Source organism: Lates calcarifer, linkage group LG13 (assembly GCF_001640805.2).
Source record: "Lates calcarifer isolate ASB-BC8 linkage group LG13, TLL_Latcal_v3, whole genome shotgun sequence".
In the NCBI taxonomy this organism is placed as follows: domain Eukaryota; kingdom Metazoa; phylum Chordata; class Actinopteri; family Centropomidae; genus Lates; species Lates calcarifer.
Window position 1 is genome coordinate 23,405,329 of NC_066845.1, and position 576,716 is coordinate 23,982,044.

General features: G+C 40.3%; 15 protein-coding genes, 2 long non-coding RNA genes and 1 other non-coding gene across 30 annotated transcripts in view; 12 read left to right on the top strand and 6 right to left on the bottom strand.

The window, feature by feature from the left end:
- Positions 1-11,376: 11,376 nt before the first annotated feature.
- ckap2l (cytoskeleton associated protein 2-like) lies at positions 11,377-27,698 on the bottom strand. Of its 4 annotated transcripts, XR_007814411.1 has the most exons (11): positions 26,118-26,329; positions 24,645-24,711; positions 23,955-24,003; positions 22,470-23,674; positions 21,156-21,351; positions 19,988-20,146; positions 18,491-18,551; positions 17,188-17,350; positions 15,786-16,213; positions 12,422-12,484; positions 11,377-11,525 (listed from the first exon to the last, which is right to left on the bottom strand). XR_007814411.1 is itself a non-coding variant. In XM_051075022.1 (9 exons), the coding sequence occupies exons 2-9, from the start codon at positions 24,689-24,691 to the stop codon at positions 15,913-15,915; spliced, it is 2,181 nt and encodes a 726-aa protein (XP_050930979.1). In that variant the 5' UTR covers positions 24,692-24,711; positions 26,913-27,698; the 3' UTR covers positions 15,616-15,912. The 4 variants fall into 4 exon arrangements, 2 of the variants coding, with proteins under 2 accessions (XP_050930979.1, XP_018524900.1); XR_007814410.1 differs by lacking the exons at positions 11,377-11,525; positions 12,422-12,484 and adding an exon at positions 14,431-15,475; XM_051075022.1 differs by lacking the exons at positions 11,377-11,525; positions 12,422-12,484; positions 26,118-26,329 and adding an exon at positions 26,913-27,698 and having other exon boundaries at positions 15,616-16,213.
- Positions 27,699-27,845: 147 nt separating this feature from the next.
- Positions 27,846-29,791, bottom strand: LOC108878374 (interleukin-1 beta). The gene is made up of 5 exons (XM_018669006.2): positions 29,635-29,791; positions 29,225-29,454; positions 28,948-29,112; positions 28,597-28,730; positions 27,846-28,457 (listed from the first exon to the last, which is right to left on the bottom strand). The coding sequence occupies exons 2-5, from the start codon at positions 29,430-29,432 to the stop codon at positions 28,230-28,232; spliced, it is 735 nt and encodes a 244-aa protein (XP_018524522.1). The 5' UTR covers positions 29,433-29,454; positions 29,635-29,791; the 3' UTR covers positions 27,846-28,229.
- A 5,080-nt stretch (positions 29,792-34,871) lies between these two features.
- LOC108878373 (metal transporter CNNM4) lies at positions 34,872-83,612 on the bottom strand. 2 transcript variants are annotated; one of them, XM_051075021.1, is made up of 9 exons: positions 82,068-83,612; positions 65,639-65,782; positions 65,191-65,325; positions 63,122-63,291; positions 50,623-50,719; positions 47,826-47,888; positions 44,060-44,119; positions 41,373-41,551; positions 34,872-40,832 (listed from the first exon to the last, which is right to left on the bottom strand). In XM_051075021.1, exons 1-9 carry the CDS (start codon positions 83,476-83,478, stop codon positions 40,575-40,577), a joined length of 2,517 nt encoding a protein of 838 aa, XP_050930978.1. In that variant the 5' UTR covers positions 83,479-83,612; the 3' UTR covers positions 34,872-40,574. The 2 variants fall into 2 exon arrangements, with proteins under 2 accessions (XP_050930978.1, XP_018524521.1); XM_018669005.2 differs by lacking the exons at positions 44,060-44,119; positions 47,826-47,888 and having other exon boundaries at positions 82,068-83,608.
- Positions 83,613-85,127: 1,515 nt separating this feature from the next.
- Positions 85,128-89,445, top strand: LOC108878051 (uncharacterized). Its single transcript, XR_007814413.1, has 5 exons — positions 85,128-86,007; positions 86,327-86,473; positions 87,419-87,502; positions 87,622-87,712; positions 88,111-89,445. It is a non-coding gene; the product is annotated as an uncharacterized LOC108878051 (long non-coding RNA).
- A 14,618-nt stretch (positions 89,446-104,063) lies between these two features.
- On the top strand, positions 104,064-139,350 carry LOC108878453 (phospholipid-transporting ATPase ID). Of its 4 annotated transcripts, none has more exons than XM_018669176.2 (29): positions 104,064-104,303; positions 104,393-104,577; positions 115,119-115,201; positions 116,004-116,062; positions 119,509-119,622; positions 121,334-121,432; positions 124,410-124,471; positions 126,934-127,006; positions 127,570-127,640; positions 127,821-127,903; positions 127,991-128,149; positions 128,249-128,337; positions 128,851-129,044; positions 129,129-129,337; positions 130,223-130,257; positions 130,348-130,513; positions 130,601-130,789; positions 130,927-131,042; positions 131,510-131,674; positions 131,760-131,871; positions 132,466-132,571; positions 132,688-132,826; positions 132,979-133,162; positions 133,595-133,818; positions 134,464-134,547; positions 134,686-134,931; positions 135,016-135,154; positions 136,016-136,146; positions 136,355-139,350. In XM_018669176.2, the coding sequence occupies exons 3-29, from the start codon at positions 115,159-115,161 to the stop codon at positions 136,673-136,675; spliced, it is 3,612 nt and encodes a 1,203-aa protein (XP_018524692.1). In that variant the 5' UTR covers positions 104,064-104,303; positions 104,393-104,577; positions 115,119-115,158; the 3' UTR covers positions 136,676-139,350. The 4 variants fall into 4 exon arrangements, with proteins under 4 accessions (XP_018524692.1, XP_018524691.1, XP_018524690.1 ...); XM_018669175.2 differs by having other exon boundaries at positions 104,393-104,520; XM_018669174.2 differs by lacking the exon at positions 104,393-104,577.
- Positions 139,351-141,526: 2,176 nt separating this feature from the next.
- On the top strand, positions 141,527-224,506 carry dapk1 (death-associated protein kinase 1). The gene is made up of 26 exons (XM_018669115.2): positions 141,527-141,857; positions 142,485-142,704; positions 172,151-172,372; positions 179,276-179,414; positions 182,416-182,545; positions 184,009-184,057; positions 184,207-184,233; positions 189,723-189,875; positions 193,045-193,090; positions 193,305-193,394; positions 194,556-194,648; positions 197,044-197,163; positions 198,577-198,675; positions 200,491-200,589; positions 202,202-202,300; positions 202,386-202,583; positions 203,061-203,258; positions 206,422-206,520; positions 210,772-210,849; positions 214,149-214,365; positions 217,584-217,769; positions 217,860-218,057; positions 218,597-218,735; positions 218,872-218,992; positions 219,097-219,285; positions 220,155-224,506. Exons 2-26 carry the CDS (start codon positions 142,643-142,645, stop codon positions 221,460-221,462), a joined length of 4,359 nt encoding a protein of 1,452 aa, XP_018524631.1. The 5' UTR covers positions 141,527-141,857; positions 142,485-142,642; the 3' UTR covers positions 221,463-224,506.
- Positions 224,507-232,284: 7,778 nt separating this feature from the next.
- On the top strand, positions 232,285-237,349 carry ctsla (cathepsin La). Its single transcript, XM_018668980.2, has 8 exons — positions 232,285-232,442; positions 233,441-233,575; positions 233,659-233,781; positions 234,265-234,420; positions 236,048-236,272; positions 236,381-236,549; positions 236,662-236,779; positions 236,907-237,349. Exons 2-8 carry the CDS (start codon positions 233,453-233,455, stop codon positions 237,004-237,006), a joined length of 1,014 nt encoding a protein of 337 aa, XP_018524496.1. The 5' UTR covers positions 232,285-232,442; positions 233,441-233,452; the 3' UTR covers positions 237,007-237,349.
- Positions 237,350-239,922: 2,573 nt separating this feature from the next.
- fbp2 (fructose-1,6-bisphosphatase 2) lies at positions 239,923-248,167 on the bottom strand. The gene is made up of 7 exons (XM_018668981.2): positions 247,854-248,167; positions 246,750-246,912; positions 245,897-245,989; positions 245,098-245,238; positions 244,476-244,613; positions 241,119-241,238; positions 239,923-240,247 (listed from the first exon to the last, which is right to left on the bottom strand). Exons 1-7 carry the CDS (start codon positions 248,024-248,026, stop codon positions 240,062-240,064), a joined length of 1,014 nt encoding a protein of 337 aa, XP_018524497.1. The 5' UTR covers positions 248,027-248,167; the 3' UTR covers positions 239,923-240,061.
- Positions 248,168-249,239: 1,072 nt separating this feature from the next.
- Positions 249,240-254,642, bottom strand: LOC108878359 (fructose-1,6-bisphosphatase 1). The gene is made up of 7 exons (XM_018668979.2): positions 254,326-254,642; positions 253,248-253,410; positions 252,220-252,312; positions 251,986-252,126; positions 251,761-251,898; positions 251,327-251,446; positions 249,240-249,965 (listed from the first exon to the last, which is right to left on the bottom strand). The coding sequence occupies exons 1-7, from the start codon at positions 254,493-254,495 to the stop codon at positions 249,768-249,770; spliced, it is 1,023 nt and encodes a 340-aa protein (XP_018524495.1). The 5' UTR covers positions 254,496-254,642; the 3' UTR covers positions 249,240-249,767.
- A 2,764-nt stretch (positions 254,643-257,406) lies between these two features.
- kank1a (KN motif and ankyrin repeat domains 1a) lies at positions 257,407-310,159 on the top strand. Of its 3 annotated transcripts, none has more exons than XM_018668971.2 (12): positions 257,407-257,631; positions 287,006-287,135; positions 297,515-300,175; positions 302,406-302,549; positions 304,393-304,501; positions 304,639-304,863; positions 305,243-305,330; positions 305,942-306,161; positions 307,667-307,809; positions 308,663-308,863; positions 308,967-309,065; positions 309,218-310,159. In XM_018668971.2, the coding sequence occupies exons 2-12, from the start codon at positions 287,099-287,101 to the stop codon at positions 309,278-309,280; spliced, it is 3,990 nt and encodes a 1,329-aa protein (XP_018524487.1). In that variant the 5' UTR covers positions 257,407-257,631; positions 287,006-287,098; the 3' UTR covers positions 309,281-310,159. The 3 variants fall into 3 exon arrangements, with proteins under 3 accessions (XP_018524487.1, XP_018524490.1, XP_050931130.1); XM_018668974.2 differs by lacking the exons at positions 257,407-257,631; positions 287,006-287,135 and adding exons at positions 283,892-283,999; positions 284,701-284,747; XM_051075173.1 differs by lacking the exon at positions 257,407-257,631 and adding an exon at positions 284,713-284,747.
- LOC108878355 (cilia- and flagella-associated protein 157) lies at positions 309,417-316,395 on the bottom strand. The gene is made up of 9 exons (XM_018668975.2): positions 316,189-316,395; positions 314,850-315,121; positions 314,050-314,203; positions 313,680-313,947; positions 313,485-313,606; positions 312,006-312,156; positions 311,797-311,921; positions 311,556-311,705; positions 309,417-311,066 (listed from the first exon to the last, which is right to left on the bottom strand). The coding sequence occupies exons 1-9, from the start codon at positions 316,341-316,343 to the stop codon at positions 310,970-310,972; spliced, it is 1,494 nt and encodes a 497-aa protein (XP_018524491.1). The 5' UTR covers positions 316,344-316,395; the 3' UTR covers positions 309,417-310,969.
- trnac-gca (transfer RNA cysteine (anticodon GCA)) lies at positions 312,212-312,283 on the top strand. The gene has a single exon. It is a non-coding gene; the product is annotated as a tRNA-Cys (tRNA).
- dmrt1 (doublesex and mab-3 related transcription factor 1) lies at positions 315,733-349,074 on the top strand. 3 transcript variants are annotated; one of them, XM_051075174.1, is made up of 5 exons: positions 315,733-315,812; positions 320,756-320,930; positions 323,257-323,414; positions 330,506-330,701; positions 346,596-349,074. In XM_051075174.1, the coding sequence occupies exons 2-5, from the start codon at positions 320,834-320,836 to the stop codon at positions 346,742-346,744; spliced, it is 600 nt and encodes a 199-aa protein (XP_050931131.1). In that variant the 5' UTR covers positions 315,733-315,812; positions 320,756-320,833; the 3' UTR covers positions 346,745-349,074. The 3 variants fall into 3 exon arrangements, with proteins under 3 accessions (XP_050931131.1, XP_018524494.1, XP_018524493.1); XM_018668978.2 differs by lacking the exon at positions 315,733-315,812 and adding an exon at positions 318,935-319,388; XM_018668977.2 differs by lacking the exon at positions 315,733-315,812 and adding an exon at positions 318,939-319,388 and having other exon boundaries at positions 330,503-330,701.
- An 8,170-nt stretch (positions 349,075-357,244) lies between these two features.
- dmrt3a (doublesex and mab-3 related transcription factor 3a) lies at positions 357,245-361,551 on the top strand. The gene is made up of 2 exons (XM_018668307.2): positions 357,245-357,968; positions 359,610-361,551. Exons 1-2 carry the CDS (start codon positions 357,569-357,571, stop codon positions 360,632-360,634), a joined length of 1,425 nt encoding a protein of 474 aa, XP_018523823.1. The 5' UTR covers positions 357,245-357,568; the 3' UTR covers positions 360,635-361,551.
- Positions 361,552-368,915: 7,364 nt separating this feature from the next.
- dmrt2a (doublesex and mab-3 related transcription factor 2a) lies at positions 368,916-374,138 on the top strand. 2 transcript variants are annotated; one of them, XM_018668306.2, is made up of 4 exons: positions 368,916-369,129; positions 369,990-370,433; positions 372,235-372,337; positions 372,746-374,138. In XM_018668306.2, the coding sequence occupies exons 2-4, from the start codon at positions 370,053-370,055 to the stop codon at positions 373,849-373,851; spliced, it is 1,590 nt and encodes a 529-aa protein (XP_018523822.1). In that variant the 5' UTR covers positions 368,916-369,129; positions 369,990-370,052; the 3' UTR covers positions 373,852-374,138. The 2 variants fall into 2 exon arrangements, with proteins under 2 accessions (XP_018523822.1, XP_018523821.1); XM_018668305.2 differs by having other exon boundaries at positions 370,017-370,433.
- A 65,505-nt stretch (positions 374,139-439,643) lies between these two features.
- Positions 439,644-486,743, top strand: smarca2 (SWI/SNF related, matrix associated, actin dependent regulator of chromatin, subfamily a, member 2). The gene is made up of 34 exons (XM_018669033.2): positions 439,644-439,770; positions 441,473-441,736; positions 442,143-442,272; positions 442,631-443,098; positions 443,958-444,059; positions 445,813-446,065; positions 448,432-448,558; positions 449,218-449,391; positions 449,930-450,103; positions 450,849-451,019; positions 451,952-452,002; positions 453,137-453,267; positions 454,475-454,532; positions 454,841-454,938; positions 455,424-455,571; positions 458,002-458,165; positions 459,528-459,594; positions 459,701-459,811; positions 461,603-461,845; positions 463,694-463,807; positions 463,973-464,077; positions 464,681-464,767; positions 465,136-465,182; positions 466,106-466,272; positions 466,635-466,798; positions 467,547-467,774; positions 468,219-468,296; positions 469,456-469,674; positions 471,517-471,740; positions 476,596-476,701; positions 476,974-477,075; positions 478,439-478,565; positions 479,301-479,434; positions 484,326-486,743. Exons 2-34 carry the CDS (start codon positions 441,503-441,505, stop codon positions 484,359-484,361), a joined length of 4,842 nt encoding a protein of 1,613 aa, XP_018524549.1. The 5' UTR covers positions 439,644-439,770; positions 441,473-441,502; the 3' UTR covers positions 484,362-486,743.
- A 3,411-nt stretch (positions 486,744-490,154) lies between these two features.
- Positions 490,155-509,876, top strand: LOC108878081 (uncharacterized). Its single transcript, XR_001960193.1, has 3 exons — positions 490,155-490,201; positions 495,837-496,004; positions 509,597-509,876. It is a non-coding gene; the product is annotated as an uncharacterized LOC108878081 (long non-coding RNA).
- Positions 509,877-526,883: 17,007 nt separating this feature from the next.
- The window catches only part of adamts3 (ADAM metallopeptidase with thrombospondin type 1 motif, 3), a 122,566-nt gene continuing 72,733 nt past the window's right edge, over positions 526,884-576,716 (top strand). The window contains exons 1-4 of the mRNA XM_018669075.2: positions 526,884-527,296; positions 527,696-527,717; positions 533,524-533,963; positions 556,861-557,017. Of these exons, the coding sequence (XP_018524591.1) occupies positions 527,237-527,296; positions 527,696-527,717; positions 533,524-533,963; positions 556,861-557,017 (679 nt within the window). The 5' untranslated portion in view covers positions 526,884-527,236. The remainder of the gene's footprint in view (positions 527,297-527,695; positions 527,718-533,523; positions 533,964-556,860; positions 557,018-576,716) is intronic.

Genomic DNA, 576,716 nt, shown 5'->3' on the forward strand with positions numbered 1-576,716 from the left:
GATATTCATCATGATTCATAAAGTTAACAGGGAGGATTAAAAGTATGTCATCAACAACATTTAGACAATAGCTTCTCCCTTGCATTTGTATTGTTGTTGGGTGGAAATGGGACACTAAAAATACAACGGCTAAATGTGCATTATGAATGAGTCAGAAAAAAATGTGAAACATTCAGAGGAACTTCCTATTCCCCCTAACTGTGCTAAACTTAAATAAGTCACCCAGCAACACCACAATCATTAAATACAAGTGTAAAGTGTTGAGGCGTTGTGCTGTAAAGCTGTGGTTAAAATTACATGAGCCAGGCTTGTAGCACGGTGAGAATAAAAATCAACAATCGATTGTTCACAGTTATCAAAGTATATAATGTTGGTAAGTTTGTTTAAAACATTGGCTGGAGAAATTAATGATAATACAAGGAGCAACAGTCCCAAACAGTATGTGTTTATGCAGCACAACATACAAATCTGTAGAGAAGACAGTGCATGTATATTGATGCATGAGGTGTGAATGTAAGACAAGGTTTGAAACTCCTCTAAAGCAACATCATGTAACTACTTTACCATAAAATATCACTTTAAGAGTTAAAGTTAAGTTGATGATATAGTGAGAATGGAGTCTCTGTCATTCCCACTCCAGGCCCGAACCACCTGTTTTTGCTCTGTGTAACTTTGGTGAGCAGGTACAATCTCCTACTAGCTGAGTGATAGTCAGCTGCTTAAACTGCTCAGACTTAGAAGTCACTAAAAAACTGCGTTTATCTCTGATATCCAGTCAGGAGACTTTGAAAAAAGTCAAGACTTTTCAACAGAGTTTGGTGTGATAGCACTTCCTGCTCCAGAAGCCGGGGATCATGGGTAATATACACCGTTCAGCTGTTCAGAGACTGATTGGCTTTGCTTTTTCTTTGCTTTTTTAATATTCATTCATAGCTGCAGAGCAAAGTTACATTTTGTTGTTTTAATGTCTTAAGGGTTCACACTGAGGCCACCACTTTGGCCAAGACTGAAATATTTAAACACTTTTTGGATGTCACTGTGCCTGAGTAAAATTTCCCGGAATGACTAGCATGGCTGCAGACTTATATTAATGTTTCATTACTCACATAAAAACTTACATAACTTTACGTGTGTGTGCTAACGTACAAACATAAAGTGGTGGGGCAGACATGAGTTTCCTTTGTAGAATGACTGAGCCCACAGTTGAACTGCCTGGACTCTCTCTAAATTTTTATGGGCACATCCAGCTGGGAGGAATTGTAGGAAATGTTGCAGATATTTTATGCCTGGCCAGGAAGCTTAGGAAAGATTTGATCAGATTTGCAGTTTTAAAGTAGTAAAAAAAAAAAAAAAACATTGAAAAACTGCCAAATTTACACATGCATAATAGCACATACAGCAGATTAGAGTAAACAGATGATTGCAGATCAAGTATTTCAGTTGTGCTAATGTTATTGCAGCCAGCTGCAGGGCTGAGGGAGGGAAATGAAAGTTTATTTGGACAGCATCCCAAGAAAACTAAACAGAGGGCACTTTCTAGTTAAGAAAGTTGTCTTCTTCTAATCTTAATTCTAGTCACTAATTCATACACATAAAACAGGAGTGTTTTCATGAGCCTCTTGGATGACTGAGAATAACCTTCCATGGAAAATCAATTTAAAAATAAGTATTAAAATGTTTTGGATAAAATTCAACATGCTGAGTGATTACTTTGTTTTTCAGACTCTTTTCCTCTTCTCATAGTCTGAGAGGAAACCTTATCTACATCTGTCGGTTCTCTTAGCTCCATCATGTGGGAATTATATACACAACACATGGCATTGCCTTTCATTTCCGTCTTTTATGTCTTTCTTATCAGCAGAGGTGAACAGGTTGCCACAACGAGTATAAACAGGTCGAACTGTTCACAGTTGTAAATGAGACTGTTGCAGACATCTCACAGTTATCAATGTTCTTGTATGCCATATTTTGTTTGTTCAACACAACAGTATTTGCCCGCATACAGGTTAAAGGATAACTCTGGTAATTAGTTAATTAATTGTCTTTCAGTGGTGGAGGAAATATTCAGATCCTGTACATGATTAAAAGTACCACACAGCAACACAAACAAACTAACCAACTGAGGCAGCGGTATTCCAGCAATTCTCGTCTTCTAAGAGGTAAAATTACTGTTAGTAAATTACTGGAGTCTGGTAGCTATATATAGCTATGTTTCTGGTTAAACAACAAGAATCTAATCTCTCTCTGTAGGAAATCCTATCCAAGTGTATAATGTTGTCAGACTGCTGGGTGTTGGACTACACTGCAGCAGCTGTTTGGGGTGACCAGGTGCACTGTTCAATACTGTAAGAGCTCCAAAAACTTTTGGCAATAATTTACACCCAAAAACTTAAAAATAAGGCCCAGGTTAAATACTACATGAGTTATCCTTCAAATAGTAATAAGGTTTACAGAATTACAAGTGAGAGAACATGCAGAGCTGCACTGCAGTTCTTCTGTATTTGTCAAGGGTTTTTGTTGTTGTTGTTGTTTGCTTTAAGTTGTTGCATGAATTAATCTTATCAGTTAAAGCAATGATTAACACTCGAATGTTCGAGCCAACAAACACTAAAAATTAAACAACTCACTTGTCCTTGACAGACTTTCATGAGTGCTGCTCATTCAAACTCTGCTCTGTTTATCAGCTTCTAAAACAAAAAAACATTCAACTCCATGAGATTACACTAATCAACCACAAATATTTCCAAGGTAAGATATCTTTCATCGTTTGCTAGTGCTGAGAAATTACTTAGTGCTTTCCAAGTCTTTACAAAACGCAGCAAAGCCCCATGAATGCATATCTGATCATCTGAGCCAATTGAGATTTACACAGCAAAAACTTCAAGACTTAAATGGCTTTGCTTTTCTCGACTGATGTTTTTGCCCTCTTACAATTTTCTTTTAATTCTTTTTGTTGTTCTTCTGTTTGTTCTCTCAATTCAAATTCAGTATTAAATGCTTTGAGAAACACGTAACTTTTGCTTTTTAAAGTGTCATTGTGTTTACATAAATCTTTGTCAGTGGAGCAGCAAGTGAAGAAACAACAGATGTGATATTGGTCAAACCGGCAGTGAACAAGGACAGTGGTCATCCTTGTTCAAAAAGATCTGGACCAAAGAAAGAACAAGGTCAAGATTAATTTTGACCTTGATTTGCAGGAAATGGGGTGTGTTGAGAACTGTCTTCCAGCAACTTTCCAACCAGACAATACTTTCCAACTTTACCTTGAGAAGTCACATAGGTAAAACACGTAAACACAAAGTGGTGAGATTTAGGAAGATAAACTCAAAATAAATTTTCTTGGAGTAGTTTGTGGCAGGTTGAAATAAGAGAAAGGTATTTCCAATAAGATGTGGCTGAAAATACCTCAAAATCATGTCTTTGCAGATCACACGTTACATTTTAAAAGTATCAGGACAGCATAAAGGAGGAGAGTCTGCAGTCCAACCCCGCTCAATAATCACTGTTATAAATATAATCTCCAGGACACCAATTTAGGATGTATATCAATTTATTACCAATACATATGCAGACATATATATTGTGTACAATATAAAAGCTTTTCTTTTCCAACACCAGCAGGATAATACTTGAAAAAGCACTCAACAGCCATTGACATGTATTAAACTTCAAAGAGGGCACATTATGGAAAACAGAATTCTCTTCTGTCTTTTGTTTGAGTCGATTTTGCAGCTTCAGGTGCTTCATTATGAAGTTGCTTCAACTTGGCAACCATTGCTTGCTTACTACTGATGTCAAGGTCTGAATCAGGCTGGGTCAGCATTACTGCCAGCCAGTCACTGTAGTGGATCACAAATGTTGTTGCATTGCAGTTTGAGTGGAGATTCATATCAAGTTCAAACAACTTTTTCTCAAAATAAACATCAGGTATGAAATAATAATCACAGACATACAGTAGTCATAAATATAAAAAAATGAATAATAAAATATTCGCTTTTATTCCCACTTCAATACCAACACATCAAAAGTATTTTAGGAACAGTTTCACATTTAAGGGACACAGTTTGCTGGTCACTACTTCAAAAAGTGGTCAAGGAGAAGTCTTGTAATATTGTCGGGTCCAAACTTTTAAGAGAGACATAATGAAACAGTATTTACCAACAGGAAAGGTTTAACAAAAAGACAAAAACGTCACATCACAGGGAAAGAAGTTTGACATCCAGTATTTTTAGAGGGTATCAGGGAATAAGAATCAGGATGTCTTAAGCCCTGCTGCCTCAATTTCAACCAATCATTTCCATCTGTCTTTTACAAGTCCCCCAACCTTATGAAGCATAGTGCTTAATTACAAGAAGACATTTAGCCACCCAAGAATTATCTAGATAACTCTACTAAGTTTAGTCCAGAGCTGCAGTAGATCTAGTAGAGCGCAGATGAAGGAGTGTACACCCAGCAAGGAAATCTTGAGTTATGTAGAAGGCGAAGTTTAGTCGGCAGTAGGTGCCTGCAAAACAAACAACACAGAGAGAGAGGTTAAGGGCCAGTTGCTGAGTAAGTGTAAGGAATGATAGTGGACTCAGATTGCGGATGAGATGAAACGAGATGGCAGGAATAAGGAGATGACAGAGTTGGAGTTGGCTCAGTGTCAAAATAAACTCATAATAATCTTGAACTTGCCGCTCAAGTGGCGAAGAGCTGTTGTGCAAACGACCACACACACACACACAAACACACACACACACGGATTAAGGTATAATGAAGGAAGAAGTTCATACAGATAACTGTAGAAGAGGCTGGTATAACTCTAACTAAACAAATACCACTGGCTCATTCATCAGCCACTTTGCTCCTGAAGATATGCATGTCCTTGAAAGGCAAGAGTGAAGATATTGTTTCTCTACACCTCTGAGCACATGTTAACAACATCCAGATATATATATATATATATATAACAGTCTACAGTTACAGTGAAGGTCAATGACCTGTTGTAATCTGTGGGCAGCATGGTTCTAGGGCAAGTTGCCTACGATCCAGACTGAAATATCTCAACAATTTTTGGATGAATTCCCATGGACTCTGGTGCAGACATTCATGGTCCCATCAAGATGAACTGTAATGACTTTGGTGACTCTTTAACAGTTCATCTGTTGCCATCATCTGCTCTACAGAATGTAATTACATTCCCATCAGCCATGTCTGTTTTGTGCTATTTGGCCATTCGCTAACCAACACACTAAACTACAATGATTAAAAATCGTAGTTTTGTTTCTCTTATCGTGAAAGTGTTAAAAAGTGCTGCACCTAAGTAAGTATTTGTAATTTGCATGATGAAAAACATACCTCCTCATCTGTGATGAAAGTGCCAGAGTTGGCACTGATGGAGAATGTCTTGCCTTTGACGAAGAGGAATCGGCGGGGTTGGATCACAGATTGCAGGAAGTAATAATCACCGCCTCCCACATTCACCTTCTCAAACCAGTGACTGTCAGATAATCTGTTCTCATCATTGCTGGAGAGCTGTTCCAACTACGAACACACAAAACACAATCAGGCCTGTAACTAGATTTGATACTAGAAGTGATGCTGCATCTCTTCAGAAAGACACAATGCAAGATTAAAAAGTGGCCATAAAAAGTTTGTAGTTTGCTTCGTCTTGCAGAAATCGAATCAAATAGTGAGATGTTTTCATGGTGGGTAAAAGAGTGTCAAAATGTCCATTACATTTTTTTTTCACCTTTCAACCACCATTACCTGTGATTCTTGCTGAAATGGACCTTGGGAGTTTTTTTTAATGTCCCCAGACTTGTACCTTTGACTTTTTGGTAAAGAATGAAATATTTTCAAATTCAGTTGTCAATTTTTTGTACCGATGATTTGACCAGAAAACTGTCATGCCAATCCAAGCCAAGGGAAGATGTGCTCCATCATCTTTAATGTTCCCATTTAGCATTTCACAACTCCATGCCGCTGCTCTCAGCCATCATGCATGATCAACTGCAAACTGTTGCAGCCACTTGTCTTGTCTACAGTAGGTTTCATACTGAAAGACACTGAAAAAAAGCAAATATAAAGTCAAAATTATTATTTTTAAAGGCTGATATTTACCTCCAGCTTTTCATCAGACACCTTTGGGAAATAGTACGTCTTGTCAAGCATCCAGCAGAAAGTCATCTGTTTTCTCTCATAGCCATCGCGGTCATGTATGTGCACCTTGACTCCTACAAATAGAACCAAAACAGCATGTTTACATACTTCTTTGTTGATTAAGTTTCCACAATAATCCACTCAAAATCTGATCAAAGTCAAACATAGCAACTCACTACAAAGCGTCCTATGTAAAGACTTTTTATTGCCACAGTCATGATGAAATGTAATCGAATCAGATGTGATCAAAGTAAAAGTTTGAATTGAATTATTTGACTTGAAACAGTAGTCGTCATTAGTAGGCAGCAGTACCGTCTTCCATCTTGCATCCACCTTGCACCTCAACAGCCGACAGTTGTGTTGTTGACCTCCTGCGTTTGATTTTTGCAGCTTTCCCATCTTTACTCCTCAGAATGTATTCGCCGGACCGGAGAACCATGCTGTTTCCTCAGTGGTGTTCTAGCATGAGGGAAAGAAACGAAAAACATTTAGTGAGGATTTAGTGGGAAGGTTTGTCTTCATACTTTGCCTTAATTATTCTCAGCTCTCCAATACATTAAGGAATTGAGAAGTGTGGGGGCTTTACTGTCAAAGGCTCCAAACAAATCTTCATGCAGCTGTGTGGAATTTTGTTTTGAGCAGATCAGTGATGTGCAACAATAGTGCACTTTTGTTTTCACCTCCTCAGCCTTGACTCTCATGTGGACCTCTCTCCACAGTCACAGCGAGCAACAGAATGCAAAGCACTGTCCTTTGTTTTGACACATACTATGCAGAACAGATTGATGGGATTACTGGAAGATTTCTTGGGGTAACTTGCACTGCTCACATAACAAAAAATAAAATACGAGCAAACTCCACCCAGACTCAAATTTTAAGCACAAATAAGCAAAAATAACTTAGTTATTAAAATAAGCAAAACATCTTTCAGTATGACACAATCCATCACAACCACCCTGTTTCTACCAGGGTTACAAAACAAACGTGTTGCAGCTGCCAAAAATAAATCCATAAATTACCACTCAGAAATGATCGTTAATGCAAAAGTTAAATAAGTCGGAACAATTCGTTGACTTTGAAGTATTTTTTTGCTACTATCTCTTCCCCGCAGTATGAACCCTGTCATTGCATTACTGGACGACAGCCCGGGCTCATCCTCACTGGACACAGTTTGTATTCGTGGCAGCAGTTTACCAGTGCAAAAGGAATACTGAGACGCATGGGAAAACTTGTTAATGTTGATGTAAAGCAAAAGTTTCTTTTTAAGCATTAAAATACTAAAGCCTTTGCTGCAGACTAGAGTTCCCTACACAGTAAAGTAAAACGTGAAATGCATGCACATTATTGCCTTTAACTCATTTTATTTATAACAGATATATACGATAGGTGAAACCTGCAGAACCGCCGCGCATATGTTTAAAGTCATGCAACTGTCACTTACCCTCAGTGAGAGTCTTGCAAAGCTGTGCAGCTGAGAACAGGAGCAACTGGTGTCCCCGGAGTAGAGACTCTTTAAGTAGCCGGACCTGCTGGCTTGGCGCAGGCGCTCTGGACGTGGGATGGACCGATAAACCACAATTCTCGGAATAAAACGCTACTGGAGGGAGATGAACCACAATGAATCCCGCTGACCAAATTAAGTGACGCGGAGATATAAACGGAATGAACGAAAGGAATGATTTTGATGGATCGGAGAAATGACCGCGGTTTACACGAATTCTACCCACTGAGCAGCACAAACCAGTCACTACTTCATCAATAATTACTTTCTCTGCATGTCTAGAAAGCGCCGCGTCAAACTGTAGCTCCTTGTTAATTCATGATTATCTGATTTTTATTTTTTTTGGTGAAGTATCACACTGCATTGTTACAGTGCACTGCCGCATTCATTCATCATTTTATCACAATAAATAATAATAACAGAAGCTCACACACATAAGGTTTACAAACTAATCATAATATTCAGGATACATATATAATATTACTCACATTCGTGTTATTTTCTGATACATTAGTGTCAATGACGACGTGGATATTATTTGAACATCTGTGTGGAAAGGAAATTACACCATTTGCATATTTACGAAATGCTCCAAAGTCTGGAAAAGAGAAGAAAAAAAAAAAAAAAAAGAAAAAGCACAGATTCCAGCACGTCTCCTTCAGTTTTCATTTTCCTCACAGCTAATCCTCCTTTTCACTTCATTTTTATCGAGGAAAATAAAGCTCAAAGAAAGAATATCCCAGGGTCAGCAGAGGTGAAGTTTATGTGAACAGTATGTCAGCTTAGTGAGGAATAAGTGCTGGAACAATATCTGCAACATACCATAGGATTCCTACAGAGACAGAATAAAATCCTTTTTGTTTAAGCAGAAACGTCACTATATATCACTACCAGATAAAAGGTGTTTTACCTCTCATAGGACGGGAGCTGCTGGAATACCACTGCCATTTGTTCATGTGTTTGTGTAAAAAACACCAGATTTATCCTTTATCCATGTTATGTGTCATCTTGTTTTGCTTTTTGCCTGAACACACCATTATAGTGTGCAGATTTTTACTAATATTTCACCATATTAAAGCTACAAAATGTAAAATTGCTGAGCAACAGCGCCCTCTGCAGCCTTAAGTGGTAATTAATTCTGTTGGATTCTGAACAGTGTTTGTACAGAAAACAAAGCCAGTCACTTGACTTGGAGGCTAAGACTGTGTATTACTTCTGGAGCAGGAAGAGCTGTCACTGTAACAAACACACCAAACTCTGTTTATAATTCTTGATATTTCCAAAGTGTCCTGGCTGGATATCAGAGATGAACGCTGGTTTTTAATGAGCTCTATTTAACTGATCGCACCTCACAAAACAGTTGTATTTACAGTTACTCCATCACTTTATTTATCTTCTCAAATTAAAGCTGAAAGAGTGAACAACACTGCCTCATTGCATCACCTTTACCTTGGACTTACCCCTGAAGACATAGGTAAAGGTGATGCCTACATGACACACAGCTAACAGATAAACCAGGGAGAAAAATACTGGTGTTACTCAAACAGCTACAATAAAAGAAGAGAGAAAAGAAATCACTGCATCACCAATCACCAGCCAGAATCACCAACCAGCCCTACGCAAACTATTAAAAATGATCCACCCACACACCTTATCCCCTCAATCCATATTTCATTATGTCCCTTCTGCTTCAGCACCTCTTCACAAACTGCCTCTCCAGCATTTGTATAGATCCAGATTTAGGTGTGATGTGCACTAATGCTGCAGCTGCACTTTGAAAACAAATCCCCTCTGGGACAGTTAGGACTTGATCTTATCCATAAATATTTCTATGAGTGCCTAAACAGAGCAAATTACTACAAGCGTGACGATCCTGACATAATTCAGGCAGCAAGTATTTGCAGCTCGAAATGAATGTCACATAAACATTATTTCTAGTTTGGAGAGCTATAAACCACTGGTTGCTGCTGCTATATAAAAACCCCACCCGCCCCATGTTTGCTGTTTGCTGGAGGATGTTTCTCGACAACCGCTGATCCGATTTACTAACACAAGGAGGTGCACCATCGACTGTGAAGTTTTTAAAATCTATTTATTTTTCTTTTGGGGGCATGAGCAGTTCTCAAAGAAGCCTCAGACATCTCATCATTCACTGTGAAAACCAGCGTAGCACCCCGGACCATTTAGAGCGCACGCATGCCATGGTTTGAAGAAAAGGAGGAACAAAAGTGTGACGGCCCTTTTGTCAACACCATCACCCAGATACTGCTGAAGCAGAACAGCCAGACTCCAGCAGTCACAAACAAGACCAACTGACCACACACACACTCCAACCCCACAATGCAAGCTGGGCTGGCTGGCCGAGTGATCGGCACCGTGCACGTTTGATCAAACACAAGAAACACCTGCCATACTGGAGATCTATGAGAACACCAGCAAGAGCAAGGAGGTCATTGTGGATCATAGTAGGTCCAGGAGGACGGAACATAACATAACATCAAGTTCCTGGGTATCCACATTACATCTGATCTGACTTGGTCTCTAAACACATCCCACCTGGTAAAGAAAGTTCTTTCTCAGGAAGTTGAAATGGGCTGCACCCTCCTCTCAGCTGCTCACAAACTTCTACAGCTACACAGCACAGAACTTGGCCCAGGTGGTGAGAACAGCACAGGGGGATTGTGGGATGTCCGCTCCCAGATCTGGCGTCAACATACGCTGGACGGGTGCAGAAGGTCAGATCCCATCCACATGCATCACCAAACTGAAAGACAGCTTCTTCCCCAGAACTGTGAAATCCACCTCCCCCATGCAGACACACTCACCCTCATTCACTGTGCCTTAAAAGACTGGAACTTGCACTGTGCTGCACTTTCATACATGATTCTTGATATGGGTTCACAATTGATCAATTGTACTGAGCTGATGATGCAAAAATCCTGTCAGAGTGAGTTTGGAAACAAGATGGAGCTGTTCTGGCACAAGAAGTATCAGCATTTTTTTGGATTTATCTTTTAAATAGCTAATGCAGTTTTTTTTTTTAAAGATGGCTTGTTATTTCGACTATTTTTTAAAAACTAGACGTAGAAAAGCAAAAAAAGATTTTAAATTGAAAATGACTTTGTTAATCTTGTACCAGTTGTTTAATGTAATAATGTAACCAAGGTGTTGCCCAGGCCCCCAAATTCCCAGATCCAAATTTTGGTGCACTCCCGTTGGACTCTGAAGTTGCAGGCACACTCACACTCATTCACTATGCCTTAAAAGACTGGAACTGTGTTGCACTTTTGTACATTCCTCTGCTGCTAAGATCCTTTGCACATTTTATTCTGTGTATTTTATTTTAATGTACATATGTATAGTGTGTCTATAATTGGTTTTTCTGTCTGTATATTTTAAAGTATTGTGTCTTTGTCTTTTTTTTAAGCAGAAAGCTACCAAAAATTGTTGTTATGTGTATGCATAATGACAATAAAGAATTCTTGATTCTGATTCTTGATATGGGTTCACAATTCATCAATTCTACTGAGTTGCTGATGTAAAAATCCTGTCAGAATGAGTTTGGAAACAAGATGGAGCTGTTCTTGTTCTTTCCTCCTGAGGCTCACACAAGCTGTTCCAGCTGAGGACTCTTTAAAAGCTGAGGTAAAAGCCTGTTAAAAATCACATTTCCACATTTAAACCCTGTTGAAGTTTCTCTACAGCACTGGAAGACAAACCTTTTGAAGAGGGCCATCCAGCGGAAGCAGTGTGATGGTCTGCTGGGAAACTTTGGGGCCTGGTATTCACCTGGATGTTACTTTATCACGATAGCATCATGCTCACACTTGCAAGCTGTTGACTCAGCTTCCATCCCCCAGATCTCAGTTGGATCGAGCATCTGTGCAATGTGTGGGAAAAACAAACCATGAAAGCAATCAATATGTTTTTAGAAATTTGATAAAAGATTGATAAGTTCTTCTTTTTTTTAAGTTGAGGAGTTTCCTAACAACAATCTGTGTTTATATATTTAATAATCACTGATCAGCCGTAACATTTAAATTGACAGATAACATTGATTATTTTGGTACAACACAATGCTCTGCTGGGAAACGTTGGGTCCTGACATTTATCTGGATGCTACTTGAAACATACCACCCACCTAAACAGTGTTGCAGACCAAGCACACTCCCCGATGGTAACAACACTACAAATTGTAGCAACCAAAGCGTTGCCCAGGCCCCCAAATTCCTAGATCCAAATTTTGGTGCATTCCAGTGGGACTCTGAAATTGGAATTTCTGAGTTCCTAGTCAGACGTTTCAACTGAAATGCCCCCTAAAATTGGATGTCCAACTCGGAAAGTCTGAGAAACCCCACCAACCCCAACATAAGAATTCAATTCTTCTTGATGTCATTGAAGTCATTTCCATTTCCAACTGAAGGGATGCACCAGAACAAGTCAGATCCATGGAGGCCCCACCTCTGCAGCACTCAGGACCCAAAGGATCCATTGCCAATGTCCTATGTTAAAGTAACATCCAGATGAATGTCAGGACCCAAGGTTTCCCAGCAGAACATTGTGTTGTAGCGGGATGATCAGTGTTATTCACTTCGCTTGTCAGTGGTTTTAATGTTGTGGCTGATCGGTGCGTATATATCTGGAAAACTCGAGTGCACTGGTATATAACTGGATCTGGAAGTCTAGGTGAATATTTAAGTAGAGGGATCCAAAGCCCATTTTTAAAGCACATCTATACATGAAAAAGATCAATTATTTATTGAAAATTGCACTTACATCCAATAATGAATCCACAATCTTGGGAATTGGTGCTTCTTTTGTGATGACCACATGCAAGACCTGACAAAAACACAACATAAAACTATTTTTTAAAACGTTTTAACAAGCCTCCATTGTCAAATAATGATCTATTCATCTGACACTGGAGAAATATTTATATTACTCAATCACCCTGCTGAGTTTGTGCACAAAGTTGAATCCATAACAATAGCTGGAAGTGTGGAGGAAATTCCCCACCCTGACCTCAAACCCCATTCAACAGTTTTGGGATTAGCAGCAAGCCAGGACTCACCAGCTAATATTTCAGCTAATGCTCTTAAGTCTAAATGGGAATAAATAAATACCTTTCCTGTTTTTATAGAATCTGAAGTAAGCTTGGATGTATTCTTATTACAGAATAAAGATTTGATTTCCAGTGTTCATACATTTCACAGTTTGTACTCTCAAAGAACAAGTTATTGCTAGCTCTCTTGTTCAGGCTGGTTATTAAAAGAAAACTTCCCAAAACGTAAGCGATGGGGATGAAACCCACAGGTTTTGCTCTGTGCAAACATGTATTCAAAGGTTTATGATTTTCCTTCCCATTTCTTTCACAGGAGGTGCAATCAGAAGGGAAACTGCCACAGCCAGTATAAACACAACAAGCAAGACCTACTTCAAGGTTGACACGAAGGCCCAACAGACAAATCTTTTAACTTCCAAACCAAAATCTAAGAGAGAAGACAGAGTTATAGGACCATAAGGACCTACATAAAGTAGGAGGAGATGAGTGATTAGAAAGTTTGAGGTTAAAAACGTTTGTGTTTTTTCTCTTTCTCTCAAACGCTGTTTGAGAACATGCACAAGTTAATATTCTGACACACACAGCCTGCTGTGCAAGATGAGAGTAATTTTGATTGGAAATGGAGTGTAAACTCAACAGTAACTGCAATGTGGGAGAGTGAGCAGCCGCTGTTTAGAGTTACACATAGCTGACGCAGCAAACTGGACGTCAGTCTAGTTGGTTAAGAGTCATTCAGGAAGATGAAACATGAAACGCACAATTTAAATTTAAAAACAAATCAGCAGGAGAGCTTTAAAGGCTCTCAGAGGAAACAGCATCTCTAACTTTAATTTGTTTTTCATATTCATTCCAGCGATCATTCATTCCACAGAAACCAGTTCAGAGTTGGAGCTTTTAAAACTACTCTTCCCACTGAATGGACACCTGCCAAGATTGTCCACCAAGGTGTCGGTTCAGTGTCTAGTAATAAACTTTAATAGACATCATTCTGCAGTTTAAGGGTGGCGGCAGCAGCACTCCTGTTTTGCACAAACAAACAACACTTACTTCAATAAAATGACCATTTTTGGAGTTTTTGGAGCAAAGGTGTTCAGCACGTGGTTTCCAGCTCTGGAACCTAGTTCTCAAGTATTTAAAACCCATTGCTGTAATTAGATTTCTGACAGAGCCTCTTGAGCCTTAATTCGCCTGATTCTTTTGAGTGTAAATGAGTAGCAGACAGAAATCTTTACAATCAGTGTCGTATTGGGGAAAAAGCCGTGAACCTGGCAACTGCTGTAATAGCTGCTGCAGTCTAATCCATCTGTGCAAATTCCCACCTCAAGATACTTATTTTGCGACCAGTTATTTTCCTACAGACAGGCCTTTTTATTCAGGAGCAAGATTCATTCTTCAATTTACAACCCTGCTCATTATTAGCCATTTTTGGGGTGTCAGCAGTGATTCTCTCTCTCTCATAACTCCCCACCCATATTATCTGCCTGACAGAAAAAAATAAGTTTATACTCAGAAGATCTAGCGAAAAACAATCAACCAATTTCTCTGTTAATTCAACAATTTAGCTGTTCTCCCTGCTGACAGACAAGGTTTTTGCAGGACATCATCACTCCTTCCATAATCCCATCACTAGATATAAACAAGCAGAGGGTGTTCCCTTCTCTCTCTTTAAAAGAAAAAATGGGATAGAAATCAGAAGATTTCCAATAATAAGATTTGTAATGTTTGCCAGTGTTTATTCAAACCACCAATCTATGTTTAAACTCAAAGACAAACATCATCTATAAACTAGGTCTTGTTCCACTTAAGCTAGTGCAGTGGTGCACCATTTCTCACTCAACATCAGTCATTTACATCCAAAACCATGGGAGGTTTAAGGCCTTTATCACTTCAGGGGACAAAACATCCACTTGTGGAATTTCATTTGTGGTTCTCAAAATCCTTGAAAAGTTACATTTGAGAAGCTCAACAGCAACTTTTCTGTCTAGAAACAATGTCTCAGTTATTCTGGGGTTGTTGAGGATGAGTAAAGCTAACTCCATCACTGTCAGTTTCACTTCTGATCTGTGATATGATGTGTTTTCTTGCATGTTTTCAGTTATAAAAAAATTTAAAAAGTGGACAAATGTTTGTTTCAAATGTGCGGCATGTCTTCTGGAACTTGTTAATTTGTTACATGAAAAAGATGATATCAAAGTTTACAGAGATGACACTGTAGCATGAGGACAGTGGGGAAATTATCTGTTGGTGGGAAGTGCTCGCTACACTGTCGATACATTTAGTTTTAACTTCAAGGCGACCAGCTGAAACGTCTCAATAATTGATCTGAATATTACAATGTTAGTGCGGCCTTGATCTTCTGCGTCAAATCAAGACGTTATGATTTCTCTCAATTTTTCAGCGCCCATTTAAAGATACAGAAAAAAACTGAAAACCGGGTCCTGGACCAAAAACAATCCCCATCTAAACAGGTCAGACTAGCAGCTTACTGTACATTTCAAAATCGTAAAATAATATAAGCGTCTTCGCTCAAGCATAAAATAAAACCTGACACAAGAAGCCTCTTGTTGAAACATAACTTGCCAGTATATTTTGTTGCACTGAGAAATGTTGCAATAACATTACACACATTCTGAACAATGGTTCATGTCGTAACTTGGTTTCATGTCGTAACTTCATGTCCAGAGTTTCGGTTAGTCGCTTTGAAAGAAGCCCTGGTTTTTTGGTAGCATAATGGCTGACAAATTCCAGTCAAACTTCAGCGGACACACCTGCACGACACAGCAAACACAACAAAATAATTTTGGCAGTTTGTCAAAAGAGCATGGGTGTGTATGGTTGTGTGTTTTTTTGTGTTGACTGTTGCCCGGTAAGGATGAACGAAATGCAAGGTGTATGCAGCATATGCACGCAGGTTTAACAAGTCAGACATTTATTTTACATTGCTATTTACACAATATTTGAAGTTATAAAATGACACAAGGACAAAAAGCAGAAATCCAAGAAATACTTATGTTTAAAAAAAAAAAAAAAACAGCTCATTACTTAAAATGGCAGGTTCTAGCTTTACAAGGAACTCACCTTCTTTTCTTCAGGTGAGATCTGACAACACATGCACGTGTTTTTTTTCTTTCCTGCTTTGTGGACAGTGACCATCTGACTTCTGACTCAACTAAACACTGGTCGACGCGGAGTAAGGTCAAATGCCTTAATCACAGACCAGCTCGACAAACATCTTGTCTTTAAGCGCTTCGTTCTCCCTGTAGACGTACAGCGGCGTGTCTTTGACAGCCGGGCTCGTTTCCCCGCCCTCTCGCTCTTCGCTTTCCTCTTTATCCTCCTCGGAGATCAGGTCATTGTAGGAGGCCACGCAGAGATCGTGGTCCTGGAGGGACGCGGGGTATCGGAGCGAGGCTCTCTCGATTCGCACCGAGCGTCGGACCGGGGTAAAAAAGCGAACCTCTTGGCCGTTGACCCGCGCCGGGTCTCTCTGTTGGCTCGGAGGGCCGCTAAAGGAAAAGAAATATGACATCAATTGTAATTTTCCATCCTTATAAGAATGAGTTGTCACACTCACAATCACTGAATTTATTTTTATGTTTTTCCATTAATGCTATATTGCATTATAGTCTATTCTCTTAGTCTCATAGCTTTCCTCTAGCAAACCACTTCTGTAGCTACCAGCACAAGATAATACACGTTAGTATAGATTTAATAACTGATTTTTTTCTTCTTCCCAGAAGTTTTAATTTGCTTTCTTTGCCTGCTGTTTCTATACTTCATATTAAAACAAAATGAATCTTCTCTGAAACACATCGACACAGATTTTAATACTAAGTAGTGCGTTACCTTTTCAAAAGAAGCATCGCAACCTCTCATCATGCTTGAATCACTTTACTTCTTTCAGGTGTTTCCAGTGTGACAACATCAGGCGTAATATTTGCCCCCAACTTTAAACTGTGGTTTATGTGATTCAGCCACTGCAGAGTTGGAAATTCCTGCCACTAATCATTAATCTGCATATTCCTGCATGTGATTACGTAAATGGAGGAAAACATTCATTTCCTGTGTGAGATGTGTCAGCACTGGAGAATGGTCTGGCTGATCTAGATAAGATTTTGCTGACAGTAATTAATTAAAAGACACATCGGCTTGTGTTCATTTTTTTGAACTGTTGCTAACTCACAGTGTCTGGGAAAGGGGTGGAAATCAGTGTCCAATTGCAGGCTTACAACCACGGTCTACATTGGTTGAGTCAGACTAGGTTGGAGGAGAATTTGTTTTTGCAATCAGTCCTATCATCAAAAACAACTCTCATACGGAGCACATTAATTTAAAGTAAACCAAATGTTCAAAGACAGCACATATGCCTCATGAAAAAGACAAAATAAAAAACATTCAAGTTTCTCTTCATTTCAGCATCACAATCTTTTTACTCCACTCAACAAAGAAGAAAAACAATGTAGTAATGAATCAAACCAACCCAGGAGTCGCTGTGATCTTATACTTGACGACAGATGAGTCTCCTTTCTCTCCACAGATGAGAGCTCTGACAGGTTTCGGGGTCATCATTGGGTTGTTGCTGCTTTCAGGAGAGCTTTCCACCGCTGGGCTTTGGTCTTTCTTTGTCTCTTTTGCTTCAGATTCTGAAGAAAACATGAAGTCAGAGTTAAAGTCAAATCAAAACAACTGAACCTTAAAAGAGCACCGATTCTTTGTGGCTAGAAAAACAAAACACTTATCATATAAACTTGATGTTAGCAAACACTTGCACAGACAAACACAGCTGGTAGATATTGTGTTTGTGTCCGTTGTGAGAAAAATATGTGGCTTAGCCTCCACTGTGTTCATCAGTTAGTTCCTAATTGTCTGTTTGCCCTTTTAGTGCTGGATTAGATCAGTAATGGCAAACACAGTAAGAGCAAACTGGCCCCATCATCAAGGTAGTTTGTGGTGCTTAATTATGTAAATGAAGTTAGGAAATGCAGTTCAGGATTTCTTAGAGAAACCAATGGACGAATTGACCACTACTGTAAATTTGGTGGTGATGGTTTGGATGGAGTTTGAATGTCATGGTTTCCACAGCTTCTTCAACTTCAAATTCAAGGACTTTTCAAGGCCCTGTTCCCTCACATTCAAAGACCCAACACAGTATGATTTGAGAGACAGATAAAGGCTAATTTCTAAAGAACTTTTAGAATGAGAGCCAGCAGCTGTTACAGAAACTGACAACAAAAAAGGACAGAGGCTTTAACGTGAACATTTCTCAGCTGCAGACTGTGTGGTCTCTTGTCATCTTGAACACAGATCAGCAAAACAATATATTGTCTTGCACATGTTGCACAATGACAACAGACTTATTGACAAGTTGAAAAGCTGAGAGACAGCAGGGGAGCACACATGGAGACAGCAACACATCTCAGTAATGAATATATATATATATATATATGTGTGTGTGTGTGTGTGTGTATAATGTTTAAGGAGTTCAGGGACCTGTTGGGAACCTCAGGAGTGTTTTTTTCTGATCTGGTGCTTAAAATGTGGGCATGAGTGCTGCCACTACTGAAATAATTAAGAGTGAACTGTATTTTCTATCAAATTACAGACATGTCTATGTGGGAAGTACAACTTGAAAGACAAATGTTGCTGTCTATGGAACACACAGGGCAGTGAGTATCATCTGCATGTGGAATGAGGCAGAAAAAATTACTTTAGAAACAGGCAACTGAATAAGACTGTGTTAAATACAGATTACAAAATACAACCGGGGCATCTGAGTCAAATACCTTGGATCTCGTCCTTTTTCTTCAGAATCTCAAACACCACAGCCCTCAACTCGTCCACTGGCTAGAATTTGAAAAAACAAAATGAGAAACAAAGTAAAATAACAGGAACACAGACAGGGAGTTGCTCACTTTCTACTAAAGCACTACACTTGAACAAATTACTGTGCTGTTGCCTCTGCTCAAATTCCATGAGATCCAGGAAAGGTTGCTAAGCTGAAGTGGCATGTTTGACCTTAACATTTTATATCCACACATTCGTCATGCGTATAAAAACAGCACGTTTTCAACATAATGTAAGATTCCATACTGCTGTATGTCCACCTGTGATAAAGGAAAGGTCAGCTGAGATAAGTTAAGCTTCTTCTCTGCCTCTCAGGGAAACACTGAAACTCAGGCAGCTATCAGAGCTCAACAGCTGTTTACACAGCCAAATTCTCCTCTGCTGTAGCCCGACACCAAGCTGGATTTCTGTCACCTATGATTACCAGAAATTTGCTAAAGCAAATGTTTCTATAACAAAAGTCTTTTTTGTTTGCTTGTTTGTTTAATTAAACTTTTTATTTGAAGAACAGGTTATACATGTAGTCATCACGTCACGAGTCTCCGTCGCCATGCCAAAGAAAAACAAATAAATAAAATAAAACCAGACGGAGAGCCAATACTCACGATGTATGTTTATCTGCACCCTTATGTACATCTACACTCCCCTCACCCACACATGTCCATATGCGGGTATATCCCTTTACAATCTTCAAAAGCCCACATACATCCTCCAACCTATATATCATAATAAGGAAGGAAGAAAGAATTCATAATAAAAACTGACTGCCTACATGTGTACCTCTGACTGAAAATAGTCTAAATCTAAAAACAAATAAAGGAAAAGATAATAAATAAATAAATAGGTCTAAACAGAACCAGTGGAATGCAGCCAAACATCTAAACAAACAGCTACTCTCTGGAAAATCTTCTTTTTTTGACTAATCCAGCAAACTCAATACCAAAGAAATAACAGTGCTTCATGCATTCACCAGTTTTACCATAAACCGGTCGAGCTCAATGACTCCTCTAATACTCCAGACATATTAGGAAACAGATATTACAGATTCTGGACTGATGAGGTAGTTAGATATTTTAGAATTTACAAAACCTGAAAGTGATATGGGTTGGCTGCTCTCTGTGGCAAGAGATGTTTGCATCATGGTTCCCAAATAACCTCAAGCATTTCTTACTAAAAATATGATATCATCACACTGATGGCAATGTAAATTCGATACGGTTTGAGGCTAGAAACTGCTATGAGACAGGTGACAGAAACAAAGCACAATCCTGCCAGTGGTTGCACACTATGTTTCCGATCAACAGGTTGCAGGAAAATGCCAAGGTATGCGGCAATGGTTCAGCAAAGACATGAAAGAAAACTGCTGGTGAGTAAACACGGAAGTTAACTTGGGGTGCTTACAAAATAAACATTTTTGATTATGGTGGATGTCTTACCTCCAACACAACACGAACAGCCTCTTCAAACATGGGCAGGACGTCCAGGTTGCCCTCCTTCTCCATCAGTCGGGCCTGACAGATCCAGTATTTGGCAAACTTCTGGGACACCGCCGGCAGCCGCGAGAGAACCTCCCTCACCTGGTCTTGGGGGCAACCCTGTGGGTGAGAGGCAGGCTCATATCAAACTTCATATCAAATGCCAACAGCTGAAACAGGAGAGACAGAGGAAAAGACTCACCCCTTCTGCAGGTATAAGGGTGAGTCCATGGCAAACTGAGTCCCAAAACCAAGACCTGTAAAATCTGTTCAAATCCTAGGCTTTCATACTTTCATCCCATGATATATTTTTAATTTTTACACTCTAAAAAAAAGCCTTATCTGGGAATTTATTCTTTTTTTTTGCTTGTTAAACTTTAATACCACAGATCAAATATATTTAGCCATGTAATATCATCCAAACTGACTTGACTGGATGTAGACCGTGGGCTCAGATACAGGACTGTGGCTTCTAGATGTACATATGATGGGGGAATGCACAGTGGAGGGTAGAAAGTCAACTGAATTTGCATTAAATCCGGTTGTTTTAACCAACATTATGCTGCAAGATATTCCCCGTTATAGGCTAAACTCTAATTTTGTAAATTTCCAGTTTATTCTCATTAAATCCCATGAAAGTTTCCAACTTGGAAACTATACATTAAGCTATTTCCACATGCATTTTCATGTTCCTATTGGTTACCACACATACCATTTTGGTCCTGTGAAAATGACCCAAAAATGCCACCACACCCTGTTTTATTCATAATATAGTCATGTCCATTAGTGGTAGAGACCTCAAAGAACTCAAATATTGGCACAAAATAATAATAATAATAATATTGTATTTTAAGAAATAGGGTGCAAAAAGCCTTAAAATACTTTCAGTATCACTCTTGAATTTTGCCTTAGGGCCTTAAAGAAAATTAAAGGGGATGCTGCACAAGCATTTCAGTTTTCAGTCATACTGTCTTCTATCCCACAAAGTTGACATTAAATTACTTTCATTTTTTTCTCTCCTTTTCTCTTTTTCTTTTCCCTGAATACACACAGCCAAGAGAGACAGTTAACACCCAGTTGGGAGATTACATCAAATAAAAAAAGAATGTGTTGCTCCAACCCTACATACCTCTCCAAGCAATTTGATGCAGTCAGCCAGGGACCTGTCCACAGCACAGATGAGGGAGTGGGCCTCGTCCTCCTCCGTCATGGTTGTCCAGAAGGGCTGGGGCACAGCCACAGTGCGCCTGACCTGGGGTTTCACTGGCATCGGAGGACGCTTGTAGGATATTCCCTTAGCTTCCCGCCATTCCTGCAGTTTTCTCCTTGGGACCAAACAACACAGCAGAGGGCACAGTTACGATTCAGCATCTTAGACTTTAGACCTTGCGGAGTGGATAATTAAAGAGAGAGAACTATTAGGAAAATCATCCAACCATTGCATACTTTTCTGGAACTTTAAATGCTTTGTGTAACTGTGTTTATCTTTTATCTGTTTAGTCTTGCAGACCTATTTAACAATCAAAATAACATACCGTTTACTCACTGAGCACTTTATTAGAAACAACCGCTTATTTCTGCTATTGCATGGGTCAGGAGGCTAAGTTAATATTCACATCAAACATTAAAATTTGGAAAAATGTGATTTCAATTACTGTGGCATGATTCTTTGTGAATTTGGTGTCAACAGCATGAATCCATGTGTCAACAGTCTAGGTATAATGGTGGTGTAATGATATGGAAAATATTTTCACACTTTGGGTCTCTAAATACCAAACAACGGATGCTCCATGTCACAAAGCATAAAGCATCTCACTGGTTTCCTGAGCAGTGGGTTCAGTGAACTTCCTCCCCAGTTACCAGTAAATACTCGTAAGATGTAGTAGAGTGGGCTATTGGCAGCATGAATGTGCGGCTGAAAACCGGACCAGAATCTCAGAGGGATTTGTCCAACGCCTCGTGAAATGACGCTCGCCACCCACACATACCAGTATTGGGCTGAAGAGCATGCTGATCTAATCGGCCCATGATTCTGTGGTTTTTTTAACTTCTGAACACCCAGGGGATGTTTTCAGTCAAACGTGACCGACTGTCTTATCAAAAACTGTCATGTACCAAAACTGGCATGATCATATTCCTCGTCTTGTGTTTTGTTATTTCTTGCTCTATATCATTCATTCAATAATTAGAACAGATCATCCTGTGATCATCAAGGTGCCAACATCTTCATTGACACCATTAAGTTGATGCTGAATAAATAAAAATATTCAGTTGTCATCCAGCCCGAGAGACAAGTGTCCTTGTGAGTCACAGAGAAAAATCTATGGTATTTCCACTCCTCTGCAGCAGAGTCAAAGGCTAAGTGTAATGTAATGGTTCAGGGGTACCATATCATAGTTTCGTGCTACATGAAACCATGACATGGTGGGGCAGTTCTACTTACATTCTTTCCTCTTGGGCAGCAGTCAGTTTCTTTCCTTCAGTCTGGGGAATAACCCTGACTGGAACCTTCGGCGTCTTCACGTCCGCGGCGTTGCCTGTATGGCTGATGGTCCTGACAGGCCGCGGCACAGTATGCGACATCACTGGAGCACCTGCTCTTCTTATGCTCACTTGTGGTGGTAGGGCATTTGCTGAACTGTGTACCCTCTTGCTTTGAGTCTCGTTACATATCTTAGTCTTTCCCCCGAGCTCGGCCACAGCAGCTCGCGTAACCCCGCTGGCCGCTCTGCTTGCCAGCCCCGAGGATGTTCGGGTAGGAACTGTGCGCGGTTGTCCATTTTTCTCCCCTCCGCCCTCCAATTTCTGCTTTGTGGACCTGCCTGTGGCCACACCAGCCAATTTATTAGTTTTTAACACACCTCTCCCCTCCAGCTTAATCGGTGCTGTCGTGTACTTGGACATGGACACTGATTTCTGTCCACTCATTAACTGACTCTTACAAGATGGCTGAGGATTTTTGACCAAAAGTGATTTTGAGCCAGACTTGCTCTGATCTTGATCTTTAATCCCAGCTCTCGCAGTTGGGATGGTTTTTCTTTCATTAACAAGATTGTTTACGGCAGCGGTAGCTAGTGTTTTCCTCTGGGCCGTGGCAGACTTCTGGGAGACAGAGACTGATGAGGTGCTGGGTCGCACCTTATTAGTAACAGAAGGAGTGGTGGTGGAACCAGTTGCAGTGGCAGTGGAATGAATTAAGTGGGACTGTGTGTTTTTTGGCTGGGTCACCGCAGGAATGAGTCCAGTTTTTGTTTTAACAATGGGGCCAAGACTCATCCTGACACTGTTGAGAGTTTTCTTTGTACTTGACGAAAAAGCCTTAGAGCTACTGTTCTCCCTAGTGTTGGCAGCTGTGTTTGGCTGCTTTTTGAGATGACTGGCTACATTCACTTTGTATTTACTGGAAACTGTGGTATGCACTCGTGGAGGATTTGGCTTCACCTCCAACTGTGTTGGTCCACGTGTTGAACATGTGTGTTTTGCATTCTGCTGTCCAGTCAGGACACCTACTCTGACATTCTCTTTGTTAGTGACCCTAAATGCTCTTGTGGAGGGGTGTTTTGTGGGTTGAGCAGGCAGAGTTTGACCTTTTGAGCCCTCATATCTGAGTCTGTCAATGGGAGCCTTGTTCTCTTTTCCCTCAGCAACCTGTGAAGATATATTTTTTAAATTAAAGCAGTTACAAAAATATGAAGCCAGCGCCACGCTGCTTCCAGACTCTAAATCATAGCTTGCGTTACAGCTCTGTGTGGTAATTAAATTGTGGAAAAAAAACAAAAACAAAAACAATGGTGACCCAAACTCATAATAATGGAGTCATTCTAGTTTTTACACGCTCCCCTGTCAGTGCAAATAAGGTGGGAAGGATATGAATCATACCGGGTTCAGAGTGCAATCTACACGCATGTATGTACACACACACGCCTACCTTTCGTGCAGACACAACAGGCTTCAGACAGTCATCGCGCAGGTAAGGCCTGAGGAGTAAAACTTGTTGAATTAATTTGCCCCAGATAAAACAAACGTGACAATGAGCATTGTTAGAGATAGGGATGCACCGATACCACATTTTTTCAATCCAATTACAAGTACAAGTACTTACATTTGAGTACTCGCCGATACCGAGTACAGATATGAGTACTTATTAATGCCATTACACTTCATGCATCTACTTAAAAACATGTTTTATTTTCATCAGATTGTTTCATTCTCTGGCTGTAAGAAATTGCTGTGACCAACCCTAACCGTCTTTGAACTCTGCGTCGTCTTGGTTTTTTAGATGTTTTATCAGATTGCTTGTGTTGAAAGTACTCACTTTCGTCCCTCCTCCTGACAACTTTGCAGAGCATAATTTGCAGTCCGCTTTACTTTTGTCACCATCATCCACTTTGAAATACCTCCACACCACCGACATTGCTCCTCCTTGCTCTCAATTAGCACCTGACCGCCCAACTGAAAGTCACGTTGCCATAAAGTGGTAACAGGACACTTTTATGAATATGAGTAAGTAAGTACAGAACAGGGTATCAGACAGATACCCGATGCTGGTATCAGTGCATCCTTAGTTAGAGAGTTCACGGAGAACTTATGGTACAGAGAGTGTTTTTTTTTTCCTTACTTGGGGTTGGATGGTTTCAGCCGTCCTTTTGCCGCCAAGTACTCCATCAACTTCTGTTTCCGTAGTTCTGTGCCAGAGGATTACACAGAAGTGAGCAATGATCCCCTGAATAACTTTTAATCATAGTCAGCTGTAAATTCAGAGATTTCAGAGATTCAAAATTCATACCTAGAGTCTTAACTCTACCCATTTACACTTAAAATCTTGTCACATGCTACACATCTGGATAAATATGTATTCATACATATACTAGTGTAAATGCAGATGTTGGTCAAAAAAACCCTTCACTGCTGTATGGAGGAACAAAACAGAGAAGATGAGTCATTTTTTAGATAACTGTATTAGCAATGGTTGAGTCACCGAAAGTGACACATAACTTTCACCAGTCACTCAGAATAAAATGACGTAGGTCATAAACAGAGCAGATGAGCCCACAGAAACATGCTGCCATCTGGCTGCAGGTTAGCGACACGTTTATACTCCTCTGGAAAAAAAAACTCTACATTTGGAAAAGGGAGCTGAAACAGTTAATTGATTACTTGATTGCCAGGCAATTAATCTGCAACAATTCGTGATAATTGGCAAACTGTTTAAACAATTTTTCAACCAAAAACAGCCAAATGTGTACTGGCTCCAGCTTCTGAAATGTGAATATTTACTTTTATAATTATAATAAATCACAACTATCTTCAGCAACAATGCTGACTGCAATCATAATGTTACTGTTCTTGTCTGTAAAGCCTATTTACAACAGCAACATTATCAATAACACTGACAAAAAGTAGCCTTATGGCATTGTTTACCCCTCTCTAAAGTTTATTCTTCTTGGGAGCCCATACATACATACAATAACAATAATAGATTTAACATATAGCTCCACAAAACAATTATATAAAAGCCTCCTGCAACACAACCCACTGTGCAACCGGCCTGACTTGTTTGCGGATATATAAAACTACATACAAAAAGGTATAACGACTGTTACTGTCTTAAGACCTTTCAGACCTGCAGATACCCTGCTATTAGGAGACATGGAGCCTCCTAGCTGACGTTACTGCAATTACTATTAATAACAATAACATGCTGATAGTGCTGACAGAAACGGCACAAAAAGGACTGTACAGCTTCCTTCAATGTCGCAACCATCCCATAAGCAGTTTAAAGGTATATGCAGTCTTCAAACACAGTCAAACCATTTAAATGTAAATACAAATATATACATTACGGCAGACAATACGCGTGTAAATGTAAATTACGGTATTTTAACACCTCCGAATGTCTTTTAGAGGAAACATATTCATTGCTTTATGCCTCCAGATACCCTGAATACATGCCGTTAATTTATATATTTTAAAATTAGTTGGTTTAATTTACAGTGAGTGAATAGCGATTGCTATCTGGTCTTAGCGATAGCATGCTAACCAATGCTAACAAACTGAGCTAGCTTTTATGCTACTTCATAGCTTCGCTTACCTTTTCTGGAAAGTGTCGATGCGGTTTCTCCTTCTTCCATCTCTGTATTAGACTTTCACCTCTTCTTTTGACTTTGTCCAAATTAGTTGTAAAAAAAATTATTTGTTGAACTTTTTCTTTTTGATCGTAGTCGTTAATGAGACGTTAAACTCGCTTCATAACAACTGAGCTCGCGCATCCGGTTTTGAAATTACCGGGGGTAGACGCCTCCTCTTCTCTGATTGGATGATTTGAAATTTCAAAAAAACGATAGAGGGAGAGAAAGAACCAAAACGCATGCGCAAAAACTCGGCGCTGATTTGAGCAGAGAATGTAAACAAAGGTCCCAGCAGCCAGACTGTACTCTGGCTGTCCATTAGTTTCAGCTGCAAATAATCATATTTTGTTGGTTTATTTTTTAATTTTATGAGCTAAAATAAATAAATAAGTTTTGCACAAAGCCACAATTACTGTTCTGTTAATTAATAATTAATGTTAGTTAATAATTAATGTACTGTTCTGTTCTGTTTGCTGCAACATGATATGTAAAAAGAAGTGCCCATTGCACATGCATACTTTTGCCTAAAACTGTACATACAGTACAATCCACAAACTGTTAAGGAAAATACAATCACAATGTAACTTCATTCAATAAATTTTGTGCAAGAGAATTATCAAGAAAACACACCTAAAATCATTAAAACTAAAACTACTTATGCACAATGTATACTGGTTTAGACAAGCTGGACCCAAATGCAGACTTCAAGGTAGGCAGGTTTAGTGATCACATTTTAGTAAGAAAAAGAACTGGCTTACAAGCAGATGAGTATGATGGTCCGAACAGTGGTGGGCAGGAGCATTAGAAAAACTCAACAGAAACAGAAACAGAAGCACAAGGCAACTCAAAGAAACTGGACAGACAGATCAGGTTGATTATGAAATGAGGTGCAGGTGGGTTGATTGAGGAGCAGGTGAGGGGATGAAACAGTCCAGGTAAAAATGACAGGAAACAAAACAACGACAGACAAGGGTGGTAACTTCAAAATAAAACAGGAAATAGTAAATATGTTTGGTCACTTTCCAAGTGCTACATTCATCTGAATTATATTGAACTATTCCATTTTCAAATGTGCAATATCTGTATTTAGTTCATTTTGTCTCTACGTTTTTTATAGCCTTATCTTGTTTTTATCTTGCCTTTACTCATATTTATGTTTTTTTTTTTTTTTTTATCTTTTCAATCACTTATGCTGCTGCAACAATGTAAATTTGCCCATTGTGGGACTAATAAAGGATTATCTTATCTTATCTTATCTTATCTTATCTTATCTTATCATTAAAAAGCTGGTCGAATCATCACAAATTTTGTATGTAAAATCTCATTCTGCCAAATAGTGGAGTAAGTACAGCATTTCAGTGGTGGGGTAGAAATACCTTAAATTGTATTAACAGTATCCATGTTTACTAAAGGTCATACTATACATATTATATTGCACATCCATTAACATCATTGTGTTTAATCAACTAACCCCCATCAGTGACTCATGGAAAACCTGGGGCAAATTAGGATTATTCAAATGTAAGAACACTGGTTGGAATCTGTATCTCTGTGCAAATACAAAACCACCATTTGTAATATTCTGTGTGCACTGGAAATAATAAAGAGTCAGAGGAGAGCTCTAGTTCTAGCTCAATGAACTACAGCTAATATATCATCTAACACATCCTGAGTATATAGAACACAAATCATTCAAATTTTTAAGTTATTAAGCTTTATTTTTAAAAAAATCATTCAAAAATATTGGTAAGCAGTATTACACTTATAAATACATATGTTAAAATGATGCATAAATAGATAAATAAATAAATAAAGTATTAACAGGGTGTCATCTAACACGGTGCCCACAAAACAGCACAATATTGCCACCTTGTGGTAAAGTCTCAATACACTAAGTATTTTACTTTCTGTACTTGGTACATACAGTAAACAGTAGACACTCTGTAAAACTCGATTAAAAAACTCAACTGATTTTGTATAAATTAAATCTGGTTCTGATTATTTTGCACTACTGAAAATGTAGTAGTGAACTACTCTTCTTCAGCGATTATTTAAGATACAAATACAAATACACTTCATGCCTGTGTCAGATGCTGGATGGTGAAGGTTCGGTAGCGACTGGCGCTCTCTGTGCACATTTCCACCGGCTTGTTGTCGCCCTGAGCAGTGCTGATGTACCAGCTGGGATAGCGGGCAGACATGAGGGTGCTGAAGGTCAGCCCAGTGTCACGTCTGTAGAACAGAAATCGCACCAACTCGCTGTCCGTACTGAAATGCGACAGGCTGTCTTTGTCCTTCACCGCCTGAGGTGCGAAAAGATAAAGGTTTGATGAAGGTTTGATCTTCACACTGGACAACATTACTGACTCATATCAAATGTGAATTGATCTATAAACGTGTAGTCTCTCTTTGTCTCTGTGTGAGGTTCATGTGAGATCTTACCTCCAGGTGCAGAGTTGGCTCGTCACCACTCTTGTGGCATGACAGGTAGAGATCTGTGTCTTTGATGCGCAGAGCCACAGGTATGGCCTGGTTGCTGGGTGTAGGGTCAGTGTAGGTCGACATGTTCAGGTGTACTGAGGAGAGAACAGAGGATACAGGTTAATTTTAATGAAAGCTGAAAGACTGTGCAAACAAATGCAAGTGTGAATTAGAAATAAACTATCACCTTTCATCAGCTTCAGTAAAAATATCAAGCCAACAGTTGCAAAGGGAATTAAACATGTTGTCTCTATATTCGAACATCTACCACGACCCATAGATTTTCTAACCATCAGAGTCACATGCAGTTACCTTTGCGGCCTTCGCTGCCTCCCTGCAGCATCACTGCCCAGAGCTCCATGACGTTGTCAGCCCGAATCAAGCTCCTCTTCTGGCTATCGGTCATGGTGCACTCTGCATCCTCTATCCAGTTGAACTCCTCTGTTGGGACAGAGTGGCTCTCGTACACAATGTGCTCTGAGGGAAAGAAGAGAGGCACACCTCGTTAGTCATGCTGTCACCCTGTCATAGAGAGATGATTTCTATGTCATGTTCTAAGGTTGAAATAAATTCTCATCTGTGTAATTACCTTCCACGATGCTCTCCAGCATGATGCTGAGCAGGTGTTCGTCTCTGAACTCGGTGCTCAGCACCGGCTCTGACCCGCCGGCCTTCAGCCTCTCCATGGCGATGATGAGGTTGACCACACGCTTCATTGTCAGTGGGTGATGGACGTATTCCAACTCCAGCCCCTCAGGCATCTTGGGGCTCCACATCTCGCTCACGTTGCATGCCATCTTTTTCTGATTTAAGAAAGATCTGCAGGAAGACAGAATTTTTAGGTTTACCTCTACATTTTTACTAGCTGACACAACTGGAAGCAGAATGCTGAAGAAACTGTCTAGTAACCAGTTCCTCTAAACCAAAGATCCTGTTTAGAATATGCTCCTGTTTAAGATTGTCAAAGACAAAAAGCTATGACAAGAAAAGTCAGTTTACCTGTTGAAGTCAGCAGTCGAAGTTGTATTAGTGTGCTTTGTTAAGCTTGTCAGTTTCTCTGCCTGACTCTGCCGACCTGCAGGGTTTTTATACACCCTTCTCACAGGGAATTTTCCCTTTCAGAAAGGAAGTAGGGCGGTCCTCACTGCTGCAGTGATGAAATACTGTACTTACACTGCTGCTGCCGACGTAGCACAGGTAAACTATGTGATTGTGACACACAGGGAGATGCAGCAAGGTTAAAAAAAAAATGTGACCGTTGGGAGAGAGATGGTTTAGGGAGGGAATAATAAGAAATGGTGTGTACTGTACACCATTTTATGCAGTGATTATTGTGGTTTTAAGAATGTTTTTATGAAGACACAACATTACATTTGAGATAGTCATAAAACACATCATGATATCACATATAATTTTTATTAGTGGTAGTAGTAGGTCAACTATGGACTGAAAAAAAATAATAATCAGCCTACTAACGCATCTAAAGCTCTCTAATTAACTCCCTGTGTCATGTTTGTTTAAAAAACCAAAGATTTTGATAACGTCAGACAAAAATGGCAGAGAAGGGGACAAACTGCAGAGAAAATGGTGAAATATGACATTTGAATCCAGATTGAAAAGAGGCTTTTTTTGTTTCTGGATTTTATTACAAGTAAAAAGTTTTGCAGTTGCCATTGGGGTTTCAATATGTTTTATCAATGTAAAAGAAGCATCCTCCACCCTTTTTCTGATCCTGAATTCACACTGTAAATCATATAAAAATAACAATATTACTGATAATAATATGTATTTATTAGTCATGGATGGTAAAAAGCTGCTTGACCCCTGGGAGATACTAAAGAATACATGTAGCCTTTTGTAAATAGGTCAAAGCTCAAAGATATGACAAACAAAATTTTCATATTTGCTATTTCCTAATCTTTTTAGGATTTTGAGCAGGCCCTTTGGGGTTTTGTGGTTTTTTTAATGTGGAAAAATTCCAGCAGCCATAGTAGACGTAATGGTTGCATCACAGTGGCAACAATAATATTTCCTCACTTCCCTGGCCGTAACGCAGATTCAAACTTCGTCACTCAGAGTTATCTAACTGGATTCAACTTGCTTTGGCTGGGAGTGAATTCACATGGTCTGTAAGGACAAAGGGTGCAGTGATTTATACTGTTTATGATATTGACTAAAAAGAACACAACATTAAACAGGGTATAGATTTTCATCATCATCATCAGAACGATAAGACAAAGGACACCCAAACCATCTTTTGAATATGTTTAAAAGATACTTTACAAGGTGAAGAGGTGTTTCAGATGTGTATGGACTGTACTGAATATTCATATGTAGAGTGTTTTATATGGTTATTGCAGATTAAACTGCAGGAGGAGGAGAGGAAGCTACAGTGGTTCACAAGAATGGAAAACTGGTTGAGGTTTTACCAAAACACAAAGTTGTAGCAAAGTCTTCAAAACAATGCTGGTACTAAACGTTAGCCCCCTACATTAATAACTGCTAACATTCAGCGCATGTGTTATATATAGTTATCAATTATATACTTTCTAAATAGTTGTACTTTTTGTATGAAACTCAGAATATTTGTCAAAGCAAGATGTTTAAATGTTAAAAACTGTCTGTGCTATGGACGTCTAACGTAACGTGATTTCATGGGAACGCTTTTAATTGAGGATATTTCACATGTCCTGTCAACACATTTTTAGCTTTTGGTGTGATATTTAACATGGTTTTGGGCAGGGATAAGTGGTAAGGTGGTAGAGATATGACCAAGCGTAAAATGACATGTGAAAAGCAAAAACATGCGCAGTGATAACACATGAAATGACCTGGGAAACTGGTGCCATTTGGTGATAACAAGCAAGTCCACTCTTTGTCTTTAATTGGAGGGTGTGTGACATGTAGTTGCTCTTCCTTCCTGTGTGATTCACTCTCCATTAATTGCTGCTGACTCATGTTTACTCACTTGACATCGGGGAAGAATTTTCTGCGACTGTTGGAGCAGCACTTTCATATCCCATTAACAGTTATTTTTTTATAAAATAGAGGAAGCGAGGAATTTGAAATGACAGAGTGGAGATACTGAAATTTTAAAATATACAAAAAAAGATTTGTTACCTCTGCTGAAATTCTAAGCTACAGAGAAGTTGCTCCTATTTTATACTCAACAAATATGCATATTGTAAGAACCTTTGAAGGCAAAAAAAGTAATAATTTCCACTGATTAGATCGTTAAGAGTGATTATTTCACACATCTTTAATTTGATCTTTGACTAAATGTGGGAAGGAGCTACCGTCGACTTCACTTTTTGGCAGAATAATGATTCCATACATTATTATTTCTACTTTATTCAAATGATTTAATTCTACTTATTAGTCACTTGTCTTGATGAAAATGCCAAAATATGAGAAAAAGTACCACAGCTGAAAAGGTTCCTCTGCTTTTTTCCAGAGCACATCCTGTTTGACATCAGCTACAAACATCAAGCAAAAATATGTTACATAAAATATATTAAAATGTTTGCTAAACAAATTATTTCATACAGTTTTTAAACTACATTCATCCTTTTAAATGAAATACAATGTTTGTTTGTTTGCTTTTTAACTTTTGTCCTCACAATTTGTTTTTTAAATATGAAACCGTTAGACACTTTCAGGGAGTAATTAATGTATAACTTTATAACTTCAAACGTGATTTAAACAACATTATCATAATTATTTTTAGTATTAGTAGTGCTCATGGCAGAACTGGATCTTTTTGAGAACCAACCCACATTCTGACAGATTTGAAAACCAAACATAACATAATCCACGCTACATATAAGTTGGAAGTAATGTGACAATTTGTTGTTTGGTAGAAGAAGAAGAGCATTACGTAGGGTTGGGGTCATTTCTATCAATAACAAATCATGGCCACCTTAAAAGTCATTACATCTAGCATTTGAAGGTTGCCTGCGTGAACAGATTTCCGAACAGATAAATGGACATAACTAATCATGTTTTCTCAAAAATGGTGGAGAAATTTCCTGTGGCAGCCCCTCCCACAGCCACTGAATCCAGCTTTCAGACCATCACTTTTGTGAAGCCACTGTTCACTGATAAATGCATGATACCTTCAGTCTGATACAAGCCAGACCACATGGATATTTGATTTCGATTTGTGTTACAGTAAAAACTTTGGGATCTTCATGAGAGCTTGATGTGTGGAGGGCGTTGGTTTCTTAATCTTCCACTGAGCCCTCTGGGGGATGTGATTAAATACAATAAGCACAATGTGATGAGAGATGCCCAAATAATAAACCTCGTGATAAAACCGCCCCGACTACTCGCTCCAGTTTAATAGACAAAAGGCAGTTTCATCATATCCTGTAACTCTGTATCTCATTTATTCATCTTTTGTCCCACTCCTTCTTATCTACTGGTTGCTGATATCTTGTCTCACAGACAAAATTAACAATGATGTAGAAAAGACAGGAGTGGCGGCTTCTCACGGTCAAAAAGTTAACCAACTTCCCTTAAACTGCTGAATTTTACTTCCTTGTCTACACCGGCCCCACAGAACTGTAACTGTACCATAAACCTGGCAGCAATAAACAGCGGGCGGATGTTTCATCAGCATGTGCCACTCATGTTACTACATGCAGGATGTAGCAGCAGATAATGTCTGGTTTTACCACCTCGCAGGTGAGTAAAATAGTGTTGTAGTGATACATTACATAACAACTAGGAAGGAGGAAGCAAAAATGTAAATAAATTGAAAATGGTTATATATCTCAAAATTAAGTGTTTAAATATTGTAGATGACACAACATTAAGCTAATTAATAACACCAAAAGTTATTGGGGCCATCAAAACACTGTAAAGCATTCCCAGATAAGTCCAAAATAGAACTGAACACTTAAAAAATGTAATCAAAATGAAGAATAAAATATTTCAACCTCAAATCAATTAGTAAAAATAGGTTTAATTTTTTTTTTCCTGTTTACCTTCAATCAGTCACTAAATTCAAATTTAATTAATTTCATACTTTTGTCTTTCACTTACTTTACACCAAGCTGCATGTGGCATTTTCCACAATATATTTACACAAACAATACATTCTGGCAGTTTTATTTGTTGAAGTACCTATGCAGCAGAGCGTCTCCGGAGCGTGTAGAGGCAAAGATCCCAACAATGATCAAGACAATGCGCCGGACGTCCTTCATCAGACGCAGAACGGTGCAGTACAACTCGGCGTTGACGGTCCAACCACCCCGGTCTCTGGCTCGCAGCTGTAAAACTAACCCTCCTGACCGGTAATGATCCTCAACACGAAGGTTGTGACTTCCCGGGCCTGTTGACCGGAGACACCTCGTAGACTTCCGGCGCTGCTTCCGGGTGGTAACAAATGTGCGTTGATCGTCTGACGTAACGTGGAATTCTGAGTCAGGAAAGTTATCGCTCGCACCTTTCGAATGTTCGTCACCATGCCAACAGGACCAGTCTCACAACTTTTTAAATGTCTGAAATAAGGTCTCTGGTTTTAATACAAGCTCGAGACATTTTCACATTTTATTCTACAGCATACGGCAGAAAATACCCCCTTGTGATTTTAGCTTTTATGTGTCTTATAAAAGCAGATGCTAACAAATGGCTAAATGAGACAACAGAGATTGTTATGAAACCACATGCGAAACCTGATCTACTCACCAGTCCACCTTTACGGCCTTGTTTGGTTTATACTCATGTTCTCTCAAACTATAACTTTCTAAGGAAGAAAGGCTTTTGTTTTGTACAAGTTGGATGCTTGGTGGTGGAGGCGTTAACATCATGAGACTGTGGTGTAGTTTGTTTATAGCGTAACATTAGCTTACGCTTCAAGGCTTCAATTAGGCTTCAAGCATTATAACAGTTGTGCTCATTTGTGAAGGTTATTTTGCTGAACAACACGGGTAGGTATGACAAATTTTTGTTTAGCACAGAGTTTATTTTCTGCAATTATCAAAAACGCTATGAAAAACGGAGGGAACCAGGGCAATGCTATCTTCCAGACTGGCCTACAAAAATACATCATCCCTGCACGACTCTATTTATATATTTATGTACAGAGGTGTCCAAAGGTCTCAGGACACATATGTATCTGCCCATTATTAAACAACAAGTGCCACTGTCTTTTAATTTTTATGTCTCAGAACCTCCTGGGTGAAGGTGGAATTAAGAAAAGTCCTCAGAAGAAATCAGGACAATCACAAACATCCATAGAGAAATATATCTCAGGTTTATTAATAACTTTCTTCATCTTCAAAACTCATTAAGACAGAAATTATAAAACAGTATTTACACCTTGTTTCTCTGTTGTTGTTTGTTTTTTTAAGTTAAAGCATGCCAGAGAGAATGAAGGACAATTGGTTTATATTTCCCCCAAACACCAGTCGCTCCATTCGCTCTGTTCCCAAATTGAATTTATGACAAATAAAAAAAAGATTGTTGCTTACCACAATTACAGACAGTATTTCTGAGGTAAAAAAAAATAATAACAAGACTTGATTCACAAGTATTCACTCACACATATACACACACACATAATGAACCCGAACCCAGTACAACAATTTAAAGCAGGTGGTGGTGGTGGGGAAACTCCAACATGTACACAGGCATAAACAAAAACTACACATTTGAACATTTGAACAATCTCAGCCATAAAAATCAAGAAAATGAACAAAAATAGTCTGTTGAAATGGGAGTGTGTGTGTGTGTGTTTGTCAAAAATTATTCAGGAATGAACTTTTTAAAAATCCAGTACAGTCATTAAAAGATGAAGGTAAAGGCAACAGAACGGTGAGACAAGAAGTTCCTTAAGCTTTTTTTTTTTAATCATTTGTTTGTTTCTGTACAGAGGTGATAGTGAAATTAAATAAATACACTGTCATATTAAGCAGATGGTGATGAAATGATTATGAAATCTGGGTCAGTAACAGCATTGCGACAGTTACTCAGCCGGCAACTTTGGCAAATTTGTGGCCTTTGTGGCTTGCATTCTTAATAACAGGAAGAGTCTGGGCTGTTTTAATCTTCTGAACTCAATGATTGGCTCTTGGATAGATGACACAGACAGAGACATTTTCTAAGAATCAGAGGAATTCTCATAAGTTGTTTGCAGAAGTGTTAAACATCAGTGGGTGAAACACATGTAGGTTTCAAAATAAAGCTATTTTCGTCACTTACTACGAGCTTTTACTCTCGGGGATTATGCTTTTAATAGTCTCTCTAAAAACATGTTGCTGGTGTTTTCTGATAAAGGGCCTGAACTGGATAGAAAATTTGAACAAAACAATGACATTATATCCCATTATTGCTGTGCAGTCCTACCCCCATGTGACCTCAGCTCTCTATACATTCCTGTGATTGTCTTCGTTCTTATTCTTAGTTCTTTCAATAAACCTGAGAGGAAAAGTAAAAACATTTTATCAGCAGTATCTTTAAAGGTATTTTCATGAGCTCACAGGTGCCTGCAGTTTTCCCAAAATTACACAATGTTTCCCTGGGGTGAAACCAAAGTTGAAATCTGATACTTAGCCACAGGCTCCATTTGCTACTGAGTGGAAATGCTGGATTTAAACTTGGGTTTGGTCCCAGGTTAATGTTTTATTATTTGAGGGAGACCATAAAAATATGTTTTAGGAAGAAATCTGCGGGTGAAAAAAAAGGTTTTAACTTTTCCACCAATTTAACTGTTGCGTTGGGTTGTGACCAAATGATGGATTAGCATAAGGAAGACTGAGGTCTCAAATGTGGTTAGCCATTAGCATGTGGTCAAAGTTTCATGGATGCTGTTTTTTGAGCTTCAGCATCCAGGTCAGCAGATACCCATTTACTTCATGGTCATGTGAATTTGGACATTAAATCCCAGAAAAATGCTATGTTTCAAAATTAAGAACACCCTGAGTTGTGGCAACTTTTTGGCTCAATACATCGGCTAAATTCAAACTAGCTAGTTAGCTAGCCTCCTGAGTAATTTGTTGCTGAAAACCTGTCAATACTCTGAGCATTAGCTGACTGTTCAGAATTAGATTTTATTAAGTTTTTGTTTGTCATTAAATGAACCACACATAAAACGCAAACATTATTAGATCACAACATCTCAAACTTGCCTAACAATCATGAATACCAATCAAAAGCAGCAGATTTTCTTCTTAGCTAGTTGCTAACTTTGGCTCACCCACTGAGATTTAACTCTGCTGATAATTATACAAAAAATCCAGTCTGCTGTGATTTCAGATGTCATGAAATTGGAATTAAGTTGGAGTAATTATTAACATTTTCCAGTTTTTAAAAAAAATTGAAAAAAAAGAATTGTACCGCCACGTACCGAAGGATCAGGTAAACTGACTCAGACTGAAGTGTTTTTAAGGCAGTGTGAGGCACACCGTGTTGCACCGCGTTGAGAAACAAGCTCTCACAGCCTCTGTTAACGACCTTTAACCTTTTGGGGGTTAAAAGAAGCTGACCACGACTTGAATAAGCTGGATGTAAAAGACAAACTGACAAAGTTCAGCTCAAATAATTGCAACTTGAGGAAAAATTATTGGCATACCGTTGAAAGGACAAAAGACCTACGACACATCAGCCCCACAACACAACACATCAAGCAAATGTCTAAATGTCGATTATCACCAATTGTGTCTTTGGCAGAAAGTTGTCTCATACTCAAAACACGTGATATAAAGATGCAATTAAAGATTTCTATGTGCCTCTGCAAAAATATATCAACTATCCCTGCTACTTCAGGACACCAGGTACCTTCTTCAAATGCTATTTATGTGTTAATTTGACAAGAAAACTCTTCGGCTACAGTTTTACGTTAATGGCAATTTGAAAACACAATGTATATTTCCATTTAGTTGTATCATCAGATTAGCATGAAATTTACTCACTCAAAAGTACAGTTGGTTCATTTTACTTTTTCCCCGCAAAGACTTGTAATGAATACACTTTCCCAAGAAAGAAAATGAGATGACTCAAACATCCAAAAAAACTATTCCAATTAATCCAACAACAGAAATGAAACAATCATTTTTGTCACACCCTTTGTTTCAGATTCATACTGACAAAGTAGAAGTGCTTGATAATTCCTGTTTTAGGACAGAAGGAGTGCTTGTGTTGGTTGAAGAAGACAAATGATAAGCTGAACCAGATTTGTGTGTGTGTGTGTGTGTGTGTGAGTGTGTACAACCAAAACAGTGCTTCAGTAGTTTTACTTTCACAAAATTTCACAGTGTTCGTTCATTGACAGAAGCTGAATTAAATGATTAGGAAACATGTTTGAATCTGATGTTGTTGATCTCATAAAGCAGCAACATTACAGAAAAAATCCACCTTTACTAACTCTTCCATTTGTGACGATCTGTCTTTTTGAGATGCTTGTTTTAATTAAACTGTTTTCAGTGTACCCATTTCCCTTCAGCGTGTGTTGTCTACTCCTTCTCCTGATGTCCTACGTTTCCCAAAATCCCCTTGCACAACATTTAAAGAGCAGATGAGAGCTCGTTGGATTCACCTGTGATTCATGTTTTTTGAGCGGCGATGCTGACAGCAGAGCAGCGAAGATGAGAGACTAAAATGAAAAGTTTTGTGAGGCTGCATTGCATTCTGGTATATGTAGTAGTTAGTGTATAAATCAGTCATGTCGCAAAAATAAGAAGACACGAGTGATGATGATTTTAAAAACAAAAACCTGATGTATCATTTACTTTTTCATGTTGTAAATCACAAAAAAACATCTATTAAACACCACTGTGGTTCTCCTATAAATCAGACAAAAAATATCCATTAAAAGACACAACATTTTAGAGTTTTGGGATAGATTTCTCCTTTAAAACCTCCTCAGAATGTACAGTAAGATATGCCTGGAGTGTGTGCAGTTCTCTGAAAAACATGCTTTGTGATAACTGTAATATACAACGATTTGTTTGCAATGAAAGTGACAAACGTTGCTTGATGCCAGGTTTGAGCGGAGTGTTTGGCTACAGAAATACAAACAACAATACATGTTTAAGTTGCTGTGACTGAGTGACCCCTTCTCCCAGATCTGATTTTAAAAAAAAAAACAAAAAAACCAAACATAACCACTGATGCAAAGGTACATTAAACATGTAAAATCTCATAATGAGGAAAATAAAATTCATATTTCTTGCCCCCCTTTCATCGACAAAAATATATACACACACACACATTAAACTGAATAAATAAAGTCTCCGATTTCTTATAGTATTTTCTAGTCAGGAGGTGATCAAGCTTCCCTCTTTTGGTTTCTGTTCCCACCGAGTCTGGTGATGGCCATTTTGGTCAAATACACACACACAAAAACACACACACACACTTGCACAGTACAAATCAGCCAACCTCTCTTATAAAGTATCAAAGAACTCACACTGAAGTCTCCGAGCTCTAAAACATCTTCACCTCTGTTAAAAAAAAAAGACGATTCCCTTCCTCTGAAACTGTCTGCTGCGTCTTTTCAGATTCAGTTGTTGAGGCACAGGGGAGAAAAAAACCTCACGAGATGGGGGCTGTTTGAGAGCAGGGCTGCCTCGGTTAACGTACCCTACACATTTAATTTAACACATTCATCAGAATCATATTGATTGTCTTTAATCACGATACAGACTGGCTGTCTATCGGCGCTGAATCTCTTTAACAACTCTGGGATAAAGGCTCTGGGCTACTTTCTGCTTCTATCCAGGAAACAAGGAAAAATTTTATCTGTACATGTATATATATATATATATATATATATATATATATATATATATATATATATATATGTAGAGAGAGAGAGAGAGATGGGTGACAAATTAAAGGAAAAACCAACATAAAGTGTCTTTGTAAGGTGCTTCAGTGCACCTCAAGTCTCTGAACTCTGGTCTTTCAAAAGATATTCCCTCGTTTGGTGTTTTGACGATGGCAGTCATAAATCTTTATTGTCGAGTCATGTTGGGATCTGGTAACTGTGATTCATACCATTTTTATACTGATTATCTGCTGAATTCTTTTTTAAGTTTTTTTTTTCCTTTAATTTGTCAAAGGTCTGTGTGTATAAAACCACCCCAAACCCTCCCCTTCCCCCTGCCAAAAAAAGAAAAAGAATGAGTCAGTAGGAGTCTTGTGTGTCCGTCTCACACAGAATTTATCAATAAATATCTCACTATAAATTTCTACGGAACATATATTACTTTGTTTGCTGACATGCTCGGGTCGTCTTTGTCTTCTAGCTGTATGGATGGGGGTGGAGGAGGGGTGGGGGGTACAGGGTGCTACACATGCTGCGGTGGGGTTGGTTTGCAGCTTTCGATGGCGCTTGCATGTATGTGGTGGTGGGTGGAGGGGTCGGAGTCTCCCTGAGTCTCTGATTAGGGGACAGTGAAGTGGAAGCAACACACACACACACTTAAAAACACACCACCACACACACACACACACACACACACAGGAGGAGGAAACTTGCGAAATCGGCAAGGCCTCTGAACGCCGATTAGGTTGAAGGGGCGAGGGAGGGAGGAACTTCCTGGTCCAGACGAGCAGGTCCTCCAGATCTTTGTCCTCAGTTAATACGTGGGAGCATGTGTGTGCACACACACACATACACACACATACATGCAGATATTCCTTGCTTTCAACCAGCTAGCTTTGTGTTTGTGGTCAGTCTATTTACGATGGCAAAGTGGATGAGGCAAGTTCCCACAATACACTTTGGTATGTCTGCGTGTATGTGTGTTTTGATTAACGCGCACATGGCTTGTCTCTTTGGGCCTGGCATGTGTCTGCATGCCCATTCACTCACACAAACACACACAGACACACACACACTCCTCCCCTCCCCATCATACATCCGAGCGTAGTAGTGCATGCGTGCAAACGTAGGCGTATGGAGGATTTGAAGGTAGGAGGGTGGGTGGGGGTCAGATGCTGTTTTCCAGCTGGCTGTGGTGGTTGGCTGTGTGCGGCGAGTTCTGCTCGTTGAGGAGGAGGAGCGTCGTCTCGTCCGGCCCGTTCTCCGTCGGGGTGGAGTCCGCGCCCAGGTCCGTGATGGTGGTGTTGGCGGTGGCGGGGGGAGTGGTCTGATCCAGACGGGCCGTGTTGTGGCCGCTCTCCGGGGACTGAGGCGTGCTGTCCAGACGAGACGCCATCAGGCCGTTCTGGTACTGAGCCCGCGTGATCTGAAGGAGAGAGAGGGGGAAGTGAGACAGAGCTGGCGACTGACGCTTGTTTTCTTTGTGGGTTAAGGGGAATTTAACTTTGAATCTGCAAGAGAGTGGTGCAGGAATGAGTCCTAAAAACAGGACGCAAGTTAGCATTTTAGCACTCATGGTTTTGTCATCCCAAACCCAGTGAGTTTTTGATTAAATGAAATAAGGTCTGTGGTTTTAAAACAAGCTCAAGACAGTAACATTTTATTCTCTGACATGAATAAATGTCTGCATCACCCTATAACAAATTTTTTGGTCAATTGGAGGCAGCAGAAACAAGCTGTGAACACAAAATTCACAAATCATCACCTTTTAGGTTGATACAGTGACCAAACCGTTGTTTAATTACACAGGCAGTCATTATGGAGCAACATTATCATTCATTTGGAGTTGTGTTTGTACCCCTGTTGCAAACGTATGTCCAATATTCACTCACTTCAACTTTTTTCCCAATTAACGGGCAGTTTAAAAATCAAGCGACGAAAGGGAAATGTGTGGATATCAACCAACCTTGACAAACTGCAGGTCAGAGAGGGCTCGGACGTAGAAGTCGGGTATGTACTGCTGCAAGGGGATGCTGTTGTTGAGCTGGCTGTTGCTGCCACTGACGGAGAGAGACTCGGTCCGGTCCGCTCCGCTCAGAGACGCCGTTCGGTTCAACCCGCTGAGGTGCGATGGCGAACGAAATTCTGCACACACACACACACACACACACAGAAAAGGTTATCAACAGCAGTTAAAAGACAGAGGTGTGCGATGAAGCTCTAACAGGACGTCCTGCACATGTTCATAAAAAAAATCCTAGTCAAAGCTGCGTCGTGGATTTAACTCTGCTCTTTCAAAGTGACTCAATGAAATAACGGCTGTATGATGCAACCACAGATCAATGCAGGTCCAAATGCAGGTTAATAATGAATGAATACGATTAATTAGTGACACACAGATTATAAATAATGCACAAAATAACAAACCTGCTCTCACGGCAGTTCATGTCCGTGTGCACGTGGAATAGGGATGGGCGTAATTAATCGATGTTTTAATTTAATTGATATGTTCGTAGTAACGAGGTTGTGTAGTGTTTCTTGAGGCAATAGAATGATTTCCACTACGTGGCAGCGACCAGCAGGGGGCGCAATTAAGATTTAACAGCGTATGGGACCGTTTCAAGCGAAAAGAAAAATAATTGTAAACGTTGCAACGCTGTGTACCACTAGAACAACATACACCTGACCTTCTTTCGTAGCCTATTTTCTGCCATAGCCATTTTCAGTATGAAAAATAACAATTAATCGATAATGGCTTGTTAATTTTCCCGATGACCGAGCAAGGAAATTTCTCCAAATGCTCATTCCTAACATTATTTTTCATCACAATGAGTACAACTCATATTTCAAGGTAGGTTGAGATGGATCACAGGAGAGACCAGGGTTCACATTCAGCAACAAAAGTATTTTGATCAAGTTTAGTAAAAGATTGTGCTTTTGGTTAATTTTAAATAAACGCATTGGGTCTTTTTATGTACTTAACCAGACCACAATCTTTCACAAACCTTAACCAAGCACTGTCACGAAAAGAAATGGACAATTCCTGTCCATGCAGGCTAAATCAATTGATACTTTAAATGTCACAATATATTTGATGCAAGAACTGCAAGTTGTGCTGCCTGTCACCAAAAACAAAAGGTAAATTCTTGCCCATGTGCACAAAATCAATAGAGACATGGACACAAACTGCTGTGAGAGCTGATGGAAACAACAACAGTAACATGTAGACAAACGTTAAATTAAATCTGTGAGAGCAAGAGAGAAAGAGGCAGCTAAAAAAAAGAAGTTACGTTCAGTTATATCATCCACTCAAGGCACATAACTACTTCTACACACCTTTTCTTGCACGACAGACAGTGACTCACAAAAATTTCCAAACAAGCGTTGACTCATTTGTTTTTCAAGGATGTTTTACATCAGCCGGGCTTGTAATTCACTCAATCACATCATTTACAATTTTGAAAGTACATTGACTGTTGAGCAGTGCAGGATGCAAACTAAACTACAGTTCATTAACAGAGGTGGAAATAATAATCACTATTTTGACTGAGAGAAAACATGGAGAATAAACTGTCAAAAACTTTAACCCTTTAAGTGTTTGTTAATTTATTTGTCAACAACAACAGCTCCTCCTGTTCAGTGGTAGATGATATTGTAATAATATCAAATGTGTCTTCACAGAAGTCAGAATTGTTGACATATATCTAATCATCAATCCTTGTTCAGTGCCAATAACTGCTAAATGGGAGATGAGCATTTAATGGCAAATAAAGGATTAAAATAAATACTCTAATCCCTCAAAAATAATCTTATTTCATTCACCGTGAGGCAGGTTGGTTTAGTTCATCTCTCCCTTGACCCACATTTGCAAGTGAAAACATGCACAAAGAGACGAACAGACGTACCCACAGGACACTAGTATTACGTGGAAATCTCCAGACAGCTAGTCATATGGAATGTTACATGAATATAAATGAGCAGTACAATATCTGTACTGACAGATTAGACTTTTGTCTAATTTTCAAAAAGAATACCCAGTTGTTAAAATGATCCAGGTATAAGTTGAGGCCTTTTTAAATTGCGAATTAGTTTCTTGCTTGAGTCATAAACTGTGTGATTTTTAAAAAGCCCAAGCTGATGTGTTTAAATTACACATTTTGTTTGATATGAAACATGGAAAAGCAAAAAATCTGGGTTCACATTTGGGCCAAAAATATGTTTGTTCCCTGCACAACACAGACAACACATCAGGACGCACAATAACACACTCAGACAACACATTAGCAGGACGACACACACAGACGTTCAGTTCAAAGTTGAATAAACATAAGCATGTTTTGACACATGTTCAGTCGACACAGACAGTGTGCATACAGACATATTTTTGGCACAAGTGAAACCCCACACAAAACCCTCCAATTTAAAAAGCCAGTAAAGCAAATGTGCTTTGATTGTATTAATCAATAATCTAAGGAGTTGACTTCTTAGTTATTTTCCACCTCTGCTACAACATACTGAAACCACGATGACTAACATTCATGTGCCTCATCCAGTTCACAGTATAGTTTCTATTGTAGCATGCTGACTTCAAATAAATGAATGTGTCACACACACACTTCACACGCAGGCTCGTTACCAGCTGTGTGTTATTACCAGTAGGCGTGAGTCTTCCAGCAGCAGGGGGCCTCAGTGAGTCATAGGAAACTGTTTTACCTGGACACGTCAACTGCGTTAGCTTTCACGGAATTAGGCTCACTAGTTAATCCTGGGAATCTACGACTAATGTTCTAGTTAGTGGTTAGATTTCACTTAGTCATTTAAAAAATATTTATTATGTAGATATCTAAGATCCAGTAGGGAAATTTTCTTTATTATGATCCTGCAACTTAAAAATAATGCCATACCAACATGCTCAGTATCTGATTAGCTTGAATCTAGGCTTTATTTTCTCATATTTTTGGGTGTAAATGATTTTTATTTAGAGTGAAGTCCTTTCTGTTTAACCGGAAACGTTGCTGTTTGTTTCAATACCAGACTCCATTGAGAAAAACAGGAATTTTACCGAGCAGAACACAGTAAGTTGCTGGAATACCACTGCCTAGATTTGGTTAGTTCGTTTGTGTGTGTTATTTCGTGGTACTTATGTAAAGGATCTGAATTCTTCTGCCCCCACTGAAAGTCACATAATATCACAAACAAACTAACCAATCGAGGCAGCAGTAATCCAGCAGCTCCAGCATTCCTCTCTGTAAAATTCCTGTTTTTGTTAATGGAGTCTGGTAGTGATATATAGTGATGTTTCTGGTTAAACAAAATGGATCTTACTCTTGAATAAAAAGGTCTATCTCTGCAGGAATCCTATCCATAATGTTGTTAGACATTTATAATAACAATCTGAAACTATCAGTGGCAAAACAGGCACTTCATTATTCAATCAATTACAGCCATGGAAAATATAGCTCAGCTGATCTTTTGTTGAATAAGATAAATAAGCTGTATTAACCACTGTCTAAACTAAATCTAAATATTTGTATCATTAAACCAGAGTGCATTCAGCTGTTTACGTCACTCTGAAAGCAGACAGCATAGTTGTTTACTTTTTGCAAAAAACATTAGATACAGTTGCTGGGTTTTCCACTTTCTCAGCATCAGTCACATTACGTAACACAAACCAAGTGAGGGAGCCAGAAGTTTAATCACAAAAATAGATGTGTCCCTCTGACTTCCCAAAACACGATGTGCTACAGATACGTGCCGGGCTGCACTATTTAAATAGTTTAAGAACATAGTCACAAGACTGAGTTCAGCAAGGTTTATACCAAAAGCATATGTGCATTTTTCTTTTATAAAAAAAATATGTAAAACACTTTAAGTTTCCAGACACAGCACTTTTTTTTTTTAGCAGAATATAAACATTAAATAAGTTGCACACTATACTGTAGCTGTAAGCAGATACAAGGGCACTTTAAGTGCTTATTAATGCACATTATTTGTCAACAATTCTAACTTATGCTTGTTTGTACATTTAAAGGAAAGTGTTACCGTAATATTTATATTTCCTCTCTTTCCTGTCGTGGCTGTGATTCAACAAGTGTTAAAACTTGTAGAAAAGTTTCCTACTGGATCTTCGAGGCTTTAAAAATCAAAAACGATGGCTTTGAATCAACCAAACCTCTACTTGTGATCTGATGCTCGCAGAGAGAAGTTAGTGTTTTTTAAAACTACAGTGGGCGACGAGACCCAATTCCAAACAACAATCCTGACTCCCACCCTTGAAAAGACGACAAAATCTAGACATTTTCATTCATGATTTCAAGACTGAGTAGGTACTGGGATTACATTTGGAACTGGGCACTGGTGATTAAGTGGAGGAAGGGTATTGGCTGCAGGATTAATGGCTTTTTAAAAACTATTTGTTGTGCTCTAAAAGACTACTGTCTATTTCAGCAGTTAATTCCTTTTAGTCTATTTAAAACTAGGATTTATGACACAAGGGGTGATTGATAAGTTTGTGTCCTAGGGTAGAAGGAGACAAGTTAAACAGCTCTTGCTCAAGTTCAACTCTTTGAGAGATTATGCAGCAAGTTTGAACTTTTGTGGTTTTTCTGTTTCAGGTAAATGAAAACTGCAAGAGGTAGTAGTCTGAGGGCTAAATCAGGCGAAGAGGGCAACTGCTGGACAAGATAAAATCAAGAACTGTATATATAAAAAGATGGATGACATGGCTGATCTCAATCGCCCCCTTGTGGCTGGCTACTTCTTGTTTGTACAGTAGGAGGAAATGGAAACACGTTGTCCATCTTTATTTGCAGTCATTGGATCAAATCCGCATTCAGCAGATGGCTGCACGAAACAGAAACACCATAAAAGCTATTAACTTAAAACTTTCTACATTATCACTCAAAGAGTTGAACTTCATGTATAAGAAACAGGAGCTGTTTAACTCATCTCTTTCTGCCTTTGGACACAAGCTAATCAAGCAACCCTCATATGCTGTGAAAGTGAGTGACAGGACAATAATAACCCCAAAAAACCATCTGAATCTAAAGAATCACAGGCTGCATCTTAACAGCTTCATGTTCCCTCTTTCAGTATTTTTACTGCTATAGAGTTACAGTGATCTTACAGACAAAGAAACTATCTGAAGCTGTTAGGATGCATCCATAGTTGATGCTGCAAACAGCAGACAGCGTGACCCCTCGAGGGGCTTTGAGTCCCATCTGGGTGTCTCGTGATGTTGTCCCATCCCTCTCCATTTTATCTTCGCCTCGTGATCATTTTCTGTCCCCATGAGTCCTGCCTGTTTTAAGAAACATGCTCTTACTTTGGCAAATACGCTCTTTGATCAACTTCTGTCCTTTGTAGTAACATGACTAGTGTCCGTTCACTGGTCTTTTAATCGTGTTTTTATACACAAACATCAACTCTCTTTTCCCAATCTACTCTCCCTGGCATGTCTCATTCATGACTACACAAACTCTAACAGAAAGTCTCTTCAAGGGACGGGAATCACAATCAAAATTTGGCTGAAAATGTTCAGGCTGCATCTATCAATTATTTTCATCTTCCTGATTAATTGGTTGGTCTATAAATTGCAAGAAAATAGTAAAAATCACAATCACAAAACCAGCAAATATTCACATGAGAAGCTGAAACCAGGCACTTTCTGTTTAAAAAATGCCTTAAATGAAGAAACTATCATCAAAAAATCTTGCTGTCAACTGATACATTGACTAATTGACTAATAGTTTTGGCTTTAATACGTTCTGAGGGAGATGCTTTACAACTGAATAATAAACTTGTGAGCACCCTCAAGGGGAGAAACTATGTAATTTGATATTGAAACATCTTGGATTTAACTTATTATCCAACATATACACTGACACTGAAATAAGCTAAAATCATCCAATAACATCAGCCATGTCTTTGTAGAAAAAAGCAGATCATCATCACTTTGTCTTCTACTAGAGGAAATTTTTTTCTTGATAAAGAAACTTAAATTCATGCTGAACAGTCACATGAACTCTGACCTGCAGCTGCATTTACCACGCCCTCGCCACCTCCTACTCAACTGCTCTGCAACCTTCATGCAAATTAAATGTTGACTCAGATAAACAAGATGTCATCCAGAGGTCGTCTTAGTTGAACAAAGAGCTTAGTTGCCAAAAAAAGAAGCCACCATCTTTGCTGTCCTTAAAAGACAAGTCTACATTGAATCACACGGAGAAGAAGAGTTTCTGTCCTCTGTGATTTGGCGTTGATTTACCCTTTAGCAACTTTCTAAGCCAACCTGGACAGATATTTCTAAGCCTCACCTGGCGAATCAAGAGCCAGGTCTACCCACTCAGAGACCACCCGCCCACCCCCCTGAGCCCCTCCCGTCCTTGGTGTTAAAGGACCCAGACATGCCGGAGTTTACCTGGCAACCGAGAGAACAGAGAAAACCTCTTAAAGGAGAGGTGGCGAGGACGGGGTGCAGCCACTGAGAGGAGAGAAGGGGGCGGTGGGTGGGTGGGGGGGTTGATCGATGGGACAGAGGGAGGAAGGGGGGACGACAGGAGGGGGGGGAGAGTCAGTGAGACAGTGGGAGACAGACAAGACAGACAGATCTGCTTCCAGACTGGGTGAAGACATGCAAAACCATGAAGAAACACCGCTCCACTCCACGTCAGATTACACTGTTTGAAAGCAAAGTGAATTTCTCAGTAAATTCTCGTTACTGAGCCGTTCGATGAAGCGTGCGAATGAGGCTGATGCTGGGGAGACGGAGGGAAGGTTGGAAGATGAAAAAAATTATGCCTCACACATCCCTCTCTACCTGAAGCACCTGAAAGAGGAAGCTGGTGAGCACAAAGATGAAGTAGAGACTTAAAGCAAAGTAAAGAGTGATGCTGGAATCAGACAACAGTCTTTCCATGTCGACACTAAGTCAGATTATGCACCTATTGTTCAGTCATTGCCTTGGGTTTTTCACAACCTACATGTAAAGTTGTTCTCAAAAACTGCTCTAAATGGCGTTCATGCTCTGATTTATAACCATCTCTTGGGCAGTATTTGAAAACGTTCTGTATTATTGCAGCTAAAACACCAGAGTTTCTGTACGAGAACAACCAAAACAACACCTTCTTCCTACAAAAACCCAATTTTTAATTGACAAATAAAAAATTATGAAATGTTCAATGTTCAAACACAAGATTTAAAGGGGCTATTTGTAATCTCTGCCGGACAAACATGGTGTCTTCTCGACAGTCAGGATGCTTCAGATCTAGATCTAGGATGGGATGTCTTTCACTGTGAAACACTTGAACGTAGAGGTCTTCACAAGTGCTGAGAGCCAGCCCAAGATCCTGATCAGACTGGGTCCCAGTTACACTCAGTCTAACTGGGTCTGTTCAGTTCTGATCTCATGATATGTCTTGATCAACACTGTACCTGGGACTATCTGGATCAGGCAGGTCAAGTTTGAGGAGTTTTCCCTTCGCTTTGTTTATGATTGGGTCCATGTTGGACCCTCTGCTACACAGGATGAAACAAACTGTCGCACCTATCAGTCCCAGCGCCCCACATCTGCCAGATCGGGCCATTATCAAACTGATATCTTGTGATCTGATCCCAGCATAGGAGAGAGAGAGAAACAGAGCTTGAAAGGTGGACAAAGACATGAATGAAAAGACTTAGCGAGTGGACAGCTGAGAGACAAGTTAACAGATGAATGCCAAAAACAGAAAAAACTGACACAACACTGAGCAAAACTGGCAGAGAGAGAGAGAAAAAGTGGATTTCTATGTGTAAGGAAGTGAAAGTGTGTGTGTAAGAGCAGCAGAGGGAGGGGAGTTCAAAGGTCATCAGCAAATGAATTTTCAGTAACCAGTAACATGAGCCCTCCTCCACGTCCTCATGAACTCAAACCAAACCTTTTCCCACTTGTTTTTATTTTTGTTATCCTGTGAGGAAAATTCACCCCATCAGGTTCTCCAAAAAAAACCCACAATGTGTGTGTTTGCATGTGTTTAAGTGTGTGTAAACAAGTAAATAAATAACTGGCGAGGCTCGGCCATGTTGTGGAGCGACGGCGACTTAAATTCCTCACGAGATGAGATGACGTTTTAATTCATTTGAATTTTCACTGGAGCTCAACAGCTGTGTTACACCTGAAGAACACACCTAACAGTTTGTTATCCAAGTTCACTGTGGTCACAGTTTGCGTCATTAAAGCTGCATTATTCATCTCAGAAGAAACTCTAATGATTCAAACTCTCCGCTTGATTCTTTGACATGAACTGTATCTGAGTGTAAACATTACTCTGCAGCTTTTCTCTCTACTGACCCTGTGTGGGTGTTTGATATAATCTGCAGCTGCTCCATTATATCTCCATTACATATTGATGAGTGGCTGCCACAATATCACACTGAACTTTAACTAGTGTAATGAAACTGTTTTGAATACTGATATTTACTCTCATCCTGCAGCAGATATTTTTGTCTAATGTATTTTGAAGGTGGATAAAGGAAAATAAGAGTGTAAATTGGGGCAGATTTTAATCAAAACAATTAGGTAAACAGGGGTATTATCACCATATCTATGGAGTATTTGAAAATAAAGATAATTATACTAATACTGTCAGTTAAATTCATCTTTAACTTTGTTTATTGTGTGTTATGCCTCCTTTTTGGCAAATAAATTACACTCAAAATAAAGTGTAGAGAAGTGGAGAGAGTCTGTGACCATAACTGTACAAAATGAAAAATTACATACATGATGATCCTGTATTTTTGACACAATATTGATATTTTATTTTTAAATATCATGGTTATAATAAATACAGGTATATCATCTCACCCTTAATCCTTTTTGGCATACTATAGTGTAATTATTTTAAATTATTATTCTTTATTCATATATTAGTATTAACTGTAACTGGTTTGCTAATGTTCCTGAAGAAATCATGTATATAAAAACTATGTTTACTTGTAATTTAATGACAAAATATTCCACCAGCCTTCTGACATTTTATTGATAGCTGCAGAGATGAACTGTTGTAACAACATTTTACCACTAGGTGGCAGTAGAAGCATTTAAACCTGGGACATATTAGAGTTAAATGCAAATACTCATTTAACTCTAGTAGATTATTTAATGCTGAATAATGAAATGACTGATGTGTTCACAGAGTGATGGAGAGGAGAGGAGAGAGATGGAGGGTTTTTGGACTCACCCAATGTGGGAGCACTGAGCGCCATGACGCCGTAGTAAGAGAAAGGTCCAGTCTCAAACTTCATGTTCTCATTGCCGGCCTCCACTTCCACTCGGCCCTGACGGAAACAACAGAAACAAACAAGCAGGAAATTACAACCGGGATAACAACAACAATGCACGTTTACACATCACAATATACCAAGATGAATTGGCAATAAAGATGATTCTGATTCTGCCTTGTAACCCTGACTTTCAGGTTTAAAAAAAAATGAAACTACACTGTTTGGCCTCTAGATGGCAGCACAGCCTCAGCTCAAAACAAGTTTTATTGGGTGACTGTCCTCTGGAGAACCTCTGCATCGTTAGAGGGAGGAAACACGTTCACTTTGACCTTGATCACAAACCAGTAAACGCTCTCTGAATCGAAACTCAAGTCTGAAAAGAGACGAGACTGTAGAGGGATGCAAATGAAAGCGTGAGAGAATTAAAGTCAGGTTTGCGCAGCAGAGAGGTGGACGAATTAGGGACACATGGAGGGAGATAGGGGGATGAGGAGGGCAGGGGGTTAAGGAGGCCTCTGTGTTGGTACAGAGAGTTGGCTCGAATCGGCCGACTGGAATGTGTGAACTGCAGCAACAACACAGCACAGTTAATCCACACTGTCATCCCTCCTTCCCTCCATCCCTCCATCCTCCCCATCCGCCTCCCCCCTGGGCTGATGAAAGCAGAACAGGTGGTAAAATAAAAGAGAGACAAAAAAGAAAAGGGCAAACAAGACTCGAGCTCACTACATCGAACACTTGACGAGTAAACGAGAACAGTTAGTTAAAGTTTCCATGAGTTATCTCTCTGCAGAAGCTTCTGTCTGAAAATACAACTTTTTACAGCATTTTGTGGAAAGTTTTAGGGAAAAATGAAGAGTCGATGCAGTTTAAATGTTTTACGTGACTGCACATGAAAGCAGCAGATAGTCATTCATAAATCCCAAGTCGTCCTTAAACTCAACATCAATGAGAAATCAATATATTTTACATTTAAACCAATCAATCAAACCAGACCGTCATTAATTAGTTCTTTCCCTTTAAGACCTCTTGAAATGAACTGACAGAGAGCGACCATTTACACAAACACAAACGATCTGATACAACCATCGCTCGTGCTATTTTAGGGTGCGTGCCAATTTAGAAACCTGGTTTGGATATTAGAGGAGAGGAGGAGGGAGGCAGGGGAGGGAGGGAGGCGAGTGTATCTGTCACTGAAGTTACAAAGTGGGCTGCCCCCATCACAAACGCTGTGCTGAATTAGGTTCACAACATCTCCCTGTGGCTCTGCGGCGAGTGCTTCACAAACGATGTCAACACTGATCAGATCTAAACTCATCTACGCCACTGCACCGCTAATCTGAACCTGCAGCTGCCATTAGAGCACAGAAATGGCTATTTTATACAATAAACTCTGGACAAATTCACTCTTATTTTCCTGATATTACTGCACTTTCCCTGGATCAAGGTGTGTTTTTTAAAGTAGAGGTTTAACCACAGCACTTCTGAGTGATTAGAGTGATATAATTTTGCTCTGTAGGTCTCAGAAATGGCCGAAGTATTTGTGAAAACAACCTGGGATTCATTATATAAATTTGGCAATGCAGCATCTGTAGAGGTGACAAGTGATGAAGAACTTTTTTGGTATCTAATATCATCTGTTTTTCTGCAGAACTGTAAAAACTCATGAGCTCCAGTGTTTCTAAAGACACTCACCATACAAGGCAAAAAATGACCACTTTTGCAGACCTGCTCCAGTGAAACAGGAAGTAAATGATTTTAATCGCCTTGTTTTGGCAGAATGAGCAAAAAAAAATTCCTATCATTTGCAACACACTGATTGATCTTTAAAGGCACACAATCAATAAAAAAAAGATGCCAGTGACTATCACTGTTGCAAAGCTCTCTCTAGAGCTGCAGCTACCAAATATTGATATTGCTAATTAATCTGGCAATTACATTTGATATTTTTCAGTCGTTTGGTTGATAAAATCTCAATCAAAAATGATAAAACATTGAGATCACAAGCTCAAGCTGATGTCTTCAGATGAATTTATAGTGATACAAAGCAGAAAAAAATAACAAATCCTCATCTGTTTTTACTTGGTACATGACTGCTGGGTGATTTCTTCAACCAATCACGTGGTACTGCCTGTTTGCTGGCTAACTGTCTATATACAATATATTTCTGGGTCCAGTGGAACAAATTGTGAAAATAGATTTCACACAAGTCTCATTAAGGAGTAAAATGCTTCAGATGTTTTGGGGGTTTGCGTGTGCAGCATCCAGGTAAAACATGATCACACCATATTCACGCTAACATTGGCATGTGGCGTTCACTGCTCTCGTCAGTGTCTGTCCTTCTGCGCTCTCTCCCCTTGTGTTTCATGAACGAGCTTTGATGTCGAGTAACAGCTTTGATTCTTCAGCTGTTTTGGTGCAGTGAAGTGAAAACATATTTGCCTAATGAGGACAATCCCTCCATCTGTCAACACCCAGCTCCCCGTGTGCGAAGATACTTATCTTTTTATCTTTATTTTAAAATGTAAATTCACTGGGCATGAATGCCTTTGCTGCAACGCACTGGTCCAAACTCATTCAGTCACGCACATTCGCACCTGTCCAATACGACTGCAGGCTTCGACCTCTGGCTGCTGAGTAATCAGAGGCCTCGACTCGCCGCTGAAAGACGAGTGGACGTGCCCTGCAAACCTTTTCAGTTACTAGAAAGGTGCACAAACACAAAACTGAACCACCAGGATGTAGCGGCCTACTTTAGCCTACTCATTTTTCTTTCATAATCCTACACTTCTCCAGTGTCTGCTCTGGTGTTGCCGCCCAAACTATGCAGGGTTTACAGCAGCGTGACTTCTTCATTCGACCCTGAATGCAAAGGTTAAACCTCTCTGGCTGTGTCACCAGCTTTCTGCCACTTAAAGTGTATCAGCAGATTTGGAAAGATGCTAATCACCTCTCAACATATGGTCAACCCTGCGTGCATGTGAGCATCAGCCGGGGTCAAATACTTAGCCTGTAACACGTGCACACACACCCACACAGGAAAAAAACTCATACATGCCTCCCTGACTTGAGCGGCTGTCCACACTCCTGCCACCGCCGCCGCCGCTGCTACCGCTGCACGGCCGGTGTTTAATTTAAAGAGAGGCACGGGGGAGAGAAAAGAATAGAAACGGAGGGAGGAGGCGGAGGGCAGGAGGGAGAGGTGTAAAGCCTGCCGGTGCTCCGGTCAGACCTGTTCTCCCAGATCTGCACGGTGCAGCCTGCCAACACCTCGACCAATACACTGCACCAACACTGGGCTTTTTATAGAAAATAGTGGATCACTGTATCAGTGGTTGACCACCCCAAGTCACCGCTCATTTTTATTCCTTTTATCTGTTAGAAATAACTGAGGAGTGTGCGAAAACCTGCATTAAACCCTGCTTCAAACTTAAATTAAGAAACTACTAAACCAGATTTTGCTGCCTCACTGCAGCCTGTTGCACATTTGATGGTAAGACAATAAGAAAATAAACAAGCCTGTGGAGTCATGAGGCTGCAGTTGATAGTCGACTGAGATACACTGATTTTATCTTTTCTGTTCATTCTAAATAAAAAAAACTTCCTAAGCATGGAATCCAGTAAAGATATGCAGCTATAAGTACTGTTTTTTATGTAGCACTTTTCAAAAACCAGTTTATAAAGTGTCTTAAATGAGGGTAAATACTTCATCAGACACTGCAGGAGTCAACTAATCATCTCAACTTTTTAGTTTACTGTTATTTGCCATGAAATTACTTCAAATAAAACATAAACTGTTTAAAAAAAAAAAAAAATCTGTGTTTTTTTCACTGGTTTAAAGCAGGTGAGGCTAAACTGCAGCAATGTTTGAATCAAAACCTGGTGACAGTTGTGGGGCTGTTTGCTTATTTTGCCATCACTGTCAGTCAAGTGTGATAAAGCCACAGCCATACAGTGATGATGAGGATAAGCTTGGTTTCTTCAGTGTTAAATAACACCAAGGCAGTTTTAAACTCTTAATCTCTGATTGCTGCTTATCTGGTAATAAATATTTGTCAAATTGAGTTTTTCCAGAGGCTCCTGACATTCATCTGGATGTTACTTTGACACGTACCACCCACCTAAACATTGTTTTAGACCAAGCACACCCCTCCAATGGCAACAACACTCCCCAATGTCAGGGGCCTCCTCCAGCAGGATAATGCTCCCACCACACCACAAAAACTGCTCAGAAATGTCTCCAGGAACACGACAAAGAGCCCAAGGTGTTGACCTGGCCTCCAGACTCCCCACATCCCAATCTGACTCAGCATCTGAGGGATGCACCAGTACAAGCCAGATCCACGTAGACCCCGCCCCGCAACCCACAGAGAGGATGGTAATAAACCTCTGAATACAAGGTACAACTTCATTAACAGTAGAACAACACTTTTTACTCAGTTCTAACTGAGGCCTGTGTTTCAGCTTAAAGTTCAACAGGTGTGTGTGTGTGTGTGTTTTGCTAAGACATGTACAGGACGTGCACTGTAGTGTAGGTGGGTCTTGGCCAAAGTTCAAGACTGTGTGTTATGACTCATCGGCAACGTGAGCGAGAACTTTGTGTCCCCCGCTGAAGCCTCGATCCATCAAACTGACATGCAGCAAAACGCCCGATGTAGTTCTTAAAACACATGGACGTCTTTGTGACCTTGACCGATCGATTATACTCGACTGTGACTGCTACAGAGGAGGTTTTTTCTTAAAGGCAGAAAGGCAAAGTCAAAGTGGAGTCAGTTAAAGAGCTGGTAGAGCTTGTTTAGGTGTTAAAATGAGGCCTGGAGGTCAGAAAAGTAAAGTTTTATGACACTGAAGGCAGTTCAAAGCCCTGAAATTACACCTGTTAACTCCAGTTTCCTAAGCCTCAGGACTTATTCTTAGAGTTTTAGTGATTACTTCTTAAATGAACTCAACATCAGACTCAAGAACAAGTGCAGAAACCCACAACTGGACTGGTTTTGAAGCCACAAATATCATCAAAACCACTTTATTTGCAGGTAAAACTGAAACTGAACCCACCTGAAAGCTGCTCTGTAAACTAGGCTGGATGTTCACGGTGACACTTTAGGAAATAATTACACCTTTGCCTTTGTTTCTCTTTAAAATATGGTTGAATAGTGTGGTAGTTTGTTTGCATAATAATCTGTCAAGATAGATAAGAACAACAACCAATCTTAGGGACAAAACAATCAACAATCAATAAGAAAAACACCAAGACTCATTCAGGTGACTCACTGACGACCATGTAAAGATAATTAAAATTCATTATTGAATACTGTTTTTATTCAATAAAACTAAAATAAATCTGGAATGTTTAAGTCACTGAATAAGAGGTATGGAACTGGGCATTAAAGAGACTAAACAAGGAGGGGAGATTAAAGTGTTGGAATGCGGCCCTCGCTGTGAGAGCAGGCAAAAGCCAGCGAGTGTGTGAATGGAAAACAGAGTTCAGAGGCAAAATGTGGCAATATGAACCCATACAGTGTACTGAGGATACTGCCCTGTGTGTGTGTGTGTGTGTGTGTGTGTGTGTGTGTGTGTGTGTAAAACTCCCTGCTGAAAAATCAACTGCCGCAGGTTTGTTAATAACTTATAACTTACCAGATGCCAGCAGGAGGCCAAGCCTGAAACCAAACACAGTCCTCACAGTGTTCACGTGTGTGTGTGTGAGAGTGTGTGTGTGTGTGTGTGTGTGTGTGTGTGAGAGAGAGCGTGTGACATTGTGGTTGTGTGTGTATGTGTCCCACGAGCCTCGGTGTTTAGTGGTTTGTGACCATGCGTTTGTCATAAAATGAACCGCTGACTTCAGTTAATGGTTGATGTCAAACTGTCAAACAGTTTCCTCCGACAGTTCAACGCAAAGTCACTGAGTCACTTACACAGTCACTCACACACACATTGACGCACACACACACACACAAACACACACAAGCAACACACACGCCACAGATTTCCTCAGCGGGATGTAACAGCGTGAGTCAGCGTCAACGTACATCAGGCAAAATCCCAGCCTGACTCTCAAGTGTTGACGGTGTGAAGTCACACACACACACACACACACACACACACACACACACACACTGAATCTGCCTCCTTTTAAGTGCAGGAATATTTCTTATTCTCACAGGACGGATATTTTTCCAGCTCTTGTCCACAACAGGAAGAATTACTCACAAACATGCTCTGACGTAATTATCCAGGAATGCAACTTATAACAATAGAGTTTAAACAATTAAACAGATGCAGAAAATTAATTGGTAACGATGCTGATAACTGATCCGCTGCTTGTGATTGCTGATTTTTTTGGCCACTTGGGGGCAGTAGGAACACAACACAACTCACAACACATCATCGACTTTTAAGAAGAAATGAGGAAGGTGTTCGCAAACAGGAGTCCAGGAGTTACACATCTGGCAAATATAAGAGCAGCATTCACTCTCTTTTACCTCTGTTTTTGGTCTCTACCAACTCCTAAATGCTCCACTATGTTCACCAGCTTGTCTCTGACTGTGTCTGTTTGCTAAACAGGTGGTGTCCAGTTTTATTTTGCCTGCTACGGCCGGAAACAACGCTATGAGAGGCAGTGAGAGTGAACCAAAACAGATATGGGCCGGACATCGACAGACAATGAGCTGAAACTCTCCATAAAGCTCAAAAAAGACGAGGTTCAGATGATAATTACTTGTAGGTTCACATCAGGAGAAGCCTACACGATCACATCATACATCTTAAAATAAAAATATAAATTATAACTCTTTAAAATATTAACTACCTGCTTTTATATTATAATGAATAAAAAACTTTTTGAGTTAATTCACTAATCTAAGAAAGATACCTGACTCATTCATTAGCTGGAGCCCTGCACAAATCCAGAAACTACCTGGTGATAAATGGACCTGACTATTACCTGGTGCTTTGTACAGTATCCTCCATTAATAAACCTTTAATTTCTAGATTCGATCTACAGTATCTGATGCTTGGAATAAATTGGACAATAGATATTTTTCAAAAAGGTTTGTAAGCCTCAGGAGTACAAAATAGTAGCCTCCTAATATCCCAACTGTGCAATGCTAAAAGAACTACAGCTAGTTTAGAGTAGGGGCTGAACATTTTTCCTTCCTTCCATCCAAACTTGATCTAATCAAAACATTCTTTAAAGTCTTGAGATGCCCAAGTTCAAATTTCCATACATTTCCAGAGGCCTGTGAACACACCAGTGATCTAACTCTGCCTGTGTGGACTGACTCTGTCCTGTGAGAATCACAGAGCATCTTTATAGAGGCATGAATCACGCTGGTCATAAACAAACAGCCTGTGTGCTGACAGTGTAGATCACTACCAGGGAAAAACACACACATGAAAACACACACACACACACACACTATAAAAGGAGTGGAACAAGGACAGTGAATTATCTCTATCTGAGGTTTTTAGTTCTCATGAGTCGACTGAACTCCCACACATCAGACGTACGAACACACATAATGCTCGAAATACAAACTAACATTTACACAGTCCTGAGTTTCTGCTACATTCATTCATTTCTGTTGAAAGACAAGGTCTGATTTTTTTTTCTCCTCTGGTTTACTAACTCAGACTCGAGCCGGACTCGTGGCTCAACTTGGACTTGAGCATTGACTGCGTTCAGACTCTCAAGTAGGAGATGAGGCCTTGAGACGTCTTTTGTTCATTTTATTGGTAACGGGGGCACAACTCGGACTCGTCTTGGACTCTTCCGTGGTGACTTGGACTCAAACAATGAGGACTCGAGACTCCACTCAAGACTCAACTCTGATTTGACTCCGACTCTTTTTTGGTGACTCTGACTTGGACTCAAGCACTTGAGACCCAAAACACGACTCTGACTCTTTTTTGGTGACTTCACCTTAGACTCAAACACTGGGAGACTTGAGATTTGACTCGGAACTAACTCTGAGTCCAAGTCGTGGTCATCAGAAAAGAGTCAAACACTGGGGATTTGAGATTTGTCACAGATTCTGCGCTGACTCTTTTCTGGTGACTTCAACTTGGACTCAAACACTCAGGGCTTGAGACTCAACTCGGACTCGAGGTTTAGTGACTCGACTACAACACTGGCATCTACATTACCCATCCTCTGCCCCCATCACACGAACAGTCAATAACAGAGAAACCCATCTGTGATGTGCCCCCCATGTCTTCCCTCCCTGTGATCAGGATATGGTTAAATAAAATAAAATAAAGTTGAAATAAAGTTCCACATCAGTTTCCAGCCATCACACCTGCACAAAGCTGCAAACATTCCCTCCACACTAACACCACACTATCAAACAGATTATTTTAATCAATAAGCTGCTGTCACACATCAGAAATAACTCCTGTCAAATTAAATCAGCTTCTCTCCTTTCCTTCTCTGGGTTTCTCTTCTTCCTGTTTCTGAACCGGCACTCCTGGAATGTGAGAGTATAATTTTGTTTACAGGACAAATACGGGCAGCACACAAACTCGCAGTTTTCCACAAGTTGTCTGCACACGGGCCCATCTGAGATTCATCAGAGGAAATTTCACAGGATATGTAATGTATCTGTAAGACTGGAAAATAATATTTATCAGCACAGAGTTCTGGATCTTGTGTCATTAAATCGTTGTCCAAGACTTTAAATTTAACCACGTTTTACCTGAATTTGATATAATCTGACACTGACAGCATTTTGAGTAAAGACAGAACATGTCAGAGGGGAGAAATATCGCTGTAAAAATTCGACTGAAACCCAGAGGATTTTCCACACGCTCGCATTTTCTAAACAGAACTATTCACAACTTCTGGCAGCATTGGTAACTTTCTCCTCACAAAGCAAGGGTGGAAAATTCCCTCCCTGGCACTGGCATGCCCCCCCCAACCACCCACCCCCTTTTTCTAAAAAGGTCTGAGCGGATTATTCCACATGTGGGGTCTCCACGACAGCCTCAATATCCGGCCTCCCACGAGGGAGGGTAGCGAGAAGAACGGTGGGGTAGAAAGCCGAAATAGATCCTCGGGATTACTGGACTCGGCTAAATGACTGTTTGGGTTTGGGGTGGGGGGGGGGACATAACTGAGGTGTGGGAAATAAATGTGAGTGAAACAGCGAGATCAAGACGATGAAGCGTACTTTTCCCACCCTGTGGGATTTGAGCACACGTGTACATGTACACAGAGCGGATACAGCAGACGTGCAGTTGCCAGTGATTTTTGTGTGTTTACAGTGTGTGGACATACAGAGAAACGTAGAGAGGTTGAAGTGGGTGTGTGTGTGTTTGGGATTAGTGTATTGACAGCTGGCTGACATAAGGCAAGTATGGTGTCCTCCCTGCTCCACTAACATCTTATGTAACGAGGATCAATTAGTAAAAATCAAAAGAAACGCAGAGCTCCTCCATCACTCTGTCTTAGCCAAGGTCACAGCTCGTTTGAGACTCTGCCTAGAAATTAAGCTTCATTGTTTTCTTTCTCTTAACATTATAGTAACATTATTCGATTTCGTATAAGGGCAGACACGAGTGTTCGTCAGCCTACGTCTGTCAGCGAACATTAGCGCTAAGACTCAACTCTGTTGACTCGGACTTGGGTTACAGCAGCATAACTAAGACTCGTCTCAGACTCTTCTTTGGTGACTCTGACTCAAAGATTTGACATGGACTCGACTCTGACTCTCTTCTTTTCTTTTAAATGAAGCAAAAAAATTTTCTTGTGTCCTGATGCTAACACTTTTTTAATTTTCTAAGCGCTATCCGGAAGCAGCTGGACTTGCTTTAGATTCTTGAAGGAGTTTCTCTTCTTCAGCTCTGAACTGAACTGAGGAAACCTTTTGGACGAGAGGCAGAGATGAGAAATACCACGACCTGGATGATTGAGAGTCTTCACAGACTTGCTAACATTTCTTATTTCGCTAACACTTGAATATGAATCTGTATCATTTCATAAAAAGGAGCAAAGAAATATTGATTTATTGATTGATTGATTTATCTATGCACCACTGATATGGTAAAAATCCTAAACAGCACCATGAAAAATAGCTTCACTGCAACAGGAAGTGGGTTAAACTTGATTTAAATAAAGCCACAGACACTTCAGTTGTTGATTTTACTTCCTTATCTGCCCCACATCAAAGAGCACTGATGCATTTTTCTGTGTAGAAGAGGATTCAAATTAATTAAAAATAAATATTTGGCGAACCAGACGTCAGTGGAAGACGCTGCCTTTGTGATCAGTGGATGAATTAGCAAGAACATACTGTAATTTAGCCTGTTTCAAACTGATGTTTCACCTAATACCTAAAAAGTCTTACAGCATGCTGCACAGAGGAAAGACCGAGAGACATTTTATGATGAGATGTGGTGAGTGTTTTTAGCAGGAATGTGACTTTAACCTCCTCCACTCTGGCGCTCGACCATTTTCCTTAAACCTTTAAAGGCTAATCTCCTTGTAGAGTTAATTGAATCTGGATCAGTTGTGACTTCCAAACTGTTGTTGTTGTTTTTATATCAACACGCAGACTCAGAGTTTTCACTTTTTCCATCAATATTTACCTTGTAGCAAATTCTCTAAAGAGAAATACAAATATATAATTCAGCACTTGGTGAAAAATTTGCGCCTGTTTCCTCTCAATTAATCTGTCATAGCAGAGAGTAAAAAAAAAAGTTTGTTTTTGTAACTGACCAGAGGTATGTGTCCGGGAAGAGCAGCAAGGTTTTTACTTCAGTGAGGAGGCGGTGGGGAGTTTTGGACCTGAGTCTCTGATCTGTCTGACACCAAATTTACACATAGAAGCCCAAAACTACCTCACAATCAAAGCAGCACAGAGTCAGGATACACAGAAAACACCGTGCACATGTCCGAACAATGGTGTTATACGCTTTACTGACCAAAGGTAAAGAGCTGAGCCACTTACATTTAAAACCAGAAGTCTGGACACTGGAGTTTAGTCTGATTTTAATTATTTTAAGAAACATAAACGTGAATTTTTTTTTTTTTTTTGAGAGCTATACACTGTTTGAACTATATAATGCTTCCACAATGTTTAACCTCATGCTTTTTCTTGATAATACTTCCATGAACTCAAACTTATGCTGTAAATCAAGATAATTGAAAAGTTTGTTGTGTTCCCTTTGTCGCACTGAATTTAAGTGGTGGGAAAGTAACTAAGCAAATAAAGCTGAGCGACTAAATAAAAATATCTATTGTTTCATATTCTTAGTTTTTACAAAAAGCCAAAACGGTTGATCAAATGATCCAATAACTCACCAAAAATCAAAGATTGGAGAAAAGTCTAAAAACTGAGAACAGATTCAGGAATCAGGATTTTGTAATTTCTTCTTTTCTGTCCCAATAATCACCTGGCGCCCCCTCAGATTTATCAGGTAACATGCTGCTGACACACTGATGCTTCAGTATCATTAACTACATTTTGCTGCTAATACTAACGTACTTTTACTTGAGTAGGGTTTTTCATGCAGGATTTTTACACATTATAGAGTGCACTTCTGGCTTTGTTGAGCAGCTCTTCTTCAGTGACTCAACTTAATTTTGAATGCTGTAAAAACACACACACAAACTAAAAGCAAACACCAACACTCTGCTCTATCGACAGCTCTGGGACCCCTGACGGGTCGGCGCCGCGTACGACGCCTACCGCCATCTGTCACGGGCTGCAGTCAGAGCCGAGAGCAAGAACAACGGAGCTGCTTGCTAAGCTCCAGATACACTTGAGGGTGAGGAAATGACTTGATAGGTGGAGAGGAGAGGAGGAGGGGGTGGAGGTGGAAATGAGGGTCAAAGAAAGGGGAGAGGAGGAGGAGTGAGTGTCAGTGGAAGGTCAGTCTCATAATCCAAGCTGTGCAGCTTTTATCCAAGCTGAGGTGATGGGAGTGTGACATTTAGAGGGCGGGATGCGTCACAGTAACTCAGAGGGATGTTGTAGGTACAGTATGTACCTGGTCTTTGAAAAGTATACGGCAGAGGAGAAGCAGTTTAGTATGTTATTATCTAAACTTGATTTTCAAGATCTGATTTTGCAAGATTACATCCCTGTATGTCCATCCCTGTGTTCTGGGAATCCTCATGTTCACAACCCTATAGAAAACAAACTCAAGTATGAAGCCAACATGGACGAGAATATCCATATCCATGACAACTGGGAAATCCGAAAGATCACCAAAAACTCAAGAACAGCAAAGTCTGCTTTGTCAGCTGATGTGTGGCAAATTAAGATAATTAGACTACATACAGGCAGCTCCTTCATAGCAATTTGCTAGCAGCTTAACCAGCACGCTGTGGTTGTGTTAAACATGTCGGGAGACTGCGGACAACTGACGACAACATCAGCAGTCTCGTTTACTCCACCCACAGCTCAGCTGGATGGTAAAACATGCACCAAACGAGCAGCTGTATCGTTTGCGTACCTGCAGAATGAGGACGAAGTAGTCGACAGGCTTGCCCCTCTGGTAGACGTAGTGATGGTGCGAGCGCTTGTCGCTGTCGCTGAACTTGATCTCCTGGATCACGTCGGGATGGCGCAGGATTCGCAGCAGCACCTTGTCCGAGATCTGAGACGGGCTGAACAAACTCACCTCTGCGGAGAAAGAAAAGAGAGACTTTAAAAACACCTGTGGAGGTTGTTACAGTTACTGTTATTACTTACATCCAGCACTGATCCAGGCACTTATTAAAGTCGCAATTCATGTCACTGTCTGTTGTAAAACATGGAATTAAGCACTACAAAGTACATTGGTAAACTAGCTTATATTCTTCTGTGTAGCCTTGTATCAAATAGAAACAAAACAGTTTGTCAATTAATCGATTAGTCGATCTCAATCTAATTTTACTAATGTTTATGGTGGACTAATGTTTTCCCCCAAAACTTTCCTTTATTTTTTATTTTCTTAACTGTCATTTTGTACGAGCTTTATAAAGACGGCTCTTCTTTCTCGTAGTTTTCTTCAGTTGTTTTTTGAACATGTAAATAATAGCTAAGAAAACTCATGTAAATATGTCTGGGAGCTGAGAAATAATAACGAGCATGTGTTTACTATTTTTTACGTTACATAGACCAATCTGATGATTCTTGCTGCACAGCCAATACTTTGTTTCAGCCCTAAATATTGGATTATATTCTTTAAAATTCAGCATCAACACCACTGGTGAGCAGTTAAAAATTAGCCTTCTAACACATTTACAGTGATGTTGATTGATGTGCGTTGTCCCTGTTTAAAAAACAGATGAATGGGTGAAATGTATTTCTCAAATGTTGTAAGGCAGGCTTTTGCAATCAGAGCTCAATCATAAGTGCCTTGGTCTCCACCCAAACTGAGGACAAAGAAACACTCAACAACCTGCAAACACAAAACCCTATGCAGCACACACACACACACACACACACACAATGAGAGGTGAGGCACGTACAACCAATGTTCGAATACATCAACTAAGACAAACAAACTCCTTTCATTCATTGGTTTCATTGGTTTACACGTCAGGTCAACGAGTTCGCCTGGTTTTCTCAAAGAATAAAGAGCTCAGATGAAATGTTCCATGACTTTTCAAGGACTTTCCATAACTGTTTCAGATCACTGTGGTTTTTATATCCTCATAATTTGTTAATGATTTTTTTCTTTCAGCTCAAAAAAAAACAACAAAATCTACAGACTGACTGAGCGTCCTGTTGCAAAACACAAACGTCCTCAGACATATGCAAGGACTTGACTTACTTTACTTGTAAAATTCCCTGATATTCCCTGACTTTCCCTGCCTGGAAAACATCTGTCAAAAGGCCAGAGACACTCCAGATATCCCATGACAGATATCAGTTGCAGCAGAGATGAAACACAATCTAAAAACAGCCGGGTAGTGATCATCAATCTGAGCAAGAACAAAAAAAGGAAAATAAACAGGGAAACAGTGACTTCCTGTGCTGGAATGCACGACCGGCTAAACATAACCTCTAGAAAAATGAAAAATCGAATTCTTGTGTAATGAGTCAAGACAGAAAAACGAGACCAACGTCCTGAGAAAGAAAACAGAAACAGTAAGTAAGCAGACGCTGACGTAATGCCCTGCAGAGGAAGACTCTGGCACGCTCCTCACACCACAGCGTCTGGGAAGCGAGGAAGTGCTACGTCATGCTAGCAGCGGCTAGTGCTAAAACTGAACCCTGCCAGAGCGTATCAGCTGACGCTCGCTAAACAGACAGATCGAGACACGTTCTCGAGTGATTTGTGGCAGCGGTGGCATCACGATCCAGCTGGACGACGTCCAGAGTCCAGGCACAGGCAGGCGTACGGCTCGGCTCTTTAATAGCTCTTCCAAATAGATAAACACATTTGAACCTCCTCACTGCAAGTATGGACCTGAGTTGCCTGTCAGATGGCGAGATGTATGACATATGTTCAAATGTACACTTGGCTTACAGTTAATAAATGGGTGAGTGATAGTGTGAGAAAAAAGTGGTTTCGTGCGTGCACCTGCCCCTCACCTGTAGCCAGGAAGCGATGAGCAGCGAGCAGCAGCTGAGGAGAGATCTTCACTTTTGATTCACTCTCGTGCTTGAAGGCTGAGAAGTCTCTCTTATTCTTGTTGGGCGCCACCTTTTTCCTGGTGCGGTTGTCAGCTGGAAGAAGTGACAGAAACACAAAAGTTACTCATTATGAAACGCACAAAAAGATTTATGCAATCAACAGAACATGCTGTGCAGGGATTTTACAGCAGCTGAACAAGGTTGTAAAAATCATCTCAGCTGCAAAGAAAGAGGAGTCATTTAATATTTAATCTTGTAAATCTACACCTGTTTACATGCATCTAAAAAGATAAAGCAACAACAACTTAGATAATGAATAATAAAATAATGAAATCACTAAGATTAGGATGAAAATAACCTTATCAGCCCGGTGATAAGGGCAGTGATAAAGCAAAGCCGAACTCACTGTAAAGATCCGATTCATCCAGAATCTCCGATTTAATTATCTCCTCGATCACGTCTTCGAGGGTGACCAGCCCCAACACTTCGTAGAACGGATCTCCCTCCCCCTCGTTGTTCACCTTCTGAACGATGGCCAGGTGGGATTTTCCTGGGGGAGACAAAAACGGAGGATTAAAGGCTGCATTATCGGCGTGATTACTTAATGATTTACAGTCAGCTACAGAGCACACAGGGCTGTGAAACAATGAGTCCTGGTTCTTCTTCTGGATGTAATGTGCAGGTAAACAGCTGCAGCACACTGGTGGTGATAATGTGGAATAAAAAGGAAGCAGAGTCAATAAAAGAGGAGAATTAGGCTTGGTACAGACTTGGTGACACCAACAACAGACAATTACTACTTACTACTACTTACTTTTTACTTATAAAAGCAGCTTATGTACTGTGAGGAATACTTTTTGGTCAATTCCAATAAAATAATTCATTTAACACGTTTCAAGGGGCTGAATATATTGTTTGAATGTCTGAATGTAGTCTATAGATAATCAGTCTGCTAAAGTAACAGCTGCCTCTGAGAGGACTCTGCCAGCGTCTCCCTCCTCCTCCTCTCTTTGTTTCTTTTGTAGTTCTGAATCCTCTTTTCCAAGGTTTTTCATGTGTTAGTATAAATGGTTGGTGTTGCCACAGTAGCTAATATCCTCCGTACACAAATCGCAGTTTGCAATGTTTTTATTTACAGCCATAAAATATCTCAGCGCTGGATACCAACGTTGGTGTCGATATCTGGATCGATCCGCCCACCCCTTGTTGCAGCTATTACTTTTATGGTTGGAAAATGACTGGATTTGTGACAGTTTTTGCATCAATGTGATGATCTGTAAAGTATTAACTCTGGATTAACCAAAAACAGGCCTTCCTGTCTGGTTATTTTATCCACAATTGATTTTCCTAAAGAAAAAAAAGCCCTGTATCACAATATAAAACTATTCCAAATAAAAAAAATACCTTCAAATGAAAGGTTTTATGATTTGGGCTAAATGAAAACGACAAAACAAACCCTCAAATATCTCCATTAAGTCTCTATTCTGACATTAAAAACACTGTGCACTAAAACCAGTAATGGCATCTATTACAAACATCAGATGAAACCCATATGCTGCACATTCACTCTGATATTAATTCCTGTTTTCTCTCCATGCGATCCTCCTCATGTGTTTCTTTCTATGAACAGATGAAGCTGGATTGTTTTTTTCTGGCTCCTGGTAAACTGTTGCACACATGGCAAACACTGAGTCATAACTAATCCCCATATAAACAGCAGCCAAGGCAGAGCCAGGGTAATGAAAGTTATGTTGGTGCGACAGGTAAAAGCTTCCCCCCGGGTGCTTTTCATCGCCATCCCCTGAAGATACTTGGATCCAGCTTGTGGTCACAGAAACTCATAAAGCTGAGGAGATTCAAGCCAGGGCTGTACACTCCCAACGGGCCGAGCCCCTCCGATCACAACAAACAATCATATCATGATGGATTCCTATCTGATCACAGCTCTGTTCTAACATTAACCCGTCCTTCCACTCCCTCTGCTCGCACCACAAATAGCTTGTTAATATGTACAGATCGTTACAGACGGGGTTGGGTCTGGACTTTGGCCACGTGCGTTACTGTACAACACAAACACACACACACACACACACACACACACACACACACTCTGGTGGATTCTTCACATGGCTGAAATGCAGATAGATGCGGGGCCGGCTGCAGCACTGTTTCCAAACGAGTGCCGACTTGGCCCCGATGATGCTCTGAATTTTTAAAGAAGCTGCCAGAGGGAAGCACTCAGAGGATATCTGGGTGGTGGTGGGAGCTTTGGTCCCTTAGTGAATCATTTCCTCTCCTCTATTGAGATAAACACACAGCGCATATGTGGGGATACACATGTGCAAGCAACTGGTTTAAACAGGACAGGTGAAGGCAAATAAGATGACTTTACTCCTAAATATAGGAGGAGCTGTCTTAATTGTGCAGGAATGAGTCGTAAGTTAGCACGTTAGCACTTCCTGGTTCACTCGTCCCAAAGTCAACAAGTTTTTGGTTAAATGGATGAAATAAGGTCTGTAGTTTTGACACAAGCTCAACATTTTCATGTTTTATCCTATGAGATAAAATACGTCAGAAAAAACTAGCACTAGTTGGTTTATAGCCTAACATTAGCTTTTTACTTCCAGAGCTTGAATTTAGGCTTCAAACATCAGGACAGTGGAGTTTATCTGTGAAGATTATCTGTTGAACAAAATGTTTAAGTATCACAAACTTCTGTTGATCATGGAGCTTATTTCCTGCAACAATCCAAAAGCCAATGGAAAAATCCCATTGGCTTTTTGTCAAGGGAACCAGGATGATGCTAACTTCCGGGCTGGGCTACAAAAATGCGTCCTCCCGTCACCACTCTATTTATATATCTGTTTATTCTCATTCTCCCCAAAACCACATGCTATCATGTTGCAATAAAGGATAAAACAAAAGAGAGGTCGAGGTAGAGAGAAAGAGCGAGAATTCAAAAAGGTCCATCAACTGTCTCGGTTTCCAAAAAGAGAGCAGCAGATCAATGGGATTTACAAAGAGCTCATATGACCAGCAATTAAAAGGAGACCAAAGGCTTGAAGTGTTTTTTCTTTGTGTGTGTGTCCTTGAAGTCTGCCTGCATGTCCAGGCAAAGTGGGCGCTGCTGGCACAAAGACAAACACACATTCTCGGCTTTGACCTTGCTTGTTTTTTACCACACGAATAAACTGAAAGGGACTTCAAGGAATCCATTTCCCACCAGGCCCGGCTTTTTCTGTGACGTCACGACGTGAGATGTCGAGGTGGGCGGACGATGAGGCGCTCTATGTTTAGTCTGGATGTTAAAAATCACGAGCGGTGACGCCGAACATTTGCCTTTGGCTGAGTAAACAAGTCACAAACAGTTCAAACAGTTGTTATCGAGGCATCAGGGCTGATGGATTATTTTCATTTACCAGGATCCATTCATCATTTAGGCTATCAAACGTCTGACATAACAACAAGTGCGTTTCACAAGTTCCCAGCACAAACTGGTAGTTTATTTTGGCCGTAAAAGAAGAGAGGCAAACCAACATTTGAGAAACTGTGAACAGCAAAAGTTTGGTATTTTTTCAGAATGGCTCGAATCGATTAATTGGCTCATTATTGAAGAATTAGTTTTTATCGTTGCAACAGACGGAGAAGATTGATATGTCTTTGCTAATAAATTACTCAGCTGGTTCAATGCAAATTTAATTTTCCAGGAATTATTGAAGATGATCAACTTAAAAGCTTTGTTAGTGTAAAGTAATGAGCCAGATTATTAGCTACAACTGCTGTTTCAATGTGTATGTAATCAACATCGTGTATATTTTTTACTAAGCAGCCTTTACCTTTTATTTAAGTATAATTATCAGACACAGCAACAGATGCCCAATATTAAAGGCCTCAGATCAGGACATGGGCTGGGAAAAAAATACCTGATCCCTAACTGTAAACCAGTAATCATGGCGACAAGCAGAGAATACATGTTAACTGGTCTGCAAAGTGCCTTGAAGACTGCATGAACTTCCTGGAAAACAGAAGATCTTCAAGGACAGTGAAGAGCAACAGACACGGGAGTCCAGTGTTCAGGGTAAATGTGATAAAAGTGTTGATTTTCATGAGTAATATACTATTAATGTGTATTATGTGTGCTGAACTTGTAGCTGAAAATTCCCAATAAAGACGTCATTAATTTATGAACAACCCCATCCAATCAGACTGCTTTTTTCACCTGAAATTAATTTCTTAATGTGTTATCTCCCAGACAGAGAAGAGGAGGAGAAAGCCCTCCACCACATTCATTAGCTGATTGTTGTTCATTCCACACAGATCACTGTAGCAACGAAAATAGAGACATCATGTAATGGAAAAGGCACTTTGTGTGTCTGTGTGTGTGTGTGACCGACCTCTCCCTGTGGTGCTGAGTCAATATTTCAGAGGAAGTAAGACCCCAGGGGACATACTTAACCCCCAGTTACTGGAGAGTCACTTCAGAGTCTATTGACTTCTGCAGAGCGCACATGCTAACACACACACACACAGCTCAGCCAAGTACAAGCTGCTTTGTGCATTCAGTGTCTGACCTGTGTCAGCTGAGTCTACAATTAAGAGAAAACTCACAAAATCACCCTGCTACTGTCTGTGTCTGAGTGTGTGTGTGTCGATTTTAAGACGAGATGCGTTTGTCATGAAACATGAGACGACGCGACCAAATCAGTGCAGCACGCTCACCTCAGGCTCGCACAGAAATACACACAGCTGTCACTTATGAAGCTGCGAATGTGACATGACAGGAGAGTGTTTTTTTGTTTTGTTTTTGGTTAAAATCCATCCATCCATCGCTCATCCTTTTAAACAGACGAGCTGTGAGCGGAGGTGACAGCGAACGCTGCCGGCGCTCCTCGACTTTGGGAAACATTTGGACCGGTCACTCTCTGAAGTCACTCAGTTTACAGAGCTTTTGTTAACAGCTCTCCGTCTTGCTTTTTAAGAACATTCACGTTTCAAACTTTAAATTCGACTTGTGAATGTATTATATCATGATATATATTATTTTCAGGTTATGAGATCTTGGTCAGATCGTGCAGCCCTTGCTCTGGGGCGTCCCTCAGATGCTCAGTCTGGGAGTTTGGAGGCCAGGTCAACACCTTGGCACCTGTTTGTCGTGTTCCTTGAGACATTTCAGAGCAGTTTTTGCAGTGTTTAGGTGTCACAGTAACATCCAGATGAATGGAAGGACCCAAGGTTTCCCAGCAGAACACTGTATTATAGCAAAATGATCAATGTTTGCTTCACCTGTCACTGGTTTTAATGCTGTGACTGAAGTTTAATGTCTTCTTGCAATACTTAAAACATAAATTTGGAGTTTTAGTTCCGCTCCATTTGTCAAGTTTAAGTTTATGCCCTTCAGTTAACTAACTCACCTCTGCGACTGTCCTTTTCTCATGTTGTTTACCACTTTGTGTCTTGGCTGCTACAACCTCCCCATTTTCCCAGTGGGATTAATTAAGCATTTCTTCCACCCATCAATCTATCTAAGGCTGCAAACTACAACTAATGATTACTGTCATTACCAGTTAATCTGCTGATTATTTGCTGGACTTGGCGATTAACCATTTGGTCTATTAAATCTTGGAAAACTGTGAACAAAAATTCAACATCTTCAGCTTGAAAACCCAAAGATATTCAGTTTACTATCACATTAGACAAAGAAATACCGGAAAGTGACAAATGATTAGTCAATTACCAAAACTGCCGATTGACACTGACTAATTGGTTCATCCCTTAATCTATATATATCTATCAGTACGTCCATCTTTCAAGTGGCCTGCTTGCTTGCTTTTGCAGCTTACTTGAGTGGCTCTGGCCAAAGAAAATCTGACAGCTGCAGCACTGAAGCAGTGAGTCTCTGAACCTTCCCTACAGGAAACACAAGCAAACTACGTGAGAGCAGAGGAGAGCAATTCACCAAAACAGGAACCGAGAATCACACTGACCTTTGTCACGAACGCTAAACCCTGCTGAGCCACAGCGTCTCTTTCTTTGACTGAACACACAGCACAGCAAATGAACAATAAAACACCTTTCACACACAAAATTCCCAACATTTCTGCGTCCGCTTACCTGCTCGGATTTTTAACGTGTGGATTTGTTTGCTTTTCTCACTTAAATATCATTATTAATTAAACTGAATATATCTATCGCTGGTGTTTGTAAACACACACAGGTAATCCCAGCAGGCCGGGTGACCTTCCAGGCTGTTTCTCTGCCTTCTGGCTCCTCCGTCACCGGCCCTGCGAACCCGCCTGTTTGTTGACATGAAACACGGGCAACAAAAAAAGACGCGCGTGATGAGTCTGTATGGGAAAGGAATGCCACGCGCATACCGCTCATGCATGAAACACAACCTCCAGGGCCACATATCAGCAGCACTGACCGCAGCCGCCGACCACAAAACACGCACGCTGTGAGGGGATGAAACAAAGACGGGACAGCCACAAATATGCATGTCCAAGCTCACACACACACTATATACAGTACACACACACATACTCACTAGCAAGCTCTCCTAACCTGTTTTTCTAGTTAAAACTGGAGCCCTGTGCAGCTATTCTGATCTCAAGCTGCACAGTAAAAGCTGAAATGATTCTACTTTGCCCACTAGATTAATTTCTGCTCCTTCACTGCGTCTCATATCGACGTCCTCGCCGCTTCTCGCTGCAGCAGAGGATGAAAGGTTAAAGTTTAGGCTGCACAGACTCACAGTAGCGCTGCATTAAAAAAATAAATAAATCAAAGGTGGTGCGTTGGTGTGGACATGCTGCCAAAGAAGAAGAAGAGTTGAAGTATAAACCATAAAGTTTGAAGGTTTATCAGACACCACATGGTATAAGCAACAGGATATTCTGCCTGGTGTGTGCATGTGTATGTATCTGACTGACGACAGTGGTCTTCCTGATAAGAATAAGGAGCCCACTAGAGCTGAAAAGATGAGTCAATTAATCAATTAATTGATGGACAGAAAGTGATATGCAACAATTTTGATAACTTATTAATAAAAAGTGCAGAATATTTAATGGTTGCAGCGTCTCTCACAAGTTTTCTTTGTTGTTTCTGATAGTGGAAATTATTTTCTTGATTTAATTGTTTAATTGTGTGTAAATGTGTTGACGAGTTTGGTCTATAAAGTTTCAAGAGCCCAAGACAACATCCTCAGATGTCGTCTTCTGTCTGATCAACATCCCAAAACCTAAAATGATATGAACCTAATGATATAAAACAGAGTAAAGTTGCAAATCCTCACACTGGAGAAGCTGCAGACACAGAACCTTTGATGTTTTAGCTTAAAAAACGATCTGAATTTTTATATTACGATTATCAAAACAGCTGTAAATCATTAGAAATCTCTACATATCCAGTTACGGCTTGAAATCGGACATCAATACTTTTTCAGCACCAACTGGATTGTGTCCATTGCACTCTCATCAAAAACTGCCAACTGCTGAGAGTTGGCACTGAATGCTTGGACAGATTTCCTGATGAGATACAGCCTGACTTCATTCTCCTTGTTTGTTTGTTGTATTTAAAGCCCATATGAAGCTGTTGTGCAGAGACCAAATTAAACCCTGTACATTTATGCAGAAAAATAAGTAAGTATATATTTGGTATCTGTTGCCCTGCTGTCAATAAACCACTATAATCTAAAAACTAACATGCCTCCGGTCTCATCTTCTCATCCAAAATAGCTTTTAACATGAGAGGAATCCCACTACTAAGTTTATATTAGTCCCAGTGTTATATAATATGATGTGTAGCAAAGCCTCAGTTCAAACAAACAGACAAAGACAGCTGTGTGTGCCTGTGTTTGGGACATCAAGTCATTTCTGCTGAGCTGCTCTTTCTTCATGCTGACTGATATCATTATGGCACACGGTCTGGAAGTGTTGATGTGACACACACACACAAACACACACAGTAAGTTGAAGTTGAGAGGACTGCAGCCGCACTGTCAGCAACTTTGAGCTAGAACGACATGACAGGAAAAGAGAGGAAAGCAGCAGGCGGCTGATAAGACCAGAGAGAGAAAAATTACCGCTCCTGATTTCAAGCTGCTGATTGTACGAGTGGTGATGACGCTGAGTGAAAGTTTATGTAGCACTGGTTTTCACTGAGTCCACACTTCTCAAGTTTACTGTGGTGCAATATAGTAATAATTCCTGCTATTATGGAGGGATTATTTGGTCCTAAGGCCAGGAACGAACTCTCAAGCCTTCGCAGACAAGACGTCCTTTCAGAGCCATCTGCAGAGGAAAACTGTGATATGACTGAAAGCTCCAGAAGAGCTACTAAATGGGCCACGCACTGAGATTGTTTTGTGAGCAACTCTTTCCAAGGTCACAACTAAACTCAGCTCTTGATAATCAGTTTCAGTAGAGATTAATCTATTTTCTTTCTGCAGCAGAATGACAGATTTTTGTAGGCCAAGCCCAAAGTTAGCATCACTCTGGTTCCCTCAACAAAAAACAGAATTGGATTATTGCAGAAAATAAACTGCTTACATGATCTGTTCAGCAAGATAATCTTCACAGATGAACACCACTGTTCTGATGTTTGAAGCCTAAATACAATCTCTAGAAGTAAAAAGCTAATGCTAGGCTATAAACCAACTACACCACGGTCACATGACGTCAACGTTTTGTCTTCTACAAAAGCTTTTGTTCTTAGAAAGTTAGCGATAGTTTGAAAGAGCGTGAGTAGAAACACAACGAGGCTGTAAAGGTGGACTGGTGAGTAGATGGGTTTTCATGTTAACATCCCCAACAACCTCTGTAGTCTCATTTAGACACTCGTTAGTAACCGCCTTTTTTAAGACACAGGTATTTTCTGACGTATTTTATGTTGTAGAATAAAACGTGAAAATGTCTTGAGCATGTGTTTTTGGGGGCAGTGGAAACAAGTGGCATGGAGTTTGCACTGAATTGGCGTTAAGACCTTTGATTACACCACCTTAGCTTGTTTTCACTGAGTCAAACAAATAAAAGCACATTTTCACAACACCATTAGATTCATTATTATTATAAAAATAATGAATTGTTGCTACTTTAAATGTCAAAGATCTGAGAGAGATGATTTGTGTTGAAAAAAATCCCTTTATAGCCTAAAAATAGCAGCACACAGTGTAAGAATATATCTTCTGACTCTGAAAAGACTTATCAGCTGACTGTCTTTTACAGTTTTGACGTGTTTTTAGAAACTGTAAAAACATGTAACGGTGACAATAAAAGGCTGGCTCCAGACATAAAATCAATTATGCAGGATTTATTTTGCACAAATGAAACCAGAGCTTCACTGAAAAGAAAAATCAGCTGTGTGAGTGTGAGTGTGTGAAGTGTGTGTGAATCTCTGCCACTCTCTTAAAAATAGGAAGACAAACACTCTTTGACAGTTAACAGTTCGGCAGGTATTCTAATGAGGCAAAAGTTAGCTAGTTGTGCTACTAGCATTACAGTTGCTAACTTGTTTGACCAGAACAGCAGGTATCTCCTATGACGTCTACATGACGAAGATGCAGAATCTTCTTTATCTTCATAAAGAAACAGCTTTAAAAAGGGGCAGTAGAGGACTGCCATCATTTGAATCCCTAGGAAGACACCACAATTCTCATAATGCACCTGAGCCAAAGGTGATCATGAATACAATTTGTCTGTAGTTCTGAAATGCTAATAATGCTGTGGATGCCAAAATTATTAAATATTCCAAAAAAAAAAAAGGGGGCAGACAAATTCCAGTTTAAGTGCTCAGACTTGACAAATTTGATTAGTTTCAGCTCAAACTTGAAAGAAAGAGGACTCCATGTGGATTTTTGTGGTCCGCACATTGATTACAAAATCCTAAATCTACACAACTGACACAGACAACAAGGATTTTGTGTAGAAGTTATATAAAGAGGGCAAGTTTCCAGAGGAAAGTTTATGTTATTTTTGCTAGAAGATCCAACAGATGCACACTGTCTTCTCCAAACTCCTGAAGCTTTAACAACACAATGCATTATCCTGCAACTGCATGGCCTACTTCCTCTTTCAAAGTTATTCATAAACAGCTTTTAGTGAATAATTCAGCAGGGGTGTGACAATGTTTCCAAAGCGTTCGGTTATCTGAAATATTCTTGTTTTGCCAGTCCTCCTGTGTTTTCAGTTTTCTGGCACACCTCCAGCTCTAATGTGAATTGTTACGTAACCGTTTCTGCAAAAGCAAGAGTCTTCTTCTTGAACCACAAAAGACTATTAGTATTTTAGCACATTCATTCGCAGCCAAGAGAGACTGAAACTGTTCTTCCCTAGACAGTCAAAGCAAGAAAAAAAAAACAAGGACAGATGGGCAGAGACAGAAACAGAGGAGAACAGGAGGTAGAGAGAGAGACACACCCATTACACAAAAGGAGGAGTGGAGATTCAGGTCTGCCCTGCGACAAACCTTATCAGGCTCAGATTGGGTAATCTACCAATCTCAGTAAGTAAAGTAAGGAGGTAAATGTCATCAAATGTATGTGGCAATGTATGTATATGTGTGTGCTTATGGGCAGGGAGTGTCACAAGCTCAGTGTCATTAGGAAAAGGAGCAGGGGTTGTGTTTAAGTGGCAGGGAACAAAGGTCATGGAGGCCAATCTGTCAGATCACATGACAAAGTGAGCAAAAAGAAAATCGAGGGAGGGCGAAGCAGAAATGACAACACAACAAAAAATACAGCTCAGGTGCCAAAGAGGTGTTTATAGATCAACACGATTCATCGATTAAAGCGACATTATGCAACAGTTTTACCTTAAAATAGCAGCTTCAGACTCTCTCAAACACCTGCTGCTCTATATAACTTTGGTGAACAGGTACAATCTCTGACTGAGTGATAGTCAGCGGCTTAAACTGCTAGAATCAGGCCCAGTAAGTTCAAGAGTAATGCCCAACTGTAGCTTAGTTAGAAAGGATTTAGAAGAAAACCAGTGTTCACCTCTGATATCCACTGAGGAAACTTTAAAATATCAAGAATTTCAAATGGAGTTTGGTGTGTTTGTTAAAGCTCACTTCATTCCCAGATTTGTTTTCATTTTCAAACTTGTCGTCTTCAGACTGTCACGAGTTTCCAGAACCCAAAACAATGTCGCCGATTTGCTTGGTTTCTACCAGGGCTAACCACTTGCTGGCCCAGAAATTTTATTTTAATGTGCTGACGGTTTTTTTTTTTTTTTTGAGATATACAGCTTAACTAACAGCCATGTTAACGGTCATTAAACTGAAGCAGACGTAGCAGGGTCCTCCAGGCTGGGTGGGGTGGGCAGATAAGCACCTAACTGCTGATAAAGAGCAGACAATGCGGACGGTCCTGACAACCACAAACAAAACATAAGCTGGTTGACTTCCTGAGAGGCTGAGAGTGTTGAGGGTTCAACATGTTTTTAGTCTTGAAATTCGAGACCTGCCTACTGACTCACGTCCAATCAAAATGTAGTTCCACACATTATGATAATCACAAACAGCTCATAGACATTTTTTATTTTATTCTAGATAGTCCAGATGTTTCTATTGAGTTAAATGAAAAACTGTAGCAAGTTCCTTCCTAAAACTTTACATGCTGCAAAAAAACCTTCAAATCTTAATAAAATGCCAAAATTAAACACGTTTACATGGCTGATTTATGCATCAGTGACTTTTAAGAGTCTGCTATGTTGATTATTTAGCATTTAGGTCTATAACTATAGAGCAATTACCACACTGTTAGCTTCTAAATATACATTTGTTCTGGGTTCAGTTAGAGGTTACTGCTAAAACCACTACATTTAGATCAAATTCTATACATGTAAAAAAAAATCACTTTTACACAATAGCCTTGTGCTTGTGCTGTTTCTTCTTTGTTTTCACAATCATTAAGAAAGAAAACAGTAATGCTAAAACAAAAAGACAGAAAGCAAAGATTTTCTTAAGTGTTTTTCCACTTGTTTTATCAGAGGAAGACTTGAGTCCCAGAGGCCAAAATATAGGCCAATATAAAACAGTACCTGCGGGTGCAACATGTGACAGTCTGTTGACACAGTGCCATGAGCCTCCTGTGACTTTATGGTTCACTTGTGTTGGTGTATTTTCTAAATTATGCCTGATGTCCAGCAAGCCTGAGTTTAAACCCTCCCTATGTGATGAAGACTGGTGCTATTACGATGTTATTAATTTCAATTAATCGCACAACAGAGGAACAACAGAGGGAATTTTAGTAAATTTCAGTAAGCTCCACAGCTTATACCACTACTTAAATGCACAGTGTGTGATTTTCTGCCGACAGGAGTCTCTCAATAAAAACAAAAGACAGTTTGGTGACGTTGTGAAGGAGCGTGGGATCATCGTGTTTCTCCAATTCTGTTTGGTGATGTTTGCTCAGCTCGTTTCTCTGATAACTTAAGATGCAGACGTCTGATGACTAAAATCCTTCATCTGGGCCATAAAATATAGTTAAAAACAACCAAGATCTAAAAAATGTATCGTCAAAACTTTGAGGCATGCACAGAGAGGATATGATGCCATTGACAAATTACAGCTCTCTCTAGGTTTGAAAACTGATGGAAACATTATGTAATTACACATCTCAACAAAATACATAACATAGGTCTGCTTGTTTTTAGACATTTAAAAGCAGAAAAGCTGCATATTATACCTCTAATATGTTTATAAATACAGTTTCCTTGCTTGCTTGCTTCCTTCAGACTTTGATGTCTGCTGTTACTATTTCCTGCAACGACAGTCGGTGTGTCATTAAAATTTCATCTCGTCTAATAAGGTCACTTCGTAGTCCATCTAAAAGGTCACATCATGTTGACTGAAAAGGCTGTTGAGCGCACACACAAGCACACAGTGAAAGGAGAAATGTCAGCCTATACAGTACTGATGACTGTTTCTATTACTGTCAATTCAGAGGTGAACTCATCTCCCAAAAAGTCACCGGTTCAGAGCAAGTAGATTTGATCGTGTGGAGAGTCTGCAGAAAACCTGTGTGCACACACTGACGCTGCTGGAGGCCGTCACCGTGGTAACTGATGCCAAGCGGCGAGCGAGAGGAACTTGAGATGTGAGCGGGAAGTCGGGTCAGCGGTGGGGTGGGGGGGTATGGGAGTAATCAAGCCCAAACAGGCTGCATGGATTTATGTTGGATTTCTAGTTTTTGTGCCTTTTTGGTTTGTTGCTGTAGTGGACGTGTATCTGAGGGTTTCCGAGGTAAAAATCTCTCAGACGCTCATAGAAGATAAACGTCAGGAAGTAAGATAATATCTGCACTCTAATATAAGCGGCTGAGAGAGACCTCAACATTACACGACTCGCCACAGTTGCATACCAGCCCTGTACTTCTTGACTAAATACATAGTGCAGCTTCTCTATATATGAAGTGCCACTCGAATGAAAGAGATATGCATTCCCATTGTTCCTCAGAGGGGAAACTCACTTCAAACTTCTTGACCTTTGCCCTCCCTTCATCATTATAAGCTTTATAAAGGTATGTTTGCACAGCTGGATCAAAGAAACCCCTCCTGGTGTTACTCCTAAGGTCTTAAATTTACTTTGTTTTGAAATAACAAAAGCTGTTTTAAAAGACAATCTCAGGCACAATAAGGTAAACCATGCATAACACATAGGACGTGTATGGGATCGGGCTCCTTGTGGCTATGACTAATTCATCCCCTCGTCATTTATACTCATTATCTACTGAGTTATGAGACGCTCTGTGGTCAGACTACACCTTCACGGACTGCAATATTGTATTATTATAAGCTGTTTACATCATTTGCCTTCTGAGCTATTTATACTCCTGCTCACCAGCTACACAGCATCACACTTCTCCTACAACATTCAACTGCTGACACGGCTATATCCTTTTATTTTGCTTTTTACTCAGGTTAAATAACAGAACACTGTTACAGGAACATGCCCTTATTTTGAGGCCTTCAAATACGTAATTTCTTGTGTAAGTAACAAGAGCCACTCACAGTTAAATCACCTCAACTGAGTCTAAACTCATAACAACGAAGAGTAAATCTCTCTGCCAAGCTTCAAAGCCATAACTCGTTTTCAACTCTCTCTGTGTGTGTGTGTGTGGGGGGCTAAGGTTACAAAGGAGCAGGAAATTTCTGGTAAATTCCCCTTCGTGGGAAGTTGAGTGGGGGAATTTTTTAAATACTGAATTAGAAATTAGAATTGAATTAGGGTAATTCATGGTAATTTACACAAACCGTATCATATAGAAACATAATATAAACATTTTGTCATAAGAAGACATGAGCGCAACAATTATAAAAATTGGTATTTTTGACATATTTATTTTTGAGCAAACTTTAATCGAAACAAAAACCATGAATGTTTAATTAAACTAAAATATAAACATGGTGTTAGTCAGCTTATATTTAGCATATCTTATTATTGGCTAGCTAGCTACTGTATAAACACATTATGATTTATTTTTTGCTCGTTAAACTTTAATAACAGGGAACGAATGGACAGCTGAATGATTAGGGCGAGTACCACATTGGCCTGGCCGGACCCCCTCTACTCTCTCTCCTTATTTCCTATCTATCTTCACTGTCCTATCTGATAAAGGCATAAACCCCAACAAAATAATTTTAAACTTTATCACCATAGATCAAATATATTTACCCCAGTAATACCATCAAAACTTGGATGTAGTCTGTGGGCTCAGATGTAGCGGTATGGTGGTTGTTTTAACAAAGATTATGCTGCAAAAAGTAGCTTTATCATCTACATTTAAGTTCCCTGTCATAGGCTAACCTGCGTTTTTGTAAATTTCCACTTTATTCCTGTTCATTTCCATGGAAAGTTTCCAATTTTGCAGCCCAAGTGTGGGCACTGCAGCTCATTGCCAAATCCCTGCTCCCACCTCACCAGCCAAGCCTGCGCTCAGATGAGCCGCAGAGCCACTTCTCAGCCAAATGTCACTCCGGCAACTCAGAAGTCAATTTACAGTGCAAAGGAACAGCGAGAGATGTGAATTCAGTGATAGTTATTGTGGTGATTAAAGTTCAGAGAAACATTACCTCGGTTACTACGTCTTATGATCAGACGCCGATGCTACTAAAGAGACAGAAAGGCAATCGCTCACTCCTCCCTGCACCGAGCCACAGACACAGCAAGCTTCTACTGTCTGTGACCTTGAGACAAGATGCCTGAGAAAGGAAAAATATATCCCTGTGGGGGGTGGCGTCAGTGTGTGCACATCCTCCTGAGAGAGGGAGTGTGTGTTTTTGCAAATGCACGTGTGTGTGTGTGAAAAGAGGAAAAGCAGCAACAAAAGAGAGAGAAGTAAAACAAGGAAGTGTTTTAGATATCACCAATCACAGAGTAGTTTTTGTGAAACAAACTGCTTTACTGTGTTTTCTTACTTTGTTAGCGATACTATGTTTATATTTTAGACTGTGAGAAAATAAACAAACTTTCCAATCAGTAATCCTACAAAGAATGTCTACAGGCTGAATTTTGTGATAAAATGTGAAATATATCTGCAAATCATGTTGTAGGAATACATGTACACATTGCACAACTTACGTTTTAGACCAGTTAGGTTAGATGTTATCATTATAATCACTTTTCAACCTCAGCTTTGTAAAGTGCTCTACTGTTTGTCACGTTCTGATCACAGAAAATAGTTTCAAACTAGAGCAAAAAATCTGTTTTGTTTAACTTCTACACAGGTACAAAAGTCGTTTTCAAAATAATAAAGACGGTGACTTGATTCTGTGTCCCTGTGTCACTAAGAAAAACTGTTACCAGCCTAACACCAGAAACTAATGCGTCTTGCAAATCAAATTCTCCAGACGCGAGGGAGTCAGGCAGGCGGAGACTGTCTGCTAATAAAATGCTTGATGCACATAGTAACCACAGCCGTGTCACGTCAGTTTCATTGCAAGACAATCAACTTCCACTTGACGGTGTGGAGAAGAGCATCAATGGAAAAAGGCAGAAGCAAAAATCACATACCGCCAGAATACATTCGCAGTACTCTGTCACTTATCTGAGGAAACAATAGTTGATGTTTTGATTTTTCTGTGCCATGTTACAGGTAAACTGGTTTTGTTGCATTGCTAAGTCCACAAAGAGGCCAAAGGTCAAGCACACTAAACCAAACTGAACACACTGTGAAGCTGCTTTTTACCGGTTTATCACATCGAGGGTTGCTAGTAACAAATATTTTCATTATTAATCACTAAATCTATAATTGTTTCTTCTGTAAATTGTTAGAAAATTGTGAAATTGTGTTGTTGCAAGCAACTTCCCAAAAGTACAAATATACTCAGTTTGGCAGCATTTGACAGCAGGAAACTGATCAAATCTGGATGTTTAAGAAGCTAGAATCAGCAGTTTGGCATTGATGCTTAATAACAGATGACAAAAAATGATTATTAAATTCCCCAAATTGGCATTTCTGTTGTTGTTGTTTCAGTTTGCAGCTGTAAATTGCCCTGCATGCATCACAATCACTGCAAAATGAGGTAATCTGATAACGGTTTTTAAAAAGCCTTACTCATTATGACTCGTGCCAAACGGATGAAAGTCATACCAGGAGAGAGGAGCAGGTGTTCTAACGCGTACTACAACAACCTAAGGCCTAACACACAAACACAATGAGCCCCATTCATTTTACTACACAGCTACTTGGTGTTGCCATTTCCCTGTACTGACAGATGTCTGTACTTTAATTTACACTTGAGACATAGAACAACAGTGACACCTGATTCCCTGCTACCTGTCCTGCTACCTGACAACCACAAAACTGTGTCTGTAACTGTGTAACAGTGTTGACAAACCTTTCTTGAACTCCTCCAACATGGAGTCCAGTTTGGTGTCATGGAAGACAAAGTGGACCGGGTGGTTGTAGAACTTGGTGATGGTCTTCAGGGTGGTGCAGTCGTCCGGGTCCACGAAGGCCAGGTCCTTGACGAACAGGATGTCCACGATGTTGGACCGCTCGTCCTCGTACACGGGTATCCTCGTGTATCCGCTCTCCATGATCTCGGACATGGTGTTGAAGTCTAACACGGCGTCGCTGTGGATCATGAAGCAGTTGCTGAGCGGCGTCATGACATCCTCCACCGTTTTGGTCCTGAGCTCCAGCGCTCCTTGGATCATGTTGAGCTCCTCTTTGACCAGGTCGTTGTAGGGCTCGGTGACTTTCAGCATCTCCACCAGCTTCTCCCGGTTGTACACGGTACCGATCTCCTGGCCCAGGACGCAGTCCAGGATTTTGCTGATGGGCCACGACAGAGGGAAAGTCAACAGCATGAACAACTTGGTGACCATGATTGTGTTCGCCCCGACTGCCAGACCGTGCCGAGAGCACAGCGCCTGGGGGACGATCTCTCCAAAAATCACGATCCCGATGGTGGAGGCGACCACGGCGCCGACCCCGGAGTTGGTGAGGTCGTCCAGGAGGATGGTGAGGGTGGTGTTGACCAGGACGTTTCCGAGAAGCAGCGAGCACAGCAGGTAGTTTCCCTTCCTGCGGATGGGCTCGATCTTCCGCGCGTACTTCTTCTCCTTCTCGGTGCCGCAGCTCTGCACGATGCGGAGCTCCATCGGGTCCAGCGCCATCAGCCCCAGGTTGAGCCCGCTGAACATGCCGGACAGCACCAGCAGGAAGGAGATGAGGATCACCTGCAGCCAGATGGGCAGCAGGGACTTCTTCTCCTCCACCACGCGCAGTCTGCCGTCTTTGTCGTCCAGCAGGTACCACCTCTCCTCCTCCTCCTGGATGTCGCGGACGCACAAGCCGAACACCTTCACGACCTCGCTCTTGCGGAGCTGTTTGATCCGGAGGCTGACCAGCCCGGAGGTGTTGTGGCTGTTTACCTCCATGCCCCCCTTCACTACAATATCCTTTGTGTGCTCGGAACAAGTCCTATTGGAGTCGTCTTTAGTGCCGAAGTCATCATCCTCTTTATCACTGGAGTACAATTCCGTAAACCTGATGAGCGCCGAGCTGTTTGGAAACAAGTGGAGCCCGTAGAACCTGAAGAGGATGTCGCTGCCCTCGGTCACCTGAATAACCCCTCTCTCCGTGGTCCCGGCCGGCGTGTCGCTCTTCTCCAGCCTCATGCCGAGTATCCGAGTGACGCCCCTCGGCTCCGAAACCGCCGCCTCGGCTTGCCTGCCCGCAAAAACACAAGAAAAGACGAATAAAGTTAGCGTAAACCCCAGTCCACTCGAGTCTATCGCCATGTTTGTTTCGCTCTGTGCGAACGGGGGAACTGACGTCACCTACTCGTCTCCACAAGCCCACCCTCCTCACGCCCTCATTTGCATACCCCGAAATGCAGCCAATCGGCGACAGAGACGTCACTCGAAAACTTTGACCGAGCCCCCTCAGTTTTAATTTTAAAGGTAGACTGATATTTATTTATTTATTTTGCTTTTAAGGTGGACCAGTCGAATTTTTTAAATATTTTACTAACTTAAACTTTGATTGTAACTGATTTTCACGGCTAATTTGTTGCTGAGCCCCTATTTACCCCCACTATACATGGAAATTTCTTTATTACCCCACTCACCCAGAAACCAAACTGTGCACTAATGCTAAAATGATTAGTTAGTAAACTAACATTTTCTAATGTTGAAATTTTCTATACAAAACAGTCAATTCATTATTAAAAAAAACACCTATCAGACCCATTGATAATGAAAGTATTTCCTTGTGGCAGCCTTACAATTCTACCATGATGGAATAATACAACCTTACCCCAGGTTTTCTGTGTGTTAACTGCTTGAAAACACAGGAAAAAACAAAAAACAAAAAACAAAAAACAAAAGCAATAAGCAAAACACAACTTTTACAACATATGAGCTCATTATAAACTAAAACAACTGAAATATTGACACCAGATTTTGGCTTTGGAGGATGGAGGATTAATATTGTGCTTACCTGGTGTAACTATGTGTAACTATGAGAAAGTAGACAGGAATGGGAAAACGACCTACGACCTACCTAGTAGCTGTCATGTTGTAAGGCCTTCTATGAGGGAAGTCATTACAGCATTTAACTTTGAGCACCAGGTGGTAGAAGACAGATTCCTGAGTAGTTACATGCAGAATTTGCTTGAGAATCTCAAAGCCCCATAACTAGTTTTAGAAAACAGAAAAGTTTATACAATACAAACTGAAAGATGAAGACCTATCAGGGTGAAAATCACAACAATCACAGGAGTCAACTTGCAGTGATTTTACTGTGAATGTCCACTTTTTCCAGGGTATGTAAACATCTTTACTGAGGATATAGCTCCCTCTTGTGGTCAAATCAGGGATAGTGCAGACTGATGGACAACTGAGAATTGTGAAATAGATGGTATTCAAATAGAGAACACCTCCACTTCCTGATTCAGTATTAACAAGGGTTTAAACTGTGCTATATATGGTAGTTAACCAATAATATGGCCAGGGAAATTGAGTTTGGTATGGTCTTTCATTGGTTATTGGAATCACGCTGGATCTTAACTTTGTATTTCCTGATTCCATATCAAATTCCAAACATACACTCTTAGAACAGATCATGAATGTGTTTTAAAAAAATGTACACAAAAATAGTATTTTTTGCTTGTGCAACACATTTTGTGTGAATTTCAACATAAGATGTGTAAAAAAAAAAAAAAAAAAGGCACAAAAAGCTCAACAATCTTGATGTGCCGGACAATTTAACACAATTTGTTATTTTCAGAATCAAACAAATTTAATGACACCTAGTCTATGTAATCCACTTTAAATGATCAATTCTTTAGGAAACCTTACCTGAATAAATCTAGGCTTTTTTGCCTATGTGAGATTATCTCAGTTATGCACATATTATTACTCCAAGCTGAACTCATACAGCTATTTGTTGAAGCATGTATTTATTTCGTTACTTATTTCAAAACCATATTTATTAATTTGAACCACTCCAACAGTAACAGTGCTTAGCGCCGCTTAAAACTCCACATTTTCTCCCTCTGTACCTGGGTAGTGCCTGCCTGCCTCCCTGCCTGCCTGCAGCACCGAAGGTCTCCGCCAGAGACGTCTGTCTTACCCAGGCGGAAGAAAAAGTAGTTCCAACCAACCGCGCATCATTTAGACAAGATTTTAATAGTTTAGTTATTTTACACTGTGTTCCTGTTAATGATATACATCACCTGAAATGACTGAAGTATCAAAAGTATCGATATTTTGATTTGAGAAGAGCAAATTTAGAGCATAAAGATCTAGTATCGAAGGTATCGATATTTCAGTATCGATCCACACATCACTACCATTTACAACGGGCAGCGCGAGGAGGCAGTTGAACCGTTGCAAACCAAGCTCAGCGGGAAGTTGGCCTGTGAAAAATAGATGGACGGTTAAAGCTACTGCCCCATTCTCTAAAAAAAATGACTGCTGAAAATATACGAGAGGAGTGTTTTATATCCCATTTGGAAAATTACTTTTTTAAAGTCAGGTTTCCTAAGGAGAGGTACGTATATCTGTCCCTTGTTTAGCTAGCAACTGTCGCCTAGCTGAAGAAGCTAACTAGCTCTCAGTGTTTTAGACTGGCCGTTAAACGAATCTGGGGAGGATGCTAACGTTAGCGACATTACATTAAATTACACTTCCGTTTTAACAGAATATTTATTTATGTTGTTTACAACGCAAGGATAGCCCTCCAAAAAGGTTCTTTCTGAAGGAAGATGTCGAAGATGGAGAAAAATCAACTGACGGCAGAGAACAGCACGGCTCAAAAAGATGGCGGTATGTTTTATTTGAACCACAGCAACATATATGCTGTGAGGTAGACAGTGGCTACCAAGACACCTTCATCTGCTGCAGTGTGCTGTGCCCGGCGTTGGATTATACACGGGAAAAACATTTATCCTTTGAAAAATGTTAAGTAGTTTAAAGTTATACTATTTGTGTACAACGATCTAAACAGCGCAACTCATATTTTTTTAATGCCCTATATTAAATCTACTCAATGCTTTGTATTATTTTATTTATTCATAATTATTAATTCCATCAGGTTTGGGTCTCACTTGTTTCTGATTTTCTTTTTTTTTTTTAATTTTTACAGAAAGCAATCAGGGCAGCAGAGGAAGGTGAGAAAGGGGAAAGATGATTGCAAATCTTGGATGAAATGACACACTACAAAGCATCTTCTCTGACAGTCATTGGGGATGGAGGAGTTGTTCCCAGAAGACTCTAGATGAACAATACTTAAGTAAGAAATTATATCAACTATGAATAAAGAACAAGAAATATTTATAGCACATTGAAAGACCATCATAGGTAAATTAATCTAAAAAGGTTAATGAGTTTTAGGATTACAACCAGATTTCAAGTGACAGTGGTGGGATACTAAAAGGTTATTATTACCCACCACAATAACCACCAGGTAGCCTTTAACCCCACAGAAGCTCCAAACATTGAAAGGTATGACATTTTTGGTAGCATTAACCATGTGCTGTTGTGGCATGCTAAGGACTGGGTTATTTGTTTTTTGATACAGAGTATTACAGTTATATTTGTAGTATATTTATTTATGTTGTTACAGAATTGTCACTGCATTCACATGCTCTTGCAAAACAGGGTTACTATTTTCTGCAGAACCCTGGGCCTATATTTATCAAACTTTGTAGGGTGAAAATTTTGACTTATCTGACTGATAAAACAGAAAAACATTCTCTTTTCAGAAACACATAAAGTACTAGTCAAAAGTTTGGACACAACTTTCCATTCAATAGGTTTTCTTTATTTTTATTGCTTTCTACATTGTAGATTAACAGATATCAAAACTATGTAGTGAACAAAAGAGTGTATGCTGAACAGAATATGCTGTATACTGTGTTTTCTCTGCATCATCTTTGAATTGCTTATACACCTCAGAGGTCATCCGTGGTAAGATTTGGGCCTGATTTTGAAAGGCACACACCTGTCTATATTAGGTCTCAATTAATTTCAGCATGAGGCTGCAACTTAACAAAATGTGAGGGGGCCAGAATACTTTCTGAACGCAATGTGGAGTTTTTACCCAGTGAATAACAACATAATTGGTTGGGATGACTTGGGCTGAGGTTGTCTGATAGCCAATCTGTGATCTAATATTTCCACGTAGATATGTTTTGCCTCAAAGTTCTTCAGGTGCTCACACATCTTCTTCCTCCAGCGACATCAGGACGATGGGTGGGGTGGAGTGGATGCAGTGTCAAATCAGCCATGTCCTTCCTGATGGACTTTGTACCAGTACGCTGTTAGTGTCTTTGTTTGTTTTTTTTTCTCATCTTTCTGCTGAAATTCCAGATATTGATGTATGGTCACCTCCCCATGCTGATTTTGTAGTGAAGTATTTCAAACCTTTTTGTTTTACAGCCCTGAACAAGCATCTCAGCTTTAACTGAGAATCTTGATTGGTCAGAGGGCCCAGCAGCCGCCTTGGACACCCAAGCTTAGCTGCCAAGCAGTATGTAATCGTTGCAAGAAATGACAAAATAACTGTTCCACTTTAAGATGAAGGGCTCACCTGTGCGGTTGACAAGCTCTTTAACTTATATTGGGTTTTATATTGGGTCTAACATTATAATGGGAGTAAATAGGGATATTTGAAACAGCTGAGAATAGCCTAAAGATTGTATTTGGAAAAAATAAGAGGTTTGACACTGATGTTACATGCGAGGGCATTATTCAGAGAATAAGAGACAAAAAACTGGGCCAGAGATCCATGAGAGTAATAATGCTAGCATTGTACCACAGCATAATCAGAACTCTAACTGTGTGTCTTGATGGGCAGATAATAACACTGAAAGTTACAAAGATGATTTAACATATCATAATACTAATAATATTGCATTTGATTTATAGGAAAAAAATGTAATCCACAGAGAATCAGTGTGCAGCCTGATGGAGCCTGGTGGAACCGCTGCAAACATGGTACAGCCCTGCTTCAGCCAGTTATCCACTGACTGCAGAAGACATGCCTCAAGACAGCCTGAACTACAGACCAGCCAGTAATCACAGAGAAACTTTGTTGTGGGGAACTTGTGACATTCACATATTGTCAGTATCTGATGCCGAGTCCCCTCTAGATGACTCTGACCTTGATGAAACTTACAACCCTACAAAAGACAAGTAGGAAGAGACAGAAAGCTCTAGTAACAGCAGAGAAAGTGGGCAAGAGGTTCAAGTATCTGAAGATATTATGGAGGAAGAAGCACACAATAGACCTAAGAGGAAGAAAGGTGTCAACTACAGAAAACAAAATGTGGAAAACAGATGGCTGGGAAGAGTACAAGGGGAAAAAAAGTGGACTTTTTTGTTTTTTTGACTGTTGGTCAGAACAAAACAGCAATTTAAATATGTTAACTTAAACTCCAGGGAATAATGATGGACATTATTCATTATTTTCCAATGTGATTATTGCTCCTGATTTAAATGTCACTGCACCTCCCTGCAGCCAGTGGTATTACTACAACACCCCCTTGGGTTTGTAGTTTTTCTGTAATATCAGAGCAGCATCACATTGAAACATATTTACTGTATTTTCTTTATTTTGTACTAGATTAGGCTATCAGTTAATACAGCATAACAGCAGTGGTGGAAGAAGTATTCAGATCATTTAATTAAGTAGAAGTAGCAGTGCTTTATCCTAAATATATTCCATTACAAACTAGAAAGCACTCAGAGAGCGCAGACCTCCGCCAAGGAAGTTCATTTCCCCATATGACATCTTAGGATCTGGAATATTGCCAAGATCCGGATCAAACATAGAGATGTTGGAGAACCTATTGTGAGCTTTTCCTATATTTTCGGTCAAACATCCTGGGCATTCTCTGTGGAGTTACATGTAACAATGTTAAAAAAATGTCAGTATCTTGCTATGATAAAGAATTCTTAGCCCTTTATTGGTCACTCATTGAAATAATTGGAAATTCAAAATTTCAACCCTAGAGTGTCATTGCACAAGACTTTTTTACTTTTGTGACATTTTTAAAAATATTAAATTTTCATGTAGAAAATTAAGATCAATGAAGTTACCATATATGGTTCCTTGCCCATCAAGGGTAAAACATTTTCTAAAAAAATGTATACATGCAAAAAATAGAAAAACTCATATAAAGTTAAAGGGACATTTATTTATAACATGTTTAACATGTTTCATCCAACATAAATAACATATATATAGAAGGCCCCATGTCAAAGGTCCATTAATAAGTTATGAAATATATGAAACAATATATATATATATATATATATATATATATATATATATATATATATATATAGACACCATAGCCTGCAGTCTCAAACACTTTTCATTTAGTTTTTTATTGTCACACTGTAACAAGAATAGTTGTTTAGCGACATTTTGTGGACAACTTGACAATTTGCTTGCCAGCTGCTCATTTTTTCTACTTCTTCCTCCAGCCTTTGCTCTAGTTTTTTTATGGTCACAGGGCACTGTCTGTGCTGCTCAGCTGCTAACTGAAAGCAGGCAGGATCTTGTTTTTGTGGACGGTCAGTTTATGAATGTCGGTTTTTTGCCCACTGGTTTCCTCCTGAGCCTTGAATAAATTTTGGCAGAGGAGATTTTTGTCAGCCTTGGTCAATTCCATTTAATTCATCTGATGTCGCTGCTTACTCTCCAGCGTACCAATCAGCATCCTCAGATTGGTAATCTCGCTATCTTTGGCTTGACACTCCTCCTTCATGTTAGCCATCTGGTGCTGAAGAGATACCTTTTCGTCTTTGGCATTTTCAATTATGGTGTTCAAGACGCGTATCTCTTGTTTGTCGATGCATTTTGTCCTTTACTGAATTGTATTTTCGCTTCAGTTTTTCATTTTCGTTCTTTTGCTTTTCAAGTTCTTTTTCCAGGCATTTAGTTTTTTCCTGGTAGGGAATGAACTCATCAGCCTTTAATTTGTAGAGTCTTTCAAATTGTTTTGCGTCAGTTAATTCTTTTTTGGTCTGCTCATGCTCTACATTTTGTCGTTTAACCTGCTGTTTCAATTCGGCGATTTTGTTGGTGGCAAATTTTTTAAATCCCATCAGTTCCTTTACTTGATGGTCCAGTGCCTCCATCTTAGCTGACATCTTATGGCTCTCCCTGGCCGCACTGAGCTGCCCTTGTTTTTTATTGTCACACTGCAACAAGAATAGTTGTTTAGCGACATTTTGTGGACAACTTGACAATTTGCTTGCCAGCTGCTCATTTTTTCTACTTCTTCCTCCAGCCTTTGCTCTAGTTTTTTTTATGGTCACAGGGCACTGTCTGTGCTGCTCAGCTGCTAACCGAAAGCAGGCAGGATCTTGTTTTTGTGGACAGTCAGTTTATGAATGTCGGTTTTTTGCCCACTGGTTTCCTCCTGAGCCTTGAATAAATTTTGGCAGAGGAGATTTTTGTCAGCCTTGGTCAATTCCATTTAATTCATCTGATGTCGCTGCTTACTCTCCAGCGTACCAATCAGCATCCTCAGATTGGTAATCTCGCTATCTTTGGCTTGACACTCCTCCTTCATGTTAGCCATCTGGTGCTGAAGAGATACCTTTTCGTCTTTGGCATTTTCAATTATGGTGTTCAAGACGCGTATCTCTTGTTTGTCGATGCATTTTGTCCTTTACTGAATTGTATTTTCGCTTCAGTTTTTCATTTTCGTTCTTTTGCTTTTCAAGTTCTTTTTCCAGGCATTTAGTTTTTTCCTGGTAGGGAATGAACTCATCAGCCTTTAATTTGTAGAGTCTTTCAAATTGTTTTGCGTCAGTTAATTCTTTTTTGGTCTGCTCATGCTCTACATTTTGTCGTTTAACCTGCTGTTTCAATTCGGCGATTTTGTTGGTGGCAAATTTTTTAAATCCCATCAGTTCCTTTACTTGATGGTCCAGTGCCTCCATCTTAGCTGACATCTTATGGCTCTCCCTGGCCGCACTGAGCTGCCCTTGTTTTTTATTGTCACACTGCAACAAGAATAGTTGTTTAGCGACATTTTGTGGACAACTTGACAATTTGCTTGCCAGCTGCTCATTTTTTCTACTTCTTCCTCCAGCCTTTGCTCTAGTTTTTTTTATGGTCACAGGGCACTGTCTGTGCTGCTCAGCTGCTAACCGAAAGCAGGCAGGATCTTGTTTTTGTGGACAGTCAGTTTATGAATGTCGGTTTTTTGCCCACTGGTTTCCTCCTGAGCCTTGAATAAATTTTGGCAGAGGAGATTTTTGTCAGCCTTGGTCAATTCCATTTAATTCATCTGATGTCGCTGCTTACTCTCCAGCGTACCAATCAGCATCCTCAGATTGGTAATCTCGCTATCTTTGGCTTGACACTCCTTCTTCGTGTTAGCCATCTGGTGCTGAAGAGATACCTTTTCGTCTTTGGCATTTTCAATTATGGTGTTCAAGACGCGTATCTCTTGTTTGTCGATGCATTTTGTCCTTTACTGAATTGTATTTTCGCTTCAGTTTTTCATTTTCGTTCTTTTGCTTTTCAAGTTCTTTTTCCAGGCATTTAGTTTTTTTCTGGTAGGGAATGAACTCATCAGCCTTTAATTTGTAGAGTCTTTCAAATTGTTTTGCATCAGTAAATTCTTTTTTGGTCTGCTCATGCTCTACATTTTGTCGTTTAACCTGCTGTTTCAATTCGGCGATTTTGTTGGTGGCAAATTTTTTAAATCCCATCAGTTCCTTTACTTGATGGTCCAGTGCCTCCATCTTAGCTGACATCTTATGGCTCTCCCTGGCCGCACTGAGCTGCCCTTGTTTTTTATTGTCACACTGCAACAAGAATAGTTGTTTAGCGACATTTTGTGGGCAACTTGACAATTTGCTTGCCAGCTGCTCATTTTTTCTACTACTTCCTCCAGCCTTTGCTCTAGTTTTTTTTATGGTCACAGGGCACTGTCTGTGCTGCTCAGCTGCTAACCGAAAGCAGGCAGGATCTTGTTTTTGTGGACAGTCAGTTTATGAATGTCGGTTTTTTGCCCACTGGTTTCCTCCTGAGCCTTGAATAAATTTTGGCAGAGGAGATTTTTGTCAGCCTTGGTCAATTCCATTTAATTCATCTGATGTCGCTGCTTACTCTCCAGCGTACCAATCAGCATCCTCAGATTGGTAATCTCGCTATCTTTGGCTTGACACTCCTTCTTCATGTTAGCCATCTGGTGCTGAAGAGATACCTTTTCGTCTTTGGCATTTTCAATTATGGTGTTCAAGACGCGTATCTCTTGTTTGTCGATGCATTTTGTCCTTTACTGAATTGTATTTTCGCTTCAGTTTTTCATTTTCGTTCTTTTGCTTTTCAAGTTCTTTTTCCAGGCATTTAGTTTTTTCCTGGTAGGGAATGAACTCATCAGCCTTTAATTTGTAGAGTCTTTCAAATTGTTTTGCGTCAGTTAATTCTTTTTTGGTCTGCTCATGCTCTACATTTTGTCGTTTAACCTGCTGTTTCAATTCGGCGATTTTGTTGGTGGCAAATTTTTTAAATCCCATCAGTTCCTTTACTTGATGGTCCAGTGCCTCCATCTTAGCTGACATCTTATGGCTCTCCCTGGCCGCAGTGAGCTGCCCTTGTTTTTTATTGTCACACTGCAACAAGAATAGTTGTTTAGCGACATTTTGTGGACAACTTGACAATTTGCTTGCCAGCTGCTCATTTTTTCTACTTCTTCCTCCAGCCTTTGCTCTAGTTTTTTTATGGTCACAGGGCACTGTCTGTGCTGCTCAGCTGCTAACCGAACGCAGGCAGGATCTTGTTTTTGTGGACATATTTAACTTTAACAGGTTCTCTGTTTTGAACGCTGTTTTCGCCTGATGACAACCAGCCTCGAGGTCTTTATTGTCCAACCTCAGACACTTCATCTCTGTCCTCAACTCTTTCATCTTGTCTCCTAGCTACAGTGTCTTGCACTGTCCCTTAATCTTGTGCAACTCTGCATTTGTTAAATTCATCTTGCAACGAAATTCCCGGTCCGATCCTCCACCAAATTTTACAGTGGTTTGTAGGCTTGTCCAGGTGTCCGTCTAACCATTAGATGACCAGGTGTTGGGCAAAGCTGAAAATTGGACTCATCAGAGAAGATGACCTCACTCCAGTCCTCCTGGTCTTTTGCTAACCTCAGCCTCGCTCTTCTTTGCCTTTGCCCTGCCACTAGGAGCCTGTTTCAAACTGTTCTTGCCGTGCACTTTACCCCAGCTGCCTTTTGCCATTCTTTTTGAACGTCACTTGATGTCATCCTACGGTTGCTGAGTGACATTCTAATGAGTAGACGGTCATCCCAGTCAGTGGAAAGTCGTTTTCACCCTCTGCCGGTCTGTAGCTTTGTTGTCCCCAGTGTCTGCTGCTTGACCTTGCTCTTATGAACCAACGTCTTAGAAATTTTAAGGGCGGAAACAACCTGACGCTCACTGTATCCCTCTACCGGTAGAGCCAGAATTGAACCCTTTTTTTCCTCACTCAAAGCTTTTCTTTTTTATCTCTTTTGGCATGGTCATATTTTTTGATTCCAATTACTTTTGAGGTACTACTAGCACTGTTTTTGCCATCCAGCTGATCCTATTGAAAGAGCATAGTGATGACCAAAGCAGTGGTTTTTATATTTTTCCCTGTTAAATAAGATTTAGTTCAGGTGATCATTTAATCATCAGTACCTCATTAAGTAGAATGAGGTGTGCTTGTCGGTCATTTCTATTTCGATCATCTGATGTCACTGATGTCAAGATGTTATTTGGGTAACAAAGGACAGTCTTTGTTGGCACAGTGGTGTCAACACAGAAGTTGATGCAGTCTGTGATACACTCTGTGAGCCCATCAGTGTCCTTCCCATGCAGCTCACAGAGTGTCTGCCAGTCTGTCACCTCAAAGCAGCCTTGCAGTGCCTCGTTAGCCTCTTTGGACCATTTCCTTAATGGTCCTTGTGTCAGGTAATCCACAATCCAGGACACAAGAGGCCATCCACCTGCATCACTGTCAGCTTTGTCAGCTGTCAGTACATCAGTCCTTTGCAGCTTTTTTCTGTTTTTTAATATCTTTTTTAAAGATGTGTGGGAAAAACCGGAGAACCTAGAAGTAGCCTATGCTACTTTTTTTTTTTTTTTTGACTATTACTTATACCTGGGATTTCTTTTAAATTGGATCTGTTCCTGATCAGCAGTGACTACTCATTTGATTGCTTTCCCACTGACAGCTGCTCAGTTACTGTTTGCAGCTGGGTTTTTCCGGAATTGTACTGTTTTTCTATCTTGAGCAACTCTGCATTTAATGAGTTTGTCTCACAGTGGTTTTCATTAGTCAATTTTTGATTTCTTTTTTATATATACATATTTTGACTGAGGAGGTTTTTGTCAGTCTTTTGTCAGGTCATTTCAATTTCAATTATCTGATGTCACTGCTAACTCTAGAAAAATAGAAAAAATGAGAAAGTTAGACAGGAGCAACCGCAACAGGCTGTTGACGCATGCACATTTGCACGTTACGTGACGTCATCACAAATTGTGATATCAAGTAAACGCCTTTGAAATGACAAGCTCATGTAATCTGCAACTTTAAAAACATCTTTAAAACACTGGCTTACAAAAGCCAAATACAGAGTATGTACAGCTGGAAACTTGGGAGGCCACTTGAGAAAGAAATATCAGTTCTAAATGCCTATTAGAGGATCAGTAAGTTGCTCCTTGAGAGAAGGAGTGAAGATCTTGGCATTTTAAGCACTATCCATATTGCACACACAGTGCATTTCGTCAGACCTACTGAACTGGGAGTGTAGTTCCTCTTAATTATGATATGAATTAACATATTTTGGGTCTTTACCAAGCACACTTGACTCTTAAGGCCATTTGTTTATTTTACACTGTACATTTATTGAAATGTGTGCTGCTGTTATTGAAATTATATCTTGTACTTTGATCTATTTATTGGAGATTGTTTATTTCGTTTATTTAAATACCCTTTGCTGTGTCTGTAACAGATGAAAATTGTATTTCAGAGTGATAGCAGAAAAAATGTCACTGTGAGGTCTGTAACTTATCCATGGTGAGAAAATTGTAAAGATAGGACCTTATTGAACCACACTCTTCTGGACTACACACGTGAATGACAATGAGCGGGGCGGGTGTGGCTTGATTTCTCTCCCATGTTCTAAGGAGACATTCTGTGTTTTCTTGTCAGATGTCCCCTTGATGAGTGGGAAGCGTGTGTCTCTGGACACGCGACCACGCTGATTGTGGTCCTTCACCTCCAATTTCAGCTTCTGCAGCTCCTTTGTCATTCTTTTCCAACAAACTGCTCCATGTTTTCCTGACATGCAGACACCATAGCCTGCAGTCTCAAACACTTTTCATTTAGTTTTTTATTGTCACACTGCAACAAGAATAGTTGTTTAGTGACATTTTGTGGACAATTTGACAATTTGCTTGCCAGCTGCTCATTTTTTCTACTTCTTCCTCCAGCCTTTGCTCTAGTTTTTTTATGGTCACAGGGCACTGTCTGTGCTGCTCAGCTGCTAACTGAAAGCAGGCAGGATCTTGTTTTTGTGGACAGTCAGTTTATGAATGTCGGTTTTTTGCCCACTGGTTTCCTCCTGAGCCTTGAATAAATTTTGGCAGAGGAAATTTTTGTCAGCCTTGGTCAATTCCATTTCATTCATCTGATGTCGCTGCTTACTCTCCAGCGTACCAATCAGCATCCTCAGATTGGTAATCTCGCTGTCCTTGGTCTTAACCTGCCTGGATGCCTCCAGCCTCTGATGGTCAAGTCTTTGTTTCTGGTCTTTGTTTTTACTTTTTTCTTCTTCCATCTTTGCCATAATTATTTGCTGTTTCTCAGCTTCTTCGCTCTGCATTTTTATGCACAAATCTTTGGCTTGACACTCCTCCTTCATGTTAGCCATCTGGTGCTGAAGAGATACCTTTTCGTCTTTGGCATTTTCAATTATGGTGTTCAAGACGCGTATCTCTTGTTTGTCGATGCATTTTGTCCTTTACTGAATTGTATTTTCGCTTCAGTTTTTCATTTTCGTTCTTTTGCTTTTCAAGTTCTTTTTCCAGGCATTTAGTTTTTTCCTGGTAGGGAATGAACTCATCAGCCTTTAATTTGTAGAGTCTTTCAAATTGTTTTGCGTCAGTTAATTCTTTTTTGGTCTGCTCATGCTCTACATTTTGTCATTTAACCTGCTGTTTCAATTCGGCGATTTTGTTGGTGGCAAATTTTTTAAATCCCATCAGTTCCTTTACTTGATGGTCCAGTGCCTCCATCTTAGCCGACATCTTCTGGCTCTCCCTGGCCGCACTGAGCCGCCCTGCCTCTGTTTCCTTCCGCTCCATGATGTAGTTGTGTATTTATGCTTGCCCTCTGCCCACTGTACTGTACTGCTACTGTACTACAATGCCTTGAGATAACTTCTGTTGTGAATTGGCACTATATAAATAAGACTTGACTACTGTGAAGACAAATAACTGATTTCAGAACGCCTGGTTAAAGTTTTCAAATTATGACGTCACTGTTATGCATTAAAGGCAAAGTCATTATTGAAGATTGCCATGGTTAAATGACTTCATGGCAGATTGTGATGTCACAGTGGCGTAAACTACAGAAGCCTGTTGCTGCCATACAATACGCTTCCGTAATGAAGCAGATTATGTGGCAGACAGTAATTGTTTCATGGAGTGACAGTGAATCATATCTGTAAGTATCAGTCTGAACACTGTTTTTGCCTGATGACAACCAGCTTCGAGGTCTTTATTGTCCAACCTCAGACAGTTCATCTCTGTCCTCAGCTTTTTCAATGTGCTCTCATTACATGTGTTTTTTTGTTTTGTTTTTTCTAATCACTCTGGAGATCTGTAGTTTTACCTTTTCCTCCAAAGAGAACACAGGAGCTGCTGGAATAACACTGTCCTCAATTTATGAGACAATAAAGATGTTAGTCTTTGATTTCTGCCTGTGAGTGGATTCAAGTACCTCCGTTGACATACTTTGATGTGGATATTTTCCCCATTGGATAACATTGCAGCAGCTGTTCGTGATACACTGTTCTTGCTTAATACTTTACAGATTTCAATGATTTTTATTGCTGTCAATCATTTCAATATCTCAAATCAATTGATTTACAAGATTGTGTTTATTATTTTGTGTATCTGCAGCTGTTAATTCAGTTAGGTTATTTTTTAAACAAATACTGTTTAGTTTGCAATGATTTATATTTTCATATTCTCCTTTATATATATTCTACAGTGACATAAAAAGTCAGTGAACCCTTTGGAATGACCTGGTTTCCTGCATTAATTTAAAATGTGATCTGGTCTTCATCTAAGTCACAAGTACAGAAAAAACTGTCTAAGCTTAAAAACACACAAATAATTATGAAATTCTGATTTGTGCATTTGAAAAATTGGAAAGAAATTCATTATTGAAATGTGTGCTGTGCTGCTAACTGCACCACTTACCATGTTAATTTAAACTGTTCATTTACTGAAATGTGTGCTGCTGTTTTAAAATTGTGCTACCTTAATCTATTTATGAAAGTTTGTTTTATTTATTGAATAATCTTTTATATTTGCTATGTCAGTAATAGGTAAAAATTATAATAGTATTTCTGAGTGATTTTAGGAAACTTCTAAAACTTATCCACGATGCGAATCATACATTTTTTTGTTTATTTTTATTTTTTGTTTGTTTTTGTGGGGGGGTACCCAGAGGAAACCCACACCATTGATGCAATTTTATTCATTTTTGTTTGAGGTGATGCTGTGTTTGGGGAGTTTTGTTCATTACTGGGGTGAAAATGCAGTGACCACCCAATGACTAATGATGAAGTCACTGAGTGGATCCCTGGGATTTACTGGAAATTGGGGGCAAGGGGACAAACTTTTTACGTTCAAGGCGGTGCTGGGGGACATCAGATGAAACGGGCGGCTGTGACTTGATTTCTCTTGCTTTGTTGTCAGATTGACCGATGAGTGGGAAGCGTGTGTTTCTGGACACGCGACCACATTCATTGTGGTCCTTCACCTCCAACTTCAGCTTTTCCAAATCGTATGTTAGTTGGTTTATTTTCAACTCTTGCAGCTTAATGCTGTCCTGATAAGCGGACACCATCGCCTGCAGTCCCATACATTTTTCGTTGAGTTTTTTATAGTCATGCTGCCATAAGAATAGTTGTTTGGCAGCATCCTCTGGACGCCGTTCCAATTTTTTTGCCAACTCCTCATTTTTTTTAACCTCTTCCTCCAGCCTTTGTTCCAAGTTTAGGATAGTTGTTGGGCACTGTCTGTGCTGCTCAGCTGCTAACCGAAAGCAGGCAGGATCTTGTTTTTGTGGATGTATTTTTAACTTCAACAGGTTCTCTGTTTTGAACGCTGTTTTCACCTGATGACAACCAGCCTCGAGGTCTTTATTGTCCAACCTCAGGCACTTCATCTCTGTCCTCAGCTCTTTTATCTCGTCTTCTAGCATCTTGTTTTCAGCTTTAAGGACATCAATCCTGTTTTGCAGCTGCAGTGTTTGTTGTTTGCACAGGAGGAGCTCTCTCTCTGTTTTGTTTTTTCCTGCCTCTACATGGGCTAGATTTTTTTTGCCTAATATCTCCTCCCGATCAGCAGCAACTGTAATGATTTCATTGGATCTCTTTGCCACTGACAGCTGCTCCGTTACCATTTGCAGATGGCTCTTTAAGGAACTGTACTGTCCCTTAATTTTGTGGAACTCTGCATTTGTTGAATTTATTTTGCAACGCAATTCCCGGTTTTCATCAGTCAGTTTATGAATGTCGGTTTTTTGCCCACTGATTTCCTCCTGAGCCTTGAATAAATTTTGGCAGAGGAGATTTTTGTCAGCCTTGGTCAATTCCATTTCATTCATCTGATGTCGCTGCTTACTCTCCAGCGTACCAATCAGCATCCTCAGATTGGTAATCTCGCTGTCCTTGGTCTTAACCTGCCTGGATGCCTCCAGCCTCTGATGGTCAAGTCTTTGTTTCTGGTCTTTGTTTTTACTTTTTTCTTCTTCCATCTTTGCCATAATTATTCGCTGTTTCTCAGCTTCTTCGCTCTGCATTTTTATGCACAAATCTTTGGCTTGACACTCCTCCTTCATGTTAGCCATCTGGTGCTGAAGAGATACCTTTTCGTCTTTGGCATTTTCAATTATGGTGTTCAAGACACGTATCTCTTTTGTCTGTCGATGCATTTTGTCCTTTACTGAATTGTATTTTCGCTTCAGTTTTTCATTTTCGTTCTTTTGCTTTTCAAGTTCTTTTTCCAGGCATTTAGTTTTTTCCTGGTAGGGAATGAACTCATCAGCCTTTAATTTGTAGAGTCTCTCAAATTGTTTTGCGTCAGTTAATTCTTTTTTGGTCTGCTCATGCTCTACATTTTGTCTTTTAACCTGCTGTTTCAATTCGGCGATTTTGTTGGTGGCAAATTTTTTAAATCCCATCAGTTCCTTTACTTGATGGTCCAGTGCCTCCATCTTAGCCGACATCTTCTGGCTCTCCCTGGCCGCACTGAGCCGCCCTGCCTCTGTCTCCTTCCGCTCCATGATGTAGTTGTGTATTTATGCTTGCCCTCTGCCCACTGTACTGTACTGCTACTGTACTACAATGCCTTGAGATAACTTCTGTTGTGAATTGGCACTATATAAATAAGACTTGACTACTGTGAAGACAAATAACTGATTTCAGAACGCCTGGTTAAAGTTTTCAAATTATGACGTCACCGTTACGCATTAAAGGCAAAGTCGTTATTGAAGATTGCCATGGTTACATCACGTCATCGCAGGTTGTGATGTCACAGAGGTGTAAACTACGGAAGCCTGTTGCTGCCATACAATACGCTTCCGTAATGAAGCAGATTATGTGGCAGACAGTAATTGTTTCATGGAGTGACAGTGAATCATATCTGTAAGTATCAGTCTAGCGTATTTACCGCTCTTAATTTCTATGATGAAATCTGAACCTGGATATGACCCCTACGGTTAGTTCATCAATCGACGCCTGGGCTGTCACTCCGAGAACTGCCGACTGCGCTCACTGGCAAGGCAACGTTGTTCGGTAGGTAAATGTGATGTATTTTGTGTATAACATGTTTAATGTGGATATGTCTAGTTGTCTTGCACACAGTAAGCTCATTGAACTCCCTGAACAGCGCTGTAACCGGACATCAAACGCTAACATTTAAATATAAATAAGTAAAGCATGTCTGATTCTGATTTGAGTTCTTCAGCCATCCTAAAATCAGTACACAATTAACGTTAATACTGAAACTTTTGCAGCTGATACCAAAAACTAATTAAATTAACCGTTTAAGAGACTTCAACTAAGCGAAGCAGCTAAACACTTCATAACTGCGGCGGTGTTTTGTCTGTTAGCATTAGTGTGCACCTTAGCTAATCCATGAACGTTAGGTTAACCGGTCCCAGCATAATCGGTACCGGTAAACAATTTATTGTAAATTTTAAATACCCCATTTTGGAAGCCTTATCATAAATATAGGTACAGTTGACAAGGGCGCCCCCCGTGTATGACTACTAAGATCAAAACAACTGTAATATTCTTTCATGTACGCCTCGTTTTGTCATTGATATTGCAATATTTCAAATATTTCTTTAGCTTTATTTACTGACCACACATATTTTCACTAAACAGTTCTGTCTTGTGTTCTGTCTACAGTAATTAGCATTATTAAGGTTTCTTCTATGATATAAATTACTAAGACTGACATGTCTTTGTTAGATGAGATAATTCAAATGTCATAAAAATGACATGATGTTGATTCATATTGACATTCATGTGTTTATAGTAACTGCGTCTGCCAAATTTAATTATGCAAACAGTTAACTCCCTGTCATAAAAGTATAAATGTGGGAATTATTTACTTTTCCATATCTCCAAGATCCATACTCTAACTTCCAAATGTCTACATGAAGTCCATAAACTCTGTTTTAGTCATTTGACTGTATTTCTGTTTAAATTCAACTTTTGTGTGTGTTTGTCTGTTTGTGTGTGCATGTGTTTCTTAAGCAGGAACATTACCATGAATCTCAGGCCAATACTGGTTGGAGACTCAAGACCGTTCAACGCAACACCTGTAACAGCTGCTGCAGGAGATCCAGGCCTGATTGTCAGGAGAGGATCATCAGCTCAGAGAGAACCTCTGTTTGGTGACCAGCTCTTTGATGAGGAGTGCAGAGAGGCGCTGTCTATCGCCAGACAGTCAACACATAAGTCTGTGGTTAAAGAGAAGAGAAGAGACAGGTTGTTAGAATAAAACAAATTGAATAAGAATGCTCTGAGATTATTGTCTTTAATTGACATAAAAGGTAGGTTTACTGTTAATGCACTTTGATGAGCACTTTCATGCATTTTGTACAGAGGAGCAAAATAACTAACATGCTGTTATCTGCATTGACCTGCTGACTTATTTTTAAAAAGTTACTGTGGTGCACATGTTTTAAAATAAGTGTTTTAAGCTTAACATGGCCTCTTTATTTTATCATAGTTTATTTTGACTATATTTAAGTCAACACCAGTAGTAATTTATAATTGACACTGAGAAAGTTCATGTCACACTGCTCTACTGTTGTACTGTTGAGAAAAACACTGGTCACTGGTCACACACAGATATTTCAAGACAACACAGACCCAATTTCTTCTCAAACTAAGGTGACATACTTGGTGTTTGGTATAGTAAGGGTCAAGGGTGGTGTTTCAGTTAACTGTTGCTGACTGTTTTGCAGCAGTAAGACTGTTAAACCTTCAATATACAGAGCTCAAAAATCAAAACAGAACAGTAGAGAAGTTGTGAAAACAGGACACTAATGAAGATAACATCTTCAGAGCTGTAGGCCCTCAAGAACGTGGCTTAAGTTTTAGTTATGGAGCAAAAAAAACAGCATTAAAATGTATGTAGAAGAAAACCTTAAAATGTTTTTGTGTGTTTTGGTGACACCTTGTGGTCACATGATCATGGTGCAGTGAGACTGTAACCACCTGGGCCTGAAGTAATGTGTGTGTTTAGAAGCCCAGCGCTAAATGTTCTCAAGTTCACTAACGAGACAATTATGCTTGATGATGTTGTTTTTTTGTTTGTTTGTTTGTTTGTTTTGGATGCATAAGAAGCTACTGCACGTGATAAACGTGACACTAATGGTCTTTTTGGGAACAAACCATAGCTGTCTGTTTGCCATTTAACAATCATTACACATACAAATAATGTGTAAAAATCACTATCTCAAATACTTTAAACAAACAAATTTAGCACTAATCACTCCAAATGTTATAATAGAGCAGTTGTAATTTGTAAAAAAAAAAAAAGTTATTTCACTATTATACGCACAAATACAACAGAAAAATCTAAGAAATGTAATTACGATGCGGTCTGTTTTCATGTAGTTTAGATTTCCATCAATTTTTTTTTTTGGTCTCAGGACATCAGCACTTTCAGGTGGTTTTCTCATTTTATGTACATAACGTTTTGTGAATAAAACATGCAGATGGACACATTTGTCCTGCATCAGTTATGCATCCAGCCAATACATAGAAAATACAGTCACCATAAAGTTGATTCAACACCTTTAAACAGTTTCAACAAAATCTGACCATTAAACTTTTGTGCAGGCAGGATTTACAGTATTGCAGGACTGTTTTAACTGGGTGCACCTAATAAACTGAGTGCAGATTTTAGGAGGAATATCTCTGTAAACCATGGTGGTTTCCTTCTCTAAGTCGGAAGGAAACTGAAACAGAGAACAATGTGCAACAGAGCTTGCAAAGAAACAGAACAGAGAAAAGGCAGAAAGTAAAAAATAGGAGGGAAATGTCAGTGGTGTTAAAAAAAATAAAATAAAAATACAAACAAGAAGTTAGACCAAAAAAAAGACAATTTAAGGAAATGAGATACTAAACTAAACTTATGTATTATGACGCACTGGTCTGGGTCATTATACCCAGCAATACATACAAGAGCTGAAACAATTAGTCAATTTGGCTTCAGCTTCTCAGATGTGAGGGTTTGCTGCTTTTCTTCTTCATTATTTGACTAATTTGAATTTGTTTTTTGTTGTTGTTATTTTGTTATTTTAACGTTTGGATTGTTATTGGTTGGACAAATCAAATGTGTGGGTAATTGTGATTACCAACTGGATAACTTTATTCAAGGATAACTTTGGACCTTATTTATCCACATTACTGTTTTTGTTGTTATGAATGTCTGACAACAGTATGAGCTGGATTCCTACAGTGACAGACCGTTTTATTAAAGAGATAGATCCTTTTTCTTAAACCAGAAACAGACGTTTTGTCGCCACCAGACTCCATTGACAAGTACAGTAATTTTCATAAGCAGAACACGGGAGCTAATCTACTGTTGCCTCAATTGTTGCTTGCTGTCTGACTCTCAGTGATGGCAGAAATACTCAGATCCTTAACTTGAGTGAAAGTACCACAGAATAACTCAGACAAGCCAACCGATCAACTCCTGTTTCCTATGAAGTAAAATGACTGTTTTTGTTAATGGAGTCTGGTGGCTTACAGACTTTTCTGGTTAAACAAAGACCATCTATCTTTTAATAAAAAGGTCTATTTCTCTTTTAATACTTTAAGCACATTTTCCTTATATTCTTACATAATTTTACTGAAGGAACATTTTCTAAAAGCTTAATGTAACTTAATGCTGCTGTTTCATTTATAAGTTCATCAGCTAGGGGTCAGAGTTCACCCACACTTCTTAATTGCAGTCTTACACCACGTGACTCGTCCCTACTCGTGCTGAGGTCTCTTTTGCTGTGATGGGTTTCCGCGTTTGGGTGAATGGAGTCGAAGTTTAACCGAGAGGACCAAACAAAACTACGTTCACGGAGGAGGGGTGTGGAGAGAGGAGGATGGGAGGAGAAAACAGAGGAGAGTGGGAGGAGAATGGAGTAAGGGGAGGAGGAGATGAGGCGGTGGGTAGTGGGAAACCAGGAGGAAAACATTAGCCCTCGTTCCTTCTCGTAGTTGTGAGGGAGTTTTTTTGTGGTGTTTATTCCCAGGGATCGCAGCCGGGACGCAGCGCACCGAAGGAACGCAGGACGCACGGTAAGAGGGGCGCACCGCAGAGAGGTTGGAGGGGGGAGATGGGTCTAGAGGTTGACAGCTTGAGATGGAGTTGTGTTTTTTTCTTTTAGGGAGACAGGGAGGAGGTGGTGGAGGAGAAAGAGCGAGACAGGCGAACAGGAAGCTGAAGTGAATGGGCGAGCGTTGTTTCCTCACTCTCTCCGCTGCCCTCCAGGGAGTCTTCAACTACCCAAAAAAAGTAACGGAAAGAATGAAAAAGGGAAAGGAAAGTTTGCCAGTCTGAGTTTGGGAACGGGTAAAAACCTCAGCTGCCCTTTGACTTTTAACGAAATTAAACTCATCGTGGGAAACTTCCACAGCAGATTTACTTTTGTGCGCGGAAACTTATAAAAAAAACTTCTGACAGGCAACATTTACAACAACTTTCAACCTTATATCAACTTTTTCATATAATCACAGTGTGTTTTGTTGGTTTTGGGATGGTCAGTGTTGATTTAATTTCATTTATTTTAATATTTCTGTGTATAAGTAAAATCAGCAGTACTGTGTCCACAGAGATGATGAGGAAGCGGTTTATTTTTACTGTACAGATACTGTAGTAGTCAGTAAACTGGGACTCTGTTATGAGTAATTTCTACATCACTACACAGATGTAGGCAGTGAAACACTCATTCATGTTCTGTATTAGTGATAATTGTCTATTCAGCGCCAGACGCCAGCTATGACTATGAGGTGACAGCCACTGAAGAGACAAGAAGTCTGCAGCCTCTGAAATGTACTAAACAGGACAGTGATTATTGATTAATCTTTTAGTCTATAAAGTGTCAGAAACAGTGAAAAATGACCATAGTGTTAAACTAACAATCCAAAACCCAAAGATATTCAGCCGGCTGTGATACAGGACAGAGAAAAACAGAAAATCTTCCTGTGATAGAGGCTTAAAACAACAATTTTGGTTGAATTTTTTGCTTGGAAAAAATTATTTAAATCAGTTCTGTGATCACCAAAATAATTGCTTAGCGTTTTTCTGTCCATACACAAGTCGATTAGTCAATTGATTCATAGATTTTTGTTTTTTCAGCCCTTATAGAATCATCACTGTCGGTGTGAGCTGGTGACAGCGCTAAACCACGTTAGCATTGTTTACAGTGGTGTTTATTTCTGTTTTTAAGCCATGGGAAACATAACATCACCCATGTATGTTTCTCTTCAGAGATTTAAGACAATGTTAAAGCTTAAAGTAGTGTATAATGTTATATATTTCAGTGCAAGCTAACTTTAGTTTGATAGATAACTTATGGCTGTAGTTTGTTTCTGCTTGTTAGAATTTTAGCAGAAGAGAAAAGAAACCTAACTTTTCCTCTGTCTGTCTCCCATATGTTCACATCAGTAGAAAGAACACAAGTCAAAAAGTGATCTTGAGGAACTTCATTAGCAACAGTCTGAGTAATGTGAAACTTAGTGGTGCTGCTAAAAGAAAGGTCAGGGGTGTGCTGAAATCAGTAGGATTCATCCTTGGGGGAACATGAAAGTCTGCAGTAAGTTTCATGTTAATTTCTCTAGTAGTTGTTGAGATATTTCAGAAGGAGGCCCAACAAACAAGCAGCACATTGCAAAATGAGACGTGAATGTGGTGTGTGTTACAGGCAGAAAAACCAAAGCAGTTATTGAAGCAGATATAAATTAGAAAGTGAGAGGGTCATGTAAGGTAATTCCTTTAATTTTATCTTGATCAATAACTTCCACCAGCACTTAGATAAATTTTAATGTGGGTCAGAATCCAAGTTTGTGTCAGAGCTTGAAGGCCATTTGTTGTTCGACTGATGTGACGCTGCGTCTGCCAGAGTGAAGTCTTTATGGTGCACATTATTAAGCCTAAAAGGTCGATCAAAATGTCAGGGTGTTACCAGGTAAGAGGAGAGGAGGAGTGGCTTTGTGGCCTGAGAGGTCAGGTGAATAATTCAGAGGTTGATTGTTCGGACCTTTTGGTGCAACGCTCGGGGCTCTTGCTCAAAGCGCTGATGCTGTATTGCGCCTTTGTGTCATAACTGCATCTCACTTTCTTATTGTTTTGTTGACATCTATCATCAGCAGGGGACAAAGGTCTTAAGGGATAGCTCCAGTATTTTTGGACTTGCTCTCATTTTGGCGTTTAAATCATTGATTGGGACTAAAATCCACAGCAGAGTACGTCCATTGAAGTGCTTGTTTCTGTCACTGACAGGCTCACATTGGTATTAAGTGTCTGACAACATTATGAATAGAAGTCCTACAAAGATAGACCTTTTTAATATAGAGTAATGATTGTTTTGTTGCCATATTCAAAGCCACCAGACTCCATCAACAAAAGCAGTCATTGTACATTGTAGAACACAGGAGCTGCTGGTCTACAGCTGCCTCCATCGGTTGGTTTGTTTGTGTTATTGTGTGTTTTTTTTCTACTTGAGTAAAAGGATCTGAGTACATCTTCCACTACTAAGAGTCACAATAACACAAACAAATTAACCAATGGAGGCAATGATAGCCCAGAACTCCTGCGTTCCTCTTGGTAAAATTACTGTTTTTGTCAATGGAGTCTGGTAGTGATATATAGTGATGTTTCTGCTTACTCTTAATCCTCCTGTCGTGTTCACCCCCCGCCCCTTACTTTAGTGTTCCCGGTCACATTTGACCAGTCTGTTTTAACTGCTCTTAAATTAACACAAAAACCATTAATCATTTTTATTTAACACTCTTTAGCTGTGAACAATGTCTCAGAGTACAGAGTGAAAATACAAATAGGCACTGAAAATGTATTTTAAAAAAAACATGCAATGTAAAAAAGAAATGGAAAACCAAAGACCAAACTCCTCAATATGAAATTGTGTGTGTGTGTGTGAGTGCATATGAATTCATGCACATGAGTGGCATTTGACACTATAAGGAGTGCAAGGCAAACATCAAGCTATATTTCGGGGGTCTGTGTGTACATTGATCAGTCTGGAAGGTGTGGTTCACGTGGGGGGGGGGTAGGCACAAAAGCACGGGAAAGAGATGGGTTCACATAACAGACACCTGTCTGGTCTGTGTGAAGATATGAGACATTGTTTCATCAGGAGGTTGGTTCAGCACGGGAAAATATGTGTACCCACAAAAGACATTGTGTTGGGGTGGTGTGTATGGCAATGTTTTTTCATCTGATGGATGAATATAATCTGGATACCCATTCATTTCATATGTTCAAGTGCACAGTGTGGAGGATGAGGAGTGTTTTAAGTTGTAAATCGGTCAGATTTGACCCGAACACGACAGGAAGGTTAAATAAAAAGGTCTATTTCTGCAGGAATCCTATCCATAATGTTGTCAGACACTTATAATAACAATCTGAGTCTGTCAGTGGCAAAATCAAGCACTTCAGCGGATGCACTTTGACGTGGATAAATGATCAGGAGGATTATATTACAGCAGCTGTTTGCAGTTGCGAGGTGCTCTTTGCTCAATACTGCACCAATTCCAAATATTTTTCTCCCTATCAATCATTTACACCTAAAACCTGGGAAAATAAGGTTAAAAAATGCCAAAGTTCCTTTATTGGGCAATATACTTACATCTGTATACAGTTCATCTCTAGTCATTCATGTGTCAGTTACAAATCAGTTGATTACCTAATGTTTTCAAAGGCGTAAATCTCTCATAGTGTTAGGATTTGTCCTCCCAATGGTGGTGGGTGTGGTTTTGATATATTAGATTTTTTTTTTCCCAGACTTGAATCACAAAGAGAAGTGAGAGAGTAAACACTCCATAAACTTTCTCTTTCGTTTGCAGTCAGAACTACACAGAAGACTCATTAATCAGTAATCCACAGGGACATTGTAAAAACACCCACCGACTGTTTGTTCATCCAGTCAAACTGTCACTAAGGTTGATGCAGATTCAGTGGTCAGTTGGACATGCTCTGAGCGACAGGTACAAGGAAATCTGATAAGCGGGAAATTACCAAATAATAGTCAGGAGAGCTATTTGATCAGCTGCCTGGCTGCTTTTCCTTGTGTCCAACAGAAACAGTTGGCTGTCCAGGTGATTGAATTTACAGCTTAGCTTTAGATTTAAAGCGTAAAATTTAAATAATTTACACAGTGTCTACCAACTGTAGACCATTCTCTATTTAAAAGATTAAATGACGTTAAAAAAACTGTGGTGACAGTATCCGGTTAGATGCCCGAAATAAGGTCTGTGGTTTTAACACAATCTCAAGATATTTTCATGTTTTTAGTTCTACACATAGTGTGTTTTGATTAGCAGCTTCATCTCCTGACTGTTTCCTCTGACACAGAACAAAGTCTTTTTGTGTTTTCAAGTACGAACTTTAAGATTTAAAAAGAAGCAATACAGTTTGTGATCAGAGGTGTTCTCATTACTTGTTCTTTGAGATTTCTTTTGGTATGTGTCATCAGTTCAGACTCGCCTATACTTATAAATGAAAGTAGGACATAATTTTCCCAATTTTTTTTTTTCGTGGTCAGTCAACCGCCGTTTTCGTGCACTTTGCAAAAAGTGGGTTCCCTACAACAGCTCCAACTGTGAAGGCTTACACCACAGACCAGCTGAGGGTGTGCGGGTGTGAGATGCTGTGCAGATGTGTTTGAACTGCGGGCAGGTGAAACCCAGAACCCTTCCTCCTTTCTGTACTTAATGTACGACCTAGATACACCTCTTAATTAGTACATCACGTTACATTTAGGCTTTTACAGAAGCTCACCAATGTCTCTTTGCTTTGTTGCAGCATGGTAATCGTACATGAGACCAGAATTTCATTATTGTGTAGGTAATGGATTGTGTGAATGGCTGTGAGGTGACTGATATCTGTCATCCAGCGATGCATGTCTGAGTAGCTGCACAAAAGTCGAGCGTCAGTCTAAAAAAACTGTTTCAGAAGTTGTCCGAGTTGGCATACAGCCACCTTTTAATGCTAGTTCTACAGAAGTTGCTGGAAGTTGGGGGCAATTAGCAAGAACTCACTATCAGTGCTACTTCCTCCAATTGTTGGGTTACTGTAAGAAACTTCTGGGTTGAAATCTGGAGGTTGATGCAATGAAAAACATTGACACACACTTTTAGGCGTTTGCATTATAAGATGGTTCCACATAATACAGAGGTTTGCTTGTCTTTTGGTCAGACAGAAAATCTAAATAATCTACTTGAAAGCTCACATCCAGCTGGAATTTCAGGGGTTTTGACTCTGCTACTGTGCAATATTCCCTCCCCTGTCGTCCTTTGTATGGGGATAGTAATTATTTTGGCCAATGATCTGAGGTATTCCGTAACAATACAGGATGTACTGTGTAGTCCACAGAAATACGCTGACAGGAAAGTTCCTGTAGGGCTCACTCAGTAAAGATGAAGGTGAAATAAGTCTTTCTTCCCTCTGGGGCTGCAGCTAACAACCATTTTCATCATTTACTAATGTGGTCATTGTTTTCTTGATTAATTGAATTGATTGTTTATTTCCTATAACAACAGAGGCCTGTCGTGATTTTTCAGGAGTTTAAAGTGACATCGGTAAAGGTCTTGTTCTGTCCAACCTACAGTCTAAAGCCCAAAGATATTTAATTTACTTTAATCTGTTCATTGGGAGATCATTGTAGCTCTGCTTCCATCTTTAGGCCTCTTTATTGAGTCAAGTTGTTCTGAAACATACAGTGTGAGCTATTTTTAGCCAGCAGCCTGATAAGACAAGTACCTGATGAGAGAGATGCAACAGAGAATGAAGGCTGGTTTGTGGAAGGCCAAACAGTCCTGAAATCCAAACCAGGAGTTTGTATTTTACAGTTTCCTCTAAGATTTGAACAAAAACTGACGGGTTATTCATGGAATATCTTGCTGGGTTTCTGTTAGTTTTAACAGGGCTTGGTTAAAAGTTGTGGATGCTTTATGAAGGAGCTCTTTCAGGTAACTTTCTGTGGGGTCAGGAAGCCCCTGGGCCAGAGCTGCTGTTTAAAATGGCTGTTAACATTACTTGTTGGAAAATAACAAAGCGTACAAAAAGATGCAAAACAACTACAGAGACACAAATTGATGCAAAATGACCACATAGAGACACGAAACAACTGCAAAGAGATGGAAATCAGCTATGGAGAGACAAATTGACAACAAATGGACATAAAATTACTGCACAGAGACACAAAACAACCATAATGAAATACTGAGGGACCATAAAGAGAATCAAAATGACTACTATAGCCATGTTGTGTCCTAAACCTTATGTAGGAGGTTTAGGAGGCCTCTTGTATGTTCGTACCCAGGGGCCTGTTGTCTCCCATCCATGCCCTGTCCATGCCCCTGATGCTTGTAACCTGAGAAGCCCTTGAAGTTTACCATAAAGCTTTCTGTTTATTCTGAGAGCACAAGATCTTTCATAGCTGTGAAGAGCTTCTCTGCTGCGGCAGCTTTTTGAGATTTATCCCCCTCAATCTCTCTCCTCTTGTCTTGGAAACACAAAAATGCAGACTCGACACACCTCTCTCTCTCCCCCTCCTCCTCTTCGAAAACAGTCCTCATTAGAAAAAACACAGCAGAGAGGAAACTGTAGGCTCTTGTCTGATTGGCTGATTTACAGAAACCATTATGCAACAACTCCCATCGTTCTCAAGTAGCTTCACGTAGTTGTGGCTTTAACTTTCAGTATCCCTGTGAGCACAGAGATCTTTTCTGACTCCTTCTTGGGGGAGGTGTGTGTTGCACGTCATTGTACTGGTGTAGTTTTTGATAAGAGCGGTAATTCTGGACCTTTCCAAGTATAAACTTGGGTCTGTAGGTGGGGCTGGACTACGTTATGGTCCAAGGGAGATAGGACACAGCTACTAATGATAGTTACTGTAACATGTTCAAGGGCCAAATACTTTAGACCTTCAGCATGTAGTAGTTGGTGCTTGTTTAAGTCCTTAAGGTCCTGGTTTTACTTTCTGTCTGCAAGGGTCCATGCGACATAAAGTTTGTGTATCCAAGAAGACAAAAGAGAGTATAATACGAAAACAAAAGATATCAAACTGTTCCTTTCATCAGTTTGTGATATAGTAACATACACCAAAAGATGTTTTTCCATTAGTCCAGCCAGGGCAGTAATAGATTTTTGTCTTGATGTAATTAAGTGTCTGTATTTGTCAGGTAGTTTTCACTTTTTTCCATCATTTATTTTAAGAATATATCTTAATTTAATTCCCAAAAGCTGTATTATCGAATGATTTTTATTCGTGTGATTACATAAGATTACATTTATTACAATGAAGAAGTAAATTTTAAGTATCCACTGGGGCTGCAGTGAATAATTATTTTCAACATTAAATAATCTGCTGGTTATTCTCTTATTTATTTATTTATTTATTTATTTATCTATTTTCTCTTGAAAAAGACAAGAATGGTTATTCAAGTGTCAAAATAGTTGGCGATTAATTTTCTGTCAATCAGCTAATCGACCAATCTTTGCAGCTCTAGTGTTTGGAAAAACCACACAAACACAAAAGGGCTCATCTGCCATTCAGACACACGGGCATCTGTCCACACACATGCATTATCAATGCACACACACTCGGAGGAAAAGGGTCTTTCTTTCAGCTGCATAGGAGTTTTGATAATAGATCCCTGTTCAGTTGAGAAACCAGAGATCACTGATCAGACAAGACGCCCATTCATCTGTTTGACCTCTGACCTTTTAAGCCAGTCACAGGTGACTGTGACACTGGCATACTGTTACCCACCTTTGTTCGCCTTGAACAACATTAGGTCCAGTGTGTGTTGCCTGCACTTTAGAGGGTAAAAGAGACTAAAAGTAAAAGTAGGACATTGCCAAGGCATCTTTGACTTTCACTGGTAAAGGTGGTTTAAGTTAAACCACACCGTGTTCTGATTCAACCTCCTCTCCCCTGTTTTTTTTTTCCACTGCGGCTTTAAAACCAAATACGAAACAGTTTGTAGCTCGCGACCTACTTTAACACCACAAATAGCTTCTATGGATGGAGTATTGATGTAGTTTAATTAATTAAAAAAAAAGTTGAGTATCATTTATTTCATCGATTTTTGACCAAACCTTTTGTTGGTTGGACACAGACTGGAAGTTTTAAATCAAAGTTCAGCCTTGACAGACAGCATGAAAATCTGTTAATTAAATCGAGATGTAACCAGTGGTTATTTCTTTTATAGGTCATTGATTTAAGGTAAGGTCTGTGGTTTTACACAAGATATTTTCATGGTTTATTCTATGACATAAAATATACCAGTGTCTGGGTTGGGTCTAAAGTCTAGAGAAGTTCAGGTTTGCAGTGCATATGTGACGACTTTTCTTTTGGCTTTTGCTCAGGATACAATAATAACCTGGAAAAACTGTGGCAGAGATGTTGTAAAACCCCCGAAGTGAAAAGAGATTACAAGAGTAGCCTCCACTTTACTCTAGAGCTGTGTTAGTCTTCCAGCATCTTATAACTAATACAGTGGAACCAGTCTGGTCTCTGTGGTGTGTCAGTGCTGTAGTAAAGCCTGGAAAGTCAGAGCGTCTGCCAAAAACCGAGGGAGTGAAACAGAGAAACACCTCCCCAATATTTAACAGTCTGCACCGTTTGACATTAAAGCCTTGTTAAATCTTCAGGAGGACTGCAGGGAGTTTAAATGTCAGTGTTTCCTGTTCACCAGGCTGGAGACGTCCTCGGTGTTGGGTCACGTGTTCAGCTGCTTGTTAATTTGGTGGCATGTTTGCTTTGGAGTTTTTACAGTGCAACTGTGTGTGTGTGTGTCTGTCATCTGCGTGAGTGTGTTTCTATATAAGACAAGAATGTGCAAACACAACAGGGGTACATGTGGACACACACACACACACACACTGGCTGGCCCCATGTGTCGTGGCACGGTGCGGGTCTGTTTTTCCACAAGCCTTGGCATTCCTGTTAAAACACACACATTCTTCAGCAAACACATGTCGTTGATATTTTTAGCTCCAATACCTGACGTCATCTTGGAGACCCAACAAAACCACTTCCTGTCCGGGAACCCTCATCATAGACAAACACACACACACTTCTCCCCTTCCTTATGACCACATTTCCACTTCATTATTTTTTTTTCTTTAATGTTTTGTACTTACTGTGGTTTCGTACAATTTTCCTCATTGTTGATTTTTGGAAGGATCGAAGACTGAAGAGGTTCGGGAAGAAAAACATGTTGTTGAATCATGATGTCATTACACAGCATGTGGTTACGTTTTAGTGTCTGTTTTTTGTTGACAGACAGTGAGTAATTTCTACATTAGATTATTTTTATTATCAAATAACCTGCTGATTTTTCCCCTGTGAATCAATTATTGGTCTGTAAGTTGTATATCCCTGCCAGACTCCATTGCCAAAAACAGCAATTTTACAGAGCAGAACATGGGAGATGCTGAAGTAAAGCTGCCTCCATCTGTTAGTTTGTTTGTGTTACCTTTACTCCCCAATCTCCCCATTCGAGGCAGCAGTATTCCAGATGATAAAATGGCTGTTAAACAAAAAGGCAGTCACATGATGAAAGACGGCATTTAAGAAGTTTGTAGTTGATGGAGTTATAAATGAAATAGCAGCATGAAGCTTTTAGGAAAAACACTAGTTTTCCTTGTAAGAGAAAAGCTACCTGATGTTACACCGGTAACAGTCATGTAGTGAAAATGTTACTTCAGTAAAATTATGTAAGAATATAAAGAAAATGTGCTTAAGGTATTAAAAGAGAGATAGACCTTTTTATTAAAGGGTAAGATCCTCTTTGTTTAACCAGAAATGTCTGTTAAATCACTATGTTCAAGGTCACCAGACTCCATTGACAAAAACAGGAATTTTAACTCACAGGAAACGGGAGTTGGCAATCTACAGCTGTCGTGGTCAGTTAGTTTGTTTGAGTAATTCTTTGGTACTTTTACTCAAGTTAAGGATCTGAGTACTTCTTCCACCACAGAGAGTCACACAAACTGATCGATGCAACAGTGGATTTGCTGTTGTGTTCTGCTCGGTAAAACTACTGTTTTTGTCAATGGAGTCTGGTAGAGACAATACGTCTGTTTCTGGTTAAATGAAAAGGATCAAACTCTTTAATAAAAAGGCCCATCTTTGTAGGAATCCTATCCACACTGTTATCAGACACTTATAATAACAATCTGAGTCTGTCAGTGGCAAAAACAAGAGCTTTAGTGGACGTACTTTGAGGTGGATGATTGCCCAGTTGGATTACATTGTTCTTGCTTGTGAAAATATGACCCAGGTTCAAAAGTACCAGAGTATTCAGGATTCAGTGTTTGAATTTCAGACCACTGCACTGTTGGTTTGGTTTTGTCACCACTTGGCTGAGACAGACCACAGGACCAGAGGTGTCTCTCTGTTCTGCCCTCCTTTGATGATTGAACAAGCAGATAACTGAATGAGTGGATGGTCTGGCTCAAGAGACGGGACACCGGGAGCCTCCCTCTGAGTCACACTGCCCTACATGGGAAAAACATTAAGTCTCGAGGGCTGATGCAAACCTGGAGTAAGGAGTAAGCGAAGGAGGCAGGACACACTCAAATATAAACACACACACAGAAAAATCTGCTTTAACCTTTAGTTTAAAAAGCTGCACGATTGAGTGAGGAATGATTACCTCATAGAGCACAATATGGAAAATGTCCTAATGGCAGCTGGCGGGCGTGCAGTCGTTCTCACGTTAACAGCAGTGACATGTAAACACTCACTCAGGAGAAAAATGATGCTTGATTTGATCAGTCTGTGTGTGTTTATTTCTTTGTAGTGGAGATACAATCAGATTTCCTTTTGTTAAGCTGTGGTGTAACAGCTTTCTTTTTCTTCACAGGCTGGTTATGATGGACAGATAGCAGAAGGAGGACGACAAGATGTCTTTCTTTGGCCTGGACTGTGTCAGGAAGAAAGAGAGAGGTAAGCCTTGACCAGTGTAATGAAAACTCAAGTACCTTGGAAACAGTAGCTGTCCTTGTGCCTCCTGTCAGGTGGCACTGCAGTACTTAGAGATATTAAACAATAACTCCAGTGACTTATTTCTTAACCCTGGCCTTATTTTCCCACGTTTTTTGGGTGTAAATGATTGATAGGAAAAAAAATATTTCCTCTGTAAAATTACTGTTTTTGTCAATGGAGTCTGGTAACGAGATATAGCGATGTTTCTGGTTAAAGAAAAAGGATCTTACTCTTAAATAAAAAGCTCTATCTCTGTAGGAATCCTGTTCATAATGTTGTCAGACACTTATAATAACAATCTGAACAAAAACAAGAACTTTAGTAGACGCAGTTTGACGTAGATAATGTCCTTTGGTTATCAAGTTATATTAAACTTTATATAAGTGCTCATAAAAGAGAACAGCAGCCTTTTAATATATTATGTGTTCACACAGGAAAAGTGATTCATGCCACACTAAAACTGTGATCAACGACTATTACTTTTTATTGCTTTTTACAACTCAGTTGATTTTCTCTCTTACTTTCACTATTTTTTTTAATAATTTAAGTTTACATCAGTGCATATTTTTGTCTCCAACAAATAAAAACGTAAAAAGTAAAATTCCTTTATAAAGTCTAAGATGCTTTTTCTGCCCTTCCTCCTCTGGGTCTAGGCTCCTATTAAACACCTGTACTCTGATGTGCTTTGGATAAAACTTGATATCAGTAGATGCTTATAAGCTCATATAAATTAATAATTGTAATTTCTGTCTTGTGATTTCAGAGCTGGAGAGGAAAATCCGTGCCAACGACAGAGAATACAACCTCTCCTTTAGATATGCAGTAAGTGTTAATGTGTGCATCTATTTTTCAGACACCCAGCCATCGATTTAAGGTCCCATTGTGCTGCTTCCTAAAATAGACAGGGGGATTTACAGCGGATACAGCTCATGTACCTTTCAGACAAAACAGTTTACCACCACATCTTGTCAGTTCAGAAACTCTGTCCCTCGGGGTGTGTCTTGTTGCTGTGTCTGGACGTTATCAGGAGACTGGACGTCAGCCAGAGTCAAAAGAGTTGAAGTCACTGCTGCTGGGTAAACTTGTTCTCCTCAGTTTGTGACTCTCAAGGTCAAAAATATTAACCTGTGATATCTTTGTAACCGCACATTTTGTCGCTTGAAATGATTCCATTACAAGAAAGAATAGCAAAGAACCATTCAACTTGAACTGAACAAACAGTTACATGAAAGGGATGAATGTAAAATGAAAAAAGGAAATTGTAAATAAATCATTGTAATATACTACCAAAGGAAAATCAGGTAATAATTAATTGTTAAAAAATAAATTGAATGTTGAAATGACAAATTGATGTTGTGAAAAATAATAAACTTTATTGATAGATCTCTTTTCAAAACAGGTGTTGCTTTATAAGAAAATGAAAGTAACAAATTGAGGAGAAAGGTGGAAAAAAACTAAATCAATATTGAAACAGCAGAGCTAAAAGACAGATCAACAAATGAAATATTAAACTATAAAACAATATCACAAGGAGAAAAATAGTAAGAATTTTAACATGAAAATATAGAAAGTCTTAATCCTTTAATATCCTGTTTTTCCTAAAACTCATGGAAAATTCCAAATAGGCTGTAAACACTCCTTTTCCCTGCTTGTTTATTTAAACCAGTGACTGTGCAGTCACTGATTTAAATATTTACAACCAGGACAAAATCATCGGCCTGCGGTGCGGTTGTCATCAATGAGGAGTTTCGGTGATAAAGTGACGTGGGAGTCACAGTCCAGCAGCTGGCCAGAGCCTCCAGCCTCCTGATAAGAACCACCTGGCACAGAGCGAAGGCCTCCCACCAGATTACACTCATAAAGTCAAAACATCTGCAAAGAACTCTTCACATAACACAACAACCCCCCCGAGAGTCTTAACGAAGCATTTTCCCATTCTGAGTGATCTCTTTAAGGATATTTTTGGAGGATCCCAAAGCTGCTTCCTAGGTTTTTCTGCACTTCTATTTAACCCCAACATTGTAGAGTAGATACAGATACATCCACTGAGAGTTTTTGTTTACACAGAGAAGTGTTCCCAGGAAAATGAACAACCACTTCCAAGAAATTCTCAAAACTCTTTCAGTTCAAACTCTTCCTCACAGGCTTAAATGTTTCCAGCGGACACAAAAATGCAACGTCCGATTCATCAGATTATTCGAATTGACAGGCTAATAATAAGCTAAAGGCCAAGGCTAGCTTAGCAGCAGATGTCTACAATAATATCTGAATTATGGCAACAATTCAATCCTTTCTTCTCTCGGTTTGATTGGCGGTTGGCAGCCGGGTGCATCGCCCTTTTTGTGTCCCCTGGAAACACTTCTGTTGTCTGTGCTTGTAGAAGTTTTCTCTGTTTTCTCAAGCTGCAGTTTATTCAGTTTATCTCTCAGCCACTGTACAATTTGTATATTGCTTATCTGCTAGAACAATCATCATCACAAAAATGCACATATGATGAAAACAAAGGAGATAAGCTACTTAAGAATGAGTTTTATTCTACTTTGTTTTATTATTTCCTGCTCTATTTATATCACTGCGGGTAAAGTAAATATTACTCCTCTCTACACAATCCACAGCATCACAAAATGATGTAAATCAGCCTCTCGAAAACAAAAACTGAATATTATAGTTATTTCTCCCTTAAAGTAGAAATTAGTGCACTCAGCCACAGAGAGGTCAAAGGTCAGATGTCAGGGTTAGCCAGACAACAACAGCACCAGAGCTGGGTGGCTGTAGATCCACCAAAAAACCCTTATCTGGCATCTGTCCGTCCGTCCATCTGCAGCCAAACACCTACAGTTACATGACAATTTGGCCTTTGAATATCCAAAGGACCATAGACACAGGCAAATATTTGCTCAAGCCATGAATGCTATACCTCACTATGAATGTCTCTTATCATCCCGGATGCACAGGCCACATTTCCATAAAACAGCCTACAAAGGTTTTATGGATTCATACGCATTTCATAAAGCAACACAAGGTGCTTTACACGCAGACTAACTCAACATGGTGGTAGTCTGTTTATGCCTGGCAATCTGGTTGCTGTTCTAATAGTATTTTTGATGTACTAGCAGAAAATATTTTGGTTAATCTGATAAATATAGCTTTGTTTTAACTTTTAACCCCTAAATTAATTTCTGAAATACATTATTTAACAATTACTTACAAAAAGTTATTTGATATTAGAGATTGATTAAAATTAACTAGCTTGCAGTCATGCTAACTCTTAGCCCAGTTAGCTAATGTTAGATTGCTTATGCAATGTTAGCCTCAATCTTTTGCTCATTTGTATCAAGTTTTAAAAAATGGTAGAGATGGTATTGTTACTTAAAATTACAAGTTTGCTGTGTGGGTTGTTTAGTTAGTGGTAGCATAGCCCTGCTAACATTTTGTTAGGCTAATTCCCCATTAGCTGATGTTGGGTTGATAATAGGGTAGTGTTGCTAATGTTAGCTATGTGCCCTTTAAATGTATCTTAGTACAGCATTAGCTTAAGTTATCTTAATGCTGAAACATATAAAATATCTTTTTATTTTTGAACCTTTATGATGCCTAAAAATCCTAGATCCTAAATTAATTACTAAAATTATTACATTACATTATTAAGCAATACAGTATGTTTAGTGGGAATGTGTATATGATCATCACACTTTCAGGTAGCTGTCATTTGGGAGGAACCTTGATTATAACAGAAAATCCGACCTCATGTTTACCAGGTCAAAAGTCAACACTAGCAAACATTATGTTGTAATGTTTTGGTTATTCTCTTAAAACTACATCTTTTTCTCTGCCTTTTTTTTCTCTGAGAAAATACCTCATTACATCCTCAACATCCTGTCAAGTATTTACTATTAACTAATTTGTGAACCCATTAAATTGTAACATCTATTGTAAGATGTACAGTGATAGCAAGAACAATAAATCACAGCGATAGAAATGTAAATGTAAATGTTTCTGCTTTCTTCTTGTACTTTGATCACATTGTTTTTGTTTCCTGTTGGTTATGTAGCCTCAGTCACACAAAACTTACTCAGCATGTTTACCTCCTACACACAAGAAACCACTACCTAATTTTTAGGTTCCTTTAACAACAAATGATAACCAATAAGTACGTTTGAATTTCTCATAATTCACATAATTCTGTTCAATCTAAAGAACCCCCAAATATCTTGAAAGCCATTGTTTTGCAACATTAACCCTCCTTGCTCCCTTTACACCTCCTCCAGACGAACGCCATCAAGACCTCCAAGTACAACCTCTTCACCTTCCTACCTCTCAACCTGTTTGAGCAATTCCAGAGGATTGCAAATGCTTACTTCCTGTTTCTGCTGGTGCTCCAGGTGAGGGAAACAAACACACACACACATGCACAACACCTCCATCCAACTGTCAAACAAATTTCATGCAAACATTCGAAATGTGTCAGATAACGAAATGCAAATTAGACTTGTTTCTCTTGGGTTATTTGACAACACACTGAATGTTTGACACAAGAAAAGAATATTATGAGAAGATTTGTGAGTTTTTCTGTTGACCCCGAGTATACATGGTAGTTTAATTATTTAAACCAGCCCGCTCTCTAATAGCCCACTAAAATCATTAGGTGACTAATCAGTTAGTTGACTGATTGAATTTAATATTTTTTATGACCATAACAGTCAGATAATCATGGAAAATAACACTCTAAGGCCTAAAATTAGACCTAAAATTATTAAGTACGTGAATTTATTGACATTTATTTGCCATTTTTGTCAGAACTTTCCAGCTGCATTTAAGATTAATTCTTAAAAATGTCATTAATCAATCAACATTAACTGAAACAGGACAAAAAAAGCTCTCAAAACTCATCCTGCACCACTTGTAGTTTATAGACGAAACATATATACATAAAAATTTAGAACTAATGATACTGTCTGTGACAGGCAAGAAAAAAATATTAAAGACTTTTTAATAACCTTGAGGGAACTGAATTCAGTGCTTTTTAAGTGTGGGCTTTTTTAAAACAAATAAATTCAAATGAAATAAAATGAAAGTATTCCTAGTTTTCTCTGGTGACCAGATGAACAGGTGAAGACTGAGCTGTGAGAATCTCTATCACACATACATACGATTCAGCACAACACGTCCACAGTTCTCACAGCGAGGCTGTGCGTCAGCTAAACAGGATATGGACGAATCAAGCGCATTGAGATTAAGGAAGTGTAATATCCAGTACAGGAAATTGCCTCATCATGTGCAAAACAGTCGCAAGGCACCACAGAGTTGTCTGCGGTTGCTGCTTCATGCTGGAGCACTGCAGCAGTTTTAAATTAATGACAAACAACATCTTCATGCTTTTTTCCCATATAAATGAATCTCTGTTTTGCCTATTTATGCATTAGAGTCTACCAGAGCTTGAGACCACATCACAGCAGCTAATACAATTCATCTTAAGTCTTGTACATTTAATAAAGCAACAGGAACAACTTTAAAGTTACACCAAAAACTAATCAACTCTACCTTGTTCCATGTGTTAATTTATAAACCAAACTTCATTGAAATCAAGTGGAAAACATATCTGATAACAAACAAAGGCAGGCAAACCAAGATGGGATTGAACTAAACCTCCTTTGTAGACATAATGATAATTAAAGTTGTCTGTTTCACATTATAAGGATTAAAAAGTTTAGTTCTTAATCTTCAGAGATTTTACGTCTGTCTTCATGTTTATCCTCATCAATATAATGCAAAAACACTTTTCATTTTGTCTTTGAAGATACACCCACGGCTCACCACCTTCTTTCCGTTCAGAAATATTTTTATTTAACATTTATACCTGTTATTTATACGTACACTGATCGTGTACTGTTCCCTTTGAGTCCACATGTTATAATTTCTGTTCTCATGTGTATGCTTTCTTTTATGTTTTCATTTCAACTACTTCTCTTTTGGTCCAAGTCTTGCAGACTTTCTGTCTCACATGCACAATTTAGATTTCCCCTCTGCTATTACATGCATAAATAACCTGCAGTGAACTGAGGATAGTGCTCTCTATATGTCTGTGTTCTTCAGGTGATTCCTGAAATCTCCTCTCTGTCCTGGTTCACCACTGTTGTGCCTCTGGTCCTCGTGCTATCAGTCACTGCTGCCAAGGATGCCACCGACGACATTGTAAGCACATTCAAAACTTACAACACATTTTGTTTTTGGAGGTAATAAGTACAGGAAACAAACTAGAAGGCACTTAGCACAAAACTATCCTCAATCTGGATCTACTGTAGAGGTGTAAATCACGAGATTCAATGGACAATGATTTGCAGATATCACAAAGTCTGCTATGATACGATTTCATTTCGATTCAGGAGCCAGCAATCGATATGAGACGATATCATCTGCTGAGTTAACACAATTACTTTCATTCATATCAAATCACAAACTAAAATATCATTTGACATTTTTATCCCTGAGCTCAACCAGACATTTAAATGAATCTTCTCTTTTAATAAAAATAGGCATCTGACTTGTCATCGTTACCACTGCTAACATGGAGGTCAATTTTTTCTTCATCGCTCATATTTTGTTTGGAGGTGTCAACCCTCAGGTGGAGAAAGTCGTGCCTGGGGAATTTCAAAATAAAGGCGCGTCTTACAAATCGGGCTGAAAGTGAGACGATGTAGGTAGAAGCTAGCACAGAGAAAAAGTTCCAGTCTTTGTTATTTTTTATCGTGATGAAACCAGCTGATGTCTCTGTGTACAGCTATGTTGCTTTCTGACTGTGGGAAAAGCTTTTTCACTATCGCGAGCAGAACACTTGACACCTGTGATCTCACTTTGAGTAACCTGTGTCACGTTGTTGTGTGTGACAACACACATTTGTTCTTGTTGATTGTTGATTCGAGCACATTTTAACCTCAGGCGGCCTCAGGCTGCTTTTTGTTTCCATTATTTCAAGAAGCATTTTCATAAATAGAAACCTAAACTTCTAAAACTAGGATACTACCCTTCACAGTTTTTTGATGAGGAATTGTGTCCCTACTTTGAAATTATTGCTCAACTGTGTCATCAGACAGATTTGTAAAAATGTTGTGACACATTTCGGTTTAGTGACAAAAAATGAAGTCATCTGGGTGTTAAATCTGATGAAGTAATAAAAAATTTCCCCTCTTTCTAGACTCACACCTACAGCGCTGTATTTCACAGCTGACCTTCAGTGGGAGTTAGTCAGGAAAATTAAAACTGTTTTCTTTTTCTTTCATCAATATGAGAACCCAGGCCGAACAAAATGTACCTTTAAAACAATGAAAGGAAAATGAGCTTTCTTTTCAGCTGTCGATGTGTGTGCATGTGTGAGTGGCACCCAATAACCTAATGCCAAACTACTGAGAGGAAATGACTGATGTAATGGGTTAAACATTAGCTCGAGGAGAACAACAGTGTTTTTGTTAATGCAGCGGTGCCTGTCCTGAACGGTCCTCATGGTCGTCGCCGGTGCCCATCTGTTCTTTTCAGGTTCAGGCTTGATTTGATCTTAGCAGGTACACAGAAATACAAGACCGACCCTGCAAAACAAATGCAGAACTAACTGTTTCTGCTGTTGAGAAAGCTGCTGAGAAAGGACCGTTTTACAAGCTACCGCCCACTGAACTGCAGCAGTGTAGAAGTGTAGATTTGGTAACTAAACCTATTCAGTTAAAACCTGTGATCACAAAAAAATAGACCAAAAAAACAGAAAAATATTATTGATTATTAGTGATTATGAATATTTTCTGTGACCAGTGTGTAATGTAATGGAATATAATATACATAAGTTTGTTTTTATCAGTGTATAATCACCTAAAACTAATAATTGTGTTTTCATTAGCTTACAATGATCTATTTATATCTACATGCGGGACCTCTTACGTGGAGTCTGCCATGTTTCTGCAGTAGCCCAGAACAGACAAATTAAATGCCTTTCACTTTTTTATTTGATTGAAGACAAAGAGGAAGAAAGGAGAGAGCACATGTCAGCTATTACCTATGGATTTAGAGATTAACAACTAAATATGTCATCTAAATATATCTATATAAACAAACCATTTCATTTGATGTAGTAATTTAGGGCATTTTGTCACCTGACAGCCACCGTAGACTCTCTGACGCCTGTATTCAGTTGGTTGCAATCTGTGTTCTTACCTTTAAATGCCACTAAATCCTACACACTGGTCCTTAAATTTTAGGTCTGAAGATTTAATTTCGGTATCATTAATATTAAGCTGAATCACCAAGTTTTATTTTCCATTGATTATACAATTAGAAAGAAATAATTATCCAGTTATGTGGCTCCAAACCCTGAGTCAAGATAATGCAACATGATTTTGATGCTCCACGAGATGCTTAACGAAGGAGGAAGCAGAAAAAAATAAAAATTTATGCAACACAAATTTATGCTGACTGAACTCTAACTCTTTTCTTCTTTGTAGATTTGTTAATAATTTAACTTGTTCAGAAATTATTCTTTTCTTGTTTTGTCTTAAGGAGATACCAGCTGTGTTATAAATTAGGACAGCAACCAAAACCGAATGGGTTGTTCCACACCACATTTTATTTTTAAATCAGCTCACAGGTTGTGATTAGGTGTCAACAAATAATGTAAAAGGTGAAAACTGAAACTAACTTGAACAAGGTAAGACTCAGACTAGACTTGAGTTTGACACAGGAATAACAAGTTAATTTTCTTTTACACTGTATGTAACATCTGTCAATCCTGTATTTTTACTCTTGATTGTGGTTCAACATTTTGACGGGAGTAAAATAGCAAATTAAGTGGTGAAGCAGTGACTTCGTCTGTTAAAACCTGTAAAAATGTTAAAATAGCCCCAGAAATAACAGAGAATAAGAAGACGCCACCTGAGTTTTTTAACACTGACTGTGAGCGATAGCTAAAGATAAAAATAAGACAAAAGAGGCGTCCTGATGATGATCGAAACTCATCAGTGGTGGGAAGGGAAATAGAGGTTTCTAAAAAAAATTGAAGGTCAAATTCAGCTGAATATCTCTCTGACGTCGTCTCCCACACATTAGTGCTTCAGTAAGAAAAATGATAGCGCTATCTATTAGTCTCTTGTGACATCTCATGACTCACTGTGTGTGTGCTGCTTCTTTCCAGAACCGTCACAGGAGCGACAATCAAGTCAACAACCGAAAAGCTCAAGTCCTTATTGATAGAAAGTAAGTGTGCAGAGTCCTCTTATGTACTTGTTTCAGCTGTCATGGTGGAATAAAGCGTACATACGGCATCCATCAGGTCCCACATAGAAATCAAACATACCTCGCATATTTCAAATAGCAGACATCAGGTCAACAGGATACAAAACAAGCGCTGGTCACCATCCTGCAGCTGCTTCCTGGTGCTATACTAGAGAGAGTTTAGGTTATTCCCCACACAAGGAATAAACAAATGAGTCAAAATATGTGAGTATACAATGAGTATATACATAAAAAGGTTGAAAATATCCAGCGGGATTGTCTGAGGCTGTGGTCGAATAGTAAAAAAAAATCTCCTTCCCTAACCACTTTTCCTTGCCCTCGATGGAAAACATCACAAGAAAAGACGCAAAGGAGAACTGATAAGGAATTAGAAAAAGAAAACCTTCTTCATTCCTAATTGGATCAGAAAAAGAAGAAAGATCTGAAGAAGAAGGATTTTCAGAAGTTTTGGATCGTGTCACAACCATAAAACAGGATCTTTGTTGCGTCTGCTTGTGCGTAGGTCTGCCGCTACAAAACTATGATGGTGTGTCGCTTTAAATGCTGCTGCTTCAAGGAACTGGGGGGTGGCATTTTCTTTTCCCTCCATAAAGGAAGCAGGAGAAGATAAGATAGGAAGCACTGAGGATCCTTTCAGTATCATTTTAAGAGTTCGACCAGCTCTTATCATGGCTGCCACTGAGATATTTCCAGATCATTTCTCTTAGTTAAGAACCTTCCAAAGCAAAAAGGACTATTTGACCTCGGCTTCAGTGTCAACTGAGTAGAAAAAAGTGCTTTTCTTTATTTATTAAAGAATATTAAAGGTATTAAAGTTTATCTTCCTAAGTGAAGGTGAAATGCTGTTTCAAAGCCTGTCTCTGTTGCCAGATGTAGAATTCTGTTGGAAAAATAACAAACAATAACTAAGATGTACTCATGAGCGCTTTGTTAGGAACACCTTCACGCCTGCTTATTCATGCATGTAACCAATGTGCCAATTAAGAGGCAGCAGAGCAGTGAAAAAGCTCATGCTGATACGGGTCAGGAGCCTCAGTTAATGTTCAAACATCAAACATCAGAATGAGGAAAAACGTGAGCTCAGTGACTTTGACTGTGCTGTGATTGTTGGTTTGAATATTTCTGGAATTCCTCACCTCCTAGGATTTTCACACACGCATCCCTTCATGCATAAAATGTCTAAAGTGATCGTCTAATAAAAGGGACAAAGAACTGATGAATTGACAAGCTATTATCAACCAGTTGTACCGACATAGTTCAACGAGGACAGAATGTGTGAACATGTCATGATTAACATTAGTATAAGATCCCAACACGATTTCCGCGTAAAGCACCAACTGTTTTTTTGCCCTGGGTAAAAACATATTTGCCTACACGTGGTGTTTTTGTTTCGTCCTGATTGCGCTCTTGTTTTTTGTTGGGAAGTAGCTCCATGTCCTTGGTTTAGGGCACCACAGGAAGCAGCTGTTTTCTTCCTGTACACCAACTGATTTGGCGTGTGTCGGACCTGGAGAACAAACATTGTGTGGCACAGGTGTGGGTCCAATATTAATCTCATTCAAAAGTTGTTTTTCAATGAAAAAGCAAAAACCTAAAATCATGTTTTTATCCTTAAATGAAGGACGGAGACGTCATGTTTCCCATTCGTCCGTCCCATTCTCATGAACGCAATATCTCAGTAACACCTTGAAGGAATTTCTTTAAATTTGGCACAAGCATTCACTTAGACTCAAGGATGAACAGAGTAGAATTTGGTGGTCAGAGGTCAAAGGTCAAGGTCACCTTGGCCCAAAAGTAACCACAACTTAAGAATTCACTCACAAACATCTAACAGGATAAACAGATGAAAGATGAAGAACAGCAAACTATCCAGAAGGTCAAACGCCATAGCTCAGGAACAGAAGGGGAGATTGTGAGGCAAGTCATCACCTCTAGTTCTAAATTAGTTTCTGAATCATTTATTCTATGAAATGTGAAAATCAGGTCATCACACTCCCTGTTCCAGTCATATGTCTTGTCTGTAAGATTTTGAAGTTTCCTTCTCAAGTCACGAGTTTTTGACAGATGTTTACACACGTAGTATTAACAAGCTAACGTGAACGAGGTTAAAGTAAACAGTGTCTACTGCTTCAGTTTGAAGACCCAGCATGAAATATAAAACCCTAAACAGCATCAAATATTTGTGCAGCAGCCAGTTTTTCTTGGCAGAGTCAGACAATACAGGAAACTGGCAGGAACACGCAGTGAAGGAGAGTCACTAATATTAGGATGACCTTGGTGTCCTGTGCGTATTTATGGCCCCTCAGACAGTCCTCAAACAAAAGGGAAAAGAGTACGATTTCTCTGAACATCACACACACACACACACACACACACACACACACACTGTTCAAACATCCACTCACCAGCCTGTTTCCTGTCAGGCTACGCAGCGAGAAATGGATGGACGTCCAGGTGGGAGACATCATCAAGCTGGAAAACAACCAGTTTGTCACCGTGAGTAGATTGTTCCCCAACAAATTTCACCATAGTTACATGCATTTTTTTTTGCATTTTGTTGTGCTTTTGTTCCCTCTTTGTCGTCTTCATGTATTTATTTTCTTCCTGTGGGTTTACAGTTTTTTTTAAAACCATCATCTTTGAATTTAATGGCAAATTGTTCACCTTACTGTCAGTGTTTTTTTAAATATGTGTGCACAAAGAAAGTAAAGCATCATGTTTTTCTAACCAAGACCTTGAAGATTGTGTGTGTACTTCCTTTACAAAGCTGTCTGCATGAGAGAGGTTTTACTGTAAACTATTGCAGGGATTATTTGATAGAATATTGTGTTATTATTGCCAGAAATCACTGCATTTGTCTCAGTTATTGATCATAGATCAACAGTATAAGTGTACCCTCATATTTAGTACCATTAGTATGGCGAATAAGCAAACAGACACATCTCTCATACACACTATGAGGCCAGGTCAGGGTTTTCTTTATATGTGATTTGTTCATTAGATTGACACAGTGATAAATATATGAATAAATAAATAAGTAAAACCCACTGTGATTTCAGGCTGACCTCCTGTTGCTCTCCAGCAGTGAACCACTCAACCTGGTGTACATCGAGACAGCAGAGCTGGACGGGTTAGTCTCTTTATTTGAGTTTACAACTTGTGTCCTTGTTTCAGGTGTTGATGCTCTTATTCTTTCATTTTTGCTGTTCGTCCTTTTTATCATTGTTTGTTTCTGCTTCTCTTCTTCCCTTCCTCCTCCATCTTCTCTTTCACTGCCAACCTCCTCTTTCTTCCTCCTCGTCCTCCTCAGTGAAACTAACCTGAAGGTGAGGCAGGCCCTGCCGGTGACGGGAGACCTCGGAGACGACATCGAAAAACTGGCAGACTTCAACGGTAAACGTGCAATGATCGATCATATAGGCTTTAACAGTGGGTTTGTTATTCTGTGCATCACCTCAAACCTACTCTCTCTCCCTCAAGGCGAGGTACGCTGCGAACCCCCCAACAACCGCCTCGACCGTTTCACGGGAACGCTGACGTTCGCCGGGCAGAAATACTCGCTGGACAACGAGAAGATCCTGCTGCGAGGCTGCACCCTGAGGAACACCGAGTGGTGCTTCGGACTGGTGCTGTTTGGAGGTGGGGAGGAAGTTTTGCGGACGTGGAAAACAAGCAGAAAAACTGTAAATCATATTAAGAGAGGACGTCACTTGAGGCTTGTTTCTGATTCTCCTGCAGGTCCAGAGACAAAGCTGATGCAGAACTGCGGGAAGAGCACGTTCAAGAGGACCAGTATAGACCGTCTGATGAATGTCCTCGTCCTCTGTGTGAGTCCAGGGCAACATTATTATTTTTGTAATTAGATCAATTAAGCTGCATATTTTCAGGTCACGACGTAAGATAAGACAAGATAACACTATTGATCCCCAGAGAAGGGGAATTTTGGTGTTAACGGCAGCAGACAGTATAGATAGAGTAGCAATTGAGAGTGGAAACACAATGAAGCTGTAAAGGTGGACTGGTGAGTAGATCTGTTTTTATGTTAGCGTCCCCAACAACCTCTGCAGTCTCATTTAAACACTCTTTAGCAACCACCAAAAACTTTAAAAATCACACGTGAGGTATTTTCTGACGGATTTTGTCAAATCTCTTATCTCAGGCATTTAACCAAAACCCACTGACTTTGGGATGAGGGAACTGGTGCTAAAATGTTAACTTCTTTCCACATTTTGTGTTAAATTTATAAATATTACTGACACATCATTAATTACTTAGATTATACTGTTGTTAAGAGTGTTAAAAAAAAGCTGTTAATCAGTTTTTTGTCCTTCTCCCTGCAGATTTTTGGTTTCCTGGCCATCATGTGCACCGTCCTGGCGATAGGAAACTGGTTCTGGGAGGTGAGGGAGGGCTCACAGTTCACAGTCTTCCTGCCGAGGCAAGATGGCAATGATGCTGCTTTCTCCGCCTTCCTCACATTCTGGTCCTACGTCATCATCCTCAACACCGTGGTGCCCATCTCTCTCTATGTTAGGTAATGTGTGTGAAGTCATCAAAATGTATAAATAACAACATTATATCTACTTTTAATCTATTCCCGTATCCACATCTTTGGCAGTGTGGAGATTATTCGGCTGGGGAACAGCTTCTACATCGACTGGGACAGGAAGATGTACTACGCTCGCAACGACACCCCCGCTGAGGCTCGGACCACCACCCTGAACGAGGAGCTGGGCCAAATCAAATATGTCTTCAGTGACAAAACAGGGACGCTAACGCAGAATATCATGACCTTCAACAAGTGCTCCATCAACGGCAAATCCTATGGTAAGATTCAAGACGTTACCCTGTGATTTTATTAGAAAAGTGGAGATAAGGGGTTCTTAAGGGTTCTAAAATACAAACAAATAAAGTAAGGCTCTTCTGAGTTCCTTACCAAAACAAAGTAGTAGGTTTGCAAACACACTATCTGAGCTCATTAAAGGATATAGCCAGTAGTTTGAACCTGAGGCTTGTTTTACCAGATTCCATTGACAAAAACACAAATTTTACCAGGCAAAACAAGTGAGCTGCTGGAATACCATTGCCTCAGTCGGTTAGTTAGTCTGTGTTATTGTGTGAATTTCAGTGGTGGAAGATCTACTCGGGTCCTTTAGATAAGTAAAAATACCACACAGTAACGCAAACAAACTAACAGATTGAGATGAGATTTTGCAAAGTAAAATTAGTGTTTTTGTCAATGGAGTCTGGTACTTATATATGGTGATGTTTCTGGTTAAACAAAAAGGATCTTACTCTTTAATAAAAAGGTCTATCTCTGCAGAAATGCTATCCATAATGTTGTATGACAACAATCTGAGTCTGTGAGTGGCAAAAATAAGCACTTTAGTGGACGTACTTTGACACAAATGCCCAGTTGGATTGCATCAGTTAGCGGTGGTCAGGTACACCATTCTTGAGGATTTCTGTCTCTATCAATCATTTACACCCAGAAACTGGCCAAGTTAAAAAGTTAGTTATCTTTTAACTCCTTATGAGGAGCTCCTCAGGGAACATGCTTAGGTCCCCTGTGGTTGTGGTCACGAATCCATAAAGAATTTAATGAAAAAAGCTGTATATACATTTAAAAATATATAAATATAATCATTCAATAGTAAATGCTCCTCAGCATTTTGGAATGAGGTTGATTCATTCCTCTCTTCCTCTTTGCAGGAGATGTGTACGACTACACAGGCCAGAGAATAGAGGTGAGCATCACTTTATCTTCATCTTACTGCTGCACACTTGACTCAGGAGGTGGAAACGGTTACATGAGAAGGCTTCTGTTGTCTCTCCAGCCCACAGGGAGGGTGGACTTCTCCTTCAACCCTCTGGCTGACCCCCGCTTCGTGTTCCACGACCACGCCCTGGTGGAGGCGGTGAAGCTGGAGAACCCAGAGGTCCATGCCTTCTTCAGGCTGCTGGCCCTCTGCCACACCGTCATGGCTGAGGAGAAGACAGAAGGTGAGCGTTTGAGAAAAGGATTGAAAAAGGAGGGAGTGTCAGGAAGTACAAAAAACGCTAACTAAAATAACCTTTTTCCTCCTCCAGGTGACCTTTTCTACCAAGCCCAGTCTCCAGATGAGGGAGCGCTGGTAACAGCAGCCAGAAACTTTGGCTTTGTCTTCCGCTCTCGTACACCGGACAGCGTTTCCATCGTGGAAATGGGACAGCAGCGCAGCTACGAACTCCTGGCCATCCTGGATTTCAACAACATCCGCAAGAGGATGTCCGTCATAGGTATATAATCCACTGAAAACAACAAGCTGGGAATATAGACTGATGTAAAAGTACTAGAGACTTTTTTGTTTTTGCTGAACCAAACTGTGGTCTCTCTGGTTTCTCATGCATGTGTGTGGTTGTACTTGTGTTTATAGTTCGGAGTCCGGAGGGGAAACTCTCTCTCTTCTGTAAAGGCGCAGACACAATCATCTACGAGAGGCTGCATCAGTCCTGCAGCAAGCTGATGGACGTCACCACAGAGCACCTTAATGTAAGAAATAACAACAATAAAACAACAGAAACTACTGCAAACGCAAATGCAGTAAAACAAGGTTTGATCTATAAAGATGCAAATCAATCAATAGAGTTAAAATGAAGAGAGAAACACAGATCAACAGAAACAGTACAGAAACCAGACAAAGGCTGTAGGTTTAAAAGTGATTCAACCGATTATTCAGTTATCGCAATAGTTGCCAGTCTTTTGTGTTTGTGTTACCTCCATCCTCTCTCCTTCTCTCATCCTTTTATTTATTCTTCCTTTTATTGCCTCTTATTCCCGCTGCAGAAAATATAAACAGCTTATTTCCTGTTTGTCTGTTTGTCTTCTCTCCTCTTGGAGTTTATTCCCTGGATCACAAACTTTATACTCGTGTTTGACCTATTTTTCCAGGACGTGTTTGGTGTGTTGACATGTGTGAACCTACATGTGCAGTGTTCATCCATGTGTCCATCCTACAGGAGTTTGCCGGGGAGGGTCTGCGGACGCTGGCGCTGGCCTACAAGGATCTGGACGAGGAGTATTTCGACCAGTGGAAACAGCGCCACCATGAGGCTAGCACCGCGCTGGACGACCGGGAGAGCAAACTGGACCAGCTGTATGAGGAGATAGAGAAGGATCTGCTGGTAGGAGCAAAAAATAAATAAATGAGGAAAAATAATTTTTCTCAAAAACATTGCATATTGATGACGTCTCTGAATGTGTGTCCAGCTGCTTGGAGCTACAGCCATAGAGGACAAGTTACAAGACGGAGTACCTCAGACTATTGAGCAGCTGTCCAAAGCCGACATCAAAATTTGGGTTTTAACCGGTGACAAGCAAGGTATGTAACCTCAAATATAACAACACACCAAACTCCATTTAGAAATCTTTATATTTTCAAAGTTTCCTGGCTGGATATCAGAACTGAACGCTGGTTTTAATGACTTCTAAGTCTTTTTCACTGATCTACAGTTCTGCATTACTCATGAACTCACTGGGTCTGATTCCAGCAGTTTAAGCTGCTGATAATCACTTAGTTAGAGGGAGATCGTACCTGAAAAACCAGAGTTACATAGAGCAAGAACAGGTGCATACCATAAAAATGATTCTGAAGCTGTTATTTTAAGGTTATATAATGTTACATAATGTTGCTTCAAGCAGAAGTCCCAACATTTGCTGGCACCAGCTTCTCAAATGTGAGGATTTTATGCTTTTCTTTGTTAGATATGACATTAAACTGAACGTCTTTGGGCCCTGGACTGTTGCTCAGGCAAAACACGACATCTGAGGAAGTCAGCTTGGGCTGTGCGAAATTAAAACAAGCATTTTTTTCACTATTTTCTGACATTTTATATACAAACTCATTGTTTTTGCTCTGCATTTCATATCTATGCTTATTTTCCAGTTATTAATATTGTTGTTTATTTGTGTTTAGAAACAGCAGAAAACATCGGTTACTCATGTAACTTACTGCGAGAGGAGATGAATGAGATCTTTATCATCTCGGGGAACTCTCCTGAGGACGTCAGAGAGGAACTGAGGTCAGAGCAAGTTCTTAGAAAACTGTATCAGTTTTAGTGAACGTGAGTAACTGAGCAGCAATCGAATGTAAAACGTTTCCACGCATTAATGTGGTTTTTATTTTCTTGTGGAGCAGAAATGCCAGAACCTCCATGAAACCGGATGCAGCGGATTCATCGTTTCTGTCGGAAAGGACTTCGGTTAAAGGTGTGAAAGCGATCACAGACGAGGTGGTTAATGGAGAGTACGGCCTGGTTATCAGCGGCCACAGTCTGGTACGTCGTATTTATCCTGTAACTTTCTTTCATGCCTTGTCTTGCTTATTACTAAAACTTCTCAGGAGAAAAGTGATATTCTGATACTGCAGAAACATAAATGTGATTCCTGCCTTTTCTCTCTTTCCCATTTTTCTCCCGCGGTCCCTCAGGCGTACGCCCTGGAGCGCAGCATGGAGCTGGAGTTCCTGAGGACGGCGTGCATGTGTAAATCGGTGATCTGCTGCAGGGTCACTCCTCTGCAGAAGGCTCAGGTGGTCGAGCTGGTCAAGAAGTACAAGCAGGTGGTCACGCTCGCCATAGGAGATGGAGCCAACGATGTGAGCATGATCAAAGGTACCATCAGCAGACAGCTTCATGAGATGTTCCTGCTCCTTCTTAAAGGTGTTCAAGCTTATTAACATGTGCATAAAACAGAAATTACTTTCATAATGAACAGCTTTAGTTTGTTTTCTGTTTTATATCATCATAAACTGTTGATGAAACAGCTGCTTTAACAAAACTCTGGGATGATATGCAGTCACAGCGACAGCACTTCCTGCTGCAGGAGCAGGGGATCATGGGTGATTTACACTGTTCAGCTGTGTTTCAGTCAGAGCTCCGGTCAGGAAATCAGTAACTTTGTTTTCTGTACATGTAAACTGCTTAGCAGCAGAGGGTGCTGTTGCTCTGCAGCTGCTTGAAACCTGTGCCCATGAGAGAGTTTTTGATCTTTGATGCAGATGCATTCAAGTTCCCTTTTCTTCCTCTTCTCTTTGTCGAACCCAGCGGCTCACATAGGCGTCGGCATTTCAGGTCAGGAGGGCATGCAGGCTGTGCTGTCCAGCGACTACTCCTTCGCCCAGTTTCGCTTCCTGCAGCGCCTCCTGCTCGTGCACGGCCGCTGGTCTTACCTGCGCATGTGCAAGTTCCTGCGCTACTTCTTCTACAAGAACTTCACCTTCACCTTCGTCCACTTCTGGTACGCCTTCTTCTGCGGCTTCTCTGCACAGGTGAGAGAATTAAGAGGTGGAGGGGGGGAGTGAGGGAAGGAGGAGATGTGGGTGGATGTGGAGGAAAGAAAGAAAGAAAGAAAAGGGTACAAAAATCCACAAATTTTCACTCCTCACACATAACATTTATGGTCCGTGCCACACCTTCAAACATGCACACAAATGCTTTGAAGGACAAACACAGTCCTTCCATTAAAATATACAGTTTACCAGACAATCTGACGCTGCACTGAACCCACTTCTAATGTTCTTGGATTTTCTTTTGATCTATCTATCTCAAGAAAACCTTGATGAAATCTCATCAAGTCTGGCACAAACGTTCACTTGGACTCAAAGATGAATTGTTTAGATTTTGGTGATTAAAAAAAAAAAGGTCAGAGGTCACTGTGACCTCACAAAACGCATTAACTGCAGCTGGTCTGGTCAGCAAAGGCATACAACGGCGAGGCATTGGTTCTAGTTTTTGTTCTGCAGCTGGTCAAGTCACATTTTGTGCTTTTACGTGGTCGTTTTACTGCAGAGAGGAAGTGGTAGGGAAAAGATGGAAATTCAAAAGACTTACAGGTACAAATAGAGCATTAGTTTGTTTGAAAATCATAATGAAAGAAAATTAAGATTGACCGAGTTGTTGTCTTTGCTTTTCAGACAGTGTACGATGAGTGGTTCATAACACTTTACAATCTGGTGTACACAGCACTACCGGTCCTGGGAATGAGTCTGTTTGATCAGGTAACTATGAGGCTGAGTATCTGCATTTATGTCTCAAGACAGAGAAGAGTCAGACGACCAAAAACATGAAGCTTAAGGTCACAGAAAATAAAAAGAGCACACAGAAACTTGATGTCTTTGTCTCCACCTGCTGGTCAGGATGTGAACGACGCCTGGAGCATGCAGCATCCTCAGCTCTACGTCCCCGGTCAGCTCAACCTGTACTTCAGCAAGAGGTCCTTCTTCAAGTGCGCCCTCCACAGCTGCTACAGCTCCTTGGTGCTCTTCTTCCTCCCCTACGCCGCCATGCACGACACCGTGAGGGACGACGGGAAGGACGTCGCCGACTACCAGTCCTTCGCCCTCCTGACCCAGACGTGTCTGCTGTTCGCCGTCAGCATCCAGGTACGAGGAACCCTCATCTTGTCATCTACATTTTTCTAAATCAGCCGTAGAATAAAAATAAATGTTTTCTCTGTGTCTTCACAGTTGGGGTTTGAGATGGCGTACTGGACGGCGGTGAACACTTTCTTCGTTCTGGGCAGCCTCGCCATGTACTTTGCGGTCACGTTCGCCATGTACAGTAACGGCATGTTCCTCATGTTGCCATCAGCCTTCTCTTTCATAGGTGAGCATTCAAATAAATTCTGTGTACATTTCCATGCTCATATTTTACAATTATACAAATACAGTGTCTGAATTTAGCTCGGTGTGTTTGCACAGGCAAAATATCTGGTTTACGACTAAACCACACACCAGCCTGTCAGAAATAAATAAAAAAATAAATGTCAGAAAACGGTGAAAAATCTCCTAAAACAACAGTTCCCTAAAGCCAGAGGTGATGTCTTGAGATGTTTTCTGACCAACAGTGAAAAACCTAAAAATATTTAATACTCTCATAAGAAAAAGAAAAGCAAATCCTCACAGTTCAGGAGCCTGGAACTGGGACTTTTTGGGCATTTTTTTCTTTATGAATTACTAAATGAATCGGTGATTAACAGTTGGATGGATTCGTTGATTCAGGTCTAATTCTAAGAAGAGTATTTGAACTCTTAGCAACATTTACTGCATCAACATGTTAGAAACTCTCTCATCTTCCTCGTCACATTTTCCCAGCAGAGAGGTTTGAACAAGCTCGAGATCCAAAAGAAACATTTATCGAGTATGTTTTTTAGGAGGGAATTTTCTGTCAAACTGTTCATATGGCAGAAGCTGTTTCCTCCATCACATTAAAACGAACTGAGCTGCAGGTTCAGGTTCACTTAAGAAAGCGACTGCATATATTTTCACTATATTTTGAAGTGTTTTAACAAAACTCTGATATTTTTGCTCATTTTTGAATTTTAATATTGGTGTCAGTCTGTGCCAGAAGTCAGTAAAAACTGTATTTTTTGTTTGTTTAAAATCAGACAGCTCATGAATGACTGAAGTCAGTAAACAGACTCTCAAATGTACAAACACAAAGCTGTACACGTGTGTGTTTATCCAGGAACAGCCCGAAACTCTCTGAACCAGCCGAACATCTGGCTGACGATCCTCCTCACCTCCACCCTGTGTGTCCTTCCTGTGGTTACCTACCGCTTCCTGTTGATTCAGCTCTGCCCCACCATCAACGACAAGGTACTGCTCCACATTTACCACCTCACATGTCAGTGTGACTTTCACTCTCTGAGGATCATTATATCCTGATGTTCATTGCATATAAACATCTGTAAATCTGCCTAGAAATCGAGTCACCAGAACTTGCCGGAGAATTATCACATTTTTAAGTTACCTTTAGTGATTTTAGGAGCTGCTAATATTTGTCACTGTCTGCTTGAACTTTCAGGTGATGTTCAAGGTGAGACAGGCCAAAGCGAAGCTTCCCACTCCTCCTCGACCGACCCGCATCCGCCGTACCAGCTCCCGCCGTTCAGGCTACGCCTTCTCACACGCGCAGGGCTACGGGGACCTGGTGATGTCGGGCCGGTACCTGCGGCGCCCGGCCGTGTCGCGATCTTCGGGTTTCGCCCACACGGGTCGCGCCACCACAGGCTTCAGTCCCATGGGACGGTCGGCCGGGTACAGCCCGACCGGACGCCCCCAGAACGTCAAGGTCCCGGACGTGCAGGTGACGTCGCTTCAGATGTACAGGACTATCACGGACTGATACAATACTGTTACTGTTTCTACACGCAGCGGGTCGGCTTTAGGACGGTGTTTGGAGAAAATCTGGGAGCAGGAAGTCACAGAGAAGAACTTGCTCTGGCTTTCCACAGAGCTTCACGTCAAAGATTTTTTAAAAATCCTCCCACAAAGTGGTTTGAAAAACACATGATTTTTGCTCCAAGCGTTTTATTTTGTAGGAGTTAACCAAAGGGAACTGCAGCAAAACGTGTAGCCACCTTTGATGGGTGTCAGGATCATGAGCGTTGATGTGAAACATGCCTCATGCAAGACGTTTCTGAAACTAGAAACAGTGACAGGGTGATTTATTGTCTCAGCAGGAGCTACCACAGAAGGGAGAGGAAACAAGTGTCATCATGTTTACAGACGACCCAGACTTTGTTAACCCCTGGGAGTCCAGAAGCACAGCGCGACTTTGTACAGAGGACATAACCAGTGAAGCCATGTTACAGAAGATGCGTCCATTTTTGTACCTTAAGTGTCTTTTTAAAGCATTTTATTTTTCCTATCTTGAAGGCTGTATCAGCAGTTAGCACTTTGGCAGCGTCACAGGGCGAAGAGAGACCAAATAAAGCTTCTTCTTCTCAGTGGCTCAGAGGAAATTACAGCAGGATTCAGCGTTGTGGGACCATCCATGGACGTCATGGACTTTTATTCTTACTGTACGATATTTTTTACAACTTCTCTGTGCTGAAAGAATTTGTCCTCTTTGTGTTTGATTTAGTGCCACAGTGTAATGAGACGTACTTTATATTTTAAGGGTTAATAGTTTTATTATTGGTCCAAAAATGAAGAATTATTGTTTTACAGAAAGGAAATGTGCAGATGTTTATCTCATAATTTGTCTTTTTAAATAGCTCTTCAGTGCTTTTTGTATATAAACTATCCATCATTTATAGCCACTATTCTGCGCAGGATCATGGGAGGTTAGAGTCTGTTGAAGGTGGATTCATACTGAACAGTCTCATCAGTCTGCATTTAGAAGGATTTTTCCCAACCATGGCTTATTTTATAAACAATTTATAAAGTATTTCTCATTACAAAGAGGCACCAGATTTTCTAAAATGTGCCTCAGTGTTGAGGTCAGGTCTATTCCAGCCTGCTGTACTGCACATGATCATGTTTAGATCCAGTTATTCTAGTTCAGTATTGCACCAGAATGTCCTCCAGTGGCTGCTTGAGACCAGACTTAGCATCCCCCTGCTGTTTGATTTTATCTGCGACTCCTGCCAGCAAACAAAAAAAAAAAAAGCACATTTCTACCCCATAAACAGCAGGAGAAGTGGACTGCAGTGGCTGTGTAGTGACTAATCTGTAGTAGAAACGTTGTCTGAGCTGTTCAATGTAGGAAAATCAACCATGTCTGCCTGTGTTCGGCAGGTTTATCGCACTGTGCACACACTACAGCTCCATCCACCGTGTTCAGTGCAGGTTTTTTATTTTTCTGCGAACACACGGGACACATTTAAGTGCCTGAAAAACACTGCTCAGATGATTTATACCTCATTTTAAAACCAGTTTATCAGATATTATACCAGATAATTCTCAGAAATTATAGGAAAATCATGCATTTGCTTTCAGTATTGTGTGTCTGACAATCAAGCTTTATTTCTAATCAAGAAAATTTATTTTTATTCAGCGTCTTTCCGACATGTTTCTCTTGGAAATCTGTTTAAAAAAATGAAAGAAAACACAGAAAAGGAAATTTCTACGTTACGCAACACAGAAGCAATAATGACAAGAATGTATGATGGAAGATAAAGGTGTTAAAAAATAAGATTTATGCAACCAAGTCAAGGACAAGGAATGTTTTCAAGTTAAAAAAGGAAATGTATTTTTTATAAAATCAGGTGGGATGAGTCTTTAATTTATTATTCGGTGTGAAGGTTTATAGAAGAGTCTAAATAGATAATAATAATTGATATTTTGTGGTTTCATGTCTATATAAATACTGGTTTTATCCACAGTTTGATTTAAAACAGCTGATCGGTGCCTTGACGTCATCAAGTTGCACATTAAAGAAACAGTTTAATGTGCAAACCCCAAACCCCGGTGTTGGTAAACCAAAGATTTTTTTATTTTATTTTTTTAAAGCTTAATGCGTCACAGTTAACTCTTCAAAACAGAATCTGATGCTGGAGTTCAGGGTGGTGAAGCTGGTTGTACACCACCGATAAAATGTCACTACTCGCTGTGACGTCTTCAAACAAAGTTTGAATATGCAGTGGGAAGATTCACAGCTTGTTTTTGTGTCTGATGTTTCCAGTTACATTAAACTGGGGCCCCTTTCATTGCGAGCGCTGCTTACACACAGATCGCACACAGCAGATAAATATGTAAATGGTTCGTGTCTGCTCATGTATGGGTCACAAGTTTAGAAAATGGCCTAGATTATCTTAAATTAGCCTTTAAATCACATTCAACAGAGCTTTTTGTGCAGTATTTCCAGTTTTACTGTGGTACTTTCCAAAATAAACCATAAACATAACTTTTATCAATATATCTACTATTATTATATCTCTCGCCCTGAGATCTGTTTTTGATAACTTTCTCTCAAACGTGACAAAGAAATCTGTTGATTTTTGAACCTAATAACCATTTTGTATAATTTTGTACTTTAAAAAGTTTTTACTGCAATAATAAAATCGACATGACTCACGTCTTATCTGTGCCCTTTTCCATCCAGAGTAAGACATGAAAGTTTCTGTTGTTAATGATTGTTAATTGATTAAGCGTATCTATCTTAAATCAATCTAACAGTGTTAGATATGTTGAGATATTGATCTGCTCCACAGGTTTCCTCTTTCCTCTTTGTGTAGTGTCATATATTATTACAGTACCTGTTAAAGTCCTCCATGCTGTAAATACACTGAAATGAAGTTCAGGTGCAGTTTTCAGCTGATAGCACAAATCTGTTTTTGTTTACACATATACTGTTAAAAACTGCTTTAAAAAACTGTTCAAAACTGAAAAAACACAAAGTTCTGCTTTAAAAAACTATTTAAAATCGGCTTTGAATTTTTTTTTAAAAACTGCTCAAAACGGCAAAGAAAATTGTTAGAAACACTGTTAAAAACTGCTTTAAAACATACTTAAAAACTGGTTTTATATATATATATATATGTGTGTGTGTGTATATATATGTGTGTATGTGTGTTGAATATTGTTTGTGATACTGCACTGTGCTGTATATACTGATGGTGTTTGCAGCTCGTCACCAGCAGGTGGTGTAATACTCCTTTAATCCTCAGTGGTGACACTCCTGCCAAACCACACGACACCAGCCTGATGTTTCCAATTAGTGTGTAACACTGAAAGAATCTTATTATTGTGCTGAAACACAACAACTACAGAGGACAAAGAGTTATTATGGCTCAAACAGCACATGTTGAAGTTAGAACGTGAAGAAATAATAATTATAGTAACTAAAAACAGACTATTAATCATATCTTATGTTCTAAAAAAGTCATTTTTAAAGGGAAATATTCAACTTTTACACCGAAATCACATCATAATCTTGAAAATTAAACGACCTAACAGTTAATTTAATAGATAATTAGCTCCACATCAGCCAACTACAACAGTACAATGTGCGCTTACACATGAATGCATCAGTAATGTAAGTAATATAAGCTTTTACTTGAGTGACATGTTCAATAAAAGACCAATAATCAATATAACATTTAGTTGAATCCCTAAACTCTCCTATAAATCTCATATATTTACAGTGTGACGTCTGAAAAGGACCAGACCACGTCAACGCCTTTCCCCTTCACTGAGCACAGACAACACAAATCAAAGTGGTAATGAGCCCCAGAGGGGTTAAAGGTCGACAGGGGAACTCCTGCTCTAATTTGTAAAGTTTGTTTTTCTGTAAATCAGCCGGGGTGTAACCTGTCTCTTCTCCCAGTGCATGCTGGGACAGGCTGCAGCCCCTTGTGGCCTCTGAAACCTGGGTCACATGTGCTAAGAGTACTAAGGCAGCCATTTATATTTAATATTATGAATTCAGTGCTGCAGCCTGTTTATTTGTATAGCATGCTTTTACATTTCTTAGCACCTTAAACAAGTGAGAACAAGTCGTGCATCTCACAGCTTCTACGATTGTCCACAAAGACAGAAGAAAATATGCAGATAATTTACTTAAATAAAGGTAAAAAGTAAAAATAGTTGTTGTTTGCGAGCAAAAGTCTTACTGAAGTAGAGGTACAGACGTATTAAAAGCCAAATGTACTCATTAAATCACACAGGTCCCTTTTATGCTGCTTAGGATTATTATCATTCATGCATTAATGTGTGAGTGATCATTTGTTGTCGCTGTTTAAGGTGATTTTTTAAAAAAAATTGTGCATTTTAATTCACAAAAACCTCCAAAATTTCAGTCCAGGTGTCCAGAAACCTCATTTTGCAGGGTATTGAGAATATTTTAACCAGTTTTTATTTAATTATGATTTAAAATACATTTAAAAATGTGCATCTGTATCTTGAAACAAGATTCAAACAGCATTTAGTTCAATTTAAAAGTTAAAAAAACAGACTTTTAGCATGATATTTCTTTATTTATGAATATATTTATTAAAAATATATATAACTGAATGATAACTGACGTCGTAATTAAAAACTGTGCGTTACACGGGGTTTCCTCTGCAAAGCTTTGCTGCCCTCGTGCGACCGAAGAAGCTCCCCCAACTGACATGTACTGGTGCTGCATTCATGGCGTATAAAAAATTATAAATCTCAGCTTCCTCGTTGCAAAAGAGCGTTTTTTTAACATTTCGAGTGGGGAAACGAATTTCAGTTTGTTTGCGATTTAGTCTGACAGGATACAACTACTCTTGTGGTGTTTAGTTTGTGGATATTTGTCGTTTGGTGTCACGGTAAAACGTGAAGTGTGCGAGCGTCGAAGTCGAGCGGCACCAACCGCTAGATTCCCTAATTTCCCACACTCGTTGAACGCGGCGCCAGGAACCAGACTGCCTTACATTGTTAACGCCGCTTTCTCCCGTGTGGTTCAATCCAGCATTTTGTGTCTTCCGTGAGCCCAAAACCTGGCTCCACAGCAGGCTCTCCTCCTCTCACGGCTTTAAAAAAAATCCCGCATGAAATCTACGGATACGTTTTGACAGCGGGGGACACACACCGGACACACACACACCGTCAACACTGTAAGATACTATTCATTTAATTTGTGGTCAGTTTTTTTTCGCGTCCAAGAGAGAGCTGGTACTAGCTAACGTGACTGTTTCTGAATATTTCAGACTGTAGAGAAGAGGAAGAAAACAGAAATTTAAGGGTGGGAAAGCTGAAGGGTTTGGCTTTTAAATGGTGTTTTTTTTTTTCTTTAATATGCGGGGTTTCATTGCACGGTTCAACTGGGTTAAACACCTGAACAGGTTCCCCTCTCGGGTCATTATTTAGGAGAAGGCAAGGCTAACGATATCATGACTTTACTCAGCAGTCATTTTCCTCGCTGGGCTGAAAGGAGGAGGTGGAGGAGGAGGAGGAGTGTCTCCCATGGCTACACCAAGCTTTCCTGGAGGGGTGGAGGGGAGTTATTTGCATTCCTAACCAGCCCGGGGTGACATACTTATGGTTATATTGCTATTAACTTTTAAAGCAGGCAGGTGTTACAGCCTGGTACCTGCGGAGGGTAATATATAAAACCAGGTCCAGGAGTCGTGCAGGTTCATTTCTCAGTCAGTTTTCTTTCCCTTTTGTTTAAGGGCGCCCTTCCTTGTCGAGTCCCCTCCTCTAATGTGCGGTTTCCACCTGTTTTTATGTATTTTTTGAAGCCCTAACATGAGGAGGATTGTTGGCTGTAACCCTGCCCAGACCGGAGGCTCCTGGTAGGGGATGGTGCCGCTGTGAAGAGCCGGTGGTGCCTGTGTCGGAGGAGGAGGAGGTGGTGGAGGAGGACAGAAGGAAAGAAGGGAGGAAGTGCCTGGACAACATGACTGTTTTCAACCAGGAAAATGTTGAGGAATTTTATGAAATTGGAGACGAGCTCGGGAGGTAAGTTTCAGTGAGGTTTATGTTCAGTGTGCGCATGAACTTCCCCTTTTTTTCGTGTCCATATCACAGTCCTAAATCTGTTTTCATGCCATGCTGCACTCACTTAAGTCCGTGCACAAACCCTGGTGCATACTCTCATTTAGGGCTGCAGCTAGTGATGATTTCCAGTAGATATTAACCTGCAGATGAATCATTTGGTTCATAAAATGGCAGAAAATAGCCTGAACAGACATCCTAAATCCAGAAATGTCCACTTTACTGTCATGTGTGACAAAGAAAAGCAGCAAATCATTGAATTTTAGGGGCTAGAAACAGCATATGTTTCATGTTTTTGCTCTTAAGATGATAAGAAATGATTGTTCAATTAGTCAAATAGCTGCTGATTCATTTTCTGTTGATTAACGATGCAGCGATTCCCAAGCAGGGGGGATGTTCCTGCAGTTACTAGGCTGTGTAAGGAAAGATTGTGAAGCTCAGTCAACTTGAAAAAACAGAAACTAGGATCAGATAGCATCCACATATTTGTGTTTAGGAGGAAAATAGGATTATACGTGTCACCTGTAAGACTGCAGAACAAAACAAGACAACAAAAACTCAAAGTAAAGATAGTGGAAATGGATGAAAACGTCCTGTTTCTGTCATTCCAAGTGGCAGTAGTTCACATGGGAGGGGTGTGATAAAGGTTGGGAGTCGACCGATGGCCCCACCTCCTGTATCCATACAATAGTCCTAAATATATGTTTCCATGCCACGCTGCACCCGCAACACTGCTGCATACAGACACTAATGCACGCTCTCACTCAAACCAAGCATGCGTGCGCACATGCTATGCCTGCGAATAGCCGTCTGACTTCATCTGATTGATGCAGTCTATAATGCATCGTTGTCAGCGTGATGGAGAGGTTAGCGTGGCTGCGTCTTGCCAGGAGATTTATCGCAGATGGCTGACAAGTGAGTGGAGGAGGAGGCTGGATGTAGATGAGTCTTTTAGCTCCTTTTTTTGCCTGGAAAGTTGTGTAAAGGCTTAAGAAAGAGCGATACCCTTGATTTGCTGTGCTGTCCTGATAAATATGAAACCACAGTGTCAAAACAGGTGTCCATCTTGTTTTTGGCTCAACTTTTGAACCAAAACGACATTATATAACAGAAAGAAAACCACAAACAAGGGTGTGTGACTGTGTGAAATATGGATATGGATCTCTGTGAGTTCCTGGTTATCAAAGTGACACATGTACTCCTTGTTGGTAATAATCAACTGATTGTTTTCCTGCTCTCCGGGCAACATGGCTTCTCCTTTTAGCGCTCACCTTCCCGCACTGTGGGGGCTGAAGTCTCTCTGTGGCTGCTTCACTATGCTACTTTGGTAATAGAGACGATTGGGGAGCTTTGTGTTAATGGGATTGAATTTCTGGCTGGAGGTAGAGAGAGTGTGATAGCCTCATTTGGTCGCTGATCCAACACCAGGATCCAGCCTCTGTTGTGGAGAATAGAGAGTTTAAATCAGGTTATCGGCCGTCATAGCAGAATAATCTTGGGTTTTCTGTAACATTTGGAGTGTTGAAATAAAGTAACCCTTAATTTTCTTATAAAAAGCTTGTATTTTGAGTACACGAGTCTGGTTTGTGGAAGGATTTCATGGCTTTATGAGACTTGTGCATGACTTGCAGGGGAGCTCAAGGCTGCTGCTTAATATGTAAAATTAAATTTAGCCTTTTTGATGAGCCTAGATAATCTATAAAACTCTGCAGATTCAAGCACAGTTGATTTTCAGCTGTTAAATCAGCTTCAGCCTACTTTTGCAAAATATGTCTGCACATGAACAGAAGTGGATAATGTGTCTGTGGGAGACATGTTTTGCATCGGCTAATAAAGGTGTGTAGTTGTCTACAGCTGGAACAAAGCACTGGGCTTAATGGAAGAGCACAAACACATGTACGAGGGATTTAAGTTTTAACTCTATTCGCCAATTTTCTCGTAGGATGGCAAGAGATTTTTTTTACATTTTCAGGTTGTCCTTGTGAGCGCGATATCTCAGGAATACCTCGAGGGAATTTCTCTAAATTTGGCACAAACATTCAGTTAACCTCAAGAATGAAGTGGTTAGAGTTTCGTGGGCAGAGGTCAAAGGTCAAGGCTGGTGTTACCTCACAAAACACGTTCTCTGTTCTGCCGTAACTCAAGAAATCATTCGGCAATTATAACGAAATGTCACAAAAATACATCTAACAGTATAAAATGATGAAGTGATGATATTTTATATGCAAAAGGTTAAAGGGTACGCTTCACTGTGACATCGTTTTGTTTTGCAAAAACTCTGTAACTAGAAGAGATGCAGAGACTGTGAGCATATCATCTGCAACTTGACTTGGTTGCGACGTAGTTGTTCGAATCACACAAAATATGGTTTTCGTCTGCTGATCTCCAACAGCAGGATGACTTTGGGCTCGTTTTATAACCTTTTAATGAGTGAAACTTGCCCACAAGCAACACAGAATAAGATCCTTCCTGGAAAAAGTTAGAGAGGTTTAGGATAAAAATACAAAAGGCCCAATTACTATGAATATTGTGCTGCATTTACAAACATCCTCAAGTTTTTTCCACATGCATTAACTTGGATAAACTTTTGTTGAACCAGAGTTAGTTTGTGATAAAAGCTGGTGAGTCTGTCTATTCATTGGCTAGATTACAGTGGCACGACCTGCACTATAATGCCTTGCACACTTTAGGACAGAGAGCCTTTTGATCTGACTGTACTTCAGCCCCGACTCCGGCTCGACTTGGAACGAGGCCCGTTTGGTTTCGGCAAAAATGGGAAAATGGGAAATCGCCCAAGCAGGGGTGACTTTATCCTTTCACTGACACGGACACCGCCTGCTTTGGTGTTCATGCGTGGTTGGAGGTGGAGGAGGAAATGAAGCCTGGTGAAGACGAGCGTCTAACCTTCATTAGTGGTTAGCCACGGTGAGCATGCACGCAGTGTAATGAGGAAGAGAGTGTGGAAGAAGCGACGCAGATGCAGAAGTGATGTTAGAGAGATGGATAACAGTCATTTACGAGCCATGTGTGCAGTCTGATCTTATATAATCCTGTCTCTGAGTGCATTTATAGCCCCTGAAGTCTCCTCATTACCCAGAGTGTTTGATTTATCAGACCTTTTATTTAACCACCTCCTGACCCGGACCAGTCCCTCTCACACTTGCTAGTGCTGAGTCAGATTTTTTACCTGCCCTGCGGAGGTGCAGAAGTTCAACTGGAAGAAGAGTTTAAAAGTACAAAACAAACTGTCATTCAGAGAATTGCTGGTGTTGAGCCCCCAGGCGAGGCATCGAGCTGTTACTGCACTGAAGAAAGTGTGATAATCCCAAGAATGAATCAGTGGTCAAATTCTTTCTCTTGAACCGAATCCAAAAACCATCCCCCCCCCAAAAAAAAAAAACACAGGCTGAATCTTGGCTCCTGATAGAAATTGCCACCGCTGGTCTCCTCCGAAGCCTTTCCCCCGCTGACCGACCGCATCTGTGCCCGGTTGATCTCTCTAATTGCCTCACAGATTGGCAGAAAATTCTCACTTCATGGTCGAGATCAGCGGGGAATTACTGAAGACGTTACAGCTCCTGGCATCTGAAGACTGATCTCCAACTGATGCCTGCTCAAAATGACAGTTACATGAAGCATTGCTGAAGTGTTTATGGGTTTCACAGGGCAATAGTGGCACACTGAAGGGCTTGTGTGGTTTTCTAACGGGCTCCCAAACCTGTTATTTGTGCCTGGTCCCAGTAGTCACTACTTTGTGCATTTATTTTGGAGCTACAGTAATTAATTGCCTAATTTATCTGCTGCTATCTCAATAATAAATGAATCTTTTTGGTTCTTCTTAAAGCAAAAAAAGCAAACATCCTCTGGTCCAGGCTTCTAAAATTTCATTTAATTGTAAACTGAATATCTTCGGTAATGGGAGGGACCTTGAAGATGTCACTCTTAGCTCTGGGGAGCTGTAATAAGCATTTTTTTTCTGCACTGTTGTCAAAAAATATGTTATATATTTATCTGTATAAACAATTTAAAGAATATTCAGTGTTTACTCCAGAGTTTTACTGCCCTTTTAGTGCTTTTAAAAACATAATTTAACCCATAATTTAGTAGAAAAACTCTGAACTGAAACCCATACTAATTAAATTCTAATGTGGCCAAGCAACTCTCAGGTGACTCTCTGCTGTTGTTTGAGGATAGAAGACAATCTGGGACACTGAATATCCTTTAAATCAAGAGTGAATTGCAAGGAGGGACGTGCAGAAAAATATAGACTAATTACAGGTTTTAGAAAAGTATTTTTCCGTGGCGAAACCCCCGTCATGACAGCGGTGGACGCCACTGACCGGCTGATATTTGATCTTTCATTCGAGGCTTGTATCAGTGTGTAGATGCTTTTATATCAGGCTGCAGTCATTTAGGATTACCTCAGTGGGGTTAAAAAACAGAAACAAGACGTAGCAGAATATTACTGCTGGGCAATGTGAGTTTCCATTTTGTCATTTGTTTGGAGACCCACTGACTCAGCCACTTTCTGGCCAACTTGGAGAGAAGAAAGATGACATTAGCCGACTGAGGAACGCAGTTCGTGCTGGTCCACGGGGGCAGATGTACGCTTTGCATATTTTTGCAGCACTCTACCTCTATCATTAGTCTGCATTAATCTGACCACAGTGTGTGCTTGGCCGTCCTTTTGTGTCTAAGGTGTGTGTGTGTGTCTGGGCATGTGGTTGCCATTTGCAGAGGAAGAGGAGGAGGAGGAGGAGGAGGAGGAGGAGGAGGAGGAGGTGGGTGCATTTCAAAAAGGATTCTGCAATGCAAATGAACAAAGGCAGCGTTAAACTGGGGCTGAAATTTGGGTTATTCCTCAGCAAAATCACCCCAAAGACAAATTTCTATGAATAAAAAATAGGATTATATGCAAAAGACATCTGCACGGGTTCCTGTATTAAAAGGCGGTATAATTCAGAATTTCCTTTTCCCTCAAGAAAACTGGTCGTCTTCATGCAGACCATTAAAAATAAATCTACAGAATATCCACCACAGAAAACTGTGACATCCTTTAATGCCGTACATACACTCCGTGCAGACAGTACCCCAGCTACTGACCTAGATTTACCCCCCTACCACGGCTTGCATTATTGGGTGGAGGGGCAGTCTGGGTAGCAGGAGTGGCCTTGATGAGGCCTGCCACTCACGCACCCCACCCTAAACCCTCCCCCAGCCACCCCCTCGACCTCAGGGAGCAGCAGCAGCAGCTCTGTCACATAAATGCAGCGTTCCCACTTTTGAGATCCAAGGATTTGTTCTGTGATTATTCTGTCGTTTATTAATAAAATCTGAGCGACTGTGAATCCTAACACCTTTGATTTGAGGCAGTTTTGTAACAACAGATTCTGGAGAAAGAGGAAATACAGAGTTTACACAATACGACTGAATTATGTGATAATAGTTCCTATTTTGACCCTCAGTTGAATTAAACGTTGTAATCTGTAACGGCTGTCACCTTACTTTAATGTGATGGCTGTTTTGCCTACAGCTGCTGCTGATTGATGTGGTACAGTGAAAAATCCTGAAATCCTGAAGCTCAGTGGAGGTGATTAGCTTTGAGTTTTGCTCTGATGCATTTGAAATTTAAAGCCAAACACAAGCACATCACCTGTCCACTGAACACAGACGTTACTGGACACCCAGATGGTTGATTGACACATGATCTCTATATGATGCAATTAAAGCCTCAGCTAATGATTCCTTTCATTATTGATTAGTCGAGCCGATTTTCTTCCTCAATTAACATCAGAAAATAGTGAAAAATGTTCATCACAATTGGGCTGGAGCCTGAGGCAACGGCTGCAAATGTCTCTAAAGATTTACTAAATTTGCCATAATATTCTCACTTTTCATCGGTTGGAAACATTTAAATATCTGTCATTTTTGTTTATTGACCAGTTGATTAGTCGACTAGTCGTTGCAGCTGTAGATGCGGTGCAAAAACACCACTGTAATGAGCACTTGGTACCAGAAATCTTGGTAAAATATCCATCCAACTCAGCCTCAAAGTCCAGTTTTACCCATATTTCTTAACACTGTCTGTTGGTGGAAGCATTTTATGTCTGTCTGAGCTGCAATTGTTGGATTTCTAATTGTTAAAACTGAGTTAAAACTGCTCCAACCTTCAGTTCCTTTCCAAAAAATGAGGGTGAAAAACAATGAGCCCTGGGGTCAAGAGGTCAAACTGAGAACAGCTTATATGGTATATAAGTAACAGGACAAGATGAAACGTTTCTTTTGGTTGCAGCCGTCCTGCATGTATTTACATTTTTAGTCATTTAGCCGACACACTCATCTACAACACCGAGTAGACCGAGTGCAAAACCTACAGTCTGTCTGTTGCCAACGTTATCCAGCAGTAGTAAGGAGTGTATGAGTCAGAGAGGCATGATAATATTCCTGTGACCTCAAGATCATCATGCAAGAGAGAAGCACTAGCAAAAGACAAGAAAAGTAAGAGCTAGGAGGAGTGTATGGTTTGTTTTACTTGAAAATGAGATGAGAATCTGACTATAAATGATGAAAATTCACAGGATTCTTGCTTTTTTATTTCTGTCCTCACTCTGACGGAGTCTTAATGGCCGATCTGTCCCCCTGCCGGCCCCGTCAGACTCCTGAAACTCGCGGTCAGCTCACGAGTTGAAGTGAAATCTGACTCATATGGAATGTCCTCGCTGAGCGTAATGAGTTATTTTCAATTAATCTCTGCAGTCAATGGAGGATAATTGGATCCCCGCCAACTGTGTTAGCGGGTGAATGGCAGCGGTGTCATGCTCTTTACATGTGAGTGTGTGTGTGTTGGAGGTGGTGGTGGAGCTGCAGCCCTTTGTGGTCAATTATGAGAGATCTACAGGCACTCAAGCGAGGAAACTCTGAGGCTGTAATTGCCGGGGAAAGACAACTTTCCTCTCTTTTTTTGCCTTTCACCCTCGTTGTGTTACTTTCACACTCTGTCACAAGATCTTTCCCCCTGCATTTAACAGAGATTTCTGTTTGAAAGGAGTGGTGTAAACCTTTTCTGTTACATTCAGGAGATGTAAGTTTGTTATGTAACACTCCTTTTCATGTGTTATTTATTTATTCACTTTGGAAGATCTATTCTCTTATCACACACTCGCCCACCTAAATTGAAAGACATTTCCCTGGGAGGATGCAGCACTTGATGTCAGACTATATACAGTATACTTGCTTCAGTGATATTAGCATTAAAATAGAATACTTACATTATCCCAAATATTTACAGGCATTTTCAGACCTGGAGAAATCCTAATCTTAATCAAGGTAAAGGTTTGTTTCATGTGGTTGCCTGTTAAAGGTGTTAAATCTCTTTGTGCATGCGTCAGAAGCATTAAATTTGACTTTCTATCCAGTTTTAAGCCACTTTTTTGTGATACACTCTTTAGATTTTGGTCGTTTTTGAAGGACGTTAGCAGCTCCACCAAACAGTGTCAGAGAAACACCAATTTTTAACATGAAACTGCTTTGTTGAGTGTTTTTACCTGTTTTAATCACCAGGTCTGTTTATTTTGGATAGGAGGAGACCTCTGCGGATAATTCTGCTCTCAAAAATCGAGCTTTTAAAAATCCCTGAATGCATAAAAGATGATAACTTTTGTGTTAACAGAAGCAGCAACAGCTCATTTGTGTTGAATAAACATTTGAAAAGTTGAGGGTAGATAGTGTCAGTTTGTAGAGGACCAGAGCTGCAGCAGTAGGTTGTCAGATATCCACTCTGTGTGTGGTTGTATGTATATACATCAGAAAACTCCATGCAGGTTTGTTGTGGGATGTCAAAGACAAAATGTCAAAGCGGCGGTCAGCAGCCTGTCAGTCTGTACATGCAGGTAGTGAAGACATCAGTGCAGTTTTCATACTAAAAGCTGCCTCTACTACAACACATTGTTTTGTTTGCTGTGTCTTTGTTTGATTATTAACAACACTACGAACGAGGAAGGAACACCCACTCGCTTTCCACACATGCAACTTAAAAGTGCATTCATTTTGGCACACTGACCAAGTCTTTGTTAGAAGTTTTGTTGCTCTATTTTCTATCTCTAATGTATTTTTTTATTTTTATTTTAACACTTTAAAAAAGCCCACTGCTTCCTGTGCTCTCTCTGATGGATGAAGTGTTTTGTTTGCGTGGGTTTATTTGCACCCAAGATAATTTGAAACACTATGAGCTGAATATCGTCAGCCCCCAGGATTAAAGGTCGCTGTTGGAAAAATACTCTGAAGGCTTGAAGAACGACTGTTGGAAGCATCGTTTTATTAACCAAAGCCTCAGTCTGGCACAGACTGAATATCTGCTAGATGTCTGGTTGAGAAACTTTCTTTTTGTTCAGATTTTAGCCTCAGAAAACCCATGGTGCATGCTAATGCTACAGCTAGTTTCTGAGGTGTTTGCGTAGGTTTCTAGCTTTATTATATTATTAACTGTATATACAATAACTCTAGTCAAGTCCTATTTGAGACTGTCTCATCCAAGTAGCTTAAATTATCCTGTTCTGCTTCTGTAATAAAACATTATCAAATGCTATGAAAACAAAAGCATGTGCCAAATCACGCCACCTTGTTATTTACTGACCTATTTATCTGCACAATGTAATCATTAATTTTATTATGAAGGAAATTCTTCTGTCCTGATGATTGTTAATGTTGTTTATATTACCTCAGAACAGACTGAGGTTGAAGTGCCTCTTAGATTAGTCCTGTCTGCAAACAAGGTGGAAAGAGAGAACCCACCAGTGCCAAAGCTTTAAAGCAGCTATAATGCTTTAAATTATAAATATAATGCATCAACAACACTCATATTGATCTACTCGATTTTAAGGAGGTTTATAGTGAGCTTCAGCTCAATGTTTAGCTATCCACTCCATAAAGTTACTGTTGTTTTCACTCTGATTGCTCAGCATTAAACAGCAGGCAGACACAGCTCAAGAGCTAAATATTTGCTTCAGTCGGTGGTAGAGACCAAAAATGGAGCTAAAACAGATTGAATATTGGACTTGGAGTCACACAGGTGGATGGAAACACAACTCCAAATGAGAGGTAATGTTGCTCCATAACTGCTGGATGTGTAAACAAGCAGTTTACTAATTTCTGCCGCCACATAGTGCTAGGAAATCAGTTCCTGCAGGTTTAAGGCCAGAAACGCTGGACCCTCGTGAATATACTCAATGTGCGCTTTTGTGCTCCAGTGGCAGAGGATTTTCAGGGCTAAATTTGATATGTTTTCAGCTACTCTCATGTCTGAATGAAGAGATAACAAAATATCATAGATATACCTGTGCAAACAGACACATTCAGTCCAAGATTTGTTGGTCTGGTCAGCCACTTCTGAGCAGAAATGAACCCAAACAGAAGACTGTCTCTTGTTATAGTGTCACTAGCTGAGAGCCTCAAACTGCAGCTTGTGTAGGTTGTGTTTGTGTACTTGGATGGATGATTTTTGGGGCCTAAAGCTCAATTTCATACCAGACATTTTCTGTTGCTTGTTTCTAGGTGGATCATTGTTGTCGCTCGGAGTTGCCTTGGCTATATTCGTGCTCAGACAGTCTGTTGTTGTTTGGTTTTCCCCTGAAGGTCCTTTCCTTGTCTCTGATGTGTGTGTGTGGTTTTTTTTTTTTGCATTGAGATGATCAAAAGAAAGGGCAAGGGCTTTCAAAACTCTGTTCACTTTTAATTAATGTCAACAGGGTCGGGCTGGAGGTGAGGTAATTCAGCTCTTGTTAATCACGCAGTCGTTACCACAAAATCACAAAGCGAAGTCATGATTTAAGTATTTGAATGTCATCTCTCTCGCCTGCTTGTCAATTTACAGTTTGTCTCATAACAACAAGGTCACATCCAGCAGATAGCAAAAAAAAACCTACAGAACCAGTCTGTACGCCTGCCGACTTTCCCTGAGTCATGATGGAGTTAACCACCTCGAAACCTGCTGAATGTCAGTATCGCCAGACGTATAGGGGCCCTGTTTTAAAGAGCGAGTGCAAAAAAATAAAATAAAACAGGAGCTGATGGATTGGACCAGCTGAAGCACCAACAGCTCCTCCCACTCTTCACCTCCTGCCACCATCGTCTCAGTTGTCAGAACAACGGCCTTTCAATTTGTATGCGCAGCCTGATATCAAGTTGGCCTCTGTATTTGTCTGCTGAATGTTTAACTTATTGTCTTTGTGGCACTGATTGAAATATGGCTATAGCTTTGAGTATAGACACTAGAATGAACTAGAACACAAGTATGTTTTTATTTGTGTGTAATCACCTAAAACTAATAATATGTCTGTTTTTGTTTGCTTAGAATGAGATATTTATATCAAAATATAGCTAAATAAGCAAATCTCTTCACTTGACCAATGAGCCAATGAGGTACTTGACGCCATTTTGTCACCTGATGGCCACCGTAGACTCTCCGACACGCTTGAAAAGGGAGGGGTGAGGGGACAGGTATTCAGTTGGTTGCAATCTGCGTTCTCACCACTAGATGTCACTAAATCCGACACACTACTCATTTAAAGTGTGTAAAAATATTAATAATTACCATATAAAAAGTTTTTAAAAACTCTGAAAAGGGGCTTGAGTACAAGTATGCTAGATACGCTACGTGGACTACTACGCTAGGTCGACCAGTGAGAGAGCAGTGTGCATTAAGATCACTAGCAATAGCAGAAACATTGGAGAGATTAAGCTGTGAGTGCTTGAGCTTTAAGAGTCTGTTGTGCACCAAAATCAGCAAGTAGCGGACGTATCAGAGAGTAGTTAGCATCTTTTATTTGTTAGCTTGTAACTGGCAGTGGCTGACACAGCGTTAGCAGTTGTGCTAATGCTAACTCTTGCTCTCCATACTGACCAGTCCACTCTGTAAAACTGTCATTGGTGTAAATTGGTGGCGTTGACTGATTATTTTACTCATGATACGTCTTGTATAACTAATATCCTGTGGAAAACACTGATATGTTTATGTTTCTTATAGTGAGCTATCAAAAAAGCATTGTTCTAATATCAGTGCAAAAAGATTTAAAACAATACTCAGGCCAAATTCAAATGATACTGTCCAGTCAGTGTCAGTCCAGACATGAGAGAAGCTGACAGTGTGATATTACTCGGTGTTGTCATTGTCGGCAGGGTGTAAAATCTGCAGTGATGTGTGCCTCACTCTGTCTAAACTGATTCTAATCAATCCTACAAGTGTATTAATATGGATTTCAGTTGGACTTTAGTGTCCACTGAGGCTTTTTCTACCAAACAAAAGTGTAATTCGGAGATAATACGCTGTTGAAAGTGTTTTTTGGCATGGAAATGGTCAAATTTACAGAATATTTGCACCAATTATCAGCTGTTGAAAGCATTGGTTCAAATTTAATGATTTTATCAGGCTGTCCCAATTATCTCTGCATGATTAAGGAGCGCTGTTAGAGTAGATTCGAGGATACCAGGAATATTATCTGTCTGTTTTAATCCAACCCTTTGTTTCTGTAACGAATTAAATCAAATCAAATCTCTGTGATCATGGTAACCTGTGTTTTTCGGTTTGAAGGATCTGTTCAGGAGCTCTTGACAGTGAAAATCTTGGAGGCTGTAGATCATAACAAACTGTGAGGATGGTAAGGGAAACCTTTCACCTCTCTTTACCTTTAAGAACAATGTCTCCATTGTCGGTGCTGCCTTAAAACCTCGGCGCTGGGGGAGGTGAATGACATTCCTCTGACACATTGAATGGCTTTTCACTGCAGCTACTAGACAAGGGCAAACACCGCCTGCCTCTCATTTAGCTCTCTCTCTTAGTGATCTGTCCGTCAGTGGCTGTCGCTTATTGTTTCTGAAGCTGCAACTGTCTCTGTTTGAGATTCCTACCGCTCAACTTCACATTTGGCTGCTAGACTGTAAAACAGCTGTGAGTGGAAAAGGTCTACACACCTGTAGAGCGCTCCTACGGCATAGGACTGAGTGGTCTGGGGGTTTAAAATGCTGGTGTCCCTGCCAGCTTCCTACTGTTGTCTGAATAATAAAGGCAAAAAAGGTGCCTACCCATATGGAGAAAAAGTAAATCACAATTATGTTATTTGATATTGAAAATGAGAATAATCACAAAGGATTGTATGGGCTGAAAATTGTGAATTGTTTTTATTACATAGAAAACACAAAAATACACCAAAGTCTTAAATATTGACAGTTGTATGGCACAACGTCTTTTGATGACTTTGGCATTTTTCTTTTTTGTTTGTAGTTTTTTCATGTTCAAAATGTATTCAGTGTTTTTGTGTATTAGTATTTTCTGACCAGAGTATGTCACATGATGTTGCAATACTGAGAGCGACCTCTCAGTCCTGCTCCTGGAGGCTTAGTTTAGGCCAACCTGGTGGTTAGCATCACTCTGGTTCCCTCAACAAAAAGCCAATGGGGTTGATGCAGAAAATAAACGGTTTATGATACTTGCATGTTTTTTGGTAATGAAATCGAGGGATATTGGAAGAATTTAAAACCATTTTTCTGCTCCTGTTAATCCTCTCACAATTTCATACCAGACATTTTCTGTTGCTTGTTTCTAGGTGGATCATTGTTGTCGCTCGGAGTTGCCTTAGCTATATTCGCGCTCACACAGTCTGTTGTTGTTTGGTTTTTCCCTGAAGGTCCTTTCCTTGTCTCTGATGTGTGTGTTTTTTTTGCATTGAGATGATCAAAAGAAAGGGCAAGGGCTTTCAAAACTCTGTTCACTTTTAATTAATGTCAACAGGGTCGGGCTGGAGGTGAGGTAATTCAGTTCTTGTTAATCACGCAGTCGTTACCGCAAAATCACAAAGCGAAGTCATGATTTAAGTATTTGAATGTCATCTCTCTCGCCTGCTTGTCAATTTACAGATTGTCTCATAACAACAAGGTCACATCCAGCAGATAGCAAAAACCCCCCTACAGAACCAGTCTGTATACCTGCCGACTTTCCCTGAGTCATGATGGAGGTAACCACCTCGAAACCTGCTGAATGTCAGTATCGCCAGATGTATAGGGGCCCTGTTTTAAAGACCGAGTGCAAAAAAATAAAACAGGAGCTGATGGATTGGACCAGCTGAAGCACCAACAGCTCCTCCCACTCTTCACCTCCTGCCACCATCGTCTCAGTTGTCAGAACAACGGCCTTTCAATTTGTACGCACAGCCTGATATCAAGACTCTCCGACACTCTTGAAAAGGGAGGGGTGAGGGGACAAGTATTCAGTTGGTTGCAATCTGCCTGGAGGCTTAGTTTAGGCCAACCTCGAGGTTAGCATCACTCTGGTTCCCTCAACAAAATGCCAATGGGGTTGATGCAGAAAATAAACGGTTTATGATACTTGCATGTTTTTGTGCATCAGATAATCTTCACAGATGATGTTTGAAGCCTGAATACAATTTCCAGAAGTAAAAAGCTAATGCTAGGCTATAAACCAACTACACCACGGTTACATGACGTCAACGTCTCCACCACTAACCTTCCAACTTGTCATTTCATTTAGCTCTGAGCTCTTCGGAGAATCAGTGGTTGTTCTTCGGAGTGCTCACCTGTTGAGCTGAGACTGGGCTAACGTTGTCGACTCTGTGGAACCTCTTCCTCATTTAGAAAAACTGGAGGTTTTTTTGGCTTTTACTTTTCCTAAATATCACAAACTGACTCTCTGGCTAGCAAAGGTTGCTATGTAACGTTAGCTTGTAATAGCTGGAGGCATCGGGTGTTTAACGTCACTTCACGCGCAATAAGGTTAAAGAATACTGATCTCAGACCTGCTGTTTTCCTATAGTACGCTCACGTTTTAACTAACCAATGACGCTGGTGAGCTTTCCCACCATTGTATCTATGTTTACAACTGGGCTAGCCCACTGTAACTATAATACCCCAATGCTAAGGCCCAGAAGGGGGGTCAGCTTAGGCTTAGCAGGCTAGCAGTACACTGGAGGGGGGGGGGTCCCAGGCCATAACATTATTAATATTTAATAGCTTATTGAATAGGAGGTTAGGGTGAGAAAACTCCATGAGGACATCCTGACAAAATCCATATCTGTACACAAACACACAGTAACACACACACATGCTGTTTACGCCTACCCAGGATTATCTACCACACTCTTCCTTCCTCCAAACCCAGCACTGGTTCCTCTGCTCAGCCTCTGAATCCTGTTGCCGTGGTTACCCTTCCGCTGTACACAATGGCATGGCGGTTGCATAATGTTTTTTTTTTTTTCCTTGCCGGTGCAGTTTGTGGCCCACACTACAGCTGAGTGGGCAGGGAGCACTCTGAGGCGCCCTCCCACACTTCGCTCCATGCTAATGAAAAGCTTGGCCTCACCGGGGAGTTTTCACACTGAATCACATCGGACGGCGAGAGAGAGAGAGAGAGAGAGAGAGGCTTGTGGTTGGTTGTCCTGCCGCAGAGAGGCACCGTCTTTTTGGCTTCTCTGCTGTTGCTCGGACTGCATAAGTAGTGGCACTCACAGGGTGACGTTCATTGGACTGAACTTGGTGCAGAAACGAACAAAACTGGCATGAAAGGTGCATGAAACCAGCGTAGAACAGTCAGTGTGGAGTCATGTGTCATGCTTTTAAAGTTTATTAGGGTATATTCAGATAAAAATGCACGAAACAAGAACCGATATCAAGATATTTATTCGTATGCTGCAGTAATATAATGATTATATTCATTATTTACCATGTAAACAGTAGACACAATGAAAAAGATAATGATAAGAGTCTCAGTCTTGGCTGAAATGGCTTTGAAAAACTAGCCAAACAATAATCATTGCCTGCAGTAGAATAGCATCTTAATGGTTTTACTGGATTTTAATAATGTGCAGAGGCTGCTTAATCTAGTGATTGTTTTCTTGAATTATCTATTAATTGTTTGGTGAAAACTTTCTCTAACAATTAATTATCTTGTCCGAGTAGCCATCCATAACCCAAATATATTCAATTTTCTGTCACATAGGCAAAGAAAAGAAGCAAATCCTTATAACTTTACTTGTCTTATGATGGAAAATTATGAGGAAAAAAAGAGGCAATCTGTTAATATAAATTATTTATTTCTCATATCCTCCCTGTTGATCGAATCTGCACCAACATTTAATGGGTTCTTCCCCAACCCACACCCAATTCCTCCACCAAGTTTGGTGCAAATGGGTTCAGTACTTGTTGCGTAATCCTCCTGATAAATACACCAAAAAAATCCAGCAAACAGAAAGACACACTGGGGAAAACATAACGTCCTTGTTGGAGGTGGTAACAGCTGATTGATTGTTTCAGTCTTGGCCTGTTTTCTCTGCTGTTTTCAGATTAAAACAGTCACTCAGAAGTCCTGCTTTCAAAGCACAGACTGGGAGGTGTTTATAGTTTGTCAGCAGAATGTAGTTTCTCTTCTGTTTTTATCTGTTCTGTCATCTATACTTACATTTCCTCTCCAACGCCCAACAAGTGTCAAATGTAGAGGAAGTGCTCAGAGTCGTATCAGCTCCAGCTCCAGACTGATGTGGTGAATTTGGACGCTGACAAAAGGAGGATGGTGTGCAGTGCTCTGGAGACTTTATTCATCCCCCATGAGCCAAAGACAATTTAATTAACTGGAGAAGCAGGGCTGTAATTGCAGTGACCAGGCACATTACAGGGGATGGTTTGCTGTTAGTTCCCTTCTTTCTGATGTGGAGAGGTGGATGGAAAAATAAGCATGACCCAGATTCTCACTGGGGTAAAAAAGTAATAAAGAGTTGGAAAAACCTTTATAGAGAATTGGTAGGACCAACAACGCTTAAGCTGACTTTCACAGTCGCTCTGGTTTCTCTCGCTCCCTCTTTGTCTCTAGTTTTTTGCTCTCCAGAGTGCCAAGCAATTTGGCAGCAAAGCAGCAAAGATTTTTATCCCCATGAAATATTAATCAACCAATTCCAAAAGCAAATCGCACCATCGCACAGCTTGTTGTCCAAACCTTAAGTTCATCACCAGATCCATAAAACCTGGCAGCTGCTCTGTTTTGCATTAAATGTTGACAGTGCAGCTTTTTTTTTTGTGTAAGTATAGAAACACTTAGTGAGTGAAGGTCGTTCCCTGCAATATGAAAAGACGACTAATGAACAACTAATGACGACTTGCTGGCCTCAGTTTCTAAGTGCTAATTAAGGGGGAGTACAGTGATTCAGTCGGAGCGAATAAACGTTCATTACTCTTTCACATTTTGTGCCCCTGTTCGTTAAACTATATGATGAGTATTAATACAGTCCTTAAACTCCACACACAGGAGTTTCACATCGTCTTGGACGTGCGAAAACCTGGCAACACCATTTCATTTCATCATAATATTTACACTTTCAGTCCTTCACCTAATAGCACAGTCTTTTCCTGTAAGCGACGGCGAGGTCACCAATTTTCTTTTTCTTGGAGCACACATATTGATTTGCCCTTGTTTGTTCTGTAAACTTGATGTGAGCTGGCACATTCAAACACTTGAGCCCGAAAGAGGTTAAATAAACGCAGTGCAGGCAGTTGAAAGAGAGGTTATGTTGTGCTGTTTTCACACTGTATTTCCATGATTTTTCCACTCTAAGCTTTAACATAAATGTGGAGTTATATAATGAGGTTACACTAGGCTAGCTAGGCCTTATTTTCCTCTGTTCTTGGGTGTAAATGACTCATAGGAACAAAAAAATACATCCCTTACAGTCTGTTTTTGCCACTGACAGGCTCAGATTGTTATTGGAAGTGTCTGATAAGATTATGGATAGGATTCCTACAGAGAAAGACCTTTTCATTAAAGAGTAAGATCCTTTTTGTTTAACCAAAAACAGCAGTTTTATCACTGTGCTCAAAGCCACCAGACTCCATTGACAAAAACAGGAATTTTACCTTGCAGAACACGGGAGCTACCGCTGAAATACCGCTGCCTCAATCTGTGAGTTTGTTTGTGTTGTCTTGTGGTACTTTTACTTCAGTAGAGGATTTAAATACTTCTGAATACTTCCGCCACTGAAACTCACAACAACAACACAAACAAACCAAGCAATTGAGGCAGCGGTATTCCAGCAACTCCAATGTTCTGCTCGGTAAAATTCCTGTTTTTGTCAATGGAGTCTGGCAGTGATATGTAGCAATGTTTCTGGTTAAACAAAAAGGATCTTACTCTTTAATTTAAAAGGTCTGTATCTGTAGGAATCCTATCCATAACGTTGTCACACACTTATCATAACAATCTGAGCCTGTCAATGGCAAAAACAGGCTTTAATGGATGTACTTTTTTGTCCCTATCCATCATTTACACCAAAAAAAATGGAGAATAAGGCCTTTTAACCACTGCAGGATGTTGTAATGGGACAGAACCATTATAAAACCTGTACACCACCAGCTTAACCAGGGTCTGCTGTGTTATAATTTGACCTGTGACGACCCTGCCACTCTTCTACCCCTCTCTCTACCAGACTGACATGGGGATGACCAATCCCATCAGCCAATCACCGGGCCACATAAAAGCTGCTTTGTCACACAGCTGACGGGGATCGAGACTCGCACCAGATTACGGCACCTCGCTTTTATCAGATGGGCTCCATTATCCGACCTGAAATGTAGACCTGTGTTTAATGACATCAAATCCTTTTTGGAGCACCAGACAACAGAGCAGAGATTTAATAAAGTAGATGAGGTATTTGCTGTGATTATCACACGGAAATGCAAAAAAAATAGCGTTGAGACAGTTGAGCAGACACTAATAAAAATCACTGTTCTGGTTCATTATTTAGTCAATATTGAGTGAGTGATTACTTTTCTCTTGTGCCTTTATTTTTCTACTTTGCAGAGGTTTAACAAGGTCACATGACTTCACATCATGTGGCTTCAGTTTGTTTTGCTTGTAACTGGGCAGCATAAACCCAAATGAACAAAGTACAGAAACAAGGAAAAAAAAAACATGCAACAAAGCAAACTTCCTCTGTGGTTCACACCAAGAGGAGACCAAACAGTAGGTGAGATCACGCTCATCCTCCTCATCAGTCCATGTGCATCAGTATCAGATTTTTGACAGAGAAGCTTTGTGTGTGTGTGTGTGTGTGTGTGTGTGTGTGTCGTCCTGGAGCTCTTGCGAGTCCTGCCCGCTATTGTACTTAACACTTTTCAGCTTTTCAGCACCCTCTCCTATTTCACAGTCGTAGTACAGAGAGAGAGAGAGCCAATCAATAGCTGGCTCGCAGTGGTGGAAGGGAGAGATGATACACGGCGTAGTGTCGGCCGCTACAGCGACAGGGCAGCGTTTCTTTTCCTTGAAAGCTCAAAATCAAACACAAGGAATTTAGGAACTGTGCTGTTATTTTATGTTTTCTTTTTAGCTATATCTTTAAGCATAGTGAGCACAAAGAGTCTTTCTCAAAACCAGACACTTCATCATGAAGATGTTCATTTTTAAGCTTTGCTGTGTGCTTTTCTACTTGTTTAAGTCATTTATTAAGCAAAAATACACAAGATTTTCTAATTCCAGCTTTAAAATTGTGAGAATTTACTGCTTCTCTGTTTCAAATCATTGAAAATTGACAATTTTTTAAAACTCTGTCACATTATATTGGCTAAACAATTAATGTATTAGTAAGAAATGGCTAGATTTATCAATAATGAACAAATAAACTAAATAAAAGCTCTTATATATTAAATTCTGAGATGGTTGTGGTTCCCTCTTGAGCAAAATAAGATAAGGTAAGACAAGGATAACAGAATCATGATGTATGTAAATTATAAACTGTATTGATTCCATTAATTCACATTACACAGATGTCACAGTAAACACAATTTAGCTGATTAAAGTCAGATTTCCTTGCATTACTAAATATTTATTGTGATATTTAATGAAATAAGGTTCCACTTTCAATCACATATCCCTGTTTTCCTCAGCAGATATATTTTGGTTCCTTATTATGGAAGTTGCTCATGGATATTTGTCCAAATTGTTTGTATTTTTTGATTGTTTTCCACCCTGTATCAGGACGTTTCTGTGATACAGATGGCAGGATTGTCCTGTGCACTGTGTGTCCTGCTTTAGAGCCAGCAATGACTCGGCTGTAATTGATTAAATGACAGCTGCAGAGTTGGAGTTGCTTTATTGCTTTGAAAAATCACTGATGGGACAGTTCTAGCTTGGGGGTGAAACTACTGAAAGGTTTTTATCCAAGATGGTGCAATGAAAAGTGTGTGTTTCATACCATTAGTTGCACTGTGCAGCCGATCCACTGCAAGTCCGGCTTTTATTTTATCCTTATATATTGTCAGGAGTGTGGTTTTTGGAGGTTTGTGGGGGTGGTAGTCTTAAAAGATCATGATATACATTACTCCCACGAGTGTAGGGCTCTGCTGTATTTAAGAGGCTGTAATGTATGGATGGATTATGGCGGGATTGAGGCCAAAGATTAGAAGGGTCATACTTTCCTTTTCCAGCCCAGTCCCCCTAAGAATTACTTACATTGTAGATTATTCTGCAGGAGATGATTTGCATCTGTAACTGCTGTCCAGACAAAGATAAGCGCGATCTATTGCTGAAACACCTGGTTTATTTTCTGCACTGTACTGTCACGAACACAGATATCAGTATAAAGACATCAGGGCGACTTCTCCCAGTTGCCTCCGAGATCCTAAAGCAACCTGGAGCATGTGTTAAAATCAACTCTCCAGCAGGAAAAATACAGATTTTCTAGGCAGGTAGTGATGTGTGTGTGTGTGTGTGTGTGAGAGTGTGTGAGAAAAGTAACTGTACATGTGTGTGTCATCTTCAGCTGCTGTCAGCCCAAGCTGTGCCAGACACCCTGAGCCTCAGACTGAGCTTGTTATCACCTCATTCTCACAGAGGAAGCTGCACATAAAACACAACCTGCGTCTACTTCTGAAAAAAATAAAAATGTTGCGTCACCTTTAAACAAAGAATGCACAGTGTTAATTAAAACTATATCGACTGTTGAATTTCATCATAAGGCACCAAACGAAAAGGGCCTGGTTCCCTTCAGGAAGAAACTTCACATCACTGGACTTTATATTTTCATTTAACTGGATCAATATTGTGCGTTTCTGGCCCGCTGAGCTAATATATCATCATTTTCAGACCTGTTGTGTCAGTCGATTACTAACTCCTGTTTGCTTGAAGGTGTTTTAATCAGTGTGAATTGATAAGACGCTGTAAAAAATAACGGGTTATTGTCAGATTCGAGATAGAGAATCGCGGTTTGCATTGACTTCAGAGAATATAAGAGGTTCTTAACATTATTTACAACCATTGTATCAGCTCATAAATGACTAAAGTAAAGTCAAAATAAAAATGCACTGAAGAAGAACACCTCAGTATGTTTCATTGTGGAAAAAAAGGTTTTGATTATGTTTAATTTGTCATTCTGTCGCCAAAATACAAAACTGACTTAATGTGAAAGAAATTGCTATAAATAGTAAAATTAGTGTTCACTGCTATTGATGCGAGTAGCAGCCATCTTAAATTCTTATGTCGGGGTTGGTGGGGTTGCTCCGACTTTCCGAGTTGGAAATCCGACTTCAAAGAAGTTCATACGAGGAACTCAGAAATTCAGACTGAAATGCACCATAATATTCACAAATATCTGGATTGTAAGTTCCTAAATGTCACACTATCTTCACCACCTTGTCTCTAACTGTGTCTGTCTGCTGTTTGGTGCTGAGCCAATCTAAGAAGTGGTGTTTTTTTAATTTAATTTTTGCTGCCTACTGCCGCCAAAGAGCAGTGAACTTGTGGGCCGGACAGCTAAAAAAAAAAGAGCTGAAACTGACTGTGAAGCTCCATAAAGCAGGTCACACTGTAACTTCATACGTTGTTAGTTTAACTTTTCCTGTTCTCCATCTTGTTATTTTATCTTGAAGTCATATATCAGTTATTACATATTGTCAAACAGCTACAGCTGCTTCTGCTTCTGGGTGTGGCTGTTTTTCCCCGTGGCGGTTTAGACTATAAAAACCCTTACAAAATAACACAGGTGATAAAGAGGTAGTAATGTAGAAAACGTCCACAGCTCCTTGTTCTATCCAGACTGATTTATTCCACTGCTCTTTCACGTCCAGCGTTTTCCCAGCACTGCCCGCTCTCACTTGACTTATCTTTGTTTACAAGGCCTTTGTGTTGCTCATTACCACCGAACATTGTTCATTCCAGAGCTGTCTGATCTTGACGGGGCAGCAGCAGCAGCCTCTAACTAACTAACATCAGCCCGTCATCCGGGCGAGGCTGCACCGATTTGACAGCTCAGTAGAGTCCGGTCTTCTCGCCGAGTGGACACAAGACTCTGTAACATCACAACTCTGAGTTTTAAAGCTGAATTGTTCGTTCATTGTCATACATGTCAAATATGTGTTCACATTTGTGTCTGATTCCTACAGAGATGGAGAGAGATACTTTTTGTTTAACCAGAAACAGCCGTTTTATCTCTACCAGACTCCATTGACAAAAACAGTAATTTTACCCTGCAGAGCACATGAGTCGCTAATCTACGTCTGCGTTGATCTGTTAGTTTGTTTGTGTTATTGTGTGACTTTTAGTGCTGGAAGAAGTATTCAGATCCTTTATTTAAATAAAAGCACCACACAGCAACACAAACTGATCGAGGCAGATGTAGATTAGCGACTCCTGTGTACTGCAACTTAAATTACTGTTTTTGTCAATGGAGTCTGGTGGCTTTCAAACAGAGCAATAAAACGGCTAATTCTGGCTAAACAAAGGATCTTACCATCATTTCACTGAACTGTGTTGCTCACATTACGTTAGTACTGCAACTAAAGACTCATAATAAGTTACTTGATTCAATATCTGCAGCGTAAAAACCCTCTAAAGCATTAGTTCTGTGTAATCAAGGCCTGTGTGCTTCCAGAGCATTGAACAGACATAAAATCAGATTTGCTGTGCTACAGTGATTCCTCTTAGCTTGGCTCCTGTTTGGCTGTTTGCATGTAAATTGACTGAGAGCAGGTTTGTTTTCAGAAGCAGCTGAAGGAGCGTCAGTTGCTTTGTGCTTTGTATATGTAACTGTGTGTACATTCAACAGGCAGGACTGCGTGTGGTAAACCTGAGATGTCAGAGTCATGCAGACCTGCTCTATCAAGGGTAAAGACAAGCACGCAGCAATAAATCTGTTAACCGCCGCAGTATCTTTCCACAGATAAACACTCTCCAGCCAGAAAGTGTTAAGTAATGCAAGGCTTTGTCACACACCCAGGCAGCTCTGATAGACACAAACAAACCTCTCCTCTCCTTTCCCAACCACCCTCTCCCCTATCATCCCCTCCCCTCCAGTTGCTGTTCAGAAACAAGTAGGCCAAAAGTGGGAAGCCTTGTCTGTGCTTTTAAGCACAACAAAGGGAGCTGAGCAATTTGATCCTGCAGACTATCTGGGGTTTTGCACTGTTCAGGGTTGAGGTGGGTGGGTGAGGGCGGAGGGGGAGCTGCTCTTGAAAAACGGCCTCCTTGCCTCTGTTTGTCACTGATTCCCAGGAATGTTTTTTTCTCATTATTTCTGCCATCATCTCCGCGCTTATTCAGCAGCATTCGTGCAAGTCAGTGCTCTCCCTGCACGTCCCTGGAGGATGAGAGGGGTTTCCCTGCTAGCCTCTGCTTGTAGGTAAACATAAGGTGTCCGTCTGTCAGCGAGGGTGGGAGGGGGGATCCAAAACCTTAACTCCAGCTCCTAGCTAGATTTTTTAGCGGCTACGTTTCAGGTCTCATAGAGAGAAACTCTACCAGGGGAGAGGGTGTTTGATTTTCAGTCCTGGTGCAGGGTTTTCATTTCCCTCCACTACCTCACCGAGGGGAAGAGAGCTCAGTTGAACTGCTGCCATTTTCCCCTTGTTAGTATGTGTGTGCAGCTGGTGTTGTTAACGAAGGGTGGGCTCGCTTTCCCCCTTCTCTTTGGGAATAACAAAAAGTGTGTGGAGTTTGATTCCCACAAGTTTGTGGTAGTTATTTTTCCATCATGCACCTTTTTAGCTGTGTTATCATTTCCTGTTTCCACAGATATGACCATGACAAACATGGAAACTTTTCCATGTTTTTAGTTTTGTTTTCATGATCTGGAGCAGTAATTATTTTTCACCCCTTTCTCACTACTACCACATGTATGGACTAATTTCCTGCACACATCGGTGCCTTAATTTGTAGATGTGTCATTATATGCTTAAGATATTTTGCTTTAATTACCACATCACACCTTTATTTGAATCTTTATTGTTTGTATAGCTCAGTAAAGATAAGATGGGTTATATCTGTGTATATAGTGGTGCAGGAATGAGTCCAAAAACCAGGAAGTAAGTTAGCATTTTAGCGCTTTAGCTTTGGTTCCCTCGTCCCAAAGTTAGTGGGTTTTTGATTAAATGCCTGAAATAAGGTCTGTGGTTTTAACACAAGCACAAGACATTTTCCTGTTTTATTCTAAGACATAAAATACATCAGTAAATCCTTTACTTGTGAAAAGGCAGCTGCTAACGAGTGTCTAAATGAGACTACAGAGGTTGTCGGGATCTACTCACCAGTCCTCCTTTACAGCCTCCTTGTGTGTATCACTAACTTTCTTGGAGGAAAAGCTTTATCGTTGGAAGCTTAGTGGTGGAGACGTTGACGTCATGTGACTGTGGTGTAGTTGGTTTATAGCCTAACATTAGCTTTTTACTTCTGGAGATTGTATTTAGGCTTCAAACATCAGTGGTGTTCATTTGTGAAGATTAAGATTAAAACGCTTAAGTATCATAAACTTGTGTTGGTCAGTGTTCAAAAGCCAATGAAAAAATCCCATTGGCTTTTTGTCGAGGGACTTCAAAGCCCCACCACCCTGCCCTAATTGTAAAGACTATAACATACAGTAATTACTGTAGCTAAACTTGTAGCTTTGCTGAGACTGGATCTGCATTATGTGTTACCCAACCCAGGAGGAGATGTGGCTTGTTACCCAGCTTCCTACCATCATGGAGCAATCCTCCAGAGTCACTGCTCTGCTTCACAGCTTGCTCAACCTGACACCCAACAGGTGCTTTAACATAATAGTCCATGTAATAATAAAGTCCTATACCTTTCCAAGTGTAGCATACCAACAGCCTTTACGTAGTTTGTTTTCTTCCTTCCCTTTAGGAGCAGTAATATGAGATTGCTGTTTAAATTTCATATTCCTGCAGCAGCTTGAGGTTCAGGGAGATTTAAAAAAACATCAGGCATATGTGGAGCGGAATAAGGTTTATGTCAAACATCTATTAAATTACCTTTTGTGATTCACAAAACCTTCATTGAGATTGAGATATGCAGTGGTTGCACAGTCGAACAATGTACTTTTTAGCGGGGGCTGGTGTGAATTGGCTTGATTCTTGTCTATTTAACTGAGAGCACTTAGACAGTATCACACCGAATATTTTCAAGTGTCTGAAATTGTTCTTTTTTGTGTGAAGAGGACTTGTCAGTATGCAGAATATTTGTGCGTTGGCCTCATTTCTCACACAAAATGAAAATCAAGATCCTCTTCCCTCAGTCCAGACTCACCGTGCTGCATGTATGTTTTGTGGACAAATACATAAAACCACTGTCAAGATTCAAGAGCGCTACAAAGACTTGACGCGTTAAAGAGTGGCACAGGATGTCTCCAAAAACTGCACAGATGGTGTTCCATCAAGTACGGGAAATCAGTTGTGTTTTCCTTTCTCGTTCTCCACAGTATTTTTTCGCACCAAATCCCACGGCTTCTTCACAGATTCCACTTTTCCTGTGCCGTGGAAAGTTTTGACAGTACAAGAATAAGTTGAAGGATGTACTCACGGCTGCTGGCCTTTTGTTGTGTTGACACTCGTTGTTTTTTTTTGCCACTGGTGTTTAAGTTTCATCAGAGGCTGTGAGGTTTTGTGTCCTTCTTACTTTTCAAGTTTTAGTGGTTCACGCAGAAAGTTCCAAAAAGGGGGAAATAAAGAGACAAAACTTTCTGAATTTGTCAACTAGACATAAATTTAATTATTAGTCATTAGTATTTGTGTCACCCCAGCTGTCTAAATGTTGGCTGTGTCCGAAATTGCTCACGCCCTACTCACTGATCAGGAAATTAAATGTAGAGGACACTACTCAGGTTGTTTTCTCTGCACTGTTAATTACGTTGGCTAATGGACGATTCATTAGATATTTTCTGTTTGCTGCTGCCTTCTATTAAATTTGATAAATTTATGGCTCTGCATTGTAACTTTAATCTTCTTTTAATCTCTTTTCTCCTTAACTATATTCAGAAGAGCTTGAATGTCAATTTATGTTTCTTTTACACAGTCTCACTGCTTTTCAAAAGCACTTTGAATTGCCTTGTTTGTGCGATACTGTTCTGACTCTCTCACTCGGTTGTACACTACTTTTCACAATGCATTGTGGGATACTTTGAGTCACTATACAGTCAAACAACACTACAAAATGATGAACTCACTATATAGTGAGAAGTGAGTGATTTCGGACATTGCCTTTACAGCTGCACATTTGTAGGTAAAGTCGTCAGTCGTCAGCATATTGTGTCATTTGTGTACAGATTGTGTTTAGAATATTTACACTCACACTGTGTTTACCGTCCTGTGTCAGTTCCTCTGGAAGAAACCAATCAAATCCTGATGTCTGCCCCCTGCTATCTACATGAAGGAGGCCTGACTGATGGAGTGTGGAATAGGGGAGGGGGTGGAGGTGTGATTAGCATGAGAAAGCCCCTCGTTCCTCAGTCTCTCATCCTCTTCACGTTGTCTGCTTTGTGTCTCGGGCTCAGTCGTAGGATAAGTCACTTCCTTAAAGAGACATCATTCCCTTTAGCTCAGCTTGTCAGCAAACACATTTACAACAGACTACTCACTTTTAAAATCAAGTTTCACCAGATAAATGTTTGAAAAGTCAGGTATTTTATTTGTTTGTTGGCTGTCATTCATTTTTCAGTTTGTAGAGTTCATTGGTGATAGGAAAGGCCACATTCACACAACTAAATTTGGAAGTTAATGTTTTTAAACTTGAACATGTGAAAACACATTGAGATGTTGAGGGTGAAATCTCAACTTTAAGCATTTTCTGCGGCCTCCTAATCCACCTGTAATCAAATATGTTGTTTATTTATATCCATTTATATCCATGAATATGGAAAATTGATTTGAGAGTAACAGTCTCAAAATGACTTTAAATCATTGATAACCTCAGTATTTTATGGTGTGTCTGTGACAGGAGGAAATAAGAATCAACTGTAGGTCTTAGCACAATATCAGGTTTTACATCAAAATCATTTAATTCAGTAGGTTGACTGAACATTTGCACAGTACTCTTGGGTAAAGATCAACTTAAGTGAACTCTTACATGCAAATTAGCACCACTGACCAACTGCAACCCATCTTGACCATGCAGGAAACATAACTAGAGAATCCAAAGCTCACATTACCCGTGTTGCATTGATCAGTTTTAAATCGAACAACAGCCACTCCACGATCCAACACCAGATATTTTGCAGGGATGCTCACATTAATTTTTCCGAGTGCCTCGACTGAGTGGAGCCCATCGTCTGCCAAACAGCTTTCATTTTCCACGCGACCTCAGACACCACTGGGTCAGAACAGGGTGACATTTTGTTGTTACTGATGCTTCCCGAGAGTGTTTGCTGTGTTGCCGTATCTCCTTTAAAGCTCCTCTACAGCTGGCAGTATTCTAGTCTGGATCCTACATTTACTCATCAAATATTGGGAGACACATTGTAGAGAGAGGATTAGCGTGGGAGACGTACAATATAGCTAAATTACTAAACTGCTTCCTGACAACTGTGCACTCTACTCTTGGCAGGACTGTGGGAGTCAGATGACAACGCAGGGCGCTCTCTTTTTATTATGGCTCTTTTTTTTTTCTTCCTCATGAAGACACGGGAAGCATTTTGCCAGACAGCTTCCCCTCTGCTGTTAATCTGTGTGAAAATCTGGCCATGGAAATCTTAAAAAAAAAAAAAAAAATAGACAGAATGTGGCACTCATTTCTCTCACTCTTCTTTCTCTCACCCCCTACTCCCTTGTTCTCTTCTTCCCTCCGTGGGTGTTTGGTACACTAAGTGCTTCGTGATTGCCAGGGCCGTGAGGAGGTACAATTGGTGGAGGCGTCAACAGCCCTTAGCCAAGTGTCCTTGCTTCCCCAAGTGGTTTTTGCTGGCAGTGTTTTTTTTTTTTTTTTTTTTGGTCGAGTGACAGTGGAGTCAGCGTCATCCAGTCAGATAGCAGCCGTTCGACAACAATGCTGCATGGCAACACGACGGTGGAACTTTCATAACAGCTCTCGTGTTGCTCGTAGACATGATTTGTCACGCTAAAATGTCACACAGGCTCACCACATTTGGTTTGCTTAAAAAGGAAAATTGCTTATATGTGCATTTCAGCAGTCAGACTGTAGACGCACCCAGTTTTTTTTTTATTCCACTGAACTGCCACATTTGCTGCAGCCTGTAAAGTAAAGCAGGAGCTGTTTGGAATCAACAACTCGGGGCGAGTGAGGGAGTTGAAAACTAAAAAGGATAAATGTTTCTGATAGGGTCCCAGGGAATCAGGTCTGGACTTGCCCTGTCACAAATGCAGCACACAGTTGGGTGGAGACCCAGAGAGAGGATAGAAACATCATCATTCATCATCATCATGTGAATTCTCCAGACAGTTACCTACTCCGTTCACACATCAACTTTCCGACTGATTCGGACATTTGCGTTAGGTGATGGAAAAGTTTGGGTTTGCAGTGCATGTGTGAAAGCACCGTTAATCAAAACAAAAAGGGAAACATTCTTTGTTTTAGCTCCAAACCAATAGATGCTAGTTTTTGAATGTGTGGAAGAAGCACAAATAACAGATGTGATCATTTTCAATTTTACAACAAATCTATTTAAGTGTTAAACTTGCACGCTTTAAAAAACATTTGCCAGCTTTTACATTTGTGGGTGATGCTGCAGATGCAGGTACTTCTGCAGCCAGTAAATCATATAGACACGTTACTGAGGGGCAACTACAGCTGTCCAGTCCATCTTTTACTAAAAATGCAAGCTTTTCGACAGATATTGTAATTTTAAACTGTGCAGGGACAAACTGCTGTGATTCCTGTCTCTTGTTTCTTAGCTGAGAGATAAATATTTACGAAAAATAACAGAAAACGTGTCGCTTGTTAGGAGTTTTTACTCACTCCAAAGAGTATCTTTTACTGTAACACAAAAAGATTGTTAGTTGTAGTGATAATAATACATTTTATCAAAGCAGGAAAGGCCTCTGCCGCCTCCTACAACACGTCTATAGTTGAGTGTGTGGGGTTTAGGATTACAGCTCGGATGTTTGTCAGCTGTGTTGATGTTGTGCTGAGCTGTGATTCTTATCAGCGTGTTAGCGACAGTGAGAGCTGCGCTGGATGGCTATAATTTACACACTGTTGTCAAACTGATTATGAGGGGGTTGCTGAAGGTGAAGGCAGGTGTTTTTGTACTCTGCAGGGACGCACTAATACTCCACTGCAGAGGGTGACTCAGTCTCACTTCTCCTTTTTTGTAAATTAGACTTTAGTTCGGGGATCAAAAGAAATAGAGATATGAGATAAAACCCAGGTGGATTATCATTTTTATGTTATGTAACAGAAGAACTGGGTTTTAATTTTGGAGTAAAGCTCTGAAATACCCGCACTGGTTGACCTGACGCCGCCTTGATTCGGATCTGAACGCGCACTGGTGTCTTTATTCAGCGTTCGTCGCTATTTCTGTTTCCAGGCAGCGTCGGTTGTGATTCATCAGCCAGTTATTAATTAAAGCTGTTTCTGATCAACGGCTTTAATTCCTTATAATCCCGCCCACTCACTTGGCTCAGATGTCTGTGTTTACCACATTCAAACTGATACTGAATCTGCCAAAAGTCTGTGTGTGTGTTTTTTTTATGTATTGGCGAATCCTGTGGGAACTGAACACTTGAGCCTGAGTGTCCTGGCAGATGATTGATTAGTTGTTATTGTCTATTGTTCATTTTATCAGTTTGTATTGTCTACTGTGTTGTTGCATTGTTTAGAAATGAATTATAATTCTTTGGTATAGTTAGAATAGAGAGAGACTTTGGTGAATATACTTTGTTTTCTTGCCAAGAGTTAGATGAGAAGATTGATATCTTTCTCATATCTCTGTGGTAAGTATGTACATGTATCTGGAGCCAGTGGGCAGTTAGCTTAGCTTAGCTTAGCATAAAGACTGGAAACAGGGGGAAACAGCTAGCCTAGCTCTGTCCAAATGTAGCTAAATCTGCCTGCTTGCACCACTTTTCCATGAATTAAATGTCAATGCTTCAAAGCTACAGTGGATGCAACTTTGACAATCTCTTCCTCTCCTTTCCACCTCACCAGCGGTCAGTTTGCTGTGGTCCGAAGATGTCGGCACAGGAGCACGGGCGTGGAGTATGCCGCCAAATTCATCAAGAAGCGGCGCAGTAAATCGAGTCGACGGGGGGTGACGAGGGAGGACATCGAGCGCGAGGTCAGCATCCTGAAGGAGATCCAGCACCCGAACATCATCACGCTGCACGAAGTCTTTGAAAACAAGGCAGAGGTCATCCTGATCCTGGAGCTGTGAGTGTTTTCTTCTTTGTCTTCCTCCTCTGTACTCATCTGGGCAAATTGAGATTTCTGTTGTGCACTTTTTACAACTTATTCAAGTTAAAACTTCGAGGAAGAGGAAAAGAAAATCCTTGAATTCTCATATTAAACGCAAAACCACTGACAACATTGTGATAGAACTCCTTAAAATGTCTTAAATTAAGCACTAAGTCATCAAATAAATGTATATTTGTTAGGTATTAATTGCCACAAACATTTCTAATTTCATTTAAGCGCCTTTTAATTTCTTTTTGCCAAAATGAGTCAAACTCTTCTGCATGAAAATTCCCATATGATGTAACTAGTACTGTCTTTTTTTCTTTACACTTTCTTTACGCTTGCATGTACCTGTTGGCAAAATACAGTATAACCTGAGTTACTCTAATAACCATAAATCCTATCTCTGCATGGGGCCATGTATACTTCTCACTTTTCTACTTAGCATGAATTAAATCATTATTAAATTTGGTTAAAAATAATTTTGGAAATGTCTTAAAAGGCATTAAATTTAAATGTCTGATGCATATAAACCCCTGCAGGCATTTCTGCATCATACTGATGGATCCAAAGCAGTATGCAGTGAGACATTAGGTAGTAGTACCTTCAAAAAATGCTAGATTTCCCATCATGAAACTCAGTAAAGACCCTTTCTGTCCCATAAACAACCTTCCCATTTGTAATTGCAGCACTTAATAAAGCAAATAGAAAAACTTGCTGTTTTTTGACAAGGTTTTCAAAACTGAAATAATTGTCAGATGGTGATTAGTCAGGTGGTCGTCATAGCAACAAGTATTCAGGAGTATAAGGCACAAGGCCACTTCTCTCACAAAGTACCAGTCATACCAGTTCACCCAGGCTTGTATTGAACTCCAAACGCACTGTTAAGATCGCTCATGTTTACATTACAAGTGTCCAGCTGACACACTTACTCAGAACAAACAAGCGTAAAAAGGAGTAACACAGCACACCTCAATTACTAGGTCAACTTACAGCGTAGCGTTGAGAGCTGCAGTCGCCCAACGACATTCCTGACAAGTGATCGCATACGATAGAGCTGCGAGGGAGAAATAACAAGCACAAAACCAGTTCAGGACCACAGTGCAGCGCGTGTGTGAACAATAAGTCCATGGCTCATTTCCAGCTCAATATAGTGAACTGGTAGAGCAGGTCACTATGGCTAGAAATAATATGAATATTCTTAAGGCTAGATTAGATAAGCTTTACAAAGACCGATATAAAAATGATCTTACTTAACATTATTAAGCAGATTTAAGGATGTTTTAGAAACTAAATAATCCTGCAAAGTGCTGCAACATCCTGCAGTAATCACAATACGGAGCTGGTTCATGAACTTGCTGTTGTTTGCTTCCCCTCAAACATTTCTAAAATTGTTCTGATGTTTCCTCATTCCCCAAAAACACAAAACAAGTGCACTTGTCCCATGAGACATCAACGTGAAACCCTTTCCTCTTCCTGATAACACAAACGCACCACTTTATGTGCTGTTAAACTTCAGTTTCACCCACTAAAAACCATTAAAAAAGGGTCGTATTTCCATATATTATCCCCTGCAATCAGTTATTTAAATACATTTGTGGATAGGAATGGATGCTGTTGAGCTGCACAGTTATATTTACAATGCCCAGTCTAAATAATTCAACTCCCCAGTGAAAACTGAGTTCACAAAATTAGACCCAGTTTCTGCATGGATACAAAAATCGTACAGTGTGTAACAGCGAAATATATCAGTCCAACCATACAGCATATTTGGTTTTCAGTGCTTTACACTTGCATCCTAAGGCTATCAGCATGGTCCAATGATTGAATAAGAAAAATTTAACATAACGTAGCTTAAAAAATGAAACCAGCATGTGGACTGATTCCCATCGACTTCCATTAATCTAAGAATAAATGGAGGAATCTCTGTCTGTCTGTCTGTATTTCAATTTTCTCAACGACCGCTCATCAGATCAACTCCAAACATTGCAGGTGTATTGCTGAGAACCTAAGGAAGTGCAGTGTCAACTGTGAAGTTTTTTGGATTAGCTGTTCTCGAGAAATCTTCCAGCGTAGTTTTTCTACATGTTACTTGGCATGAAGAAAAAGGCAGAACTACACTATGAGGGCAGTGCAGCGCGCGGATACTTATATAACGGACTTGGAACAAATTTTCCGGGAAAATCTGAAGGATGTGACGTTAGCTTTTTATCTGCTAGCCAGCATTAGCTTATAAAATGGAGTCTGCTAATGTCAACAAATAACCTTCTCCCAGCACAACACAGACCCAACACACAACAAAAATTAAATTAAAAAGTAAAGCTGACATTTAACTTGAACATTGTGTTAGCTAGCAAGCTAATAACAATATTATGCTAACATACTATTAAGCTAGTCTTACAGACTGTACCCTGTGTTACAGTGCTGTAGAGTCAAATATACTTAATAGACAAACTATAATATACCACCACTGTATATTATCTGTGAATTTCCAGTAGATACGTTTTACTAAGAATAACACAGAAAACAAAAATAACTTTGAGAATCTTATGTAATGTAAATGAGTCCAGTTCCACACAGTCAGTTGCTTTAGAGCAGATGGTTTCAGCCCCTGCTTCAGCCCCATCGATCATCTTTATCTGTGAGTTAATCAAATCAATTTGTCTTTGTGTGAGCATAATAAACCCAGAAGATGGAGTGGATTGTAAGGTTGCCAGCTCAAATGTCCAATTTAAATTATGGTTCAGAAACACGAACTATGCCTCTGCATTAACTGCAGAGGTTAAGAACAAGACATTTTCCAAAAGTTTGTAGAAGCAGCTTGTGACTGTGATGGTCAGCGATGTGGTCTCGGTTAGCAGTCCTCTTCAGCTTGGACCCTAAAGCCCCTATAAGACTGGTCCATTATTCCTCCTTCTCTTCCAGCTGGCATCCATCCTATATGGTTGTTTAGCTCCATCTAACACCTCCACAGCACATACTGTATCTCACACATTCAGGCTTTGCGCTCACTGATGATATTGCTCACTTCTACACTGCATTGTTTAATTGTGTCATGCTAAATTTAAATACAGGGTTTTGTGTAATTAACCTCTTACAGGACTCCCTTTTTATCGCACTCCCTGAGCTGGTGTGTGACAGCTGATGTTTTAGCTGTAGCTGTTATGTGAAATCTTATTACGGCTCCTGCTCCAGATGATCTAGCCTGTAGATTCACAATTTTGTCTATGCCAAGCTCTTCCAGAAAGACACGGCACCTGCAGGTCTTGAAAAGTCTTAAAAAGCATTGCTAGGAAGTTCATCAAGTGATGATTCCATCCATCAATTTTCAGACCATGGGTCTGAAAGAAACACAAATGATTTTGGTTGTTTTGTCTCTTTGTGGTCATTAAACATATCTTTGTGGTCATTAAACAATCTTTATGGTTGTTTTGCATCTCTTTATGGTTGCTCACTGTCTCTCTTCTGTGGTCATTTTGTGTCTCCTTGTGGTCACTGTACATCTCTTTGTGGTCATCTCACACTTTTTTGTGGTCAGTAAACAAATCTTCGTGGGTGCTTTGCCTCTCTTTATGGTTGTTCTCTGTCTCTTTGTAATCATTTTGTGTCTCTTCATGGTCATTTAAGGTGTCTTTGTGGTTGTTTTGTGTCTTGTTTGCTTTGTTTACTTTGTTTTCATTCTTCGACCTGTGCGACCTGGTTTTAAAAAGCTCTTAAAAAGTCTGAAATTGAATTCTGCAGAATCCCTGGAAAGATTCACTCTGAGCCACTGACAATCATTTGATAAGATTCATCCCCAAGGAAGTCATATGATGAGAGGTTTGTCATTGTTGTGTCAATCAGGCTGAGTGTGCGTGGGCATGTTGCTATGATGTACTACTACAAGATGAAATATGAACCAGTAGTGTGACAGTTTATTAAATGTCAGGACACCACACAGTAGTTTAGTTTATACTTCCTGGATTGACTTGTTTGATTGTACATAAGGTTGTCACAGCAGCTATTATTTCTGATGAGTGACTGATGAGGGTGCTTGCACATTTTTGATTGTCTAAACCAGAACGGTGAGATTTCCGGTCGAGTAGAGCCTGAGCCTATTTTTGCCAGCACCTCAAATGCACTGAAGAAGTGTTGAAATGAAGCAAGACTGAAGAGGTTTGTCTGAAAGAGCCTGAATTGAACACGCTGTCCACTGACATGTAATGAAGCTACTAATTTTCCTAGATCCCTTAATCAAAATATAAATCGAGGAATCTCTGTCTGTCTGTCTTTCGATTTTCTTGACAACCACTCATCCGATTGACTCCAAACTTGGTGGGTGTATTGCTAAAGATGTAAGGGACTGCAGTGTCAGCTGTGAAGTTTTTTGGATGAGTGGTTCTTGAGAAATCTTCGCTTTTCTACATGTTATTTTACATGAAGAGGCGAAACTGCACTATGTGGGCAGTGCAGCACCTGGATAAAGTTTATGAATCCGAGTGCACAGCTTATAAGCCATTTGCACAGATTTCTAAACCCAGAGCCTACACATAGATCTTCTCTGTAATGGGTAATTTTACATGTCGAAACTTGACCAAGTCAGGCCAACTCAGGCCAAACTGTCACCCTCTACCGGCAGGCATGTTTTAAATGGGCGCTGCACTAGTCAAAATATGAACTCATGACCTAAAATCACAGTTTATGAATTAAGGAGATCATGTATTTTTTTCAGGGAGTGATCCTGTTAAATCAGCAGGCAGTTGATGACTCAGTGTTGATGCCGAGCTTGTGCCATAAATGCTCTGTGGCTGCTGACAGTCTGCACAGAAGAGTTGTGACAGGGTCTGATATCACAACTTACAAAGTTGTTTTATTTTATTTAATAATGGTCATCTACTGAAGGAGATGATAACAGTTAAATTCCAGTCTTAAATAAGTAAAATCAGTTGCACTTTATGGTATAAATTACGAAACCAGAGCACTGTTCCTGGTTCCACATTTACAATTAGTGTTACATAAAGCTATGTTTTAGATTTTCCAGCCGTGGGCAGGTAAAACAACTAGTTACATTTGGACGGTAAAAATATTTGGCTTTGTGTTTTGCCCCTCTTGTCTTCCACATGCTCACCAAAACAGCGACCCTCCCCTTTGATCTAAAACACTGAGACTAACCTGTAAGAGGCAGAAAGGTGAATTTTTGGGGCAGAAACCTTCTTTCCTGTTTGTGAATGTGCTGTTAACCGCTGAAGCAGATGATGAAATAAAAAATCCCTCATATAGAGCAGGTGTAGGAGGTAGGGGTGGAGGTCCCAGCTGTGCAGCTGGTCTAGTGTTTCCTCCCTGAAGGGTGGAGTATAGTGTGTGTTTGTAGGTTTCTGTTCCTGTAGAAGAATTTAGGCATTAATTGGTACAGCAACATAAAAATGAGCATTATTAAGACATTAAAGTTGCATTTTATACAAAAAATACAAGATGTAAAATAGCTGTAATGGTTGAATAAACATAAAATGATAATATTGAGAATTAGCTGCTGAAATAAAAGCACTTTTTCACTTAACTGTGCTTTAGTGGTCACTGTAAGTCAGCACATAAATCACAAGACAAACATGTTTGTATGCGACTGAGTGAACACTCTGAGTCTGGATGAGCGTGGCTGTAATTACAGTTATCTCTGCTCTTCCCCTCTTTTCTGCTTTCTCCGCCACACTTCCCCTCACTGCAGGCTTTCCCTCACGTTATCGCGCTGTGACCACGATAAATCCTCTGCTCTCGCCTCCTCCCCTCTTTTCTTTTTTCCACCTCTTAATCCTCACATCTCTCACTGCTACTCCTTATCACCACGAGCTTCAAGAATTATTCAGTAAGTGCTGAATCACGCTGTGTGTTATTAAATGATCTTCAGCTCCGATGTGAAATGGACCTGAACAGACCTTTATAAGTTCATGATAAGATAAAATGTAGGGTTGTGTCCTGGTATTGATTAGCAGTGCAGAAATAGGAAATTTTATAGGAAATAATACAATTACATTCTGATATAACAAGATACTTCTGACATAAAAACCTCAATACTTCTTTTGTCTGATGATATGTTGGATCTGTTTTCAAGCTCCAACAAGTAGTTTATTAATCATTGTAACTTCATTTTAGTCGTTTTTCAAGCAGAAATGCCAAACGTTTTCTTATTTCCAGCATCTTAAATGTGAGGATTTCATGCTTTTCTTTGTTATACATGGTGGTAAACCCAATATGTTTTGGTTTTACATTGTTTTGCCAGACAAAACAGGACATTTAAAGACATCATCTTGCATTTAATAGACCAAACAAACAATCTGCTAATTGAGAAACTAAACGCCACATAACACAAATAATCATTAGCTGCAGCTTTAATCTCTTTTAATTGGTAAATATTAACCTCAGCAAGCCCAAAACTGGTCTGTGCCTGTATTCAGAGTGGTATTTAGTCCCAATATTTCTCTATTTTTGTGCTGTAATCATGTTGATTTTGATAAACGGTGTTGAATATCAATTGATGAATATGTAAATGTTCCTCACGAGTCAGCAAATAATCACATTTACTTCCTCTTAAGCTGTTTACTGTGTCAATTTCATCTTTTTCTGGACTCCTCTTGCATCTTTCAAACACTGGGGCATATTTCTTTTTCCCCAATCTCACCCGTTGTTGTGTTTTTTTGGAGGTTTTTCATTATTTAAACACGGCGTTAAGCATTTTACAGTGCTGGTTAAAATGTACTGGGGACGTGTAAATTGGTCGGGCTCTAATGCACCAGAGTGATTAGATTACATCAGCTCAGCTGTGTTAAGCAGGGATTTGTAGCTGGCTCTGATCTGTGAGATCTCGCATTTTAATTCTCTCTCTTTCTCTCTCTCTCTTTCGTCCAGTGTGGCCGGCGGTGAACTCTTTGACTTCCTGGCAGAGAAGGAGTCGCTGAGCGAGGAGGAGGCCACTCAGTTCCTGAAGCAGATCCTGGATGGAGTCTTTTACCTGCACTCCAAACAAATTGCTCACTTTGACCTGAAGGTACTGCAGCAACAAAAGACAGAAGACGTCGTCCCTGTCTGATGTCTGGTTCTTCTTGTCAGTCATGTATTCAAAGCAGGAGTACAGGATATTTATGGGATGTTTTCCATTTTGTCTGCTTGTATTTTACACAGCGATATAACATACTATAAACCAAAGCTGTGTCCTAATTCCATACTGCATACTAATGCTAAGCAGGTTGTTTTTGAGTGTGTTGCACGTTCACAGTTAAATATTAGAGCTGAAGCGACCAACAGAAGATTAATTTACAACAAATTAATGAACTGAATATACTGAATATCTTATGGTTTTGGTTTTATGGGGATTTATTGTCTGCATTTTCAATATTTTCACATTTTTTATTGGCAAAATTAGAGCTAAAAGTTAGTTGAATAATTAACTATTAATATTAAAACAGTTATTAAAATAATTAACTGTGGCAAAATCCAAGGATTTGCTGACTTAGTTTATCTTATGTGATGATAAACTTAAAGGATAACCCACAGATTTTTGCGAAAGGACAAAAGGAATAACAAAAGGATCCTGAAACTGAAGCAACTTAATGGATCATTAATTTTATTATTTACACCTGTGCTTTTTCTGCTGTGACCTGCCAAAATCCCTTCAGTGAAAAAACTAGAAATGAAAAAACACTGAATGCGGAAGATCGCAGAATTGTTTTGCTTTCTCTTTGTGAAGTTGACTTGATGTTGGCATCACAAGGTCACAGTTTGGTTGTTTGATCTGTCACCTCAGCAAAAACTGTATTTTGTAAACTTACAAGCATATGATAAAGTAGTGTTTAGTGTGGAGTTAAGACACAGCAATCGACACAAGACTCACACATTTTGTCCTTCCCAGGTCTTTTGTTTTGGATATTTCAACAAATGCAAATAAGACTTTTCAAGTGATTAATCTTGAAAACATCTTCAAAACAAGAAACCAGAACAGAAAAATACAGTTTTAGAAATGGAAAGATCCACTCCTCTGATGATTGTGTGATTTCCACAGAAACACTTTGGACACAGGAGATGATTGTTCAAGGTCGTGATACTCTGAGAAGGGCCCTCCAACAAAAACACACACACACAAAAAAAAACAGAAACCCCAACATTTATTGTTCTTATCAGAGGTCACAGGGAAATGTTGCCTTTACTTCAGTGCCTTGAGATTAGTTTGGGGTTGACATACATTTTCCTAAATGCCACCTCACTGGAGGACTGGGCTTTACTCTCTGGCCTCTTTTGTTTTCTGTCAGTTTCTCTTTATGTTTTTAGAGCCAGTGCATCCAAGGTTAATCACCATGACTAATCTGTTTTTTGGGATCTCTGCTCTTTATTATGGTCTGTGGGTAGTTTCAACCTCCTGAGGGAAAGAGAGTAAAGGTCACAGCAGAACAGACCATACACTACCCAAAGTTCCTTCCTCTGTGTTGTGTATTTTTGAAACCTTGTTGTGAGTTCTTTACTTAAAACCCAATCAATATCATCGATCAGTCGTCCACTTACAGCCGCACACATGGCGTCTTCAGTCCAGATCGGCTCCTCCACTTACAGAACAATTTTCCACAAATCATACATCGAAGTTCAGGACGTTTGACTGCTACTTCTGCAGAAAATAATAACCTCAGTGCCCAGGCAGCCACTCCTGATCCATCGCAGAGCTTTTACCAACCACTGCCGCCTACCACTTTGGATATTACCGACTGTTATTCACTGTTGAACAAGACTTAATTTGTTTAGTTGGACAACTTTATGCTAAACCACAGGGGTGGAAGCCCAGCGTCTGTTATCTGCTATTTTCACCTACATTCTGATAACATCTTGTCTCTTTTCATTGTGTTTGACGCCGTCTGTCGGTTTTAGCTCAGGGCTGTTTCATGCAGCTTTGACCCTGACATGACAGCGGCTGTAGTAGATGTTAAAGGTCAGCCATAAAAGCACCTCAAATGTTCTTCCAGACCATTTTAAACTGCAGTTGCACAGTTTAAAGCGCCACAAACGACCAGAAGAAGGCAGTTATGTGAAAATTACTTTCAGATCAATTCAGCGGAGACAGTAATACTGCCAGTCAGTGTACTTATTATGCTCAAGAGCTTAATAATATTAGGGGGCAGGGCAGACTAATGATGTCTGACTCATCAGCAGTCATCTTTTATGCAATTTGTATCTGAATTGAAGGCAACCGCTGTAACAAACACACCAAATTCCATTTAGAAATCTTGAAATTTTCAAAGCTCTACTGTATCATTGTTTGATCAATAATCTACTCTAATCTTTTTGTTTATGTCATAGAGAAATCTGTGGGGAAACATGTTTTTTCTTGCAGTAGAAGTGGTCGCACCGCTTCACTGAAATTCCCACTGTGCTCACGATTTAAGGTGTTCAGCTCCAGGACAGATTGTAACCCACATTTTGATATCATCCCCTGTCACTCCAGCATGTCAGTGTTTACAGAGCGGAGAACAAAACCAACAAGCTGAGCTGGAGTTTCTTTGTATTTTTCTCATCGCCTCCTGTTGCCACTGCTGCCTGCTGCCAATCTGTTCTTGGTCCTTTCCCCCCCTGGACTAAATCCTTGAGCTTCTGTTGTTTGGCTTCACTTAAAGCGCATCTCTCTGCCGTCCTTCCCTTTCTCCCACTTCCTCGAGAGGTTTTAAACTCGTGTTTTGCATGGGATTTCCATGGCTGATGAGCCTCCTTCCTGGCAGACTGTTCCTGGTTTTGTGACTGACTCTGCTGCTCGCTCTTTTGTTTACACTCGGTGTGTGTCCTCCAGTGGTGGAATGTAACTAAGTATGTTTACTCAAGGACTTAGTATTATCTATCCATAGATGCAGTTTGTACTCCTATAAACCAATAAAGTGCTTATAAAATATGATTCTTTGCTGTAGATTAAGCTGCCTGGTGCATTTGCAACATTTGCAATTGGAGATTAACCAGCAACTATTTTCTTGTAATTTTTCAAGCTTGTCTCTACTTTATTTTTCTTTCTTTTCCAGCCAGAGAACATCATGCTGCTGAACCGCTCTGTGCCTCACCCGCGCATCAAGATCATTGACTTCGGCCTGGCCCACAAGATAGACTTTGGCAATGATTTTAAAAACATCTTTGGAACTCCAGAATTCGTAGGTGGGTATATACGCCGGTTTGTGTGTGTGCGTCACTAAAAGCTCATTTGTCCTCTCGTTTTATCTTATCTCTCCACCATACATACCCAAACACGCTCACTGCACCACCCTGTTTCTCTGGCTTCATCCCAGGGGTTGCATATTGTGAGAGCAGGTGCCAACTGTGCCGTAGGGACCAAGCGGGAGAGACCTGATAATAGACCGGCGATTATCAGAACTCCTCCTTCTTGCCAACACAAACACACACACTCATAGACACATCAGTGGCTCTGTCCCATCCCTCTTTGCCCGGGGCGGTCGCCAACACTCCCCCGCCCTCCCCCCTGCCCAATGCCCACCATACCAGCAGCACCGTCCAGACCAAAACATGAGCCTGTTCCCAGTTCAGCAGGGTGGCAGGAGTCAAACGGTCTAAATAAAGATCAAGTGGCAAAAAGCTGAAATTATGACTTGGATAGGTGATGGTGTGAAACAGGCCGAGCAGCTCTGACATTCATGAGGAGCAAAGATTTCTAAGGATTGCCTTGTAAATGGGATTAGTTCAGTACCAAAGTAATCCAGTGATAATTGTCTGTTGATCCATGGGTGAACAGCAAACAGGAAGGGCTAATAGCTAATAATCCTGCATACTTTTAAGAGTGCCAATTGGTAAAACGTAACAAATACAGGCTAAAAAACATGGACCCTGAGGCAAATCACATGTTTTTTAACTGCTGACCTCAGCAAATTAATTTATGGGTCGGAATAAATGATTTTCTTCTTATTTGTTAAATCCAATATCAGTATGATTGACTCCTGGAAGGCCGATGATTTGATCAGTCCCTCGTGAAGACCCGGATTTGACTCACAAAATGTGACTCAACGACTTTTTAGACTAGAGAAATACAGAAGCAACAGTGTTGGAGGCTGTAAACTTTACAGCTGATAACTGTATAAAATTATTCATTAGTCTATTTAGTTTTATGATATATCTTGTTATATTGTTCCTACACAAAAATCCTTCTCTAAATAAAATAGAACCCTTACAGATATTATCCTCTAAATAAAAGACAATGAATAATAGTAGGAAGACCAGTTCCATCAAACTGATGAACTCATGACATAGTCTGCTTCCTCTTTCTCAACAGAATCCCTGCTTCATATAAACCCTGTTTTGTGTCATTAGGAAGGAATGTACTTTATTAATAATCTTAATTTAATGATTCACGCATTTGAGGATCTGTGAGTGGAGAAAAGAAGAAGAGAAAAAATCACAGTTCTTGCAGGTGTGATTTAAAAAACAGCGACTTATGAAACAACACCTCTAAAAAAAAAACCCAAAAAAATAAGTGAACCACTGCAGCTGAATGTGATAACACAAATAAAATACAGTAAAACTCATCAGGGCGAATAAAGGGACTTAGTGTGTGTTGTGGTGTTGACCTGAATAGTAATTATCCTCTGTTTTATGTGTTTGCCTTTCAGCTCCAGAGGTAGTCAACTATGAACCTTTGGGCCTGGAGGCAGACATGTGGTGAGTAAATAATCATTGTTATTTTTGAAGAACAGCTGCCGTTCCGTAAATGAATGTTGGTTGTAGAAACGCACGAGTGTTTTGAGATGAAATTAACTGTTTAAAATCCGCTAAAAAAAATCCCTCTTTGTCTCTGTCTCTCTCTACAGGAGTGTTGGTGTGATAACCTACATTCTGTAAGTATCTGAAGCCCCTTTTACACAAACATCGCACTGTATTGTTGTTAAGAACACGCTTTATTACGCTGCCTTTGCTAGTTTATACTGAACCAAACAAAGTTGGCATACTGCCCCCTAGTGTGTGACTTTATATAGCATGTCTTAGCATAGCAGCACAAACAACTTTTTAGGGATACACACACAATTTGCCCTTTTATGAACACAAGATAAATGGCAAACACCTGAGCTAAATATCTAAGATATCTATATCTAAAATATCTAAAATGTTTCAGTCCCAAGAGTAAGGCCAGTAAAATATTTTTGTTCAATTCCAGTGTTTTCGTATGTTAATGGCCCTTGATGAATGTTTCTCTTTTGTTTTTTGCACTTCCATATAAAGCTTCTTTTAACTATATGTATTTTTCTAAGGGAACATGGAAGGACATTGGCGATTTGTACACTAACTGACCATATGTTAAGATGTTTCCACATTCATTTTCATGTTCCTGCTGGCAACCCCCCCACACACACCATTTTTGTCTTGTGAAAATGACCAAAAATGCCACCAGAACCAGTTTTATTTTATTATATCCTCATGTCTTTTAGTGGTGGGGACATCAAATATTGGCACAAAATTAATAAAATACTGTATTTAAAGAGAAAATAATGATAGATATCATATGAATGCAAAGAAATGGGTTTATAATACCTTCAAAATTGCTCTTATTTAGGATCTTTTTCCAAATACAGTGCAAACTTTAATGTTTCAGTCATATTAAAAACATGTTTCTCTTCCATCCTGCAAAATTTGGTGAGGCTAGAAGTTGTACTTTTCAAGATATTAATGTCCAAACATGGCTTCTCAGATAACGTGTTTCTTTGGGTATGAAACTGGAATAACATCAAGGGCTGAAAAAATCTGAAAACACAGGATTTGAACAGAAATATTTTATATTTTTTCATGACATAGACCAGGTCTGAACCGAGTATGAAACGGTGCTGTAACAACCTCATCTAATATGAGGCAATAGCAGGATAAATAGTTGCTGATGGAAAAGACATTTGCCTGAAAAAAGAGCCACAGGGACAAAAGACATCCTAAACCTTTCAAACCTTTAAAGGTTTCTCACAGCAGCCACCTTCACCCTTATGTTCACATTTTCTTACAAACCGCCCGGAGCGTCGTCAATCACCAAACATGACAACATCAGAATGTTTGTTGAGACGTAAAGAGGTTAATGGCGGCTCTTTGACCTCCCTGTTGTTGAACTCGATTGGGCGTAGTGTTGAAGCGTACACTGTTTGTCATGAATAATGTAACAGCCTGAAGCAAGAACCGTGGAGCATGTAAAACCTGCTTTTTGAGTGTATTTGAGTGTGATATTCTCACAGCGGTGATGTGAACGTTGGGATGTTCGCTTGTTGATCAGACCGATCGGCTTTTTATTAAAAATCCAACATCAGCGAGTCCTTGTCGACCACATCGTTGAGGCTCCTTCTTGACATCAAACTATAAAAACTGCAATCACATTTTAGTTTATTTCATATTTTTACATTCATTAACTTGTTTGTTAATGTTTCTGCTGCTGATCCCGTAAGTGTGATTTCTCCACCTGGGATTAATTTTTCCATTTTCTCCCACACATTAAAGTGTTTCAACTTTTATTATATTCTCCTCTAATCAAGCTGTTCATACTTTAATTTGTGCTGAGAATTGCTCTGATGATCACGCTGTCAAACACCTTTAGGCAACTTAAACATCTCCTCTCAACACATCAACAGTTGCACTGCAGTGGGACTTGTTTATTCCAATTATACACTGCCTGAAAACTTTTTAATATGTTATTTGTTCAAACATATTTCCATCCAAAAATGACACAGTGGCTCACAGTGGCTTGGATTTTTATTTTATTATGTAATATTTTTACTCATTTATACTGAAAAATACCTCAACACATCCAAAAGCTGCATTTCCTGCTGCAAAAAGACACAGTGAGCACAACACTTCCCCTCGTCCTGTAAATTCATAACGAAGAGAACAACCAGAAGAAAATGTCTAACTTAAAAACACATGGTTAAATCATTTAAAATCCTGATGATGCCTGGATTTGTGTCATGTTAATTCTTTAAATCTGACTTTAACTCGCTGTTTTAAATATTCCAAATTAACACCAAGAAGTTTCCAGATTCGCTAAGTCAGTGGGTTTTTGGTTAAATGTCTGAAATAAGGTCTGTGGTTTTAACACAAGCTCAAGACATTTGGACGTTTTATTATACAACATAACATCCGTCAGTAAATCCCCCACTCCTGATGTTTGAAGCTTTTACGTGTCTTAAAAAAGGTGGTTGCTAACAAGTGTCTAAATGAGACTACAGAGGTTGTCAGGGACGTTAACGAAACCGAACAAAAACCCATCTACTCACCAGTCCACCTTTACAGCCTCGTTGTGTTTCTACTCACGCTCTTTCAAACTCTCACTAACTTTCTAAGAAGAAAGGCTTTTGTAGAAGAGCTCAGAGCTAAATGAAATGACCAGTTGGAAGCTTAGTGGTGGAGACGTTGACGCCATGTGACTGTGGTGTAGTTGGTTTATAGCCTAACATTAGCTTTTTACTCTTTTTACTTCTGGAGATTGTATTAAGGCTTCAAACATCAGAACAGTGGTGTTCATTTGTAAAGATTATCATAAGCTTCTGTTCGCAAATTTATTTTCTGCAATAATTCAAAATTGGATGAAAAAATCCCACTTGCTTTTAGTTGAAACCAGGGTGATGCTAACTTCTGGGTTAGCCTACACTGCCACTGCCCAAAGGCTGCAGCCAAGAAACAACTCGAACACAACGAAATAAGATGAAATTTAAAAACAGAAACACAGGGCCTCAGCAGATAAATACACTGCCACACACCTGTAGTGGGTCGTGATGACAGGGAGGGATTATTTCTGTATGAGTCTATACATTGTTCTGCTTTGAGTCTCAAAATGAATGTGACAGCGAGTGATGTGTTCAGCTGTATAGCAAATTTGCTGGTAATTCATGTCACTAATTGACCTTTAAAACAACCAACAACCGTTTCATTGAACCTTCACTGAACCAGCGAGTGTTCTCGAAGCAGCCTGTCAGCACAGTTTAATTCAGCGGTGAGAGAGAAGTTGATGCCCCCGGCGACCCCACAGATCAACCGCTGTTGGCTCTCGACGATGCTGTCGTCCTCTCTCTTTTCATACCCGGCTACAAGGTTTTCTGAGCTCCCACACACTTTATCCTTCGGAGAGACGACACCTACATGAAGCCAAACACAAAATGTGTGCGTAGAACTGCACACATTAGGTGCATTTGCCCACACAAACATTTAGAGAAGTCACCTCACCAAAATGCAGCGAGGTAAATAAAGGGAAAGCAAAGGTAAATGCCACATGCCAACACGGGTGTTATCTTATTATTATATAATAAGGACCTACAAACATTACACGCTTATTTTTTTTGGGGGGGGGGAGAAATGTGTAGGTGCTGTTAAAATGATGCATCATTTTGTGTCTTACACATGCATCCATACACACATCCATACACACGATCTTTGTTCATGCTGTCCACCCACACAGCTGTCACAGCTCTGCCTGGAAAGGTAGAAAATAGATTGTTCGCTGCCTGTTATCACAGCAGAGCAACAGCGAGGGGCACTGACTCTTCACATCCTATTGTTAAAAAAAACAATGTGAGGCGGGGGGGGGGTTGTTTTGGGAGCGTCTCCGAACTTGTAACGGGAATATTCTTCTTGAGTGGTGACCCAGTTGCCAGAAAGTAATGAAAGTAGTAGCGAGAGATACTACTGTTTGCCTGGGATAATGTATCCTGAAATCATTTGGGTGGATGAATCAGCCAGTGTGGATGCAGCTTTCCTCTCTGCTGGAGCCCTAATTTGGGCTTCAGGTCGTTAAGATGTGCCGTTTACGTCTCATTCTGAGGGGAAAACATCACCACAGATCCCTGACTTAACACTTTCCTGCTGCTTCTCCTGTGAAGAATTGTCTTAATTACTTTGTCATGAGCAGCTGCACCTTATCCAGTCGATAAATTCATACATTTCCACTCAACTTGAGCTCGGCCCTGCACCACCTCCGTGTCCGTCCCAGCTGGCATGTTAATTAGCGGCTGGTGCTGACGAGCTGGAGAAGGGAAGGGAAGGACGGGTGTTTTGTCACAGACATGGTGTTTGGTTTTAACCACATCACCATGCATGACCTGCCCAGCCCTCTGTGTGTGTGTGTGTGTGTGTGTGTTCGCACTGCATTGTTTCCTGGTTTTATCCATTAAAACACACTCTTCTCTCTCATGTTGGGATATTATCCCCCTGATTTTTATGTGTGCACTCGCATTAAATGTCTGCTCTCCACTCGGAGCTGAGAGCCGTCCAGCTGGCTTTCCTGTGATGGTGTTTGACTAACAAACACCAGATACTTCAGTCTGATAGCACAGGCTTGACTAATGAGTCACCATTAGTTGCTACGCAGCTCTGTAATCACATTCCCCACATCAACGAGCAGTAAGGGCCTATAGTTTTGGTTTTGGGGGGCCAGAGCTAATCAGCAGCGGGCGAGTCAGTGTTTGAACCGAAATCCTGAAATGTGTTCCTTTTCTCTTTTGATTACAACACCCAGTGAGGCAAGTTGAGAGAGCGTTGCTGTTGTTAAAAGTCGATTACATCGGATATTTTGACGTTGAATTGATTAAAGCAAAAAAGAGTTGAACATGGAGTCAAAATAGAAATTCATGGTTTACTTTGTAAATTTTGAGGTGCGTTATATTTGCAAAACAAATTACTGTGTCGTCGTCTTTGTCTTTTTGCTGAACAATAGTCAGTGTGTGCACCTCTTACCTGTAATGTTACACTTAGTGTCACATGTCACTGTTACTTCCTCAATTAATCATTTGGTCTATCTCTCACAGTCTCAAGGTCTTTTCACACCTATTTTTTCAAACTATTGTTTTTGTTTTGAGTACTTTCATACAGAACCTGAATATTAAGTTGTTTTTTTTTTTTAAGGAGGTCGATTTTTCTAAGCTTTTGTGCTGCGAATAAAAGCATCGCAATCAAAGAATCCCAGTAGTTGATTGTCTCAGATGCAGCACTAGCATCTCCAGCAGGACCTCAAACTATCCCACTGACTTCCTAAAATACGTCCGCAACCGGCCATGGTGGGGCTTTTGCATTTTATATTCGCAAAAAAAAAACCTTAAGGTGACTTATTTATGTCTTGTTTTGTTTGGTCAACAGAATGAAACCCAGAAATATTAATTAAAACAATAATAAACAGAGAAAGGAACAAAATCTTGTCATTTTAAAGGCTGGAACCGAAATGATCAATCAAAATAGTTGCGACTGACTTGGGTCCAGGTCTAGGACTCGACTATTGCAACACAACAGACTACAACACTGGATTGCCTCATCAGTTAATTGACTAACGTACGTGTCTAACCTTATTTCTAACCTCTTTCTTATCTTTTAGTTTGAGCGGTGCGTCTCCTTTCCTGGGCGACAACAAGCAGGAGACGTTGGCCAACGTGTCGGCCGTCGACTACACGTTTGATGAGGAGTTCTTCAGCAACACCAGTGTCCTGGCCAAAGACTTCATAGCAAAGCTCCTCATCAAAGACCCCAAGTATGTATAATCCTTTTTTCTGATTAAATTAGATTATATTTGAGGCAACTGAGAGGCTCAGATTGTTAGGATTCCTACAGAAATAAACTGTAGAGGCAGTTTCTTTCACCAGTAAGACCATGAAACAGGTGTTACATTGCATCCTGTGTGTCTTAAAAAGTCCTAAATCTAATCTGTTAGAACCCTGCAGAAATCCTGATTAGTGAACCAATAGACAGTTGGATTTTAAGATAAGAATAATCCCAAAACATTCTTAGCTTTTTGACGTTATTCACCAGATTTACTCAACCAGAAACAGCCGTTTTATCGCTCTGCTTCTAGCCACCAAACTCCATTGACAAAAACATGAATTTTACCCCACAGAACATGGGAGTCGCTGCTCTACCGCTGCCTCAATCAGTCAGTTTGTGTTTGTGTGGTATTTTTACTTACAGTATGTGAAGGATCTGAATACTTGTTTCACCTCTGAAAGTCACACAATAACAAAAACAAACTAACTGATGGAGGCAGCGTTATTCCAGCAGCTCCTGTGATCTGCTCGGTAAAATTCCTGTTTTTGTTAATGGAGTCTGGTATTGATACATAGTGATGTTTCTGGGTAAACAAAAAGGTTCAGAAACACAGGAGTTATCCTTTAATTTGAAGAGTTTATTCTAATTTGGGGAAGTTAATATCAGAAGTTCATCTTTCCTAGAGTCAGTTAGCAACTTCAGATTGTAAAGACAGCAGCCCTTTGCCAGTTAAAAAGTAATGTTGTATTATAAATAAATGTTCTGCCTCATCCATAACTCGATATAATGTCTATAATAATGCACTTTAAAAGACAGGATTATAAATATTTGCTCTTTGATTGCTGCCCTTTTTAAAAATCCTTAAAAGCTGACAAGAAAATTGAGCAGAGGCTTCCACAGGCAGGTTTTCCAAAATAAAACTCCCCCTGTCTTTACACAATATGGCACCTGAAACTGTGAGTGTGTTGCTCTAGCAACGAGTACTACACTGAAAGACAGTAGCTGCCGTCAGACCTCTTTTTCGTCACACGTAATTACTCCTGGTTCTCCAGAACAAAGGAGCGAGCGTGAAGGGGAGCTAACAGAGGTGAATAATTGTAGGTGTGGAGATAATTTCATTTAGACAGGCTACAGCAAGAAGAAAGACAAAGAACGGTGGGCACAGGTTGTTTTAAACAGACAGTGGGCGAAAAAAAGAATAGGCTGACTTTACAAACTCCAACTAATGGGGCTTTTAGAAATCCCCCGACCAAGCGCATCGAAATGGAACGGCTTTTAATTGATCTACATCGTGAGCGGACATGGATCCCGCTCAGCTGGCGGGGGGAGATTCATGAAGATTCCCCTTGAAGAAGACACACATTACTGTTTAATAATGCTCACCAGCATCATCACCTACCTAAAACACTGAAGTTCACCTTTACCTCAGTGATTGCACTGAAGGTTTGTGGGTTTTTTCACTTCGACTCAGGTGTGTGTGAACGCAGAATATCCTCTTCTAGAAAAGGGATGTGGTAGCAAAACAGAGGAAGTGGTGCGTCTACTTGACCACACCAGTTTCTCTAATGGTTTTGTTGGCGCACGTCAAACGTACCGAAACTTTTCCAGAACAATGTCTTGTTGTTTTCTTTGGTAGTTCACAGCAGCTGTGGCAGCAAGAGACTAAGGGAAGTGGAGTCTGCTTTCAGCTTCCTTAAAGACTTCATGGCTTTTACCGAATGTCAGATGCTAATTAAATATAGATTATTGATCTGCAAAGCATTACTCTGTTAATAATGTTAGTTTAATGTAATCTGCAGGTAGATGAGAGTGCGTCTTCTCCAAATTAAGAACCATATCTGTTTAATAAATGTATCCTGGGAAATAGTACACCTGTTTTCTCAAATGTTCCCAGTTGTTCGTCTCAATACCTTATTTGAGGCGTTGATAAAGAGGAGTATGAAAACTTTGAGAAAGGAAATAAGATGTTGAGCAAAAGGTCAATATGGAGGAAGGTTATGAGGTCCTCACAGCTAATTATGACAAAATTCTCACTGAAATGTCTAATTATAGGATAAAATGATGAAGGGATGATGTTTTAAATCCAAAAGGTCAAAGGTCAGCTTCATTGTGACCTTTTAAAATTAAATAAAAACACCTCTCTGGCCGTTATTCAGCACCATAACTCAGGAACAGAAGGCGGGATTGAGACCATATTTCTTGCAGAGGTAATTGTAATTTTCATTATGGATTAATTTGGCAGTTATTTCCTCGTTGGGCTGTAAAATGTCAGAAATCCAGCCTAAGGTGACGTCTTCAAATGTCTTGTTTTGTCCGACCGACAGTCTAAAACTCAAAGCATATTCAGTTACAAGATGATTTGATAGATAACAAAATAAAAAACTAATCGTTAATCGAACTGTTTCATCTCTAAACTGTATAAATTGTCCTTGTAAAATGAACTTGTGAGATGATGATAGATTTGTTTAATTCTCCTCTTTTTCTACATTTAGGAAGGGTCAGGCTGATTTCACAGGAAGACGGGGTGTTAGTATCTCACAGCTGTATCATAATCATTCCTTTACAGCTAAATGGGAGTGATAGTTTGTTTCATGCGTCTGCACACAGCTGTGTTTGCTGTCGGAGTTAAATAATCCCTCATTCAACTCCACAGCTCTCACGGCTGTTGACAGCAATCAGTGCCTCTGACTGTGAACAGAACAGTTACATTCATCTGTTAAATCTTTTCTCTATCTTTAGGAAGTGTTTTGGTTATTTTGTGTGTCTTTATATTAATAAATCCCACAGATTTGATGGTTTTAAAGGTGTTTTCTGTGGTTGATTCGGGTCAGTGGTGGAGTGTTGTGCACCTCATATTTGCTAGGTCATATTTATAAAAAGTTTTGTTTATATTTAACCACCCGCTTTAGTTCCTGGAATTGGATTTCCTATGCTACATGAAAGCATTTTTTTCCTCTAGAAAATGAAGAATAATTGAGATTATTTTAGAGTTTTTGTTAAACATATACTCAGCTCCTAGCTCTGTCTGTCTGTGGCCATAAACAGTCACATCATAAAGCTCTGAATAAGACTGTTAACTATCAACAATCACAGAAGTATCTAAAGATACTCAACAAATGTTTCTGTCTCTCCTCATTTTTTACGTTTTCTGTCCACAGAAAGAGAATGACGATCCAGGACAGCCTCCAGCACCCCTGGATCAAGGTTGGACTCTTTTGATTACTCACTCATGGCGTCTCCGTTTAAAACATTTATAATCCTAAAAATCCTTTTCATTTTCACTTCATTTGTGGCAGTAGTTGTTATTTGAAATGGCTGAATGTTGCCAAGCCTTCAACTAATTGATTCTGTACCAGATTTATCTTGCCAAGAATATTCTCATAAGCTTTTTTTTTTTTCTTTCTTTTGGTGAAATCAGCCAAAAGACACTCAACAAGCGCTGAGCAGAAAGGAGTCGGCTGTCAACATGGAGAAGTTCAAGAAGTTTGCAGCTCGGAGAAAATGGAAAGTAAGTGCTTTTCTTTGATACTGTCTCCTAATTCTTACACTAACTTTAACAGCTCTTTCCCAGATAAATATCCTCCGACGCCACGTTCGCTGCAGGTTCGCCATGAACCATCCGATTTCCCACCAGCTGCTGCTTCGCTGGTTGTTTTTCTCGTCTTTTATTTTGGTTCATCACAGCAGCTCTGCTGAGATGCCGGGATTCTTGTGTCTGTGGTGGTTTTGGCAGCGGTACTGAGTCTGGCGGCTTCTGGCTCGACTTGACTTTGAGTTTATTTATTTATTTCTTTGTGTGTAAAACTGACACCAAAACATGACAAAAGCAGAGAGTTTATTCAGGTGAGATGTCAGGTTTATGATATATTGCACCATATTTTAAAAAGATAAATCAATCAAGGCCAGATTCTCGAAAGTCAAAGTTAGTACTCAAAAAAACAGAAACTGTGACTGTCATAAATAGATTACAGTTATTAAAATAATTAAAATAAAGCATGGCATCTTGAGCAGTGAAATGTTTGTATTGTTGGCAAGAAAAATGCAATAATTGCAATTTTTTTCTCCACTAATCAAGGCCAGATTCTGTTGATTTTAAATACAAAAGACCGAGCAAATGGAATCCAATTCATGACTAAGACCTAGTGTAATAAAATCTGTAAGCATATTTTTCTTTTTCAGGTCAAGTCAAGTCAATTTTGAATTATCTCAAGCCACCTTTCATAGAGAGCAGGTCTAGACCGTACTCTTTATATTATTATATTTACAGAGAGAGACCCCAACAATAACAAGGGAAAAAAAGAACATAGTATAATACAGATTCCAGACGGAGATGTAAGTAATATTAATGACGAGCACTGATTTCACAGTGTTCAAAAACATATCGTCAGTCATCCTACATTTGTCTTGATGCCACGAGGAACGTTTCAAACCCCCGGTTTTTAAACATCTAATCTCACAGATGTAGGAATGAAAAAACTACACAGGTGGAGAAATTACAACTTTTGCTTAAAAGTGGTGTCACTTTATATTTTTCTTCAGCTGAATTGTTGATTTGATCTGAATGGTTTTCCAGGCTTTATGTCTGCACCTGCTTGCCCGTTCACAGTCACTCGACGTTAACTTGTTCTGCTTTCTTGATTCTCATTCATGTTGTTCTCCTCTTTTCCAGCAATCCGTCCGACTCATCTCCTTATGCAACCGTCTGTCTCGCTCCTTCCTGTCCAGAAGCAACATAAGCGTGGCGCGCAGCGACGACACGCTGGTAAGACCTCAGAAAACTCCGCTTTTCTCATCTGAATTAAAAAAAAAACTAAAACACAGGAGAGGCTGGGATGTTTTAGCAGCCAAGATCCTGATCCAGATTCATTAAGTTGATTGGGCTGGCAGCTTTAAACTGCACTTGAGGAGAACATCTCCAGCATGAGGACGATTACTGTTATCTCCACAGTCCCATCCTGCCTTTCATATAAGCCAAGTCAAAAGCAATTGGCAGGAGACTGGCAACTTAATGAGTTTCAGTTTGTTCGTTTATTGAAGTGCATTAGCTTATTAGGACCCCAAGCTCTCGGTTACAGCTCTGGCATTTGAAGCTCGACAATCTCTCGGAGAATCTCAAGCTCCCACATGTAATTGATCTGTTCCTCATTTCCTCCCGAGTGCTGCAGGTCAGATGTTTGCAGAATTGTAGGAATTTCAGTGTGTGTAACGTTAAGACCAGGTTGAGCTGAGGAGGAATGTGCCTTTGTGCACAGATAGCGACACATTTAGGCGGCTTTTATTTTCATTTGTGCGTCTAAAAAGTTGAAGCCTGAGAGATGTAAACACTGCAGCGGCTGTGAGAGGCTTAATCATTAACAAAGCTTCACCATCAGGCCAAGGCCAGGCCTGTTTCCTCTAAAGAATTACACAGAAACTTCCCTGTGTCACAGGTGAGCTGGCAGGTGGAAGCAGACGTGTTGATAAAGATGCTGCGCCCCCTGTAGTACGCAAACAAACCTGCAGCCAGTACTTGACGGTTTACAAGTTCAAGCCGATGATTGCTTTACTGGCTGAGCAGTTTCAGGGTTAAGTGCTAGACCTTATTTACACCCCCTCCTCTGTAAATTTTCAACTAAGAAGTCGTTTGTGTTCTGCTTTAGAGGCTCAGACGCTGGGAGAGCACTCACCAAGGAAGAAAATATAAACATCACAGCATTATTTTATTAATTAATTGTTTAAAATGTGCCACAAGAAAGGTGCAAAATCATTTTTACATATTACGTTTATATTTTGCAGTTTGAATTATTTAAACTTGTCTCTAAGAAGTGATGTTTTCTCTATCAGTTTGGCAATGTGGAGAATCTGAGCTGTAGTGAATTCAAAACGCTTCAAAATCACATCTGTAGTTGCTGTAGATTTGATCCAGAAACTAAAAGTTTAATTATTTCAGTCAATAGTTAATGTTTTATCTTGTTTCTACAAAATGTAATCTTTAGTTTCTGCTTGTGAATTTTCAACTGAATTCAGAGCTTTGATTCGTACTGGGAGCAGTAGGGCCTTTGAATCTTTGAACCAGATATTTTCCAACGTGGCTTCCCATCTTTTGCATCAATGACCCAAGCTTCGGAAACGCTCCAACTGGCAATTGACTAAAACTGGATTTTAGCTTCTTCCAGAGCCAGAGGCGACGTCTTTAGTTTGTTTGATTTTCTGTTCACAATCATGTAAAAACAGAAAAATCAGCAAATTCTCGCAGTGAAAAAACTGAATTTGTGCTACATAAATGACTCTTATGACAACACTTCTAGACTAAGGCTTTTCTGTGAATGACTGAGGGCTAAAATACCCCAACAAAAGATTTAACCACCTTTACAAAATACTCCAAAAATAACTTCTGTCTGAGGGGCAGAGGAGCATTACTCATTCTCTCTGCAAGTCCAAGTTTTCCCAGTCTGTCTGAGAATGGTAACTGCTGATCTTTTAGTCATAAGACCACATTTTTATTTTCCAGATACCAAACTCTCTCCTCGTGTTTTTGAGATTAAATTAAGAGAAACAGACATATTTCTTACTGTTTTCTTCTTAAAATAGAATAAATAGGTAATACTTGTCCATCCTGTGTCACGATTTTGTGTTTTCAGACGGTATAAATCTCAAAGCAGCTGTATGACAGCGAGTCAGTTTGCTGCTCATACATATTTGTGTTGTGTTTGCGGCTCTCGGCGGCGGGTTAGTCATGGCTTCACCCCCCAGCAGGGAGGGAGGCTATGTTGAGGAATGTAGCTGGAGTATCACGCTCGGCTGAACAAATGCCACATCAGCCTTGCCTCCTCTCCTCTCCTCCCTCCTCCTCCTCACCTCCCTGCCTTCCTACTCCTCGTCTCTTTGTGCAGCAGAGCATCGTGGCCGATTTCTGTGCCGACTCCTCTGGCTGAAGGTTATCGGGTCACATGTTGCAGACTGAGAGAGGGAGGGGGGCGGGAAAGTCTTGATATGTTTTGAGACTAAAACTGCACATGCAAAAGAAAATTCTGCCGCTCATGCCTGAGAGAAAAAGATGAAAGAGAGACTTAGTGTGGGGAGCATGTGACAGAAAGAATTCACAGGATTAATGTTCACAGGATTAGATCATCTCACCAGCAGCAGAAGAGTAACTGTCGTTCCCACCTGTTGTTTAGGACGAGGAAGACTCCTTTGTGATGAAGGCCATCATCCACGCCATAAACGACGACAACGTGCCCGGTCTGCAGCATCTGCTCGGCTCCCTGAACAGTTACGACGTCAACCAGCCCAACAAGGTGACCGACATGTTGTACAGAAAACCCAAAGTGTTATATTATTTTAAATGTTTCCTCTCATGTGTTTTTTAAGAAATCCAAACCTCCAACTCTCGGAAAATCAAACCCACATACGCAGACTCGTTTAGCGCCACCACCGAGGCAGCTCATTGGTTGAGGATCTGTCACATGTTTGACCCTCCCTGCAGACAACATGGGACTGAGTAGAAGTTTCTGATCACAAGATCTCAAATTTAATTTTGTGTAGCTTGTGATTTTTTGTGTAAACTGCTGCTGTATATTTGTGTGGACAGAGATATGGATGATTTCTTGTGTTTCTTCAAACAAAAACTTTCAGGAAAGTCAAATATTCTCAGTTGTTGCTCTCCGTCTCCAAATCTTCTCCATGTGTTCATCCACTGAAAAGACTTTCAGCTTTCAGATTTTCAAGCTTTCTGTACATTAAAAAGAAACAACAAAGCAAATCAATACAGCTAGAAAACAGCTCGGTTTCCATCTAAAAAAACAGACCATGAAGTTGGCGAGGTGAGGTGTTTTTATTATTTTGTCCAGCCCATTTCTGTCAACAAAGGTAGACTAAATATCAGAAACACCTCTCTGTGTAATGCAAAACATCTCCACAAAACACATCCTCTGAAATGATTAGAAAGAAAACAAAAACTGAACATTACAACCAGACAATTTATTGCAGGATTGTTGCATGAGCCTAATGTACCTAATAAACTGCTCGCTAAGTGTTCAAAGCTTAAGAATACCGCTCGAGGCTTTTAACGTTTTTATTTGAAGATGTAAAAATGTATTTGTACGTGTTAAAAAACAGGAAAAAGTGCAGAAAAGAGCCAAACTGTTTCGTAGTTTTCACCAACCTGATATTCAGGTAAACATCCAGACTGAACAACCCTCCTCATCTTCATTCTGCTGGCTGTTTTGGGAGGAGAAGAGACACCGTTTGTTGGCAGCTGATAGGCGACGTGATGTTATTAAACTCAGTGAAGTGTAGAAGAAAGAAGAGGAAGAGGAAGAGAGAAGAGGAGCGGCAGGAGAGTAACACTACAGTTAGACACTGACAGAGAGCTTGAGAGAGGGAAAGACTGGGCAAAAAAAAAAAAAGTAATTGTCTGATTTCTAACTTTGTTCGAGCTCAGGAGCTGGTTCAGAAAAGGTCATTTTGCCATTTTCCTCTCTTCTTTTCTTTTACCTCAGCCAGTATTTCCACTGACATGAGAAGTCGAAACGTCTAAAACCTGAAACATGTCCATTTTAATTAAATTCCTGAACATGTGAGAGAAAATCATCTCTCCTCCCCTTATTTTTTCCGTCAGATTGAGGTTTACAGCACCAGTTTTTGCACATAGAATCACATGATTACATCTAATTACAATAAGTGTGTGTGTGTGTGTGTGTGCATTGCAGCACGGTACTCCTCCCCTCCTGATCGCAGCCGGCTGTGGCAACATCCAGATCATCGAGGTGCTGATGAGAAAAGGTGCAGAGATCCAGGCTCACGACAAGGTAAAGACTCGTCTGTTCGGTCTAATCACCGTGGTTCTGTTCTGACGGACAGACGCTGAGTTTAACAGACGGGCATTAAAGGCGTCAGCGCTGAAGGCTGAGGACTGTCACAGACTATCATTTGGATTATGACAGGGCCTGTCTTTACTATGAATAAACGAACCGATGAACTCATTGCACTCAGAATAACATGTTGCTCTCATTGTTTTTAAATCAGAAAAGACTCTTTAGGTGCAACATTATTAAACCATTCATCTTTAGATGCTGGGACAGCTTCAGAATCATTTTTGCTAAATAAACACTGAATATTGAACCTTTATTGTCAAGAATATGAGAAAGAAGATCTCAATATTCTTGTTGATTAACTTTCAGTGGAGCTTTATTTTGATTTTGATTAGTTATGTTATTGTTTTCACAAAATTTATGTTGCCTAAATTCATGATTCCAAACAGTAAATGAGTTATTTAAGTTGTTTTATAAACATTAGAAGTAGGGACGTTATTGAACACGCAAATCATTTGTTCTGCAAAAATGTCCGTCACAACTTTGCATAGCCTAATGTAACATCTTCAAATGAAGCCAGAGATATTCAGCTTACTGTCGTAGCAAATAAACAAATCAACAAAAGGTTGTTTCAAATTAATTCTCTGTTGACAGATAATTAATTCATCGGCTGATCTTTTCAGCTCCACTTAATTGCTCTCAACACCAGATTTACATGATTCTTTTTTTCATTTTACACACATTATGATATATCAGAAAAACTCTTAAGATCATTCTGTGATATTGATTTCACCACATCACCGAGCCTCGAAGAGAATATTGTGAGTTTTTATGGTTTTGTTGCGAGTCTGCATCTGAATAAATTCAGCTCAGTCCTCATTCTGTGACTAGTTTTACCAAATACTTCACCGCACGGCTAGAATTAATTGTAGGGATGAACTGATCTGCTGTGCTGCATCCAAACTCGCTCAGATTAATTCAGCCAGTGTGGGCCACCAGGTCGTTTTAATGCATCTCTAGCCTCATGTTACCCTAAATAAAAATACTTTAAATGGGATCCAAACACTGGGATATACTGGTTGCTCTTAATGTTGTCTTTACCGTACACACACGAGGAATTTGTCTTGGTATGTTGGTGCCGAAACAGTGATAATAAACTAAGAAAGAGGGATAAAAAAGTAAAAGTAAACAGCAAGTACTGTTTTATAAGGAACATAATTATAAAGTGTAGAGTGTAATGAGTGAGTAGCAGCAAAAAGCTCACAGCCATATACTCATAAATATATACCCAATTGAATAAGTAGAAGAATAAAATTTAGAGAGTTTAAATGAAGTGTTTAGGTTATGAAACTGGCATTTGGTGAGAAAAAGCTGGATTGTTGTGTCTCTAATTAACTGAAAACCTGCACTAGACAAGGTTGTATGTGACTTGAACCAAGAGGAGAGTCCCACTCTTTCCTCCTGTACCTTTTGTTTTGGTGTAAATCATCACCAGGTATCCTGCCTGCAAATTCCTGACACACAGTCACCAGATTTTTAGCAGGATCGGCTTTAAACAGCCACCATTATCTGACATTCAGCAGCAGCGACAACATGCACGTCGGCAAACGCAGCTCTAAACGCAGCGTGTTGGCACAGCCTCAAAGTAGTTCCCAAGCTGTTTGACAGAAAATGTGCTGTGTAGTATTTTAGAGGGGATGTGCTCATATCGTCTGGCTGCAGACGCAATCCCAGAGAGCTTGATTTTTGTGTAGTAAAAGGTCAGGGATAAATCCTGGAATTTTCTCTTTCTCTTTCTCTGGGATCCTTCAGAGTGGAGCCAACGCTATCTACTACGCAGCGAGACACGGCCACGTGGAGACCCTGAAATTCCTCCATGAAAAGAAATGCCCTCTGGATGTCCAAGATAAGGTGAATCCAAGTGCCTCTTCTTCCTCTCCCTGCTGCCTTCACTCACACACACATGTAGGCTAATACTCTATCACACACTCCCACCTCATTAAACCTCGTGAGAAGCATTACTTTCATTCCCCCTAAAATGCCCAGTAACACACACATACACATGCACATTCACACTCACTGCAGCATGCACCTGGGGAGAAAACCAGTTACTCTGGCATTTTATCAGCTTATTTGCTGTTGCTATAGAAACAGGTCTTGCTGAGAAAGATGCCGAGTGTGCGTATGCGTGTGTGTGTGTGTGCGTATGCGTGTGTGTGTGTGTGTGTTTGCTTTTGATGCTAGCCTCGATCACAGGGCTCGCTCCGGGAAGACGAAGAAAAAAAAAAATCCCCAAAAGCATTTTCCAATCTCTTCAATCATTTCGCCCGCTGGTGGTGTCCTCTCCTGTCTGAGTCCTCCTCCACCAAACCACAGCTAATCTGCACTCCAGGCACTTTTCCTGATTATTATCCAGTCCCTGTCCATGGATCATTTAAGTTTCATCTTACTTTATTACTCTATAACCCTGAATCACAAGCTGGGGCGTCTGTGTGTAGCCAAATGATTGTCTTATGACAAAGGGAAAGACCTTCCAGCACCTTTTTAACAAGGTGAATCTCTCCTCTTTGCAGTGTTTTTATAAAATCCCCCTTATTAAATAGAGCTGTAAACCATTAGATGTTATTTTAAGCGGCTCACTTTCCCACCTACAAGTGAACAACACCACATCTTGGGTGTCGTTTCACATGAGGAGAGTCTCTACCGCTAACGAGCTTCTGCTCTGATTGGCAGCCGCAATGCGAGAGCCCGACGGATCGATTTCTAACGAGGAGTCTGACGTCTGCACATGCCAGGGCTGTAAAATGTACATGTCTTGTTTAAGTGGAAGTTTTTGGAAAGATGCTGACTCACAGGAAATGATGACTCAACAGGAAGCGTTTCACTGCTGTTATTTCATGACTCAAAGATCTGAAATCCTTTTCTTTATGTGTAATAATTCATGTGCAAAAAAAGCAGATTGTGTCGGGATGAGAGTTAGCATCTCCAAGTCTGAAGCTGTGGTTCAGGGAGTTTAGAGATCTTGCTCACAAGTGACAGTGTAATGGAGATTGACAGCACTTAATGCCGACGTTGTACTGGTGGAGATGGAGCTGAGCTGGAAGGCAAAGCTCTTGATTTACCAGTTGATCTGCGTTCCAGCTCTCACCTATGATTAGCAGCTGTGGTTAGAACGAATGAGTTTCCTCCGTCAGAGATGGGGTGAGGAGCTCGGACATCCGGACGGAGCTCGGAGTAGAGGCGGTCCTCAAAAGGAGCCAGTTCAGGTGGTTTGGACATCTGACTAGGGAGGTTGGAGGTTTTCTGGTCACGTCCAACTGGGTGGAGATCCTGAGGCAGATTCAGAACTCAGTGAAGCCTCAGGAGGAGCTAGAAAACGCTGCTTGGGAGAGGGACGTCTAGAATGATGCCAGATAAGCGTGAGAAGATGGATGAATGGATGAATGGTTAATAAATGACTTGCTTTTGAGATACTGACCAATTAACATCATGATTTCCGGTTTTCCTTTCTGTTTTCCTGCAGTCTGGGGAGACTGCTCTTCATGTGGCGGCTCGCTACGGCAACGTGGATGTCGTCAGCTACCTGTGCAGCATCCGGGCCAACCCAGACCTGGCTGACAGGGTATGCACAGTCTCCGATTAATCAGAGACACCTTATTTCTATCAAAGGACGCAGGTTTTATTTTTCTCTATGTTTCCGTCTCCAGGAGCAGGAAACCCCGCTGCATTGCGCTGCCTGGCACGGGTACTCGGCGGTAGCCCGGGCACTCTGCCAGACGGGCTGCCATGTGGATGCGAAGAACCGTGAGGGCGAGAGTCCGCTGCTGACAGCATCTGCTCGAGGCTTTGTGGACATCGTGGAGTGCCTGGTGGAGCACAGGGCCGATCTAGAGGCGACAGACAAGGTGATAAACTCTGAACTTTTCAGCTTAGTAACAAGATTTAGTTCAGCGTAACATGCAGAAATGTAAGTTTTCTAACTTTTGTCTGACTGCTAACTTTTCAGTACAACCATGAAAATGCACTCTCTTTTGTCGAGGCTGTGTGAGACAGAGAGATGAGGCGCATATTCAACAGTTCATCGAACATTTTCCTCCCCGCTCGGTTCAGGAGTTTTTATTTCTGCTGGGTTTTGTGGATCCTCCTGGGGATTCTCAGTGCTAGTGTGGTCACGACTGCACAGAGAAAAACAAATTAGGGAAAAAAACAAGTCTGACAGGTCACAACGAAACCAATGAAAGGCATAATAACTGTAATAATAACGCTGACATTGTGCCCTCAGGGAGCCAGCCTGGCTGAAAGTTAATAGACAGAAACCTAATTAGAACAAATAGATTCTCTGATTAAACTCACAAGTGTTGTGTCTTTGTGTTTGTCTGCAGGACGGCCACACAGCCCTCCACCTGGCCGTACGGAGGTGTCAGGTCGAAGTCGTCCGCTGCCTCCTCAGACACCACTGCCACCTGGACCAGCAGGATCGCCACGGTAACACGCCGCTGCACATCGCGTGCAAGGATGGGAACCTGCCTATCGTCATGGCGATCTGCAGCGCCAAGGCCAACCTCGACCTCCCCAACAAGGTGAGGGCAACCAGCTCCAACCAGACCCCAAATACTTGAGGGAAAAATCTCAGCATCAGTTAAAGGGACTGTTCGTGAAAATTAGAAAAAATAAATCAACCTCTGAGATTCTTGCTTTCACCCTGAAGCAGTGGAGGTGAACAGAAGCTGTTTCTTTGGTAGAAGATAAAAACCTCCTCCAGTGGATTACAGAGGAAAGTATTCAGACCCCTGCACCCTCTGCGCCATTTATTGTTTTGTAGATTTTACTGTAAATGGATGTTGACAGGAGGAACCAGGGACTGAACCACCAACCCTGTTACTGTAGGTTCTCCCAGATCCTCCAGGATGGTTCTCAGTTCAAGATAATGCATGCAAAATCTGCAAATCCTCATCAATCGTGCAAAAAAAAACAAAAAACAGCTCTGTTCCAATGCATGTTTTTTTGGGTTATTGGCATTTCTAAATACCCAGATGTTCATTTTTGAGAACTGTATTGACACCAGTAACATTTGCAAAGCTCATCCTTGTATTATAATGTTCCTGGTTGCACTATGAACAATGTTGACACTCATCCTTACATAATCCAAACACAGCTATTGTTTTTTCTCAGCTGGCAGCAACACACTGGTGGCATTATGTGATTCATTACACCACCTTGATGAGTCAGTTCAAAAAAACGCATGATGAGCAGCGTGATCTGACCACAGTATCTGAACAAGAGTCTGGAGGCCGACGGTGTCCACATACTTTCGACCATGTAATGTAGCTGTTCCACCCAAGCCAAACTACAGCTAATCACAGGCCAAACAGAGGGATAAATAAACAGAAGAAGCAAACCTATTACAGGGATTTAAAGGATTTTCTGTAAGTGTAAATAAATGCAGCATGAGGATTTTGGACTGCGTGATCCGGTCTAATCTAGTCTGGGCTCCTAAATCTGGCACTGCTCGTAAAAATATTAAATATCGATGTACCTATTGTGGCAGTAGCTAAGCTGACCTTTAACATCAGTTTTGATTTACAGAGAAAATGTCTTTATCCTGATATTTTCTGGCAGGTTTTTTCTTATTTTGGTAAACTTGCCCTTCAACAAAGCTGCTCTCATGTATCTGGTTTATATTTTTTGGCTGAGGTTGCCGTCTTGGTTTTCCCTCTCTGCAAGGCACGACTTCCCACGCGTGTTTTTACCCTCGGTGATTTCATATTCTATTTTGACACCATCCATTTTAATGTATTCTGTGATGGGACTGCTTTTCTCAGACACTGCCACTGTAGCTCTCTCCCTTCTTTTCTTGTGTTTTTTTTCCCCAGCGTAGTTCAAGGAAGTGATGCGCATCAGATGCAGACAACACTGCCAGAGATGTTGTGATTTATTCATTATTTTCAGTTTCTTCTTGTGTTTTTTTAAAGCTTATCTAAAGCAGCATATCATACATTGCTGAGTCTGTGCCTGGATTTGTCTTCACTGTCAGCTGTTAGACACCGGGGAGAAAAATATAAAGAGGGGTGGAATTGAAAATGTCTCCTGTTTTGTTTACAGCAGATTCGAACAGGATGAATGCTTCTGTGTTTCTTCAGGTTGTGACAAATGGGAATTGATTTGAAATGCTGCTTTCAGAGGATGTTTATTTTGTAGTGGGTATTGATATTTTACAAAGCTTTTCTTTTTATTTTCTAGCAGAGGAAATACATTTTTGATATATTTCAACATGTCTAAGAGGAAGAGAAAAAAACTGGCTTTACTACATGATTTAACACTGCTGTAATTACTGCTTTAATTATCAGTATTATCAGAGTACCCTTCTTATATCCGTCAAACAGGCAGGGTCATGACTAGGAGCGAAAGATTTCCAGTAAATTTCTGGAAACTGGTAATTTTGGTAATATTTTATGGTTGATGCTGGATAAATGACTAGAAACAGGCTAGATGAATAGATGAACTCTCCACAGTCAGATGCTAAATCAAACTGTAACTTACAAACAGGAAACTGGCACAAGAAACAGCGTCACAGTTTAGCTAGCTAGCACCATGACAGCTAGCCTGTTAAATTGTCAGTGAAATGGTGTTAGCTAGCTTATATTGCTGGCTAGCTAGCTAGCACAGTGCAGGGTAGAAATTCAACTGAATTTGCAATCTAGTTGTTTTAACCAAGATATGCTGCAAGATGTTTTTTTCTTTCAACTACATTTAAGTTCCCTGTTATAGCCTGACCTGCAAATTAGCTAATTTCCAGTTTATTCCCTTTCATTCCCATTAATTCCCATATATTCCCATGTAAATTTCCAACTTGGAAATTCCCAGAATTTCGCAACCCTGGTGATGATGACAAAAACAGCAAGTTAGACCCCTTTTCCATCGATGCTAATAGTTTGCTATGCTAACAGCAGTCAGTTGAGCATGTGGCTGGCTCTCCTCCTGCTATTCACCTTTGTTCAACTTTGACTGAGTGGATGATCACAGTCAGCCCATTGCAATTTATTTTCAAATTGGGCATTTAATCACACACTAAAACTGCTTGCACACATGCACTGCAAACCTGAAATTTTCTAGACATTCTACATTATTATGTGTGAATGCAATTGTCCGAATCAGTCGCACCGCACATTAACCGGACTTTAACTGGACTGCCAGAGCCTTGAAATCTAAATGTAAAGTGAATGTACCTTTAAGAACAAGTTCCCCGCCTGTGTAGCTTTCTCATCCTCCTGTATCTGTGAGATTATGTGTTTGTACATGCCAGTAAACATGTAAACACATTATTGTATACTGACACCCTTGTGGTATAAACAGAAATGTATGCACTTCAGTTGTATGCGTGAGGGTCTGTCATCCAGACCTCCATGGTCTTGCAGCAGGCCTTCACATCCACATTCCTCCTGTAGTACATCCAGCCTTTAATAATGCATGTCCTCCAGCTCCTCCTGGGGGGTAGGGAATCCTTTTTCTGTTATTCTTCCACTTGATATAAACCTTCATAAAATATTCTGCTGAGTAACTTCTGTCAGCTCCAGACTCCAGACAGTTTTTTTGACAGGATAGCCTGAAGATTCGAGACCAAAAACATCTTAAATCTTTTGTAGGAAAATACATTATTGAAGCCTACACATCCAGTTTCTTTTCTTCACCATTTGTCATCTGTTTTGAACTGAAAACTCCTCTTTCCTTTTTTTTTTTATCCAGTATGGCAGAACTCCACTGCACCTGGCTGCCAACAACGGGAGCCTCGAGGTGGTTCGTCACCTCTGCCTGGCCGGAGCCAACATCGACGCCGTCACCAACGTAAGTAGCTTCACACGCTGTATTACATAATGTATCCTGACTGTAGCTTATCTCAGACACCGCAGGTGAGTGTGAGAGCAGGTTTTTCTTTCCACCATTTCAGTGAAATCTAGCAGGGCCTCTTGGCATTTTGATTAATTATACTCTGCTCTCAGTGGAGCTGGGTGCATTAGCATGCATAGAGGATTTGCCACCATGACAGATTGCCCTGTATCTATCTTCCTGGGGGATGTCACATGATTCAATGAAGTGGATATGAAGCATACATGACATAACTCATATAATGAACACAAACTTCAAGCATCTCTGTCTCTATTTGTTCAAACAATGGCTTATTTGTACGGTGAGTTGTCCATTTTCTGCTTGAGCTGCAGAGCAAATCACCTCTCACTTCTTACACTTAATAAAAGCAGAAAAGCTGATGGTGGCTTTTTTAGCTCAAACAGGATTTAATCTGCAGAAATTCATTATAAAACTCCCCTCCTGATACTCAGCTGCACTTCTTTTTTCTCTCCAGTCTCTGCCTCTCTAGGTTTAAAGCTTAAAAACCTTAATGTGTTTCTCCTTTTTATTATTGAAATTGATTTAACCTCTTGAACCCTGACACTCGTCTCTAAATTTCCCTGTAAGTAGCTTCAAATTTTCCCATTTTTTCACAGTCAACAGTGTTTTCATCCTGTTTGACCACTTCTTTTAAGCTCTATATCACTCATTCATAAGCTGGCTGAAATATTCAAACCCACAGTGGCGAAGTTGTGGCTTCATCATTAAATCAAATTAAACGTTATAATTGTCCTGTTAAATATTTGGTACTCATTTGTGTAATATTCAGCCAAGAATATCTAGAAGCTTCAAGATCTTCACTGGAAATTAAAATAAATGTCTTAATAACATCTTGATCTAATTTTTTAAAGATTCTATATGTTTAATTTTACGTTAAGTAAAATATGTATTTTGAAAATAAATACTGTTTATATGTCATATCTTAAAAAAGATATATATGTTATTTTTATTTGCAATTTTTGGATTATTTCTTAATAATTTTCCAATAAATGACCTGTTCGAAATATACATATAACTTGACACTAATTATAGATTAAATCTAACTGAATATATATTTATTATTCATTTATTTTTGTAAACACATATTTTAAGTTATTTTATATTTTTAAAAAATGAAAACTAATGTTAGACTATAAGAAACAACATAATGATTGTTTACGTGTCTTTAAGTAAACTATATTTCACAGAGATGTTTCTGCAGAGTCTGAGCAGCAGATGAAATGTTCAGGGCTCCAGCAGCCGCAGGCAAAGAGCTTTTATCAAACAGAGAGCAACAGACTTGGTACGAGGAGTCAGAGACCAGATTCAGTCATTTTATCTAGATATGAGTGTGTTTGACCTCAGAGACGGTTGGGAGTCCAATGGAGTACAATGATCTTTAAATGCTGAACACAAAGCCAGTTTTTCAGCTGCACCACGCTCTCACCTCTCTGTAATGGAGAATTTTAAAACCTCAGCTCCAGCAGTTGATATTTTCTCCAGGCTTTTCTAAAATGAATCATGACTGATTTTTCTTTTTTGTTCTCCGTGTTCTTGTTCTTGTCTGGAACTGAATTTCTTTTTCTTGATTTGGAAAACGTCTTGGCCTGGTTTGAAATCCTAATCATCTTTAAGTCTATTTTTTTTCCATAAAATCATCTAAAGCTTCTCTTCTGAAACACATAATTTTAGACGCCGGATATTTGATTAACGTTTGTTTAGAAAGTGGAAATAAGCATCAAATCAAATCTCAACTGGGGTATTTTCTGACTTATTTTATGTTGTAGAGTAAAACGTGAAAATGTCTTGAGCTTGTGTTAAAACCACAGACAAAAACCCACTGACTTTTGGAGGAGGGAACTGTTATCGCTAAAATGCTAACTTACTTCCAGGTTTTAGGACTCACTCCTGCCCCACTTTATTGCTGTCTTGATAACGCACCCTTGAAATAACAATAAAAATACTGCCGTCGACTTCAGACCAGGTTTTTTAACGGTCAGTCACACAGTAGCTTTCCGAACGTGACCACACCTCATTTTGAGCCTGACACGCCCATGGATGCTTAGATGGACGCAAGTGCATTTCGTGTCTGAAACTAGCAGAGACATTTGGCACAGAGCTTGAATTTAAATAGGATCCAAATAATTCAAACTATTTATATTGGCTCCACTGCCAGGCATCCCACACTGAGGTTTCTCCTCTTTCTGCGTTCTCTACCTGTTAATATTGTATGACAGCTGCTGTATACATGTTTAATCTGGACAGCGCATACCGAGATGTATAATTCATCGTCCAGTGGCCCTGCAGTCAGTGGTTTGTGGAGCAGTGTGAGGGGGGGAGGCCTTATTTATTTGATCTTAAGAGGAGATACTACAGACGATCTAATATTCATCCCCAGTTTCGTGTCAAACACAACACCAGCCGTTCATCTGTCGCTGCCAAGCATCAGTAGTAATAATCGTGACACCCCGCCATCTGTATGAGCGGCACAGTCTCATGAATTTGTTCACAGATTAAATCACACTAAGTGGTCAATTTTTGGTTCAAGATGCACTTCATTTACATTCACATCTCTGACATTTAGCTGATCCAAACAACTTAAATGTCAGCGTGCTTGTGCTCTTATAATATGCTGTGACCTTATCAGAGAGGCATTTTAGAGAAAGAAATACTGAAACTAAGAAAATAAAGCTGGGAAACATACTGCTGAGGCGTCAGATTAAAAGAGTGTTCTGTATTGATCCCTCCAACAATTAGCGTCCTTTCATAACAAGGGTAAGTGAGTATCCTTTGCTGTAATTCCATGTAGAAGTAGGAAGCAGTTTGTGGGCGTTTCAGGCTGTCGATGCAGTTTTTCTCCCTGTGGTGCAGCAGCCAGAGCCGGACACTGACAGATGGCTGAGTTATAGTGAAAGAGACATGAAAGTTGTCGGGACTGTGGTGTTTCTGTGTCAGTGTGTTGAGGAGAAAATGGAGAGAGAGGGTGACGAATTAGGGCAGTTCTGGAGCTGGACAGAGGGGAAAGAATAAGAGTGCATGTACAGACTCTGTAGCTGTAGTTAATCTACTGGATACAGCCCTGATACTGCAGTGTTTAAAGGTGAAGTAGAGGTCAAAATAGAGGCTGAACCCAGTATATAGCCTGATATACGAGGTACAATCAAAAAGTTCTGAGACTGTGGTTATAACAAGCCAAAACCGTACCTGATTTAATCTGGTCCACATTCCCTTCAAAGTAGTCAGCGATACACCACTCCCAGTGCTCTGGCCTCTGTTCTACCTGCAACTCGCCCTGGATCTCCTCCACTGCCTCAAAATGGCGAGCCCTCAGCTTCAGTTTCATTTTGGGCAAAAGAAAGAAGTCCCATCGAACCAAATCCATCATCCATCTGCTTCATGGTGGAATAGCAAACGCACACACCTGCAGGTTGTCACAAAATGTAACACAGGTCCAGATGTTTATTATGCGACATAACTCTGAATACTGACTCACAACAGTTATTGCTACCAGGCTGCACTCAGTCTCAGTCTCAGAACTTTTTGATTGCAGCTTTTTGTGCAATTAATCTGCTGGGTTTTTTTTTTTATGAATGTTTTGTATATAAAATGTCAGAAAATAATAAAAACCCTGTCAGAATTTCTTGAGGTGACATCTTTAAATGTCATGTTTTGTCTGACAAATGGTCCAAATCCCAAAGATATTTAGTAGAAAAAGTCCTCTCATTTGAGAAGCTGGAACTATGAATTTTTTGGCACTTTTGCCTTAAAAAAAAAAACAAAAGGACGAAAATTATCCTTTGATTATCAAAGTAGTTATTTGAATTTTCTGTCATTGCAGCACTATAAGACATGTTAAAAACAACAACATAAAACAAAACATATTCATATATTTAATAATGCACAAACTGTATCTACTGGTATAAACAAATCAAAGTCAGAAATTATATATTTTGGTTAGCTGCTGAACTCACCCTGGCACATTTACACTGATGTTGTTAAATGTCAGTGTTAATTAATGTGAACTGCCCCCTTTGAATAAATTAATAAATAGAATAAATAATAAATAACCTGCATGACAGGTTGATGACTCTTTTACCATCGACTGCACTTGGAGAGAAAGCTAAAGGAAATGTAAGGGATAATCTGTTTGCTCAAGATTTCTCATGCATATATTTATCCCTCTCTTTCTTTTTCTTTTTTCTCTCTCAGGATGGAAAGACAGCGGAGGATTTGGCTTCTACTGATCAGCATGAACACATAGTTTCATTATTGGGCAAGCTTAAAAAGGTAAAAAAAAAAAAGGGACATAGACATCCTTAACTTAATCAGTAACAAAGTATGTGATTTCTTCATAACATTTCTGTTTAAATGGAAAAAGAAAAGACCTGAACTCTGCATTACGTAAAAGCAGGTTTCACAAACACTCATCGCACACGGTCTATTTCAGTGCTGAGGTGTGGAGAGAGACGTTTTCCAGCAGGAATGTGTTAGATTTCAGCATAGCCTCCATTTTTAGACCATGTGGCAGCACTTTACACATGCAGGTAGAAATGGATGATATACTTTACCAGCAGTGTATGAAACATTTTCAGGCTCCTTTATCTAAAAGGCTTTTATTAAATCCTGAAGAGAAGGTACTCAGGCCATGAGTATTTGGGCAATTTTACATTCAGTTTCAAGTTTTAGCTTTAATTTGAGTTGGCTCACGTCAGTATAGAAAGAACTGTTTGGGAGATATCGGCCTTTTAACACATAGTCTAGCAACTGGAGCACATGACACTTGACCTTTCATTCACACAACCTTTTGAAACCTTTTGAGTGTAATCTTTTGAAAACGTTGTTCTTGGGAAAACTGTGATGACACTGCCCCTCCTCGCACATGGTTGTTATGTTTTCAGGCCTGGCGTTTGTTTTTCAGATTAGTGTGAACGTGCAACTTTTTTTAAACGCAAAGGAAAACCACCTCTTCTCTGTATGATTATGATTGTTATCCTGCTGAATGATGAAATGTTGTCCCGTGAAATCATCGATGGGTTCAGCTCAAGCCATAATAAAACCACCGCCATGTTGGACAGATGAGGTGGTGGCTTTGGCGTCATGCGCTGTTCCTTTTTTCCCTCACACTTTCCTCTTTACATCAGGTTTATTTTTGTTTCATCATCTTTGTTCCTGAACTCTGCAACCTCTCCTTTCTGTTTCTGAGACTTACCCAGAGTTTGCATCCTGTGGTGAATCCTCTGAGGTTTCACCACCTCATGACGTCTTCTCTTGATCGCTGACGAGGAAACATGGAGGCCTGTATCCTGGAGAGCTTTCTTGTTCTTGCGTTCTGTTTTCCATTTTCTAGTTTTCCTGTGCACATCTGCTTTTTAAGAACAACCTTCAATATCTCTCTGACATATTTGTGCTTTATTATCATCATCTTCCTCACCTGCACAGTCACTTCATCATTCCTCACACTGACAAACAAGCACAACTCAATCAAAATGGTGGTAATGGTGGTAGTACCCAAGTGTCCAATTACTTTTTAATCCTTGCAACTTGTGCACAATAAATTGAAAGGGCACACAGTTCTTCTTCTACTCATTTTAGATGAATTCAGCACTTTAATGTAGTCATTTATTTTATTTCAGATTGAATGTACTGAAGCACAGAGCATGACGAGCAAGAAATGTGCAGCTGTCCAAATCCTTAATCCAGAATGACTTTAAGTACGTCGAGTGTATTGAACGAACCTGTTGGGCTTCACTGTCTTTGCTCAAAGGCTCTTTAATAAGACAGGACACATACCATAGTGATCAAAGCTGAAACCCTCCAGTTACATGACATCCAGCTTTTTCCTACACTCTTCCCCCTCCAGAGGTGTACAGTCCAGTGCTCCCAGTCTGAATCCAGTCACAACCACTGAACCACACAGACTTTTTTTTTTTTTTTTTTACCTAAAGCTAAATGTTACCGACTTCTCCTCTGATCCGCTTTTTCCAGAAAACCCGCTGAGATTCAGTGCAGAGCGTGAAAACATGAAAGCAGCAACTGTGAAAACAGTCATCCTCTGCATATGCTGGGCTAATTTAAGACACTTTGGCACACGGATGAACGAAAAGACTGACTTCTCAAGAACCCGGGGGGGGAGAGGGGGGTCTCTCCTGTTCCACAAAGTTCAACAAAATATATTTCAAAGGGAAAGGTATTGTGTTTTGCTCAGATGTGAATCACACTTATTGAAATTAGAAACTTTTATTTATTGAATGCGTTAACGTAACCCAGGTGGGAGTATGGAGTGCTTTCAGATCCCACACAACCACTCACAGCATTTGAGGCCACTTCTGATATATGACTCATCTATTGGATGGTTAAAAAAAAAGTGTCTTACATGTTAACAAATGTTAGCAGCTGAATTGGCAGAATTACAGCAGGGTACAGAGGAGGCATCTGTCTTTGGGAATAGCTTTTGTTGTTTATAGATCTGATTGTATAACGTGCTGTAGATAAAAATAATTAATCATGGTTACATGAAATAGGATGATTTACCTATTTCAGCTGCTGTTTGTTACCATCATGATCCATTTAAATGTTGTTAACTTTGTGTGTGTTGTTTTTACTTTTTGATATCGTTAGACATGTTTTAAAGGTGCTATATGTAAGTTTATGCTATCGCTACATAGCTAACGTTAGCATTAGCATCTATTTACTTACCCGTCTAGAAAACTGAAATGCCTCAACAATTTTCAAATACATTTTTGTGAAATTTTGTACAGTTGTTTGTGGTGTCAAGAGGATGAATTGTAATGATTACATTTTCCTCTTGCCATGAATTTATTGTCAAGAAATCTGATACAGACATTCAGGTTCCCCGTCAGGATCATTTGCAGTCATTTGCATCTGGCGATCACTTTATTTTTCATCTAGCGCCATCATCAGGTTTGAATTTCTGTTGGAATGATGATGGACACCACAAATGTTTGTACAAAATTTCACAACAATCTTCTCCAATAGTTGTAGAGATATTTCAGTCTGGACCAAAGTGGTGGACCTTTGAGTTTAGTGCTAATTGGCAAATGTGCTAGCTAGCATTGCTGTAGACCTGTTCTTATTTTGTGGCACTTGTTGATTACTTACTTGAATCATAAAACTAGCATGTTACGCTCCAACAAAATTAAACAAAAAAATTTGGTTGTACAATAGGTCAGGAACCTCTGATCTAATAAAAATGTGATACTCTGATGGTGTGATTCAAAAAAAATCATCTACAGTCTGTTTCTGGAGACTAGAGATCTGTTCGCAGTGCCTGGAGGAAAACTGAAACTTTGGCGAATGTCAAACCTCACACAGCTGTTTGTTCACTGTTGGTGGTTGACATATAAACAAACAGGGGAAGTACTGAAAGCGCTACTCGTGTGTTTGAAGAAGATACAGTATGTGGAACGAACTCTGATAAATTGACATCTGTCGTCAGATTTTTGGGAGCTCCTTGAACTGAAAACGTGGGAGTTGATGCCATAGAGTTGATAAATGTGCTTTTCAATGTGACCTGAGCTGTCAGTGGCTTTTTAATAAATCCTCCTCTTCCTCTGTGGTGTTTTCAGGACAACCACAAACTGAACTATATCCAGCAGCTGCGGCCCACTCAGACCGTCCAGCCCAGGATCAAGCTGAAGCTGTTCGGACACTCCGGAGCCGGGAAGAGCACCCTGCTGGAGTCCCTGAAATGCGGCATCCTGCGCAGCTTCTTCAGGAGGAGGAGGACACGCATGACCAACGCCGCCCGCCACCCCAACTCCCCCATCAACTCCAAACCCGCCGGTAGGTAATGGAACAGATCTGAGGGAAGCTGTGATAATCCTGCACAAGATTAAGCCTCCAGTTCACCTGCCACGCACCAGAATTATTTATTCCGCCAAAACAAGCCAGAATAATTAATTTGCCAGTCACGTTATTGCATAGCAACAGCATTAATTTAATGCTTGTTCCCTTTCATCCATTATTCATCTAGGTCATGCAGCAGTTCTCCTGTTTTCAAGAGATTTTGAAGCATGAAAACAATAAATTCCAGTTAACTACAACTTGATTTCTTATTTTTGTGAGTTCCAGTTTTAGCACAGCGCCATTATAACAGGTAGAAATGATGGTTAAAGTTATGAAAATAAGACACTAGATAAAATAAAATAAGATCAGAAGCAGCCAATCAGAAGCCTGTTATTTTTTCTTTCAGAGGACTTGTGTATTCATCATAATCACATGAAATATGATCCCATAATTACAAAAGAAAGATGAATGTGAGATAAGTTTTAAGTTTTCTTCCTTTGGGCTTCTGTAGATTTTGGTTAATGGTGGGTCCAGGAGACCCAGCTGAGGTCGATGAAACCTCAGCTTGTGTTCAAATGGGAAAAGTTTTCTTTCTCCTTCCTGTAGCTCTTCTTTCTTGAGCCATAGAAAAGGATATCAGTTCCATAGCATAAATACAGTTTGCTATATCTACCCACTCTTGTATTATGGGATTGTTCAGGAAGCAGCCAGTGTCTTTTTTACAAGCAGATATCAGGACACCTTGCCTGAAAATCGACATTTTCTAAATATCAAGTAGAAAAGCTGCACAGTATTTTCACTGAAATGTAAAGTTTAGGTCGGCAGAAACTGAAAAATAATGCAAATTGCTTTTAAAAACCTGTATGGGGAATCAAGAAAAATGGTTTAACTGTCAGCTTTTGTGCAGAAACATCAGTAAATTAAACTTTCTTGAGCGACAGTTCCCTGACATGTTCAGCTCACACTCACACTCTTGGCCTTCAATCCTCCTCTGTGTTTGCACTCTTATCTTCCCTCCCTCCCTCACACATGCACACCATTGTGTCTCCTTTACCCGGCTCTGTGTTGCGGCGCTCGGAGCCATTACCTCCCAGACAGACGCGATGCTCCGCTCAGATAATGGTCAGTTACGTCGAGCTGTATAGCGTTACCGATCCCATCCTCTCTCTATACTATCAGGAAATCTGCAGCCTCTGTCAGAGCTGAACGAGGGAGGGCGGAGGGGGGTGTAGAAAAGAGCTTTTTCTCTCTTTGTATCAATTCTAGCTGAATTCAGTAACAGCCTTTTATTGACTTTGTTGTTGTAACTGCAGCAGTACATGACACGAGTCCACAGCGGCTGAGAGTGGAACAAGTGCCGTCACGATGTTCGTTTGTCTGGTTTTGAGATTTCTATTCAGACAGCATTGATTTTATACCTTTACAAGCCCAGTGAAAGTCCAAATGTAGCATGCTGAATGCATTTTTACTTTCGTCCAGCGTCAATATTTGTGACTTTATGATGCTGTCGGACGCAAAACAAAACTTGACACCTGAAGGTATTCTGCACCGTGCATCGATTTCTGGCCTTAAATAAAAACACAGAGCGCTGAACACTGAAGATAACGCAGTCTAAGATTGCTGGTTTTCATTTTCTGACATTTATGAATCAGCTTCTCTTTTAAGACTCATCATGAAGAGAAAATGTGTTGACACAGACATATGAGCATCTCTGAAGTCCAGCCCTGCAGCAGCTGTTATTAAAAAATATGGCATCAAGTCAGTTTTCCTCACCCTTTTCCAGAGATGTCTCAAAACAACAAGTGAGAGCCAGCTGTCGTTTTACACTGTTTTACATGAATCACCAGACTTTTCCCTAAAAGATGCATAGTACAGGTCATTTTTACCACAGTTTAAGTGATCAGAGTGCAAGAAAGTCTGACTTATCTGTGGCAAAAGTTCCCTTTTCCCTTCTACTTATGTCTGCAGTTGTTTTGTTGCAGGGTGCTTTCACGCCAAGCACGCTTGAAATACTTCAACTCAAGCATGTGTCCTCTTTTAAGTCCTGTATGTTTGGTTCGGTGAGAAACTCCATGATTGATTAGGACTGAAAACATAAACCAGCTGAAAAAGGAAGTGACCACAAACAACATTTTGCAGATGGATTTCCAGTTCTTCCTCATGCTCAGCAAGAATTTATTATTATATAAAGTGACAGGTTGCAAAAAAATACATTGTGAAGCCATGTGGTTTCTGTTTTCAGGTCTGATTATGTCAAAATATGGTTGTATGGACAAAAACAATCAGAAAAAGACCTTCTCTGACTGCAGTTCAAGACAACAAGAGAAAGAAAACAAACTGTAGGTGTGGTCCTACTCCGTGTCAAAGAAAATCCAAATGTTATGTCTGCATCGTGGATTTATTTGCAGTAGAACAGCACCCCCGTGTGTTAGTGTGTAATTATTGGGTGGAAAATAAGACTGTGGATGCTCGTGTGTTTAGAGAAACAGGACAACTGGACTGGTCTGCACTGGAATATTCACATGTTCACTAAGATACATGATGAGATACGAGGACAGTTTAGTGTTTGTTGTATTTAGTTCTAATCAGGTCAAATATATTTTATTTAAATGACCAAAAATTACAATTTTCACTCAAGGGGCTTCGAGTCTTTGCAGCAAACAACACCTTCCATCCTCGGACCTTTGATTCAGATAAAGTTAATTTTCCCTAAAAGCCTCAGGAAGAGCAACAGGAGAGGGATCTCTCTTCCAGGATGGACAGACATGCAGTATATACTCAAATATGTCCAGTTTCTCCTTAAAGAGAGAGCAGGAAAACAACCTGCTCTCTGCCTTTATAACATTTAATTCTTAAAAAGATACTATAGCTTGATTTATTTTTTATTTTACCATTTTCATGGCATTCTGGGCAGAGAGGAAAATCCCTAAAAAGAGCATTTAAGTAAAGAAACACCAAAACTTTACAGCAGAGATGCTTACAACAATAATAATCTTTACAATTTACAAAAAATAAACATAAAACAGTTAAAAATAATAAGAAAAAATCAATCAAAAACAATAATAAGTAGCTTTAAATAATAGAATTTATTCATATTTTGGAGAATCAAACACTGTCTGTTTCTGATGCAGATTTTCTTTTTAGAAAAGACGGATATAATTTGAATATATTGTCAAGTTGTTTTCCATCCTCACGTCTTTTCCTCTGTGTTTTAGTGTCAGTGAGCATTTCCAACCTGTACCCGGGCTGTGAGAACGTGAGCGTTCGGAGTCGCAGCATGATGTTCGAGCCCAGCCTCACCAAAGGCGTCCTGGAGGTCTTCTCCCCCGTCCACAACGCTCTGTCCGCTGCTGACGAACAGGCCACGAAGGCTATCGACATCCAGCACGCCAACATCCACGGTGAGAACCGGAGACGCTTGAACATCACACAGGAAACTCTTTGGCTTCCGATGGTTAAACATCTCGTGTCGCTTGTTTCCCTCTCTGCAGGTGTGGGGGATTTCAGCGTGTGGGAGTTTTCAGGGAACCCGGTCTACTACTGCTCCTACGACTACTTTGCAGCCAACGATGTCACGGCGATCCACCTGGTCCTGTTCAGCCTGGAGGAGCCGTACGAGACCCAGCTGGGCCACATCACCTACTGGCTGAACCTGCTGAAAGCCCTCACCCTGCCCCAGGACAACATCGGTGAGGAGTATTGTACAATGAATTATTGTCATGTAAACTGTAAACTGTGTCTTAAATTTAATTTGTTTGAACCCTGCAGAAACCCTGATTAGTGAACCAATAAATAAGTGGGTTTTAAAATAGGATTCATCCTAAAATACACTCAGCTATTTGAGGTTATTGACCGGATTTACTCGACCAGAAACTGCTGTTTTATTGCTCTGTTCAAAGCCGCCACACTCCATTTACAAAAACCAGGAATTTTACCTCACAGAAGACAGGAGCTGCTTCTCAGTTAGTCAGTTTGTGTTATTGTGGGGTATTTTTACTTATATGAAGTAAAGTCACACAATAACACAAACAAACTAACAGATTGAGGCAGAAGTAAGCAGCAACTCCCATGTTCTGCAAGGTTAAATTCCTGTTTTTGTCAATGGAGTCTGGTAGCAGTATATGGCGACGTTTCTGGACGATCTTACTCTTTAATAAACAGGTCTGTCTCTGTAAGAAGACAGAGCTTCAGATGCTCTGACTGTGTGTCTTGTCCTGTGTCTCTCCAGCTTTCGGAGGTCGGATCCAGCAGCCTCTTGTGGTCGTCCTGGTGGCGACGCACGCCGACCTCGCCGACGTCCCCAGAGCTTTCTCTGGAGAGTTCAGCTACGACAAGGAGAGACCACTTCTCAAGGAAGTCAGGAACAGGTTGGGATTTTATTTACTAGAATAATAATCTGATTTATAGCAGGTAAAGCAAAGTTTGTCTCTGTCAAACAGTCAGTAATCCTGTGAAGATATTTACCTTTTTAAAACGTGTGTTTGTTTGTTTGTTTGTTTTCAGGTTTGGGAACGACCTGCAGGTCAGTGACAAGCTGTTTGTGATGGACGCCGGAGCCTCCAACTCCAAAGACATGAAGCTGCTGAGGAGTCACCTGCAGGAGCTTCGCGCCAACATCATCTCTGTGAGCTCGTCTTTCCCTCTCTACGTCTGATTACTTTTACGTGGTTAAAAACGAGTGTCTTTATGGGGACAACACTGAATCTACAATCCACTTCTTCGTTACAGAGGTGTAGTCCCATGACGCTGTTGTCGGAGCGTTTGCTGACCACTCTGCCGTCCTGGAGGAAGCTGAGCGGACCAAACCAGCTGACGTCATGGCAGCAGTTTGTCAGCGACGTCCAGGAGCACATCAACCCTCTGGTCAGCCAGGATCACCTCCGCACGCTGGCCCTGCAGCTGCACAGCATGGGAGAGGTGAGGGTTTGTTTTGTTCTGGCTTCAAACCACACTGTGCAGTAAGAAAACGGAATAATAATCATCTGTTTTTTGGTGGCGTGAGAGCAACACACTGAACGCTTCCCAAACTGAAGAGCTCACACATACGATATTAACTATAAAATTAACTGAAATATATGTTCAAAATCTGTCATTTTAGCCTCATAAATAAGAATAAAAAGATCTTGTTGGATGACGGTGCTGAGAAACTAACATGACATTAACAAACAAATAAAATTGCTAGATGCAGCGTATGTGCTCTATAAAGTGTCTCCAGCTGTGAACTGAGTTGACCCGTCTCTCCTCTATCAGTTATCTGTAATGTTTGTGACAGTTATTACTCGCCTCCAGCTCCCACTGCAACTGTAACTGTACTTTTTCCATAGTCTTTTCTTTTTCTACATGAATTTTCCATTAAAAAGAGTCCACAAACTCCCATCAACACGTCTTCCCTCTCATCGAAAAAACCTCACAATAGAAAATATACTTTTAAATAACCGGTGTGCTCCTGTTTAAGGGAAAACATGTCTCATCTCCAGCAGTTCACCAGACTACCACCAGGGTGCACTGTTTCCTCAGCTTTGTTTTTATCTGAAAAGAAAAAACTCTGCAGCAGGAACATGTTGTTTCTCTGTTTATTTACCAGAATGACTCAGCTCAGGAAACAAATTGAGGAACTGTTCAGAGTACTCTAAAATCTGACTAAATCTGACTTCATATTTTTGTTTTTATTTTGTTTTGTATGTTTTGTCAACATGTTTCACCACATTAAACTCTTCCACGTCTTCCTGAATGTCTTTGTCCTCCCCCCACCACCTTTCGTCCTTTATTTCCTCCCCCCACCACAGATCAACATCATGCAGAGTGAGACGGTTCAGGATGTCGTTCTGCTGGAGCCTCGCTGGCTCTGCAGCAGCGTCCTCGGCAAGCTGCTCTCCGTGGAGACGCCCAAGGCCATCCACCACTACAGGGGGCGCTACAGGCTGGAGGAGGTGCAGGCGCTGGCTCCCGAGAGCGACGTGGACGAGCTGCTGCAGATTCTGGACGCCATGGACGTCTGCGCCCGCGACGTCACCAACCCTTCCATGGTGGACGTCCCCGCGCTCATCAAGACGAACGGCCTCCACCGCTCCTGGACCGAAGAAGAGGAGGAGGAGTCGCTGATCTACGGCGGGGTACGACTCGTCCCCGCCGAGCACCTTACCCCGTTCCCCTGCGGCCTGTTTCACAAACTGCAGGTGAACCTGTGTCGCTGGAGCCACCAGCAGAAGCCCGAGGAGGAGAGCGGGGAGGATATCGACGGAGATATCCACCTGTGGACGAACGGCGCCAAGGTGAGCCAGGCGGGAGTGGAGGCCATGATCCTGCTGGTCAACCACGGCCAGGGGTTGGAGATTCAGGTGCGAGGACACGACTCAGAGCGGGCCAAGTGCTACACCCTGTTGGACACCATCTGCAGTATAACGGAGAACCTGCTGGCCTCCACGCTCCCCGGACTGCTCACCGCCAAATACTACCTGAGTCCCCAGCAGCTGCGGGAACACCACGCCCCCATCATGATCTACCAACCCAAAGATTTCTTCCGGGCCCAAGTCCAACGGGAAACTTCTCTCACCAACACCATGGGCGGCTACCGGGAGAGCTTCAGTAGCATCCTGTCGTTCGGCTGCGCTGAGGTTTACCAGCAGGGGATTCTGGGAACGGACATCCACATATCGGACGTGCCCCTGCTGGCTCGCAGGAAGCTCTGCCGCATGCTGGACCCTCCCGACGCTCTGGGGAAAGACTGGTGCCTGCTGGCCATGAACCTCGGCCTCACGGACTTGGTGGCCAAGCACAGCAACGGGACTCCAAACGGCACCCCCGAGCTGGACTCCTCAAACCCGGACTCCCAGCAGGGGGCGGCGCTGCTGCTGCAGCCCAGCCCGACGGCAGCTCTGCTGCAGGAGTGGAGCGGGCGACCGGACAGCACGGTCGGCGTGCTCATGGCCAAACTGAGGGAGCTCGGCCGCCGAGACGCCGCCGACTTCCTGCTCAAAGCTTCGCCCGTCTTCAGGGTCAACATGGAGGCGGTGGGAGGGGCCACCAACGGCTACCCGCCCACCTGCAACGGAGGCACGTCCTACAACTCCATCAGCTCCGTCATATCCCGCTGAACCGAACGGGGTCGGATCGTCGGTGTGAAGTTGACAGACTCGAACAAGTGCAATCGTTACCGGAGAGTCCAGCTGCTCGCTCTTCAATCACTCCATTATTAAGTCGCGAACACGCGAGCCAGATGTTGTGTCTGTGCTCTCCACACCTGTACAGCTGACCTTTTTCCTTCCCACTATGAATGTTGTGAAAGAACTGAACATCCTGAGCTCCAAAGAGGAATCCCGCGCTTTTATTTTCTTCTTAATCTCGTTGTGCTGCTGTTTTTTAAGAGCCCTCCTGCTCCTACTTGTACGCCCCAAGTCTCACTCCTCTCACAGTCGGAAAGTTAGGAAACATGACGGAGTGGACGTGGTTTAAAAAGACGGCAGTCTCATGAATGGACCTTTTTCATATCCACCTTGTACATGAAGAAGGCTGCCATTTTTACCCACTCCATCCACCACAGTAACAGATAATAATAACAATAATATCTCCCTCTTTGCTTCTGTTTTACTGATGTAACATTTGGCCGTTCAGCTTAGCGTTTAACTAATTAACAGCATTTTTCAGAGAGTGCCTTTGTGGCCTTCTACCTCCCTAAAGAGCACAAATAGTCTTGTTATAAAAACAATAGTTCTTTCCAAACATTTAAAGAACTGTGCCTTGTCGATGCTAATAGTAAAAATTAATTTCAATCAAGCAAGCAAGAAGCTCGGCTCATTCTGCAAAGTTTTGAGATTTGAATTTCACTGGAAAAGAACAAAACAAACATGCGACTGTTTAATATTTGGGAGTCGTCTCGTTTTAAATTCAGTGTGGAGTCGATGTGACGCTCTGTGGAAACTGTAGGGTCAAAGGGAAACTATTTCATTCATGTTTAATCAGTGTGTCTGTGGGTTTTTACAGATAACCTTCTCAAAGTATTATCCCTTCATTCATCCATCCAACAACACCAATGTTTCGTTTATTAATTCTGTAACGCTTCATTTTACACGTCTGTTGTTTCCTAATAATTTCTTGAAAGTTTCCTGGAAAGAACCTTGTAGCTTGGTGCTAATTACGGCGTTAATTGCTCCATTTAAACCTCAGTGAATATTTATTACTCATTCAATTGTTATTGGAAACTTTATTCTTCATTTACAGTTATTTTCTTTGTAGACTTGCCAGCTTAGTATTTAGTGATAACTGGAAATGCACCTACTGATTTCTATTTGACAGTAAAATGATTAATTAAGGGGCTTATAAAATAAAGTATTACCATTATTTTTTGGGTAAATCTTTATTTTATAAGTCCAGAATTTCCTAATAATTTTCAGGGAGTTTTTCTCGGCTTGTTAGTATTTTGACTTGAACTTCGGTTATTTACAAAGCAACTAATTCTTTATCTCTGTAGCGTCTCTTTGTCAAACATCATAATTTCTGACATGCAGAGTGTAGCTAGCTTACATTTTGTGCGAGAATATGTCTTTTTAAATAGAATTATTCTCTCTTTCTTCAAATTATAATCACAAGTTTAACAAATTTAGGCAGATCAGAGTATTACTGTCGCATTTCAGAGATTTCTGAACCAAAAACACTGCTATGAACAGCAATATAAATTTACATTTTGGGTCTTGGTCGTAACTTTCATACTCTCAGACACAAGTGAAAGAGGTTTGTTATGTTTGTTATGTAAAGAAAAAACCTTGTTCTTATTTGAGTTTATTTGAAGCGTAGCGACTGAACTCTGTCCATATTTTCCCACCAAAACACATCGTCCTTTCCAGGAACCTCCATAAACATGTTACGCTTACATATCAACTCCTTTTCTAAAAGACTGTTAGGAAACTGTAAAATGAAATGTTACTCTAAATGTTTTACACAAAGGGAACTGTAGCCATTTTTACAGAGAGAGGAGAGTTTTTTCCTGAAGTACAGTGTCTTATCGAAGGCGTTGATCCTTCCAGAACCTACATTTATTGGCTGTAGTGGGTCACACAGCGTTAATGTTAAAAATCGTCATGGCTGACAGGGTGAAGCTCAGCGCTGATGGGTCAGAGTCCCAAACCGTGTGCTCAGACTATTTGATTCTGAAAAGAAAGTGCCACCAAGATGTTAAAAACAAACCTAAAGAAAGGTGAATTTTGTAATTTGGTTGATTTCTAACCTTTTCTACCAGGCTAAGAGGAAATGTATTGTACCTAGAGCCATCAAACACACCTGACACTGCACCTTTTCAACGCTTCAAAGTCAGCAATCAAGTTACCGTCCGCGGCGTCGAGAGTTTCGCTCGGAGGCGTCGACGCTGTTTCTGTCTCAGCTTCTCTGAGTATCGCTGTCAGTGTTGGTCGACCGTGCGTGGCTTCACATCTTCCTTTCAGTTTTGTCTTTTTTATAACACGAAGCTGGAGCCTGGCTCGGTCAGCAAAAGCAGGGGAGGAAGAATAAAACAAAAAGAAGAAGAAGGAGGAGGAGGAGGCATGAAGTTAGTATTTTTCGCTGAAAAAGGCCAAAGGCTGCTGATGACAGAAATGTCCTAAGAAAAGCATTTTCACCTTGTGTAAGCTTGTGTTTTATAAAGTTTATGACCTGACGTGGACCTGAAAATTCAGCATGTATGTGTTGATGTTTGGAAAAGAGTCTTTCATTCCTTAAAAGTTAAACTTTGTGGATGTGAAGGAGGCGATTTTCAGGACACTGTCTGATAGAAAGAGATGAGCTCTGTGCCAGTATTTCCTGTCTGCTTTACTTTACTTCCTCCAGTGTTACCATCTGTTCACAGAGATAAAAACAAGACTTTAAAAGACTATTTAATACTTCTCTCACTATTTTTGTCTCAGCCTGAACTTGCCAATTGACACAGCAGGCTTCCAGCTGTGGTGTAAATACTTCGAGGCCCGTTTCCTCGACTTCATCCTCTCTGTCTTTTTTGCCCAAATATGTTGATTACAACCAGGCAAAATGAATGTACCACACATTTTTTCCTAAGAAGTAAAAACAATAACGATAAAACTCCAACATGTGTACAAAAACATGATGAAATGAAATGTCCCAAACTGATAATAAACTTTTTTTTCTTGTGTTATTGAAGCTTTTAATCGTTGCCAATGTCGTGTGCCTAAAACACACTCGCTTTCATTCCTCCTGTTATTGCCTTTGTAGAGAAAACAAGCTGAGAAGTAAAGGGAAGTGAATATTATGTTTTTCTTGTTTCACGAAATGAGGCACTTTTTGTTGTTTGTGTAAAAGCTGAGAATCAAGTTTGTCTCCATTTTTATTTCCCGGATGGTTCTGCTTCTGCGAGTCCAACGGAAACACGAGGATTTAAAGGTTTTCCTGTGTGTTTCTGTTTGACGACGAGAGACAAACTCAATATTTTTCCACCCTCCTCCTCTCCCCTCTGAGACTCGGATCTAATCGCCACATTGCACAAGTCTTTTGTCGCTATTTATGTTACGTTCTTTAAGCATGTCTTGGAATGCCATGTTCTTAGTACTTCTGACACTTTATAGTGTAATACATTTTATAATAAATTCTTTACCTAATATAATCGTCTCTGTCCTGCTTGAAGAGATAACAGTCAGACGCAGACACCGCAGCAGATAATCCTTAATTAATCTGTTAGAATTAACAGATTAACAGTTTTACAGCAGGAGTTTGCAACAAAGAGGCCCTAAGATGACAAACTTTTCTGTTATCTTTGCCCTTTTTCTTGCAAATTACCGAATAATCAAAGAAAAAAATTCAAGTAAAACAAAGGGAGAAAGTCACTCGACTGGTTTTACAGCACAAAACAGGAAGAGGGCGCTGTTCTCCTGTTACGACCACAGCTAACATTTACAGAACAAGTGCTGGAGATGAGGTCGAGAGAAAAATCACTTTTTGTTTTAATTCAAATAGATTTTGATATTTTTAAGGTTCACAAAAATATGTTTGATATTATTTTCCAGCTGTTTCTCAACCTGGGAATCAGCAAAGTGCTTCCACAAGGGGTTAAAGGATAAATCATGGGGTCACAAAATGATTAAAGGGACAACAAGGTGACAGAAAAACATGTTTATACTACAATAAACAGCTTATTTCTCCATTTGTGAATTACCACTGAATTTTATCTCTCTGGGTGTTCAAGTTGCAACCTCAACACTTGAGCAACTGGTGACGGAGAGTTTACGAGTTGCTGTTTCTACATTTTAAAGGTTAACAAACGTTTGGGATGTCTGGTTTTACCACACAAAACAGGAAGAGGGCACCGCTCTCCTGTTACAGACACAGCTAACATTTACACAACAGATGCAAGAGAAAAAACACTTTCATTTATTATATAACTTAATGGTATTGTCTCTGTTTTAACTTAAAGGATAGTTTGATTATTTTCAGCTTCCTGAGGTGATTAAAAGTAAACAGAGAAAACATGGTTAAGCTACAAGAAATTGCTTATTTTTCCAGCTTTTGCTCAAACCTGTGCTTCTTTATTTGTGAATTACCAGATCATTTTATCTCCCCAGGTATTAAGGTCACAACTGTAACACTTGGGCAGCTGGTAGATGTAGATGTTTTTATATTTTAGGGGGTTAACAAGTCAAATATGTTGTTTCTATGGCACTAAACAGGTAGAGGGCGCTGTTCTTTCATTTCAGAACAGGTGCTGAGGACAAAGGTCAAAAGAGTTTTTCTTTTTCTTGTTTCACAGTTTTTTGAACTCGTTGTTCTCCAATAGTATTTTGAGGTATAGATTAACCAAAGAATCTGGTTCATAATGAAGTGGGGACACAAAAAAGAATTAAAAAATCACCTGTTGAGTTTTTAGTCTCCAAACAGAGGCAGTTAAAGTGTAGATGAATGTAAAGCAGGCTGCTGCAGGGAAAACACCTTTCCCTCTCAACAAACTCCACTGAGATCAGAGGAGATTAAAATAGTTCAGCACCAGCATTAGAGCAAAGGGCGGACCCAGCACTGGTGAATTTAAATCTCTTTGGTAAATAAGCACTGCAGGGACAGACCTCTTCTGTCTTTAAGGGAATCTGCTTCACTTGTCCTCTGCTAGATTCCAGGCTGCGTTATTTACACTTCTCTGGGTTCATTGTGGAGCGTTGTGGGTCGTCCACACTCCACCCACCCACCCACTCACTCGCTCACATGACCCGTCGGCCGGCTGAGGCGCTCTGCGTTTGTCTCAACTTGTTCCCAGCTGCTGACGGTGTCGACTGTCATTCCAAAATATTTGTTCAGAGAGGAGATTAATGGAGGTGTGACGTTTGCACCTCGTGATTCTGACTTTGTCTTGCTTGTTTTGCAGTTTGGTGAATATTTGAGTCTTTTAACTTGATTTAAAGTCCCATTATTTACTATTTACACTACACCTCTACCCTCTAAATGTTAGGGGCGCCACATGTAACACTTTATAATGTGGTTTCTGGTCTTTTGGTACAAAGTGTTTGATGCATTTTAAACCAAAATAAGTTCATGAAATGAAACCTCAGCTAACCTGAGGTTACATCTACATCTCCTTTACACTTCAGAGGTAAATATTTTACTTTGACATTTATCTGACAGCTTCAGTTTCTTTTGCAGGTTCAGATTTTTTATAATATGATGCATTTTTATAGATTTAACTGCCAAAAAGTAAATATATTAGAAATACTTTACATGAGCCTGTTTTTTGCAGGATGGTCACCGCTCCATTCGTCCAGTTCTGTACTCTTAAGGTGCTGGAAGTCACATTTTATTTGCTGACAACATGCACCACACCTGTGCACACTCAGGTGGTGGGAACTCCACCTCTTAAGATACACAGAAAAGTTAGTGGATGTAGAAAATAAACAAGATATTTATGCTGATTGTACATCACGTAGTTAAAAGGGGCTTTTAGAGGCCAGAGCCGTCATACATCAGTGATTTCCCTCCATCACTCTTTGTTTTCTTTCTATATTTCTATTCTGAGATGGGTTTTTTTTTTTTTTTTTGGTCTGTTGTAAATCTGGAGGTCATGAGGTGAAGTTTCTACCACCAGGTGTGGTGCATACTGCTTTTAATTAGGACGCTGCATGGATCTAAGAGTGCAGAGATCTTTTTCTATCCAAATGTTTGTTTGTTTTTAAAATCTTATTTCGGTGCTAGATTCAGCTAAAACAAATGTTTCTTTGTTTATCTGTAGCTGCAGCCAAATTGTTTAACTAGCAACTTTAGTGCATTTAAGCTGTGAAAGTCAGGCGTACAGGTATGTGTACAGCGTGTACTGTATAAATACATCACACCTGTGTTTAAATGTCTCACATACCATGAGGTGATTTATAGAATCTATAGCAGAACAGGTTGAGTTTCACTTCTGTCTGTGGACCTTTAAGGAAGTTTGTTGGCAACACGATGAGGCTTTTACTGGAGGTTTACGCTTCCTTTTTACTCTAAATACTCCCTGTCCTTCGATGTGCTTTACTCTTTCACCAGGTGATCTTGTGTACCATGAGCATGATTGATTGATTGTTCTTCTTGCAATGAGAACAAAGATCTAAAACTAGTAAACAACTCTCAGCCTCAGTCGGCTGCTGCCGTGGCTGCAGACCTTTAATATTGTTACCTCACAAATTCCTCCTGGATCAATACTGTTAACAAACAGGCAGTTATGTATGAAACAAACAACAACAACAACATGTGGGAATGATACTGACCCTGGTCTGAGGACGTGTTCGTCAGTTCAGGTCTGTTAACCTCAGTGATTGATTGGTGGATGGGAAGGGCTCAGCTCAGAGCAGCAGCTGATAACCTTCCTCAGCGTTGTTGTGTTGACTGAGCGGCAGCGTTCCTAATCTGAGGAATGTCGTCTCCCGTGAAATAAAACACTGGTGTTTAACAAAGCGCCTGTGTCACCGAGGCCTCCGCCGCAGCCTGTTACAGTAAAGACACATTCATCAAATTACACAGGAAATTATTTGACTTTACAAACGTGCACACAAAGGAATTCACATTTTAATTTTACATGTACAGACAGTAACTTTTAGCTTCTTTTCAACAAGACACTGATGCATCTGTGATAATATACACTAATAAAACACATTTAATTCATGACTCTCACATTTTGTTTATGCTGCACTTTATTCTTCATCTGAATAAACTCAGACCTGTCATCCTCGTTAGCTGACACTTTTTAGTGCAGTCTAAATCACAATGCACCAAATCAACAGTGTAAAAACAAGATGGCGGCAATCTCTGTCGACACATTCTACAGCCGAGAACGAGATTAAAGTATCAGAGCAACGAAACGTGATCAGAGTTTATGGTTCAAACTTGTTTTTTTATGCCACAAATATGACAAGACAACAAAGACGTTATCATTTATATCAGATTTTTCACTTTCTGAATGGTTTACTCATCATTTCAGACCGTCAGACTGCTACAGACAGACGTTCCTAGTTTGGAGGAAGGAGGAAGGAAAGTTTATGGAGATACAAAACACTGAACAGTCATAAGGCTTTTAGATAAATGTTTAGGCACTGAAATAAACTAGTTTTATACACTGATGACTTTATTTTGTTCCCAAAACTACTTCCTGTTCAAAGACATTGTTTATTTTTTATATCAGGTCCAAATCAAATCCAGAAATTAAAAATACACACAAGTGCGTTTCCCTGATAAAACTTTTGCACTTCTACTTAAATATATATAATTTTTATGTATAACCCCATAAAGACAAACAAGTGCAGCCTCTGTTTTGAGATGACTCCAAACAAAGGGTTTGGTAACCGACCAGACTTGCAGGTTCATACAGAAAGTGCTCAGTCAATCGTTGTCATGTGTCAGTGTGTCTCTGCTTGAGCAACACGATCCAGTCACACATCAGCTGCTGAGGACGCAGTCTGTTTTCTGCTTTCTGCAAACTGCGAGGATATGATGTATTTTTAGCCGAATGTAAAGTATGATGCCGTGTTAACTTAACCACAGTTACAGCAAGGACATTTTGGAACATCATGCAACCCTGCACGTGATAATGCATGGATGTAGATGAGTCATGTCACATTATATCTCAGCTTCACATTCAGGTGACGACCTGTAAATCCAGTTTTCAGCAGCTGTTGTTGGCTAATATTCGTCATGTACATGTGGTCTGTATTTAATTGGTAAAACTGAATATATTCAAATAAGTAGTTTGACATCTTTGGAGACACTTATTCGCTTTCGTGTCAAGAGTTAAGAGTTAGTAGATTGATACCACTTTCACATCTGTTCAGTTGATATGCAGCTGGAGCCGGCAGCCAGTTTTCCCCTGTTTCCAGTCTGTATGCTAAGCTAAGCTAAGCTAAGCTAACCAGCTGAAGGCTGATAGGCTATGCTCTCAAAGTGTCAAACTCTTGCTTCAAATTTGACAAAATATTGAACCAAGATAAACAAATTCATTAAAAGGGATTCCCTGTTTTTTAATGATTCTAAAGCTTTAATAGAGACATTAGGTCTTTATGTTAGCTTTATGTACGCTAACCGCCCTGCTATAAATAAATTATGAAGGAAAAATTATTACAACTGAACATTTTCGAAGACTTTTCCTTCTTGTGTTCAGGTGGACTTGTGACCTCAGTGTGTCTAAAATCCTGGATGCAGCCGTGTTTTGTTTGGAGTCTTTCCATTAGGCAGAAAAAAATTAATTAAAGTCTGAGATTTACCAGAGTTCCTAATTAACTCAAGACATTTTTCTGTCATGTTTATCCTAAACTGCTCTTGAGTGATTAAATTCTGTTAGTGATCTCTCCATTTACCAGTAAAAATGACTTATTAGTGTCTAATGTTTAGTTAGAAACTTTCTGAAATACTGAGGTCAAGGTCTGGACTTTAGTGGGAGAAGTACAAACAGAAGTATTATCACAAAAATAAAGTATCAAAAATAAAGGTGCTCGCAAAATATCTCATTTTACAGTGTTATATATTGTTGTATGTTGAATGAATGGATGATTTTCACTGATTTATTGACTGTAAACAGCACTTTATTGTTGTAGCTCATTTTAACTTAGTTACTAAGTGTCACAGCTCCTGAAAACAAAAGGTTTAGCTCTAAATGCATAAACAACTCAGCCTGTTCAGAGTTTCACCGTCTTATCAATCACATGAGCATCGACCCTGATTAACTCAGACTTTGTGCCAGCGGGTTCCTGAAAGTCCTGACATGATGCATATTCATAGTCTCCCACGGCTCTGTGGATGAAAACACTGGCCGTGGCTGATAATATTGTGGGTCCTATCTCTCCCTTTGTGGAGCTCATTGTGTGTTAAATACAAGTCGTTGTTGGGCCGTTACAGTCTGACACACAGAGCGGGGAAAAAATATTATCTGTAAACACTTCAGCTGTGTTTTTGGACCGTAGGATAAATTTAAGATGGGTTCTGTTATCTCCCTGTCTACAGGTAAACTAGACACAAATATTAGACTTTACTTATATAACACCTTTCAAAGTCTGAGAAAATAAAGGAATTTATAATATTTACAAAGAGATAATTCCCACCATGAGTCTGTAGAAAGAAAAAAAATACACTAAACATCAGTTTGGACTTCAGATTGGATGATATTCAATCGATCTAGAGCAACAGGAAGTGTTAATAACAGTCACTTCATTCAGAGGCCCCTTGACCCCCTTGTAGCTGCTGGACCTGGACCCGGACCTGGACCTGTGCCCACTGGGCCAGCTCAGTAATCCATCCACCCACCTCTGGCTCCTGCAGCCTCCAGAGGAGCTCATAAACTGGTGGGAAAACGTCAACAAGTACTGAAAAGTGTTGACCCACAGTTGCTTTGTTGTGTAACTTGATATTAGTGTTACATGCACAGAAGAAAGAAACCGGGTTACAGAGAGAAACCAGGCTAAGAGCCTTAGTTTAGAAAGTGGCTGACGCTGCAGCGAGAGAATTTCAGAGATATTCAAATGTTATAACTGAGTTATTTAGACGCACAGAGGCTGCTCTGAGTCACTTTCAGTTTTAGTTATTTAAGGATGTGTCGCTAAATACTGTGGTCACAGGTAGTCGTTATTCTCCCTGGTCTCAGAGGGAGTATTTATCTAAAAAGCCTGCACATATTCACACGTGCAAATGTTTCTATAATCGCCTATATCTGGGTTTTTATAATTATTAGTATTGTTTTTAATTATTTTAATTATTTTTTGATTGCTGCAGAAGTTATCTCTGATCTGGTCTTATTTTTTCGGCCGTTGCTATTCCTCGTTCGTAGTATTTTCAGCAACAAAGCAACAGACGGCAGAGTACACAGTCTACTTCCTGTTTTAAGGTCATGTGACGTGTGTTTTCAGATTAGTTTTAACACTTTAACATTATTTTTTAAAGCGCTCATCTGGACACAGGTTGTTTTTGTTTTATAACGCTGTCTTAAAATTAAAATATATACATGTGCCTGAGCGTTAGATCATGCATTTACTCAGGGTTCACGGGAGGCCCGATTCTGCCCAAAGCCCCTAAAAAGCCTCGGAGCAGCCGTGTCAAATCTCACCATAAGTCTAATTTCACCTCCTGTTATCTCCCTGTTTCCAGTAACATGAACGCCCAGACCTGTTCTAGATAATATCCAGTGATCCATATTTCCTCATGTACACTTTACTATTTAAGTATTTTTGATTTAGTCAGCTAATCTGGAGGCTGATTTGATTACTAAAAGAAGTCAATCTTCACTCGACCTGTCTCTTGTCCGCTGGCACTGACCAGCATTGTAAGTCTCTCAACATTAAACAAGTGAAAACAAACAATTTAGAGTCAATTTAAATGATTTTTTTTCGCCGTTTTTGCTGCAACAATCCCGCAGGGAAAAAAAAAATCTCCTGTTTTCCCACTACTGAGGGGGGTGAATCACGTGCTGCCACGATGACATCACATGCCAGGGGGCGGGGCGTCGTCGGCAGTAAACAAGGAACGGACCAATCAGAGAGCTCGGTGGGACGTTATTCCGCTGCCACTCAGGCCTTTATAAACTTTGTGTACCTCGGTATAAGGAGGCTGTTTTCTCCTTCATCTGCTGCTTCAAACTATTCACAGTAAGTTGTTATTATTTTATGTTTTTTCTTGTTTTTTTATGTCAAAATATCACAGCTTGACGTTTACGTTTACGATATATAGCAAAAATACCGATGAATGTTTATGTTTCTTCGGGATTTTTGTCGTCGTTTGTGTCCAGAATTAAAAACATCCCAGTGTCGGTTTAAAAAATGATTACTTTAAAAGCTATCATAGGGTTATTTATTTTTTTGAATGAAAAATATCGATATTTTTAATGTTATCCACCAGTCCTAGCCGTCTTGTTTCATTCGGCTGCCTTTGTCGTCGTCTCCCCCTGTTTGCTAAATAAGAGCAGCCATTGCTAGCTTCTTTCCCATCGGTTTAAATTAATTAAGGAAAAACCACATAAATAAATACGGGCGACATCGGCCACTAGTGGATCGAGTTGAAAAGACCGTTACTAGTTAAACTTCTGGTTTTAATTTCGATTTCCTGGTCGCGGTTTCGATGTCCAGGCCGGTGCCTGTGGCTCGGATCCCGTGACTGTGCACAAAACAAAAACAGGCTCGGTTCATTGTTGGGGTCTGGCCAAGTTTCCGCTCCCAGGAAAACAGCCTTAAAACAATCAGTGCAACCACTTTTTCTTGCGTACAGGTGAAGATTGTGTAATAATCCGGCTCGTGTGGTTTAGTAGTGCTTATTTATCCTGACTAATGTCCCTGGATTTGGGGCGAACAGTCGGGAAATGACTGCACCGTCGGGAATGTGTATTGCGGTTTTAACGCGGCTCCCATTTCGTTATGAATCATGAGACTGAACAAAGTGTACGACAGGATCTGGATCCATGACAAGTATCACGCATGAGAAGGAATTTCTCTGGTAAACGACCATCATCCCTATCATCTTTCTCGAGAAATTGTGTTGTAATGGAGCCTCTCTGCTTCGTCACGGTCTGAGCTCTCGGCCTCCATTAACGACCATCCTCCTTGTTTGGAAATTGTGCCCTAACTAGCTGTGTTTTCTGGTTGTTTTCCAGTAGGAAGACACTATGCTGCCTCTAGCTGTGTTGGCAGTGTGCCTGAGCGCGGCCCTCTCAGCCCCCAGTCTGGATCCACAGCTGGATGATCACTGGGACCTGTGGAAGAGCTGGCACAGTAAAAAATACCACGAGGTGAAGCATTCCTCCTCTGTGGTTCTTTTCTTTCTTCAAATACCAGCACAGAAAACTCTCTGAAGTGTGATTATTTTCTGCAGAAAGAGGAGGGCTGGAGGAGAATGGTATGGGAGAAGAATCTGAAGAAGATTGAGCTGCATAACCTGGAGCACTCCATGGGCAAACACCCCTACCGCCTGGGCATGAACCACTTTGGCGACATGGTGAGATTACACTTTAAACACACAGACCCATATCTGGCAAGGAAACACTTATCAGACTTCTGGAAACCAAGGAAAGCTATAGAAACTGAATCTGATAACTGACATATCAATAAAACATGTTGGAGACAATAACGAGAGTGCAACGTTTTGGGAAGAAGATAGATGAAGCAATGATTTTTATGTGAGTTTATTATGTGATAAAACATTGTGTACATCCAGGAAGAGAAAAGGAACAATACAACAATCAATGGATTTAATCTCATGTGAGTTATGGTCAAATAAAGTCAGAAAAATAAAGATTAAATGAAAATGAACTAGAAGTGGTGTGAAATCTGAGAGTCTGGAGAATGACACAGGATAAAGTTACTGATAAAAGTTCAACTAAATGGGACAATAATTGCTAAGTGACATAGAATAATGGCACCAAATATTTACGATCACGTCGTCATTGTCTCCCACTCACTTCGCTGTCTTTCCACACAGACTCACGAGGAGTTCAGGCAGATCATGAACGGCTACAAACCGCGCAAAACAGAGAGAAAGTTCAAGGGATCCCTGTTCATGGAGCCCAACTTCCTGGAGGCCCCACGTGCTCTGGACTGGAGGGATAAGGGCTACGTCACTCCCGTTAAAGACCAGGTAACGATGAGGTTTTTCCCCTCTTTCTGTGTGTGTAGCCTCAGGAAGCTGTCTGGCAGCCACAACCGATAAAAGCTGTCAAGGTGTGGTTTAACGTCTTTTTAATTCTTGGGAAGAGCCATGGAAAGATTAGGATCTTTTTATGAATCACTTTTCGGACAAACTAGTAAAGACTACAGCTGTGGCTTGTGCTAAATTCTCCAGGCACAAAAAAACATCAGCTGTTGATAAACTTGACTTGCCATAACTTGCATGAGCATTTGTACACAACTGGCATGCATCCTGATTTTTTTTTTTCCAGAAGCCAACCAGTCCTAGTCAAAAAAATGAACATACAAGAATGTAAAAAGGGTCTGTGTCTGTAAAACTATGGCTTTTTCTTTAACAGAGGTTGAGTTGTTCACAGTGAATCAGCTCAGTTGTAATAATAAAAGTCACCACAAGCTCTTATTCTAACAGCTCTGTTAGCGCTACAGGAGTTAGAGAGACATGACCTAACATCAGCTGCTGGAGAAACTCAGTAAACATGATGATGTAATTTGCAACTTTGGACATTTGCGCCCCCACAAATTAACTTATGCGAAGTGACGAGGGCACCACGGAAGTCAGTGTTTTGCTTGGGCAGGCAGATAAGATGGTTCAGTGCAGGGTTGTTTTTGTTATCTGCCAGCCTCACACACTCCTCCCAGGCGGCACAGTTTGTCCTCTCCACCCCCCTCCTCAACATACATTAACACTCCTGTAAGTTGAAACCAGTCTGACCGGCTGACTGTAAGCCAGGCCAGGGTGGAGCAAACACTATCACATACATTAGACCAAAGTGCAGGAGAGCAATATAACTTTATTTCCCTGACTCCTGAAAGCCTCAGAGTGCAATAACAAGATGCAGGGTGCCATAAGAACAATGTAATTAAAGGACTAAAACAACACTTAGAGCAAAATCTAAGAATAAAAATTTGATTTGCAAGGGAGAAAGAAGAAGGCTTAAGAGTAACAGTGACAAAATCGTGTTATACAAACAACAAAATGACCTTTAATCATTCTGTAAGATTAGTTTTAGAGCAGGATTCATCAGATCAAATACAAGATCAGCTTGAAATCTGGATTCTTAAAGCAGCAAAATCTCAAGAAACCAAGCTCTAAACTTCATTTTCTACTGTTTCTATTTACATCTGTATCTAAAAATCTAATCCTATAGCACATGTCCAGCAGTGCTGTGTCACAAACTGATTTAAAGACATGGTTATTGTCATTATCAATAACACGTTGGTGCAGAAATTGTTCAGAAAATAGTGAAAAATGTCTGACCAACAAGTCCAAAAATATTCAGTTTAATATCTTAGAAAGTGAAGAAGACACTAACATTTGACAGACTGGAAGCAAGGTATTTTTTAAACTTACTAATAATTGCAGATTAATTTTCTGTTAATCGACTAATTCAATAATTGACTGAATCATAAATGGACACAAAACCATGAAAAAGTCAAAGTATCAAACATTAATTTAAAGAAAACAAACAAACAGTTGATCTTTAAGTCTGTAAAACCAACTTTGTCAGAGGTGATGTGATATATTGATACCAGTCACCCAGTCTTAACACATCCGTCCGTCTTCTCTCTTTCTTCAGGGTCAGTGTGGTTCTTGCTGGGCTTTCAGCACCACCGGAGCTCTGGAGGGTCAGCAGTTCAGGAAGACTGGCAAACTGGTGTCGCTGAGCGAACAGAATCTGGTGGACTGCTCCAGACCGGAGGGCAACGAGGGCTGCAACGGCGGTCTGATGGACCAGGCCTTCCAGTACGTCAAGGACAACCAGGGCCTGGACTCTGAGGACTCCTACCCTTACCTGGGAACGGTAAGAAAATCAGATTTAAAGACCTTGAATGGTCTTGAATACAGACGGTGTTTTGGATCTAGAGGTTTGTGTCGGTGCTATAACATCCCGTCCACCTCCTCCATCCAGGATGACCAGCCATGTCACTACGACCCCAACTACAACTCCGCCAACGACACCGGCTTCGTCGACATTCCCAGCGGCAAGGAGCGCGCTCTGATGAAGGCTGTGGCCGCCGTGGGACCTGTCTCAGTCGCCATCGACGCCGGACACGAGTCCTTCCAGTTCTACCAATCAGGTCAGTTCGCCGAATCAGCCCAGAAGGTGGTGCTAGGTCAACGTCGTTCACAGCCGAGTGGTCCGAAGCTTTAACTTGTGGTTGACTGGATCATTTTTTGCGGGTGTTTTAGGAATCTACTACGAGAAGGACTGCAGCAGTGAGGAGCTGGACCACGGCGTGCTGGTGGTGGGTTACGGCTACGAGGGAGAAGATGTGGACGGCAAGAAATACTGGATCGTCAAGAACAGGTCGGTATTTCTAAGGGATTGTCAACCCTTAAGGAGCCTTTTGAAATTATTTGAATTAAGTCTTTATCTTTAGATGTCTAAAAGAAAAATCCACTCTTTTCCTGATGTTTTGTTTGTCTTCTTGCAGCTGGAGTGAAAAATGGGGAGACAAAGGCTACATCTACATGGCCAAAGACAGAAAGAACCACTGTGGAATTGCGACGGCGGCCAGTTATCCTCTGGTCTAACGTTTGCACGGCTCCACTTCGTAGCACCATAGTGTTTTTTTATTGCAATAGTTTGACTGGAGACGAAGGAAGGAGGAGGCTTCAGTCCAAGCGACACATTGACAGGAGATTCTGCGATGTTTTTATGAGGAGAAACACTGTTGTTTTTAGGGAAAAAATGGCGCCATTTTGTTTTGGCTGGTTTTATGCCACTTTATTTTGTCTGAAAAGATTTTAGTGTAGCGTTTATTCTTTGTAAATATGTGTATGCTACTTGGTGAGTGAGACGTTAACACTTGCTTCGGTCATTGTAAATGATTTTTTTTCTACTTTTACTGTGATCAATTAAAGTTGTGAAACACTAGTTTGGATGTCTGTGAAGATTGTTCAAGTATTTTGATATTTTTCTGGGGTTTGGTCTCAATTAATCTAATTTTTTACGATTTCTCTGGTTCCATCTTCTCAAATGTCAGTTTTAATGACCGTAAAGTGAAAATGTTTGGGTTTTGGATTGTTTGGTCAAACAAAACATCTCCCCATTTTCAAACCAGACGACTAATTGATTAATCAAGAACCTAATCGACAAATCATTTGATAGTTATATACGAGTTTTCATGAGCGAGGTTAAGAAACACAGCCTCACTTTTAACAGTATTCAGTAATAGTCCAAAAGACTTTTAAAGAGAAGTAGCATGAAGATTTTATGACATTTAATAAGAACAAAATAAACGTTAAACTCATTTAAATTGAATAATATTGAGTCTTTAAAAAAAGTAATGACGTAATAATTTGAATAATTTGAAAATGAGCTCTTAGCTAAATCTGGTACATTATATACATAGATGGTGCTTTGTCCCTGTTGAATAATCACTAAACAACAATAGCACTTGTAAACTTAGCTGTGAAACATGTTAATGATCAATCACTACTATTGATCTGTTTGTTTCTCCTGGACAAATGCAGGGATCAGTGTTACTGCACAACATTTTCAGCTGTTCTCGACGGAGAGAACTGGTCAGAAAATCATTCCTGGATCTGCTTTATCTTTTATAAATGTCGTAACTCTGAATATTCAGAGCACTAACTGAGGCCTCGGCTGTTCTCTGTTGATAATCCCACATGCTGGTTTGAAAAATAATCAGCTGTACTCTGACTTCTTGTACTGGCTCTTACAGGATTACTGATTCTTGCAACAATGGTGTCGATTCATAAGGAAATGGCATCGCCCCTTCACTGCAGGGAGTGTAGTCACGTCACATGACCTTATAAATCTGTAACACCACAAAGGTGACTTGACAAGCTTGTTCTCAAAGGTATGACGTGCAATTGTTGATTTTCTTAACGATATAAAGAATAATAGACGGCTGCTTTGTAGTTTGGAGGTTGCAGGTTCAATTCTTGCAGGAGGCAACACCTTCTGAGGTTAAAGACTGAATAAAAGCCTGCAGTTCATCGGTGATGGTGTTGAAGCTTCCTGTCAGCTGATTTATGAGGATGAGGTCACTCTTCTGAAGCACCTGAGAGCGATTATCACTCAGGAGGAGGAGGATATATAGGAGCAGGCTGTGTGGAGAAGCTGTTTGCTGGGTTTTGTTGTTGTAGTTTGGGCTGGAGACCTCTGGTAGTTCCGTTATTCGTCTTTTTGTTTGATCAGGGTCAGATTTTCCTTTTCGATAGGTTAGGGGGAGACGCTGGGAGCGACGGCCCATTGTGTGGCTGGCCCAGCGCCTTCCCATCTTTTATTCCTTTCGGCCGGGATCTCCAGCCCCGTTTTGTTTTGCTTTTGTTGCAGTTCGGGTTAAAATCACTGAATGTTTGTCTCCACACGAGACGTATTTGGGGGTTCATCTCTGCAAGTGTTTCCCCACACATTTATTTTTGCCCTGCTGTTCAGTCTGAGCAGTGTTTTTGTGTGTAGATAAGTATTTTATGCTGTTGAGTGTCACCGAGACATTAAAATGTCTGGTCTTTGCCTCTTCGATGTGTGCGTTTTCTGGCAAAGCACTGATGAAGTTCTTCCCCTCTGTTTTGGTTCCCTGAATTAATACCAACCCAAAACTGCTCAGCATCACACACTGCTGTTGATACAATCACACAATAAAACTCTGCTTCATACACACTGCTTGGAGTTTAGCAAGGACTGGGGTGAGGGTGTCCGTCTTCTTCTTTCTGAGTCTAACGAGGTGGTTCAGGAGTCCTTGGGCTTCAGTCCAGCAGAGTTGGTGTTACACATACTTTATTCTCCATCTTAAGGGTGGGGGTGTCTCTGGTCTTCTCTGTTGCTCCTCCTCCTCCTCTTCTGAAGCACCTGAGAGCGATTATCACTCAGGAGGAGGAGGATATATAGGAGCAGGCTGTGTGGAGAAGCTGTTTGCTGGGTTTTGTTGTTGTAGTTTGGGCTGGAGACCTCTGGTAGTTCTGGTAGATTTTCCTTTTCGATAGGTTAGGGGGAGACGCCGGGAGCGACGGCCCATTGTGTGGCTGGCCCAGCACCTTCCCATCTTTTATTCCTTTCGGCCGGGATCTCTAGCCCTGTTCTGTTTTAGTAAACACTGATCAGCCACGACATTAAAACAGCTGACAGGTGAAGTGAATAACACTGATCATCCCATTACAATACAATGTTCTGCTGGGAAACTTTGGGTCCTTGATTCATCTGGATCACATAAACATTGTTGTAGACGATAAAGAGCCCAAGGTGTTGACCTGGCCTCCAAACTCCCAAGATCAGTAAAATCAGTAAGACGATGTCGCTCTAAATGAGTTTCCAGGGTCAATAAAGATCTAAATATACAAGATTAGTGAATTAGAAACTGGACTCTTCCTCTTTCTTCTTATGGAATATGGTGTTTATGTTTATATACAACATGAGAAAATGAATTCAGGAAAGTTTCAGCTGCATTATAGTTAAAAGAAAATGCATTTGACTCGACAAAATCCTTTCTGTTTAGTCACTTTTTAATTTCAGCATCTTAAAAAATGATGTGAAAGAACAGATAAACACAGATCACAATAAAACGTTGTGATCTTTCCATCCTCTTGTGCTCGCTGTACAAACGTGAGCTGTTGGCAGCTTTCACTGGAACTTCTTGACGAAGGACAGGTACTCGTTGACGTCGTCGGGGGAGCCGACCACGAAGGGCACCCGCTGGTGGAGCGCCTCGGGCTGGACGTCCAGTATCCTCTGGGTGCCGGTGGTGGCCAGGCCTCCCGCCTGCTCGATGAGGAAGGCGATGGGGTTGCACTCGTACAGCAGCCGCAGCTGTGGGCCGAGAGTTTTAAAGGAAAAACACGATTTAAAGATTTCAGCTCAGGGATTCTTGCATCTCAGCTCAGCAGCGCGTCTGGTCTTATAGCAGCTACACAAAGACACACGAAGAAACGTCAGCAGTTCACATGGTTTCACTTCCCGGTTGGCACCAACCAAACCAGGCTGAATTTGGCAGAAGTGTGAAAGTTTTCTCAGTGGTTTCTACATAATTTCACCTGTTAAATGTCAGAGTGCAGCAGGTGCAAACACACTCACACTCACAGCCACTGAGATGATGGTGGAATAAAAGTGTTCATATTATTTTATTAGTTTAATTGACCTGTTTTTACCATTTACTCTTATTAACCTCATGTTAATGTTCTGCCTCTGTGTTTAAAATGTGCTGTATATATAAATTGCAGTGCCAGCAGATAAAGGTCAGCACTCAGGATCTGGGTCATTATGCAGCGAGCTGTTAAAGCTGACGAAGGCATCAGAAGCTGTGGATCAAGACGTTATTCCACTTCTGATAACCACATGCTCTTTTTTTGAATCGTATTTGTCAGAATTTGAAGAAATAAAGGATAAAATCCAGTTAGATATGTGAATAATTCTCAGTATATCCAAGATAAATGGGTTATAGAATGAAGCTGCCGGGAAGGAAACAGGTGAGAGGTTGTAGTTTATCTTTACAACCGACCTCGACCGTCTCTGAGCTTTATTTATCACAGGACGAGAAAAACAGCTCCGGTTACACTACGCCCAGACTCACTGTCACTGAATGCATCATCACCTGAAGGTCTACTTCAAAATATTATCCAGTATTCCAGCATTATTGCATGAGGAACACTCTGTGACTGAGGTTTATTAAGTGAGTGTTTACCTTTCCCTTGGGGCTCTTCTCATTGGCCGGGTACATGAAGATGCCTCCGTAGGCGATGGTGCGGTGAATGTCTGAGACCATGGAGCCCACATATCGGGCTCCGTAGGGGGAGCTGCCATCCTGCAGGAGAGGAGGGTGTTTTAAACGTCAGTGCATGCAGTTATTGAGTGAGCAGTGTTGTATCTGTTGGTTAAATGTTCGGTGTTTTGCATCCTTAAAGATCCAAATTCCAGTCATTCACAGGACATAAACTTTTACATTCATTTGATTAGGTATAGAAACTGGAGCACAACACATTTCTATCACAGACTGAAATGTATTTAGGTTGTTGAAAATTTTCAATAGAAGATGACATGGAATGAAGGTCTTGTTTGCTTCTCCTTTAATCAAATATTCAGTGGTTCAGTTTTTGACTGCATTTCATTTTGTTTAGATAAAATTTAAATGTGTGTTATTGTGTTTTTTTGTTTTTAAATGTTTAAAATTGAGAAACACTTGAAAGAAAACTATTCAGCACATCCAGTCTTCCAGTTATAACACAGTATTAATCAAAGTGTGATATATAAGCAGCCAGTCAGGCAGCTCGCTTCAGAGCTGCAGCCACAGCAGATCTGCTTCGTTCAGAGGTCGTGACCTGCTCTGCTGCTGCTGAGGGGAAAAAACTGAACAAACAACAAACAGGTCAAAGTCCCAGTCGGCAGCAGCTGGAACATAACATGAAGTCTGCCAGAGGAAGGAGCTCTGGGCTTTTACGCAAACGTACAAAAACAGGCCGTGGAGAACTTCAGGATCAGAGATTTGCTCAAGAAGCGGACGATTAAAAGTTTGATTTTATTTGTTGACAGTTGATCTTTTCTTATCTGTGATTTATTTCACTGTGTTCACTCCCTGACACATGCAGCAGGGCTCTGAAACATAGCACTTTACTGAACAAAACCACACTCGAGTAGAAACCGAGTGGAGCTGCTCTGATGTGAGCTTCATGTTCAAACTGGCGCAGCGTGATAAAGAGTCATGTGCTTGCTGAGTCACATCCCTGTCATCATACGGGAGTGTGTGTGTGTGTGTGTAGTATTTCCTGAAAACAGAGCGTCCCATACTATGCAACACTCACAAACACACGCTATTAGAAAAAATAGAAAAACTGAAACCACATCCAGCTGACAGTGTGATACTTCCTAAAATAAAGGAAGAGAAATTGAGAGAGAGAGAGAGAGAGAGCAGAGGCGGGAAAGAAACAGTGAAGGGAAGTTTTTGAGGATAAGATGAGCATGAAAATTAAATTCAAACAAACTGCACACGTCCTAAACGCTGCTAAAAAACATTACGTTTAACTGTGTTAGTATCTATCACCTGCTCTTGGCTCACAGCTGAACACATGATACTCAACATTTGCTGTTTTCTGATGAAAACAAATGATCTTATTGGATGTTTATGTTAATGCTGTGTCAGTCAGTCGCTGTCCAGCCTGTCGGATTTAGTTTCAGGAAGTTACAAAATAATTTGTGGAATAGGAAGAAAAAAATACTGTGATACAAAAATAGTGATTATTATAACGATCTCCTGACTTTAAGGAGTTTAAAATAATTCTCGGGATTTACCATCAGAGTTGCTAAAAGTATTTCTCATCAGGTGACAGGTCAGAAACTGAGCACCTGCTCTGAAACAAACGAATGATGCTGAGGATACTGGTAAAATGGACTGAAACTTCCTCTTTGGGTTTTTCTCAGCAGCATTTGCATTAAAGTTCAAACGCATGTCACAACCTCATGTTAACAGAATGACAGTGAGTAGGTTTGTGGTTACTGCTGCTTTTATTCTGGGTCACGATGCTTATGTTTAAAAAAAGAAACGATCCAAGGCTCTCCTCTGGGGAAAGAGGTCAACAGCCTTTATTCAGACGCTATTTAACGATGAGATTCATAAAATCACCAACACATACATGTTAAAAATGAGCGGAGTGGGGCGACCTGATGGCTGAATGATTAGGGCGTGACTCGTGTGCCCCTGAGCAGCGAGTCCCTGGTTCGACTCCTGCCCGGTCAGACCATTTGCTGCCTGTCATTCCCTCGCTCTCTTTCCCTGCATTTCCTGTCTTTCTCCACTGTCGCTACCAAATAAAAGCACAAAATAAATGAGCTGAGTAACAACAGCAGCAGCCGTCCTCAGGGTGTAACCCTCAGTGCAGAGTTTCCTCTTTTAAAAACACACTGCAAAGACCTGAGCAGGAATTTCTGCAGTTATGTTGTCTTTATAAAAGGGGAAACTCTGAACTTTTGTGCACATTCACCACACTTTGAACTTCTTACTACTCTGCAGAGTTACATGATGAGTAAATATACACTATGGCATCATTTCTACTTGAAATTTCCCTTTTATGTGGCAAAATTAACTTTTACAAGTTGTAAAAAGCCTCTGAAACAACTCTTCTACTCCTCTGAGACACTAAACTCTCCACCAAAACCAAGATTATTCTTCTGCCCGTTCAGGTTTAGCAGCTCTTTAGCAGCTGTCCTCCAAAGAAGCGAGCTACAAACTTTTAAGAGCCACACAGGCAGTGTCAAAAATCCAGGTTTTTACGTGGGATATTCCTTTAATCCTAAAGCCCAGCTGCAGCCAACAGGTTGTTCAATTCTGAAAATAAAATTAATGTTTCTCTGTCTGATTTTGTGGCTAAGAGGAAGCCTCAGAGATGGATATTCAAGCTGACCCATCACTGATCAGACATCACGACCAGATAAACTTTACCATCATGTTTGTGACCGTTGCCGGAGAGAAACGCTGAGTGTGCGTTTGTGTAAACGTCAGTTTCCAGATGAGAGAAGCTGCTGCCGTTTCCTGAGGAACAGGATGTTTCCCAGTATCTGTGTCACCATCCTGCAGCTCAGCTGACCGAGCTGCCGCCTCTCGTCCTTGAAGATGTGTTCCAATACTGAAGCTACATGACATTTAAACTGTGCACTGCAGCGTGAAATGAACGAATTACGACTGAAACTACAGTGAAAACACTTAGAATCTGTTCTCCTCACTGTGTGAAGATTATTGTTCACTTTTGCAAAAAAAAGGTGAGTGATTTCACAAAGACAAAAAAGTGTAAAAACAAACTGTCTTCTTGTGAACTCATTCTACCGGAGCAAATGCTTTGTCAGGACTCACATGATGAGTGTGTGAGGCCACTGGTGTTTGAAATCCTGCCTCAGGACTGAGCCTGAGTGTAGCTGTGTGTCAGCGAAATAGATTCTCCGGCTCGATCCTACTGAACAGTGTCACATTCACAACCACAAACGCAAAGTAGAAGCGATTAATGCCACAACTTCAGCTCAGATTAAAAAGAAAACCCCAGAGACACGCTCTCACCTCCGGGTACTTCTTGTGCTTCAGGTACTCGTTGATGGAGGGGTGGAAGTATTTGGCGTAGCCCTCGTTCAGACTGTAGATCTTTCCCTTCTGCTTGATCTTCACATTCCTCTCGGTCAGGATGAACTCACCGATGGCCTGATGAAGAAGAAGTTTGATTTGAGAGCTAAAACTGTACAGAAGATGAAGAATATCATGCTTTTTGAAGAAACTGAGTTTCTAGTGAAAGAAAAAACATGTCAGATTTCAAACCATACCTACAGAGACCTCTTTAGGCCTGGAGGTCTCTCGTGGTTGTGTTTGAAAACAGCACAACAATCTGGTTTTTCAAAGGTTTCCTGATGCATAACAGCAACAAGAAGACTTCCAAACATACACTGAACTTTTTCATTTATTCCTATGATAACGAAAGCTGCTTTTCCAAAGGCAAATTCCCAATGATCAGTTGACTGGTCGCATGTTCTTTCTCTGTGGGTAAAATTAGAATCTGGAATAAGATGTCTGACAGGCTGAAATCCATAATTCAGACTTGATTTTACTCTTTTTTTTCCTAAAAACCTTGGAAAATCCTGGACAATCTCTGTGGAGAAGTGGGGACATTGAATTGCACTGAGTCACTCACAGGGTCCAGCATGAAGAAGTTGAGGCCAGCGCCGGTGCTGAGGGCCACCAGGGTGGCACTGCCGTACAGGGCGTAGCCGGCACACACAATGTTGTTGCCCTGCTGCAGGGCGTCTTTGTCTGTGGGCTCCCCCTCCGTTATCTGAACGACCCGAGTGAGGAAATGAATAAAAACAGAGCAGAAGCACAAACAACTGCGGTTAAAATAACCTCTGGTCTAATTTAGAAGTGTCCACTTTAATAAATGAATGATTATATGGAACTATTTTACAGCAGAAGCTCAGTGTTCAATTAAAATCACACCTGACTTTGTAGCCTTGTGTTGTGTCATGTTTAAAACCACTATAACAGACTTGCAGCTCTGAAAATGATTAGATCCCTTTCTCTGTGGCTGCAGTTTAACGAACTGAAACCTGGATCACGTGGACAGCAGCGCCACCTTGTGCCAGCAGAGTGTAACTGCCCTGACACTCACATACTCATATGTTTCATAAGATGTGATGAATTTAGTCATGTTATTTCTATTAATCAAAACTAGAAAAAAGGAAAGACTCGACTGTATTTGTTGTTTTTTTTCATCCTCCTGCACAAATGTGTCGAAACAACAACATGTAATCACCAACATTTAAAGCAGTTACATGTAAAAACAAAACTAAACCTAAACTGAAAACAGCTGTGTAAGGTGAAACTTGTTGTGTTTACTATTTTTACATTTTTGAAGCTAATAAGAACAGTTTCAGACCAGGATATTCTTTTCAGTGTCTGCATGGTTTGTGAGTCTTTACTGAGGTCAGCCTTACCCGTTTGTAAATGGCAAATATGGTGCCGATAGAAGCCAAGCAGTCGATGTTACTGGAGCCGTCCAGAGGGTCAAAACAGACCACGTACTTCCCCTGTGACAAAGTAAAATCAAACTAAGAGGTTATAAAAAAGCAGAAAACAATTTTCTTTAATTCACATTTGTGGCTTTTTATAATGTGGAAGCCTCAAACTATAATAGACAAATCATTACCACCATTAGACTCGACATCGAGGTGATGGGAATGACAGGCGTCTACACTACGAACATCCCAGCTGTTAATTGTGGCTGAAGACATTATTCGACTTCACAAGGCGCCTTTGTTCATGAACTGTGAATAATTTATAGGTCATCTAACACAGCAGCAGCCAGGTGTATCCTTCAAAATGCAGTATTTATTCAGCAGATACACAAGGACTGTGTGGTGATGCATCAGGACAACATTCAGATGATCCTAATTTTATTTTATTTTTTGGTGTATTCAAGACTAAAATCTCAGTTATTAGACAATGATTTGCTAAAAGTTTTGTAAAATCTGCAGGAGGCATCTTAAATAGCTGCACTAAAAGTTGTTGTAGTTGTGTTAAAGCCACTACAGCGTCCCTTTATCCTCTCCAGACGTCGTGAGTTTTCAGGAAAACATAGACTCCCAGATGAATTGTTAAATATAATTACTATTATGAAATAGTTTGTTTCTCCTGTAATTGCTGATAATAATCTGAATCTGTGGATTCTTTGAGCTGCATGATGTGAAGTCGCACTTTGGCGACACCGAGTGGTAACAAGAGGGAACTGTTTCAACTTTTCCAAAGTCTGTTGTCTTCCTCAGTAGACGACCAGTGTCCATCACTCACCCTCTTATCCTTGGGAGTGATGATGAGCTCCTTGTTCTCCTCAGAGACCATGCAGCAGGTGCTGTAGGAGGCCTGCAGCATGTTGATGACCAGGTCGTTAGACAGCACGTCCAGCTTCTTCACGTCATCCCCCGTCACGTTCACCGAGCCCGCCAAGCCCTGCCTGCACAAACACACAATCAGCAGCCAAATTTTTCAGGCAAAAATGTGACTGAGAGACAACCTGTTGAAGGAGAAACAGTTTGTTTCGCCAAGAAATGGATCTTAATCATCTTTTTCCCCCAAAATCTAAATGTCAACACAAAGAGACAGGAGGTTGCTTCAGAGATCACCAGCCTGCGAGTGCTAATTTCCTTCATTTAGTGCCAAACAATGTTGATTTATGCACGGTTACATAATGTCAGTTCATGATAAACTCACTGAATAATGAGCCATTCTTTGTGAGCTGGCGTGGTTTCAGCAATTCTCCTTCACGTAGAACATTTTCAGTATTAAGACACACATTTTCTGTGTTTATAGCCCCTAGGAAACTACAGTTATGGATGAAGATGTAGCCTAAAGCTAAGACTCAAATCAACCTTTTTAGCCTCAGTGAATTCAGATAAAAACTGGCCCACCCCTCAACAAAGATTTGGTTTTTGTGTCACATTTGAACAATCAAAAATGTTGCGATTACACTATTTTATCTCCTGCTATAAAAAGTCATCACAAAGCTGCACAATCTCAATCAGATAGGAGTGTTTGAAGTGCGACTCACACTAGAGCAGCACCACTTCTACCCAGCACAAAACATTCATTCATATCAGCTCCACTGCCCGCATTGTTCCACCTCGTCGATGGCTGAGTGTTGAAATCAGAACTGATCTATCAGTCTGTCAAAACACAACCTCAGGCCCTCAGAGGAATCACCCCGGCTCCTTTTAAATCGACCGTGGGAGTGAACAAAATGTCAAACATCCAGCCAGAGCATGAGACTCTGCGAGCTCTGCTCTGCTGCTGACCTTGACCTCTGACCTCTCCGTGGAGGGATGCAAGCAACACGAGTCAGTGCAGTATCATCACATTAATGCTTTCTTTGTTTACTTTGTCTACTTCAGTACTTACAGGTGGGCCAGGCCTGCCTTGCGCACAGCGGAGGAGATGGCTTTGATGGCAGTGAGCATGGCGTTGATGAGCTGGGTCAGCTCGCCGGTCGCCCCCTTAGCCTGGCGTCCGGTCTCAATGACAAACCGGGTCAGGGTCCATACGTCCGTGTCAAACGCCGACTGATCCGACATGCTGGTTTTCTGCTTCTCTTTCCCCCTCGGGTTGCGGCAGCAGAGCAGATCAGTGTGTTCGCCGGGGCCGAGGACCAACAGCAAGTGAGCGTCCTCGCTGCCAGCCAAGTCCTTTTCATACCCAGAGCGATGAAGCCAGGGGGGGATCTATTTGTGAGTGCAGCCGAGTGGAAGAGCGAGTGTGTGTATGTGTGTATTTGGAGATGGGCGAGGGGGTGTCGGGTGTCAGCTGTAGAGACTGGCACACTTTAATCCTGCACAAGACGAGCACTTATCAACTCTTTTATTCATTTAGTGAAAAAGCTTGCATCATGTCAGTCAACAGCGACAAAACTTGAGTAACATGAGGTAGATTTCTCAGTATTTTCACCACAGTTTGTTTGCACACGAACCAGTGTAGAAGAACAAGTTTCTATGCACTACATCCAGGTCCATGTGGTGAACAATGTGTTGAGATTGAAAAGAAAATAATCTTGGTCGCTTCTGTTGAAACATCCTGCAGGAAATGTTTTAACAGAACTACATTTTGATGCTTTAAACCTGCACACATGCACTTCTGCCGCAGAACAACTCCACGAGTTAGCTTACAGGGAGTTCTGCTTCAGTATTTTCTGTTTTGAGGTCTCTCTGAGCTTCACGACACTTTGGTTCAACACTGAAGGATGTGAGTTTTACATTAAGAGAGCAGAAGCATTCGCTATGCTTTAGCACAACAGCAGCTCAAGTTGCTTTAAATGTCATCAGGGCTCTGTGAGCTTCACCTGACCTTTAGCTTAAAGGTCGACTCCTCTGGGTTAAGTGTCTCTAACTTTTGTAGACAGTACGTCTTCCAACTTTTTCATTTTTCAAAATAAGAGAGAAATTTAGTTTTCCAACTCGGCTTTTCAAGTATTTGGATATTCTGTTGGTTTAAAACTTAAGATGTTTCTCTTTGAGCTCCTTCTTCATCTTGAGGAAGAGATAGTGGACGAATCAGGTGAAGTCTGTTTTTTCTGACTTCATCAAAATATGTCCAAAATTACCACTATTCAACTCTCATATAAAGAAACACAACAGGTTTCTTACCTCTCCTGCACGGTCTTTAAGTTTGTGTGTTCATACACTTTGTTTTATCACTTGTGTGCCATTAAATTAAAAAAAAAAAACAATAGCCAATAGTCAGTGAAGATATTGGTGAAAAGTTCTGAAGAAGCAGAAATGATGAAAACACTGATTTCGTCTTCATTCTGATTTATTGAGACTTCTTCATTTCAAACAGTAGTTGTTCACATAATAAAGGCATCAGGTGTTTGCATAGAGGTTGTATTTGGTCCTTCACATGTCTAAAATGCATGTTCAGTCCAATTAAGGCACAACTGGAGGTGAACTGAGGAGGAGTTCTCCTCAGGTTTTATTTATTTTTTGGCAAATTTTTGCTCTTTGGTAGTTTTTGTGGAATGTGTGTGTTTGTGTGTGTGTGAGCTTATGAATCGCAGTTTTCATGTTTCCACTGCACCACCTTCTTTCTGTTATCCGTCAGCTTTCTATAAATAAAACATGAACACTGCCCGTATGGCATGAAAACCTTGTAGCTCTAAATTTGGTTGATCTCACAGAGAAAATGCCCTGATGTTTTTGGCCCCTTAAGAAACCTTTCCAAACTCCTCAAAACATCATTCAAAGTACGTCAACATGAAGGTGACGGTCTGGAGATACAAAGTGGTCACTGATGGTTGTTGATGAGAGTGAGTCGGTGCTGGTCTCACTTCTTGTTCTTGGTGTGTTTCTGGCAGATGGCGACGTACTCCAGCACGTCCTCGGGGGAGCCCAGAGCCACAGGAGCCCGTTGGTGGATGCTCTCGGGCTGGATGTCCAGGATGTTCTCGAGGCCGGTGGAGGCCATGCCGCCGGCCTGCTCCATGATGAAGGCCATGGGGTTGCATTCGTACAGCAGCCGCAGCTTTGAGCAAAAGGAAGGAGTTTAGTCAAAGCTCTGACTGGTTTAATACATTCATACTTGGTTGACCTTTTCTCCATCGTACAATATAACACTTCTACCTCCTTGTCTCTGTCGTAGGTTGTTGATAAACAGTTTAAGTCTGTCTTAAAACAATAGGTGACTGCACAAGCACGGAAACAGGTTTTTCTTCCTTTAATCGTTCCTCCTCTTCAAAGTGGCCCTCAAGTTCTCTTCCTTACTCACTTTAAATATAAATAATTGGAGAAAATCCACAGCCTCGTCATTAATATTCACTGTGAGTCTTCTGTAAAGTCCTTCAAGAAACAGCTTCTTTTTAAAGTAGTTTTTTGTTGTTACCTTAATTATTTTATTGAAATATATTTCTGTTCTATTTGTGTTTTAAAATGTTTGTAACTCTTAAAACTTTTAGCTGTAAGAAGTGAATCTAATGTTCGTCCTGAGTGCAACAGAGAGCCTGTGATGTTGTATCGCTTTTTCATTTTAATCACTATACAGGCAGCTTCACTCTATTGATTTAATCAACTAAATTAAGTCACTAACTCATTGTGAGCTGGAAGAATAATTCACTGATTGTTTTTGTTAATTTCTTTACATTTTCTTGCTTTGTGACATTAAAAAAAAAAAAAAAAACAGTCAACAGTGTGTGTGTTAGTGTGTTAATCTCGTGTTTGGCTCGGTCTTGCAGACACTGGAAGGATGTGGAGAGTGAGGAAACAACATTGTGACACTGTTGTCATTATGGGCTCATGTCACAAGTGAGACTTTCCCTTGAAAAAGTTAAACTGAAGAAAAACAAACAAACTACTTACTGAAAACTTAACATATATGTGGTTTTACAATAAATACTTCTAGCTTCCTGTGATTGGTGATTTTACTGAGGGATAAGTTTGGCAATATATATAAAAAAATAAACTGAAAAAGACGAAACCAACGATGAACTGATCCTGTTGAAGTATCAACTGTGTAGCTATCACACTGCTACACTGAATGACATTATTATAACGAGCAGGGACACTGTAGTTTATTCTGAGTAGAACCCACATACAGCTGCTGTAAATACTCACTGACCAAATCTATGGCTGGAAATAGTCCAAGGTTCATACACAACTAACTCCTGTATGTTTTTCACCTGTTTTTAAAGCGAGAGAGAGATGGACTAATGCGTTATTAGTTTTGGTCTTTTCACGTGGTTTCCTAACAAATGTAACAAATAACAAGATTTTAAAACTTGTACAAAAGGAGGAGGTTCATGTCTTTGTTTGTGCCCTTTGTCTTTCAAATTTGATTTTGTTTGATGTTAAAGTTAGCAGGAACAAGGGAAAGCAGTTGTAGGTCCTTACCTTTCCCTTGGGGCTCTTCACATTTCCTGGGTATAAAAAGATGCCTCCGTACATCAGCGTCCGGTGTACGTCTGCCACCATGGATCCGATGTAACGGGCGCCGTAGGGCTCAGTGCCATCCTACAGTTAATTAAGAGTAAGTAATTAAACCTGAACATTAAGAAAAGTAAAGTACTAAAGCATCTTATCCAAGAGTGCAGATAGATATTAATGTAGTATGCCAGAAATTCCTGATTAATGAACAAACATTGATTGATATGAAGGAATTAAGAGTGTTCTTGATCAGATATTTGCTGGTTTGAAGCCTTAGAGCAGGTTGGACAATCTGGATATGAAAAATAAATCTTCGACCTTTTAACAAAATGCTCGCACTGAACCTCAACTACTCCATATTTGAAACTCTGCCCACACATGCCCTGATGTTAGCGCGTCACCTGAGGGAACTTCTTCTTCTGCAGATACTCCGTGACAGCGGGGTCGAAGTGTTTTGCATATCCTTCGTTCAAGCTGTAAATCTTGCCTCGCTTCTTGATCCTCACGTCCCGATCCACCAGGATAAATTCGCCGATCGCCTGACAAGCAGAAAGAAGAAAATAAGAACCAGTGTCTCGTGTTAAATACACAAACTGGCCTGTGCGGATCATCAGGAGTGTACTAACTGGGTCGAGCATGAAGCCGTTGACTCCCTGGCCGGTGGAGAGCACAATCATGGTGGCACTGCCGTAGAGGGCGTAGCCTGCTGCCACGAGGTTTCTGCCGGGCTGCAGGGCGTCTTTCTCAGAAGGCTCATCATCTGTGGTCTGAGAGAAACAAGATGTTCACTGTGGATTCACAGCTTCACCATTTGTCACTTCAGGAGGACTCAGGGTGCAGGAGAAATCCTCCGTTTGTACCTTTTTGTAGATGGCGAAGATGGTACCGATGGAGACGAGACAGTCAATGTTGGAGGAGCCGTCCAGAGGATCAAAACACACAATGTATTTACCCTGGAGAAAGGACAATGCTGGAAATTAGTTATGTATTCTGCTTTTCACAGACGTGCTTAACGAGTTTAATACTTGCTGGCCTGATTAAGGAATCACTTATTTAACGTACACTGTCTGACAGAGAGATCAGTGCCTCTCACATCTATTTTTAAATGAAATTATTCACTTGCAGTTTACAAAAACATTGATGGTAAAGAATGAAAATGAACATTTAGAGGGCAGACAGTCTGTTTTTCCCTCTTTCTTTGCCCTAAATTAAAAGGAAATCACATTTTAAAGAGTGATCCCACATGAGAAGAATCTCAGAATTGTAAATATTTATTTATCCATCAGGGACAGTGTACATTAATCAGCACTGCAGTTGACACTTAGCTAGCTAAGAAGCTAATTTTGATCCATAGTCCATAACAGGTTATAACATTTAACATTTTGTGCTCTTTTTGCACTTAAAATGATTTAATTTAAATTTAAATTTAACAGTGTTTTTACATAAGAAGGTTAAAAAATGTTTTAATAATCTTGAACTGCTGTAGCATTTCCATGAACAAATCCAGACTTGAGTGTTATGGAAATGTAAAATACATGTCTGTATGGGGCTTTTGTGTTTGGTGCCGCATTTCAGGGCTGTGGTCACCAGAATAGTGACACAGGAGAACCAGGAGAAAGAGGGAACGCCAGGAGGCAAAGGTTGAGTCTGACCAGATTAAAACCACATGCACCTTAACCAGCTGAGCCTGATCCTGAGTGGGTCCTCTCATTTGCAAAACAGATGTTTAAATTCACCAGGAGAAATGTGGATTATCCAGTTTATTAAGGGATTGTTGCATTAAATGTAAATAAAAGCAGGTTTTCTGATCTCAGCTGGGTCTTTAGAGTAATTTAAATGTATCTGTCAATCTGTTTTAATATGTAAATTAAAGACTGTTCTTTCTTACCCTTGTTTCTGGCTCTACAATGATAACTTCATCATTCTCCTCAGACACCAGCACGCAGGAGGTAAAAGACGACTTGATCATGTTGATGATCAGATCATTGGACAGAATGTCCAGCTTCTTCACCTGGTCACCGGTCACATTGGTGCTGCCGGCGATACCATAACTGTTGGGACACAAACGACAGTAACAGAGAGAGTGAAACTGAAAACTGATAAACATTTAACTTCCTTGTACACACAGAACCAGATTGCCAGTGTACACATACACACCAACAATTCATTTTTACAGTCTCAGCTCTTTATTAGTTTCTATTACGTCTTCCTCGGCAGGTCGGCTTACAAGAAATTCATCTCTATAGATTTGTACTGAGATAAGTTTGATATGAATGATTTTAAAAAGTGCAACTGATGCATGACTCTGCATTTCTTCACAGCAGAGGTTGGGTGGTGACGGAGTAAGAAATTGCATCAACAACAGAAGCGAAGTCTGAATCAAAGTCAGACTTCTCAGCTACAAAGGTTTTACTCAAAGATGAGATTTCTGTCACACAAAACAACACAACAAAGAAAAACACAAAGCTGTAAAACGGTCACATGAACAGTAATTTAAATATTGAAGGAATAGGTCTATTTTTCTAATAGATACTTAATTATGTAAAATTTTCAGATGCCATCTGAAAAAAATCTGAAATTTTCAGAATTTTTTTTCAGATGGCATCTGAAAAGAAGAGTTTAAAAGAGGAAAGAGCGACAAAAATACAAGATGACGCCTTTAAACTGTAGAAAGACACTTTTCTAACGGGTCCTGATGATGAGGCTGCACATGACCTGCGCTGTGTATGTGAGTAATGTTTGTTTCAATAAATGCATGTGTAACACATTAAAGTGGGCGTGGTGGTTCCAGGTATGCGGTTCCTGATTGGCCACAGAGAACCTGAAACTCCTGCTTAGTTTGTGCCAACGTGGATGCACGCGACTGAAACACCTCACTGACACTTTTAAGGACTGAGCGAAGTGAACAACACACAGATTATGAGAAAAAATAAACCCTGTAGTCACTGTGAGGATTGTTTACTCACAGGTGGGCGATCCCGGCTTTGCGCACAGCGCTGGAGATGGCCTTCACCGCCGTGCACAGCGAGTTCAGCAGCGTTGTCAGCTCTCCCGTGCCTTTCGCCTTCCTGCCCTCCTCCATAACGAACCGGGTCACGGTGACCACGTTGGTGTCGAAGGTTCCTCGGTCGGACATGGTGGCAGACGAATCTCCTGCAGCCTCAGAGGGAGTTAGAAGTCTGAAGAAAACGATGCAGGACTTAAATGTGCTGCAACGCGGAACTCCGGTGGAGGGAGTGAAGATGCGAGGACCAATCCAGAGCTGCGGGAGAGGTGTGGCCCCCGCTGGAAACACAACCCGCTTTGTACAGGCTGAACTGGGTAGTGATGAAATGATACTGTTACCAATAGGGGGATGTGACCAGAATAATAGACGCAGCGCATACCTGCATTCACACTGTGATTGCGCAACACGGGTCGTGTACTTTTCAACAGGCTTGAAAACGATACTGTGAAAGAACTGTTTCATAATTTTTTACCTCTGATAATGCATGAACTTTTCAGCTTCCTTTTGTCCTAGTTTGTCTTTTCAAACGATGTTTTAAGAGTGTCAGGAGGGCCCTCTCCTTTTTAAAACATGACAGTGCCATCTTACAGAAAGCCTGTAGGTCCCGTTTGGTGTGGAAGAACTCGACCGGTCTTCACTGAAACCCCTTTAACCACATCCAGCAGCTTTGGGATGAACTGGATTTGCCAGAATCTTGTGGAAAGCCTTTCTCAGAGGACTGGAGGCTATTATGGGCGCAGATTAATAGATTAATGCCTATTGTTTTGGAATGAAATGTTAAACAATTATTGGTGCCATATCTATTGAGAAACAGACCTGTTTCCTCCACTGGACATGTGGACTTCCTACTGTTCCCTGGGCCCAATCCTGGATGAAAAAAAAGAGAATTAAATCTTAATAAAACTTTGACCTGGTAAAATAAAAAAGGATACAGGAATTGAATTGGTTTACTGTAAAGTTAATCTGTCATATAGGCTACATAACTTATAAGATTAAAGCTCAATCTCGGTAAAAAGTGTAACTCAAACCCATTACATGCATTTTACAATATATTGTACAGCTATAATTCATTTGAACTGTTTTAGTGTTCTGTGGAAAGCTAAACAGGCTACTGTATACCTAACCCCAACATGTGTTTCTCCTTTTTAATCAGCGTTTGATAAGAATTACCCAGTAAACATGCCCGTGTGGACCCACTGTGGGTAGTTGTGTCTTAATGTGAATGTTGCATAAAATCAATCAGTCTGCAATAAGTAAGTCACAAATAGTTGTCCATGACGATTAAAAAAAAATTGATTTTCAGAAAGCAGGTAGAAATTTATTTAAGACAAACAAATGAATTAAATTCCTCACTTAACATTAACATTTACAGCGTCTCGAGATAACTTCTGTTGTGAATTGGCGCTATATAAATAAAATTTGACTTGACTTGACTTGACATGGTGTTGGTTGTTGATATCATTGAGATAAGTAGTGTAAGGTGTGCAAAAAACACACATTTAACTTTTATTTGAGGAAATGCAGTAAACACGAGCCTGTCTCTCTGGAACCACCCTGACAAGTCTTGTGATTCAGGCTGCATCCTCCAAGGTGCAGTTTTTAAATTTATGTGTTTGTATCTGTGATGAGAGAGAGACCCAATGGCCTAAACCAGGGATTATGGGTTGAGATCCCAAGTGAGTGTACTATCACCCTGCACTATTAGACCTGACAATTAACAACTATTTCTTTTTTCTTTCTTTTCTTTAAGATTTGAACCTGCAACCTCCAAGTTCTCACCATTTGATCTGACACTCAAACTAAGGTTTTCTTCAAGGCTTTGAGTGTTTGTATTTGGTCACGTCACTGATACCAGGTTGCTGAAGGAAGGTTGCAGTGTAGGGTCTGGGAGGTCCCAGGATCCTCTGGTCACTGAACCAAAGTGAAATTTAACTTACAGGAAATACTAACGTCTCAACAAAAAAGCTTTGCAAGTCCATGTACAGAGACATTTATATATATGCTCAGTTTCCAAGAGCTCTGTGCAGTGTGCACTTCAATGGCTCACCCAGTAGAACAGGTGCTTTTTCCATCAGAAAGTTGACAGTTTGATCCCAGGTTCTTCTGGTCACTGAACCAAAGTGAAAATTTACTCATTACTGTGAGCAGTGGGCAGCCCACTGTGACTGTAACTTGTAGTTAAATTAAGCCACAAATGAACTTTAAGTCTTTTATACTTAATAATGGCACTTCATAATAGCACTGTATTCACTACAGGAGACTTGATTTTCTAATGCTGTTAAAACAAAACGCCACAAGATGGCGGTCTTGGCTTCGTTTGGGAACCTTGACTTTTTGCTCTGTCCCAAACACTTTAGATGTGTGCTTGGGAGCCCAGAATTATCACCATTTATTAAACAGTCACCGCATGGTTTTAAATGTATTTAATCTTGTGGTTATGATAAATATTCCCAGACATTGCAGAGGCTGGGAGACTTCAGAGATCGTTAAAATTAGCCAAAACAACCTAATTCTGTGACACAGAGCAGTTGAGAAATGTTGATATCAATGCGCCAACCGAAGACAGCCCCATTTATAATACGTTAGACGGGCGAAGAACTATATTGTTTAGCGGAGGAGAAACATCTGCGTCTACGCTAGGTACGTTAACGGTTAGTAAGTCACGTAAAGATAGCTAAACAGTAATACTCGTTTAATTAAGCTATTTCCTTTTTTAAAAATGCGTATAGACACTTGCGTCGTACCTTTCAAGAGTAATTAATAACAAAAGTAAGATGTTAAAGTTAACAAACAGCTAGCTTAATCATTTTTAAAAGCGAACGTTATCCTAATGTAAAGCTCGTTACGTTTCCCTGGATTACTTTAACTTTAAAACAGGAAGGCCAGAGAGTAAACATCCCGGGAGCTCGGGCAGTAAAAAGTAGGCCGACCTTGCGGCAGGTAAGCTACACCTGTAGCACCAACCGACCTTCATGTCAGCACTGAGCGGACTAGAGTCTGTCTGGGGCACCGACTGCGCATGACCGCCGGTGAACAACTTGCTGCTGAAGCGCTGCAAGTACAAAGAGGCTGCTGGTGGTGCGGACGAGGCGTGCTGCGTGCCACGGGGACTGAAGTATAAACTTGTACAGTTTTATCTGACTTTATTACATTAGTCGGACAATTTTCCCTTCAAGAACTTCACTCTAAGGATAATCAGTCGAGTTAACAGAGAGGAGGAGTTGCATTCAAGTCCAAAAAGAGCCTGGGAGACACTTGGCGTCGGGTAAGTTGGACACTTCGCAGTCGCAGAGAGTTTCTTATAAATGCAAGAGATACAATAACTGCACTCTCCTTTAAGTATTTAAGCACTTGGGGGCATTTTTTGCCTTTATACGAACATGCACGAGCCTTTGGTTGAATTGGACGCGTTCAATGTGCCTTTCGGCGCATGTTGTTCTTGGGTCAGGTGGTCCTGCAGCGACCAGACCAGACAATCCCATGAAGCGCTGCTGGTTAAGCAGGATTATGTTTAAAGTCAGATGGTGTTTGTTGTACCTGCTCGTGCTGGTAATCTGTTGTGCTTGAGTATTTTTATTTGTATTTTTCTCGACCAACCAAGCTTTGTTCGCGCCAGACAGGTGTCTTGGAGGTACCTCACATGTTGCAGTACGGCTTGAACTTTGAACTCCAAGAGCATAAAAGCGTCTGCACGCATTGAGATGTAACTTTTGAGGCTTGTGGTGGTGGTTCCTTGAAGGCGTCTTGCTCTTAAAACCATGACCCTTCTCTGTCCACCTTAAATGACCCACAGTGACTCATCTTTGCCCGGGATTTAGCAGCTTAAATCAGATTTTGCAACGTCCCAAACACCCTTACCTCAAGCCTCTGAAAGAATGTTATAGGTTCTTTTCTTCCACCGCACTCATTTTCATTGCCTCCTCCGCACAGCTTGAAATACAGTACAGTGCTTGACTTAACAAAAGCCTCTTTATAGGCTATTGAAAGGGACTGTCATCAACTTTGAAATGTTACATGCAGTGTAAATGAAGCTGCTGTTGGTTATATCTCGTGTCCAGTCTCCACAACCACACAGCTGAGTTTTCTTTTCTTCCTCTAGTCCTCAGTGATGTGGCATGCCACTGCCTATTTTTCTTACTGTCAGAAGTTGTGGTAGGGACTAAGTGGGGACGTAGACCTGGACGGTGGTCCCTATTGTGCTGGCCAAGAGCTGGGGTCAAATAGAGGGCTTCTTCATCCTCTCCTGACTCAGAGGCTTTCCCACATTTTCTTTAGAGATAAAGCACTGAATTGATATGTCAAGGGGAAGAATATGAGCATTGTGACGGCGGCTTAATGAAATTCTTCGGCTTCCAGTGTGGCACTTTTGGCATATCCCTGAATCCATTTTTCTACACTTGGGTATAATAAGTACAGATTACATCCAGCAGACCAAACAAAGCATTCCTTCAGACATAAAAGTCCCAACCTGGGGTGTCTTTACTGAACGTGGTGCTCTTGTGAACAGCCACTATGGAGGAAAATGTCATATTTTCTATAAATAATTTATAATAATAATGCAAGGGTGCAATTTAAGATTATTTGCAGATAACCTGTAAAATATCAGAAAACGGTTTTAAAAATCCATGATGAGGTTTTCATATGTCTGGTTTTGTCTGAGCAAAAGGCCCAAACTCAAAGATATTCTGTTTACAATCAAAGAAGAATAGAAAAAACAGAAAATATCCACCTTTGAGGAGATTGAACCAGTCAACTTTGTTATATTTTGCTTAAAAAATGACTTAAAATTTATAATCTTCCTAACTCAACTCTTAAGACTGACGATTCTTACTACATTGATTTTTTAGTGTGCGTGTTGTGCCTCTTGTTTATGTCTCTCAGACGTGTTCGTACTGTAACTAGCTTAGTGTTAAATCTGTACATTGTGCGTACTCCCCAGCAGCACACAGAGCATTCCTCAGCCTCTCACTGGTTTCCCACTAACACATAAGCAGATCTGGTGGAAGCACCGCCTGGCGTTGGTTGGTACATCAGGCTTAGCGCAGCGCTCTGGGTCCACATCATCAGGCCCGGGATCGTTCGGCCTTTGTGGACATATGGCAGAGGTCTCTCAATTAACACCTTGGTGAGACGAGCCCTCTGTACGCATGATCAAAGCTTGGCCTCCGCTGCTCAGATGTGTCACCCCCCCCCACACCCACCAGCCACAGCCTCCCTGTGATTATGACTCCCATCCCTTCGCTGTTTGTTTAGAGAAAATGACTTCCACTCCACTGCGCCGTCTGAGCGGGTTGCACGTCAACTCTGGCCTTGCTTTTCTTGCGGCTGTACAGTTTTTGTGGAGTCCTTGCCGTGGTGTTTTCTCTGTAATTTTATGCTGGTGGGGTGTAAAAGTTGTAATTCAGTTTTGGACGAACATCTGCGCATACTTCTGTCCCGTTTTATGCTTCTCTTGCATGTTTCAGTGCTAAAAATACTGCCTTTTGGTTTGAAAAAAAGAGCTGTACAACCCTGAGGAAACCACTCTTACTGCTCCCAGTGCTTGACTGTGGAGGTGAAGGGAGTTGTTACAGCTGCTCAGGTTTTAAAGTGTGGGATGAAGACCTACACGAGCCTTAGGGACTGCCCTGTTATTACAAGATCAAATCTACTTTGAATACTAAATCCACCAAAACTAAACAATTAGAGCTCCCCTGTAAGAACCAAAACCTTATGGAGATATCAGATTAGGTTAAAGACAAGCCTTCGGGCGTGCACCTGTTAAAACACAGCCAGGACAGGAGACTTTTAATGGACTTGTTTAATGTAATAAAAACACACAAAAACACAAAAAAGAAAAGTCAAGCTTAAGGGAATCCTCCTAAAAGATTTCCAGTGGCCTGGGGCAGCCGCCAGACCAGCACTGCATTGTTTGCAAATTTGCTAGGAAGTCATTATTGAAGTGATCAAAGCTCTGGCAGAACTGCTCAGAAATCTTTCTAAATCACTGCTTGCCGGATTTAGAAGCTTAGCAGAGTCGCAGAGGCCTGAGATGGATTGGGACACATTTGTGTTGGCTGGGTTTGGCTTTTTCATGCACTCACTGATCAGAAATATTCAGAATGCTGTGAGGAATATTATTCAAAAGATCTAAGTTAAAGCTTGTAATTTTGATGTAAACAAGGTCAGATATTGATCTAAACACAAAGCAGTGTGTATGCATGTTAGCTAGTTCACAACCAAAGATTTTCTGAGATTGTTTACAAGGCTATTTTGTGGAAAGTTACTGTTTGTGACCAAGAAATAACGTAAACACGATACAATATGTTAATTAGCGAGCTTTAGAAGTGCTGCTAGGCTGATTTTGGTTGATTTCTGATGGGCTTTGGAGCAAGCTAGGCTAACAGTGTTCCGATATTTCTAGTCTTTGTGCTAAGCTAAGTTAGCTGGTTGCTGGCCTTAGCATCATATTTAGCCTACAGGTGTGAGAGTCATGTAAGCCTCAGCAAGAACCCAAATAATTGTATTCCCCAAAATGTCAAATGTCCCTCTTAAAGGTGCTATATGTAGGTTTTTTGCTATCACTACATATTAAGCACCACCCTCAGGTAAAGTTTTATACAGTTTTCTGCCTCACTAGTGTGGTTGTTTGCTCATTAAACTGATTATTAAAGATATTGTAAGTGTAATAAGGGGTAAGACAACTTTCAAACTTCCCAGCTTTCACTCTGTCTTCTTAATTTGCTCCAGTGCTCCTTTGTGTCCAAAAAAAACTTGATGAGAGGAAGCTGTTGTCTCACTGATGGTAGACTCGATAACCTCTTTCGCCCTCAAGGCCTGAAGTCCCCGTCAGTGGCATCTGCTGAAGCTGTGGACTGAGTTAATTGAAACTTTTGCAAACTTGCATTTTAGCCGTTCAACATATTTATGAAACTCTGAACTCCCAAAATGTCACATAAAAAATCTGAGTATGTCCCCTCCTTGTGACCTGGGATGTATTTTATTTATTTGAGGATCAGTCGTACTGAGAGTTGTTTGTCGATTCAGTCCCCTGCGTGCTTCAACTTGTGTGAGCTTTTTGGTTGGGAGGAAAATTGTCGCGGTGAACATGAATGAGTGAAGGTATTTCTCTGTGTGTAGCTGGGATTAACCCCGGCTAAACCTTGAAGTGTGTTCCACAAAGATGTTTTGTTTTCTGGTATGTTAATCCCCTTTTCTTTCATTCATGCCTCCTCTTAGTCATCATGTGCTCTCTATATCAGAGATGATCAGCAGGAAACATTGCCAATTTTCTATTTGCATATTATTTTGAGTCATGAATTCAGGATTTTTTTTTATCTCACAGATGATTTTTATGCTAATTTCCTTGGGTCATTTCCCCACTTTTTGCATATCTGATCCAACCTGTCATAAGCATTGAAGGGAAAATATCTTCCTGAATCACTTTGACATGTATGCAACATTTTGGCCACACTCTCTGACATGTGGTTTATCCAGCATGTTAGCACAAAACACAAGTGCTACCGTTTAAAACCAGATGATTTTTATCTTGGTTTATTAATGATTTCTTATGATCAGTGTCAGCTTTGCTTGTGGTACTGCCGTGAACCTGACTTTGTGCTTTCATGGTCTCTTCTAAAAGCTAATGTGGGGGTGGTACTGTGAATTAAATTAATCACACACCAAACAGATGCCCTGAAGTAAAAGTACAGTGCTTGACATGGCTTGCTAGAAGTGATTGTTTTGATATTTGACCACAATGGGAGGAGGAGGAGTGGCAGAAAAAAAACTGACTGTGGTGAGGCAGGGAACCCCAATTATCTTTCTCTGCCTTACCCATGCTTCAAGGGAAATGCAGATGATATCACTATCATACACTATGGCTATGTGGTGATATACTGTATAATATATTCTTTTTAGTCGGGTGCAGAGAGACATTTCTGCTGCTATTTCACCTACTTGTGAGCTGCGTGAAAGGGAATACATTTGTAAGGGGTGAAAACTTCACCAATACTTAAAGGACAGTGCCTGTTTTTCTTAACCTGGGTGTATTTTCCTGTGTTTTTGTGTGTAAATGACAAAATCTTTGAGCAAGAACTGTGTATCTGGTGTATCTAATCCAACTGGGCAATTGTCCACGTCAAAGTACATCCACTTAAAAGCTCGTTGAGATTGTTATTATAAGTGTCTGACAACATTAGGATAGGATTCCTACAGAGATAGACCATTTTATTGAAGACTAAGATCCTCTTTGTTTAAGCAGAAGTGTCACTGTGTGTTGCTACCAGACTCCATTGACAAAAACCTGAATTTTACTGTGTAGAACATGGGAATCGCTGGAGTACCGCTACCCTGATTGGTTGGTTTGTTTGTGTTATTGAATGACTTTCAGTGGAACAAGTATTTAGATCCTCCTTAAGTAAAAGTAACACAAACAAACTAACCAGATCAAGGCAGTGGTATTCCAGCAACTCCTGCAAGGTAAAATAACTATTTTTGTCAATGGAGTCTGGTGTTGGGAGTTGCTGCCTTGCTCCTGGTGTAGATTACCATCCCAGACATCCACCACTCTGGCCAAGGGTTAACCAGCAGTGCTTTTGTTGTTACTGGTCTATTTATTCCACAACACCACGGCAAATGCTTGGAGTCTGTTTTCCTACACTGAAATGCAGCGGAAATGATAGAGATTAACAAAACATTCAGCACTTATACATACCAAACATCCATGGCTGCCTGTGTCAGAAGGAAGTGTCAGTTTGTAGAAGCAGCTCACCTTCAGCTTGTCATTATCCCTTTAGCTCCACTTGTGAATGAAAGGCGAGTCCGCTGAAAAAAAGGGACGAGTGAAAAATCCCGCCTGTTTCTTGTACATTAAGCAGGACAAGGCAGGTGCAAAGGGAATTCAAGGCTCAATTGATACTGTGATAATCCCTCAGCTATGCAGGCATGCACAGACTTTCCCTGTCAAGTTGAAGCATTCCACAAGAAGGCAGTCTGATTCAATTTCGCCAGAACTCAACCCTTATCATGACAGCTAACCGGCCATAAACAGGTGGCATGCAAGCCTTGTTTACCAAACATACCATGCTCTATTTATGAAGTGTTGTATGTTTTCCACAAAGCACATATTTAGGGGAAACCTTTGGCTTTCTGTGCTAGTTTTATCACAGAAAAAGAACTCAGATTTCCAGTAATCAAGTCACCAGACAGCTATAACATTGTTCCAGAACAGTGATCACTGCAGCCACAAGTAACAATTACAGGATAATGTAATGCTAAAACATAGTATCAGTAACATAAGTAAAGAGGAGTCATAAAGAGGCTAAATGACTCCATAATCTTAGCAACATTACAGTATCTGTCAAAACTCTGCTAACATTAGCTGCCGAAAGCTACTGATTGCACCAGACCAAGTACGGCTGTATTGTAAATTAAACAAGGGTGCATTTTATTCACTTTTGTCTGTTCTGCGATGCTTTCTTTGCTGTTGCTGGGTTGAAGTTCCGTAGGTTTGATCAGTCAGCTCCAGTGGATGTAAGTGTATATCATTTGGGCTCATTTGTAGGTGAATCTGTGGTCTCTTTAATTAAGAGAGTAGACAGTCATTACTCCACTTGAAGCCTCTTTTCAAAGCATGCTCACCCTCTGTGGGCTTAAAAGGTGGCTCTGAAAAGTCTGTAATATGCTTCTTTAAAGAGAAAGTAGGCTGTGAGGAAGCAGGAACGTGCTTTGGTTTGGTTTTTGTAATTCTCGGTATCTTACATGTTTTTATTAGTGTTTTAAGTAAAGTTCAAATGAATGGTTAATGAACTGACAGAACACTAATCTGCAGAAATTTTGATGATTAATTCATGTGTTTTAAGTGCTTTTTCTTAACCAAAAATGCCAAAATTCACCAGGGCTGGCTTCTCAAATGTTAAAATGTACCAGTTTTCTTTATCTTCAGTGACAATACATTGAATATCCTTTGGTTTGGACTGTTGGTCAGACAAATCAAGCAACTAGAAGCAGTCACCTCAAACTTTTGGTGTGTCTTTTATAGAGAAAATAATCAGCAGACTAATCTGTAAGGAAAATAATTGTTGGTCTTTTCCTGCCATGAAAAGAGCAACTGTTGCAATCAGTTGGAAACAAACTACAATTAATTAGGCCCTGAAGGTAGAGTCTGTCATTCTCGAAGGATAGAAAACAGGGTGGAGTATCACCTTAATGAGAGGTGAGGCCTACCTTTACATGAACATCTTGCCTTGTGCAGCTTCTTAACCAAAGTTTAGTGGAAATGAGCCAATTTCTCCACACCTCCGTTATCGTCTACACCACATAAAGAGCTTCTGAATTTGTCTCTTGCCAGGGATGCCACTGTTTCCGGCTGAGACAACCCCAGATCCTCAGCCCCAGTAGTCACCAGGCTGCTCATATTACAGTGTCCCTCACTGGCTGGTATTGTCAGGTTACAGTGTGTGTGTGTGTGTGTGTGTGTGTGTGTTTGGTGTCTGAGCGAGCGGCCGTGTTGTGATTGGCTCGCGCTCTGCCGTGTGAGACAGCGCCGGGTGACGTCTCCATGTTAATCCCTCATTTCTCTGTGGGATGTTTTCTCTCTGGTTGTACCGGGAGCCGTCTGTGAGTTGCAGCTGAGGGAAATGCATTCACTAAATAACTCTGAGACTTTTACGATATGAGGAAGGTGAGTACAAAATATATTTCTGAGTTGGTAAGTTTGAGTTTAGGGGTGCGGGGAGAGGCGGTTGTTGTGTCTACAGCTGCTGCTTCACACATTCCCAGTCAAGATCCAGTCACTCTGACCTCACATGTGCGGCAGGCTGTACAAAAATTGGTATGTTGTGTTCTTTTCTTTGTCACCTTGTTTTGAGGGTGCTTACAGACTTAACTTGTTTGTTGTGGTTCAAACAAACTTGACTGGTTGGTTTGTTTCTTTTATGCTGGTATGAACTGTTACTTGAGCTCTGGTGCTGACTAAACAGAACAAGATTGACTTTCTCAGGCGATCTACATCTGATCTCCAGTTTCTGGTGCTCTGGTGTGTCACTGGTGGTGTTAAAGCAAAGCTAATCAGGCACATTATCCCACTGTTGTTCTTAACCTGTGGTCTTTGCACAGAAAATGTTCATCATCAGTCATGTTCTTTGACACTAGAGAAGTTAAAAAAATCTTCACATGGGGCCCATGAAGCACAGTGATGCAGGAATGACATGAAAGTGACCTGAGACACATCCGGTGATGTATTTATCACACAGATAGTAAACTGAAGGGCCTTGACATACCCAGATGCGTCATCTCTCATCCTCTGGTACAAGTTGCACTTTAAGCGGATCATAAACATCAAAGTCAAAGTATTTATTGTCCTATGCACATTTAAAAACAACGACACCTCTGAAACAGGAGGTATAAAAAAATGAAAATATAAAATATAGTAGTAGTAGTAGTAGTAGTATTAGGTAACGAAAGAATTGCTCGGCAGTCTGCTTTCTTATTCCAACAAGTTTACAAACGTGGCAACTGGCATCTTGGTGTATTAGAGGATGAATATATCTGCTATCAGTGATTGGTCTACCGCTAGGTGTTTAATTGGGAGAACTGGCAGTTAGAGTTGGGATGGATTATACATGTGCTTGTTGCACTGATGTCTGTCTGTTGTAAACAAAGCAGTGATTAAATGACAATTAAGCCATTTCTAGTGGTTGTTGTGTGATCGATTGGGGCTAAAAAGCAATGTTAATTCATAAATCAGATTTATGATGTATAGACCAAACCCTGATCAATTAATAGCATAGGTTATCCCAACGGGTTTGCTCATTTGGAAGGTGCAAGCAGAGGCGTCGTTCAGCTGAAACCATTGGACTCTTCGATGTATATATGAGCTGATAAGCAACAAGAAACTGCAGTACAGAAATGGCAGACAAGGTTTGAGGAGTGGCTGTCTGCTAAAAGTCAATGAGTCGATGCATCAGTTTGTTTAAGCATTTCTATGGAAGTAATTAAGACAACACTTGGGGAATTTTTGTTACACAAGACCATGTTCTTTCATAGGAAAACGTCACAACCACTGAGCATCAACTGGACATTTTCCAAATGAAGCTCCACTGAGTTAAAGTGAACTCTTCCCAGTCTGAGGTGAAGGCATGGGACGGTTTACCAGTTTGCAGAAGTTTTCCTCTAATTAAAGTCGATATCTGATCTCCACTGGTCATGTGACAAACCAGTAGTAAACCACTTAAGTCAGGTGATGACAACAAAACTCTGAAGTGGTCTTGAAATCGGAAGCAAAGCTTTTTTTTTCTTGCAGTTTGATGTCAGCCACATGCCTTTGATTGAGTGTACAAACATCTTTCCGAAGAAGGTCGGGCAGTTTCTCAGTAAACTGTTAAACTGCAGCAGTAAATTATTTCCTCCTACGGTCAGTGGGGCTGTGTTTACAGTGGAGATTGACTCCCCGGTGACACCATCGATCTTATCTGCTTGGAGTTGAAGCTCCTGTGCACATGAAGGCCGGCTGTCAGCACGACAGAATCAACACACAGCACGGGAAGTGTTTTTAATAAGAACACGTAGATGATGTTGATGCCGTTTTTTTACGATAAAGGCTTTTATTGATACTTTTATTCTCTCACTTAGCTTTTGAAGTGTGTGAACCTTTTGCTGCGTCGTGTTTGACTGTTTGACTTCAGTCCTCATCACTGCGCCACGGTGAGGTCGGCTCAACAATGGCCCTGCGTCCTCTCAGGTTTCAGTTTCCACAAAGTGAGGGGCAGGTCGCCATGGCAACGCCGTTCACGGGCTCCCTGACCCATCCCATGTTCCCCCCTTGGAGGGAGTGTAGAGCACAGGTTGGCGTATTAGGCATCTTTTGTGCAACTGGGGCTGCAATTGTTGGACTTATTCTGACTGGGGTCATAACTGTGACAGAATGAGTTTCTGTCTGGTTGAACAGTCGTTATATAACTTCATGTACACAGTTGTGAATTTATCTGAGCAGTAACATAATTGACATTGTGTTATATTATGAGCTCCTGTTATGTCATGTTTATTGGTGATGGTGCATGAAGTAGCCCTCTTATCTCCTCTTGCTTTAAAGTGACAGACTCCTTAATTAGCCCTTTTTTACTGAGGGAGAACTGTAGTAGATGGGTAACATTACCTGCACTTACACTATGAGAACATCTGTGTTTTAATATATGACCAAGAAGTGAAGCAGTCTGACGTCCATATCCGTGCATGGATTAAAAAAACAGGCCTCAAAAGATGGCAGCGTACCACTGAGAAGCATTATTACCAAACCAGTTTTCCAGGATGTTGACAGTCGGCCTGTTTTGTTTATTCAAATTAGAGATTGTGTTTGTTCTTTTCATAACTCAGCTGGCTTTAACAGGCAGCAGTGTGCTTTGTAGGTGAGATACTGTAACACATGGTTTGTATGGAGCCCTAAAATTTGATTTATTATGTAGATTAAAACAAGACCTAATGAAATAAACAATAATTTAAAATCCCTACCCATCAGTCCCTGCCTCTCCTTGGCCCAGTGTTATACTTTCCACATCTGTGAGTACGTAAGGGCCCATATGATGTTAATTTCATCATCGGAGGATGCATGCAGGGCTCTTGGTCTGCATACCTACCAGTTAGGGTCATGTGTCCCCCACGCAGATTCCAAAAGGACCAGATAAAGTCTGCAGCTTTCTGCTCTAGCAGGCTTGTTAACTGTCCACACTTGGTCAGCTAGCTTCTGTTAGCCAGCAGAAACAAGAGTGTCAAAGTGATTTTTTTTAGGGAGGGAGTCATTAATGTATATTACTAGATTAATAATGATTGTTTACAATTAAATTTATTTCATTTGTGGCAGGTAATCATTGACTGGAGCTGCAAATTTTTTATCAACAAGGACTAATAATACTGTGGTTGGTGCTCTACCCAACTAGTAACTGTATAATGAAATTATTTAGTTAATATTGTTGAGCTGCAGAGTGAAGTAATCTCTGTTCCAGTGAGCTCATATTAGAGGACGTTTGAACAAACACAGACATGGTGGTATAATATTTCCTCGGCAGGTTATCTGTTGTTCATTGTTGATACAACTGCCCTCCCTTCCTCTCTCCCATAGCTGTTTTGCATATTCAGTGACATCTGTCACCGGCAAATGCTGATTGTTCCTGCCCTCCAGTGTAGCTGAAATAATAGCAGAGCACGGGTCACCACTCAAGTCAATATTTGCTCATGGACAGCGCCTTCTGGGCAGGGGCTGCTTCTGTTTTACAGAGAGTTTTAATCATTAATAATCGTTACAGTTCATTAGAAAGTTTTTTTTAACTTATCAGGATCAAGGATTTTAAACCTCTCCATACTCCAAAGGTGACAAATTATCCCTGTGAGAACGGAGAAGCAAATTTAGTTTTTGATTCTCAAGTTAAAAGCAAGGTTATAGCATCCACAAAATTACAAGCAAAGTAGAATTTCTTTTACCGCCACATGAAGTTTAGTTGAAAGGTGGGGAGGGTGTTGCTCAGAAATGTTCTGTGGTTGGTTATCACATCTTAAATTACAGAATATTGGACAAGATTAGAAAAAATAAAAGCTAATAAAACCTGAAGAAGATGCCAGAGATGATTTTCAACTTAAACCAAGGATGTTGCAGTTGCTCAGTATGGATCTTTTAATACCATAGTACTATTTGAACTCATGTGTATTTGTTGTTTTATAGTACTGAGTCTCCAAGGATTTTGGCAAATAGTTGATCTGACTGGTGGACATGGAGTGCCAAAACAAATCTGTCATCACTTAAGTGCACCTCTACATCTAACAAATGAAATAATTCACTTTGTATTCACATCATTTTTATTGCTTAACTGATAAGAAAAAATAATAATAATATAATAATAATACTACATAAGTTTTCATTGAACAAAAATAAAAGAGGCCAACTCTTTGTCAAGTGAATTCTCAATCATTAAGGATACAACCAAATGAATAAACATGAGATAAATTCAGATTAAAATACTAAAACTTATATCAGCAGACAGTGAGAGCTGCAACACATTTAGGTGTTGAAAAGTGGGAATCTAGCAGACGCAGAATATTTTGTCCTCGTTTAGAGCTGTCAATACACACTTGAGAAAACATGAAATTGTTGTTTTTTCTTTTTTTTCCCCTGCCTCTGAATCATTCCCAGAGGTGACGCTGAAAATTCCCAGAATACCCCGGGAGATAATCCCTTTGTTTTGGTGGAAGTGGGGATCCTCCCGGCGAACCGAGGGCAGCTATAATGCCACAGTGTTTCCAGTGGAATGTTACTGCTATTGTTGACCGGGATGACTCCCACTGGGAAGACAACCCACCCCCCAACCCCCCAACTCCCTCCCTCCTCACCCCCTCACCCCTTCACTGCCAACACAATACAATGTGTTGCATTATACCTATGAAGGCATGCTACTGTTTTCATAGCCTATGACCCTGTGACCGCGAGCCGAGGCCAAGATAATGAAAAGGATGACACGGAAGTCATCGGTTAGTCCCACAGTTATTACAGCTTCCTCTGCACAACCACGGCTGGGAATCCATGCTTTTTATTTTTTCAAACGCAGAGCTCTGCCTAAAGACACTGGAGCGAGGCTTTTTATTTTGTACACAACTCTTTATATCTGAGTGGTTAAATGTCAATGTGAGGAAAGAAACAACTCTATGCAGATATAATATTTTGATGTTGCAAGAGACAAGTACTGAAGTTAGAAAAGTTTTTATATCTACAGCTGCAGCTAAAGACTATTTTTATGATTGATTAATCCGTTAATAACTTCTTAAATTAATTGATAAAGCATTTAATCTGTCACATGTACAATACCCATCAAAATGTCCCAGAACAGAAAGTGATGCCTTGTGGTTTTAAATTGCAAAATAATTTGTTATTAATTGTAAATGTAAAATGACCCATTATAAAGATAGAAAAAGGAGTAACTGTAATTGAGAAACCTGAGAAATCACCATGAACTCTTTATACTGTATGATATAAAACTTTTGCACTTAAGTACTTGTTTCAGAAACAGTATAAACAACCTAAAAGCATCAGTGCAAACACACCTTCTGGTTTATCTTGGCTCAGTTGATAAACCACTTCTGAATAGATTTTGTTTTACCTTTCTTCACCTGTAGCAGCTCTGTCTCTCTCTCCATTTGCTGTTTTAACTACTTCCTGAAGCTGTTGACGTTTACTGCACAAAGACACAGAGAGTCTGTTGTCGTTTTTCAGAGGGAATGGAAACAGCTCAAGTGTCTGTCAGCGTTGAAGGACACACCTCTCAGAGATTGTTTAGTGTGTGGTTTGTAGTTGATACAGTGTTTTTCCATGTGTATGAACAGGACTGGGTATTATACCTGTCTGTGTCGACTGAAATGTGCCCTATCAAGTACAAAATGCTGGAAGATGATGGTTGTTCAGATTGTTTTATCAGATTTAAAGCAAGTGTTTGCTAATTTTAGACTGCTTAATTTAGACTGCTTGTGTTTGGATAATATTTAGAGATTGATTTCTCGAAAATAAGGTATCAAAAAACTGTTTTATTTTGATATTGTTACAAAAACTAACATGTTCCATAGATAAAAGTATTAAAAAATTATTTAAGAAATTAAAGTTAAGTTGGTTTGTCCTTTGTCTTTTCAGCAATAAAAATGTTCTTAAATACTTTCTTGATCTATGATATATCTTTAATCTTAATTCCAAAGCTCTAACCTAGAAATGCAACTATTTTGATACCCAATTAATCACTTTGAGTCTTTTTTTTTTTTTAAGAAAAAAACCTGAATTTTATGGTTATGTGATTTTTTTCTGGTTTCTGTAGTCATCTCTGACAGTAAACTGAATAACTTTGGGTTTTGGATGTTTAAAAACATCATGCTTTCAGCTCTTTCTTACATTTTATAGACCAAATGACTCATCGATTAATTGAGACCATAATTAATTGATAGAGGAAATTATCAGCAGTTTAAAAAGCTTTATTTATCCTTCATGGGTCCTGGTTTTATGGCTGATTTTGGCACATCACTAACCTTGTCCACTCTCTCTGTCTCTTTGTTCTCATATGTCCTCGTCGTTTCCCCCCCTTGGGAATAAATTAGACTTTCAAATTTGGGACTACAGTGGCGTGTGGACAGCTCTGAGCGCTGTCTATGAGGATACCCGGGGGCCTCATCGCTACTGTCATCCTCCCAAAAAGACACCCCCCACCCACCCCTTCCTTCCTTCCCCATACGCACCTTTTTATCTCCCCCTCTCTCAGTGGAACAAATCATTTAGCTGCCACCCTAATGGGATTAGTCCTCCCTCCCTCCCTCTCTTGTCTTCTCTCCTTTCTTTCACAAGCTCGAGTCCATCTTTCAGTTCCTCTCTGGAAAAACACAAGTGGCCCATCTAAATGAGAAGCTTTAGAGAGGGAAAACTGTGAATTAATGAGGAGTAAATGGAGGATTTTAGAGCTTCATTCACCTCCGTTAGCCTCGTCATGTTTCCTGAATTTGTTGCTAAAGTTTCTGCTGTTGCTCACCGTCTGTTTCCACTCAAGGCCAAATCAACTCTGTAATAGCTGCAGTTTGGTTGCTTTATCATCACAAGGCGTCCCAGCGACTGAGCAGGGATAACGGTGATTTGCCCCCCCCTCCCCCCGAGATTAGCATGCTTGATATCCCTGATGACAAATGACACTGAAGCCAGTTAATCAGTCCTAACCATTGATGTCACCACATTAAGTGGGTACGGTCCTGACCTCGCCATGATAAACAATGAGGCCAGCTGAGAGGGAGAGATAGAGGGAGAGTCGGCGTCAGCTGGAGACGAGGTGCTCAACAGATGGACATGAATATATTGTACGTTACATTTATGTTTTTATTACACACACACCCCGTCACAAAAGCTACATTTGCAGATAAAGTAACTGCACAACAAGGATGAAAACCCAGTCACATCAGGAAGTAGCTCAGTGAAGTTCATCTGTTTGTCTTTGGCAAAGTGAACTGTGATGTAGGAAGTAGGCAGGCATTACATTTTTGATAAAATGTAAAGCTCTGCAGGTGTTAACTCAGGTGTTTAGTGACTTTGCCTGAAAGCTGCTGCTGTTTTACCAGTCTACTGGCTCTAGAGCATATATTTTCTGTGCAACCATCTTTATTTAGCTTATACCTCAATGTCATGATATTCTTGCCATTCAAAAACCCAGAAAAACACATTATATTGTTAGATTTTAAGGACATATTTCTTCATTATGAGCAGGGAGCCAACTAACTACTGTTTTCCTCATCAGTTAATCTGATGTTTATTGTCTTGATTAATCATATTGTCCATTAAGGAAAACTGTCTCTATAATTTCCTACAGTTCAAGAAAATTATTTTAGTTAGTTTATTTATAGTTTAGTTTATTTTGTTGTTTGACTAACACATAGACAAAGATATTTAATTTACTACCATAAATGACAAAATACATCAAATCCTGACATTTGAGAATGTACAATGTTCAAACATTTGTGGCATTTTTGCTTGAAAAATGAGTCAGTGATACAGATTAATTTAGTGTTGATCAACTACTCAGTTCATCGACAGACAACATATGATGTACCTTTTTTTAACTGGCTTTTCAATGTCTGTACTTCTGTAATTGTATTAAGAATTGCTTTAATTAGCTTGGTTTAAATCTGTAAAGCGCAGACCTTCTCACATATGTTCCCTTCCCTCAGTCACCTGTTGGTCAGTCGCCGCCTTCTGCCAATGACGCTGATCGTGAGATTTTGATCAGTTCAGAAGCCAAGCGGTTTAATGATTCAGATAAAACCTTGCGTGGAAAACATCTTATCTCCTGGAGGCTGTTTCATGCTCATCCTGTGGTTGAATGCCTCTGAAGCTGGCAGGTGTCGGTCCTGCTTCCCACTGACGCTCGGCCATGTTTTGTTCCCAGGACCTGGACCATGGCACAGCTGGGACTACATCAGACCCTAGAGATAAAAATCTGGCTCTTCAGGGAGCGCTGATTGATTTTGAAAGAGAAAAAAGAACGGCATAAAAACATACCCTTCATCTCTTGTAGTTAATTTGCTCACAAATGTAGGTCAGTTTGAGAAAAGAGTGTGTAGGCCAGCTGACTGGGACCTTGAAAACCGTCTTGTCTTTATTTCTACGACCTCTGTAGTTTCTTTTATTTCTTGCTGTAGCCTGATCACATGATCTTTGTCCAAAAATGCTCTTTTTTTTTTCTGCTTCATTTTGAGTTTATGCAATTTATTAACCATGTTGTGCTCTCAAATGTTCCTAAACATTAACAGTAGTGTTCCAAGCACATAAACTAAGGATATATTTACTTTAAAATGTTGATTATATATTTATATATCTGACTGAAATAACCCAACTCAGAATTTTGTCAGATTTTTACGAATAAGAATTCAACTATTGGTTCTTGTTTTTCATGCAGACATAAAGTAGTTGTATATTGTAGCTCAACTAGGTTGCTGCTTGATTGAGAGAGAAAAGTAAAAAAAATTAAAAAATTAAAGGAGTATGGTGGAAGATTTAGTGACATCTAGTGGTGAGAATGCAGATTGCAACCAACTGAATACCTGTCACCTCACCCTCTCCCTTTACAAGCGTGTCAGAGAATCTATGGTGGCTGTCGGGTGACAAAAAGGCGTCAACTATTGCGTCGACTAGTCTGTCAAATTAAGAGGTTAATTTATATAGCTACATTTAGGTACTGTATTTAGTTGATAGTCTGCAAAACTGTAGGTAAGAGCTCTTCATCTTCGTCTTCCATACAAACTTCAGCTTCAACATAAATACCATGTAGTACAGCAGTATATCTGTACCTGAGGGATACTGACACATGATTAGTGACAGTGTATCCGGTTGCATGCTTGCGTGACAACTTGCTGTGAACCCCATTGAAATGGCATCCTCTCTCATGCTGTCTATGCAGCTTTGATCATTATAGGTCTGAGAGCAGCATCTCTATACATTAGAGTAACCCCCCTCCCACCACCATCACCACCGCTCCGCCTTTCCTGGCAGTAGTCCAGCGCAGCGTGGCCCGTGACTCATTAACACCATAATTGGTCCAGCGGCTCAAATGTCTAATCAAGACAGACGAAGTTTGTCCAGCTCTGAAAACTGTCATCGTCAAACGCCACAGAATAAATTTGTGGAAATTCAGTTTGCAGAAATCAGCCTGTTACTTCTCTTTAAGGTGCTTTCATAAAATGTTTTGTCCGTTGGCTCAGTTCAGTGTCTGTTGGTAAGGGTTCAGTGAAAGAGCTCCTTCTCCCTCCTTCAGGCTGTCATGAGTTTAATTAGCTTGTTCTTCATTGTCCGGCTGCTGTCAGCGGAGAAGGGCAGCAGAGGGACGCAGCGGCAGATCTCATTGGTCCGTCTCCAAAAGGTCAGCGGAGTGGGTTCGCTCGGCACAAAAGCAAACACGGGAGCACTTAAGACGGGGAATTTCTCCCACAATGCCTCTTTGAGCGAGCTGACAACAGGAGTGAAAGCTCTGGGAGTGACAGTCTCTCACTGCAGCTTCATCTGGAGTTATAATGACTTTGTTTAGAGCAAAGTTGTTGGATTTTGAGATTATGATGAAGATAACTGTGAGAACAACATTTTGTTTTTCTTCTTCTTGGCTCTAAAATGACCTAAAGTCTCCTTTTTTTCCTTTTAAAGTTTAATTTATTAGATTTAATTAGATTAGACCTAGGTGACATCTACAGATGTTTTATTTTGTCCAAAATCCAAAGATATTCAGTTTACTATCAAATACTCACATTAGAAGAGCAAATATTTGCATTTTTGCTTTAAATAAAAGGCTAAAACGATTATTTGATTATCAGAATAGTTGATTAATTGTTGTAGCTGTAGCTGTGACACAATAATGAAAACCAAACTCTATTCCAATCACATCATGATAATGAAATTAAATTTGGTGCTTTGTTTTTACATCCAAAAATAAATGTGTTTTAGTGGTGCATTGTGTGCAGGATGTTCAGAATATTAGGAACACTTATGAATATATCAGAGCTGCAAGGATTAGTTGATTGTCAGAAAAATAATCTGCCATGATTCTGATTGATTAATTGATAAAAGTAATTTTTTAAGCAAAAGTTTTTTAAAAGCCTTTCCACTTGCTTTTCTCTGCTTTATATCTTTGTAAACTGAATCTTTTTGGGTCCTGAAATGTTGAAAATGAATCTTCATCACAGCTGCAGAGATATTTTGAGTCCACTTTGCATGGTGCCTTATTGAGGAGGGTCCCCTGCATGGTGGTGTTCACCGACCCATGGCTCCCCCTCCGCCTTGGTGACTCCACTCAAGAGCTAAACAAATAAGTGGCTCCAGCCTGTCCTTGGTCAAGTGCAGGCTGGCTAGAGGAGGGCATGTGTTGGCAGGGGGAGGGAGGGAGGATGACAAAGACAGGGAGGGTAACAGCCTGTCCTGGTGTGGAGCAGGAACACTGGATGTTTTAAAGTATTCAAGGCCACATCGAACAAGTGATTCAGGGAGCTGAGGATGATGGAGAGGGGGACAAAACCCTCAGAGGATGTTTTTGTGCTTCTGTGACTCAACTCTTTGTAGGTAAGGGAAAAAATTTACAGTGTGCCTTTGGTGGGGACCCCCTGAGAGTCTTTAAAGTCTTTGAAGGTGCAGAAAACAGGAAGTTTGACTTGGAGGGCAGAAGTTTACAAGGTCTAGGTGATGTTCAGTCACATGTTAAGGACAGAGAAAGTGAAAATGTTGCTTATTCCAGCTGTTTTCTCGTCTGGACTAGAGCTAAAATGACTCTTATAATCAAGAAGTGGATCGACAGATGCTTTTCTCTTTTTTATATCTTTGTAAATAGATTGACTCTGGGCTTTGGAGCTGTTGTTTGGATATAAAAGCCATTTGAAGATGTAATCACAGACTTTTAGGAAAATGTAATAAGCAGTTTAGACTTTTTTTTCTTTGACATTTTAGATTAATTACTGATATAAGAGAATATTGATCAGGCTAGTCAGTAAATAAAATAATCTAAAGCTGCAGAACCAATCTGGATTCTGACTTAAAGATAAGTTACAATTATTATGTCTTAATGTGCAGAGAAAAGAAAGAGAAGGTAAAGCTTGTGAGTGTGATTCATAGACAAAAACATTCATTTCTTAAGTCCTACTTTCCTACTTTTCTAGCGGTACTTACTGAAGCACACACTCTCTGGATCTGTGCCGTCTTTCTCCTCTAGGGGGCGGTGTTGTCAGCAGAAGGAGCTGCTGTGTTAAGGGGGAAAGGTGTGGGAAGAGTTGAGTGTCCTGAACTAAATCACTGCTCAGTGCAGCAGCAGCAGCAGCTGATTAATGATACACTATACAGTGTCTGTGAAGGGAAGTTAGACGGTGGACGAGAGAGGTGAAAACAGTCGTTGGATTGAAGATTGATCATTACCTCAATGAAGGTAGTGTTTCTTAAATGACACACTACAGTAAATGATACAGTTTAAGGTTGTTTTAGTGAACAGTGAGGGTGGAAATCATTTAATTAAATCACTGAAGACTGTTCCAAAACATTGTTACTACTGCAGATTCATTTTAGCTGTTTTTTCTCTTTGCAAACAAATAAAGTGTTATTACCTCAAACAAGCTGAAGGCTAAATCTAATTGAGCCAGTAAAAAATGAGAGAGACTCTTGGCAACTTGGAAAAAAGGTACCCAGAAGCAGCTGATTGGCTCCTCTGCTGCAGGCAACAAAAGTAAATCTCAGAGCAGAGCAATAAATCACAGGTGAAGCACAGTGCTGGAGTTCATCTGCTGGATTTTTATCCCACCACCCTCCTGCAGGCTGTCATCCAACAAAATAAATCACACGTCAGGGTAATCATAACCAAAGATACTCTGGAATCTAATGCTTTTTTTTTCTATTTTATTGTAGATTTTGAAGTTGTACTTTCAGCTGTTCAAACCTCACTCAGGAAAGATTGAGGGGGGGGGGTTCCTAAATTCTCACGAGAGGACACTGAACCTCTGGAGAGCAGCTGTCAAGATAAAGCACAGTCTTAAAATAGAGACAGTTGAAGACACCTTTTGATAACCTCTCCATCCTGCATTTATTCTAATTTGCTTGTACCTGTGTGAGTGTTTCCGTTTCTGTTGTCAGAGCAAGTATGAAGTAGTGACTGACCCGACATCTTAACCAGCAGTCATTTCCATTTGCTCTGCTCTGCTCGACTTTGGATTTTATAACCGCAACGTTGTCTGACAAAATCACCACACATGCAAATTAAAGACAACGGTTGTGCTGTGATTTCAGCTATATTTACTTATAAAATGATCACTCAGAGAGAAAGTTAGAAGCTCATTCGTGTATTTGTCGGCTGCCAAGTCGCCAATTAAATGAGAGAAGAGAGTAAGGCTGTGCGATGTGCACCTGGAATCCAGCGTTTTCACCAATGTACAAAACGATTTGTCTTGGCTGGTCGTTCTCCTGTTCGGTATTTATGTTCACGAGCCATTACTGGTGACTCCCTTCTTGGAGAAAAGTCACTAAAGGGCTCTGAAAAGTCAATAAATCTAGCGACAAAAGGTGCCAAGATGGCAGCACTGCCTGTCGACTCTGGTTACATGTTCCTTAACTTCTCAACAACTTGCTGGTGGATGAGTTTGTAGTAAAGCCAACAAGGACTGCTGTCGTTTCCAGAACTGGCTGTATCACGTTCCTTTCTGTGTGTTGTGTTTGTGTGTGTGTGGGGGGTATTCACCTGCCAATCAGAAAACTGTATGAGTGGCACATTTTCACCTGTGATCTCCTCTCTGAACGCACCATCTGTGTGTAAATGTGTCGTGATTTGAGAGTGTGCTTAGCAACTGCAGTGCTGTCATTTTTATACAGAGTACAGATTAGGGCTGCACGATATTGGAAAAAACTGACGTTGCGATTTTTTTGCGATATTAAAAAATACAAGAATTCTCACCAGATGACTTGATTCACCAATGATCAATGATCTAATTAGTAAACATCATTTAAACAAAAATCTAAAAATAAAAGCAGCTGCATCAGCCCCCTGAGTGGTTCACAAAAATACAACAATGAAATAAAAATCTCTTTTTGTAAAACAGCAGCAAAGTAGTTAAAACAAAAGAGTGGATCATGTTTTTAAACCATGTCTTTTGTGAGGTGAAAAGTTATGGCATGATCTAAAAAAAAAAAAGAGAGAAAACATTGCACGTCCTGCGATGTGACTGTCGCACATGCGCACATCGCGATGACGATGCTCAAACGGTACATCGTGCAGCCCTAGTACAGATTGTAACCCGCTCTGTGACTCTGGAGTTCACATTTTTCAATCCTACCTAAACCCCTCACCACATTTGCAAAGCGTTTGAACCACTGTGGAATTTTTAAACAGTGTGGCTTGCTGCAGATTTCAGATTCAGCTCTGCATGTGTCTCACAGATGTCTCAATCCTGATGCTCTGTAATTTGAAATCCTCGCTCCAGGAGTCCAGAAATTTTATGCTCAGGAACTCAGATTCTGTCCTTTTCCCTATCTTGAAATAAGAAGGATCTATTTTGAAGCGTCTGTTTCAGAGCTAAAAGAGATAAAATGAGGTGGAAATGGTCAGACAGGAATGAACGATGGCTGGGAACGTAATGACAGGGGGGTGTATGTATAATTTTCTTTGATTTAACATAATTACAGTCTTAATTGACCAAACGCTTGTCCCTCTCAGATGTTATGTTTATCCCTGTGCACAAGGCCCATGACTGCAGCAGAGGAAGAATAGCAGGGAGCTGAAAGTGATAGCACCAGGAATAACTTGATGTGTGATTATACAGCAACAGGAATGACTGAAGGTTGACTCATCCTCTCTCTCTTTATGTGAGCGCTCTTTGGCCACTGTGCTGTTCTGGTTTCTTGTAACCTGTGATTGAACAAACCTAATTTTCGAACACTTAAGGTCAAGATTTGGGTCGAGAGTTTGCTGTTGGCTTTTCAGTTTGACCTAAAATTGGATTCTGGGCCTATTTGTAAAGGTACAGTTCTTGTTTGAGCATTTTGTGTGCAGTGTTTTAACCACTGGTGTGCATCTTTTCTTAGCTACTGTCTTCTCCTTTGAAATTATTAATTTATAGTAAGTTTCAGCTCATTGTTTAGCAGTCCAACTCACCACTGGTTGACTCTCGCTGCTTTAATAGTGTTGTTTTCAGCTGCAGAAGAAGCTCTAAAAACCCACTCTACTTGCTCAGCACTAGAGTTTGGGCATTTCCAGCAAAGCTACTGTCTGATAATCACTGGAAACTATTTGACCATAGCTTTTAGGCAGCGGTAAAAACAAGGGAGAAAATATGTTTTAAGACAAGAAACAAAGGACAGACACAGTTAGAGACTGGCTGGTATACACAGTGGAGCATTGAGAAGCTGCAGAGACGGACATTTCCCTCTAAAAAAGACACTGGACTTACATTCAGCAGGTGGACACAAACATGTTGCTCTGTTACTGCAATATTATAAATGAACTTAAAAGGTGATAATATGTAATGGTTGTGTTCACAAGTTGAGTTTAAGCTGCCCCCAAGTGGCCAGATAAATCAGTTATTGCAGGTTTATTAATGACAAATATTTGCTTTAATCTATTATTTTAGTGTTTTTAGCCATGCTCGCATTGCGTTGGTAAAGCGTCCTTGGATCTTGTGAAAGGCGCTATATAAATTTAAGATCAATCATCATGTCAAAAGTTGAATTTGTCTGCAAAACTACAGACACTGCCACCTGCACTTTGTGCTAAGTGCTAATTAGCAATTGTTGGCACAAAACTAAGACGGTAAACATCCAACTTCTTATTAACCGAAGTGCTTCAGAAGATGCTTCCTCATCTTCCTAAACATGGGAAGTCTTTACTTTTAGTCACTCTGGTGTAGCTGGAAGTGTTTTCCCCCTCTGACCATGTGACCTCTCCAGAGAGAATACCACCCTCCTGACAGTAAACTCATAAAGTAAAAGACAAAATCCTTTCATTCTTCTGTTCCTGCCCTCCTCCTCCTCCTCCTCCTCCTCCTCCTCCTCCTCCTCCTCCTTCTCCTTGCCAGGATAATTGAAAGGCTTTGAGGCAGAGTTGAACTCAGCAGGCTCACGCAGGACATCAAAGGGAAACAAACCGCCGGACAGCACAACCTAGGGTCAGCGCCGCGGCCAGTGCTGCCCAACGGCAGAGAGCGTCAGCGTAGAGAGGGCGTCTGGCCTCCTCACCTGGGCCAGCGTCTTCTCCACGGTCGGCGCAGCAGCCTCTCCTCCAAAGCTTCAAAGGCATTTGCTAACGAGGGCCAGATGCAGAGCCGAGACGACAAGTAGCCACCGCTTGTTCTGCAATTACGCCGACACACACACTCGTGCACATTAGCACTTGTCTGTTACCAGCACAAGGGGCTTTAAAGACACCTGTGCACCACCATGTCGACTATCCACAGAAAGATAAAATGCTCTACGTGCTGCTGCTGCACGATTAGTTCGAGGCTGTTCTGGTGCTCTGAATAAGAAATAACCCCAGTTCCTCTTGAGGCTTTTTCCCTCCATTAAAGCTGCAGCCTCAGCTTTTATTAGGGGAAAAACAAGCCTGTTGAATATTCAGCGCAGCGGGTTTGCAACCTTTACAGCCCTCTCTTGACTTTTCATGCTGTTTACTGTTGACACACAAGTTACAGAACCTGAACTTTGTCTGTTTTCTTTTTTTTCTCGCAGTGGAAAATGTGAACTGTCGCACCACATCCTGTCAAATTGGTCAGTTTATATGGGTCTAGACACACTGCATGGTATTTAGGTCTGCATGGATGTTTTCACAATAACAGTAGCTGATTGTTTGACTCAGTAGTGGAATAATTAGATTTTTAATTCAACTTTTGCAACGTCCAGTTTCACTCCACTCTTTATCTCAGCTTGACTTCAAGTGCAGCTTTAAACTTGGCACTGAATCTCTGAATCTCATCATGTGACTTAAAGCTGAAGTTTGAGGTGACCATGATCTGTTTTTAGTGACCAAAATAACCAAAATATAAAATCCAGTCTTTGCCTTTGTTACATTTTTTGGAAACTCTTGATGAAAAATATTTTTTTGTCTCCATTTTTACGTTGTTTTGGTCACATGCCACCTCTGTGCTCTTTTAAAATAGATCTCAATGGATAGTAAAAGCACTTAATTTAACACTTACACTCCTCCTTAACTGATTAGTTTGTAAAAATAATCAGCATCTGTTTCCAGCTTCTCAAATGTGAGGATGTGATGCTTCTGTTTGTCACGCATGAGATTAAACTGAATATCTTTGGGTTTTGGTCAAAACAAGACACTGGAGGACAAATTAAGACAGATGTTTTTGTTGTTTTTTGCTGTTTTCAACAAAACGATTGATCAGCTCCTCGAAAAAATACTGTCAGATTCACTTATAATGACAATAATCATGGTCCTTGTCGAGACCAGTCAGTTTGTTTTCGTTCTGTTTTCAGTTTGCCTCGTCCGTCTCTCTGATCAGTCACACTCTTTCCTCTCAGCACAGAGCTACATCTAACAGATCACAGATCAGTTAATCTTATTTGAGTAATCATGCAGCTAAGTGCTGATCGCAGCACCCTAAACCTGAAGTGTGACATTGTTTGATTTGCTTGGCTGACGATCCAGAATCTAAAGATACTCAGTTCTCTATCAAACCAGTAGGAAGCTGGAACCAGGTCTTTGATTGGAAGATGAACCAAAGCGAGTCGTCTGGTTGTAGAACTTTTTTATATTTAATTTTCTGTCTGTTGATTAAATGATTGATCAACTAGTTCTGCATTAACAGATTTATTGGGAATCAATCTGTAGCAGTGAAGTGCTCCAGAACCTCCTCGATCAGTAATTTATCAGAACTAATAAAAGTATAAATTTCAGGTAAAAGATTAGTTATTTATGGGGACTTTTTTCCTCCCCTGTAACCCTGTGTTACTCCCAAACTGCACCACTGTTAGTTTGCCTGTCAGGTGTGATGTCAGGTCTCTCGTATCACAATAAATCAGTGAGGTGGGTTTCTTTTAATCACAGACACACGCCTTCCTGCGAAGAGGAACCTGAGTCACTGTAAATCACTCACTGTCACTGAAAGCAACAGGAGCGCGTGTTTCATATTTATGTAACAGCTGAGGAGGAACAAAACAAGTTGTTCTGGTTTGTGTCGTCTAATGCCGTCGCCCTGGTTTGTTTTATATTTGACTTCTTCAGAAAGCTCGTGAACCCTGCTTGGATCAAATCGGTTTATAAATCTATTTGTTCTGTTTGTTATGGTGAGTCATGAAGCCTTTATCTTGTCTTTGTTCAGACTAAATGGAAAGATAAATGTGTGAAGCTTTGGATTACTGTAATATGGACAGAGTTTGGTTTTACCTGCGAACGCATTGAAATCCGATACTTTCTAAACTGAATGATGCCTTCAAGATACCAGAGAGCAGAAATAAATACTACTGTGATACTGCAGCAAATAAGCGATGCTGCTGAGTAATGAATACAAGGCTTTTGGCACCAGTTTGTGGACCAGTAGTGTAATTTAACACATATTAGACATTTAAATTAGAGCTGAACGATTAGTTGATTAATCGACTGACAGAACAGTACTCACAGTATTTCACAGATTTCAGCCTCTCAACAGAGAAGATTTGCTGCTTTTCTTTTGTAAAGTGAATATTGTGTTGGGGTTTTGGGACCTAAGCTCGAACAAAACAAGACCTTTTGAGGATGTCACCTTTAGTCTAGCGAAAAGTATGTCATTTAATTAGCTAGGTTGCAAGTAAGGGTTATTTTTAAAAATTATTCATTAGTCTACTGATTACTTTTTGGTCATTTAGCCTTTAAAAAGTTATAAAGAAAGTGAAAAACCACCCTAAACAAAATGTAACAAAATGGTTTTGTCCAGAAATCTGTTCAAAACTCCCAAATATTCATTTTAGAAACAGAGAAAAGCAGCAGATTCTCTCATTTAAGAGAATAGAATCAGGGAATATTGGTGATTTTTGGTTGATTAAATATCAGATATTGATTATCTGTACGATCCATCTATAACCTGATATCCAAACGCTGTTAAATATTTAACACAAGTGCACAACAAGTTTGTCTCCTGATAAACAGGTCTTTTATTTTGAAATCTCTTCAGAATAAGGCGTCCTCAGCTCAGCTTGGTAGAGATTTGGTGATTTTGGCTTCTTATTTACTCCGTCTTCACCTTCAGCTGCTGAGAACTGAAGGGAAACGCTGCTGTGCTGGTTAATAAGTAACCCTGTATGAAAAGGCTTTTCCATTACGTTCTATTGTCTGGTTCATTAGCTGTTTTTCAGCCACGAGTTGAAGGTCAGTGAAGAGTTGACCGGAGGGGTTGTCAACCACATTAGCTCACCATGCGTTTCACCTGGAGGCCCAGCGGAGGGGTCGGTTCTACCCAAACAGCCTCAAAGTCCTGTTTCCTCTTATAGGACACAGATCGTTTGGCTGTCATCTGAGGAAGTCGTCTAATCTTAGCCGTGAAACTTATCCCTCCCGCTCGGAGGACTCGCTGGGTATAGGCTCGTTGTCGGGGGGCTTGTGGACTCAGTTGTGTGTTTGCTACCTGCGCGCGGTGGGAGGAATTTAGAATGAGAGTTACAGGTAAGCTGCATGAGCTGATAGTTAAAAACAGACGATCTCAGCGTTGTGGTTTTGATGGTTGTGCGACCTGCTGTCTGTGACTGTTACGTCAGATCCTGCAGGCCTTGACCTGCAGCGTTACTCTGTTCAACACACCGTAATAACACCTCGTTTTCACTCTTAACCTCACATGATCCCAAAGACAGGAAAGTCTGATAAACATGATTTTGCTGGAGTCAGTTCTGTTGTGGAAAAACGTCCAGAAATGTAATGTGATAATCCTCTAGGACAGTTTTAAACCAGGAACTCATGCATGTGACAAATCTTTTTTTAAAAAGTTTGCTTTAAAGTGAGTCCGCCCAGTTTTGCTGTGATATTATGCAACAGGCTGGAAGCTCAGGTTTTGCTGAGGGTATTCATAGAAATCCTCTTTCAGGAGGAGTGAGCTATGAGTAAAGATGTGAGTTCCTCAGCATGTTGACCATTAACTGACTGAGCAGCAGAAAGGAGAGAAAAGAGGGAAAAAGTCCAGAAGAGTTCTTTAAAACCTCAGCAAAGGACGTTACACAAGGCACAAGGGAAATAAACAGTTCAGTTTCAAAGTACCAAAGCTTAATGATCTGGTCTTGCATCCTTTGATGATGATGATGATGATGAGGGACAGAATCCCTTGTTTTCTTTTCCTTGTGTTTTATCTGAGGATTTCCTGCTCCTTCCTTCAGGTTTGCGTTCTGGACGCCCATGGAGCAGGACACTTGGGAGATGTTTGGTCAGTCTCATGGTTTCTTTGCATGGAGTTGGTCATTTTTCAAACTGAATGTGTTTTAAATTGTCAGAGCTGCATTTGGATATTAAGGAGCGGCCGGCATGAAGCGTTTTCTTTGTGTTCAGTTCCTTCCCTTTGTCTTTCCTGCACAAAGACTGTTGTGCTAGTTGTTCCGATCTTCAGTAATTTAATCAATAACTGGAACAGTTTTGTGCAACAAATCTGCAACTATCCCTGTAACTGGAGGTCAAACCTTTGTCACAAATACAAGAAATAACAGACTGGGATGTTATTCTTCATTGTACTGTTACTAATGTCGTCATTTACTCTATGTTAGAGCCAACTATTTCAGCTGATACCATATTTAAATGTGTGTTTTTTATGCAAGTAGGTGCAGTTTTGATGGGGATGGACATGAGTCAGGTGCACCAGCTGCTTCAAACAGTAATATTTGAAATCCAGGTTGTCACATCATGACTAGTTCACCTGAGGCTTAAGGGTCTTCCTAAAATTTATTCAAAATTCAGCTTTCAAAGGTTTTGAATACATTTGCCTTTTAAAAAAAACAGCCGCCTGTTTTTGTTTTTTCTCCCAAACAGCAGATTTTTCTACAAATTATCATAGTGACAGATGTAAAATGCAGTTTAGAGGCATTTCTTCTATGTCAAAATGAATAATATATGGTTATAGCTGATTTTAAATATGAGGGAGAGCAGCTTGGAGGAGAAGGAGGTCAGAAACATGGCTGTGGTTTATTTGGGTGTTGGACCAGGTCGGTGCGCTCTGTAACGGACGGGTCACGTCTCTTCTCTCTGTATCAGATCTATAATAGTTCTTGTGGATGACGGGCAGTCAGGATTTAGACACATCAGTCTAATGACTTTGCTGTGCTTCTTTATTTGGATGCGTACTGTAAACAAGGATTTATTTGTGCTGCAGACGAGTGAAAGCTTATCTGCAAAGTAACTACCGACGGACTGACCTTTCAGATGTCCCCTCTGAATCATTATGTGGCTTCAGGTCAAATTATAATGATCAGAAAACTGCTGTTGATGTGCTGTCAGCTGATAGGTTTGACATATGACAACAGGTGACATGTTGTCTCGTCTTTGTGAGGCTATCCGAGCCAACCTTGTCTCTGCGTCTTCACCAAACTAGTGGCGTCTGTGTGGCCCATGAAGTCGACTTTTCCCCCTGGTGTTGGCGTTGAGAATGGCTCTTTTGTTCCTGCTCATAATGTTTCCATTGATAATGACCAGAGCAGTGAACACAGCAGAACCTCTGTGTTCGTAAATGTCAGATGCAGCCACACCTGTGAAAAGGTCAGACATCAGCGCCGTCGATCACTTAAAGTGGACTTCAGCTTGCACTGAGAAAGGCTTTTGTTGAACGGAACTTAAAGTACATGTCGGATGGAGAACTGTCATGTTACTTTGGGTGTTTTTGTGCTTTTTGAAGTGTTTCTCTGCTCAAGTTACACCTATAATTTGTTCCAGCATCCTGCGCTTCTAATCAGAAATAACGTTCTGCCAACAGGGCGTGTGGAAAAAGTGATTTCTTTGTGTTTGCACTGTATTTTTGGGATAATAATAATGATGTTTAGTGCATTTTTTTAAATCAAAGCCCAGATAAGAAAATGAATCAGCAGCTTTTTAAATAATTTCTTCCTGTTCTTCCTGTAATTTCCCTGTTTTTCTTTTTAATGTACGATCCTTAACTGAAAACCTTTTGGCTTTTAAACTTTCAGTTGAACAAAAAAAAAAAAAGCAACATATATTAAAGGTTAACTCCAGTATTTTTGAACCTGGGCCTAATTTCTCCCATGTTTTAGGTGTAAATGATTGAAAGAAACATCGCTGTAGGTTGGTACCAGACTCCATTGACAAAAATGTGAATTTTACCAAGCAGAACACAGGAGTTGTTGGAATACTGCTGCCTCCATCAGTTAGTTTGTTTGTGTTATTGTGCGACTTTCAGTGGTGCAAGAGGTATTCAGATCATTTACAGAAGTAAAAGTACCACACAAAAACACAAAAAAACTAACTGATTGAGGCAGCAGTATTCCAGCAGCTCCTGTGTCCTGCTCGGTAGAATCACTGTTTTTGTCAATGGAGTCTGGTGCCAGTATTTAGCAGTGTTTCTGGTTGAACAAAAAGAATCTTACTCTTAAATAAAAGAGTTTTCCAAGTCACATACTTATAATAACAGTTTTATCACTAACTTGATGTGTGAGTAAATGTTTCCTTTGTGTTTTGTCTCAGTTTGCAGGTTGCATGGTAATCTGGACTTGATGCATGGCAGTTGCATGACCGCAGTAGGTCTTGTTGTGGGACTGAGAGCGCACAGCTGCAGCCATGGCTCAAACCATACACGTGAATGGCAGTGGCCCAGGTAACCAACCCATTTTTGTTGCATTATTTAACTTCACCTGCTTCCATCTTCTTTTTATCTGTGATTTTTTTATGTATTTGTAAAACAGTAACGTGTTTCTTTTAGGATTTTATGTGTAATGAGTCTCTTTTAGTTCTCTGTTCAGTTTTCCCATGGTGCACTCTCATGGTGAAGACTCTTGTGGTCATACAATATGTGCTCATCCTGGCTAAATAAAACTTAGCTGGACAGGGATACAATGGGGCTAAATGTGGTTTAGGTGTCGAGTTTCAGGTTGATGTCAGGCATGTATATTTAACTGGTCAGCTTCTGCATCACATCTGCTTCCTTCTCGACCAACATACATAACTAAAAACTCTCCATTCTTGCATTATAATTTTAGAAAGTTAGGATGTTTGACAAGATTTTATTTTTAGCTGAAGTCATTCAGTAACTTTTCAGGCACTGAAATATGAGTTAACATCCATCATAATAAAGTTATGAAAAAAAAAAGTGTATATGTTTAATCAGAAACATCACTTTATATTAATACCATACTCCATTGACAAAAAGAGTAATTTTACCCAGCAGAAGATGGGACACCACTGCTTCAGTCTGTTAGTTTTTTTGTGTTGTTGTGTGGTGCTTTTAATTCAGTAAAGGACCTCAATACTTCTTACATCACTGAAAGTCACACAATAACACAGGGAAACTAACAGATTGAGGCAACTGTAGATGAGCAGCCCATTGGTAAAATTCCTGCTTTTGTCAATGGAGTTTGGTGGCGATAAAACGGCTGTTTCTGGTCAAACAAAAAGGATCTTACTCTTTAATTAAAAGGTCTATCTCTGTAGGAATCCTGTCTCCAACCCTATGAATGCCATAGTCAAAGATTATGTAGCAAATATTAGTTCAAATACTAAAAAGCTTGTGCTGTGTGTATTCTTCTCATGGACATCTCACATACTTCCAGGAATGTTAAACATTAGCTTATGGTGGACTCCTCTGGAGGTTGTTCCTCCTCCTCTCATGCTTTTAAAACACACTGAGGTTGTGTAGTCGCACATGTAGAGAAAGATTTCCACGCTTCGGTGTGAAATTAACGCCGTCAAGCCGAGACGTTAGCTCTGAACACACACCTGCAGACGGCTCGCATTCCTGAGCAGACTAACAGGAGAGAGTGAAGCTTCTTACTTCCAAATCCCTCCAGGAATGTGCAGCATGCGGGACACTCACACACCGTCCCCGTGGCGTCAAGTCTGCCACCGACATGTACACGCCTCGGAGATGATACTTTAAGTGTGAATATCTTGTCAAGAAAAAATGTGTGACTTCGCTTTCAAAGGCTATAATCTAACAGGGTGTTTTACTGTCAGTTTTTACAGAATGTGAAGAAGAGGCAGAGGAATGCTAACGCTAACGGTGCTAACCTCCACCCCGCCTCTTCAAACTGTAAAAATAGCTTCTCTGCAGTGTTGGCAGTTAGCATGCCAAAGTGGTCACCTGCTGCACAGAAAGAATTTGAGGAATATGCCGATACTTTAAGTGGAGGGATGCTCCAGGGAAGAACCCAGGGCTGGAAACTGGGTGATAATCACTCTGAATAATGAAGTTATTGATCAGGTAGTTGGACATTGAGGTGGTCCAGTCGTTCAGTTCTCTGAATCTGTGATGTTTGTCTGTTGGAAGACAAAATATAACTATAGTTTTTAGGCTTTAAACTTTTTTAAAATCATTTTTAGCAGGTCTGTGGTATGAGGAGTTGAAAAGTGGTGTTGAGTTGCATTATGGGAAGTGTAGGATTGAGTGTCATGGGAACTGAAAATCAAGATATTTCAGTCTGTGCTATTTTTTTGTCTCTAGTCTCTGACATTTCCCTAAATCTCTGGAGTATCTCTTTTAGAAGCACAGCCTGTGATTTTCTCAAAATAATAGGAGAATGCAGTTTGGTGATGTTGTGAAGTAGCGTGGGATCATAGCAGTAGTTTCACCACCACTGCAGTCAGCTTGTCCCAGTTAGAATTTCCTCAGTTTCAGTCGTTCAGGTGGTTTTTACCAGGAGCTGGATCATCCACAGAGGTCTCCTCCTCTCTAAAACTGGTGGTTAAATCTGCTAAAACACTGAAGAAAGCACTTTCATGTGAAAAATCTGTGTTTCGTTTTGGCAGGGCCGAGTTGCTGCTAACGCCAATAATTTCAATTTCAGACTTCTGATGACTAAAATCCTTCATCCAGTTAAAATATATAGTAAAAAACAACCAAGATCAAAAAAGCACATCTTAAAATGTGGTTTAAAATGGAATAAAAAGTCAATTTTGACACTTCTGGCAACCACAACATGAGATATGACACCACTGATTAAAACGACAAATTCTTTAGGTTTGAAAATTTCTGGAAACAACCATTATTACAGATATGATTATAGTTGGTTTGATTCTCCACACAGAACAGTGCTGTTGTCTTCTTCATTTATTAGCCTGTTTTTGTGGTTAGACCCCTCTCAGATGAAATAACTGCCAAATGTTGGATGTGGGACGCCTCAACAAAACCCGACTGAGCTCAGTTTAACTCGAGTATCAGTCACCACATTTTCTGAATGTGGTCCAGCAAACTGTAAAACAAAAAGTATTAATAAGTGTCAGTGATCCTTGTGTTAATTTCGTAATTATGACAACACTCCAACACCGAATCCAGCTTGTCTGAAATAAAAAAAACCCTGCAGAGGCTGAGTCACGGCGGTCAGTCAGACTCGGGGCCATGGGTCGACCCCCCGCAGCTCATTCAAACCCCACTGTGGTTTTGTTTCTGCAGTGGGGGGACAGACCCAGCTGCCACTTGAAATCCTGGTTTCTTATTGTGTCTGTGTAAGTGCTGTGAGGTTATAATAATGTGTGCCACATTAGGTGGGGGCAGGGGAGCCATGTCTTTGTAAAACCAAACAGTATAATTGTTTGTTTTTATTCACTGGTGCTGCTGCTCTGGACTCTTACTGTCTTTATACAGCTGATGAATTAATGTAGTTGTGGTTTGTTTAAGTGACTGGGTCTCTTTGTGCAGCGATCGGTTCATTGTCAGGGTTTGAAATGTGCCGGGACGAACCGTTCACGATGGTGTTCACATCTGCAGCAGTGACACTGCAAAGGATGTCGCGCAAGAACTTTGTCGTTCACGTGGAATTAAACTGATTTGTTGGTTCCCATGAGGTTGTGTAGTGTGTCTAATGATTTTCACTACGTGGTGGCGACCAGCAGGAGGCGCAAGTAAAGTTTAACTGAGCGACCTTCGAGCTGTCGTAGTTAGAGAGCGAGAGTTAAATTCTGCACTAAATGGCCTAATGTTATATTTTTTTATTAACGTATTTTATTTTTAGTTTCTTAAAGACTCTTAATTGCGTTTATGACGAGCGCCGCAGCTTTGTCTTGTTAATCTGTTTTTTGTTTTGCTTTCTGTTGCTTCAGCTTTAAAAGTTTTGTTGTTGTTGGACTTTAATTTCTTCTTGGAATAAAGATTTCACTGAGGAAAAACACACTGTCTTTAGAAGCCTAGTTTCTGCCACAGGCATTTTCAGTATTTAAAAAAAGATTAATCGATAATTGATGTTTCTGGAGTCCCACAAGATGTTTTATTTAAAGATTACACTGTGGAGCGAAAACAGGACTAAATAATCTTAACAGCAGAACATTTTGTTATTAATCACGTTTTATAGTTGATTAAACCGATTATTTTCCTCATGTAACAGCTCTGACATCGACTGTTTTTCTTGACCATCTATGAGAAACCCACCGAGATGGGCAGTTGAGTTTTTCAAACTGCCTCACTGTTTGCAGAGGAAGCCCAAACATTTCCTCCGGTCTGCATCATCATGTACAGAGTTAAGTTGTTGAATTTGGCAGCAGCGCCCGACACAGTCCTGTGAGTCCTCTAGACGAAGCCAAAGGATCACAGTCGGCAGCTCTGTGCAGCCTCTGTTTACTTGGAAAAGGGCAGGAATGTGCAGCTTTAATGTACTTATTGTTTTTTGTTTTGTTTCCTGTGGTTTTTGTTTTGTTTTTGTTTTTTTTTATAAGGACGGATGTGTTGAGCTGCTGCAGTGTCAGGCTCTACTTTTCTTATGAGTAATTAGGCGCATGGAGCTCGCAGTCTGAGCCAGGAAATACCAGGCTGGTTGTATGAGAAAAGGACGTGTGTGTGTGTGTGTGTGTGTGTGTGTGTGTGTGTGTGTGTGTGTGTGTGTGTGTGTGTGTGTGTGTGTGTGTGTGTGTGTGTTTGAGGCCACTAGAGTCCCCTCCACCCAGGCACTTGCATCATGCTTTGCTCTCACTCAGTGTAATGCACAAACTGTGAGTTACTTCACTGTATTATTCCACTCTGCAGCTGTGTGTAGGAGACCAGTACGACTGTGTAATGTCTCTGTTCGCTGAGTTTGTAGGTTTGTGAGGAGAAATCTGTTGATTGTGCTCCACTGAGAGGTTTAGTTTGTCATTTTTATTGTTGTTCTGATGAGTTTTCCATCAAGATTAAGGGAAAATAAAGGAACTAACGACATATCTTAGGGCGTTTCCAAACCTGTAGCTCATTTGCTCTGGTTTGAACACTTATGTCTTGTTTGTAAAAGCTTCAAGCGACACATTGCACAGCTCCTCTTTTATTATTTTGCCTGAATAAGCCAAAAACGTTTGTTGAGTAAAGCGTGTCGTGCTGGAGAAAAGCTGTGCTGCTAGCGAGCCCTCGGTTTCTAGCTTCTAGCAGCTGTTCGGCTAAGTGCACCTGGCTCAAACGTTAGCTCAGACTTGCAGGGTACTGTTCAGCCTGTAGTTGATCCAGATCAAACAAACACTCCACACTTTATTCAGGATCCGACCCAGACCATTTCCTCTCATAGCCATTGTTTTGGTTCAAACCTAAGAATAATTTCTGTCCTCAGAACAAATCGTACCGAAGAGGGAAAGTGAGCCAGAGTCTCAGTCAAGTGGACAAAAGTAGAGGTGTGATGTTAAAGTATTTGGCTGCCACAAGCAGCTCTGACTTACTCCCTCTTGATGTTTTGATGATGGTGGAGCAGAGAGCTGTCTAATGTTTTGATCCAAAACCTCCCATAGGTGTTTAAGTCCTTGTGTCCTGTATGGAAGCACCTGAATTCCTCATGTTTTTCATCAATTTTTCACTCGGTGGTGTGTTGTCAAACAGGATAGTTTTACTTTTACTTACTAAAACTAGGACTGCAGTGTCAATTATATTCACTGATAATTCTAATAATTGTTTTGGCAGTTGTCAAAGTGGCGCATTCGTTAGCTGATATGAGAAAACCTGAAGAAACTGGATGCAAAACATGTTTCTCAGCTGAAAAACTTCTCTTATCTCAGGCAGAAAAAAGACTAACTTCAAAGAAATCTGGTGTGAGGTGAGATCTAAACCTAACATGATTGGGTTTTTACACTGAATAATAACGTCCAAGTATATGTGTATTTAGTGTGAAAACAGAAATGACTGAGGGTTTACTGGCGATAAGTCCGGCCGTAGTTTGGTTTTCCGACTAAAAATATACAAAATCAGTGGATTATTGAGCTGAAACCGAGAGATTTCTGTCCTCTGGTTGGAAGACAAACAAACTGGCAGGCAGATTTATACCAGCAGCCTAATTTATTCTGTCTCTTGAGCGTGCTGTGGAAGTTAAAAGGCTTTTGTCAGCTCTAAATTTAAACTTTTTACAGCGCCAGTGCAAAATAAGCCGAACCCCTGCCTTGTATATTTTTCCTCACAGATTTAACTTCAAGGCCCGAATCGGCCTTCAGAGCAATATTTTAAGAGCAAACACAGGGGAAGAGAGTTCAAGGGCTGAACTGGATGTTGGAGAAGAGTTTTAGTTGGTGCTGAAGAATATACAAAAAAGCAAACAAAGTGTCTTTATCGCTCAGAGAAGGCCTGAAGTTTGGATTTATTCAAAGGGACTTCACACCTGTTAAAGTGGAAATGGGTAAAACATGTTTCCCACCAGTGTCAGTGAGAAGTGTGAATAATTAGACTGTGGTTTCTTCAGATATCAGCGCATTTCCCTTAATTCAAAGAACAACTGTTGCTCAGTCAGCACATGGTTCCTGTTAAAGCCTCCGGCCTGGAAATCATCTGTGGAAGACGTGCGAGCAGCTCCTGGAAACACGCGAGTGAGAAATTTTAACAGCCACATTTTCCTTTTGGTATCGCTTCAGAGTTTATACAGAATATGCTGCTGCGTTTAATGTACAGCTAATGTTCAGTAATTAGACTGAAATATTTTAATATCCCATTTGAGAGAGAGCTGCAAGGCATGGTCTGAGTGCTATTTTTAAGTTGGTGACTTGGCACTTGTATAAAGTTTAGGGCGATAATTAAAACTCCATTCAGCTCTTTTCAACCATAAAAGGTAATTTTATATTGCTTCACCAATTTTAAAGTTTTTTTTTTTGAATGATAATCTTCACACTGTTTAGACATTGTAGTTTATTTTGACTCAGACTCCTACATGCACCGTCCTGCTAATCCAAATACTCACTGAATCATCAAATGTGTATTCATCCGCCGCTGAAAATAGTCCCCAAACAAATCCATTGTTTCCTTCTGTTGGAGTAACATTTGCTCAAAACTACAGTACCCAGATTTTAAGGGAACTACTTTTTTAAAAAGTGAAACTATATAGTTGTGAAAAGTTTTTAGAGATTTAGGTCTTTCTGGATTTTAGATTTAGATTAAAATAGTTTCGTCTTTTTCAGGCTGAACCGATGTCCTGTGACGTTCATGGATGATGCCTAAATGCACCTCTGGTGAATAAAAATTCACCAGAGATCTCAGCTCATCACTTTTCTTTATGCAGAAAGTAGAAAACAAGGAGAGAGCGAAGTCCAACAAGTAAAATCAGCTTGTCGGTTTCTACTCTGAAGTTTATTTTTCTGCCCTCTCATAGTCTGCAGGGGGAAGTTTTATCTAGGTGGAGGTTCCTTAAATACTTGCAGGGCTTAGTCATGCTGGTGGAGCTCAGTTTGGGAAAAGTTGCTTGGGAAAGTTTCAGGGTATCACTTCATCTACCAAAAATGCCTCGTTTGCTTGGTTGTGCAAACAGTCCTATTTTAGGCAGGAGAAGAAGAAAAATTGGGAAAATTTGTCGGAGAAAATTAAATTAAAACTTGCTTTCTTCTACTTCTTTGAGAGAAAACGCTGCGGCTTCAGGCTGCGTCAGTGTCGTGTAATCCCTGTCAAATTGACAATGTAACAGCTGTGGATAACTGGAGCAGACCCTGTCACTGGAGCGTGACCCCTTCACTTGTCCCACGTCCATGAGGTCATTGCTCAGCTGTTTGAGTGGGCGGGGTGGTGGTGGGTCTCTGTGGCAGCCTGTCACTCCTCTGTGAGAGTGACATGATGGCCGGTCAGCACTCGGTAACTCGTGCCAGGGTGTGGAGGGGGAGCGGGTGGGTGGGTCCTCCAAGCCAGACGGCACAAGACCATGACTGTGCTGCCCCACAGAGATTATTTATACCGGAGGGGGGAAACAGGATGTGCTTTTTTTTTTTTTTTAAGACAGTGCAGGAGAAAACACAGACAGAGCTTTGTCTTAAAAAGTGCACTCAGAGGAAAGCTTGGTACAAAATGAAGGATTAAAAATAAAAGAAAAGAGCTTTGTTTAGACACAAATACATGGACTTTTAATCAGTAATATACGCAGTTAATAAATATTTTCTGCAAGTTCATTGTTTATTCCTTATAAATTGTCAGAATATAGTGAAAAATGTCTGTTATGGTTTCCCAGAGCCCCAGTATGTCTTCAAATATCTTGTTTTCTCCAACCAACAGTATAAAAACAAACAATTTTTAGTTTAAAATCATATTTGACAAAGAAAAGCAGCAAATCCTCACATTTAAGAAGCTAGACCCAGTGAATGTTTGGCACTTTCTTGCTTGAAAAGTCACTAAAATCATCATTGTATTATCAAAATACTGTCTGATTCATATTCTGATCGATTAATCTATTGATAAGCTTATAGTTTCAGCTGTAATTTGGTGAAACTGTACAGAGCAGATTCAACAGCAGCTCTTTATTCACATTAATGTTGTTGATCAGTCGATCGTTTAAGTCATTTATTGTGCGAAAATGTCAAATATTTTCTAGTTTTTGAATCTCAAAAGTGTGAATTTGCTGCTTCTCTCCCTTTTTATGTTACTGTAAAGTGAATAAAACTTAACATCTTTGGGTTTTGGACTGTTTCTGACTTTTTACAGACTAATTAATAACTAATTTAACTGAAAAAACATTAAACTGGTTAATCAATAATGAAACTAACCATTAGTTTCAGTGTCACTTGAAGCAAAATGTAAGATAACTTCCTAATAATAAAAGACAGCTCTTCTATCTAATCAATAAGGCTTTTTTTGATTATCAGTTAATCTATCAATTATGTTCTTTCAATAACTGATGAATTATTAAATCAGTATTGTCACAAAAATTACAAAACAGTTTCTCAGAGTCTTGTCTCCTAATTAGTAAAGTTTGCAACTTCAAACTCACCTCTACTGATATTATTAATTATCTATTCTATTATTAATAGATCATTAGTTGGCTCTTAATTTTCTGCTGATCAACTAATCAATTCATCAGCTAATCTTCTAAACCTTAGAGAAATTGTAATGATTAGAGGTGAAACTATTATGAAACTATTAGTTAATCGACAGATAAATACTTTGATATTTTCTGCTTTTTATAAAAATAGATTAATTCTATCATTATAAGTTATTGCACCATCTATTCTGATTATATTTGACTTTAAATTGAATAAAATTGAATATTTTTGGGTTTTGAAGCAGTGATCGGACAATTTGTGAGCAGTTTGAGGACATCACTTCACGCTTTTGTGAAGTTTTCCACTATATTTTGACTTTTGATAGATTAAAATTCAGCCTCGCTTGTTAAAATCTTTAAGATTCCTTCTTCAAACAGGTCAGCTGTATTAAGAGTTTTATTTACACATGAACTGGCCCTGAATACAAAGCTGTGAAAGTTGGACCTGGCTTGTAAATAACTCTGCTAGGTGCTTAGAGTTGGATCAAAGTATAAACCAGAGTGTAAAAGTTTGACATGCACAGTAGCAAAACTATTTGTCTCAAGAACAGGCCGTTATTGTCACGAGTTCACCTCCCCTCCTCTGAATAACAGGACTCTTATTTGGGTAGGGGAAGCGCCCGGCTCAGGGCTTCACGGGATTGGAGGAAGCAGCTGTCCAATAGTGCGGCAGAGCAGTGCTGTGCTTAGTTTACACCAATAGTAGATTTTTTTCCCCCCCCTTATGGAGAGAGGATTGAGAAACGGTGCACAGAGTGAGGAGAAACAGCAGCCTGGTCTCAGTACAGTATATCCTGTCCTTTAAAACAACCAGCACCAGCAGCAGCAGAGAGAAGCAGTGAAGAAGAAGCTAAAAAAAAAATGGAGAGAGTGCTGCTGGTCTGAGGTGAGTGACGCTTCAAACAACAAGGTGTTTTTTTAGCAGCAGGCTTTAGCCTTGTAATTCCCAACTTCTTGTTTTTAGCTGAATGGAAAAGGATTGACCCGGAGCTGAGGCAGACTGGGAAGGAAAAGCAAAAGGGGGCTGTTTATTTCAAGCCTGTGTTTACTTTAGTCGGAGAGAGTTCCAGGCATACCAAGAACAAGACGCTGTATTTAGCCAACACAGTGTGTGACTCCTAATCTCTGCTCTCTGACAGAAGGGGGTATTTTCAACTGGATGTGTGGAGTTTGGACTTGGATTTAAGTAGCTTTGATTGATCTGTACAAAGTGTAGAATCTGTTTAAATTCACTGTAGCTTGCTTTTTTATTTCTGTGTGCTTCCTTTTTGTCTTTAAATTGTCACATGTTGACATGAGTGATGGATTTTGGACTAGGAAATATTGACACTGTCTGTTTTCCTGACCCCCTTTGGCTCTTCTCTTATCTGACATTTGTAAACAACAGCGTGTTTATCTGTAACAAACTTTGCACTTCTGGTGTCCACAAACCTAACAAGGCTAAATTACACACAAATAAGCAACATTTGTTTTTAATTCAGAGGTTTATTTATGCTACTTTACAGTTTTATTTTTTTTGCTTGCGTCACATTGTTGGATCTCACATACTTTCAGGCTGACCTAAACCACCCCTTGCCAAAATGATTACCACTCATGCTTTTCCAGCAGAGATGTCAGAAACCTGAGACGTGTCTGTACTTGCGCTGTCAAATTACGGTGACTGTCAGCGGCCGAGGAAACACTTAACACTTTACCCGACGTTAAAGCTGTTTCAGGGACAAGTTACCTTTATGTTTACATGTGTAGATCTGCTGCAAATAAGATTTTTGGGGTTTTTATTTTAACTGAAATGTTGTTGTCGTCTCTATTTCAGAAAGAGGACAAAGATGCCCAAGCACAGAGGACGAGAAGGACTCCGTGGCCCCCTACTATGTTGAAACTCCTTATGGTTATCAGTTAGACCTGGACTTCCTCAAATATGTCGACGACATCGAGAGGGGCAACACCATCAAGAAGCTGAGTATCCAGAGGAAGCCCAAAGTGGCCAAACCCTTGGCAGTGCCCCGGGGCAGCACTGGCGGGGGCAGCACTCAGGCTGAATGGACCTCCACCGACTCCTTGTCCTCCTCCAACAGCGACGACAAACAGTCCCCAGTCTTCTTCACCTCCAGGCCCCCGGTGGCTGCGCCGCTGACCCCCACCCTCTCCCGTGCGACCGGTGAAGCCCCCCTGCAGCAGTCCTACTCGATCGTCGCGGAGCAGAAACAGCTCCTGCCCCCGCCCTCGCCCAGGTTTACCCCTCGCCACAACCCCCAAGTGGAGAAGACCCTCATGGAGACGCGTCGCCGGCTCGAACAGGAGCGTCTGCTCATGCAGCCGCTCAGCGAGCCTCCGATGCCGCGCCGCCGCCTCGCCAGCTTCGGTGGCATGGGCTCCAGCAGCTCGCTGTCCTCTTACTCTGGCTCCGTTGCCCCGAGTCAGATCTCCCCCAGCGCCCACCAGCCTCTCCCCATCAACGGTCACCTCCCCAATGGAGAGTATAACCCCTACTACCCACCATCCATGGGCAGCTCCATCCGCCACAGCCCGATGAGCTCCGGCATGGCCACGCCTGTGACAAACGTCAGCCCGCTACACCTTCAGCAAATCCGGGAGCAGATGGTAGTGGCCCTCAAGAGGCTGAAAGAGTTAGAGGAGCAGGTGAAAACCATTCCTATCTTACAGGTTAAGATTGCCGTTCTTCAGGAAGAGAAAAGACAATTGGCCGCTCAATCCAAAAATCAAGGTCCTGGAGGTTTTCGTAAGCGTTCCTACAGTGTAGGCAGTGTTGACCAAATGGAGAACCCAGGCCCCATTCAAAAGGAACCGGAGCTGCACATCATGGAGCCTGAAGCCCAGGAGCAGAGCGCACAGCGGCTGGAGGAGTTCAGACGTCTGGCTGCGGAGGTCCAAGCTCTGGAGAAGACGACCCAGGACAGTAATATAAATGAAACTCAGCCTCACAGCTTCACACAAAACCAAGCCCACCAAAAGTCCATTGGCATAGTTACAGATGAGAACATGAACAACCTGTCTATCAGTCAGAGGAAGCTAACTAACGAACGCTGTCTCCGAGATGCAGGAGTGGTGACGGAGCGGCAGGAAATGCGCAGCGCTGCGGTTGGCGTGACCGAGGCCATGCTGGGCATGACCAGTGAAGCTGAGAAGGAGATCGATCTCCAGCAGCAGACCATCGAAGCCCTGAAGGAGAAGATCTACCGCCTGGAGGTTCAGCTGAAAGAAACCACCCACCAGATGGAGATGGGAAAGCTGAAACTGGAGCTCCAGGCGGCTGGTGGGTCAAACAAGAAGAAAGCGGACAAAGGTTCGATGGCCAGGCCGGAGATGTACAACGCCTGCGTCGAGGCGAAAGTCCAGATGCGCAGCCACGGCGTGGGCGACCACCTGGAGTTCAGCCATCTTAGCACAGCTAAAACTACACAAAGCCACAGCGTAGGAGTGTCCTGTCAACCCAGTGTCACCAGCATCGCCACAGGCCCAGAGATCCCTATGGACCGGTGGGTGGTGCACGAGCGTGTGGAGGTGACAGACCAGTGTGTAGGGAGGCGGGTGGAGATGTGCCACCAGCAGGTCGGCGTAGAGCTGAATGTTTGTGAGGTGGGAGTGAACACGGAGGAGTCGGTGGACAGCTTGGCCCTCTGCAAACCCACGACAGAACCGAGCAAAGAGTGGAGGTCGGTCGGCTGTGGAGATTGTTCAGTGGATGTGATCGTCAGTCCCATCAAGACGCTGGTGTCGCAAGGAACTGACCCAGATTTGGTGAGCAAAGTGGACTCTGGTGTCACGGCTGCTCCCGAGTTGGTAAGTCAGCAAACAAATACTGAGACGGAAGTTGCGAGCAAATCCACCAACACAAAAACAGTTGTCCTAACAGACTCTTTCACTGACATGGCGCTGGTCACTTGTGATAAACACACCAACACAACTGTGACTGAAACGAGGACGGTCGCTGCCGGAGAGGGACTCGTCAAAGACGTTCACTCGACGGCAAAGATGCGTTCGATTGCTGTGGGAACCACCACAGACGTGGAGTCGTTCCTCGGCAAATCGAGCTCAACTAAAACCAAAGAATGCGGGGTGGGACCAGTTAGCATCCACGAGAACTTCCTGGTCGGCTTAAAAACCAGGAACATAGCGTGCGGCCCCTCCCAGCTACCTGAATCTGTCACAACCAGCAGCAAGGAGACCGTGGCGGAGGTTAAAACGGAGCCTGCGCCGCTGCAAGCTCAGGCCCAAGGCGGCGTCGGACTGGACCATTACATCGAGAGGGTGCAGAAGCTGCTGCAGGAGCAACAGATGCTGCTGGCGGAGAACTACAGCGAGCTGGCAGAGGCTTTCGGTCAACCCCAGTCCCAGTTCGGATCCATCAACAGTCAGCTGGTCAGCACCCTGTCGTCCATCAACTCCGTCATGAAGTATGGAAGCGTTGAGGACATCCTCAAGCTGCAGTCGGACTGTGCAGGCTCAGATAAAGGTGAGAGCATCGTCTTCTCCGCAGGAGGCACAGAAACAAAGGGTTCTTGTGATAATTAGCTGCCAGGCAATCAAAGCATAGTTTCAACACAACAGACACACACATACACAATATTCTGCTTACGCAAACTAGCTGGCTGTCATGTGTTTAGTGCCTGGGGGGGGCACAGAAGACAGAGTGCAGAGTTTGATTTATTTTCTTTCTTCTCTCCTGTGGTTTATTACACAATATATTAAACTAGTTTCATATGCCTGTCTCCCATTACAGTTGGAAGAAGACTTATGTTGTGTTAGTGATTAAAAATCAGATGTTTTGTTGTGTTATATTTCACACTCTCTCGTGAAGAAAAGACTAAACATGGCTGAAGCAACACAAACAGAAAAATGGAAGGAGGAGAAAAAAATGGCGATAATAACCTGCAAGCATTAGGGAATGAGTTAATTTATTTGAATAAACATGGGGAAAATTGTGGGAACACACCAAGATCTTAGAGTCTAGATTCTCTATTTATATGAATGCAAAGAGGAAAGAAGGTGTTTTTCCTATTTTAGTTATTTGTTTGTTTATTTTTGGTGTAAATGTTATGTGTGTTTGTTTTGAAGGATGTAGGGACACTGTAATTTTCCTTGATTCTTTTGGAAAGTCATCACTGTGATGAAATAATAACGAGTGTAAAAGCATTTTGAGTTGTGCAAATGTGTCAAAAATGGCAATCATAACCCATAGGATTAGGAATTCAGTTAATTTATTTTAATTAATGTGGGGAAAACTGATAATTGGGGCAACACACTAAGATCTTAGTCTAGATTCTGTATTTACATAAATGTAAAGAAAGACAGAAGGTACAAGATGTAAACGGTGTAAATTTTAAGTTTTTCTGAACTAAATTCATCAGTTTTTTTCCTATTTTTATTATTTGTTTATATATTTTATGTATAAATGTTATGTATTTTATTTTGAAGGATGCAGGGACATTGTAATTTTCCTTAACTCCTTTGGGAAGCCATTATTGTCATGACATTATGACTATTAATTGTGAGTCTTAAGTATGTTTTAATGTTATGAAATGTTTACTCTGGTTTTGCAGGGCTGTTTAAAGGTCAGTAGCTGAAGTATAGATAAACTGTTTCTGCTGTAGAAGGATCCAGTCTGGAGTTCGTGGGGGGGACGGAGGTGGGTGGGGGTTTGTAGTCAGAGCGTTCACACTCAGTCTAAAGAGAATCCTGATAGGATCGGACAGGCCAAAGTTATCTCTGACCCCGAAAAATGCAGCGGGGGCTTTGGACGCGAACCAACAATGAGCTCATTTCTTTTCGGGAGCCAGTTAACGTCGCACAAAATCGTCCGCTTGTTGTTTTTGCGGACCGGGCCCCCGCCTTCACCAACACCTCACTGTCGATGCTGATTCATGGCTCCTTCTGAGTTACATAACGTGCATTCATGCTGGCTGGCACATGAATGCGGTGGCCGATTGTCTGTGTTGTGTGCGAGCTTGTTTCTGGTCAGTTGCTGGCCTCTTTTGGTATGTAGACCGACTAAACCACCAGACGCTGTTCTTCTTCAGATAACTATAAATCCAGTGTAATCACAGCACTGGAAACTTAAAGCTAAGTGGGAACAACTTTAGAAAAGTGCCTGTTAAGATGCTGATAGCTGTGGTTAGTTCCTATAAGATATATATATATATATGTAAGCTAAAAGTGAAAAACCCACATATATTGAATTTACTGTCGTATAAGGCGACAGAGACCAGACTTCCAAACATTTGAGAAGCTGAAACCAGAAAGTTTTCTTTAAAAATCTTTCAAAAAGATTCATTTATAATCAGAATAGCTTCTCATGATTGATTCCTTGATGATTCTACTAATTATTATAGCTCATTAAATCTTCATGTTTGAAACCTTCAGCTAGCACTGTGTTTTTCCTCCTTTGTTATCGCATTCCTGCTGCCAACGCTCTGTGAAATTGCATCAGAGTCGTCATACAGCTCCTCTCATCAGGCCACACTCGGACATAAATGTCAGTTTTATTCAGGTCGTAGAAGATTTTACGGAGTTGAGAGGATCTGTAAAACTGTAAAAGTATGGGCTAATGTAGCTTCATTAGCATAACTGATGATGGATGTTTTCAAACCAGTGGCTTTAAGATTTGTCGATAATAATGGTATGACATCAGAAACTCCACCTTTAATGATATTAAAGTACCCTCATCTACCTCTACTCCTGTTCAGAGATCAGTCAGCAGTGTCTCTCTGTCCGGACGGAGCAGATGGAGAAGACTTCACCAGCAGAAAAACCTGCACAGCAGCAACAGCAGATCAGTGCAGCCGAGCAGAAGAGCCGGATGGACCTGCAGATGTCTACAGCGCTGCACGGTACGGCTGTTTTCACAGCGCCGATGTTTAAAGATGAAATCAGGGTTTATTGCTTTGCAGCGGTGCCTCATATCTTCTAGCTGTTTGGTTTTAGTTTTAATTTTTTTCTTTCTCTCACCTCTACTTGGTACTACTACCTCACCATCCCCACTTCCTGTGACTGTTGTTTCAAATTAAAAGCCCTCTGCAGCCCTCGTGCTGTTCGGCGTCGCCCTGCCCTCCGTTTTCATCCAGTCTCTACCTCCATCAGGAGGAGGTGAAGGAGGATATACAGTCCGTCTGAGAAGTTGCAGGCATGGCTCCGAGACAAGAATCTCTTTAGCTGAGAAAGAAAAGCTGTGTTTCAGAAATAAAACCTCATTTTATTTGAGCCTCGATCAGTCTATAAATCTGATGTTTTTTCACCAAGCTATCTGACCAGATGTTTGGGCTGTGGTTTGGAAGCTAAAAATATGTTCTCTAAACAGAAAATTGATAACTTTCCTCAGCGGTGAAGTGGTCATATCACATTTGGTTTAGAAATAGCAGCAGATGTTTGAGGCTATTTTTGTAGCAGGAGTGTAAAAGAGCCCTAACGTTGTGTTATTATCTGTATGGATGCCACACATACTTCTTATACAAACCTGGCAACAGGAAAAAACATGGCCACAACAATAACAACAACAACAACCACCATCATCATCAGCCTGGATTCCTCCTCACGCTGCTCACGCTCCCACCTGTCAAAACACAGGAAACGTGCTGAATGACACACACACACACACATAAGTGTATACACATACAACTTTATACATGTTGCAACACGAACACACACAGTCACACACTCTCTCTCTCAGTTGTCCCCCGCAGCAGTAAAAGAGGCCCCTCCACCGGGGCAAGTCTTGGCAGATGTGCTGCTGCTGAGCGTCCTGGTCTCCCTCTCTCCCTCTCTCTCTCTCTCTGCTGGTATTTTGGTTTTCAGGGCCTGTACTTATAAAATGACTAAGATACTTCAGGGTTTCGGGGCGACTTCCAGCGCCCTCGCTGACAGATCGCTCTGGAAAGAACGGGAGACGGACACTTAATGGTTACGTTCCTCTCTCTGCCAAAGCCCTTGATCATGTCAGGGATCTTCAGCGAACCCATTCAGGGTTTATCAGCCGTTTGTAATGAGCTGAGGTTGTTAGTGAAGTCGTGTTGCTGCTGACTGCAGGAGAAGGGAATAAACTCTAAACTGCTAAATAATACTCCTCAACAGAACCGTGGATTTTTATACAACTTTGCCACTGTTAAAAAATATTCAACTATTTGTTCCTTTGTTTCATATAGAACACCAAGCAGCGGTTACTTAAATTGCCATTTTTTGGAATATTATACTATAGTGCACAAGCCAAGTTAGCCCTCTGAGCTAATGCGTGCTAACTATGCTAACAATGTGTCAGAAATGTGCAGCAACATTTTTTGGTGACACCAGGTATCAGATTCAGCCTGGTTCTCCATCCACAGCAGATGGGATGTAGAGGGATGATTTTAAACAAGGAGTGCTCACTCTGCAGCTTTTTCTGGAGACCAAAACATCCCCAGAAATAGCTGCACACTGACCAAAAAAACAAAAAACGAATGCTCAACTTGAGGAATCTCAGTCGACTGAGGGGTCTCAAACCTTCAACTGTCGAGTGGTTGTCAATAAACCTGAACCTAAGCCTAGAGGAGATTTTAAAAAGAGATTAATTACAAAAAATATCTGAAAATTAAGTAGAAACCAAGACCAAGAGCTGGGAATCGAACCACCAACCTACCATCACTGGATGAGTCAGTGTCTTACAAAGTAGAATGTAAATGATTCCCCTCTCTCTCCCCTCAGGGCAGCCATGCAGTCAGAGCACCCTGAAATCCATCATGAAGAAGAAAGACGGCCGACCCGACTCCAACGGCACCAAGAAGAACCTGCAGTTTGTCGGGGTGAACGGAGGGTGAGTGGGAAAATAAAATTCACCTGCTCTGCTGTTTTCCCAGCTCCAGGGTAAAGGTGCTGCTGTTTCATTTACGAGTCCCATCACACCTGAGTCCTCACGTTTCTCTGTGGCTCTGTCGCCCCCGTGTGGCCCAGGTACGAGACTACGTCGAGCGACGACTCCAGCTCGGAGGACAGCAGCTCCTCCGGGTCGGACGAGGAGGAGGAGGAGGAAGATGAGGAGAAGGAGCGCGGAGGAAAGGAAGGATATAAGAACGTGGAGGGAGAGAGCACCAGGGAGGAGTTCCAGCCTGAGGGAGCCGAGGATGTGGACAAGAAGGAGGAAGAGGAAAGTTCAGAGAAGCAGGAGACGAGAGAGAGGTGAGTGAATATGAGGAGCGAGGACTTTTTATTTAGCGTCTTCTTTCTGCACGTGTGTCCTCTTCTTCTTCTTCTTTTTTTCCTTTAATTTCCAAGAATACTCAGCTAATAACAAATAAACCACGGGAAAATAAAACATCTGTATCGACAGCAGAATTCTTCCCCCTGTGTTTCTACTCAGGATGAATCAGGGTTCGTTTAATTTCCATTAATGTCAAATAAAAAAGAAACAGCAGCCACATTTATGAGGAGTAGAGGCTAAATGGTAAGAGAAACCTCAGACTGTTCATTGAATAAAATAAAACTTTATCGTCCAACCAGAGGTGGAAATTTGTCCTGAAGTTATTTGAATTTTAAAATAATGTTTTCTGTCTTTTAGGTATGAGCTAAGTGAGAAGATGCTGGCTGCCTGCAACGTTCTCAAAACTCACCTCAGTGACACAAAGGCTGTGAGCAGCAAAGATCTGGTGAGGAGTTTGTTTCTTGTCCTGTTTAAACTAAAATCTGCTGTAGTTTGTTAAAGTCTGTTTTTTAATGTATTTCTATAGGCTTCAATATTCAAGACTTTTAATATTCAAGCCTTCAAAGACCCCGCCTGTCTCCGTTTTTATTTGTTGTTGTTCAGGGTTTTTACCAAGTCAAAACTTTAACGTCCTTAAATCTTATTTTTTCTTACATTAATAATCTATGCCAATAATTGCTGTTAAAGGTTATTAACTTTGGCTAATACTGATGTTTTTCTTGATGTATAAGCACTTTGTGTTGTATGTATGAAATCTGCTGTGCTAAAGTTTCTTATCATTATGTTTATAACCTGTATTTACCTGTGAGAAAGTAGAAACCTCACTGCCTGTAAATCATCTCTAAAAACGTAATAATAATAATTATTTTATCTGTCACTGATTTTATGTCGTGTCATTTTCTTTGTTGCCTCGATTTAAACTGATTTTATTTTGTTTTATTTATTGTAGCATGTACTCAGTAGCAGCAGCAGCAGCAGCAGCAGCAGTAGTAGTAGTAGTAGTAGTAGTAGTAGTAGTAGTAGTAGTAGTAAATGATTGTGTTTTGTTTTCTTCAGAGAGCCTGTCTGAACACGGTGCAGCACGAGTGGTTCCGTGTGTCCAGCCAGAAGGCGGCGGTGGCGGCTATGGTGGAGGACTATCTGACGGCCTTCGGCGCCGTCTCGCCGGCCGTCCTGCGCCACATCGTCAACATGGCCGACGGCAACGGCAACACGGCGCTGCACTACAGCGTGTCGCACTCCAACTTCCAGGTGGTGAAGAAGCTGCTGGATGCAGGTGAGAGCTGCGGGACGGTTTCTTTGCGATTTTTCCTCCCGTCTCAGCTCGTGTTGAGCCAAAACTAGAATCTGAAAATCTTCTGCTGTCTGGTTTCTCAAGGCTTTTCCCAAACCATCCAAACCCTGGGATTATCTTTGTTTTTCTTAAAGTGCAGCCAAGGTTTTGGTTTTACTCCCCCAGCTACCTCGTCAGCACTCACCTCCTTATCTTCCTCTTCCTCCTCCTCTCCTTCCTCTAAACCACCACCAGTCAAATTTAACTACAGGCAGCGTACACACGTGTAAAAGGAAGAAAAACATGGCAACATTACACTTGATTTATTTATTTATTTATAGCTCAGTGGAATCGTTCCCATATGTCCACAACAGAGCTTCTAACAAACATTAAATCATCACATATTTACTGTGATATCTTCATCTTTGATTGAACAAAGATGCTTTTATTGACGATTATAAACAAACCTTTCAGTCAGATTCCACCTCTCTCCTCTCCTCTCTGCTTTGGCTGCAGAGACAGTCTGATATAACTTTTTATCTGCATCACATATTCAGAACGACTCGGAATAAATCACTCAGTAAGAAACACTCATTTTTGTACATATTAGAAATTATTTCTAGTGTTTCTTCTTGCTGTCGTCTGCGCTGCTGTAAACAAATGAACCTGCAGGTATCAGCGTTTCTTCTTTACTCATGATTCTTTCACATGAACACGCTCAGGAAATCCTGGATTGACTTCATTTGACAACCAGCGTCGTGCGACTGCTTAGCCAGACTGCAGGTGTTCGAACTCGCTTCGTAAATGGTGCAACAAATGTGTATAACAGGCTTCTAGCTGACGTCTCTGCAGCCTCTGTCCCTGTTAGATTAGTAAACAGAACAAAAACCAAATCCTGCAGAGAACGCCTCGCTCAGGCCCCAGAGAAACGAACAAGAGAAAAAAGAAAGAAGAAACAGACACTGATGCACACGTGTTTAAGGCTGCAAGAAGCTGCTTAAAGTTTGATCTGCACACATGCACCTCCCCCTCCTCCTCCTCCTCCTCCCCCTCCCCCTCCCCCTCCTCGATACGTCCATGCAGCGATCTCTCTGAAGGCTCAATAGACTGTGATGAGGTCCCGGCCACTCACTCGCTCCAAAAGCCTTTTGTGTCCTTGTGCCGTGTGACAGCAATATCCCACCCCCCCACCCCGCTACCATTGTCGCCTTTGTCCTCACACCGTCCCAGTTCCTCAGGCCTCCCCTCTCCCTCCCTCCCTCCCTCCTGTCCAGGCTCTGATGTCTCGTCTCTTTCTTGACGAGGCCTCAGGTCTGAAAAAGTTCTTTCGAGGCATCAAGGTCCCAGGACTCTGTTTTCGTGGAGGGAGGAGTAGTGATCGACACAAGTCCTCGTACGTGGTCGTGTCGTCAACTGACAGGCGGCGACAGTGACGAGTCAATCACAGACAAAGCTACAGAGACCACCCATGATGAGAAACTGTGTGTGTGTGTGTGTGTGTGTTTCAGATGTGTGCAACGTGAACCAGCAGAACAAGGCCGGATACACGCCCATCATGCTCGCAGCGCTGGCGGCCGTGGAGACGCCAAAGGACATGAGGATCGTGGAGGAACTCTTCAGCAAGGGCGACGTCAACGCCCGAGCCAGCCAGGTCAGTGACCGGTGGGGGGGCGAGGTCAGAGGTCAAAAGGCAGCGGCAGTTCACCAACGAGCTGCGATATGAAGGTTGTAAACTGAGCAGCACTGAGTGTAGCTGACCGATAAAGCAGCATCTTCAAAGGTTTTTTAAAGAGGAAGTTTTGTCTTAAAGTCTTTTTGTGTTTGATTATTAAATCAGAAACAGGAAACCAGATCAGCACGAGGTTAAATATCAGACGTACTTTTACCTTTTAGAAGAAAAACTGTGTTTTAGTGCCACCAACTGGTGAAGACAGGTAACTACTTGGAGTTTTTATTGAATTATCTGATGGTTTTTGTTTGTTTTTTGTTAACGTTGTTGTCTGATCAGTGTAGACGATTTCATTTATTGATTATTTTTCTCAGTTAATTAAAAAATATCAAAAATACTTGAAAATGTGCGTCACAGTTTCCAGAGCTGGGGGTTCAAAGTTGTTTGTTCTGTCGAAGCAACAATTGAAAATATAAAGTTTCCACTGATATAAAACATTTGTGAAACTAGAATCAGTGACTTTTTTACAACTTGATAAATAAGTCATCAGTTTAGGACTAAAACAGTCAAATAATAGACATCCTCTGTCGTTTATCCTTCACCAACTCAAACTTCCACCTCAGTCTGTCCTCGTGGTTTATTGGTTTATTTATTGATCATTGATTGTTTCAGTCATTTATCAGACACAAATGAAAAACATCCTCAGGTTCAGCTTGATCTGATGCGTCTCTTTGTCGTGTGTGACGACAAACTGGCTCTGGGAATTTATAATCAATCAGTAAATCCTAATCTTAACCCTAAACGAGCGACTCCATGTTGTTCTCCCTCGTCTCAGGCCGGTCAGACGGGGCTGATGCTGGCGGTCAGTCACGGCAGGATGGACATGGTGCGGGCGCTGCTGGCTCACAGCGCCGACGTCAACATCCAGGACGACGAGGGCTCCACGGCGCTGATGTGCGCCAGCGAACACGGACACGTGGAGATCGTCAAACTGCTGCTGGCTCAACCGGGGTGCGACGCCACGCTCAGCGACAGCGTGAGTACACGACCGCGACGTCTCAGGGACATAAGGGACACAAAGGGTCAAAGGTCAACCTCACAAAACTTGTTGCTTCTCGTCTTTGTCTTCCTCTCCTCAGGATGAGAGTAACGCTCTGTCCATCGCTCTGGAAGCAGGACACAAGGACATCGCAGTGCTGCTCTATGCACACGTCAACTTCTCCAAAGCCCAGTCGCCGGTAAGACGAGTTTTTTAAGACACAAGTGCTAACATGCTAACTGCTAACTTACTTCCTGGTTTTAGGACTCATTCTTAGACCACGTCCTCCTTCATTCATGTTTATTTATTTACATCCTGACTCTTGTTTAATTGTGTTCTGGCGACTTCCAGGGAACCCCTCGACTCGGCAGGAAGATGTCGCCCAGTCCCACCCGGAGAAGCATGTTTGATTAGACGCCCCCCCACCCACAGAAACCCTGCGCTGCTATTGGTCCACGCTGAACGATGCCTTACCCACAGCTGGATGAGGAACTAATTAACCCCAAGTACTAACAAACAAACCAATCAACCAATGAGATTTCTGGAAGTGTTTTTTTTTCCTTCTTTTTTTAATTTATGTGCACACTTCTTCCTCGCCTCCACGTCGAGCCCAAAGTGCCCTTTGAATATGAATGTAACCAGCTGGTGCCTCGAGTCCTGACACATTCAAACAATCAGCAAACCACTGGAGTTCACACCAACATGGACACATTCAGCTTTTCTTTTTAGTTTTTCTCCTTTTTTTGGCAATTTGACCTTTTTTTTTTTATTCCTAAGCTCAATGTTGATCATTCAAGAGCAACAAAAACCCCTTCATTTGTGATTTTTTTTTAGCACATCAGAGTAAACAGATGGAGAATAATCCACCCACACGTTAGAGGAAAGTGTTTCCTGTATATATTACTCGCCTCGACATCAGCTCGGATGAACGCATCGATGAGTAGACGTGACCTAGACTGGAGAAACTGTACTTTTATACAAATCCTTTGTATCTATTTAAAGAAAAAAAAAAAGAAGAATCACAGTATTTTGAATATTTCCTATTACTACTTAACGATCCATGAAGTTATATATTTATCAAAAGTATAGTTTTTAATGCAGATATATGTATTTCATTGTACATACGGTGGTTACAGTAGTTTAGTTGTCTTCTCTCTCTGTCTCTCATGTGTAATATAAACCGTCTGTCCTGCTCTAGTGTTTCATCCAGGTACTGACTTTCATCTTCGAATGAGAATTGAAGTGCCTGAGACTTTGCCATATAACAAATAAACATCGATTAAAGAATTTAAATCTGTCTCGTCTTCATTTAGGACCCACAAACCTTAAGGAAACACGAGTACTTTCAGTATTTCTGTTTTACTTTACTCCAGAGTTAAGTAGTGTACTTTGCTACTGCACTACTTTAATCTGCTAACTTTAGTTTGTAGATTCTGAATAATACAAAATGTAAATGTTGATGTATTATTTATACAATTAAAGACTCAGTCATATACATTATTCTGAAATGGGCCAATTTCCTTAATGAATATTTTAACTTTTGGTACTCTTAAGTGTATTTTAATGCTTAACTTTATTTGTACTTTCACCAAAGTAAACACTGATATTTTCTTCCACTGCTGATTGAGGATCATGTTTTCCAGTTGTATTAATCTCTGGGAAAGCGTGATGAAAAAACATTTTTTAGGTTTTAACTTAAACCTGCAGGATGGAGCTTTTGTCTCCCCCTGGTGGCAGCAGAGAGTAACTACAACCTGTGTTTGTTCTCACGGTTAATCGCCTTCTTTTTTAGATCATAATCCTCTGAATGTCTCCGATGTTTATTTATATGTAAAAGTCCCAGACAGCAGCTGATACTGTTGGATATTTATCACCATTCTCTGATGTTTTTTAAACCAAAAGATTCAGATGAACAGATGAATCAATAATTAATCTGTAGTTTATATTTTTATTAATAAATCTAAAGTGTGAGTCAGAGGTTTGGCACATGTTGCCTTCATAATCCTAAGTAAGAAGTAAGAAAAGAACTGAATATTTTAGTTTTTTTTCCTGTAACAGTAAAAAGCTTTTTTTCTAGTGATTAAAAAATCTGTTTTGTTTCTGTCATTTGAGTTTGGTGACCGAGCGTTTGGACGTCAATAATCTGACAGCTGAATCAGTCAGGTTTACGGAGCTGGTCGTCTTCTTACTGGACGGTTTCCTGAGAAAAAGAACAGAAATAAACAGGACATGAAAAATCAGTCATTTTAAAAAACAAAACAACAAACTGAATTCACCATTTACAATGAGGGTGTTAGTATTTCTGTATAACGAGTAAAACTAGAAATCATTTGTTTAATCATCAACTGTTAGATAGAAATTTAAGTCTTTAAATATCAAAATGAGAACATTATTAATTTATAATGAATGAAAGATGAGTTTCAGGTGATGTTTCTTTTCTAAAATCAAAATGTTTCCATGAGACAGCTCTATTTTTTAAATTAAATTTAAGTTTAGAAGTAAGTTTTAGCTATTAGAAATTTTTTTGTTATAATTTTTTCAACTTTTAAGGAGAGGCAAAAAGCCTTGGTGGCTTTTGTCAGTTTGTGTGTTTATTTTTATGTGTACCTGTTATTTTAAATTAAATGTGTCTGTGTAAATAAACAGATATATCACATTAAACAGACTCAGCAGGTGAATTCTGACACACCTGTGCAGAGGCAGGATGGACCCAGCTCCCGTCCTGTGCTTGAGTCTCGGTGCAGGAGGAGGAACAAACCCGAGATCTCCCGGTCTGTAGCGGGTCAGATGAAACTCGAAGCTCCGAGTCGGATCCAGAGCCGGATCCAGAGTCTCTGCGCTGTGAAGACACAAGAACAGAGGATGATGGTGATGAAGATGGAGCGCTGCAACTCACACTCAGATTTGATTTTAGTCGGTGAGTTTATCACCTGTCTGCTGCAGGGTTGGAGTCAGCGGGCGTGGGTCCATCCAGGACAACCAGCAGCCTCTGCATCAGCTGCCTCCACTGGAGGACGCTGGAGTCCGCCTCCGAGTCCTGATCAGTCGGTGCCTCCTGCAGGAGGAGAGAGTAAATGAAAATGTGCTTATAAATAAAGTTATTTGATCATGTTTGTGTGTCCTGATGTGTTGTCTTTACCAGCAGGGCTTCCCTGAGACTGACGGCTGCCTCCTGCACGGTGCTCTTCATCCTCCTCCTCCTCCTCCTCTCCTCCTGCAGCTCCGCCTCCAGCCGACTCACCTGGGCTCTGCTCTTCTCGCCCTGTTCAGACAGCGAGGCTCGGTCCTGTCTGAAATCAAAGCACAGCAGTGACAGCGATGGTGTGAGCAGACTGTGGAGGGGGAGGGGGTATAGCTCAGTGGCAGAGCATTTGACTGCAGATCAAGAGGTCTCCGGTTCAAGTCCGGATGCCCCCTGTGAGGCAGCTTTATTCTGCTCCTCCACAGATCATTAAAGTCTCGTCTCTGCTCGTTGTTAATGTGGGCTGTGTCTACTGTCAGTGAAGTCGGTGCAGTCTAACACCAGCTACTGCCGAGTTCAGGCCATGAAACCTGTCTTCCTTTGTGTTTTCACTCGTCTATAATCCAGGTTGTATTTTCTCTCATGTATGTTCAATATTTACTCTCTTTTAGCTTCATGCTGGAAACAGAGTGACTCACAGCAGTGGATTCATACTGCAGACAGCTGAAAGGTTCAGGTTTCTGTTGCTGCAGGACAGGTTGAGGTTTCAGCGCCACCTGCTGGACACTGGAGCTGAGCTGCACCCAGCTGCAGTCAATGAACACCAATTAGTCCTTTTATTTAAGAGTGTGCTCCAGAGTGTGTGCACGCTCTGGTTTGTCTGTTGTTCCAGGTGTGTATGTGGAAGTTTAATTTAAGTTAATGTGATTTTGTGGCAGTTACTCTGCTTGTTATTTTAGATTAGAGTTGTGAGGCTCTAGATGTGTTTGTATCGGCTCATTTTCATTCACTACAGTTGCTTAATTTAGAGACAGTATGTTAGTAGCATGGACTCTGAACTGTTTCTACTTTACTTATTTATTTAGTGTTTAAACATAGAGCTTTATATCATTATTTAACCTGTGTTTCTGTTTCTTGTTTTGCTTCCTGTCCCGCCCTGATTAGTTTCACCTGTTCCTGGTCACTCCTGCCTTCTTTATGTGTTTGTCTGTGTAGTTTCCTCAGTGTGAAGACGTCTGGTGTTTGATTCTGAGCTGCACCTTCCTGCCTTCATGTGTGTGAGTCTGCATTTGGGTCCAGAAATCACTGAACTGCAACAACATGGCTCTTTAATATCTGTGTTTATTAATGTCTGCTGATGCTCCTTTACTTTCCTGTGGCTTCATTCAGTCTTTGTCTTATTTTTGTGTTGTATTCCTGCAGCTTATCGTCCCTACACCACTGCACCTGCCAACTCAGTCTTTTACTACTAATAAAAATAATGTATATGAATCCTTTCCAGTTAAAAAATGTAAATATAAGCCTCATATTTTGGAGGTTTGTGTTAAAACTAAAAACTTCCCTCCTCTATAAACATATTGGATGTTCTTGTTAACTACTCTGAACACTATAAAGAATAAACATAGGATGAGTCAGTGGGAGCAGGACAGTAGAGACCTGAGCGCCTTCATCTCAGCCTGGATGTCTTTGTGCTCGGAGCGAAGCTGCTGATGCTCCTGTGTGCAGACGTCCAGCTCCGCCTGCAGCAGCTGACACTTCTCCGTCAGCTGCTCGATCACCTGATGGAGGGGAGATGTTTTTAGCAAACTGTTTGTTTTTAACATAAACCAATCCACTGAGGTTTCCTCTGACCTTCTTGCGGATGCAGCTCTTGCGGGTCAGCTCGCTCAGCATTTCCTCCAGGACGTCCACGTCCGCGCTGAGTCGGCTCTTGCGGTCCTGCAGCGCCGACTTCTCCTTCATCACGAGCTGAGCCTGCTCCGACAGCTCGCTGAGCCGAGCCTTCATCTCCGCGTTCTCCTGGAGGGCCAACCTGGTCGTCTCGGGAACCCTCTGGTCCACCAGGCGCTCCACCTCTGCCGCCATGGCCGCCACGTGGCTGTCCATCTCCTTCTCCATCCTTCAGTCAGGGAACAGAAGAGGGAGAGAGAGAGACGGGTGATGATCTTCAGTGACAGTCACTGCTTCAATCACAGATCTAACTCTGTATCCCAGAACCAACCTCCTCTTTTCCAGCAGGGCCTTCATCTCCAGGCTGTGGATGTCGTCTTTGTGCTCCTCCCTCAGACTGACCAGCTGCTTCTCCAGAGACTCCAGGCTGGACATGAGCTGCTCCTTCTGCTTCTGAAACTCCTCCAGGCTGGCCAAGGTTGTGGCTGGAAGGAGAGTTTATAATACACCAAGAGTCCAGGCTGTAATTACTGACCGTGACCTTTGGCTTTGTTCACTGAGGTTTAACTTCACCAGTGAGTTTATTTCTGTTCTTAATCTGTGTCAGCCCATTTCCACCAATGTGATGGAAAAAAGATCACATAAGTCCTTATACTGAGAAACTCAGTAGTTATGAGTTAATATTTCACATGAGAGTTAATATATTAAAATAATGAGTTAGTGTCTCAAAACTTGTTTTCTCATTGTTCTGAGATACTGTTTCTTATTACAATGACTTTTTCTTTACATTGGTATAAATGGATTTCCATGTATGATCTGCTCAGTAAGTCGACTTATTTGTTTTTAATGAGTAAACTCACTGTAGTTAAAATGTGTTGATGTTTGGGGCCAGTGAGATCTTAATGTAATATAATGTGGCTAATTAGTGTTAACTGTAGCATATGTTTTATCTTATACTTTTATAGCTCAGTCTGGATTTTCATCTCACACTCAAAGGTTCATTTATAAATGTTTCTATCTGCTGAAATGTCGATTAAATAACTATTTCTCAGCTTTACATGGTAAAACATCTAAAACCTTTTCATCAGATCTTCAGTGTGCTACAGTAAGAGCTGAAACGTTCAGTCTCACCGAGCGCTGTGTTCTCCTTGCTGAGTTCTTCTATCTGGTCTTGGAGCTCTTGCGTCAGCTGACTGTGCTGCAGCTGCAGAGCGTCGCTGTCCTTATCGGCAGCCTGCTGCTGACTCTCCAGACGCTCTGACAGCTCCTCCACCTCGTCCTCCTTCTCTAACAGGGAGCGTTTCAGATACTCAACAATGTCCTTTTTCTCCTTCTCCAGAGCACTGTGCTGCATCTGTAAGTCCTTCTTCTGAGTCTCCAGTTCATCACATTTCAGCTGATAACTGGAGGAGGAAGAGGGACATCGGTTAAAGGTTTTGGACTGTTGGTTGGATGCTTCTTAGTTTTGTGAGTGAGGTTCAGATGAGTATATACAGTTGCTTGTTAGGTGAATACTGAACATATACTGTCTCATTGCATAGATTAATGAACGTGACTCAGGCCTGCGATCCCTTTGGGCTTCAGATTCAAAATGCCACTGAGAGAGACACAACAAAGAGACACAAAACAACCACAAACAGACACAAAATGGCCACAAAGAGACTGAAAGCACTATAAAGAAACATAGAGCAACCAGAAAGAGACATAAAATGACCACGAGGAGATGCAAAACTACTACCAAGAGACACAAAATGACCACAAAGAGACATACAACTGCACAAAGTGACAATAAGAGACTAAAACCACTGCACTGAGATGCAAAACGACAAGAAACGGATGTAAAACAATCACAAAACTACACAAAATGACCCCAGAAGACATAAACAACTGCAGAGAGATGAAAAATGACTACACAACTGTACAGACTGGTAAAAAACTACAGGTGAAAAACTACAACAGGTAGTCCTGTGTTTATTTCAATGTGGGTGTCTCCCTCCTATAAAAGGGGGTGGGGGTGGAGGTGGAGGGGGTTTACATGTCTGTGACCAGGAGCTCAGTGTTTCACCATCCGTCGCTGACTGTACCAAGAAACAGGTAAACACCTCAGTCTGTGCTATAACATTATAAAGTATTATTTAGCTTTAGTTATGTTATGTGTTGTAGCTAAGGTATCTATTTATTCTGGTGTGTATAAACTTAAAATGAGGTAGCATTTAAAGTGATAGCCTGGCTAGCAAAAGACAAGCTAGCATAGCAACAACGCAGCGGAAGTGCTGCGCAAACTACGTAAAAGTTGCGTTTGGAAGTGATTTTTTTCGGCCGAATTTGAAAATTGAGACTACAACAGAGTCATCAGATATCTGTAGTGCATTTACTCGGGTGAATAAACATATCACACCGTACTCCATAAATAAAAGGTGAGTGATTTATTTTCCTTAAAAAAAGAGAAAAAGCTTTAGCGTAACGTTACCCCTCCAACTGCTCGGTCAAATATCGGATCTGAGTCAGGTACAAATCCCTCTCTGAGTCGTCTGAGCCGGTTTTATATGTAGGAGGCTCCTTTTTCTGTGTTTTCTGGTCTTCATCTTGGTTGTCGCTGCTTTTCTTGTTTTTCTTTTTCGGCATCGTGTCGGAGAAAGTTTGCTAAAGTTTACCCGGTGAAACTAAACTAGCTACGCTGTTGCTAGGCAATGCCGCCTTCAGGGACTCCTCGAAAAGTTGACGCTGTACACGAGTAGTTTGAGCTGCGAGAGGATTAACGTGATAATGTGATCGGACATTCTTACTTTTAGCTCTCATTTAACAAATATAGACTTGTTCAAATGTGTCTTACAGTTATGGCTTTTAATCTAACGGTTTATCCAGGTTTTTATACCATATTTTTTTAACGTGATTACTGTGCTCTGATTAGTTTTTCGAAATCTGATAGTTTCTAAAGGCATCACCAAATTTCTTCCAAGGTAAAAACAAAAGACAAAAGATGATAAAATACAATATAATAAATAATTTACACACTAATAAAACACACAAACAAACCACATTTTATAGACTATAGATTAAAGGCTTGTTGGTAACATAATTTCGTGGATCTCTTCAAGCCTTACATCTTTCACACAGTAGTAGAAAGTAACTAAGTACATCTACTCAAGTACTGTACTTAAGTACAGCTTTCAGGTAGACTACTTTTACTTTACTTCATACTAATATTGTACTTTTTACTCTGCTATTTCTTTCTTGAACTATAGTTACTCATTACTCTTCAGACTGAGATTTTACATAATGTATAAAAAGTTGTTTAAGTTTTATTTCTGCATTGTTGTAGATTAAAATACCAGAAACCACCTAAATAATTCAAGAACAGTTCATGTTATTGCATCAACAATATTGAGCCAATAATATAATAACAACACTGACAGGGGCCAGTCTTCATGAGCAATACTTTTACTTTATTGCCAATATTTGCACTTTTTCTTACAAACTTTTATATGTAATGGAATATATTTAGGATAAAGCACTGCTACTTTTACTTAATTAAATGATCTAAATACTTCTTCCACCACTGCTGTTATGCTGTATTAAGTGACAGCCTAATCTAGTCCAAAATAAAGTGTTGTCTGTCGTTTAATCACCATTAAACTCTGAGATTATCTACTAATTGATATAATGAAACTGATCCACCCTCCCAGTGCTGTGGCCATGACCTCTCACCCCCTCTGTACCCATCTGATTATTTCCAACTCAGTGGCTCTCTCAGGTGGTGTGAGCCAGTATTGCAGTAAAACAAACTGCCAGACTGTATGATAGTGTAAATGTACTGTATCCATATTTTTTCTTTGTCATTAAACGTCAGCTATTTATAGAAAAACCCTCATCTTTTCATAGGGACTCTGTCCACAACCTGTTACAGGGAGTGCTTGCAGAGGAGTCAGACTAATAGAAATGTTAATTGTGTTAAATTGCTTACTTTATTACTGCATTATAATCTATCATTATTACCTTATGCTATAGAGGCAATTAAAGTCAGTGTGTAACCCTGCTCTCAGTTAGCCTGAGCCAATAATGTGTAGCAGTTATTTATCCTGACTGGGTGATTCAGTGCTGTGTAAACGCCTGCTTTTTAATTGGTAACTTTTCATACCCCCCATCTCCATTTGACTGCAGGGATTTTAATTGGGTGCCTGTGTGTTTCACCTCACCTCACTCCCTGCCCATAAATCTACTCGGCTGACTGACTGACCGGTGTGGAGGTTAATTCAGTTTCAGCTCAGTCAAGCTCAGTAAATTAATTCACCATGTGTAGCGTATCAGCAATGTCATGAAAAAAGAGCTACAGTAAATATGTTTTAGTGGGATGCTGCTCTGATATTACAGAAAAACTACAAACCCAGGGGTGTTGCAGTAATACCACTGGCTGCAGGGAGGAGCAGTGATATTTAAATCAGGGGCAATAATCAGCATCAAGAGTAATTCAGTGGTAGTAAAGTCAAATACATTAAACTAAGTAACACTGTCTCAGCAGCTACACAAACACTTTTTTATGTGTTTCAGTTCAGACTTTTACTGAAATGTAACTGAGCATCAATTGATTGTTCAGTGTATAAAACATTGGAAAATAGTGAATAATGTCCATTATTATGGAGCTCAAGTTTACATATGTAAAATGTTTTTTTTTCTTCTTGGCATTTTTGCTTAAAATACTTCAAGAATGAACCATTTATCGCAAGTTACCAATTCATTTTCTGTCAGTTGACAAACTGATAAATCAACTTTTCATTCCAGCTGTGGAGTATAGGCTGCTGGTTAACTTTCTGTGTGACTGTCGTCAATAGCAAAGTACTTTAAGTCCTGAGCCAAAAATCTAAATGTAATATTTTATCAGGACTTGTGTTTTAAAGTCGTTCAGTCATTCAATCGTGTGTTTATCAGTTTCAGACTAATTTTAAAATTAATTTAATTACTTTGAAGGCCAAGAATGGGCCGGTCTCTCTTCTGAGCCTCCCTTGTGTAATGTTTATTTTAATCCTTTTTAAACTGAACATTATGAAGCATTTTGTCCTCATTATTATTATTTTTTAAGTCTCATAATTAGGGTCAGACAACAAACAAACATGCTCACATGAAACAATAGGTTTTAGATAAACAATAAAGAAAATGTCTAACTAATAATTTAAGTGTGATAAAAACAAAACTAAGTGCAGCAGAGTGATGCCACCGTCCTCCTAAACCTCTCCCCCGCTTCCAGCTCGTTTCCTCCCACTGGAGTTTAAGTAAAGTCCCACGCTTAAAAAAAAAATCAGGCAGCAGCAGCAGCGGTTGGGCGGGGAGGGACTGTGACCTTATAGCCTCCAGCCTGGCACCAGTACAGGTTTTAAACCGGCCGAACCCTCTGGGACAAACTCAAACGTAGTAGCTAGAGTCTCCGCTGGGTGTCTTTTTACTCTCCCTGCGGCCATGAGCACGGACAAGCAGAGCAAGCAGGTGCCGGAGTGCGCTGGATCTCTCTCCCCATCCAAAGGCCAGAAACCCCCGAGGATGCCCAAGTGCTCCCGCTGTAGGAACCACGGTTATGTGTCTCCTCTGAAGGGACACAAGCGCTTCTGCAACTGGAGGGACTGCCAGTGCCCAAAATGTAAACTGATAGCCGAGAGGCAGAGAGTCATGGCGGCCCAGGTAACCGTTATTTTTAAACTGGCAGCGCGCGAGCTAGCTTGAGCCGAGCCAACGGTTGATAGAAAACTTTTAGGGGGGCGAATTAAAACAGTTTTTGCCATATGAAACCTGAATACAACATATTTATCTGTTTGGAAAATAATTTAAAATCATATTTATATTCTTTTAAACCTCTCTGGATGACTTTTGTCATTTTTTCCTAATTTTCATGTTTCATATGTGCAAACATGGCTGAGCAACCTAAAATGTCTACCTAGCTATAGCTTAGTTTAAATACACAACTAGCTTAACTATGAACAATTAATGTGTTTTTAGGGATGTTTTGTATGTATTTGTTACACTTGTTGCACTCAAAAGATTTTTAATTTTAAACAAGTAGGCCTCAGTATATAAAACAGCTACTTTTTCCTATTTTGTGGTAATTTACTTTGTAACATTGTACTTTGTAGTTTGAAGTAACATTTTTGGGGTGTTTGTTTAAGTTTAGATAGTCTCATTGTTTATGTTTAAAGATTAAGTTATACTACCGTACTAGGGCTGCAACTACATTAAACATGATTTCCATGTGGAATATTTTCTTGATTAATCCGTTAATTGTTTTGTTTTCAACTCAGAAAATAATGAAAAATACCCACTGTAACGCCTATAAATGTCAAAATACAAAAATATTCAGTTTACAATATAGTTAGAATTATTATTCAGTCATGAAAATAGTCAACTAAGCGGTTAATCGACTATTGCAGCTCTAAACTATACATTTGTTAAATCAATCGCAACACAAACAAACAAGCAAATGTATCGTTTGTGTTGTTTGTCCAATTTAATAGTAATACTATGGCTTCAGACTTGTCCATTTAATACAGACACTGTTCTTATTTCTAAGATAATAACAAACAAATTGACTGTTTTCAGCCTCTCAAGTATAAAGATTTATTGCTTTTCTCCATTTTAAATGAATGTAAATTGAATATATTTGGGTTTTGGATTGTTGGTCGCACTAAACAAGACATGAAGAGTCACCTTGAACTTTGAGAAACAGCAATGAATAGTTTTTCACTATATTCTGAGTTACAGTCAACAAAGTAGAAGTCATGATATTTAGTTTAAATAGTTTTACTATATTTAATAAGAAAAAAACATGAAGTTAATACAGAGGACAAGGACTTGAGCTTACATATTATATATTTACATAGTGTTATTCCAATGATTTATCTGTTTTCTTATCCATACCATCGATGTAATCATTCTCTAATTGTGCCTAGTTATTCTTTTGTAACAAGCAGATACAGAGTCTGTAGATTCTTAAGAAGCTGTTTGTTTTATTCCAAACAGTTCTCTTATCAGGCGTCTTCTTTCCTCCCCTCCAGGTCGCCTTGAGGAGACAGCAGGCTCAGGAGGAGGAGCTTGGGATTTGTAGTCCAGTGACTCTGACTGGCCCAGAGGTGATGGTGAAAAACGAAACTGGACCAGACTGCCTGTTCTCTGTGGAGGGACAGTCCCCGACACCTCCCAGCACCTCCATGTCCTCTCCTGCTGTCACAGGTGAGGTGCTGTCACTTACTGTCGCACCACTGGCCAACAGCTGATTATACAGCTGCATAGCTGACTCACTGTGTACAAACAACAGCTCTGGAAAGCATGGAAAAAACACTGGGTTACATCAAAATATTAATAAATAAACTATGGTGGGTATGCACGTGTTTGTAAACACACAACAGTCAGCATCTGTAGAGGATCTACATGACAAAACTCCCTTTATTAATGCAAATTTTTCTTCTAGATGCATCTGCTTTTACCAGATGCTCCTTTTAATTTTTGCCTCTTTTGTAAATAAACAATGGTAGATATTCAAAGATGCTCCTCAGAGCAACATCAGAACAAAGAGCCAATGAACTGGGGATTTTATTTATTTATTTATTTTTTGTATGTTAAAATGCATTTTACAGAATGTGATCTGGTAAATTTCCTTTTTGTTGTTTTTGAAAACGCTGACTTGAAGGTTCCACAGTTTACACTTTACTGGTGTTTTACTTAAAGTTTTGATACCTGTAAGTGGATATATTTGTGTGTTTTAAGCGCCAAAACCCACCTCAATATACTGTAGCTTTACATCTCCTCTCTCTCACACTTCTCTCTGGTGCTCAAGCAAGAGCAGGGAGTTTTGTATCCATCTCTGAGCCTCTCTTCTGCTTGGCTGACTGTTTTCTGAGTGATGCACAGCTGGGCTAAACATAGGTAACTGACTGTAACTTAATGTTGCTTGGTAAAACTCACCGGTAAGTGCAAATGGCGGAGGCCAGGAAAGTATTATAAGCAGTCAGTGCCAAAATGAGCCACACAGATGGACCGATAAAATAAATCCTAGCCACCAGTCTCTAATAGTACCATCCTTGGGATGGCTGTGTAATGACATAGTGGCGTCATATCACCCAGTGATTGCGCACTGTTTCCTCAACCATCCTCACCATAGCTCATGGCACTGACTCTATAATTGTACTATCACAACTCTATGGAAATCTTGACGGCTTGTTTAGAGGCACAGTTCCTGAATACAGGCTGCTGATTGAGTGTTTTGATACTTTATAATAAATTTTACAATATTAATAATAAATAATGTGCGACCTACAACATTTGACCTTTCTTCTGGATACCTCTTCTATCTCATATTGAATTATTTTTCTGAACTACTAATTCTCCTGAGTCTGTAAAATTGACTTTTCAGCATGATTGTCTCAAGAGAAACAGGATGACAACTCATTTTTATCAGTTGGCTTTGTAAAGACGGTGGTGGAAATCCTGTTATTTGATTCTGACGGTTTAATGTTAACTAAAACTGCCAAAGAAACTTGTTTAACAGGCAGCAAAGCCACATACTGTTCAGTGCTTTATTTTCTGTGTTATGTTCGTACTTAATTTGGCTCAATTAAGTTAAATACAGTTTTCTAAGAGGCACTGTAGTTACCATCAATAAGAGATATTTTCGTGGGAAAATACTCTTATGAAAATTAAAGTCGATTGGGTGTCAGCTGCATGAAAGGGCACCCTCATTTTTTCTTGTCGGTGTGGAGGCAGACACAGATACCGTGTTCCCGCTCGGCCTGATAGCAAATTCTTAGGAGGTGGAACACGACTGTGGTCAAGGCTGCTCGTGTCCTTCTCTGCCTCTGCTCTGCTTTTGTACGCGTGAAAGATTGAAAACTTCGGGTCCCTGGCTTGGCAACAGAGGGGGAAACGCTTTGGGTGGAAAAAGGAGTCGAGCACTCTGTGATTCACTGATGACAAGAGCGAGGAGAGGGACAACAAAAAATGTCATTATCTCTGGCTCCAGCGGTGCACTGTGTCTTCATTGTGTAAGGCCAAAAGATCAGGGTCTGCCTGAGAAGAATGTGGCCTTGTTGATAAGGAGAGTACAACAGATAATAAGTAATGATGTAATGATTTGATGGTCTTGTTTGTTCTTGATAGAGCAAGCCACATTTCTGTATCATGATGGTGTTTAGGTGTAGGTACATCTGTCGCCTGCAGATGGTGCTGTTGTCAGTAGTTTCAGCTTTGGGTGGCATGACCAGAAAAATCATGTAAGGTTCAGTTAGTATGTCTCCTTTTCCTATGTAAAGATCAATCAACAGTATCTTAGATAATTAGCATGAAAGATCATTCTCACTGTGGTTTTTGCTGCCAGCTAGGAGAATAAAATCATAAAAGTCTAGTTCAGGTCTGCTGCTGGATGCATGGATTTGTAAACACACGTCCATTTATCTAAATCATAAAAAATATACCATCATCTCCGTATTTAATGATGTCAAACACCACCCCTGAGCTGATATTTGTCTTATTTGTTGCCTCCTCTGCGTGTGTTTTCGTCCAGGGAGTCGCTCGGCGTCGTCCCCCAGCCTGTCGGCCGGTGGCAGGGCTCACGCCGAGGGAACGTCCGACCTGCTGATGGAGTCCCCCTATTACAACTTCTACCAGCCGTCACGCTACCCCACCTACTACAGCAACCTCTACAACTATCAGCAATACCAGGTAACTAACAATAGCCACCCTACTGTTTGTTTAAAAGCCCCACTTTTTAAGGTTCCCCACCCTCTCAACCCCCCCGCCCCAACAGCACATTAATGTGTTCATATGAAGTGCGTTGTTGATACTGGTCCCGCTTGTTGGTTACCTGCAATGTGTGTTTAACTTGGCTTTGCCTCAGGGGATGATGGGGTGTGTGTGCATGCTTCAAGCTACATTGCAACTCATCATCTTATTTATATTCTCCTCCTAGGCTGAAAAAGACTTTAGCCAGGGTTCATCTGTTGTTGGGTTCTTAAATCTGCTTATATTTAATGTTTAAATATTTAATTTCAAGATACAGTTCAGCTTAATTTTAGTCTTGTCATGGTGGAAAAACCTCTGAGGCAGCATTTAGACCATAGTTAGACAATAAATTATTTTCCAGTTTAAAAGAAAAATTAATTTACTGAGCAATTACTTCAAAACTTTAGATGCACAGAAAGCAAATAAACCTTTTTCTGCCCATGTTTTTCCATTGTTGTGGTCAAAAAGAGTCCTCACATTAGAGTAAGAGAATAAAATAAATAATAATGTATAATAAATGGAGGGTATCAATCCAGTTTGAACCCAACCCAACATTTAAAAACATTTTTTAGTAACTTTTGTTTGATGTTTACTGTCGTGGCTCAGAGTGATGGTACAGCAGTGTGTAGACTGATTACAGTGGTTAGAGCGACGGCTCTTACACTGAGAGATTTAGGATTCAGCTTGTGACCAGTTGCACGAGTCATATGCAAGAGCTGAGCCGAAAGCCTCGCTGCTACGTGTTAAAGGAGATGGATTGGGCGCACAGGAAGTGATGTACTGGTGTCATCTATTTGTGTATTTGTTTGCATGGTGGAACTGAGCTGTTTCATGATACAGGAAGATAAGATGAGCTGCTCAGCTACAAGTCACCTCAGCACGTAAAGGGTCACTTTCTCTCATCTTATCATGTAACTGTCGCTGTAATATGAAGCTCATGTCAGTTGGAGCCCCTGAACTGTGTGGAAAAACAAAACCATCGGACTCTGATCTTTTTTAAATTAAAGTATTAAGTTATTAAAGGGAGGAAAACTGAATGGACACAACATCCAGGGTTTTTCATGGTGACAGCTCATTGCGTTTAATTTGTAGGTTAAGATTCCCTCAGTGTTCATAGTTCAGGAGGTTTTTTCCAGGAGCTGAATCATCCTCAGAACAAACCGACCCAATAATTAATACTGGAAAAAACACAGAGCAAAGTAGTTTCACGTTAAAAATCAGTATTTTTACGGTGTTTTTCGGTGGACCCAGGTTAATAAGCAGCTGCGGCTAACGTTAGCTCAGCTTGATTTAGGTTGGGATTCCTTCAGTGTCAGTCATTCAGGAGATTTTTACTGGGAGCTGAATTATCGAGTTATCGTGTATATTTGCGTATGCAAAAGTTTGGTTTTGACTCAGAGTTTTGCCCCACTGAGTGTTTGGTTATGTGACTAGGCTCGACTGTCAGTTTCAGGAACAGAACCTGGAAGTTTTGGTTTCACTTTAGCTCCATAGATGAAACTATAGTCTACTCAGATTGGTTTACAGGTGTCTGACTCCTCAAACATAGCTCCAGTTATTCTTCATACCAGTTTACTCTAATCATTGAAACCTGTGACCTCAGAAACATTTGAATTGAAATCACTGGCATTTTTCCCCATGTTTCCTGTCTGTCTCTGTCTGTCTCTCAAGACAAAAATACATGAATGAACACATTTAGGCTTTGCAAGTTAAAAAGTATTATCAATTAATCTATTATTTTTAATGAATTTATTGATTATTTAGTGTAAAATGTAATCAAGAATCCATACAGACACAGGAAATCAAAATCAGTAACGTATATCACCGCATTTAAGCTGGAGTGAGGAAATATTTGGCGGTTTTGCCTCATAAACAATTAATTAATTATCAAGTTTGGTTAATTTTTATGTTAACTGACAAATAAATTAGTTGATTTATTGTTTCAGCAGCGATTAAAGGCTGTTTTACGCTGATTTAGAGAATAACAGACTTTGAGAGTTAAACTGTAAAAACAGGAATCAGTCACAGACAAAAGCAACGTGATGAAAAGTTTACAAGTTGCAGTAAAACCCTGAATAGAAGCAAGTGTTATCAAACTTATATTATATTATATAAAAGCAGACAAAGGGTGATTTTGATGTGACAGTGATGTAACACAAAGCAGAGCTCCTGGTGCGTTTATGGACATTAGAAGTTCATTTTCTTTGTGTCTGGTAGTAATTTATATAAATGTTTATTTCTTAGTTTTTTCCTGAGAGATGGATGATGGTGTCTGCTTTAATGCCGACCCTTGCGTCATAACGTAGGACACATCAGGGAGACACACACTCATGGTCCTTCATCCTTCCACCCATCTGTATATTCACACTGATTTATGCTTAAATGTATCTCTGTTGTGTCAAATGAGATGAGCTTGTGCGTGAAGCAAATTAGATTTATAACTCTCCAGTGTTCTCTGATGAGGTAGTTTGTTTTTTTATGAAGAGCGTTTGTCCATCTCCACCCTGCTCCACCTCCCTCTGAGTTCCCCCCAGTAGCAACATCTAGTTTTGGGGTCACTGCCTCCGCTAACCTGCTAGCGCACAGCAGAGCCTGAATTGCAAAGGTTAATGGTATTGTCTGTCGGCGGAGGAAAAAACCGCTACGCTTGAGCGCTCGAAGGAGAAAGTGAGCACATTAATGCTAATCAGTTAGCGCTCTTTAGCATAATTTAGCCATCCTCCTTTGTGATTTATGATATTTTCAGTGAAGTTGTCAGGTTGAGAGGGCTGCTTGCTATGGTTATTCAAATTCATGGACCAGCCTTTTTCTTTTCTTTTTTTTTTTTTTTGTATTTGCATGAAGAGCTGGTTATTTGAAGACACCACAAATACACAGACACACAATTTGTAGCTAGAAATAAGAGAAGCAGTTAATCACAGTTAGTTATCTCTTTTCTCTTGTGTCTCCTCTGTCTCCTTTACCTGTCCTAAACCTCCACAGTTTAATGGGCTATGCTCCAGTTTTAGCTTCCCCCCGAACTGAAGTGATTATCCTTGAGTTACTCAATTTTGATTTTGTCTCCATATTTGCTGCAGAGCACTGATCTGCACTATCCAGAGAACACAGTGTTGGGCTGTGACATCTTTTTGACTTTCAGTCATTCAGTTTCTGAAGGTGGTGCTCTTTTCTCCATCATAACATCAGGTCAAAATATACTTTATATCTCATTATTATTATTATTATTATTATTATTATTATTACATGAACAAAACTTTTAGTATTTCATGCCAGAAATGTGGAAAGTTGTTTGTTTACAAATTCAAGTTGAGTTGTGTTGCAGTCTTCTATCAAAATATCATGTTTGTTTTTATCTGTTTTATCTGTTCTGTCTTTATATTTTACACCCAAACAACAACATCTTTTTGCAAAATCTCCTTTATTATTACAGCAAGTTCCTAATCTATTGCTACGCTGCCTTCCTCTTGCAAAATATCAATTTCTCTTTGCATTATCAGTCAACTTATTGCATCAACTACGTGACATATTGCAGTAAGTGCACATGATTTAATGAAGTAGTTTATTTTCCTTAGTCAACATCATTGAAATCAGCTGTAAAAAAAAGTGCAGTAAAATATTAATTTCCTTCAAAAATTTGACCTATTCTAGTAGTAGTGATTGTCATAATCCAGTGCTCTTCTCACTACTAAGGAAACACAGTAGTCTTTATCAGTGTAAGGCCATCTACCTCCTCCTCTCCTGTGCGCTCAGTGGTGCTTGGCTGTCATGCAGGTGGATGATGATAATATAAGGGTGGTGTAGAGCTTCCAGACAGGAGATGGTGCCAGATAAGGAGACAGTCCCTCTCAGGGAGGTAAGGAAGAGCCCCCCCAGGAGTCGGCACGTTAGCCAGGGAGTTTGTGCGCAGATGGGTGGCGTCATTTTGCTCAAAGAAAAAAATATTACTTGCGTTTGTTTTCAGATTTTAACTCAGTGGGTTATTGCAGAAAGTTCCTGTGGTGTTATTCCCGTGTTAACCCAAGGTAACAGTGCAGTGTGGAGGTCACTCGTCAGTATGATTTTTGGTACGGTGGGGAAAACATAAGATTGAATTTCCTTTTTATTTATTTTGAAAACCACGATACAGTGGCTCATAGGCCACGCATGGTGTAGGAATTAAGGCCTTCAATCACTTGTGTGAGGTCAAAAAGTAATATGAAGGAAAACAAGAGGCAGTATGTCAACAAAACTATGCACACACACAGACCAATGTTATTGTTGAGCTCAAGCACTGAAAGGATGTTATGTTTAAATCCCATAGTCAGAGTATTGTAGCATATCTGAAGTGATGAACACTGCCAGGGAAGCGGTCATTGGTTTGTCCCTCGGCTGCTTGAACACAGAAGGAGAGTGGCACCTCAGGCTGTTTTAAATTGCCTCTAGTAATCGACACACTTTGGAGCGATTTCCACATAAAATCCCATCCAAATATGAGCATTGGCTCAATCTCAACACTACATTGTGCAGATTTTAGTGTCAAACAAGGTAAAGAAAAAAATCAGTACTACAATATCATATTTTCCTGATCAAAAAGACTTTTTTGAGACTGAATAACATCATCAACATTCATCTGTATGTTACTTTGACACCTAAACATTGTTGCAGACCAAGCTGCACTGCAAAATCTGATCAGACCAAAAGGATCCACTGCCAATGCAGTGACGGGTCAGAGCTGTTTTTGCAGCACAAGGAGGACCTACACAATATTAGGCAGGTGGTTTTAATGTTGTGGCTGATTGTATATACCAGACTTGTCAATTTGAACATAAATACGTACATTTAACTCATCACTTTCCAGAATTTCTTTAAGTCTTCCTCAGATGTTCACTCTTCACGTCATTCACTTCATCCTTTCATCTTCCATTTTGACTTCTCTTAATCAATATTCACTGAAATACTTTGGAACAATATAGGTCCATCGTTACAACCAATATCTACATTATCCTTATTTAAAAACATCTGAAAATGACTCTAATTGGCAAAGATTTCACTGTACTGCATCAACTAATATGTAAATTACACATTACTATCAGTTTTGCTTAGATTTGAAACTTTGTTCCTAGTGTAACTGTTGTTAATTATATAGCGGTTGTATCTTTATATTGGCTTCCAATCTCTCCTGCACAGTGTTCAGGTTTATTTTAAAATTCTGACTGTCTTTTATTTTTATGTGCAAATAAACTAAAACTAAAACAGCCACACAAACATCATAGAACAACCCTCACTTGGTGGATTATTTTGTGTACCACCATTATTACATGTACCATCACTGTCTGAGTCGATAGAGGCATGCAGAAGGCCTGAACTGACTTAATGAAGTTACAAACTGTAGTCGAAATGATAGAGAAAGGTTTATAATTCAATAACTATTTATATGGCACAGTTTAAGCAAGAGTGTATCTGCCTATCACCAGTGGATGTAAACCTTTTCTGTAAGTATGACAAAACTCGCCTTTTTGTTTGTGAGCAACTTTCAACTAAGACACTTTTGCTCGGCGCCGTATGTGTCCAGCAAACCGTAAGCTTAGTGCACTTTCAAGGCTCCAGTCCAATCTCTATTGTATTTTTCACAGCCTAATACAAGAGCTGAGTGTTGCTTAAATAACAGTTTATAAAGCTGTCGGAGAATTGATGGTGTGGACAATACGGGTGACGTATTACAGGCTGACAGAAATCAAATTCCATAAAAGTGAAATTGAAAACCCTCCGTGAAGGCGGCCTTGCTGCTGAGTAGACAGCTCGTTTTAAAGTTTTCAGAGGACTGGAGAAAGCCGGCGCTGTGTTGCAGCCCATTTTTAGAACAAGTCAGGGACCTGTGAAATCAAACACCACTAATTTTCTGTCACATATTACTTTATGTCTGTATTTCTTCTTGTCAGTTTAGGTTGTTAAAGTGTAGCCCGTGAATATCTGATGTCTGATTTTTGGGGGATTGTGCAGTCATATGTGAAAGGGGTGATAAAACAATGCAGTTTATATTGTATTTTAAAATATCAAATGGTAGATGCAGAGGATATTCTTTAGATAAAAGTACTAATGTAAACACACCACAGGGTTTTACATCTTATTTATAAAAGAAAATAATGAGAAATAAATAGTATTTCATTTCAAAACCCATATGTTTCTAAGATTACATCCTGATTTTGTAGTGGAAAAAAATGCCTTCAAGGACATGGCACCATCTGAAGTCAGAGACCTACTGCAGCACAAAGTTACAGCTTGTATTATTTTGTTGATGATTTCGCCTTGAGCTTGTTCCTGCAGAGAATAAAAAGTAGCAATGACTTACCAAGCAAAGTCAAAGGCTCGTAGGCAGAAGGTTTTGTCACTCGTCCTGATTAGCCGCCCACTTTGAAATGCCATCTAAGCTGAAGCAGAGAGTGTGACCAACATCTAAAAGGAAACAGCTGCTTATCTTCTTTATTTTGATTTGCTTAGCTTTGAGCTGTTGTGGTTATTGTTGGGCCTTCTTGCGATAATGAGCGTCACCTAATGGCCGTATAACACACGCTACTGTCATGTGATTAAACACAGCGGGACATTCCCTACAGTATTTTAAGCAAACTGACTGACAGAGAATGAAATTACAATTACAGAAAATTAATTTGCAACTATTTTTGTCATAGATTGATCTTTTAAAGTAAATTTTTGAGCAAAAAATGATAAATATTCTGGAAGATTTGCTGATTTTCTTGTCATATGTGATATTAAATTTTTATTTTTTGATTTTCTACTATTGGTCAGACAAAATTAGACATTTAAAGATGTCAGCCTGAGCTTTAGGAAATCACGATGGCCATCTTTCACCATTTTCTGACATTTATAAGCTTCTCGGTTAGTTGATCAATTGAGAAAATAATCACTGGTTGCCTCCCTATTCTGTTGTCAGCCTTAAAATACCCAAACACAGAATCATCACACCTACAGGACCTGAGTCTTTGGTGGATTGTGTTATATCATTGCCTGTGTTTGTGTTTCCTCGTCTGAAGCAGATGCCCCACAGCGACAGCCGCCTGTCCGGCCACAGCGTGTCCTCTCAGTACCGCATGCACTCCTATTACCCAGCAGCCACTTACCTGACTCAGGGCCTGGGCTCCACCACCTGTGTGCCACCCATCTTCAGCCTGGAGGACAACAACAACAACAACAACAACAACAACAACAACTGCTCTGAGGCAATGACAGCCTGTGAGTGACACACAAAAACACACACTCACTCACTCACAAACACACCTCTCAGGCCCCATAAAGTTTTACCCAGACTTTATCAACAGTGTGGTTAAGTACATTCAAGGGAGGATTGCACTCAAGTCAAGAGTGCCATAAAATTTCTAAGATGAAATTAGTCTAAAGTGAAGCTTTTTTACCTTTACTAGACTTAGTTTTTACTTTACTTCAAATAGAGGATTGTGTATATCGGTCTGACTCCACTTAAACTCGTGTGAGGTGTCGGAGAAACACCTTACTTTTTCTGTTTAAAATGTGACATAAAGCTCATTAAACTCCTGCTGTACCATTTCTCATTTACAGTCATGAATGGAAGTGAAAAAACACACATTTATAGCAATAATCTGCAGTGCGCCTCGGTTTCTTTTCACCATGTTTAAGGAGGAATTAGATCTGATGTCTGATTTCTAACCTTGCAGCTGTAGATTTCTGGCACTCTCAAGTCTACGCCACCAATCTCAGATGACAATCTCTCAGCTGAGCGTGGCTGCGGACGACTTGTGGTTGCCTGGTTTTTTTTTTTTGCCTTTCTCAGTACCTGTGACCTTTTGGTAAATCAGATTGTGTGTGTTGCTTAATATGTTCAGGAAAGTATTTGTGGAAGAATGCATGTAAGTGCAGGATGAGAGGGAGATAAGAGGGATGATACAGCATGATGCAGTGGGAGAGAGAGGGAGGGATACTGGGCGTACTGGAAGGCCTGTGCAAACTGAACATTACTGGGAATTTCAAACTTTCTTTGTTAGAGAAATGTCTTTTTATCATCATTATAGGCCTGTTTCAAAAGTGTATTGCTCATTTTAGAGGAATTTTACACACAAGTGTATGGGTTCCAAGTTCTGTGAGGCATTTGCGTCAAGGAAAAATATCTAATGTTGCAAATCGCAGCTTGAATGTCACAAATGAAAATGAAACAGAACCCAAAGAATGAGTGGGAGAAAAGTCTGTAAGTGGCACTCTTTTCTTTGTCTGTGCAGCCTTGCTTAACAATAAATGTCTTGTTCTTTGTCCAGTTTCAAGCCCCAATTCTAACCTTATTTTTGTTGTCCTCTGATTTGACCCTTGTTCATATACGTGAAGAACATATAGACTGAAATGTTGCAGATCAATATACCAATATGCCCTCTTAAACACCTGTCACACATTCAGGTGTGCAGAGATACTTGCTGTTTGAAGTCGGAATTGTGTAAAATCAAGCTTTATTTTTCCTCTAATTAACGAGCTCTGACTGGTGATAGCCAGATTTGTCTTGAATGGATTGTGACTGGCAGAAGGCAGGGCCTGTTACAGGTCTCCTTTTGATCTCAAGTGAAAGAGATCAAGAGATTTTGTACATTTAATTTGCAAATATCTTATGGTGGATGAAAATAATAGACACACACCAAACTCCATTTAAAATTCTTCATATTTTCAGAGTTTCCTGGCTGGATATGAGAGATGAACGCGGGTTTTTAATGACTTCTAAGTCTTTTTAACTGATCTACAGTTCGGCATTACTCCTGAATTTCCTGGGTCTAATTCCGGCAGTTTAAGTTGCTGACTATCACTCAGTTAGAGGGAGGTCGTACCTGCTCACCAGAGGCACCATTCTTCCTATTACTAGTCGGTGTATCATCAAAATGATTCTGAAGCTGTTATTTTAAGGTAAAATAATTCATAAAGCTACTTTAAATACGGCAATTTGATCCGTTATCTTGCAGTAAAACCCAGCTCAGTTCCTTTTAAGCCTGTGACTAGAACAAGGAGGTCATTTCCTTTTCAGGAATTAAAAGATGAAGTGGTTGCCTTTCCATAACAAAATCATACTGTGTATTCTTACTCATTCATAAAGGACATAGGGGAGGAGTGTCATTAGTACAACGTCAACATCCTTCTTTAAGTCAAACAGACTTCTGACACCACTGACATCACAAACCTAAAGACCCCCGCATCTCCCCCTTCTACCTGTATTTGTCTCTGACTTTCACCTGTCCGTTTCCTGTGAGGGTCCCATGTCGGGGCCTCCTGCGGTGAATCGCCACGCTCCATTACAGGATAACAACAGCTCTCAGCGGGTGGTCCCACGTTTGGACTCCTGAGAACCAGAGAAACAAATCAGGGGTTTTCAACCTGTTTTTAAATTTCATGATTCACCCCAAACATTGAAGAAATATCCATGTGCAACCTCTCGTCACAGGTGGCATATTTCTCTTTATATCCAATCAAACAGTGATTTTTCCCTTTAGAATTTTGAACTTAAAATTTGAAGGGGAAGTAACCCGCTTTAATACATATTGTAAAACAGGAATCTTTTACAAAACTGAGACACTGAGGGGTAGAATTTGTGTAACATTACTTTTGAATAATGCAGCCTTTATACTAACTTAACTATAATAACCTTAGCCCGGTGTTTACTGGCCAAAAATTAAAAAAAAAAAAACAAACAAACATATTTTATTTGTTATTTACCTAATTTATGTGCTTCAGTTTCTTTTCAGCTCAGTGTGAGAGTCTGTACTGTGTTTTCCTGTCATTTACATTAGCATTTAAAGTGCAAGAAAAGCTCCTACAGGTGAACTGCAACAGTTCACTGTTGCAGTCCACTCATGATAATTAAGGAAGGACGAGGTGTAAATTAGAAGTAAAACTGTAACAGTACAACCCTTTTTTGTGAACCACAAACAACTAATAGACAAAATAAAAGATATGTCACATTGCCGCTCATAATACACATTTCGCGTCGTCATTTGTACGTAGTTAAGGCAGGAATTTTCATATATGCTGATGCCAATAATGAACTCTTTACGTTTTTATCAGGCAATACCGATGTGCAGATATCATTGTGCATCCCTGATTAATTTGAATATTACTGAGACACTTAACTGTTTCACTAAAGAAAAAGCAAAGACTTCACTTCTTTTGTCAAGAACCCAGGGGTCATCTTTGCCATACACGGTCATAATTTCAGTATCTGTTGGTATACAGAGCTAATAGAGGAAGTTTCTTGGTCGTGACTCAGGTTTGATTCAGCGTTCTGTCAAAGAGCCTAAACATCTGATGCTCACTCGGTGCTAAATCCAGCATGTGGGTCAGAATCGTATCTACATAGGAGGTTTCCATCGATCGAGGATGAACCCCAGTTACCACAGAGGAGGCTTTTTATAAGAGCTAAGATGCTGTGTGTGAAACATTTTGAGTCCTACGTCTGATGTGTACAGTTACGTATGTGTGTAAATATCTTGGATTGGAATGTGGCCTTGATGTTGTTCCATATCTTGTCCTCTGAGTTGAATCCATCAGCAGCGTTGTGGGCGTGCTGTTCTTGCAAGCACCATATAATGAACTTTTTATTTTACGTAGTGAGGCTGCAAGGTTGTTTCTTTGTTTCTATTTCAAAAGGTGCTGTAGCTTTTCTCTGTCTTCTGAATGACTGGATATCTACAGTAACGTGAAGCTTTATCTCCAACTGGAACTGAAATGATTAGTTTAGTATTTCATTAAATAGTCAAGCAACAGAAAATGAATCTGTCTTGTCACCTCAGCACAGAATGAACAGATGTTCTGTGGTTGTAGCTCCTCAAATGTGAAGATTATTAAAAGAAAAAAGATGAATTAGAATGCCTTTGGGCAGTTTTGGACTTGGGATGCTACTAGTATTTCCTCGATTCCTTGATCATTTAGTCTATAAGGTGTGAAGAAATAATGAGAATGTCCAAGACATCCCACCTTAATGTCCTGAAATGACATGTTTTGCCTGATTAAAAGTCCCAATACCCAGAAAATATTCTGTTTAATATCATAGATTACGGAGAAAACTTGCAAATATTCATGCTGTTGTTGTCAATTCTTGCTTAGAATATCACTTAAATGATTAATTGATTGTCAAAATTGTTGTGATTAATTGACTTGAGTACTTTTTTAGCTTCAGGTGCTCCTCACATATTCATGTGAGCACCTGCTAAGCTAAGCTTCTTTTCCGTTTGCTTCAGTGCGTCAGAATTCAGCCACATCTCCTTTTTTAATTCTTGACTTGTTTCGTTTTAACCAAACATGTTGTGGACCTTCGGCTCAGGCCGCGAGCAGGAAATAGCTGTGAGCTCCGAGCCTACCTGCCCTCCCCTTCTACCTGGCTGCCAAACAACGCCCTGTCAGATTTATCTCCCTCCCAGGATAGGGCTAATCAGTTGGCCAAATACAGAGATCCAAATAACCTTCAGGAGTGCCACGCTGTCCTTTCCCCTCCTCCTCCTCCTCCTCCTTCTCCCCTCTCTCCCCCCGCCCTCCCCCCTCCGCAGGCCCCTCGCTGTCTCCGCAAAATTGCCTTCTGGAGTTAGTGAGCGGGAACAGTTAAGATTTACAAACAATGATGAAGCTTGTCATGCGTCTTTCTCCATCCGTCACGGCGGGCCGGGCGGAGCTGTGGGTAGAGCCGTCCTGGTGTTCTTCATAAAAGCCAGCTCTCTGTGAAATACGCCCCCGGCCGGCCTGTTTACTGCCCCGCGCTCGTCAGCAGCCCCGCCGCCGTAAATCGCCGAGCGGGAGGTGACAGCGCAGTCCATCAAAACTCCCACCCCACCTCGCTGCCCTCCCAACATCTCACCTCACACTGCCCCCCCCACCCTTCCTCTTCCTCCCTTTCATATACACACACTCACACTGTTTCTCCACAAACACCCGCCCTCCTTCCTCCTCTAGGATCTAACCGGGGAGGCTCAGATGAGCTGCCCCAAAAGAGTTATGGCTGTTTCAGTCTTACAGGAGACAGCTTCGAGCCGAGTCTGTCAGTGTTTATGTTCTTTCTTTTTTGTCCTTGTCTAGACTTTTTTTTTTTAATTTAAAACTGCGCAAAGTTTGCGAGCTGTCAGCACAGCAACTTTCCTTTCATGTACTTTTTACCTTTTTTTTTTCCAAAAATGAGATTTACACTAAAGTCAGACCTCAGTCGAGCGCCGCTGTGCTGGCTGTACGTTTGTCTGTTTTTGTTATATTGGTGTCAGCACAGAGCGTACTGTAATTTAAATGCAAATCAGATTGTTGAGGTATTGCAGATGTTAATCCTGCTAATCGATAGACCTGTGTGAGCCCATTAAGTTAGAAATCCATTACTATCTTTCTAGATGATATTCTATTGATTTTCCTCGCTTCAATCTATACTGTACTGTACACCAAAGTGAGTTACTGCGTATAAAGTCTGTCGTTTCAGGTTCTCAGCCTCCTCTGCAAAAAAAAAGAAGGTGGAAAAAAACGACAGAGAGATTGGCGTCAGTAAGTTTCTTTGTTTCGTGTGTAAAATGGGCTTTACCTGCTTTCATATCAGATTACCTCAAACTTCACACCCACACACTTTCCCACACACACATAAACAACTAAGGAAGTCCCTTCAAACACACACTCATTGTATGTACGTGAACACACACACACACACACCGGGGCCACACTCATTCTGGAGATGTCAAAAAGGCCTCTCACTCTTTTGGATTTATTAAACCTGAAACTAATCGGTACTTCTAACCCGAGAGGTGACCTTTTCAAAGGAAGTGCTGTTTCATGTCATGTAGCAGCCAGAGTTCATTTCCTTGGTCACTGACAAGCTGAAAACATCAGTCAGCTCAGTGCATGTACTCTGTTGTTTCACGACCTGGAAAAAGGGAAAGGCTAGAAAAGCAAAGGCTGTTTGTTTGGATTTTGCTGCTGTGTTTGCACTAATACAGACAAATAATCTTTACTACACGTCATCAAGTTGTTGTACCTCAAGTATCTCAATAAATATTACATTTGTTAGAAAAGAAAATACTTGTTTCAGCATATTTTGAGCATGTAGTCAGAATCTGCTCCAGATCTTTATGTTGTCAAAACAATGTTTGTACTGTATGCAACCAAATTGTGGAAACGAAATTAACTTTTCAACCAAACTTAAGCAGGTTTTAACCTCCTTTAACCTGTTCACATGGCATTTTCTAGCAGTTGACAGTCTACCCTACTGATTATCGCCATTTCTGAGATTGCTTTCATGAATTTAATGCTTTATTAGTAAGATCTTAGTGTTGATGTTCATCAAGAAAAAGAGAAGATGTGGTGGGCCAGTGAAGATGCAAAATGTCTGTGCACTAAACAACTGAAACCCCTGACATCAACAGTTTATGACGCTATTATTTTATCTTATTTTTTGTTAATTGATTAGTGTTGTAGTTGGAGGATTTTCCCACTGTGCATCCGTGAATAAAGTACCTGCTGAAACTTGGTTACAAATGACGAATGTCGTCTCTTATTACCAAGAAAGATGAGACAGTGTTGTGATAAACAGAAGCAAACCCCTCTGCACAGTTGAGCTTTTTAGTACTTTATATCGCCTCTTCTTAAATAGAGCGCAGTAAATACCACACACTTAAAAAAGCAACCTCTTAGAAAGGTCTCCAGCCAATAACCCCCCAAAAATCCAAAACTCTGTGCAATTTCTTACTAATTTATTGCATTTTGATTGAGCTAATGACTTGATTCAATCTGTAAGTAAGAGCCAGTAGTGGTGAAAGTTGCCCTGCTGGGGCCTGTCAGGCTCTGCAGGGCCTCTTTGAATACATGGCTGATTGAGTGTCTCCTCTGGCTCTTGGTTACAGTGGAAAAGGCCTGTCACATTGTCTTCCCCACCCTGCTGTGCCGCTAAGTGCCCCTGATAGCCTCTGGGACTGTGGATGGGCTAAATACCAGTGTAATTGTCTGCTCAGGGCACAAGCACCTTTGTAATGTGTTGTACAACACCACCATTAACACAGGCCCGGGGCTGTGGAGACATTAAATGGCCAGGGCTGTGTAGTTTATGTCCTCTTCCCCTCACTCTATATTTCTCTCTCTCTCACACACACACATACACTTTCACACTGTCCAGTGTTTAGTGGCTTGAAATGAAATGAAATGATTCTACTGACTTCTGTTTTTATCTTACACCATTTTTTGTACTGCAGTGTATAATAATCGCAGGTTATTTCAGTCTGATGTCTGCAAACGTCAGCTTGTCTGTTTCTGTAAATTCAGCGGGGGCAACTTGAAGTAACTTATTAAATATCTTATGATCTTTGCTTGGAAAAATGCATGTTTTTAATGCTCCTAGCTTCTTGTCCAGATAAAAGACGACTTGAGAAAAATGCTGATATGCTCAACTAGGTTGTCTTTAATCGCCACTGTGCCATAACACGGTTTTTCTGCCCTGGATTTTGTCTCTTAGGCCAGTTCAGGTTACTCTAACCATATAATTTCTTAAGGTTTTTTGGTGGGGGCTACAGTCCAGCTCTGCAGACACTACTCAGGGCTGAAATCTAATGGAAACTAGAGTGGAAACATATTATATATTGGGATGTGCAGGTTATTTATAATATTTTCCTAAAATGATACTAGAATTAGTAGAAAAGATAAGACAGGAAAGGACAGTGCTCTCTATCAATGAATCTAAATGTGATTTAAACTGGTGTTACCTTGATAATACAGCAATAACATCGCATTTCTAATTCCTACCCACTATTATGGGAAGTATGATCATTTAATCTAGCTATAGTGTTATTTCTTTAATTGTTATGTTGATTTAAATTCATATTTTCTTCCTCCCTGACCCTCCCACATACATAAAGTCTGCATGTAAACAAAACAAAATCATAAAAATAAGCAAAACAAACATCATTAATGAATGTCTGTCCAACCTAATGCAAATGTTTTACTCTGATATTTGAAAATAGTCACAGAATCAGCTGGATATATCATGTACTCATGTCTATGCATGTACATAAAGTGGCTGTTGTTTGCCTGATATCTCTGTACAAAACAAACTCGGTTAGTTACGGTGTTTTCCTACCTAATCATGCTCTTGTAGTCACTTTCCTCGCGTTGTTTTGAGCAGCCGTGGCAGCTCAGCGCAGATTGACAAATGATGTTGCCTTGGCAGCTCCTCTGAAACAGCTGAACGACTTGGATAAACACATTTGGCAGCTTTAGCACCCGCGAGAGGCGTCCTCCTTTCCATAGCAATATATTTCACTCTTCCTGTGTCCTTTACTTTGGCATTTTTCTTATCCTGTCGACTCACAATGAATCTCTTGTTTAAAACGTAATGATAGAAAAGTCCCGCAGATATTGATCGGCCCGCCTTGGCTCATTATTGCATATCCATAACTTTTCGACGGACCATGTCAAAAAGCCCAACGATAGACTGACAGGCCATTTTGTGAGTTGATGGGGCACAGTAGCCGAAATGGAGATTTAGCATAGGGATGAGGGGCTGTGTCACGCCTCTCCGGCAGTCATCTTCACCGGGGACAGATTGGTTAACAATGCAGGACCAAAGGTTCCTCTCTGCTTAATTAGCCTTTGACCCCGACACTGATGCCTTCTGTCAGCCTTGCGTTGGCCCTCCACTCTCTTCAGCTCCATAGCAAACCAATAATGAGCATTTAAGTGTTTTCTTCCCACCCTCCCCACCTCCTCCTCGTAATGGCTGCATAAGAGACTGCGTCCCTTTGAACAATTGTCTCAACAGCTCTTCATTGGGGAGATTAGAGTGAGAAATATGCGGAAGATTTAACTGCACACACAATAGAATGAACAGTCTTTATTCATGATAATGCAAAAGCTATTATTTGACTCTTTATTTAGTTCTCTGATTAAGGTGTTTGATGTGGCTTGAAATTACCAGTAGCTCAGGCTTCACTACCGAGCTTACTGTAAGAGCAGTGGTCACAGCTTTCTTTATCAGCAGCAGCGCGTTTTTAGAAGCTTAAAATGCATTTGGTCGGTTTTAGTAGAACGTTTGGTTTGGGCATCAAAAGATCAGCTGATGGAGAAATGCTAAACGTGCAGCTTCAAATCTTGTCTCAGAGAAATTATGTATATATAGTATTTTAAAATAACCATAATTCCACCCACTAAAATATTTCTAGATCTCAAGAGGAAATGCTTTTAGCCTCTATGGATAGAATCACTCGTTCGATGGTCGGTTGGATTTCCACAAAGTTTTGTACAGACAGTCATGGTCCTCAGAGGAGGAATCCTACATCCTATCAGTAATTCCCTGACCTGTTCTCTAAAGTCATTGACAGGTTGACATTTCTGATTTTTAATGACGTGTCTTGACAGCTACTGAGTAGTGGATTGCTGGTGACTTTCGTACAGACGTTCATAGTGCCCAGAGGATGAATCCCAATTACTTTTGTGATCCCCTGACCTCTCAGAACTGCAGGCATGGCTGAAAACACTATGTCTTGTTGAATATTTAAACAAAACCACAATCACTTGTTACCCTAAAGACTCAGGATGTGAGTCCCAGTCTCCAACCACCATTCACCCTGACCAACTTCCCTTCTTTTGACTTAGACATAGACACGAAAAAGTGTAGCTAAGGCACATAATCTCTTGGTTCTATTAATGGTAACAGAAAAGTGTTGTTACAGTGTATTTGTAGCATCACTGCAATGTCATGTTGGTATAAGATATTCGTCACATCATAGAGGACTTGCTGAATTAAGACTCTTCCAGAAAAAGTCAGATAAGATCAGTGAATTGGAACTGAAGGTGAAGGTCTGATAGTGTGAACATCAGCTGAGTGTCATGAGCCTCCATTGTTCAGTGTTCAGTATTTAAAGCCTGCCTGCCTGCCTGCCTGTCTGCTCTTTGACTGAGTTTTCTGGGCCATTAAGTCCTGCTGCTGGGCTGATGATGAGGAGCCAGACGCCTATATCGTTTCCAGAGAGGGGAGCGTCCATCTCTACAAGGGTCGTCCTCAGTTGGACACACATGGGACCCTCTCAAACTGGACAGGGACGATTTTTTTGGACACAGCTCGCATCATTTTAATGGGAGCTATTTAATCCCAGCCCAGCCTTGTCATATGACAGGCAACTCTTCATTCTTAAGATTGAATTTTTGTTCCCTTGATAGTAGCCTCGGCTAAGCGCTCCTGCCCCTGAGCAGCACTGACACATTCAGAAAGTTGATTGTTTTAGGTAGTCTGTGCACTGACCAATGTCACATTGATGTTAAAACTTGAAAAAAATCTAGTGAACCTAAAACAACTTGGGTCTGTTTTGAAACATTTACATAATAGTCATGGCTGAAATATCTAAACAAGAAGTTGACGGATTGTCTTCAAATCTTGTACAAGGATTCATGGTTCTCAGAGGATGAATCCTATCGACTTTGGTGATTCCATGACTTTTTCACTAGCGCTGCCATGAGGTTGACATTTTTGTTTTTCGTGAAATATCTGAAATATTTCATGGATTTCAACAAAATTTGGTACAGATATTCATGGCACCCAGAGGATTGGTTTTAAATGATGTTGTGATCCTCTGACTATTGGATAGACTGGCAATGAAATTTGACACAGATGTCATGTCTGCGCTGCCAAATATCTCAACTTCTACAAAATTTTGCTCATACACTATTTTTTCTAGAGGGTAAAGCCTGCTAACTTTTTGACTAGTTAGTAATAGTTCTTTTGAAAACTTAAAAACCAATAGCATAAAAAAATCTTGTTAATAAGTGACAACATCTACTGCATTGGTGGAAATTTTCACTGCAGATTGTTGTCACACTATGTCATGATTTATTGGGAATTAGTTTATGTTGAGATATTTCCAAAAACAGCACCACAGTTAAATGCAGAATGTGTGTGTGTGTTTACTTAAGTGTTATCTACCCTCATGACCCTTGCATACGGTGGATGAGTGTAGAGTATGAAACCCACAGAGAGAGCTTATCCCCTGGTAGATCAGACTGAATTACCATCTCCTCTCACATCTGGGCTTTTGTTCCCCTGTTTGGCAGCAGCAGAAATGATTGCACCTTCATTCACTCCCTCCCTCTCTCTCTTAACAGGACAAGTGGGAGGTTAAAAAAAGCTTCCTTTTGTTATTCCACACAAAGACTGTTTAATAGTTTGGAAATCTTATATAGAGTGCTGAGTGACTGGGAAAAGGGCAAAAGTTCATTCAACATTGCCAGCAGGTAAAATCTGCCTTGTTACAAACTTTTTTTGTACACAAGACCCTCTCTTTTTATAGATGCGGTGATTTCAGTTATTACAGCTCACATCTTAAACATATAGTATCAGCAACACTGTGTCTTAATACTCTGCAGATAATGTAGGAATTGGCAGATGTTTGTTGAGCAAAGTTTTGTTGCAGTGAAAGTTTGTTAACATTTGAACCAGTAACTCAAGAACTTCATACTGTGACTGACTTGTCTTCTAAGAGTTTTGTTCCCAGAATCACTGTTGCTTAACTTTGGTTTTAAGTGTCATTGGAACAAGTGCCATGGACTCATACACACTGTCAGCACAAGTTTTCAGAAGTTATTGTTTTCATTGTTAAATAAAACTGGGAAAAACACTGACTAAAGTAGTCTCGTGTTCAAAATCGTGTTTTTCTGGCGCTCTTCAGTGGACACAGGAAGTAAGGGGCTGTGGGCTGTTAACTGAGCTGCCGCTAACATTAGCTTAGCTTGGGTTTTGGTTAGAATTCCTTCAGTGTTCATCGTGCAGGAGGTTTTTGCCAGGAGCCGAATTATCCACGGTTGTCCTCTTTAAAACAAATAGACTATGTAATTAAAATAAGTAAAAACAGTGAATAAAACAGTTTCATGTTAAAAAATTCAGTGTTTCTCTGTGACGCTATTGGGCAGACACAGGACGTGGAAAGCAGCTGTTTGCTTAACTTGTTTCTCTTATTACTTAAGATCCAGATGTCAGATGATAAAAATCCTTCATCGGGTTTAAGATTATACTTATAATATTAAATAAAGTGACGGTGACTTGAAACAGTAAGAAATTAGTCAGCTGAAAGTGTTTTTATGTCCGGCCAACACCTGGCACCACGGTCACATGAACGTCTCCACCACTAAGCGTACAACTTCCAATTTAATTTAACTCTGAGCTCTTCTACAAAAGCCTTTCTTCTTAGAAAGTTAGTGAGAGTTTGAAAGAGCGTGAGTATAAACACAACGAGGCTGTAAAGGTGGACTTTTGAGTAGATCGATTTTCATGTTAACGTCCCCGACAACCTCTTTAGTCTCATTTAGCCACTTGTTAGCATCCGCCTTTTTTTAAGACACGAAAAGGCTTTTAAAAAAAAATCACAAGTGAGATAATTTTTGGTTTATTTTATGTCCTAGAATAAAACAAGAAAATGTGTTGAGCTTGTGTTAAAACCACAGACCTTATTTCAGGCATTTAACCAACTGACTTTGGGACAAGGAAACCGTTATCGCTAAAATGCAAATTTACGTTTTTTTAATTTAAGTTTTAGGACTGGTTCTTGCACCACTCTTGGCATCAGTTTCAGTTGCACCTGAAGGGGAAAAAAATACAAGTAACTATAACTACTAGTAATAGTTTTCAGATTTTTAGACAAAATAATTAATCTACAAATCAGACGAATAATAGAAAATGTAATTGACAGTGAAAATCATTTGTTAATTGTTTAATTAGTTGCAGCCTTGGTGTCATTAACAGGTGCTTGACGGTAAATGGGGAACAAGGCTTTCTGCTGCTTCAGACATTAATCTGTATTTAACAGTTGGATGCAGCAGAGAACATGTGTACCACAGTGTGTCATGATTTAACATCCCCAGTGAAACTAACACGTCCAGTTGCTTTCAGCCTTTAATTACATCATAGATTTCCTGCTGATGAACAGGCAGAGAATTAACAGTGAACGGGCTAATTCACAGCTGCTCTCCCCCACCCCACATGCTGTTATTGCTGTACAAGTAGATCACTGAGGGATAAAAAAAAGAAAAAAAGAGAAAGAGCTGTGTGCACTTAGCTACACAAACATTAGTATTAACGATTGGGCTGCCAGTTTGAAATTGGTGACAAACTGCAGACGGGCAAAAATTGGAGTCCGAAACCAATCAGGAAGTTAATGAGGAGAAAAATTACTCCTCTTTCTCTCCTCCCACCACCACCACTGCTGAGGAGGAGAGAGAGAGATGAGAAGCCTGGATGAGGCAGAGGATTCTGGGAAACTCTAGACATCAGCTCTTTTATGTATAAAGTTATTCAGTGTAAAAATGTTTATGATAATCAGAAATTTTAAATGCAAATTTGAATATTGTAGGTTTTTAATGAATTGATCTTGTTGGTGCAACTTTTCAAGTGGTGCACATTAAACAGCTGATATGGGGATAGTCAAGTATCATAAAATAACTATTATATAACTATATAACTAATAATTATTATTTTTGCATTTTTGCTCAAAAAGTTACTTAAATTGTTGTTGAATTGTTGATTAAATTACTGCTAATTGACTCATTAATAATTAAGACAAAAGTTTCTGCTCTACTAATGATCTAATGTTATTTTTTATTCCTTTGACTTTGATAAACATCCAGTATTAGGACTTTAGTAAACCATGATGGGTAATTTTTACTATTGTGTGACAGTGTATTAAGGCCATTGTTGGTTAAGAATAAAGAAATAACAAAAGAAAAAAAAACAGTGCCCAGGGAGGGGGGTAATATTCAGAGACAAGGGAAAAAAAGGAAAAAAATCTCTGTAATTTTATTTATTTTAAAAATAATTTCTTTAAAAAAAATTTTAAATTTTTGCTTTATTGGGCCAAATATGCCATCGTACTATTGACAATTAATAAGGAAATCAAAAATGGAAACAATCTTTAGGTGAAACCGTTGTAAAAAATGTAAGAATTCAAGAATTTTTCACTTAATAAAAGATAAATCATTTTCTGAAATTGCCTAATTAATCATTTGACCAGTTATCTCAGCACAACACCAAAACAAAAATGTCTGTCAGTGCCTCAAAGTAAATTTTGTGAGAATCTTCACAGATAATGTTGTGTAATACAGTTCAATAGAGAGGATATAAATGAGGATAAAACAATATGATGAATGTCCAGGATGAGTATTAAACATTAGTAACACAAATGACTGTACAATCACCGTAGATTGTTGTTAACCAAGCGTAATGTCTGCCGGCCTCACACTGTTATTAGTATGTGCAGTAGCTGGAAAACAAGTGTTAAAATGTGTGGGTGCACATATCTCTCATGTTAACTGTAAAAGATCTAATGCTTTTGTTGAGTGTTCACGGTGTTCCCTTTTTGCAGACTGATTCAATTTGCTATAAATCCCAAGCTTTGCTAAGAATCATTTTACCGCCCAGTCATATTTATATATCTGGTGAATACAGCACTAACAGAGAGAGACCATTTATTCTGCAGTGCTGATGATACGACTCTGATGCTGTTTTGTCTGTCTCACTACAGTATTTCTCTTCTCCTTTTTATTTACTCGCCTTACAGTACGAAGACATTTTTATTTTATGTGCGCCGCTGTACTGTCTACCTACACGAGGCAATATGAATTTATCATATTAATGACTTTGAGGAGTATCCAGAAAAAGATTTGTAGCTCAGGATCTGTGAAAGATATGAGGTTTTTCTTTGCTTATTTCAGATCAGTAAACATTATCCTAGAAGTGGAATTTTACCCAAACACATTTTGTAAGTTTCTGGAGGTGTTGGTGAGGATATTGATCTTATATAGTGGAGTAGGTGTGACATATTTCAACCAAAATCTACAGATACATCCACGACTTCTCAGCCTGTAATTTGCTTTCTGATCGACATGTGTGCTGTATATTTGTTTCATGAGTCTAGAGCCCAGATTAGACCCAGATTCAACTCAATGTAAATGGACAATTCGCACGTTCTTATAACCTTGGTGCTGTCCAGCGAACCAGCCCAAGTTTTGAGCCGAACCACCAAGGATTGGTAATTAATGGAAGACATTACACAATGATGGATTGCATTGTTCACTTGTGCACATTTGTATTGTTATTACAAGCCCAGGGCAACCTGTAGAATACAACATGTCACATTTAGAGAACCGGTTATATTTTTGGTTCCAGCTGGAAAATGATGTTTTGCATTTCCGAACCCAATTGATTTTTGGTTAAAACGCTACAAACGGTTCAAATTTAGGTGCGTAAACTGAAATCAGAATCCTTTAATAATCCTTTCACCCCCTTACAGAACTCATCATCTCATCCCAAACCACAAGCTGTGACAGGAGCAGAGAAAGTGGGCATAATTACACGATGATCGACCATTGATTGCTAAGAATTTTGTCAATCACATGGAATTTCAATTGATACGTTCGTATTAACGAGGTTGTGTAGTGTGTCTTGAAGCGATATAATGATTTTCACTACATGGCAGCAACCAGCAGGAGGCGCAATTAAAGTTTAACAGAGAAAACCAAGCTGCTGTTGAGCTGTTGTCGAAATCGAAGGTAAACATGAAAACTTGTTGTTGGACTATATCCTTATAGAATAAAGATTTAATTGAGGAAAAACACACTTTCTTTCGTACCCTATTTTCTGCCATAGGCATTTTCAGTATAAAAAATAATGATTAAGGGATAATTGATCAGTTTTCCCGATGATTGATCAAGGAAATTTCCTCAAAAGGGGGACACCAGACAGCGTGGGGCAGAGCAGTTCAGAGCGGCCAACAGAAACAAGTTGCACTACCTAATGACGTAATAGAAGCAAAAAATAATTTTGACAGCGAAGCAGCCAATGGGAGAAGTCCAAGCCAGCTGACCAGTAGTATAACTTCATCACTTAGCCAACTTTATCACTCACTCAGTCACTAACGTTCGCGTTTCTATAGCTATCCCTGCTGTTGTGGTCCAGCCAAAAAATCGAGCCTGAAAGAGAAACTCAATCCCTGCCAGTTTTTGTACACACCTGTCCAAATGTCGGGTGAATTGGCTGTGACTGTTGGATAGTCTGTTACAAAAATGTTAGACGACCCGACTGGCCTCTTCAGTTCATCTCTGATCAGGACTGTGTTTTCTGTCTCATCCCTGCAGCGTTCTCGTCCAGTAGCCTCACCACCGCTGACACTCCCGTGACCTGCAGGTCCATCAACTCCCTGGTTAACTCTGACGTCAAGGTCGAGTGCGAGGCCGGCGGCGAGATGGCCAACTTCACCGTCATCGACGTCGACACCACCAAATAATGAAGCTAAGGATACAACCAAAAAGCCATATGAAATCAGTTTAGAAAAAAGCTTATGTTCTTGCAGTTTCACAGTTCGCTGTTGCTTCAGGTTTCTTTTTTCATAAACCTATATTCCGTACTTTTTAGTTCATTTTTAGCTTCAAAGCTGTGGAATCATTTGTTGAAACCAGTCAAAAATTGTTCAAGTTCACAGATAACAACATGCAAACATTAGAGAAAGGCTATTTTAAAAGTTAATTAAATGTAAAAGTAGATTTAAATCAAGATTTGACCAAATTATAGAAACTAAATAGTGAATGGTTGCATATGTATAAAGTTATACGCTTGTTTTTTCAGCTTTAGAAAGCAACTGTTAATGTAAAGCAATGTGTTTTTATATTATCCAAAAGATAAAGTAACGCAGTACGCAGAATAATGACATTAAAATCCTTTCTAGCCTACAGTAAAATGACTAGTGCAGCTTTCACACAGTACCAGTCATGATGTGTTTCCTTTAACAGTGAGTTAGTGGTGATTAGTTCGGTGTTAGTCGACTATTTTTGACAATCAGACTATTGACTTTTTGAGCAGATAAACAGGAATCACTGTCTCTGTATGTCTTAAGCACTTATTTAGAAAATGTCAGAAGTGAAATTTGGCCAAATGAAGTCAGCATGTGCCTTAATTTCTTTTAATTTCCCCCCAGTTTACATGCAGTACATACAATAATACGCATAGTTGAGTTAGTTAGAAAAATGTTTTGTGGTCCAGTAAACCAATAGACTGAAAAAGATGACCCCACCGTTCTTAGTAGACATTGATCTGGTGCTCTGTAAGTTAAAAGATGTCCAGAAATCCAGGGTTAAAATTGGACTAAACTTTGTCTGAGCAGCAACAATTAATAGATTAATAGATTTTTATTCTCTTATTTCAGCCTCTCCAGTGTGAGGATTTACTGCTCATATCATTGTAAACTAAATATCTTGTTGTCATACTGGTCTCTGCTAGGAACAAAAACAGAGAACTTCTAAAATGATGTTAACTTTTGAAGATATCCACTCAGTTTGTGTAACTCAGACAGCTGAAGCCTCTTTGACTTCAGATAACCTTTGGAGTGTAATTTCACACCAAATGAGGACTTTATCACTTACACTCAATCTGTTACAAAACAAATCCCGTGATAAGAATACACCAGACGTCTATTTTTTTCTTAAATATGTCACAAATATTGTCGATAATAACTCTTTAAATTATTTTTTTAAGAAATGTGACCCAGATTTGAAGATTTAAACTGAGTGGGATATTTTAATCAGACACATACATCTGCAGTAAGATAATATTGATTGATTTATCTGTGTGGCTTCATTAAAAACATCCAGTTTAACCCAGATTTATGCCTGGACATCTTTTTACTTGCACCAGTGAAACACAGTTATCTATCCCTGAACAGCAGTCACATCATCACACTACACGCATTCCTTTCTTCTGTGTCTCTGAGTTAGAGTTAAAAGTAAAGATCCACCATCAGAGACACAGAGATATCCTCCTGTAGGGCGGCTGCAAGAGAGCATAAAAAAAAATCCAAACATGCAGGTTAGACATGAATCATGTTTCCCTCGGTTGTGTTGGCGTGTGATGAGCACCGGCTGCTTATTTATGATGCCACTGATCCAGTGGCATCATTTATTCCAGAGAATTTGCATGTCTATTGTATATTTAACCCCTTCAGGCCAGGAGTTTTGCTATGGTGGATATAGACAGAGCAGAGGCTGAAGTGAAGAACTGAAACTCCACAAAATAAATCAGCAACTATTTTGATAATCAGCTAATCATTTTAAGCACAAAAATGCTAAATATTAGTTGTTTTCAGCTTCTCAAATGTTAGTATTTGCTGCTTCTATTTTTTTCTTGTCTTAAATTATAATAAATTGAATATTTGTTGGGTTTTAGACTGTTTCGGATAAAAAAAAACAATTTGAAGATGCCGTCACCATCAGTCATTTTCATTATTTTCTGATACTTGCAGCCCTTCTAAACTCTACAGTTGTTTTTAACAGATAAAATACAGGTAATATTTGCATTTAAAGAGCAATAACCCCCAAAACAAACTCTTTTTTTACTTTATGAACTAATGAACGTTATCCTGTTTGCCCACATGTGAGTTTAATTTGAATATTAATTAAAAAACAACTCAGATTTTTTTTTTCCAACTTTTCCGCCGTTGTGAAGCTGACTAGTACACTACTGTACTGTTTATGTGTTTTGTGTTTTATGGAGATTCATTTCGAATTGCATGCTTTGAAAGTGTTTATTTGTGTTTGTGTTTGAATAAGACAGCAACAAAAGTAATTTGGAGTCTTGGAGTTTATGTCGCTACAAGTTTTAGGGAAATAAAAACGCTCTAAGTGATGGAGTGTAAATGCGATGGTGTGCCGGGAACAACAATATAAAACAGACAAAGAAAATTACTTGTATTTTCTTTCTGCTGCGCTGTGGGAACATTCATTGGATTCTGCCCCATCTGTTGTAATCAATAACGTGACCATCTTGTTTTTTTATGAAACGCACTTACTCTTAATTTCATCCACCAGTGGTTTTAGAGAGAAGAATGTGGAGTTACCTATAAGGCTTTGACATTATAAATCACCTCTTGAGACCAGATTGTACAGCAGTATCGATTGATCCTGATATATCACAGAAATTTACTGTCACTTCTGTTTTCAATTAAAGATACAATCAGTCAGATAATGACTTAATTGGATTTTACAGAAGATTGAGTTTTATTGCCCTGTGCTTTACGAGTTTAGTTAAGGAAGGCCATTTTATCACGGTTGTCAGGGGCGACCGGCTGCCGCTGCCTTGTCCTTCTGTAGCTGCTGCTGCTGTGTACAGCGCAGGGGAGAAAGTGTCACAGGATTGGTTTTCCTTGAGCTGCCTCTGCCTCCATGAATCACACCCTCCCATAATAGATAAAATCTGCTCGGATCCCACCGTGACACCTCCTGGTGGAGTGATGGCGGCTCGATACAGAGGGAAAGTGTGGAGGGTGGGACGCTGTGAGCTCAGAGGTGGAAACAGAAACTTAGAACTTAAATTCAAGCACAAACTTTTAAGCTGTTCAAGCAGCATAAACTGCTAATAGATTTAGTTCATTTTTGTTTTCAACCTTTAAATATTTACATCTCTAAAAATGTTTATCCAACAAAAATATTCAAGTTTCTCTCCTTCATAGTAGTGATATTCGCTTGTTAAGTCGTAACAACGGACAAAAATACTGTGTCTGGATTCAGCTTCACTGATGCCCCCCTGTTTTTCAAATGCCACACTGTGTGTTGTTTAAATAGATGTGTGTCCAGAGCTGTTCAGAAGAGAGGAGGAAATGGCTACAGTTGATAAGGGAAGAGAAAAACAAAGTTTGATGCTATCAGGTGCGAAGATAGCTAGCTAAGTCCAGCTTTATTTGCCTTAGCTGGGCAGCACAGAAAACACCTGAAAACGAAACATAAAGATGTGGATTCTTAGCAAGAAATGCCCTCTAAAACAACACAGGATACAGCACTGTGGCATCTTGAAAACAGGAAAACCTTGCTGAAGTTGGACCCAGAAACAAGATTTTCATCCAAACCAGTCTAGACAAATCAAGGAGCTTGTTCCTAAACAAGGAGCTACCTCTGTAGCATGAATCGCTGTCAAGAACATGTCAAACCAACATGTGGTTCGTACATGCACTGCAAACTTCTCTAGACGTCACTAGGAGGCGGGGTTATATGTGTGAACGCAAAAATGTCCATATCAGTCACACTGGACATTAAGTGGACTTTGTCCTGCGAGCTCCAGTGTAAAGTTTGTGTGAAGTCCAGGTGAGCCCAGCGAGCGGGTTTGTATTTGGTCCTGCAGTGCTGGTATCCTGGAAGCTCTACCTGCAGGCACCACCCCCTTCTCCAACTGTGTACTGCATGTGTGAAGCGGCAACACCAGAGCTGATACTCTGGACGTCGTCCGAAGTTTGTATGTGAAAAACAGCTTAAGAGAGCACTTTGTCATCCTGTAGGTCAATGTGGCAAGAAAATACAAAAAAATCTGACATGCTAGACTTTTTGTCGCAGTGTTGTGGGGTCTCCCAGACACCACATTCGAATACGTCACACGACAAGTCCCGTTTGTTGTTTGTGACTTCTTTATTTGTCACAGTCGGGCTGAATTTGTTTAGTCTGAACTGGGCCTTAAACCCAAGCACAGATTCACACTGAAAGAAAATATATTTTACAGTCTAGATATCCTTTGTTATCCCAAATCTTTCGTGCACTACATCATTCAATGGATAGATGTTACTCTGGATTTTAAAGCTCATTCCTTTGGCTTTAGGTGGAAGGAAGACAATACAATAATTTTCTCTACCTCTACGTCTCCATATTCTTATAGAGCATATTTTCTTTTCAGCTGAATATTCTGTTGACGAAATATTTCTAATAACCCTGCTAGTGAATTTGCTGTTTAAGTTGCTCACGTCAGTCTCTGATCTTTAACACCTTAAACCCCTTTAAAGTATCTTTGGATGTGAAATTGCTGGACTGAAGTTTAAAAACTAATAATCTGGATATTATATTTACAGTTTTGTCTCATTCACATTTAATTCGACACAGTCAAGATGTTTGGTGGATGTCTTGTGTGTTAAAAACAAGTGTTTGCCACAGTTGATGTAGAAGCAGTTAAATCATCCATGTACAACATTGTCAAAAAGACACAAGTAAACTTTAGACATCTAAAAATATCTTAAATGTTCAGTGGTAAAACACACTGGTGATTGATTATCATCAACACCTGTGTCCCTGCAGCTCACCAGTCTACCTGGCCCAGGTGTCTGCCAATCTCTCATTAGGAGGTTATAAAAGGAGGTGTTGTTCTGCAGCTCCAGTGCTAAAGAGAAGCATGTAGGAGAAATGTTTGCTCACTCTTTGCAGCTGTGAATTGTCCGTTCACTTTCATGTTAATTTGGAAAAGTCAAGATTGAGACTTCAAATCAGTTTGAGTTTAACAGTGCAAATACACAGGAGCTCTGTTATCATACAAAGGCTCATCAGCTACAATATCTTAAAAGTGCTCAAACGTATTTTTGCACCCAAGCATTGTAATGCATAGAAAATCTAATCTTTGTGCTCCTTCCAACTTTCTCAGCTGCTGCAGGGCCTCACAATTAAATAAAACATGGCTGTTTTATTAAAACCTAGAGCAAACTGAATTCTTGAATTCGTTGCCACACCTCTTTTAGATAAATGTCAAGATACATGGGAAAACTGAGTCTTACGACAAAAAAGAAACAGCAACTGAATGACAAACTAGAGCACAGCCCTCACAAACTTGTGGCTGTTCATGCACTGCAGGTGTAAAGTGAATTGTCATGAGTATTGCTCCAGCCACAGTGGCCTCCAAAAACAAAATGCATTAGCTTTATATTTAGTAAAAGCAGAGTAAAGACTAGAATCTCACTTTTATACATGAAAAACATCAAATAAAATGTTCAAAAAGTTTGGAGGAAAAATGTATAAGATGTTTTAAAAAAAAAAAAAGGACAAAACAAACATTCTGGCTAGTTAAGGCTAATTTACCTTTTTCTGCTTGTTGAAAAAAAAACACAAATACAAACAAAAACAACAATTTTGATGCTCCAAAATCTTAGTACGTTTTTTTTTTTTTTTTTTTCTAAATACACCACATAAACAATACAACAGCTAAATCTTCAGTCATTGGCTAATGGAGACCGAAAGGAACAGCCGATAAATTAACAGCAGTCCGACATCTCAAGACCACACACATTAGTTTTATTCTCTTTATCGCTTTATGGAGCATTTTTAACAGAAAAGAATAAAGTTGTTTAATTTGAACGTTGACATGGTTTCAACTGTGAGATTTCTAATTTCACTGCCAGTAATCTGCAGTTTTTTTTACTTCAAAACAAAAATGCATTGAGCAAACAAACTGGTAACAGCTCCTCATGATTTTCATGAGTAACTTTGGTGTAAGAAAAGAAACAGAAACATGTCACACCATTAGACAGAAACGAAAAATTAAAGCAAATGAGGCAGATATTTCAGCAACTCTAGAAAATATTAAACATTTCAAACTCATGCAACAGTTTTACCAAGCTGAGATTGAGATTGCTAAATTGTACGATTTTATCCAAAAATATTATCAACACCTCATATTAATGCCTGCGATTTACACTGAAATTTCACCGTATGAATCAGGTATATCAGAGTCTGATTCTGCTCAAGTTTTTCCTTGTCACTGTCACCTAGTCCTTGCTCATGGTGGGAACTGTTGGGTCTCTCTGTATTTATAAAAATCTAAAGAGCACGGTCATGGTCTAGACCTGCTCTAAAGATTTTTATAATATCTTAACTGATTTAGAAAATGTGAGAGATCACACACACGATGACAAATTTCATCAGATTCACAGATTTCAGTTTCACAAACTCTAAAGTCAAACAAGACTTCGGAGTAAACAAACATGGCGGACGACGATGTGTCTTGTTTGTTGTGCTTCCGTCTTCATGTCAGCTTGTTCATGTTTCCCCCAATACCAAACATGTTTAATATTTATCAGGGAAGCTCTGAGTCTTCGGAGCAGCAGGGAGGGTAAAATCACTCTGAACACACCTCACACCACAGGAGAATCTGACAAGATCATCTTTAGAACCAACAGATAATTCGGCTTTTGCTGGCTTTTTGTTTCTGTCCTAACAACTACAAACATACAGTAAAATATGTAAATTACAGCATCATTTCTAATTAACAAATAAAACTATCCACAAGCAGTGGATGTAGCTGACAGTCTGTCTCTCCCTGTGTTTGCTGACCAGTGTTGTTGGATCACAGAGCTGTTTTTGAAGGACAGGCAGAGCTCCAGTCATAAACGCCCAACCCTGAGAGCCAAGCACCAATAAACAGGCTGAACTAGACAGACTAAACCAACTTAACAGGCCACTGTGACGCTGTGCATCCAGAGCTAATCTGAGGATGTTACCCATCATTTGTCTTTACACCTGCTCTGTTTTGATTTGAGGAGACAGAGCTGCCTTCAGGAGGACACTTTTTTTTCTTTTACAGAAAAAAGGAGGAACCTGTGAATGAAATTTAAAAATGCAAGTCACAAGCTTGAATAACGTAGTGTCAAAATCAAAACTATAAAAGTAGATTTTGATTGATTTTTCTGTACACATTCACTGCTGATATGGTTGCTTCAGCTTTTTTAATATTTACTTTCAGTGCTCAGGTAAAACATTTTTTGCACTAGAATAAAAAACACTACAGACTTTCCCCTTTTTCCCCTGGAGGCTGTTTGAAAAAACGTCTCACTAATTCAGATGTCTGGCTAATTCCTCTGTAGGAGCTCGGTGTCCCGCCTCCCCAGGGAGGCTTAAATCAGCGTTTCTGTGACAGGACTTCTGAGTGGCAGTAACGCCCCCAATCAGCACCTAATAATAACCCCAACCCAGCAGAGGTCAGCTCCTCCTTCAGCTCTGAAGGGGGCCCTGCTGGAGGAGTTTCCTCTGCTAAAATAAACACGAGATCAGAGACATTCAGAGAGAAATTTAGAGGAGAAACTTATTCTTGCTCTAGATAACACATCAGACGTTGACAGTATGTCACTACCAATTATTAAAGTCCTTATTTAATCATTTATTTTGTCTTATTCGCGTTTTAAAATGTTCTCTTGTAGAGGAGGTGATAAGGACAGTGAGAATATAAGAGCTCGATATCAGGATCAGTTGAGTCGAGTTCTTATGCGTTTTTAGCATTTTGGTTTGTTAACATATGGTTTCCAAACAATTATACAATCAGCCAAACTTGTGGCTTCAGTGAAATGCATCAGGGCGTCAAAAAAAAGTGGCGTCATTTTACACAAACACTTTACTTTTTCTAAGGTCCAGTCCAGACTACATAAATCCAGTCTGACTGTGACACAGTGTCATGGCTGACAAATTTCCAGCCTTGTGGTGTGACATGATCAAAGAACAGCAACGACCCACAACACCCAGACGAAAAGTCAAGACAAGGCTCCTTCATGTTGACCACCGGTTGGAGTGGTTATGACCTTTTTCAGTGTGGCTAGAGGCAGCAAAATATCTCAACAACTATTTGACTGTCACGTGACGTGTTTATGCATTCATGGTCACCAGTGGATGAATCTTTCTTACTTTGATGAACCCTTTGCTTTGAGTGAAATATCTGTCATGAGGTATATTACAGACACTACAGAGCAGGTTTATAATGCTAATATTTACCAAATTTCCAGAAAATAGGCAAAAGAAAATGCTAATTAACTGTTGTGTGGTAATTTTACTCATGTAAAGAGTCTGAATACTTCTTCCACCACTGAAAGTCACACAATAACACAAACAAACTAACAGGCAGCGGTATTACAGCAGCTCCCTTATTCTGCTTGATAAAATTACTGTTTTTGTCAGTGAAGTCTGGTATAGAAAATGCCAGTCATCCTTAAATCCCTCTTATAAATATTCCTTTAGACACTTGTAGTTAGTCTGTGTAGCCTATTACCACAAATTTTATGTTTTCCTCCTCAGTATATTCTATTCACCTCTCATATTTTATCATACTTACTCCACCTCTAACCACCTCTGCAGGTCTAACACGATACTTGTGGCCTGTATCTCTACATATAATAAAGGACATGTAGGTGTTTCTCGTAAATTAAAATCCATGTTGTGTTTTGTGTTAAATGCACAGATCCCAGCAGAAGATATTTACCTGGTGATAGTCGTTCTGCAGCCTCAACATGCACTGCATCTAAATAAAACAGAAAAAAAGAAAAAAGACAAATCAGGCCTTATGCCAATTACATTGCAGCCTGCAGTATAAACTTTTATTCCGGTTTGTGTTTTACTCTTTATCCACGAACAACATGAATAAATTTATTATGCGTTCACCCGCCGCCTCCTCCCACTCCCACAAATCTACTCGGCCGGCACAAACTGCAAAGCCACTCTAGTCACCTTGAAATTTCCTCTGCTATTTTCCAATTAAAAGCTTAATAGCCCTGGAGACTGGCTTCACGTGGGGAAGTTTACCGTGCTCTTATTCTCTGTAAGCCGCGCAGCCTCGGATCCCATTATTTGCTTGAATAAACCTTTTTTACGGTCAGAAATGGGCCCCGGCTTTGTCCGGTGTTATGTTTCAATGCCCTCTATTAGTCCAGCAGAAGGGACATATCAGCATCCTCGACATAGTTCCCAAAGGGCTTTTATACATGTAGAGACCTAATCATCTAAGTTATGTACGATTGTGTAAAAGGTGCGAGAAGCAGCGTGCGTTTTGTCCTGAGTTAAGCCTGTGGGCCTGCAGGCGACAGGGAGAGGAAACGCACACAAACGTCCTGACTCTGTTTGAATAAGAATTGAATTAAACACACACAACTCTTCCAATGCAATATGTTCGACTTATTTCTCTCAAAATAAACCATGTTGTGGGTTTGAGATACAAATGAGACGTCAGAGTTTAGACAGCTGGGTCATTTTCTACATTAATTCAGTTGATTTTTAGACTTTTTAAGTTTTTCTGGTGCTATTTTCTGTTTAAATTTCATGTTTTCTTTCACCTTGAATTGGTAAAATATCAAATTTATGCACCATATTTTAAAAATCTACAAATTGCGGTCAACAGTAAAGGCCCTGACTTGTTAATTTACCGTTTTAATGTCCTAAAAAAAATTTGAATTTGCATTTTTTGTCCTGCATGTGTCAGTATTGACAACCAGGATGTTATTCAGTTGACTTATGGTGAATTTACAGCTTAAATTTCCATGTTGAAATAAGAAAACTACGTCTTCTGTTTGAATAATTTGTAGTTTGGACTCAAACTACAGGCATTTATGATGCTATTCTCGTTTTTTGTTGCATGTTAATGGTTGAAATATAAACTTTTTTAAACTTTTTAAAATATCCACAAATATGGGTGCCAATAGAAAAGCATTTCATCTTTTCACCACTTCTAAATTTTTAATGGATGTTTGTTTCATGCAGGAACTGTTTTCCTTCAGTCTCTAAAATGTGTCAGCTGATGTCACAGTGAAACAGTTGAGTTTGAGCTCAGACTAATGGGTCATACATATGTTTTCAGGTGTTGATGACACTTTTTTCAGAGTAAATTTTGTGTTTTGTTGACTCCTGTGTTTGTATTTTGTCTGTTAACTTTAACTTCTTTGGTTCTTTATTTCCTGCAGGGGCTCAGTTTTCCCTCATACAGTCTTTAAACTCTCATATCATAGGCCTGCACTGCACTTCAGTCTTCTCTGGGACTGTTTCTGGATATAATGTTGCAGCTCTCAGCTGATAAATCTGCAATAATGAATCTCAACACTTTATTTCAGCTGCAGGATCAAGTCTTAGAATCTTTAAATATTTCCAATGATGTTGAATCTTTCTCTGATCTTGGAGGGAAACTCTACTAACGTGTGAACCTCAGAGGGAAACTTGAGGTTATCTGATCCTCACTTGGCAGGTTTTTGTTTCTCGCCCACTTCAGCCTCACATGGACATTTCTTGCAGCGTGCAGACGCTTTGACGCGAGTAACAGCGTTTGGTTACTCGTCTCCATAAGTGCGTGTCAGCCTGATGCATATCTGTGCTGTCAGCCGGGGGGGGAAGGTGGATCCTCCACTACAAGCCAACACCTCTTATCCTCATCCTGTCATGCGTGTAGCAGAGCAGCTCCATCCAGCTCCATCTCTCTGACTGCTGCTGCTGCTGACAACGACACTCCAGCTCCGCCTCGCCTCTCCGCACATGCACTTGTGCGTCCTGGGAAACACGCCGCGTCCGACAGAATGAATGGCTACGGGTCGCCCTACCTGTACATGGGGGCTCCGGTGTCTCAGCCCCGGGCTCCGCTCCAGAGGACCCCCAAGTGCGCGCGGTGCCGGAACCACGGCGTGCTGTCGTGGCTCAAAGGTCACAAGCGCTACTGCCGCTTCAAGGACTGCACCTGCGAGAAGTGCATCCTCATCATCGAGCGGCAGCGCGTCATGGCGGCGCAGGTGGCGCTCCGGAGGCAGCAGGCCAACGAGAGTCTGGAGAGCCTCATCCCGGAGTCGCTCAGAGTGCTGCCCGGCATCGGCATACCCGGGGCCGGCGAGGGGAACCAGGGAACCCCGCCGAGGTCAGAGGAGCTGGAGCTGAGGTGGAGCAGCGCGGAGCCGGTGCAGGCCGGAGCGCAAACATGCACAGGTAGGAGGCGGAGAGGAGAGGAGAGGAGAGGAGAGAGGGATGGAGCTCCACTTTAACTTTAACTTTAACTAAAATTTCATCTTATTACATGTAATGAAAACAATGAACAATTCAGCAGAAAAACAAATGAAGATCGAAATAATTTTAAATCACCACCAGACTACTAATAAATAATAATGATAAATTAATCACAGGAACATTACCAATACTTTGGAAACATTTTCTCACATCTTAAACTTAAGAGACAAAACAAATCCTTTACTGAAAAATTAAAAAATGTCAGTGAATTTTTAAATTAGTAAAAAAGAAACAAAGATTGATCATTAAAATGTTTATTTTTATTTGCATCACACCTAATCTAATCTGTTTAAAGGTATCTCCAGATACAGTCATTTGTTTTGGGTAATATTTCAACAAGTAAGTAAACACATCCTCTGATGATACATTTGAATTACAGTTTTATTTAAAGGGATTCATTCAGGCCATTATTATAATTTAAAACAACAAAAAATAAAATTACTTTATTGATCACCAGGGAGAGATGCATTAAATGTTTTCAGTCATTATCTCGATTTTCTTTTTATAAAACGACAGAATCATAAAGAACAAAAAATATCGACTGTGTTGACCCAAAGCTGAAATAAACTTATGTTTGACATTTTTACAAAATATTCAGGGAGAAAATCCACGAGACATCTTTTTAATTAAATGAGAAGAACGAATCTTATATATTAAGATTTTTCACAGGCTGAACATTTATTAATTCGATATTTGTAACAGACAAATGTGTCTATTCCCCTGGTAATTATTAGAATAATGACACCACCACAAGAGTTGTTTTATTATTGTTTTCCTTATTTATTTATTGAACATCACGTTACTTTTTTATTCATAATTTCCTTTCTTTTTTGACAAGGAATACATTTCTCTGTAATCATTTAATCAATTAATCTGGTTAATTATGATCTGAATTCAGCAAACAGGCTGAGACATGATGTGTTTATTCACAACTCCTGTTTTAATCGTTTAATTTCAGCTGTTTATTTAGATTTTTATTCAAAAAGCAGAGAGTTTAGTGGTCAAGAGATCATTCCAGGTGACATGTAGCTAATAATTAGCAGCTCTGTCTTTATTAAATTAATTAACAGCCTTAATGATCTCGCCCTGGTTGTTTGGACGCAGGCAGCGATCAGCTTTATCCACATCAGCTGCATCTTCCTGAGCTGCTGTGTGTGCAGAGAGTATCCGAGTAATCAGTGGCGGGCAGCTTCAGTCGAATCTCATCGCCATTTTTCTTGCAGGAGGGTCAAGTTGAGATGAAATGTTACCGAGCAACAGGCCGATCTGTTTGCACGGTGTGGTCAAAAGATTCCTCAGACACACAGTCAGCACTTTGCGTTAACAGCTCCGCAGAGGAGAGAGTAAAGTAAATGCTCGTAAATCGTCGTGTTGGAGACAAGTTGACAAGCGATTAATTGTATGTTTCCTTTCCTGTTGAGAGCTGAGGGTGTGATGGGAGAGCAGCTCAGTGTTTCTGGAGCCTCTGGTTCATTTAATGCTCCATCGGCTTCGTGCGAGCTGGAATCTGTTCTGTTTCTCGCCCAAACTTGCCTCCTGACTTCCTGTTTCCTCGCCCCGCAGAGCCCACAGAGGACGGTCCCGATGAGGTGTCTGGGGGTGAGAACGGGGGCAGCTCCAGCGAGAAGGAGCAGGACCCGGTGAGCTCCCCAGAGGACTCCAAACCGAACTCCTGCTACACCCCGGAGCCCCCGGAAACCCCGTCCAACCCGGGAGAGGAGAGCCGCTACAGCCTCCCCAAAGCCGGCAGCGCTGAGAAGGAAGCCAAAGCCGAGAGTCCACACAAGTATCCCGTCAGCCCCGGGGAGCAGAGCGTGCTGATCGAAGGCCTCGCGGGCTCCATCAACCTCCCCTTCAGCCTCCGGGCCAACCGGCCGCCGCTGGAGGTCCTCAAGAAGATCTTCCCCGCGCACAAGCCTCCGGTCCTGGAGCTGATCCTCAGAGGCTGCGGGGGGGATCTGGTGGGGGCCATCGAGGTGCTGCTGTCCAGCAGGAGCCCCGACGGTAGCGCGCACGCGCACGCCGACCCGCACACGGACGCCCTGGTGCTGCCCTCAAACGGACACCTGTTCGAGCACACGCTGGGCTCCTACCACCCGGTGTCCTCCTCCGCCAAGTGGTCGGTGGGCTCCGCTTTCCGGGTGCCCGAGTCCCTGCGGTTCACGTCCGACTCCGCTTCGGGCGTGGTCTCCACGGGCCCTCTGGGTGTCCCCCTGCAGCACCCGTCCTTCCCGCAGCCCACGCGCTACCCGCTCATGCTGCGCAACTCCCTCACGCGCAGCCAGGCCAGCCCCTTCGTGCACAACGACGTGACTCTGTGGAATACCATGGCTCTGCAGCAGCAGTACCAGCTCCGATCGGCGGCCCAGTACGTGTCTCCTTTCTCCCCGGCAGCCCCCGCCGGACCCGGGGGATCCGTGTTCCGCAGCTCCCCCATCCTCCCCTCCAGACCCTCCGAGGAGCAGCGCATCAGCATCCAGGAGGAGAGCTGCACGCTGGGGCCCAAACCCAACCTCTACTCCCCCGATGAGGAGTACGAGGAGCGGTCTGACTCCGCAGACTCCCGCATCCTGAACTCATCCACCTAAAATAAATGCTGATGATGGACTAACGCAGCAGGGGGGGAACCAAAAATGTATTATTCTGAAAGGACATCAGTGTGTGTGTGTGTGTGTGCGTGTGTGCGTGTGTGTGTGTGAGGCAATCACCCGTTGATAAGGTGATGTTTAATCCCCCCCAAACATCACATCACATCACCCCCCTCATGCTCTCAAGATGTCACTGGACTTGACCAAAACGGGATGAATGTAAACACATGGTGATCATTATTATTATTATTATTATTATTGTTATTATTATTATTTTGAAAATCCATTCTCTATTTCCTGTAAGCATGTTTATTACTGTGAAAACTGTCGATGTTAAGGATCATCACTGCATGTTAAAGAGTATGCCAAATAAATCGGAGTCGTCCAAATGGAGCAGGAGTGTTGCTGATTTTATTCTGAGGCAGATGTCTGAGGTTTATCCATGAGAAATGTTGTGAATTTATATTTAACAAACATCTTTAGTGACTTTCTGAAGTGGGTTTAATGCTCTATAATCATGTACAAATTAAATTAAACACCAGAATGCTCAGTGTTATCTAAAATAACAAGAGTAAGAAGAAGAATCTAGCTGATGTTATGCTTTTAATTTGTGATATTTAAGACATATTAACCATTAGATCCAACTTTACATTCAGATAAAACACCTCAAGATTTATAGACAAAATCTAAAGGTCAGAACATCCAGAATAAGTTAAACCAGTTTAGTTTTCCCCAAACATAACACACAACCACAAAATTAACATTCACACACAGTATTATCAGTGTGTGTTAACTGCATTTAAAAACAAACAGTTTAGAATCCAGTATAATGTAGTTGACATAAAGACATTTTAACTGTGTTTAAGTGATTGTCAACAATTTAAATTTCTGTGCAGACGTATTTATATTATTCTAACTGTGTTTTACTGTGTTGTTATTTATCTGTTTATGCAGCAGCCTCTGCTCATGGCTGTCCACAGGAGGAGTTACAGTTACAAGTGCATTAATAAACACTTAAATCTGCCTGTAATTAAAGTGTTAATTCAAGAACCCATTTATTAAATGTTTATATACTGATTATAAATGTTAACTTAAAGTGCATTTACATTGATGCAACAAAAAAAATTACAAGAAAAGTCAGATTATTTCCAAACTCAAGACACAAGCATTAACATGTTCATCACTCACATGTTTCAGCTGCAAAATAAAAACTGCAAATATTTTATTTTTATTTTAACTTCAAATCATCATTAATCATTTTATCTGTTATTATTATTATTATTACTATTCATCTTCACACTAACTACAGTGACCAAATAAATGTAGTGAGGTATGAAAGTGAAATATTTTGAGGTGGAGTAAAAGCAGAAATCCTCACTGTAAGAGCAGTATTTGAGTAAATGTACTTAGTTACTTTTCACCACCGGTATCAGAGAATGTAAACTGTGTGATAACCACTGTTGGAGCATCTTGGTGAAACAGTGAGTGGATGAAGTTACTGGATGATGATGGAGGAAGACAGCAGTGGAATGTAACTAAGTACATTTACTCAACTACTGCACATAGTTTTACTGGTGTGCGACACTGCTCCACCTCTTTCTATTTGAGCTGCAGATCACTGATTATATTCAGAGGTTATAAAGTCATGTTTACTGGGATTTTACACGAGCTTTATATTTATATTCCATCACTGAAAAATCATGGCAGAAGTTTTGTTGGTCTTATGAGAGAACGTCCTTTCAAAATAAGAGCTTAAGACATATATGTGCTTCCTAAGAAGAACTTTATCATTAAAACACTACGACTTACTCCACAGCATCTTCCATTATCTCACATACTGTAGGTTAAGGCCTCCTGTGTGGTCTAAACCTTTTAAATGCTGCCATCTAGTGGTAAAACTGAGCTATACTGTGTTTATATTACAGCCCAAACTGGACCCAGTAACTCAAGATTTAGGACTGAAATTGACAGCAAATAAATCTTTTGTACGCACGGATTCATTTTGTTTTGATCAAAGCATCTGCAGTTTTTCCTCCAGTATTATACACACCACTTATGAGCAGTTTTACAGCAGTTTTTTGCTTAGTGACACTTCAACACATCAAACTACCAACTCTACTGTTAATGGCTAATAGTAATAACTAAAAAAATAACACTAATCAGTGATAAATCAAGGGCATGGAAAGGTTTTTGTCCATCTCTTTCCCAAAATCTCAACGCGATTTGAAGTTATGACCTTGCTCAGTGGCATCTCAGCGGCAGATTAAAGGGTTTTGAACCATGATAATCACATTATCAGATCATTAATTAAATATATTATGAGTTTATCATCATTTTTAATTACATATCTGTGTTTTACAGTTAGTCAGACAAAATAAGACATGTGAAATGTTCCTTTAGATTCTCTGAAGGTCATTTAGTCCTTTAATGTTTTGTGTTTGTTTTATATTTTAACAGTAAATTCATAAATTTAGAAATTTAATTTGCTTTCTGAACACAGTTTCTCCCATCCAGTTCCGAGATGTCTTGGTTATGAGCTGTGACAAACAATGAGAGTAAAAGTTTTCCTTTGTTTACCTGCTTCAGTCTGACACCCAGTGGACAACAGGGGGAATATCAGGTTTTTAATCACCAAACACCTGGGTAAATAATTCACATGGTAACACATCAGTATTTTATTATTTCACAATTGGCACATATGTAGCAGTAGCTAGTGAAATATGAAGAAACAGATGAGACTGAATTAAATAAGCAGCAAGAATTCATCTGAGTGTGGCATTAATTTTACTTTTTTTATTTTTTAAAAGTTTGTTGCACACAAGATTTACCAGGGTTTCTGCAGTGTTCACTTTATTACATTTATTGACATTCATATTCTAACACAATGTAGAATATAATTTGATATATTTTTCACAATCATATGGGTCAAAGAATGAAGTAAAACTAGTGGGGATAATGAGGCCTACAATTATTTATCAAGAGCATGAATTTATTTACATTTATGTCACATTTCTGCCACTCTTCAGCTGTAAATAACAATTTCTAATATATCTGTAAAAATATTGTGTTGTGAACTTTAAAATATTGACTTAATTTAAGTTTTTGCTGAAATCTGGGGCCTAATGAAACTCATCCTGCAGCCAATGCAAGGCAACTAAAAATAATATTTAATCTCATGTAAATTATATTTAAGATTTTTTAATACCTTGGAAAATGTTTGTTAAAATTGGACTGAATTAAATGCTTTATTACTTTAAAACCTATGTTAAAGGCAAATCTTTTATCAGATGCAGTTGTAGTGGGCCTAAATAAGATCAGTCTGGTGCAAATCAAATGTGGATACTGAGAGAAACTGATGATTTCCTGAATGAAATGAATTCACTTTGGATTTCTTTAGCTTTTTCCTTCTATAAAATGTCCTAATTCACACGTCTATTACCACTGAATCATTGTGTGTGTATAGGTTACCTAATGACAGACTGAGGTGTGAAATGGAAAGAGAAAATTTAGTCCTCTCAGGTGCAGGTAAATGTAAAAACTCCACAGCTGAAGGACACGTCCTCCTGTTTGTTGCACATTAGCCGTCAGAGGTCGGAGGTGTCGGACCCCTTCAGACAGAGACAAATGCCGTCCCGCCTGGTTTTGTATTCAGCCGCATGTGTTGTCGGTCCATCAGAGGCTAATTAACATAACAGGATCCCCAGTGATCCCACACTGCTCTTCTGTCTATACACAGCTCCTGTTACGCTTTACGGCCTGCACGGCGGGACACTTCCAACAAGATGCTGTTGTTTCAATCAGCACCAAAAGTAAACTGAACAGCGTGTGAGAAAGTGTCTCCAGGCTGTGGCCATTAAAAAGATTCAGTGTGTGAGTGGTTAAAGTTTGTGTATTGAGCATTTTGCATGGACAACATCCTAAATAAACGTCAGTATAAAGAACCAGTAATGCTGCATTTTAGACAATATATCTTTGTTAAGTTTAGGTGGTTTTTGTGGAGTTAGGCCTAGAAAACAAACAACGTAATGTTTATTTTAAAAGGTCAAAATCACAATATTATAGCAGCTCCTATGGTGGATACAAAAAATACCACAAGATAACCACACAATCTATAAATATTATTATGTTTTTTAGAATATTTTTAACCCTTCTTACTGTATCCTACACATTAGTAGTGTTTATTTAATGCCCTTACATACAGAACATTCACATTTTCATTTATTGAGGACTGAAAATGAACTTTTTTTATATGGATAAAGGAAATTTTAAAATATGTTAATTTATTTTTGAATGATCATACCTGGGATCCATTCAAAGATCTGTGTAAACTCCTAATCGATCACCATACACCTACAAGGACCCTTGAAATTCCTTTAGTAATGCCTGGATCCCTTTAAAGGATCCCTGGAAACTGCAACTACCTCAGTGAAAAAATCCCTTAAATTACTTAAGTAACACCTCAAATCCATCCAAGGGTCCAAAGACACGGTCCAAAGACACGTGCGGTGATCCCTGAAACACTGTTTCAATAATGCCTGGAACTCTTTAGAGATTCCCTGGAAACTCTTCATGGATCCATGGACCCCCTTCTGTAACACCTGGAATCCATTCAAAGATCCATGGGAACTCGTCAAGGATTCCTGGATCCCATGCAAACCCCTGGAATTCCCCCCTGAAATCCTTTCAAGGATCTCTCTAAAATCCAGAGATATCCCCAGAAACTTTCAAGGTCCTCTGAAATTCCCTCTGCCATGCCTGTAACCTGTAATCCCTGGAAACTCCTCAAGGACTTCCAGAACCCTGCAAAGAATCATGAAACTGTCTGCCAGCAATACCTGGAATCCCTATAAAGATCCCTGAACCCTTCCAAAGCTCCCTGCAACTTCTTCAAAGATACCTGAAACCTCTTCAAGGACCCTAAACACAAAGACCCATGCAAAGACCACTGAAACTCATCCAATAATGCATGGAACCCCAAGGAATCTTTTCAAAGATGAACCTAAGACAAACTATGTCAAGGATCCCTAGAAAGCTCTGAGGGACCTCTAGACCCTGTAAAGACTTCTGAAATGCTTCCAGTAACACCTGAGATACCTTTAAGGATCCCTGGAATCACCTCAAGGATCTCCAGACATCTGCAAAATTCTGAAACATCTAAAATAATGCTTGGAATCCATTTAGAAATCCACAGGAACTCCTAGTGGATTCATCTAGGATTTCCAGACCTTGCAAAAAACCCAAAACCTTAAATACTCACAACCACTTAAAAGTCCCCTTGAACTTCTTCCAGATTCCCCAAGATTCTCTGACATAGAGTCTTTAAAGGATGCCTGGAATTCCTTCCAGGAACCCTGAAATGTCCTAAAAGAAAATCCATTCAAGCACCTCTGGAGGCCCCCTCCTGCCCCACGCTGCTCCTCCGTAATGACACAGACAACACATTTCACCTGGAGGGTCCGGCTCAGTGCGGATCCTCCTGTCCGACCATCCAGCCCGATCCCAACATCAAAGCATTCCTGGTGTGGAAACGGCAGCCTGGGGTGGCCGGTCGTAACCTCCGTAATAAATTAAGACGAAGTGGCAAATAAAGCTGCACCTGCAGGCCTGACGTCTTAACCTTCAACACATGGAGGAAGCGTTAAGAGGAACTTCCCTCAACTGGAGAAAAAAAACACCAGAAAAACATGATTTTTACAATATAAAAGTAATGTGTTTATCCATTAAATTAAATAAATTAGTCTGTAATGGCTACAAGCTGGTGTGTCTTTTAGCTAACTAGCTAAAAGGCTAAAAGGCGCTGTCCTTTCAAGAAAATAGATATCAAAGCATTAATACAAGCTTTAAAAACAATCCAATAAACACACTGATGTATTTGTACTCTAGAGGCACCATAAATAGACCTAGTTTATGACAGCTAAAAGCTAACAATGTTTTTTAGCTAGCTAAGCCAACAACCTAATTAAGCTAACTAACTAATAAAGTTAACTAAAAAGATGCTGTCTGTTGAATAAGTACAATTCCACAGATGAACATTATTGTATTTCAGAGATACCATAAAAATAAAAAAAGCCATATGTTTATAGTCAAAACTGTAAAGTTGTGGTTAAAATAGCTTTTAAGTGAGCTAAAGCTAACATTAAAAAAAAGCTTTACAGTAAAAATAACTACTGATCAAGATGCTTCTTAGTTTAATGTGTCCAGTTTAGTTAATGTGTACAGTTTTTTTTTTTTTTTAAGTTTTCTTGTGTTTTGTTATAAAAAGAAACCAAGGCCTATTTGATATCTTACAATTAAATAAAGTTTTAAATTGGCATTCATTTATATAAAATTAAGATTTGAAATATATATATATTTTAATCCTCTGACACCTCAAGCCAAGCAGGATTCAAGCAGGACAAACCAGAAAACAATAGGCTACCCTACCCATATTTTGAAAAGAATATACAATATATCTGTGACAGAGATTCATATCCACCCATATCCTCCTTTTAACTTCACTTTGTTCATTAATTTTACATCACAAGGAAACTGACAAAAGGCTGAGGTCGACAGGCTATTTTCAGCTGCGTGAAGATCCGTGGCTGCATTGTCTTGTTGTCAGTTCCCATGGACGTCGGTTGGCACTGAGTAAATTCTGCTATGTCTCTTTTTTCTTCTTGAGTCAGGCTTTCACTCAGTAAGCTGCAAACAAAGAGCTGAACGTAGAAAGTGGTCGACGTTCCTCTTTTAAAATGCAGGTCACACCCATGGGTCACCTCCCCTTTATATCCTTTTTATTTTATTCTGATAAAGGTAATTATGTAAAGTAAGAATAAGGTGAGAGAGAAAGACATCATTCAGTCGTGGCGTTATTTGTATCAGGGTGATTTGGGTTTAGTGTATAAACTAAACTCAGGACCTGTTAAAAGTTAAGGCTGTGGGTGTGTTTTAGGTTGGGTTTTATTAACTTTTGTTTTGTGTAAGACTCTCCTGCATGCTGACATGGTGTTTTTTCCTCTTTTTTTTTAAAGGTATGATTGTTGTGAAAACAGTGTAATCATCTTCAGTTACCCCTGCCAAGAGAACAGACTGTAACAACCTGCATGACACATTTATCACCTGTGTATCTGCTCTGTCACAGGGCAGTTTAAACTATGATCCATGTAAATACTCCCACTGACAAACAGATTATATGAACATTACCTGCATAATCACTGTAATATTAAAGGAACCTGAATCATAGCCCTCACACATGTAGTAATCATTTTTGGTGTCAATAATAGCCATAATAATAGGCATTTTAAAAATTATCTGATATGTTCTCAACAGTGACCTATGTTTGTTTTTAATATTTAAAATCAAATTTCAGTTAATTTAGGATGCATTAAACAGAAAAATATTAAAACACACTAAAAACTGATGTGAAAAAGGCCATTAACTTTTTAAAATTGTAGTAGTTTTAATACCTTTAACATGTAAAAACAAAGCAGAATATAAACTAAAACAGTTGCCAGTCTTTTGACAGATTCCCTCTGCAAATTCCCATCAATATGGAGGATGCAGGACCTGTCATGGCTGATAATTCACAGGAACAAATTTTGAACAAATCCGTGATTATGCTGTACGTTGACACAAATTATAGTAGCTACACTTAGGGCTTTTGAGGCCCCTTTGCTGGGTTGGTTATCCAGCCTTACCAGTGGTAACCCAGATAGCAAAGTGAAACTTCTGGCCCAACATATTTCCAGCTGGAAGAAATTGGTCCAGATGTGGAATTAACTTGTGACAATCATGCCGAATGTGGGCCAGACTTGGGCCTGTGGAACCAGGCTTGGGCCTATGCTGGGCCAGAAGTGGTCCTAATATGGGCTGGATTTGTTTTACTATCTGGTAGGTTCAGCATAATTGATTGTGGCATCCATTGTGCTCTTAACAAACATAAAAAAGACAAAGAAACCATTGAGGGCAAGTAGGCTAACTGTCAGTTAAACAAGCTAACGCTAACTAGGTTTTTGGATAATTAGCCTTGGTGCCTGACGGGCTGTGATCAATGTACTTTGTTAAAATAGGACAATGTGGAAAAACAAACCTTAAGAGTATTTTTCTAACTATATTATAGGGTTATATTACTTAAAAGTGCTCGTTACACGGGAAAAGTAATCAAACTTCCGTTAACCGTTGCTAGGAGAACTCTCCCCTCCCTCCTTCGCCCGATTAACTGCTCGCGATCCTATTGGTCGTTGCGTGTTGGGAAGCAGCCAATCAGAGGACAGTGAGCGCAGACTGAAGCGGTTCATAGGAGTGGTGCTCCGGGAGTCCGCTTCAGAGGACACCTGGATCTGTCAGAGAGAGATATACTCATTCATCCGCTCAATTAACAGCTAATTACGAGTCTGTCCCGGAGTCTGGACCGTGTGTTTGTCTGTGAGTGATTCATCAGAGTACTTACGAGGTGATCACCGCTTTCCCACACTGCTGTACAACCCTGGACAAGACCGCTGAGCCAACTCCTGGAGGTAAAACAACTCTTTTTCTTATGCTTTTTGTTCATTTACGGGGGAATACCCTTAAATATAACTAATGTATAAGCAGACTGTTAAAACTCCATGAAGTTTAATTAAATGCCTGCACGAAATAACCAATTAAATACAGCCTACTTAATCCGATTTTAGGCTGGAACAGAGAGAAGCGATAACCGAAACAGTTACAGTTGCTATTAATGGGTTTACAGCCTATAATAAATGATTGGATTGTCCTATTAATTATCTCATGAAGCCTTTTCTATTTTAGAAAAAGCCTCCAGTAATAGATTCTGATGTAGTGTTTGCTCTGTTTTTTAATTCAAGTGCAAAATGAGTGAAAAGCCATAAAAGTTTATTTCTAGATGAATCATTTTCAGCAGTTATAAAGCTATGGGACCATATCAGTCTGTCAGAGCTTAAACTTATTTTCTGCTGTGCACTTTTTAAGCTTTTTAAAAACCATATTTATATTTTTGCTTATTAATAAAAAGCCTAACAAGCACACACCCTGAAATCTTTTTGCGCCTCTTGGTCTGTTACTGGATTTTGTCTTTATGCAAGAAAATGCAACAAAAACAAGCTCTAAAAATACATTTCATTTATTAACCCGGAACTGATTGAAAAAACAACGACAAACTATAATGTTTTTTTTTCTTCTGGTGAAATCAGCTCTTTAACTAAACTCTGGTTTTTTAAAATTAAAATATGACAGCAGACAGTTTGATTTAAAATGTGTGCTCATGAGTTAAGATGTAACTCTGTGTAATTAAGTTGTTGCCATATTTAAAGGAGAAATAGTTTATTTAGTGCAGAAAATTAAACATAGTGTGTATTCATTTGTTCCATACTGACAGGTCGAAATAATTCATAATTGTCTCCAGATATTCGACGACAGCCGGCGGAGGACTCGGGCAGACATGTCAGACAACGCCGGTTGCGAGTTTGAAATCGACGTGGAGAGCCTGGAGACGGAGAGCGACGACCTGGCGGACTCCTCCAGCCGCCCGGGCTCGGCTCCGCTCGGCCCCGCCGCCTCGGAGACGGACGACGGAGACGACGGCAAGGGCGACGACAAGCCGGGCCCCAGCGGCCTCATGATGTGTCCGAGCGACCAGAGGAAGCTGAGCCGGACGCCGAAGTGCGCCCGCTGCCGCAACCACGGCGTGGTGTCCTGCCTGAAGGGACACAAGCGCTTCTGCCGCTGGAGGGACTGCCAGTGCGCCAACTGCCTGCTGGTGGTGGAGAGGCAGCGGGTGATGGCGGCGCAGGTGGCCCTGAGGAGGCAGCAAGCCACGGAGGTAGGCCGGAGCGAGCGGGTGTGTGAGTGTGTGTGTGTGTGTGCAGGTGAATGCATGAACCAGTGGGTCCTTCAAATGCTCCATAAACTAAAAACACGCAGAGGAAGCTGTGATGCATTCAAGTGCATTTACTCAGCAACATTTAACAAACAAATCAGATCCCACAGTGGAAGCGATTTCACTTTATTTCACCAGGGAAATCAGCTCCTCCTCTTCTGCTTCACTGCATGTCTGACACAAACACACAAGATTAACAAACAGCAAAACATCCAGGCCGCTCAAGTGTTAGCAGGAAGCCTGATTTAGCTTCTCATAAATATCATGAGCATTTTTTCCACTGCTTTATTTACTTTGTGAACCACTCAGTGCTGCCTGTACACATCGGCTGCAGGGGAAAATCCACATCAAACATCTAACAATGTCTTTAAGACATACAGCAAATTAATAAGTTAAACATACATTGTATAGATTATAGTTTACAAGCTCTGTATCCACTGATTTTTTTTCCAGCGTCCAGTTTAATTTCCAAGCGACAGTCCTTGACCTGTAGTCTTGTAATTGTTGTGCAAACTTTGCAGTATCTTGTTTGAAAGCAGCTCAGTCCGGACTTCACACTCAGCTTTAACTGTTGCTTTTCGCTCACACACTTTTAGACCACGAGAGGCCTGAAAAGGCTAAAATAAGTTTGTGTGTCACATGAGCATTAATGCAAATCGTCTTTCCTCAACACACATCTGCTGTTTAAAAAAAGAGAAAGGTAGTCGAGTGCTGCGTGTGGCTCTACTGTAAACAATCAGTGTTAAACTGTAAGACGACACGCATTACGATTTGATGAATGTGACATAATTACACGCCTGACATGGCTTTTTCTTCATTCTGCTGCCGCAGCACAAAGTCTCTCTGCAGATTTCTGCACACGTGAGCGTTAACCGCCGCAAAGCCAACTAATGTTTTTGTTTTTACAACCAAACCTCAGCTTCCACTTACGATTTAGTGTCAGGTTTGGGAATTTAGTCGAGATCAGGGAACGGCAGTAAAGGTTTAGTGCGGACAACTGTATCTGTTTGTTTTACTGTGTTAATGGAAAGTTGTTCTCAGAGGTCTTTATTTAAATTTAAATAAAGCTTTATTTATTCAGAGAATATAAGAGTGTCTCTCACTCTTCACAGTGCAACCATAAAAACAACATGTACTGTAAAAATCTTCACCTGCTTAGAGTTTATTGGTTGTATTTCGAGGCCAGTGAAGAGGCTGTGTGCTGCACAAAGACGCTCCACATCAGCAGCGGTATTTTAAAGATGATACCAGATGGAGGTTTATCTGTTCAGATTTGTCTGTCTGTTGTGTGTGTGTGTGTGTGTGTGTTCAGGGTGTGTCAGTGGTTGTTTGTGCTTGTTTCTTGGCTTGTTTGACTGAATATGTGACTTTTATTACACTCGATTGATTTCAAGTAACAGTCAATTTTAGTTGTGCAACAGTTGAATTGTTTCCCTCTTGTTTTTTTATCTTTAAAATGCTAAAAATCAATATATTTAACATCTGTTTGCAAGTTTAACTTTAAGGTAATTTATAGCCCTGTATCTCATTTTCAACAGCTAAACATACTGATCCAGCTCTAAGCTGTTTGAATATAGTTTTTATAATGGTAATAAAATATTTTTAAGTCGGTCATCACTGAAATGGCGGCTTACATTATCCAAACACAGCTACAACCTGGACCTTGGCTGTGGTGAATCAGATATTACATAAGGCTCAAGGAAAACATCCTGAATTCTTTTTTTATTTTTTTATTATTTCTCAGGATAAGAAAGGCATATCTGGGAAACAAATTCCGGCCGAGAGGAGGACGATATATCAGCGACACATTCGGCCGTCCACCATGCTCGCCAAAAGCATCCTCGAAGGTAACGCAGCAACAAATCTGACATGTTTTATTTCTGTGCGTTAGATGTTTCTGATCTCTTTCTGCTCCTCTTGGCTCTTCTTCTGTCTCGGTTTAACTCGGTTTAACTAAATCCCCTTTTTTCCTCATAGCTTGTCTCGGATTTCTTTTTTCCTTTAGCAGAAATAAGGACTTTCTAACATCTGTAAGCAGTGACTTGTTTAACTTTTCTGGCATGCAATAAGTTGACTAATTCTGCAGCACTGTCACAGTGTAGTTAATATCCAGTCTAAACTGTCTGAACATGGTTGTGTTGCATGTTTGTCAGTGTTGTGCACATTTCTGCATGCGTGCTTGACATCATCTATAATCCATAACACACTGACTGTCGTAAACCTTGCATTTAATGGGTTTTTTTTTTTGATGACAGGATATCGTCCGGTGCAGTCTGATCCATTCCTGGCGGCCAACCCGTCTCTCCCCCCGCCGCTGAGCGACCGCATGAGGAAGAGAAGAGCCTTCGCCGACAAGGAGCTGGAAAGCATCATGCTGGAGCGGGAGTATAAGGAACGAGAGCTGATGGAGAACAGCCAGGCGGCCACGGCCTCGCTCATCTTCCCCAACAGCATGGTCCACCACGCCGCCGAGTACAACTCCTACAAGACGGCCTACTCGCCGGCGGCTCAGGTGGAGCCGCAGCCCAAAGAGCTGTGCAACTTCATCGGCCCCAACTGCCTGGATCTGTCCATGCAGTACCCGAACGGCTCGGCCAACGTCGAGCTCATCTCCTCCAACGTCAGCGTGGCCACCACCTACCGCCACTACCCGCTGCAGCCGTCGCGGGGCAGCTTCATGATGTGGCCCCGCGGTGCGGCCAACCTGGGTGACGCCCTGCTCTATCAGCAGTGCCTGTTCAACGCCACGGCGGTGCAGAACATGAAGCCGGGCGCCGTGTGGGAGCCCAAGGCGATGCCTGCCGAGAGCCAGCCGCCGGAGCAGGAGGCTGCGGCCGCTCTCGCCGCTAAAGTCGAAGGATCCCGAGCTGCCGTGCTGCAGGACTCGTCAAACCCCCAACGGGCTGATCCCAAACCCGCTGGCGTCGCCCACAGAGGGCAGAGGGAGTGCTCGGCCTTCTCTCCTCCTAAGAGGAGCTTTGGACAATCCTTCCCCAGCAACCCTCATTCCCAAAACTCCAGCCAAGTCTCGAACAAGCTGAGCAAGGACAGTGCTAAGCTTTCCATGAAACTCAACTCCTTTCACTCCCTCATCCAGCACTCGCTGAATGACAAAACCAGCGGCGGGGCCGGGCCCGAGCTCAGGGCTCCGTACTGCAAAGAGCTCTTAGAAGAGGCCGCCCGCAAGTTCAGGGAGGGCTCCACCAAGGACATTCAAGCTGTAAAAATCACCGACAGGTACGCCAAAGACTTTCTGTCCAAGTCTGTCGGGACCAAGGTGGCACCCAGCGAGTCTTTGTCGTTCTCTGTGGAAGCCATACTGAAAAGACCCACACCTGCCATGAGTCGAGCATTCCATTAATTCCCATTAAGTGTCTTTTCTTGCACTATAAACGGCAGGTTTTCCTCCGTCAGAGTTCATCTCACTTTGTGGTTTTGGGGTCAAATAGAAACTTAAACACACGGGCACTGCATCAGAAAACAGACCAGCTGGAAATTATTCTTTTTTTTTTGTTTGTTTCTTCCCAGTTTAATATTTATGTACAGTATATTATATTCTACATGTGCATGTTTAATAACTTTATTGTGTAAAGTATTTAAACATTATCCCAATGTTTTCCTCATGTCAATAAACTTTATAAGACTGAACTCTTTCCATAAAAAGTCTTGTATTTCATTTTACGCCCAAGTTATGACACGTTTAACTGTGAGCAGGTTTTTGTTTAGGTCAGAAGTTAGTCTGCACTCACTAATAAAACACACAGGCTGTAAGATGCACGCTTATCAGAAACACAGATATAGGAGTGATCAAAAATCAAATCTCAGATCCACACACCAAACGTTTCAGTTCTGTCATTCATGAGTTTTAATGTTCCAATTTTGACTTATTTAAAGTTAAACTTTATGTTTTGAGCCTCCAATTCTAAGATCATTTAGCGCTTAATTAGGATTCAAAGACTGAAGATTTTGTAAAACAACTACATCTTATTTAATTTGAAATCTTGAAGGAGAAAACATTTTGTGCACGATTGAATTTAAAATATAAATGCAGTGTATTTTTGGAGAAGGGCCACATTAAATTCTGCTAACACATCAGTAATACAAGTAAAATAAAATCACAGCTCCTGGACACATTAGTGCTGAATATTTTAATTATTTCATATTAATTTTAAGCTCAGTTTGCTTTAACTTTATGCTGAAACCTGAGATATTTTAATGATAAAACATTGTTTTATATGATATAACACATTTGCATAAATACAAACACACAGTGGAAGTGTGGATGTGAGGGAGTGGATGTAGACTAACAGTGTTCCTCGGGGGCTGAAACATGATATCAGCACATTAATCTGTGAGCAGCATCATCTCATCTGTTAGAGATGCATTTCTCCACTCATTCCTTTCCAGTTACGGGCTCTCAGTGCAGTGTGTGTTAGTGTGTGAGTGTGTGTGTGTGTGTGTGTCCATGCTGAAAGACAGCTCCAAACATGGGATTCACATGAGCTGCAGAACACTGATCCGTGCAACAATGAACAAGACGAGAGGTTAAAAAAAAAGTCAGTAATCTCTTCTTCCTGGCACAAACCTCCACTTTTCATCTGTGTGAATCTGCAGCCAAAACCTCTTCACTTCTTTGACCAAAGCTCTCATTTTCTTGTCACTTTTTTTTCTCTTCCTCTTCACTGTTGAGTCCACTCAGATGTCTCGCGTCAGGAGGAGACTGTGGACGTGTGATTGTTCTCAAAGCGTCCTCTTGTTGCTGCTGTCGTTGGATTTGGGCAGATGATGACATTTTGTGTCACCGCTGAAGGCTGACTTCACTTTAACTGAAATACTGATTTTTTTTACTGTGTGTAGGCATGTGTTGCTGTCTTTGTGAGGACCCACTCCAGCTCTAAACCACTGTAGTGAGGACATTTCTGCATCGTGTCCTCACTACTTCAGAGGGCTTCATACACTTGGCTGGTTTATGCAAAATTCATTTAAAGAGTGTCAACTTTTCTGGAGCTGGTTCATATTTATTCTGAAATAAACAGAAGAGGAAATAAACATCGGAAATCAGTGGATTAAATCAAAGTCTGTCTGGTTGCTTAAGAAACATTTTTTTTAAATAGAAATGTAGGAAATACTCTAGGTGCTCAGGTGGATTTCGTTAGCCTCGGGCTGGGCTAGGCTAGCTGTTTCCAGTCTGTATGCTAAGCTACGCTAACAGGCTGTAGCTTCATATTTACAACACAGGCACAAAACTGGCGCAGAGCCAAACATCTAACTCTCTAACGTTTATTTCCTCAAACTGTTCCTACTACAGAAAGCTTGTTGATGTTTTTGCGTGTGAGACAAACAAACAAACAAAGAAAAGTTCACTTGGTGGTGACAAGCTGAAAGTTCTGGGAGGAAAAAAAGCCTAAATGTTGTTTATAATCTTCAGTTTATGACTCCTGCCTTGGGTTTACACTCTTGTATTTATTTAGCTTTTATTGCAGCTTCATTGTTACTTTTTTAAAGATTATTTTTATGGTTGTTCTGCTTTTATCTTGTGCTGCAAAATGGAGAAAGTAGTGGATATGGTGAGATCTGTACAAGAGATTATAAATGCCCACTGCTCCACTTTGACACTTTAATTTCCTTTTATAAGGTCATTACTTAAACAGATATTTAAATACAGTTATTATCCTCTTAAGCCCCACAGCTGGGACAATTAAACTTTATTTTAAATTCTAGTGAGAATCCCAAAGTTTACCAAAAAATACCAGGCTGAGTGATACGGTCAGACAGTGTTGAATTAGATGACTTTTCCCGCCTTAAAAGGAAAAAAAAGGAGGGGACTGGGGGGATATTAAATGACGCACACTGTCCACATGTTATTATTGGCAAGATGGAGAAATAATAATTCCTTTTTTCCCCTCAGCCTTTAACATTTATAGCCCCACAGTATCAAATCTCAAGCTATAATAAGAGCACAATGAAGACATTGTTTTGTCTGTGGCTTAACAATGTGTGTGTGTGTGTGTGTACATGACAACATCATACAATGTGTGAGAATGAGTGTGTGTGTGTTGATGCCCGGCCGCTCTAACAGCAGTTGGCTGCTGAGCAGAAGGTGACAGTGTTTGTCTGCACTAACTGCCACTGATAAGTATCTGCTGAAGTCTGTACTGTCTCATTCCCAAAGTGTGAGATTTAACATGTCAGCAGAGTGAACTGGATTGTTGACTCCCCCCCCCTCCCCCTCTCCTCCCCCCTCCTCCCCCCTCTCCTCCTCCACCACCATCCTCTTATCAACAGTTGTAGTTCACACAGTAGCATTTTGTTTAGGCTACACAGGTGTCGTTTGCTATTTAGAGACTTTAATGACTTTCCTTCATGCTGTGATGTTGGGACAAGAAAAACACACACACACACACACACACACACACACACACACACAGGTCTGGGAATTTTGTCTTTCACAGATCTTGTTTCACGACTCAGAGAGACGACAGAACAGAGGTCACGGTGTGTGTTTGTTGCTTACACACAATATTGTGGTCGTGTTAAATGTCACGAATCTGCACTTTTTTTTATCACTTAAAGGACAATACCACCAATTATTTCATGTTTTACCTGATTTTTTGTTGTCGTATGTTCAGTGAACCTGCTGCTGCAGTCCAAACCTTTCTGAAAAACTGTGCATTCCTCTGATCGCTGTCGATAACAGATCATATCTGTTTATGTTTACGAGTGTGCGGTCGCACCACAAGCTTCTGTAGTTTATTGTTTATTTACTACATGTACACGTTGCACTGGGTGAGAGGTGGGGTTCAGCCTGGACAGGTCACCAGTCAATCACAGGACTGACAAACCACTCACACTCACATTCACACCTGCAGGCAATTTAGAGCCACTGATTAACCTGCATGTCTGTGGACTGTGGGAGGAAGCGTGAGTGGAGGGAGCTAGTAGAAGGTGTGTGTTTGGCCTAATTTTTCCCTTCATCCTCCTCGGTGATATTGACAGTTGCTGTGTGAGACATGTCCACACTAAGTAGGCTTAATTTGTAAATGCATCTTTAGCGTCCAGGCTAAAACAGTGTTTTTCTAAACGGTGTGTAAATCTGAAAATGCCAGTTTGGTGCTGTAGCGTGTACGAGGACAGACGGAGGCGTTTCGTTGTTTTCCTGAACTAAATCTGGAAAGAGTCTGTCCCCCATGACTGCCCAGTGGGAGGAGAATTACTCATTTTGGTGTTTTAATGTGGATATTTTTAGTTATCGTAGGTCAGTCTCTGCAGAGCAAAGTTGACAAATTTGTAAACTTGCAAATATCAAGTTGTTTCCTGCTTCTCTGGCTTCCCAGTTCCCAGTTGTAATGACTTACCGGGACATAAAAAAGAAACAAATGTGGAACCAAATCAGCTGTCAGAGAATGTAAAATATGTTTTCAACCAAACACACCCCAAGAACTACAGATTGAGGAGAGGCCAGATCCTGCCAACTGCTTTAATATCCGTTACTGGTGTTTGTAAGTGTAATCAGAGACCTGTCAGGCTGGAGCACAGATCAGTGATCAATAAAATGTATTGTTTTGTTAAAAAAAGTCCAAACAAAATGAAAATAAACCTTTGAGCAGATGAAATATGTCGTACGGACTTCCCCTGCTACGATACAACAGCTCCATTCTTCTCCTGCCCATATAGCATTTGGCTGCCCTGCCAGTGACTGTGGTTGGTTTATTGCTTTATCACTGCCTGACTCATCTCAGCCCTGCACACACACACACACACACACACACACACACCTACGAACCCTTCTCCAGGTGTTGAACCAAACCATCCGTCCCGCTGTTGCCGTTGTCACGCCAGTAACTCCCAGCCCGTCTGATACGCTACAATCCTTTGCACATTAAGAATCTATTAAGCACCACAAACTCAAACACATGCATTCACAGAAAAAAAGAAAAAAAAATCCCACGGTGGGTATTTTGACTCTGGAAATAAATGGCACATGCTGTATTTTGCATCGGCGGTCAGCGGGCGTGAAGGAAAGGGTAGGATCCCTATTCATTTTCACCCGCTTTGTTTCTCTCGGCCTCTACCAGCAGCCGGGGGGGAGAGGAACACCGGCCGGTTCCTGCATTCCTTCCCAGCACCTTGTAATCCAATAAGAAATGTGTAGCACTGCAGCTTTTTGATAAGTTGCTCCCACTTAATTACCACGTTGCCTGGGTTGACAGGCCTGAGGGCCGATGGGGGCAAAAGGCTGGTGTTCACTGCTCAAAGTTGCTGGGAATATCCTGACAAACGCAGACACACACAGATCTGCATATTTGAAATGTGTGAACTGGGGTTTTTAGTTGTTCAAGCATTTCTTGGTTGTGCTGTTGAGACAGAAAATGATCTCGCTGAGTTTAACGTCCTGTGTTTTTTGTTGCATAAGATAACAAATAAATAAATAAAGCGAGGGCAGCAAGGCAGAGAAGTGTTGGTGCTCAGACATGGAAAATATTTGTTGAGTTTGTTTCTACGTAATGTAACTGATCTAAAAATACTTTTACAAAACAATGGTAAATTGGAAGCTGAAGCCAACACACACACACACACACACACAAACACACACACACATTAAAAGGCATTTTCAAAGGCTGCCTTATGCATGTTTCTGCGTCGATGCTAGCTAGCATTTAGTCTGGAGCATGCACATCTGCTCTGCTACACTTTCCAAATGCTGACAAATTCTGGTACTAGAAAGAGTCATTTCAGTGGTTTGTTACGCTTCAAAAAAAGTCACTTGTTGCCATCAGCTGCAATACCGTGTGGCCACTAAGGCCACAATCGCCTCACAGCTCAGTGCTGCTCCTGAGGGAATGTGGAGGGGCGTGTTGCTTCATATTTACTTCCTGCACGGTGCAGGGATGATGTGTTTTTGTATCCAATCTGGAAATTTGCATCATCCTGGTTCCCTCGACTAAAAGCAAACTAATTTTCACAAGTGAACTCCACTGTTCTGATGTTTGAAGCCTAAACACAATCTCCAGAAGTAAGAAGCTAATGCTAGGCTATAAACCAACGACACCACGGTCACATGACGTCAACGTCTCCACCACTAAGCTTCCATCTTGTCATTTCATTTAGCTCTGAGCTCTTCTACAAAAGCCTTTCTTCTTAGAAAGTTAGTGAGAGTCTGAAAGAGCGTGAGTAGAAACACAATGAGGCTGTAAAGGTGGACTATTGGTTTTCGTGTGCGGTTTTATGACCTCTGTAGTCCCATTTAGCCACTTGTTAGCAACTGCTTTTTTAAACTCATGTAAAAGATTAAAAAACCCACACACAAGTGGGATATTTTCTGACGTATTTTTTCTTGTAGAACAAAACGTGAAAACGTCTTGAGGTTGTGTTAACCACAAAAAACCCTCGACTTTGGGACGAGGGAACAAGTCAACAAACCACATGACACAGTCTTTCCTAAACCTAAACCAGTCTGGTGACCACGTTGCCATGTTCAGGTATCGCAGAAAGCAAACGTTAGCACCGAATATGAAGAAATATTGTGATTTGGCATAATCAGGGTCCTGAATGTGCAACTGATGCAAGCTGTTGTTTCAGTTATGGACTGAGGATCTGTTGAGTCAGTGTTTGTCCTCGCTGTCATTGAGATTTGCCCCATAGCAGACTTTATAAGGCCCTGTGTGTGTTGTTTCCATGGTTAAAGTCCTTATCTCTATGTTTTATTGGGCTGCTGCTTGTGTGGAGGAGTTTTTGTTTGTTGACACTACATCATCATAAAAGTCAACACAGTGGTAGTTGGGTTGAATTCTTAGTAATAACCTTCCTTTAATGTGTCTGTATGCAGTTTCTTGGGCACGTTCTGTTGGTAACACAGCTCCTTCAGAAGACAGACGAGTAAAAACATCACCTCCAGGAGGAAAATATGATGCTGTGTCTTTGCTGCTCAGTTGTTTCCTCGCCATGATTCACTTGCATGATGTTATCTCCAGTAAAACGTTGCCCAACATCATCAGACAAACCTTTAATTGTCAGTCAATCAGGGCTTAAAGTCAGGACAGTATTGACAATAAATAAAAATGTGTGTGTTGTCTCCTCAGCTAAGGCTAATGAGGTGAATAAAGATGTATTTCACAACAGACACAACTGCATTTCTCCTATCTTTAGTGAGGAATGTTGTGTCTTTCATTCACAGTTACAGCAGTGAGGGATGATTTATGGATATTTTCCGAGATCTTGAAGTGGAAAATAACCAGAGAATCTAACACAGAAAACATCAGAGGTCAGAGATTACTTCAAATATCTGATTTTGTGTGGGAAACTGCAGTTGTCTAAGTTTAGTTTATTCCTGTCTCTAAAGCAGCTTTGTTATCAGACGTTTTTGTATCTAAACCTCCAATCAATCCATGTTTACACATTCACTCACAACAGGCCGACATGGACACAATCTGCCCATTGTGCCGCGTCCTGTTGCCTCCTGAGGGTTGAGAACAAACATCTAAATCTCTGACACCTGTGCTGTTGTTTGTGTTGTTTCAGTAGCCTGCAGCGTAACCTCGTACTCGTGAAAGAGAGACGCTTTTTTGCAACACAAACTGACATTTGGAGCAAGACAAGTGAACAGTCAGAGTGTGGCTCAGAGTAAACAGTGAAGCTTCTCCTCAGGTCCGTAAAACAATCAGCCTTCCCCCCGAGGGAGAAGCAACAACAAAAGATATTTTTGTTTCTTTTAAAAAGGAGGAGCAGTGTTACCTCCTCGTACTGTATTTGTCTTTGTTTCATTCAGCTTTTTAGTAAAGACTAATTGTTCCCAGAGAGTCCGCAGCAAGTTGCCGGTTGAGGCTACTTGAAGCCCGTCTCATGTTTCCTGGAATAATTTTGAAACATTCACGCAAGGATCAAGGAGAAAGGCAAATTCAGCCACTTCAAATCCAGATGATAGCCACATTTGCAAGTTTATGCAAATAATTGTAAATCTTTGAGCAGCAGCCAGAGTTTGTAAAGGTGAACCTCGAGAGAAGAAGAAGACAAACGCAGTCATCGCTCGCTTCATTTGCCGTTTCATTTGCACCGGCTGTTTTTTAAAAACGAGCGAACCCATTTCCCTCACTGCTGTTTCCTCGAGAGATTTGTGATTAACCAGATTTTTACTTAAGAAAGTCGTCTTTATTTTGCTACTTATACAAACATTATCATCTTCTCCACCTGCTCAGCTTTTGCAGGGAATTTGCCAGTCTAAACATTCATGTAAATACTATGGAAAAACGCTTTGTGTTGCATTGTCACACAAAGAAAATATCATGGTCCTCTGCAATGTACTGTCACACTGGGCTGTGCACACTTATTACAAATGTTATCTCTGCCCAGGTTGTTGTCTTTACAGCCTCCTGCCGTCCCTCTGATCTTGGTCACAGCATTTGTATCCACAGTAGGAATGGAAAAAGGAGCTGCGGCTGTCGCAGCGCTAACACCGCTGCAGGCAGAGGTTGGTGCAGATGGTGCAGCTGTAACTCCACTAACGCCACGATAAATGGACAAAGCACCTGGGCTAACTAAAGTAAACAGCATGATTGCAGAGGTTAACACTTAAAAGCTTTGATTTGCATCAGGTCTATATGAGTTTATTCAAATGTACACTCCCTATGTACGGCCTCTCTCAGGCAAACATGTCTATGTTTAGAGTGGGACGTGCAGTTGTTGTCTTTTACTGCAGAGTCAAAAAAGGACACTGTGACTACATGAAACACACCTTCAGCTATTCTTTTGAACTGTAAAAAACATACTTTTTTTACAGGTTGAAAAGATGCAGCAACTCTGCATGCTACACATTTAAGCATTTTTTTTAGGTGTTTATTAACTTTTATTCCTCCTCTATTCAGGTGGAAATTACCTGAAGCAATAAGATAAGATGAGGTTTAACATCAGGTGGCTCTTGTGTGTAATGCCATCTCTCTGCCACCCTCTACTATAAACTGAAAGGCCAGGCAAATCTGGATTACCAACTGGACAAATAAGGCAACTGTCGAGACCTGAAAAGCCCTGCGACCAACATCTGGTTGTGTGTGAGCTTCTAGCTTTCAGACCTGAATTGGTTTACTTCATGGTGTGTCTTTATTTCAAAGTTGTATTTTATCAAATTGCTTTCATCTTTTTGTTTTTCTAAGTAGAAAACCTAAAGCATAACTCCTGTATTTTTGAACCTGAGCTAGAAACATCGCTGTCCGTCTCTACCAGACTCCATTTACAAAAACACTAATTTTACCGCTGCTGCGACTGATTACTTTGTGAATCCTGTCCCTAATAAAAGAAAGAAGATTTCCTGGATACTATTAGTGTGTCAGAGACAGTTGGGACGCAGCTACAGTGTGAATCACTGCTGTCGTCATCAGCACGATCTTTCATAATGACTCAGTTTCCTGCTTAAGGATTCCAGTCGGTTTATTTCCAGCATCCTCTCTGAGTCTGAGCGATGTCAACGGCACCTTGCGCACAGACCTGTCTCATCATGTCGTGCAGGCAGCTGTCTTTGCTGTATGTTATTTCCACTATGAAAGATGGATTTAATAGTCTGTCCTCACAAACCAGCAGTCAAACTCCAGACTGGAACTTCCTGTGTCTGCGAGGACAGAGCGGGACACTTTTCCTGGTCCATCAAAGTCGGCTCATCTGGAGGAGCTGATGGCTCTCATGTGTGAATTAACACTGGAGTTACCTCTTTCTCAGCGAGCCGCAGATTGACTTTAAACATCACGTGCTTCATGATAAACATCTAGTGACAATATTTAGAGCCAAGGCAGGATTAAGTGTTCTGTTTATGTAGCCTGGTGAAAATAAGGGTTTCCAGCGACACATTTGGCTGAGAAAGAGGTTTGTGTCTCAGGAAAACAATTTATGTTGCCTTTTTCCCTCTGTCTTTTTTTTTAAAATTGTTTTTTGAATCAGCAAAAAACAACACAAAAAGCAGCAACACAAACACAAGCAGGGTAGACTTTTTAATATGTTGAATCTCTTCCTGCTGCTCTGTTTGTCCCTCGTCCCCTCCTGTCCTCTCTGCAGCTCCACCCAGGTGTTGCCTAATCAGCCATCAATGGCCTGTGAGTGAAGGGCTTAAAAGCAGAGAAAGCAGAGTCTCCTGGTGGGGGACTGCTGGTCTTGCTGCTTCTCAGGGTGGGATTTTATTTTGTGTTGCTGTTGTGTTTTGATTGATTTAGTCTCTTGGTTGTTTTGGGTGACTTTATGTCTGTAAATCCCACGGATTTGACGTTTTTTAAAGTTGTTTTCTGTGGTTGATTTGGGTCAGAGGAGGAGTGTTTTTTAAGAGGACATGCCTCCTCTTAGAGAGAATTACCACTCGAGTCTGCAGTTCCCCTCGGCTCTACCGAGCTGTGTAGCTGTGTAGCTTTGTAGCTTTGTAGCTAACCCATAGTTAAGTTTTACTGCAGAATAAAGAGGAACAAAGTTCACGTTAGGAGGTTGAGTTTCACGCAGGTCACATATGTTCATTTCCTGTGTGAATCGCGTGTCGTCTCTTTCATCCATGACCGTTCTACGACCTTACATATTTACATATTTCAACCCAAACCATGATCTTTTGCCTAAAACTTTACCAAGCAGTTTTCATGCCAAAACGAAAACATGACCATTAAACAACCTTAAGTGTGTGTTTATCGTTGTTGGCGTGATGGCGAGCGTCCACCAGCGCACCTACATATATGGCTGCTGGATTAGTTGCATTGTTTTGGTTTGTCTGTTTCGCTTCACTTTCTGCTCTCTCATGTTTCATGGCGGTGGAAAAGGCTTCCATCACAGACAGTCGACGTTATTAATCAGATTCTGAAACCTGCATGTCTACGAGCTAACAGTCGTCGTCTTTCCTGGCTGTAAAGCACTTTGTGTCTGAATGGCGTTCTATATAAATAAACCTGCCGTGCCTGTCTTTGCTGGCACTTCATGACGACACCAGTGATCAAAAACTCCACAGGAAACCTTTAACCAAATAATTTAAATCGTCTAACCTTTGTGTCTTAAAGCCCCACACATCACACAGGTGTTTCCTCTTATTTTGTTATTATCTTATTCTTATTTTCTCTTATTAAACTGAACATACACAACCTGACATGTACCTGTCGAGGTGTGACCACTGATCTTCCAGCTTCAACCTGGTTAAGGTTAAAACCACCAAACAAACAAATAAAATAGTTATTGAGCGTAATCCACACTTTCCTCTTCATATTTATTAACAGTGCTCAGCCAGTTAGCAGGTTTTCATGTGGGTTGTTACCTAAATGACCTTTTACGTCAGTGGAAACCCTCAACCCTCAGGGCGAGGCTTTAACCTTGGAGTTGTTCTGACAGAACCTGTTGCCACTGTGACACTTTAGCCCTGTTTAGTCAACACAGTCTGTGCTATTCTCTCTGTTTTCACATCAACGCATTTTGTTTCCTGTACAATACAGTGTGAAGAAACTGGTTTCCATTTCTTAACTGCCCCAGTGTTTAAAGAGGCTGTTCTCTTGTGGGTTCTTCTTCTTTTTTTTTTTGTCTGTGCAGACGTCTTTTTAGTGCTCCTCATGCTGTAATGTGATTAATCTGTTTACCTGATACCTGATAAGACAGAACCTGCTTTCCCCAAAACTTTGCGTAAAGACCAGGACAGAATTTGTTTCTTCTTGTGATCTATAAACTCACACATAAACATGACCTGTGAAAATATAAAAAAATCGGCTGCCTCCCCTGCTCCTCCTCATACATCAAACTATTTAAAAACGAGAAGCAAGGGAAACTGAAGTGTGATCCTGAAGATACCGAACGTCACCGGTCGTGGAAATGAATTATTACACACTTTTACATGAGGAAATTCCTGTCAGCGATACCTGTCCTCAAGTTTGTCCCAGTAGGAGAAACCGAGCAAGACGGGCCCGGGGTCAAAAATGAAATCCAAAGCTCGTAGATGAAAAATAAAACCCCCCAGCATTCAACTCCACCTTTTTAAAAAATTTTTTTACAGGACTCTTCTTGAGCTACATGAAAGTGTTTTATGGGGGACCGGCGTGACACAGGGGGATACCACCTCTGAAGTCGAGTTTGGACACTCGACTCATCCAATACATCACCTGTAAGTCTATCTTTGGGAGAGACGGCCAACCTGCCTTTGAACGGGGCGATCAGAGTCGTCAGGGCCTTCTGTTTCAGGGGGATGGGGGTGTGCGTTATTCCATACTGTACAATACAAATCATATGTGTCACATGTTAGCCAGAGTTTGGCCTTACTGTATATAAACAGAATACTTTATGAATGGATAAAAAATGTTAGATTTGTGCTCAATGACAAGTCTTGGAGGGATTTCAATGTGATAGGAGGGAAAAAAGTTCGGGAATAAGGTGGAAAATTGTCTTCCACTTCCTACTTAGAATAAACTAAAAAACAAAAACAAGACAACTGAGGTCAGAGGAACAGTTATAAAGAGACAAGTTTACTTTATTCACAATACGTCCATGCTTCTTTCAGGCTGTTTCATAACTCTTCAATCTTTGTCAAGTTTTGTGCCAAATTTGTCTCTTGGAAATATTTAGGAGTCAGATACTGTCAGTTTTTCCAGTGTCACACTCACTGAGTCGACTTTAAGGCTTGAATTTTGTCTGTTTTTGTGCTTAAACATAAGATAAGAGATCAGATAATCCTTTATTAGACCCACAAACAGGGAGAGCAACGTAGACGAAGTAAGAAGAAATACAAAATGACAACATATAAAACATTATAAACAATGTAAAGAGGACTATACACAGTCACAAACCGGACTGAATACTGATATTGCAGAGTTAGCATTTGTGAAGCAGGTGGAAGATTGAGTAAAATGGAAATACATAAGAAAAGTAGAAGCTAAAGTAAATGTCAGTAACTTTTTATCTGTGTAAAATGGAGCAGGCTGTTTCACTTTAAATGCTTTATAACTGAAAGTGTCACTCCATATTTAATTTCACACTCTGTGGAAAAGACTCAAGCAAAACACCTAATAAAGAAAAGAGGAGAAGAAGAGAAGCCTACACACTCTCCTCTGCTCGTTTCTGACTTAACCTCCCACAGCTCCGACCACTCTGCATAAAACAATCACCACAGTGCAGAATATTAACACTGAAACAGGATCTTCAGTTTCCTGTCCAGCACGGCGTTCGACAGGGGGGTTTGATGTGGCCTCCGATAGGATTTATACTGCAGAACTCATTATTAAGATCCAGTGAGGCTTAAAATATTCTCACCTGTAGGGAAAAAACTTTAACCAGAGTAGTTTTCCTGCAGCACGAGAACCTTTTCTCTTTCTCTTTAGAGTGAAAACTTCTATCACACCTGTGTGAGATGAAGGAAGAAAACCTAACAAGGAAAAAGAAAATGACAGCGTTTGAGCACAGTGGTCGAGGTGAACATCGAGTTTATGCTCGGCCTCTTAAACACCATCCAGGGTAAAATTTGTGCATCTGAGTGCACGGTAAACTGCTCCACCTGTAGGAAATTTATCAAGAGGGTCTTTGGAAGACAGCAGGAGGTCTTTTAACATGTGCTACTCAGCTGCTCGCATTATAGCCTCAGCTCTGCTTTTCAGAGGGAAAAACCTGCACACGTTACAATAATGGACGGAGAGATTTACGCCCCTGCTCTGAAAGAAAGAAAAAAAAATCCAAGCCACATTTCCTAGGGGGTGATTATTGCTCCAATTCAAGGGAGTGTATTATATTCAATGATGTAACAGTATATATCTGTGATACTAATGACTCTTGTGGTTTTGCATGTGGAACAACTTCCCAAAGTCCTAAACTTCTCAGGTAGCGCCTCTCAGAAACCTGCTGCTGCTGCGGTGGTGGAGTGTAGCTCCGCTTTGCTAGTCCTCCATCATAAGTTATGTGTGTAAAAAAAAAAAAAAAAAAAAAAAAAGAAACGACCCGAGTGGCAGAAGAAAACCCAGGCAGGAAAAATATCCGCTTCCTCTGGGCCTGAGAGGGAAGTGTCGACAGTTGAAGCCTCCGCCGCCGCTGCTCCCTCGTGTCCTGGTGTGAACAGGCGGTTCAATACTTTTACCTGAGAGTAAAAACAGTATGGAAACCCCCCCACTCCCCCTCCCATAGGTCCTCACGGTGACATATGTATATTGAGAAATGATATTCGTGTTTCCAGGTGACCATGTGTTGATACGCTTAATAACTCATCGTCATTTAGATTGATTTAGAAAGCTCCTGAATAAAAATGAAGAGAAGCCTCTGAGAACTCTAAATAATTTACACAAGGGTAGTTATCAGTCTGCATATTTTAATGTTTATTCAGAGTAATTACTGAATAAGCTTCAGAATCATTTTGATGGTACACTGACTTGTGATAGAGAGAATGGTGCCTCATGTAACTTCAGCGATCAGGTTTGATCTCCCTCTAACTGAGTGATAGTCAACAGCTTAAACTGCTGGAATCAGACCCAGTGAGTTCAAGAGTAAAGCTGAACTGTAGATCAGTGGAAAAAGACTTAGAAGTCATTAAAAACCAGCGTTCATCTCTGAGAATTAGAAATGGAGTTTGGTGTGTTTGTCACAGCGACAGCACTTCCTGCTTCCTGCTTCCTGTTTGTTCTCCCCTTCCTTTTTAAAGTAACTTGGTAGCTCACAAAATTGCTGATATTAAAAAGTAGCTTGTTAGGTTAGTTACCTACCGGGAGAAGTAACTTCTTCGAGTACTTTTGCGTTACTAGCCCAACTAAAAGATGGCGGCCACTGGTTTTTACAAACATAAATCCTTTGTGGTTTAAAACAGAAAGAGCAGTAGTTGACCTTGTTTGCAGTTTGAAGTCCTGTCAACAGTTTTCCAGGCTTCACTGTAGGGAAATCTTGGGGGGGGGGGGCATCTTAATACATCCATGACAGAGTCAGCTCCTGTTGCAGCAGTTGAGTCCTGTCTGTACAACAGGTCCACGATGAAACGCTTCAAGGCGGAGAATTAGAATCAAACATTTTCACTCCTTGAATTACTCGAGCTCCTTGAGTTATATTTTCAGCCGAGGCTTATTTCTTATCTTCGTCCATCTGCACCTGTTGTGTGTGTGTGTGTGTGTGTGTGTGTTTAAATACTTTCCATGTTTCCAAAGCTACATGAGACTGGAAATGTTTTAACATAATTTAGCAACACGGCTCCACTGGACCAGTTTAAGGTTGAGAAGCTGAGCAGGCAGGAGCTCTGATTTCTTCATTCAGATTCGGTCCTCTGTAACCGTTACCTTATTGCCTATGAACCACAGGTGAGCTGAGCTCGGCTCCACAGCCATGTCCTGCTCCTACTGCACACTCACAACAGCTGCAGGTTTCAGACACGAACACACAATATGAAAAGGGGAAATAATCTGATCTGACCGGCAAAATCCCCACCAGTGCACTAAAGACTCGCGACGTGGAACCACAAAGATTTATCTGGATTAGGAACGAGCTGTAATGGAATTAATATTAGTCTCCAGTAGCTCATGCAGTGCAGCGCTCGCATAAAACAGCTCAGGGTACAAGAGACAACACTGGGAGTGAACTACAACGGCTACACAATGAACTGCAACTGTAAAGCTGAGGAGCGCTGCAGATTCAGGTGGAAATTATCTGTCGATTCATCTGCACGACCATTTTTCAACACTGCAAGATTCTCAGCCTGAATCCCTCCTTCCAATCAAAGTCAGCAAAGGCCGGATTATCTGTTGGTTCTAAAGATGATCTTGTCAGATTCTCCTGTGGTGTGAGGTGTGTTCAGAGTGATTTTACCCTCCCTGCTGCTCCGAAGACTCAGAGCTTCCCTGATAAATATTAAACGTGTTCAGTATTAACAGTCCCGAAAAATCCTGTTATGGAGCGGTAGCCAATCGGGAAGCGAGCTGATTGACGACGGAAGCACAACAAACAAGAGACGTCATCATCTGCCATGTTTGTTTACTCTAAAGTCTTTAAATCTGTCGTTATTTGTCGTCTCTCACATTTTCTAAATCGGTTAGAGTGTTTGTTTGTTTGTGGCTGCCAGACGTAACCCTAACCCTTCTCAGAGATCGTTAGACCAGCGCCTTTCTCCTTTTTTACCAGAGGTTTCACTCTGCAATTATCTGATCCTAATAAAGAGAGAACTCCCCTGAACACAGTGTCTGTGCATCTTGCTATAAAGTGCCAAAGCTGCCACTGAGGAGATGCAGCGTTGTAATGATGCAGCAGTGAGGACTGGACGGACTCAGAGCCACCTGAGCTGTGCCCGGCCCGTCCACAGGATTGATGGGAAAGCCAGACAGCATGTGCAGTGTTTTATTGTGGGGCTGCTCCTCTGTTTTCTCGCTGGGAAAAAAAAAAAAAAAAAACCTCACATCCATGAAACACACGTTTGAGCTGCCCGGCCCGAACAGGAAAGGGGGCTATATAGGCTATAGCATGACATGTGTAAGCAGATCTAGCTGCATTTGAAGTTTTAAAAGCTTCTGCCTGAAAGATTTAGTATTAAGAGGGGGAACTGTATACGACACCCTTGCAGGACCCCTTATAAATTGGAATCAATTTTTCAAAGGAAATCATAAAAAGCTCTTTCCTTTTTCCCTTCTAGCCGTGCCATGCTGATGGCTCCATTTAAAGTGGGCCCATCCACATTCTTTCACCATTACTGCTAAGTATCCGCCTCGAGCATTACCTTCAGCGACGGAGGGTTGGAGCCGAGGTTCGGGCGCTTTAATGGCCCAATTTGAGACATTTTTGACATTACATCAGGATATGTTGTGGTATTGTTTGGAAAAAAGGCAAAGAATAATACTAGGCCGGGGAGAATGACAAAGCCAGTCACTTCCTACAAACTGACCCGGCTGATGAGAAAAGCAAAGCGCGTGTAACGGCCTGGACCGCTCCTAAAAGAGCCCACATGTTTAAAGAGGATGGTTGAGCGTTTCTAGTCCCGTCACGCTTCACCCGGAGAGCTTGTAACAAAGGGGGTGGGGGGGGCTCTCCAGAGGTATTGGTGACGCAAAGTGGATGGAAGGCTCCTGTTCGCTCCTCATCCCCGGTCATCACCGCTTTCATCAAGATCCACAAAGTTCGTCTAGTGACGGCCTTGTAACGTTTATCGCTTCGGTTTATTGTTTCGCTATTCCTTGTTGAGAAAATGTCACAGGCTGTGTAAAGGCTCAGATGAAAGAGGAGGTTTTGGAGTGTGGCTGACCCCCTTAATGTGCTTGAGTTTCAGTGGACTGTTCGCTCAGCGTGTGAAACTCTCATCTGTGAACTGTTTCCTCTGGTTGTGACAGGCTAGATCCCTAAAACTGTAGATTCACTGTACTTTATTTACAGATATGGTTTTGTCAGGTCACAGGATATTTTAACATTAGCTGAGCTTAGAAGAACTGGTTCGCTGCCCACAAACAGAATGAGCTGCAAGAAACTTTGAAACTAAAATATCTCATTTCACTTGATGACTTAAAAAGACTTTTTGCAAATCCACTTGTAACTGCTTCCCTTAAGGTGAAACCAGTGTAATTTTCTGTGTTGATGAAAAGCAGGACCTGATCACATGAAGGAGACACAGTCAGCAGTTTGACTTCAGCTTCAGTTATACCAGGAAATTTTCTGCTGTGAGAAGATTATCTAGTAGTTCAAACATGATCTGGACTTTTTTCTTATTTAATCTAGATTTGTTTCAGTAACTTAATCTTAAGGGGCTGGATGCTGCTGGGCCGTCACCTGTGTTTTGTTGTTGTTGTTGTTGTTGTGTTTAGCAGCATGCTGCACTGGCATCAGAAACTCTCTTTCTACAGTCTCTCCTCTGCCTGTTATCTTCCACGTGCAGAGGAGCGTGGGCTGACTGAGCCGACGCAAAACTAAATGAAACATCACAGTTCACACGTGTGCATATTCTCCATTTGTAACTGTAGCATAGAACAAGTTTTTACTTGAATCTAAATGGTGTGAAAATGATGTTCAGGATTACAAATCGCTGGCTACAAACAGAGTCTGCAGTTCAGACTTTCTCATTTCACAGAGCTCCCTCATTTCTCTCTCCCCTCGTTCCCACAGGGATGTGAGCAGTTAAATGAGGCAGACGATGAGCTTCACCTCCTGTAAAGTGCGCTAGTGAGATGACTTGATGGTGCGGCGGCAGGGTGGTCTCCGGAGAGCCGAGTCCTTGTAAAAAGACGAGGACCTCCCCATCTGTACGCTGCCCTCTCCAGGTCTGGTCGGGGGCCCGGCTCTTTTCTTGCTTGATGACCCGCACAGCTGGAGCTGCGACTCCTAAAAACTCATTCCTCTTAACATTTGCTTCCATGACAAAAGTCCAAAGGGCGGCTGTTCACGTTTACAACACTGTCTTGTCTCAGATTAACTCAGGTGCTCGCAGGTGATTAGTGATTTTGGAGCTTTTTTTTTTCCTTCAAAATCAACCACAGATGAAGTTTAAAATCTTGTTTCTCTACAGCTGTGATATAAAACTCACAGCCCTCACATATCCACTCTCAGACTCACAGTTTTCCAGTGTGGCACCCCGAGGTGCCCAGCAGGGTTCCCGACACACACACTTGACCAATAAGGACTAATGGTAACCAGACCTCCAGTCTCTCTCCTTTCTCACCCCTCCCTCTCTTCTCTCCTCTGTATCGCCTCTGTCAGCTCTGCTCATCCTTCACTCTCTGTCTTAATTCAACCTTTCATCTCTCTTTCATCTACTGTATACTCTCAGCTCTTAAAGACGTCTCCTTTGTCTCTATCTTTGATGTTCACACTTCACCTGTCACTCAAGAAATGATCTTTCTTTTCCCAGTGCAGGTGTTTTAAGTTAAACTTTTTAATTAGAAAAGCAAAGAATATTAGTTTTAAGGTCAAATACTGGGTGGTCATCTATCAAAAAAGAAACAACAAATGTTCTTTTCATTAAAGGAAACATTACCACTTTAAGTCCAACATGGTTTACATCCATGTTTTCTAGTTCTTGCAGTCTTTTTCTCTGCTCTTTATTAGTACAATGCAGCATTTCTTGATGTGTTACTGCCACCTGTAGATCAGTGAAGTATGAAACCACTGGCGAGACCGTGATGTTGGATGGCGGTGACATCAGACGTTAGACATCAGTTTTTGTCAAATACCACCAACATATGAGAGCGTTGTATAATTTTATGTTTAATTTGTTCAGTTTATACCTTGTCTGACTCACTCAGGTGTAGTCTGTGGGTGGAAGTCTGCCACTGGGGGCGTATTTCAGGCGGCGTGCTCCTCCCTCCCTCAAAAACCTCAAAACAGCAACTTCTGACGAAGATTTGAATTCTGTGATCAGACAATCGACACACGTCTTTTACTGTTTTTTGTGGTGCTTTATATTCTAGCCGTTGTAAAGACAGTGCTCGTACCCACGTGCAAAACACACTCCGGCCCACATGATTAGCACCGCCCTAAACGATTGAGATTGGATCAAAGAAATAAAATATAATGTGTTGTCTTTTGCCTCTATAGATGGACTGGGAACCTTTGGCACTTTATTTGAATAAAAATATTAAATCATTCAAGTCTCTTAAAGTAAAAAAAAAAAGGTCACAAAAAAACAAGTGAAACTTTAAGATTTAAGTAACTCTGTCCCTGTGTAACCCTTTGGCCTGGCAGTTTTCTTTTACCCACCATCCTCCACTTCAGCGGTGTTCTGTATCGCTCACCCTCTGAGCCTGCATGTGTGTAAATGTGTGTGTGTGTGTGTGTGTGCTTCCCCGGTGTGCAGCTGGTTGTCTCAGCGCCCTCTGGCTCTGCAGGAGAGGAGAGGACGTCCTCCTCTGATCCGTTGCTCTGCAGCTCCTTCAAACCGGGTCCACGAGCTGCTGAGTAAACACGGGAAACTGACCACAAATCACTGCAGAGAGCTGGAGCTCCGATTCCTCCTGTGGAGGTTAAGAAGGTTAAAAAAAGAAAGTGTTTATAGAGAAGAAAGTTGACTTTTTCTTACAGTCGCAGCTTTTTTTGAAGAAAGATATACAGATGTCTGTTTACACAGAGAGTTGAGTTTGTTGTAACATTTCAAACAGATATTTTGTATAGTTTCATCAGTCAGTGTGATGCTAAAGGACAGCATCGCTATACTGTGTGACTTTAAGTGTTGAAAGAAGTATTCAGTGATATAAAGTGATGTTTCTGGTGAAGCAAAAAGGATCTTACTCCTTAATAAAAAGCTCTGTCTCTGCAGGAATCCTATCCATAATGTTGTCAGACACTTAGAATAATAATCTGAGTTATCCTTTAAAGCAAATTCAGAGATTTGTCTCTAAACACATTGTTTATGTTAGAAAATAGTTTGTAAACTGTTTTACTGCTTCTGAAATTAGACCGTTTCACAGTTTTTCATCAGTTTTGTGTTCAGGATTTTATGGGCGGGCGCTGAAGACGCCACTCAACATAACCCCGCCCCTTTATAAATATTAGAGGTGTGTTTGCATCAGTGCTCGTCCCACTCGACCACAAGTTATTGTAGGTTTTCCTAGCTAGCTATGTCCCACAAATGTATCTTCCCTGGATGCTGGGGTTTGCAGAACAGCTCGGTCTTCGCCTTATTTAAATTTTCACACTGATGGAAAGCTGAGGACAACACCACCAACACCCGTCTCTGCAGAGTCTATTTCACTCTGGTTAGTTTTGCTGACTTTCATCAGAGACAACAGGAATTCACCTCCAGCAAACTGCAGTTTCTGCACATTTAAAATCAATAAGAAGTTGTCACTGAGCTGCAGCGTTAGAGAGGGCGTGGTTTCAGCGCCTGCAGCGGACACACCCCCAGAGTGAAACCTCCTTCTGTATATTTGCTGATTTTCTTAACCATTCAAATTTATCTGAGTAGTTAATAGCACGTTTTTATGTGGTGTGACTGACTCCGAACACATTAGTATTACACAGACTTTTACTGGATCAATGCATCAGATTTTTTTTGTTAAACTGAGGATTTGATGTCGTGTGTCTTCAGCAGAATACATGATTAAAAAGAATCAACATTCACTCATGATAAAATGCACCACTCAGTCTTTAAAGATGTATCATACAACAGCATTTAATGCATTGTTTTCACTCAGATTAGGAACTCAAACACTCCTCAGTGTAATCAGTGGCTTCAGCTGCTCACAGACCAATCAGTGAAATCAGCTGTGCAAGGGAGGAGCTTAAGTGATATATAGTGGACTCCTGGTCATTTTAACAAAGAACTCAAACTGTGGTGAAGGTCTGCTGTAGCCAGGACACTAGTTTGATTAGTTTTAATTCACAGAAGTTCATGAAATGATGGTAGTTGTCTCATTTAAAGACACCAACAGAGCTCATCATAAGTGGACATGAACTCAGGCTTAACGATTGCTGGAGATCATTCAAACCAGATCCAGAACGAGCCTGACAAACTCAAGATAAATCCAGTCACAGAGAAAGTTTGAGACGACAGAGTTCATCTAAATTTTGCTGTCACTGTGCAGAGATCAGATTGTAATATTTACTCATGATCAAACACATCAGACCCCTGATACCCGCAGCTTCATGAAGTCCCTGCAGTTATGCAACAAAAATAACTTGTGCAAGTTTGACTGCAACGTACAAAGTTATATCAGCACAGGACTGACCGTAACATTAGCCAGTTTCTCGCTCGTAGGGAAGCATCCAAATCAGACCAGTGGTCCATGCAAAAAGCTTTTCTTCCCCTTGTTACACACTGAAACACACAGAGCCAGCTTTTAAAGATTTATCCACAAGACACTGGGCTGAAATGAGAGAATAATTAAAGCTTGATGTTCTGTCTTTCAAGTGCAAACCATCATTACTGAAAGTGAACAGATCTGGATGAAGGCTGCAGTCAGAGGCCTGTGATGAGAAGAGCCAAGTGTCTGACTGACACTGGTCCTGTGTGGAAAATCCAGCAGAGAGAGCTGTGAATGTCAAGCGTCCTGTCTGGATTTTATGTCGTCTTTTCTTTTCATAGATTCGGTACGTTTGTGGCGTGTGGTGTAGCAACAGAGCGAATGTTTTTAGCTCAGCTCGGAGCCGTCCAGGATTCGCTGACTTCAGCGGCAACAGCGAGAGAGCAGAGTAAAAACTGAAAAGCCATCTTTAGAATAATAAAAAAACATCATAATAAAAGGGCGATTGTTAGAATAATCGTGAATGAATCATGCCGAGGGCTGAGCAGCAGCAGGGAAAAGTGACCGGACGTGACCAAACAAGATACATTTCCATCTGACACATGTGTCCCTGCAACCCTACATAAAAGAAAGGTGTAAGTCAATGTGCATGACCTTGCATAAACACTCGCCGTAAAAGTTAACACAGAGGATTTGAAGCGCTTCAGCTCCTTGATGTGGGCTCGCTGATGACCTGCCCAGATCTGGTGCTTTTGGCAGAGGCCAGCTGCTCCTACGGCTACTTCAAATCATCAGCCTTGGCAAGTATGACGCAGCTATTTCCGTGCAAGCAGGTTACAATAGGAACAGGAATGCTCGCAAAGCCATAAAGAAAGCACAACGGGATCTGGAATCTAGATTGGAACATATAAAGCAGTGCATTAATCTCTGCTGGAGGTTTTCCTTTAGTGCTCTGGAAGTCTTTTTATCCGCGGAGCGACGGCTGAGGATGACCTCCGCATCTGTCCGACTCGAGGTTTAGCAAGCGGCCTCGACCCCTCACCTTCTCTCACTGGAGTGAGTGTGAGTCGCAGAAGTATTCAGATCCTGTACTTAAGTAAAAGTACCAGTATTAAAATGCAAAAATACTCTTTCATATACTTTCATTCTGCAGAAAAGTCGCCTTGTTTCACCAACATATCATCATATGCATGATAGATTGTTACTGGGGATCCACTGAAGTGTGAGCATCGCTTTACTGTTGCAGTTGGTCGAGACTAAAAGAGAAATCTGAGGGGTCATGAGATGATAAAAGAACTAAACTTTGCTGTAAAGAACAAAAAAACAGTTTTTACATTTAGCTGAGGTGGAAAAGTTGCTGTATGGAGGGAAAAAAGCAACAAAGTGCAAGAGACTTAATGAATAAATCACGAAGCAGGTGAACTCACTCAAGCCTCCACTGAGGAGATGAAAACATCAGATCTGTGTGAAGCGAAGAGGAGACAGAAACATGACACAAACAGAAATGTCAAATCTCCATCTTGTTTTTCATATTATTTATTTATTTAAGGTTTGTTCTTTTAATTACATCAACATGTTGCACTCTTGATGAACCGACTGAATTAGACCACTTTGATAATGTATTTTATTTTATTAGCCTGAGTGTAAAACATTATTCTGAAAAACAACTGGTAACTACAGCTGCAAAATAAATGTAGCTGAGTAAAAAGAACAATAATTCCCTCATTAAATGAAGTGTAAGGACTTGTAAGTTGTACTAGAGTAAATGTACTTAGTTACTTTCCACTGTGGGTCGAGGCTGGGCGGGATGAAAATCTATAAAGGATGTAGGGTGATGTGATCTACTGAACTAATCTTGTTCTCGGATACACAAACCCTGAAGCTCAGAATAAATCAGAAGAGACTCCCCCCTTCTCCCCTCCCCTCCTCCCTCTTTTTTTTTTCCTCCCTTCATCCTCCCTTTTTGTTCCAAGATCCCACATGTGCCCAATATATCACTTAGACTGTATCACCTTCTCCCTTTTGTTTATCATCTCTTTGGATAACCATGTGGAATCCCCATCTCATCCCCTTTGCCTTGTCTCCAGGATTTCCAAACGTATTTTACAAGCCACCAGTTACTGAGCCTAATGGTTTGCAGCAGCAGAGCTGGTAGCGCACATGATATCTTGAATGTAACAATCAAAGAGGCATGCAAGATTTTGGTATTTCCGCTGGCTTACAGATGTGCTGCGGCTTCCAGCTCCAGAAGCTGTAATCTAAGTTAAAGACACGGAGGGAGAGAAAAAAAAAAGAAGAAAAAAAACTTCAAACAAGCGAACATCTTATTGCCATGTGTCACTATCACAGATAAACACGATGAGAGGGAAGTTTGCTTAAACCGCAGTAGCTTCAGCTGCTGTTTACAAAGATAACACATCAGTTACAAGACGCCACTGATACAGAGAAACAATATGTCACTAATCAGAAAATAATTATGAGACACAGGGGCAGAGCCAACATTTTTAGGGCTCTGAGCAGGACTTGGGCCCCCTGACCCCCCTGAAAAATCATCAAGCCATCAAATACATTCAATTTAAAGTGGCTATGATTAATATTATCGCCTGATTCTGCAGCTTTATAGTGAGTTTCAGCTCATTGTTTATCTGTCGGGGCCACAACTTCACTGTTTTGGTTCACTCTCGCTGCTCTTTGAAGCCACTGTAGTCAGCTATTTCCATGGAAAAACTCTAAAAGCCCAAGCTGGTAGAGACCAAAACAAGAGCTAAAAGAGAGTGAATACTGGACTTCACTGGGTGTGACTCCAAATTATTCATAATGCCCCCTAGTGGCCAAAAAAAAATCTGTTGGAAATTTGAAATGTATCCTTGAAATTAGTCCATTTCCATCATAAAACATTTGTAAAAGTGATTTTAAAATATTCTTTACTAGCTTACAGTTAGTGCCTCTTTTGCATGCTACTACTGCCAGCTCTCAACTAGTGGCATACAATGAAATATCAGAATGTGTTGCTCCATAGCGCTACTAGTGGCCAAAAACTTCTTCATATTAATCCCAAACTATATTATTGTGCTCCCAAAACTGAGTTTATCTTCAAATACTTTTAAATGATGCCAATTTTCAGTCCATTTCTGGAGCGGCCGAGGGGCCATTACTTTGCTAATGCCTCCGGCTGGCTCTGGTGCAACATGTGTCTTTAATATAAAGCGTACAGTATCTTCAGTGTTGATTTCTTTCATATGGTTCCTCAGTATTTGAATGATTCAAGACAGAGGTGAGACAGGGTTTTCATCATTTTTATTTAAGTCAAACTGAAGTGAAAAATCAATTTTGAGGTTAATCTTACTGTACTGTACATGTTTAGATCATGCCTAAAAATTGCTTAAAATGTGCATCTGAACTTCTTTTCCTCCTGGAAATGGAAAATATTTTATGTTGCTCTTCCCACTAAACAGGTCAGACAGACCTCCCCATTGTTTTACCTTCAGGAAGAACAATGATCCACTTTAAAAGCCACACCCAAACGTCTTGTTTCCGACAAGAAATATACAAAATAAATGAGACCAGATGCTCTGGTTTGATTTTATGATGTCGGGCTTCATTTTCTGTGTTTTCTGCTGCTGTTGTCTTGTTTTATTAGGGCTGCAACTGATGATTATATCTGAAGATTCTTTTCTCAATTAATCGATAAATCGCTGCATTGATCTGTTAGTTTGTTCATGTTATTGTGTTACTTTTACTTATGTAAATGATCTGAATTCTCCCATGTTCTGCTCGGAAAAATTCCTGTTTTTGTCAGTGGGGTCTGGTATTAATATATGGTGATGTTCCTGGTTAAACAAAAAGGATTTTACTCTTTAATAAAAAGGTTTATCACTGTAGGAATCCTATTCATAATGTTGTCAGACACAATATCTGAGTCTGTCAGTGGCAAAAACTTAGTGAATGGCCAGGTACACTGTTCTTACTCAATCATAACATGTGAAATGTCCTTTGCTGAGCTGTGGGATTCCATGAGGGCAACAAACACCAGAGGTCAGACGATAAGAGGAACTGTCTGTTCTGATTTTTCCATTGCACTTTAAAACCACAGGACAGGAGGTGAAAGTTAAACCTGTAATTTATAATAGAAATCTTGGACTGCAGTTTCAACATTAGCCTTTGTTTTCTGCTCTAAATAAATCTTCTGATAAGGAAAAATCTCCAAAAACTACAAAAAATATGATCCAGGTTGTAAAGCATAAAAATATAAGAGGATGGTGTGCAATTTTCCAAATAAAAAGATGGCAAAGGAAGTTATCTCACCTTCTGCCACAGCAGACCAGAGAGGATCCAAGGGGTGAAATCGGTGCGGTAAAGAATAATCATCTTCATCAGTAAATCATTCGGCTCAAAGGGAGCCGGAGCAGAGTTTGGCCTGATCTCAGATGCTCAGTGGAAACCTGAGGGTCGGTCTGCTGACTCTCTGCCAGCCCTGACAGATAAATATGCTTTGTGCTTCCAACATCTCTTCTACATAAAGAGATCTCTCGCTGCTCCATGAATCCCTACAGCTGTTCTCCAAACCTTAAGTAAGTTACATTCTGCTGGGTGGAACCCAGGTTTCCTCCTGCATGTTGCTGCATCAGTGAAACCCGAGCTAAGGTGTTTTTACTGTACGTCAAACTGGAAGGGAACTAATTTAGCTCTAATCACCCACAACATGATCAAGTGGGAAAGTGAGGGTTTAGAAAACACAGATTTGAAATCGAGGCCTACAGACTGCAGCAGTTATTCACATGCTTTTCGGCCGTCCTCGCAAGTTGCACATGCACACAGAGCTGTGCACAATTTCTAACTTTATTTACATATATAGCACCTTTTTTATACAGCTTAGTGCTTTTCAGCTGACTGATAAAACAGTACAGTATAACAATTTTTTAGAGAGTGATTTTCCTTCTCAGGTGGTTTGTTTTGCAGTAACCTTCGAAGCCTAGAGTGTGAGGAGGTGTGGCTTGTCTTTAGGCTCACCTGTGGCTCATCTCCATCCTGCACACCTGCAGCTCACTGGGCTATCATCAAGCCCAGTATAAGAACCCCCATCAGCTCCCCGCCATTCCCCGGCTGTAACTAGTGCTCAGGATTCTCCGTGGCGCACTATTCCCCTCATCCATTCCCCCCTCATTGTCAGAGTGTCTGCTCCGGGGCCCTTACGAATCTATTTGATAAAGTTTGGGACACAACCACAATCTCAAACCAGCAACTCATTTCATTCAGAGCCAGTGTCCTCTATAAAAAACACTTGTAAGGGTTGACAGATGTTGACTTGTTGCTTTTCTTCCAGTTTGCAGCTGATGAGAACAGAATCGAGCAGCTTTTAGCTTCAGGCAAGTGCACAGGCCCTGCACAGCATCTTTGTTGATCTTTGAAACAGCGATTAAAGAGGCTCTGTCGCTTTGTTAAGATCACATGAACTTTGACACGCTTCTGAACTTTGATGTCAACAATAACAGAGGAAATCCTGAGAACCAGGGATTGTATTTTAACTACAAATCACAACCGAAAACCGAGGCCCTCAGCAGTTTTGTTGACACGCGAAACGGATGCACGGTGCGATGTGTTCGTTTTGAGAGATGAGTCAAAACTGCGGATGGGAACGAATGTGAGACGACGTCTCCGCAGGAGGTGAAGAGAGAGTAAAAGAAGAAAGAAAAAGAGGTCTCTCACACAGAGTCTCTGGCAAAAATATGGAGTGCTAATGGAAGCAGGAAACGCATATTAATTTTAATACTTCACACGCAAATACTTCTGTACTCTCCCACCGGCTTGTGTTACTCAATGCTCAGAAGACAAAAGCCAAGCGCTTCTCATGTTTCTGACCCCAGCAGACCCTCTTTTTTTTTTTTTTTGTGCGAGTCCAGCTTCTCTTTTGGTTGACTCTGCAGCGAGGGGAAGTTTTTTTTTTTTTTTTTTTCGTAGAGCTGGGGCGTATTGCTCCCATGGGGAGACTTGAGTTCTGACTTTGTGGGGATGAAGTGATGTGGACGACTCTTCTCGCGAGAGTGAAGCAGGTCGCCTGTTCGCTCTGTGGTCGACGTCCTCATGTTTGCGGGGAAAACAGAAGGCGATGGTGCGTGCCGATCAGCCGGAGCAGGGGCGGCTTGTGGGGACTTTCCATGAATTTGGCTACTTTCAGACTTGTTTCCATGAGACAAGCATTTCTGGTTACAGTGGAAACACTGACAAAGCTGTGTTGGCATTTCAAACAGTATGTGTCATTATTAGATGAGGCCGCTGTGCTGAATGTGTTGGTGGTTGCATGAGAGCAGGTTGCTCAGCTGTGAAGTTTATTTCCAAAGCACCTGCACCTGCAGGGTGGAAAACATTTTCAAAATATAGTAAAACTTTACTTTTACTTTTCCACTTACAGTCTGCTTTTAACGAGAACAGAGGAGACACAAATAATAGATCGTGTTGACTTTCTGCACCTTTGTTTAGCACCACATAGGCTACATTTATCTTTTTTTTCCAACACAAACAATGAGCCTGACTCATTTTGTCAGTTTAACAAAGAGTAAAGCTGCCAGGAAACATAAAGATTATCACTCAAAATATTATTCTACAGCAGTTCAGGGCTGCAAAACATACTGTTCAAATATGCAAAATGCTGAAAATACCAATAATTCACATTTAAATAAAAAAAAAGTTTCTGGCCTACATAAATGAAAGTGTGTGAAATCTCCACATCTGCACTTTTAAATGATTTTCTCAGCGTGCCTCATTTACAGTGTGTTTATCAGAATATAGACGGTTTAAAAAATTAACCAGAAAATAATCTAAACATTATTTTGCATGCTCTTCAATAATATGTGAAAAGCAGCCCAGTCCACTGCAGCTGCAGACGAGTTTAAAAGGCAAAAACATGTTGCAAAATAATGATAAAAATCAAAATGACTCCTCTGCGAAACTACGAACATCTTTAAAATTGTGAAGACGAGTGCAGATTTACAAATAAGCACTCAACACACAACACACAGGAAGACACACACAAAAAGAGACTAACACAAGAGAAGAAAAGGGAAAAATATGAATAAATAAAAGTAGGTCAGCAGTGACAGAAAATAATATTTGTACCAAGTTGAGATCCAGAGTTTTCTGGGCGGTCGGACTCTTTATTGGTCAGTAAAGTGCTGCTCGCTGCAGAAAACAACTTTATTATTCTGACTCTACAGAAAGTTCACACCCAGAACGAATCAGATGAGGCCAGAGAGCGGCTGGCACCACAGAAGAAGAGGAGAGAGGAAGACGAGTCGGGAGAAGAAATAAGAAAAATGACTCCTGTTTTTGCCAGATTAGAATTTCAACAAGCTGCTGCTCTTCTGCTCTTTTCTTTTCCAAATCAAAGACTGCAGTCATTTGCAATTTGATCCAAGATCCCTGAAGCTCAGAGGGTGCACCACCTCATATTATTGAAATTTTGTTTTTGATGTGACTGAAGCTGATATAAACGTACGTGTGTGTGTCCCACCAGAGATTCATCTGGCATAAGAACTGATTTACAGCTCAGCACTGGTTGAAAGCACCACAGTTATAGTAGATTTAATACGCTCCAAAAACTGCAGTGAGGTGGACTCAACTGCATGAGACGTCTAGATAAATGTAGGCAGTGAACAAGTATAAAAACTTGCAAAGACGCAGGAGCTCTTTGATGGATTAAGGACTAAATCAAATCCAGGAATCTGGTTTAGTCTTTAAGTTCTGCAGAAATGTTAAAGTGCTCTGCAAGTTTTCTTACTTGTTCACTGTCTTCCAATTTACTTTAGTGATAGTGGTAATGAGGGAACATGTCACCTAGTGCAACAGCGTGACTCACCAGTGTGTTTCGACAACGGAGCTCTAAGGCACAGAAGAATAAGATGCATCAGTGTCGCATTTGATTTTTTTTTTTTTGGTCATTTAGAGAAAATATTGAAGAATATCAAACACCCTGTTCCTTTAACTCTTGTGGTTGTGCTGCCTAGTTACATTTTTGCAGCTGAGGAGGCTACGTTTCTGCACAATAACTCCTAAAGCAAAAGTATAAATCCAGCTTTAGCCAGAAACCAAAACTTTGAGTCTTTGGTTTCTATGTAGCGGTTTAACTGGGTTTTTGAATCAAAGCTCAGACAGCTGATTCAAATTCAAACATTACTAAGTAGCTCTACTTTGCTTGCAGTAAATGATTGGACACTTCAACACATGCTGAAATCATTCCTGTTGACATCCACTGCGTCTGAGAGCTGAATCAAAGAGACGCTGACAGTCCTCATATAACTTAATCCTGAGCAGGAGGAGGAAATAAAACAGCTCTGTGGTTTGAGAGAGAGCGCTCAGTAGAGAGGAGTGACCCAACCTGGTCGAGTGTAACTGAGAAGGCCATGTCTGGTAACCCCAGGTGCAACAGAGGCGTTAAATGATGTGAGGAAATAAGCAGTAACTGGGGAGTGTGTGTGTGTGTGTGTCTGTGTGCTTACTCTTTCAAAAGCGGTGTCAGGGTCGATAAGCGTCCCGCGGCGGCAGCGACCAGCTGGAAACACAGAGGAGATCTGACTCAGAGAGCAGCGCTGCAAAGTCTGCTTCACATGCAGCAGGTTGAAGATATAACCTGCAAAACCCTTTATTTAGTTTATTCATTTCGTTTTTTCAAGAAATCTTGGTGCGAAATCCTGATTGCCTCTGCCGCAAAGCCTCAATAAATCATGAAAAGTATAGTTACATGCCGTACTTTTACTGTGTCAAATAATTTTAAAAATACAAACTCTTTAGTTTGTATTTTGATGGCATTGTTGATCCTTTAAATTCTGCACATCTACTGTATTTTCCATATTACATGACTAACGCTGACATTACTGGATTGTCTCCAGATCACAAGATCTAATTTCTGTGTGTTTTGTATATTCACTCAACGGCCCTTATTGCCTTACAATATCTGCAATTACTACTGACCCCAAGGGTAAATGTGTGACACAAAACAAAAAAAAAAGTTTGCTAAAATGCACGACACAGCTCACATAAAACAATGCACTGCACATGACAGTGTGTCATAAAACGTGGAGTATCGGCATCGCCATCAGCTGACTCATCCCGAGCATTAAAGGTTTGAGGGCATCAGGGACAAAGTAATTTCTCACCCTGTTTGGGTAATCTGAGGCTGTCCTGAGGAAATAAGTCCAAACTCTCCATGCCACTGGATGAAGAGGGCACTCAAATTTTAGTAGAATTTAGTGTTTCTGGTATTTTGTCCTGCACTTTGACAAACAAACAAATCAGGAAAAACCTTACACTAGCCTACAATGCAGTCCAGTTCAACAAGATAAAATGTCTACAGCTTCTGATTTAGTATGAATCACAGTGATCTGGCAGTATGCTGAGTGCACGTCAGCTGACACATCAGTGCACGCTGACACTATTGTTTCATTTTGAAACTTGAACTCATGAAACCGATTAAATCATCGTTGGAAACGTGCCTCCTGAATCTTTATTTCGTGTTTTCACACGGGTTTTCCCAGGCGGAGATGGACCTGAAAGAACACAGTTGATGGTGTTGTTAAAGTTGAAACAAGTGAACTGAATCTCAGTAAAACGGTTTCTTTGTTTGGACGGGGATCAACAAGATCTTCTTAATAAATGTTCAGTGTAAAGTTACAGGACATCAGTCAGCCATGACTGCAACGGACTGAAGAAATACATTTGCTCTTTGTCACAGTGGCGTGTATGAGGTATAGAGGGAGCGGTACGCTGCATTTAAAGGGTTTGAAGGGTGGTGTCGTTTTTGTTTTTATAAAGGGCTAAGAAAAAAAGAGGAACAACCTCTGGTAGTAAACTAATTTTGCTTCTAAGGCCATGGAGCACATAATTAGTGGAGTCATTCTTTTGTTCCCAAGCTCCAATGTTCCCAGGGTCCTATGTTCCCAAGGTCATATGCTCCCAGGGTCCTGTGTTCCTAAATTCTACATATGTGCCTTCCCAGGGAACTGTGTTCCCCAGTTCTATACATGTGCTTTCCAGGGGTCCTGTGTTCCCCAGTTCTACAGATGTGTTTTCCCAGAGTCATATGTTCCCAAGGTCCTCTGTTACTTTGTTCTACATGTGTGCCCTCCTGGGAACCTGTGTTCCCAAGGTCCTATGTTCCCCAGTTCTATACATGTGCTTCCCAAGGGTCCTATGTTCCCAACTATGTTCCCCAGTTCTACATATGTGCCCTCCCAGGGTCCCATGTTCCCAGAGCCCTATGTTCTCAAATTTGTATGTTCCCGGGGTCCCATGTTCCCCAGCTCTACGTAGCACATAATGGGAGCCTGAAAAACATGTTCCCCAGCTTTGTATGTGCCTAATATAACCTGGGCTATTGTGGGAATTTGTCAAAGGGTTTTTTCTTTGATTACCTCCATGAGTTGTCATCAAGTGGTAAGGATGCTTTGGCCTGTGTTTACCATGATATCACTGTATGTAGCCAGGAAACTGCATATTTAAAACCCTTCGATTGTTTTGAAGTAGAACAGGAGAGATGTTTTAAAAACCAGAGCTTAGCGAGGGTGAAGTGAATGATTTCATTTTGTCATTGTGATTTCTCCTCTTAGTACAAATGCCATACAAAATAATTCATTAACATGTCATCTGAGTTGATTTTAAAAGACCTACTTTTTGCTTTAAGTGCATTTAACGTTAGTAATTTCTCTTCGATACTGTTTCATTACTGGAAGAGTGTTTTGTAATGCAGGAAGTGGGTGCAGGTATAACATTTCTACCACTGTAAACCAGTGACTAAATGAGGCAGGACGTATTCATCCATGTCAGACGTCTTTATAGCTTGAGAAGACACATTATCCACTTCCTTAACTGGCAATGAGCACATTTCCCGTCATGATCTGGCACACAAGTCATCACTTGGTTAAAAAAAATAAAACATACCATTTAATATTTGATTCCCCCCTTTCCGCCAATGTTTTAAATGATGTCTAACGCTGTCTTGGTTTTCACACTCTTGCACTTTCTACTTTTATTTAATTTTCCCACTTCTGACCTCGCACAGTGAATGTGTTCCTGCAGACTGAGTAATGATTTTGGAGATGGAGTTGAGTCTCTCCGGAGGCAACCGTGAAACTTTGCTCCCTGGATCGACTCTAAAGATGAAATCATAAAAAACCTCAAACTCTCTTTGATCTAAAAAAGCTGCTCTCCAGTAAAATATTCAGATTGGTAAAGATTGACAAACCGCCTCAAAGACGGATGTGAAATTGGAACGAGCCGAGTTATTCTGCAAAAACACAATATTACACTTTTATGAGCCAATAGCATTTAAGGACTTCCTAAGTGGTGGAACCATAGTAACAGATTAACTCAATATGAAGACACCTTTTATGACCACTGATGTCATTTTGCAGGAACTAGAACCGCAAACTGGCAAAGGCTTTTACATCGGTGATAAAACATGAGATTAGCACAGATCTTTTTATCCAAAGTCGTAGCATGTAAAGAATCCCTGAGTGGTTCCAGTGAGGTCTATTATACATGAAAGTGGTGGTTATGCCAGCATTACCACTCAGATATAGATTCAGTCACAGTCAACGGTCGACTGGATCGATTTAATAAGCGTCACAAAGCTGTAAAATGTTACAAAGGTAGTGTAATGTATTGTATACCTTCTAAATCTGTTAAGGCTAATGTGTTAGCATCCAGCAAGAGAGCAACAGAGCAACATTACCATCCAAATGGAGTTGTTTTTTTTCCACCAGAAGAATGTAAGTGCAACATTCACTCACTTTTTAGCTCTGCTTTTGGTCTCCACCATCTCCAGAGACAAATATCTGGCTCCTTAGCTGTTAAATGCTCCACTGTGTTCCCCAGCTTTAAGGTTAGCTGCCCACTGCTGCTGGAATGTAAAACCAAAACAATGAGCTAAAAGAGGCTCAAAGGCTCCATACAGATGCAGAGTTGGTGGTAACTTTCCCATTAATTCTCTTAATATCTCCACAATGAAATATTTATTTGGCACAAAAGATCATGTGTGAAATCAAGAAGCACTTTCTCATTAGTTATCGTATCCTAAATACCTGGCAAATGGTAATTTACCTTCCAGCAGACCTAAGTCCAACTGTTGAAAACTCCAGAAAAAGCTCCAAAACTTTTAATGGAAACAGATGAGTCAAGTCTTTCTGGAGCTATAATTCACAGAATTATCAGAAGTCACATGAGAAGAAGTGAAACAACTCTGAGACTTTAACCTCCTTGTGGGATTTTTTTTTTTTTTTTTTTTTTGTATTTTGAGAGAGTCCCAGGAAGTAATTTTTCCATCCAGATCAACTGGAATTTGCAACAAATGGCTCTCAAGGGAACTATACTTTAATATCGCCTAAATGGGACAACGAAACAAATGAGAAAAAGTGGAATTGAGGGCCTAATATTTTGCCTTTTTATTGCAAGGGGAAATTGGAAGGAGTTTTGAATTGATTTCAGTAACCAGCTCATAGTGACCATCATCAGAGCTACAGTTTACGACAGTTAGTGGAAGCAGAAGTGGACAAAATCCAGAGAAGAAGAACGTCACTGCTCACGACGTGTGATCGACAGGTGAAAAAGACAAAATAAAAACGAGGATTTCCACTTTTTTTAAAGTTTCAAATGAGTGTGTGTGAAGCAAGCTGATGGTATTTCTGCACACATTTCGGGTGATGTATCAGAAGGGGAAAGTGTATACTTCCTCGCCCCCCCTCTGCAGATGGAAAAAACATAGGAAGCAATTAAAAGCTTTAAGGTCGTCCGTCGCACAGAGGCTTCTCGCCCCGACACTTCAGGAACAGGAGGATGCCTGCTAAACAGATAAAGCTTCTTTTTTTCTTCAGCTTCTGTTACGCAGAGACCCCTCCACCCTGCTCCACCCAGCAGCCCCTCCTTAACGGATGGCTATTTATTTGCTTACACAGCTTTCCAATGCCTCATTCGGCCTCTAAAGGTCAATGACCATACAACACCTGTCCCAGTCAACACTAATTGGAACAAAGTCTGCTCCTTTGTTTTGGAACAACACAGTTATTTTACCCACTGCACTGACTTTCTTCTTCTTCTGCTTTCACACACACACACACAACCTGTCTGCTTTTGTGCAGTATTTATGGTGAGATGAGGTGGGGAGACGCACGGGAACCCGACACCACATTTACTGCCAATTGCTGTGGAATGATGAAGTGGCCCATTTGGTTCAGATACACTATTTGTCCACGGCAGGCTTTGTTCTGTCGGCCTGCAGATCCATCATGTGCAGCAGTCAGCGGGGCGTCCCTACGCCTCCCTTCATGGTGACACATATGATGATATTTATCAGTGAAGACCACCTGTAATGACCCAAGAAGAAGATTTTATTCAGATTTATTTAACAGCTTTTAAATGAGATCAGTCTCATTTGGAAAGTTAGAGATAAATCAACACTCAGGGGTGGTTTGTGCTTCATCAGAATTAGTTGTTGTTGTGGTGTGATTGTTGGTTTTCTGAAGCTATTTGATCATCCAAAGATCAGTTCTGATGGAGTATACTGACCTCTTCAATCACTCAAACTGAAAAAGTCAGACTCAAATATTAAATAAATCAGAATATTTAAACACTTAACTCTTTTTATATGAATTCTTTTGCAGAAAAAAAACCCATTCTTTCCTGTTTGCCTCAATTTTCCCCACTTTAAGAAGAAATCTAGAAATTTAAAAATCAGAAAAATTAGGAGCAGAAATTCATTCGTGTATGGTTAGTCTCAACATCAGTTTATTTAAATAAAGGCTTAAGATATAATTTAACTCTCAAAGTGTGTGTGTTACTGTTTCCACTCCATACAGTGTGTCATATTTTTAATGCAAAAGGATCTGAACCACACTGCAATAATCTTCATACACAGAGGTGACGTCCTCTGTGCAATAATTGGAAATACTGTGAATAATCTTTGGAAAAAAAAAAGGAATATCCCTTTAGTGAGCGCATCAGAAAGCAAACGTGTTGTTTTATGTGCAGTTTAATTCACAGTTTATTGGAACGACCTTTTGGATCACACTCACTGTGCATCGTATATCAGTTTCACTGGACCTGATCTGGGTGTGCACTAGACAATTATTTGCTGTTGTTGCACCTTTTTGTTTCTTTGTTTTGTCTTCTTTTTTATGCGGTGTCGTATGTCAGTGAGTGTACAGGAGTAAGGGCCCATGTGTAAACACCACATTGCAAAAAATATTGCAAAAAGTCTCTTTGGGGTGAGATATTTCCACCTGCTCCCAGAGCTGTTTTATGTTTCAGTTTTATTTTTCCTTAATATAGAAGACAGACAGAGGCTGACAGGTTTAGGAAATAACAGACATGACTCCAAAAAAATATTCCTGAAGCTCATTTCAGCTGGAAACTGGAGAGGAAAGCAAAAGATTACAGGCCTCAAAAGCAGACTAAAACAGTTGTTGGTTCAGAGATGAGACAAGATAATATACAGTCACTACTTTTATTTGGTTCACCTGCACAGTCTAATGCAATTCATAAAGTCTACTTTTATAATGAGTCTAACGTTCAGGTTTTTTTTAAACACTTTCATAGACGTGTTAATTAAATTATGTTTTAGCACTGAGATATTTATAGAGCTATAAATATGGAGGCCTGAAAATTAGAAACACCTCTCACTCAAATGTTTTCCAGTACAACACCACCTTTAACTATGAGCTTGGTAATTAACTTATAATTGAATTTACACATTTCTGACAATCTAAAGGTAGAATTTACGGCAGGGCTGTTGTATTAAATTGCAATAGATTTTACAGGTGTACCTAATAAAGTGTATTTTTCTCACCAGTGATGTGTCATTTTTTTTCTTTTGAGACGTATGCACTGAGAACAAATGTTTTGTTTTTCTTCCTCCTCTTTCAAATCATGTTGTGCAGCGAGGAGCATAATGACGTCTAAATCAACGGGACTCGGCGACTGCAGTTGTTTTAACTTCTGCCTGCTTCTGGTTTTACTGCCAGACAGATTTTGGCTCTCGTCTTCCCCTCTGCCGAGGCCCTACAATCCGCACCAAATGTTTCACATTACCCAGTGTGAAAACCCTCCTATTCCTCAGATTCTTTTTTACAAGTCCATACATCCGTGGAAACTTGATATTTCATATTTCATTCTGGTTTGTGGATGTCATTCCAAGTGGACGCCGGTTCACATGCAACCGCCCGACCGCTGCCTTTGATCAGCCTGACCACAACTAATTGTGGACGGAGAACAAATGAAAGAAATATCGTGAGATTTCATGGGAATTGCCACTATGGCCCGAGCTGCCCGGTGCCACTATTAGCAGTTAAAATAGCCAGTGAGCACTTGGAGAATTATCCTGTTTCCTCTTAAGATAATGTTGAAGAAGTGCTCTTGACAAAAGCCCTTCTTCTGCTGCGGTGCTTGCAAGTGTTTGTGGCTTAGTGGAGCACTGGGATTTAAAGTTTTCATCGTCACACTGAAGCCATAACTCCTCATTCACTTATAAACAGCACATGGAAACATAACATTTACACTGCACTCCTTTAAAAAAGCTTTAACAGCGAGAGCACAAGTCATCCCGATGCTGAAATGACCTATTTCATGCGTCCTCTTTGAGTCTGTAATAAATTGCATCTAGAAACATAATACTGCAACCACAAAATCCCCATATGTACTTAAAGGGTATTCACAATAGAGAGCTGAATTATTCTGGCAAACAAAATTCATTCCACGGACCAAATATCAAGGGAAAGATGTTTTAAAAAAAAGAAAAAGAAATTTAAAGCAGCATAAATGTTCCAAATGTTTAAGAGTGGCCAGGGAATCCCGAGGGGCTCGTTCGGTATTGCTCTTTGTTCCTTGTACAGGATGTAACTTTGCAAGCTGGTTTTCATTCAGTCTGAAGCTCCAGCAAACCAACAGCTCACTCCCTCAACGCTCACAGCTCGGATTTGCATGCAACAGCGTCTTTTTTAATGCACAAAACAATTTCCACCCGCTGTTTTGGTGCACAAACATGTCAGAAAGTTAAGGTATGTATCCGTCCAAGTAGCACGTTGACCTGTGCGGCTTCAGGGAGCGTTTTGTAAAAAGGCGGCTGATTTTCCGGTTAGGAGGGCAGGTTAGCCACGGTCTCAGCAGCAGGTGACTGGAATGAGGTCATGATGTGGTCATGGGAGGGGGGACAGCAGGGCCCTGTGTGTGTGTGTGTTTGAGTGTATCTGAGTGTGTGTGTGTGTTGAAACCTCTGAACAACTGCTGTGAGGGAGGTGAAACACATCAGAGGCTGAGCTACAGTGTTTTTCTCCAACCCCCCCCTCCTCCTCTCAGCTCAAGGTGTCGTTTCACACCGCCGATCCCTTCTGCTGTGGAATCTTCAAAATGACAGCAGCGGATTGATTTGCTTATCCATGAAAGAGATGGACTGCTACTACGAGCCCCAGGAGATAACAGGGCTGAGGACCACAGCACACACCATGGAGAAAGACTCTGAACCACCTGTGTTGCATTTAGAGCACTTTATCTTCTTCCCTGACTAAATGGGCATTTTCAGAACATCTTGGCTCCTTATATTTCCCTCTCATATCTACTGATGTAATACAATCATATTTACGCGTAGAACTACATCAATAAAGCTTTGGCACACACTTATGCTTCATTCCAGATAACGGACTTAATCTTTTGAAATCTTTATTTTAAGACCAAAAACCACATAAGTGTTTATCAAAATCTGCTCCAAAACGCAAAGCAGAAAAGTCTCTTATTATTATTATTATTATTATTATTTTGGATAAAATAAAAGTACATTGTGCCAGTGGGATGAGATTATTCCACCTGCTCCAAATGAAATTTCCGCTTTGTGAGGATTTTTTTAAAGCAACACAATGTAAATTTTGCTGAGCGACAGCGCCCTCTGCAGCCAAGAGTGTTAACTAACTCCTTCAGCTTCGAATCCAAGCACTTAAATGGTTTTCATGCACAGAAAACAAAGGTGCTGTCACTGTAACAAACACAACAAACTCTGTTTAGAATTCTTGATATTTTCAAAGTTTCCTGGCTGGATATCAGAGATGAACGCTGGTTTTTAATGATGTCTTTTTTAGCTGATCTACATTTCAGTTCAGTTTGTCAACCAGTTTCTTCTGGTAATTGGTGAGACAATGTGGAGATTTGGTGGCTTGCTTGAAAAAATTAAGGTTTGATGGAGTCAGAGAGGCAGGAAGTGCAGTCGTCAAATTTTTAAGAGACAATAGTTTGCAGCACTTATTAAAGAGCACCAGGAAAAAGGTTGTTAAAACCATTTTCCCCAAACTTCAGTTATGTTTCACAGCACTGGACCCTGTAGGTTCTCAGCATTAACTAGAAAACTTGGAGAATGATTTATTTCTCCTTTCTTTTAAATGCTCATTTGTTACTCCCTCGTTCCCTATTGTCTTGTTTTCAACCACTGCACTTCCTTAAGTACCAGTAGGAACTAGTATTTTATTGGTGCATGATTCATGCAGCACTGTAAATCGCAGGCTCTATAAGTGTTTAGCTAAATGTTTCTCAGCTACACCATCTCCTAAACAAGAAAATAAATGAATCTGCTAGCGTGTACATGATTACATCCTGGCCTCATCCATCTTCTGTCAGTCCTTAAGTGTTCTCAGTGAATACAGTGTTTTTTTTGTCTCTTGCCTGGAGCCACATGCTGTACAGAGCCAGGCAGCAGTTTGGGCCACTCTCCGACAACTCGCTGGGCATCCAGACAGCTTGGCATGTTGTGGCAAGTTTTCTGCAAGATACTGTCTTCAGTGAGGTATCGCCTTTCACTCTTTTCTTTCCCGTTCAGTTTGCTGTGTGCTGCGAGGGCGACAAAGAGGCATAAATCTCTCAGAACTACCTGTTTGATAGTCGGCCAGAGGCATCTGCTCACCACTGCCAAGCCGAGGAGGGGAGCTGTTTGGGAGGGCTGAATTCAGTTTAAACCATAATGAGGCTTAAACACACCCCTGCATTTTGAAGTAAAAAGAGAAGGAGTGTAATTACTATTATTATTATTATTAAGAGGTCCCAAATCTGTTTAAATTCTCAGCGGCTTCTCAGTGCAACCTGTTATCTGATATGATTCATAGAGTGTGTTGAGAAAGATGAGTGAGTGTGAAATTTCCTCCGCTTGGCGTTCTCGGCCTTCACATCCGACAAGATGAATGAGCTTGATGAGTTCTTCAGTTTCCATCTCAGCCTCCTCGCATTTGGCCTTCACGGTTTCTTTCTCTCCCTCGCTGCAGAGCCACTTTACGGGAGTCATGAGAAATGCCGCCATCAAAGAATGACTTTGTTAGGATGTTATGAGCTGATGTGAAGTCAGAGAGTGGAAGAGGGAGGAAAGAAAGAAAACACTGGTAATGGATCATAAATTATACTTTCTACGGAATGATGCGATTTGATCTGGGTGTCAGCCCTTCAGAACTGATCGGAGCGAGCAGAGCCAATAGGTTTCCTCAGGCTTTTTGTGCTCCAGATGATGTTAAAAAGTGAGAAGGAGGAGGACAGTTAGGCCGAAACAATTAGCCTCTCTGGACCAATAGCGTTGCATCGTGCCAGAGATCTGCAGGAATGGGAAACTCAGATGTTCCCTCAGACCAAATGTCAAATCAGATTGAATCATTTGTGGATCCCGTTCAAATGTGTCCGTATCTCTGTCTGGGAAGAGCCCCGGACTCTATAAAAGAAGTCCCTCATGTCCCCCCCAGTATCTAATAGTATCTAACAGGGAAGTGATTAGAGAGAAAAGGAAGAGCAAGTCCGTCCAACAGAGCCGCCCCGCTGAGAAACTGTAAAACAAGCGCAGGAGTATCCTACTTTAGTGATTCTGTTTCTGAGCTCAAATTAAATTTTTATTGGTGAAAACACAAACACAATTTCCAAGTGCTGTTATTTTATTTATGAAAAAGGTCAGTTTCTACCATCTTTCAGCTTGTTGTTTTGGTCGCTCTCAACAACCTTGTTTCCTACAAGCAGGGCCACTATTCTTTCTAAAAGTCCACTGTACACTTCCTTTCCAGCACCAAACAGACAGACACAGTTAGTAACTATATGGTGAACATAGTGGAGCATTTACAAGCTACATATTTGTGTCATTTGTGGCTGTTAGATTCCAAAACGGAGCTAAAAGAGAGAATCACAAACCTGAGTCCAAATGAATGCTATTGTTTCTCTGTGTCTGCTGGATGTGTAAACAACTAAAAAAATAAAATCCTACTGTAAGTGGAATCTAATATGTTTGATAACAAGCTTATTTCTCAACTTATGAGAAAAAAACAAAACATGGGCACTTGTAAATTTGTCAGATTTATTTCCTGGGAGAAAGAGGTACTGAAGCCAGTTTCTCACTCCTGAAACATCAGACTGGCTGACAGTCCTGTATCATTTCTTGCCAGCACATTTTTATGTTGTAAAGTTTTGATACACTGAAGAAAATTGATGTGTCTTTGTTGTGTTGAGTTTACGTGTATCTTCTTCAATCCATGATTGATCTGCACCTGACTCACGCCATAAATGTTCCCTCAGAAACTGAAATTTAAATTTAATCCAATTATAATCTACGTTTATTTGCCTTAAAGTTTTTCTTCTTGATTAAACTTTGTATGTGACCATCAGGTGAAAATGCTGTGTTCAATCCACTGTACTGTAAAGCAGTATAAGCTGAAGTGGAGGAATGTAATTTCCACATTATTTGTGTTCACATTAAATAATAATTTTCTGCCTTATTGCTCATCTTTTCAAAATGTTACGACCTTACTGTAGCGAAACCCTCCATGAGGAGGGTATCATATCCCCCTGAAGGGAAGAACAAAACATCAGACGGCTCAAGAAGAGTCTCAGCAAGTGCAGCCGCCACATACCACATTTTAACAAGTATCTTACCACACTCACGCTGTAACCAAGTCAAACCATATGGACGAAACAGGAGGGGTGGGTGTGAGGGGGTGAGGGTGGGGGTGCATGGCCCAACAGAGGCGTCCCATCGCAGGATCGAGCCATAAGTCATGTTGAAATACCTCGGAGAACAACAACATGTGGACAATTACCATCCTGGAGGTGGAAAACAAAAACCAGACAGGCAGCAAACAGAGAGATAAGAGTGTTTTACTTTATAGGAATAACTGGAAACAGCCTCTGGAAACAAAACTAACAAAGAGTTATTATTAATACCTTAACATCCAGTTTTCCTATCTTCTCTGTTTTGATTCTTTGAGACTTTTAATTTTTATGGCTGCATCTTTTCATCAAATGGAAATATTCCAGACGTCTTGTAACTTTGGGAATGTTGAAATCTCCTCTAGGATTTAAAGTAATGTTCAGTATATAAATATGAGTTTGGCTGCTCAGCAGGAGTTTGTAATGATTAGCCCCCTGGGATTTAGGATGTTTACTAATTCTGCTACTTATCATCTTCAGCCAAGGAGCACATTACTGACATCATCAAAAATATCATGTAATTTCCACATTATAATTAATAGGCTAATTATATATTATTTATTTTCCAAATGCAAAACTTAATAAATAGATATGTATGTAGCATCATCATGACCACAAGAGTTAGGATTAAAGAGTAATTTGCAAAATAGATATTTAGACAATCAAAACAAATTTGCTGCATATGTGCTATTTCTACACTATGTTGATTTCCTTTAAGTTCTATCAACAAATGATAAATGCTATCTATTAGTAAACAGTTGAACACGATGCAGAAATGTCTTAAAAGACCGTGTAACGTCTGAGAGACAAAATGAAAATAATAAAATACTCACTTTCTCTCTCTGTCTCAGTTAAATTAAACACACTCAGGAGTTTCCCTGCTACAACCTTACCTCATCTGGTTTGACCAAAAGCTAACAGTGGCTAATGCTAGCAAGCTTTAGATAGATTTCACTGTGTAACTGGCAGGTTTTTTGAGCATTTGTCATGACTGTGCAATAAGTTCTCTTTAACCTAAGTCAGTACTTATTCAACAAATGACTATCAATTGCTCTGTAATCGTATCATGTTTGTCTATGAAAAATCTGCTTCAGAGTGATCATTAAATCAAAATATATGGCAACATTTCTCCTCTATTATCTTGAAAAAAAAAAAACAGTACTGGGAACTCTCTAAACTTTCCCAGTTGCAACATGCCAAATTTTACGACCTTTATTTATTACTGGAGGAAAAGATGCCAAAGGAGACTACTGAAGCTTTTCTCAAGTAGATACAGGATTGATTTATGTTGGCTGAGTTCAGTGTGTTTGTTGTGAAATATAAGTAATATAAGATGACACAGATGATGTCAAGTGTGGTATAGTGAATATGAGAATGAGAATCATGTACACTCAAATCTTGATTATTAATTAATTATGTCAATATTTGACATAATCTATATTTTTCACTTTCAAAATAGCATTATATAGGTTTAAAATTGAATAGTCAAGGCAACATTTCACCCATTAAAGGAGCATTAGTCAATATCTGATCTGACTGTTAAAAGTACTAATACCAGCAGAAGATAAAGAAGTTGAAGATAAAGAATCAGTCTTTCTGTATGACAGCGAGCAGGTCAGTGAAAAACTGCGTCTCTGCTGACAGCTCCAGTTAAAAGTGTCTGTGGCAGTGAGTAAAAAATGACCTTGCTTTAAAATTGCCCAAACATTCCTCCTACAGAGACATGCAAAACGTTTTAGTTCTACGCAGCATGAGCAGATAATGGTCAGCCACCTGGCTCTGCTAGTTCTTCTCTTCTTCTTCTTCTTTTTTTTATGTGGGAATTTCAAGCTAATTCAGCCAGGAATGTCAGATGTGTTCTCAAGATGATGCACCTGATACTAAAAAGCACTTCACAAGAGTTTCGGTACTAGATGGATCGCTCCCTGGAGAGGGTTGCTCTTCTTTCCATCCTAGAAGCTACAATGGCTTTTTTTTTTCACCAACAGAGACGCCTGCTGGTGCACACTTGACAGCCTCCCATCGTGTCATTTGAATTTCAAAGATATTTCTGGTAAGAGGAGAGCTGATCCGGACGAAGCTCACATTATCTGCAAGCATGCACGAGCTGCAAAGTGGGCAGCACATGCATTAAAACACTCTCTTTTTCTTTTTTGGACAGTGAAGATGATGGGCTGGGACATCGGCAGGCCTGAGCTCAGTGGGGGAGCTGGGGTATATGGCGGGGTCTGGAGGGGAGGTGGAGGTTTTTGGCAGCAACTTCAGAGACGGTGGGACACCTCGGGATCAGGTCGATTAGGGCTTGCGTGCCCATGTCCAGGTTTATGGTGGCTTTTCGCTGGAACATAACCTTTTTGTTGGACAGAAGGGTGAGGCAGGTGTGTTCTCACCCCATCCCCTCCCCTCCCCTCCCCCTTATCATCAGGTCATGTAACTCAATGAGGCCCTGAGGTAATCACACACACACTTGAGGATGAGCCTTCACCTCTCTGCACTTTAAACCAGAGGAAACACTTCATATACTCAGGTGTGAGAATCCCATTCTGCTCCTGCTCAACCTTTCACACCAATGAAACACAGCAGAGCTTAGAGAAGCATCTTAACACCAACAACTTAAAAAGCTGTGATGTGGAGGATCAGAAGGTTTGTTGAACCGCTGAAGGAAGATTAGTGTCATTGTCTGAAAGATGAAAATTAAGAAATAAAATAAAACTTGGCATAACTGTTGGTGGTTTAAAAATATAATTCCAAACCACCACTGATGCAACATTCACATCCATGTCTGAGTTATCACACTTACCTTGTAAACACAATTCAGGACAACATGCAAGTCTTAATTATGGCTGGGAGACTTCTGAAAAGCATCTGCACCAGCTACAAATTGAGCAGCACATGCATTAAAAAAAAAAGCTCCATACTGTATTCTGTTTGGTGCTAAATAATGCAGAAGTGCAGGCATCACAACAGGAATTCTGCTGTTTATGGTAGCCTAATTGAATCCATGATTAATGAATATATGCTAAATTAAATAATTAAACACCACCTTACATTCTGTGTGATGTGAACACAACAAAAGTTGAGTACTGTTCCTGTTAGCTTCCTAATTTCTACAATTAAACTATCAAACGTTTATCTAATATTCAGCTCAACAGCAATATGAATTTAAGCTAAATGCTAATGTTAGCACACTCATTTATAGTCTGCATGTAAACATATTGATATAAATTATAATATGCTAACATGTAGCATGTTAATTTACAAGTTTGACAGTGAGTTTCAAACACATTAAATATGATGCACTGGAGTTGTGTGATGTGTCTCATTTAGCATGTTAGCATAACAAATGTTAGCATGATGAAATCCTAATCATTAATATGCAACATTTCACATGCTATCATGCTAATTTTAGCATGGTAAATATCTTGCATATAAAATGTCATTTTTAGCATGTTATTTGTGTGTAGAGTTAGCATTTTATTGTAAAATGCTAACTTATCTTATACTGTAGCTTTAGCTGTGTTAGCATTAGCCTACTGTAATATGAAGGCACAGCTAAGGGCAGAGAGCAAATCAGTCATTAGTTTTAGATGTATTCTGTCATCTGAAGTGGTGGAGCAGTAGAAAGTTTGACTTGTTTGAACTCAATAAAAAAAGGCATTTAAACTTATTAACAGTAGTCTGGAAAGTTCACGCTAAGCTAACAAATGCATTAGCGAAATTTAAGGGGATGAGAAGCAAATAGGTTAAGTTTTGTATTAAATCTTCTATTTTTACTTTCACAGTCAAAATGTGTACATCCTGGTCCAGGGCAGTGTTACATCTAACGTATTGACATAAGGGGCAGCAGTGCAACACAACAGTTGAGAAGTTATGATTATTTATCATTTTAAGTGACAGAAAAGAAAACAGAAACCATTTATGCAAATATTGTAGTTCAGAATTTGGGAAACAGCTCTAATGATCTTCTCCTGCAGGGATCCTTTATGCAAAAAGCAAACAGTAGAAACACCACCTCAGGCTTGTTGTAAGTGACCCTTTTCTTGACCTTTGCCCTTAGTCAATTGTCCCTTTAATGACTACTCACACATTATACGTACACGCCTCCGCTTGTAGTGGATGGGTCGTATAAAAAAAAAGGACAACTGGGTCTTTATGTGAAAAACAAAGAAAGCTCTATTCGTCTGAACAGCTACTGTTTGTTCCAGGAAAGTCTGAGTTTGTCCTGCTGTGTCAGTTTTTGTTTTATTTTTTATCTAATCTCCCTTAACTCCTCCTGCAGAGTGAGTTTGGCATTTTAAGATTTTAAAAAAAAGGAGCCTGAAAGCTTTTCTTTAACTCCATTTGGGTGGCCATATGGAGAGCGAGGCGTGAGCAAATCTACACATGGCACAGTCTCCCACCACCAGAGGAGAGCGAAACAGGCCCAGCACATCAATAAAATATACGTCTTTCACATGTAGAAATACCAAACTATCAGTCACACAGCAGGCAGCGGGGCCAAGTCCACCGACTCCTCTACACTTGATCTCACATCCTCTCCGAACATGTGTGTTCAAAATGTGTGCCACCTTTCTCTCATTCACACCCCTGATTGGAAGTGCTGTTTGTGCAGACTATAAATCATATTTAACCAACTCCTTTGTCTTTTATCCTTCAAACAAAATCCTCTGTTTTTTCTTTTTTCAGCTGTTCAGACTCAGGCCTGCCCTGTACACACTGAAATGGTGATTTAGGTCAAAATATGTTTTGATATGTTTTTTTTTTTTTGTTAACTATAAAGAAAGTCTGTGTGGTAAACTGAAATAAAGCAGCAAATAATTTGACTTTTTAACCATTTTTCTTCAAATTATGACATGAAGTACGTTCAGGAGATGGACGAGAAGAAGCCTACACATTTCTTTGCAGTTGTCAAAATACTGTTTAGCAAAGGTAACATGTAATCCATGAGGATTACAAGGAAACTGCACTGTTAGTAGTTTTTATTTATTTAAGCCCCATTGCACACAAACTACAGAGAGCACATTTAGATACACTTTTTATTTGGATTTATTGTATCCTACTTTCTCTCTCAGTGTTTACTTTTCTGCTTATTTTATACATGTATATAGCTTTAATGTAATCTGATGTGGTTTCTGTGCTGCTGCTAAAAGTATTTTGTCTTGCAGCTTGCAGGGTTATTATTAGCTACTCCAACAATAATACTTAGAAGAAAAACAAGAAAAAAACAACTCACAAATCTACAAATCCATGATTCATTCATTTTAATTCATGTCCATGAAAACCTCATGCTTTTCTACAACCAGACTCTTTGCATGTGTTTCCTGTCCCCGAAGAGTAGAACTACATTTCATTTGTGTCACAGTTTTATTCAGTGTATACATATTTCATCTGAATACAATAGAAGAAATCAGAACCGTCAAGTTCATTGATTGATAATCATAAGCGTGCAAGGATTAAGTCTGGCTTCATTACTACACAGTATTTCCACATCCCTTCTGTACATGTCAGACAAAATATAACATTGATGTTTTTAGACCTGATTTCTCCTCGTTTGAACCTGGATGTCTAGACATCTTCTGACCTGCAAATAATTAATGGATGAGGCTGGAAATATCTTGAGAGCAAATCCCATGAAATGTTAATCCATCTCTCAATACTTTCCTACTTGTCTGAGGCTTCTACAGAAGATGTAAATTTTTAAAGATAGGTCATAAATGTATTGTTTGATTTTTATAAACGGCTAAATAGTTTCCTAAAACAGCAGAGCACTGTTGTTTTTAGTAACATTTCCTCAAACAGCAGTGAATAGAGCATTTGTTGGAGACTGTTCTCAGCTCCAGATGAATTTCTGGACAATAATGAAGAGCTCCAGCACAGAGGAATAAGATGTATCAAGTTCTGGATGCAAAGACAATATTTCAAAGGATACAGTCATTGGTTTTGGTCTTTTAATGGATTTGTTGACAGTAAGAGAACTAGAGGATATCACCAGACATCCCTGCTTACTGAGTTTGGATTCCCATTTAATCTGAAGACAAAGCTGGCAAATGTCTTCTACCATGACAAATGTATTCTCTTTAGTAACTTCTGTGCAAAAACCTTTTATTTCCCCAGGAATTGTTTTAAGATGACATCTTTATTTTGGGTTTCATGCCAGAAAAGTTGCAGCCACAGATAATCTACTTCTTCGTGAACCTGCTGAACTAACCAAAGAAGCCAGAACTTAAGTCATCTTTGTGCTACTGTACTCTCCACTACGGGCATGCAGGTATTTGGATTATATATGATAAACGATCATCATAAACCACCACCAAGGCAGATATGATTGAGGTGACAAGAAGAATGGTTGACTGTGACCACACTGATAACGCTCCCAAACAAAAGGCCCAGCTCTGATAGAGCAGATAGCAGAGATGGTCTCGTTTTCTAGGAGATACGATGCTTTATTTTACACGCTTACGTGAGTAGAACTGTGTTAACATTTTGATGGACGACTGCGATCTTTATCTGACTTGCAAACTATCCAAATGCCATCATCCTATCAATTTTAGCATGAACGATAAACTGGCTCGTTGATTTGCAGATGGGAAAATTCCCCCGGTCAGGGTCTTCGCTTTGATCACGACCTCAGCAAAGATGGCTCCTCAGATCTCAGATGTACAGCACCAACACCTGCGTCCATGTTGTTTGGCTATGCTCCATTGGCTGTCTATCAACACTAGTGCTGATAGACTGCCAAGGTCTGCCTTCAAAATAAATGACCAACAAACCTGTGGGAAAAAAAGGCACCCAGGAGAGACACAGTCCATGTTGAGAAAATATAACTTTAGCCAGAGAGTGGTGAGGAATCTGTGAATGAGATGTGTTCAGCTGATAATATGTCAAGGTCGCAGTGCGTCTCTAAAGCTGAAAAATGGAAAGTAATTCTAGGGGTGAAAAGCATCTGTGTTCAAGACTAAACACTGTCTAACACATGCTGTTGCATTAACAAATAATCACAACACACCACAGTTTTGGTTTTGTCATGCAACAATGACCACTACTCCTCCTACTGCAGGAAGATGTTGGAGGAGGAGGTACAGAGACCAGTGCACAACAACTAAAAGGCAGTTTATGTAAAATCAATATGCCTGATTCATTCTTTTGTATTAACCAAATCATTGATCGTATTTAATAGAAATCATGAAAAGTGAATAAGAAAGAAAACTGGTCACTGGTTTAGTTCCTTTCCATTTTGGCTAATTTGCTGCAGTTTATAGCTGTTGTATATTTTTGTATTTTATATATAAATGTATCTATATACAACAAAGTGCATGGAAATAAAAAAAATACATGCATCAAACATAAAAGCTGTATTTCTCTCAGGTTGTCCACATGGTTTTCCATCATTTGAGGTTTGATTTGAATCATTTAATTCCATCATCACCTGGCTGGAGAATTAGCGCCACCAACTGTTTATCTTCATGAACTGACTCCTAATATTAACATAACAGCAGTGGATGAAAATGAGCATTAATTTGATTGCAGATTATCTGCAAATGTGATTTAAATTTGAGCTACATTTGGATGGAAATTTGACTTATTCATCTACGTATTGTATGTGATCACAAAAACCTGCACGTTCCAAAATGTTTTGATTTAATAGTAACTCTCAAACACAGCAGTCTAAAACAATGAAGACTGGCTGCTCAGAAAGCAACAGACGAGCATTTGTCAGGCGAGCGCTGCAGCTGCTGGAGCACTTTAATACTCGGGAGTTTATGATCTCCCCCATTCAGCAAAGTGCTTCTTTCCCCAGGGGGTCATTACTGGGCTCCTGACTTCATATTGGTACTTAACATTACCAATAAAGGGGGATCCAGTGTCATTAAACAGCACTGCCTACTCTTAACTGATTCTGAGCACAGGGAGCTGCTGACAGACTTGAATCAGAGGGGGTTAATCCAGGATACACAACACAAGTTTTGACAGATACACACCCTTCAAGTGTAAATACTGCAATCAGATTTTAAGAAACTAGTTTAATTTACAGCTTATAGAGGATTTACACATGAAAACATGAATACATGCAGGAAGGAGGTTGATATTTTCAGCTCATGTCTCTGATCAAAGCATCCGGGTGTTGCAAAGAAACATTTCTGGGAGCTCCTTCCAAAGGTTCAGCCCTTCAACATGTATCACTTTGGCCTGATTTGCATCGCTTTTAAAGTAACACCTGATCATATTTGCCTTCTGGGTTCATGAGCGTGACTTATTGCTGTTGTCTCTGGCTGTTGTTTTATGTCACGTCAGACAGTCAGTTGGGTTTTGCAACTGCCAAGATGTAATCTCTCTCTCTCTCTCCTCTCTGCATGAAGGACGTCTGCAAGATACAAAGAAAAATATTCAGGAGGAAAGTCAAGGTGTTCTGTTTTGGCAGGACTAAATAAACTGATATTATTATTTTACTGATACTTTACTGGTTTAAGTTTTAAGTATTTAAGCATTAGTGTGCTCAGCTCCTGTATCAAACCCCAACATAAAAATATATTAGATACAATCTGTCAGCAGTCAATTAAGTCAAATTCTTGGCATAGTGTTTCCATTGTTGCCTCAATATTTCCTGCGCTTTATATTCTTCTTTTTTTGTTTTAATGATATATACACACTTGTTTATTCATAAAATAAAATCCACAAAGCGCAGGTTTCACTTTATTTATACAACAGCTTTTTATAAAGGGTACCGTTTCCTTCATCAGAATTTTTTATTTGACATCAAACAGGTGGCAGTGGTGGCTGTTGTGGTCAAACGCTGCCTGTGTATTATGTAAATATGTATTCAAGCTTTTCAGGAATATGTGTGATGAGCTCTGCTGCTGTCCTGCACCATCAGAGCCCAGTGATCACAGCCTGGAAACACATGGAAGTAACAACAAATGAAAAATAATTTATCATATTACTGAGTAAAAAAAGGAAGGAAAGGAAAGGAAATTTAAATTAATAGCAATGAATAAAATCCTATTTTATTCAACTGACATCTGTCATGAAATGTAAGAAATATTCAATATTTTATTATTATCTTCTACTTTACTTCAGTTTTTCATTACCTTATTCCATTGACTATAATTAGTTCTCTGAGCTGAAAATGGGTTTTAATAGTTTTGATGTTGAATTATCTCAGTTATTAAACATCACACTCGTGTGAAGACTTAAGATGTGGCTGCAAACAGAAAATGGAGATTGAGTTTTTGTCAAATAAAAACTGAGCTCATTGCATAGACGTTCTGTGGGATAAATACAGTCTACAGAAAAGGACAATATTTAATAAAGTTTTTAAAAAAGTAAAGTAAAATACCAATTACTTCACACCTGCTGAACCATGTCTATACATTTACCATATGCAAGTGTGGCATGTGTTTCTGCTTGCAGGTATTGAAATGCAAATTCCTCATGTGCCTGCACAATCTCCCTGAGCCACACTTGTAACATATGTTCAATCACATCTTTGGTTCAATGAAATCTATCAAATCTTTAATAACATTTCAGTTCAGGAATTACAAACTTAACTCTGGAGATTGTGTTACATGACATTTATAATTATCCAAGTTTTTCACTCCACAGGTGCAACCATGCAAATATTGACTCGGCTCCTTCAAAGCACCTGAAGTTTCAGAGTATGGAAACTGTGATGTTGCTTTATCGAATAGTGCACCAATTCATCAGCACAATGTCTGTCACACATCAAATAACAGCGTTTCACATATCCATAATATTGTTGATGCTGCACAGATCTACATTCAGAGCATGATTGATTCGTTGTTTGTGCAGTAAAGTACACTAAACCCTGCTCATGGGCTTTACGCTCAATCCCCCTGTAGCAAAATGTCAGAGCAGGCTGGCACAGGCTCAAAAATAAGACACAATATTGCAGTTTATATGGAGATATTGAAAAAAAAAAGCTTCTTGGAGGCACCTCGCCCTGTAAAACAACAAGAAATAGCAACAGCTCAAGTGTTCCTATTCAACATCATTGTTGACATGACAGCTTATTCTTTTGGCAAGCGAATGAAAAGGGCCTGTTACATGCTTCTCTGACACTTTTCATTATCACCTGCACAAAAGCAACAGTGAAAGACGAGGAGGAGGTGTAGGTGGAGGAGGGAGGAGGAGGAGGAGGTGGTGGCGGTGGTGGTGGGGTGAACCTGACAGTATCCCCACGCTCATTCATCATAGCCAAAGGTATCTGCATCAAGCATTAGAGTCAATAAAACCTGGTGAAACTGGAGCTGATTTCTTGCTAAATTCCACCATTAGTCACAGGCCCATGTTTCAGGATTAGCCAATCCTAAAAGGGTAATTGTTGCACAAGGAGTGGGGGAGGTGGGGGGGGGACTCTTAAGGCTGTCTGAAGCCCCGTGCACTCCACTTTCTAAGAGTGTTTGTTTGGGTATAATTTTTAAAAAGGTGGTGTCATTCTGTAGGATTGGCCCCGGCTGTCAGACTCCTGAGTTTGTGGCCCTTTGAGGTTTTGACTGATCTTGCTGCTGAGCACAAAAGAGGGATATGGACGGAAAGGTTACTGTATGTTTAAAAAAGTCTAATGGTTACCCCCTAAAAGTATTCAACCATCGCATGTATGCTTATGCCCCCCCCCCCAGCGGTGCTTAGCGTGGTGTGATCACGTTTCTTTGTCGAGGTGAGGCGTGCAGAAGACAATATGACGCCGCAGAGCCACTTAAGATCCCCGGTGATATTTGATAGAAGCCTTAATCGGTATTTTGGGGCAAAGTGGGACAATGGCGCCTGCAGGAGTACCGTCAGATAGAATTCCTTTTTTTTTTTTTTTTTTCATTAAAAGTCAAATATGTGTCATGCATGTTAAATCGTTTGCAATTGAGGGACATTTTCAGCACCGGGCTTTACCCACAAAAGAAACTGCTGAGAAATAAGCTATTATTTGCAACTCTATCCCGTTTGATTTCTCTCTGCAGTGAAAGGAAATAGTTCCCAGTGAGCTCTGTGAAACAAGTAAACCATAACATTTGGTCAGTCTCTCTCGTGTGGTTTGAGGGAAAACCAAAATATCCCATTCAGAACAGGCTTCCACAGGCTCACGGTGAACGCTGAACTCCTGCTGAACTGGTTGTTAATGATTATAACCCTGATATATGCTGGTATATATGGTAAATGAGGGCACACTTAGGAAACCACAGGGGCCTTGTTATGCTTTTGCTATTTTCTTACAGCTTAAGGAGGTCCACCTGTTCCCCGTTAAGTCACACCATGTTACTGTTAACTCGGAATATTTTAAAAGTAACATGAAGAAACGCAAAATCAGCGCTGTCAGCGAGTCTGCTCCCATCGTTTCTGGTCAAAGGTTTCATCAAAATGAGATGAAAACATTAAGTTTCACCTGTTTAAGACATTATAAAACTACAGTTTGTCACGGAACAAATTAGTAGCTTCACCACATTTGTAGCTTTCTGATTCATGCATGTGAAGATCTGATGATAAAGGACAGCAGCTCCATAGAAAGCCAATGGAGAGGTTGAACATTCAACAACATTTTCATTGCTTTGACTGGTGTTTCTGAAACACAGGGGGGTTTCAGTACATGCCATGTTGTTGCAGTAAGTGAAAACCTTTCAACGCGGCTGAAAGGAGAAAATATGAAAACTAAAAACAATGTATTCACGCTCACTTAGAGCTGTATTGAGCATCTGGTGAGCACTTCCCTGCAGTACGGCTTGTGTTAGCTTGTTCGCGCGTACTCACATGAAGCAGAGAATTAAACGTTTTGGTTTTAATCCTTTAATCCTTAAACAAAGACATCTTGTTTAAGAGAGACATCTATAAATCTGTGTCCATAAGCACAGGTTTCAGTTGTTGTCTGAATCAACTGCAGCTGATGAAAAAGCAAAAATTTTGGTGTAAAGAGAGATGGACAGCAGGACTCAAATGACGCTCATATTCAGGTGTTTCTTTCTGTTCATACCTGGCAAGAGCATCCTATAAGAGAAAATACAGCAATAACTCTGTCATGCTTTAGCTTAAGTTACAGGAAGTGATATTATATTTTGTTTTTAATCAATAAATGACACAAAGATTTGTGTGAGAACAAACAAATTTTCCATTAAAAGTGAAAGAAATCAGCCTGACATCTGGACACGAGCCAAAACCAGTCAGACACTATTATAACCGTAGGTAATCCTACAGGCTGTTGACAATATAATGTATAATGTTCATGAAAATGAACTTTTACTTTTTATGTAAATCAAGAAAAACTGCTGAGGTGAGTGACATTAGTTTGCATGTCAGTTAAGTGGCCTCAAACTCAATATGTCTGTTAGTTTCAGCCGACTGCGGTTCCTCTTTACGGTGACGTTTGTCTGGATTTACTGTCATGGCTTTTGTTGAATAAGTTAGCAGCTTGCTTTTTTGTGCCGACGTGTGTAAACAGAAGATTTGGCCTTTTGGAGCTTGGTTTATGTATCTAGCTGCTTTTGCACGTTGTTATTCATAAAGATACAGTATGTTCCCTCTCTATCACCTTAAATATCTCCCATAGAGTCATGAACTTGTTTGTTTTCACATAATCTGAACCTTATAATCTTGAGGCTGAGATGAAGTGGCCCTGATCAGTTAATAGTCAAGAGTTAAATTCTGCACTCTGCTGCTTTGATGAAGGAAAAACAGCCTGCACAGTCAAAAGGCTGTGGTCTGAAATTACAGTATCATGATTTTTGTGCATGTGTAACTGTGATTAATTTGCCTCAGAGCGCATTGTTTTGTCTACTCATTGCAGCTGATATCAACCAAACAAATTCATGGCCACCTTGGTGATGTGCTGGCACCAAAAATGAAACAGTTTAATTATATATGGCAGCAAATGTATGGTTATAACTTTAGCGAACTGACTTATGAATTTAATTTGAGTTGAAACACGGCTCCAGTACAAAGTTACTCAGGCCAGTCGGCAAAGCCAGATTTAGATCTTTTAGGTCATTTTTGCTACTGAAAGTCAAGTCAAGTAAAGTCTTTATTTATTTGGTCAGATGTGCAAAGAATACACTGAGGCACTACAAAACTAAAGAAAGAAAACTGATGAAGGGAGATTTACCAAAGAAAAAGTTGCACATCATCATTTCAGGGTGCTGTGTCCCATATATTCTCCCTAACTACCTATCCTCCCCTTTTTTAATCATGCTGAACAGTTTTATTTTACTGGAATCTAATTCATATTTTCCCATATATACCGCCCAGGATTAAGCTTGAAACCTGTGATGTGAGAGTTTGTGCCTGATGTGTCAGAGCCCTGAGGGTAAAAAGAAATGATACAAAACCTGTTGAGTTGGCACATTTTGACATCAATGACTAAAGCTGAATTTTAAGTGTTTCTCTGCAGTGTTAAAATGGCAGTCGGCCACTGGGTTTTACTGACAGTGTTCACACGTTTCACCTTCTTTCATCAACAGGTTTCTACTGGTCACATCATTATTCCCTCCTCACTGCTTTGACTGCAAAGCGAATTCCTCTTGATGACTGCAGTGGGCCTGCTATGCTCTGGCTCAGAGCCAGCCCTGTCTACATTTCACTGATGGACTCGCACAGCAATTTGCCTGAACAAACTTATCCCAGCTGTACGGCTAAACCTCTGGAAAACGCATCACTGTGACAATTTCAGGCATGTTTGGCTTTTCAAATGGATTTTCAGAGATGTTCCTTCCTGTAACTCGTGTTATTTGAGTCTGAATAAAAATAGAAGCAAAAAGATCAGCACACCTCTCAAAGATGGCATTCAGTTCATGTGCGAGCCTTTTCTTTTCAGTCGAGTAACACCGAGTTCAGCGGAAACCTGTCAGGAGATGAATAGCAGGGTAATACAGGCTTTGAATGTATTACAAATGACACCATCATAAATAACTTTTCCATAAGATGGAACAGACGGTTCTGTTTTTGAAGGTTTCTGGAGGCTCTGACGTTATGGTTCTCTGGATATATAGTTTAAAAAATGGTCAAAACCTTAAAAAAAGATCACGTCTACACATGTCTGATGGACAGTACTCAACCTTCTGGTGTTGCAGGATGTAAATAGGGAGAAATCTGCATAAACATTAATACTACACCTTTAAATTTCTTCATCGTTCTTTATTATTCTGACTATATTTGGCAGCTAAAAACAGGAACACAGAAATGTGAGCAAATGCAAACAGCCCAGTTTGACCTGCTGGTGCCTGATCTGATTTAATTTGTGGTTAATTACTGCGGCATTATGGGACAACATGGCAGACTGGAAACAGAAGCAGCCGAAGCCAACTGGGATACAGAAAGGAAGTTAGATCCCAAGACATTTTTTCATTGGAAATAGACCGAGGCTGTTTGTGGCTGAGTGTTGCCATGCTCGGCTGCATTCTGACACATTCGACCAAATGTGAGCTGACTCTCACTTTGGCTCATACATTATATAGCTGTCATATTTAGCTGGGTTTCAGGGGAAGTGAACTTGGGCAAACTTGGCTGAGAAGTTAACAGCATCCACAGCTTTGTTTCTTTTGGGCATTTTTTGTCTTTATTGGATCTGATACAGTTGAGATCCAACAGGAAATCAGGGACACCCCCACTCATTACGACACTGATAAATTAGAGCCTAAATTAGATGGTCCTTGGATGATTGGAGTCTGCCATGACTCCTGCAATCTGCTGAGCCAGATCGAAGTTGCTGCCAGACCAAAACTTTTTTGCTACTAATGGTGGGTTTCTATGAAAACCATAAATTACTGAGAAGATATGAGAAGATTTTTTCATAATGCTACATATTCGTACACTCCTCCCATTAAAATAAGAATTTGACTACATTCATCGTGATTCTTTGCCTTTTTTGGACTTAAGATGGACTCAGAGCTTTTTTTTTTCAATAAATACTGTGTCAGCACTTACCAGTATGAGAGGTACAACTCTCAAAAGACCTACCAGAAACAGACATGCAATAAACTCCTAAAACATAAAACAAAAAACTTTTAATTAACCCTTTATTAAACACTTTATTGCCTGTTGGTGATAATAAAGTTAAGCTACTTTGCATTTTCCTGTGTGGTGGTGAGCTGACGGTAAAACTGATGGGTGCAGGGTGCAGCAATGTGAAGCAGTAAGTCTGCATAACCTCATTGTTTACATCATGAGCCAAACCAAATCTGTCTGCACATAAACTACAACTGTAAAGATTTTGTTATTTTTTTCTCATCTCAGAAAATAAGAATTAAATTGTCTTTGTCAAGCACATGGATATGTAAATGTATTCTCACTTGTAGGTGCTTCACTTATGAAAAAGTAGTGATAACAAAGTATATTTAAAAGTCCTACATTCTAAAATGATAGAAGTTTGTGAGTTTTATCAGAAAAAATAATCCGACACTAATGCATCATGTAGTATCATGTATGTATCATTATATGTGAAATCTTGAAGAACATGCACACCCATACTCCACCCACACAGGTGTTTTTACTTCAGTTGCTACCTCAGTAGAAGCAGTTAAACTTTCCCAGTTGTCATTTTTAGTGCATAGAGTTTGGTGAAATCCCATAATTCAAAGTATAGCTTCACCCAGTTTACACCTGACATGAGGTCTAATCAGCCAGGTTAATTAAAAACACCTGTGTGGGCGTGCAGTGCCTTTAATTTGGAAAGCAACTACTGACTGAAGCTGTTAAATAAATGTTACAGAGTAAAACGTTCAATACAAAGTAGCATAAAATGGAAATAAGTAAAGTACAGTACTTAACTACATATACTCCTGGAAACATTTGCTCACACTTAGAAAAAGACTGGACAATGGCACAGATATTAATAGAGACAGGCTTTGCACATTAATATAATCCATATGATCGGGGGAAAGATTAGCAGCTTGGAGAGGTTACAGAGAAGAAGCAGTTTGGATATGACCCAACCACCGAACATCACTGACTCCGCTCAGATTATCCTGTGAATGTTCTCTCTGCTTAATACCATAACAAAACATGAGCCTGACAAATATGACAGGCCAATCTGTTTGTGAGCAACAACAAGTCATCACAAGATTCCTGTCCAGGGTGAAAAAGTTACATACACATCTGTTGCAAGAGTAAGAGGGAGAGACAGAGAAGGAAAAATGCCTTTTGAATGTGTGGTGGAGGCCTTTAACTGCAGCCCAGAGAATAGCGAGGGGATTTGCATTGTGAAAAGCCTGAGAGGAGAGAGGTGGGGCACTTTGACAAGCTCTTTGTGAGCAGAGGAATCCCATATTAATTGCAGCGCAGGGCGGCAGCCATCGCTGTCAATGGGCTTTCGTCTACAGTGCCAGGTGAAATACCACGGGCTTGGACTCAACAACTAAATACTTATCTCTGGTATTGTTCTCTCAAAGTGAGCCCTGAGTCTCCAGTGAAAAGATGAAGGCTGATGTATCTGAACGCATCGCCTGATCCTGTTTGTCAAAAACTCATCTGTCGTTACCTCAGTAATGGGTTAAGCCTCGAAACCTGTCAAATGGCACAGGGCTGACAAAACATACATCATCTTCTACTTACGCTCTGTTAACTCTGATAAGAATGGTGTGCATTACAGCAAGTGATAACCCATATGAACACCTAATACTAATACAATGTGAGTGTACATTTAAAAAAGTGCCACTTTTTTAATTCTTTTCTTCACCTCCACATGTTTGCAACAATTAACAATAAACACAAAGAAACGCATGCAAATAAAATTAGATCAAATAGTTTTGTTAAAAAAGACCAATCAGAAATAACAAATAAATAGATACAGTACAATGGCTGCAACCTGACAACAAATAGTGAAATGAAAGAAAGAAACAGAGACAGACAAACCCCAACAAACCAGACAGACAAGAGAAATATGATGGACTGTTCAGTACACATAGGGGCAAGAGGAGCAGAGTTTACACAGAGGTCAAAATGTGAAAATATACCACATAATAACATAATATATCATTTCTGTCAGGATGGTCAAACAATGGATGCCAGTTCTTTTCAGATTTCCAGATTGATGTAGCATGGCTCTGTTTAAAGCCAGTCTCGCGGGACGTTTCACAAAGCTGCTTGTCCACTCTCAAACATTTCAACTCTCTAAGTGTCACTGTCAATATCAAACATTTCACTTTGCTCTACATAGCAAGACAAGAAATGTTTCATGTAATAAATATTTTTGGAAAGTTGTTGAGTGCAGTTTGTCCTCGATGATGTGGTAAACAGTAAATACTTTACTGGCTTAAAAATTTCTGTGTGAATTTGTGGGATTAAGTTTTGAAAAGTGAGAGTGAGGCAATATAACTCTCATGTGCAGTAAATATGTAGCTAAAGTCAACAGCTGGTTAGCTTAGCACAAAGAAACAGGGAAAACAGCTAGCCTGGCTCTGTCTGAAGGTAACAACATCCATCTACCAACACCTTATATCAGATATTAAATCTCATGTGTTTAATTAGAACCAAAACCAATTTCTTTGCCACAACCTGTAACTTCCTTCTACACTTCAGTTTTTGTATATGACTTTTAAGAGTTGAAACAAGCAATTAGTCCCACCATGCCACACATACCATAGTAAACCATTCTTCAGCAGCTTGTGTTTCTACATCTATTTAAAGTGGAACTACCAAAACAAAATACATTTTCTTCTCCAAAACTGAAGGGCCGCACAGCATCAGACACATTTCTTTAATACAGACCGACATATTGTACCTTTCTTTACACCTTCACACCACTAACCTCATTCCTGTGGATGTGGTTAAGATGAAGTGGTCTTAACAGCTCACAGATGCTCACCATGCGCTGATGGTGGGCAGGTATTCAGGCCTGACTTCATCACCCCCTGAGCTGCGGCGATTCACTGTGACAAGTTCAAAACACATGCTGCCTTTGCACTTTCAGCTTCGGCTCTGCTACAAGTTGAAAGAGCTGGAAATACATTTGGGTAAAAAGAGCCAAACTAACCATTCAGCCCTGTTTCATCTGTTTCATCCAACTTCAACCTGTGGTGAAAGAAGTGGACACAACTCAATTACAGATGTCATTAACAGACATGTATCGGAGTTTCTTTTTAGTTTGAAAAGTTACAGTAAAATGTTAAATGTGTTGTATTTGCTGCTGCTGAAACTCATCGTCCTTTTCAATTTCTTTTCAGTTTTTTTTTGTGCTGCACTTTACCTCCCAGAAATCACCTGTCAAAAGAAACTTTTGGGACAGATTGTTCGTCTTTTTCCTGGTTTGATGGAGTTTGTAGTTGGCTGACTATTCTCTACTTCAATCAGACACATTTTCTTCACAGCATATGGTTGCACAGTTAGTTTATGAATAAATACACAAACATTAAATAAATATCAGCAATACCAAAAATATGCCATATTATGGTGGAAGGCTGACATGAATATATCGGCTAGTTTGAGACGTTTTACAGACGTCTTATTTACAGTGTTAGTCTTTGGAGAAATGTCTGTCTATCCAGGTGCTTTTTGGGTCTATAGAGCCACAGAGGGACAAGGTTCGCATCCTATTTCCTACTGCAGTCAGGTTTCTTTCAACCCTGATCACAACCTTTCCCTAGATATTGTTTTAACCACGTCGACAAAGGTCCCCTAACCTTAAGTAATAGTAAAACCAAGTCATTTTTGTACCTAAAACTACCTAAACCTTACACCATACAGCTGTAAGATAAGAAAAACATTTTACATTTTGTAAGACACCAACAACTGTTATTGTCCTCTCAATGGGGGCATCAGATCAGAAAAAATGCTTATATATGTTGTGCTGGAGGGAAGACAAACAAAGTATTGTCGTTTAATTTGGAAGACTTGTTAATTCTGTTGATAACATGAAGTAAAGAATGCATTTATTTACAAAAGTATATTACAGATTATTCCATCAGATTACAGAACAGATTGTACAAACTGCTTACACACCATCTGATGATAATCAACATCTGTGCTTATGTGTAATCTGTCAGAAGATATTATCAGGCAGGGCTATCGCTGATCATCATTCTGCTGCTTTGGTCCAGTCCAGGTCACCAGATGTCAGGCAGGTTGTAATATTAAGCAGCATGCTTTAACAATGAATGGCAGAACACCTGCAACACAGGCAACTACAAAGAGGCTTCCTCTGACAGCATTTCCTCTCTTCTCAGCCTCCTACATGACCCCGGCACCATCTTGGAAAAAGATCTCAGCACCGTTGCTCTGGACCAGACACCAGTCCCTTGAGAGTGCTCAAAAGCTGCACTCGCAAAATTGAGCACTGGCAGGCAGAAATTGAGGGTGGAGTAATGGAGGAGGGCATGGTGCACCTGCCCGTAAATCCTGCAGAAGTTTTCCTTTCATGAGAAGCACTTGAAGAGAGAAATAACAAACACTGGTCAGAGGGCCAGGGAATAAAGCAAAGACAGAGAGAGAGAAAGAGCGGCCAGCTGGCCAAGAATGATGTTTAGGAAATCATTTACTGAGACGACACAGCAGCTGGGGCCAAACTGGACACTTCAGAGATCCAAAAGTCAATCATGCAGACACTAAATGCCTGTTTTTTCCAACAGTCTGTGTGAATGTGGATGGCTCTGTAATGTTATACCCAATAACTTTTGAGGACACTTAAAACACCAATAACTTAAGAATGTCATAAAGATCAATAGAAAGAGCCATACTATCTAACACTTGAGGTACTTCTGTTATTATCACTACTACTACAAATAGTGATGAAACAGAAATACTATAACTAATTGGCGAATAATTGATTATTGACAATTGAAAAGTTGAAAAAAGGATCAAGAATAAAATGGCTAAATTTTGTCATAAAATCGACTTTTTTCTAGGTGCAAAGTAAAGCAAATCATCTACTTCAACCTTTGACATTCTGACTGGAGGAGCAAATGTGTGAATAGTAAATGTAACGATGACTGAATTACATTTACATTTACTCTTACTACTTTTCTTACCATGAAGAGCCAAAATGTCTGCTGTGAAAAGGACCTAAACCATCTCAACAGTGAATGGAGAGCTGGAGATTCCAAAATGGAGGACGCTATCTTATCTGCCTGCTAGCTTGCTAAACTGTTAGCCTCCGTAGCTTCTGATAGTATCATAAATATTAGCATTGATATGAGCGTCCCTGTTACCAACGCCTAGCAGCTGTGTTTTCACAACTTAACCACTTGAACACCAAGCACACTTGATTTCCCTTGTAGTAACCACATGCACACAAGTTCAATTTGAAGACAGCAAAATACAACTTTTAAATGAACTGCGACTGAGCTAACTAGCTCGCTAATTATTATCAGAAACAGTTGCTAACTGTTAGTTAGCAAGCTCTTAGAGCTTTTTTCCTCTTCAGTTGCTCTTTATCGATTGAAGTGATGTAGAAACCAAGAACAGAATGGCATTGGGGGAAATAATTGGACCAGTAAAGAGAAAATAAAAAGGATCTTGGAGAGATATTGTGAGTAACTACCACTAATTGGGTTAGCTCTGTTGTTAGCAATTATCACAAAGAATTTTGGTGTGAGCCAGAAGCTGAGGCATAATTAGCAGAAAAATGAGTACTGTACAAGCTGAAGATGAAGATAAAATAAGGAGAAAAATAAGTTATAGAAATGGAAAAAGACAGGCAGAAGAAAGGGGAAATAGATGTGAAAAAAAAAGACAGCAAGGAAGAGGAAAATGTCCTTTCAGCTGCTAATATCAATGATAATTTGTATGAAATATTTACTGTAATAAAAACTTACATATACAAGTAGAGACAAATCTAATGTAAACTGTTATGCACCAAACATGCCCTTTGAATTATTTGCCGCCACGCTTCTCTACTGTTTAGACAGCCGCTCCATCATCTGACTCAGTAATAAAATAAGTGTACCACAATGTAAGCATTGGTTATTCAAATGGGGATCTCAGATAACACAGAGTAAAAGCAAACAGCTCGCTGCCAAATATGGCTCATGTAAAACTAATTATAACACACCCTTTGTTTGCTCACACCTGTGCAACACAGTGCATTCTCAACTGTGTTTGTGTGTCTGTTAGTCTGACAAACTTTTAAAAATTAAGGGCAGGTATTACCTACCTACTGTTATTTAAATTATGCCAAATAACTTGTTCCAGAAATATATGAATAATATATTTTAAAATATTTAATCAAAGACCCACAACAATTTTAATATTGTTTGATATTTCCAAAACCTTCATTTTTGTGTTTCAGACTAACTGGAAATTTAATTAATGATGTGTTTGTTACTATTTTATTTATTTATTTTCATTAAAACACCAGGGTCTTTATAGACAGAAAGGTGAAGTATCTTTATTTACTGAATGCTTCACTTGGTGTGTAGTTTGTTTTACTTTCCTATTTTATTCACAGAGGGATAAGAATATACTTTTAGAATTCTTTAATTGTTTAAAATTAAATCTTTAATTATTTCAAAATAAACTAGTTAATCATTCAGTCCATTTTCAATCGAAAGCAGTAATAATCACAATAAACACAATAGTATTAATACTACATGAATACTATAGTATTCATATACTACATAAATACTATACTATATAAATGAAGAAAATTATTTATGCATTATGTTTGTGTAAGCTTCTTTTGCAATTGTGACCCAGGAACACATTATACAGTTTACACAAGACAACAAGAAGAGCCAGTCACGCAGAGCAATCCTCACACTCACAAACACACTAATTAAAACAGGAACAGATGTTAAAAATAAAATAAAATAAAAAATCCGGCTGTAGATAACTTTCTGAGGAATGACAGTCTCTCTCATTTGTTCAATAATCAATACATTGACTAATTATTTTAGCTCTTTTAAATTAATTAAACTAAATTAAATTAAAATAACAACTAAATGCAAAGGGCATTTTCTTCAGTATTATTTCACACAAGTATGTAAGTAAAGTACAGAGTGTTATTATCTTCACATTTTCAAAGCATCCTGATTCAGATTCAGGCTAGATTTATTTTATCTTGCCTTTACAGAGGAAAAAGGCAAAAAGGGCTTTTATCAAAAAAAATTCAAGGGATCTTCTTTACATCTGTAAATGCGTGTTCCATTGTTCAGCCCCACTATTTAAAAACCTGTAGACTTTGAATAAAATGTCATGCCAGTGATTCACCTGAGCCTTTTACAGAGGGTTTCAAGGTGAATGGAAGCCACAACCACTAGTCCTTTCACTGCCAAATGACTGCGGGCGAGCCCTTTCCTGGCTCGGTGAATCTGAAGGGGGTGGCGGTTTTAACCACAAAGTTAATTAGGTTTGTTTATTTGGGTAAAATTTACATTCAGGAACCCTGTGCACATCCTCTATGGAGACATATAAGAAAGGGCAGAATTGTTGAGGAGGGGAAGTCAAGATCAAAGTTTAAATTGGCGCTTTGTTTATTGATCTGTGAGGTATTCAAATGCTGGGCTGGTGGGATAGAACGCTTTGAATGTCTGACAGGGTCATTGAAGTGTCATTGCCCAGAGATAGACAGATGCATGTACCAGCATGCTCCAATTGAAATTAAGAGATTTAAAATGTCATATGTTAGTTTTGAATACTGCTCATACTTGATATGTGTTGCTTTTCAGAAATTCAGTGGCCTAGATATAAACACACACTCAAGTTGTGCAAAAATGGTCTTAAAATAATTATTAAGTTGGTGGACACTGTATTTACCCACACAAATTGTTGAAGATTTCACAAACATTATTTTCTGCAGCATATATCTTTTCTTCCCTAAAGCAGAAGCCTGTCAGTACCATACTACAGCATCCAGTACAGTGTGGGTGTGTAAAATGGAGCCAATAAGACATTTAAAAGATTTATTTCCATGTGTGATTTTAAAATACAAAAGCTTAATCCGAGAGAGGCTGCCGAGAAACAAATTCATGTCAACATAAAACAGCTTCTAGTTTATTTAAATTAATTTAGACAAGATACACTTGATGCAAATGCAGACAAATTATGAACTGTACTATATAAAAAAAACCAGTATAGATAGAATAATATCTCTGTTGAGTTAAACAAATAAATGTTCAGTAACAGCTTTACCTTATCATATTGAAAACAAAACAAAGCTTCTGATATCAGAAGGATGCAAATGGAGCTTGACTAAACCTGTGTGTTATTTGCATGGATTGCCTTTGAGACTCCACAATGCTATCATCAGACTTACCAAGTCATGTATGTAAATGTGGGCTGACACTAAATCACCCTGGACTTGACATGTTTGTTTGCTCAGATGTCTGTGGTAAGTCATTACCTGCCAGGTGTTAGTTTCAGCACAGAGCGGCTGATGACAGTTTACTGAGGCAACTGGTGGTCACTGCTGCCATCTTGTGTTCACTTTGAATACTGCACAGATGAGCACAGATGTTCTACAACATTTCAGCCTCAGGGTTTCCCTCTGAAAAGTTCATTATGTGGCTTTACAATTAAAAATAATATGTATAACCTTACTTTGTTTGGTATTTATTTGTTTCAACATCCATTGTAGCCTATATGATGCTCACACAGGGTGAAATAGTCGGAGAACCAGTTTTCTGTGACTTCACCTGTTGTTGATGATGATGATGATGAATTTAGAAATATACAAACAGTCATATTTGATTGAGTGATTTGATTAAGCACTTAAATTCTTTTTTCCCCATTTATTTTGCTTTGGTAATGTTTTGCTTAAGGGTGCACAAAATTCCTTTTTTTGTCGATGTTTAGCTGTTGCATAAACTGAATAGCCCAGTGTCATGATTCCATTTGTGTACTAGTTGTAAAGTGCTCATCATGCATCAGAAACCCCCATCAATCAGTGTTATGGATTACTATGGTGCTAACTTATATGAAGTTGAGTAGTTTATTTTATAAGCTTGTTATAGATTTTGTATGTAAAATTGCAAAGTAACTAGTAATGCTGTTAAATAACTGCAGTGGTGCACAAACAAATGTGGAATAGATGAAAAAACTAATATACTCAAGTAAAGTAGGCTACAAGTTTCATGCACTTTAGATGTTTGAAATACTTATTCATCACTCAGTATCATCAGAAAGCATGTGATCTGTCCCAAATTCATTCTGCAGCAAGACAATGAGCCCAAACACACAGTCATAAAACTGATCAGTATTATTGTTGAGAGCATCATCACTTTACTTTTTGTGCCTAAAACTTTGTTTGCAAACTTTGTTGCATTCCGCTAATCTACACTAACCTACCTATATTAATAAATAGGATGTATTTATTAATTGTTAAAAGCAGGAAGATGGTTTAGCAGTGGTAGCAGATCAAAACCTATTTCCCAGTTGCAATGGTGTTAATCACTTTAAACACCATTAAACACCAGTAATTACAGTATTACTTTAATTTCATTATGGTTTCCGGTCCAAATAAGAGCTCAAAGTTTGTAATAAACCTTTACATCAGTGTTCTCGCCTTGTTTGCAGTCATGGCCACTCTACCGGAAAGTTGCAGCTACACCATGATCTACACGCCCAAGAAACAAAGTAAGATGATTGACGTGTCATCCAGCCAATCAACGTGAAGGTAGGAGGGATTTCCGGTGACATTGACAAATCAGTAATGGCGACACAGAAAAAACTTTAGCATGTCAGCAAAACAACACGGAGGGGGAGTGAACTTATGGACAGCAGTCATATTTTGAAGAAACATTATAATATTTTCATCTAATTGTGAGCAGTTTCAGTTCAGCCGGAAGGTAAATCGACTAACGCCACTTCATATTTCATAAACGTTGGCATGTGACTACTCAGCGTTCTGCTAACTGTCCAAACTTTCTGACAGGACACAGTTCGGTAGCTGGAGAGTCTCTAACCAGAGCTAGCAGGCTAGTTGCTTAGCTCGTTAGCGTCAGTTAGCCGTTAGCCAAGTTCCCCGACGATCGAGCGCGGCAGAACGCCGAAAAACGTCTATAGTGTTTATTCTGTAAAACCGTGACTTTCTAAATTTGACGTTAACGTTTATCTCTGTCTCTATAAATATCGCTAAGGCCGTGTCAGCAGCACTGACTTTCATCTAAAGTTTGATTTTTGTATGCATATCCGTGATGGCCACCAGTTTTGGGGAAGCCATGATCCAGTCAGAGTTAGTTGCACAGAACTGAACTGTACAGGAGTTGACAGTAAACAACGATATGCCGTTAAAGCTAGCTGATTTATATAATTCGAACCGTGCAGTTTATTCTGCATGTTATTGGTAATTAGACATCTGTTTTAACTATGGAAGTTGAATAATGTCTATTTTTGTTTTTAATAAAGGTTACCGTTGCTGTAAATCGGCTAACAGTATGGACAGTAGTCATGAGAGATGACGGTATCGACAGCCTCAGTATAGCAAATGAGAGATGGGTCATTGTGTTGCGCTTAAGAAAATATATACTTATTTTAACTGTTACGCCAGATGAGACAAATAGGATCAGCTGACTGATCAACATTTGGGCGCCAGTCTTGTGAAGGTATGCAGCTATGCCTTTGAGCTTTGACAGGAGAGAGTGGAAGACTGGCAGTTTCTAGCTTGACAAAGAAAAGTGGTCAGTCAGGCTGATACTGTAGTGGATGGAGAGATGTCTAGTGTTTATACAGCCAGAGCAGTCCGCATTGATAACAATAGATGCCAGGCATTTTATTCATTTTTATTTAACGGAAACGTCATACAATGTTATCAAATCAATGTTTGGTGTGACCACCCTTTTTCACAGTGCACTTGGGCACAGTTTCTTAAAAGTATTTGGCAAGCAGCTTGTCCCAAATATCTCGGAGAACTTGTCACAGTTGGTCTGTGGATTTAATTATGCAATAGGTCCAAATATGTAGTCTTTGCCTTTATGAAGCACTGCTGATGTTTACAGTATTCTATGGGGATTTTTGCCTTTATTGACAGTAGAGAAGGTAGACGAGGGGGAATTGCATGCACTTAAGGTCACTTATACAATATGGTACACATCATAACTACTAGGCCACGAGGACACCCCCAATTTACATTCAAGTGTATTAGTTTAAGTAATAAAGGGACAAGGTAGACAAACACTGAATATTACAATTTTACACAATGTTCACCAAAAGCAGACGTTTTTACTGTATAGTACTTAAATTAAAGTGTTCACTGAAATGCAACAGAAATATGAGCACCTACACAGTATAATCCTGATGAGGGAAACAGCTGTGTAATAAAGACTTTTTTTGGGACTTAATTGGAATCAGCTTTTATTGACATTGCTACTGAGGAGTTGATTTTTCTAGTGTTTTTCCCCTCGATTTTTTGTAATTGTAAGCATCAATAAGCATAATGTGAAATGCTGCTCAGAAAGAAGTTTAAGCAGCGGTTGTTAAACCATTTTAAATTTTATCGTGGAGTTGTTTTCATGGCATTAAAATCACATCCTTCTTTTTTCCCCCCTGAAGCTGTCTGGTATCCCGCCAGCAGTTCAGTAGATGTCCACCCCCTCAGACACATCAGGTGGTATGTCCCATCCTGGCCCTTCTCCGGGGGCAGGTCTATCCCCAGGGCCCATCTTGGGCCCCAGCCCAGGACCAGACCCCTCACCAGGCTCTGTTCACAGTATGATGGGACCCAGTCCTGGACCTGGGACACCCAATGCACCTCATGGCATGCAGGGCCAGGGGCAAAGTGATTACTCTCAGGACGGCATGTATCCTTTGCACAAGGTACAGTGTGCATACCGCTCCAAGTGTCTGTTGGTGTCACTGCTGCATAGTAGAATCTAAAAGTGGGAGTATCTCTCTGCTCCTGTATTTAATAATGGTCTTTTGAGATATTTATCTTTTCCCTCAGCTGAAGCCTCTCAACAATTTTGGCATGGTCCCCAGTCATTTGTTAGCCTACCAGTTCAGCTCACTGATCCCCTGATAGTCTAATGATGCAAGATGAATAGAGAGATAAATTTTGCTCTTTGTAATTTTCCTTGAATATCATCAGTATTGGTATTTTAAATTTCATCACAGATGCCAGTTGTAGATGTTGATTACACAGTTGTGTTATAAAGTACACTTTAGGAGGGGGGTGTGTTGTATACAGTGAATAAGTTTTGACCATAAATAATTTATTTTTTAGCCCATGGAGGGGATGAATGATAAGACAATGGCAGACGCGATCCACTTTGGCCACATGAAAGGTGTAGGGATGAGATCTCTGCATAGTGGAATGGGGCCTCCACAGAGTCCCATGGACCAGCACAGTCAAGGTATTGTATGGCTTTATTTTTAAAACTAAAAGCAGTGGGATTCTAAGCAGGCTGAATTTTTTTTAAATTTAAGTTACTAACAAGGAAACTTTTTTGCTCAGGAAGATCAGAAATTTAATCAGCACTGTAAGGCAGTGGTTCCCAAACTTTTATGTCTACAGAATATAACCAGATCAACCAAATTATTCCTTCTCACGCTGTCTTTTTTGCTTCTCTGTCTTGTTAATAATCTTGTGAACTCCTTTGACTTATTGTACAAGCCCTTAGATGAGCTCTGATCCCTAGGTTGGGAACCACTGCCTTCAAGGTGCTAATGTGAATTTTGGGTAGAATTAAAACTCCTTCCTGTTTACTCCAGGATACATGTCCCCTCATCCATCCCCCATGGGTGTCCACGAGCATGCTTCTAGCCCCATGTCAGGAGGTGGAGGAGGTGGGGGACCTACACCACCCCACATGCCTCCCTCCCAGTCAGGCCCTATGATGCCCATGGATCCCCAGGGTGGCATGCCCAACATGTCCAACATGTCCAACATGTCCAACATGTCCAACATGGGCCAGCAGGGGCGAGGACCTTCTGCTTTCAGCCCAGTCCAGCTGCAGCAGCTCAGAGCTCAGATCCTGGCCTACAAAATCCTGGGCCGCGGGCAACCTCTTCCTGAAAACCTTCAACTGGCTGTTCAGGGCAAGAGGAGCCTACCCACAATGCAACAGCAGCAGCAGCAGCAGCAGCAGCAGCAACAACAACAACAGCAACAACAGCAACAGCAGCAGCAGCAGCAGCAGCAGCCGGCACCTAGTGCTAGTCCTTACAACAGACCTCCAGGTAGGGAGATGTAGTTACACAGTGATACAGACTGGTCAATGAGACAACGTGCGTTGCTTTATTATGAGCAACCAAATCAGTCTAGACTTTGTTGTCTAGACCTGATAAATTCAAGATTTTCATATCCAAATAATTTTCAGGTGTCAGAGACACCTGAACATGGCCTTGGTCAACATTTCAGTGTCAAAGAAACTAGCTAATTTCTGTAAATATCTTTTTGCGGTGGCTTCTGCTAACATTTAGAAATGTGATATCTGTCAAAAAGTGTTGGAAACCATTGATATCATGGAAATAATGTGATTTATATGTTTACATATTTATTACTATCTAAGTGATAGGTAATACAGTGATTATTTGTTCCATCCAAAAACAGAAATGATTATATTCTCATATCTTATCATGTTTGGGCATGTAACTTTTATATTGTATTATATAAGGAGCATCAGTTCAAAATATTTTAGGACTGCAACTAACTAGTATTATCATCATTGTAAATTACTATGATTATTTTTACAATTAATCGATTAATAGTGAAAAATATCCATCAAACATAAATGTATCCATTTTACAATGATAGTAAACAGAAAGCTAAAGCCAAACATTTTGAGAAGCAGAAAACTGTTTTTTTCCTTGAAAAAAATTATCATGTACAGACAAGAAACAAGAACCAAACAACAAACAAACAAGAGAGTAAAAACACTTGTGTCAAACTAGAACTAACATCCGATCACAGGCTTATTTTATCTGTCAAACATGCTCAGGAGTAACGTTGGGTTAGAGATGGAAAATGGTGGTGCATATATATATATATATATAATGTGACAGATGAATAATTATAAAACGCTTCTCTTGTTGAAAGGTATGGCAATGGCACCTATAGGTGGACCGCAATCAAGTCCCTGCCCAACCCCTGTGATGCAAGGACACAATCAAAGCACTGGACCCAAGCCGTGGTCTGATGGTAAGTACCTTGTACGAGACATGTAAGTGTACATGGCAGACGAAATGAAAGCCACAGTGAGCTGCATTAACTTTGACTGACAATACACCTTTTCATTCCACACATCATAATCCAGTGTGTGAGTGAAAGCGAAAGGTTTGAGACTGACCATGCTACATATAGCTGTTTGATGTGCAGTCTTGCATCAGATTCTCTTTGAAAGGACGCTAACATGAATTCTTTGAAGCTGCATGGAATAGAGTGGAAAGATGCTGCAAACCAAGTTTGACTTAAAATGTAGTGTAACAGCACTAGCTTTGAAGATGCCACATTATCTTCGGCTGCAAAGAGAGCAATTTACCCCGAAACACAATTTGCATATGATGCTAGTCATCCGGACAGCTCCATCTGGTCAAGAGTAATTTTCTCTCAAAGCCAGAAACAAGTAAGAAACAAGACGGATTATTGCCCCCTTTACACCTGGCATTAATATGTGTTTTGGGTGATCTGATTCCAACAGCTATGTGACAGCAATCAGATCTCATAATCAGGTGAAATCATATCTAGAAACAATCTGGATACAAGATACATTTTAATGCCAGGTATAAATTAAATCTATGTTGATGAGCAAGGTATAAATCCTGGTAGAATGAAACATCTAAGGCTGCAAGTCTAGAAAGTCTCCTTTTCTTTATCATAGAAGCTGCTCTCTCTCTCAGTTCTTTCTTCTCACGGTGGCATTAAAAATGTATTCTTTCATCTCCAAGCTTTTGAAGCAATTTTTTCTTTTTCTTTTTTTTAAATAAATATTTTCTACAACATTAGACCTTATGCCAGGGGTCCCTGGTGGAGGGATCAAAGATTAATACACCTCTAACGGAAGAACCATCCCAGTTGTCTGTAGCTCTCAATGTTTATCCTCTGGTATACAGGTTTCTGCATCAGTCCAGTGATATTATCTTGGTATTTTTGGTAAATCTTGTATCTTGTAAATCATCTTAAATGATTTGTAATGATTTATATGAATGCTCTGAGTTTTTAAGCTCTCACATGGTGGAATAATATGAAAGATAGGACTGGGCAGTTTGGGAAAATGATACTGCAGTATGATGTACAGGACTGTGCAGAAGTTTAAGGCACTCTAGATGTTATTACTCTTATCCTTCATCAGTAGCATCAGGGAGGTGTCTGATCAGTCCCAGATTAAATCTGCAGCTGGACAATGAGTCCAAACACACAGTCAGCATCATAAAGAACTATCCTCAGAGACAAGTATATGCACAAGGTAAAGGTGCACTATACAGACAACAACAACAACAATTTCAACAAATGTTCAGACAAAGTTAGAAATAATAGTTGAGTAGACATGAATAAAACTGAATACAAAATCCAAATTACAAATAGAAAAAATCTCAGCTCCCAGTGTGGTAAATTTAAAACTTAATACATACAAAAAAATTTGGTAGTCAAAGCAGCAGTAGCTCCTGGAAGGGTGTCTGACGGCAAATTGGTCCCAGTTGAGGGACCAGATTCAGACATCTAGAATAATGAGTGACCTTGGACTGTCAGGGAAATGTGGGATCTGGAGGGGGGAGGCCAGTAATGTCATGTGCAGGTGTCTGGTGTTTTGCAAATTGGTCTGTAAAAATGAAAAAAGTGCTGGTATTTTGGGAAGCCCTGGTTTAAATGCACATTGTCTTTATCCTGATCGTGTCCGTTTCAACCTGCCTCACTGAGAATGGGCCCAATAACAGCCAAAGTGTTCGGTCTCCAGGTCAGGGTGCTGAAAATCAAGCCAGTGCCCAGAAGCACCTCACCCCTGCTTCCAGTGGACGTCCGTCCCCTGCACCACCTCAGGCCGCTGCTGTGCCACCGGGGCCCATGCCAGGCAGCTCAGTGACCCCTCAGCCTCCTGGGCAGCAGGTGTCCCCCATGCTACAGATGCAGCAGAAGCAGAACCGTGTAACGCCAATCCAGAAACCCCAGGGATTAGACCCGGTGGGGATCCTGCAGGAGAGAGAGTACAGGTATTTATCAGCCATTTAATGTCAGTCTCACCATTCTGCATGGAAACACTTACTGCACGCACAGTTCATAAAACAATTTGTGTCTCTGCTGCCTTTGACATTTGATAATGAGGCTATTCGCAAAACAACATTTTGAGACCTATTATTTCATTTTGTTAAATGAGTCTCAGCAGTAATGTAAAAGAAAACATGTCCGTCATTAACTGCCACTGTTTCCAGGTGTATACATTTACAACATCAGATGTTAATTGCACTTTAATGCACTTTTTCTTGGCTCTTAATTGTAACATAATATAGGCCATTATACTGTGAAATATCACAGAATTGTGACTTCAGACATCACGTTTTATTCGTTAGATAAGGATTTCAGGTCGACTTAGTTTTGATGTCAAACAGAAAATACTCATTTTCTACCAGTTACAAACCGTCGACAGGTTTAAATGTCAGCCTCTACTTTTTTGGAGCTCATTAGAGTGCAACATTTTAAAGCTTTCTATTTTCACCACCCTCCCCCATGTTCATAAACAAACAAACAAACAAAAAAAGACTGCCACAACCTTTGGGTTCTACATGTACCACAAACAAACATCTACAAGTTCTAGACTGAGTTGGAAGGTCAGCTTCTCCTTTTCTGGGGATAGTTTAAAGATTCTCCTCAGAGTTATGCAAAATAGAGAGGTGTGCACATACAGACAAATGTATATTTCATAATGCATGTTTTGTGTACTGTAGTTGTTTTTTGTGCATGGTGGAGTTGACTAATACATTTGTTAATGTGGGATTTTTTTCATTTACTGAATGGTTTAATGTTTGTGAAGTGAGTGAAGATCCCAGCAGGAGATGTGTGGGTCTCACACAGACACGCACAGATACTGGATATGTAGGCGCACAGAGGGAGAGAGATTGGTGTTTAACCTCTTGGGTACTCATCCTTCAAATTGATTTTATCCAGACTTGATCCGTGAAGGAGGTGTTACAGAAGTGTTGCAAGGTCTTATCGACTCAGGGTCCTGACATAAAAGGTTGTCGGCGCATTTTAAAAGTGAATTGCATGTTTGAAAAGGGCTCAGCTTACATGTCTTACCTGTGCACTTAATAATGTGAAGAACATTTTGTGTTGGACTCTCTACAGCCTTTGGTAAAGGTTCTGTACATACACGATCACAGCTTATTGTTAGACTGAATCATTCTCTGAAAACAGACAAGACTGATTGAAATATAAGAAAGACTCACAGGCTTTAATCTCTCTCTGACCTTGAGGCTTGTTTTTCTTCATTCAACTTCAAGGCTCTTGTTTTGATAATGTCTTCTTCATGTTCTCAGATCATCTTGGGCAAGCTGTATTGGTCAAGACATTCTCAGAGGCAACACAGAGCTGACCTCTCTTCACCTTATCTGTCCAATTAGGCCATGTCAACATATAGAAACCTCTGTTGGAAAAACAGCAACATTGGAAGTGCTATGTTGTAATAATTTATAAATAAATATCTCAGGCACCTGGGCTGTTGAATAATTAAAACAATAATAATAGAGGTTATAAATTATTATACACTGTTCCCTTTGGTTAGCATAAGGTGAGGTGAGCTGCATGAAAATACTCCAGAGTATGCACTGAGTAGTGTCCCAACACAGACTCTCTGCTTTACTAAATAAACGTGTCTCTGTGGACCTGCACCATAGACGTCAGGATGCAGAATTATAGGAGCGGGCCAAAGCTGTGTTTTAATAGTCGTATGAAGATCGGCTCTCAAAACTCAAACTGTAACTCCTTTTGTTTGGAAAAACAACGAATAACTAAAGTTAAAAGGAGTCTTTATGCAGTGGCTGTTTATCTGTTGATCATTGTAAATAGCACTTTGCTGAAAATACAATAAACTCTTTGAAGTTATTGGGCACAGCTGGGTGAACGATAAAAAAGATTGAATCATACAACAGATTTATTTGTCTAATGAAGACAAATTTATTCTTATCCTGATGCTGTAATCTGTGACATTTTAGCCAACAATTAGCCAGTTAATCATTCAGTCAATCAACACTGGTGTTTAAAAGTTTACAGGTTGCCATGTTATTATTCTGCATTACAGTGACACAGCTATTAAAAGCCTAATGATTCGACTGACAGCTTACAGCTTGACTCTGAGGCTCCTGCTTCATATCACGATAATTAAAATAAATATCCTCAGTTTTTGACCACTGATGAGACAGAAACTAATTTGAAGACATCACTTTGAGCCCGAGGAAATTGTGCTGGACATTTTATTGACGAAGCAATCAATCAAAAAATAATGAATAATGAAAATAATGATTAGTTGAAGCCCTAATGATTTCACTGACACTTGACTTAACGTCCACATAATGTTCTTCAGATTGCAGGCTCGGATTGCACATCGAATCCAGGAGCTGGAGAGTCTGCCAGGCTCCCTGCCCCCAGATCTGAGGACTAAAGCCACAGTGGAACTCAAGGCACTGCGTCTGCTCAACTTCCAGCGGCAGGTAAACAACAGCTGCCATGTTTCATGTTTAATGTAAAGCTTCACTGCTTTTATTATTGACATGGCATTGATACTCCCGCAAGTGCTATATGAGTGCAAACCTTCTACTGTTACTCATGCTCATTGCTCATGCTCACAGTAGGTGTCAGTTTTCTGCCTGGAGATTATTCTTTATTGACTATTTTAGGACACGTTGGGTTAAAAGATTGATGTGAAATTGGTTCCTTTTTTCCTTTATAATAACGAGGTTTCCACAGATTTACATTTCAGTGACATTTAGACAGTTAAGATATTGAAACAATAGAGTTGTTGCCGTCAGTCTGGCTCATTTTAACTGTGTATTATAAATATTACAAAATAAATTCATGCAGATAGACTAAAGTAGTCATGTAATTTCACCTAGATCACATTTTGATTTTAAATTACAGGCCTCTCCAGACTTGTAATATTTGTTCTATGGTAATATTTTCTTATGAAATTCTCCAGCAACGTGTCAAATAATAAATTACCAAGTTATTTTTTTAATGAAAAGTTTGAGTACATGTGGAAAGTTTCATGATAGTTCATGAGATTCACAGTGTTATTTTCAGCTCTATTTACTGTTATCATGCAGAGTTTTTCCTGGAAATTAAATTTGATGTGTAACCTGTGCATCTCCAGCTGAGGCAGGACGTGGTGGCGTGCATGAGACGGGACACAACCCTGGAGACGGCCCTCAACTCGAAGGCTTACAGACGTAGCAAGCGACAGACGCTGAGGGAGGCACGCATGACTGAGAAGCTGGAGAAGCAGCAGAAGCTTGAGCAGGAGAAGAAGCGTAGACAGAAACACCAGGTGATCCTCACGAGAGTGTTTGTGCTACAGCTCAGAGAGGAACAGGTTTTGAAACAAACGTGGATTAATGTAGTCTTACTGAATCAGTACAGCAGCAACACTTGTTTTCCACATGTTCCTTTTAGTTTTTAGTTTTTTTTGTCTCCATGAATGCTCTGTAACTAAGATTTTGATACAAATACAGTTGTGAATCATTGTTACTTTGAGCGGAGGTTAAAAGAAAAGTTTACCAAATGCTTTGTTTGTGTCCAAATGTAAGCTACAACTGAAAAACAAGAAAAAAGAAAAGAAAACTAAAACTGACATCAGCAGTCGATTTCTTGACAGGTGACATTAATGCTCAAAACAAAATGAAACAGTTTCTGAAAAGCTGAAAACAAGGTGGCAGCCTCAGACTGTCCCTGCATGTTGAAATGAATCCATCTTAAGTGCATGACAGACTGACAAACAAAGTGCCTGGTAGTGCAGCGCTTAATTATTTTTCTTTTGTGTCATGTTGTCAAAACACTTCAGTTAAGTTTTGTGACATGTTTTTCAGGAATATCTTAACAGTATCCTTCAGCATGCTAAGGACTTCAAAGAGTATCACCGCTCAGTGTCTGGTAAAATCCAGAAACTCACCAGAGCTATCGCCAACTGGCACACCAACACAGAGCGGGAGCAGAAGAAGGAGACTGAGAGAATCGAGAAGGAGAGGATGAGGAGACTTATGGTAAGAACCTGAAACTCAAAATAAATTGTATCACCTCTTTTAAAGAAATAAATGTATAACAGTTCTTGAAGCTTTACACTTGAGCTTCCCATAGGTTGTGAGGTGGAGCCAACACTCTGTCACTGGTTCATGGTTTGTTCCTCCTCAGACCATTAACAGTATTAACAGTTTGGTCTTTGACAAAGTCACTGAGGTCTTCACATTCGCCCATTCCTCCCACATCCATCACATTAACTACGAGAACTGACTGTTCACTTATGTCCCACACTATCCTTAAGATCAGTGTTATTCACTTCATCTGTGAGTGGTGATAATCTTTTGGCTCAGATCTTACAACAGTAGAGAGAATTAATAAGGCAGCTCATGTGAATTTTACCTGATGAAGAAATCGAAATGTGACAAATACAGTGAATACAAGTGTCCGAACATCTGGTTCTTTCACGCTTGTCTGTAAGACTTATTGTAAGTGTGATTAGTTGGTCATGACAGCAACTAATAAACAGTATTTAATGTGGGTAGGTATTGATAACTGATCCCTTAAATAAGGTTAGTATTTGCCCCAACACTGAGCTGGTATATTGTATTGATGGATTAGTGCACCAGAGCTGCTCTAATCAAATAACGCATACACTGACGAGCTTTGACTGAACATTACCAGGCTGTGGATAATATTTTGGTGATTGTTATCCTTAAAAAGCTCTGCTTCTCTTCCACCATTAACCTCCTTCCACCATCCTCCTCTCAGGCAGAAGATGAGGAAGGCTATCGAAAGCTAATTGACCAAAAGAAAGACAAGCGTCTGGCCTACTTGCTGCAGCAGACAGATGAGTATGTGGCCAACCTCACCACCCTGGTGTATGAACATAAAGCTGCTCAAGCTGCCAAGGAGAAGAAGAGGAGGAGGAAGAGAAAGAAGGTAAGGAGAGAAATGTTTGTGATTTTGTTTCTTTCTTATTCAGTCCAAACTACCCATCAGAAGAGCAGAGCTGACCTAGCCTCTAAAACCATGCATTCGCACTGAAAAGCTGCAAAAATGGGTCACAAATAAAGTTGTATTTTTATTAGACCTTGGCTAAAGCAGTAAATTACTAAAAATCTCCTCTGAGATGATATAAGATGGTTGGTGTTTGTGGTAATTGAGCGTTGTAGGGTCCACATCTCATCATATCCAAGCCTCCCTGGAAGTACTGACATGGGTTTAACTGTGACGTGAATTATTCTTTATAATCACCCTAATCTCACGGTTCATTATTGTATTTATTTCAAACGTCTTCCAGAATGACACTGTGGTTAGGATCACATGACCTCCCAGTGATTTAAAGCATTGAGAGGGTTTCAGAGAGATCACACTACCCTGCATAATTTCACACCTCCTACCAGGGAGACAGAACTAATCAATGCACTCATCTCGTGTCGTCTTTGACTGGAACGAACACCTGCAGACTCTCAGCTCACTACACTTGACCTGACATTCCTGACACTGACAGCAGCCATTTGAAAAGGCCTTTTCTGTAACCACACACTGAGCCATCTCAGTTGAACTGTGTGTATTGATGATTCTAGGAATAACATCTAAGAAAGTGATTTCAGTTGCAACATGGTGGGTAAACACAGTACCTTAGATGACCGTTAATAGTCCTGTTGGAGAGCTTTTACTTCGCAAGCACTGTGCAAAGGATGAATGCACCAAAATGATGCCATTAAAAGCCACTAAACCCATTATATGGCCACTATAACTGAGCTATTACCTGCCTGTGTAACCTGTACCTTGAGCATACCCTGCTGTGATATAGAATAACAACAATTACAGTATGTCAGCTGAATGAGAGTCATGTGTTTTGTGTGTAGAAGGTGGATGGAGATGGTGAAGGCACCAGCGCCATTGGACCTGATGGAGAGGTAAGCTGCGGTCCTTTTACTGTATGTTGTTGTATTGTTGTTGTACAGCTGTCCGAGCTCTAAAAATCCACTGTGCGCTACCTGACACAGTTAGACACTAGCTGGTGAATGTAGTGAAACGTTTAGCATCTAAAGAAACACAGGTTTCCCCCAGGAGTTGGCAGAAACAGAGCTTGAATTAACCAGATGACACAAGCAAGACTCTAAATGAATGATTTTGTTGTAGCTGGATGTATAAATAAGTAACAGTTCACTATGTCGACAGCTTGTTTCCACTGCCCCCAGATCATTTACTGCAGGTGTAAAGGGTTTTTCAAGCTTCATATTCCTGTAATTTTGTCCCTTGCCCTCTGAGGCAACGTAACTTTCAAGCAAAACTTATTATACTGATAACACTGATAACCTGCTGTGAAAACAAACCTGCTGTCCACCTCCACCTCGGCCCTTAAAATGTGCTCCATCAGAAATGAAAAAAATAATCTGAATGTAAGATCAAACAAGCAGTAATTATCCTTTGAGAGGCAAACTGGACTCTGGGTGATGAAGCAAATCGAACATCTTGTAAATAAAGCTACAACACCAAACAGAAATCTGCACTGTTTGTTCCCATTCACAACTTTTAATTGCGTTCTCCTCCCCTGTCTCCTGTCAGAAAGAGTTAGGCCTTGAGGGCCAATTTTGGAAGAAACAATATCCCAGAAAGGGGCTTTGGGAATCCCAAATGTTGGATTCTAATGAAGGAGGTGATGATGGGTTTGGGACTAGGCTTTATTATTCCTCCTTTATTTTCTGGTACAATTTAAATACAAGAATCCGTGAAGCAAGGACAAAACTTGAATTCAGGTCAGTCTGAATTGCTCAGACAATTTATTTTCTCTTTCACAGCTTTTGTTTCTGTGTCTTGGTACAGAGACATGCTTCCTTATGTATTCACAAAATATGCATGGGGGTCATTCTGTGAATATGCGTATCCCTCAGAGAAACAGGGTGGAAGTAGTTGAAGTATGAATGTATGTAGTTTAAATCAGTATGCCTTTATATCATGTGAAGCCAGGAGAACAGGAGAAAAATAAGATACTGTGGTTAAGTTTTATTAATGTGCATGTTTCTCTCTGTGGTTTGTTTGTCCTGCAGCCAATGGATGAGAGCAGCCAAATGAGTGAGCTGCCAGTCAAAGTGATTCAGACAGAGACTGGGAAGGTTTTGCAGGGAACGGATGCTCCCAAATCCAGCCAGCTGGAGGCTTGGCTCGAGATGAACCCTGGGTGAGGAGGCACATTATTACACAGTTCTCTTTTAGATTAAAGTGATGTTACTGTTTGTTGTTTTGAAGTGAGTTTCTGGAGTTTCAGCCGGGGTGGCTTTCACTGCTTTTGATATCTAGTCGTGTTTTTAAGCCTCCACGCCGGCAACAGCTGTAGCTGGAGACATTATATTTTCAGCTTGTCTGCCCATCTGTCTGTCCACCCATCCATCCCATTCTTGTGAGCGTGATATCTCAGTAACATCTTCAAGGAGTTTTATCAAATTTGGTACAAATGTTCACTTGGACTCAAGGATGAACTGATTAGATTTTGGTGGTTTGGCTCATGTTTACACACTAATTAAGGCGGTAACAAACCATTCACAAAATGCGCAGTACCATTCCTTAAATTGCTGACGTAAGCCTTTAACAGGCAGCTCCTTTTTTTGTAAATGAGCAAAACCTGACGCACCTGAAATAAAAAGGTCACTGTTCAGGACACAGTCATCCCAGTTTTAGGCCTTTTCCTCTATGGGAACTTAACGATCCATAACCAGGGACTCCCCATAACCTGAATTTGTAAAAACCTGTAGGGTCTTGGTTGTAGGCTCTGTGTGTTTTCTCTCTGTGTTATATTTAATTGAAAAGACAGCACTGTATGGTCACACACAGATCAAACTTGCTGTGCTGTCATGTAGGCGAGTGTTAATGTCCTTTTACATTTACATATAATGACTTTTTAATGTCTGTATCATTAGATTAATGTAAGAGCCTCACTCACAGTAAGAGGTTCCCAGAGTACTTGATACTTGGCATATTGTTAATCGGAATATCTCCTGTATATTAAAGCATACATCCAGTGCCTATCTAAACACATATCCTGTGTTTTGCTCTTTGCTGTGTTGCAAACCACCCACAGCAAGAGAGGATGGAGCTTGGATTTAGTAGCACCTCCTTAGCAGTGCCAAAATTTAGGTTCAGGAATTTGCTCCCAAAGCAGAACCCGTGACAGTGGCTGCACTTTAAGTTATGATCTGTTAAGGTTGAGTGAGGATCAGTTGCCATCCCTAAAAAGGTAATAAAAGCTCTTCCCTGCCTGTACTTGGGACTGCTGCTTGTTACAGGAAAGTACATTATGTTTCTGTGACAGAAGTGAAACAGTCTATTAAAACGCTACTTTGTCTTTCCCTTGTTTTCCTCTTATTGGTGGTTCCACCTTTGAAAACTAGGTATGAAGTCGCCCCGCGGTCAGACAGCGAGGAGAGCGGCTCCGAGTTTGAAGAGGAGGTCAGTGACTCTCTCATTAATAAACAGTGGGGGATTTTAGATCGGCCTCTGTCTCCTGCACTTCCTCAAATCATGCAAATGTGATATAAATGGGATTTAGTGTACATCTCAGTCTAACTCCACATACAAACACACACTAAATACACACATCAAAATCCACCAGGGGGCTGTAGCTGTATGCACTTTAGCAATGCTACTTCTGATGACTTTCTTTTACCCCCAGCAGAGCTTCCTCTGTGATTTCTCTGTGCTGTTACTGCTATAATAAGTGCACTCTCAGTCATGTCTTTTCAACCTTGCCTTATAAGGAGGAAGAGGAGGTGGCCAAGGCAGAAACAGAGGAGAAGAAGATAATCGATCCCAACGGAGATGTAGTGTCTGTGAAGGCTGCCAAGCACATCATCGAGTATTGTATTCCTTCCCACTATCTCACTGTCTCAGAGTTACATGGAAAGGAATTGCATCACAAAGATAAAAGAGTGAATTTAACGGTCAATTCTTGGTATACTGGAAGTTTAGCTCTTTGATGGGAGTCATTTTATTTACCAAAAAAGGACACTTTTTTCATCTTGAAACAATTTCAGACAAACTCTGGTTTTCCTGGGAGGAGCATCGTGTTGGGGTAAATTACTCAAAATTCACACTAGGATTAAAGAAAAAAGTACAACAAAATAAATAAATAGACTGAGAGTCTTTGTACTGAATGTAGCCTTTTTCAGAGGGACCATTAGTGCTGCCCTCCAACTTAGTTTCTGGCTCCAGACTCAGCTAAAGATTGAAACTGATCATCAAAATCAATTCTGAAGAGCACAGTTCAGTTTGGGTGAGAGGGGTTTTAAATGCTCACTCCCTCTCTCTCTTTTTATTTTTTTACACCAAACACACATTCAGGTCGGCCAAGCAGGACGTGGACGATGAGTACAGTGTTCCCACTGGACAAACCAGCTCCCAGTCTTACTATGGCGTCGCCCACGCTGTCATTGAGAGGGTGGAGAAGCAGTCGTCACTGCTGATCAACGGCATGCTCAAACAGTATCAGGTACACACATACAGTATACCTGCAGTCGACTTTATACTGCTCAATGATTGCTGTTGTTTTACATTTATTATTTTTATCCATCGTGTTTAAGATTAGTTTCTTATTTGAATATTTTTTATCTGTTTTTTGGCTTAGATGTTTCCATTTTTACACGACAGTAAACAAGCAGAACAGAGGTGATTAAATCAGTCTGCTGTTTTCTAGTGTTATGCCATGCAACATTGTGCCACATGTGTTTCCTTCATGTCAGATGTAGATCTAGTCCCTGTTGTTAAATGGGTCAATTATACTGTATTAATAAAGTCACTTAGTAATTGAGTGACAATCTCTTGATTAATCTACTAGAGACAGCAAATTACAGACACCTGGAGCCAAAAAGTTAGTCAGTTAATTGATTAGGCAACCATTTAGATAATCACTGAAGGAAAAAAAAAATTCAGTTATAGCAGTGAGGTGAAGGTTGTGTTGGTGGGGGCGTGTTGTTTGAGGTCCTGCTGAGACAATGAAGAACAATCCAGGAAGCCCAGATTAATGTGTTTAAAGGCGTATCAGACCAAAACACTGCTCAGCAGTTTACAGAACAGCAAATCTGGACAACTCATTTATCTTTCATCACAAAGATTGGCAAGGTAAACAGAAATACAGGCTCACATTAGAAAATAATTCACTAAGAACATGCACTTGCTGGATGATGTCGCTTTTATGTTGCAGCAAAGTTTCAGCCAGGTTAATTTTTTTTGCTGGAAGAATTGTCAATTTCCCCAGCGCGGGACTAATAAAGGATTATCTTATCTTATCTTATCTTATCTTATCTTATCTTATCTTATCTTATCTTAACCAGTCGTGCTCTGCTGCAGCCTCCTCCACAGAGAGCTGTGTTTTTTCACACAGAGCCAAAGTTGGTCTGAACGTGGTCTTTGTCTTCTGTCACAGTGAGTTGTTGAACTGTTGTTTGGACAAAACAAACAATGTTAGAGGTGAAACATTTAATCATCAGAAAGTAATAGGTAGATTAGTTAGTAATGACAATAATTGAGTTGCAGCTGTATGTTAATGTTCTTCAGTAGCAGTGAAGACGATTGCAGAGCATGATGATGACTTCAGTCTCCTCTCTTTGTGGTTTGCTGCTCCTCTGGACATTCACAGACTCTTAATGAGCTTTGGAAACAGGAGTAAGGACCGGCTCTGTCCCTGTTGGTTCCCATCACGCAGGGTCCCTGAATAGTCTCGTGCAGTGGGAAAGCGCTATTAGCTAACATGTCAGGCAACTAAATACAATGATTTTAATCAAGCTTAAAGTCAGCCTGCCTGCTCATAACGATAGAACAGGGTGACACTATAATACCGTCTCTGCTGTAGTAAGTGGGCAGTGACAGATAGTATATTACCAGAGATAGGGAACTGGCAATTGGGCGCCGTGCACATTTTCTTTCTTCCAATAAGGTTGCAGTCCTAGCACTCCTCTGATTTATGGTGTGCCAGACTTTAAATGAGATATGGTGGCAGCTCCTTGGGGAAATTGGAGCTGTGCAATACTTTCGATAAACTGTCTGCAGCAACAACAGCTATCTGTATATCAAACCTGTATTGTCAACAAGAATTTTCAGAAGCTGTGAAACACTTATTTGGGACAATTTTGAGTTTAATATTTCTTACTCATTTTACTTGCACCCAGTCTTTTCCTCTAGAATTATCTCTGCTGTCAGGCGTTAAGTTAACTATGCACTTAACTAATTGGTTGGCCCCTTTTCTGCTGTGGTTGCTCCCTGTGCCCTTTCCTGTTCCTCCATTCTGTCTTTGCATGATTGTTTTCGCTGCAGGCAAGTTTCTCAGTCGGTGACACAGGTGATATTTTTCTTGTGGCGCTTGAATCGGTTGGAATATAAAATGCCACAGTGACAGTAAGATCAAAGTGCATGGGCAAAACTTGCTGTGAAAAGCATTAAATTAACTTGATAGGTATTTCATGGTTTGCACTGTTACATGTAGAGAGGCCGAAGAAACACATTTAACACTTTGTATACTTATTTTCTGGCAATTTTTCCTTTTAGACTGCTGCAGCTTAAAGTGTCAGGGGAGGTGAGATTTAATAGGAAGGAGCAGGGCATGGCATATACCATGAGTTTGTGGTTATATATTATGCATATTAACCATCTGAGCCATCAGGAGAGCTTTGTTTTCTTCCCTTTCGGTACTCAGATTGTCATACCTGCTCTTTAAAACAATATTAACTTTTGCCACTTAAAACGATTTGTCTCTTTGACATGCAGCGTGTAATTTCTCTTGATATGGCACATCACTGTTCAAAGAGTAGTCTTTTATGCACGGTGGAGAAGGAATGATGCATCGAAGCGTTGGAAAGACATGAATGGAGGAGTGACATTCTCTCTGTGAGCAAATGTTTAGGCTTTATGTCTATGTGTCGTCCAGATCCAGGGGCTGGAGTGGATGGTGTCCCTATACAACAACAATCTAAACGGCATCCTGGCTGATGAGATGGGCCTCGGCAAAACCATCCAAACCATCGCCCTTATCACCTACCTGATGGAGCACAAGAGGCTCAACGGTCCCTATCTCATCATCGTTCCTCTCTCGTCAGTACTCCTCAGCTGGCATCCATCACACCTCTTATCGCTCAGTGTTATGACGACCTAAAAATGTTTTTAGCAAGGGACTGATGTGCAGTGTTAAAATTTACTCTCAGCAATTAGTTAGATAAATACACCAACCTTATCGCCTGAAATCACAAGAGAGAGATGTGCTGGAGAACAGAGGAGTCGGGAGTCTTCTGATTGAGACACTGATACACCTGTACACCAGGTCAGGTGTTCACACTCGTCTCCCTACAGGGACTGATGAGTCAAACTTAAGGGCAGACCATCTCTAAAGCAGTCACATTCTCACATTTTCAGAGCCTTGAAGCTGTCACAAATATCTTCCACCATTTTTTTTCAGACTTTTTTTTTCACCTGTTGATTCTTAGTCGTTTGATCGATGATTTGGTCCCCTGTCTGTTTCTGTCGTAAAGACTTCAGGAGAAGCTTTTCATGTGACTTTTGTGGCAGCAAAACATGTTACATGAGTCGTCAGGCACTCCTGCAGAATAATTTGAGCTTGAAGGGCTGAATAAATCTGAAAGACATTAAAAACTAACTTGAAGAAACTCACAAGCCCTGGCAACATTAACACTACAAACACCCCTGAAAGCAGCACTATCTGTTATAGCTGTTGTTTTTGCGTCACAAAATGTGTGTATTCTCCTCCTGCATTGATCCTTTCAAGTTCTTTGAATGCCTTCAAACTCCAACCACATCAACTCCTAACTGCCCAAAAAACAATATACAGTAAGTAGGTTAATGCACCTTTGTTTTCACACAGCAGGTGAAAACATCCTTACTCACAAATTTACCTTTTTTAGATCTTGAGTGAACTGAAAACTCAGTTGTAATTCCCATTTTCTCATTTCACCTAATTAGTGTTTCTTTTTTAGTAATAATGTATAACAGCAGGTGTTAGAGGATTAGAATGAACAGTGGGTTTGTTTTCTGCAACACATATTTTTTCATGGTTACTGCTTTTTGTAGGCGAACAGCACAGCGGAGGCTTAAATTTGACCTCAGGCCTACTGTGTTAAATGTGCTTTTTAATGTGGAGAAAAGCCTTAAACTCTCCCTCATTCACTTGCAGTTGGGTGTTAGGAGATTAAAGTTAATAGGTAGGAAGATTGATCAGCCCCAGGGGGGTGGTTTTGATCAAAGCCTTCTCTAAGAAAACTCTGTCATTGTAAGCTGCAGTCCATTTGACTGTGGAAAGCTATTACGCCTTACCACTGCAAGAATTTATTTTCTTCTCCAGCAAATAATGTCTGAATGTTTCTCTGTAATTGCTGTATATTCAGACCTTTCCTCCATGTGACCTCCTGCACATGTAGTGATTGTCGTTGATTTCTTTCTCAGGACTTTGTCTAACTGGGTTTATGAACTTGACAAGTGGGCACCCTCTGTGGTCAAAATTGCTTACAAGGTAAGAAAAAAATTCACTCTCCTCTTTTTCCATCTTGGACATTGTGATTGCCTTCGGCTGTCTTATGACAGGAAATTGTCTTTACTTTGTGTCCTCGCCATGGAAGGGCACCCCTGCTTTGCGCCGTGGGCTCGTGCCTCAGCTCCGCAGCGGGAAATTCAACGTCTTGCTGACCACCTATGAATACATCATCAAGGACAAGCACATCCTGGCCAAGGTGAAAGATATTAAAGCTCTGCCCTTGCTGTATAATACATTTCCACTTAACACACACAAACACATACTCTTTAATCCACTCAAACTTTTATAGTTTCCACTACAACTTATCAGTAATTAAGTTATGTTTGTATCTTAATTGCTCTGCACTTACTGCAGAATTCAAGGAGGTAGCAATAACAGATTCTAGGTAAACACAGACATAAGAAGGTGAGTCAGTCAGTCAGTCCAACAACCATCAATTACAGATGAACTATGGCATATGGATGCTCCAAGACAACCTAACTGAGAGAGAACAAAAGAGAGGCTCTAGTTTTTGATATCAGAGCATCAGTATAAGCATTGTACCACTAGAGTGTTAGTTACTGCAGTGTAGCTGAGCGCTTCTGAAGTCTACTGAGCTCAGCAGGAGTTACAAGGCTGCAAAGCCAGGTCTCAGCTTTTTGAACCCATATATGTGAACAGCCCATTAGTTGTTGGTCCAGCAAGCAGAGACAGTACAGTACGATAGAGCAGCGTATCACATTCTAAACACTGGAAAGTTCAGTAATAGTTTTGTACACAAGTAGTAGGATCATTAAAAACTAACTTAACACCAGTTGTGAACTTTAAAACATGGGAAAAGATTTCTTATCTTTGTTCTAGTTAAAACTCTGGCAGCAGCAGCAGCACGCTGTATGAGCTGTAATTGATTTATCGACTTTTCAGGGAGACTAGTGCACTGCTGCAGTCAGTCCTTCTTGAAATAAATCAACACACAACTTCTGAGTATCTCAAGGAGAACTAAAAGGTCTGATGTTAATAAGGTGCTGTGCTGATAAAACGCTTCGTTGGCTGCGTTCCCTGTGCCATACTTGGAAGTTATATCAGAATCAGGGAGGTAATGCACTTTTGTTCTCATTCAGTTACACTAGTGGCATAGTTAATCTGTGATTTTCAAACACATGTAGTGGCTGCAGCTCATGTGAGGTTTGCAGACAAGAGGTTCAGCTTCTGTGATTTTGACTATTAATTTTTTAAATGCGTCTCTTATGGGCCCTTCAATTTTACGCTGGTACAACATCACATCCCAGCAGCATCCCTTTAAGTTCAGCCTTTTGCACAGCACTAGTCAGATTAGGCAAGATATGCAGTCCAGATGGCTTTGAATGTGGTGTGCTTGTTGTTTCCTGATGTGGTGTTTCTAGTATCTCAGACACAGTCTGGGATTTTTGCCAGGGATCTTAGGTATGTATGTATCAGCTAAATATTTGAAGAGATGATACTGAGGTTTGCATCATGAGTGGACTGCTAGAATCTGCAGGTTTGGCATGACTCTGTCACGTAAGAATGGACCAGAATCACCTTCAAAAGATCCAGCACCTTGTTCAGCTCATGGCTTGAAGTGTAAAGGCCATTCTGGAGGGCAGAGTGGGTCTTATCTGGTACTCAGCAGGTGTACAAACTCAAGAGGGCTCCGTATGTCTGGACATTTTTGTCGTTTGGATTACATTAACATAAAGCTTTGCGTTACATCTCAGTTTTAGAATTTCTGTCCAAACTTTAGGGCATGAAGTTATTAAAGAAGAAGTGGGAATAAGAAACTTCTCATTTGTATTCAGTCAAGATGTTTTACCCTGAAGGTAGGCAGAGTAGGAAATCAACATTTTCTTCTCTGGAGCCACTCCTGAGCTCCTTTGCAATTAAAATTATTTCATTAAGTTATTATGATGATGTTTCCATGGTGTCTCTTTGTTTTTCACAATCCCAAAATGTAGAAATCTTGCTTTAATAAATCTTCCTCCTCATATAGATTCGTTGGAAGTACATGATTGTGGACGAGGGTCACCGCATGAAGAACCACCATTGTAAATTGACCCAGGTGTTGAACACCCATTATGTGGCTCCCCGCCGCCTCCTCCTCACCGGCACACCGCTGCAGAACAAACTGCCTGAGCTGTGGGCCCTGCTCAACTTCCTCCTGCCCACCATCTTCAAGAGCTGCAGCACCTTCGAGCAGTGGTTCAACGCACCATTCGCCATGACAGGAGAGAGGGTAGGTACTGGGAGAAACAGCGTGAATGTTCTTTATTAATCTTTTAGCCTGCTTCATATAATAGAAAAACAGAAACACAGAAAACAAACATTTGTCATCACAAACACAGCTTGGTGGCATCATCCAGAGTGAGAATCAGTACCAGTCCAAAACTTTTTGAAATAGTTCTGATTCTAACTTTTTCAGTGTTTTTGAGTCGCAGAGTTTCAGTTGTTAGAATATACTGAGACCCATTTTTAACTAAAGCTGGAGATACTGTGCATCGTCTGAAAGTTGATAAAAGGTTTCTTCAGATGGATCTGTCTTTAAATGTCTTGCCCCAGAGACTTTCCTCCTTTCACAGTAATCACCCCTGTCATTTCTACTGAAAATAAAGCAAAAGGTTATTCTAAGTTATTTAAGTCATGTAAAGTATAAAGGTCAGCACGCTGGTAAAAGTCTAAGCTTTTACAAAGCTAAGTGTAGAGTGATAAGAAAAGTTTATTTTAAACAATTAACCCTCAGGAGTTTGGAATAAGGATAAATGTCATTGTATTTAACCTTAGGGAAATGTTCCCTCAGGGAAGTAAGAGCCAAGCTCAGTAACAACCTGCATTGATTCAGGAGTGTTACAATATGAAACTTTAATCTTATGTTTTTCCACAAGTACTGTTTGTACAGTTCTCTTCCTGTACAGAGGGTCACAATAGGTTGGAGCTGTCCAACCTGAGGCCGAGGAAACCTATGAACCCAATTTGCTGTAAACAAAAAGGAAATGCTTATGTTTCCAAACCACGAGTTAGAGAGGCCAAAGAAATAAACAGGAACCAAGAACAGTTGGTGTAGCCAACCTGTGGGTTTGTTTGAGTTTGCACATTTGTTTCAGGTTGGGCTCTGACTGAAAAAGTTAAAAAAAAAAAAAAAAAAAAGTAAAAAAAGGAGTTTATTTGTAACAGCAAATATTTGATCTTTTTGAGGCAGAACAGCAAAAGTGCTCAAAATGTAATTTAAAGAAGTTAATGCATTTTTTTCATTGTTGTTTCTGTGCTTTTCCTTCACCTTGACCATTAGGGGGTAAACCTGTAGCTTAGTGGTTCAGACTCTGGTCATGAACTGTAGCGTCCCTGATTCAAACCCAACTGGAGACTAGCATTTCCTGTATTTCTTCCACTGTGTAATGAAGCCCTTAATCCCTTAAACCCAAATTTTTGTGAATTGAATCAGTAATAGCTCCACAACTGTAAGGCCAAAGTGAACAGCCTTGGACTCTGTGGAGAAGGGAGAAATACAGAATCTCTCCCTGTGCCCATCACCAGGCCGGAGTGAGATGTAAAAAACTTGAAATTCACTCATTGAAATTCTAAACTAAAGAGTGAAAAACCCTCAAACAAATGAACCAGGAAACACTGATGTTATTGAACCTGTTCTCTACTCTAACAAATTTGATGCAGTGCCATTACAAAAGCACAGCAATGCACCATTTTAGCAAGCCCTTTTTTGTTTGTTCCCTTTATCCACAATGGATCAATGGAATAGCGTGAAAATGATGGCAGGACTATGAACCAAATCAATGACGCCCACACATATGTGTGATACAGGGACCCACTTATTAAAAGATTGTCGTTATATCGCTACCAGTACTTAGAAACTCTGCAGGGCAGCCTTAATGGCACAGCTTGGCTCACCAGTGACCATAACAACAGCTTTTATAGAAATCCACCCTCAAGGAAACCGGCACAGTCACAGAGATTATTAATTATAATACATCCTGTTTATTTGTTGTTATTTTATGTCATTAGAGATTAAAGGGCATCTCAACAAGTCCTGTCACTTGCCACAGTCTTGTCACTTTCTTTCCGACCTGTACAGGTCGACCTAAATGAGGAGGAGACCATCCTTATTATTCGGCGTTTGCATAAGGTGCTCCGCCCCTTCCTGCTGCGCAGACTGAAGAAAGAGGTGGAGTCTCAGCTGCCAGAGAAGGTGAGACTGAAACCAAGCTTTGATTTGATTTGATTCGACTCTCTGTCCCTCACCTTCATCTCTCTCGCTTTGTATTTTCTCTGTAATTAACTGTTGATGTTGTCAGCTCAAAAAAAACCTCAGCCTTTGTAAAGACACTGCTGATTCTGATTGTTGTTCATACAGGTGGAGTACGTCATAAAATGTGACATGTCTGCCATACAGAAGGTTCTGTACCGCCACATGCAGAAAGGCATCCTCCTCACTGACGGTTCAGAGAAAGACAAGAAGGTAAATAAACTAAGACCCCTGTGTCTTCTCTGTACGTCTGGGCTTTGTTTTATCAGCGAGTGTTGTGGTGACAAACTGAGCCACATGGCTTAGAGCTCATTTACAGTTCCCTGCTGTTTGAGATCACAAGGTCCCCTGAATGTTGTTGTGTAATTAGAGTAGCAGTTGGCCTGTGCTTCTGCTTTTAAGATAGTGCTACGAAATGAACAAGACACTGAGTTTGCTGAAGATAAAGAGTATATTGTCAATTTTACGCAACTTCTGAAGCAGCATTTTGGCTTTTAGCCTCAGTTTAGGTTTCAACGCAGCAGAAAGTCTATTATTCAAACCACCTGGGAGAGAAGGCTGCACAAATATTGGAATGCACTGCTCAAAATTTCTGAAGATCAGAACTTTCCATGGTTGAGTATACTGTAACAGATGTTTTTATCGTGACAATGTGAAACATGTATGGACCCGATGGACAGAAACATGACTGCAGATGAATGATAATGTTTCCCTGTAACTGCTAAATGTATAAATAAAGAACTATTCACCAAAACACTTTTCATAACAACTTAAAAAAGTGTTAATATGTCGACTTAAACAAATAATTATCTCCAGGGCAAAGGAGGTGCGAAGACCCTGATGAACACCATCATGCAGCTGAAGAAGATCTGCAACCATCCATACATGTTCCAGCACATTGAGGTGAGCTTGAGAAGTTATATTTTTTTCTCATACTCAGGTCTTAAATTTTATATTTTCATTTTCCTCTGACAGTCTAACAGCCTGACATTGTTTTTGTTCTTAGATTAGAAAGCTCTTTACTGTGGGAGAGATGCCATTGTCTGCAGGTTTAGAACTTCAGAACAAGTCCTATGTGTAAAAATGTACAATAAACTTTTAATTAAGTAATAAACTGATGAGCAGTCTGCCTTAAATAAACAAGTTTTTTAATTTAATTTTAATTAAAAGAGCCAGAGGCTTGTTTTGAAGTCTATCCCCAGTACAACCAAATACAGGACTTAGATTGACCACCTCTCCTTATTTAAGCCAGTAAATGTTCTCTGTTGTAGGAATCTTTTGCTGAGCACCTGGGCTATCCAAACGGCATAATCAACGGGTGAGTCAGACAAAAACAGTTACACAGCTCATTTTACTGCTTGAAAGCACAAGAAGTCTCAATGTTGTTGTTCATTATCTGAGTAAACATCTGAACATCCTGTCCATAGAAAACCATCTTTAATGTCAGGCTGTTTATGATTTTCTTTTCTGAACAAAATGCACATATTCAGGAAAATAAATGGATTGACTCACAGGTGATGTTTATTTACGACAGTGTATGCAGCATCATTTCAAAGTTTGCTATTTTCTCTTTAAAGCTCACAGTAATTTAACACCTACTTCAGGAAGAAGAGATGGTGTGGTAGATAATTGATGCATCTCTGCAGTACTTGGAAATAGACAGCAGTTATTCACAGTAGCAACTCACTTCAAACCAACGTGTAAAATTGTCCTTTCACACATTAAATTTATACTTGCCACTTGCTGTAATATTCTTTAGATTTCTTTAGAAGCAGTGAACTTTCTCCTTGCTGGTTTATGTAGATCGTAAACAGCAGCTGTGCATTAAAGAAAGGGGCAGGAATGATGTCTCAGCTCTCAACACCACAGCGCAGAATCATTCAGAATATGCAGCGTATCGAAACAAGAGATGAATGCAGTACACAACAATATATTGTCACAGCTCCTCCTCAGAACCTTCTGAGGTGAATGAGAGTGAAGTAGTTGGAGGGTTTCACGCTTGAGCTCTCCATCTGTTGCTGCTTCAGGCAGGAGGATCTCCTCGTTTCTATTTGCTGGTTACAGGACTCATAGAAGTGTGTAATTTGTTAGACATCACTGAAATGCTTTACAGAAGGAACTATTTAGAGGTGATGGAGGTTTCTAATAAATAAAACTTGTAAAACCTTCATGTCTAGCTGCATGATCGACGTTTGTCCAAATAACTACCAATGATGTTGTTATTTCATCATGTCCACCCAGGCCTGATCTGTACCGAGCATCTGGGAAGTTTGAGCTCCTCGATCGCATCCTACCGAAGCTCCAGGCCACCGGCCACAGAGTCCTGCTGTTCTGCCAGATGACCACTCTCATGACAATCATGGAGGATTACTTCACTTACCGCAACTTTCAGTACTTACGTCTTGATGGTAAATACACACACACAGATTCACTTCATCCCCTTTTTCATTAGCAAAGAACAGTGTACAAAGCATGATATTATACCTGCTGTACTTTTATACCATGCACACAGTACTTTCAGAGACAAACTGATTGTTGAATGGTTTTATCACATTTTGAATCCTGCTTAATTAGAACCACTTCATGCCCTTTACAGACACCTCTGAAACTTTTAATTGGTCAGAGTAGTGGCACAGTATGTGATGTTTTTATTTTCCTGAAAACAAAAGGCTTTTTTTTTTATCAGAGTAAGAAGAAGAAGAAGTAAAATCTGACTTTTCAAAGTTAACTTGACAGCTTTCAAACTAATTTTGATCATGATATGTTTCAGGAACCACCAAGTCTGAGGACCGAGCTGCACTGCTGAAGAAATTTAACGAGGAAGGATCTCAGTACTTCATCTTCCTGCTCAGCACAAGAGCCGGTGGCCTCGGCCTCAACCTGCAGGCAGCTGACACTGTCGTCATCTTTGACAGTGACTGGAATCCTCACCAGGTCCGTCGCATCTGTACATTTTATCATTATAACCTGAGAGGACAATAGAGCTCACAGTGTGAACATATGATTATAGAAAGGGTTCAGTGTGTTGGTTAAAGTGTTGCCAGTTCTTCGTAGTCTGCCACCAATTAAGTCAACTTGTAGGGATATTTAAGGACTTAAGTTGCTTGTTTAGATGTTAAACAGTCAAATAGTGACAGTTTTTATTAACTCAAGTCTGTGCTTACGTTTTGTGTTGGTGAAATGGAAGTAAAGCGTCTCCCTAAAAATTGTGTTTGGTCTCATGCAATATGTATTTGAAGCAATTCCTGTTCAGTGGTGCAAAATATTGGATGAAGGAATGAAATTTCAGACAAATATTTGCTGCACCAGATTTATCACAGCAGACCACTCACTGCAGCAGAAGACAACCAAATTTGAAAGCAGCCTTAGCAACTTTTTGTCAGATATATTCTCCATTTGTGTTCTGAGTGTATGGCTGGACAGATTCAGCAGCATTAAAAAGAGTTTTGTTTTGTTTGTCTGTGATGTTTATTTTTAGTTTAGGAACACAGACTCTTGACTTGAGTAGATGGTTCCTGGTTTGGTGGGTCAGGGCTCTACCAGGCGTGTTTATGATACAGAACTTTGCCTTTGTTTTGATTTTATTTGGCAGTAAGCAGGCGTTAATTTTGTACCTTTTGTAAAAGGACATATTTCTTGTCTTACATTGAGGCACTATTTCCCTTTGATCTGCTGAATCCAGGACCTTCAGGCTCAGGACCGGGCTCACCGCATCGGTCAGCAGAACGAGGTGCGTGTGCTTCGTCTCTGCACCGTCAACAGTGTGGAGGAGAAAATCCTTGCAGCTGCCAAATACAAACTGAACGTGGATCAGAAGGTCATCCAGGCGGGCATGTTCGACCAGAAGTCCTCGAGCCACGAGCGCCGTGCTTTTCTCCAGGCCATTTTAGAGCATGAGGAGCAGAATGAGGTAAAGTCTGAGAGTGTAAGTTGTGTTGAATTAGAAGCACAATCATCTCAAGAAGGGCAAGATGAGATATTCAAGCCTGAGCAGTCACCTTTATATAATGAATGTAGGAGGCTGTAAATAGTTTTTTTTTCCTGCTGATTAAATTATGCATGCTGGTTTTGATTGAATTACCTCAGGGCCAGACACAGCTCCGTAGATATGATCAGCGAGTTAACCATCCTTCACTTATAATATTACATGGGTTGATAATGCAATTTCAGCTGTTTAATTGGTATTTGATCAAGTCTGTGCACCATACTTGACTGATTTGTTTGGAACTGAGCATGAGAAGCTTCTGTATCGCTGCAACAGTTAAAGCTGACACTTGAAGGAGTGATATTATCTTATAAATGTTTCCAGTCGACTGTCTCTTGATGTTTTTTTCCTCCTTTTTTGTAATTTTAGGAGGAAGATGAGGTACCTGATGATGAAACCCTCAATCAGATGATAGCTCGCAATGAAGATGAATTTGAGCTCTTCATGGTAAGAAAAGTTCACATTTTTGTGAGATCTAATTGGCATCTAAATTGCAGAGTAAAACTATGAAATGACTAGTCTTAAAATATTAATTTGCCAGAAGTGGAGTAGCGAACATCTGATTCTCTTCTCCATCTAAACCAGAATAATTGTAGGCTGTCCATCATGTCAAGACCATTATTCTGGTTAAAATTCAGCATTTGTTCTGGCACTTTCAGACTTGGCAACAACTGTCCCCTGCCAGATGCTTCGTCTTGCATAGAAAGTAACTGAATTGTCATGTACATGTTGTTCAGTGTACTGTACTTGGCAGTTTTACACCTCATAACTCAGTTTGAGACCATCTGTGTGTGAAATGTCCTCTACAGTTGTTCTGTCTCTCAGCGCATTTACTGGTTTGCTAACAAGATGCAGCAGAAGTTTAAGCATTTTTCTTATTCATTAACTTGGTACTGCACAAGCTGAAACTGCTCTGGTTCCTGGTGGTGTTGCCTTGTCTTTTGTGGTTAGCTCCATCAGCTATTTTTAAAACTGTTGCTCTGAGTGAACTGAATCTGTATTGTGATTATGTTGAATTCATCACTGCACGGCCTTGAGAATAACTACACATTAGGTCTGATTTGGTGAGTGACAGATGTGTGTGCAGAGACTCATGCAGTTTAGAGGAGGAGAGTGTAGCCCAGGTTATTTCCTGCAGCTACAGTTTACAGACGTCCTATAAACGCCTCACAAGCAGGCTAGAGAAGCCTCTAGTCTCCATTTAGTTGCTCTTGTACTCACAACTCAGACATGTGTGAAATCAGTTAGTTTTAAAAGAGTGAAATAAGGTGCTGTAATGTGAGATTTGCTTAACTTGAAATTGATTTTATCCACCTGGGAGGGCTGCCCAAGGTAGAGCCTGTGTATGGGAAATGCTGCATAGACATAGTGATTGCATGGCAGTAGTTTCCTGTTCAGTAATGAAACAAGGTGCCATAGTCTCATGGCTTGTAAACACAAGTCACATATAATTAAGGCACAATATGGCCTGATTATGTGCGATGCATCCACTTGATTGAAGCACAGATCTAATGTCTAGGTTCCATTCATATGGTAAAACAAAGGAACCAAAAACTCTGTCATCTGCTGCGTGACCTGATGTGATTTTCTTGCTTTTCTCCTCAAGCGTATGGACATGGACCGACGCCGGGAGGACGCCAGAAACCCGAAGCGTAAACCTCGCCTAATGGAGGAGGACGAGCTGCCTTCTTGGATCATCAAAGATGATGCTGAGGTTGAACGGCTCACGTACGAAGAGGAGGAGGAGAAGATGTTCGGCCGAGGATCGCGCTGTCGTCGGGACGTTGACTACAGTGACACGCTGACTGAAAAACAGTGGCTGCGGGTAAAGTCTGAGCTCATATTAATCTCTGAACGTTTTTCTCTGAAATTAAAGACCAAATCTAAAATGTAAACATATCTAAAATATAAATCTAACTGCTAGAAAACACATTTCCACTTCTTCACTCAGCACTGCAGTTAATTAGTCAGAATCAGAAAGCTGAGGGGAGATTGCTTTGTTACAGCGAACATGTGTAATTTACTTACTGGTTTGATTTGCATGAACTCAATTTGGATAATTAAAGATAAGAAACTTTGTTTCTGTGCTCCACACCTGTTTGAACACCACACTTGTAAAGTCATTCAGTTACTGGGTGTGGGTGTGATATGTAATCCCACTCTGTTTATGTTTAAAACTGCTATTAACCTGTAGCTTAATTTCTTTAGTCTGAAACAGAGAAACTTTCTTATTGTGTTTGGTTTGTTTGTGCTCACAGTGCCAACTTATAAATCAGGGTTTATACTCCTTCATAAGAAGTTACACACAAATAACTTGTTCATCTTTTGCCTTGTCAACAAAACCAGTGTTAGTCTCTGAATACTTCCAACTTCCCCATGTTTCTGTGGCTCTCAGCACTCAGCCAGTTTCCAGCTGAACAGTATTTTTTTGCAAAAAAGAAAAACATCCTTACATATCTCTCCACACGCCAGGTTAAACACAAGCTTCTGCAACAGCAGCACCTCAGCGACAAAAGATTTTCATACTCGCATACATTTTAATGCATCAAGCAAATTACTATCCATTGTTAACAGAGCAAGTCTTAGCCATTATTAGATGCCCTTCTTTTTTTTTTTTCGGTCGATGCTAATAGCACCCAGTCACCCACACCAAATGTACTGTGACACCTTCCCCTGGAGAGATGTCTCAGGCCTGGCAGATCCATTTTATTGACTGTGGCTCAGGTGTTTCAGGGGTAACAAGAATAGAACAAAGAAACTTTGATGCTCAGGTGACAGTATGTTGGAAGTGTCAGCTGTGCTTCTGAAAGAATCTAATTAGAAGAAGAAAAGTGTGTAGAGGCTTGTGTCCGTTTCGGGGGGAGGGTGGGTCTAAATCTTTCTGTAAAAAAAAAAAAAAATTTTGCATAAAATGTAATGTGAATTTTATATGAATATAATTAGGGCTGGGTGTTAAATATCACAATATAAATTGAGTCACTATTTCTGTCAAACCTGAAGGTTCCTTTTTACTCCCAAGTGAGATGTGTAGGCACCATAAGGTCAATTTGATGCACCTGTCAGAAGAACCTGATTCAATTCACAGTGGATGAGTTGTTACACTTTTTTTAGCTGCCTCACAGTTCACACACAGAGCACTGCAGGAGCAACAGAGCGACAGGCTGCAAACTACAACAACATCTTATCATAAAATGACCAAACCACAAAACTAACTGACGAAAACAGAGGCAGAGTGACAGCGTGAGGCAGGCAGTGCGAGTCGCTCCAATTCTCTCCGCTCCGGTGTCAGGTGAGAGTTGTATGCTAGTCGCGAGCTAACTACTAGCTAACTCGACTAGGTAACATTAAGTCAGATTTGTTTTTGTATTTTCTACTGGGACAAATCCCAAATCCCAGATCCTGCTGAGTTTTTATCAGCTGTCTGTCTCCACTGGCTCTCGGGGCTCCTACTCCTGATGTACTGGTGTGTAAGGCTGCAGTATCCAAGACATTAGCACGTATACTTACTCCTGCGCTCTGACTCTGTTCCAGCCTCATGATTGGTTCAGCGCTATTCTCATTTTCATTGGCTTTTCATATCGTCTGTCAAAACACATCATCATATTGGATAAGAGGAAGTGATTGTGGGATTAACCTTGTCTCTGGTCTGGCTCCTTTTCAACTCCAGGCCATCGAGGATGGAAACCTGGAAGAGATGGAGGAGGAGATCCGACTGAAAAAGCGCAAACGCAAGAGACGTCAGGACAAGGACTCGTCAAGCAGAGACGATGGCAGCGGCAAGGCCAAGAAGCGACGAGGACGTCCACCCGCAGAGAAACTCTCCCCCAACCCCCCCAAACTCACCAAGCAAATGAACACCATCATCGATACAGTGATCAACTACAGAGACGGGTAAGGAGATTTTCTCTATTTTATCATTTTCCCTTTGCCAGTCAGTGGGAAACAACATCTCAAGATTTCAGAACTGTTATTGTTCTAAGTCGACCTCAAACAACCTGCACAGCTCTGTCAATCTCACCCACACATCATTTTATTCTTGTGGCAGTTTGATGAATCACATCTTCTCTGAAACACTTCCAGGAACTGAACATTATTAACCTTTATAACAGTAGAGTGTTGAGATACCTGTTGTGTTAGTTTTAGGCATTTAAACTGGCAAGCAAGTTTATTTCTGGCGTCATCTCCCCTTATACCAAATCAACGACCACCATCTGGCATGGAAGGACAAATCTCCAGTTACAGTGAGTGTGCTGAAAGGTTCTCACAGTGCCACAGTAGCTTTGCCCACACAGGATACTCATCAGTTGTCCATTTGACTGAACAGACATAAATTATTTAGCTGTGTCAACATAAGTGGCCAAAATGCTTCTGTGTCTGAACACATCTTGTGTAGACCCTGATGGAGGTCTATAAATATTACTGAAGTGCTGGTGACATGCCTCTCTCACTACTATACTGTGACACCTTACTTAAACCTAAACCTTAATACAACACTGCAATATATGCAGAGGATTTACATTTTTAGATGCTTTTGCCAAGAAGTCTAACCAGGACATCCTGTACATGATAATGTGTCTCTGACTTTTATTAAAGTTGACTTTTATTATTAATTCCTGCTTGATGTTGGAGGTCAAACAGAGGCGGTACATAACCCTTTTTAGAGAAGTGTTTTAAAACTGAATGGAGCTGTAGACCGGTCCAGTGGATGATTTATGTGTTGTGCTGTCAAGTGCCACCACCAGAACTGAACACTCTGACATAGAAAGCAGAGTTGTTTGGGTTAATAATGGTCTGCAGTCGCCCCTTATGACAGGTAATGTTAGCCTGTGAAAGTGGAAGTGATTCAGACTCAGAAACCCTGGTCTAAATCTGGTTGTGACGCAGGTTTTGCACCAAGTCAGCAAGAGATCTGCGGAGTGACATGTCACCATTGGCAATGTGTGGGCTGGATGTTTGGTCTTTAGCAGTCCCTGATCGCTGCTTTGTCTGCATGCAATGCAGGAGCAACAGCGTGTTAATCTGTAAACTTTACAACCGAGTCTTGTCTTAAAACGACCGAACCACAAAACCAACTGATGGAAGTAAAGACAGTAATGGAAACGGAGGGCAGACACTACACAGCGTGAGGCAGGACAGTGCACCTCCTTTCTATCGGCCACACCAATACTTTGAGCTCTGGTGTCAGGTGTTTGCCTGCCTGCAGAGAGTTGCACCCCTGTTGCAGGAACGCCCACAGTTACAGCAAAAACTCCTGGTGTTATGGCGAGTTAGCAGCGGTGGACAACTTGACAAGATGACAACTTTATATGAAAACCAAGAACAAATAGTCAAATCATTGTATTGAACAGCCAAATCTGAGTGAGGAGATTCTGAGTCCTAACATGCAGGTTTACAGGTGAGCTGCTGCCACAGAAACGGTGCATCTGCTCTCCTTAGGGCCCAATCTGTCTCTGTTACGGTATATCTAAAATAAAAACAAACTTCTGAGTTCAGGAAAACACCTCTGTTTGTGAGACTGTAGCAAATAGGCCATGCCTTGATTATCCAATGGAAAGTACAGATTTCTCCCCAGTCAGCAGAATAAAAAAAACAGACATGAAGTCATGTCTTAGGAGCAGTACAACAGTCCTGAAACTTAGTTATGTGAGTGTGGTCTGTTTTGTTGTGTCTGGGTTTTCTTCTTTCTTTCAAGTATGTGTGTCTCTGTCTCTGTGTTATATACACACCAGTGCATGGAGGAACATGTGCATTCGTGTTCCCATTACTCAAATATGCACTGGCGGAGTACTGTGCCGCAGCTTTTCCAGGAAACTGCTACCTGCCTTTCCAGAAGTCAAATTCTTTCCTCTCCCAGTTGATGGTTGTTCTTCCCAGAGCATCTCAATCATCGCTCTGGCGCTCCACTCGCTTAACTAGACTGGGAGATTTTGGAATTTCCACCACAGGGCTTTGGATTCCTGGGTTGCAGCGCGGTTTCCTCATAAAACAAACTACACCTCTAAACTGCATAAAGCAAATGTGAGTGCAACTAAAATTTGATTTGGAGCTTCCTGGAATTTAATATGCTCCTATCTGTTGGAGTGGAGCCAGGCAGCAGTCTAAGCTCCATGTCCTCCATAAACCAGATTAAACTGTGAAGAGATCTCTAATAAACATGGCAACAGAGATCACTGTGATCTGTTTTGAAGTTGTTTTACCATCTTGCTGTCACAAGCCTTGAGAGGGAAACGTCCCAGTTCGAATCCTTTGGGATCACATCTCCCTTATTTCCAGTGTCTTTCACAGTCAACAGTTGGGTCTGTTCCCAGAGGTCCCCATTGCCATAACGCTGGCTTGAAAGGCATCAGTCCACACATCAAAGATATAAAAACCCATTTTGGACATACCATCCACCTTTGTGTTTTCAGCACAGTTTACACAGTGGATCTAAGCTCACGGCATGTTCAGGAGAGAGGCCACCGCGCTGGTGGGTGATCGTACAATCACCAAGTCATCTGAGATCAGCTGCCTTGAAATCAGGCTGAGCTTCTCTGTCTTCCTTTATTTATTTAGAGGAATTTATTATTTCAGTTATTATGAAACAGCTAAAAGTCGGTAATTAAAAAAGATGCTCTGTTAGCAGTTCAAACTTTCCACTAATTTATGTGAACAATATATTTTTGTGCATCCTGACATAAACCACAAAAAAAAAAATCTGTTGATCTGCTCTTGAAAAATTTGGTAGGCAGAGGGCCTTGCTGTTAATGCTGTGTTTTTAATTGTAGGCAAACATGCTTTCTGCTTTCTGCTTTCATGCGTCACAGAAACTCAGTTTAGTGATTCCTTATTTAGAATTAAAGTCTAAAAAATTGCTTATTTATGTCGGCCTTTTGCTGATAAATCATGAAAGTCCCAGTTTCCTGTCTCTCCCTAGACTGTCATTTGTTGAAAAAGAAGAAATTTTTCCAGTTGTTTTGTAATCTGAGCACTTGAAGGCAATTCCAAATTTATTTGCATAGCACATTTTATTCACAAGAGCAGTTTAAAGTGCTTTACATAATGCATTAAAAACATCAAAAAGATGGAACAGCATTCAAAACAGCAACAGATAAACACATGTAAATGGAGATGAATAGAAATCTTTTAAAGGAAATAAAAAAATTAAGAACAGAGACATAAATAAAGGAAAGGAGGTTAAAATGGTTCATGGTGAATATTTAATATTCAGTCAAAAGCAGGAAGTTTTTAATCTGGATTAAAGGTGCACAGTAGCAGTACTTTAAAGTCTCTTCTCTGACACACTGGATCCCTGTCGTAGTCATAAATAAAGCAGCAGACTCACGGTCAGACTAGCAGTAGTTGCTGAGTGTGGGAAAACATATTTCTCATTACTTTTCTCACACAGCCTTTTCCCAGCTTGTCCAGCATCTGAGCCGCTGTCCTCCCAGTCAGAGACCAGCTTACAGTATCTGGCCTCCAGGCTGCTTATTAACTGGCGGGCGAAGGTCTTGACAGTCAGCCAAAGCAGCAGCAAGTGGATCCTTAAATAATCCCCATTTGGCCTGACAAATCAGTTTAAATGTACCAAAGTAACATTAGAGTTTATGGTAATAAAGTCTCAAAACCCAACAGTGTTAAATCTTGGCAGAATTTAACACCTAATAAAGTAACGAGGCATTAATAATGTGATGCAGACGGATCAGCGTTGCAGAGACCTCGGCGTTGGCGGCGTAGAAAACCTTTTGTGGGAGGAAGCACTGCAGATGAGCAAGAGATGGTATTACTGACACGAGCAATCAAGATCCTCTGTGTTTACAAGGTTGATGCAAAAAACATGAACACTCATTCCTCCTCACTAACTTGTCTCTTTTCCCGTTTTCCCAAACTCTGGGGAAATTAGTTGGGGGAAAATTGCAGTTAAAGACGGCCCTGTCAGTGTTATTAATGTGGACTCATTTTTGCAGCTGTGTACCGCATACTGACTCAGAAGAACCTTGAAACGGATAGAGCATTGAGCATGTATAGTTTATCAATATATAATTTTAATGGTCATCTATGGAGCAACTCTCTTAAGTATTCAGAGTACGGAGTCGATACGAGTATACTTCTCTGGAAGATTAATAGATCGAGCCACAGTGACTCATACATGTTGTATAATTGTGGACCAACTGTGTTAAAGCTCTGTGCTTGTATATTTTATTTCACATCCTACTTATATGAGCTTCTTTGTTGTTTCTGAATTATCATTCTACTCAACATATTGCAAGTCCTCCCTTGTACTCAGTTGCTTGTTCTTTACCTCAGCTAACGTAGCCCCGAGCATCAACACTTTTTTATTAATTGTGCTGCATTATTCATGTTTATAAAAACAGACATTATAACACTGCAAGAGGCCAAATTATGATTTATACACCAAGGAAAGGTTTGGGATTGCAAGTCACAGAAAACATGACTCACTGTTCTTAATTATAATTATTATAGTAATTTTTTTGTATTACTTTCAGTGTTTGTCTCAGCGTCTCATTTAGCAGTTCATGTTCATGATCACTTCAGGAACTGCTCTTCTCTGGAGTGTTTTTGAAAGTGATTACTGTTTTTAGTCTGTTGAGCTGTTTCTGGATGAAATACAGAGCCTGTATTTACATAATAAAAGAACTTAGTGATGCGCTCACAGTAGTTTTTGGACAACAATGAAGGTATGTGGGACGGACCAATAAGCTAAATCAGTTGCTGAATGTGTGTTGAATTTCTTTGTTTTCATTTCCAGGTCAGGAAGACAACTAAGTGAAGTCTTTGTCCAACTACCATCCAGGAAAGAGCTCCCAGAATATTATGAGCTGATCAGAAAACCTGTGGACTTCAAAAAGATCAAGGTGTGATGAATATGATAACCCAGCAATTAATAGAAATGATGACTAGGAGCAAAAGTATGTGTCTAACTGCTTTTTACAGGAGTCCTAATAAATACTTAGAAAAATGATAAACAGACTCCTAAACACAGCGTTAAGAGTTGTCATTTCCTGACATTTATTGCACAAAAAATAATAATCTTATTGATCGTTATTTATAGTTTATTTATGTCAGCATTGTGGGGATGAGAGAGAATCAAGCTGTTGCTCCCATGCTGGTGTTTTTCTGTCAATAGGAACGTGTGAGAAATCATAAATACAGGAACGTGGGAGACCTGGAGAAGGACGTGATGCTGCTCTGCCACAACGCCCAGACCTTCAACCTGGAGGGATCCCAGGTCAGAAACACAGCTTTCTTTTTTTTTTTTTTTCCTCTGCAGTGTTAAACCTCATGTGGCAGAGAGCCAGGCGTCTGCAGTTTTTCACTCTCAAGTTGTTCTGATTAACAATTAACTGCTTAATCAATTCACAGAAACATTGGCAGGGGATCCTTTGGGTTGCGGGGTGGGGCCTCCATGGATCAGGCTTGTTCAGGTGCATGTTCAGGAGTTGAGAAGCCAGGGTCAATACTTTGGCTTTGTTATCATTTATGATGGACACATTGTCCTGCTGCCATGCTTGGTCTGCAGCAGTGTTTTGGTGAAAAAATGAAATCCAGGACCCAAGGTTTGCCAGCAGAACATTGTATTGTGTCAAGATGATGTTTTTCACTTCACTTAATGCATCCTTACTTTACTTTCATTTCCTAAACGATTTTCACTGTATAATCTGTGTAAGAAGAAGTAGGTCCTTCAGAAAAAAGGACCAGGTCTTTGTATAATGGGCTAAGCCACTCAGGGGCAAGCCTATTACCAACCAACAAAGACTGTCTAACTGGATGGTGGATGCTATTACAATGGCCTACTTCAGTTCTGAAGTTTCTGCTAAGGTCGTTGCAAACTAATGACCTTGTTAAAGGGGTCTTTGTTGCTGCAACATTTTATAGTCCCGTCCTGAGCGTGGGCTCTTTGGCAGACTTTCTTCATCCACGTACTTGTATCTAGTTGGGTTGGTGGTCAGTTGTTGAGATGAGCTTGTTTGGCAACACTTAAGACTCCATTATTATTTAAGTATTTGTGTCACCTCAGAGTAGCATGAATGGGATGTCTCAGAAATATATAAACGGTGGAGGCCCATTCGGAGCTGGACTAATGAATGCTGTGAATACACACTGGAACATATCCCATCATTGAAACAACTGCTATGAAAGAGAAAGTCCACACACTCTCTAGTTCCTCCTCTGATGTGGAAACTTGCTGCTTTTCTCAGTCACTGTAAATTGAATCTACTTGGGTTTTAGACTGTTGTTTGGACAAGTCAGCACATCTGAAAGCATCATCTCTGAGCTCAGGGACTTGCTATGGGCATTTTTGGCTATTTTCTGGAACTTTATAGAGCACATGTAATTGTGGAATTATGTTCACCTTTTACACTCTGTTTTTATCCCTTTATCCACCAGTCTAACCCTTCTATCATTTCTGTTCTTCATCCATTAATGCTTATTATCGTGCACCTTACTACAACCACCCATCTTCACCTTTCCATTATTATCTTGACCCTCACACCCCCTTTTGTCAAGCAGGCTCTTTCCCAGTATTATATGTTATTCTTGCTGTTCAAGGAACTGTTTATAAAATCTCTTCCTCTTTTTTTTTCCTGCAGATATACGAAGACTCAATTGTCCTTCAGTCTGTGTTCAAGAGTGCCAGGCAGAAAATTGCCAAGGACGAAGACAGTGATGACGACAGCGACGAGGATGATGATGATGAGGATGAGTCAGAGGCCGAGGGTAAGAGGACAGGCATACACCAACACATTTGTATCATCTCATTTAAATTCTACACTGTAAACCCAGTGAATGCCTCCTCTGGTTTGAGATTCACTTTTTCTGCCATCCCTGTGGGAGCTGTGTGGACGACTGTAGCTTTCAAATCGTAGCACAGAGGAAAAATATAAGTCCGTAAAGTAGAAATGTTGTAACTGCGCTTTGGGAGGAAAAAAGGTTTATTTTAATTGGGCATTAAAATACATTCTTGACCTTGAAAACATCACAATCACAAAAAACAGTAAAAATATTTCAATAAAAATAAATACTGATCAAGAATTACAAAAAAAATAAGTTTTATTTTTGAGCATAAACACTTGATATGTCCAGTCAAAACATCCCATTTTCATTATGGGTTATTTAGTATAGAGTGATTTATGTAGAATTAAATCAACAACACAGTACAGTGTTCAAAAAGTGAAGGAGTCTGAATACTTTCTTAGACCACTGTGTATGATATGATATCAAAAACAAAAGACAGAGATTCTAAGTTTTATTGGAGCTTGTCCATTAAACATAAATCAGTGATTACAGATATAATCATGTCTTCTGAGCCAAGATGTGGGTGGAAACTTAAGACGAGATGAGTCTAATTTTTGTTTTCTGGCTAAGCAAACAATGATAAAACCAGTTATATAAGACTGTTTTTTTGGTTGAACTTCACATTTTCGCCTGGTCTGCCCCTTGTGCCTCATTCAGCCAAGTCGGTGCGGGTTAAGATCAAGCTGAGTAAGGAGGCGCGGAGCCACGACAAAGGCAAGAAGAGGCAAAGCCGAGGGAAGGCCAAGCCGGTGGTCAGCGACGACGACAGCGACGAGGACCAGGACGATATTGTAGGTCATTCCACCTCACAGCATTTTACTGCGTCATTAGTGAATCTTTCAACATTACAACTCTCAAATAATTCAACATTAGCTACCACAGCACAGGAAAGCTTACAGGCACTGTCTGTCCCTTATCTTTTTGCATGGAACATGAAGAAATAAAACAGGGTGCTGTTGGCAGTCTTTCTCAATCACGCTGGATCTAAATCCCGTTTGTCTCGATTCAGAATCCCGCTGGTTCTCGTCCAGCTGTCTAATCAGTCGCCATTTCACCTGCACCTGAGATGCCAGGTGCAGGCAATTACTGCTAAATGGTTTGTAGGAGAAAGAAAAGAGGAAACAGCAGCGCTTTTGGTCATCTCGAACATTTACAGTCAGTCACAAAGGCTCGGCTCAGAGCGAGTGTTTGGAGACAAACACACATCAGTGTCACAGTAATGACGTTTAGGTTTAAAACATGTGGATCGAGGTCCAGGTATTTCCTGCCAAAAATCTCTCCACTCGCAGAGGAAAGTAACTGCAGGAACAGTTTCTTTTTTTCTGTTTTTTTGTATATATAATTGCCTCTCACACACTCCAACATTAGTGCAGTTAGCAGGGCAACTCAGTTATTTTCAGCATCAATCAGTCAGTTATTTATAAGAAAGAAAAAAAAAAGAGAACTGGATTCAGAATTATTCTGGTATTCCTATCACCATACTTTGATAACAGTTCTTCTTTACAAATCTCCCAAATAGGGTTGTAGTCTAATAACAATAGTGATTACAATAGAAAGTTTATTTATACAGCACTTTTTAAAACAAGTGTTTTACATTGTTGAACCAAGATTAAAATATTTTAAGACTGCAATGAGCAATCAGACATAAAATTGAATAAAACATTTGACAATAATTTAAGATAAAAACAGTCAAAGCAGCAGCAATAATAATAATAATAATAATAATGATAATAGTAACTGTGTTTAAAAGATCTGTGCTTTAAAGGATGTTGCAGATTCTGCCTCAGATAATCGTCTCAGCGCTTGTCAAAATCCTGTGTTCTCAGTCTGCAGTTGTTTCCTCCTGTTACTTTAAAAGCTGAAATGGCTCTTTACAATTCACATGGGTTTCAAAATGTCAGTCAACCACAGAGCAAAGTCTGTAAACTGAATATATTTCATGGTGCATTCATCTCTCAGACTGTATGTCACTGTATTACTCACCTTCTTTTGTGTTTATCCTATTCAGTGGACTACATCATCTAATTTGCTGCCAGCATACAGTGAAATCAGTGATGGGAAATTAAAGCCATGACAGCCACCACTAATGCATCAGCCTTCATATAATTAGCAGCTAATACATCCTCCCTCCTTCTGCTTTTCCTATTGGTTCTATAAGTGAAATCCTGGCTGCTATGAGTCATTCATACATCAACACCACAGAGCTTTGAAGTTTTACTTTCCTCTCCAATTTAGATTAATTCAGTGGATGCTTTATTGGTATGACCTGTACATTCGACACCATGACAGAGAATGATGTTACTTGTCACTTGCCGTAGCTGCTGATCTCCATCAAACGGACGACACCACCATATTTTAAAACTAAAGATAACATTTTGCAGGGAACCGGGGAGATTCTTAAACTCAAGGTGACATTTTATCAGTCCAGGTCTGACTGTGACGGCCTGTTTCCACAACCAGGTTAATATTAATGTAAAAACAAAACTTTGACTTTGAATTCAACTTTTAAAAATTCAGTAGTTGTGCAATATCAGCATAAACAATAAAACTTTATGAATCTTGATCAACAGAGCCAAAAAAGAAGAAAACAAACACAGATATGACAAATGCAGGCTTTAAAATGTTTGTAAAAAATTGTGTTTGCAAATGTTTTATGTCGAAGTAAATGGAGAAAACGTTTATTTTAGACTGCTAGGATACACACAGTGTGTTTTGGTGAGAAACACTGAATGTGACTTCTGTTTGTTTACAAGCAAACTCCACAGGGCACCTCTAATTTAACTTGACAACTACAAAGTTCTCAGAGTGCAAACTTTTACCACGGCTGCACGTTCATCTTCATTAGTTGCTTTAAGAACAGAAAACGTAAACGTGCAGACTATTTTATCAATAAATTGATTGTTTTATTCATAATAAGTAAGAAAATAGTAAAAGGATCAAAAAACGCCTGAGACAGTGTGTTCAGATTATTATCTTTTTATTTGACCAACAGTCCAGAATCATCACATTTCAGAAGCCTCACAAATGATGTGAACGATTAATTGATGATTAATTTTCTCAGTCAACTAATTGTTGTAGCTCTGAGCTCAAGATCTGTTTTGCAACAGAGCACACACAAACAGCATCAGAAATAATCAGACACAGTGGTAAAAACGTTAAAATTAATTTCTTCAGTGGGATGAGATGTCAGAGTTTTAAAGTTGTTATTCTGTTTATATGATGCAAAGCGCTGGAAGGCAGTTCTGTTCTGTCCAAGGTTAGTGTTTATGTGTGGAGCATCAAAAGTTAGTCTTGAAATTAGGTCTGATGAAGAGAAGTTTTGTAATTTTATGAATAGTAATGAAATCTTCTTGATGCAAATGAAGACTTTATAATATTTATCTAACACAAAGCAAAGACTGGGAGAAAGGTGTAGCTCAGGTATCGAATGAGTTACCTGGTATTTTTTAAATCGTAAAGAATAAAGTACCTATAATTTTTTCTTGCTCTTTTTAAATGTATATATTACTAGAAAATACATGTTGAAATACATTTTGTGTCTTGTAACCCCATTGAAACCCCACGTGGGGTGAGCTAGATGATGAAATAAAAATAAAACGAAATGTAAAGCAACATTATACAACTATTTTACCTTTAAATCGCACTTTAGGAATCATTTTGACGCTACACTGACTAACTCCCTGAACACCTGTTCTTGCTCTATGCAACTTTGGAGAACTGGTACGATCTCTCTCTAACTGAGTGAAAGCCAGCAGCTTAAACCTCCAGGATCAGGCCCAGTAAGGTCAAGAGTAACGCCGAACTGTTGATCAGTTAAAAAGTCTTAGAAGTCAGTAGTTTAACAATCTAATGTGTTGGATGTTTTTTGCTGTAAACGTGGATGAGTCCTCTGTATAAAGAGCTGATTGACGCCTGTGTTGTGGTCAGAGTTAGAGTGGGACGATCGCTGAGAGCTTTGTCCCTGCTGCCAGCTGAAGTTGTCTTGATCGACTCCTTCAGCTGGACTTGACAATCAGGAGCTTTCTTGTTCTTTTCCTTTGAATTACATATTTGGGTGCCAACCTGACAATGCTGCATTTTGGGGGAAGTTTGGCCGTCTTGTCTTTTTCTGAATAATGAACCAGAAGTCTTTGTTAGAAGTCGTTACTTTTGAGAGGAATTGTTAAAGTAACAAACCTCCCAGGCTCGATGTGTTTACAGTTTAGCCTCTAAGGCCTGTTACACATTTAACACTGAAGGTAACAACAGTGCTGCTCATGTTCCTGGGATAAAAATAACAAGACTGTCTCCTGAAGTAATCCTTCACATTTTACAGCTGATTGAGTTACTGCAGTGAGTTGATTTTTCTGTCACTCTCATTCTCTCACATAATAATAATAATAATTTTATTTTATTCGTTTATTTTCAGCTCATCATCAGTGACAGCAGTAATTCTTGGCTGCTTGACAGACTTTCTCTCTCATTTATTGCTGCAGCAAAGACGTCAAGAGACGTTAAGAACTCATTTTCACTTGTCATGGATTTATTTCATTCTGTTCTTCAGAAACTCACACAGTTTAAACTCAACTAACCAAGCATGTTTAAGGCTACAAACATCCCAGAATGCAACACTGTAAAATACCGTAGTTACACTGATACTCACTCTATCAAAAAAGAATATCTGCTGTATTGCATGAACATGTTATTGTTTAGTCCTGAAATATAAGACAACTCCCATTTATCAACCTCAGTTTAAGAAAAAAAAAGTCTCATACTAGGGTCAATATGGTGTCCTTTCTGCACCAGAAAACTTTCTGCATAGTTTTTCCGTTCATTTGATTTAGATGCTGTGAAGTCTTACAATGGCAGGGAAGACCCTGGTATTACAACCTGCTGTGCAGTGGTTTGGTGTTAAATAAGCTTTAAATCACTTAATTTGCTTGATTCAGGTTTCACTGGTATCTCAAACACCAGTGCAGCCCCCTGTGCTGTCTTAGCACCTGTTTTCAGTCCGAATCTCCTGCTAAGGCATAATAAATCCAGCTTAGGAGCAAAACAGATGCATATTGGAGTCATTAAAAACAGCACTGAGCACCATCTTCATATAAAATCCACAGAGATCAGGAATAGATGTGGTGCATCAGTGTTTTTATTCATGCCAAGAGTGATACTAACTGCCGGGTATTTGAGGTTAATGTAAACAGCCTCACCAGAGCGTGGCCAAAAGCCACGTTACTCTGCGAATAGAAATGTAGTGAGTGATCTCCTCAGCTGTCTATCAGTCATGGTGGTAACATAATCTGCCTTTGTGCTGTGTGAGTGTTCAAAAAGGAAACTCTACTCTCTTTCTGTCTCTGTTTATCTCTCTCTCTTCTCTCCCTGCCGATTACAAACTGAACTTTCCCTCCTGAATTTCTAAAAGGTCTCTTAAAAGTCAACTTCTGCCCAGAAACCGAATCTAAACAGGAGAGGATGTAAGGAAAGGGCACCGGTTTCACCTTCAAACCTTCCCTCCTCTCGAGAGCCTTCCTGCTTATTTCAGGGTGTTGATATATTCAGCTGGAGATGACCTACGCTGCCTCTTGTTGATGCTCGCTACAGACAATAAACCTTCATCACACTGCATTATCCCTCTCTCTCTCTGCCGCCTTTAAATCTCCCTCTCTCTTAATGCTCCTTATCTCTCCCTCTATTTCTCTGCAGGATCAGTCAGACAAGAGCAAGAGCGATGATGAGTGAGGAGGGGGATGCAAGGACACGAGGATATTGCTTATAGCACTTACAAAAAAAGGACAATATCTTCCATTACTGTCATTCAGGTGCATATTCTGTATTTTTATGTTTTAATTTTACTTCATTTGTCCTCTTTTGTCTGTTTGTAGTGTGTATTGTCGTACCTTCTCCCACCAGCTTGGAAATGTATTACTAATAATCGATAAGCTACAGCAATACCAATCTGCTTATATTCCTGTTTTTAAAACAATTTTGTAGTATATTTTTTAACTCTGTGCTTTAACTAAGATTTAAATTCTGTACGAACAAAAGGAAAAGGAAAAAAAAGATTTGGTCATGCCACACGCGCTTTGCTTTATTTGTACTTGCTTGCTTGCACTTTTAGAAAATGAAATCTTAATATCCAAATTTAAAAAAAATGGGTAATAAAAACTAAAATATATATATAACACCAAGGACATCCAAGTCAATTTGGAGAGTCACTGGTGATTTAAAAAAAAAGAAACAAAAAAGGCAATCAAGTTTTTAATTTTTTGATTTATTGTTTCACCTTGTGCAGTGCCAAAATGTTGAAATGTGGAGACGTTGATCGTTCGCTAAAGCCCGCCCCCGACTACATGATTGTCCAATCATTGCTTAGCAACCGTAGCTAGGCTAAAAAGGCCAGCCTCTCAGATGAGAAGATTTCCTCCTTCTCTTTGTAAACTGAGTATTTTTGGGAGTTTAAACTTGCCATCAAACAAAACTAAGACTTTTTCTCATTTGACATTTCATTGACTTATCAAGGCACATTAATGGACAAAGAAAATAATCCTTAGGTGCTCATCGTTAACTACCTACGTTAATTTGTTGGGTAAAATCGGTTAAGTTTAAAAAGCTCCAATCACAACTAGCAGATGTACTGTGAAGTATTTCTGCACTATGTGGAGGCTGATCCTGGATGCTGTTAGATTTTCTGTTACACAACACAACTGTTAGTGCTTTAAGTGAAAGCTGAAAGCTTACTGTAGTAAAGTTACAAGTGAAAATATACTGTTTGAAAAGAGTAAAAGTATGTAAGCTGTTTCCTGATCATGAGCTGTTGAGGATTCTGACTTTTTGCTTGTAGCTTTAGCTTCAGTCCTTCAGTCCTATATTCTCATTTTAAAATGAGTCACCAGAGTCAGTGTTTAACCAACTCATGGAGCTAACATTAGCCTAGTCACCTGGGCTTTTACAGCAGATTAAAATCTGACAGCAGCGGTTGCAACAAACCGTTATCTTCATAAGCAGTTAACTGTTTATCGTTGGTCAGTTAAATGACAAAAAATGCTGCTCACAACTTTGTTCAACCAACGGTCCAAGATCCAAAGATATTCAGTTTGTCATGATGAGAAATAGGAAATCCTCCCACTTCAGAGGCTGAAAGCTGAAATAGTCAGTTTTTCTGTCAATCGACTAATCAGCTCCAGATCAGTTTCAAAAGTTACTCTGAATTTTAAAAGCTCATCAGACGTAGCATCAGGGCTTAGCGAACAGTCACTTACGATTGTGAAAGTTGAGATTTATGTACCTTTGAGCCAATATGACAAAATGTCAGCAGTTGCCTGATGATTTACAGATTCATTTGAGGTGGCCATAAATGCTGAATGCTTTTTAAATTGCTTTTACTAAGAAAAATGTAACCTTATGTTATAGAGGCAGCACTTCATTTAGATAAGTCCATGTGTTTCATGTATGTTTTCCTCTAATGTTCTCAAGTTGTTGTGAATCAGAGCAGAGGCTCTGAACTTTGTTGTAATGATTTTCTCACACAGAGAAGGTGCGTTTGGGTCGTTTTTGATTGAGAAACTGGGCCTTCACAGCAACATCTCACTGTAGGCAGCAGATTCACGGGGAAACACCTTGTTTTGTTGAGTAAAACCAGCATCTATCGTAGCATTAGATGTAGCTTTTTAAAGCGTCCGAACTTGTTACACCATGCAGTCCTGTTGCAGTGAACAGATTGTAAAGAAACAGGTCTTAGCTGGATTTTTGCAGATTATTAAACGGTAGACACACATCACAAAGAAAACAGTATTATGGGTTTAAAAATCTGATTTGAATGACATTGAATATAGCAGTATATTTTAAACAATGTATTAATTTTTACATTTGGATTGATGTGTTTGTGTTGCTTGTGTATTAGTTTTGAGCCCTCATGTTATCGGTTTATATGTTGTTTGTAGCATGAACTCTTCTGGCAGTATACCGTGTACATGCAGATATATCATTTTGGTTTGTGTAATACTGTATGTGCTTGCCGACTCTCCATAAGTGTGACTTAATCTTTGCTTTCTTTGCACAGTGTCTGTGGTTGTATCTCATAGCCCAGGGCAAATAAAATCTCACAGATTTTCAGCACAAAAACATGTTTTCTTCTTTATTTTTTGCAGGGGAACAATTTTTTATGATCTGTTATTGTTTGTGCACCACAGATGGTTATTATTTTTTTTATTTTACACTGCTTGGATGACGTGTTCCACACGTGCAGGTGATGGTCATTCATGTATTTTGGCCATACGCACTGTGAATCAAAATGGCAACAGACCTTTAGCATTATGAGTGTGAACAGTGGCAGTAATGGATCATTCATGGCAGAGCCAGGGTCAGTTTTTGAAAAATATTATTGAGAGTTAATGGACAATAATTATCCAAATTAGCTCCATACCATTTGTTTCATGCTGAGATTACTGTGCATTGAGCAGCTTTTAGAATGAATGATCTTTTATAAGTTGAACAAAAGATTACATCACTATGTAAATACGACATCGGCACACGCAATAACCGCTCTGATTTAGGCAACAACATGGCCTCCTGCCCGGCGTCTCAGTGCAGTCAAATGTTCTGGGAGATATCATAAGGATTACAGAACAACTAACATATCCATTATTTATTTGCCCTGTTTTCAGTCTGCTGTGTAATGAGCACCACAGCTTTACAGAACTGTTAGCACAGATACAGATTTGTTTAGACTCCTCCTGACCTGAGGAGATCCAGTGTGTATTCCCCAACTCCTACTGTACACTGTCATTCCTGGGAGACGACTCTGGTAAACTAAAACCTGACAGAGAGGCAGAGGGAGACGGACTCATGGAAACACAAAATGATTTCATCTGGGACTCCCCATGTTGTTGCTCTGCTTGAGGCAACTGGTCACCTAAGTTACAAGTGTGTGTGTGTGTGTGTGTGTGTGAGAGAGGTAAGCTGTGGCCAGTGCAGGCAAAAACGTTCCAGAAACTTGTTTTACTACTACTTTTTGACCTTAATAAATATTTTACAGCTGCTACTACTACTACTGCATGACTTCATTTTTTAATGAGCTGTGGAGTCAGAGGAGAACACAAATTTGTATTTTTCCTAAAGTCAGCAGGTCTGAAGCTTTACATTTACATAACATCAATCGCACCGACTACAGATTCCCATTTAAACCAAAAAATGTCATTAAGTCAGACTTTAACAGGCAGATTTTTTTAGATTTAAAAAGAATATTAATGTGCTCCTTGGGCTGATTCTGGTGAAACCCAAGGGTCTCAGTAATTACTCTGAACACGTGTTCAGTCAAATTTGCTGATTTGGTTAAATATATATCAAAGAATTTATATGTTAGGTGACAACACAGTGAAATCTGATGCAAGCATTTAGCAACTTAGGGAAGGAAGAGTGTACAAGCACAAGGACCAGGCAGGTGTCAGGGACAAAAGAAAAAAAAAGTACTTTATAAGGTTGAATGACAAACCTGGATCTTATTCTACATATTTTTGGTTGTAAATTATTGATTTTGTCAATGGAGTTTGGTATTGATATATAGTGATGTCTGGTCAAACGAAAAGCATCTCACCCTTTAATAAAAAGGTCTATCTCTGTAGGAATTGCTTAAAAATTCAGCAGTGGTTCTTAACCTTTCTTAGAAGTGTGACCCCCTTTTGAGGGTGAAAATATTTAACTCCAAAAACACAAGTGGATTTGTGCTGCAGCGTTTCTGCAGAGTCTGCGAGTGATGTGGCGTCTTGGAGGGTTTAAGGCTCTCCTCCACCAACACATCATCACAAATCACACACTGTGGTCTGTGATGATGCACCCACCATCCGAAGACTGAGTGAAGCCATACTCCGGGTTAGTCATATATTCATGCTCCCGCCTCGTCCTAACATTTACACACACCCGTCTAAACCGCTGCTCTGGTCTGTCTGCTCTGCTGAAGGGTTCATACTGTATTTTAATGGCATCATGGCTGCATTGTGCAGCTCAGACACAGGAGGGCAGAAGAAGGGCCGTCGTACTGTACAGCCGGCCGGACCCCTCACACTCCGCAGCACATCAAAACAGCTTTCCTTTTTGTATTCCTGCCATTTTAAACAGAGCTTCACTAAGCCAATTCCCCCTGAAGAATGACCATGCATCGCCCCCTTTTTATCTGCCCCTTTGAAGTGCCGAGCTGTTGGGATAGACTTGAGCCCAGGAAGAGAGGAACAAATTGGATGTTAATCCTTGTCTGAGTGCCAGAGATGTCAGCTGGAAAAAGTCAGGTGCCAGTGCGATTTCTGCCATTCCTCTGTAGCTTTTGTCCACAGCTCCACCATCATCACATTCTCCATGCAGCAGATGAAGGTCCTTCCAACCCCAAACTGATTCAGGGAATTTTCCTTCCTGATGACTCATGAATGGTGATCTGAAAGGACCAGGTGCTCTCTATTATTAGAGAGCCCAGTTTGTCTGGTGTTGTAACCCGTCCGCATTCAAAGGCGGGAAACAGGCCCTATCGATTCTAACTCTTGCACAACTTAAAAGGAAGAGCGGGAAAAGGCTTTGTCTCTCTTTGGATTCCGGGGTTCACTATCAGTTTAACGCATGATCGGGGAAAAGGCTCATTTTTCTTTGCTGCCTGGTAAGGCTTTGAATCCTGGTGAGCTGGAAGGCATGAGGAAGGTTTCATGTACAAACAGGACATATACACTAACATCATGTGTGCTTGGTTTATCAAAGTGCACTTAAATGTCATAAAACTAATAAGACTGTCCATCACAAGTTCCCAAAGCTCAATGTGACGTCTTCAGATTGCTTGTTTTGTCCGACCATCAGTCCAAATGTCAAAGACGTTCAAACAGATTTTCAATTTCTGAGGTTTTCATGTGTTTTTGTTTCTCTATATTGTGATTATACTTTTGTTGTTCCCTATATATATTACCTGTATTATACGGAAGAGGGACCTGTCCTCTGTTGATATTCAGGGGACTTGTTTTTCTTTAACCAAACTCAGGGTCTAAGGAAAGAGAGTGTCCTAAGCCTTTTGAGGAAAATTTGTAATGTTGGTTGTGTAAGAAAATTGGTCAGTGTCCAATTGTAAGCCATTAGAAAAATGGCACATGTCAAGAATGGACCATTGCTTTCTACACACTGAGCTATTTTGTGGCCTTTGCTTCCAAAAAACCTCCTTCAAAACAGAAGTTGCGTTTGTTTGCTGTAGTTTTTATTAAATAAAAGCCATAAATTGTTAAATATAACTCACAAATGCTTTTAAACTTTACGTTCAAACTTCCTTTACGTGACGTAGCGACGCTGATGGACGAAGCAGCAGTGAATAGGCAAACGTGCGAACTAACGTGACATCGTCCAATCGGATTCGTTATTGCGATTTTTAAGACCCGTCCCCTTACCTGTCAGTTCCTGTGTCTCTGCTACGATTAATTCTATTGGATGAAAAAGTTGTCAGTCAAGCGACCGTTGGGTGTTTGTGCATTCTGATTGGCCACTTTCAGAGTTTACCATTTAAAAATTACTAACGGTCAGAGATATGAATCTTAAACGAGCGGCGTCTTAAAATGAAGGTATGTTGTTTATTTAATCCATATTTAATGGATTTAACTCGGATATTGTTAAATTTGAAGAGATATTAAAAGTTTCTGGTTGTGTTGAGGATGACAGACTTGGTTGTAGTGGCCAAAGATGAGTTGTCCATATTTTATTTATTACAAAACCAAAAACACCTGTACCTAGTTTATGAGTTAGCAGGACTTTTGAGACTTTTGGATGCTAGTTTTCTTTACTTGGTTTACATGCACACAAACTAGAGCTTGTAAAGTGGAGTTGTAAGCTGGTATACAGTCTTTAAAGGCTTTTACTAATTCTTATTGGGCTTAACTGATTTAAAAGTACAGTCCTACAAGCACTAGTCACCAGTGTTTCTACTGTTGCCAGTGTCTCTGTAAAAAAGTTATTTCAGCCCAACAAAATTGCAAAGTCCTGTGTATTCTTTGAAGGAGAGGGTAAAGAGATAAAAAAAATTAATTAAAATCTATGTGTTTTGTATAACATTATGCAGCTCATTGTGCTTTTACAGAGTGGACTTACAGCATGTAATGAATGTATTCAAACGAAATGAATCAATAAATAATTTTTCATGCATTCCATGTCTGATAAATGGATATGAAACACAACATGAAGCACAAACGTTTGTTGAACTCCCCTGATGTAATACTGGGAATGATTATGAGAGAATAACATTGGTGAAAGAGTTGCTGTTACCTCAGGCGCTGGGTGTTTTGTCATCAGATGAGCCTCTCCTTGGAGTTTGAATGAGTCTCACTTCTAGCTGTTGTGTATGAAAGCTAATTTGCCTCAAGAGAAGAATAGATTTCATAACATCTTTAAACTAACGCTTAAGAGCCTATAAATAAATCCTCCACAAAGCGTTTCCATCTGGCCACAGTCTGAAACCTCTGCTCTGAGTTATTAGTTCTGAATGGCTTCAAACCAACCACAATGAAAACACACAAATAAACATTTAGTTTTTAGCTTTTTATCAAAGGTAATATGTTGTTTGAATGTTGTGACATCTTGTCAGTGTTGGGGATATTACATAAGTTGTGTTGTGGTAGTATCCTGATGTGCATACTGTGTATGTTTGGGCCATATGATACAGCTGATAATCTCCACCACTGCTCCTTAACACCAGCGTGATCTGAATATGAATATTTGAATGTAAAGGTATTTGCAAATATTTGTGATCTTACGTCTCAGGTTTGCCATCATACAGCATGTGCATTAATTTTGTTACTTTCCATTCCATCTTAGTCTAAACCTTTATTTATTCAGGAAACATTCACTGCAACACTATGCCTCCACCCCTCACAGAGCTATATACATTCACAGCTGGAGATTCTCACAACAAAACCCCAGGTTTCTTTGCCACATCGACCCAATAGGAGGGCTCAAGGCAAAAATGAGTTATATGCTCCTGTTTGCATTGTGTCTGTTATCTTTAAGCACCTGTCAGGAACAGTGCTGGAATTACCCATGTCCCATGTTTGCTGTGTGTCATTTACTTTATGGTAATTTGATTAAACAAATTTACTCAGAAACAAGTGTCATGTAAGTGCAGCATCGACTGAAATAATAAAGGAGTTTGACACTAAGCTGCTTACAAGACACGGCCTCATAATGCAGGTGTCACCTTAATTCCCTTATCTTTTAAGTTGATGTAGTTCTTGAAAACAAATTTGCAAATAATCAGATTTCTAACAAACTAAGTGATGCACATTAAACCTGGATCTTTCCAGCCTCCTGGGGGTCTGGGGTGCTTGGACAGTTGCCTGCATTGTGTGCCTGATAATTCAGCCTTATTTCTTTAGAGCTCAAAGGTATCTAATAAAAGATAAAACAATAGCAGTTACCTCCGCAAAGGAGGTTATGTTTTTGTCCTCAGTGGGATTCATTTGCACCAAACTTGGTGGAAGGATGGAGCTAGAAGTCCTTTAAATTTTGGTGCTGATTGGTTGAAAGAGGCGGCTCCAGAAATTTCTTAACACTTTCTTTAACATTAGGAGATGTTGACATTTTGGCCTTGGTGGAGATATGGGCTGTACAGAGTACCATTGTTGATATTTTTCTCCCAGATATTCCAGAGTTTGATCCAGTGGTTTTTTGATCAGTTACACTTAATCATCATTGCCAGATATGTTAGCATCAGGAGCCTAAATGAGTTCAAGTAACCCCTTTTTACCAGTGCACTATAAAACTGATTGTCAGAACTTGAGAAAACTTTTATTTTGTCCCTCCTGTGGCTTACAGAGGCGCACAGTACTGTGGAAAATTATTATCCCCCTGCAGATTTTCCCTGTTACTGTCAATCCTAAAAAGTACCGAGGTTCAGTATGCAGCCCTCGTAAGCAACCTTAACTTTAAAACAAATATAAATATTACGTATCTTGCTTCAAGGCAGAAAACTTTTCATATTGCAGCTTAATTTTTCTTGGAACAATACCTACCCCCATCCTTTAAAAGAAGCTTTTTATTTTCATTTTTCACTTTTCTTTCATTAGGTGGAAGTTAAAACCAGCTCCATCTGATTGTCAGTTTGGCCCTGACTGCAAATCCTTTTTTCTGTCTTGAACTTAGATAACCTTCTAATCAAATGGACCATGTGAGGGCAGTGATAAATTCATCTGGCCTTTTCAGAATTGATGAGCACCAAAGGTGAAGCTGGCAGGTGCTCTGCAGGTTCATCAAGGTCTATGGAACAGAATCTGTCTGCTCACAGCTGTGAGATATTGCAATGTAAAACTTTCCAGTGAAATGACTCGCATAAATCTGAAAGTTCAGTGTTTTTAACTGATTAAATTTAGTTATAAAAGTGTAAAAGTAGAATTTAAGAGTTCCAGTTAAACATATAATTTGAGGAATCAGCCCACATAGTCCCTGACTGCAGCTTAAAAATAGACAGAGATAAGTAGCCTATTTTGGTTTTCCCTGACTTACAGCTGCACTGATTCCTATTGTGCCAAAAGCAGATAAGCTGCTTGCTGCAATGTGGAATTAGTTTCCTATTATCGCTAATTATTCTTAATGAATTGATCTGTCATTTTTTCTGAACTTGTGCATTAGTCACAGTCTTCAGTTATTTTGTTGTTCCATAATTAAATCACTCAGTTAATCAGTCAAAGTTTATTTCTATTGGACATTTAATCGAGGCATTTAATGATACTAAAGAATGCTGAAGGACATCCCACGCAGTCAGAGCTGGAGCTCATCCCACACACAAACACACACCTGTGATGGAAAGCAGATGTGCTAAAGTTCTGCCAAACTATCCATCGAGTCGTCCATCAAAACTGCAGGGACACTGCTGTGGGCTCTGGATCAGAGTGTCAGAGTGGAGTTTCATTTTCACAAATATGTTTTAGAGGCAGAGCTGTTCCTCAGACATCATTTCATGGTTTGAGGCTGAGCTTAGCAGGAAGCTACCATTGTCAGCTCCTGTAACATTTCAGCTCCCCTTAAATAGTCTGTAACAATCATACGCTACACTGGTGTGGTGTTCTGAATCTGTCATTGAGTGCGTTTCCATACACCTGTTTTTAGGCACATTTTAAATTTGCACTTACAAAATCTGTGTGGAAATGCAGGTGAAAAAAACTTTTGGCTGAGATGGAGAGGTAAGGTATCAACAGAAACAAAATATAACAATGCAACAGAAACGCCTAGTGAATAAATATGATGTACAGCAATGAGGAGACTGTAATGTTCCTCAAATTAAGACATAAAACAGATATAAATCCTGTTCTTCTGTTATGTTTTCCACATTGTTTTAATTTGCTGAAGGTTTGACTGAGACTCTTTAAATCATATCATCTTGTCGCACCTTCGTCTTCTGCAGTGGTGCACTGGCACCGGACTGGAAAAGTAGCGCCACCAACTGTTTATCGCAATGCATCCCACTCCCAGTGTTCACATAACAGTAGTGGGTGGAAATGCACATTAATTTGCATTTTCTGTTGCAAATTATCTGGAAAATCAGTCAAAATTGTGTGAAATCTGGATGGAATCTCGACTGTGTTTAGCTTGAATTTCTACATTTTAATTGTGTATAAGGGAAAGAGGTGGTTTTAGAGGCGGGTTTAACATGTTTGTATCCCTTTGGTGAAGTCTTATTGTGTATTCCGGTTTGGTTACTCAGGAGATGTTTCAGTCATGTTTTCTAGTGCTTCAACTCTATTTTCTCCAGTGTTTTGTGCCAGTGATTGTATGTTGGCTCTGCATGCTGGCAAACCACAGGTGAGCTCCACTCAGTACTGTGCCTGAGCACATCCTCTGTAGACACCGATGAAGGACTGAAGCTGCTGCAAACACCCATCTGTCCTTCAATGATGGCAAATAACAGCAGAGTAAACAGGGTTATCCAAAGTGGCTTCCTCTGAAGACTCAGACTAATGCTGCGTATTTTCCTGTGAGTCTAAAGAGGTTACATTGAGTATTGTTGTTTTTTTTCCACTTAGACCAGATACTTGAGTCTGTTTCCAAGTTTGTTTGTTTTTTATTCCAAACTGGGGATAATTTGTGCTGCATCCACAACAAAGAATTCAGTTTGCTTCCATCAGGACTGAGGTATATTAGATCTTTTATTCCATCAGTTACTGGGTTTTTAAACAAAATGTAATTTGGCCTGAAATTACAAGACTGATGTGCACTTTATCTATTTATTAATTACTATTATTGACTGTAAACCTCATTGGCCATCCTGTACTTTAAACGTTTACTGTTTACTACTATGGATCACTCATGTCATTGTTGCATGCTGACATAATTAGATAAATAAGATAAATGAATGGGACCAAGGGTACCTGAAATAGCTCTGCACCCATCTCTGTATCTTTTGCACTTCACCAAACGTACCCAAAATCTCTGGGTCCAGATCACACCTCCAATTAGTCCCAGCGTGACACGAGAAGAGGGAATAATTGAAAGATAAACACAGTCAGTTTTGTTGGCCACGATTTGTGAGGACTTTGCTCATCACCTTCAGGGCATCCCTTCCAGAAAAGTACTCACAGAGGGTCAGACGGGATTGACAGAAAAAGGATGAGGGAAGATGAGAAGATGAGAGACTTTTTGGAAAGTTGGGGACCAACAAGCTTGTCATCCACTTTACCCTTTATAAAAGAATGTACTAACACAAGAGCCACTGCTGAGATAAAGCTACAGTCACAGGCTACAGGCAGAGGTTGCAGCTGTAGGAGTGATTCAGTGACGCAATCCTCTGCTGGCCTCTCTGGTGCTGCATTTGACAAGGAGGAAAATTTTATATTCAGCGTGACCAGCACAACCTGTACCTCCCCCCTCCTTCTTTTTGACGAGCCACCGGGGCAGAAATATACATCAGGCTTCACATGACAACATGTGCCAACGTTAAGCAGGTGTCAGAGGGTGTGAAAGCTGCCCACGTCCATTCTATCAGCATGATGGGACGAGGCCACCATGTGTGGGAGTTGGTTAGATAATTATGTGTGAAGGGTATGACATTTGGCCAGGGGACAGGAGCCATGCAATAAACCTCCAGTGAGGGAAATCAGCACTGCTGCTGTGGTCTGTGTTTGCGTTAAGTATTTAATATCTATGTATGAAATGGGAACTTAGAGGGAAAGTCTCTGTTGTGTTTCTGCATCAGTGTTTGAATTCTTTTTACAGGCATTTATCGCTGTGATTGGTGGTGACATTCAAGCTGAGAATTACACGTCGGTGTTGACGTCCTCTGCTGCAGCAAGAGGAAACCGAGATGATGTCCCACCTACAACAGCGGTGGCAGAAAATCCAGAGTCGTACATCAGATGAGCGGCAATCTTCTTGAACAAACAGGTACACACCCATGCAAATGTACACATATTTGGCAGCACAAGGAAGACGACACCAGATAGGAAAACTTCAGATATAATGATGATAATCTGCATGATGGGGTTTTATTTTAAAAGGTAATTCCTGTCTACAGACCATAGCTATGATAGGGCCCTGTGAGGCTGTATTGCTTAATACTCACCAGTAAAAAAAAACCCATAAAACTATTCAAATGAAAAATGAATGTACTTCTGGGGTAAAAAAGAAAATAGAAAAAAATGTATTATAGTGGCACCATATGCCATGTTGTCAGTCAAACGTGGCCTTAGTTCGGCTTTATTCAGCCTCAGCTCAAAGCTAATATTAACAGGTTAAAGTCATGTTAGTGCATTGGCATTAAACATTATTAAGGGTAATTTTTCAAGAACTGAAGTGTTGGACAAGTGGAAATTTTGACCAGCTGGTGGCACTATGAAAAGTCAGGAGATCACTGAAGTCATTGGGATTTTTTTCTCTTTAGATCACAAATGTCTGCGCCAAATATCATGACTATTCAGGAAGTAGTTGTTGAGATATTTCACTCTTGATTTTCACTCTTGAACAACAGACTGACTTTGTAATCCTTCTGTGCCAGCCTGGCTGAAACAACCACTGTGAATTCTCTTCATTTCCCTAACCCAATCTAAGAAGATTGAAGATTTGGCTTTACGTGATGCTGCAGGCCTTTGTGTCATCACATGCATACTGTATCAGTCTCCACATGACTTATGAAGGTGTGTAGCTAGTAAAATTACAGGGAAGCCAAGTGCAGCTAACCAAGTGAGAAACATGAATTAAATATAAATGACAAAGCGATTCTTCCTACCCTTTGCACCTGCACAGGTGCAATTATAAAGGCTGTCAAAAATGTGCACAGCAAGTTGTTCTTGCCAAATGCAGTGAGAATACTGAATACAGCCTCCTTATGCCTTATTCACAGACTAAAGACCCTTTGACACTGTGCAGTTTTTGGCTGAAATTGTGAAAGAAACTGTATGGTAAACTCTTTGGTTGTCTGTCCAACACGGTGGTCCTAGATCTGACTGCAAGACCCCCTTTCTAACCGATAAATCATTAGGTTAGACATTGATGAAAATAACCATTAGGTGAAGCTGAAAAAGTGCATTCACAAAGATCACTGTCAAATAATACACACAGTATGCAGCAGCTTTCTCCCTCTCTCCTTCTCTTTGTGAAAGTTTCCATTAAATGTCTTTTTGTCTTAGGTCTTTGAAAATGAAAATATTGCCATGGAAACACGTCTTAACTAAACATGGATGAATACATTTAAAGGAAGTCCACAGTAGCACACAAACACAAATTTGCAGGACTGATAAAAAGTCATTTGCTTCTTGTCCTTGAAACAAGGGAAACAGATAAAGAAAGTCTGGTTATTAAACATTCATAATAAGAGAATGCTAACCTTGCAGTACTTTGAGTATTTGTTTTAGAAGAAAGAAACAGGAACAAGCATTGTCATTATCTCTGCTGAGATAATGACAAATTTTTACAACATAGTTTTATGCTCAACCTCACACTTTGTCCTCTGAAAGGATACGTGTAGTTTATTTGAACTTGACAGGTTGTAAACAAGCCAGCATTTAGCTAAACAAAAACAAAAGTGTACAGAATAAACGGTTACTTATTTACACATATATACACATAGACATATTCATTCAGGAGCAGTGTTTGTCTCCAGTATTAAGCTCTGTATTTGGTCTCCACCATCTGTGTCCCATGTGGCTTTTTAGCTGCTAAATGCTCCTCTGTGTCCAGCAGCTGGTCTCTAACTGTGACTGTCTGGTGTCTGGTGCTGAGCAGGTACTGCACAGTGGGTTTTTAGAGCTTTTTTGTTCTCTGAAGTGGCTGCCTGCTGTTGTCAAAAACAGCTCTACGAGAGCAGTGAGAGTGAACAAACACAGTAGAGTTGTGGGCCATTTAAAGCCATGTTGAAACTTGAAACGCTGGGCACACTCCATCTGCTGAGGAAGACTGTGATATTATCAAAAGCTCCAGAACTTGCAGCTCCTGAAAGTGGACCTGGTCACTTTCAGTCTGAGCTTACAGAAATTTAAAAAGGAGGAGCATCAGTCCTCCTCTCAATGAAAGAGAATAGTTTACATTGATCTTGTTTTGCATTATTCATAGATATCTTTGTGTGTGTGCACAGAGTAATAGCACTAATGCCAGTGAGAATCACTTAGGATGCAGCATGTTTGGTTGCTGAGGTCTCACCTTACAGAGAGCAGTGGGTTCAAAGAGAGAAAGGAGAGGGGAAAAAAAAGATGAGAAGAAGGTGTGGCGTGTGGACAGTGTTCAAGTCATCTCTTTATTCCACCCTTTGACCCTGATGTGCTCAGGAGGAATTTAACGTCTGAAAGAAAAGCGGGATTAGAAAAGACCGCCAAAAGCAGGTGGCTGGATTGTAAATAGAGACGATCGCAGCCTGTTGGCTCAGCGGTTCAACCTTCTGATAACATTTTCTCCACAGCTGCACCATCTGGGCTTTGATGTAATGAATGTGTTTTTTCATTTCAGTTTGTTAACAGAGCTGCCACAAATATCTCAGTAGTATGAGCAAGTTCAAGCAAATTTCAGTCTTGGTTGGTATGTGATTGCCCTTAAAATTAGCTGTTATCAATGCATATTGTGCTGTTTTTTGTTATTGGTTGAATGGTGTACCTTCAGCATGCGGCAAGAATAAGTTAAGTCAAGTTGACAGCTATCTGACAGTTTCTCTGAGGAGTGTGTGTGAATGTCTGAGTGCCAGTGGTGAGAGTCAGAACAGAGTAAAATACTATTAAGCTCACTTAATTCATGCATAAACCTGAGGAGATTGATTTCTAGAGAAAGCTGGTCAGGCATCACCTCCAGCAGATCACTGACTCAGTTATGAAGTGAAATACTCATCACCTCACTAAAAGTTGGCTCCTTCTTAAAGGGAATGAGCAATTTAGGACTCTTATCGACCTCCATCAGATACCACTGAAGTGCAGCAGCGTCAGCAGGTCTGAGCAGCAGCATATGGTAAACCGTAATGGACAGAGGAAGAAAAGTTCCATTCAGAAAGAAGAACCTGGGCGATATAATGAATTAGGGTATTGATCCAACAGAAAAAGTAAAGAGATAGTGTGTCCCGGTGTGAAATATACTGCTCTGTGAAAATCTTTTTTTGGCTTCAAGAGCTCAAAACTGTTAAAAGTTTGAGTGGTCAGTGTGAGTGTATTAGAAAGTGAGTTTTCATTATTGGACCATCACTCTAGATATAGTAAAATTACATGTTTTCCACTAGAAAAAGCCAATTAATTTAGTATTTTTAGTCCAGATGTGAAGATCAGTAGGGAGAATGTAGCCTCTGTCATTCCAAGTCTGTGCCCTGACTGCCTGTTCTTCCTCTACGTGACTTTGGTGAGCAGGTACGACCTGCGAGAAGTGCATAACCGAGTGGTAGTCAGCAGCTTAAACTGTCAGAATCAGGCCCTGCAAGTCCAAGAGTAATGCTGAGCTGCACATCAACTAAAAACACTTCACCAAAAACCAGCTTTCATCTCTGAGATCCAGCAAGGAAGCTTTAAAATATCAGTATAATAGATTATTATGAACAAATGACTTGACATGCTCATCTTTTGTCTGTGCAGCATGATTTGGTAAAGTTCCTACACACTCACACAGGTGTTCCTCTCTGCTTGGGTTGAAGCTGGGTGGCAGTGTGATGGATTTTTCGCAGCAGACATTTTGACATGTCACAACAGGACAATCACAGGTTTCACTGTCACACACTACAGTGAAATAAACAGAGCCATTTTCAATGCTATTAGTAACACCTACACTTTTCTTTCTATCTTCCTTCCTGTGTCTGCTGTGAAAAAGCCTAATTCTGTGTAAATGGATATTGGAATCATAGGGAGCCAGGGACTTGAGCAGAGAAGGGTCACCTAATACATATGGAAGTACGGATATTGTGTCCCTCTAATCTTCTGCATGCAACCATGAACAGCGATCCAGAACACCTGTATAATCAGACACTCCCTCAAGCGATGTAGGCATCCTGCTCCTGGCACCTCCAGCATTTTGAGCCTAAATGTTTTTTTTAAAAAGCCTGATGTTGCCGGTTAATTATTCTGAAATGAATGAGTCTAGTCCTTGTCTCCCTTGACGACAAATAAAGCTTTTTGACACATCTCATCATTCCTTGTCAGTAAGAGTGACCTTCAAATCTTTCTCCCATAGCCGCTTTAAAGCATTGGATGTGACTTGGTTACTAAAAAATTATAATATGTAAATACTTCATGCCCCTATCAGAATATCCCCAGCGACTGATTAATAATTTTCATTTCTGGAGGGGTGCTCCAAACTTTTTTACTAAAAGACTGCAGGCTTGAATACATCTCCAAAACTCATCAAGGCTCAGAGTATTTTTTTTATTCTAAAAATTTCCTTTTCACTCAATACCTCAGTGCAGCCAGACTTTATATAAGAATGTTTACCTGATGCAGAATTTAGGATTTAACTACGTATAAGCTGAACTAAACTCACGCTCCCGCTGCAAACGAGAAATAGATTTATTCATTATATAAGATAGTTTAAGTCCATGATAATCATGATAAAAAAATTAACTTGTGCCATTGTAACAGGTGTTTCAAAGCTAAGGCCCAGTTCAGTCTGCACAAATATATGTTGCTGTGAACAACAATGTTGTGTCCACGACAAACAGATTAAAAGTCTAGCATGGCAGAAATTTCTGCACTTTCCTTCTGTCCTAGTGTGACGTCTCGTACGACGCGATCCTTCCTGTTGACCAGTTAGACGACAGAGCGCTCTCTGGCATAAACGTGGTGTTAGGGTTATATCACCATCTGTTGGTTTGGCAGTGTTTGACAGGGTGTTTGCAGTTTCTTGACCCCCTTCCACCAATGACATTTAAGGGCGTGAATGATGATTGTTTGGGGTGAAGGTTGTAGTCAGTGGCGGTCTCCAGTGTAAACTTAGTATAATCTGGTTTTGCAACCTAGCTTTAGGCTGTGTTCAGACAGACCTTAGCACTTAATTAAAAATGCAACCTGCCCAGTTATTTCAGTATGGCCACTGGATGCAGAAGTCATCTGGACAAAAAGGTGAAACTTAGCTCAGCTTTCACCACAACGTAATGCAGCATCATCCAGCATAAAATCTTGATCGATTACTTTATGCAGTGATGTGGCATCTGTTCAGGCTTCAAATTTGTGGATTTACAACTCAAACCAGCCTCCCATTATCATATTTCATAATCTCACTGATGCCGGAATAACACACCCACATCAAAACAGCTCACAAATCAATGTAGCTGACGTGTAACTAACAAAAAGTGGCAGAAGAAAGGATGTAAATCCTTTACCTGTAACAAAATGACAGAAGGATGGTGGGAGGGAAGAAAAGGAGGCATTAGTACAGATGGAAACTGAAAAAAGGGACAGAAGGAAAGAAAAATATATTACCAGCTTATTTCATGTTCATGTAAGGAGTAGATTAGTACAGCTCTTGACCTGACACACAGGCTACCTGCAATAAAAAACATCACAAGTTAAAAATAAATCAAGTATCTTATTTCCAGAGGGGAAAAGTGACTGACCAACTCCTTAACAATAAAGAGTTGGTCAGTGAGCACGTTCAAGACGTTCAGAGTTCACCAGAACAGTTGAAGAAGCTGTGAGTGACATGTTTTTACACACAGCAGGCCGACGACTTTGGTCTGCTGATTGCAAAAACAGCAAAAACCGCTTCAACTTTGAAAGCAGTTACAGAAATCAGTCAACCCAGAGCTGACAAGCAGGTGACGTTTGTCCTAACTATACATGAGTGAACCAGCTCACATTATTATCACTGACAAATTCCTCTTTAATGATGACAAATGATGCAACAAGAATGTTTTTTAGACATCAAAGTGATTGTCAGTCAGATATACTGTACGTGTGGGAAAGCGTTCAGTGCAACATCCAAAGCTGAAAAACATGCTTTATCAATATTGATTGTAATTGCAAAATGGATAGGTGTCTGAAGAAAAGTGTCCAAAAATGTTCCAATTGCAATGCAATGAGTCACCAAGCATGAGTACAACTAAAGGTAGGACAAGAGTTACTGCTGGTGAAACAGGTAGTAGTATTTTCCTTCATATTTCTCTCCAATTAAAGTTTTTCATGGTGCTTAAACAGACACACACACTTTATCACAGTGACGCAGAAAAACAATTTAGGGGAAAAAATGTAATCAGAGAGGTTGCTAAATGGACTTTCTGAATGGCTCACAGGAGATGAACTGCCTCTGAGCAGGAGACAGAAGTTCATTTTGCAGCCTGCCCACACATACCCTCCTGACCAAATATCCACCAGGCATGTAGGCAAACCATCTATCTGCATTCCTGCAAGCCTCTGGGGTCTGCAGAAACAAGAGTTTCATGGAGATCACATGAGGACTGTGAAAGAAGACTTTCTCAAAGCTAAAGCTGCCTTGCTAGAAGGGGAAAAAAAACACAACTAACCATCGAATGGGTTTATTTTGAAAGACACACAGGCTATAAATAAATACATTGAGCGCAATGTCCAGAGTGCTCGCCTTGCAGCTGTGAGTTACAGTTTTCACAGGAAAATTCAGAACAATCAGAGAGCTTAATGTGAGGATGACAACTAAGCTCGAGGATATTCAGGATAAATGTATAGCACTACACAAAATAGCTTTTCAGCCTCTTTAAGTGTCACTCAGTAGTTTAACTCTCAGCTGTCTAAAAACTAAAACCTTCATGCTCAGAGACATTGTGTCAGCACCAGTTAGAAACAATCCCTCAACAGAATTATTTTTAACTGTCAGACTGTCTGAATGCTGACAGTATAAAGTGCAGTGCTTTATGACATTTTAAATTGTCTTGCTCGTTATTAGACCATGTTGTTGTTTGTTGTAACTTGTATTACTTGTGTTTCCTGTATTTCTTTGTTTCATGATTTATTTCCTGGCAGCTGGTTTGTTAAGTATATTTGGCTTGACTTGAACTTGCTGTGTCTTCAGCAACAGATACAACTGTCCACAGTCTGTCTGTACATTCATATCTTTGTCCAGCAGTTTTCCCAGGATAGTAGCATAAGTGCACTCTCCCAGGCATGTCACTGTCACCAGCATTTGGCTTGTTTGCTTTTTTAGGACATCTAATGTTACGTTGTTGACATAGAACATTGCCCATTGTTGTGGTTTTGGATGAGTAGATGCCTGAAGTGGTTTTGTTAGTGTACTGACTCTCTTTTTATGGATAGGGGCCTAACTACATGCATTCCTGACTTGAGCTTTCATTTTATTTTTTGATGTCTATGGTTCCGTATGGGGACATTGTCTTACATCAGAATATGTCAGCGGTCCCTCTCCTTCTGCTACATAGCCAAGATGGCGACTGTTGAAGCAGAAAAATGTCCATTGTACTGCACTCAACTTGTTTTGAGTCACCGTCCGTGTTCCTTTAGTGAACTGCTAAGTGCTAAAATCACACAATCACCAAAAAATTTGGATTCATTTTCTGGAGAACATGAATGTCTGTGCCAAATACAGTGCCAAAGATCCCAGCTTCATTGCTTTACCAAGACACTGTGCAGCTTATGTTTCAGATATCAAATATTTAGTTAGGTCTCATGTTGAAACCATAACTAATCTTTTTTTTGTGTGTTCATTTGTTTCACATAATGGGACAAAATGTGTGCAATCCCTGAAAGCTTTGTCACATTTAGTCCAGGATAGTAAAAGAAATATCACATTTAATGCACAAGCAGACACATTCAGATCCAGAGGCCCTGATCTAATTTGACCAAATGTTATTATGCATACTGTATCCTACAGTAATGTAGCTAGAGTATGCACAGGGAGCAAATGCTATTGGACCTTTCTTTTCAGTGCCCCTTCCATAAATTTAGAAAGTATTTCCAAAGGGCAGTCCAAGGTTGAAGGAGGATGAATTGAATTCTCTAGACTCATAAATGTTCATATGAAACATTAGGCAGGGCCTGCCATTATTGTTTTTACCTCTGGCCACGGTGAATTTGACAGTGAAAGCCTCAGTTCAATTTCTGTCACTGCAGAGAGAAATTTGGGGGAATAAGTCTTTTCAGGTTACTCAAGTGTTCAGGACTCTATTGTCTCACTGAAGCTGAAGTGGATGCAAATTACAGATCGGACTGCATAACCTGCTGCTTTCGAGACATGCATAGGAATGATGAAATTTAACACATGAATTTTAATTTTCAGTTTTCACTAAAAGAACAAAGTAGTTTTCCAAGGAACTGTATGTTCATGAAAACTGATTTGTGGCAGTAATTTGTACTCCTGCATAGTTTAAAAAAGAAAGAAAATAGAGTCAGTCAAGTTAGACACATCTCATGGGGAAAAAAAATAAAGCAGAGAGGATGTGTCTTGCCATGGCAAAGGTTATTTTCTCATAATATAGTTTTATATTATACATTTCCTCTGTGGAGTTGCTGGGCTCAGCCTTACAGATATGTGTAAAGAGCTCTGACTTTGGAGGTCCTCCAGGCACATCCAACTGCCGGGAGACCCCGGGGCAGACCTGGAACAGGCTTGGAAAGATGATTTATCTCATGTGTCCTCGGGATTAGAGCAGCAGGAAAAGGTTGCTGGGGAGAGAGGGATGGTTGGACTGCCTTGCTTCACCTGCTGCCACCGTGAACCTGATCCAACCCGATTATTAAACTGAACAAATTACTAATTTGTGCACACTATTAATCAAAAAATTTGACACAATTCCTGTCTATGTCCCAGGTTTTCAGGCTTAGTCTAATTCAGAATGTTTCCTTGTTTGTGCCAGTGAGCATCACTTTCAAAGGCAGTGGGGAAAGAAAGTCTCACTCATGTCAGTCACTCTCCATCTTTGAGATTTCAGATTTTCTGTATGTGTTATCGTCTCCATGGTGAAGTATTGTATATCCCATCTCTGCTCCACTCCACTTGCTCTCAGAAATCCCTTTCATCTCTACGTTTATATCATCTCCTATTCTGTTTACCAGCAGCTCTCGGAACAAGCATTTGATGGAAAACTGTGCAGGAGGAACATCAATCCTAACAAGCTGGAAATCTCCTCAAAATAAAATTATAGGTCAGGAAAGACTCATGAAAATGCAGGTAGCTGCTGTTGCATGGAGACAGACATATCTTTTTCTATTTTGACTGTACATCTATGGGCTTTTCAATCTTCATATACCATCATATCAACCTCTATGTATTGTGAATATGATTCAAAACAAAACTAATCCTAGGTTTTGCATCTTTGCATTAGCATCAGGGTAATTTTGGAAGGTCTTATCATTTCACTGTCTCCCCTTAAGGCACAGACAAGTCTGTCACCAAGCAACACTTCACACTGTTTAAAGGATGATATGAGCTGGATGACGTTCTGCAGCTAATTAATGTTTCTATGCTTTCTATGCTTTTCTAAAAAGAACCAAACAGAAACCATAATTTAAAGGATTATGTGATTTATGATGACAAAAAACTACAAAAATGAAATTGCAGAATTGCAGTCCTGAGATATTACCAGCTTGTCAGGTTGTTATGGGCAGTGTTGCGCAGTAATGCACAACAAATTAACACGTTAGAGTGTTATGATTATGTAATGCGCTAATTTTGAAATTCAAGCAATCGTCAGTTAGTTACTTTTTCAAATAAGCAATCAGTGTTACAAAAATGACAACGCATTCACCCAGTCTGTTTCTTTCGTACACTGTGATTTGAAAAGTTGTTATAAACAATAACTTGATTTTTACTTCTATTTTTTACTTTTACATTTTTTATTTCCATTCCATATCCAGGGTACCGGGGCTAACATAATTAGTTATTTTCTATTTGGAAAATCTGTGAATTTGTTCTCCAGCTAAAGCCTGTGGCCTCTGTAAAATAGTATTAACCAAACACTTGGAAATGAAATGGAAAACAACAGATGCACAGATCACTGAAAGACTGTCCTCACACTTTACTGTGCATTATGAATAGTAATTATTCTAACCTGTGCTTCTTCATACAAACAATACAGGAGTCTATGCTGAAGTGTATTCATGAGTCTCTTCTCTTTATGTGAAGGAACTGTATGTATTTGTTTAATTGTCTCATGCAATAAGTCATTTATGCTATGTGGTTTGCAGAACTAAAGGGATGTGAGGTATCTGTGCTGTTCTCACAGGGGTGAACTGCAGATAAAATGTCACTCACTCACATCCAGTCTTCCATTAAAGTGAGATCTAAAACAGTGACTTGTTTTGATGAGACAAAATTATCTGAATAATGACATCTCCACTGCATCTGGAGTGACAGCCAACAGAAGAAAAGAAAGGTTTGATGAGACTTATTTACAAATCAAAAGTAAGATTTCAAAGGCATGGGCATGTTTTTTGCATGAGACACTGAGGGAGAAGTGGCAAAATGTAAGAAAATGAAAAGATCTCTGTTCTGTGCCACATGGAAAGAGAAATAAGGTTTGTGAACATATATATTCTATTGCAAGATTTTAAAAGGAAAACATGATTGACAACGTGTAACATACAGGTGAATGATGGGATGTGACAAGTAATAGTGTTACATGACATCCCTATGAATTACATCCAAATTCATGTCGCAAGGCAGGAAATATAAGTGTGGGTGGTGGATGGGATTGTCTGACTTGCATACAAGTGGCTGGAATCAGTTTTTTAACAGTAACTGCAGTCAGGTTTTGAGGAATTGTCCTAGCTTTGAGGGGGGTGCAATCAAAAAGTTCTGAGATTGTTTCTGTCGCGAACAAACGAAGCACATGCAGCAGGTGCTAGCAGCAACTTCCCTGAGTCGGTATTTGGCGACATGTTGTGTAATCAACATCTAGACCATGCATTTTTGTGGCCACTTGCAGGTGTGCATTTGTGATTTCACCGTGGAAGAACCAGCAGTCTCCAAGACTGACATTTGCAGGGTTGCATCTGCACCGTTCTGAGGCATCTGAAGGATGATACTTGATGCAAATGACCTGAACTGTTGTGTGATGACAGTTGGATGCTTCATCATGACAACACCTTTTTTTGACTGCACCAACACAATCATTGTGACTACTTCTTCCCCAAGCTGAAAGCCATACATATGACTGGTTCTGTCTTATAGATCTCACTCACAGTGGAACTAAGTTAGCAGGGCTCCAACATGGGTAAGGACCCTCACGAAGTCTGGAATTAAAGCATTGTATTTCTCTGTAATTTCAAAATTATTAGCATTATAAGTAAATTATTACTGTTGGCTGGATAGTTTGACGGGCTATTTTTTATATTTAAAACAATGTCAGAGCAAATGGCAGTACTACCTGTAGTCCACTCCTACAGGTAGACAAAAGTAGTTTTTCTCCAAATGCAGTAAATGTGCTGTTACTGGTGAAGAGTAATTCAGGTGAAATTTTAAGGAATCAAAATCAGACTTGAGGGTTTTCAAACCGGCCTGTATTTCAGAGCATTAAGGCATCATGAGTTAAACCTCTGATGTACAATGTTTTATTTATATAGTACCTTTTTGAGAGGACATAGCCGATCTTTCTGCAGGTCACTCCTGTTGTATATTGACACTACTTCTGTTTTTGCAGTGTGTGTTTATACTGCAGCTGACTGAGCATCACATAACCTTTTCAATTTTCTTTGGATAAGCAAACCTCATCCCAAATCTGGTTAATTTCCATTTCCCAGAACACACAGCAGTGAAATTCACCACAGCATGGCAGCACCAGGAAACTGGTGTTACATTAGGGAGTGTCTCCCTTTTACTATTCAGTATGAGAGAGAGATAATCATTATGTGATCAAAATGGATCGTCAGTGGGGAGCAGCTCCAAGCAGGGATTAGTCTCACATACAAGATGTGCTGTTGTGTAACAGCTCCCTAAGGAAAATGCTCTTGATGCTGAATTATAATTTAAGAATGAAAGTAAAGCATGCAAATCAAAAGACGTTTTATTTTGTTATGGGCAATTTCACCACAAATGGCTCTTTATAGCTCCTCGGCTCTGCTGATTGAGGTTGATCTCAACTAAAGACGAGCCACCAAAGATGCTCTGAATCAGAGAAGTAAACACAAAACCAGCACAGAATTCACTTTTGAATGTTAGATTGAATTAATGTTCATTCATTTTTGTAGTGACACTGACACTCTGGATGTTGGTTCAGAGGTAAATCAGTGATGAAACGGTTTTCTACCTGGCAAATTTAAAAACACAAGTCGAAGGTTAGCTGCAAAAAGAAATGACAGTTATCCATAAAAAAAATCTGCCAGTTTTCCATGTAAATAACCAAGAATGTTGCAGAAATGAGCGCCTGTAGCTTAATCAACAATAAGGCATCTCACTGCACTGGAATTCAAAGAAGACGATTTAATTTTAGAAAGTAAGATCTTTACTCTCCAAATATTGCAAGTTTTTCTTGTTAAAGTCTTTCAAAAGTATTAAAAATATTCACACAAATTTCAGAAACCTTATAACCAAGATATGGTGACTTTATTCTTGAAACATTTGACATTATCTCCAAAATATTTTGGCTTGACTTTTTGGAAAATTGATACCAGACATTTCCCTCTCTCTTCATTTCCTGTCATCTCTCTCTAATGTATGCTGTCTAATAAGGGTGATAAATACTTGATATGAAGCTGAGATAATTGCCAGTGATGGAAAGAAAACATTTCTTATATAATTGCAACATTGTTGTTTTGCCTCTTTTTCCAACTAATGTTTCCCACAGCTGTACAGGGAGTATTAGTGTTAACACTGACAGTCTAGTCTCTGTATTTCTTCTGTCTGGTGGTCAGACCCACCACCAGCCAATCCACACTGCAGTGCAGTAAGAGTGAAAAGTTCAAATATTGGACTTTCCTGTGAAGCTGGTTTGGTGAAGACTGCCCCGTGCCAACATCAGCACAAAGGGATGAGGGCAGCGAGCAGCTCTGCACAGTTTGTGGGCTGAGCCGGTGTGTGTTTGAAATGTGGCAGCGACGTGAAGCTGTGTCTCCTCTGCGTGGGCTCACAAATGCAAATTCATAATTCCCTGTCAGTGCCACTATTATCATTGTAAGTGAGAGGATGGTTTTTGGCCTCGTGTCTGCAGTTCTGGTTCCGCATGGGATTTGTTTCTTCATCTTCTTCCTCAAACAAACACACGCCTACTCTCACACATGTGTTTCCCTTCCTGCCAATACAAACCCCCAACAAGTTGAGAAACAGGAGAAAATGTGAGAATGTAACCCCAGAGACTTGCTGATGCAGTTTTCACTATTTGTTTATATTTACACATTTACACTAAATTTTTGAGTCTGATTAACAAGTTATTTACCAGAGGTGTAGCTGTCCCAGCAGATGATTTTCAAACCTGATAGCAGCAAAGTGAGAGCGGGGTGTTTAATGTGAGGCTTATTCACACCCAGGATAATACTTGTCTTCTACAGAAAGCTGGTGATTTTTATCCCCCTGAATATCATGGTAGATTGGCATCATTATGCATCATCCACTTGAGTGAATCATGTTTTCAGGGTGTTTTTTTCCCTTCCTTTCTCTGCTGCTAGTGCTGCTGACAAGGAGCCATCTGGGGGCATAGACAAGCTCTTCCAAAGCTTCATCACCGCTCCTTGTCGGTCCATCATGTGTTAGGATGATCCCAACAGGGAGTCAAAGGAGAAGTTCTCCGACATGGAATAACAGGCCCTGCAGCCAGAGGAGCTGAGCTGCACAGGTTAATTATTTCATTGGTTAGTCCTCATCCTAAAAGCCTTGTGTTTCACAACATTAAAACAGACACTTGCTGTTTAAAAATACAAATAATAAAGCATCTGTCCGCTGTCTTGCTTGTCCAAGTATGTAAGCAAGAAGCCAAAGAAAAACATTTTTTTTTCTTTATTTCCATATTCCATACTTGCATCATTTTTGGCGAGGACGCCTGTTAGCTTTAGCCTCAGTCTTTTAGCAGGATATTATGTTTTCCCCTTCTTGTTTCAGTCGGCTGGAATCATTACAACAATCAGCCTGAAGGCCCATTAGGACTCTATTAACATTACAGAGTGAGGTAAAATGTTCTCTGTGCTCCTCAATAATTCATCTCGTTCTGGATGGCATTTTAACCTCAGAGCAATTACAGGTTGTGTCCATAATGGACATGGACACTTTGCGGGATTGCAGTATCCACCTGTATCTGACATTACCACAGCCCATTTGACCATGAGTGTATGGGCTAGCTCTTATGGCTTTTATTTATTTATTTTTTCATCTTATATGTTTCAAACCAGGCTGATATATTTGACATCCTCCATTTTCATAAAAGGTCAAATTTCTCACTGAGTCGGTAAAAACAACAGGAGAATTAAAATCACCCTAGATCCTCTAGACTGGTAAACCCAGTCCAAGCAAGACTTTAGCAGCAGTTTTAACCAACACATGGAGTTAAACTTAGTGTCATTAACAACCTAGCTACAGCTGATAAAATTAGCCAGTGATAACCTTCATTTCAGCAGAAAAGAAACAAGACGTCTTACTCTGTCTAACATCAAGGACTTAATTTAGATGCTAAATCTGCATGTCATGTTTTATAAATGCAGACAAAAAGACAATTTTTGAAAGTCATTATATTTTCTTGTATTGCTTGTATGATCCAAAACAGAAAGATACTCCGTTAACATTGCTTTACTGTAGAGAAGCAGCAAGTGCTCACATCTCCAGTCAGTGTTTGTCTTCTTCATAAATGATTCATTGATTTTCAAAATTGCCGTCAGTTAATTTCCATCAATTGGACATCTTTCTTTGAAGACAGTTCCCTGTCGTTACTTTCATTTGTCCCCTGCCGTGAAGTCGGGGAAACGACTGTAACTCAGCCTTAGTGGCTCAGCCTCAGTCTGTTCATCCATCTGTCTGTTTGCCTAGAATTCTCAATTAATCCAATTACTGATGTCCAAGCACCTGTACAGTAGTAACTGGATTTAATGAGACTTAATGAGACTTGATGTTTTTCATTGCCCATTTGCAGCGTCTTGATGGTGTGAGGGTGTGACATGCGAGTTTGTTTCTTTTTTACCCTAAAATTGTACCATTTGCCTCGTCTGTTTATTCACCTCAAACAGTATCAGTTGTACAGGCATTAGTTGTAAGCTTGCTGGGAATTCAGCACTGCCTGTGTATATGGTAATGTACTGTATGCCTGTGTGTGTTTGTGTGTTATCTCAGCCTCTGACTTTTCTCAGTTCTTTCTATGGTTTCCCTCCAATGTCTCTCTTCTCAGCTCTGTATGTTTATGAGGCAGATTCATAAATCTCTGGGATAACTGCAGATTTCTTTGTATCCATGTTCAGCCTGCATAGATGTGTCTTTGCCTCATTTGTCTTGGGGAAATTTGCATTAATTCAAACAAGGAGTTTGACATTTTAGATATCAAACAAGGAGTTGGAGGAGGTCGTCCTTCAGGAGCTATAGATGGAGGCAGAGAGGTCAGATAAGTCACAGGAGAAATAATTACTCCAGGATGTAGGTAATGAAATATATTGCCTGTTCTTTTGTAACTCGCTGTAATTCAAGGCAAGTGATATTAGGTGATTCATAACATACAAAAGACCTTTCTCCCTTTGTCTGCAACAGGCTTACAAAATGATTCAATTAAATACAAATAGCCAATTAAAATACTTAACATGTAATTTTCTTCTTTTTCCCCCCATTAAATATCTTTATGGTTGTTAAAATCATATTATTCCAAGTTGTCTGACAGGGTTATATGTTCTGTATTTTATTGTTGGCTTGTTCTAACTCTTTATTAAATTTCCACTCTTATTTTTCATAACTGCAATATAATGCAATCCACTAACAAAACACCAAAAGTAAGGATTTTCAAATGTTGCATCAACACCTCGTTGTAAATAGAAATAAGAAATAAGCTTCACCCATCACCTTAAACCCAAATAAAGCCAGTCTACTTAACCCACACTGACACTGACACTGACCTGAACCTGAAATAAAAACTCAATACTCAATAAAAAGCAATTTATTAAAAAATTAAATATGAACTATAGTCACCAAGGTTGTTGGCAGCCTCTCCTGCTCTTTTCCTCACATTGGCAGTCTGCATTTCCTGTCGTGTGCGTGTGATTACGTGGTATGTTTATGTATTAAAGCTGTGGCCTTTACTCGTTTTAGCCTTTCATGACAGGAGCCTTGTTTTGCATTTGCACCCTCTCCCAGTTAAGGAATGAATAATATCTTTGTTTGTTGGACATTATTAATGTATGCATAAACATTGGTCTAAATACACTGCTCTGGGCTGGTTATATGTAAAAATGTTCCTTGCTTTTGGTAAATACGCCGTTTGTGGAGAACAGTGGGCAGGCCTGCTCACGGTGGTTGTTTCTCAAAGATTAACTGCGTGGCAAGTCTCAGTGGTCAGGGGGAAAATAAGGATGCCCAAGGTCACACAACGGACAATATCAGAGAGCCTCTGATACATGGGACACGCAGACTAGTGCCGGTCAAAAATAAACAAACTACTCCTTTCTATGAATCAGGTTTTCCCTGGTATGTACTGCTCCAGGAAATAATGTTGTTTGCACTCAAAGTTTGACTCTGACAAAAGGTTTCACCTTCCCACCTGCGACAACCGCGAGCTGGATCAGCTAGCTGTAGCTGTGTGCACTCATCACTCAGATCTTTCAGTACTAAAAATCAGTTTATTTGAGCTTTCGAGTCTCAGCAGATTTGTTCATGTGCCAGCATCAGACAGTTGCCTCAGCAGCATGTTAGCCTATTAGCCTGTAGACCTTGGAGAGACCAAGCCTTGCTGTGGGTTGGTTAAATTACAGGACTTTTGTGTGTGTGTTAGGCTTAAGAATTGTTTTGCATTTTGATTCAAATTCTTATATCCAGGTTACATTTTATTTCTGCTGCTGTCTGGGTACAGCTGTTTGAGTTGCCAGAATTATCACTGTTAGTTAAGTTCACACCACCCCTTATCAGTTTATCAGCTTTATGTAGCCTGCTGCTGAATATCTTTGGAGGATGATGATACACTCTTATGTCCTATACTCAAAAAACTCAATACTGAGTATATACCAAGGGGAAAAAAACACTCCAACGTCCTGGAACTAAAGCAGACACCGAGATGATGAACAAGGAGACCGAATGGTGAAATGAACTGGGAAGCACATCTGTCCTTCATGAGTCATGATGTTCCCAACGTCAACTTTTGGTGTCTCTAGCCGCCTCCACCACACGAACAGTACACTCTGTACAGACTCTAATGGTTTTCTTGTCTTTTCCTCTGCCAAAGCTGTCAGGTCATTCCATCAAATCCGTTTTTGTCAGTTGAATCATGAGTTTAATTCCCAGAAAACTTTGATTTTTTTTCACCCACCGTCCATGCTGCTCTTTCCACAGAAAATGAGCAGGTGGAAATCATACTCATTTTAGATGATGCATGGAGGAAATACTATATATATTGGATACTTTAGGGCAGCAGAACAGGCTGTAAACACAGCGGCCAAATCCAGGAGTAGCAAGCTGGAGTAATTCACGACAGTCAGTCAGGCCCTACTGACAGGTACATTGTGAATGGGCTTTGAACTAGTTACAGAAAAGTAAACAATAATTATTATTATTGAACAAAAATGCAGTGTAAATATACACATTCATTGGTGAATATTGGGCTTATTAGGCGCACTAGAAAAGCAACTCGAAGGGATAACAATGTTGCTCCATGTCTTATGGGTGCATTATTTGCTAACACGTCAGCAGAAATAACTCAATAAGATGGTAACAAGAGTTTGTCCACCCCTAATCGCCAATATCCAATTAATTTCACTGCAATACAAGTAAACAAAACAGGCAAAAAACCTAGAGAAACATAAGCTGTTGTTGAACAAGCGTGGAAAAAAACGTTTTATCTTACTTTCTAGCTGCTTCAGTGGAAATATTCAGATATGCAGGGAACATTAACTCAACAGCAACTCAGTCACATCTGTTCATTAACTGCAAAGACTACAAAACAGTACATTGCTGGAAAAGTAAGATATCAACCTTTTTATACCTTAAAATTTTCTTTGTCAACAATTCATGATTTCTGACAATATATGAAAATAATTCGGGTGCATTTCTTGCATCAGTTAACCCATTTGAGATCCTGTTTCATTAGTGTGTGAACTCGCCAGATGAAATATCCTGATCATTTTTTGGTTTTGAGACGGACACGTCAGAGACATGCCTCCCGCTGCCAACCAGTGGTCTTTTCCCCACAGCACCGTCATTTCTTACTTCCTCTACCATGTCACACAAACCACTGAAACAATGGCGAATAATGAGAGTGGAGCGGTGCACTCTCACCCCCTGCCTCCCTCTGCTTTCATGAGTCCCACTTCAACAGGAGACGCTCAGTGGAAACAGACGTAAACCGTGCCCAAATTGTGAAGGAGGTGAATTTGTGGGCCCCCATACAGAGTTAGAACTAGGTCATTTTGCCTTGTCTGATCGTTTTACACATCACCTTGTAAAGAGAAGATGAAAAAGACTACCACCCAAGCATTAGTCATCTCCTTAAGCTGCTGCACTGTGCATTTTCTCTCCTACAGTATAACACGTCCACAAATTATGTCGACAAGGCAATTAAACTCAGATTTTGTTGTGTCAGAAACTCTTTGTGAGCTTGTGTGTGTGATGGGGTTGAGTAAGTGTATTTTCAAGCTGTGCCACAACAATAGTGTTTCCTCTGACTGCCCCTGCTGCACACGTGGACTGTGCTACGAGGCAGAACAGTGAACATAACAATCCCCTTAGAGACTTTGTCATGGTGTATTTATGGGAACAATCTGGTTGCCACCTATAAACACTTGAATGGAAGTTGCTGAATCAATATAGTGATAAGTGATAGGGCACTGCACAAAACTAAAGTTGCAGACACTGATGTTTTATGCCATACCAAATGGCTGATTAATTTCTCTTTATTAATTAACTAATTTATTGTTAAGAGTCTGAAAATAGTGACAGATATCACCACAGTCAAAGGACATGTCTCTGAGGAACGACCGGAGGTCTCGGGTCTGTGTCAATGTGTCCAGTACCAGATGGATGTGATTGAACCCAAGTGAATGTGGCATCAGCTCTGATCAAGCGGTGCATCCCTCACTGTGGGAGAAAACTGTGTCGAGGCGAGAGGGAGAGAGAGAACTCTGAACTTCACAGCTCACCAGAGCTGAAGTCTAATTATCCTCGGGTCTATTTGGGTCGTGTCTGAGTGTCCTCCGGTCCCCCTTGGATTGGGTCTCTCTCCTTTTTTTTTTTTTGTCTTGAAAATTAATTTATGCATGTCTAGTTTTCCACAGGTCCATTTCGGGTTGGGTCTAAAGTTTTGGACCTGTGAAGACCTCTAGTCCAATTCCCAAAGATATTCAAATTAGAGCAATTTAAAACAGAGAAAAACAGTGAATCCTCACAGCTGAAGCTGCTTTTTTTTGTTCTTGCTTGATACAAATCAGTTATATCACAAAAAGCTCCTTCCTGTTTGGATATTAAATGCTTAAATTCTCCACTTTTTTCACCAGCTGTTCTCCACCTTTGTCTGTTTGGTGCAGAACAGGTTGTGTACACTGGGTTTATCAGATGTTACAGGCTGAAAACAGCTGCATGGTTGATGAGAGCACTGAAGCTGAACCATACAGTAAACAACCCTGTCTCCTACAAATTACCTTTATTTGTTAAAACATTGTTATCCAAATTATGTTGTGGTGGCAAACCTAATAGCGTCATTTCTGAACTGCTTCATTTCTTCACTTCCTGACCTCAGTCTGTGGTTAGGTTTAGGCAACCAAAGTACTCAAGTACTCTGTCGCAAGTCACTGTGAACTTTTCTGAACTAAACCAGACCATGATCTTTCCCTAACCTTAACCAAGTGCTGTGGAAGTCTTAAAGATAATCATTTAATAATTTTATAATACTGCAGACACATTCATTCTACATGTGGAATGGATTCACTGAATTATTTATCATTTAGTAGGTTTCTGTCAATAGGTACTCGTTTGGCTAATGATGCTTGTTAACCATCTAAATTGTCCAATTAATTTGTGTGACTGCACTGGCAGACACCATTCATTTGGAGTTAAATCAGCCTCCTTGGAGGGTAAATTTACTTCACTTAGTCCTTGAGTAATTCTAATTACCCTCAGGAAGTTGCTAAAATCAACAAAAGACTGGACTAAATCCTGGAAACCATGTCTGAAAATTAGCTTGGTTTAGGTTTTAACTCCTTCTCGCATGTCTATTGTTGTTTTCCCATGCGGGGCACTTAGCGATTATCCCCACATAGCAGCAGCACCATTTTTAAACTATTCTATCAGCCAGTGACCTTTTAATTTGTAGAGTAATGATAAATAGGTTCAAGTGGTGATTTTTATCCGGAATTATTATCAGTCAGTGTCACTGTTATAAATGTCTTAAGAAAAGACTGAAGGTGAAGTTCTGTCTGCCCAGTGACACCTGAATATTTCACTCTTTGTGTGGCATATTTTTTGGACAGAAGATACTGGTACTGTCTTGTTCTGAGCTGTAAGGAGTTAAATGAACCATGAACAGTGGGGATCCTGAAAGAAATGACGTATCTCACTTATCAGGACCCTGCTTTCTTCCCATTGGCTCGTGGACCCAGGGTCCCGAGACATGAGGTCCACAGTTCAAACCTCTTGGCTGGCCTCGCTGGCCTCACACCAGTTCTTGCCAAGTCTGTCTTTGGAGGCATTTTGACGTCAGTCTGGCTTCACTTTGATAAAAGTTCCTTCCAAGGAAACACCTCCCCAGCAACTCTACTGCCTCAGACAGCCGCACCGAACAACAACAAGCTTTTTCCAGTGTTGTGTAGATGTGCAGACAAGTTGAAAACAGGGAGTGCCCGTTCTGTTTAGGAGTTAAATTCAGTGACATGAGGATGTTCCTGGTCACTGAGTCTTTGTGGGGGCCGCTGCTGCTGCCAGGGCTGCATCAAATCCTCTGCTGCTGAGGGTCGTTGAAATTCACAGACTGTCAGAGGCTCTGCTGGTTCTGTTTCCTTAGAAACAGCAGAGGGATGGTGGGAATCAAGGAATGCAGGACACCAGTGGTTGCATTCCCATGTGCTGAGAAATCCTTTAATTACTTTATTTAGTGGGAAAAACAGCAAAATAATATTGAGAAACTTCACCTGCTGTGGCTCAGAGTCAGAAACATTTTTTAGCAAGTAGCTTCACATAGGGAAAGACAAAGCAGCAGCAGGAAAATGTACTATGATATAACAGATCAAGTTTAGTTTTACTTTTACAGGTAACAAATAGATGATTTATCATAGAGGAAAACAGGAGTAGTGCTTGTGGAATAGTGCCTCTCTCCCGAAAACAAGTAAATAAAATCCAAGACAAAAAAACGGGAAAAAAAATAAAATAAAAAAGGAATAAAATAAGAAATACAAAACTCCCAGATTCCAGTGAGCTGAGATGGAGATTATAGGTGATGGAGACAACTCATCGCATTTCAGATTTGGGCACTTTGGATAATGGGTTAATGACTGCTATTTGAGATTCACTTGCTATACAATTGATCTAAAGCGGCAGTGCAGACAAAAGAGATGCCCAATGGCACAAATCTGGGGTTCTTTGATTCCTTTTACATACATATAGATAAAGCAGAGAGAACTGAAACGAGCACATGTATCTGAGACTCGATTTCAGTCGTCTTTGTAAATTAACCTGGTAGCTGGCAGCATATGCTCTTATTTTGAAATTGTACATTTTCTTTTGTGTTCAGTTGTCATAGTTGAGATGAAATGAGATGAACTATCAATCAAACAACACGGGGTGGAAAATATTTCAGCTGTAAATGACTGGGCTGGATGTGCCTCAGAATTTATATTATGCTGTCAATTCTCATTAGATCCACTGTTTTTTTTTATGTAAGCTTGCAGAGTCCAACATTTACATTTATATATTTTTATATATATTTTATTATGTTTTTAGTGTCCACTGTTGAGTCTATGGGTGAACTTTACTGTCCCCAAAAGGGAAATTTGTCTTTCAGCGAGGCAAAAGTTGAGAAAATGATCTTATCACAGGGTCCCACAGGGTCCGTTCAACAGCTGCTCTGGAGCTGTCTATCATATCACATGATCTTTTAAATTGTATTTTATTTTATTTTATTTTCTCTGTGGACTGTCAAAGCTTCTTGTACTTGTTGGCTTTAAAGCTGAGTTCATTCTTGACCTTGGAAACATCAGTTGAGAAATCGGTCTCTTTACAACGTCCATCCAGTAGCTTTTCGGTGGCAGACTGAGGCTGTGCGGTTGACATCCACTGCAATACCAATAGCTGTCTGTAAAAATACAAAGTGAGCAAAGACTGTGTTGAAAAATTTGGAAAAAGCTGCTAAGTTGACCCTGAGCTAAGATTATTTATTCAAAAAAAGTTGTTTTTTCTGACTCAAAGTGACTTCAACTCCTTGCACTTTGCATGTTGCTCAGCTTTTTACTCAGCAGACAACAAATGTTCAGTCTCTAAAGGCACCATCAGAAGCGCTTGTTGGATGGTCAAACAGCCCCCACTCAACTATTTCAGTCAATTTTATCTATACAGCTGAGTGCAGCACTGTGAAGTCCCTGCAGGAGAGACTGCCTGAGTCATATACATGGCTCAAATATTTTCACAGGTAGCTTCAGAGTGCCTCTGAGGTCTCTGAGAATCTTGGCATTTCTAGTGACCTTTGAAAGATTGCTTTCTGATGCTGTGAACCACAAACCTGCTGTGATCTGCAGTGCTCAAACTGAAACCCAGGATACTGATTAAAAGTCTGATTTTAAATGTTGAGTGTTTTTAATAATCTCTTCTGTGTTTCCTAGAACTTTACCTCAACCTGACCCCGTGGTAGAGTAGAACAATGGAAGAAATACCAAACAGAAAGTATATGATGAATATAATATAAGCCTGTGTTTGTGCAGTGTTAGGCTCATGACCAAAGAGACTGATTTTTGATACTAAAAATGGTGCTAAAATCCTACTTTAATTAAAAGCCCGCCTCTCCTGAATAGGTGAATATGTTTGATCCTTGCAGATTTGGTCTCTAATCATTTCCTCTCCATTCATATGCATATTGCGACACACTACAGTCACCCATGTGCCCTCAATTTAATTGTTTTCCTCTCGTTCCGAACAAACCTATTTAGCAGAGTTCATGCTTACGTAAGACTCGCAGAAAACAAACAATGGTCTCCGCTCGGGAGGAGGGAGCGGGGGACTCCCATTCAGAATATGACAACCATGTTTTAAATTATGTCAAATCCCAGCGCTCCCCTCCCTCTGCTGGAATGTCTCCTTTAGCACAGAGGAATTTTATTGCCCTACCTTCCCTCTGTTGTGGTGTCACTGGGGGACAAAAACCCGGCGCTGACCCCATGGGGGCATCTGCTCGGCTCGCCACCTAGATGCACATTGTGACTCTGGCATAACTTCGCTGTTAGACGTCACAAGTCATTGTGTCGGGGCGTTTTTGTGTCTCAGGACAAAGCGTGAAAGAGAGAAAAGAAAACAATCCAGATGCCTCCCCTGAAATGGCTCAGCTTGCCCCCTTTTATAATGCAAGTGAGGGTCAGCTTTGTTCCAACGCAGTGATAGTTGTCGTTTTAGAGAAACCAACTTTCAAAGCACATACCTATGTCTTGTAATTAGGTTAGCTGTTCCCCTCTGTCTGGACCTGCTGATGGCTCTGTCCTCTCTTGGGGATTATTTTCACTTGGCAAAATTATACAAATTAGAATCACTTGTGGGAGCTACGTATTCATCATCTTTGACTGAGTACCAGTTGCCCAAACCCGAGGCACGCATAGCCTGTAATTAAAGACTTTTGAAACAATGGGTTTTCACCACAAGTATAATTTTTGTTTTTCTTGTCTGCTTTTTGTAAATATCTGACAAAATCGTTTGCTCCAGTGACAGAATACAAGAAGCCGAAGAGGACTCGTCGTCTTTCAATAAATCTCCAGATGTCTTTTGTGGCCTCTTTTAACACTTTTATGTAAGCAGTGACATAGGAGGTCCATTACAAAATACTCAGCGAACTGTACTCAAAGTATCAAAAGTAGAAGTGCTTCTTCCACCAAAAAATGTCCCATGTGACTGATACACAGTATGTCGCTAACTGTTAACTGGACAGTTACTTTATTGTGATTGATCCCAGGAAGTGGTTGAGAAAAACCTCAGTGAGAGCATCTTCCATGTGCACCAGAGCAGTTACAGCAGATGTAATTATTTTACTTTCAGTCAGACAATTATTCAACCACTTTAAACTATTACTAAGACCACAAGCAAGCTCCACAGTGTTACGTCAGTCCCTGTCAACATACACATAAGGATAATTACCATTCATTTGAATATATAAATCATCCCATCTCAGTCTCATCTTACATTATTATGTATGTCATGATTAGATTGTTAACACAGTGGGGTATTTTAGTCCACCGGTTTCCAATCTAGGGGTCAGGCCCTCTGAAAGGTCATAAAATAAATCTGAGGGGTGTTGAGATGATTAATGCGTTAGGAGGAAAGGATTATTTTTAGCAATATTATTTTGAGTTTCACAGTTTTTTCACATTCAAATTGAAACTGTGCATAAAAACAGGTGGTGTGAAACACACCTACAGACATCTGGACTGCTTCACACTATATGCTTCTTTTATGTAACAGATCAAAAGTAAAACAGGGTGGAAATGATTGGTTTGATCTTCAACAACGTAAAATATTGATCTGCAAAATAACTAGTACCTACAGCTGTCAGATACATGTGAAAGTACATTATAGAGTAGAGGTGTAAAGCATCATAAAATACTTATGTACAGCATTTAAGTTAATGTACTGTTAATGTATTTAAGTTAAGTTACTTCTCACCAGTGAATACTGTATAAGTGAGAAATGAGGAGGTTCACAAGAGAAGGAAAGGAGTTTTGTAGGAACAGCATGAAAAACAGGAAATAGAGGAGACCTGCTGTTTGTTTTATGCCCATATAAAATGTAATGACACAGTGATCCTATGACACTTTTTTAACAGTGAAACAATGCTGGAGTAATTTCATTTGTCCCGCTCAGAGGAGTCATAGAAGCGTATGTTTTGCTTGAGTGACAGACATTAAGTGAAAGGGGAGTTGTTGCCACACTTGTGTAAGCAGAAAACATCTGTTCTCCAAAGCGATATCCCTTCCCAAAAAACCTACATGAAATAGAAACAATAAAATCTTTCCCTGTAACCTCTTGAGTAAAAAATGTTTTATCACAGTATCTGCATAGAAATCCAATTTTGCCGCACAGGCCTGCTTTCAATTTGCTGCGTGCGATTCACTGCCAATTGTAACAGCAACTTATTTGTCTGGCTCTGTGGTTGCAAAGAAGACCAGATGTTGGACTCTGAGGCCAGATGAAGGAAGTCTGAGGGTCTGAGGGTCTGAGGGTCTGTGTCTCTGCAGCGGGTCAGGGATGAACAGGATGTTGATAAACTAACAAACCAGGAAACCTTGACTCCATACAAAAAAATATCACTCTTTCTTTTCTCCAGCTGCCTTCATCTCTTCATTATTTCCTTTTTCCCCCCTTCTCACCTCACTTCCTAGTCTACACTGGCCCCTCAATTATTTTCCCCTCATCTTGCCTCTACCCAACCTCGTCACCTAGTTTCTCTCACCTTTCTCTGCCTGTGTATCTGTTCCTCTCCCACGGCGGTGAAGCCATGAGGCGTACAGATGTGCCAGTTAATCAGGTTTCCTTATCTGCCGGCGGCTCATCTACAGTCTGGCCAAGCTGAGCCAGGGTCTCGGAGCAGATTCAATCACAGACATAAACACGCGCGAACAACAGCAGCGATGACGGCGGGCCAGTTATTTGTGCTCTTTCTTATCAGGTCATTTAATGAATCCTGCAACAGAACGAGAAGGCGGCTTCTTGTCGTCACAGCGCAGACAGAGGGAGGGAGAGGAAAGAGAGAGTGCAAGAGCGAGGAAAATGAACAGAATGTCTTGACACAGACCTCTAACGGCCCTTTCGTTGTGCCCAATAAAAGCAGTGATATATGATCATGTGTCTTCCATGTGTGACGCAGACTCCATCACTCTGACAGTTCATTCTCACAGCACAAAACCCAGAGGAGGGAAAACTCCAAACTTGGAAATGAATGTGCTGCGTTTTCTTGTTTTGTTTTGTTTTTTTCTTCAGGTGAACAGGTGACAGAACATGTGACAGAATTATTCTTATTTTAGCACATCAAAAGAAAAAGTGGCAGTTTATAGGCATGATATGAGTTTCGTTTTGACATCATTATATCTTAATGTAAAGCATGTGCAAGTTACACGTGGAAATAAAGTTGAATTTATGCTTTCAGAGCTGTATTTAAGGGGCAGATCCGAGTCAAAGTGAAAGTCTTTCACCTGCCTGTTTGCTGACCATTAGCGTGACACAGCATTTGAGTCTTTTGGTCCAACCCGTGGTCCGTGTCACCTTTCACACCTGCTGTTTTAGTCCAGACTAAACTGAAAGGTCAGAAGGTCTGGACCAAGCAAGGTAGGTGTGAAAGCATCAGAAGTCAAGTCCCAAGTCCTCATCTTTGTGACTTAAAAACCACTTAACACTACGTGATTTTGGACTCTCCCATTCAGCAGGTCTTAGATGGCTTAGATAGCTTTGGACATCATGTTCAGTGTGACCACTGCTATGACCCACATCCACCCACCAACCATTCAGCATTAGAGGTGTTTACTACATATACAAACGATTCTCTCTCAACAAATTTTTAAAGTGAACTGTGAACTCTGCTCAATCTGTGGCAGCTGTGGCACAGATGGATGACACAAAGTAATTACATGCTGTATTCATCATACAATTTGACACGCCTCAAAACTGTCATCATATAGTCTAACACAGATTGCAGTGAAGATTTTTTTTTATTAGATCTATCTTGCACAAGGTTACATGGAAATAACCTGCACAGTTGCTGTTGTTACACAGTGTCTAGGGGCCAAAAATCCACATCAAGTCCACGTCTGATGTCTTAAGTCTACAGCTCTGGTTATATGTAATCTAAACATCTAAAACACCTTTGACTTTTCAACCCAACACAGCCCACCTTTAACTTGGATATCCAGGTTTCAGCACCGACCGGGAGGCAGCTCAGTTGTTGGACAGTTTTTGAAATTGTCATCTCTACAGATCCAACAGTCAGGACAGATCCATTCCCACTTGCGTTCTTGAAATATATCCAGTGGGTGGTAAAATTAAATTGTGCATGGCTGCTCTATCCATGCACACATGGAGCTGTTGTCCTTTATCACCAGCTTTGGAAGAGCTTCCTTTTTATTGCTTTGTCTTGTTCTCAAAACTTTTTCTTTTGTGGTTTGTACACTCAACTAACGTAAAAAAATTAACTACTTAACAATGGTCTCTGGTGTGTGAAAAAACAAACTCCCTGAAAGACAGTTGTATAATGAGGTCTGATTAGAGGATAAAAATCCCATAATTATCATTCACTTGTCTGGTTCTTTTACTTTAAGGCAAAAGCATTGTATTTTCTCATGCACAGGTAAATTTTGAGTGTTTTGACAACACGTCCTCTTTCAGGCAAGTGGAAAGAAAAATACACATTTCAGTTTTTATTTTATTACACTTTGTCTGGTTGAATCTGTAGATTTTTCCTAAATTCACCAGAAGTTGATTTAAAAAAAAAAAAAAAAGAAGCAAAATCAGAAATCCCCTCTGACTCAAATACCTCAAAAAAATAACACAAGAATTTTAAACCTGGCTTTTGTGTTCAAATTTCTGTTCTGGAGATTTATGCACATGAGTACATATTATAGTTTGGTAATACTTCATTAGCATATTTAAACATAGCATTTCAGAAAACATGTAATACAAAAAATAATTGTGTTGTTCTGAGTAAGGCCTCTAACATTTGAACAAAGTCACCTCTCTGCTCAGCAACACCAACATCAGCAAATTATATTTCAATCTATCTTCCAGAGTTAAGAAATCAACAAGATTTCCTTCGAGGGGAGGTCTGACGGCGAGATATAAAATCTGCTGCCACACTTTGGGCCAATGCCCCCAAGTTATTGACAGTGAGTGGCAAAGTTCAGCCTCAGATCAGAATTGAGCATCAACACAAGCAGCCAACAGAGAGATCAAAGGCCAGAATGCCTTGAAAATATAAGAACAAGCCTTTGAGGTATTATTACTCTATCTTTACGCCTCCCACAGGGGTTAGGCGGACATCAGGTCAGCTGGTCAGCTGCAGGTGTGGCGATATATTTTGCTCAAGGATACTGTACTATACCTAAGTACAATTTTTATTTTACTCTACTTGCACTTTATGTTCCATTTTATGCTGCTTTATACCTCACTTTTTACTCCACTACATTTATTTGACAACTGTAGCTTCTAGTTACTTTTCGGATTAAGATGTTGCATCTGAATCTGGTTTTACATTTTCAGACCTCAAGAGACAACTTTGAGCTAATTATTCATTTATTTAGATCTGTTTACTCACATTTTTAAAGACAGCAGGGAAACATGAGACATTTTATAAGAGAAATTTATTCGTCTTAACTTAAGAGGTCAAATTAGCCAATAATTCTCAACAAAGCAAAGACTAGAAGGAAAAAATGAGTATAGATTTGTGTTTTTTTCCTTCTTATCACTTAATCACCCCTCAGATTTATCATGTGACCCCTTGAAGGGACCCTGACCCCTAGCTTGGAAACCACCAGTCTATGTATATAAAGTACTTGAAACAACAACCGCCACCTTTTCTGCAGAGCAAGTGCTTTTACTTTTAATATTTTAAGCACATTTTGCAGATTGCAGATTATACTTATGTACTTAAAGGGGCTTAATGCTGGACTTGTGTGCTTTTAGATGCTTTTAGGATCTGAAAACTTCCTCTCTGTAGAAATCAAGCTCGATTCCTCTCTACACTTTGCTGCTGCCATTTGAATTAGGTTTCTGGTTGGAGGTGTTTTAATAGCACACGTCCTGTTCACGTGAAACCATCAATATTTATGAGTGTCATTGCTATTCAGAAAGTGTGGGCCCGAACTATTTGCCTTCTTGTTAAGTCGACATTCAGTGCAGACATTTACGTTAACGTAATCCCCCAAAGTTTTACAGATCTGTCTGCTGCTCTGGCTGGAGGCATTCCCCCATTCACTCGCACTCAGTTTAATATTCAGTCACCCCACCTGAAGTCATGGCATTTCTGCCTGAGAGAGCTCCCCTGACATGGAGGAAGACAGAGGGAGACAGAGAAAGGAGTAGATGATGTGCAGTCAGTAATGAGGCTGGGCACAGTTCATATCATTGCAAATGATTGCTACGCCCCCTAACCTGATATTACATGCTGCTCTCACCCTCTGGGGCTTTTCAGTCAGCTGAGAGAGGAACTCTGCTGCTCTCACGAATGATTCGTTTTGAATGTATTCAGCTGGTAGAACATTTTAGCGGCATGAGAAATGAAGCTGAAGAGAAAATGTTCAAACAGTTAAAAAAACAAAAAACAAAAACACCTGTAAAGACACAAAAGCTACTTTTTCTTCACAAAAACTGAAATTTCAACCATGTTTGAAACTAATTTGAGTTATTACTAGTGTTTAACTCTTTGATCCAATAAAGATTCATTTGTATTTTATGTTGCATTTGTTGCCTTATATCACTAATATTAGTATTTGTTCCTTTTTCTCTATTCCTCATCAAGCAGTTGAGAGCCTCTCCTTGTTCTCCTGTCCCACCATGTGTTCAGATGAGGAAGGGTAGGCGTTATAATTATTATTATCCCCTGTTGGACAGTGTAGAGTGGAGTCCAACCAGTGGATTAAAGAACTCATTTCAAATATAGTCACATATGTTTATTGATTGATTTACTCTGTACAGATATTCAGAAAAGACAGATACTGTGGTTAGACAGACATTTTATTTAATATAGCTCATTTGTTTGGGCAGTTAAAACCTCATAGTAAAAGATGTAGACAGATAGTTACACTACATCTTAAATATTTATATTTATTTTTTTCATTTGTGCTTAGCCTTTGCCTTAATTTTATTACAGTATACTGTGTTGACTACTAACATGGATCATAAAGTAAGTTGTATCATGCATAGTTTTATACAGTGTTTGTACAGCAGTCCATAAACACTACATACACTTTCCATTCAGTATGTTTATACTTGCACCGTAAAACTGGCAACACTGTGTTGAAGCATTGTGTTGCAAATATAGAATAAACAATAGATGGTTTATTACACCGTAATGAAGTTGTAGAGATGGTGATGAACATATTTAAGGACACTTTTATCCTAGTGTACATGTGTTTTAGATGTTATTGTATCAATAATCGTCCTTAGCCGGTGTAAGATAACAAATCACAGCTGTGATCATATATAATGACTGCAGTGTCTAAATGATATGTTAATAGTTTTAAACCTACATGTGAATGGTTTGTTCGTGTGTTCAGTCAATAAATGCTTTCTAACCTGCTGTAAGGATTTGTTTCCACATATTTATTAGCATCCTATGTTATCCTGTACTGTCCTGGAATGAGCTTAGGGAGGTGGGATCCTCCTCCTCCTCCTCCTCCTCCTCCTCTGTCCCAGAAATACACAGAATACAGAAATATGTGCTTATGTATATTCCCAGTATCCTATCTCATCCTGTCCTGCCCTGGGATGAGGCTGGGGGGAGTTGGGACCTCCCTCCTCCTCCTCCTCCTCCTCCTGTCCCACCATGTGTTCAGGCTGGAGGAGAGGGAGGGAGTAACGTCACACAGGGCTGGTCTTGCCGTTTATTAGCCAGGGGAGCCAAGTGCCAGGTCGCGAGAGCTTCACACTGCAGCTCTGTCCGGCCAGCGGCAGAGGAGGGGATGTCCTATTAACTTCACCAAAAACTTTCTAGAAAAACTCAGTCAACAGCAAAACACTGACTGACTGACAAAAGTGTCGTAACTCGCCTAACTCCCGCTTTAATGAAACTTTAACTACTTTATGTCTTTTTATTTTTCTTTTTAAAACTAAAACAGAGGCACTGCCTACACATCCACTCTGATAAGTCTTGAATGAGCCGGGTCACGCTTGCGTAGAGAGTTTTTTTTTCCACCTTTATTTTAATTTCACGTTGGGATAAAGTTTTTCTTTATCATTTAAGACTCGTGATGGCTGTCCTGTCACTAGCGTTACTACTTGTAGGATTTGTGTTGACTTCAGCTGCCAAGGTAAGTGTCTGTATCGCTTCGGTGTTGCCTCATTTTACTCGCAAGTGTGCGCAATTTTTGCCTCTCAAACCGAGCCCGTTAATATTAAAGGGAATCCAGCTGTAAATCGGGAAAGTGGGCCGACTGCTCTGTCACAACTTTCACATTTTGGGCTGAGTAAAATGCGCACACTGCTTCCTCTGTGAGATACATATGTTGACACTGCACACGCATGAGTTTTTAGCCCGTTACATAAGACATGTAAAATAGAGGCATTTTTGTTAAAGTTTTACAAGCAGCTCAGCCTACAGTAAACTGCTGCAGGGCGGTAGTGTTGCTGCTTCTGGACATCTCAGGCTCTCAGATCATGATTTCCCTCTGGCTTGTACCGCATTTAACGACCTTCTCCCTCTCTTGCAGGCTGGTGAAGTAGATAGAGAGGGTAAGTCCTGTTTATTTCTTGTTGAACTTGATAATAATTAGATCTAAAGTTGCGAGAAAGTAGAGGAGATTTTCCTCCCAAGAAACTCAGGAGGACAACTTGGTGCACTGAGATCAAAGTGGGAGGGGAGTTTGTGTGTGTGTGAGGAGCTCTGTAATACCCCACCACCACCACCACCTCCTCTACCACCTCCACCATTCCCCCAACACACACACACACTTACATTACATGAGCAAACTGCTTCAAGGGCTTTGTTATACAGGAAAGAAAATTCCACTTCTAAATCCCGCACATCTGTTATCCATTCTGAGGTTAAGAAACAAGTGAGCTGCAACAGCGTCCACGTAGGATCCTTTTACACCCACCGTTATCTTCTGAACACCTCAAGGGCCCTCACACAGCAAGATGGCAGTTGGCGGTCGAGCACAGTCGGGCTGTAGTTGAGCGTTTGTGGTCACCCGTCGTTTGCAGTCTACTGCTGTTGGCTCTACTTGGTCATTATCAGCCTTGTAAAGCAGCTACTTCACCCATTTACTGTGGTTTCTGTTCATTATTCACCTCCATCTTTTCTTCCTCCGCGAGTTAAAGTCAGTGGGTCTCATGTACGAACCATTTCTTTGAGCAGATTTGTGGCGCGTACGAGTTATTTAAGGATGATTTCAAACATGGGGTTTGAATCAGTGGGTGAATTGGTAAATCAGTCAAAAGCTGAAGAAACCTATCTGCTCAAATATCAAATCACAACAAGCTTTGGTGCAAGACCAGTTCAGACCTCATGTCTCTCTGGCTAGCAGCTTGCACCTGTTGATTCTGCTCATCCATATCCCAATGTCCAAGGAGCCGCTTTGCTTCAGCTTTCAGAATTCGCGAGTTCTTCCCAATTTTTCCCACCAGAAACAAATTGCTCCAGAATAAGTTGGTTACTGGACTGGGACCACAGAATCTCAGTCTGCACCCAAATACGATTGGTGTTTGATACAACCTGACTAAACAAATTCCCAAGTCGTCCAAACCTGCACATTTTAACCAAAAAAATGAAAGAGGCCTTAATGTGAATAAATTTATGTTCAAGTTTTTTTGTTCCATGTTTCTGGGCATATTTTTGACATGACCGCTTATACAGCTGAGTAGTTGTTAAGAAAATTCTCTCAGCTGCTTCATGGTTTTTTAATGCAGGTTACTGTCCAGAGTAATGCTCTGTTTATAGCAGCTCACAGTGTAGCATCACACTGCAAAATGTTTCTCACCAATTTCATGTCAAATGATTCCCTCGCAATTCCTGCCATTGTACAGCGCTGCTCTGATGACAGCTGTATTAAAATTTTAAAAAGGTTTCAGTCTCTAAGATAACAGCTGACACTGCTATGTTATGCTATCGTCTGCTGATTTCCAACAGCAGGTGTTGAAGCTCCAAGGTATAGATTTCATTAATTTACTCCTTTGTAGCATTTTTTTAACCACTACAAATTGAGCAGAACAGGTAGCTTTATTTAGCAGAACTACAGTAAGTGTGCTTCTCAAGTGCTGGCTGGACGTCTAACAGTGTATGAAACCACTTTTTTTTGTTGTGGAATCAGGGTCAGACAATCCAGCAATCATGCCCATTTTACGTAATGATTGGCCAGGTGTGTAGAGGTTTGAAAGCGGACAGGTGTGAAAGCTGTTGTTTTAGGTTAGAAACACAGACTTGGTTTGTCCTCTCACGTAAGAACAGCACCTTCATTCATTCCGGTGGTTAGGTGATCGTTGTCTGAAGTCTTTGTGGTCTGTTGAAGTACTCAGGTTGAGGTGATGCATCACTCATAGATGACACCAGTTCCCTAAAAGCAGTTGGGTGTATCGGTGCTCTTGAGGTGCCTGAATGCTTTAACTGAAGTGCTTGTCAGATTGTTGAATAGGGTCTAATATCCAGCTCACCCGCTTTTTGAGGAAAGACTGTCCAAAAGTGTGCACCATTATCTCCTTTTGTTGATGTCACTGCATCTCCTCCCACTTTAGGCTCTCTTTGGAGCAGCTATGAACACATGCAAACTCGTTCATTTGAAGCATACTTAGCTCATGAGCAAATGACAGCCTGGTGTAATTATATTCACGGTGGAGTTGGTTAAAGTTTCTGTGGTGTTTCCAAGTTCACAAGTTTACAACTTGAGGCAATGCATCATCCAGTTTTTGTCAGTGAGGTCAGAATGGTGTGTCAGGTCCCAAAGATGAACAAACTGATGACAAGTCAAAGGAAAAACCAACACAAAGTGTCTTAGTAAGATGCTGGCCAATCGGGTGCACCCACAACAGATTCAGTGGCCCTTGATCTGGTGACTGGGGAAGGCCATCGTGTACAGGGTGTGCACCAGGTTGTCATCATTCATGTGGTGGTAAAGGCACTTTTCCTGATAGCTCCCATTAAGTGCTCTCTTTAGGCTCATATTTTGCTCTCTCTGTGGACAACTGGCCAAACAGATGTTTCACTGAGATATGTCTTCGCTGGTTTGTTAACATAAACTGTTCAAGCCATTTTAAAACCTCTACCAAAAATCTCAGGGTCTGGTGTCAGACCCTCACAATCCAAGAACGAGGGCGTCTTTGGAGAGCTGCCATTTTGCACCGATGTTCAACAATCATGCAGATGGAAAAATCCATCATAGCAGAGGCAGAGAGACTAATATCTCCTCTCGGAGTAGCAAAAAAATAGACCAGGGAGCTGTGCTGGTTGTAAGGCATGCCAGTTTTACTTTTGGTCTTAGTCTGCACACTGTCTCTGCAAAACAATGAACTGGGTACCTAATTAAAGTAGAAATATGTGGCTCCCAAGCATCTCAAAAGATACTATTTAAACCTTTTTATTTTAAAGTGCAGCAACAATTAAATCAGCACTTTCACTAAATCCATCTCTGATTAAAAACCCTCAATTATTTATGTTGTAATAAGCGGCCTAACATTCAAGCTCCATTTTAAATATGTGATTTACAGTGAGTGACTTCTGTAACCATTGAAAATGGAAAAATGAAAAATCCTCAACAGAAATGCTTTTAGCCTTGCCTTTTCACTTTGACAGAATACATCACTTTGAATAGACTGTGAGAAAAGTAAGTGTATTTCACCTTTGGTGACAGTGAAGGATGTGTGCCAGTGGGCCTCAAAGTGTCTGATGACTGGAGCATAAGTGCTGTCTGGCCTTGTTATTCACTGAATATATTTCATCGTTCATTCAAAATTGTTGGCAATTTTGGACCATTTGAGAAGAGCCACAGCTTCACAGTGACCTTGTAAACCTCCAACTATTGAGTTTTTTAGATTGTCAGCGACCGGTTGTACTCCTCAGAAAGTAAACTTTTATTCTTTTTTCTTTACACAAAATAAATGGCTTCCACTCCATGCTCCAATATTTACAGCTCAGGTCAGTAAATCTTACATTTTCCCTCAAGAGCAAATTTCCCACATGGCGCTGCAAACCAAAGCCCTTAAGGTCTATTCAAAGTAAATGTTCCTTTAAATGTCAGGCTCTCAGAAAATGTTCAGGTTTCAAACCCTCAACCGCACTGAAAAAATTAAATCAACAGCACTGAAGATGAATTTGAGGCAGAAAATCCTCTCTAAATTTGATCTAATGCCATTTCATTAGTTGGGGCTTTTGGGTTATTAGGTGTTAAAAGAATTTAAAGGCCTTGAAATAAATGTTTGATTCCAGTCAAATTCATTCATCTTCTTACTCTGCTACCCTCTTACGTGAACATGCTGTTATCTGTTAAAGTGTGGGCGGGCCTAATTTAGAAAATGTGATGTGTACTTCCCACGCACCAATCAGGAAGAGGCAATATTTGAAGCAGCTGATTTAAGGATTCTAACTTTAATAAAAGATAACTAAGGTTTTTCCCAAAATCTGTCTTTGATAGTTGCTTATTTTGTCAAACATATTTAATATTTTAGAGACAAGAGACAAGATTTGAAACCACATTTTTAGAGGTGAGGTGGAAATGCTTTGAAGGTCTGAATATACAGAAATGTGCACTTTCCTTTCTTCTGAGTAAGTAGGGGAAATGGCTCTTGAGATTAGACCCAGGCCTCCTGAGGATTAAGTAGTGAAACCTCGTTCTTGCAAATACACACTAATGAACTGAGCTAATTCTTGGCTTCTCTTTGACCTGTGGCGCTATAACTTTTTCATGCCTTAAAGATTTGTCACACCGACTTTCTCGCAAAAAGCAAGCTGTGGGAAAGTCTAATCTAAACTTACATCAGTCCTACACATGTTGCACAACCTTTTCAGGTGTCACGTTCAATATCAAAGAACTACCACTGTGTCATTCATGTTTACAGAGGGAGTAAAGTTGACATGATGTAACTGTGAGGTATTTGCTCTGTTTAAAAAAAGGCCTTTGATGTGTTTGCATGTTCAAAACCAGACACATGCATGCAGTGTGCTTTGGTTATGGAGTTATGACAGAGGAGCATTGTTTCCTATCTGTGTTAATCTGTTAAAGTCCGTGTGATCAAGCTGCTTCCAGCCCTCAGAGTTCAGTGTTTCATTTTTATCAGCATCCTCATCCAAATGGCTGTGGGATATTTGTATGTTTCTGCTCAAAAACTTGCCAAATGCATGTTTTTCTTTACATCACATGTCCAGAGCATGCACACTATGATTTGTAAAGCATGTCATTTCCCAAGACTTGTAATTTGAGTTTCACCATTGACACCTGTTTGAATGTCTTCTAGTCAAAACCTACAAGATAATTACAAGGTTTCAATATTCATGTTACATTTTTTTCCAACCAAAACCAACCAAAAGATTTTTTGAATGCGTCTGCCATTGCACACATTTGGAAAAGCAAACCAAGCTTGGGTGGAAATTTCCTATAAACTGCGAGTGTTTCAAGGCCCGCAGATTTTCCTAGTACAATTGAGTTGACCACAAATTTGCCAATGAACAAGAGCCCGAGGGTCGATAATGATAACCATCCAGTGTAGGATGCATATTTCTTTGTGCAAGGTATTTACTTTGGATGTGTTAAAGGCAGTAACGGCTTATCAAGAATTTCTGGAAGGGCGGGTTTCTTCTCTGCACTCTCTAACTGAAATGCTTCAGCCTGTAGTTGCATTGCCAGACCTAAAAGCATCATGCCTTAAAAGAGACACTGGCATCAGTCTTGATGAAATTCTTCTTGTGTTTATCGTAATGGAGAGCAAAGCCACCCATAGAACGATGACGGCATCTAAAAATCATAGCCCTTTCATTTATTTCAAAGACTACTGCAAGGCTTCCAGCAAACAAACCCAGGTACAACAGCCAGTCCTGGCTCAACCTTTGTGCAACTGCTGTCCAGCATCCACCATCCTGGTCATTTGTACACATGTAAGCTGAAATTTCAGGTAGAATGTGTGTAGCATTCTTCTAATTCTTCTATTAAGACAGAGAAGCAAACTGTTGGTGTCATAATCGCTTTCCAGCTATGTAAAATCCAAATCCTACCTCATGGGAAAATTAACTCTTGGGTAGCATCTTGGCATCTTGAAGTCTTCAAACTTCAGTAGTAACATGACCTAAAGCATAAGGCAAGACCGGATGCTAGATTCTCCTCGGGTTTTGGACTGTTGGTCTGATAAAACAAGCAATTTAGAGACATTACATCTATCTCTGGAACCTTTTGATGGTTATTTCTTTGTTTCATACCAAAATGTGTTACATAAAACAACAGATTGGCTGATAATAATAAATATTAGTTGACCTATGTAGTAGTATGTTGTTATTTTTTGAACTTCCTGCTACCTTAGAGTAAAACAAAGATCTCATTGTCATGTTGTTGTTTTACAGACCAGCTGAGGAGCCGCCTGAGGGAATATGGCCTGGTCACTCCCATCAGCACCGACTCTCATGGACACTACCTGTCACACCTGCTCTCGGCCACTCACAAACAGCGCGTCAAGAGGGAGGTGTTTTCTACTGGTGAAGGTGACCAGAAACTTTTCTTCAACATCACCGCCTTCGGGAAGGAGTTCCACCTCCGTCTGCGACCAAACAACAGGCTGGTGGCCCCAGGTGCGATGGTGGAGTGGCACGACGAGGTTCAAGGATTCGGGAATGTCAGCGTAAGCATGGGTGACGATGCCAGCTCAGGCGCCAACCAGACCGAAGCCAACAACGGGACCGAGAGGATACTGCGACGTGAGCTGCTAAAGACGGACTGCACCTTTATCGGTGACATCTCAGACGTCCCTGGGGCCTCGGTTGCTATTAACAACTGCGACGGATTGGTAAGTCCTCCTCAGCCATAAAGCTCCTTACTCCCCCCACAACCTTAAACCGTGGCTTTTCATTACAAAAGTGCCGTGACCTTATCAAGTGACACTAAGGGATTTTAGATGTCCGTAACTCCAAAGTTTAGCCTTTCTTTACGTCAGCACTCTGCATTTTTACAGCACATTGTTCTTGGAGATATTCTTCGGGCCGGCAAACGGAATAGCTTTTTGTACAGAAGTTTGTCACGGGTGAGTGCCCATCCATTGCACCCACAGACCCAATGGATTTTCCCCCCAACCTCTTCCCAACATAAAACACGAGTCTCCTTTGTGCTTCACAAAAGTCTGCAGTCCTATCCTCCCCATCACCCCTCATAAAACACTTGAACAGTAATTGGGAAATGACCTGGGCTAAAATCTCCTAGAGTAGACCAGCAAAAAATCTCTGCATTCAAGGAAAGACTCAAAAGGAAAGTCCTTCAGATGAATTCCTCTGCTGAAATCCTGCAGATGATTAAAAGCAACACAAAGGATGTATCCTATCTCTTTAAAAATATAAAGCTGATGTTATTTGTCCTCTTATTATAACAGTGGTTCTGCTGAGGGACTGACTGTGTAGCTGTGGTCAGATATTGCTTAAGTGTACTTTATTCCCTAAGAGGAAACAGGTGTTCTACTCCTTAACTGAATTTCTCTTGAACTGCGGTGTGTTTGTTTTTCCCAAAAGACAAGAGCTAGTCATAAAAACGTAAGAGTCAACTCATGTCTTGATCATTTTGGTGAATTTGATTCACAGTGAACAGACTGAGAAATCGGTGTGTCAGAGTAAAGCCTTCATTAAAGCTTTGAGCGTAATAGTTGTCTCATCTCAGCTTGTCAAACCATCAGTGTGACGTAAACAAAGAAGCGCGTGGCCAAGCATGATGTCAGTGATCAAAAATGCAGCCACAGGGTTGTTTCAGACTAAATTACACATACCAAGTTTATCACAATGAAAGAATGCATCACCCAGTGAAGCAGAGAGGATCTTTTCTGTATTTTTAGCCACACTGGTAGTGGAGCTCTAGTAATGCGATCTGTATGTTGGTCCACTACTTTGACCCAGACTAAAATATCTCAACGGCTATCGGATGGATTGCCACCAAAGTTTGCACAGGTATTCATGGTCCCCAGAGAATGAATCCTAATGACTTTAGTAATCCTGTGACTCTTTATGTCCTCTTCAGGCCTCATTTGTCACTTATCCAATGAACTGCAATCAATCAATATTTTGCACAATACTGTTTTTTTGACCAAATACCTGCAAAACTAGCGCCATTTATAATTAAAGGACCAGTGTGTTGGATTTAGTGACATCTAGCTGTGACAATGTAGATTGCAACCAGCAACCCGACAAAATGGTGTTAAATACAGTTGAATATTACATTTCTGAATAGATCCCTGTAAATGTTACACACTAATCCTTTAAGCTATGCTGTACTGTGTATGCTAACATGCTGAAATAAGATGATGAGTGTCAGTATTGTCAGTGTGATCATGTTGACGTTAGCATTTAGCATAAAGCACATATAGCATCGCAGAGCTGTTAACATGGCTGCTTTTGTCATCAGCCTGCCATTCAGTACCAGTAAAAGTGACACGAGATGATAGTGAAAAAGAGTGCCTCAGGCAATCACTGAATCACTGTGAAACATTAATGTAAAGCCTGGTGGTCTGCATTTTCTTAGAATACTGTGTGTGTGTCCTCTCAGGATTTGATTCTCAGCGGATGGCCAAAAGGTGCTCTGCAGGGGTTCACTTTATTCTCTCCACGTTAAAAGACTTGTAACAGGGCAGCACATGTTGAGACAGATTCTCGCAGGCAGCCTTGGGAGTGTGAGGTTTTGACAGTGTTGCTGGCCAGCAAAAACTGAAGCAAATGTGCAATACTGACCTCAGTTTTTCTCCCCCCCCTGTGGTGGGAGGAGATGTTCATAAAAAAATGGGCTGACTTCCCAGAAAAATGTCAACCTGTTGATTTACAGAGAAGCAAGCTGACAGGTATTGTTTTGTGTTTTGCATGAAATTTGAGTCAACCGTCACACAATGTCAGACAAACAAACAGTATTTCTTTGCGGATGAAGGTTAAAATCTTACAGTTAGGAAACTGAAAATAAGAGCTCTTGACGATAGAGGAAATTAAAATCTTTTTCTGCAACTTCTAACCCTCCTGCCACTGACAACGACTATAGTAATGATTATAATGTGTGCAGTCAACCACATAAATGCAGAGACATTTCAAACACACAAAGTGACTATTCAAGTAATTGTCATCTCCAGCTAATAAGAGCTACAGTAAATGCACCTTAAAGCCTTTATCTTAAATATATAATATTAAAAAGGTGTTTTCAAAGTTCAAAAAGGTGTTGCTAACTTGAGCTCTTCAGGAAGCTCTTTACATAATTTAGCCTAAAAGCCTAAAAGCCTAAAAGTAAAATTCACCTGAAAAAGCAAAACGACTGCTCTGACCTAAAACTAAATATAAAACCCAGAGTTAAGAGGCTCATTTAGATCCCACAAGAAATCTATGAACAGCATTTTTGTAAGGCTGAAGGTATGAAAACCGTTTTGAGGTGAGGCAGGAATAAAGACAGAGGTGTCAGTCCAAATGAGAGGAGACTAAAATGGTAAATGAGCTTTTTCCTGTTCTTAAAGATTCAATGGAAAACATGTTATCTTCAGTGTTGACATGCTGCACTCGAAGGCATCGTTTGTTTCCATTATTGATTAGTCTATTGATTACTTTCTCTATTTATTGTTTAGTCTATAAAATGTCAAGAAGTGAAAAATGTCCAACAAAGTTCCCCAGAGCCCAAGAACGTCTTCACAACATTCGTTTTATTGTCCAAAACTCAAAAGATACAAAACACAGAAAAGCAGAAGATCGTCACACTTGTAAAGATGGAAACAGGATATTTATGTCCAGCAGAGTTCACAAATATAACAACAAATGATAGAATTTCACGACCTTTAATTCCAAAGCTGAAGAAAATGTGATTTAACAGTTTTAATTTGAATTTAATTCAACTTGGCGGAACATCCCATTGAATTCAGCTTATTTTGAATCACATACAAACTATTCAAAGTATTTCTCACTTGCTGCTGTCATTCAGCTGAAGGTGGTTTTGTGACATTGAACTGCTGACGTACTGTAGGATGCAGTGAAAGAACATTTTGTATTTCCAAGGTATTTGACCGAAGGGGTAGTGTATTTTTTGCCCCCAGAGGTTTTGGCTCATATTCTACTGAATATCAATCAGCGTATTAAGTTTATCTTTGGACATTTCTGGCATTTGTTCCGTCTTTGTATCATCAAGGACAGTATAATGAACTATTACGTTCAAGGCTGGATTACTGAACCAAGTGGGCAACCACTCAGGTGCCCCATAAACCACAGGTTACCTCCATATAATATGCATTAATATAACTTAATTAAACCCGGTTTTGTTAAAAATTAGCACAACTTAAGAAAAATATCAACTCCTGTATTTCTTGTAGAATTAACCTGTGTAAAAATTTAGTTTTGAGACTTGAGCTAATTTGTTGTAAAGTTGTGTTTTATCAAATTGCTTCCATTTTTTGTGTGTGTTTCAAGTAATTAACACACAGAAAACCTCAGGCAAGGTCATATTATTCCATCAGGAGAACTGCAAGGCTTCAACCAAGAGCTGCTTTCATCATAAATGCATCAGACAAAAAAAATTCCATTGTTCAGTGTATGAAATATAGGAAAACAGTGAAAGATGCCTGTCATTATTCCCTGGAGCCAAAGTTAACACATTCAAACAGTCAAAAACCCAGAGATCAAGAGAAGGCCAGAAACAAATTTTTGCCCCAGAGCCCCTTTGGAGATTAATGATTTAGTTCACACTCTGTACCGAAGAAATTGTAACTGCTGTCAAACTTTACGTTAAATCCTCCTCACTTTCTCCGTGAAAATATCAACTATAATAACACTACAGATATTGTGCATAGTTTGGAAATTTTCATAGGAAGTTAAAACTGCAAGGAGATGTGCTGTCAACCTCTGTGAAAGCTTGATACAAGATGATACCTTTTCAACACATCCACATCGCTGTCAACCTGCAGGTATTTAAACTGTCTCTGCTTTCACAATATTCAGCTTTTTGATACTTGGTGCTGTAAACAACATAAACAACTAGTTTGTTTTCCCAGTTATTCTGTGCTGGCAACATAATCACTGGCTGGGTTATGTTCAGACAAAGTTGAAGCACATAAAGCACGATATTTATTAATGGCAGCAGAGAGGTGGTAGTAGAAATTGAATTCCCAGTACTAACACTGTCAGTCCAAAGTTAGAATTAACACCCACTGAGAACATCAATGTAGGAGGTGCTGTCACAACAGGAACATAAAATTATATATAACATTTCTTCTTTTTATAAAAGTTGTAGTTTTCAACCAAATATGCAAGTCCAAGCAAACACAGGGGAGCTTTATCTTGATTTCTTTGAAAATATGATTTTAGTTTCTATTTGACTTTAAAAAGTATATTTTATTTTTGTTGGTTGCCCTTTTCTGAGATTTTCCTGCTGCGTTAAAACATCTAAAATGTCAAAAGAAGAACAGAGGCTGAGTGTACAATGTGAAAATACCAACCACTTGGCTGCGTTCTGTCTGAAGTGAACGACTGTCTCAAGGAAAGTTTTAATCGAAAGCAACTGGACTCAGTTGTAGTCTAGAAGACGTTTCACCTCTCATCCAAGAGGCTTCATCAGATGAGAGGTGAAACGTCTTCTAGACTACAACTAAGTCCAGTTGCTTTCGATTTAAAACTTTCCTTGAGATAAGTATGACCTGGATGAATGAGAATATTCACAGGCAAGTGAACGACTGCAGCGTCTCTGGGTGAAATCCTGAATATAATCTCTAAAAATATAACAATGGCAAAGATAATGCCAGTCGGACCTTTAAGTCAGTCCTCTGCGCCGCAGGATTTGGCCATTTCCTTTGATAGGGGCAGGAGGAAGCAGTCCATCACTGGGACAGATTGGGTCTCTCCAACTCTTTCTTCTCAGAGACATTTATAGTTGAACCTCGCAGGAGATTCAGGCCTAAGAGGGGGGCCACACAGGATGTGAGAGTTTTGCTTTGTAAATACTGCTGTGGCAGGATGTCACTTTGAAGAAGCCAACAGCCATCACAGGTCAGTCGCTTTACCCAGGGGAAGGATGATTTGGGACGGCTGCTGCTGCTATAAAGATATGATAGAGTACCATACCGAGTGATTACACTTTGACAGAGCACAGCCCAGTAAAATCAATTCAGGATAAAATCAGAATTTATTTAGTTTTTTGCAGCTTAAACACCCACCCCACCCCTCATTGTCTAAGCTGTCAGTATCACCAGGTGACTTGATTTACTGTAAGGTGCAGTGATCAGTACAGCTGGAAATGATGTGTTTTAGATGTAACGGGACAAAACAATAAGCACAGAAATAAAATCTAGTTGATCATAAAACAAGGAAAATGTAAAGAAATCAATAACAGAAAAGAAATCTGGGCAAAATGTGATTATAATCATAATGTTGACTCCTCAAACATTGTTAAATTTGACCATTTCTTGTTTTCGTAACTTATTAAAGTGGATGCTGGCACACAGCCCGGAGCTCATTTGTGCTTTTCCTCCACATGTTCTTGTCACTCTCTAGGACAGGAAGCATCTTCTGTGCTGTCAGTATCACAAGAGGACTTCATTTACTGTAAATAGCAATGATCAGTGCCCTGAAACAACAGGAAACAACTAATTAAGGATGTTTTGGGGCACATAGTATGGATAAAAAAAACACTTCAAATTGACATGCCTTTTTGAAACAATTGGATTATTTTGGGTGAAGATAAGAAAAAACCAAAAGGACTACATACTATACCTTACTATGCTAAAGAAATATTATAATTTAATAAAAATCTAAACAAAGAAAGGGACAATATCAGACAAAAAGCTGATAAAATGTCATTACCCCACATAATACTACAATGCTATACTGTGCTGATTATATTATACTTTACTTAAGTTGTTATTGTTTGGTTTTCTGGCTGCTCTGATGCAGAATATGATCATATCTTGTCTTGTTTGCTGTCTAAATGCAAAGCATGCTGGGCTGCATAACTCAACATCAAACACTCGCCAAACCGGTGGTTGCTGATGAAAAAGCCTGTCGTTGAGGGCCAGTGGTCTTTGATCTCAAGTGGTAGCCCTGGCCCTCGCTAGGTGTGTGTTTTACTGTTTCTTAATTATAGCCAGGCTGCTGTCTGGAAGTCTTTACTGCAGCAGGCAGGCAGCTTGACTGCTGAATGCTTATGAGGCAGATACTTCCTCTACTTCAGCAGCAGCGTGGGGGTGAAGCAAGGGTGATCTTTGCTGTCCTGTGTGGGAGACAGCCTTCATGTTGCATGTATGTCAGAGAAACCGGAGAGAGGAGTTCTTGATTTAAAAAAAAAATTCAGTGCTGAGCACTTAGTCGTATGTGTGGACCAGAAATGAATCTGTCAGGGTCATGGCGAAGGGCACATTCAAATATGGTGCAAAGCAGAGTGGGGCAGGAAGAGTCTGCCAGCCTGTCAGCTCATTTATTTCTCATGTCCACCCTGGTGATTCATTTTTTGATTTATGCTACAACTTGGAAAACTTTCTAACTCTGATTTAAATTTTTAAAGTATGACTTATGGAGCAGTTGTCCACAAGCAGAAGCCCTAAAGTATGAGACATTGTAGCTGTTGGAAAGTAAAAATTGCCAGTCTGATGTTCACAAACTGACATCCGGGTCCTTTTAAATGAAGTGTCTTTAATTGTTGATTTTTAATTCTTGATACATACATTTAGAACTGAAGCAAACAATCAATTCAACAGTTAGTCAGTCAACAGAAAATTAATCAGCAAGTATTTTGATAATAAATTCATCTCTCATAAGGATAACTCTGGCAAGAACAGTGTACGTGCCCAACTGGGCATTTGTCTGTGTCAAACTATGTCCCCTGAAGTGTTTGTTTTTGACTCAGATTGTTATTATAAGTATCTAATAACATAATGGATGAATTTTTTACAGAGACAGGCCTTCTTATTAAAGTTTTCGTTCAGAAACGTTGCTCTATCACTACCAGACTCCATTAACAAAAACAGTTATTTTACTGAACAGAACACTGGAGTTAGTGGTGAGTTTCTGTATGTTATTGTGTGGTACATTAACTTAATTAAAGAATCTTAATCCTTCCTGCACCACTGAAAGTCACACAATAATACAAACTAACTAACTGTTCAAGGAAGTGGTATTCCAGCAACTTCTGTGTTCTGCCCACTAAAATAACTGTTTTTGTCAATGGAGTCTGGTTATGAGCAATGTTTCAGGGTAAACAAAGAGGATCTTTTCTGACATTTTACTGATGTATATTATACATGTTCTCCTGAGTGGTCTCTCTGATTTGCATAGACAGGAGGGATGCTGGTGCTTAGGTCTTGGCTGAGATGAAAGTCTTAATCTCAGGGATTTTGTCCAGCAGCAGACTGTCTTGTTTGTGAAACTCCCCTTCAGCTAAGAAACACTGCAGCCTTGTGTGGCTCAGAAACTCTCTTTGACGCTCTTTGATGTTTCGAGGTTAATGTGTGGACCTTTTATTAAGTCTGATAAAAATCCAAAAACTTATAGCCCTGCACTCATCTTCTGTATCTTATACTTGTAAAGATGAAAGAGAAGACATACAGGCTGGTGTAAGTCCAAAATCTTTAAAACATGGACCAGCTTTTCAACTTTTTCAAAATATGGGCTCCATGAAGGCATTTGCTTCCGTTTACGGGATATAATGACAGTGTTTGATCCTTGAAACACACCTGGTCTGTATGGTGGTTTTAGTAAAGGGAAGATAGTTTTACAAGTACAGTACGTGCATCGTAAACAAAGAGGAGAAGAGGGAAGGACGCAGGCTCAGCTGAGGATGGTTGGTTAAGTCTGCCCTGTTTCTTTTTTTGTACACGGGGATAAAACTTAGAGCACACAACTCTTTAAAAAGAAGGATTAGAGCAAACAATGAAGGAATGTGACTGACCTCAGGATGTCAGAAGTGTGTGTATACTGTATCATCCTCCTCCTCCTCCAACATGACTCTTAAGTCCCTCTCTTCGTGTACACTCATGTGCTCAGAGGATTCCCTTGTCACAGAGCAAGCTGATGGTTCACATGCTGCAGATATTTTATAGTGGAGTCGTTACCCTGAAAGGCAAAGAGGGGAGCCTTCTCGTGTCTGATGTATTTTAGGATTCACGGACTCAGGACCTAATCTCTGGGTCTGTTTCTTGTCCAGATAGATGTTCAGAGCCGGGGAGACGATGGAGGAAATTAATGATCTGCCTCTAAAACTGATTTGAAATGAGTAACTCCCTCACGCTGTTATAAATGATAGAATGTGTGATGGAGCTCCAGGCCTCAGTAACATTCAAACTTTTAATTTTCCCCTCAGATGCAAACATTAAAAAGACATCAGTTAGCTTGAGATCACTTTCTGCACTGACGCAGGGCTTGTGCTGGATTATTGTTTTAGCTGGCTCTTAATATGTGACCCACACCTGACGCTAGTATTTACTCACAGCCATGTTGAAATTAAACACTTGCAGACCAGGAATAGCTGTAAAATCCATCTCACTTAAGGTGTGACTTTTAATGCATTTAGAGTTAAACCCCATTCAAACAGGATTAACATTATGGTTAGAGTCAGAGGATAAAATATTCCCTGTGGTGCCTGGTAATTTAACTCATTGTTCCAGACTGGATTTTGAACTTTGCAGAATTACAGGACATGGACATTCAGCAGGACAAACTTAAGAGAGGAAAGAGAAAGCCAGTAATTATGATTCAACATCCATTAATCCACTTAGAACTAACAGAGAAAAAGGCACTACAGAACCTGCCTGCGAAACATCAGGTTTTTAAGTTTTCCTCAGTATCAAAGTAATCCAGTGATAGTTGTCTGTACATCACTGGGCACATTACAAACACAGAAGGGTAGTGACTCATCCGGCATGCTTATATTGGCACTATTTTAACAAAATGTAAAAATGGAGAGAAAAAGAGAAACACATTACCTACCTGTAGCTGACTTCACAACAGCCCATTAAGGAGCTTTTACGTGGTTTGTTCCATCATTGTATTGGTTCCCAAATAGACCTGTATGTTAATGTTAATATGTCTCCGTCTTTCAGATGGACAAAAACATCCAGCATCCATCCATTTTCACCCTAAAGCTAAATTTCACCCAGAGCTGATAAAATGCAGAGATTCGCTGGCTCTGGATGGAATTTAAATTAGAGCAGCATAAGGAAGTTCACTGAAAATCAGTTGGTAATTGCAGCTGTAATTAATAGAGGAGGGGTGGATATTACCCACATACACACGCCAAACCTGATTAAAATCACTGACAAGGGCAAGTAATATTAAAATCACCTCAGCTCCCCAACAGAAATAAATCCCAGCAGAAAAGGTGCTTTCTATTTAAATCACCTAAGCTGTCTTTCATGCTTCCGGTGCGGTTCTAGGGATGACACTGGCTGTCATCCACTTTGGTTCAGACTAAACCATCACTAAACAATTATCATCAGATGGATTACCATGAAACATTCATGGTTCCCAGAGGATGAATCCTCATGATTTTGGTGATCCCTATGACTTCTCCTTAAGAGCCAGGAGTGAAATGTCTTGACAACTATTGGGTGGATTGGTGTGACGTTTGATACAGACATATATGCTCGGCCTCACAGAGCTGCTGTGGCTGTAAACTCTTCCCCTGTCTTGTTATGTAATGCTTTTATACAAATATTCATGCTACTGTTGTACTCTCTTTAGGCAGATGAAGGCTTTGTTTACTCGATAGGAACTGTCTGTCTGAACTGTGCGAAGCTTGATCCAAATATGATCTTGTGTTTGTTGTAGCTCACTGTTTTTTGTAAGCAACTGTTCTGCCCACTATATTAACAAAGTAGAATCAGAGTTTGGAGATGAGAGATGATATACATTTGTTTGAGCTGGCTGAGATTTTGTTTTATGTTTTTATTTATTTTAAGTATCCTCCACCTCTGGAGACTGTTTCAGGCAGTGCTGCAAATCAGCAAGAGGAAGTGATCATGGCAATTTGCATCAGTGTCATGAAATGTCTTGATGTGGCAGGAATGTAATCCACTTAATTAGCCAAAAATAGATTCCCCATCTTATTTGTTATTTATCACATAACAGAATTTCCACACTTTATGATACACTAACACCTAAACCAGTTTTAGTGATAAGGAGCCATTATCACAGTATTACATGACACACACCTTTTATACACTGTGTTTTAGGCACTAAAAGTAAAGTGAGGATGCTTTCAAAAATAACGCCATGAATAGTTTTTATGTATCAGTTAACATACAAAGTGCAGTAACCCTTTCCCTTTAAAACCAGCCATTTCTCCTCAGTTCACCTGCACTCAGTTTCTTGAAGAAGTTCTTGAAGAACTGTGGATGTAGGCTGTCTCAGTGTCTTCTGTCTCGTCCTGATGAGGAGATCAGGGCTCTGTGGGAACCAGATCATTTGTGGCAGGACTCCTTGTTCTTTTTGTCTCTGAAGATAGTTCTTTATGACTCTGGCTATATATAAAAAAACTGCCACAGTGGAATCTATAATTTTGAATTTATTTGAATGACATGCTGTAAGTGAAGCAGACCTCTAGAGTGCTGCTGTAAGTTGAAAACTAGTTTGAGTAGTGTTTTTTTTTCATGCTAGGGGTGACAAGGAGCTGTCAAAATCTCTGTAAGAATAGATCTGCTCTGACACTCCACTCTCTCCTGATACTGTATTATACAAAACAGGTGCAGCACCTGTTCAAAATGTGCTTGTTATCTTATTAATAGTTCAGCATTTAAATCTAATCAAATCATAACGATCTAAAAATATTCGTAGACCCTGTTTGTTAGATTAATAATCAGAAACTACTGGATCACAAATTCAAAAGGATTGCTGAGACACATACGCTCAGATGCCAATTTATTAGGTACACCCAGATAAAACTGATGTGGTATAATACAATTCTGCAATCAGTCCTCCCTTCATGAGGATTAAAATGTTCTGTTATAATGTTTTTTATATTTCTCAAGAACTGCTAATCCGAAAAACTTAACAGTTGACGCTGCATTTCCTTTGGTCCTCAGCAATACACACAACAAGTTTGAAGTTGATCTGGTGAGCAGCTGGCGAGAAAGACGTGAGATTTCTTCATTCATTAGTAGGTCTTCAGCTGTATTATGTAGGAAAATATTGTGTAATTGTTAGATTCATCTTCGTAGCGACAGATGATCTGTAATAAAGATCTCGAATCTGGATAAGGGACAAAAAAGTGGAAAATGACATCCCTCCTTATTGTCATCACACTGCTGACAGGTTGTGATTTGAGCCTTCAAACAGAAATCTGTTTGATTCGGTGCCATGTATCCATGTGGCTCAGAGCTGCATGCAGGTTTTTCCAATAACCGTTGATTACGGAACATGATATCTGCATCACATGTGAGGAGAAGGAGGAGAAAATAAAATCTGCCTTTGCACACTTTCAGCCACAGCATGAAGTAAGTCTACGTGCCACGAAGTACCAGCTTTTATTTCATCATGACAAACAAACTGTGAGCTGCCTGGAAATGCCTTAAAGCAACCATGAAATACTGTTTTAGCCCCACTCATTTGTTTCCATGAAGCAGGACAGCTGGAACAAAACCCTCCTCTTACCCTGCGTTGCATGAAGGAGGATTATTTTTTTCAGCAGGCCAAGGCACATGGGCCAAAGGATCGACCGACAGATACAGACAGACAGAGGGAGAGCTGACCTGAGAACAGCACCAACTGGATGTCTGACTGTTGATATTAACCTTTACCTCGCCAGCGGCTCTCTAAAACTTGGCTTCCTCTTGATGTGTGTCATGTTGCATAATCGGCTTTGCCAGCCAAAAGGGTGAGGCACTGCTGTGTCTGTGGTGTGTGTGAGACTCGCAAGTGTAAACACACTCCAGGCCTGATGGGTAATGCATCAGTTAGAGTATCCTTTCAGAGCAACAGCCTGCCTGTTGAAGGACATTTTAACTGAAATGCTCTCCTAATCCATCGCTGTTTTAACGCTTCCTCTTCAAACTCCTCCGGCACGGCTCGCCCGGAGGAAACGTTTACAACGCTGAGATTCATGAAGAGTGACAAATTTCAGTGGTCTAAACTTTTGGCCTCTAAGACATAAAAGAGCATTCTGGACGTGCACAGCTCCTGACATATCTGGAGCTGCTGTGGAGGAAAAAAAAGCAAAGAAAATATCCTTTTTGATTAGAAAAAGAAAGTGAGCCAGTTCCTCTTTGCAGTGAACTGTAGTTGGGCACAAGAGTTTTATTCACTAATAGTTCTTAATGTTCCTTGTTGACTTAGCCAAGGCTTGTTGCAGAGGTTTGACCCCAGAGCTGTTTGGGTATATGGTTTGAGGTACAGGAGGGGAGGCACACCAAGATATGCAAAGCCAAGCTATTTCTTCCAAGTTTTCTCCTCAGCAGTCGAGGGTTCAGTTCAGTGTGTATGGCCGGAGTGCTTTTATTGATATTTATGTGTTTAAACATTTTTAATCATGACCTATATAAACCTGAGAGGAGCCCACATTTTCTGTTGTCGTTTCAGACAGACATTGAGAGCCATTCAGCAGCTGTGAGGTTTTATTTTAAAGTGTGGACTCCTCGCCGCCTCCTCAAAGCCGTCAGTAAATGTTTGCTCTGTTCGGCGAAGCAGCACAAAAAGACAGACCTAAAATAAATTCTTATATTGTTTCTCAAAGTGCAGCCTGTTTCACCTTTCTCTGCCCTTCACTTTAAACAAACTCTCTCCTAATTTCATTATCTGTAAGCTTGCTAGTATTTTATTCTTTTCAAAAACTCTTTAGAGGAAAATAAACTCTGCTTACTCACATCTGAGGTTGAACGTAAAACAGAAAGCAAGGAAAATGCAATTTATTGAGGATATTGATAAAAGGATTTATTATCATGTTAATTTTCTTGGGTACTTTGAGATATTTCTGAAAATTTCTGTTTATTATTGTGAGGCATTCTCAGAAATAGTCTCCACTTCTTCTCCAGGGGATTGAAGACTTTCAGTGCCCTCTTTGCAAATCATAAGAAATTAACTTGTGTATTTTTTTCCCCTTAAAGTTCCTTTAAAGGATGGGGATGAAAATGGCAGGTAATGATGACGAAGGTTTGCTCACATTTTTGAAAGCAAACACACCTTTGAACAACACCGAGGGTGAAAGGTGGCAGTGTCCTTTCTGAATCCAGACCTTTTTTCAACGTTGCAGTTTTTTTTTTTTTTTTTTTTTTTTAACGAAAGCACGTTCATACCGACCTCCTTAAGAAGTTTAGACTGAAAGAGACTGTTTCTGAAAAACTGGAGCCCTTCAGCTGAATCCCATATGTTTTTTTTGGCAGACGAGTGCTGTCTGCTTGGCCGGGGCTGATGTTGGGGATATTAAACTGATGGAACACAGGACTCTTGATCCCTTTTTTGAGGGTTGTGTTTAGGTACCAACTGGCTGAGCCTCTATCAGACACCTGCCATTGTCTCCTCAGATACTGGATATCGCTGAATACTGGATGACAAGAAATGTGCTGTGATAAACCCCTGAGATAGCAGAGGTATGTTTCAGGATTTCAAGTCTTGCGTAACGTCAGTTTTCACACTTTTTATGGGATTGATGCCAGATAATCATCCACAAGGCATTTTATCTTACACACTTTCCCTCTCAGAGACAGCTGGAGAAGAATTTTCCTGATGTTTTTTGTTTGTGAACGAGATTCCTGGATGATCATCTGTGGGATGTGTGAAATAATTGCATGCATACTTTGACCCAAACATCAGCTCTCCTGAAAAACCTGGTTATATTCAGCAGATTAAATTAATTCTTGTGTCACTGGAAAAACCAACGAGGGTTAGGGTTAAGCTGAGTATCTCCTATTTTTTTGTTTGGTCTTTTTGAAATATAGCCTCAATTAAAGGTGCAGTAAGTCAGTTTTTATAGGCTGGTGGCACCATGTGACCTTATTTTTGGGGGTTAGAGCAACAACATGTGACTATTTTACCTTAAAATAACAGTTTCGAATCAATCTGATGGTTCACTGACTTCTAATAGGGAGAACGGGGCGTCTGTCATTCCCACTCCACACCCTGAGTGCTTGTTCTTGCTCTGTGTAAGGTTTGGTTTGGTGAGTAGATACAATCTACTAATAACTGAGTGATAGTCAGCAGCTTAAACTGCTGGAATCAGGCCCAGGAAGTTCAAGACTAACGCTGAACTGTAGATCAGTTAAAAAGACTTAGAAGTCATTAGAAACCAGCGTTCATCTCTGAGAAATATCAAGAATTAGAAATGAGTATGTAAAGATGAGTATATAAAGAGTCTGGATAACTACAGTGAGAGCGCTTCCTCCTCCAGAAGCCAGGGCTGTGTTTCAGTTTAGTGAGTGGGACTATGCAGTTGCAGCTCCAGTCAAGCAATTGATAGGTTTTGTTTTCTGTACTGATTTAAAAAAAACTGATTAACAGCTCAGAGACTTAACAGAATTAATTACCACTCGTGACTGCAGAGGCTGTTGATCAGCAAAGTTACATTTTGGAGCTTTAAATCACTTTTAGTGCTGCAGCTTCTGATTGTTTTTTATTATCAAATCAATCAATTAGTCAAATGGTACCCAACCTTTTTGGTTTGTGAACTTTTAAAAACAAAGCTATTTCTGCTCAGGCATCATTAGGCACACCTGTGGCTTAGCGGGGACAACAAGTTGTCCATTAATCACAGGGTTGGTGGTTTGATTTCCAGCTCCTCGTGTGCACATGTCAGATTGTCCTTGAGTGAGACAATAAACCCCAAATTGGTCCCAGTGGTCAGGCCGCTGTGTGACAGCTCTGCCATCGTTGGTTTGTGGATGAATGAATCAGAGACAAATTGTAAAGTGCTGTGTCTTTTAAGATAGAAAAGTACTATGCAAGCTTTAGTCACCAGTTGTATGCACGTAGTAGTGAAAAATACTTTTCCTGTGGCACTATATATCATTTACGTGGGTATGTATTTTCATCATCAAATGAATCATTTAGTCATTAAAATGTTGGGAGATCATTTTTAAAATGAGTCCAAGAACACATCTTTGAATTGCTTGTTGCAAAACAATGGTGATTAACAGTTACATCCTCAGCCTCTCAGTGATATGACACAGCACTACATAATAAATCATACTAAATGTAGACATGCATGGTAATGTAAGTAGCTATCTCTCAGCTCTCTGTTGTGAAAATGTGTCTCGTGTCCATTCCAGTCAGTACCAGAGGCCAGATCATAGAGGTCAATCAACAAACTGCCGTCAATAAATCCCAGTACTGCGGTTTAAGTGCCTCGTAACATGCTTAAAGTGTTCCTAAGGTGAGTCAATGCTAGGTGATGATGAAGCCTTTCATCATACTGAACCAATTGAACTGTATCATTGATTAAACAGAGGAGACACAACAAGAGAAAACAGCCGGGCTGGCCAGCAGCAGGAGATGATTTCCAGGGGCAAGAATAAATGTTGGTTCTTAACCCCTGAAACAGATGTGGAGGCCTTGAAGTGCCTTGGATGAAAATTAGAACAACCAGTGAGCTTATTACTTCTTCCAGTTCATATCCTCATTTCTTGCACGGCGGTCAGTTTTTATTTCTTGTCAGGATCTCACTCGCTTGATTCATCTCTAATTTAAATGGTCCAGGGAACGGTTCTGACGGATTATATACGAGCCCTCAAAACACATTAACATGTCCTGACTAAAGCTCTCAGGGGATCTGGGACAGAGAGAGCCACAACTTTGCTTTCAGTGGTCACCGGGAGATAAAAAAAAGCATGCATACAATCAGCAGTCAAATCTTTAAAAAAAACCTCAATCCAGAGTGATGCCGTGATGGGACATGATGCCATCAGCTCATCCCACCAGAGCACTTGCCAGAGTTTATAGCTGATGTTTGAATAAATAACATTTTTGTTTTGATATCCTCACAATCCATCTGCACCTGCTGCTATGCTCAGTTGAAACCTTTGTGAACCTCCTCTGTACACTTGCATCAGTGAAACAAGACGATTGGCTCAATATGCTGCAGGGTTCAGCAGACAACTGGCTGTAATAGACACTTAAAGCCTGAAACTGTCCTTTTTTTTGCTTATTTTAAACACCAGCGGAGGAGGAGGAGGTCTGTCATACTTTACCTGCATGAGCTTGGTTTGTCATTTTGCTGTGAGACACAAACTTCTCGCTGTGAGGTGACAGAGCTCACCGCTGGCCTCAGACAGTCACGCTGCAGAGCTCTGTTATTGACAGATAATTGCATTATACTACTCCAGGTAAAATAATCACTCAAGTATGTCCTTCAATTATTCATCCAGCAGCCGTCCAAATTACTTTTCTTTATTAGGTGTGAGCGACAGAATTTCACTATGCAAAGAGTGACTTCTTTGTCCTCTTTCATTTCTTCTTTTATTTATGTATATTTCCTTTGTTTTTTTGGCTGTAACAGCAGATGATGATGTTGACATAAAGAAATATAAGAACTGTATTAACCTATGTTTGATAGCATTTAATAGAATTGACCAGTTAAATATTTCTGTAAATGAACTGAATTGAAATGAAAGCCTTTATTGTCATTGTACATCAAGTATACAGTGAAATTAAGGGTGCTTCTCCTAATGTTATGATGCAGATAAAATAAATCAAATTGCGATGTGACACATAAGTACTAAGTAAAGTAACTAAAGTAAAAAAGCAAAATAAATAAATAAATAAATCAAATCAAATAAGAAAGAAAGAAAAAATCCTTTTTCAAATATAAGAAGTGACCTCAAAATGAACTCCCCAGCAGCACACAGTCCAGGTTCATGTGTTGTCTTTGTTCAGAAACTTTCCTGTGTGTCAGGTACTATTGTTCAATAATAACTGTATCATGGAGGTAAGGTCACAGAGACAGTCTGAGCTGACTGCTCTGATCCACCCACTGCTGGAGACGAGATATTGCGAAATAAGGGCGGTAATGAAATTTTCTTCGAACGTGTGCTCTGTATTACTCGACCTCCGACGTCTCAATTTCTGTTTAGGGCAACAGTTTGCTGCAGTCACAGAATTTTCACATGAGGAATGCTGAGCTAAAAATATCACAACGTAAATGTGTTGCATTGCTGGCTATAGTAGTTGATGATTCACTGCAGTCCCCTGTGAAACACCGCATTTCACTTTCTTCTCCTGCATGTGTGTACCTCAACTGTCAGGCTGCTCTTACTTGAGTTTAGTATCCAGTTATTTTTACTATTTGTTAAATGTTACTACCTCCTCCAGTCGGCATGTCAGTGTGTCCTCGGGCAAGATACTGATGCCCCTGATAGCACACACATTTAATAGCACTGATCAATTAAGCCATTCAGTGTATGAATGTGGGGTGAATGGGTGAATGGGTGAATGGCTCATGTATGCTCTGGGTGGTCGTTAAGTTAAGATTAGAGAAGTGCTATATACACCTAAAATCCTTCCAAATATAAGGCTGAGGCTGGTTCTAGTAATCAGACACCAAAACACTGCACAGTGGTATAATATCAAAAGATATTTAAGACTTGACATCAGGCTGCAGGAAATTATATGGGGTATTTTCACTATTTTCTGACATTTTATAGGCAAAACAATTTGTCAAGTAATCAAGAAAGTAATCAACAAGTGAATCTGTAATTAAAATAATCATTAGTTGCAGCCCTAGTTCAACATTTTGGGTTTCTTTGCCAGAGCCATCTGCATTAGTTCCTATTGAAATAAATGCATTTTTTTCACTGAATGCTAATGTATGTACGATGTCAGTGTACTAAAGATGTTCTTCCCTTATTTGCCCATTCAACAATTTAGTTTTTTCTCTCTAAGAACATCACAGACTCGTGGGTCACCTTAGGATGTGTGCAATTTTTTTTCTACCTCCACTTATGTGCTTTGAGAGGAGATAGCATTACTGTTAGATAGGTTTTTTAATACCTTAAGTCTCAACATGCTGTGATTTGAATTTACCTTTGCTGAATGTGTAACCAGTTTCAGCTCTCCCTGGCCTGGAAGAAGATAAAAAAATTAGCAGTAAGGTGAAAATTAGTTTCTGAGCCATTCGCCTCCCCAGTGCGTTTGAGAGCGTTAATCAGGAAGAACAAGGAAGAGAGTAATGCCTCTGCATGAAATGTCTCTGTTCTTTTTTACAGATGAAAAATTAATCTCAGGACAGCTGTATTCAAGTGCTTATGTCACCATTCATTCAAACTGATGAGAGCTCAGCACTTGATACAGATTACTGAAGGGCCTTGCTCAGTGAGATGGGAGGGTTTTTTCTTTGTTAAGACACAGCAAGCATGTTTCTGCTGAATATCACATGTCCACATAACACGTGGACATGTGCATATCTTTTTTTTAAGGGTTTATATGAGGTAAAGTAGATATTTAATGAGCTGCTCTCTTTTCTATACCTCTGGGTTTTTTTTTTTTTACCATAGAAAAGCTCAGATAAAAGGTTTAAAAACTGTGGAAACAACAAGTGTTGACTGTATTGATTAGAGCTGGACTATTTTTATTTTATATATTTTTTAAGAAACTGCATCATTCAGTGAAAGTGCAGCCGGTATTATGTGTTGTCTTACGCACAGAAAGATCTTTGATTTCGTCTAAACAATCTCCAGTTGTGCGTCATTGCACAGACAGCTCTGATCAGCCCCCTGTCTCATTACAGACACCCTTGTGTGATGTTGGTTTTAAAAGTTGGACCTGGACTCCTCTCACTGTTCCCCTCTGCCACATCTTAACAAGACACTGGCATTTCCAGTTGCTCAGATAGTTCATAAGATGGTCAGAATTAAACAGCACTGGATAGAATCACAACTTTTATCCAATTATCCGTATGTATCTTTATTTTTGCAGCCTCAGAATCCCACCTTCACCCAGAGAGGCGCTTTAATAGGCCTGCGCCCTAATTGATGATGTGTTTGAGAGAAGATTCAAATCTTCACTGTCTTTGCGCTTGATTTTATTCTGAAAGAGATGCTTGAGGATGATCCTAAACTGAAGCATGACCTGTTCAGCATCTGAGCCCATTAACTTTTTTCTCTCTTGACTGTTGCATTCATAGAGCAAAGTTTGCTGAATTCAAACCAGTTTAATTTAAAATGCTGTACACCTCCGAGCTCAGTTACTGTCAACACAACAGTCTTAAGGTGAATCTGTTTAGTGTCAAGCTGATGAGTCAATCGAGGTAGGAGATGAGCTCCGAGTAAATAAAGGAGAAAATAAACTAAGTGACAGGATGTGCTCGGGATAATTCAGGCTGGATGATCTGCTGACCTTGTCTCTAGCGCAAGGGAGGAATTGATAATTGGTACATTGCTAGGCAAACTGCAGCACAGGCAGACAATGCATGCTGTCCTACAGAATATTTATAATATGTGTCTGCGAGCGATGCCTGCAGGTGTAAGATAAATGTACACAATAAGCTGAGGAGGAAATCCCAGTCGCAAGACGCCAACAAGAAAAATGTGCATTTTAAAAATGTTCCCTCACATGAACTTTTTCAACTTAAAATGTGGTTTATACTGTCAGTTACACATTTGAAACACCAGGCTAAGAGTTTCACGGCAGCTATTTGTTATTTGTTTAGAATACGAATTAGTCTAATGTAGCTGTTGATCCGTTAAAATCATGAAAATCTCTTTTGAACAGCATCATATTCACTTTGCAGGAGACACCGTTCTCTTTGATAAGGAAACCACTGTATCTCTCCTGTTCTGTATTCCTGTGCTGTACCTCATCCATTCATGTTCTGATAACCTCCAGCTGTCGTCATAGCTGTCAAATGCAGATTCATTTGAATATGAACAGATCGTCCTGCTGTAAGATTCAGATTTCCTTTCAGTACGTAGCTGTATTTTCTCTACTGGAAAGAATAGACACAACATTAAAGGTTTTGCAATTATTCCATTACCTACAGAAACCTGAAATGTAGGTCTGTGGACATATTTTTATATATGTTCTACATTGTCTGTTGATTTGCATATGTATATCTGTTAGGAAATATCAGCTGCAGAGACCTTCCTTATGTGCAGAGGTCAGGAGGTTGTTTGTGAGCAAAGTGTCACCCAGAGATGTGTCGATGTTTTTAATAACTGGAGATGAACAGAACAGGCTGTAAAAGACCCACACACTCTAGATATCTGGAAAATAGTGAAGACAGAATTCCCTTGATAATCTGTAAGTTGAAATTGTTGTTATTTCATTGGATGGATCATTTCAGAATCTAAATTGGAGGTAGTAGTAGAACTTATGTATTCAGATGCAGGCTCCCCACACGAACCTCTGATCTTGCTTTGCTCAGTTAGGAAAAGCCAAACTGTAAAATGTTGACCTTAGAGATACCCTGTGGAGTTTTACTGGCACCAGCAAGCAATTTTTTAATGAATGGGACCCGTGGTTGTTCCTTTGATCTCGTGCTGGACTGGAACAGGCTTGAGGATGCTCATGATGTGTACTCGCATGAGCTTGTGGGTGACCTGATATACATTTCTCCAAACTGCATGCAAGTCATAAAACATGGAAAATAAAAAGGTGCCAAAGAAGAAGACTTCCAGCTGATGTAAGCATGGATGTAAACAATACAGGTTTAAAACACAAGTTTAAAAGTGTTTTATGAGGGAGGAAATGTATTCAACGTGTTTGTTAGGCCTCAGGGACACACACAATATGTTTTGGTAGCAAAGTTTAAAATGTTTGTTTATAAGAAAACTCAGCAGGGTTCGATTAGACAGGTGTACCCAGGGCTCCAGGCTACATTAGCAATTCATTTCATCACCTTAATGTTAAAGCAGAAGTTTCAGCCATTTTAAACATCATTTTAGGACCATGAATTTTAAACATATTTTAGGATTGTGGTTCGACGAGAGCTAATGCCAAGCAACAGGTGGCGGTGCCACTGGCAACTTAAATAATCCAATTTTCGTGTGACGCATGTTGGCATCATAACCAATCAGACTTAACACGGCATCATGGCTGCAGTACTACATCTCAAGCAGTGCACATTTTTGGGATGATCATGTCTTTTCCCCCGCTGCAGAAGTAAGAGGTCATCTGGATGCCGAGGCTTTTAATTTTATTTCAATTCCAGGCTGTTCATCTCTGTGAGCACACCTCAGATCGTGAATATTCTGTTAATGTGTTTATTAATGGCTGCAGGGAGACTCAGTCGCACAGTATCAAAGTTACATGTAAACTTCAATAAGGGCTTAAATTGGAGTCTGGCCAGCAGTGCGAGTAAATAGAAAGAGAGAAGCAGTGTGGGGTGGGGGGTGTTCAGGTGATCGGGGACTGTGGGAGTTGGAAATGAGTTCAGTGTGCGTGTTGGTTGCAAAGCACCATATGTGCACAGACCAACAAGGTGTTAGTGAAGAGGCCAGAGCGAGGAAGGCCACGCCTGTGAGGTGCAGCAGTGAAGCTGGACCGACCAACCGAGGGACTGGAACAAATTCCTCTGGAGCTCTGTGAGAGGTGGCTCTGTCTGCGTACAGGTGCACAGTAACAGCATTTTTTTTCTGCCAAAGCAGCTCGGTCTCCAATGGATAAACGTGACTGTTAAACATTAAATCATTAGTGTTCCTCCTGCCTCACTGGTGTGTGCAGCAGCAAAGTGACAAATGTCTTGAGTGCTGCTCCAGATGAGCAGACCATACATATTTGCACTTTTCATTTACGTCCTGGATGAATCAAAACAGCACACAGAGCAGAAGCTTTATTAGCATTCTGAACTGCATGTTTGACACTTTTGAAAGGCATATTTGTTAAATTTGTGTAGAGGAAATTGCACAGTAATTGCAGAAAACGCCTATAGATTGTTTAGCTAAGGGGAATTCCATCCACCACATGGTGTGTTTAGATACAGCTTGCAGCCTTAGGTGTGTGACACCTGCTTTAGCACATTGTTTGGATTTGATGAGCCGTACACTCAGTTTGTGTGTACATGATTGTGTTAGCCTGACAGTGTGAACCTTTATATCCACCCTAAACTAATGGGCATGACTGGCTTCATATAGCAGGAAATCTGAGGGCGGCACGTAGCCATCACAAAGCAATTTTATACCAATGTGTCACTAATGATAAAGAGTATTCTGATCACCACCTGCAGCTGTTGGGTAACCGGCTGATAATTGCAAACAGAAATAAAAGTTGAAGGAAAAAAATAAAAACAGCATGAAGCAATGTCACACACAAAGACCCGAATACATTTAAAGCAGGCAATCAGTACTTGGAAACACATTTTCTCTTGAATAAATTACTAAATATTACATCAGTGCATCACACTATCTGTTTGTTACTGGGACATTGTTAGGTAGGACATTATGGTGTTGTCTGTCTGTCTGTCTGTGTGCAAATAAATGAAGCAGATTTGATTTGCAGCAGAAGTTTCTCCCATAAAGTAGATGTCTCATTAGATTTTCAGGACCCTTGCTGCATAGATTTACATATTGATAAAGAAAAACAGATGTTTTTCAAAATGTCATCACAGCTTAATGCAACAATTAACTTGATTCGTGACCTTATCAGTATAATTGTTGGTGTTTAATAGATCATGGCTGGTTATAGCAGGGCATTAAGAGTTCTGTTGCCTCTTTCTTTTGCTGTGTCACAGTTTAAATGTTATCCAAGTATCTGAGGGACAAGTTTCCGCATGTACTTGTTCCCCTCGTTCACTTGCTGTATGAGGAGCATGGTTCTACACACTCACTGACCTTTTGTTTTGTGTTGCAGGCTGGGATGATCCGCACCGACTCAGACGAGTACTTCATCGAGCCGCTGGAGAGAGACACTCAGGAGCTGGAGGACCAGGGCAGGGTCCATGTGGTCTACCGCAGGTCGGCTCTGCTGCAGGCTCCCTCCGACATTTCTGTGGACTATCAGCTGCAAGGTAGGACACGCACCCAGAGGAGGAACTGCTCCTGGGACAGGAGGCAGTCGCGTAACTTTTTATAGTGTTTCTGCTGCTAGTGATTCATCTGTGAATCTTGCAGATGAAGTGAGGAGTTTCACTCAGGCTACTATAATCAATCAATCACTCGCTAATGCTGGATTTAATGTAATGAAGGTTCAGTTGGCCACGACCAAGAGCAGTGCCACTGCCCATCAGGTCTGCTCATGGTACAGCATCGCTTAGGAAATAAAAACATCCTCTTCCTGTTGCATCTACAACCACCCACTATAAATATCTAATGTAACACGTGGATACACTTGACATATCAGAATTGAAATGATATAAAATTGTGCATTAATGCAACTGAATAGAGGCTTTTCAAGGGAGGAGAGTCATTAGCTCCTTTTACTATTAGTACAATGAGCATGGAAGTTAATTCTTGTACGTGTGACAAAAATTCTCAACTCTTCAAGTCCGTTTGCTGCAGTTGCTTTTTTGCTGAGCTTTCAACCACATCTCAGTCTTCATCTGTGAATGTATCAGGTGTGAAGGCAGCGTTACCACATGACACGTGACAAATAGACATCCACGGTAATATTATATGCACTGTAACATAGCTAACTCTTAAAGTAATAAATAAAAATGACCTTTGACTGCAGCAGCATCTTCTCCTATTGCTATTACTGTTATTATTAATGTATTATTATTATTGATGCTAAAAGCTGTCACTGCTTGCTGTAAGTGCCCAGTTCAGACTCTGTTTATACCAAACAAATGTCACTGTCACTGTGATGTGTCACATCCGCTGTGTGTGCAGATCTGTTCCCAGGAAAGATCATGAATCATGTGAATCACTGTGTTTGGAAACAACAAATATTTACATTTTTATCAATCAGCTATAAGGATATATATCTATATAAATGTATTAAAAGGCCATGCGTTTTTTGTCAGTCATAGAAAAGAAGAGTCAAATATGTGAGAAATCTTCCACTGAGTCAGTTGTTAAATGTGTTTGGCTGAGTCGCGCTCCATCTAGATTTGGCTGTGGTGTAAACAGTGCTGAAATACTGGTTCTGAGCCAGACGGGCTGTGTCATCATCCAAGGCATTATGTGCATACAGTACCATCTTAATGAATGCACACTGCTATGATGCTTGCATCAGTATCTAAACCTGTCACAGCAGCTTCTGACAGACTCTCTAAGTGCTGCATTTCCTTTAAAAAAATGATCTGCCAGTAGAGACATTTGCCCTGATTACTGTTATGGAAACTATTTTCTCTGACGAAGCTTAAAGAAGAGTCAACCCAAAGAAAGGGCAGAGCGTGCTCAGGGAATCAGCTTCTCAATTTATCATTCCAGAAACTACATCACATGTTATTTATCTAATACATTAAGGAGCATCTGAATTCACAAATAGAGATGGGAGGAAAACTGATTGTTTTTGCTTACTAAATGTCTCAAAATAGCTCTGTAACTTTAAGGAGCACCTCTCAGCACTCATATTTGTGGAATATGTATGAAGTGTTAGACATAGTAGATAAATAAAAGACATTAGGGAGTAAATAATCATAAGAATAAATACTTTAAAATATATGTATGTGGTGCCCCTCCACATATTTCAAGCACGTACTTACTTGGATACATTTAGAGGCCCACAGTGGACATATGAATGATAAAATAACATGTCAAAATAACAGTTTTTGCCCATTTACATTTACAATTTATTCATATGATTATTTTTTATATATAAAAATATATTTTTTAAAATATATTTTTTTATTCATTGAACATTGAACACCATGGGATCCCATACATATAGAGTATTCATTTGCTGAATAAATATTTCATGTGAACACACCCCTCAACACTCATTTAAATTTAAATTGGCCTCTTCATTGGCTGTTTACGATCATCTCACTGGGGATGTAAGAAGTGCACAGCTTTTACTGTGATCAATAGGAGAAAACAGGAATCCCACAGGGAGGAATAAGCACAATCCTGGTGGAAATAAACTCAACGAGGTTGTTCAAAGCAGCAAGCGACAGTCTTCTGCTCTAACAGTGCTTTTGTATTTGAATTATTAGTGGAGAAGAAAGCAAGATTTACTATGAAGCGTGATTGCAGTGAGTGATTGCGATGATCACAGGATGTGTGCAGTACGGTCATCAGTTTCTGTGAATGTATGTGAATAAAAAGGCTACTTTTATCAGCCGCAATCAGTAAAATGCAATGGCAGTGAGGTCATCTCTGCTCTTGTAAGATGAAAACATAACAAAACATACAACATGCTTTTATTTCATCCTTTCACTCCATTTTAGAGAAAGCTGGACTCCCTGCTGTTAGCATCTTTTCTTCTATTATGTCTTTGAAATGAACCATCACAGAGCTTGGTGGAATAAACATGGTGTGTACAGTTGTAAACAACATGCTTAGGCAGAGATGTGGCCCCTTAAGGAGAAATCAATCCCTGTTTCACTGTGTTAACAGCTAAAACATAATACACTCTCTCAGGGGGACATCCACTTTCCACGTTCAGCTGATTTGTGCTCTGCTGCTGCTGCTGCAACCTTTCCTTAGAAAATTATTCCTACTCAACACCTCATGTGTTCACAGCTGCTGGTAAGCACACGTATATTGTACTGCTGTTGCCAGGCTGCTTAAGAATAATCATCTTACTGACTGTACTGACAGAGCCGTTTTTGTAGTCGTATAATACAGATTTCATTGGTTTCCTGAATGATATTTGACCAGTAAAACATACATACATTAGTTTAAAAGAACATGACTGTGAACTTAAAAAACTAGGAGAACTACGACTCTGGAGAGGCATTGCATGTTGCCTCTTTATAGAATTATTGTAGAATCCTGTTAATGCACAGAGCAACGTTTAACATGGAAGAACAGTGTTAAAAGTGATTTAAAAAAAGCTAAATTGGCTTTCAGAGTCTAGGTCTAAGCCTGTAATGTTGTTAGATGAAATGTAACATATTTAATACTGGCTTCACTACTGACTATTATAGTGACTTGAGTTGTGGTATAGCCAGAGCTGTCAGGAGAGTGAAAATGTTGGCAGATAGCAGCTTATAAAGGTTTTCTCTAAGAGTCTTTGCTGAACACACGGCCAGATTTACCTTTATTTTTACCAGGACATCACATGAGACGATACATTAAGCAATATGACAAGTAAAAAACAAAACAAGGGCAACAGTAAAGGGTTAACATCGATCCTGACAGGTGCTGGGAAGGATTATTTGCACTGTGCAGCAGAGCCATCACACTCTTCGATTCTTGGCCGTGCTCCATTTTTGTGGTGCTTTGGCGTTGATTGGATTTCATACTTTCAACCAACCAAGACTCTGAAACTGGAGGATTGTAAGATTTATTTTTCCAGACTCGCGCTGGGTGATGGCAGAGGATGAGTAATTCCTCTCTTCTCCTAACAACCCCTGCTGCGATGCCTATGAGCAAGGCATGTCCTGCCTCTGAGGAGCGGCGCAGTTGGGAAAAATGACCCATGCAAGTGTTCTCCATAGCTTTTGAGGTGTGTATTTTGTGTGTCCTTGAAGGGCACTCTGCTAAAACTTTATTTCAGGCAAGCCGAACATTGCCTGACACGTTAAACTAAAAAATAGACATATAGATAGATAATGACGTAGAGGCAATGTCTCACCATACATCAAAGCATCTGATATTGCCTGTTTGAACTCATAGTACTTGGCTCTTTGGTTCTGTTAAAGTCACCACACGCCACTGACTCCATGTAACTGTTTCCTATTTTGTTCATCTAATCTCTAAGCACCCACGGTTCTCCATGGATCCACATGGAATTTGCCATTTTGTATTTTTCACTTTAAAGAATTGAACACCCACATGTGAGATGGTTTGATAAACATAATTGTAGAGATGTGACCTTTAGTGTTGATCATACAGTAGACAAGGCAGCTCTGTGTACATCTACTGGGAGCTGATGGGATTGTTATTTTTACATGTATTCAATGTCAGTGATTTTGAGTAGTTACTGTGAACTTGCATCATGAACCACAGTGCTTGCTTTCCCACACACAGTCTAAGGGAAGTCAACATCCACTGTGAATGGACTTCACAGGAACAGGAGAGGAGAGGAGGCTTAGAAAGTGTTGCTGCTGCTTACAATCCTGATCTCAGTAGTGTGCACGGTTAAGGCGCTGTGTTTGTTTCAGCACCTCATATTTCGTGTCACAGCCTCAGATTGTGAGCAGCTGGGGTGTGTGAAAACAAAGATGCTGAGAAAACTGCTCCTCTGCGGCAGATGGATCCTCAGTGACAAGATGCAACAAAGGTTTTCAGGGTTTTACACAAACAGAAACAGTTTTATTTTTTTCTTTAAGTTATAATACTCATGCATAGAAGAACAGTAGATGAATGTGGACACCTGAATGCTCCCTAACCCTTTTTACTCCACTCTACTTATTTGACAGTTTCTGTTACAATTTTCTTCACAAATGGAGACTAAAGATGCAGAAGAACTGATGACTTGATAAAATATGATGCACTGAGGTGTTCCACTTCATCCCAGAGGTGTTGGATGGGGTTGAGGTCTGGGCTCTATGCAGGCCTGTCATGTTCTTCCACACCAAACTGGGAAGACTTTCTTCATGGATCTGGTTGTGTGCACGGGGCACTGTCATGTTGAAACAGACATAGACTACAAGACTAGAGAATTGGTAAAGGATGTCCACATACATTCAAAGTCGACTTTCCTTTTCCTCTGATGGTGAGGGAGTGTTCTCCATTTTTGCTAAGGTCCCTTCGACTGTGGGAATTGTGCCTGTTGCAGCTTCACCTATAACAAAAGATTATCCTGCTGTTTATGGAACAAGAATCTGAATAAATAATTCTCTACTTCTTTGCTTAATTTTTCAGTTTGAACAGTTCACTTAGTAGAAATGGGATTCTGCTGACACTCCTGCAAGTTAAACAGCCGCGAGTGTTTTCTGTTTTCCTATAAAACAAATTTCTGTGATACGAGGTGCCAAAGAAAGCAAACAAAAGCTGAGGGATTACACATGGAAAGGTGCTAATAATCATCCAGTGCATTATTTCTTTGCAGAGCTCCACTGCATCAACAGTGTGATTCATGGAAGAGATTTTTATCTGAAAAGACTCTACAGAAAAAAAAATGTTGAGAATGTTCGAAGGTTAAGAAACTTACCATCAAACCTACTGACTAAAGACCAAATCATTTTTCTTTGTAACTTTTAAGTAGTTGATTTAGTTCCATTAAATGGGGCCAGCATGTTCATCCCACACCGTATGAAATTATTAAGAAAAGAATTTGACATTTTCACCATTCTTCACCTTTGAAAAAACAGCCAGGTTGAAAGCTCCAGCAAGTAACTTGAACTTCTGGTAAAACTGTTGCACTTTCCAAAGTTAAGAATGAACTTTGTACCTCAGCATTTAACTCCCTGAACCTTTGGCTTTTTCCACTCAGTTTTCACTCGGTTTATTACGAAGCTTTTAACAGTCACTGTAGTTTTTATTATTAATATTTTAGCAGTTTGGCTACTCAGTCTGCATGAAACATTCTTTTTCTTCACTTTTTTCATTTCTATTTGAGGGAGTGCCTGTTTGCACTGCACAAATAATACCTGAACTATTTTTGATGTTGGAAAAAATGACTCTGAGGAAAGATGTGAAGATTGTAAGGAAAGCTTATCTTAAAGTTTAAGTCTCACTCAATCTAAAAATATGTGTAGCATGTCTGTGTGTTCAGATTGTAGCCACCAAGCAGTATAAGCCAAACATGTAGAGAAAAATTCTTTAAGAAAAAATAGAAAATTGAAAATCTACAACTCCACAACAACATGGCAAACTCCATCTACTCATGATGATCATGTTACGTGATCAAAAGCTCCAGAGCAGCTACTAAGTGAACCTTGTGGCGAGATAGAACAAAGATAAATGTTTTGTACGTTTTTGTGAATACAGACTCAGCAGTATGGGATCCATGTGAGTTTCTATCCAGACAAAAGTTAAAAAAAAATCCCAACCTGTAAACATGTTCTCTGAGTGTGAATACTGCTGGTTCTGCTGCGAACTCAAAGGAGCACGCACATAAAAGAGAAGAGGTACACACTGTGAGCGTTCTGGAGCGAAAATGACTCAGGTACAAATAAATGGGAAACGTGCCTGGAATGATAACGTGAGTGGGACTGATTGTGTCAGTGATAAATTGACACGCCTGCCTGGTCAGTGTTGTCACTGCTTCTCCTCCTTGGTGGATGAGAGGAAGTCCCTGGGGTGCACATACACGTGAAGGGATTTTAAGTATGTATAGCGAGGTAAAGGCATGGAGAGAAAATTCTTCAATTGGCTCCTCTTTTATCCAGGTCTCTGCCATATATAGCTGTTACTCCAGGGAAGCTTCAGTAATTTCCACACATCTGTGTTTGAAAAAGCCAGTGTTAACAGATCAATCAGTTTCTGTGAGAGTGGAGGCTCAGTTGTAAGTGCTCATTCATCCTTTTGTTAAGTATCTACAGAAGATAGAAGGGTAGAAATGCATACATTTTTAAGTTATTTCCCTCTTCCATTCATTACTACATTATAAGACGGCTGCTATGTGGCATACTGCATCTTTTTGTTAAATGGATCAATGGTGTCCAGACATCTGGATATACTGTACTGTTTTCTTGACTATTCTGACTTAAACCAGGCTTTGTGTGAAGATGGGCAGATGGTGGAGCAGTACAGCACATTATTTTTACTGCAGCAATACAATATAGAACAACAGCATTACCAATATTATGACATAATTGCACAACATAAACATTTTATATAAGGATTCCTCAAAGATGGTTATTAAATGGACATTTCACAGTTGAAATGAAACTCGTCAGTACATAATTGGTTGCACTACGTTTAAAATAAACTTTAAAATAAACATTTTTTGAATTTAGTTAAATAACAGAAAATAAACCAAACCTGTATTTTTTATTTTAACTTTTTTGTCTTTGCAGTTCTGCTGGATGCCAGATATCAGTTTTAAGGTGTGGTCAGACTAAATGGGAAACAGGCTGTTGCATACAAAGTTAATATCAAATCATGAAAGGGAACAGAATTAGTTTTGCTCTGAGCAGCATGATCTGATATAATGTTTGCATGAGCTGAAAATATTTTATCTGGAGAGAATTTTCATATTTATGTCACTTCTGGTAAGAAGAAAATTTGTTTTGTGCTCGGTCTGAACGCGTTCCATGCCATGGCACATGGTGAAAGAAAACGCTGACTCAAAAATGACTTACAACAGGATGATCCTCATTAACAAAGACAAGCAAACATTCAATGACACAAGTGAGATTTGTGATATGTTGCAACAGGAAAGAACAGGGTTTATGGGACATGTGGTCTTAATACAGAGGAAAAACTAGTTTCAGTTTCAGCCATAATAATACAGTATACAGAGGCTAAATGCTACCTAAAGCACTGCTATTAGGCATGTTATCACACACACATGTAAACAATCACACAGTTACATGCAGCCACATACCCTCCCCTTCCCCTCACACACACAGAGCCAATCATGTTGGCAGATGGGTGTGTGTGATCCCGGGGAAATGAGAATTACAGTAAGGCAAATGTCTGCACTCTTCAGTGTGTCCCTGAGATCTGATCTGCTGTTATCTGGCCCGATGCCCAGGTGAGAGATTCACCCTCTGCAGCACTTGGATATTAGGTTTTATTTTCATATGGTAGTGAAAATAGAGTAAGACGCTGGTGAAAGGCCTCATGTCTGAGGGTGTATTGATAACTTTCACTAGCCGGTGGACCTTCGGGAGAATAATCCTTTGCTGTGAGACAGAGAGTTTAAGAAAAAAAAGGACAGAGAAAGAAAGAGATCCTTACGGTAAAGGAAAATGGTGATTTATATTCGTCACACAGATGTGTTAAGCAGAGTAGGGGCTGGCTGAGTGTGGAGGAATTTGGTGAGCTGGCAGGAATGAAAAACATTCAACGGAGGAAGAGACCGAAAACGCAAAAGAGAATAGTCTGTAGTGAATAATCCTGCTTAAATTTGCCTGAAAATGTGATCTCACAGGGAAGGGGAGTGAGTAAACTGAAGACTGGGTGTAAATGGCAATTGAAGACAAGTTGGAGTAAGACGTTTTCACTGCTGCCAAGCTGCTTACTACAGTAATTATTAAGCTAATCACTATTACAGCAGACAACTCACAAGCAGCTGAGGCAGAGACAAATCGCAGCACTGTTCAGAGCTGATTGGATGCAAAACTACAGGTCAGACAATGTATGCCGAACACATTTCGCTGGCCCACTGCAGCTGTTAGGAAATTGATTTTGAGGTTGGGTCAGGTAATTACCTCATATATTGTAGTTAGGTTCCTCTTGAATTGTGGTTAGTCTGGGCAGAGGGAAATGAATGACTTAAGCTGCTGGGTGAATGTGCGCAATGCAAAGAGGTGCACCGCTAAACGTGAGCATGTGTGCTCAGCAAACCCTCGCCTGGATGAAAAGGTTTGTGCAAGGTGCCTGTGTGCTGTGCTCGTTTCTCTCTAAAGGCTTTTGTGTGGAGGTTGAACATACACCGCCTGGTCCTTTTTTCCCTCCCTCACTTCAAATGCAGATACTGTAGTCTGTTGTGAGAGGATCAGCAAAGTCATTTCTCCTCACCGGCCTCAGGGTTCCTTTGATTTCCAGAAGAAAAAGCTCCACAAAAGTTTCCATAGGGCTGCATCTTTCCGGTGAAAGATGAATGCTGTTTGACCATCTGTTTCCAGGTGAAGCAGACGGAGGCTGTGTTTCGCTTCCTTACTGAGAAGAATTTTGTGTCTGCCAAGAGCTGGTGCCAGAGAGAAAGAGAATTGGAGCATTTTGTCACTAGCTGGTTGTTGTAGAGATGGTACTCTGTGATACTGAGCGTCGTGACAAGTCACAAGATGGAAGAAGGCGCCAAGGTAACGGTGGATAAATGAACTGGTGAGCGTCAGCAGTTACATTCCTGACAACAAGACGACACTTTTCTTTTTTTGTAAATTGCCTTTGAGCAAAGTACGTCACCTCTGGCTTTGATATCATGTGGGATCAAATGTAACAGCTGAGCAGTAATTTACAGATCCTGCACACACCCTCTCTCTTGAATGCACCACTCATAGCTGCTGTGTAGCATCTACATTTACATTATATGTTACACAATCCAAAGACACTTCGATAACGGCTCCTAAATGTGGAGTGACATCAAAATCTCATTTGTAGAAAAGTAAACAAAAGTGAACGCAATGCACGTGAACAGAGCATAACCTGTGCTAAACGCCAATGCTAGCATGTTTGCAAGCATGCTTAAATTCAGCATAATAACAAGCCTGAAATTAGCATGGGTGCTGACAACACTAAATAAGTCACTTTATTATTCAAATGGTTTACTCAGTCGATAGTGTTTTTGTAAGAGCAGTTATTTGCTGCATTTTATTTGTAGTTGTTGGTGTGCAGACACTTAGAGCTGTTTTCAGCTGTTTGTTTTGGTTGATTGTTGGTTGTGTCCTGATCTGCTTTAGCCCCATTTAACTGAATCACACCATCCACAGCCACCTGTGTTAGATATCTTGAGTTTAAAACCAAAGATAAACCTCCACACTTAGGAGAACTAAATGCTGTGTGTGGTGACGATGCTGAGATCGGATGTATTCTGTCTTCATGTCGCAACAGTTGGTTTGGTTTCTGCACAAAGCCTGGTGCTGCAAGAAGAAAAAATAGAGCTTGTGAGGTAATTCACTGCTGTTCCTGCTTTGCTGAGCCTTTTTTAATGAGTAGCTTTTGTTCTGACGTCTTGTGATAACTGCAAATGAATTCTGTGAGGACGCTAATGACTTTCCTTGCTTCAGAATCTGCTGTGTTGTAATTCTTTGCACAGGTACCTGCTCTGAGAAACATGAAAACACAGCACTGTTTCCGTCGCCCCTACTCAAGCTCACCATCTGATTTTACACCTGAGGCGTGTGTTTTAAATTACAGCGTGTGGATGTGAAACGTGTGTGTGGTGATAGGGAAAGCAATTTCCCTTTAGTAATTCAAAAACATTAGAGGTTATCAGGTGTTTGGTTGGTGCTGCTAGTGAGGATGTTTCCTCTAATATGTTGTAAACACAAGTCATTTTAGCAATTTGTAATTTTACTGATTGAGATCTCAGTGACTTCAGGAGTGTGTATGTGTGTGTGTGTGTGTGTGTGTGTGTTTATGATGCCTAAAAAATGTAACGTACCACAGGAGCTTTGAAGTCTCCTGCAGATTTTTAACATTCAAAATCAATGCAGTGTAACTCCAGAGATAAAACACAGGCTAAATACCAAGACACACCTTCCTCTTCAGTGTTATTAGCAGAGTAAATAACGCTTCATAGAAGCTGATCATGCTTCATCTGATATTTCTAGCTGTCTCTGTTTGCACGATGAACCAGCAGATTGGGAGTATATTTTCCACATTGCCTCACGTCTTCAGAAGTATGAACCCTGAATAAAAAACTCTGATGAGTTCTTTCCATTTGAAACCTGGTGATAATTAGCTACTCCGGCCCAAGCCAAGGATCTGGAAGCGGGATGGAAAAGACCTTGGGAGCATTGAGCAATATTTTTGAATCGAAAAACACTCGGTTGTGTTCTCTCCTGACTCGCTGTGAATCATCCAGTCACTTTCCAAAAGTCACATGGCGGCTGGAAGGGGCTCATGAGCATCTCTCTCTTCTTTCCATCCAGTCTGCCTGCTAGGGAGAGCCAAATACTTCAAATTCTTGTTGCTTGTTGTGAAACTACATCCACCCTGTCCTTTACAGAGAACTACAGATCCAGAAAAGGGGAAGTGACAGGACTGCACCTGTTTGTGGCACATGATAAAAGATGATGTGAGTCTTGCATTGTGTAAGAATGTGAGAGCTGCAGTAACACCACCCATATGTCTGGAAATTACACTGTGCTCGTCAAAGAAATAGCTCCGTGCTCGTCTTGTGATTAAGTATTTAACCAAATAATCTTAACACAGTGTTTTCTTAGTAGCATTTTCTAGAGCATTAAACAGCATCTCACATGCAGTACACTGTGTATACAGTATACTCACTGGTGCAGCGCGTTCATTTTGACAGGATAGTGTTGTCTCACATCAAAACTGCTGTTTTGCACTTACCAGAAATCACAACAAGGTCACAACACATGACTGCAGTGTCAAAATATCCACCAGCAACACAACCTCCCTTTTCCACTATGTAGCCAAGATGGCGGCCACTGAGGGTGAGAAGTGCCCATCAGTGCACACTCAACTTTTTGAATGCTTTGAGTCACCATCCAGTGTTAATTAGTTCTTTGATATATGTTCTCACACCAAGTAATCCTAATGAGAAACAAATCGTGGTTTGTAGACATTTTTTTGCCCTGGGTTTTGCTTCTCAGGCAACGTAGACACTCTGTCCTGTCTTATTGCTGGATGTTGTCAGGGCTACATGCCTCCTAAGAAGAAAACTGTAGAGCTGCTCAGCCACCTCATCGGCATGTTTCTCAGGATGAAAATAATTGACTGTATGTTTTTATGTATAGTCAGTGGTCTGCTGAAATACAGCACAGATAAGGAAACAAAGGGCATTGTGGAGTAAAGGTGGAAATACAACATTATCATAAAGTAAACTACATGCTGTCATTATTATGGAAAGAATAATAACTAGTTTCATCTAAATATATGATGATCTCACTTCCAAAATCAAATCTACATCCTTGACTTCAGTGTAAAACAATGTCATTTTCCAACTACTATCTTTACCGCTGAAAGTTTTGTTCAGAGGACGTATGTTTCACCACTCAACTCAACAAACAGAAAGGGTTTACTGTTTGGCAGCCTTGCCACATTTGGTCTGGCTGGACTGTGACCTCGTCTGCCAGACAGGACGAGGTCATCTGGGAAATCATCATCACTGAGATCAGCTGCAGCAGTGATTAGTTGGAAGAACTGTCTGTGAGTGATGCCAGTATGATAATATTTCATTTCAGACTTTCCTCCTTTTCCTCTCCTTAGTTGATAAACATCTTCCTATTTTTACCTCTGCCGAGGGGGCTATGTCTTTGATATCAATTACAGTTTGTATCTTTGACATTAAGATAAAAGATGAACTGGAGAGCACTAGAAAAACGCCTTGAATTAACACTCCACAAACTTTTATTGCAATTTGTTCAGTAGTTTTTAAGATTTCCTGCCAACCAAGGAATAAACAGGAGCAAAAAGGAGGAGGTAAAAACAGGCTCCATTCACAGCTCGGTATTTTGGGTTCTTACATTTCAGTATTTTATCAGTTGTGTTGGGCAGGGAGAGAGTGGAAACAGTTTGTCACTTGACCTTTCAACGATGACATTGGCTTGTTTGTTCTTGGAGAGAAAGAGAGAGAAAAAAAACGGATGCAGGTCACCAAAATATATTGAACTCCCTGAAAGGAAATACAGTGAGCATTTCTTCCAAAAAGGTAGTTCGCACCCTACCATGAATGAAGCCTAAGTTTTGCTGCATGTTGTAACTGACCGACCCCAACAAGGCCTACCGTTGTCTACTTCAGGGCTCGCTCTCCCTCTCTCTCTTAACTCACACACAAACACACTCCACACAGGTTTGATATTCTGTTACTCACCAACAACACAACAACAGATAAGCAGGTTTGTAACAGAGAAACAGTGTGCGAGTGTAGAATAGTTTAACATTTCATTTCTTACTAAAGGAGGGGTTGAGAAGACTGTTACTTCTCTCATGTTTGTGCAAGTGTAAGGCTTGGAAGCAGAGGGAAACAGCTTGCCCTGCGCTGTCCAAGTAAGAAATCTGCCAAACAAACACCTCTAAAACTCACCAGCTCATTGTTTATTTAACCCATACATGAGCATAAATTAAAAAAACAAATCTAATTATGATTTTCTACTCTACAAACAACAGTTGCACAGAAATAAAGTACTTCTATGCAGGCTCTCAGGCTGTAGTGAAGGTTGCCAGAAGCCATGGGTGAGCGCAGGTTTTAATTCCGATGCCAACATAAGTAGTCTTTTGAGTGTGTGTTACCCAAACACAAATATAATTCAGAGGCTAAGTGCCCAATCAGATTCTCATCAAGCGACATTTAAGGTGCTTTTTGAATTTGGAAAGACAGATCACAACAAACAAAACACCCTTCAGGCACTCTTAGGCAAAACAAAGACAAAAGGTTTTATGGGGTTTGAATATTTTAAGCAATTACAGCCCATTTAGGTAAAGGTTTGTAATTGTCTTCAGTAGCACAGTGCAGGTCAAGCTGCAAGACTTCCAAGTCTCTAAATCCTGACATTAAAAGGATTTGACATTTGGACATTTTTCATTTAAAGCTGCACTAATTGTTTAACTAAAGTCCTTTTTATGTATCGCGCCGATAATTGAAGAATAATTCCAGTGTCAAGTTGGATCCTGTTTTTGTAGGATTGGCCATCAGTTCTCTCAGTTATGACAACATTATTCCTACTAAAGTAATTGCTGGGAAAGTGGCAACATCACACAGGTACAAAAATGTCACCTAAGTTACAAATCAATTGGAATTGCCCTTTAAATATTCCAAATGCAGGGTCTGCCTGTTGTTATCTTATTTATTTTCAGTTATTCTAGGCTTTTATCAGGATGCAGCAGCTGGTATCATTTCAAGTCAAGTCTATAGAGAATGAAGTCTTTGTTATTGTGTTAGACTTAGGTCCAAATCATCCAAACGTGCATCTCTGGCTAATACCACAACCAAATTTCAAATGCTTTTGAATACATCTTGGTTTAAGGTTGCCTTAACAGAAACAACTGTAAAAGAACCTTGCCTAAATAAAGTGTAAGCAACATTTTAAAAAGGATGTTTGTTTTTATTCTTTGATACGGAGCCTTAATCACAACAGAAGATGATGGAAAACATATTGATCATAAACTTAATGTGATTATATTTTGGCATGTGCTGGCATATTGGTTTATTGACACTTGGTGTGGCAGGGGTTTCCTCCGTATTTACATAAACACTAAAAGATTAATATGTCGAATAAAAATCTTGACTGATTACAAGGTCAAGAGATGCTCAATTAAAGAGAAGTGTGTGACCAGCGCTGCCTGTTGATGAAGTATCAGCCGCCATCAGCAGATTTGAATCAGATTAAACACTCGGAGACAGTTCTTCAATATATTCTTCACATAAATCACTTGTTATTGCTTGGTAATTGGTTTGATGTTGCAGTAGTCAATCTATAGTCAGGTTGATGTGATACACTGAAACAACTGAGGGCAGTAAAACCAAAATAATGAGCTGAAAGCTGCTTAAAAAATCTAGGTGAACAGCGAGGATGTGTGATGATTCTCTGCGGGTTTGTCAGTGTTAGCGACATTAGCATGTAGTCACCAGAGCAGCATTTTTGCCTCTAATCCATTGTCAGATTAATGTGATGCATTGATCCGGGTGCTAATGTCACTGGTGTTAACTCACTGTCTTGATATGGAAACTCACTGTACACTTCCACTGCAGTAAATATTGACCAGAGAGACTGTTTAAACTCACTTGTTGTAATCATTGCCCTTTTCATAGTGCAGGTCCTCGTTCTCGTGAGGGAAATGTAAAATGCCAAGCCAATGAAAATGAAAGGTTTTCTACATAATGTTCTGAGCTAGTATTATATAAAAGACCTTTGCAGCACTTAATACACTACTAATATTAATTAGCCGACTGAGCTGCAGAGCTACTCTTGTGTTCATCGAAGAGTCACAGCCAGAATAATGTCTTTCAATTCAAAGAGCTGTAAATAAGCTGTATTCAGCTTTCAGCAGCATTGTATGACATAGCACTGCTTTCTAAAAATGAACAGCCTCATTGTGACATGTCATTTTGGTAAAACGTACGGTTTCTATAGCATGGATGCCTCCACAGGCACTCAGAAAAATCAAACTTTCAGTTTTACGTGTGCTGGCTCTCCGCTGTGAGCAGTAGCATCCATGAGTTTATTTTCCAGTTCTCAGATCCCACAGGCATGCAAAATTACTCCTTTAGAAGGTGGCATGTTGGCAAATTTCCAGACACCACCTTGATCTGTTTGCTTTCGGTATACATTTGATGTCAGGAGTGTTATGTTTACCTTTTCATGTTATCGGTTTTGCCTGTCGACCATTAACTCCTGTGGAGACGTTCATGCTAAAATGTGACATTTTTTCTTGAGTGGCGTGACTACGAGGATTTTTCTCCAGCAGGATAATAGAGCAGCTCAGGGAGATGGCTTTGACTTTGGCTACAAACATTGACTTTGATGTTAAATCCTCCAGCAGGTGGTTAAATTCAATTTTAATGAGGGAGTGGAATTTTTATTTTAATGAGGTCCTATTCGTGTTTTATTTGCACTTGCATTATAGCTTTGTGTGTGTTTGTATTTGCACATCGGAGACTCAAATATACAAATATTAATTTGATGCAAATTGTACCTCTCCTTAGACTCGTGCAGGACATTTGGAAACATGGTCTACCTTCTACGTTACATGCCTGCAATCTGAGAGCCTGCAGGGCCCTGTGTGTTACAAACTGGACTTGTGTGAATGCTTTCTGCCTCCCTGACCTCTGTGAGGACAGTAACCCCAGGACTGGACTTTGTATCACTCATGCAATGTCTTCTTGCAAGGTCTGTTGTTGAGTAAACCTTTTCTGGCTGCTGCCAGCCTGTGTCTTGCTTCATATAGGCAGGTCAAGTTTTATTTTATGATTAAGAGGAGATGGATGGGTTAAAATGGCAATGCAAAACGACAAATCAAACATGTCATTCTTGCTGAATTGTCTCAATCCACTGTTGTTGTCCTCGCGAGGAGCTGCATCAGTGGCTAACGAGTGCTGACCCTCCCGTCTTTTTTTTTCCTCCCAGTGAATTAAAATATAATCATACATTTTGTTAAAAATAACTGTTATCTGTTATTTTCGTGGTTTGCAGGCTCTGCAAGCTACCATATTAGCTCTCTTATATAACTTTAATCACCTTAAAGAATTCAGTCAGTTGCCTGTTTATACATCCCAAGGACACACAGCAACATTATTATTCATTCTTTAGCTGCTAGATGCTGCACTGTGTTTACCTTTGTTTGCCTTTTGTTAAAGGTAAAATGCAGGTATATAAATTGGTCACACATTTTCTATATATTTTTTAAATTTACATTTACATCTCTGTCAGACAGTACATTGTGATAAGATGCAGCATATACTTCAGATAAATGAAGATAAACGCATCTGTGACAAGCTTTTTCAGAAACATTTCTATAATATACGGCCCTTGCAATGAAAAACTCATTTTCTTAGGCGAAGCAGCCAAGACTTAGGAACCATTAGTAATGCTTTAATATAAGACCCAGTAGGAGCAGGAGTGTTGGCTTCAATTTTATGCCTTAAACTCCCCATGAGCCTGTTAACAGTGATTCGGAAGCGTCAGGTGGGCCACAGAGAATGCACATAGACACACACGTACCTTTTAAAAACCTCCAGCGCCCTTCAGTCCAGAACCACAAACCCGCATGGCGTCTCCACCATGTGAAATGCCTCGGCCAGCATCTTTTCTCCTGTTGTGGTGCACTGCTGATAATTAGGCTGCTGTTGTTGCTGCTGTCACCGCTCATTTTCAACTCTGTTGAGGCAGAGGGAAGAAAAAGGCTAGAACAATATTGCCTTAGTCATAAAACCCTGTGTAATTATGCTAGGTTTTATGTGCCCTAGGGAGTCAAAAATTCCCCTGACATGACAACTAAATTGCCAGCACTAAATCAACTGCAGCTTCAGAACACCTTGGCACCGAGACCACCACACCAGCATGATGAAGCTAGAGGACAGCAACTTTGTCTTCTATTAGGTATTGAAGTGGAAATTGTGGTCTTGAGGTAAAGCACCTGATTTCAGTCCATTGTTCACTGATCCATACCTCTGTTAAAACCCACATCCAGCTCCACAACAGAAAGAAATGGAGCAGCAACAGAAAAACAAACATTATTCACTGCGACTGTAAAACAAGATGTCAACCAAGAAAGATTTGTGACATTAACAGCGACGGCCACACATTGCTTTCTTGACTAATAGAAGACATGCATCACACCATTTGGTGTTCCATAAAAAGAAATGTGGCTTTTGTGCTCAGCAACCAGAAGAAATGAAATCCCAGATCAGCACTGCCTCTGCAAACCGCTGCCTTGCATTGTTGTAATGATTAAAACAAGAGAAGCCCCAGTGTTAGAGCTGAGCGAGCAGACATTAATGTCAGCTGCTGTGGTTGATAGGTGTGTGATGAGTTGGTGTGGCCAGCTTATTAACACTGTTTTACCTGAGTGTTTCTGAAAATATGTCAGGAAATTATTGTGATAGAACAGGGGACTTTATCTTGTTACAGCCATTAATAATGAAACCTGGTCTACTGAAGTGAAGCGTGGTACTGTGGTCCTCACTGTGTAATTAATTACCTTAATTACTTTCATGAACTTTGCATCATAGCCATTTCTCCAGCTCCAACTGCTGATGATGTTGAAAAACGAGCCAAATCAGAGGGCCAACTACAATGATTTAACTCTCTGCTGTTTGGAGAACACCAGCATGCACTCTCCCCTTTCACCTCCAGCAGTGTCTTGCATCACAACTCTTTCCTGCACTCCTCTGCAACTCCCCCGTGGGGACAAGCCTCACAGTTTGAAAATGTGTTTGCATCACATCACACAGTGTTTTTAATGGAAGCTGTAATATAGCAGTGCAGTACCTCCAAACCCTTACAGCTCCTATTCTGCTGAAAAATTGTTCAAAGGTTAAAGCTGGGTTACATTTTACTGACTTCATTTCAGTGTGCACTTCTATCTATTACACTTTGAAATAAAGTCATTGAAATAGAGCTGAAGCAATTAGACAAAATTAATCTGCACGCATTTTGTTTGTTTTTCCCATTAATTGTTTTTTGAGCAAACAATGAATCAGGGAATTAAGAGAGTAATCAACAAATGAACTGAAAACTGAGTCATGCATTGTGGCTCTACACTGAAATGACGTTGAGATGATGGTTCTAAAATTAGATGTTATTTGGCCAGCAAATGACTCTGACATACAAAACTTTATTTGGTGGTCCCTCAAACTTTCTTTTGACCATTTTTATATTGACAAAATCACAGAGGATTACCACGACTGGAATAAACATTCAACAACTCTTCCCTACCTACTCCTAAGACACTCTGCATTTGTACAGGAATACACCACATACAGGTCAAGTAGCTAAGTAGGTGATGACAGATCGGCGACCTATTTCAGTTCAAAATCACTATTTTGTTGTTTTGGGGAAGTGACAGGGAGCGATGAGGAAAGATGAAGCATAGACAGACTTTCAAAGGTCATCATATTTAAAAAAAACACACACACACACACATAGACCATAAAGGTGTATAATTATTATTCATCTTTTTTTGTTGTCGTTGTATCATATAATTTGCTCCTGCCCCGGCAGGGAACGTTCCCTGGTTGAATGCTGGTCCATGGCCCTGTGGTTAGGAACCGCTAATTTACAATAAGTGTACCATTTGAAACCAGGATTCATCAGACCAGACAACCACACTGTCGTCTGACCCAGGACACTGAGGACTGCACTGTGTCCTGTGTCCTGTTTCAGTCCCTGAGCTCTTTTGAGATCGCCTCCTTTGAGCAGCCACGGTCAGGGTGACACTGTAACGCCGTGTCCTGGAACCCATGATCCTGCCTTTAAGCCCATTCTCATTCATCTGTTCACATGGGAAGTCTGCTCGTGTTGCGGTGTCTGATTGATAACTTTCAAGAGTTCAGTGTTTGATTCAGGAGTGTCCTCACTGATTATTTCACAGGGCTTTGAATACTCTCCTGTAAAAGCCTCCGCAGCTCATCAGGGAACGTTTTAAACATAATGTCTCCCTCAGAGCCTCATTCATTAAAAATAATGTCTGGTATTATAGTTTGAACTTTGAAGCTTCTCATCAGGTATGAATTGTGACATAATTTCCAACAACTCTAACAAAACAAATGTAGAAAAAAAATCCAGCCCCCTTGATCTATTTGTCCCACTTTACTTTATCCCTTACTAGTTTTGCCACACAAGACAAATTACTTTCAGCTCACACAGTGAATTTTATGCAAATTCCCGTCCTCAATCCTAATGTGCATTTCTGTGACAATTCATATACAAGCTACAGTATATGGGCCAATACTGCAGTTCCACTACACAGCAGAAACAGATAAAAGGATTACAGCCCATGTTTTAATGGAAAAATGGCGCTCATTGTTGCTGTAATACCCTGGATACTTGTTGGGCATTTTCCCATAAATGAAGATGCTGCATGCTCGTTCTGTCAGATGCAGTTATCATTCAACATAAACAGTTCTACGTCCTCAGAGGAGAAGCTTTGCCTTCATATGTTTAATAAACAAACAAATGCAAATGTCACCCAGGTTTTACAATACTCAATGTCTTTCTGGCAGTGTATCTGTGTCCATCTTTGTAATGGGTTTGCTGGAATGTGTGAGCGATGGTGAACAGTACAGGGTGGATATTAATGCCGTCACAGCAGACACAGTAGATTTCCACTCCAGGCTGATGGCGAGTTGCCTGTCGCCTACCTCTGTGCCATTTTTAGCCTGCGGTGGCTCTGGCTGGCCTCCTTGCCACCTTACTG

Bases quoted from the DNA above. Each gene is read 5' to 3' on its own strand.
- ckap2l (XM_018669384.2), bottom strand. From the start codon at position 26,157: ATGGAAGAAGGAGAAACCGCATCGACACTTTCCAGAAAAG. The intron at 23,675-23,954 runs GTAGGCGTGTGT...ATATCTTCACAG, and splicing joins CTGTTGTGTCTGCACGAAAG to GTTGCTGAGGGAAAAGAGAA. The intron at 21,352-22,469 runs GTAAGTAGAACT...TTTGGTCCCAAG, and splicing joins GCTGCCCAAGAGGAAAGAAT to GAGAAAACTGCAGGAATGGC.
- LOC108878374 (XM_018669006.2), bottom strand. From the start codon at position 29,432: ATGGCATGCAACGTGAGCGAGATGTGGAGCCCCAAGATGCCTGAGGGG. The intron at 29,113-29,224 runs GTAATTACACAG...TCTTTCCCTCAG, and splicing joins GCTGGAGAGCATCGTGGAAG to AGCACATTGTGTACGAGAGC. The intron at 28,731-28,947 runs GTAACTGCATGT...TTCTCTCCTCAG, and splicing joins AGGCAGCGAAGGCCGCAAAG to TACACCTGAACATGTCGACC.
- LOC108878373 (XM_051075021.1), bottom strand. From the start codon at position 83,478: ATGGCGATAGACTCGAGTGGACTGGGGTTTACGCTAACTTTATTCGTC. The intron at 50,720-63,121 runs GTACGCAAACGA...TGTTTCCGTCAG, and splicing joins ACTTCGTCCTCATTCTGCAG to GGCCGAGTGGAAGTGGAGGC. The intron at 44,120-47,825 runs GTAAACTCCGGC...TGACGTGTCCAG, and splicing joins TCTGTTCTCTCGGTTGCCAG to GTAAAACAGTTTCCTATGAC.
- LOC108878453 (XM_018669176.2), top strand. From the start codon at position 115,159: ATGTCTTTCTTTGGCCTGGACTGTGTCAGGAAGAAAGAGAGAG. The intron at 127,904-127,990 runs GTAAACGTGCAA...CTCTCCCTCAAG, and splicing joins AAAACTGGCAGACTTCAACG to GCGAGGTACGCTGCGAACCC. The intron at 130,790-130,926 runs GTATATAATCCA...TTGTGTTTATAG, and splicing joins CAAGAGGATGTCCGTCATAG to TTCGGAGTCCGGAGGGGAAA.
- dapk1 (XM_018669115.2), top strand. From the start codon at position 142,643: ATGACTGTTTTCAACCAGGAAAATGTTGAGGAATTTTATGAAATTGGA. The intron at 202,584-203,060 runs GTGATAAACTCT...GTTTGTCTGCAG, and splicing joins ATCTAGAGGCGACAGACAAG to GACGGCCACACAGCCCTCCA. The intron at 203,259-206,421 runs GTGAGGGCAACC...TTTTTTATCCAG, and splicing joins ACCTCGACCTCCCCAACAAG to TATGGCAGAACTCCACTGCA.
- ctsla (XM_018668980.2), top strand. From the start codon at position 233,453: ATGCTGCCTCTAGCTGTGTTGGCAGTGTGCCTGAGCGCGGCCCTCTCA. The intron at 233,576-233,658 runs GTGAAGCATTCC...TATTTTCTGCAG, and splicing joins ACAGTAAAAAATACCACGAG to AAAGAGGAGGGCTGGAGGAG. The intron at 236,273-236,380 runs GTAAGAAAATCA...TCCTCCATCCAG, and splicing joins CCTACCCTTACCTGGGAACG to GATGACCAGCCATGTCACTA.
- fbp2 (XM_018668981.2), bottom strand. From the start codon at position 248,026: ATGTCGGATCAGTCGGCGTTTGACACGGACGTATGGACCCTGACCCGG. The intron at 246,913-247,853 runs GTAAGTACTGAA...GTGTTTGTGCAG, and splicing joins AAGGCAGGCCTGGCCCACCT to GCAGGGCTTGGCGGGCTCGG. The intron at 241,239-244,475 runs GTGAGAGCGTGT...CCTCTCCTGCAG, and splicing joins AGCACAAGAAGTACCCGGAG to GATGGCAGCTCCCCCTACGG.
- LOC108878359 (XM_018668979.2), bottom strand. From the start codon at position 254,495: ATGTCCGACCGAGGAACCTTCGACACCAACGTGGTCACCGTGACCCGG. The intron at 251,447-251,760 runs GTGACGCGCTAA...AATTAACTGTAG, and splicing joins AGAAGAAGAAGTTCCCTCAG to GATGGCACTGAGCCCTACGG. The intron at 249,966-251,326 runs GTAAGGACCTAC...TTTTGCTCAAAG, and splicing joins TGAAGAGCCCCAAGGGAAAG to CTGCGGCTGCTGTACGAATG.
- kank1a (XM_018668971.2), top strand. From the start codon at position 287,099: ATGGCTCAAACCATACACGTGAATGGCAGTGGCCCAG. The intron at 306,162-307,666 runs GTGAGAGCTGCG...TGTGTGTTTCAG, and splicing joins GAAGAAGCTGCTGGATGCAG to ATGTGTGCAACGTGAACCAG. The intron at 309,066-309,217 runs GTAAGACGAGTT...GGCGACTTCCAG, and splicing joins TCTCCAAAGCCCAGTCGCCG to GGAACCCCTCGACTCGGCAG.
- LOC108878355 (XM_018668975.2), bottom strand. From the start codon at position 316,343: ATGCCGAAAAAGAAAAACAAGAAAAGCAGCGACAACCAAGATGAAGAC. The intron at 315,122-316,188 runs GTAACGTTACGC...TTCCTCCTCCAG, and splicing joins TTGACCGAGCAGTTGGAGGG to TTATCAGCTGAAATGTGATG. The intron at 314,204-314,849 runs GTGAGACTGAAC...CTCTCCTTCCAG, and splicing joins CAAGGAGAACACAGCGCTCG to CCACAACCTTGGCCAGCCTG.
- dmrt1 (XM_018668977.2), top strand. From the start codon at position 319,170: ATGAGCACGGACAAGCAGAGCAAGCAGGTGCCGGAGTGCGCTGGATCT. The intron at 320,931-323,256 runs GTGAGGTGCTGT...GTTTTCGTCCAG, and splicing joins GTCCTCTCCTGCTGTCACAG to GGAGTCGCTCGGCGTCGTCC. The intron at 323,415-330,502 runs GTAACTAACAAT...CCTCGTCTGAAG, and splicing joins ACAACTATCAGCAATACCAG to CAGATGCCCCACAGCGACAG.
- dmrt3a (XM_018668307.2), top strand. From the start codon at position 357,569: ATGAATGGCTACGGGTCGCCCTACCTGTACATGGGGGCTCCGGTGTCT. The intron at 357,969-359,609 runs GTAGGAGGCGGA...CTCGCCCCGCAG, and splicing joins CGGAGCGCAAACATGCACAG to AGCCCACAGAGGACGGTCCC.
- dmrt2a (XM_018668306.2), top strand. From the start codon at position 370,053: ATGTCAGACAACGCCGGTTGCGAGTTTGAAATCGACGTGGAGAGCCTG. The intron at 370,434-372,234 runs GTAGGCCGGAGC...ATTATTTCTCAG, and splicing joins GGAGGCAGCAAGCCACGGAG to GATAAGAAAGGCATATCTGG. The intron at 372,338-372,745 runs GTAACGCAGCAA...TTTTGATGACAG, and splicing joins CGCCAAAAGCATCCTCGAAG to GATATCGTCCGGTGCAGTCT.
- smarca2 (XM_018669033.2), top strand. From the start codon at position 441,503: ATGTCCACCCCCTCAGACACATCAGGTGGTATGTCCCATCCTGGCCCT. The intron at 446,066-448,431 runs GTATTTATCAGC...AATGTTCTTCAG, and splicing joins CTGCAGGAGAGAGAGTACAG to ATTGCAGGCTCGGATTGCAC. The intron at 471,741-476,595 runs GTAAGGAGATTT...TTTCATTTCCAG, and splicing joins GTGATCAACTACAGAGACGG to GTCAGGAAGACAACTAAGTG.